Here is a 575,058-nt window from a genome sequence, read left to right as displayed (position 1 = left end):
GAACCTGTCACTAACTCAGAAGAAAAACTTCAGTCTCCCTCTCGGCTGCGTGGGAGCTGATGCCAGGCTGCCCGGGGCTCAGCAGCAAAGGCGATGCTGGGAACAGGGGAGGGGAAAGGGTGCTGACCCTTATGGAACACCTACTGTATACCAAGCACTGTCCTGGCCTGCTCCCTGCGTCCTTTCCCTGGCAAAGCTATGTGGAAGGATGATGAATCCCTTTTTACATATGAGGGAAGTGAGACTCAAGAGGGAAAGCCACTTTCTTGCCTGAGGTTGCTCATCTTCTGCCCCGGTTCACTCTGAGAGTATAAGTTGGTCTGAGTTCAGTAGGATCTTCAGCATCTAATCCAGACTGCCTGTCACCTCTTGGATCTATCAGGCAGAGGACTAACAGTGGCCCACAGAGCCCTCAGCTTACAGAGATGCCCGTCAAGCACTCTAGGCTTGGGAGGAGGGGCAGACATTCCAACTGCACACCATAGCGCTCTCCAAGAATCCTTTCCCAATAAATCCTTACTCTTCATATCTCCGACATGGGTGAGAAGTAAGAAAATCAAGTCGCTGGTTCTTGCCATGTACACTGAAAAATTAGCCTTTGGTTTGGCACCTTGATCGCTCTTGTTAGGGTCTGTCTTGAAGGAGAGAAGACCAGGATCAACCTGCAGGTAGAAGGGGGGCTGGGAATGGCGTTCAGGGAGGGACTCCAGCCTCATTTAGGAAATGGAACCTTGGACAGGAAAGCGAGTCACAGCCCAGTGAAGGACTGAACCAATCCAAGTATTCTGGGCACACTCCTTAATATGCATCTTAACAAGAGAGGTGCAGTATTTTAATGGTTAATATGGTTAATAACACAGACTCTGGGCTGAGACTGCCTGGATCTAAATCTCAGTTCTATCTGCAAGTTGAATGTCCTGTCGGCAAGTAATTTTTTTGCATTGGCCAGCTACTGCGGCAATAATGCTGTGTAACAAACCACCCCCAAAGGCAGTGGCTTGCAACAAATAGTCCTTACACTCACTGGATTCCAGGTGAATCAGTCTGAACAGTCTAGACTGGACATGGCTGGGCTTGACTTCAATACTGATCCTGTCTTTATTTTAAATTTTGATATTTTGTTCACTGTGGCTGTTTTAGTCCCTTTAGTCTGCTGTAACAAAACTACCACAAGTTAGGCAGGAACAACATGTCCATATTACAACATAAACTGGCTTTTAATCAATAGAAATTTATTACCCGCCGTTCCAGAGACTGGGAAGTCCAAGATCAAAGCCCTGGCAAATTCAGTGTCTGGTGAGGCCAGCCTCCCGGCTCACACGTGGGAGGGACAAAGGAGCTCCCTGGGGCACTAATCCCATTCGCAGGGGTTCCACCTTCACGACCTAATTACCCCTGAAAGGCTCCACCCACTAACACCATCACCCTGGGGGTTAGGTTTCAACATAGGAATTTTGGGGGACATATTCAGTCTGTAGCTCTGGATTTTTTGCATTGCTTTTTATTTTTAAAATATCACATGAAAATATTATTTAGCTTGACTCCTGAGTTCTCTGGCATCTCCTTGAATTTTGTACCAGAGGCAATTGTCACACTCACCTCACCCTAGTCTTGACCTCGGCTCCTAGGCTATAGTTTGGGTTCCAGTCTGTCACACATGTTTCTCTGGCACCCCCAGGCTGAAAAGCCCGCAGCTACCCAGGGTACGCCCTTCTCACGGTGAATCAGTGGAGCACCAAAGGTCAGGTGGGAACGTGAGATGTCTTCTGAGACCCTGGCTGGGAAGAGACGCACTCTCACTTCAGCCACATCTTATTGGCCAAAATAAGTCACACAGCCAGCCCATAATCCCTGGGGTCGGGAAATAGACTCTGTCCACTTCACAAGATCTGAGAGCAGGGTAAGCGGACAGAGTCTATTTCCTGACCCCATGGATTATGGGGCAGAGGGATCACACGGCAAAGGGCTCGTACGCACGTCCTAGTACAGGGAAGGTGTGAAGGACTGTGAACATGATCAGCTCCCATACCTCCGTGACTCAGCTTCCTCCTTTGTGAACTAGAGATGATACTGCCATCTCATTAGATTGCAATGAGCTCATGAATTGATACTTGTAAAATCCTTAAAACGGTGCCTGGCATGTAATAAGTGCCAGCCATGAGTACTCCTGTGCCAGTGAGACTCACTGTGGGCCCACCTGGGGTGGGCGCACGCCCGACGTGGCCCCTGCCCTGCCGCATCAGCTCTGGCTGTGTGCCTCTTACAATCCAACCTGGGACACATCACTTCTCTGCACCTCCATTTCTTCATCCCTGGGGCTCAGTGAGGATCACACGGGAAGGAGTACATGAAAGCAGGTGGTGGTTTGTAATACAGGGTTAAACATCAATCATTTGACACGGGTTTGCTGTAGATTTTAAGACATGGCTTCCAAATTCTTTGACGTACCTCCTTCCAAGAGGTGGGATCTATGTCCCTCCCCTTGATCTGGATGAGTTTCTGACTGCTCTGACCAATAGAGCTTGCTGGAGTGAGGCTGTGTGGCTTCTAAGGACAGCTCCGAGAGGCCATGAGGCTCTGTCTGATTTTCTTGGAACATTCTGTCATTTTCAGGGTGCACCCTCTTAGAACCATGGAGAGGTGGTGGGGGGATGCTCCAGGGATAGTCCTAAGTGAGCCCAGCCCAAAAACCAGAGACGTGAGTGCAGGAGCTGCCAGGTGGCTTCAGTCCCGTTTGCAAATCTGGACATGATGGAACAGAGAGAAGCCATTCCAACTGTGCTCTGTCCAATTTCCTGACTATAAGATCTGAGAGCAGGATAAAGTAGTTATTTTATGACACTAAATTTGGAGTGGTTTGCTAAGCAGCAATACATATTTCAAACATCCACCAAACCCCTCCTCACTATCCGGGTCTCAGGGTACAGAAATGAATCAGACATAATCCCTGCTCCACAAAGACCCAGCAGCCCATAAGTGGACAATTGTAATGTCATCTGCTGCATGCTGTGGAGCGATAGGGGCTGTGGAGCCTCAGAGGAGCCTAGGTGAGGCCCTGGACTGATTTCTCTAAGACAGATGATGCTGGGCATCAAATCTAGTGGGTTAACAAAAGCTAATCAGAACGAGGAGTAGGTTTCTAAATGGAGTGTGCAAGGGACTAGAGCTCAATGTAGCTGGAGCACACAGAGTGAAAGCCTACTAGTCCTCGAAGCACTCCAAATGCCCAGTGGCCACAGGGCCTTTGCACTTGCTGTTGTCTCTGCCTGGAATGTGCTTCTTCTATAGAACCCCATGGCTCACTTGGTCACTTCATATCTGTGCTCAAATGTCACCTGCTCAAAGAAGCTTCTCCCTAGACCTGGCCAACCCATCACACCCCTTCCTCTTTCCCTGCTTTATTTCGCCCGATAACACTTATTACCACTTGACTCTTTATAATGTGTTTGTCTATGGTATGTCTCTTCCACTGGAATGTGAACTACACAAGACTAAGGCACATGTCTTCCTGGCACAGCATCGTGTCTGGCACACAGTAGGTCTTCAGTAAATAAATCAGGAGCACACGGATGGATGAAGAGAGATGTATGATCGGCATACCTTTTGGAAGCTCACTCTGGCTGCAGGAACTGGGCTGGGGGAGCAAGAAAGGAACCAGGGGAGCAGATACGAGGGGGCTGCAGTTACAGATCTGGGAACTGCGGGCATGAAGGAGCCTCTTCTGAGACGTGGTGTGGGGATGGTGAGGAGAGGGCGGACTCCAGGGGGTGGATCTGAAGAGCCGGGATCCACCAGGTGGGGGGTGCTGCACTGAGTAGAGGGTCAGGATTGGCATTTGGACTGCGGGGTGGTCAGTGGTGCCAGTCCCCAGAATGGGGGCTCCAGGAGGCGAGAGTGCAGGTTGGAAGGCCACTCATGGTGGGGAACAGGAGGGGGAAGATGGGTTGAGTTGCAGAGTGTGGAGTGTGAGGCGCCCGTGGACCTTCAAGCACAGCTGACTAGCAAGAGCCTGGTGTGAAGGTCTGAAGCTTAGGAGAGAGGTCCGGCCTTGAGTGACGGATTTGTGGTGCTGGCAGCCGTGGGGAGAATGCCCTTTGGACAGAGTCTGAGTAAGAAGAGGGCCTGGAGGAATGCCAGGCTCAGGGAAAGACAGTGGAGGACCGAAAAGGAAGAAAGGAGAGGTGGGGGGAAAACCAGAGTGGGAGGCGTGGGAAGCCAAGGGAACAGGAAGGTTTGGGGAGGAATAGATGGGCTCCGGGGTCAAAGCTGCCAGGAAGGCGCAGAGGAGTGTGCGTGGGGCACAGGAAGGGGCCCAATAAAGGACAGACCGCACGGTGGGGTGGGCATGGTGTGCAAGTAGCAAGGGCACCTTTTCCTCTTTCTTTTTAATTTTTTGATGAGCGTGGCTGTGAAATGGAAGAGAAACGGGGTGCAAAGCTAGAGGGGGATGTGGGCAGCCAGAGGAGCGTTGTCAGCATTACTGTTTTTTTAAGATGGAGAGGCTTGAACTTGCTGACATGCCGTGAGAAAGATCCAGGAGAGAAGGGGGGTGGCTGGAGGGGCGCCTCTGGACGTGCGGGAAGGGCTGGGGCCTAGGGCCCAGGTGGAGGCATCAGCCTCGGTCAGCAGAAGATGACCCCCAAGGAGAGGGCAGGCAGTGGGCAGAGCCTGCGCCCAGCCAAGGGAGCCGGAAGCTTTGGTCCCGCCTTCCAGAGCAATCGGTCCCGGTGTGCGGCCTGCTGTGGACGCAGGCCGCTCCCCACGAGCGTGGTCTCAGCTCTCCGGTGTTTTTACAAGAAATTCAGCCTGAAGTAGAAGAAGCCTGCACTAATTTCAACCAAAATGAGAAAGGAGCAGAGATGCCCGCTGCAGTCTGGAAGGGTGGGGACTGGAACCCCCAGAGACAGCCGAGAGACTGAAGCCCTCGGAGCGTTTAATATTCACTCTGCAGATGTGGCGCTCTCTCCACGCTCCCGCCGGGCGCTGGGAGCTGGGGACAGAAGAACAAGATCCTCAGGGAATCTTGGGGGACAGACAGGAACCACAATTAGGGAAGTAATTGCCAAAATGAATGGGAAAGGTTTCTCAGAGGACGTAACAATTTTAGCTGCCTCTGAAGGATTTGTAGAATTTACCAGGAAGAACTTCCTGGAGGTGGGAAATCTTCTTCTTCTTCTTAATATAAGTGTAATTATACTTAATATAAAAGTTTTTGGTTTAGCGCCTGCCATATTGTGAGCTCTCAATACAGATGAACCATTAAAATATTATGCCTATACAAGTTCAACTCCCCCCAACTCCCCCCAGTTTTTCTGACACTCACAATTCCTGAGGGCCCTTAACATTCACAGCAAGTAAGAGATCTTTAGAAGCCCACACTGGAGGTACCGTCTCCAGCACAAACTACCCCTCTGAAAAGAAGAAAATGTAACTGAAATGAGAGGCTGCTCTTCTGGATGTTTAGTGACTGTCAAGGCAGGGCTACAGCTGTTTCTGAAGTGACCAAAGTGTGTCCCCCGCTCCTCAGCGTGCCCTCAGCGTCCTCTCTCACGTGACCTGTGCTGGCTCAGGGGGCTCCCTAGAGCCGGACAGGGAATCACCTCTCCCGGTTTCCTCTGAGAGCGGCATATGGTGGGCTCATTCGGAACCACACATCTAAGCCAGGGCAGAATCCAACTCTCTACTCTTTAATCTGCTCCCTGCTTCTATTTTTCAGACTAAAAGCCAGTAATGTTTCAGGTGTCTCTATCTTTCTTTTCATGATTAGCACTAGCAATTGGAATTCTTTTGGGGCCATTTTCCTGAAACAGTGTTTATCCCTGGGTGGTGGACTAGGCTCATTCACTAGCTAAGTACCATGCTGACATTTTACTGTAACAAAAATGTGAACTATTACAAGCTGTGGGCTTTTGGGTCACTTGAAATGAGCCTAAACTGCATGCACGCTAAATTCTTGAATGTCGAGGACACTTTGGGCTTTCCAGTCCCTGTCCCCCATACCAAATGCAGCCTTTTAAGTTGACTAATGTTCCACACATGAACACAGGACACGTGTGCCTACACACATGCACACATGTGCATATGTATTTGCTCATGTACACACAGCACACACATGCATATGGGCTCACATGCATGCTTGCACACACAGTTGTACTCACACATGAACACATACTCATGTGGCACAGAGGCACGCACACATCTATCACCACATATGCACACACAGACATACCATGCTCGCATGCACAAGCACACACAATGTATGTGCATGGATATGCCTTTACACACACATATGCACACACATGCATGCATGCAGGGCACATCCATGCACATGAACACACACAACACACTCACATACAGGCGGCACATCTTCACACATAATGCTCACACGTGCAAGCACAGGCACAGTGGGTGCAAGCAGGCGTGACACTCTGCTAAGAACAAATGAGGAGGAGGGAGAGGAGGAAGGCAGGCCCATCATTCTTTTTCCCTCTAGTTCCAATGACTTCTCTTCCTCGGCACCAACTCTTTTGATGTCTTTTGTTATTTTTTTAGATCACAAAGACATGGAACTGGAACTAAATCCCTGGGTTTTACGGATAGGAGATGCGAATTCTAGCCCTGAATCTGAAACAAAATGACATATCTGCATTCCCTTGCCACCTGCAGAGGCAATGTGGAGGGAAGCACACGGATGAAAACCCTGCTCCCCCCACCCTGCCCCGCTTCCAGCAGCTCTGCCCCCTTCTGCTCTGTGCATGAGGTCAGCTTGCTCCCCATCCCTGGTCCTGCCAGCTTCGACATTTGAACGTTTGGTAGCCCCATATTAAAAGGTGGGGAAACTGTGGAGCTTCCCTAGGGTCACGTAACTAGAGCCCAAGTGTTGTAGCTTCCATCCCGGGGGTCCATTACTACAGGGTCTCCCAAATCTGAACGTGCATACGAATCCCCCGGGGATCTTGTTAAAATGCAGACTCTGAGTCAGTAGGTCTGCAGTGGCTCTCGGATTCTTTCTAACAAGCTCCCAGGTGACACAGTCTTGCGGGCCCATGACAGCACCTTTGCTAGAAAGGCCTTATGCTCTCCTGCAATTTTTTAAAAGGTAGAGTGAGCCTGAGGTTTGACTCCCCGGCGCTGCCCCCCACGCTCCTGGCTGGGGCAGGGATGACGCCATCTTCTGCCAGAGCTCCCCCCTTTCTCTTTGGCTCTGGGTCCTCCTAGTATTACCCACCTCCCTTTTCTGAGCCTGCTCCTCGCCCCACCCGCACCTGTGGAGCTGCAGGGCGTTGGAGGGACGGAGGGGCTCTGTATCCTGCTGGCTCGGAGCTCCTTACTGCTGGGAGGGCTGGGGCAAGTTCCCCCTCCTCTCAGAGCCTCAGTGTCCCCATCTGTAGGAAGAGGGCTTGGACTTGTTCCTGGCAGAGCTTTTACCAAGTATGCTGGCCCAGGAGCCACTCTCAGAGATTTTATTTAACTGGATGGGGGTGAGGCCAGATGAGAGTGTTTTTAAAAAGCTGCCTAGGAGATCCTGATGAACACGAGGGCTGAGAACCACAGGTCTGGTCCTCATTAAGGGTCGGCCCAGCGCTGACTGTCAGCATGCAGTCGGCGGCTGTCAGTCAGCATGCTGATTGTCACATGCAGTCTGCACACTGTCCCCACACTGTCAGACGCAGGGCTTGGGAACGGATCCGCAAAGCCTCAGAAGGATTTCAGCCCAGCTATTAGACAAGGTTATACCCCCCACCATGGGAAAGTGCTCTTGAAATGATGCTCAGGATAACGACCCTGGCTTTGAGTTGAACTTTCTTTTCTTCTGACTGGGGCATGATGCATGTTTTAATTGAAGACTCCACCCCACACGTCAGTCACCCACAGACCTCCCCCACCAACGCCTCTTCCCACCGGAGGACTGGAAACAGCGTCTCTGTGTGTGCCCGGCAAGCAGGAGGAGGACGCATCCAGGGCTGCTGCACGCCATGAGTTAATCTGCCATCCTGACCCAACGGGGGCTCAATTAGCGAGCACCCCCTCGGCCACCTCACAGCAGAGCCCCAAATAAAGCCAAGAAAAGGTTTTCTTGAAGCCAGCTGGTGGTAGGGCTGCGAGTTTCCATAGTGACCTGTCTCTACTTAAGGCTGACAATGGGCTCTATCACCAGGGGGACACTTTTGGTGCGGGGGGGAAAAGCCCAACCCAGAATGGGTCAGCTGGGCAGTCTAGTCTCTGGTCCATGGTAATGGCTGATGGCTTGGGAACCCCCAAGAGGATGGGAAGCAATCATTAAGATGAAGATAGGGGCACTGCTCAACAGTCACTGGTCAGCATAGGGTCGTGGCCTGGCACTGGACACTGGGTGACTACCTGGGGTTCAAACCCCGGCTCTTCCCCTTGGTGGCTGGGTAACTGTGCAAGTTACTTGATCTGTACCTCAGTCCCCTCACCTGTGAAGTGGGTATAATAATACCAGCGCCTTGATGGGACTCTTCTGATCATGACGTGAGCTGATTAAGGGAAGTCCTTACAACAGCATCTGGCACATCTAGCCTCTGGGTTTCTCTCATTATTTATGTCCCCTCAGTCCTAGACAGTGAGACAGTCCCCAGTGTCCAGGTTAGAGGGGCTCTGCCAGGGCCCTCGTCTCCCTGTTGGCCAGGGCACTGGTTCTGAGGCTTGGCCTGGGAACTTTCAATTATCCTGACATTCAGTGCACCCCAGATCTGAGCCAGGGCGTCTAAGAGTGAGACTCAGGAATCAGCTTTTTTGAAGTCTACAGATGGTGCCAAGGCTCAGCCACAGTTAAGAACCAATAGAAATATGGAAGCATTTGCTCTTGGAAGTTTAACTCAGCCTGAGTTCTGAGTTCCCAGAAAGCTCTTGAAGTCAGAGTGGAATCCTGGGATGGGGGAGTGGATGGACACGAATATTCACACTGTCCAGCGCACTGTCTGCTCATTCATTCATTCCATGCAAGACCTTAAGCTCCTGTAGCATGCCTGAGCTATGCACACAGCCAGGAATGAGGCAGAGGCCAGCCTCTGTGGTGCTTACTGACTTGTGGGGAAGCAGATATGTAGCCATTCATCCCACAAGTACACGTGGAATTACAAGTGACAGGGAGGGCCACAAGGAGTGGCCTGAATGCTCAGGGGAGGCTTCCCATTCAAGTTGAGACCCAAAACATAGGGACAAATTAGCAAGTGGAAGGGGGACACATTCCAGGTGGGAAAATCTCAAAGGTGCCACAGCTAGAACACTGCACCTTCAAGAAACCGATGGGCAGGCATCGCGATTCGAGCTGGGAGAGGGAGGTGGCATGGGTGTGGGAGGCACCACGAGCTGGGCAGGACCAGGCTCCTTGGAGGTGGCAGGTGGCGCCTGCCAGTGGGGGCTGTGAGCCTTTATCCAGGCAGTGCCAGGTCACTAATAGGTTCTAAGCAAGGAATGGCCTGATTGGTTTTGCAATTTAAAAAGATCCTTCTGGCTGTTGGGGGAACAGACTGTCATCCTTACAATGGTGCTGTCAGTTAAGTCTATTAGGCAAATGATGGCTCCGAGGCCTAGGACACTGTCACCTGTCAGGGTCACGTGCTAGCAAGCAACAGAGGCCAGACTCCAGCCCAGGCCTTCATACCCACATCTGGGCTCTCTCCACTCCCCTCCCTTGGCTGTCCTCCCCTCTCCCCCTTTTGTCTTACACAGCCCTTTGTCCCCACCATCTCATGAACTCCAAACTCCCCGGGACACTGGCCTGTTAATCCACATTGGATGACATCCTTTCTCAAAGCCATTGTGATGGCAAATCTTCATTCTTTAGGGATCAATCTGATTTTGAGAAGCAGCCAAGAGCTAGTGGCATCAAACTTGGCAAGATAAGGTGGGCGATAGTATCAGTCATTTATTGCTTTGTAACAAATCGCCCCAAAACTTAGTGACTTAAGAACAATAGGCATTTACTGTCTCACACACTTACAGTGGGTCAGGAATCCAGGAGCTGTTTAGCTGGGTGGCTCTGGCTCAGGGTCTCTTATGGGCGTACAGTCAAGATGTCAGCCAGGGCTGCAGGCGTCCGGAGGCTGGACGGCAGCTGGGGGATGCGCTCTCAAGGTGGCCCCTCATACGGCTGACAGCTGACGCTGGCTGTCGGCTGGAGGCCCCAGTCCTTGCCATGTGGGCCTCTCACAGCTGCCTGGACGTCCTGACAGCATGGCGACTGGCTTCACCCATAGGGGGCAATCCAAAAGAGAGCAGAAGAAACCGAGACATATTTTATGACTCAGCCTCAGAAGTCACATACATCGTTTTTGCGATATCCTGCTGTTTGGGTCACTCAGTGTAGGAGGAGACATAACAGCGTGAATAACAGGAGGTAGGGATCACGGGAGGTCCTCTTGGGGGGCTGCTACCGCAGGGCCCCTCTTGAGGATGTGGTTTGGTTTCTAAAACTACAGAGACAGGGATTGGTTTCATTGGCATTGACAGAAACCATTTCACCTCCTTCTTGAGGACTTGGAGAGTTGCTCAGGAAATGCAAGCAGTCACCTTTGATTCAACTCAGATCTGCCGGCACTGATTGGTGGCCCACTGTGTGCCGACCCACGTTCGTCACCTCATCTCATGCCCACAAGCCTCCCTGTGGTAGGCATTCGGGTTTTCCTGTTTTACGAATCAGGAATCCAAGGCCCAGTGGAGAACCTTTGCAAAGGCCAGGCGCTCTCCTCGGGGACACAGTGGCCAGGATCGCCCAGGCTTGGAACCCGGGCTTGATGGCAGAGAGAGAGAGATCTCCAGGCACCAGACAGTGGGGGAGGAGGCAGGAGAGCCCACTGCTGGTTTCTTTTATAACCCCGGGATTAGGGGGCACCCCTTGGGGCACAGACCCAAGCACAGTGTGGCGGGCACATCAGCTCAGGTCCTGATGGAGGCAGACGGCACACAAACGGGCTGATGGGGTGCATTTAATAGTCTCTTATTTGGTGTAGATAGGGTTAAGGGAAATAGACTAGGGGTGGTGAAGTACCTACCAGGGGCTGGGGACAGCTGGGAGGACCGGAGGGACCAGGGAGGGAACAGTTCCAGGAATCCAGAGGCAGTTGTCTCCTTCACTGTCCTGGTAGGAGACGACTGGCTGACAGGAGCTATGGCTTTGTACCTGAGGGCCGAGCCCTGTCTACTTACCTACTGGAAAATTTCAAGAGCTGAGACCCCAATCCTGAGGGAAGTTCAGAAGAAAAACCCAAAACAACATCACCCCAGGGCCAAACCTGCACTCGGCATAAGTGGGTTGCAGACACAGCTGCGAATCTGCTAAGAGTTCACTGCTTGCCCTTCAGCATCTTTTCTTCAGGGGCTTTGAAACACCGAGGATCTAATAAAGAACATCGCAGAATGAGTCAGCAATGGGCGGATGAGCAGCAGCCTCTCACGTCTGCCACACTGATCCATCCCGGCGAGGGGTGCTCAAGAATGGGGTCTTCACCGAACAAACGTCCAGCAAGCATGTGAGAAGATGCTCAGCATCACCGGATCAGTAGGGAAATGTGAATCAAAACCACAACGAGACACCACCACTCATTGGAAAGTCACTACCAAAAAAAAGAGCATTGGTAAGGGTGTGGGGAAGTTGGAACCCTTGTGCACTTTGGCGAGAATGTAAAATGATGCAGCCGGTGTGCAAAACAATGTGGCAGTTTCTCAAAAAATTGAAGATAGAACTGCCATATGATCCAGTAACTCTCTGGAGATGTACTCAAAAGAATTAGGAGGGTCTTGAACAGGTGTTTGTACATCCATGTCCGTGGTGGCATTTTTCACAATAGTTAAGAAGTGGGAGCAACTCAAGTGTCCACCGATAGATAAGAAAATGTGGCACATACGGTGGAATATTATTCAACCTTCGCAAGGAAGGAAACTGACGCACGCCACAGCAGGGCTGCAGCTCGAGGGCATCATGGCAGCTGAAGTAAGCTAGTCACAAAAAACCCCAAATGCTGTATGATTTCACTCACGTGAGTTCCCTAGAGTAGCCAGATTCCTAGGGACAGAAAGCAGGAAGGTGGCTGTCAGGGCTGAGGGCAGGGGGTTGCCAGGGAGTCGTGTTTGATGGGGACAGAGTAGCAGATTGGGAAGGTGATGGATGTACAATATGAATGTACCGAATGCCACTGACTACGCACTTAAAAACAGAGTGACAAATTTTGTTATGTGTATTTTACCACTATAAAAATCTTGGGGAACAAATCTCCCAGGACCCCATTCCCAAGACAGCTCCTGGCATCAGGGCCTAATCCTTGGGGAAGGCAAGACTTGAAAATACCGCAGGGGCAGGAAACTCATATCTACTGAGTTATTTTGTATCAGGGACTTGCTGAGTTGCCAAGACAGTGGTGACCCCCGCAGCCAGCTCACCCCCAGAATGACAGACATCCCTCAGAGAGCTCATAATTGAATGGGATAGATAGACATCGACGGAATAATCACAGAGGGAAAGGGAATCCCACAACTCTAGGAAGGCTACTGGAGCCTGTAATGGGGGGAGTAAAGCGGGGGATGCTTGGGAAGACTCCCTGGGGAAGGGACAATTCAACTGAGGTCAGAGGAGATAACTAGGTAAAATTAAAATGAGGAGAAGAATACCCACCCCTCCAGGGACCTCATTTACTTTTTCAAGGGAGGCAGTGGGCAGGGAGATTGACAGGGAGATGAAAGGTCAGCCTGGGAGGTGGTTAAGAGGCGCATGCAGCTGGGCCCTGCACGTGGATCCGTGTCCCTGTCATCCTGGGTAATTTTCCTGAGAGGCTGGCACCTGGGTGGCATTCACAGCCCAGCCAGCAGCCCCGGGCAGAATTCCAACCCACAAGAGCGTGCAGAGCTTTGGCACTGCCCGGGGACATGCACTGCTCTGCTGTCAGTCACTCCTGGGAGCTGGCGTGGCCCTGCTCACTGGTTGCAGCCGCTCGAGGCCACAGCCTCACCGCCTGCTGCTCTGGGGGATAGACTTCCATGCCCTGGCCCTCTCCCAGGGCTCCACCTTCCAGAAGTGGGGTCAAAGCTGGGACCATCTAGGCCACTTACTGAAACCAGCCCCCAGCTCCTCTGAGCTGTCACCAGCCCCTCAGACTGTGGCCAGATAGGCCTTCTTAGGTCTTCTAACCTTGGCTCTTCCCACAGTCTGTGCCTGGATGGCACAGCAGATCGGACCTCTTTGCTGATGCAAACCATCCAAAGGCCTTCCCCCTCACTTGGCAAGAACCCCTAACTCCTTCCTGGGGCCTCTGCAGCTCCAGCCTCGTGCCCTGCCACACTCCCACTCAGGCCTTCTGCGGCGCCTCCAACCTCCTATATGTGCGCCCACCTCAGGGCCTTTGTACCTGCTTTGTCCATTGCCTCTTCTTCCAGACACATGTGGCTTCATCCCTTACTTCACCCAGGTCTTTGCTTAAATATCATCTATTCAAAGTGGCCTTCTCTGGCTACTCTGTCCAAAATAACCTGTCTCACACTCTTTACTCTGTTTCTCTGCTTTTTCCTTCATCGTACTTATTATACTTTGTACATATAAAATGTATTTTATTTATTATCTGAGTCTCCCTTAGAATGCAAATTCCATAGGGTGGGAAAATTGGTTTTGTTCACTGCTATATACCCAGTGTCCATAGCATGGGCTGGCATATCATAGGCCCTCAGGAAGTATCTGTTGAATGAATGAATGAATTAGGCACAAAGTAGCTTGTCAAAATACAGACTGAATGAAGGAGCATGCTTTGATTGCCAAAATTTGGCCCAGAGTTGTTGGGTGGCAAGTGTTTGTTGAATGACTATATGGATACACATTCACCTGGGTGCCCTTTGAAGAGTTCTCGTTCTGCCTATGTATCTTGGCTCTGCCATTCACCCATCAGCTTCATACATGTCTCTGTCTGGGGTCTCAGTGTCCCTCTTTGTAATATAGGGGACTGATGATCATTTTTTTTTTAATGTCTCATTTTTTTAGAAGCAGCTTTCAAGTGAAAATGTATGTGGTAACCCTACAGGTGAGGTGGAGGAGTTGTTACTGAAGGTGGCAGTCTCGGACCCCTGCACACCCATACCCCTAGCATCGCCTAATTCACTGTGGCCCAAGGGGGTTGGGGAGTGCTCCCGAGACCAGTTTAAAAATCCATTGGACTCAGGGGTCCCTAAGTCCCAGTAATAAATTATATTGTTGTTTAGCAAATATTCATCACCTGCCCTGCTCATTGGTGTGGAGCTTGGCCATATAACTTGATTAACCCCCCAAACTGTGGGCCTAAGTGACAGTGTGATCATTTCCAGCCGAGGCCTTAGGAGGCATCACAGGTTTCCCCTGTCCCTGTTGCATTCGTGCCCTCTGCCATGAGGACGTAACATCCCAGAGAAAAGCTGTTTCTTCAGCCTCAGTCCTGGAATGAGAGACACGAGGAGCAGACCCAACGCTGCCCGTAGCCTGGAACAGAACGGCAGCAGCTGGGCCCCTGCCACTGCCACGCAACACAAATGAGGAAGAAACAGTGTTGCTGTAAGAAACTGAGATTTGGGGTTGCTTGTTACACAGCATCACCTGATGAAAACTGACTACCACAGGTCCCTTCTTGTACTGATAGGACTGGTACTTAACTCTGGAGGGAGGAACCCAGATTTGGAATTTATTTTCAACCTTTTGGCTGTTTCCTTGCCTCTTGATCCTTCTCTAAGAACACTTCTCTTCACCCGAAGGCAGAGATTTCAGCCTGGTGGTTCCTGGCTACATGGAACTTGAAGAGATGCCCTTTATTTTGACCCCAATTCATTCATTCAACAAACATTCTATATGCCTATCCACCTACATGTGAATGAATACAGAGGATCATACAATTTAGTAGGTTTCTGAGCGGCCCCTCAGGAAAAACCTCCTCTTCTGTGAATATTAGTGGTGTCCTTACTTTGCCAGGGCTGCAGAGATGAAGAATCGGAAAACCTGCCTCCCTGAGGTTTAGGATATTACACTCAGGGTAGGAAAAGAGCCTGACATGAGCAAACCACCTTCAATAACATAAAAAACCCTCATCCCACATTCAAAGAGCACCCGTCATTTCTAGTTAGTAAGGCTGGGTGATTTCTGAAATTGATGGATATTTATGGCATACACAAGAAGAGATTTTTTGCAGCAATAGAACTTTTTATCTGGTTTACAGGCAGCTAAAAACATCCCCAACCCGTGCTTCTTAGCTGTCTTTACGGAGACTAATTTTCACAAATATCATTTTGAAAGAGGGCCGTGGTGCGCCAAAAAGGGAAGGGAGTACTTCAGGATTCAGGCTCGCTCAGTGGCTGGGTGCCCTGGGGGAAGTTGTTTCTACTCTCCAAGCGTCAGTTTCTTTATCTGCACTGTGGGCTTGTGTGAACAAAGGGAGCTGGACAAGATGATTTATTGCTTTAAGGGTTTTAGGTTGAACTCAAAATTTCAAGAGCATGTTCTTTTCCATGTGCTACATCAAGTGGCTTTCTGCCCTTGCTGGCAGAGGTCTTAGAGGAGTGATCGCAGAGAATGCCCCCTCCATCCGCCGGGCGAGGCAGCTCCCCAGACCCCAAGCCCAGGATTCCTCACCAGCTTCTGTATCACCTTCCCCACCCCTACATGTCCCTCCCTGACCCCGTCTGCTCTCTCCCACCTGCCTGGATCACTGTACTCTGGCCCCAGTGCCTCCATGCCAAGCAGGTTACAGCCTCAGGGCTTCGCATTTGCTGCGCCCTCTTCCTGGAATGCACTTGCCCCAGGTGGCCATGTGGCTTCCACCTGACTCTTTCAGTGGCCTGCTCGAATGTGCCCCCACTGCAAGAGGCCTTCTCTGACCCTCTACCCAACGAGCACCCAGTCACTCCACAGTTCCTCCCTCGGCTTTGTCTTGCTTCGCAGTACTCATCACCACCTGCTACTGGAGATTGACAGCCCTCCCAGATCACCAGCTTCCTAAGATGTGGTCTTGGTCCTGCTGAACCCCCAGCTCCTAGAACCTGGCACACAGAGAAAGAGTGAGCGAATGAACAGATATGCTGGGAAGGGAGACGGCTCCCCCCACCTCCACCTTCCCCAGTCCTTGGTCTTCCCATAGAGCCCTGACCCTGCAGGCTCTGAGATACCCACCCAACCCACAGGGTGGCAAGCTGGTGGGGTTCTCAGAACCCAGATAAACAAAGGGGAGACTGAAGCCAAGAGGGAGAAGGGGGCTCATTCACTCAGCAATGCGAGGTCACAGAGCAAGCTGAACTGAACAGTTTTCCTGATGCTGGGAACCTGAGGCTTCTTCACTGGCACGAGCCACCCCCGCCCACATTGGGCCTCCAGCCATTGCCTCAGCTAAACTCCTGTCCCTGCCACAAGATGCCAAATGACGCCACTTCCTGTCTCAGGGCAGGTGTCCCTGTGCCTCCAAAAGGGAAGAGGGTGGGAAGGAACTGCCAGCGCTGAGAGTCTGCCCAGGGCTGGCATCCTACATACATGGCATCCTACATGCTACATGGCATCCTGTCACCTTCACCACCGTCCAGCGGGGAGGGGCTGGTGTCCCCATTTTATGGATAAGCAAAGAGAGGCCCAGAGAAGTGAAGGAGCTCACCCAGGCCACCCTAAGCTAGAAGTGGCTGCAAGCACTGTGTTCGAGTCTATTAAAAGCCATCCGGGGCTAGTGCTGCAGCCCCCGGAGCTCTCTGCCCTAGAGGGAAAGCTGTCAGTCGGGGGGAGCTCGTCCCCTCCTCCCTCCCACGCCCCCCACCAGTGTCACACGGCACCTTGAGGGAGCAGAGCCTGCGGGGGCGCCCCCCTGGGAGGCCGTGCAGGGAGCCCTGGGAGCTGCACCGCGGGGGCGGGGGCGGGATGTGCACGTGCTCAGGTGCACGCGCGCGTGCTTGGGCGCCCCCTCTCTCCTGCTCTTGCTCTCTCTCTGCAGCGGCTCTGGGGTCATATCAGCCAGCTGGCTCAGCACCCCCGACTGGGGGCTCACGCAGAGAAGCTTCCAGCATCAGAAAAGCCAGGGAACCTTGGAGACCAGCCACGCCAGCCTCCGTCCGTCCCTCGGCCATAAAATCTAGAGTCCTGCGTCTCAGAAGTGGGGCGGCCGTGGGGTGAGGTCAGGGTCTTTTTGAGAACATACAATGAGCATATCCACGAAGTCCAAGGGCTCCAATGTCTAACCACCTGGGTTAGGATCTGGGCTCCCTCCCAGCCGGCTGACCCCAAACAAATTCCTTGACCTTTCTGAGCCTCCATTTCCTCATCTACTTTAAGACAATATTTATGGAGCCCTTGCTTAGTGACAGGCCTGGTTATAAACTCCATAACTATATTTACTCGTCTGAGCAATCCTACAAAGCAAATACTTTTGTCATGTGATTTAGATGCGAGGAAACCGAAGCACAGAGTGGTTAAGTAACTTGCCCAAGGTCACACAGCTGAGGAATAATGGAGCCAAGATTTGATCCCAGTAAGGCTCCAGAATTCCTGAACCTGATCACTGTTCAGTCTACTACCTAATGAGGATTAAATGAGATAATGTATATCAAGCACCTAGCAACTGTACTGGCTCGGAGTCAGCATTCAAGAAATGATTATTATTATCACTAGCAACAATATCATGGGCCTCTTAAGAATTGATGCAAGAGACAGACCTTCGTGGTAGAAGACTGCACATGCACACAAACATAGCAATTTCAGGGAGTTCCTTTTCCTGGGGTCCACACACTAGCTCACCTTGGTAACCTCTGCTCAAGCCCAATTCTGTTATTTACCCGCTAGGTGGGGAGAGGAGAGGGCGTGTTTAGGGTGTTCGCCTCACATCCTGAGCGTGCTCGCTTCCTCAGCTCCTCCGAGGTGAGCCATACTAGCCCACCGGGCAGATGAGAAGGCCGAGGGTGATGTCAAGCGGCGTCTCACAGCAAGCCGGCAGCAGACGTGGCCCTCCTCTTCCCGGGGCAGCTGCCCCGCGCTCCCTGGCTGCATGTGCCTGGCTCCGAAGCCCGGATGAGAAGGAAGCCTCAGGACCATGCCTGATGTGGTACAGGCTCTGTGAAGGATGTTTGTTGCGTGAGTGAGTGAAATGGATTCACAAGCCAAGCTGTGTCCGAGGCCAGGGACGTCAACTGCTCCCTGGCTCAGGGCCTCTCCTTGTCCTCCATGTCTCTTCATGAAGAGAAGGAGGCGGGGGAAGAAACGAAGGAAGAGCCAGAGGAATCCTGGCGTGTCAGGAGGCACTCCCACACTGCCCTGCTTTACAGGCAAGAAAACTGAGGCCCCAGGCCTGACTTGATACACACAGTCACACCCTGGGGTGGCAGCCAGGTCTCCCGATGACGCTGGGTCTCTTGATGCCCAGGTCAGAGCTCAGGCAGTGGTGGTCGGAAGGAAGCAGCTCTGAACCTGGAGTCAGAGCTTGTGGGTCCAACTCTGTCATTCATGAAGGCTGCAACTTGGGGCAAACCGCATGCCCATTTCTACATTTGCAACATGCTGAGAGTATCTGCCTCGTGAAGCTGCTGTTAGAATTAGGCGATTTGACAGGCATCTAGCTGAGGTTGTCCAGCATGTTCTCATTTGTCAAAGGATGATGGGTTGTTGTGAAGTTTAAATGAGAGTGGAGGTAGAATGCGTGGCATAAAACAAGGGTCCAGAAAGTGGTAACTATTATCACAGGAGTTACGGTCACCATGCTGAGCACACAGGATATGTTTGCCTCTATGAATGTTGCACACATGGGTAGATGGACCAATAAATAGGCTGCTGAGCTGGTTGGCAGAGCACTGGGAAGTGGAGTGGGGAGATGGACAGGTGGGAGGAAGGCGGGGAATGGACGGCTGGGTGGGGAAATTGGTAAGAGGATAAGTGGGTGGATGGATAGGTAGACCAATGACAGGCAAAGAGATAGGTTTAGGGGAAACGGTGGATTGAAGGGGATAAGAGGGGTGTAAGATGGATGATGGCTATATGGCTGGCGTATTTGGGTGAGTGGGGGGAAAGATGAATACATGGACCAATGGGCAGGAAGACAGAGGAAGGGGTGAGTGGGACACCCGACAGTGGACGGATGGCAACGTTGAGGACCTGGCAGTGGGGTACAGAACTGCTGTGGGCATCCACGGGATGGGGAAGAAAGAGAGGCCAGGAGCTTCTTGCCAACAGGGTGACCTGGAAGTGGGACGCTGAGCAGTTGCTTACTGTATTCCAAGTTTATGCACGGGACAGAAGCCCTGTGGAGCAAGGTGACCAGAAGGAGGGCAGGCACAGGGCCCGACCCTCCCACGCGCACACAGGCTTCAATGCCCAGTGCAGGTGGGAGGGCAGCCCCGGAGCCACAACTTGCCCGGACCTGGTGGCAGAACCGCTGCCTAGCAGAGACCTTTAGCTGGAGAGGCCTACCCGGAGTGTGCCCTGGGGACTGCTTGGCAAGTCCAAACCCGGAGTGTGCCCCTGGGGACTGCTTGGATCTGGGCCAGAAGGACAAAACCTTCCGTCTTCGCTGCAGGCTCTGCAGCAGGAGGGAGGGAGGAGCCTTAGGCTTTGGTTTATCAGCCACTGATGTGCGGTGAGGCCTTGGTCCCACCTCCCCCTCCAGCCTCCTTTCCTCACCTGGAATTGGAGCACCAGCGTCCCCTTTAGCACCAACACCTTCTGATGATCTGATTCCCAGGTTCCCAGGAGCAACGTAGGGAGCGGTGGGACCACAGAGAGGGGACCGGGCTGGAGGAGGGTGGCTAGGTAGTGGCCATTCCACAACTCACGTGAGGACCCAGGGGCAAGGGGCCTATTCAGGCTCTAAGGGTCTAGCTGGCAATGAGGGCCCCCACTTCACACAGGCAAAAGCCCACGCTGGTCAGTGGCACAAGGTCTGCAGCTCTGCCCTAGCCTGCCACCTCTGGTTTCTCCTGCCATGTCCCTGTCGCTCACCCCACTCAGGCTGCACTGGCCTCTCAGTGTTGCCTGAACATTCCCTGCCTGGCATGCCGTCTGCAGGGAGCCACGTGGTCACCCCCTTACACCCTCTATGACCTGCTTAGACAGCAGCCCTTGCCCCCCACCCCAACTCGCCTGATCCCCCAACACGAACTGCTTTCTAACACACTCTACTGTGTGTACTTACCTTCTTTATTGGCTGTGGGTGCCTGGCACACACAGTGCGCGGACAGGATTATTTGCGGTCATCCAGTAACTGTATGTGATCATGACACACAGAGTGTTTTCCGAGTGCCGAGCCCAAGGCTCACTGTCCCATCCCTCACGCCCCGGTGAGGTGGACCCGGCCACTGTCTCCCGGCTCACGGGGAGAGAGCCGCGGCGCCGAGGGGAAGTTTGCTCAGGACCCACAGCAGGGCTGGGGCCAGAACGTGCCAGAGTCAGGGCCATGGTCTTCCCACGAGTGCTCGGGGAGTCAGCGGAGTCCTGGCGCTGCCACCACGGGACCTTGACCGTGGGCAAGGCCCTGCCTCTCTCTGAGCCTTGGTTTCTTCATCTGTGAAACGGGACAGTAGCAGCCTCGCCTCTGCAGGCTGTCGTGAGGACTGAGGATGCCAGTGGGGTGCGTGCTTTGCTGAGAACTGTGCCTGTCTCAGGGTGCTATGGGGCCCCCTTTGCCCCCGTGTGCGGGAGCGGGGATAGCTGTGGTGCCACGACAAGCCCAGGCCCCAAATTTGGTTTCGGGGGTTCCAGGCCGCCGCTCACTGGCCCTGGATCAGGGCCCCAGTCCCTCTCGTCCAGGCCGCTCCTCCGCCTCCAGGGGTCTCCTCGGAGCCCCAGGAAGAGCGAGGCCGGCGGGGACTGGAAGGCCTCGCGCTTTCCCAGGCTGGAGGCCACTGAGGAGCTGCTCTTGGATTCTCCCACCGCAGCTGGGCCGCTCCGGCTTGCCGTTCCCAGACCCCGCTGGCCCCTGCCGCCCGGGGATCAACACGAGGAGCCGTGATCCCGAGGGGGGCAGGGCCCCGCAGAGAGGGGGACTCCCTGGGGGTTCCGCCGCGCAAGCCCTGTTGGCCTGGGGCTCGGGATGCGCCTCTTGGGCAGCTCCAGGCCTCCGTTTCCTCACCCAGAACGGGTCTGGACGACATGGGGCAGAAGAACAGAGCAAGCAGCCCTGGACTGGCCCTGGAGACGCTCCTTCCCCACCTCACCCTGCGAACCAGGCGCAGATCATTCCCTGACTCTGGCCTTAGGCTCCCCCATCTGTGCGACCGGCGGGTGGAGATGGGAGATCCCAGAAACCCTTTCCCCCGCTGCCTTCCTGCTCTGGCTGCCAGAGGAGAAAGGGTTAGGGAAGCGAAGAGCATTCAGTGCGCGCCAAAGGCACGCCGGAGGCGTTCGGCCCTTATCTCATTTGTCTATTAGTTTCCTATTGCCGCTGTAAAAAATTGCCACATACTCGGTAGCTTACAGCAATGGACATTTATTACCTTCCAGCTCTGGAGGCCAGAAATTCAGTCATTCTCACTGGGGGAAAGGTATCAGCAGGGCTGGTTCCTTCTGCAGGCTCAGGGGAGAACCCCCTTCTAGAAAGTACTGTCTTTACCCTCCCCCGGCCCCCCCTCCCTTTGATCCCCCCACCCACCCACCCCGTCCTGTCTTCTTCCACTCTGGCTCTACTGCCTCCGTCTTAGAAGGATCCTAGCAACCACCTCGGCCCGCCCAGATGATCTCGGATGATCTCCCCACAAGATCCTTAACTTAATCGCACTTGCAGCATCCGCTTGCAGCGTAAGGTGACCTGTCCAGGTGTTTGAAGGATTAAGTTGGGTGTACCTTCGGAGGGCCATTATTCAGCTCTCTACACCTGTCAACACAAAGCTGCCATGGAGCTCAGTTTCAAACGCCAGCGTCTGCCACCTTACAAGGTAGCTGTGTGACCTTGGGCAAGGACCCACTTTCTCTGGGACTGTTTCCTCATCTTCCAGATAGAGATAATGCCTGAGGATTATTAGAGATAGTGCTGGGAACGCTGAACACAGTGCCCACTGCTGTTACGGCGTGAATGTACATAGCAATCGCCAAGGCAATAATAATGATAATAATAATAATTAATAATAGCCCACGATAAGGACTTTGTACCCAACACTGAACTGAGAATTGCACTTATGTGGGTGAGCTGCATAGACATGGCTTTGGCCCTCATGAGACTTAGAATAGAGCCAAGAAGACAGACTTAGAACAAAGAATCACAAATAACTAGGTCATTCCCAGAGAGGCCCAGAGAGGCCAAGTTCACACAGCTGGAAAGCAGAGAAGTGGGAAGGATTCACACCCAGGTCCGCCTGATTCCCAAGTCCTTATTTTCCATGACACTCCCAGTCTCTTAAGGCTGGTTGAAGCCAACAGACTACAGATGGGAAGAGACTTGCCACTTGCCAAAGGCAGACCCAGACCCCTGGTCACCCTGCGCAAGAGCCTTCCCGGGAGGGACTCCGAGACGTAAAGCCGTAACGACGGGTGACAGCCTGTGCTCACCGAGGCTTGCTCTGGGCCAGAAATCAGGATGGACGTCTCACATGCCCGATGTCATTTGGCCCCCATGACGCCCCAGGAGGAGAGACCTGTCACCCTGTGTCATAGGGAAGGACCTGACGCCTCAGGTCATATGACACGCCCAGGGTCTCCCCAGCCAGTTAATTGCCAAGTGACCCAGGCCACTCACTAACAGGAGGTCCTGCTATGGAGCCTCCAAGGTCAAGTCCGCCTGACTCTGAAGCCCGTCCCACGCCCGTCCCCCTGCCTCTGCCCGCTGGCTGGTCTGCGGTGGGAGGAGGCGGGCTTCATCCCGGGCTGGAATGCCTCCTGGGGGCAGCCTTCAGGGAGCAGGCGGGCCGCTGGCGCCACCTTGCGGCTGTGAGGAGACACGCCGCTTCCCCAGGGGAGCCTCCAGGACCCATAGAGGCACCAGGACAGATACTAACACAGAACAGCCTCATCTTCCCTCCAGCTGGGTCCTTGAGGCAAACTGACAAGGCTGAGCTAAAAGTGGTCAAAATGACCATCCCTGCCTTGCAGTTGAGGAGAGATCCCATGATCCTTAGAGACAAGCATAGTCCTTGCCCCCAAGGAGCATCACACCTGTCTCCTGGGGCTCAACAGCCCCCAACCAGCATTCTCTGCATGCCCTGTGAGAGGTGCTGGGGACCCACACACCAACCAGGCCTGCTTCCTTCTCTGCAGGAGTCCCCAGCCCGGGTGGCAGACCCACAGGTGACAGACCTCGAGAACCAGAGAGTCAGTGAGGCCCCTGGGGGCAGGCAGGCCTAGCTGATGATACTAACAAAATGGCAGGTAACCTTTATGGAGTGCCTACTGTGTGCCCGGCTCTGGTGTAAGGCTCTCCATATATTAGCTAATTTGGTGAAATCTTCACCCTGTCTTACTCAGGTGTGTCACTTCAGGCAGATCAGTTAACATTCCGATCCTTGAGATTCTCATCTGTAAAATGAGAGCCATGAGACTTACCTTGTTACGTTATTGTGGGTTTAGATGAGATGGTGTGTGTGTGTGTGTGTGTGTGTGTGTGCGCGCGCGTGTGTGTGCGTGCGTGCCTGGAATACAGTCGGGACTCCATAAATGTTAGTCACAATCGAAATGATAAGCTCTGTAATGGAGGGACGCGGACCAGGTCCCATGGCCTCATTCCTGAGTGTTCTCTTAGGGCTTGGGGGAGTTTGGGCTAAGGGTGGAGGCTGGGAGGGGGCGGGAGGTTGCAGTTCAGGACATTCTTCTGGAGAGGGTGGGCGCCCTGCCCCTTCTCCCTCCTTGGCTCCCCTCCCCTTCTGAGGCTCCCGCCCTCCCCTCCATTCCCAGGCCTCACCATCTCCTGCGCAGACGTGTTTTCACTGGCCTCCCTTCCCCTACCCTTCCTCCCTGCAGCCAGAGGGAGCTTCTAGAACATAAACTGATCTGTCTCTGTCTCTCTCCTGCTCATCAACCCCCACCCCACGGGAAAGCCCATCCCAGTGTGACGTTCAAGCCCACCCCCCTTCCTTACAAAGGTCTGTTTCCCGTGCCTCCTTCCTGTGTCCGCAGAGACCTGGAGGAGTTTCAGCTGCCTGGGCCACGGAGCTATCTGCTGCTCCCTAGTGCCCCTGCGGCCCCCTCCCCGTCCCTGTGCTTGGCCTGGAGGTGCCCCTCTGCTCTCCGCACCCTCCCCCACCTTCCCAGACTCCAGGGCCTCCCCTGAGGAAGCCTCCCCACGTGCCCCTATCCCCGTCACTTCAGCGAGATCACCCCCCCCACCCCGCACACCCCAAAGCAACACATGCTTTGCTCCCAGGCCCAGGTCCCAGTGTACTCCGTGCTGGCTTACCAGCCCCTCTCCCTTATCCATGACTTCACTAAGGGACAGCAGCCTTCTGAACTGCTCAGAATAGTGCCTCAGTGGAGGTTATGCATATGGTTTCAAGTGGGGCCGGGTCTCTGGCATCCTCGCTTGCCGCTGTTGAATTCCAATCATGGCACTCGCGCCCCAGGCTCTTACTCGGTGCCAGGCGCTGTGCTAAGGGCCTCTCTCCTAGTAATTCTCGAATCCCCCTGCCCCACGGGAGGTAGGAACTGTTATTGTCCCCTTCTCTAGAGGAGGAAACTGAGGCCAAGGAGGGAAACAGAAGAGCATTAGTGCCGGGAGGTCGCCCCCTCTCACGGCGCCCCGATGCTGTTCCTCTGCCTGGAACACCCTTCCCCCCAGCCCCACCTTTCCAGGGTGGGCTGTTTTCACCCTCAGGCCTCAGTCCCAAAGCTGCCTCCTCCTCGAAGAGGCCTTCCCTCTGGACACCTCTTTATTTTCCTTGTAGAGTGTGTCTCAAGGAGTTTCTTTGGATTTGAAGATTTTTGCACTCAACACACACACGCACACACACACAGTCCTGCATGACTGTGAGAACAAGAACTGTGTTTCATCCCTGAGGCTTAGCACAGCCCGGCCAGCCCCCCAGACGGTTCCCAGAGATGCTCACTTCCTGGGACTCACACCTGCGGCACGCCTCCCACAATGACCTGTGTCCCTAGCAGGACAAGCGTAAGGATGGGGTGTGGCTTCCGCAGCTGGGTGATGGAGGACCAGGCGGTTGCCACCTTGCCCTCCCGGCTGGCTCTCACTCTGGTGGAAGCTGCTGCCACGTTGCGAGGACGCTCAAGCCGCCCTGTGGAGAAGCCCACGCGGTGAGGAGCTGAGGCCTCGCCGGGTGACGGGCCACCGTGGAAGAGGATTCTCCTGCCGCAGTGCAGCCTGGCGGATGTCCTGGCTACAGCCTCACACAGACGCTGAGCCAGAACCACCCAGCCCAGCCGCTCCCAGGTGTCTGATCCATAGACACTGTGTGAAATAATAAATGTTGATTATTTTAAGCCACCGTTTTGAGGTATTTTGTTATAAAACAATACATAACAAATTCAACACTTATTAACGATTTGTGTGTAAATAGGTGGCTGGGTGGTGAATGATGATAATGTCCCCCACTCACTGAGCCCTTGCTCTGTGCTGGGCACTGGGCTAAGAGCTTTGCATGTATTGATTTGTAGTAATTCATCACAATAACCTTGTGAGATAGCCACTGCCATGTGCCCATTTATGGACAAGAACCAGGTCTCATGAAGTTAAAGAACTGCCCAGCGTCGCACCAGCAGAGCTCGGACCTGCTCCCCGGCAGCTGGGGGTTCACTGCTGACCCATGCTGCCTGGGTGGCTCCTGTCCCATCTCAGTGCCCTTCCACCAGCTCCCTGGGAGCCGAGAAGGGGTGCCTGCCGCAGGCTGCGTGGTTCTGCAGAGGCCGACGCTGGAGCTGAGTGGACGTGGGCGGCCGAGCTCCTGGCCAGGAGCCGTCACCTCCTGTCCAGCTGCTGGGAGTCTGTCCTGCCCCCACCCACCATGCCAGCTGGGCAGGACAGGAGGTGGGGGGCAGCTTCTGTCGAGTCACTCCCAGTGGAACCCAGTCACTGTGGGGATGAGTGGGGTCAGAGGCCTCAGATTCTAGCTGGCTGCCATCTCCTCACTTCTTAGCAAGCCTGCAGAGGTTGCACACTCCAGGGAGCTGGCTGGGCCCTCGGACGACCTCAGAGGCCCTGTTCTCTGGGTCAGAAACAGTAGGTGAGGGCACAGCTAAAAACAGCAGTGGAACCCCGCCAGACCCTCTTGCCATCTAAGGAAAGGGCTAGGAAGGCCTGTGGGAGTCTGGGGCCCGGAGCGCTCATGTCCACGGTTCATGAGGGAGCGGGGCTGTGCACAACTGGGCCCCTTGTCAGAGGGGTGAGGTACAAGGGGCCTGGGCACAGACAGCCTGGCCCAGGGCGGGCTCTGCCTGTCATGCTCCCTGTGTGACCTCAGGCAAGTTCCTTAACTTCCCTGTGTCTCTGAGAAATTCATCTGAAAATACTGGGATGATGAGAGCACTCGCCCCCCCCAAGAAGAAAGGAGTCTAGAATGAGACAAATGTTCATGTGCCCCAGGACCTTTGACTTATCCCCTAGCAGTCTTTTCAATGACCTTACAAGGTGGGCATTGTGACTGCCACTTACAGAAGGAGAAACTGAGGTTAGGGTCACTCTTCAGGGCCACACAGAGCAAATAAGAGGTGGCAACAGTCAGGGTTCAAACCTGAACAGCATCCCAGCCTCTGTCCCTTGCCTCTATTTCTTTTCGAGCCTTCAGCTCCTGCTGCTGTGGGCGGCGCCTGTTAGACGCAGTGCTTGCCAAGCAAATGGATAGAATGGATAGAATGGGGCTGCTCTGGAAGTATGCAAGCCCACCCTGGGCACGGAGGGGGTCCTCGGGTACTGGACTCTGGTTGAACTCAGGGCCACTTAAGGTCCCGCCCTGCCCCTGGTTACTAGGGCTCATTGCTGTCCCCCCTGGAAGACAAAGAGGAGGCAGAGATTATTAGGCTTGTTTTGCAGTGTGGGAAACAGAGGCCCGAAGCCAGGAGTCACCTGAGGTCACCCATCTTGCCCAAAGTGAACCTGGGCTGGGGCCTCAGAGAAGGTGGATGCCCCGTGGAGCCCACCTTACGCCGCACTGGCCGTGGGGGAGACAGACAGGGGGGCCTCCTGCCTCTGAGCAGCTGCGAAGGCAGCTGGTAGAAACGAGGGAGCGGGGCCTTGGGAAAGGAGGGGTGAATCCCAGGGCCAACAGTGGGCGCTCGGGGCATTAAGGGCCTGGGAGCGGGTGCAGGCCGCCAGGGTCAGGGACCTGAGACTCTCTGGGCCCCGATCCCTTATCGGACAAGTGAGCAAACACGGAGCAGAGAGGAGGGTCTCTCGTCCCAGATCTGCATGTCAGGCAGGGCCCAGGGCTCCTGGGAAAGCAAGAGGAAGGCCAGACGGGGGCCGCCCTTGGCACAGCCTGGTGTTCTGGCAGGGCGGGGGTCATTGGGCACCCACATATCCCAGCCACCCAACAGGCATCTCCTGTTTCTTGAAACCGGCTTTTGGGAGACAGAACTCACACTGCATACACTTCACCCATGTAAAGTGCACAATGCAGGGTTTGCTAGTATGTTCACAGAGTTGAGCAACCATCACTGCAATCCATTTCAGACAAGCTCATCCCCCAAACCAAGCCCTGCACCACTTAGCAGTCACTCCCTATCCCCCCAACCCCCTGCACTAGGATCCTGTCTCAGTGGTTTGCCTCTTCTGGACATTTCCATATATAGATGGGTCCCCCGGTATGTGGTCTTTTGCAGGCACTTCTTTTTGAAGCCTTATAATCATCTTTTGCAGTAAGATGGTGTTATCTTGATTTTATAGGTGAGTTTGCTGTGGCTCAGAGTGGGCAAGAAACTTGCCCAAGGTCACCCAGCTTGGAAATGGTGGGCAGATCTGAACTATGTCTGTCTGGCTCCAAAGACCCCAGACTCTTAGGCCTGGAGCTCAGAGTTGCTTGACAGTTTCAGGGGCCTGGGGGGTCATGGGTTGTGGGTGGGAGGAAGGCTGAGAAGGTAAGGGCATCAGCAAGATCGCAGGGAGGAAAGGAACAGTGCAGGGCAGGTGGTAGGGTGGGCTGTGGGGGTGGGCAGGGCGAGGGGTGGCTGAATTTCCCCCAGGGCAGCTGCCTGCCCCCGGCTCTCTGTCCTTCCCTGGTGACTCGTCCAGTCTCACCTCCCAGATAACTTCCCCACTGCTGCCTCCTCTCCCTATAAAGCAACTCTCTTCCCTGCCGCTCCCAGACCCTGGCCCCATAGCATGACTCAGCGTGATCCCTGCAGCCGGCAGGGCCTCCGCCGCCTTCCCCTCCCCTGCACCTGTCCCTCTCTGGCTGAAGCTCCCAGGACATAATTGTCACCGACACCGGGGTGGCTGTGCCAGGACCACCTCGGCCAGCGTCCAACGGCAGGCAGCTCTGCCACGCACGTCCTCCCGGCCAGCCTCTGCCCTGATGCCCTTCTGCTGGGGACGCCACTCACCCCCTTACTGGCAAGCCCCCCCTTTGGGGTAAATATAAGAGCCTTGTGTCCTCTTATAAAGCTCTTTGTATTTTTAGAATGATTTTCATATCTTGACCCAAATTAATCAAATTTTAGATTTTCTCTTTCAGGCCGATCTCAACTTTGGGCCCCCAGCCCAATCCATCCCACCAGCCCCCTTGGGAATCACCAACTTCATGAATCCCTGACACATGGGTGAAGCTTCTCCTTTCATGGATGGAGAAACTGAGGCTCAGAGAAGGAAAGGAACTTCCCCAAGTTCACCTGGTTGAGAAGGGCAGGCTTGGGGTGTGCAGGCGTACCCCAGGCTCCAGCACCATGGTCCCCTGGAAATGGAATTTTGAGGGTGTGATTGTGGCCCAACCTGCCAGTGTGAGGAGAGGGGACTCTGTGACCCTTGGTGGCCCGAGCATCAAATAATAGCAGCGGCTGGTTCCTACACTCAAGTACCAAACCTTTATTCACTTTTTTATCCACTAACTTATTAGAGCCAGACAGCCTGGGTTGGGACACCAGCTCCACTAAACCGAGCTCTGTGACTTGGGGCAAGTCAGTGAACCTCTCTGAGCCTCAGTCTCCTCATCTATAAAATGGGCATGATAATGCTAGCCCTGCCTCACAGGGCTGTAGTGAAAGCTAAACGAGTTACTATGTGGACAGCACTTAGAAAGTGCCCGGCCCCTGTTGTGCTCTTACTATTATTAGTATCCACGGTGAGTGCATTATGCGGGCTGAGCCCACTCCCACCCTGCCTGGCCTCTAGGAGCTCACAGGGAAGTGTAGGGCCCCAGAAAGGGAATCGGCCCAGCCTCCAGGGCCCCTAGGGCTCCACAGTGCTGCGGAGGGTGCCTGGGAGTCAGAAGCCACTGCCTGGCTCCAGCTCTGCTGGATCTGCTCTGTGACCTTGGGCAGGTCACTTGCCCGCTCTGGGCTGCAGGTTCCTGCTCATCATGGAGGAGGGGCTGGACTGTCTCTCCAGAGACCTGGGCGGCCAGGCATCTGGGAGGCCAGCCACGTCTCCCCGGGCTATTTTTACCAGGACTGTGGAGAGTCACACCACTCATCCTGGAATCGGAACCTGGGCGTGTGCAAGGGAGCCCAAGGTCACGCGGCCCGACCTCTGCTGTGCCGCCTCTCAGGCCAGGCTGGTCCCACCTGTGAATCCTGAGGACTCCACCCCCCAGCCCCCCACGCATTGCACGCCAGTGAATACAACCTGCTTTCATCCCCAGCCCCTGCCTGTAAACACGTTCATTTTTATTTTAAGCTGTTTAGAAAGTCACATAAAAGTTCTGGGATTGGAGATGGGGAGAAAGGGAGGGATGGAGACTCTCTATGAGTGACAGAGATATAGAGAGACAGAGGTGGGAGGGAACAGAGCCACAGAGATGGAAAGAGACAGAGACACCACGAGAGCAATGGCAAGAGAGATACAGGGTCAAATACAAGGAGACAGAGAAAGGAAACTAGAGAAGGATTTACAGAGAGAGAAGAAAGACACAGGATGGGCACCATGAGAAGAGAGAGGGTCAGATGGAGGAGACAGAGGGCAGCAGCCGGCACAAAGCCCTCTGGCAGGGAGCAGCCAGGTGGGGCCTGACCAACGTTTATCTTCCCCGGGCCTCAGTTTTCCCATCTGTAGAACCAAGTCTGAGCTAAGTGGCCCCCAATGCCTCCCTGAACTGCGTCAGGCCCTGTGGTGGGAAGCATCTTGAGGACAGGTTGGGATGCTGGGTCCCACCAGCCTCAAAATTCTTTAGACTTTTTTGGATTATGCTTTAGTATTCAATCCCCCACTTCTGGCTCAATGATGAACCTCCTTTAGCGTATGGGAAGCTGGAGCTCAGAAAGGCATAGCTGTTTTTCTGAGGCCACACAGCCAGCTGGCCTGGGACAGGACCCAGGGCTGCTGAGTGTTGGGGGGCACACCTTGACCACGCACCTGCTGGCCCCTGTGTCTGCGGGCCCACGTCCGGGTCTCCCCCGGATGTCACACTGCCTCCGTTGCTTCATCCCCTCGCCGGCCCTCAGTTCTCAGTGGGCAAGGTCAGAGGCGACCCGGCCGTGAACACACACCATCTCTCTCGGCAAAGGCAGGCAGGAGGGATCCTCACCCAGGCTCCATTCCACCCTCCCCCTCAGTGAGAATCTGCAGCCTGGGACCCCTTCGCTCAGCCAAGAAGTAAACGGAGGGAAAGGGACCAGTTCCTGCTGCCGTGGGCCGGGCGCTGCTCCCATAGCTCCCCAGGCTGATTGGTGGCGAAGACCGAAGAGACGCCAGGCGCTGGTCTAGGTGCTTGACGTCCGCTACCCGTCTGAGCCTCCAGGGGCCTTTTGGGGTAAGTGAGGCACAGAGTGGTGGAAGAATTTGCTCTGAATCACAGCCTAGGGAGAGGCAGGCCTGGCTTGACCGCCTGAGCTGATGGTGACCAAGGGCCGTGTAACACTGCCTACTCCTGACTCTGTCCCGGGTGACGGCTGGTCTTCACCGAGTGTCCCCGCAACCCGGCACGGGGCTCCATCCTCATAGCTCAGTCCCTCCCTCAACTCCATCCCATCTTTCCTAAGAGTTTCATGCTGGCTGGCCGCTCATCCCCCATGAGACTCAGGGGAGATGACTCCAGCCCTGGCCCCAGAATTGAGTGACAGCCCGTCACTCTGCTCTCAGCCCGTCACTGTGGTCTTACCCGGGATTGTCTCAGCCACGGGCATGTGTTCAAATCCTGGAAAATGGGGGCTGAGATGGAATCTGTCAGAGTGGTGGGAGGAGTCTTCTAGGAAGTTCTTGCTTGATTTCAAGAAGGGACATGAGGCAGAGACTTGCCACTTCCTACCCTTGCATGTTAGGGGGGGATGTGATGTGTGAGGCCTTAGCAGCCAAGAGGTGACCCTGTGGGGGAGATGAATAGCCGAGAAACTGCCCGGAGCTGGTGAGCGACCCTGAGCCGGAGACCCCTCGCTGAGCCCTGCCGCCCGTGGGAGCCACGAGGGCGGTGACGACATACTGACTTGGAGTGATTTAATTACACAGCAACAGAAATCAGAACACAAGCGTTTCATAGATATCTGGTGAATTTAGTGTATCGAGTACATAATTGGGTGGATTTTGATTTTTTTCATTGAGAGAAGCTGCCATGCGAAGGAATCCAGGAGTGTCCTTCGAGGCAGTGACCTCGGGTCCCCTGGAGCGGCTCACCTGTGCTCCAGGGAGTCCCTCGGTGGCCTCTGGTAGACACTCGCACGCCCAGTGAGAGGTGAGACACCAGCGACCTGGCGCTGCCAATCCGGTGCCTCTGGAACCGCACCTCCGGCTTGGGATCTTCTCCAGCCCAGCTTGTAGACACTTCGCAGGGGATTTGTTCACTCAGCTCAGCCTGGCAGGTCTTGCCTGGAGATGTCACCGAATGTCATCAGCTCTGCCTTGGGGGGCCCACAGGATGGAGGCAGGGACTCCAGGGCACAGGTCGCCGGGCGTGGAAGCCCCAGCCTACCCAGACGTCGTATCACAACCATGTGGCACGTGCCAGGGGCAGCACCGGACGCCACCGCAGGAGGACAGATCGCGGCCCCCAGGCCCCTTCCCAACCACATTTGTAACTGGACTGGCCCACCGTGGACTGGGTTAGCCCCTGGATTCTGGATCAGTTCAGGAAGAAGGAAGAAAGCCACAGAGGAGAAGCTGGACTTCCTGCCAGTCTGACAGTGGGGCCTCACTGTTTGAAAAACGTGGAAGCTGGGGGGCTGTGTGCCCTCAGGCTGGTGAGGTGTGCCACACTGCTTCCCACGAGGCAGGGAGCGGGTAAGAGTTTGGACCCTCTTAACTCAGTTAAGAGTTAAGCAATCCCAACTCCACCATTTCCCAGGTGGGTGATCTTAGGCAAGTTGCTTAAATTCTCTCCATCTTAGTTCCCCTCTGTAAAATAGGGATGATTATATTAGCCCAGGTTCTCCAGAGAAACAGACCAATAGGATGTATATATGTAGAGAGAGATTCATTTTAAGAACTTGGCTCACACGCTCATGGGGTCTGGTTAGTCTAGGACATGCAGGGCAGGCCGGGAGCTTAGAGAACCCCATTTCAGTTCTAGCCCCACTGCCTGCTCTCTTGCACCCATCTCAGACTTAAAAATCTCTCCTCAACACCCAGGTATCCTAGCCTCACACATAGAAGACACCCCACCCCGCAGAGTTATCTAAATCCACCAGTCGTTTCTCCTTCATACTATGCTCCAAATGGGACCGGCTCTATCCCAGCTCTGCGCCACCACACACGGTCTTCCCTCCTGCCCTCTCCCCCCTGTAGGGATGATAAACTCTGGCTCATCCAAGACCCAGCATTCCCCGACCCTCGCAGGCAGTGCCGATCATGTCTCCGCTCTCTGCTTATCCCTGCACCCTGCAGACCCTCCTCTCTCTCTCTTCCCACTGGGTGGCAAATTGCCTGAAGCTGGAGATTTTGTCTTCTTCGTCCTGTTTCTCCTCGTCTTGCTGTGCCTGGCATAGATGCATTTGATAAATGTTGCTGAATGAGTCGGAACGGCCCCAGTCAGTGATCATTCAACCGCTCTTGTTCGTGTCTGGTGATGGGAATCTCCCTTCTCCCTATGCAGCCAATTCCATTTTCAGAAACTCTAACCCATTGTGATTATACAAAAAGTGTGTGTGTGGGACACCTATAGTCTCCCTCTCCTCGATCTGGCCCAACACATTTCATTATTTGCCCTCTTTCTCCCCTTCCTAAAGACGAAAGCCATTTTTTTAACTGCTAGGAAAGAAGCTAATCTGATGTGCGTGGTAGAGTCATGGGGGATGGAGAGCAAGAGAACTGCTGCTTTGACAGGGAGTCCCGAGAGGGGGGCCCTGGAGCAGCCCTGAGGCGCCTCGAGGCAGACGAGGAAGGAAGCAATGCTAATTAGTACTGATGTAGCCCATGTGCTGGGGGCTCTGCTAATATCCTTCAAGAAACTCAAGGACGGAATTTCTCTTTAATTACTTCTGGTTGTTGAACCATCTCATCTAAACATGTCACTGCCCTGAGACTGAGCCACACGAGTCCCTACGTTTATGAATGTCATGCATTATACACTCCGTTAGTGGTAGATTAATTCATGTGCATACAGGTTTAGCTATAGGTTTCTCCTGGACGTTGTGACCTTTGCTCATGTGGAGGCGGGATCTTGTCAATGAGCATCTAGCTTAGAAGCAGTCCATGCACTTCCTGAAGTTTACTTATTGTCTATCATTGACTTTCCTGATGATTTTCCCCTACACCTCCTGCCCCAGCCCCCCTATACTGTTTGAATACCAGAACAGAGAGCCCAAAAGCAGAGGGCCCTAGATCAGGGATTAATGACATCATCAGACAATGTTCCCCTCTTTATAACAAACATTTGGTAACACCCTCTTTCCTATCCAGAAATGACATCCAAAATTTAAAATATTCAATGTCATGTCCTAACTATAATATGTATAAATAAAAAAAGAAAGTATTTTCATAACGAAACAAAATGTTTTTCAATATGTAAGAGTCTGGGCATGATGGCAGTGGAGGACGTAAGAAGGGCTTAACCGCTTGCACTTACTCACGGACTTGCCACGCACAGGACACTCGCTGGAGGGGTGCTGGCTCAGCGGCCGCACAGCTGGGACAGGCTCGGCTACGCTGCTATAGCGAAGACCCCAAACATCTCCCAGACTCCACAGGTTTATTTCTCAGTCACACTTCATGTTCACTGTGGTCGGCTCTGCCGCTCCTAATGATCCAGCCCATCACAGAGACATAATCAGACATACACGTTCACAGTTCTGGTAACAGAGGAGGGGGCCACGTGGAGCGCATTCCTGGGCTCTTAAAACGTCCACCGTAAGTGACATACAACCACTCCCATTTCATTGGCCCTGACAAGCCATACGATCACCCCCTAACTTCAGAGGGTCTGGGGAAATGCATCCTACCCTGTGGCTGAGGAGGGGACACCAGGGCACTCCCGGCCTTCCATAGCCGGGCGGCCACTGAAATCCCACAGGGGCACTGCCGTGGGGGTCCCATTCTCTGAAATGGCAAACAAGACTTAGCAATGTTCCAGTAAAATCTCCTTTTTCTTTTGAATAATTTGACGTATTTTTAAAGTTAAAAGATAATGTATCTAAAACCATAAAACTCTTAGAAAAAAACAGGCAAAAATCTCTTGGACGTAAACATGAGCGACTTCTTCATAAACATATCTCCCCGGGCAAGAGAAACAAAAGCAAAAATGAACAAGTGGGACTATATCAAGCTGAAAAGCTTCTGTACAGCAAAGGACACCATCAATAGAACAAAAAGGTATCCTACAGTATGGGAGAATATATTCATAAATGACAGATCCGATAAAGGCTTGACCTCCAAAATATATAAAGAGCTCATGCACCTTAACAAATGAAAAGCAAATAATCCAATTAAAAAATGGGCAGAGGAGCTGAACAAACAGTTCTCCAAAGAAGGAAATTCAGATGGCCAACAGACACATGAAAAGATGCTCCACATCGCTAGTTATCAGAGAAATGCAAATTAAAACCATAATGAGATATCACCTCACACCAGTAAGGATGGCCACCATCCAAAAGACAAACAACAACAAATGTTGGCGAGGTTGTGGAGAAAGGGGAACCCTCCTACACTGCTGGTGGGAATGTAAATTAGTTCAACCATTGTGGAAAGCAGTATGGAGGTTCCTCAAAAAGCTCAAAATAGAAATACCATTTGACCCAGGAATTCCACTCCTAGGAATTTACCCTAAGAATGCAGCAGCCCAGTTTGAAAAAGACAGATGCACCCCTATGTTTATCGCAGCACTATTTACAATAGCCAAGAAATGGAAGCAACCTAAGTGTCCATCAGTAGATGAATGGATAAAGAAGATGTGGTACATATACACAATGGAATATTACTCAGCCATAAGAGGTAAACAAATCCTACCATTTGCAACAACATGGATGGAGCTAGAGGGTATTATGCTCAGTGAAATAAGCGAGGCAGAGAAAGACAAATACCAAATGATTTCAATCATATGTGGAGTATAAGAACAAAGAAAAACTGAAAGAACAAAACAGTAGCAGACTCACAGAACCCAAGAAAGGACTAACAGTTACCAAAGGGAAAGGGACTGGGGAGGATGGGTGGGAAGGGAGGGACAAGGGCGGGGAAAAAGAAAGGGGGCATTACGATTAGCATGTATAATAAGGGGGGGGCATGGGGAGGGCTGTGCAACACAGAGAAGACAAGTAGTGATTCTACAACATCTTACTATGCTGATGGACAGTGACTGTGAAGAGGTATGTGGGGGGGACTTGGTGAAGGGGGGACCCTAGTAAACATAATGTTCTTCATGTAATTGTAGAGTAATGATAACAACAACAAAAAAAGATAATGTATCTAGAAGCAAAATGTCTACATTCTAGAGTTAGCATCTTAAACACGGAATTAATCTTCACTATGTGGTTTTTCACTGCGCCGGCCAGAACACTCAGCATCCCTTCCTCCCCCAGCCCTTCTTCCCCCTGCTCCAAAATGTCAGTGCCCTCATCCCTGCGACTAAACACTCCCACAGATGTCCAAAACACCCCCAGGGGGACCACATGGGGCCCACTGAGAGCCTCCAAACTAGGCCAGGGGCTGTGGCAAACCTACAGAATGATGGCCCCATCTGGCTTATTTCTAATGAAATATCGTGCAGATTCCCAATTTACACATTAGTGAAAAGTGGCACTGCTCTGACTGGAGCAGGGATGCCCCTTCCTCTGGCCCTTCCTCCCCCACATCTGTCAGGAGACCTGTGAGTCCCCAGTGCTCAAAACCTGAGGATCCAAATGATTCAGTTTCAAAATTAACTAGACCCACGAAGTCACCTCCACTCCCTAAAACCTGTGCCGGTTGGGTGGGAGGGGGCCATTCTGGCCTCTGAGTGTTTCTGAACCTGATAAGTCTCATTATTCATGTGAAAACTTCTGACAAAGCAGTTCAAAGCTGCACTGCCGTCCCAGGGCAAGGCCACCAGCCAGAGTATGAGAAGCTCCGTGCATCAGACAAGTTGTTCATTTTCTTTGAGTGAACAAAATTCTTTGACGAGTGGAGGTATTTCCAGCAAAGACTCTATTCTTCTAAATGTGTCAACACAGGTTCAGTATTTTGTGTGTATTTCTGTGCAAAATGCCAGCAGGGAAAGGAGTTTTATATTTGTGGATAATCTGCAGTCGGACTTAAACAACAGCTGAAATTTCTGTGGCTATTTTTTAAAAAGCTACACCTTTTCCTTGTTCGGGCGCCCAAGCCCTCCCCACAATGCAATATAAAGTGTGAAATATAATCAAAATAAGTGATAAAATGGCAAACACGTGTGTGTTGCTTATGAAGCCTGCCCTATCATTTTTTCTGATGTCTTAACTGAAGGTTTGCCCAGTCAAAAGCTCAAAGGAGTCGTACAAACACAGCTCTTCACTACTTCCTGCTCATGCTCTTCCAGGTACCGCCTCAGCCCTGGTGCCTTTCATGTCCTCTCCAGCTTCTCAGCCCGGCTCCACCCAGGAAGCCACAGTCCCAGGCGGTCACTAGAGCGGCCTCTGGAGTCCCTGAAGGCCACCCCGGCTCTCCCAGGGGCATGACTCCCTCGGATTTCAGAGCAACAGGTTAGTGAACTGAAAGCTGAGATTAGATCTAACAGTCTCACACCCACACATGCACACACCCGGCGTCCTCACAGGGACACTGCACACCCCCCACCCCCCAGCTCAGCTCCAGGAGCCAGATATTCAGAACCAGGCTCCCCGGGTGCCTCCTGATTCACTTGATTTAGTGAACGTTCTGCAGTTTACAACATGCTTTCATGTCCACGAGAGAAGCGGCGTGGTAAGTTCAGCTGGTCCTCACTGAGCTGCAATCGGGTGGACATCAGGCCAGCAGCTAGGTGTGCGAGGGTGAGCAAAATAGAGCAGACCCCTGCCCTCTCTGTCCAATAAGGAGCAACAAAACAAATACAGAGAACAAACCGAATGTGTTAAAAAAAGCCAAGTTCATGATTATAGATCGTGCAAAAGATTTCCATTTCTGGATGTACGGCAAACCAGATACTGTGACATACACTCCACTCTTAATACCATGATCATTCTGGATAAAAACATTTTAAGAATCTTTAAAATGAGTAACTGTGCAAACAAGAAAATAAGAGAAGTCCTTACTCAGAATGCAAAGCAGCAAAGAGGTGGAAAATAGGAAAGAGTCGCAGAGGACCGTGTGAGTCAATCTGCAAAACATCTTACGGGAATTCCAGAAGGAGATAATCAACGTGGGAAAGGCAACATTTGAAGAGATTGTATATACGTATATGTTCACACATACATATATATATTTTAAAAACATAATATATACAAACTTTTACTATATTTTATATGCAAAATATCTCTTAAAACATAATATTTTACATGTATTTGTAATAATATATTGATATGTATAAATAAATCTTACTAGTTTTGTTTCTCTGGAGAGCCCTAATACACCACCACCCTGTGACTTCAGTCTCCGTGTCCCCAGACTCCTCGGGATGCAGCCTGACCCTCCTCCGTGCCCCCAGAGCCTCTGCCTTGCAAACTCTCCAGAGGCAGGGGCCAGGCCCGCCCACTTCACAGGGGCACCCCAGAGCCCAGCCCAGTGCTGGCATGTCGTAGGCCTCAGGTCTCAGTAAACATTTTAAAATAGTGGCCTGTGTTTTCCCCAGGGATTTCCTTTCTCCTTTTGCTCTTTCCTTTACAAACAGAAAGGTGTTTCTACGCCCCAGCCTCAGGAAGGGATGTGACCACGGAAAGCAAGAAAAACCTGTCCCTTGCCCGGCTTTGCAGAGTCAAAAATTTCAGCCCTGAGAGGATCTGAAAGAACGCACAGAAAAGGCAAAAGATCTGGAGGAAACCATGAGGCATTCCTGCTTCCCAAGCTGGAAAATCATTTTCTGAACCGTCAGAAGAAAGAGAATTGAAAAGGACACAGTAAGATTGCAGTGGGGGATGGTTCCCAGAGAAAGCGGTTCTGTCTGTGCTTGCGGCCACTGCTAGCCCAGAATACTCTTGGGAAGTTAGGAAAAGGCGCCCCTTCTGGGCCCACAGACCGGCCACTGGTGCACAGACTGGACCCAGCCCTTAGGAGCCCCCTTGGCCAAGTGCTCACAAGGCGTGCACAACCCACACGACCATGCAGGGCAGCCCTGCACAAGCCCTGCCAGGCCCTGGAGGAGGCTGTGAAAGCTCAGGCCCATGGGATCTGAACGCAGAGGAAATCGGTGCCTCCTGTCCCAGACGGAGCCCTCGAGGCGAAGGAGGTCCCTCAGAAGTGGCCCCAGGCAAAAGGAGCCTTCGGCAGAGTCCCCTCCAGGGCCTGATGAGGACAATAACTGAAGACCCGGTGGGTGCAGCATCCCTGAGGACACCGATGGGGACCGGTGACAGCCACAAGCGGATGGCCACCTCCCTGCCCACACGTGGCAAAACGTGGCACATGCTGGAATTAGCCAACACCTGAGGGAAATTTGGAAGCGGGGAGACACCTCAAGGAGACTGAGATTAAGTCTCTGCCACCTTGCCACAGCAAGGATTCCAAACGAAATTTTACTTGAATTATAGAAAAAGAGAAGTTGCCTTTTGTGCACATCAAAAATATAAACAGATTTTTTTTTTCCCTGCTGTGCTCGACAGATATTTTTTGAATGAGCCCTGGATGAATGACAATGACTGGTATCTCTGCAACCCTGATTCTATTCTGCCCTAAATTAATTTTCAGAGCATGTGTCTCCCTGACCGGCTTGTCAACTGCTCGAGGGCAGGGGCCGGCTTATTCAACTCTGAATCCTGCACACGTATTCTGTCGTTGCTGGGCACTCAAATGAATTACTACACAAATGCATGGAATTTTTCTCTAGGCTCAAGATCAAAAACTGCCCTCCCTTGGTCCACCCTCCCCCTCTGCACAACCTTCTCAGATAGCATAAGAATTCCCAAAGCCTGGAGCCCACGGAAGGAGGTGAACCCGTCAGCGCTATGGTGCGGCGGCAGAGCCTGATAAATGAGCCTGTTAGGATTTGAGACGTGTCCACATTCAGCAGATGAATCAGCAGCCTGTTCAGCTGCTGTGAACCCTGGCGTGGTCTGAGGCTTGGGGCAGTGAGGTCGGGCTCCTCACAGGGGGCTGGGCCCTAGGACAGACAATCTCGGGCAGGGGGCAGTAGGGTGCTTGTCCTGGGAACCCCTGGACATTACCAGGGTTGAGCACTTGGGGCTTCCCAGAGTTGGCGCCCTGACTCTTCCATTCGAGGCCCTCACAGTGTGGGCACCAGACAGGCCCAGACCATCAGACCCTTTGCTGAGGCCCCTGTCCACGGCCTCTGCTCCAGCCTGCTTCTGACCTGGTGCAGTCACATGCCAGTGTTTTATTCTGGTTCCTGGCAGTAGTATTATACATTCTGCCCATGTGCTCGGCATTTGTTGATATGGATTGTATGTCTGCTGGCCTGTGTTGTCGTTATTCTGCATGTGTCTGTCCCTTCTCTGTGCCAGAGGTCAGAGCACCCGCCGGCCTCCCTCAGCCCCGAGCTCCTGGCGCTGACCGCCCGGACTGCAAAGGCCTGTTGACCAGCCCACTGCCCCACCAGACAAGCTCTCCCTCTGCTCCCGGTGCCCAGCACTGTCCCAGCCGCGTCTTCTGTGGGGCCATCACTTGCCCTAGAGGGAGGAAATCACCAGGCAGAGACTGCGATGATATGCACAGGTCTTTTATTAAAACCAGGTGAGTCACTCCATTCTTGGAGAAGGCACACGTATGTTCCAGACACCTGACACCTCCCTTGGGGTGGGTGGGGTCACTGTCCCACTCTGCCCAGACCTCCTTCTCCCTGGAGAGGGACACTGTGCTGCCCTGATGGGGCGGGGGGTGGGGTGGCGGGTCAGGTGGGTCACTATGGCAGGTGCCTAGTTTATGGCTTGGCTTCGGGATTAAAGGTGAGGGTAAAGCTGCTGGGTTTGGCGGCTGGAAGGAATTAGGTTGGAATTTAGGTGAGGGGAGAATGAAGTGTGACCCAAACTCTGCAGGCCACAGGAAGGCAAGGGCCACACCTTGTTCTTCTGCTCCCAGGGTGACAGCCGTCCTCAGGGAGCCCAGTCGCCGGGCAGGTGAAACCACCCGGAACACCCCACTGCCCAACCCTCCGCCTCTCCCACCCACCTCTCATGAACAAAGCAGACACTCAGAAGCAAGCTCTAGCAGCTACACGAGGTCTAGGCCCCACTGCCCACCGGGCCCAGAGCACAGGCGGCGGGCGGCGGCGCCCAGGAGCTCAGCCCTGGAAGCCCAGCTCCTTGTACTTAGCAGCGATGTCGTTCCGGAACAGCTCCAGGGCCTTGCTCACGGCACCCTGGGTGTCAGCGCCAAAGTCCCCGGGATGCTTGCTCTGCAGAACCTGCAGGATGGCTTCTGAGATGAACTGCAGGGAGGGGGACGAGAGGGTGCTGGTCACGGGGGTGGGACAAGCCAGGAACCTGATGGGAATCAGGCCGCATCCCATCTTCTCGTTATTCCAGGACCATTTATTGAGTACTTACTACAGATCCGGCTTGCTTCTGAGTGGGCTCCATGGCTTAACTCCACAGGACAGGCACAGATGGGAAAACTAAGGCCCATCTTGGTTAAGCCATGTGCCCAAGGTCACAGAGCCCGTGGGCCAGCTCACCCACTACCCTCCTCAGCTTATGCTCAGGATGGGGACGCAATTGCGGCCGGGCAAGAGCCCAGGGTGGTGCCGCCTGGGGGCAGCGCAAAGGAAGGGAAATGCTCAGAGTCCATGGCTTTACCCAGGATTCTGTAATCAGAAAATCTAGAAAGAAATGATTTCCACTTGGAGGTATTTAATTTTTGCATGTAATGACTTAGCATGGCTATCACTTTAAATAGCCTATTTGGGGGCTGCAGTGGCTGGGGGGGCAGAGCATCATATTTTCTGTGCCAAGCACAGGGTTGGCATTCAGAAGCATTGGTGGGAGGGAAGGAGAGAGGGAGAAGAAAGGGGTGAAGCCTATGACCTGCCCCCAGGACCACCATTGGCTCACATCCCCTCACCACCGCTTGCTTTTACATTGCCCATTTCGTGGCCATGACAATGTGGCCTGTGGCATGTGGCTGCTTTAGGGACTGAAAAAGCGCATGGATGTAAGATGCCGCTGTGCTCTTCCAATGGTTGATTAAGATCTGATGCCAACTGCAGCCCTGGCGGGTGGACCAAGTGGTGTCATTTTACTGCGGCCCAGACAGGGCAGAAGTCAGTCTAGATCATGTGGCAAGTGGACGGCAGAGCTGGGATTTGTGCCCAGGGAACTGTGTGCAGGTGACTGGCAGAGCTGGGGCAGAGGCAGTGACTCCCCATTTTCTCAGGGGGCAAGTGACCAGCATGGGTGGGTGGGGGGCACATGCTGAGGCCTCAAGGAGAACCAGTATCAACAGCTGGTACAGACCATTCAGCTCAGAAACAGGGACAGCTCCACAAACACCTACCTCTGGGTACCAATTTTGACATATGTCACCATTAATGTCGTAAGTGCAACAAAACCAAGGGGTGCTGGGAAGCAAGCCCTGCCCTTGCGGGAGGGCCCTGGGAGACCGAGTTCCAGGCCCAGCTCTGCCCTGACCCCCATGTGTGGCTGCACCTGTAACATGGGGGCTTAGATGACGTCATCAGCTGCCCCCCACTCAGCCTTTCCTGGTTCTGTGGTGGAGCCCCTCATACCTAGAAAATGGTGGATTGGCCAGCTGGACAGCTGAGAAAAGAAGGCTGCCCTTGGTACCCAGCACCCTCCGTGGCCCCTCATTCCCTGGTGAGAAGGAGCAATTTCTTATGGAGAGCACGGAACGAGTTTCCACAGTGAGCAGAGAGCAGATGTGGGCCCTGAGTTCTCTGCAGGAATTATGCAGCAAATTAAACTTGTTTTAAGTAGACCTGGGTTCTAGCCTACTAGTTGCTCATGCTGTCTGGGCTGCATGGTTCTCTCTCTCTGAACCTTGTTCCCAGAGAGGGGATTCAAGTTGTCCTGTGAGCCACCACATGTCATTGGGGTTCAGAAAGGGGAGTGAGCCACAGTTTGCCCTTGAGGAGCCTGTAGGCCAGCCAGGAGACAGCTGGGGAAGGAGATAAATCACAACAGAGCCGGGCAGGCGCCACAGCAGCGATGAGGATCAAGTGGCCTTTGGGGCAGGGTGGGGGTGCTGGTGGGCAGGACAGCTGACTGCCTCATGCAGAGAAGGTGGCTTCTAAGCCGGACCTTGGAGGCTGGGCAGGGATTTGCTGCCAAGAGAAGACAGACAGGGACCATGGAATGTGCAGGATCTCAGAGTCAGGAGCAGCTCCTCGTGTCTATGATGGGCAGGGATGGGTGGGCAGGACTGCTGATGTGTGATTTGGGGGGCCAGGTAGGGGTGCATGGAGGTGAAGCTGAGGGGCTGGAGGCTGGTGGTGGAGGTGGCCACTGAAGGGAGATACTGTGCCACAAGGGGTTAAGAGCTTGGGTTCCAGAGTACCATAGATGAGACTGTACCTCCTGGCTTATCAGCTGTGCGGCCTCAGGTAGGCTATTTAACCTCTCTGAGCCCTGTTTCCAAACCCATAACATGGGGATGAGAAGGGTACCTGCTTCAGACAGAAATTGCTAACTGCCTGCCTGAGGTCCGCCTTCTCCTTCCTGCCAAAGACGGCAGCCCAGAAAGAGCCTGCATCCCCCCTGACTGCGAGGCTTCCACGCCAGCCCCGAACCCTCCACCTCCAAATTTGTTTTGTGTGTCAGGAAAAGATGCTGCTCAGTGGAATTCCTCATCGGGTAACCGAGATTCCGAGCAGCGAGCAGGCACAGGCTTACCCTGGCCCAGCTGGGGCGGCGGCCTTCGCCACGATCCTCCTCCTCAGAGCTGCCCCAGCCCCAGGGGATGCACCTCTCCACGAGGCCCTTGACCCCCCGGTCCCCGGAGCCCCATCTCAGCACACACCCTCCTCTCACTGGTTAGGGAGGCCAGACGGGAAGCCAGGCCCTCCCCAGCCCGCCCAACCTCGCAGCCCGTCACAGGACCTGCAAACCAGCTGCCTATGCCTAGGACGCCTGAGGCCTCTCTGCATCTGTAAAGGGGAGCGAGCCGGTAGAGCAGCCGGCCGGCCACCCCGAATGCAGCCCCGGCTGCAGGACTCCTGCCGCATGAGACCCGCCTGGCTCAGGCTCCTGGTGGCCCAGGGGTGGGGAGCTGGGGCTCTGGAGGGATACGGACCTGGTCTGAACCCTGGCTCTGCCATATGCTACTTCTGTGGCCTTTACTAAATCTCTCTGTGCCCCAGTTTCCTCATCTGTCAAGTGGGTGCGATAATGGTACCTGTCTGCAGAGAGAATGCAGTGGTGCCCCCAATATTCGCCCTCCCCTTCTTCCTTTGTGATGACATACCAATGTGGGACCCCAGGAGGAAGCGAAGTGGGTGACAGCCCACCTTACAGAGGAGGAGCTGGAGCACAAAGAGGGGTGACCTAGGTGCCCAGCACGTCAGTGGCTGGGCTGGGGGATCTCACCCCTTCCAGGCCTCTCCCTCCATCCCCCCAACCTGCCCCTGGCCCTGCCTCCCACCTCCAGGTACTTGACGGGGATCTTGTGCTTGGTGGCATGCGACTGGGCCAGGGGCTTCAGCTCCGCGTCATGATGCCCCTTCTTCTTGAGGATGCCCCCCAGGGCGGTGAGCACGGTGCAGCCGTGCTTCTTCAGGTCCTCGGAGGCCCTCATCTCGTCCTCTGTCTTCAGGTGCTTGAACTTGTCGAATTTCTCCAGGGTCTCAGGGTGCCCCTTAAAGAGCCTGTGAGCACAAGAGGGCTGGAGTCAGCGCAGGAACATGCGGTGGGATCTGGGGGTGGCGAGACCCAAGTTCGAGCACGGACTCTGCCGCTTCCCAGCTGTGTGACCTGGGCATCCTCCTCCAGGGAAGGGGAATAATTAGTTCCTCCCTGCAGACGTGCTGTGAGGAGTAAATGAGATTGTGTCTGGGGAGTGCCACCCAGAAAGCGTTATATAAACGGTCATGTCATTATTTGTGTCTTCCTCTCCTTCATCGTCACTGCGAGAAGCAGGAAGGAGGGACGTCTCTGCGTCACTCCCTGGCTTCTGGGCTGTGTGGACAGTAGGTGACTGAATGACCTCATGGGTGGAGCAGGGAGAGGTGGGAGCACTGGGCCGAAGGAGCCTGGACTTGTGGAGCACCCACTGTGTGCCAGGCCCCGGGCTCGGCTCTGAACTTGCGCTTCCTTCTAGGCTCACATTATTACCATTTTACAGACAAGGGAACAGGCTGAGGTGTGAAGTCCTAGCTCAATATTACAGGGCTGGTGTGCAGATGGGCAAGGCTGAAATCAGGTCTGAGTGACGCAAACAGCAGTCCACACAGGGACCACTTCTGCAGCTTCCTGCCTAGGGACCATCCTAGGCTGCTTAAATACTTCTAGCTACAGGAGACTCATCACTGCCTGTGAGAGCCATTCCACTCCAGAGCAGCTCCAGGCTCAGAAAGCTCATGCATTGTGTGTTTGGACTCCCTGTACCTCCCAGGCTCCTCACAATGCAGGCGGTAAGGGGTCCTGGTGGGAGCCACCTGCCAAAGACCAGGTCCCCACTCCTGCCAGGTTCTCAGTGAGCTGGCACAGAGGGACGCTGCCTGTGATCCTGAGCAGCCTTGGACCCAGATGTCTCTGCTGTGGAAAGGTGTGTGTTCATTAAAAGGAGTCATAGCTACCACCTGGGTGGGAGTGAGTTCCCCATCTATCTTGTGGGCAAACGTTAGATCAGAGGCAGGTGACCTTCCCAGGGTCCCATGGCCATTTGGTGGCAGACCCCAGACCCAAAGCCCAGTGGGCAGTTGCATAACTCACAGTCTCTCCCTGAAGTGTTTGTGGGAGTGACACTGTGTGCCCAGGCTTCCCCTCCTTCTGCCCAGTAGCTCCAATTACTTGAAAGTTTCCTCTTTTGTAGCTTCCTGGCTCTGCGACACCCTTCAGCCCAAGTGTGGACACACTTCAGTGTGGTGAGCCTCTCACACCACAGCCCCGGACTCACATGCACACAGCGCCAGACACACACACAAGCATGTGCTGCGTAGCCCGACGGGGGCTCCCTGCCCCCAGGAGCGGATCCCTCCTGCCTCCCCATTGTTCATGCTCTTTGACACCAACTCACCCTCCCTGCCAAGCCTCGTGCATCACTGACAGCTCGTCGCTGGCACCTCACACCCAGGGGTCCCTGAACTCCTGACTATTATTATCTGGTGACAATGATCCTTGAACTCCTGCCTGTCAGATGCAAGACCCAGCACCCGCAGATGAAGTCCAAGGTCAGGACGCTGGAGGAGACCGTCTTGGGCAGATCCAGGGCCACAGCCATGGATCTCAGACATTTTGGGAGTCCTCCAGCTGTCTGGGGGAAAAAACACGAGACTGAGATTTACAGAAACTGAGTTCTGGTCCCAGCTCTGTCTCACGGTGCTGTGAGACCCTGAGGAAGTGACTTGACTCCTCTGTGTTGGTTCGCACTCCTGAGAACCGAAAGGGTCGGGCTAGCTGACTCCTCAGCCTCCAGATTCTAAGGCTGGACCCACGCCTCACCCTCTGCCTCTCCACCGGTCAGACAGGGAGGAGCCCCGCCCGGCTCGAAGCGCTGCAGGAAAACGGGGCCACTCAGTGCCTGCAGGATCATTCTGCGCCCCATCCCGCGGCAGGGAGCCCCCGGGCCAGCCACACAAGGCCGCATTTGGATCGGCCTAACCGCAGCCACCGGAAAAGGAGCCCCTAATGCGTCCCAAGTATGTTCAGGAGCCCCCGGCTGCCTTGGGGTCTCATCTGTGATCCCATCGTCAACCGGCCGGCAAGTCAGAGAGAGGGGAGGCCGTTTCCCAGTGTCCTCAGAACTGATGCCCCATCGGACACCTGCACGGACAACTGAGGATTCTCTTCTCTCAGACTCACAAAAACCCTTCTCTGCTCTAGGAAAAAGGAACCAGAGTGAGGATGGGAATTCATCTTCAGTTTGCCAAGATTGTGGAGCAAGAAAGCATAGTGGTCAAAAGAGGCACGTTGGGTCTCAGCTGCCTGGATCTGAGTTCAGCTGTGTGACTTTGGGCAACTTACTTAACCTCTCTGTTAAACCTGGTGGTCATAATAATGTCCACCTCGTAAGGTCCTGGTGAGGCTTGAGTTAATATATGTGCAGCACAGCACAGGGCCTGGCAGTCAGTTGTACTGTATGAACATTTGCTGCTCTCTTCCTCCTCCTCATCTCAACCACCATTATCACCGTCACGGCCACCAGTTTGCCGCCGTCACGTCCTCCCGTCCTCACCATCTCCACCATCATAATCATTAGGACTGGGAATTTTCAGTTCTGTCTGTAGCTGCCATTGGCCGGCTGAGACTCTTGGGCCGCGTCTCCTCCCTGTAACGTGACAAGTATTGGCCACCAGCAGTGATTTTCAAACTTTTCCCGGTCTTGAAATCTTTTGTTCAAATGCAAAAATCAGTAAAGTAGAAAAGGTTTGAGCAAGAGGAGGAAAGGCAGCGACCTGAGGGCACACCGGCAGCCCCCTCCCTCCCGAACCCCCATTCCTGAAGCCGGAATCTCTCACTGACCTCCAGCATTTATGTTCTTGAACTTTAGATCATGTACTTGCAGCGAAGCCCTCAGTGTTTTATTAACAGACTCAGCTGGACAAAATTTGCTCTCTTTTATAATCAGAGGAATGGGAGAAATGATCTTTGCAAGGTCAGTAAGAAAGCCCAGGTTCAGCCTCTGGAACAGAACCAAGAGCAGCTTCTGTAGAGGCATCTGCAGCCCTGAGAGCTAGTGTCCCGTCCCCTCCACTCCCCTGCCAACATCCAGGGAGGTCATCCTCCCCAGACCCCAAACATTAAGAGGGCAGAGCCAGTTGGCGTGGTCCCCACAGCCCTACGGCCTGAGGTGTTGGGGCATCAGGCTTCCTGGGGCTGCCAGGGGCCCCCAGCTTCAGTGTCACGTCCCACCCCTGGCACCCGGCAGGTCTCTGTGATCTGCCCTGGGGAAGGAGGAAATGCTTGCCCAGATGACACAGCACCCCCGGGCCTCCTTCAGGTCAGCCTAGCCACCGCCTTGAGGCTGGCAGCCCCGCACCTTGGAAAGACCCCCTGCTCTCCCACCCCACCCACCCTGCCTCCCCTCCAAGGGTAAGGGGGGGCCGTGGACTCGGAGAATGCCCGACCATGACAGTGGGGAGGGACCTCAGAGACTCCGGCAGGCTATCCCTTCACTCAGCCAAAAGACAGTTAGGAGCCAGCAGGGAAAAACGTCTGTCCAAGGTCACCTTCGCAAAGCGGCAGCTGAGGAATTGATGTTGACTTGAGAGAGCCTTTTGTCCAATCAAACGGGACCTGTTGCCCCAACAGCTGACAGAGACAGGGGAACAGAGACATAGGGAACACCCCCAACTGCCAGTTAGTCAACCAAGATCTTGGCTGTCCTTCCTCAAGTGTGTCTAGTGGTGCGGACCACTAAGGACTTGAACTTCAGATGGTGGAGTTCACAGGACTGGTCCTTCTCCCCCAGCATGGGAGCTGGGAAGGGGTGAAACTCCAGGGAGAATGAAAAGGCATCTGAGCGAGAGAGGAAAACCTGCTCTGGCTCATAACACAGAAGAAATGCATCTGTAAATTCAAGTGCAAGGGACAGTCCGTTCACTCAGGGCAACCCCAGGGCCCGCTTCCTCCCAGGTGCACAAATGTTGACTTGTAACCCATTGGATATTTAACCTGCGCTGGCCCAGAGCATGAGATCAGGACCAGGAGTGGCAAGTCTATCACCATTTGGGGTGGAGGGCAATGGGGAAATAAAATTCTACTTACAAGTTACAAGCCACCCTCTGTTCACAAACCTTGGAATTTTGTTTTCTTTGGTTTATTTGGGAATCCCTTGCTATAGAAAGTGAGATGCACTTGGAAACCACCATACCCTTCTGAGCTCTCAACTCAAGACATACTCAGTGTCAAAAGTCACAAATGGGACTTAATGGGGCGTAGTGAGCCTCTGTCTTCTGTTTTCTAGTTATAATACTTAGAGGTCGATAGTTTGGGCTTCGTCTATGAATGACATTTACTAACATCTTCTAGAACTCATTCTATGCCAGGAACTGCGCCTGGCCCCTTAACATGTGTCACCTTACGTCATTCTCATTTCGCTTCTGTAATGTGGATCTTAGGATTTCCCTTCACTTTTTAAGATGGAAAATCGAGGCTCCAGAGGTTGTATACCTTCCTGAAGATCACACAGCTGCCCAGGGGCAGAGCCGGGTCGAGAGCTCCATGCTTCGTTGGGCAGACGTTAATGGACGTGTGGCCCTGGGCACATCCTTCCTCTCTCAGAGGCCAGTCCTTCCTCCTCCTGTCCTCTTACGCTAAGTGAGGCGGCTACACAAGATCTCTCAGGCCCTTGCTGACTGTCTACAGTTCTAGGAGTCCTCTTGGTGGGCTCTGGGCATCTAGTGCTTGATTGTTATGCTTCTCCCAGCTGCTGACTTAAGTATGAGATGGGTCCCTTTTCCTTTCCTGCCTCTAATCCCTGACATTTGAATGCAAAGGAGAACCAAGCGGGAGTTCTAACACATTCAGCTAACACAGCCAACTGGTCAACCCCTGGGAAGGCATTCGGCCTCTCAAGTAGATACACCTGCTCTTTGGGAAGGAGCTGAGAGAGACAACAGGAAATCTTCCTTTTACCTGATGAGGACCTCCTGCCCATGGCCTGCGACATCAGCCTCCACCTTCCCCCAGATGTTCAGCACCAACTGCCACTCCCCGTCGCTGAGCCCCATGGCGCAGTCTGAAGAAGAAAAGAGAGCAAGTGAGGGCTGACTGGGTGACCTGGCCCTGCAGCTGGGGTCTGAGGCCACCTGGCCCAAGTGGGATTTATACCCTCCCCGAGGCCTGACACAGATCACTTGAGCGCTCACTGCCTCCCCCTCCCCTCCCCCGCGGCCCCCCCACTTTCATGCCGGGGTCTAATCTTTCCCTGTTTCCAGCCCTCACATGGAAGCTATTTTGGGGCAGATGCCATTGTGGGGAGGCAGGACAATTCAGGCCACAGGAGGGTGGGGATGGCTCGTATGTGGAAGAGCAGGGAGGAGGCTGGGCCACTGTCTGAACTCGCAAAGGCCAGCCGAAAGGGCACCACCACGGCTGCCAGGAGCCCGAAACCCAACACCCCCTGCGGCCGGCCCCCCGAGAGGGGCTGTCATGCTTCCAAGCCTGGGCGGCAGGCACGCTGGCCGGCCCTGGGACGGTCCTGGCCCTGGTCTCTTCGCCCATATTCCACCCACTTTGCCAGGACGCCTCTCTCCCAGCCAGAAGGGGTGGGAAGGAGATGGTTTCCTGCTTGTATAGCTGGATGAGCCCAGACAAACCCATAACCTCTTGGAGGTGGTATTTTCCCCTCCACCCCGAGCATTCTTGGCTTCAAGGTCTTGCTCAAGTATTTCCCTCTGAAAAAGCTTTAACCCCCTCAAGGCCCGCTTACCTGCTTCCTCCTTCCATTTATTTGTATACACGTTTCTGTTGTATTTCTTACCTCATTGCATCAATTTCTTTGTTTCCCTGCTGTCTCCTCCATTAGCATGACTGCAGACAATACTCACACTTTTTTGAGTGCCGGGCCCCATTCCCAGCACCTTACACTGATGACTTTTAAGTCCCCCAACAGCCCTATGGGAAGATGCTGACATTATCCCCATTCAGTGGAGAAGAAATTGGGGAGACGTGCCTCAGCTGCGAGCTAGTTGAAGGTAGAGCTGGGATTTGAACCCAGAAATCAGGATCCTGAATCCTGCTCCTGAACATCTTTGATTTTTATGTGGGCAGGGCTCTGTTTTATTCATCAGTGTACCTCTTGGACCTCACACAGGGTCCCGTACCAACTGACTGAATGTTCGTTGAATAAAAAGACAGACAGCCTTCCAAGGAAGGCAAGTGAAGGGGCCTGGCCTTCTTTTACATTTCTCCATCATCCGTCCATCCACCCACTCACCCACCCGCCCACCCACCCATCCATCATCTCTCCATCCATCCAGTCATCCAACACGTAGTTACAGAATACCTACTATGTGTCAGAAACTGTGCTGCATGTTAAGGACAGCAGAGTCAAGTAAAACACATCCTTGTGTTCAAGAAACTCAGTCTTCTTGGGAAGATAAGGAAGAGGAATACAATAGCAGTGAAGCTTATTTAGTGCTACAAACAAGGTAAATACAGGTCCTTCCATCTACACAGGGTCTTATAGTTAATAACATGCCTCCTTGGGCAGGATCGCATCTAATCTTCACACTGTGAAGCAGTGAGCATCACCCTGTTTTACAGCTTGAATGATGAGATCCAGAAAGACGCCAGTGTGCCGGCTGTCCTGGGTCTGCAGGAGCCATACCAGTGAGCATGACCCCCCTCCACGAGTCTTCGTAAAAGTAACTGCCCTGCCCCGGCCCTGCTCGGGGGCAGGCATAGGCAGCCATGCTCCCTCCCCAGCCTACTGCCCGTCAGAGCTGAGCGGCCCATGTCAGAGCTCTGCCCCACAGCCCTTGTCCATCAGCTGCGTCAATCCGATCCCCTCTTCAAATGTGAACGGGGATGTTTGGCAAGAATTGACTCGAAGGTAGGACGTGGAGTCAAAGAGCGCCAGCTTCGTGGCCCGCACCGAGCAAGAATCCCAAACTGAGAGCTCCCCAAGGCAATGTTGGGTATAGAATTCCTAGGGCCTGGCCCAATTATCGTTGGAGAATTACCATGAGCTGCCACCTCCTATGTGAACCCTTCGTGTACCCTTTTTATTTAGTGAGTCAGCTGATTCCTGACATCTACCCAAAGGGTCACCAGTACTCAGGCTACATGTCAGAAGGCCTCTCCCCCCCACACAGTGTGCCCTGGAAGTCGGGCATGAGGCTCCGTGTTAACCCAGATGCCAAGCCAGCCGGCCTCCAGGAGCCCATGCGGCTTTCCCAGCAGATGACACACGAGCCAAGCAGGTAGCAGAAACTGCCATAGGGATTTGGGTGGGGGCTGTCATTCATTCATGTTGAATGTTTGTTCATTCAACAGCCCGGTACTGCTCTGTGGCAGATCCAGGATCGAAAGGAAAGGTGACTCTGAGAGGTCTCAGACCCTCAGCGGCTTCAGCCCTGACTTCTGGCCACTTGCTGGAGGGTGAGCCCAGCCGTGTGTCAGGGCAGGGCTGATGATTATCCCACCTGGCTGGAAGGAAACAAGAGTCGGTGAGGTTAGGCAGCCGCTGCCCAAAGTTAGAAGGAGAACAGCTGGAGCCCAAACCCAAATCCGCAGCTCTTCTCCATCTCCTGCCTCCAGAGCTGTCTGGGGACAGCCTGAGTATTTAAAATCTCATCATCTCATTCCCGATGCTAAAGTGTTTAATATGAAGCTGTCACTCCTCCGCAGGCACCCCCATTAAGTGGCATGCTCAGGGAAACCTGTGGCTTTGAAGTTGATAAACCTTTTAAGTTTTACCGTTTAAACTAATAGGCAGGAATCGACATCTGTTGTGCTTAAACACATCTCTACGACAGCGCAGGCGTTACCTAGCGGTTGCTATGGCTACCTGGAGACACCAGCTTTGTTTGGGGGGGGCTATAATTATCCCCGTGACAGCCCTCAAGTGGCCAGGGCAGGCAAGCTGGAGATGCATGGAATGGGAAAACCAGGCTGCCTTTGTGAGTGCAGCTCTCTGCAGCCTTACACTCTTGTGTTGCACACACATGCGTGCACACACACACACACACACACAGAAGTGGATAAGTTTGATCCCCAATGGGGCAAAACTGAAACCCAACAAGTCAGGCCTGCCCCTGACCTCTTTCTTTCCTTTCACAGAATCCTTTGAATGCAAAAATCTGAAACTTAGAGAATCCTCCTCATGTCCTCAAATTCTGGAACTTTGAGGTCTCAGAATTAACATGCTGGAATGCGAAGTTTCAACTTTCACCTCTCTGGAAACTTGGCTTCCAGATTCCAGAATCACCGGAAGGTGGAGATGGAGATGTTTAGAATTATAGGACCATAATATCTTGAAGCTAACACAGGTCTACAATGGCATCTTGTCCAAGTTCTCACTAAATGCATGAATTCACCCTACAGCTCGTCTAGCATCTGCTCGAATACTCCTAGGAGCAGGGAGCTCACTACCTCAAGCCATGAACAGTCTCCTTTCTATTGAACCAAAATACAAATTCTTGTCACCCTCACTCCCTCGCCCTGGTTGTGCTGACGTCTTGAGGGCAGAGGGCCCGCCGAACTCCTCACAAGGGAAGTGCCGGCCCACCTAAGACTGTTCTTGTCCACAGTAAATGTCGCCAGGACTTTAACTGAGCACCCTCCCCTGGCAAGGTAAGCCAGGGGCCTGTCTGGTGGGAAAGACTGGTTCTGTGATCTTCAGTGTCTGGTGCCTCTCCCCTCTGGTCACATACACACACAAAGAACTCCTAGCGAGGGGCTTCCAGCCCCCACCTGTCCAGGTCTGGGTCCCCAGGGGGCTGTGCACCAGGCTCCTCTCTTTCAAGGTTGGCAAGTCCGGTTTGCCCAGGGAGTTTGCTGGCCTTTGATCAGCTAGCACCCACCTCCCACCGAACCTGAGGGGTTACATTCTAAGACTCCACTGAGGGGACTGAAGATGTCAAGAAAGGGGATTTGAGCTCTCCGAAGCCGGGGGCGCCCTTCCGCCTGGATCAACTCCCTCCTTCTCCTCCTCCTAGGAGCCGCCCCCTCAGGGGCCAGCCTGGGCAGTGCCTCCCCCTGACAGCTTAGCTTGCGCCTTAGTGGCACTCTGCCCTTCTGGTGCAGCTCCAGGCTGACCCAGAGCAGCCTCGACTGGACCCCCAAGCTTGCCCAGACCCCACCCCTCGCAGCCCCTAGCAGCCATTGTACTGACCGCGCTCCCCTTCTCCCCAGCTGTCCTCCTGGAGCCTCCAGCCAACCAGGCAGGGCTGGGGGTGGGGAGAGGTGTCCTATAGCAGCCGACCAGAGGCCCAGGGAACTAAAAATACAATTTGCACGGCCAAGCTCCTCCTCTCCCTGGAGGCCTAGAGGGGCTTATTGGAGGAAGGCTGGCAGGCGCACAAGGGTCCCAATATCCAGTCTCCAGGTGTGGCCAGGAGACCCCAGCCTCCCCCCTCAGTGCCCTCTCCAGCCCGGAGGTGTGGAGTGGCTCCTCCAGCCCCGCCTTCCACCTGTCACCTCCATGGGGCCCAGCACCACCTTCCCTTCCTGGTCCTTCTCCCAGACATAGCCCGCCTCCAGGAATCTCCAGCCCCCCAACCCTACCCCCTTCGCAGCAGCTGTGCCCTCTCCCACCTCTGGGCTCCAACACGGGTGCAGGCTTCTCAGCTCTCTCTACTCTGCGTGCAGCTCCCCACTTCTACCCTGTGAACCTCAGAGGCAGAAACATGAAAGCAGGAATATGAAACCCAGATTCCCTGGGGGGACCTGTCGGCCACCCAAGGGCTAGCAAACTCCTAGGTCCCCTAGCAAGCCCACCTAGGCTGGACTTGCAGCCCTTGAAAGAGAGGGGCCTGGTGCACAGCCCCCTGGGAACTCAAACATGTGCGATGGGTGCTGGTGCTGGAAACCTCTTGCTAGAAAGTTCTGTGTATGTAGTGAGACCTGTCAGACGCTGCAGCTTCCTCACACTGCACTTACTGCACTCCAGAGGCACTGCCCCTTGCAGAAGCCCCTTTTGATAGACACTTTTATAAGCCCTACTTTATACACACAGAGACTGAGGCACAGAGAGGTTAAGTAACTTGCCCAAGGTCACACAGCTGGGAAATGCCAGGCGTGAAATTCAAGCCCAGACAGTCTGGTTTGAGAGTTTGAACTTCACAGCGAGGAACTGGATCCTTCCCATCTCCCTCTCACCTTTCTGACAGCACACTACTAAAGGGCCAGGTCGATAAGCTCTCTAAGTGTTTATGGAACCGAGTCCCTCCAGGGTCTTGGCCTCTTGGGGGTGAAGGCAGTTGGAAGGCTGGCCACCTGGAGGCCCTGCTGCCATCTGGTGGCGGCAGGGAGAAAGCCTCCCTCTCAGGGCTCTGCCCCTTCCACCAGGTAGGTTCCTTTGTTCGCCCATCCCCGCTCCCACCCAGCGGGATCATTTTCCATCTCCGGATTCATGGCATCAACCAGGGACAGTTTTCCAAATTATTGAAAGATGAATAAGCCAGGGTCCTTGCTCTCAAGGGACTCAAAGTTGAGTGGAAGACGCACCCCAGAGGGGTTCAGAACCACACAGGAGCCAAGGACCGTGGGAGGGTGGAAGGCAGGGGGTCTACATGGAGAAGACCTGCTGGCAGAGGGGACGACTGCGCTGCATCTGAAAGTATGGGGGAGTCTTCTGCAGAGCCTCCTAAGCAGAGGTGACAAACGTGTGCAAAAGCCCCAGGGCTTCACGGCCCACGTGTGAAAGGGGATGCCGGGAGCGGGGGTGGCCAGGGCAGTCAGGTTCCACACGCGTCTGTGCTCACTTGGTGCTGGGCTCTGTGCTGGGCCTGAGGGAGGCCGAGGTGGACACCACATGGTCCCTGAGTGTTAGGGGTGATGGGAAGGTGACATGCATAAACAGATGACGGCACCTTGTGAGAAGGGCGGCAACAGAGGCAGCCCCACATGGGCTGAAGGCTCTGGAGCCAGGAGCCTGGTAGGACACTTGGCCACACCATGCATTATTTTTGTGATCCAGGGAAAGTATCACGACTTTCCCGGGCTTTTGTTTTCTTTAATCTGGAAAATGGGAACTTTGAAAATTACCTATCTCAAATGTCATGAGGATTAAAAGAGGGGGTGCACGTTTTGGACTTAGTGTGGTATCTGGCACACAGTAAGCACTTAATTATCGCTCACTACGATATAAGGTACAAAGGATTCATAAAGGAAATGATTAACAGATTAAGGAAATGATGCCTGAGTACAAATCTGAAGGATCGGTAGGGATTTGCTGGGTGAAAAGTTAGGAAATGTATAAGGACCAAAACATTCAAGAACATGGTAGTTGGTATGTTGGAACTAGGTTTAATTGCAGATGACAGAGAATCTAAAATAGCATGGCTTCAATAGGAGAATACTCATTTCTCTTGTGTATACAAGTCCAGAAGTCGTGGTCCAGAGCCGGTGTGGCACACAACAGAGTCAGAGACTCGGCCTCAGCCCACTTTAGTGCTCTGCCATATCACACACAGTTCTGCCACCTCCTGGGCCAAAATGGCTGCTTGAACTCCAGCCATCATATCACCATTCCAACCAGCAAGAAGGCAAAAAGGGTAAAGTAGGTTTTGCCCTCTACCTTTAGGGACACTTTTCAGTAGTTGTAATCAATACTTCCTCTCACTACACATCACATGGCCACAGCTCTCTACAAGGGAGGCTGGGAAAATGCAATGTCTATTTTTATATGGCCATATTCCCAGACAAAATTTGGGAGGTCTATTACTTAGGAAGGAGGAGAGAATGTAAATTGGATGAAAACTAGATAGGAGTAGTCAGGAGCATGACACATGCAGGGAAGTACAAATATTTTGGTATTTTGGTGGTGGAAAAAGCAAGAGGGAGTGATGGCAGATGCAGCCGGAGAAATAAACAGAGGCCAACCTCAGAGGGCCTTGGGAGCCATAGGAGCTAAGGTTTCTCCCAGGAGAGAGCCCATGGTCTGATCTGCTGCCCCTAAAAACACCCCACTAGCTGCAGTTGGGATAATGGAATAGAGGGGACAAGTCTGGAAACAAGAGACTTTCTCCCCAACGCTTTATTCTGAACATTTTCATACATGCAGCAAAGTTGAAAGATTTTTCAAGTGAACACCAAATACCCACCACCTACGTTCTACCCCTGACATTTTACTAAACTGGTTTTATCACATTTCTATCCACCAATCTTTCTTATTTTTGTGGCATTTCAAAGTAAATTGGGACATCTGTTGGTCCACTTCCCCCTGAACGTGTCTGCATGCATGTCCTTAATGAGAGTTTGATATTTATTTGCATTTTTTCTTTTGATGTAAATTTTGTCCATGTCCTTTTGCTGAGTTTTGACATAGCCATGTGCCTGTGTAACCTGAACCCCTGTCAGGATACAGAACATGATTATCACCCCAGAAAGTTCCCACAGGCTCTGTCCAGGGCAGTTCCTGCCTCTGCTGCCTCCCAGAGGCGACTGCTGTCCTGATATTTTGATTTTTTTTCAACCACAGTTAAGATTTGGGGAAGGGCGACCTTTCAGAGCCTGCTGAGGGGCCCATCTGGGGTGAGGGTGAGTGGGGGCTCTGAGCAGAGGGGTAAAGAGGAGCAGAGTGGGCGCCTCCACAAGGGAGGCTGAGTGGTGGAGGCCAGCACTGGTTTCAGGCCGAGGGACTGGGCGGGTCGTGGCGCCATTTACTAAAGTGGGCTGGGGATGGGGACAGGGGGTGCCTCCCTTGGGACCACAGCCTCTGGAGTGTCTGTCGGACATCTGTCTGGCAGGCACCGGGACTATGCAGCCCCAGGCTTGCACTGCCTTCTGCGAGGTGTCACTGGGACGGGGTGGCTGTGCGTCTCCAGCTTCTGCGTCCCCAGTGCCCACGGGGCTCCCTCCACCAGGAAAGGCAGAGGGGAACTCCCCCGCCTGCAGAAAGCCTGTTGCCCTCCTGCTTTCCCCCAGGCCTTGAACGGGTGTGGACATGGCACAGGTTGGCAGGACACAGAGGGGAGCCCTCACTTCCAAGGGGCGGCTGGCGAGGCCCCCCCACCCTCTCTCCCTCCCTAGCATCCTTCAGCTATGTGCCCCTCCCTCTCCTACCATACCACCCACCCTTTCCTAACAGCGCTTCCCTTTCCTCTAAAAACAATCAGAACCCAGGTCATAGTCACTAAAAGCTTCCTCAAGGAGGAGGGTATCAGCGCTGCCACCCGGAGAGGGCAGTGGAAGCAAAGAGACAGGGGAAACATCCATTCACTGCAGACGGAAGCTGGCTTTTCTCTAGTCTGACTAAAGCAGAGCGCCACTCGCCACGCCAAGAGGAATTCCTTTCTTAAAAACCCGTCTGGTCCACGGGAGATATTCCTCCTCTTCCCATTAGCATGACTTCCATATATTCCTTGGGAATTAACACCCTGACCTTATTCAGCTAAGAGACGACTTGCCGCCGCTCCCAGCCCCCACCCCCCACCCCCGCCACCTATTCTGGGAGAACATCCTGGATTTATCTGGCAATTTGGAGAAGCGCCCATTTGCCCCATCAGACAGACAGGCAGAGCATGAGTGAGTTATCAGGGTGGAGGGAGTAGCAGAGATTCGTACCCCAGGAGAGGATGTCCAGGGAAGAAGAGAAGGACCCTGGGGAACACTCCAACATTCAAGAATTGGGAAGAGGAAGAGGAGATGGAGAAGGAAACTTTCAAGGGCAGTGAGGAGCCTGAGAGATAATAAGGAAGGGAGTGCCAGGGTCAGGTCGGCACAAGGAGGGTGGGCAGAGGGAAGTCACGCAGGAGGGGAGGATGCACAGTAAGGACTTCCATGTACTAGGCTTGGCTGGGGGCCGAAACGCAAACAGGGATACACTGGTGTATTAGCTCGGATACCAGCTGCTGTAACAAACACCCCCCAAAATTGCAGTGGCTTATTAGTTCTTAACAGTGACTTCACAGGTTTAGTTCTCATTTACTTCCAAATCCAGCACAAATGGGAAGAGGGCTCTGCTCCACGCAGAAATTCAGGGATTCAGGCTCCGTCTGCAAAGACTTCAAAGACTTCTGATCCCTCCGCATCCAGCAGGAAAACAACAGGAGAGAGAAATGAGCGTGAAAGGTTCTAGAGGCCACGCCTGAGAGTGATGCTCATTGTTTCCAGCCATATTCCATCAGCCAGATCAAAGCCACATGGCAGCGAAAGGCTGGGGATGAAATCTGTCTGAGCGCCCAGGAGGAAGGGAAACGGGCTTGGTGAACACGAAGCATTGTGTTTCCCACCCTCATGGCCTGAGATAATAAAATGTCTCACAATCTGGTGGAAAGATGAGAAAGAGGAGCTGGGAACAAAACATTCATACAAACACTGTCTTAATAACCCACAGAGCACATAGATGCTTGATATTAAAGCTTTTCAGCTCATCATCCTCTGGGTGAGTTTTATCACCACTGATAAGACACCCGGGAGAGGGAAAAGGGGCAGGTGACAGGGGCTGTGACCTCAGGGGTCTGTGATGACTAGTTAGGCATCCTCAGAAAGGAGGCATGTGAACAGACTTGAAAAAGAGAGTTAGGGAAGCAGGAATGTGTGTGGAATATTCAGGAAACCCTGAGAATACCGGCGCAGCCAGTCAGAAGTTCCATGAAGGGGATTGGTCATGGCTGAGGTTGGAATGTGGCTTGGAGCAGATCAGGAATGACCTTGAACTTTAAGAATTCTGGCAGCTCCGCAGCAGGCCCTGAAGAGTGGCTGTGGCCGCTGCGTGGGGGCAGGGCCGTGCCGGGTGAACCGGCAGGGTCATTTAAAATCAGTCACGATGGCCCGGCAGAGAGAGGCCAAAAGGCGAACTGTGGTGCCAGCTCATGGGGCAACCACGGTTTGCTTCTCTGGGGACCCTTTGGCCTCCGCATTTCGGACGGGGGACAGCGCAGAGTTGGAGACGGAGCTCTGGCCTGTCCCAGGAACCCTGCTTTGGGCTTCTGGGGCAGCACCTCCAGGTTTCTGACCTTGACAGTGAGGGTGGGGGCAGCTCGGCCCAGCTCCCGGTCAGCCTCATGCCCACCTTGGCCTGGAGCGGTCTCCCCCTTCACCTTGCCGGCCTTGTTCAGGGAGGCCTTCCTCACCGGTGAGGCCAGGCTGTAGACTCTTGCTGGGTATATGCCACCACAGTCACAATTGTGATTGCAAACTGGATAATGGCTGTAACATTTAAAGTCATGTACTATTCAGCAGGCCCTCCCCAGGGCCCACTCCCATCTGCCCTCTGCTCCCATATACCTGGGCACCATCTTGGAGGGGAGAAAGCGGTTAGGGGCAGGGACAGAACCTAAGATACCCAGCACTTACCGAGAAAGACTGGAACCGCACTGACTGGCCCCCACCGCACCACATACACAGCAGCAAGGGGTGCTTGTCAGCAAGAGGCAATGTAGTGCAGGGGTCAAGAGTGTGGATTCTGGAGCCAGACTACTGGTTTCAAATTCTGACTTCACTCCTTGCTGGCTGTGTGACTTGGCGCAAGTTACTTAACCTCTCTGTGCCTCGGCTTCCTCTCTGCCAAATGGCAATCATCCTAACAGTACCTGCCTCATAGGGTGTTGTGAAATTTAAACTGGGTAAAATTCCTAATGCTATGCCTGGCACAGAGTTGAGTGGACACTCAGTTACATACCGGTCTTTAGTCTCAGTAATGGCTAATAAAGAAACCACCTTTTAAAAAAATATCTGAGTTGAAACAGTTCACATTTTGACCCTGTCATATGATCGGTGGATAAGGTCCCTCTCCGTGGCAGACTGTGAGGCCCGTGAGAGCAGCTCGGGGTCTGTCTTGTACTTCCATTGGCTGGTACAAGGCCAAGTTCGCACAGGTGCTAACGGCTACACCAGCCTCGCTCGGCATCACCCCTCAGGCACACACTGCCGGCCTGCCAGGGAGCAGGCTCCTCCCCGAGTCCTTTATATGCAGAGGCTCATTTTTCCAAACGACCACCTTAAGCGGGAAGTGCTTGACAAAGATTTGCTGAATGAGGAAATGCCTGCCACCAGGACCAGGCAGCTGAAGGATAGGAAAACGCTTCGTCAACTGTAAAGTGTGCCACTTGTGAGGGTGTGAACACTGAGGACCTCCTGCCTGATGACCGGGGGTCCCATTCCACTTTTGGCTTCACTGGAGTGCCTTGAAGGGCACATACCCTGTGTTCTAGAACTTTCCCTCCACTTGTCCCTGCATCAAAATATAGCTGTCTTGGGTGACGTTTTCCTTCATGACTTGTCTTAAGGGTCACTGGTGGAGTTCTACCCCCCACCCCTACCTAAGGGCTTTTTATGAAGGCCAGCATAAGTCTGATACCTAACCCTAAAGAGAGACTCATTCAGTTCTACCGTGACATTTCTGTAGCATGTCTAGTGGATACCTCTGTCCGTACCCATCCCCAGCTGCACAAAGCCCACCCTTCTCACACGGCACTTCCTCCAGGAGGGCCTCACTGCAGAGCCCTGGCACCACTAGGACCCCTCCCCCCGGCCCCCACCCCTGCTGCCTAGTAGAATATTAACTGCCCCCCCTGTTACAGCTCCATGGGAAGGACGATTTTATCCATTGATGGTTGATTCATTCATTCACCCTTTAATGCACTCAACAATATTTGTTGAGTACCTCTTCCGTATCAGGTACTGTAGCTTTTTATGTTTTTAATGCTCCCTCAAAGAACCTAGCACAGTGGTGAGCACATTTATGGGAACAAACGATGAGTGAATTTCAGGTACTGAGGCCCAAACATGGAGGAGGTATCCGGGGGCTGGGGCTTTCTTTCTGCTGTGTTGCCCAGGTGGAAGGTGGTGGTGCCTTCTGGTTTATAAGGAAGGCAGGAAGGGAGAGTTGAGATGAGAGAGAGCGAGAGAGAGAGAGAGGACATAGTTATGTACGCACGTGCCTGGGGTTATGCATGTGTCTGTATAAGAGTCCCACATTCCAAGCGTGCAGAGAATCGCACTATTTCCTGAAGGACAAGGGAGTATCAGCTACAGGGAAGAAGAGCAGAGGCATGGCTGTGTGAGAACTTGGTTTGGGTTTAGGGAGCAGGCCGTGGCTGGATCACAGCGTGCAGGGTGGCGAGGCACAGGAGGTGAGGCTGGACAGGCAGGCAGGATCCAGCTGCAGCAAGAAGCTCTCACATCACCGCCAGGTCCTAGCCATCCTCTGAGGCCTGACTCAAAGGCCACCTCCCCCGGGAAGGCCTCTGTTGCTTTTGTCTCCTTAGTGCCCTCTGCTTTCTTCCTACAGAAGCTCACTGCACTTGGCTGACTCTGCCTTCGGACGACAGTGACTGCTTCAGAGGTGCACCCGAGATCCAAGCCAGACAAACCAGATACTTCTTGGGGCTTTTCTGCCAGACCTCTTGAAGGGACATTGCCAGTTGTACCCAGGGCCTCCCAGTAACATGTGTTCAATCATTTGTTCATTTGACAAATGATTATTGAATGCCTACTATGTTACTCAGGGTTCTCCAGAGAGAGAGAACCAATGAGAAAGCTATGTATTTCAAGAGATATATTCCAAGGAAATGGCTCACACAGTTTTGGGCTGTGACGTTCTACAACCAATAGCCGACAAGCTGGAGGCCCAGGAGAGCCAGCGGTGTATGGAGTTCCACTTAGAGACCAGACGCCTGCAAACCATGGAAACCAGCGGTGTAAGTCGCAGTCCAATGGCAGGAGAAGACTGATGTCCCAACAGCAGCCAGGCAAAGAGCAAATTCTCCTTCCACCTTTTTGTTCTATTCAAACCCTCGATGTATTGAATGAGACCCATTCATAACAGGGAGGACAATCTGCTTTACTCAGTCTATGAGTCCAAATGCTAATCTCTTCTGGAAACACCCTCAGAGGCACATCCAGAAATCATGTTTAGCCAAATATTTGGGTGCCCTGTGGCCCTGTAGGGTTGACATAAAATTAACCATCACACCTACTATGTTGCAGGACACAGTTCTAGGTAGTGGAAATAAAGCAGTTAAAGAAAAGACAAAAATCCTGCCTAGTGGAGATTTCATGGTAGTGGAGGCAGGGGTGTGGATAGAAAAACAATAAATAGAATAAATAAATTATAAAAATAGCATGCTAAATGATAATAAATAAATGCTATGGAGCAAAATGAAGCTATAAAGCAGAGGAGTCATAAAGGGTGTTGGTTTGGGGATATATGTTTACATTTGTTTTTAAAATGTAATTTCAAATGTAATTGAAACTAATTTGATAAAGATCTAAAGAGGTAAAGGAAAAACTATGGAAATATCTGGGGGAAAGCATTCCAACAGAGGGAACAGCAAGTGCAAATGCCCTGAGGTAGATGCTTTGCTTATTAAACATATATCAACAGCTGTCCTAGTCAAAACATTCTGATTTGTGCACAAAGTAGTCTGAGTTGGATTTCTCTCACTTGCAATAGAGCTTCTCCGATCACCTTGCCAGTAGCAAACCTTCCCTCTCTGAGTTGCTCTGCCTGTCATCTGTACCTCAGACCACATTTACAGCCAGTGATTCTGGCCTTCCACAGCTGCCTTTATTTGAACTTGTGCGTAACTCAGAAATCTTGCCAAACACATACTATTTGCCAAACAGTATATGTGCTAGTATCCTGGTGCCAGGATTGTCTCCCATTCACGGATGTGGTCAGGAAAGTTCAGGTTAAGTAATTTTTCCCAGGACCACATCCCAAGAAAGGGCAAAGCTGAGATTCAAACCAAGGCCTGTCCATCTCCGAGGCCTGCCTCCTGCTGCTGGTGGTTGAAGACACGGGGCACCAGCTCGGGAAGAAAGTGAACTTTGCCTTTCACGCTCATCTGCATTTCTCTTGAGTTTTGGCAGCTGCCAGGGAGGACGGCGCCTGAGCAGTAAAGCTCCGGCCAGAACTCATCTGTCCCTCTACGAATCTCAGCCTGTCTTGGAGCCTGCACCCCTTGTAAGGCCACGATTGCTGTGTCTGCTCTCCGGGGAGGAGAGCGAGGCTCTGACAGTTCTGTGGATGCTCTTGAGTCAGCCTCGGCTCCTGGTTCCCACGGGTTCCCAAAGCCCCCCCTGAGGCCTGCAAAGCCCTTTGCCCTGGGCCGGGCCTCACCACCAGCACTCTCTGCTCTGACCTGGGCAGAATGGCACTCGCCGAGAGGAGCCCTGGCAGCCAGAGGCCCCTCCGCAGAGCCACTGCAGCCCCTAAAAGATGCTGGCCTAGTAGAACTTCATCCCAGCTTCCCACCCCGACTGGGGGATTTGAGCTCCCTGGAGGCGACCCTGCCAGGGCTCACACCCCACCCACGCTGCCCCGTGTCCTGCGGTCCGTGGGAGCCACTCCTTCCCTGTGGTTTGCATGTCTGCCCTTCACTCCCCTGGCTAGGAGCCCCCACCAGCCTGGCAGCCTGGATTTCTATGTACAGAAGGTGCATCAAGTTGGAATTTGAAAAGCAGTGATTCGATGCAGGTTTTGGCTTCTCAACTGTACTGTGAGCTGCTCAGGGGAGGGGCTGCTGGAAAAAATTACCAGTCACTTGGTGTCTTAGAATGACAGAAATTTATTCTCTCACAGTCTGGAGGTCGCAGGCCCAGAATCAAGGTGTCAGCAGGGCTGGTTCCATTTGGAAGCACCAGGGCAGAATCTGTCCCTTCCCCTCTCTCTGCTTCCGGTGGCTGCTGGCATCCTTGGCTTTTGGCCACATGCCTCCAGGCTCTGCCTCGGTCTTCACACGCCCTTCCCCTCTGTGTGTCTCTAGGCCTTTTCCTTTTCTGTCCCTTCCAAGGACACCGTCATTGAATTTCAGGTGCCCTAAATCCAGTGTGATCACATCTCGAGATCCTTAATTTCAGCGGCAAAGACCCTCTTTCCAAATAAGGTCACATTCGCAGGTACTAGGGGTGAGGACTTGAACATATCTTTTTGGGGTCCCCAGTCAACCCGCTACAGATGGAGAAATGCAGGCCCAGAGAAGGGATCTGCTCAGAATCCCGCAGTGCACCAGGGCAGCTGAGAGACCGCCTGTCCTCCTGACACGGGGCAGAGCTCTGCTCCAACCCACACTGCCCTGGGTTCCCGAGACTCGTGGAAAGTCTTCAGTGAAAAACCATCTGGAGACTGTCTGGGCTTCGGGGAGCCTGCCCTTTCCTGGGCAGGATGGCCAGGAATGTGATGATGAGAGGGGGTGTCCTTTCTTGGCTGGCTCTGTGCCTGGGACCTCGGCTGGCGTGCAGGCCCCACTCAGGTGAAGAGGCCATGTCGCGCCAGCTCAGGGAGCCACTGCTCGCATCCCATCCTCCTGCGACCAGAGGCAGGCCTGGCGGGGCGGGGTGAGGGGGGAAGGATGTCTCCCTAACCTCAGAGCTGCTTTCTCTCCAGGAGACAACTCCCGTCCTCTTGGGAGAGAGCCAGAGGGTGCCACATCTCACGCTAAATCCTCGGCTCTAGAGGCTGCTGCCGTGATGGTCAGGATTCTGGCCTCAAGAGCCCAGGCAGCCGGGGCCCAGGCCCCAGCTCTGCGATTTGCTGCCCCTGTGGCCTGTGTATGTTATCTACTTCTCCAAGGCTCAAGCTGTCATTGGCCAAACAGGGGCAACAGGGGACCGACCTCCAGGAGTTACTGAAAGGATGGACCCCAGCAGAGGAAGCCATTATCGCAGAGCCCATGGTAGGATGAGGAGAGATGGCACTGTCATTGTGCCTCATCTGTGGGTGCCACTGCCCCTGGGCTCAGGCTACAAAGTCAAATGTCTGCTGTGATCAAATTGAGGCGACTTCTAGCCTCCAGCTCTTCCTTTTGCTGGAAGATTCCCTCTTCTTCTGGGCATCACAGCCCAGGATTTTGCCCTTCCGTGCAAACCACAGTTCAGGCCCATTCCCAGGAATGGCCACAGGCCAGGTTGAGCCGATCCTGGTTTTAAGAACTTCTAAGAGAAGAAGTTGGAAAGAGTCAGCGTTAGTCTGATGTCATATGCATTCAGCGCTGGTCAGGACTGGGAACAAAAGAGGTCTTTTCTTGCCTTAATAAAATAACCTAAGATCAGGTCCTAATACCTGGGGCTGAGACAGGATCCTTTGGCTGGGCTCTCCTAATATATGATCCCCTCCCCGTGGCAGTCTGAGCACAGGTCAGCAGGCCGGAGTGGAGTCCAGCTTTGGAGGTCTTGTCTCCTCGAGAGCAACATGCTCACAGTGCTGATCTTGGACAGGGAAGGAGTGAGGCGCCTGCCGCCTCTCTGCAAGTTTGCCCGACCTGTAACCAGCAGGCCCTGTGCTCTGCACAGCACAGGATAACATGTGGGAAGGGTGGTCCTGGGTCATGCCAACGCTTGCTTTCTTGCCCATAGAGTTTTAGAATCTAGACTGAGAGTCGAGAGCCTTAAACACCAAGTGGTGTGGGACCTCCAGCAGTCCAGGTTCTGCAGGGGCAGCTTTGGGCCTCAACCTGCCAGCACCTCCTCAAATCCACAGCAGACAATCCAGACCCACAGACAGGAAGAGCTGGCAGTGCCATCCCTGTGCGTAGGTCACAGGGCTCTGGAGGAGGTGGTCTTGACCGTACACCAGGCAGCAACCACATGAAGCCCCATACACCGCGTCTGTCTGCCCCAGTGCCACATGCAGCCCGTCCTTTCTCTCCGTCCCCTCTGGTTGCTCCCGGCTCCACACTTGCTCCATTACCAAGTCCCCCGAGCGCTGACTCAGTGCTCTGCCCTGCCTACTTTGCCGTGGAGAACGGGCTGCCTAGTCTCCGGCCTGCGCCATCCTCTCTGGGGTTCTGGTGCGTAACAGTCTCCCCATCTCATCAGGCTGGAACCACATGGACTGGGGTCTGTGGAATTTAGGTCTCTTTGGACCAACAAAGGCTCACCGCGCTAGGCACCCACTGCCAAGGAGCAAAGATGACGAAGATGCAGGCCTTGCCTGGCGTCACCTGCTGATGGGTATAAAAATGGGGGTGCTCGCCGCCACGGCAGGAGTCTCCTCTCCTCTGAAGCTGAGTCCCACGCAGAAGTGCGTGCTCCCCTTGGGCGAGGCAGGGGACAGACCAACATGTTTTCTGTGGATGGCCTTCTGGGGCGCCAGGAGACGTCTGAAAAGACAAACCCATGGGGTTGGAGAGAGAATAAGGCACAGGTCTAAAGCCACAGTCAAGGATAGGAAATAATTGAGGTTTTTCAATTCCTAGGATCTCAGAACCACAGCATGTTAGATCCTAAGGATCACAGAGTCATAGCCATCCAAGGGATTCCCTCGTTTTACTGATGTGGGTGTGGTCTGGTGGGTTCTGGGGAGCCCACCACATACCATACACATTTCTGAAGGATGGGGCTCCTCCTTGTGGAAGACACTCCCTGTGGTGAGGAGGTCACAGGGGACCCCCAGCAGCCAGCTAAAGCCGAACTGCCCACCCTTGCCGGGGAAGCAGTGTGCCCACAGCCACCATGGGAAGAGAACAGAAATGGGTGCCCTGGTCCCCAGCCACAGCAATGCTTCCTAGAGCCAACTCCACTCCTTGGATACAGAAATGAGGCCCTCTGGGTGGGATGACTCTACCCCCAGCAGGGTTGGAGAGCAAGTTCCGATGCCATGGGGACCAACTCTGCACATGACAAGGCCAGTGGGCATCTTTTCCTGAAGCCCAAGTCTGGAGCGGTTAGCAGACATCCTGAAATGGATCATTCTGTTGGAGCAGAATGGGGGGCTCAGCCAGGGTTCTGCAGACCCACAGGATGCCCAGATGCCCCCCTGCTCTTGGAGGATCAGGGGCTTGGGGAGCAAGCCACCTCACAAAACATTATCCAGGTGGTCCCTGGGCCACATGAGCAGCAGCCAGCTGTTTGGCACCTGACCCCCTCATGGAGGACAATCATTGGTTGACTTGTCCAACAGAGTCATTTATTTGGGTCTTGTTTCTTCCTCCTTCCAACCTCATGGTTCTAGTGAGGACTTCCAGAAACATACACTGCTTTTTGCTGTGGGAAAGACAATGTGACCCAGGCTGGGAATCCGAGAACCACACTCTGCTGGTCACAGGAACCAGTGGGTGTGGGACACAAGTCCACCAGAAGAGATCTTCCCATGGCATCTCGCTGATCTGGTGGGGAAAACACCGTTACTCTACAATCCAGGAGCCAGAAGGACCTGGAATGGAATAGGCTTGAGGCTTTGTTCTGTCTGTTATCGAAAAAGCCTGCCTAAACTGGGACTGAATGAGGTCGGAACCTTGAAAGACTGTGACCCTAATTTCAGGACCTGAAGTTCCAGGAGCTGCCTGGCACCCCAGCAGATTCCCTGTGGATTCCATGAGCTAGATCAGTGGTTTTCAAACATTCTATGACCCATTTCACACTGCAATCCAGAACGTACACACACCTGATCACACGCATATTTTATGAAACACTACTTATACCCTTATTATGTAGGATGACATCCTATTCCACGTCATTTTCTTTTATTCCTAGTTGAGACCCACTAAATCAGTATCATGACACACTCATAGGTTGTGACCCGAAGTATAAAAACAACCAAGCTGGGTTGATACCTTCCAATAAATATCTGTTTTTGCCAACACTAGTTCAAGTTAGGTTTGTCACTTGCAACCTAAGAAAATGCTGAATTCACCCCCTGCATGCCCTTTGCTCCCTGTTTCAGCCCTGCCCACCCCACACCTGGCCAGGCTGCCTTGAGGAACGCAATTTGCAACCTCACTGATGCATTCATCTGTAGACATGCGCAAGGGGCTCCTGGGATGTGCGTTAGTGGAAGGCAGGCCGGGGGCTGAGCAGACCCTGGGTCTGTCCCAACCCTAGCACCTAGCAGCGGTGTCAGACTCTGCGACCTCCGGTAAGGCGCCCAAACCCACGGGCCTCAAGTCTCTGTGACTTCACATTGGATGTGTGCCCCTGCTCCTTAGAAGGACTGTGTGGATGAAACGAGACCGTGTGTGAAACGCTCTATGATATGATTTGTAATAAATACAGATTTTATTTTCCACCCTTCCTAAAACCCTGGAATCTCCTAAGTGGTGTGAGCTATAATATCCCCCTAAAAAGACACCCCATACCCATTTAGCAGGTGTTCTCCAGTCCATTTCCTTCCTGTCCCTGGCTGCCACCAATCTTCTTTCTGTCCCTATGAATTTACTGATTCTAGATATTTCATATAAATGGAATTACACAATATGTGACCTTGGATGTCGGGCTTCTTTCACTTAGCAGGAAGTCCTCGAGATTCATGCACAGTGCAGCATGTATTGGTACTTTATTCCTTTTTATGGTAAATAACATTCCATTGTGTATATACGCCATGATTCCTTTACTTATTCATCCACTGATGGATGTTTAGCTTTTCGAGGAACTGCTGGACTGTTTTCAGGACTGTTGTTGGAAAAGGGGCTGGGCAGATTCATGGAAGGGAAGCAGCCTTCCCAGTACGCACCAGGGGCTGGGGCAGGGGGGTGCGTGCCCGCGGGAGGCGAAGCCAGCTGGGAGGCTACCACCAGTGATTCAGGAAGACACGAAGATCAGGGCCTCCCCTGTGGAAAGGACTCCAACCTGAAGGGGCTGAAGGCAAGGGGATAAGGAAATGGGTAAAGTTGGAGGGGGGCACAAATACCCGTTATGACCTTGAGCTAATTGTCGTAATGACCTTGGAACAGCACCTGACACAGGGCAACACTCGGTGAATTCCAGCTATAAATGATGACTATTATCATTACCAAATGTTTTTCTGAAACTGGTCATAATAATACTAGTTGCAGAAAAAGACTGCAAGCAGAAGATTGTACCTCTCTGCTTGCTGTGTCATAGAATAATGTTTTAGGATTTTCCTTCCTTCTCCTATTCATGCCGTTTGCTCTCTATTAATGGTGGCAAAAATTACCACTTAAGCCATAGATAGAACGAGGGAAGGCCAGAGGGCCTGGCTGCACAGCTCAGCGGCTCCCTTGGGTAGATCCCAGCCCTCAGACACGGCCACTGGGTATGACCTCAGGACAAGGACTGCCGGAGAGGAAGGGATACATTCAGGGTTAGATGGTGGTCGCATCTCATAAGGAAGACATTTCTTAATCCTATACCCAGCAGGAGGGTGTGTGTGTGTGTGTGTGTGTGTGTGAGAGAGAGAGAGAGAGAGAGAGAGAGAGAGCACAAAGGATGGGACGCAGTGTCGCTGTGGCCTGCCCATCATCCCCTTTGGCCTTTTCTGGAAACATTGCCTCCTTCCTTCTGGGAACTGCCTCTCCTCCACCCCATGGGATTTGGTGACTCTACTAACCCAGAAACCCCACCTTGGCGCCCACCACCTTGTTATGGACAAGAAGGGACAGGTGGCTGAGTCACCTGGTGGCAGCAGCCTCCTGAGTTGTCCCTGAGCTCCTGCCACCTGCCAAGCTGCCTGCTTCCAGCTCTTTCTCAGACCTGGTTGTGCAGCTATACCTTTGAGGATGGAACTGCCCCAAGGGCTTTCCAAAAAATTCTTAAATTTAAATTAGCCCAAATCAATCTCTATTGCTTGTGTTAAAAAAAACTTAATAAAACCACAGCTCCAGGCAGCCTGGAGGTGCTTGGGAGTCCGCCCCACAATTCTCCAGCAACAGTGATTGCAGCAGGCCTGGGGTGCGGGGTGGGGGGGAGGCGGGGAGCCGGGAGGGTCTGACTTCCTGCAATGAGCCTGATTGCACTGGTGTTCCCAGCCTGGGCATTCAGGCTACAAAAGCGAAAACGCTATTTGTTTACTAACAGTAAAAATTCTCCCAGCCTCGGACAAGCGTAGCAGGGATATTTTTGGACACAGTCCCCTTTATTTGTAAATTGCCCCCCACCTCCACCCCTTCCACCCTTTCGGTAAACCCTGGCGCTGAACACTCCCAGGAATCAGAACAAAGGCCAAGTCCTCAGGGTGGGGAGGGCGGACCTGACCTACGGGATGTCCCCCCAGAGAGGGGTGTGGGGAGCAGCTCTCCAGGAGTGGGAGGGAAACAGGCCGAGGGAGGGACAAGGGCAAACGGTCCCCGCCGTCAAACTCCGTAGGGGAAGCGGTGTAAAAACTCCCCTGGGTGAGGAAGGAGAGGGGCAGAGAGGGTGTGGGCTGGGGGAGGCGGCGGCCCGGCTTCTCTCCCGGATGCGTCCAGGTAGGCGGGGGGACAGTGACGCCACCACCCTCCCCACAACATCCCAGGCCCTGAGCAAGGTGTGGGGCCCGGGACCAGGGGAGGGCTGAGGGCGCCGGGCCTCCCCGAGGGGTAGATCCGGGCCCAGGCAGGGGCAGGTGGTGTGGCCGCCGTCAGAACACCTGCAGCCCTCAGAGCCCAGGTGGCGCCACCGAGCAGAGAGACACCGGGTGGACGTCAGCGGTGGTAGGGACGGACAAAGGGGACCTCTTTGCCGGCCCGTGAGACCCCAGAGGGACGACACAGCCCCGTACCCAGATGCCATCTGGGGGCTGCAAACTTTCAAGGGAGAGGAGAAGCCGAGGTAGCAAATTTGGGCCTGAACTTGCCTGAACATTCACCCCCAAATGACTGACTTCATCAAAAGTGTGTTTTAAATCATAACATTCTGAGGTGCCTTAAGGCAAGTTTCTGTTCAGTAGCGTTGAGGCCCCCGAGGAGGGTTAGGTGAGTTTTAGGAAAATCTGAGCGTAGGGCATGCAGCCTCTGTCTCACTGCACAAGCTGCGCTTCCAGCGGGAAGCAGACTGTTCGCTCATCCAGCATCTCCCGGGCTATCGTTTCACAAGAGCTGCTGTGGTAGACACCAGCCCTGGTCCAGGGGCCGGCCTGCTCCCTGAGGCTCCCAGGACTGAGCAGAGGCCACGACATCTGGGTCTGCCGCCAGGGAAAACGGCAGGGAGGCCCGGATGGTGTGGCTGCCCTCACCGGCCAACTACCTCAGGTACAGCCTCTGCTCGGTGCTATGCACAAGAGCTACTGTAATACCCATTTCACAGAAGGGGAATCGAGGCCACGGGCTGTCCAGGCACAGCTCACGGTGACGCAGCTGCAGGTGGTCTGCGGGTCCTCAGAGTCCTTGCCTGACACAACCTATCTTGGTCTGCCCATTACACAGGTAGGGCAGGAAGAAGGCCTTGGACTGATTTAGCTGTCCCGCCACAGTACACATCTACTAGAGAAGCCAAAGAAAAATAAAAGTGCGAGGAGGCAGGTTCCAATAAGCCAGGTCCCTCGAGAGGGATTCCCCGGTCACTGGCCTTTCTGTGCTGGCAGCCGTTACACCGCACCCCGTTTCGCAAGTCCTGCTCGGATGGGCCAGCGCCTCACGCCTTTGCCCTGGTCAGCGAGGCCCACTGGAGACTCTGCTGCCTTTGGCGTTTGCCCTCCTGCTGCACCAGAGGCCCCCGGGGGGGTGAGTACAGAAGGCCGGGAGCCCGCTTCCTCCTGGAGGCCTGGGGCCTCAGTGAGAGCCTCGTTGGGAGCAGGAGGGGCAGCAGGCAGAATAGGGGGTGCTGCCCAGGGCCAGCAAGCACCGTGTGCCCGCGGGGCTGGCTGCATGTGCTTGGCTCAGGATAAAGAGCTGTTGTCAGGGTCATCAGGGTTCAGATCCCCTCCCTGCCAGTTATTGTGAACCTGGGAAAGGTTAGATGAGCTCAACTTCTTTTGATAAATCAGGATGGGCATCTGAAGTTTACATAGAAACATGATTAAGAGAGTGATAAAGTCAACCAAGGTGTTCCTTCCCCTCTGTTGGCTTGGGACCCCAGGACCCTGCTCAGAGAGGGCCTGGTCCCCGGAATGTAGGAGATTCACTGGCCGCAGAGGCTTCCCTAGAAGTTCTCTAGAGGAGAGGTTTGGTATCGTTTTCACAGAAAAAAATGATCCTGAGTGAGTCATCTAGAAGCTGCAAAGCCAGCCCAGTTTCCTGGACTGAAGGTTTATTCTCTTTAGTTTGGGGAAGGGGATTGGTGATAAAGATTAAGGGAATATTGGGCAGAGGACCTGAACAGACATGTCTGTAAAGAAGAAATACAGATGGCCAACAGGCACATGAAAAGATGCTCCACATTGCTAATCATCAGGAAAACGCAAATCAAAACTAAAATGAGATATCACTTCATACCAGTCAGAATGGCCACCATCCAATAGACATGATATAACAAGTGTTGGCCAGGATGTGGAGAAAAGGGATCCACCCTACACTGTTGGTGGGAATGTCAATTGGTGCAGCCACTGTGGGAAGCAGGATGGAGCAGTACCAAAAAACTAAAAATAGAAACACCATATGACCCAGTAATTCCACTTCTAGGAATTTACCCAAAGAAAACAAAATCCCTGATTTGAAAATATATGTGTACCCCTATGTTTATTGCTGCATTATTTACAATAGCCCAGATATATAAGCAACCAGAGTGTCTATTAATAGATGAAGGCATAAAGATGTGGTTCATACACACAGTGGAATATTATTCAGCCACAAAAAAGAAATCCAGCCATTTGCAACAACATGGATGAACCTAGAGGGTATTATGCTAAGAGAAATAAGCCAGGCGGAGAGACAAATACCATATGACTTCACTTATTTATGGGATTTAAAAACAAAACAAAACAAAATGAACAAAACAGCTGTAGACCTATAGACACTGAGGAAGTGACTGGTGGTTACCATAGGGGAGGGGTTGGGGTGGGTCAGAGGGGAGGGTGAGGGGGATAAAGCACAAAAATTCTCAATTATAATATAAGTTGGTCATGGGGATGGTAGTACAGCATGGAGAATATAGGCAATGATTCTGTATCATCTTCCTATGTTGACAGATAGTAGTAACTGCACTAGAGGGGGTTCTAATAATGTGGGTAACTGTCAAACTACTGTGTTGTATACTTGAAACCAATATAAGATTGTGTATCAATGATACTTCAATAAAAAAAAAAGATTAAGGGAATATCTCATAGCTGTTTTCAGAGAATGCTGATTTTTCTACCTGGATGGTGTGTTTAAGAGAGTAGGTTTGTGGGGAAGGAGCTGATGGGGAACAGGGTGGAGCTGGAGGAGTCGTCGGGCATTCCAGTCGGGGAAGTCCGCCCCGCGTGCTAGGTGAGACCTCCACCCGGGAGAGCGCTCTTGTCTCTGATGGAGAAGGTGCCAGCAAAGGTGCCAGCAAAGAGCACTTTGATAAGGCCGAAGTTCACACTCAAGGAGGGAGTGCGGGCTGCTCCAGAGGCGGGCAGGGCAGTGGGGCTGGGTGGGGTGGTCCTAGAGCTGGAGTGTAAGCTGGGGGTGGACTGTTCATCAGGACAGGTAGGGTTTTCTCAGAATAGGTCGGGGGTTTCTGGGAAATAAGGTGACACCCTCTTTTGTCCTTAGATGGTCTGCCTCAGAACTGCCATGGTGCCAAGGGGTGTGACTTTAGCATGCCAAGGAGAGTATAAGGTATTAGGGGTCAAGTCCGGTTAGCTTTGCCTCCACAGTGGAACCAGCCAGTTTTGGCAGGTCAGGTATCTATACCCTCCCTCCCCACCCGAGAGACAGTTTACACAGAATGTTTAGAATATAAATAAACATCTAACTGAATGTAAACCGGCCAAAGTCTCCAGACACCCCCTGCTCATATCCGGCTATCTACCTCCTATGACAGAGGCTCCCGAGCAGGCGAGGCAGGACCGGCATAAATACAAGCTCTCAAATGACAATAAGGCCTCCCAGCATTTCTGCAGTCTTCCGACACGACGGTCCCCTCGCATCCACTGAGAGGGTGAGTAGAGAGCGGATGGGACTTGACAGGACCGACTTGCTTCCTGCTGTCCCCTCTGCCCTTCATCTGATAGGACTGATACGCCAAATGGGGGAGGTGATACAGGGGCTGATAAAGAAGGGGGCCAACTCACCCAAGCCTAGCTTTATATTCATGAGAGGAGAAAACATTTTTTTTTCTTGATGCATTAATTCTACCTCAAAGACTATCTGCAATAAATAGCCACGCATGTGGACCAACACTTATATAAGGATAAAAAATTATCTATAAAAACAAATAAAACATAACTGAAATTGAAAACAACTCAAAAGTGCACGGTAGGGGAGCTATGTGACATGGAGTGATACATCTGTTACAGGGAAGGGTCATTCCCACCCCTCCTCCTGCACACAGGACAAGGAATATGAGGCAAGATGAGCAGGCTAGTAGAGTTTTCTTTAGCAAGGAGGAAGTACACACTCCAGGAGAGAGAGCGGGCAGCCTGAGAAGGCAGGCCCCGCCCTGTTTATCTGAACACTTGGTTTTGTAGGAAAGTGTGAGGGGTGGGTTAACAGGTTCAGAACATATAAGGGCTCCGGCTCTGAGCATGCTCTTACTCATAATGCAGATAGAAAAACCCTCAGGGGGAAACTTCTAATGATCATGTGGGTGTGCCAAGGTCATTAGGACATGTCTTGGTGTCCTTTGTGCAGGCATCTGACCTGGGGACTTAATGTTAACTTAGTCTAAGGACCACGTGAATGGGCCAAGTTCCTTCCCCGTGCAGACGTCAGCCTTGGCGATTTCCCTGCTCTGTCTTACTTTTCATTTTAGGCAAAGAGTGAGTGTAACGCTACCTAGAAAGCTTACTGGCTTCCACCTCTGCCCTCCTTTCTGCTGCTCATATCTGACTGCCCCCTCTGCCACATCCATATAACAGAATGCGACACAGCCTTTAAGTATCCCATTTGAATCCAATAATATGAAGAACCATTGTAGTAAAATGTGAAATAACAGAAATTCAAACAAAACTGGATGAACCACTCATCTATTTTTTTTTTTGCTTGTAAAATAATGTTCACAGTGGTTATTTCCTTGTGAAGAGACTACAGATGAATTTGATCATTTCTAAATTTTCTGTAGTAAATCTGAATTTTTAAAAATAATTAGATAAAAAGGGTTATAAGAATTTTTATAAATTCAAAATCTGTATGGAGGAATGTTTTACTAAGTTTTTTTTAAAGTAGAAAGGGGACTCTTAAGAGAAATTAAAGAGGACACTAACAAATGGAAATTCATCCCATGTACTTGGGTAGGAAGAATTAATATTGTCAAAGTGGCCAGCCTGCCTAAAGCAATCTACAGATTCAGTGCAATCCCATCAAAATACCAACAGCATTCTTCAACGAACTGGAACAAATAGTTCAAAAATTCATATGAAACCACAAAAGACCCCGAATAGCCAAAGCAATCCTGAGAAGGAAGAATAAAGCAGGGGGGAATCTCGCATCCCAGCTTCAAGCTCTACTACGAAGCCACAGTAATCAAGACAATTTGGTACTGGCACAAGAGCAGAGCCACAGACCAGTGGAACAGAATAGAGAGTCCAGATATTAACCCAAACATATATGATAAAGGAGCCATGGATATACCATGGGGAAATGACAGCCTCTTCAACAGCTGGTGTTGGCAAAACTGGACAGCTACGTGTAAGAGAATGAAACTGGATCATTGTCTAACCCCATACACAAAAGTAAATTTGAAATGGATCAAAGACCTGAATGTAAGTCATGAAACCATAAAACTCTTAGAAAAAAACTTAGGCAAAAATCTCTTGGACATAAACACGAGCAACTTCTTCATGAGCATATCTCCCCGGGCAAGAGAAACAAAAGCAAAAATGAACAAGTGGGACTATATCAAGCTGAAAAGCTTCTGTACAGCAAAGGACACCATCAGTAGAACAAAAAGGTATCCTACACTATGGGAGAATATATTCATAAATGACAGATCTGATAAAGGGTTGACATCCAAAATATATAAAGAACTCACACTTCAACAAACAAAAAGCAAATAATCCAATTAAAAAATGGGCAGAGGATCTGAAAAGACACTTCTCCAAAGAAGAAATTCAGATGGCCAACAGGCCCATGAAAAGATAATTCACATCGCTATCCATCAGAGAAATGAAAATTAAAACTACAATGAGATATCACCTCACACCAGTTAGGATAGCCACCATCCAAAAGACAAAGAACAACAAATGTTGGCAAGGATGTGGAGAATGGGGAACCCCCCTACACTGCTGGTGGGAATGTAAATTAGTTCAACCATTGTGGAAAGCAGTATGGAGGTTCTTCAAAAAACTCAAAATAGAAATACCATTTGACTCAGGAATTCCACTCCTAGGAATTTACCCTAAGAATGCAGCAATCAAGTTTGAGAAAGACAGATACACCCCTATGTTTATTGCAGCACTATTTACAATAGCCAAGAAATGGAAGCAACCTAAGTGTCCATCAGTACATGAATGGATAAAGGAGATGTGGTACATATACACAATGGAATATTACTCAGCCATAAGAGGAAAACAAATCCTACCATTTGCAACTACATGGATGGAGCTAGAGGGTATTATGCTCAATGAAATAAGCCAGGTGGAGAAAGACAAGTATCAAATGATTTCACTCATCTGTGGAGTATAAGAACAAAGAAAAAACTGAAGGAACAAAACAGCAGCAGAATCACAGAACCCAAGAATGGACTAACAGTTACCAAAGGGAAAGGGACTGGGAAGGATGAGTGGGAAGGGAGGGATAAAGGGGAAAAAGGGACATTACAATTAGCAGACATAATGTAGCGGGGGGGGCACTAGGAGGACTGTACAACACAGAGAAGACAAGTAGTGATTCTATAGCATCTTATTACGCTGATGAGCAGTGACTGTAATGGGGTATGTGGGGGGGACTTGATGATGGGGGGAATCTAATAACCATAATGTTGCTCATGTAATTGTGCATTAATGATACCAAAAAAAAAAGAAAAACTGCAATATAACGTTTAAGTACAACAGAAAAAAAAAGTAGAAAGGGGAGAGAAGGGATGGAAAGATGGCCACGAGGGAGAAAGCACAGCTAGGAAACATCGTTTTTGCTCTCAGCTCTGGAACCAAGTACCAAATATTGGGGAAGAGACGAGAGGGGACACGCTCCTTTCCAAGGGCCACAGAACAAACTGCCACAGACTGGGTGGCCGAAAACAACAGAAATGCATTCTCTCATCGTTCTGGAGGCCAGAGTCTGAAATCAAAATGTCAGAGGCCCTGCCCCCAAAATCTAGGGAAGGATCAAACTGCCCTTGTCCCTTGTAGCTTCCAATGGCCCCAGGCAGTCCTTGGCTTGTGACAGCCTCACTCCATCCTGTTTCTGACATCACATCACCTTCCTTCCTGTGTCTCTGTGCCTCTGCTCCTCTTATAAGGATTCTAGTCTTTGGGTTTAGGGCCCACCCTAAACCTAGGGTGATTTTGTCTTGAGATCCTTAACTAATTACATTTACAAAGACCCTATTTCTAAATAAGGTCACATTCTGAAGTTTCAGGTGGACTTGAATAATACTGGGGACACACTACTCTTGAATAATATTGGGGACACACTACTCAACCCACTGCAGGGGACAAACAGCCTTTAAAAAATTTTAAGGTATCACAGGCAGGCACATGGCAAAAGTCATTGATACAAAAGCATCAAAGGGGGTGAGTGAAAAGCAAGCTTCTTTCTCATCCCTGGACTTCAATCCAATCAGTGTTGCTCTTTCTTGTCTATACAAACCTATGCATCTTTTTGGGACACAAATGGACACATACTACCCAGTGTCCTATGCCCTGCCTTCCTGTTTACCAATGTACATTGGAGATCCTTTCACATCTGTTCATATAGATTGGCCTGATTTGGTTTGGTGGCTGCATATTATTTCATGTTAGACAAACCATAATTTCTTTAACCAGTCCATGTTAAATGAAATCTGGGTGGTTTCTAGACTTTTTTTTTACTATAATGGCTGCAATGCTTCTTTTTTGTATCTGCATGCCATTGGCTGTGTGCGTGTATGTGTATGTGCTTTAATAGACTTTATTTTTTAGAACAGTCTTAGGTTCACAGCAAAATTGAGGGGAAGGTACAGAGATTTCCCATTTACCTGCTGCTCCTACATAGGCACAGCCTCCCCATTATCCACATCCACCACCAGAGTGGGACATTTATGATACTAGATGAACCTACATTGACACATCATAATCAATCAGAGACCATAGTTTATACTGGGGTCACTCTTGATGTTGTACATTCTATAGGTTTGGACAAAGGTATAATGACAAGTATCCATCATTATGGTACCACACAGAATAGTCTCACTGTCCTAAATATCCTCTGTATTCTGCCTCTTCATCCCTCCTCTTAGCTCCTGGCAACTACCGATCTTTTTACTGTCTCCAAAGTTTTGTCTTTTCCAGAACGTCGTATAGTTGGAATCATACAGAACGTAGCCTTTTCAGACTGCTTCCTTTCACTTAGTAATATGCATTTAAGGTTCCTCCTTGTCTTTTCAGGGCTTGATAGCTCATTTCCTTGTGGTGCAAAATAATATTTCATTGTCTGGATGGACCACAGTTTATCTATCTACTCACATACAGAAGGACATCTTGATTGCTTCCAAGTTTTGGCAATTATGAATAAAGTTGCTAAACAACCATGTGCAGGTTTTTGTGTGAAGAGTTTTCAACTCCGGATAAATGCCAAGGAGAGTGATCACTGGATCACATGGTCAGCATATGTCCTCATCAGCATTTGGGGCTGTCAGTTTTCTGGATTTGGGCCATTCTAGTAGGTGTGTGCTCTGGGTTTTTTTTAAGTTCTAATTTTGAGATAATTGTAGATTCACGTGAAGTTGTAAGAAATAACAGAGAGATCCTGTGCACCCTTTACCCAGTTTCCTCACTGGTAACATTTTGCAGAACTATAGGACAATACCACAACCAGGCAATTGACAGTGATGCAAACCACTGAACTTATTCAGATGTCACCAACTTTGTCACAGTCTGTGTGCATCTGTGTGTGTGTGTGTGCATTCAGTTCGATGCAATTTTTCCCATGTGTAGATTTGTGTGGTTACCACCACAATTAGGATACAGAACTAAGGATCTAAGAATTAGGATACAGAACTAAGTTCCACCCTAAGGATCCTTTGTGCTACCCTTGCATACACACAGCCACTCCCTGGCCTGCTATGACTGTGCCCTCTTTTAGTCTGAACTTTTCTGAACCACTGTGTTTTAGAGGTGTCTCTTGTAAGAAGTGTCTATAGTTGGGTTTTGCTTTCTGAACCAATCTAAGAGTCTCTTCTTTTTAGTAGAGGATTTTGTCCTGTTTATCATTATGAAAAATGCAGAAACTCCTATCCCTTAACATTTATTGGGGCTGGCATTTTGTTAGCTGTATCACAGATAAGGAAAGGGAAACTGTGAGCAGTGCATTAATTTCCTTAAAAATCACAGAACTGATAAGTGGCAGAGGAGGGCTTTGAATCTACTTCACCATATCATCTCTGTACTAATTAGAAGGTCAGTTTTTCTCCCCTAGAAGGTTAAAACAACATCTCTTCCCAGCCAGACGCCCCGTCATTCTGAATCCAGAAAAGAGCAGAGACACCTTTTGAATGTCACAACAACAAAAACATCTCAAATCCGCTAAGGTAAGCTTCCCTCCATCCCAGCCAATTTCATTGGAGGGTAAAACAGAATCCAATGATGTCTTTGTAAGAGGAAGATGGAAAGCAGAATGACCCAGTGCATTAATAAGTATGAGGTTACACAAATACATGGCGATCACACGCAGACCCCTCACTTGGATTCCAAATGTCATCCTTTGCTCTCCATGAACTTCACTGGCTGCCCCTTCTCTGTCTCTTGCTTCTTCCCTACTTCTTCCTGGGCTTCCAGGGCCCTATCTTGTACCACCCTTGGTCTCTATTACTACTCTCTCCCCAGCCAGCATTCACATGCAATTCCCTGGTTTTAACTACTTTCTATGCTGGTGGCTCTCAATTTTAATCCCCCAGGCAAAAATAAGACAGAATAAATCCACTGCCTACTTGACATCACTTGGATGTCTCACAAGTATCTCAAACTTAACCCACCCAAACTGACTTCTATTACCTGCCCAGAAAGCCTTCAACCCTTCCCACCTCAGTAAATGGAACCTTCAGGTGTACTCAAGCCCACACCTGACTCATCCTGAAGTCATCCTTGACTCTGTTCCTTCACATCCCACATCCACTGATAAATCTATGGATTCCTGCAAATAGAATCGCAACCACATAAGCAGCCCCCTTTGGATGAAGCAAAGCGCCCAGACTTCCCGTTAACGAAGAGAAGCCCGAGTCCCTCAGCCAGGACCAGGGCGTGGGAATCGGACTGGGTGGTGAGAGGGGGAAGGAAATGGGAGCTTGCACACCAAGGTAAACAAGGCAAACAGACGCAGGACCCTTGGTTCTCCTCAGGGCCACAGATAAACTCTTGACTCTTGTATCCTTGAGATGTTTTGCAGGAATTTAGTCCCCACGAGATGGGTTACCTACAGACCACAAGCACTAGATCCCAGTCTGGGTGGAGCCAGAGGACTGAGCGCTAAGATTCCTGAAACCATCCCGTCTCCTCACCACGGACCAATCAGAATGGGCACGAGCTGGCCACACACCCTGCCGCCCTTCCCTGTAACTTTGCCTTTAAAAACCCTTGCTCGTGAGCTGACGGTGAGTTCGGACCTTGAGCGTTAGCCACCTGCTCTCCTTGATGGCGCCTGCAATGAACACCCTGTTTCTTTCACTACATCCTGTCAGTGTTTGGCTTTGCTGTATGTCCAGTTAGCCAATCGAGGTTTGTTTGTTTCAGTAACAAAATCACTGTCATTGCTTTGCCAACCCGGTCCAAGCAGCTGTCACCTCTTGCTCCAACTACTGAAATATCTTCCCAACAGTTCTTCCCCCTCCCTCTCTGGCAAACCTTGAGTCTGTTTTCCAAACCGAGTGATCATTTTAACATATACATTAGAGTAGGACCACTGCTAACCCCTATGGTGCCTTAGGGCTTATTAGGGAAAGAGCCACCCCACAGGTGGACATGGCTCTGTGGATGCAAAGATCTACAAATGGATGGCAACTATGTGCAATCAATCAATGCAAGTGCCCCTTTCTCCAGACAGACACAGCGCCTCCCCCGATCCCCATCCTCAAGTCTCACCACTTGGTGAGTAGATTCTGGGATGGATTTCAGACCCTACCTGTTTGATCAGACAGGGCCTTTGGCAGTTCTCAAAATATTAATATGTCTTTGGGAATATACTTTGTACAAAGGGGCCTTATAATTGGTATCTTGTCCTATGAAGACGATCTTTTAATCATTATAACCAATGTGTTCACAATAGCTGATGACAAGGAAGCAACTTAAACATAACAACTGATAGAACAGATAAGGAAATTGTAGTGTATTTAGATAATGAAATACTAAGAGCAATCATATAAAAAAATACTGATACCCACAACATGATTGAATTTCAAAGACATTATGTTGAGTGAAAGACGCCTGACATATGACTTATACGAATTTACATAAATTTGAAGAAGAGGCAAGCAGACGGCGGTAGGAGTGAGGTGAGTATGGGCTGGGAGTGTGGTTCGAGGGAAGGTTCTGCTGTGCATCTCCGTTGGGGTGGTGATTACTCAGGTGCATAAATATGTCAAAACTGATTGAGCTCAGGACGTCATTTTGTGTACTTAACGTATATAAGCTCTCCCAGAATAGAATATGTAAAAACAATATTTTGCAGATATTTTGTACATTATAAGTGTTTCTTAATTATTTGTATTCCCCTTAATCAAAAATCCCTCCACACTTGAATTCCATAGGCTGGCTGGCAGCTGCCGTAACCTTGCTGCCGCGTGCCCGACCAGAAAGCCATTTGGCTTGTGGGGACATCACGAATCCTCCCGCAGACAGAATGAACACGGATTTGGTGCCTCGGAGGCTGCTGGACTGACGAGGCAGGGTAAGATCGCAAGGCCGATGTGCGTGGGGAAAGGGCTACTTCTGCGGGAGCGCTCTGGGCTTCCTCCCGATACGCAGCAAATGTGTTCCAACAGCACTAGCCATAAAGTGGGCCCTGTCTTCCCACGGGTCTCCATTATGCATGTGAAGATGTGTTCTCCTAGGAAAAGAAAATTCTGTGGGCAACTGGACTCTAGGGCCGAAATTGCCCCCCTCTGGGGTCTCACCTCTGTGAAACCCGTGAAGCAGGAACTCGGTGTTTTGTGCCGAAGAAGCCCTTTAGTGTTGCTGCATTAATGAACTTAAACCAAATTAGCCGTTAATCAGCAGATAGAGCATCACCAGCCTTCAGCACGATGAAACAATCAGTGTTTGCTGAGCGAACTGGGTGACCTCTGTGTTGTGCCTAGTAGAATTAGACTCTGAACTTCTACACGGGGTCAGAGGCATCGCTGCAGAGGCAGGGTGCGCGGCAGCACAGTTGTCCATGTTTGAGGGATTTGGAGCCCATGACAGCCTTCTGTTCTGTAAACTGATTTACAGCTGCTGATTAACTGGCAATTGGACCCAAATGCATTAATTCATCAACACTTAAAGGGTTTCCTTGGTAGGATGATATTTGGTTTTTAACCTTTTGCTCGGAAGAATTGTGTGTGTGTGTACGTGTAGAGAAAGTGAAAGATGTATTGAAGGTATGTGTGCCATATATACTTCCGCGAGGTCCTGACATCAACAGGCAGGTGAGAGGACCGGCTGGACTTCCCAATGGCGGTGAGCTCTGAGCCCCACCCGAAACTCCATCTCAGCCTTCCTCCGGGCGAGTCCCCTTTCCCCTCTGGGCTTCCTGCCCGCCACTGAGAAGTAAAGGAGGCAGCTCAGATCCTCTGCATCACCTCAGGCCTGCTGAGCTCACCCTGAAGGAAATGCCAGTGGTACTTGGTGGGACCAATGCGCCCACAGGGTAGCCTTTCTCTGCCCCTCACTGCCCTCCCGTGAAGGCCCAACCCAGCTGGGCTGACCGAGGTCCCTTAAACCTCTTACTGAGAGACGCTGGGGGAGGAGAGGCCTAGGTCCCTTTGTCCCTGTCTTGAAGGACCAACCCCACTGAGTGCCAGGGAGACCATTCAGAACATCAGTGATAATTCCTCTGAGCCCTTTCAGCGTGCAGCTCCTGAGGAAGCAGAGGCACCACGGTAGCCAAGCTCAGGGCCACCAAAGCAGGGGCCGCATCACACAATATGGCACCTCATCCCCGACGCCCCTCCACGCATTCAGGACTCCCAGCCTCCTGCACAACACCTGGTCTCCTCTTTCACCTACTTTTCCCAGACTCCTCCCTCTATTAGTCCCAGATTCCTTATTTATTGACTAGGCTCTTAGCATTTCCCTCTGACAGTCCCTTCGTCTCTCTGAACAAGGCTGCAAATGTCCTTGGGACGAATCTCCCTTCTCCGTCTCTCTGGCCAAGGCTGCGTCTCTCCCGCTTGTCTCCCCAGACGCCCCTCTTACATGTCTCTTCTCTTCATGGAACCGGCCGCTCCCAGCAACACGAGACTTTGCATGGTCAGGCGAGAGGCTGCAGGTGTTAGGGAGGTGCAGGGGGCAGGGAGGACTCAGAGTCCGCAGGGGCAAGAACCCCCACAAACCCTTGGGCCTGGTTAAGAACTGGTTTTCGCATCCAGGAGACTGAACCAAAATCGCTGTCATTCATCCACCTGGATGAGGGTGACCTGCGGGAGGATGTGGGGGAACAGATAGACATCTGTCAGCTGAGGAATATTTTTGGGAGAGCTTGCACCTTGAGAGGGGACTAGAAGAGGGCATTAGACAGCTCTGTGCCCTTGCAGACGACATCGACAGAATCCACAGAAGATTCACCAAGACCACTGTGGTCACTCCGTGGTGGTCACTCATCTCAGGAGCCACGAGCACCCTGGGCTCAGCACTCACTCCAGCAATGGCAGGAGGAAGCCTGGTCCTCTCCGCAGCTCGTAGAGGTTTGGGGACAGCAGCCGGGGTCACCAGCATCTTGACCGATGTGTTGGAATACTTTCACAATCAAAAAGCCTGCAGCCTAAGGCCAGGCCTGGCCTTAGGGGATGGAAGCCCCATCAGGGATGTCAAGAAGGCAATTGCCTCCGGGCCATTCAGAAAGCCAGAGCCCACTGGTGCCTGACAGCTGCTGCCAAGCACCTCCTGCCCACGGGCCAGGGATCAGGCCACAGGAGCAGAAGGACGTGAAGGGCACTGAACAGTGCAACGCTGGTGATGACGAGGGCTCGCCTGCGGAGGAGTGTGATGGCTGGCTTCTCCCTCAGCCTGGGCCTGACCTCCTCCTGAAGGACTGGCAGGAGCTGAAGGCAGGAGCAGGGACAGTTGGCAGAAGGGCTGAGGGCCCAGGCTTGGGAACTGGAAAGGAAGTTGACAGAGCTCACCAGTTCCCTGAGGGCCTGCAGCAGACAGGGAGGCCACCATCCCCCTGGAAGGGGCTCAAGGGCACTAGGTTTACAGGAAGGGTGTTAAGGGAGCCAGCGTGTGTGAAGTCTGCATAGTTATTCCTGGGGAGGCAGGGCATCCGGTGGCCCGGGAGGCCCCAACAGTATCAGGTCCCTCTTGGAGATCGTGGTGTCTGTCCTGGCAGACCTGCTCATGCCTTCGGTTTCTCCCTTGATGCTCTTTGAAGCCCATGTGCTGGGCAGCAGGTCTTCCCAGGTGTGCAGAGGAGACACTGAGCCCCAGGGAGCATTATGGACTGAAATGTGTCCCCTTCATGTTCAAATGAGGAAACTCTCAGCCCCAGTATGACTATTTGGAGATGTGGCCTCTCGGTGACAGGCTGAAGGAGGTCGGATGGGGCACAGTCCTGTGGGACTGGTGTCCCTGTAAGAGGAGGAGGGAACACAAGAGGGCTCGCTCTCTGTGCCTGTGCCTGTGCCTGTGCCGAGGAAAGGAGGGGAGGCTGAGCAAGGACCGGAGGCGGCCACCTGCAAGCCAGGGGAGCTCTCGGTGGGCCTGCACCTAGGTCTGGGTGGGACTTGCAGCCTCCAGAACTATGAGAAAATGCATGAGAACTAACTGAAATGTTATTTCAGCCACCCAGCCTGTCACTGTGCGTGGCAGCCCCAGCTAAGCCAGGGAGCTTATGTGACTTGCTCAGGTCTTGCAGCTAGGTGGTGGCAGAGTCAGGACAAAGCTGGGAAGCCTGACCTCCCGCCGGCCTGGATGGGCTGCCACCCGTGCTGCCGCACCCGAGCCCTCTGGAGCTTCCTAGGACGGTGCTTTGTTTCCTTACAGAAACTCCTGCAAGAGAAAAGGCCTATGAACTCATTTTCAGAGGGAGCCCTAGGGACTCTGCCTGTGCCCCCAGCCGGGTGTGCATGATAGGACAAAGGTAGGCGGTGCCCGGGGGCCTCCGAGTGTGATGAAAGCGGACAGGCTGGGGGCTGGCAGGGCTGGCAGCCGAGGTGCGTGGAGGCCTATCACCCTGGACCTCCGCCTGGGTCCTGAGGACGCACACTGTGAAGGTCCCTCCATTCCGCACCCACCTCGCCCTTGCCCCTCATCCCTCCCCTTCTGTGCTGACTCCTTCCCTCTGCTTCTTGGGTCTGTGTAGCTTCATGCCGGCTCCGTATCAACAGCCGCTAAAACAGGAGGGCCCCCGATGCAGAGACTATCTTGTGCTCTCTATTCTGTCTCCCCTCACCTTCCTCTCTCTGCTCTCTTCCTTCCCCTCCAGGGCAGTGATACCAGATAAGATCCCGGGTCTGCACACACAAAAGGATGCCGCTGGAACCTGTTTAACCAGATTCCCTCCGGAAGGAGGGAGGCCCAAGAACCCCTCTGTTCTCTGGGTGTGCAAGTTGCTGGAGCTGCTTATCAGGTCATCAGGACACTGGAAGCCTTAGGACCTCTCCTGGCTCCCTGGCTCCCCCATCTTAGACATGTTTTTTCTTTTCTATGTTTTAGCTGCTATTTTGAAAGTAGTGCGTGGACATTAAATACAACTTTTGAAAATTAAGGGAAGTGAAGAGTGGGGGAAGGAATAATGCACCAAAGAGGGTGACGACTGATGGCATTTTGGCATAGAATTTTCTTCCTGTGCCTCTTCTTGCTTTGGGTGTCAGAGTGCTGGCTTTCCGTAGTTGTCATCAGACTGTCTGCCGGGGCCCCTCCCGCGAGGCTGCCTTACGGAAGGGACTTTTTGTTGCGACCCACTGAGGTCGCTCTTGCATTTTCAACCCCTCATTTGCTTACAGATCGTTCCCATTTTATTGTTTTCACTTATAATGTTTTCTACCATGCCATGTTTTGCTTCATTTTTATAGACACTGTCTTTTATGTTGCAAAATAGTCTCCTGACTGTATGTACAATCTTTTTATTAGCTTATATTAGTCACCACTTTTTCTGTTCTGAGTGGGCCCAAACCAACTCTAACTGGCTTATGCAAAAACAGCAACGTTCTGGCTCATGTTCTTAAAAAGCTTAGGAGTGGAGTGGGCTTCAGGTGTGTCTGGATCCAGAGGATAAAAAGGGTATCATCAGTCACCTGTCTTTGCATTTCCCAGACAGGCTTCCATGAGGTTTGGGCAGCTTGGCCCCAGGATGCCCAGGTGTGCACACTGCCAGCTGGGTGCTCGCAAGTGGAAAGAGGTGGGGCAGAAGTCCAGGGACCCACTCTGATTGGTCATGGCTGGTCATGTGCCTTTGCCTGTGCTGGTTGCTGAGATGGGCTTTGGGGACTCGATGGTCTGAATGGAGACAGGATGTAGAAGAGGAAGAGCAGCACACGGTACACTAGTTGCCCCTCGCCTTTCAGGAACAGGTGGATTGTTTCAAATTTTTCATTATACCTAGAGGTAAAGTGAACATCCGTGTGCCAAAGGCTTGTTGCATCATCATTAGGATGCTTTTCTGAAAAGAAACTGAACCAGGATACTTACTATAAAGAATGACTTTGTGAAGGAAAAGCACCCCCATCCCCCACCCATTACAATAGTAAAATATATCACAGGCAATTTAGGAAAGATTTAAAAGTGGAGGGGAAAGAGGGCCACTATCAAATTTGGACTACAGCTGGCCAGGCTTTGTTTTATAAATCGTATGATCTCAGGATCTGAAATCACTAAGCCCACGCCCGGGCCACTGTGTTCCTTGCTTTCCTTGCTCTTGTTTCCTTGTTTTAATTTTTTCAGGAGCACAACTCATTAACAGCTTTCTCCACAAGTAATATTGATCCTCAGTGTATGAGCATCCTTGAAGTTCCAAATAAACATCGTCACTCATAATACCTGGCACCAAATAGATAGGCACTAAGCTTGGACTGTTGTCTGTTTTCTGGAATATCTGGAAAGAAAAAAAAATAGAACGAATCAGAGAATGGAGATCTTAGGCTCACCTCTGACACTTACTTGCCCGGCCCCACTTCGGAGTTTTGGTTTCCTCCGCCACGAAGTAAGTAGAACCAACCTGGGGGAAATCCAGGAGTCGACCCAGTGCAGGTTTGTGGGCCCCGAACACAGCGGTCTGGGCGTCTGGGGGAAAACACCTTTGGCAGGTATTGTCAAGAGTACCGATTGGAATCCTCACTCAGGCTGGTTGGAGGCAGTACCAAAGGGGGCGGGAGAGGCTCGTCCTTCCCTCTCCATCTGCTTCCCTCATCCTCAGACTCCCTTCCCCGGGGGCAGAGGCTCCAGAACAGACCCTTCTCTGCCGCCCCCCTCGGCCCCTCACTCCCCGGCTCACGGCCCCAGCAGCGACTCTGCTCCCCCTGCCTTCCACCCAAGCTGTTCCCCCAATCAGTCCGAATCCAAATTTGTCCCACCGGGGCCGCGGCAGACTGGTGATCAGCAGTCCTGCCCTGCCTCCCATACTGGAAGAAAATCTGGGATCTCCGCCGCCAAGCTGCACCCAGGATGGCTGGGGAGGGGAGGCCCGCTTGGCCTTGAGCACCTCATCACCCGGATGCAGCAGCAGCTGTGAGCAGTGGGCAGCCTCGAGCGCCTTCTCCGGGTGTCACTCCAGCTCCGGCAGGTCTGCCCTCCCCAACCTGTGAGCCTCAGGCGGCCCTTGAATTTGTAATGAAATGCCAGCTATTGTTAGCTATAAATCACACTTTCTTGGGTCTGAAATTTAACTTTCAACTGAAAAACCCCAGAAAGACCATTGTGTTTTAGTCAAGGCACAATGTTGCATTCAAGGAAACAGCCATCTGGGGGAAAGTATATTGGGAAGCAGTTTGAACACTTCCTTGGTCTCTCAAAATGAAAAAGGTGCGTACTGGGGGGTAGGGAGAAGAAGGGGGAGAGATGCTTAATTCATAGTTACAATTCACCTAGACAAAAATCACAGTGGAAAACTAGCTTCCCTGTCTGACAGGCAAGGTCATGTAGACCCAGTACTGCTCAGTATGGTGACCACTGGCCGTGTGGCTACTGAGCACTGGAAATGTGGCAAGTCCAGACTGAGATGCACTGCAAGTGTAAAATACACACTGGATTTCATAGACTTAGTAGGAAATAATATATAATTCATAATATTAATCATTTTAATTGATCACATGCTGAAATGATAACATTTTGGACATATTGTATTAAATAAAATATATTACTAAAGTCACTTTTACCTGTGCTAAGTAGAATAGGCCAGGCGGAGAAAGGCAAACCCCATGTGATTTCACTTACATGTGGATTCTGAAAACAAAACAAATAAGACAGAAATCACAGACACAGAGAAGAAACTGGTGGTGTCCATGGGGAAGGGGTTGGGGTGGTAGGTGACACAGGTGAATGGGATAGAGAGGCACAAAGTCCCCATCATAATCCAAATTGGTCACGGGGATCAAAGTACAGCACAGAGAATGTAGTCAATGTTTCTGTAACATCTTCTGTGCTGACAGTAACTACACTAGTTGGGGTGGGTATTTAATAATGTAGATAACTATCGTATCGCTATGTTCTATACTTCAAACCAATATAATATTGTATATCAATTGTACTTCAATTAAAAAATAAAATAAAACCACTTCCACCTGTTTTTACTTTTTAATGTGACTGTAGAAAATTTATCATGACATATGTGACTTGCATTGTGGCTCTGTCAGACGGCCAATAAGAGAAAAAGGTTGAAGATAGTTTGCATGATGAGTTGGGGTTTGTGGGGGCTAATAAGCAGCACCTCTCTTCTCCCACCCAAGTTCAGAATCAGTGAGGACGTAGACCAGGAAGAGTCAGGCAGGTGGAGATGAAAGGGTCAGCTTGATTCACGTTGTTTGAGGAAGTGGCTTTCAATTGGCTGATGCAGCCGGCTTGCTAATGCTTCACTCCTGAACTAGGTGGGCTTAGCGCCCCTGCTACGAGCAGTACTGGACAACCCCAGGCCAGCCCTGTGAAGCTTAGGAACACAGCACACTGAGTGCTCCCAAAAGGCCAGCAGGCACCAAATCAATGCCAACTTGCCCACCGTGAACCTTGCCCATCCCTCTTTGGAGTGTAAGCAAGAAGATGGAGAGAGGCCAGGAGCATTACCTGAATGGAATTCTTCCACACAGAAACAGGAGCAGAGAATGAGTGATCCTTCCTCTACGACCTAACCTTCTAATTAAACATTGGGCTTAAAACCATTAATTTCTCATGGTCAGCATGCGGCCATCAACCATCAAGCAGAACAGTCCTGCTCCCAGCCCCACCCACCAGCTCCCTCTGCACCAGTGACTTCTATGGTCTGAATCAGCCATGGCTCTGCTACAGGGCAGCATAAAGCTTGCCACCAAGAGGTTCTGAAATGGATCAGATCAGAACATTAATGAACCCAAGGTCTTGCAATAACCAGAATTCAAAGGTTACCCTCTTCTCCCATTCCCCACCGTAAATGATAACAAGCTATGATCAATATAGCTCTTCAGTGATGTACCAGTGAGATCAATATTTAGTATAAGGATAGTCCAATAGTAAAAGGCCAACAATAAGATCGCCCCGTATTGCATATAAACCCCCTTCAATTGCAGATTTCCCAGGGAGGAATATTAAATTTCAATCTCCTTACAAATTAAAGTTTAAAGGAATTAGTCTAAAATCAAATTTGCTGCCCTCATGAGTTAAAAGGTCAAAGAAATAAAAATCTTTCAAAGCACAAAAGAATCAAAGTCCAAAATCAAATTCTCTCTTAGAGCCAATTGCAGTTTTTAAAGAAAAAAAACAAAACCATCCTCCCCAATGTGTTATTTTGGCCATTTTCGGGTAAAGGGGTTCTTTTATTTAAGTTTTGAAACAGGAATAATTCCAAACATACAGACTTCAAGAATAGTACAAAGAGCTCCCATGTGTCTTCATCCAGTTTCACAACTATTAACATGTGTTCCTGTGCCTGTCATCAATTTCCTGAGTCTCAGCTCCAAGTCCACCCTGCGGGCACTGGACCCTCTTGACGGTTCTCCTTTGGCAGCGGGCCCAGGCTGGGCTTTGTAGAGCGCACCGTGCAGACGTCACCGCCTGGCTCTGGTATAAGCTCTTCCCCTGGTTTCTGCGGAGCCCACCATCAGGCAGCACACCAGCGGGGGATCACCCCGGCGAGTTCAACAGCACCCGCAGAGGCAGCTTCCGGGCATCCAGATCCGTGGGTGCCCCAGCCAGTGTCCCAGCAGAGGCTTTCCCTGAAGGTAGCTTCTGCCCAACTGGATTCCAAGTGAGTCGACAGCACTACCCACCTTGTGAGTTCTTGCTGGCACCCCAGTGGGCGGATTCCTGCTTCGAGTAAAATTCTCTGCATTCATTCCTTTTTAAAATTATTGCTTATACAATCTCCCACCCTTTTCTGGGTGAAGCCACTGTCTAGGTATCTGAATTTTAAAACCATGGGAAAGCTTCTGGGATGAAGATCCTTGCAGAGAGTCATGCCCTAGAATCCATAGACAAGTCTGAGAATTCAGGCCTGGTCTCTCCATGGTACCCGCTCTTGGTCCTGAAGGTGGAGCAAAATAATTCCTTCAGAAAGGAGGGACAGGATAGAACAACACAGCTTACCCATGTGTGGCACTAACAAATTTTTAAAAACTGGGTAACTGCCATTCTTTTTCTCTCCTTTAAACTTGTGGTAAAATGTATATAACATAAAATTCACCATTTAGACCATATGTGAACCGTTCATTGATTTAAAGTATATTCACATTGTTATGCAACTATCACCATTATCTCCAGAACTTTTCCATCATCCCAAACTGAAACTTTGTCCCTTTAATCAGTAACTCACCAGTCTCCTCTCCCTCTGTCCCTGGTAACCGCTGTTTACTTTCTGTCTGTGTTTTTTACTATTCTTGGCACCTTATTTAAGTATAATCATGATCATTTGTCCTTTTGCGACTGTTTAATTTCACTCAGCTTGTCTTCAAGGGCCCATCCACGTTGTAGCGTATATCAAATTTCCTTCCTTTTTAAAGCCGAATAACATTCCATTGTATGGATTCACCATGTTTTGTTTAATTAGTCATCCGTCTTTTGGATGCTCGTTTTTTTCCCACCTTTTGGTTATTGTGGGAAAATGACTTTAGGAACATTGGTGTAGAAATAATGGTCAGGGGCCTGGCTTTCAATTCTTTTGAACATATTCCTAGAAGTAGAATTGCCGCATTGAATGGTAATTCCTTCTTTATTTCTTTGAGAAACTGTCGTCCTGTTTTCCACAGCAGCTGTGTCATTTTACAATCCCACCAAGAGTGCACAAGGGTTGCAGTCTAATCACATCCTCACCAACACTTGTTTTCTGGTGGTGTTTTTGTTTTTAATAGTAGCCATCCTGATAGGTGCAGTGTTACCCCATGTGGTTTTGACTGGTGTTTCCCCAGTGAATAGTGATATTGAGCATCTTTTCAGGTGCTTATTGGCCATTTGTGTATCTCTGGAGAAATGGCCGCTCAAATTCATTGCCCAGTTTTTAACTGGGTTGTTTGGCTATTTTTGTTGTTGAGTTTTAGGAGTTCTCTCTATTCCAGATATTAATCCCTTATCACATACATACTTTGCAAATTTTTTCTCCTGTTCCACAGGTTACCTTTTCACCCTGTGATGGTGTCCTTTGATGCAAAAACTTTATAAGTTTTCACAGTCTAATTTGTCTATTTTTTTTCTTTTGTTGCCTATTCCTGTGTTTGGATACAATTTCATATCCAAGAAATTGTTGGCAAATCTTTTATCATGAAGATTTTGCCCTATGTTTCCTTCTAAGAGTTTTATAGTTTTAGCTCTTATGTGTAGGTCCTTGATCTATTCTGAGTTAATTTTTATATTGGTGTAGAGTCTAACTTCATTCTTTTGCCCATGGATATCCAGTTTTTCCAGCACTGTTTGTTGAAAAGACAATCCTCTCCCTCATTGAATGGTCTTGTAGTCTTGTTGAAAATCATTTGACTGTATATGAGTTTGTCTCTGGGATCTCTGTTTTATTCCATTGGTTGATATGTCTGCCTTATTCCATCCAGTACCACACTGTTTTGATTACTGTAGCTTTGTCATAAAATTTGAAATCAGGAAATTTGAGTCCTTCAACTTTGTTTTTTTTCAAGATTGTTTTGGTTATTCGTAGTCTCTTGATTAATTTTTACATACACCCGTCCCCCCACCAAGTCTCTCTTTACTCCCTCCATGTCAGTACCCCTATGGCTGCCACAACAAATTACCACAAACCAGCAGCGTAAAATAGCCCCCATTTATTATCTTAGTTCTGCAGGTGAGATGGCCAGGCAGCTTGACTGGGTTCTCTGCTTAGGGTCTCAGGTCCAAAGCAAGGTGTCGGCTGGATCTGCCCTGAGGGCTCTGTGGGGAGAACCCACTTCCAGGCTCATTTACCCTCATTCATCCATACTCATATTCCACAACCGAGGGACCAGGGGGTAGGTCCTGTGGGGCTCATATTTGTGTTTATATGATAGTTAGGCCTCCCCTCACCTAACCCCAATAACTTCACCTGCAACACTGAGCCATGCCACCCCAAATTGAGACCAAACAGTAGTCAAGCGTGGATCCTGCCACGAGAACCTTTCTTTGGACAAGGGAGGTGGAGCTATGGGCATGGACTGAGCTGCATCCGGCTTTCCTTTCATCATTCACAAGACTCAGTCAGAATGCCCTGACCCTTTTCAGTTCCTGGGCTATGAGGCGAATCCCAGCAGGCCTGGAATTCGACTGAACTGTTCTGCTAAAGTGCCAGGTACTGACCTTGGTCAAGGCATGAAACATACCAATGCATACTGTCCCTTTGGAACCCTGGGCTCTGAGTTTTGGGGTGGCTTGTCCCATCTTGGCAGCGTTGTTTAATGCTAACGGTGAGGCTGATAATTTGCTTTTGGTGAGACCCTGGGAGGATTCTGCTGTTGAGGCTGGTTATGTAACAGCAATCTGCCGACATAATCAGTGAAACATATGCATCCCCCACTGAGACTCTATCTTGGTCTCCTCTAAGATAATGGACTCTTCATGCCATAGGGGCTGCTGAGACCACCGTGCTTCAGGCAACCTCCATGAGAAACCAAGAGAGAGAGGTGAGCTACATCCCTACCCTGACATCCTTGATTTTACCAAGTACAAATTCAAACGTCAAATTTTCATCCCTCAGACTGGCAAAAATGAAAATGATGGAGAGCCTCAATTTTTGATGATGGTGTGGTCCAAAGGGCCTTTCTGTGCACTGCTGGTACAAGTGTGAATTTGGTAAGACCTATAAACACGTTAAATGTGAATCCTCTAAAAGTAGCATGGCATCCAGATTAGCTCGAGAACATAAACACTAACATACCCATGTCCTCTCCAGTTAGGTTAGACAGAAGTGAGCCATTTTAACATCAGAAGTGCACTAATAGAGATTGATTGCTAAAGGAGATTTATAGGACCCCAAAAAGAAAGTGCTTATAAACTTACTGCTTATCCTATGGCAGCAGCAGTAAGTGAAGATGTGATTCTATAACACAGGTACACACCTATGCATTGTCCCTCTTACTGCATTGCTGTACCCACTTGAGATTTCAGTGCAGCAGGCCTGGCTGTGGCCTATCTTGCTGCTTCAGTTCCTTGGTCCCTTTTCTTTCTAATTGCTTATATTTTTCTTGTTAATTTGTAGAAGCTCTTTATATATTATGCATATTAACCCATGGTCTGAATTTGGCACCAGTGGACTTTGAACTAACACTTCTCATGTGGTGAACAAATAAACAACCTGGGCCAATATTCAGAGGTCGTCATTGGCCTCTTTACATAAACAGGAGTGTAGACACAAGCCCAGGTCTGAATATTTTAATAAAAGGGTCTCCCCGTTCTCTCTCCCGACTCCTTCTGGATGTCCTGGTTGTTCTGCCATAGGACCAATGACACAGACTCATCTCTCATTGCTGTTAGATCTTAGGGTTCTGCAGAGCTTCCGTGGAGGCAGTCAGGCCTGTGAGTGATGTCAGGCCCCTGGCATGGCTGACCTGGGGTCTACCTGGTGAATGAGGGAACGCGATGACTCCAAGTCAGGGGAAGGTGTGTCTATCTTTGTGTCTCTAGTTTGCGTTTACCTAATTACTAATGAGACCCAGCCCCTTTTCATATATTGACTGGCCATTGAATATCCTGTCTTGTGGGGTGCCTATTCAAGTTTCTCATCCATTTTTCTATCAGACTGTGTGTCTTTTTCTGATTAAATTCTCAGAGTTCTGTATATTTTGCACTGATCAGGGGACCATGCAATAATGAAAACAGAAGTGGGGGCTGTCAATAATCTGGGGTCAGGTCAAGTGGGCCATGAAGCCACAGTTAAAAGCTTTGATAGGAACTTGAGAGCCACGGAGACCCAGAGGAGGATTCCTGGCCTCCGAGCTACTCCACGTTTGGTCCGGGCCTGGCAGCACTAGTGTTTCCTCAGAGTCTTGTGAGAAATGCAGAATTTCAGGCCCAGTCCAAGATCTACTGCAACTGAATCAGCCATATGACAAGCTTCCCCTGAGACTGGAAGGAGGAAGAGGCAGAGCTGTCCATGATCTTGGTTCTCTTCCAAGGTAAATACACGCTTTCCTCTGAGCTGTTCACTATAAAAGGTTTTTAATTTTCCTGATGAGAAGGTCAAATTATTCATGCACTTGCCCCAGCCTGGTGATAAGTGGCTATGCATTCACTGAGCTCTCTGTCAGCTGCCCAGCCAGCACAGCAGACAGTGACCACCCATGGCCTGGACCCTTGGAAACCTGGCTCAGCGTGACCTCATCTCACCTGCCTGAAATTCCAAAGTTAGAGACATGCTCCCTTACATCGTGGGGACCCAGTTAGAAGCAAAATCTGTAGGACCGACTCTATAGTTGGTCCATCTGCGCCCACCCTGCACAGGGAGACGAGCGAGTATTCCCTGACTGCACTGTACTTTCCTTGGCTCTAAAATGCATGTAACACAAGCTCACTTACCTTACAAGGTTATCTGGAGCAATACAGGAGAAATGGATGCAAGGTCCTTTATTAAATAATATGTCAGTCAAAAGATTCATTTGTACGGTGATTACCATGGGTAGTGGAATCAAATGAGATTTGTGTCCTGTTTCTCTGGCTTATCTGAATGTCTGTATTTCTTACAGTGAATATGTAAAGAAGTATGTGTCTATAGGTTATGACTACAATGCCAAAAAAGATACAAGCTTTATCTGTTTCTAGATAAATTCTATATAATAAGCCTAAGATACTATGCATCAAAGTATGTTTTCTTCCATGCTCCTAAGAACTGATACCATGCCAAAAAAATCCTAGAACATGAAAATGACCCAGTTGTCACACACACACACACACACACACACACACACACACACACACACACACACACACACGCTCGCAGGTCCTCTGAAGCTTTCTGTCCTTGCAGCTTGTAGTGGCTGCTCTGCTTTTCACGTGCTGAGGGGGATGATGGAAAACCTGAAGCCAGTGTGCTTGGCGCCCCAGGGACTCCTGGTAGGTTTATCTATTCATCCTCAAACCAGAAGCCCTTGCAAGAATTCCTGAGCATCATCACATTAGACATATACATACACACACGTGTCACGTATTTACATATATACACCATAGTGGAGACAGGAGAGAGGCTTGGCTTCAGAAGAAAGGGATTTTCGGTTTTCTCCCTCTTCTTCTCCTACCTCTTGGGCAACTTGCTCTGAGTCCTCAGCTCCCTGTGTGGTGTGGCCTTTCCCAGGTTCCATCCCCAGCTCTCCTCCGCATCTTAAGCTCACCACCTCCGTGGATTTCCAATGCTTACGGATTCCTAAGTCTGAGTCATAGGTCTCAGCGCCATGTGAAGCCACGTCACTGAATGACTGTGGGGTCTGTTTTCTTCTTTACGAGGTGAAGCCACATCTCTTCTGGCCCCAGGCCCACTGCCACCTGCAGAGAGAGAAGCGCCAAAGAGCCCTCAGAGGCACCATGACCGCAGCGGCACCCAGAACCCACCAGGTACCACCCCCCGTCCCCAGTAAATGCTTTTGGTCACAGTGCACCGTGCCGACCTCCAGCAGGAGACACTGGGGATTGGGAGGTGACGGGGCCCTGAATGTGGGTGACCCCAGCTCCTGGAGGAAGGTGAGGGACTAGCGTCCCCCTCCAGCCCTACTTCCCCAAGAGACCCCACTCACACTCCTGCAATTAGCAGGACCTCATTCTGGGGTCCTTAGCTCCAAGGACAATTTTATGAACCCCAAAGAAGAATATATATTCAGATCAGGATGCAACACCATGTCAGCCCTCTGGCCCTGCGACTCTCCACTGGCGGGCTTTCGTGGGTGGCTGGGAGGCCAGGAACCGCAGTGCCCCAACTAGGTGGTGGCCTGGCTGCACCCCCTTACACGGGAAAGGGAGGACGTTACCTCCTGTAGGGAGATGTTAGCACAAGAGACAGTGGCAGAGGGAAAGCAGACCAGAACCTCCTGTTCTGGCGGGGCCTGGATCTCAGAGCGCAGCTCTCTGGCGAAACGGATTTCATTGTGTGGTTTAAACCCAGATCTCAGGAGCACCCCGGCCTCCAGTGGATGAACTGAGTCCAGGAGGAGGGACTGGGGGCGGGGTGGGGGTGGGGGTGGGGGGAGGCTCCCTGAGTTTATGTGGTCCCTGAACAGAGGACAACCACGGCCTGTACCAGGTGTGGCCCCTCAGTGTCGGGAACCTTCGCGAGTCCGAGGAGCAAAATGTCCGCTTTGGGAGAAGTGAGGCAAAGCGAGGCGGGAAGGGTGGTTCCTTCTTCCCAGGTAGTGTGAGTGTGACATTCTGAGCTTTCTAGCGGAAGGCACCGTTTGAACTACAGAAATGTGATGGAGTGTGAAATATGGCGGTTGGTGGGAACAGCCAGCAAAGGGATCAAACACTGATTGGGCCTCTATTTTATACCTAATTCTGCGTATAAATCACAAAAAGCTCAGAGTATTTGGTAAGGCTGGAAGGAAATGCCATCTCATGGAGACCCAGGCTGCTGTGCTGAGTCCTGTCCCCTCTCCTTCCACCTGCTCCCCAAACGAGGGAGAGTTCTAGCCAGGGCTGGGTTGCCAGCCCACCAGAATTTTAAACATAAAAAAACTGAGTTTCATAAACTATGAGCCTTTATTCTAATGTGTCGCCAGTATTGGCCATTTTCCAGGTGCAGGGTAGATCAGAAAGCAAAGCCATTTCTACCTTGGGGAGCTGTTCTGGGCAGCCATTCTAGGCCACTCTCACCTGCCGGCCGCGTCAGCTGGGACCCGTGCTCCACACCTGTCTGTGTGCTATAGAGAGAGAAGAGAAATAAAAAGCTGAGGCCTAACATAATGGGACCCAAATCAAAGTGGAATAGTGATGACAATAAATGACAACAATTAATAGCATTGTAAACAGAGTATCAAATTGATAAAAATCAGATTTAAATAATTTTCTGCATATAAAAAATATCCCAAAATAAAAATGACAGAAAAGACCAAATGAACAGGATAGAAAAACTTGTCCCATGTGCATTTAACAAAAGATAATATTAATATTTAGCAACATTAATTTTCCAACTTCTGCCTCTCACTCTGAGTGTTCCCTGCACCAAGCGCCACACTATACACGTTGGAGATTTTGTAATGATAAAAGAATGAATGATAAAGATGCCTCCTTATTAAGTTTTTCTTTCATTGGTTTTTGTAATGAAAGTAGCACGGGATTCTTTTAACACATTTTAATACGACAGATGAGTGAACCATGTGGGGGGCAGGAGCCCTCCCTCCCCTGCGCTAAGCCTGCCCCCCACGTGGTGTATTTCCTTCAAGAATCTTTTCCTAGTCCTACACCACATATATAATACTTAAAAAAAAAATCGAGATCATACTCTTCAACTTTTTTCTTTCATTTAATATATCCTGGGTCTCTTTCCAGGTCAGTTGGTATAGATTCGCCTGGTCCAAAAGCCTTTATTTTATATTGGCGTATTTTCATGTAAACAGTCTCCCTACGTGAATTTTTCAAATGGTTTCCATTTCCTTTTACCACTTCAAGGAACTGGTGAACATCCTTAAGCACGTTTCCCTGCGTCCACGCCACTGTGATGTGTAGGAGGAGTTTCTGGGGGGAGGAGGCTGAGTTTCAGGCATTGGTACATCTTACGTTTCGAGTTACTCCAAAGGATGTATCACTGTATGCTTCCACCAGACACCTGAGGGTGCATGTTCCCCTCTCTTTCTCAGCCACAGAGGATGCTTTCATTTTTACTTTTGCCAAAGTGAGATTTGTGCTAACATTATTTTCCTGGTACTTTAAATTACTTTGATTGCTATTAGGTATAGAATCTTTTAATATTGTGTTTTCTAACTTGTTTTGTTACTCTGTAGAAATATTATTCATTTCTAATACTCCTCTGTACATCCCTGAGTTTGTACTAATTATAATAGTTATGGGATGAATAAGTCATGAATATATAATGCTGGTTTTCTTTCCTATTTTTTCAGATTTATTTGTCATATTTCAATTCCCTGCCTTATTGGGTTAGCTTGAATTCTTAATGATGTGGGATTTTTGAGACATTAAGATAAATGATGCATCCAAACTTGCTTTTTTAATTCCCAATACTGTAACTAAATAGTTAACTTTACCAGAGCACTGTTAAACCGTTTTAGACCATGATGACTAGGGACGAAATTCACTGGCTACTCTTCGATCCACTTGGCCTGGGAGGAGAGGGTGGAGAAAACTGGTTTGGAAAGGTAATCCTAGAAAAGTGGTATGTGGAGGGCAATCTCCTGAATGAACTCTGCGAGGGCAAGGATTTAGGCTGACAGCTCACTGCCGCAATCCCAGCATCTAGAACCGTGTCTGGCACAGCCTGGCATCCAGCATTTGAACGGAGGAAGGAAATCTGATGGGTGACATCCAGGTTTTGAGGCTATGACGTCGCCATCTTCACAATGTGAAATACACGCACGTGTTCCAACAAAGCCGGCTGGGGAATTGATGGTCTTGTCTCATTTATTACCATTTGCAATCAGAGATGGATAAAAAGGGGAGAAAAGGATTTACACATCCTCATAAAAACTTTTCTTAGGAAAGCTAATTAAAGAACTTTGGTAAGTACCTTAGTAAGTACCCAGACACCTGGCCTATTGGAGGATGGATCCCCAGAAGCAGAATTTGCTCCTTTTCCCCCAATCCAGGGATGCTCTTTCCCCAGCCTTTCCCCCTCTTGCCCAAGCCACGAGAATGTCTGGGCCTTGCCTTGAGATCCAAAGTCCTGGGCCTTGTGTTTCCACGGCTCTGCCTGGGCATTCAGCCTCCTTTTGAGCCCAGCTGGAGGGTCACACTCCTCATACAGGCTGTGCTTACTCTTGTCGAAGCATCCATAGGGCTCTGGAAATGAGTTGCCTGGCTACCCCAGGCTCTTAACTCCTAAAACCTTTCTAAGTCATGCAAACTAGAGTTGTCTGCCTTTTCAGGCCAGGAGCAACCCTTTCTGGGTATCCATGTCTTTGATCCCACATCCTGCATCCCTGCTCTGTTACCCTGCCCTGTCCACTCTGGTGATCTTCTTTCTTAACTATAGCTCCCCTTCACCCAGAGATAGCGCAAAACAAAGCCCTTTATGTTGGCTGCCAGCTGATGAACCTGACTCTACAGTGAATCAGGTCCTTCCAACGGGCCTACGCACACGTTTATCTCCCCTCCTCTGGCAAAGGCACAGAGGTGGTTTTTCCTTTCTCAGATGTGTATGAGCCTCAACCAGCAGATGAGGCCGACCAGTGGCTTCTGGGGAGGCTGAGTCTTAGGATCTTACCCTGATTCCATTGCTAACCAAATTGGAATCCAGGGAAAGCCACTTCGCCCTTCGGCCAGCTCTGCCCTCTGTGGAAAGAGGGGCTTGGCCTCCCTGAGGGTGAAGGTGTGAGAGGCATCACTCGTGCTCTGTGCTGGGCCAACGGGCACCATCCTGGGTTAGCTGCAGCATTTGTTCTCAAAGAGCCCAGACGGGGCCGCACAGTTCTCGTGAACGCGGTCTAGACACCCAACCGACACTGGCGGGGGACTATGCGCCCCTTTGCCATCTCCCCCCCATGGTCTTGGTGGGCCTGCACATTCTGAGAGCCCATTGCTGTAAGATTTCGGTTGGAGGGGGCTGCACTCCAAGGTGTGCATCATGTCCCACAGAAAATTCTAAGCCTTTATTAAAGAATGACTTGGTGATGGTGGGATGTCAGCCCACTGAGGCCGCCCTTGGCCTGCCCACGGAGAAGAGGGCTCTAATGCCATTGTCACAGTTCCTCTGAGGCCTTGGGATGCTTGGTCTTGGTATGGTTCTGCCATGAGCCCTGCCTTCTTGCCCATAGATTCTTCAAATACCCCTTCAGCCCATGCCCAGTCCATTGTGGATGCTCAACCAGGAGAAAGACAGCAACAAGCCCAAGGGTCATACAAGTCAGACTGTTAGGTGCTGCGGAAGTTGACGGCAGTGTCCTGCACCGTCCAATGTGGTCCACTTTGGAAACCCCAAATCCTGTAAGGCATAAATATTTAGAACAGTGATACTCAAAGATCCTGCAGAAGGCTGGTGTTCGGGGCTGGACCAAATTGATACCACAGGAAAACTGAATAATGGTGATCTTTTTTCCAAACTGTAGGGAAATTTTGAGTTAATGAAGAAAATTTTCTCAGCTGTACATTTTTTTTCTTTTTCATCACTTTCTCTAAAAACTGTGCTTTTCCCGCTGGCTTGTTGCCAGTGAGCAGAGTGGAACCTGCTGTTTCTGAGCTTGACCACCCTTTTGTTAGCAATCGACTTTGTTTCCAAAATACACAACACTGTCAAACGGAATAACAAACAATGAGCCTTCCCCTATGGAAAAGATGACATTTGGGGGTCCCTTTGGAGGTCCCCACACCTTTTTTTTTGCAAATATAGGTTATTTGATTAATTTTTTGGAATAATTCTAATACAGGCACATGATACAAAATTTAAAAGGGACCAAAGGTCAAACAGTAAAGAGTTGAGTCTCCCTTAAACGTTCCAAACAGCTCCCCCTCCCCCCTCCCCAGAAGCAACCCCGATTTTCACAGAGATCCCCTTTTAACATACATAAAATCAGGCATCTCCTCTTTAGGCTCTAAGTACTCCTGTTCCCCTGAACAGAATTGCACACAGTCACTTATGTATAAATCACATGTATGCACATGTACATATATATATGTTCATTATGAAAAGATTTGGTGATACCCGTCAGTAATGTTTCCAAGGCACCCTTCATTCATCACACCGGTACACATGCAGCTACAAGAGAATGCCATGGGGGACACAATGTGCCCAGGGAGTGTTTGAACTATGTTCCTGTTGTGAATACACAGCCATCTAGGGGTCCAGGCCACAACTGTACTTCAATTCCCAGGGCTCTGCTCCCCGGGTGTTTGAGAACTCAGATGATCTAAAGGTTTTAGCCTCACTGGTGAACCTGTCCCAGAGTTGGGAAAACAGCCCCATCACATGTGCCTCAGGGATGTGGCTGCTGTGCCCTACTATACCCTGCTCAACGAGCTGATAGGATGTGACCAAGAGCCCATGCCAGATGGAAATCCACCAGAGTTGGGAAAATTCTCTTACATTTTCCCGCCCAGAAGCATGAGCTGGAAAGAAAAGTGTATCAAGGAACACAGTTCTATTGCAGATCAAGTTGATGCAACCCACAGGACGCTCACCAAGCCGAGCCTGGCGTCCGGTCACGAGCAGCCTGGGGTTGGGCCTGGCACCTGTGACAGTAGGTGGGAGTCTGGTGCTCTCAGCAGCTGAGCAGGGCCTGGGGGTGGCAGCCGTTCTCACCAACATCTCGACAAGTGTCCCAGAAAACAGAGGCAGTTTGGCAGCAAGAGACAGAGCTAGCCAACTGGTGCCTATTCTGGTGACTTGGAGGACAAAGGTCTTGGAGTCCTGAGGTCCTCCAGCGTTGGGGTTCTGCTCGTGTGTTACTAGGTGTGCCAGGGTCCTCCACAGCATCATGCCTACCAGATGGCCAAAGTCAGTTCTGGCTTCATGGTTGAGGTCAAGACTTTCATAGCAACAGGCCATGTCTGCTTATGGAGGGCCAGAGGGGTGCAGAGAGCCATTGCGAGCCCAGCTCTGGCCTTGGCCAACTGTGCCTGTGTAATGGGTGCTGCTGGGGCTGGCATCTACTCCTGCAAAACCAGAGGCACCTGGAGAAGGGGGTGAGGGTGGAGAGGCCGAGGAACTGAGGGCACCTGCCAAGGAGTCGGAGTGGCAGGTCCCAGCTCACCCAGCTCTGTAGCTGATCATCCGGCGGTGGGCCACAGATAGGCACTGAGCGCCTCTGTGCTGGGCATGGTTCTGGGCCCAGTTGTCCCAGCTGTGAACAACTGGTTGTGGAAAGTGAGAGATGGGCCTGCTCAGCCCTGTAACAACCGGGCACTCCGGAGAACCGTGTACAATCCCAGTTATGCTACAGACGTGAGGTCACCGTTTCCTTTGCCTTTTGCCCTAGGTGATCAAACGGTCTCCACAGAGCCCTGGTTTATCAGAGACAAAAGACAATTCTTCAACTGAGAAAGTGTGGGGTAGGGAAGCCTCGTTGCCTCCGTGCCCCCAGCAGTGACCACAGAAGTGGGGCCTGCCATGGTTGGCGGTGACCCTCGGGGCCTCCAGAAATATCTGGGATCGAAGGGAAATTTATGAGACCAGATTGTGTATAGAGATGGGGTTGGAGACCAAGAAAACCTTACTCATGTTGCTTTAAATTGGGGTGGAGATGCATTTAGAACACATGTATTTCCCAAATAGCATATAACAATGCATTTACAGTTAAAATGAGAAAAAAACCTTTATTTTAAAAATAATTTTTAAATAAATTAAAAAAATTAAAAACCCTTTATATTAAAAAAACAATAAAACTGCTCCACCCCCCTTCTCACACTGCCCCCACCCATCTCTCCTTACAGTCCTGCCCCCGTGGAGTCCCGGTCACAGAGTCCACAGCTCAAGCTTAGATCCCATCTAGATTCTCAGAGCCCTGCTGGCAAAAGACAGTGATTTGAGAAAAGCTGTTACTGAGAAAAAATGAGCCCTTTATGGTGGCAGAATGTATAATTGTGAAAATTTGGACACTGTCAAAATGTTCCCACACTAGGAGGCCAGTTAAATACCAACTACTCACCCACTAGAGAACATTATGCAGCTATCAAAATGATGTTAATGAATCAATCATCAGATTAACATGGAAAATGTTTATTTTATCAAGTTTAGTGAAAAAAACAGGATGGAAATTGCATATATGCTTTTTCCTCTTTTACCTACCGGGGAGATAGATCCCTCAAACCTCGGCTTAGGAAGAAAAATCTGCAAGGGATACAGCAAGGTCACCCCACAGCTCTTTATTTCAAGGTACTTTTTGTTATTTTTGCCTGCGTTTTAGCTTTCTGTACTGTTCAAGTTTTCTCTTACGTGAATTACTTTTTAATGAAATGGGAAAAGCAGATAATAAATATTTACATCAAAACTAAAGCATTTGTTGAAAAGTGGACCAGTTCATAGTCTGCTGGTCTTAACTTAGCTTCTTAAATCACGTGAATGAATACGGTCTGGCCCTTACCACTGAGTGAAGCCACAGGGCGAGGGGGGTGAGTGTTCTCATGGCAGACCATTCCTGTGGTGTTAGCAGTGGCTGCAAGCCAAGGAAGCCTAGACCCAATTCGTGTGTGTGTGTGTGTGTGTGTGTGTGTGTGTGTGTGTGCGTGTGTGTATGGTTTCCCCACACCAACAAGCAGGTCTACACCAGCAGGGGGCCTGAGAATTCAACACCATTCTGACGCTCTCTACCTGGCAACAGCATCGGGCTCCGCGGGGAGGGCACAGTCCCACAAGACCGCCCTCCACGCAGATGCCAGTCGAAAGGCCAGGTTACCAGTGTTTCCAACTGGTTATACATCAGAGGTTCCCATGATCCCCTCTTTGGACTGGATTAATTTGCTAAAACAGCTCACTGAATTCAGGAAAACCCACTTACTCACTAGATTACCGATTTATTAAAAAGGATATTAAAGGATATGAATCAACAGTCAGAGGAGGGGCCACACAGGGCAGGTCCTTAAGGAGCCTCTGTCCTTGTGGAGCGCGGGGCCCAGCACGGAGACATGTGGAGACATTCTGGAAGCTCTCCCAACCTCCTCTTTTTGGGCTTTTATGGAGGCTTCATTACATAGGCATGCTTGAGTATCTCGTTGGCCATTCGTGATTGGGTCCCCTCCTTGGAAATCAGGGGGTGGGACTGAAAGGTCCGACCCTCCATTCGTGTTTGGCTCTCCTGACACCCAGTCCCCATCCTTCCATGTTTTCCAAAAGTCATCTTCATCACCACCACCTACTGGTGGTGGGGTGGGTCTTGTTATGAATAACATGACAACCATTTCAGCTTTAAGGCTTTGAGACATTTTTAGGAAATGAGGACAAGAGACCAAATATTAAAACAAAAGATATTCCCATTGCTCTTATCCCTTCTGAAATTCCAAGGGTTTGGGGAGCTGTGAGCCAGGAACTGTGGATGAAGACCAAATATCTATGAGAATTATATTTTGGTCATCTCCATGACAAAGTATATATATTTCTTATAAATCACATTATCATACCTAGGTAGCCTCCAACCTGTCCATCCATCCAGATACTTACTGAATACCACGTGAAAGACATTGTCCTAGGTATTGGGGATAAAGAGTGAATAAAACAAACCCTTACCTTCATGGGGTTATAGTCTCATGGTGGCAGTGGGAAAGACAGAGAAGAAACACAATAAATAAGTAAATTATACAATATAATATAAAGTATATGGGTGTTAAGGAGAAACATATCTGGGAGGGGTTAAGAAGATAATTTTTCATAGAATCATGAGGGAAAACTTGTCTGAGACCTTCTGTCTGGGCAAAGGCATGAAGGCTGTCAGGAAGCCGGCCAGGAAGGTGTCTGGGAGAGACGATGAGCTTGGCGTGTTCAGGGAGCTGGCCTGTCCAGGCTGGTTTGCCAGGAGAAGAGCAATGGCTCAGGGAGCAGGAAGGGAGGGTAGGAGATGAGGTCAGAGAGGCAACCGGTCAAAAGGTGCAGGTCATAAGCTACAGTAGGGTTTTGACTTTTACTCTGAGATGGAAAAATGGAAGGTTTCAACCAGAGGAGCGACATAAGCTGACACCTTACTAGCATCACTCTGGCTGTCGTGTTGAGGAGGGACTGTGGGACCAGGCCACACAGGGATGCCAGCTAGCAGTTAGCGGAACAGTCCTTGGGGAGAGGATGGCAGCTGGAAGCAGGTGGTAGGATTCTGAGTATGTTCTGAAGGTAGAGCCAGTTGGGTTTGCTCACGGACTGGATGTGTGATGTGAGCAAAGGGAGAGCCAGAATAATGCCAAGGTTTTAGCCTGAACAACTGGTCCGATCACATTGTCATGACCTGGAATGGAGAGGTCTGGGGTGAGGTGTAGTGCAAGATCAAGGAGCTCAGCTTGGACATGTTATATTTCAGATGACCAATGGATATGCAAGTGGAGATGGTGAGTACATGGTGGGATACATGAATCTAGATTCACGATGTTGGATCTCCAACAACAAATTGGTCAGAGATACAAATCTGTAAATAGACGATTTAAAAAATCATAAGTGTGGATAGAATTATCAAAGAATATGTGGGTACAAAGTAGTTAATGTACCAGGTCAGCGCCCTGGGGCACCCCAGCTTGAAGAGGATGGGGAGATGTGGAGGAGCCATCAAAGGAGACAGAAGGGGTGGCTGCCGAGGTCAGAGGGGAGCTGGAAGTGGGGGTCTGGGGGGGCCAAGTGAAGAAGGCCTCAAAGACAGTGAGGTCAAGGGCAATGAGATCTGAGTGCTGATCTGATTTAGCAACACGGAGGCCATTGGCAGCCTCGACCAGAGTAGTTTCGGTGGAGTGTAGAGGCTGGAAAGCCGGACTAGAGGGGGTTTAAGGAGGGAAGAACCTGGAGACTGAGCACACACAAGGCTTCTGAGGAGTTTGCTGGAGTCTGCCGGAAAAACGGGGCATAGCTGGGCGGACGGGGAGGTACAGGCAGAGCGCGAGGTCAAGAAAGGACAAAAACAATTAAGACAGAAGAATTAGTAACATGGTTCTGTGATGGTGGGGACGGTCCAACAGGGATGGGGTGGTGGTCGCAGTGCCCAGGGGCCGCCCCCATGCTTTCAGCTCCCGGAGCCCACGTTGGACTGTGGGCTGGACCGGAACCTGGTCTCTAGGCTTTGCATACCTGCTAGTACCTCTAGGCCAGCTCCACCCTATCTCCCCCACATTTGTTGCAATGTGGTTTTTGGAAATACACGGCAACGTGGCAATAAAATCCAATATATGACATTCTATTGCAAGTCCTCACTTTTCACACACATATTTTAAGAGAGTAGAGTCCTGGGAAATCTTCTGCACTATTCCCTATTAGTGATAAGGTTCATTCCAACCTTCCCAACCTGAGGAATTCTTGTCACATCCAGAAACTCCGTGATCGCTGTTTCCCTCTCCAAACACAGAAAGAGATGTTCACTGATGGTTTGCTATGCACAAGGAGAGTTCTGCAAAATGCTTCACCGACTTTATCAGATGGCCATGGCACATAGTTATTGACTATTAACACTTTCATACACTGTACTAAGTACCCTGCGCTTGCTGTCCTATTGCATCCTTGCAACCCATTCCTACAGTAGTGGGCACCTTTATCATTTCCATTTTATGGTGAGGAATCTAATGCACAGAGACTTCAAGAAAATTGCTCAAGGTCAACCAGTTATCAGGTGGCACAGAGATTGAACTCACAATCCAACTCTTGATGCCTTGTTCTTGACACCCACACTGCCTGGGTTAACTGTCCCAGTTAGGAAATGGGCGTTCAGAAAGGCTAAGTAACTCATATATCCATGGCTTCAGACAGATGATCTATTTTCTACCTGTGTAAGGTTGGACAAATCTAGTTTCACTGAGTCTCTGTTTTCTCATCTCTAAAATGGGTATAACAAGTTCTCAAGAGTATGGTGGAAATGAGCTCCTATGTGAAGGCACCTAACACCATCCCTGGTATGTGCCATATGCTCAGCCAATGCTACGCTTCAAGAAGCCACAATAGGGCACTCCGGAAGAATTTACCAAATGCCTCAATGCACAGTGCCCGGGAGCAGGACCCTGGAACTGACAGAGGACATAAAAGCCCATCTCCAATGTTGGAGAACTTGGTATTCCTCTGGAAAAAGCACTCTACACTTCTGCTTTTCCATTAAGCAAGGATGTTCAAACACCAACAAGGCAACTGGATGAGAGCCTCCTCAGGTCTGTAACTGCCTATCGCTGGCCACGTGGTCCTGCCCTTGGCCTCTCTGGGCAAATTGTTCCAGTTGGGAAAAGGGCAGGCTGGACTACTTGAACTTCAGGGCTTACATCCAACCCCACAGTTCCATGACTGTGACTCTAAGGACAGAGGTAGAGTAAGCACTGGGGTCAGGAGTGAAATAACCTCCATTCAGCGAAGAAAGGTTTATGGAACTCCAACTGCAAGACCTAGGGTCCCAGAGCACGAACAAAGCTGCTTATTCTTGCCTTGATTTGGTCCAAACTTGACCGAGAAACTCATACATGACCTCTTTGTGCTTCAGCTTCCTAAGGAAATGGGAAGCATCCAGAGATGAAAGGAACTGATCAGTTATAACTGGGATTTAGGGCATGTTGAGGACCTAACTTACTGTCCTGTCACTGGAGCCTGGGGTAGGGGTGTCATCCAGAGTCCCGGGCTCATCCCTGTGGATTGCATTCTTAATAATAATGACAATAGTCATAATAATGATAAAATATTTACTGAGCAACTACCATATGCTATCTATTTCTAAGCATTTGGCATATGTATGTTAACTTTTAAAAATCTTTATAGCAACACTATAAAGTGGAGGCTATTCATATCCCCATTTTAGAGATGAAAATACTGAGCCATGCTAAGCAACTTGCACAAGGAAGTGGGTAGAGCCAGATTTCAAATCTAGAACACTAGCTTTAGAGCCCATGCTTTTAAGTACTCAAGCAAACACTGCTTTCTCAAAGCAGGAGAGTGGACCACCTTGAAGGTGGGTGGACTTTCTCATGCACATCGCTCTCCTTTTCTGGGTCCCTGAGCTCCATGTCTCTACAGTGAGTAGATCTACATTCACTGTGTGGTGCAAACAGCCCAGGGCTCTGCCCAGAGGAATCTTTGTCCTGAAACTGAAGGCGGGCCTGGTAGCCCCCACGCTGAGGGACGCCTGGTAGCTCTAGGTCTGCGTCTGGTACTGCAGACAGAGGAGCACAAAGTCCAGTCCTGGCCTCAAGGAATTCAAGTGACACAACACAAAGCCCAGTATGGTAGGAATAAAATCAATGCCAGAGAGCACAGAGGTGAGAGAGATGGGGGTGGGGTGGGGGGCCTGGAGCATGTTGGGAATGTTCACAAAGAAATGGTCTGGAGGGGTTATTAGTGGCAGAAAGGGCATGGGTACAGGAGTTAGTGTGGAGAGAAAGCAGAGGTGGGGTGGGTTAGATGGCTGGCAGGGGTAGTGCGCACCTACCTCGAGTCAGATTCCTTCTAGTCCCTGCTCTTGGGGACCTCAGTTATGATCTAGGTCCCGGTGGTGAACAAGACAGATAAAGTCCCTGCTCTCAGGGAGCTTGCAGCCTAGTGGGGTGACCTCCAGGCCTCCTTCAGTTTGGGTTTCTCATTACCCATTCTAAGTCTGGAAGGATGGCTTGAGGCCAGAGCCATAAGCTGCCTTCAGTGCCTGGCTGAGTTTAGAATTTTGCTCATCAAAAATAGAAGCATTCCATGGAGGTGGAGCAGGAGATAATCTGAGAACAAATGGGTTCAGGAAGAGTGACCTGACTAAATTGTGCAGAAGCTCAGAAGCTGTCACAATTGTACTAGCCTGACAGCCTCCTTCTCTGCCTTAAAAAAAAAATTAATTTCTTAAAGCAGTTTTAGGGCAAAATTGAGTGGAAAGCACAGGGCTCCCACATGTTCCCTCTCCCAAGCCACACCGGTGTGGCACAGTGACAATCCATGAACCAACACTGAAACATCACTGTGAGCCTTTTTCTTTTTTAAAAAAATTTTTTATTGTTATCATTAATCTACAATTACATGAAGAATATTATGTTTACTAGGCACCCCCCTTCACCAAGTACCCCCCACACCCCATTATAGTCACTGTCCATCAGCGTAGTAAGATGCTGTAGAATCACTACTTGTCTTCTCTGTGTTGCACAGCCCTCCCCGTGCCTCCCCCCACATTATACATGCTAATCGTAAGGCCCCCTTTCTTCCCCCCCCCCCACCCCTCCCTTCCCACCCATCCTCCCCAGTCCCTTTCCCTTTGGTAACTGTTAGACCATTCTTGGGTTCTGTGAGTCTGCTGCTGTTTTGTTCCTTCAGTTTTCCTTTGTTCTTATACTCCACATATGAGTGAAATCATTTGAAACTTGTCTTTCTCTGCCTGGCTTATTTCACTGAGCATAATACCCTCTAGCTCCATCCATGTTGTTGCAAATGGTAGGATGTTTTTTTCTTATGGCTGCGTAATATTCCATTGTGTATATGTACCACATCTTCTTTATCCATTCATTTACTGCTGGACACTTAGGTTGCTTCCATTTCTTGGCTATTGTAAATAGTGCTGCAATAAGCATAGGGGTGCATCTGTCTTTTTCAAACTGGGCTGCTGCATTCTTCATTGTGAGCCTTTTTCGTGAGCTTTTCCTCTCTGTGTCTCTCAGGAGACCTCTGGAAGTCTCCAGCCTTTGAGATGATGGCACAATCCAAAATCATTTAGCCTGGCCATTTGCAACTGGAGTGCAGGCTAGTATCACCTTTGGCTTCTTCACAAAATCCAGATGCCCAGACCTCACCCAGGCCAGCTGTCAGAACCTGTGGGTTTGCAAATGGTAGTTCCGACTTGCACCTTTGCCTGACAGCCTCTGATGTACGCCCTGGAACTAGATGAGGTAGTTTCCAAAACTGCTGTGTCATTTTCCAGGCAAGCTTCTGGGTGGTGCCAGCTTTTAAGGCTTCTTACGGGGCTCAGGCCTTTTGTTTGCTGTGACGTAGAAGGAACTTGGCTCCCTGAGGAAGACCAAACACTTGGGTGGGAATGCATGAGTGGAGATAAGTTCCACTATCAGCAACATGGCACCAGTACTTCAAACTGGGACGGACTCCTCAGAATCTCTGGTCTCGTTTAACCTTCTGCAGATGGGGAAGTGGTGTGGCAGCAGGCAGAGCTTGACCAAGAGCATGCAGCCTGGTGCAGCCAAGAGAGAAACAGAGGCCTGGCTGGTTCCTGTGATTGAGTCCTCTCTTCAAACCATGAAATGTCACTGGTTGTCATCACAACACCCACCTGCAGCTTGGGGGCACAGAGAGTGAGGGTACAGTCCAAGCACCCCTCAGTGCAGGCACAGAAATGGGAGCCTGAGGCTGGGAGCCACCTTTCTGACCCTTGTCTTAAATTCATCCTGGGTTTTATGTAAAAATTTGGGGGATTATGTGTGATTGGATTGTAGAAACACACCTGGTCCCATGCCTGTCACACCTCTGGTTGTGTGTTCCAGTCTGTCTTTTTGTGGCACCTTCAGTATGGTATATATGATGGCAGCAGGTGGCCCAGTGAGACATTAGGAAGCCAGACATATTTAATCTGGTCCTTTGCCCTCTGGAAGCTCAGTCTGATGGGGGAAGAGACAGGTACAACGATCTTATAAGAGAAAATCCAGCCTCTCCAGGTCCTGTTTTCCATAGATGGCACTAACCAGTGTTTGTCTGATTAACAGACGCTGCAGACCTGGGCTGATCCTGGATGAAAAGAAAAGCTTTAGCCTGTCAAACAGGGAGACTTACGTGAGGAGGAGGGGTTCAGGCCAACAAAATCAGATGATAAAGAGCATCTGATTTTGTGTGCTAGAGACGAGTTGCCTGTGTGTGCTTCCAGTCTGGTCCAGAGGCCAGCACCTACTCAGCCCCTGGTAAGCAGGTGTCAGAGTGGCCAGTGCTTCACCCGAGGACTATGGGCAGCTGAGGAGCAAAGAGGGAAGGAGGTCGGGAGGTGATGTCTGAGCTGTGCCCTGAAGGTTGAGGACAACTTCATTTGGAGGCAGGTGGAGGAGCAGAGGCGGGGCATCAAGAGGCGTGGCTTGTCCGGGCGGGCAGCCCGGTGTCAGGGCAGAGCACACAGGAGCCAGGTGGGCAAAGCGGCCTGGGCCCAGAGCAGGGAGGCTTTGAATGCCATGTCAAGAAATTTGGATTTTAGGCTCTGGAAAATGCGAATTTCTCAAGGGTTTTGAGGTGAGGGATGACGTGATCATACACATTTTAGAAGGGGCACCCAGGTAGAAGTGCAGAGGACTGGCTGGCGGGAAGAGGGAGCTACTGGAAGCTGAGTCAGGGCACTGTTACCGTCTTTCTCGAGACCCAGGAGCAGCTATGCTTGCAGACTGCCCATGAGAGGATGTGGAAAGGTCAGAACCAGGACCCTCCCTGAGCTTAGAGGCTGGGCACCAGGACAACAGACGGCAGTGCGGAGCGGATGGGAGAGGGGTTAGAACCCTGGTGCTTGGATCAGGAAGGGCCACATGGCCACCCGCACACACTGAGGTGGGGGGGGGGCATGCCATCCCTTCAGCAAGACCTTTCACCCTCATTTTCTTTCCTTTCTCCTTATGGTTTTAGCATGGTTATTGCCAACTTTTGTTCCATTTACTGATGGAAGGAACACAAGAGGCTTTGGGTAGAAAGCCAATTTCAAGCACAATACATTTGGGAGCTGTGGGCCTGCAGCTGGGCACGTGTCAGGCTTTGGAGAGCATAACCCTCCAGTTATGGATCTGAGAGTCACTAGCAGACAGGCAGAAACTGATGTCTCAAGGGTTCAGATAGGGGAGGGACAGGTTTACACAGAGTCCTGGGGACACCAAGCTTTAAGGGAAAGGTGGACAAAGAGGCCCTGCAAAGTGGGAGCAGCTGCAAACAGGCTGCACCCGACCCCCTGCCCTCCCCATTCTAGGGGGCTTTCTATAAGAGGCACAGAGGTTAAAGGGCACAGGCCCAGGGCCCAGCCTGCCTGGTTTGGCTCCTGGTCCTGCCACTTCCTACTGATGTGACTCTGGGTGTTACTTCATCTCTGTGCTTCACCTTCCTCACCCTGAACCTGGAACAATATTGTTTGCTCTGGGATTTGGCTTCTCCATCTTCAGAACCTGAGTTAGCCTGTTCCTGTTTCACGAGTTCTAGAAGGAAACACAAGACTGGGTGAGAGACAAAGGTCACAGCAGAGCTACAGCATAAGCACCAGCATACAGGATGGCTTCCTGTGGGCCCAAGTCCCAGCCAGGCGGTGCTTCGGACCCGGAGGGCGGGCTGCGCTGCGGCTGAGGAACACTGGGGACCTGCCTTTCTTAGCAGGTAGGAAGCAAACTTGTTCCTTGTCCCAGAGGGACAGTTCATTCCTCCATGTCAGGCTGCAAACACAACTCCGGAACAGACTGGAGGTAAGAGGAAGGAGACCGGGGAGACACGCTGTCCGAGGCCTGCCACCGGATTGCAGGGGAGATTCACCAGATAGACGCGCAGGGCCCTCGGCGGTTCTGAGAAGTGTCCCCTGTAATCACTAGGAGTGGTAACATGGAGGCAGGTGGGGTGGGACCTGTAGTATTTTATAGAAAACACTGAAAAAAGTAATTGAACAAATATTTATTGAACCCATGTATGCCATGCCCCACAGACACAGCAGTGACGGGAACAAGGTCCTGGCCTCTGGGGTCTTGCATCCCAGCACAGGGAGCCGGAGCACAAATAAACCAGCAGGGCACGTGGTGCAGAGGGCCTCACAGACCGGGTGAGGGGTGCCTGGTACACACATCAGTGTACGTGCTTACGGGCGGCTGTCTACACAGACTTGGTGGCTGCTCAGCAACGGTGGAGACAGAGCAGTTTGGGAGGAAAGTCCGGATGCGCTAGCTTGCATCAGAGGGTGGAGGCTGAGCAACTCACTCCCCTGGCCTGTCACAGCCCAACACCCAAGTGGAAGGGTCTGAACAGTGCTGGGCTGTGCTGAATGCTACCAAGTCAGTGCACCCGAAGGTGTCCACCGGCTGTGGTCTTATGGGGCCTGCTTCAGGGTCCTGAGGGAGAAGCCAGACAGCAGCCGGGTGAAGAGCAAGCCATGGGTTTCAGCGGGCAGAGATTTACTCTGGTTTGCATGGAGGAGAGGACTTGGCATCTCGCCAAATTATTAATGCTAAAACATTTAAGCATGTTTAAATGCCACAGGGACTAGTAGAAAGGAAATGGGTAACCACACAGGCAGGGACAACAAAGCAAGGTCCCTGAGGTGGGAGGACGGGATACAGGGTCAGCTTGGGACATGCGGAAGGCCTCTTCCAGTAGAACTGGGAAGGCCGTGAACTCGAGTGATGGCCTTCATCTTGAGAAATAGGAAGATGAGTGGAGAGGGCAGTGGAGATTACGGAGCATTTCAGGAATTTGAGAATTACTGGCAGAGAAAGCAGCACAGGAGGGATGGCTGAGGAAGCACAGGTGAGGAAAAGGGCAGGTGGGACCCTCTGAGGGGCAGTCCCCACCGAGCAACAGGAGTGTGGCTGCAGACCCGTGGGGAGGGCAGCTCCTGGGGCTCAGGACGGCAGCAGCTGGGAGCCCAGGGGCAGATGAAAGGGGAAATGAAAGGCGGCTTCAGAGCAGCGGCATAGAAACAGCTTCAGCGAAGGCTGGAGGCAGCCAGAGAAGGGCTTGCCTGGCCTTGGCCTCGTTTCCCTTGGGGCTCAGCATGACTGAGAGGGCCTTACATCTAGCCAGTGTGATGGTCAGCCTTCTCTCCATCTTAAGAAGTCAACCAAGCGGCATCTTTTGAGCATCAGGAGGAGGCAACAGGAACAGAGGATAAGCACACACAGGCCAAAGAATGGTGTTTCTCTCTTTTATTTAAAAACAGTGCTTCATTACCATTTGCAAAGGCAGAGGCAGGGCTCCTCCTTCACTTAGAGTTTATAAAAGCCAGCAACATGATCAATAATTTATACACATGGGTAGTAATACAAAAAAATAAGGAATAAAAGCTAAAGATCTAACTACTCCGACCTTCACAATTCCAGCTACTTGATAATAAGAGTAACCCAATGAATACTGTATGGTCTGAAAGCTACTATACAATATGATTCTTAACGAGAAGGGGGTGGGGATAGACACTGTCACAAAGCCCTGGGGTGCTTCTCTGGAGTCGCAGGGAAACAGGACCCTGGGCAAGCAGCTCGGGTGTCCTAGGAAGTGATTCTGGGGAGGAGGGGAACAGAAGGCGAGATGGTCAATTATACAAGCATCCCAGGTGAGGCCCCGTGCCCCAAAGGTACCTGTTTTGCCATGGCAACGGGAGGGGCCAGAGAAACGGCATGTTGCACGTAGGGATGGTTCTGTCCCTGCCATGGGGCTTGGGGAGGAGAGGAGAGGTTCTGCAGCGTTTTTAGCCTTGCAAAGATGTGGGCTGAGAAGCTCAGAGACTCGGGCAGGGCAGCCCATCGGGGACAAGTCACCTCCACTGGTGCGCTCAGCACTCTGCAGCCCCAGCATACGCGGGTCAGCCCCAGGTGTGCTCCAGCTATTCACAAGCAGAATTATAACACAAGAGAAAAACAATTCATATCCCTTAGGGAAAAACGATCAATTCATCACTCGATATATAATACAGCTAAAATGAGCTGCCAAAACAAGCACACAAAAATACTGTGAACAGAAAAATACAAGAAAATGACTAAGCTGGGAGTCTTCATGGGGTATAGACATTGCTTAAAGCACTTATCAGTCCCCGGAAAAAGCAAACTGAAAAACATTCCTAAAAAATTCAAAAAGTCATGTACCCCCAGGAATCTGGTGTTGGTAACAGGGGAAGGAAGGGGGGTGGGGAGAGAAGAGAATCGATGTTCCCTTTTGCTTGCCAGTGTGAGCTGGGCCCTTGTGACACCGGTATGTGTATGACTCCCAGACAGAGAGGCCCACGTCCCTCGCTGGCAGTCTCCTTAAAGGCAAGGTTTGAGTTTTGGCTGATGAGCAGTTCTCTCAGTTACCAATCCCTGCCAACCAGCACTACCATGGCTGAATTGATCTACCGTTTTCCTGAGTAAACTGTAACTGGCTACAGTTCCGGTAACATGGATAAGAACTCAGCTACTACAGCCAACCGCAATACTTGAGAAATCCCTGCCACCCTCAGCTCCTCATTCCTAGTGCATCTGATTTACAAATTCGATCACCTGCTGTCATCTGGTCTGCAAGACTTATTTTAAAGACAGGTGCCAGGGACTCTAGTGCGCTCACTAAACCAGAGGGCACACGCTGGCTTAGGACACCCAAAGCCGACTTGGAAAGGGCCCTGCTTCGTGCTCCAGCTCTTGGATGGCTATTGCCTGGTTGATCAGTAAAGCAAGTATGAAGGAAGTACACAGGAAAAGGGAAAGGCAGGGAAGAGGCTACTGGACAGTAACATTTCCAAAAAAATAGTGTTTTATGTGACAGAGAATCAAGTTTCACTGGTGTATACTACAAATGGTCAAACATTTTCAAGAGCATGACAAAATAAAAACACACAAATTACGTTTGATGTTCATCTTGCCCACTATTTTTCCTATCTTAAAACAGTGCAAACAGGTAACTTATGCTTTTAAAACACCACTACCCCCTCCCCACCCCCCCCAAAGTCCTTTTCCTCCTAGTATCTGGGGAAAAGTCGGCAATTCTGCAAATGTTCCTGTGCTAGAGGGTTGCCAGTGCAGAGCAGAGGGCTAATCTTGGCAGAAGGGGGTTCGAGTGCCCCCTCTCCTGCTTCCAGGCCTGTGCCTTCCAGACTTCTGTCCCTTGCTCGGCCTCATTCTCCTACAAGAGGGAAGGGGGCTCTCAAGCCCTTCTTGCAGACTCTTAGGGTTGCTTCCGTCCCGAGCTGACATCTCCCTCATATAGAAGTCACATGACTAGTTACAGGGTGTGGTGATTTGCTGACTTACCTGCTGTATCTCTAGGAAAGTACATCCTAAACTAAGAGCAGTTCAGCCCTGAGAAATCACACTTTTGAGGAAAAGCTGCTATCACTGACTTCTACTGAACAGATCTTCACTCGCTCCCCTTAAACTAAGCTTTGAGCCCCAGTCCCCTTCTTTTTCAAGGAACAAGAAAAGTGGCTCAATTCTGACTGTGGTTGTTGGGAGGATGATGTTGATAGTAGGTTTTATAAAACCTGAGAGCCTTAAAAATGATGAATCACGATGGCTAATCTGATTTAATGAGAGTTGAACTATGTAACACAAGGAATTCTGGAAAAGACCTAAGGATAGCTCTCTGGGCTCAAAGAGGGATATTCTGACAAAGGTTTTCACTAGAGGTCCCTTTAAAGGAGGCCAGCTTCTTAAGAGTAAGATGCTTAGTACAGAAAGTCCCTGCCACAAGCTACAGTAAAGCTGTCAAAATCACTCATGTTCTGTGACTCAGCACTAGTATGTTTTGGAATTACCAGCCAGCACCCTCTAATGAACTCACAAGATGCCACATCTCTCCTGACTGTTTCTCAGTCCAGTGGAACTGGTCAGAGTCCACAAGCACTGATGCTGAGGAACCTGCCTTGGAGGAGGCTGACTGTATGGAGCCTCAGAGCTCAAAAGCGGATGGGGAGGTTCATACAGTCATGTCTAGGTGTTCGTGGGAACCTCGGTTCTCAGGTGGGCACTGGAGCCCAGAGGCCTGCCATCAAAAGCAGAACCCTATTTAGTCTTGCTTCAAAAAGGGAGCTGGAGGAAGCAGTATTAGAACCATCCCTGGAAACGCAGCAGAAGCCCACTGGAAAACACAGAGCTTGTCCATGGAGTCCTCAGCCAGAACCAGCTGAACTGAAACGCACAAAAGGTCCCTCACGCTCAAGCTTCTGCCTCTGTTTAAAGGGTTGTGGGAGCCGCCTTCTCCACCTTTTCCATCATCCTGATCTCTTTCTTGGAAAAAGGAATGGAAAATTATTAAGCTCATTCCCCTGTTTTCTTCCCCTGCTATGGATACAACCATTTAGAACTCTGTCTTTTCTCCACTGAGTTGTGGCTTGCCATTTTGTGTGAATGGCCCCTATTTGAACATGACACAAAATTTCTGTTTCGTTACTCAGTAAACACACTCTCAAAACAAAAGCAGAAGAAAGAAAAAATTCTCCCTGCCCCCATTCCCTAGAACTGTGAAAGCCTCACACCCCATTCCCTCTCCTCTAACTAAAATATTTATATACATAACAGCAAAATTGTCGTATCGGCAACAAACCAAACTTTGGCTTGGGGAGGGGAACTCTTAAAAAATGGCCAATGGACTGGGCGGTTTGGTGTCCCCTATTCTTGCATTCCTCCCCAGAATCAAAAAGAATTGCATCGAGGCCTCTAGCTTCCTTGATGTCTCCCCTAGTGTCAGGCACAGCCTCTCTTCCAGTTATTAGGAGAGAAGGTTCCAAAGAGGGAGAAGAAATGTATTATACACGACAGGCCAATCCCTCCCAGACATATCATTCTGCTTACAAAAGAATGCTTGATGCTGTCACATGTCAGTCATTTTAATTCAGGGACATGAATCAGTTATCAGTCAAGAACATGTGTGGAGGCAGGAGTAAAAAAAACACAAAAAAACAACAAACCAAAAACAAACCCATAACAAACCAGAAGCTCCATGTCTCTGAATCACTCCCTTTAGCAGCTAGCTATCCCTTGGGTGAAAGGTCACCCTAGTACCAATAGACCAGGGAGCCACGCAGACCGTGCTTTTGTATTTTCTAATGCCTTCATTATGGAAATGCTGCAGGACCCTTGTCTTTACCAATAACAGCTAATAATTAGAAGAGAAACACTTTCTCCCTCACCTGATAACATATATAAAATTGAAGCCAGGTGACTCACTGCTGTGGCCACCATGACTCTTGGCAGTATGTCAGATCCTTGCCATTTCAGACCCTCCTTTCAATACAGGAAGGGAGCAAGCTCAGGGGTTCTGTATTTTATGTTCTGTCATGCTGTGTGTACCAAGGGTTCTGGGTGCTGAGCTAGGTGTCTTTGGAGAAAAATGAGAAGCTGGGTGGAATGGCCATGAGGGCTCAAGACTGAAGACAAAGAAGTGAAGGCTCCGGAAGATGAAAATTCCTATGGCTTTGGAGCAAGGACAAAGTGCCCTGGCTGCCCTTCCATGCCCTATTCAGCAACCCTCCCAGGACAACTGACCTAGGACTTGGAGCTTCATCTTTTGCCAACAGAGTATTTATAACATGTTTTACTTTGTACTGACTTCTGTGCAGGAGAAAGATGAGGAATATCAGAGTGCCTTGCAGACCTCATCTGATGTCCCCTTCTCTCCCTCACTCACCATTTTCATTGGCTCTCAATTACTTGTATTTCTAATCTTCAAGCCAAGCCGATACCTGGGGGAAATCCAGCAATTGGCTATTTTCATCTTCTGTCCCTGGGTCCTAAATTCCCGAATCTTGAGGACATAGGTGCAGGGAGTTAATGGAAGGACATGAGCTAAGCTGTGGTTCAGTTAAAGGGCAAGAAGCCCAGCAGGAATGCTAGGATTACAGGAAAGAGAAGAATGATCTTTCTCATACTCTAGAGTTCATTCTGAGATCAGTTTCCTAATGAGGTGTTTATTATCCACAGTCTGAGAGCATGTTTGGAAATATTAATATTATAATTCCAAAAACTATGCCAGCTGTCTCAGGCTGTGCAGGTAACAGGTAAGATGATTGTAAAAACAATGGAGAAGACCGAAAGGAAGGGGAGAGGAAAGTGTCTTTTTAATTCTCCTGCTTTGCAAGCACAAATCCCTATCATCTATCAGCTTGTGCACTCCAGCCACAGCCAATCAGAATTGCCTGCCAAAGACCAGAAATCCAGAAGACTAGAATATCCCGTTGCAGAAAGACTTCTTCCACTTCTGCTTGTCCCCCAGCCATTCAGCACCAGATACACTTTGGTAATTCTGTCTGATTTCTGATCAGATGTATTTATCAGCTCCTAATGTCTCTCTGTCCTCATTAACTGTCTCTTCTGTGATAGAATAAGCTAAGCACGGACATAGAGACATGGAAATGCATTATTTTTTTTTCTTTTACCACAGTTAAAAAAAAAAAAGAAAAAAAAGAAAAAATGCACAATCTTTGGAACAAAAGAATTAAAGGCAGAAATTTAAAGGAAAAATACATATTCAAAGAACACAGTGAGGTATAAAAAAGTATTCTCTCTTTTTTTGTGGGTTTTTTGTTTGTTTGTTTGTTTTTCCTCTTCATCTTGCTATAGAGTTCCTCTACTAGTAAATATTGCAATAGCCAGGCCTCATGAACTGGGGGCTGTCCCATTTGCAGGGGTCTCACGTCACTTCAGTAGGGGGCAAATCGGCTGTAGCCACCTCGGTATAAACTCGCCTGTAGTAATCAGAGACAAAAATAATTAAAAGGTTGATGAGAGAAGCATCAAAAATGAAGAAAAATGTCCTGAGAAGGGATACGGAAAAACAGTTTCCTTAGAAGCTTCACAGCAATTGATTAGATGTTGCCTAGCACAGTGAAGTCAAGATGCCTCTAAGGTACTCAAACCACAGCCTTAAATATTTATTGCTGACCTGATATTCTCAAGGAGAGGGCATTTATAATGGTTCATTTATTTACATGAATTAGCACAGAAGGGAAATACAATACAGCTAAAACTAGGTCTGATTTTAAAAGCAAAGACATCCTTTGGCATCTTTTTTGATTTTAAACTTAGATGTACTTTTTTGAAAAGCTTAGGTGTGAAAACTGGAGAATCTTATGCCCCAAGTCTTAGCTAACACCTATCAGTAAAACTATGCCACAGGTATGCATCCAACATCTGAGCCAACATACAAAACGTCAACCTGTCCCTTGTCTCGCCAACAACACTGTTACTCAGGGCAGACTGTCACTGTTCATTCCTTTATGCTGCCCTTAACCAGGCCATGTGGCTAATGCGATAACACAGATAAAGGAGACATGAATGTCTGGATAGTCCTATTTGAATACTTTGGCAATGGAAGAAGGGTTGAATTTATTACAGATTTTTTGTAGTCTGCAGCTGAAAGTTAAGGAGTAAAATATTTTTTTTTAAAAAAAGCTACATAGTACTTACCACAGCGCCAACTCCATAGCTAGCGGCAGGGGCCAGGGCATGGTAGGGGTCAGCTGTGTACACCCTGCCATAACTGGAAAGAAGAAATACAATTAGGAAGATAAAGGGACAGTGGTGATCTAAAAAAAAAAAATCAAAGGGTTTCCTGTGCTAAAGACTTATAGTCACTTGGTCTTGGAATGTCATTAGGAATCTGGCAGAACGGAAAAAACCTTTCTATTTCTATTCCAAAATGCGTGAACTCCATAAAATTCTAAAATACTTCTATAAAGGAAAAGAAAAGAGCTAAAGACAAGAAGACCATCGGGGTCAAAGCCAAAAAGAGACAAGAAAAAGCAAGAGGGGCCATACTTTTGGCATGGTTGAGCCCGCGGGCAGCCTGCGTGCTGAGCTCCGGTTTGGAATAGCTGAGGGAGGAGAAGGGGCTGGCGCCCTGGCCGCACGGAGCCTGTGGAGGTACGTACCCGTCACTGTAGGCGGCGGCGGCAGCTGCAGCGGCCGTGGCTGCGGTTGCAGTAGCAGGCTGTGCATATCTGTAGGCTGCATATCCACCCTACAGGAGAGAAGAGAACTGGCTTTACAGACACCTCTCCCCCCAGGAGACAGATGGACACACACCCACACACACGCAGACATATACACACAACACAGGGACAGACACGAACATAGACACACACATGGGAAGAGAATGTTTCAAACTGCATCAGTCTACATGTTATTCCTCTAGCTCAAAATTAAGCAAGCTCCACTCCATGCAGGAATGTTTTCCAATCTGTGATAGTAACAACAATCAACTATATTGGTAGGGCCTGTTCTCAGGTTTAAGAAATGAAGATATGATTTTGGATCTGTCTCATGTCACAATCTTTGTTGGAATTTTCAACAGGAAAAATATTTACAGGAAGTTGGGAGAATTTTATCTGACTGATGGCAAATGCAAATTTTAGAATTAAAACATTACATTTTTATGTGTTAGCTTCAGATTCTCTGCTGTGTAGTCAGATCGATTAAGGGACCACAGCATGTAATAGGAAGGCCTTGCATAATGCTATGCTCCAGCAGGCCTAGCATGTTTGCCAAGAGGCTAAGATTATCAGGCAATATTTAGAAGGAAAAAGCAGTGTATGTCAGGGGTTGGCCAACTTCAGTCTATGAGCCAATGCAGCAGCGTGCCACCCAGTTTTGAAAATAGGCAACGTGACAGGGACCTTATTGCCTACAAAGTAGAAAATATTTACCACTGGACCCTTTATAGGGAAAGTTTGCCAACTATGGTCTATATTTCAGGTTTAGGAAAATCAGATTACAACTGGCTCTGGATCCTTCAGCTGGATTCAAACAGATTAAGGAAACCTGCCCTCTAGCCTCCAAGCATTTAACTGCATTTATTTCCCTTCCCTAAAAGATTCTGAGATTCTCACATCCTAGTCCTGTGGCAGGCTCTGGAGCTTTTCTTCCAATGTTTCCAATATCCTCTCAGTTCTAAAGGGTTTCAAACTCTCACATCCTTTCACCTCAGTTTAGATGAACCAAATACCCAAAAGGTTTTGCACTGTCAGAGTGAACGTACATCTTGATAAAGTGTTTCGAAGATGATTCCAACAAATGCCACACAAGACAGGCTATTTTACAAGGTGGCAAGCCCTTGTTTTCCTTCTTTTTCTTTACCCTTCTAGAATTCACCTATTTCATGTAAACCTAATTCAGGTATGACTTTTTATTACTGTCTTTTCCCTATCAAATATAATTCTGTTCAACTGGTCCATTTTGATGCCATTTCAGTTTGAACAACAGCACAGCATTTTGTTTCTGAAGCAGTCTATAGATGTGTCCATTTCTCATGGGCACCCTGAAGCTTTCTGCCTTGTTCTATTTCTTTGGATGTTAGTTTTTTGCTAAATCAAAAAGGTATTTCAAATTTACTTCTCTATCCTTTCTTAGGATTGAAAAAATGTATTTTCTAAAGGGACCCTTGATTTTAGCCATCTGATATGGCAGCTTCTAGCTTGCTGTTTATAATTTCTTACAGGCATCCTAAAAGTTTTTTGCTTCTTTCTGATAGTTTACATTTTCGTTAACTGAAGAAACTGCATTATGGAGGAAAATTTCCTCTTGCTCTTTAAATTTATGTTGCATGTACCTATCAGAAGTAGCTTCAAATGTATATTTAAAAAGTTCTTATTGGATTTCAGTAGTTATGTGTCATTTCTTATTTGTTCCTAAGTATTTTTTAAGAATGACTTAAAAAAATAAACATTTCTTTCTCTGTTACAAATTCTTCTACAGATATTCATGTAAGTAAGAAAATGCAATTAATATTACCAAACACTACAATGAAATGTAATTGCCAGGGATGTGGCAGGAAGCACCTTCAGGGGCTGTATGTGATCAACATGTTTCCTTTGAAACCTAGCCATGTCTATGGGAACAGGCGGGCCATACTGATCTGGACAAAGTAAACATCCAGGCTGCAACACACTCACTGCTTATCTGTATCTAAATCTGTATCCATAAGCAGAGCTCTTCCCTAGGTTCAGCTCTATCTATACATATACACATTCTGTATAAACTGAAGTCTCTCTTCATCTTATTTCTTTTTAACTTTTAAAGAAGAAATGAAGCCATAAAAGCATTTGTTAAACGAAGCGATGAGCTAATCACTGTAGTTGAAATTTTAAGCTTTAAATGAATCTCTGGGCTCAGTGTTCCATTTTAACTAGAGACGTTTCCATTAGCTTAGAATTAAAGTTTGCTAGCGAGAAATCTACAGCTAGGCTATCTTTAGTAAAACTTCTTTGTTAACAAGCATTATGTGGTTTGTCTCTTGGCATTCCTCCAAACACCAAAATAATCTTTAAAAAATTCAAAAAGTCAAGGTAATAAAGCAGTTAATGCCCAATTTATGTTTACCTGAGTAAAATTTAAAAACTGAAGTTCCCTGCCATAGTGAGAACACGTTCTCACTAAGAGATTCTGACTCTTGTCTCAGTAAAGTTAGAGATACTGGGGATTGTTGCAAACCACAGCTTTCCACTGTACTGCACTAATTCTGGAAAAAAGAGGTTCTGAACGAGGTTAACTGAACCATTCCCCTCACTTTCCTCAGGCTACAAGAAACCATCAGAACCTCAATGGCTTTGCGGTACTGTTACTGTTAATGGCAACCATTTAAAATGGAGCAGATAGTATGGAAGAAGGTCCCTTCCAAGCCAGAAGGAAATGGAGAGAATCTACCTGCAGTAGTTTCCTCCCAAGAAAAGTGAATTTGGAGTTTAGTGTTTGAATTTGGTGAGGTTCTTTGCTACTCAGATTCAGGAAAAGAGGAAAGGGATGCAAATGTTTTATTGACAACAAAACAAAAGGCTTGAGAAGAATATCAGCATTTAGAAAAACTTCCGTTAATTTTTTTAAAGCCAATAATATAGTTCAACATGACTACTCTAATTACCTTATAATGGTGCTACAGAGAGGCTCTTTAAAGGGGACACTATGTTTAGGATGGACAGGTAATACCTTCATAAACTAACCTGGTAATTCATCAATGACTACCCCAAAATTAGAAAAGCTGAATTGTGTATCATGGATTTACTTCTTGTATATATATTCTTACTCCAAATTATTTACACTGCCACTTTGAACAAAATATGTGTCTCAAAATATAAGGCAAAGAAAATTCAGATATATTTATTTCTACTCCAGATTTCAAAATGCTTAAAGATTCCAGACTGAGAAACTCTTTTCTCAGCTTTCATTTCTACTAGCAAATCTGAAGTCTTTTATAGAACATGAGAACAAGTGCAGTTTGAAACACCAAGGTTTTCAATATTGTTTCTTAAGTTTTTCAAAAAGAACAAGGGAGGGGAGAGGATAGGAGACACAGGGTTCAGGCGTGGGGAGGGGATATGGCGCCACATTTATTAATCACATTAAAACTAAGCATGCCAACATCTGGAGCTAAAACAACCAGCAAAATCACCACGTTCAGACTCGTATTGGCTAACTCTATCTATCCCAGCATTCTCTTGGGACAGCGGTTTGCCCTAGGCTCTACCACAAGCTCGGTGAAGTACACAGCCTCAATTACTAGAGCGTGCAGCCACAACGACCTGGTATTACGGAAACAGTCAGTCACCACTTGAGTTAACATTCCATACCCTAACGACTGGCCCCTCCCCAGCCCAAAGAAATAGTCAATCTTGCCCACCCTAGCCCTGGCCCACACCACGATGTTAATAATTATAACAAGCAGTAACCCATCTGTTATATCAGAGAAGGGAACAGAGACTCCACTGAGAGTTTAGAGTGAGATGTTAACATTTCTTCAGCTGACTGCACAAACAAACAAACAAAAAAAGAGGAGAAATAATTCATTTGGAGATATGAAGTCATGAAATAGCTGATGTGTATTGCTTTTAACCATGCACTGATGCAAAACTGAAGCAACCATTAATAATAAAAATTAAAAGGACATATGTATTTACACACAATCAGACCTGTTTGATCTGAAGCAGTTTGCAGATTCTATCTGTGTGTGATTTGAAATAAAACAAAAAATGGGGATTAGCATGGCCACAGCACACCCTAATGTAGGAGGGCACACAGACAGCTTTCTGGAACCCTGATAGCTGGATAATTTGGCATGGCTAAGTCTGATCCAAGTGCCCCTTTAAAATTAATTACTTCTTATTTCTTTGTAATTCATTCTGAATGACTCCTAGGGCTCCTGATTGGGGCAGCCCAACGCTACACTTCCCTACCAACCTTCCTGACTCTGCCAACGATTCAATCCTGGCCCACAGCACTCACTTGTGTGCTTGCCCTCTGTCAATACCCATACATTTTGATCCCCAGTGTTCTTCTAAAATATTTCCTGCATTTAAGCATTATATCTTTTCACATATTCATATGCTACCCCTGCCTTCAACAACCAGCTTTTTCAAAAGAAAACGTTATTACCCCTAAGATTGTTTCGTTGTTGTTGAGCCTCAGTTTTCCACGGCTCACTGTCATCTCCTAGGGATTTCCTACTCCACTGCGTCAAGTTTGATCATCTAATTAACTTTATAATGTTGCTGCACTGACCACATGATTTCTCTGCACAGTTCTGTAGCTGTGTATTAACTAGAATAAAACGGAAAGGTTCTACATACCATCCCTCCTATATCTGACTTTATCTGCGTATCTGTTAGTTTTAATCTCGCACTGGTAGACTTTTCCCCTTGTCTTGATTTTAACCTAGCCATTAATTTTAGTACATTTTTGCTTTAGGTTTACATTAAAACAGGACTTTGGTGAGCATGTGATGTCAAGACACCTTCTTTGAACTACCTAGAAGACAACGATACCACGTGACACTGAGAAGAGTGTGTATTTCAAGACCAGCAGACAAAATGAAAGCTTGTCCCCTCCATGTGGTGTACTGAATTATAGGGCAAGGGGAGTGTGGGGTGACGGCGTTGGAGGAATGGTAGGTGTGATGCTTAAAATCACTACCGCAGAACATAGATCTATTCCAAGTGGCTTGGGTTCAAAGCTGTGCCTCCGGGAATCACTTTATTTGTCCATACATGATTCTAATTCCCTCCTTCCTTCCCTCACCTTCTCTCCACTCAGGCTGAGAAACACTGTTCTGGACTGAACTTGTATGAAGGGCTTTTTAGCAGACAAAGTTCTTATGTGGTAATACGGCACCTTTTTCATTAAATGCAAATAACATGATGTAAATACCAATCTTATAATTAATATTGTTACTGCTCTTGAGAGACCTATCTACTTTGAGAAATAGGAAACGTTTTTAAAGAAAAGTATTTGAATCTTATCTTACTGTTATTTAAAATTAGCATTAAGGGAAGAAACTATTAAGATCACCTTGTCATTTTCTACTAACTACTTCTATGACATATGAGAGACAATCTTTAATGAACTCAACCTTCCAAACACTACTGTACCACACTCCCCTAATTACTTCCTTTCCAAAATCTTGCTGGGTAGTCACACAAATAAACTAATTGAACTGTGAAAAGCTATCTACTGTTTTCTTTTTCCTTGCGTCCAGCTATTGCAAACCTTCTAACAGTGCATGATTGCCCAAATGAACTCACTGAGCTTATTTTCAGGTGGAAGGAAAAGAGGGCAAGGGAAATACAGTCAGTTTTAGAGTCCTAATATGTGTAGATTTTTAAGGGAACTTGAAACTTGCATGGCAGCACCATCTGATTATTCCTATGATCTCACTACAGGGCCCAATTTGGGATTCAGGAGTCCTGTTTGGGCAGATTCTATTTCTTCCCTTTTCTCATTTCTTTCACAGTAAGAAAATGTCCCTAGGTGCTAAGATCTCCAAATATAAAAGACCAGTTTAAACACCATGGATAAATGTGACTGACAAACTAAAAGAGGCAGCAGTGATGGGACAGTGCATTTAACACGCCTGGTGTGGATATGTGGCAATGGGACAGGAGCACTTAATTTTGGAGGAAGTGCTATCATGTATGGACCTTGACTGTGTGCACTGCTGAGGTAGCAGGGCTTAGATCACACGCTCACAAGTCTTGATTGTCCAAAAAAGCCTCTGTTCCCATCTCTAACGTGGAGCTGGAATGGTTAGTATAATTCAATTTTTTCACTGCAATCCACAATCTGATTGGTTGGCAGGTCACACTGGCACTCCTACCTGAGGTATTTTAGCGCTAATGATTGGTTCCTGTAAGACTATTCTATAACAGAACACAGGAAGAGCAGTTCAAAAACACAGCTGTGGAAGGAAAACAATCATACAAAAAGCCCACTAAGGGGCCCACCAGCCTTTTCTTTCCTTTGGATGCAAGCATGCTTTTCACAGGATGAGAATTAGGAAGAGTTTGTGATCCCATTTAAAAAGTGAATTGGGGTGAACTATGCCTTTTCTACTGGTCAAAAAAAAAGAAGAGGTGGGGTGAACACACAGTCTACCTGCTACATTCCTAAGTCTTATCACAGTAGGTCTTTTTTTTTTTTTACAAATTATGGGCACAAATGCTGGGATCAATTCTTTAAAGAGGAATGTACCATAAAAGAGAGAGAAAGGAAGAAACTGGCTAGCAGGGATTATGGCCTAAGAACAGAACTGGGAAAAAAACAAAAACAAAACCCTCCACAATTAACGCTCTAAATTAATATAACTTAAATAAAACCAGTGAAGTAAACTCTTCTCCCTTGTGTTGCCTCTACAAGCTCTGGTTCAGGGCACTTTTATACTAGGTGAGCTCCTCCCCTCTTTCTATTCCTAACCTGTATTTCTGAGGAAACAAGGACTCAACGTAGTATATTGGTAGACTTCCACAGAGAGTAAAACGTACAGAGAGAAGCAGGACAAATTCAGGGTAAAACGGTAAGGTTTCTGTTTGTGTGTTTTTTAAGAAACTTCTTTTGCTTCACATATGGAACAGGGAATACAGTTTCAAAAGTTATCATTATATTAGGCCTTGCTCAATAGTTACCTTATAATGTATTCCTGTTTTTCATTAGAGGGTTTGGGTATTATTTCAGCACTAGTGACTAATTTTTTCTCCAAGTAATTCCTTTAAGATAGGAACTAAAAAATGATAATATTACAATTTATTCTTTTCATCAACAAGGTGCCTCTGTTCAAAAACATATTTCAGCAAGGCCACTGAATTACTTGTTTACTTTGATAAGGTGATCCAGTTAGTAGATAAAAAAAAAACTCAAAAGAGTATTTTCTCAAACAAGTACAAAATTCATCTCTCTCTTAATAAAATCACATGCTATGAACTAAGGAAATGAGAGAACTGTAAACAAACGGTTGGTTGGTTGACTTAACAAGGTGGAAGTAGGCAAATTTTAATGAAGCAGAAGTAGGCCATACTTAAAAAAAACCCAAATAAGGAAGATATTTGAGAAAAAAATAACTTGACTTAAGAAATAATTCAAGTGGAAAAGCTCTAATAGGCTAGATTTCAGGAAAACAACTTAAATAACATAAAGATGAGTTTCATGAGAATATGGATACTAATCTATATGGGAGAATGTATAAGCCAAGATCATATGCATATATGTATGTTTAGAATAGTGTAATTTGGTGTAAAAGTAAGATATATTTCCCCAACCCTCAAGTTTCACTGTGAGCACAGGAAAAGTACTTTCATTACTTCCTGAGAACCATCTGATGTGGATTTTAATTCAAGTACTCGAAGAGGTAATAAAGTATAGATTAGTTGGGTTTTATGCCTGCTGTACAAATAATTTATGTAATCTGGACAAGTTACAATCTCTCTAAGAAACATCTATGAAGTGAGAGGGTAGGATCAAATCATGGCTAAGGTTCCTTTAAGCATGTTACAGTAAAACATACTTTGAAGGTCTACTCTAAGTAGGACAGGAGTGTATACAGTCACTACAGTATCTCAGAGGATTATTTTATCCTAACTCTACTTCCTGAAGGTGCATTAATGTTTTAAGAGTGCCACAGAATTTCTGGCAGACTGTGCAAACGGCTCCCTGAAAAGGTGCCCTTAGTGATTTGGACAGGTAAGGATGAAGAAAGCATTTCCAGACAATTAGAACCTATGCCCAAGGAATAATTTCATGCTGACAAGTTTTTCTTACAAAATTGTTTCTTAATGATTTGGGTGGTGGGACCAAGCTTGCATCAGAAAAAGATCACCTCGAGAGGTCCTCATAAAGGACTTCAAAACTCAGTCTTTGACTCTTTGCCAGTTAGATCCTTTTGTCCTTATTTTAGATGATCTGTGACAAACCAATCCCAGAACTTTAGCTATAGCTAAACAGTTGAAATAATGGAAAATAATAATGGTAGCATGGCTGGTAGATTCAACACATCTTGTATGAGAGTCAGTGCTTGTAGGAAGAGTCTAGGTCATTATTATGCCACTCATTTCCATCTAGATGGCTCTTGAGAAGAGATCCACTGGTTGTGGGCCTTCTGATAAAAAAGGCCTTAAGCACTGAATATCTAGTTTCCTTACTACTACCCACTCTTCACTAGCCTCTGTTCCTCACTTCACCTGCCCAAGACAATGCTCTCAAAGTATGTAAAATGGGAAAACAGAGTTCAGAAAGCTTATTTCTATCTACCTAAATCCAAACTCTAGTGATCTCGAGGGATGTGAAATGAGAAGAAAAGCAGAAAAGGGAAAGAGTTGGTTTAAAGCTAAGCTAGTCCTGTTATTTACGTATGCACATGATAGGACAGTAATAAGACTTTAAACCTGCTGATCATCTCGCAAATGCTTTAGTAATACACAGAACATCTGTGGGTATAGGGAAGGGAAAAGAATATGTCCAGTAGACTGACTCTAGCAATGATCAGGAAACCCAAAGGCTTAGTCTTTGCACCCAGGGGCAAGCGCAGTGGCAGAGAAGCATGCTTGCATTCTTAAATATATAAATATATATATATATATATCCACAAGGAAAAATAAAATAAAAATTAAATAAATTATATTTTAAAAAAACCAAACCAAACCAAAGAAATAGAAAAAAAAGGCTGGCTTGTCAGGGAATGGGGTCGAGAAGGCCCCGGTGTGTGTACTTACATAGAGGTCAGCACCGTAAAATCCGTCCTGGTAAACCACACTGCAGAAAATCCACACAAAAACAAAAACAAAAAACAAAAGAACAGAAACACATTCCGGTTATTGAGGACGGCAGCATGCACATGCGCTCTACACAGGCAGGTGATGTATGAATACAAAACCTGGGCTTGGGGCCACAGCAAGTCAGTGAGAAAATGTGGAAGTGCACACGCACATTACACAGCTCCAGGACATGCAAGGAGGGAAAGGAGTGCAGAACTGGAATGAGCAACCCGGACGCTTGACAGCTAAAGTAAGATCTGAACAATGAAAGGCTTTCGCAGAGGGCCTAATACAGCTGTTGAAAATCTGCTGATTGGAAACATCAACTTTTCATACCTGGAGTACTTTTTTTTTTAAGCTTGCCCTAGGAGGAAGTTTTTCTTTAAAGAGCTTCAAAAGGGGTGTGTATGGGGAATGGAGGTGTAGGGCGTAAGGGGGTGTAAAGAGGGATTTAACATGAAAAAAACTGAACCCAAAGAATTCCATTAGAGCAGGACCATATGCAAAGTATGTCCCAAAATTCTGCTTAATATTTTGTTTTCAGTTTCACAGCAGTATGTAAACTTTTTTCCTAATATCCATACATCACCTGCTTTTTTACCCTGCACATTAGACATGCGATAAGATTTGGCTGATCACACAAGCATGCAAAGTATTATTATTCAGCATTTTAAGAACCAATGCAACACCTCAGAAAAACAAGTCAATCAATTCTGACCAAAGTAAACAGAGAAATGTAATTAAAAAAAAAAAAAAAACACAACCAAAAATACCCACAATGCATTGCTTTCACAAGCAGAGATAATGAGCTAAAGGTTAAGGTGATTGGTCCAAGGTCCAAGAATTGAAAGGTGCAGTGGGGATCCCAGATAGTAACAATATAATCCAGAGTGGAAAGGAGTAACTAGAAGATTTTAAGGGTTATTTTTTGACCATAAGAACATTCACGAAATTCTGAAAAATACAATTGATAACTTAAGTTTTGGGCATGACCAGGGATCATCCTATTATATTTAAAAGAATAAAACTAAGAAAGTAGCTGATAAGGCATAGAAGGGTTTATTTTCCTGTTTAGAAAATGAATTTGTATCAAACAAAATCTGTGACTCTTTTTTTAAAAATCCTGAGCAACACTAATCTATTATAATTAAAATATAGGTTTCAAACCTTTTGAGGTATTTTTGTGCATACAGACTTTCCCCAAAACATTACTTTGGGACCAAAAGACATAGAACAGCAGTAGAGATAAGACTTCCTTCTTATTTGCTTAATCAAGAGTTGGCTATCTTAAATTAGAAGATCTGTTTATTATTGTTTACTCAACTAAAGAAGCTCAAAATTTTCACCACTTCCTTCTCTGTTACAATAAAAAGCCTAGCAAGTGAGGTCATCACATCATTATTTTTAACTTGAATACGAAGTAACTTCTTTCTTATGGGTAGCTGGAGAGTTTCTGCAGTCCGCTTCCAGTGCCCGCTGGCTGGACTTACAGCACAGCACGGTCGGTCACACCATGCAATGCTCCAAATACGCCATGCCTTTGCTTTACACAGTAGGCAGACTAAACTCATCTGTGAGGGTCATTTAGCTAAGTTCTATCCATTTTCATAGTCTACAATGGCAGTTAAAGTCTGGTATTACAAAGTAATCTGTATCTCAACTGCATCTTAGTAAAAAACAGTTGTTCATAATGAGAAGCCTGATAAAAAATGGAAAGCACTGAGGCCAAGTGGTGATTAATTAACCAACTATTTCAGTAAGGGGATATAGGTAAAGACTAAAAACATTTCTTCTATAGAGAAGAGTGGTGGCATTAAGAACATGGATAAATTTTGCCCTAAGTTGTCACACACTGGGAATATTCAGCTAAATTCTAGAAGAATTCTAATATTCCCTTTGTTAAATGTCACAAGGAGACTGTAGCAAAATGATTAATGACGAAATTAGTTCACTAAGCTGAAAAGCAATTTCAGGCCATTCCCCTTAAAATACTGGACGTATTCCTTGCCATCTTCCATGTAAACAGGCGGTTTAGTTAATCAAAAAGAAAACATGGGAAATCAGTGTTCAAATGTAATGCACAGAAACTGATGTGATTAGACATAAAGATAAAATATCTTTGAACAAATATATACCTGACACAGACTTGGTAGAGAACAGGTTCTCAAGTTTGGCCAATATACTGAAATGACCTACATTAAATAGGAATGGACTCAACCACTTTATAAAGCAACTCAGGAATATTACAAAATAAAGAAGTCCCATGTTTCTAGTTTGCAGTATCTCTTTGCAAATATGACAGTAAATTCTCTTGGACTGAAATGGAAGATGCTTCAGGAACAATTTTCCTGGTGTGTAGAACTTCCAAAAAATTTGTTTTTATGTTTTACTTGAGTATTTCTTGATGAAACAATACTGCACTTTTATTCACTTCTTTAGAAAGAGATGTCAGAGGTTGAGGGTCAAAGGTCAATGTTATAGAAAAAAGGATAAAATTAAAAGTAAGTAATGGCAGAAGATGGAGATGATGGAATGTACGGGATCTGAACATTAATAAACTACAAATAAAAGTTTATTTCTAAAACAGTTCCCTTCCAGTGGCTTTTGAAGCCTGCCCATTTCAACTTGCATGCACACTTGTCTAATAAAAATGCTTTAATGCTGTGCAGTGGAGGACCCCTAATGGCAGGTCCATTTGATCTATGAATGAATGCTAAATTAGTATACCTCAAAACCAATTTTGCTGTCAGAATAAGGACAAAGGAGACTCTTTCCCTTTATATTTTTACTAAGTAGCAATGAATAGGTTCCTCTGCTGCTGTTTATTCCTCAGTAAGAATATGGAAAAAAAACTGTCACAGGCAGAGAAAAGATGAAAAACACAAATGTCGCATCATTGAAGGAAGAAAGTCTTTGGTACAACTAACTTATAAAAGTCCACTCTTTATAAAAATATACATTTTAGGCTGACACTGAGAAACAACTGGAGACAAAACCTGCCATCTTCACTCCTTCTCCCCTTTCAGTAACAAAGGATTTATTTGTTGCTATGGAATCATTCCACTGCATGAGACACCCTCCATACAAAAATCAAAGGGTGAAGGATGCTCATCTACATTAGTTGTTTTACCATCATTCAGAAGCCAAGTGCAGTTTAATTCTTCCTACTTCTCCCTTTCTCCCTTGTTTCAATTGGACTTGGTTCATCTTTGAATTAACCTCTTTTAATCCATTTCCTACAAAGAAAGCAAATCCATTGTGGGTAACTAGCTCTGCTGCTCACCACCCAGGCAAGGAACTCACAAGGGAGGGCACATGGGATAGCCTCAGCCCTGACACAGGGTGGTGGTAAGGGGGCGAGCACAGCAGATGTGATCTGGCACTACAATCGTGAGCCCTTTTGGTTCTCTGCAGTAGTGTTAATCCATATTCGTGCGATGCTGAGTGAACTCCATGCCAACACACTGCTAGTAAACACAAGACGGTTCTGGCTACAGTCTTAAGCCACTCCCATGAGGGCCTAAGGTGGCCAAAATGAAGATTTATAAAATGAATTGGTATTTTGTTACATTCTGATAATGGTATATTTTGGTTCTTGCCATCTAATCTGTTAATTTTCAAATATTTATAGAATGTTTACCATGTGGCACGGCAATGTCCCAGAAATTATGAGAAGGCCATAGTATCATTTTTTTTGTCCAGCTGCTTATTCTGGACTCTGAAGCTTACCCTGGGTAGGCGGGAATGGCTGTTGGAGGTACCGCTCGGACTGCACCGTACACCGTTCGCCCCCTGCCCCTCAGATGGGCTCCTCTGAAAGCGGCTGCCGTGGTGGCTGCAGTTGGGTAAGGGAAGCCAGGAACTAAAGGGAGACCCAAAATATGACAGAAATGTCAACTTACATTCAATAGCAGCTGTACAATCACAACTTGCTTTGAACGAGTTACAGTGAAGATTAAAAAATATGTACCATATCCTTTCTGAAAAAGACATGGAAGAGATCCAACATGCAAAAGCTAATGATTCCATGCCCCATTCATCACAAATCTTGAGTGAGCTTCCTCTGTTCCTACCAGTTTTGGCACTACAGTGCCAGTCAGTGACAAACAGCCCAAGAAGCGCTGAAAACTACTGCCGTAATAGGAGGGGAGACTTAATTTCTTCGGGCAGTTATATAAATTATATAAACTCTTTAACTGGCCAATTATTAATCTTGTTTCCAGGCATTATCATATGCATACAATTAAATCTTCATAAGACTACTATTGTGTGTTTTTACTTGGTGCCAACCTTCAAGGTACACAAGAGTTTTTAGACATTTTATTTCATTAGTCATTTTTATTGCTGTATCTACAATGTTTTAATCCAGAAATGTAAGGTGAAGGGGAAATTGCTCCTCCCCTGCAGACTTATGTCCTCTAAACAGGCAGAGATCTCTAAGGATCTATTTTAAGTGTGCTCTCCTCTGGAAAGCATGCAGACACATGGATTCCATGTACACTGAACTTTTTAATTATACCTCTTGCTGGAGCAAAATGGCTCAGGTCACAATGACTTTAGAAATATCAACGAAACTGAGAATAATCAATAGTACTAGACGTACTTTTACGTAATAGAGGAACCAAGCTGACTTGCAGGGGACATGCGTAATATATTCCCCAAGTACTTATTTCTTTTGTTTTAATATCAAAAGCAGACTAAATTGTTCACATGCTCTCAACCCTCTCTACCTTTTCCAAGTACTTATGCTTTGTGGCTATCTTGATATTTGGCAGAAAGATTCTGACACTAGTTAAGCATTGTGATAGTATTTAACTCTCTCAAATGGCTCCTTTTCAGTTATGTATTATAGTTGAGAAAAAAAGACTAGCAAAGTCAAAATTCATGCCAGGCCAACATAGGGTACTTACTGATTAAAGGAATGTAAGTGTTAATGCCGCCTCTTCCTGACAGGGGCACTGCTGCATCATTGCCTAGGGACACATCTGCTTGAAAGCTGGATGCTGATTGCATTTTTTTAAAAATGAAGAAAAAAAAAAAGATTACAAAGGAACAGTGAATGAAAAACAACAGGTATTGTTTCAGTTAAATGGCACAAATGGAAAAATTAACTTCAATACTACCTGCATATAGCTCGGGGCCATATACAGCTCCAACTACTGGGCTTAATTTCCAACCTGAAATGGAAGAGAGAGGACAGCGGGCACATAAGACTACTTGAGGAATACAGGGGAAAGAGTGATCAGTTCACGTGCAGGCTGGCTTTAGATGTCTCTGCATTCATTTTTTGCCTATTTCCAACTTCCCTTTAAAATGTCAGCTGGGGGTTTATATGAGAGGGTAATGACATTTCCAGACCTGATTATCTTCAAGCAGGATTAGCAGTAAAGGAATAATGAGGGGCTGGGGGAGGGTAAAGTGGGAAGGAGAGGAATATTGGGAGGGAGGGAATTAGATGAAAAGGGATGAAGGAAAAAGAAATATAAATAAATCCTGAGATTCGGTATAGTATCTCTCATATAACTGCTTAGCTGACCTATTCTTTGTTTAAAAAAAGGAAAAAAAAAACACGTAGGCTATGTACTTTTTTATATGGCATGTTAACATTGTTACTATTTCAGTTGTTTTATAAAGGTATCCTTTGACTGTACTCAAGTTTGACCTGGATCTTTGACTCCTTGTTCAATTATACCATCCTGATGGCTATCTGGGTAAACTGAAAACCTCTTTCACAGCGATTTACCACTGGGATTTCACTGGAGTTATCCAAGTCAGTAAGAGATACGCAGTAATAAAATTCAAGGTACAGCCCCAGCTTTAGTACAAGTATCTTTTGATATTTTTTACTGTAATAAACATATTTAAGCTATGTGACACTTAAGCTAAAGGCTATCAGACTGCTGTTGAATATTACCTTAAACATTTATAAATTTTAAGTATTTCCAAACAACATGAGGTTTGATGTCAATTTTACTTCTTCATTCTCTTTTTATACTTACAGGAATATGGCAAGTGCTAAAAAAAGAACATACTACTAACCACTGATAAAGAATAGAATTCCATATGAAAACTTGAATCAGTAAATATTTATTGTATTTTATACATAAATAATCAAACATGCCCTATTATTTTTCTGAAAGACCGGCTCTTTGGTTTACTTCTTTTATTTTAGTTTAAGAGCCTAACATTGGCCATTGCTACTCTAGAAATACATAAATAGGAAGAAGAAAAGGTCAATTACAAGACTTAAATGGCTATCAACAAAGACTATTTGAGAAAATCCATTCATTCTGAATCAATCCAACCCCTATTCATCAGTTTATGTGCTCAGAGTTCGTTATTCTACATAAAAATCTGGCAAAATCTAGACTCAAATCCTACTGGAGTTGAAAGAGAACAAATGATCTGCAATGTCAGACGAATCAAGGATACCAACCAACTTAAACTAAAATGTTCACTGAGAATTCACTGGAAGGCAACTTAGCATACTCCTCTCAGAACCTTTAGCACAGCAACTACAGGCTTCCAAAGTTTGCTCTATTAGGTTTGAATATTAATTTAAATAATATTCAAAAAGTGACCTTTTTCTTCCTACTCACAGCACTATCAAGCACTCCCTTAAATAGTAATACATGTTATATTAATGGTATATAATGGTAAACTGTCAATAATACTGTACATGTGTTCAGTTTTTAAAAAATAGTAATACATGTTATAATAATGGTATATAATGGCAAATTGTCAATATGTACATGTGTTCATCTATTTACTATGTATTTTCACAGATGTTTATGTTATTTAACCCTCACAGAACTCAGGGAAGACAGGCACCACACCTCTGGGACAATGAGTAAGGACTACACTTCTTTAGGCTTCATTTTCTAAATAATAAGCTAAGACGTTTGGGTTTTGATAACCTCTAAGGGGCCTTCAGGTGATAAAATTCTGTGACTGCCTGTTTATAGAGATGAAAACAGAATCTGATAGATTAAGATTAAGAAATTGGCCCACTGTCATGAAGAGTCAAATCTAGAGGTGGAATTTCTGTCTTCTGAATTCCAGTCACTGGCTCTTTACATCAGACCATTTTCCCTGGGTCTAAAGGAAATTTAACATACTTTACTTTTCCTTCCTATTTTGTTTATATTAGGTTACTATAAAAATTGCAGAAACTTCTGTTTTTGTGAGAACAGTGAAAAGAAAAAAGCAAGAGGTAAAGTGGAAGGTGGTCGTTTCACATGAGATACCACTGACAAATCGGGTAGAGAAAATGCAAAGTATGTTGACTTATCTGTCTGAAAAGCTGGGTTAAGTATTTACTGAAGACTTCTTGAAATATACTTAGGTACTTCTAACTTGATTTAAGACATAAACCAGCATATACTGTCATACTCTAGCAGTTCAAACTCTAGAGGTTAAAACACTGAAAAAGCAGCAGAAACTCCCCCTTTTATACTAGATTTATTTTAAGCAGAACCCTAAAATACACAACAGAGAATGAGACCTCAGGACCCAGCCCACTTAGTTTCCTTCCCTGCCAAGATGGCCCTGTAGAATAGTATGCATTACAGACTAAAATTAGAGTCCATCTCATTTAGAGAACATGAGTCTAGATTAGACAATGGATGCAAAAGCTCTGTTTTTTTGTTAGACAAAATATTCATAGAAAATTTCTTTCCTAATGAGAAACATTTATAAATTCACTATAAAATATGTGTGTGTGTACACACACACACACACACACACACACACACACACACCATGACTGTCAGCTCTGGAGCATACCTTTAAAGGAGAGCAAGGAGTCAAGAATTATTCTACTCATGCTCAGACAAGCAGGAATCAGAAATAAACATGAGAGTTGGTGGACATCTATTATGGACATGGTTAACATTACAAAGAATCACAGCAGCTAAAATTGACGCTGCCCTACTGAACTCAACTTGCATTAAAAGGTAACCTCAAATGACATGTTCACACTGTTTGTAAGATGAACTTCACAAAGAACATAACACCTTAATAACTAAAAAACAGCTTAATTCTAAGAAAAAGTTAATTTGTAAAAATAAAATACTCTCTGAGGTAAAGAAAATACTTCAATGTCAATTAAACAAACTGCCTTAAGACTGAAATCAAGAGAGATTCTTTGATATTTGAGAGGTTCATATATTTACCCAAGAAGAAATAACATCCCTAAAGATGATTTGTAATCTCTTACCATTTGCATATGGTGTGACCATCTTCTTATTGGTCATTACACGTGCTGTAGCATTATTCACCTAAAAATCCAAAGTACAAAGAAGGGGCAGGGAGGAAGTAGACCATGTTAGGAACATGGAGTTGCTCATTCAATAACAGAGAACTCAGTTTAATAAAATGTAAATTTCTGAGAACACTGATTTAAATAATTAATATAGCAATATAAAATATTAATATACAGTATTTTAATCAAAGTGTTCATTAAATGAGGCAAACAAGAGTAAAATGCAGTTTCATGGACTCCAAATGGAAAACTAGGGCAACTTTAGCACCCATTATTCAAAGAAAAAAAAAAAATTTAAGTTCTTTAGAGATCTCTTAAAGCAGAAGTCTCTGCATTAAGTCAAATATGGAGAAAAGTAAATTGGAAACAACTCTGTTTGCACATGAGCACTGAGGTTCATTAATAAAACATAGACTTGCCACATGGGTCAGGAAATAGATTTATAGAGTGAGGAGAAAATAAATCATGGATTTCACCTGTTCTAATGTTCAGCATTTTTGGTATGTTTGTGTAAGTTTTTACTGTTTGAGGTTAATGTGGTATACCCAGTTTATATTAAGTTTTCAGAAGACCTTTAAATTAGGTACTTAACAGAAGTGAAAAAATAAAGTTTGTTTCTTTTGTTTTATGGTACTCTCTACCCTCATTACAGAAATGCATCATTTAAAGCATTCTCAGTGCAAGCTAAGTAAATGTTACAAAGATGGTGCTGATGAAGAAAAGATGAATAGAACTTAGAAGCCAGAACACTGCAGCCCAGTGCCAGAACCAGCCTCAAAGATCTTGCAAGGAGGTAAAGCCTCACCATAGAACTTGATCATATACTGTGTTGTCAGGTTTGACCTGCTTGTAGACAAATAATAAAACATACAAAACATAAATGTCTTCTTTCATACCTCTAGGAATTCACATTATGTTACATCTGTATGGTGATAAAAGTTGTGTTATGAAAAGACGAATCTGAGGTAGAATTGGAACTAAAAAATATCTTAATGCAACTTTTAGGATTGGAATAGTGATAATCTTCTATGTGAGGGAAAGAGCTTGAAACTCCATTTACTCTGGTTTGACCCACCAAATGGCATAAACATTTCACATTTAAAAATAAAGAATGGGATATAACAATGATGAGACTGAAGGCATGCAGTTAAAAAACACACACACACAAATAGAGGAAAGAAAAAAACAATCAATTTTGGAAAGACGGGAGAAAGTGAAGAGTGGGGCTCTCACAGATAAGGATTAGAATGGGGGAGTTTACACCAGCGGCTAGAGCAGAATGCACCCAAGCACTGAAAGGAAAATGGCCAGAACCAATCAGAAACCACCAGTCAGCAAGAGACCAATAGCTGCATATAACAGAGAGAAGGGGTGGGAAACAAACAAACAGGGAAAAGGGCAGGAATGGAACTTGGGTGAAGAGGACCAAACGGCAGGGAAAATGAAGAAAAGGTCGGGAGGGGTGTCGCGGGCAGGAAAGAGCTGTCAAGGGCAAAAAACAGTCATAGCTACAAACGAAGTTTTGGGAAAGAGGAAAAGTAGGAAAGGAAGTAGGGGCAGGAAGTGCATTAATAAAACCAGCCAAACTGGAGTTCAGTAACTCTGAGTAAGATGTGCAAGGGGAAAAAAATCACCATGACGTCAGTAATCAAACAGCTCAGACTGCTACCAAACAGTCCAAAGTCCAGGCCGCATTACTCAACAGCATTGAAAATAAAAGGGGAGAAGGAAAAGGAAGAGGAACAAGTCAAGTCACATTTTGTAGTGTTACTGTGGGATGGCACATGGACTTTTTCTTTCTTATTTAATTGTTTTGTAATTACATTTTAAAAAGCTTCTTTGCTAGTGCTTTTGTTTCACTTACCACCAAAGGTACCATCCCCAGCATTGATTGTGTTTAGTTACCATGGAAAGAGTGAGTCAAGTGAAGGGCCCTTAATGCTAAACCATTGGAAAGGGAGGGGGAAAAAGCAAAATATGCAGACATCTTACTCAAAATGGTGGCTTTTATATTTCACACTTTTAAAAATTGGGAAAGGAAAAAAGAGCCAGTTAACCTTCACCACATTATTAAAAAGGGCTGGTGAACACCAGGTGGCCGACCTGATCACAACATCAGGACATTTGCCAGGCAGCCATTGAACCCTCTGTTTGAGGCCCTTATCCATTAACTGTTCAATTCTTGATATTTATAGACTATATTTCAGAACTACATGAGTTTTGGATTCTTTACTACTTCCCCACAAGCTCTATAATCTTCTACTCCTTGCTTATCACATGCACATGGAGGCGAACTGGCCTCTCAAGAGAGAAAGGGTAGTGGCTGGCCCTTTGATTCATTACAGGACACAGTGTTATAAAATGGATAGATTTCAGACATTTTAAAAGTTAATTTTATTTTGGCCTGATCACAGAAATTCAGAGTCTCACAAACTGAAGCAAAGGAAAAAAAATCAAGAGAGCAGAAAGATGAACATTTTGGAGGAAAAAGTAAATGAAAAACATACACACACACACACACACAGTAAATAAAAATTAAAACCCCCAAACAACCAAAAATTGGGGGAGGGAAGAATAGAAATGTTACTTTTATACATTTTAGTGCAAGAAGGAGAGGGACAAAGAGACACAAACTCACATACACATATGCACACACACACAAACAGGACAGGATTCCAAATGTGAAATATGTGAGGCAATATACAAAAAGACAAATAAAAATGTAAACCAGAAGTTGAATTATTGAAGACATGCACCTCGATTTTACGGCCCTCTACCACGGTGCCGTGTAATTTCTCCCTGGCCCTGTCTGCATCAGCACTATTCTCGAAAGTTACGAACCCGAATCCCTGCATGCAGCGGGAGAAGGGGGGAAAACATGCACATCGTTATATTGAAATACTGATCTCTTGGTAAATAGAGAAAAAATATCACAGTATGAAACTGATACCAGCAACAACTCAGCAATACTCTCCCAAAGTCACATTTTTGGTCCATGCATATTTTATAAAGGGAAATTAAATCCAATAAAAGAATAAAGAACTGTAGTAGTAGTAACAATAATAATAATGTAACTAAAATCAGTAATAATATTAAAATAAAACATAAAGCATGTGAGGCCAGACCAAAATTAAGGTACAGAGTTATTCGGGTCAAACTATTCAACCAAGAACCTGAACACTTAAAAAATATCCTTCTTTCTCTCAATTCATGCTGTTAATATACATGTCCCATCATGTAATGCTAAAAAATAATTAATTAAGTCTAATATCCCCCAGTAACTTCTACATGAAATCTTATATTTAGGTGCAATCACAGTATAATGAGTTTTTTTTAGGTCTAAAAATTTTAGCCCCGCTTTGCCTGTTGCTTATATCATCATTAATTCCTTTGGGAACAGGAAATTTAACACAGAGTCTTGATAAATAATTCTATAGGTACTGGGCGTGGGAGAGGAGAGCACTCATTTTCATCTAAGCATATGAAAATATCACTAAGCAGCAGTCCATCAATTACGATTTTTCTTCAATGCCAATTTTAAATGACCAAACAGGCATCTAAAGTATGAACAGTAAAAATACGTTTGGCTGAATTTCCAGAAATTGCTTATCAAAATTTACCTAAATTATAATATTGTTGAAGCCTACAATGGCTACAAAACACATCAGTAATTTTCCATATACAGAGAAAACAGGAACAGTCAAAAGGCAATGGGAATGAGATTAGTGACATAAATTGTATCCTACTTCAACAGGAAATGAACACCAAAGACAACTAGTATAGCTGCTACCCTGAGTTAGGATTAATTTATCTGTGCATTGCAGATGTTGCCAAAAAACCCCTCAGAAAACAAACAAATGTAAAAATCTATGGAGATTTAATCATTAAGTAGACAAAGCAGGAGACTAGTAAGTTAACCCACTTTACTTCTTCGTTCATTTTATATCTAAAAGACCCGTAATCATACCACCAAGTCCAACATCAGCAGGATTCACTACACACATGTGCCCCTTCCCAAAGTGTTCCGTCAGCTTCACTCTGGTGCTCTGTCCTGGTCTTTCCACTCTACAGCTATAAAACTGTCCCAAGCTATATCTGTAGAGTGGCAAATTCTTAGGATTTTTCTGGGGAAGTCCTTATTTTTCAATAGCTTCATTGTCCTTTTAGCATTTCTTTGAATATTCCATTGTAGGATAACCTGGAAGCCTTTGTTTTTACTTAAGTTCTGCTTTACTGCTTAATACCATGAATACTCCTGTGCATACACGAAATGTTCTTAGCTGAGGTGGCACACGGTGTGCAGTGCTCAGTATGGTTTTGTGAAAGTAGCTTCACCATTTTGAAGAATCTGATTACTTAGCATTCTAGATTATGATATGGTTGGTGGTGACTCATGAAGGGTTCCAATGGATTATCTCCACTTTTGATTTGGATATCACCACAAAACTCTAGAAAGTACAATGTTAAGCTGATAGAAATTTTTAAATGTATGTTGCTTGAGATGGAATATGGGTAATATGACTTAATACTTCCTTTAAAAATGTAAATTTGTTGAAAATATCAATGAGAACACATTTTCAGGAGCAAATTTTGATATCAACATGTTAGTCACTTTGACAACTCAAGGTATACAAGGGCAAGTTACCAATTAATTACACCATCTATCATGTACACTTCGGCATCTGGTGAAGACAAGAAGCCGGTTCTCCAATCCTAGAGAATCTTCCAATAAGAAAGTTCAACCTCTTACGAAAGGTCATAGATAGTGATGAGCTTTTATATCACATTTTAGAAGTAATATAAGCTGTATTCCATCTGATTCTTACAGCCTCATACACATCATGCCATGGATTCAGTTAATAAATTAAAAATTAGTAGTTGGATAACATTGTGGAGACTAATACCTGGGTTTTCAATTTTGGTATTACGTATCTAGACACTTATATACATACATCTTTGTCTTCTAAATACAACCATGGGTAGAAAGGACAAATCTGTTGGTTTCACTTTGAAGATAAAGAAACAGAGTCAAATTGCAGTTAAGCACCCAAGCATCAACAAGGCCTTCTTCATTGTATGTAGCTTCTTCTACAGCTAATGGTGAAAAAATTAGAAACTAAGTTTTGAAATCCAAGTTCAGTATTCTAGTTACCGAACTACATTAATCCTAAAATCAGCCTAATTTTCTTTTTCACATCTAATTGCTAACTGTTCTCTGACCCTTTCTGGAATGTGTTGACAGAACATGCATGAGGCAGTAGCACCTGAAAGAATGCAGGATGGTATCGTACACACTGACATTTTACAGTCAGCAAATGACAAGGTCTAACATTAAAATCTGCTTGTGTAAGATTTCCTCAATTATGACTGCACTGGAACAAGTAATCTTTCTGGGACAACATTTTACTTTCAATTGCTCAAAACTGCTTTATAAAGAATGGTGCCTCTACTCCAAAGAAGATGCTAATCAAGATAATAAAGATATAAAAATAATCTTTACAGGCATCTTTATCTCAGATAAGAGGCGGAAGAAGGTCAGTCTTGTTGATACTTTAGGACTTCCTAATATGAAACACAGAGGTAAGAGGATTTTTTTCCTTTGAAGATAAGAAGACCTGGTGACAGGCAGCATAATGGCTCCTCAAAGTTGTCATGTCCTAATCCCCAGAACCTATGAATATGTTTCTTTACATGGCAAAAGAGATTTTGTAGATGTGATTAAATTAACAATCTCAAAATAGAGGGATTATCCCGGATTACCCAGGTAAGTCCTGTATAGTCACAAGGGTGCTTGTAAGTAAAAGAGGGAAACAGGAGAATCAGAATAGGCATGAAGCAGGCTGAGAAAGACTGGACTGGTCATTGCTGGCTTTGAAGATGGAATTCCTACAGGCCAAGGAGCATGGGCTGCCTTCAGAAGCCAGAAAAGGCAAGGAAGTGGATTATCTCCTATGGTAAAATGAAGAGGAATGCAGCCGTCTGACACCTTGATTTCTCCTAGGTAAGATCCATTTTGGATTTATGACCTCCAGAATGGTAAAATAATACATTTGTGTGGTATTAAGTTACCAAATTTGCAGTTGTTCAGGAGCAACAGGAAATTGATACATACCTCTCAGAATTGAAGCCTGTAATTAGGAAGGTGAAAAGCCTAACTAGCATTTTTAGAGTAGTTTTTTTCAATACTTTTCTCTCATGTTGAAACTTAAACAGGTGATTTTTCCATCCACTCACCTTCATGCTTACTGATCCATCACATAATAATTTGGCTTCAAAAATATTACCTTCAAATAAGGCTTGAAAAAAACTTTAATGAACTGTTAACTTCAATAAAATTTAGCATTTTTGAAAATGTGCCAGGAAGTGAGCTAAGGATATTCATAGATGATCCAGGCTTACAAAGTTACTAATAGGAAAATACGCTTACATGAAATTTAGTGTCCCTTCATTCTTGGAAATCTAATTCACATTAAGTTTGGTCATTCAGAGTTCTTGCTTTTTAAAAAAAGTGTAATAAAATTATGTTTGAACTTAACACATTTTCCTGAGAAGAGCTTCAAAATGATTGTACCATGTATCAAAAAGGCAAACATATTAACTGGTCTGAATAGCTACAAAGTCAAACTAAGATTTAATCTCAAATTCTTAATAAGAGTAAATATTTCAGGTATGTAAGATGAAAAACAGATAAAAAGTAAACTTTTATTTTAATTTTAAAAAACAAGGTTGGCATTGTCTATACCAGCACTATCCAAAAGAAACACAAGCCACATATATACTTTAAAATTTTCTACTTGCCACATTAAAAAAGTAAAAATAGGTGAAATTAATTTCAGTAATGTAATTTACTTAACCCAATATATTCCAACATATTATCATTCCAACATGGCATCAACATAAAAGCATTATTTGTGAGATTTTTTTTTTTTTTAGCTAAGTTTGAAATTGGTGTATATTTTACACTTTAAGCACATCTCAACTTAGAGTCACATTTCAAGTGTTCAATATGGCCACTGCTCTGGACAACGAAGGCCTCATGCTTTGTACTCTACTCCTACCTGGGGTTCTCATTTTCCAAATCCTTCTATGTTGATTATTTTAATACAGTGGTGTTACATTAGTGATTTACCAGCTATTGTAGCTGTCTTTTGGAAATCGAGGGACGATGTATTTATCAGATATATAGCTGTGGTTAAGACGTATACTCAATGTAACAAAAATTTTATCTTCTACCTTGATATCCATTTACGATCAAGGACATACAGGAGCCAAATAACTGTTACCTTTTTAGTCTGGCCTCAGATTGCAATAAATAACAAGCAATAGGATAAGCATTGTAAAAATATTTTTAAATTTGTATAATCTTTGAATTTTTCCATCTCAGAAGAATGAGAAAGAAAATTTACCATGTAACTTTTAAGGGAGAAATCAAAAGCAGACGGTTCTCCTGGGTATGGCCAGAACACAGAAATTAAAAAATAAATAAAAGAAAAATAAAACTAAAACCCATAAAATGGTAACAAATGAAAATTAACTAAACCCTTTTGAAATACATGCACTGTTAATTCAGTTTTAAGTATAATGAAAATCACTTTACCTCAGCACTACCTATTAAATTTTCCTGAAAAGTAGGCCTTAGTGCAGTTTCAAAGACAGTCTTTTGACCATATTAAAAAAAAATAATTTCCTTTTACATGAAATCAAAGCCAGGGAAAAAATAGGCAAGAAACTATACAGCACATTACTTGTGTCTGAAGATTGAAAATAGAGGCTTTATCTTCCCTAACTTCAGCTTAAATTTATGCCTAACCCAAAGCCAGATTTCCATCATTCCAGAAATCCACCTGAGAGAATTAAGAACACATGTACTAAAAATTTGCTAGAAATTTCCCTAAGTGTTGTTATGCTCTATTCTGCAATCCTTTAGGGAACTTAATAATCAGCACTGTGAAGAGGTGAAGAGTCTCACACTCATCATTTATAATACATGTCTCTTCAAGGGAACAACTATACCAAAACTAAACTGTTGACAAAGCTTTATGGAAAATGTTAGGTAGACCCTGTGCATTTCTTTATTTAATAAGTTTGATAATTATCACAAACAAACTATTATGGGGTTGAGTGATAAAGAACTGGATGGTGGAAAGTCTGAATTTCAACAGTGGAATAAGCTTTCGAAAATCCCGTTCTTAGTCACTTCAAGTGACTTGTAGAGAGTCCTGGGAGTTGAACTCGATGACCATTATTTAGAATTCTATGGGAGAAAAAGGCTGGAAATAAATACATGAGATTATTAGTGAGTATTCCTTTTAACGAACTGTGTTTTTTTTTTTTTTTCGGTCTACTTTTCATTAAACATTATGCTTTCCTTTTATAATGTTTTTAATAGGGTGTCTTTTAAAAGTTGCTACTCAAAGGATCTATAAGGAGAGTGACAGTATCATTTATTGTTCAAACTGGGACACTTTGAAGGAGAAAGGGACATTTTAGTAATTATGCTAAGACAATATGTATAAACTGGGACTATCCTGGATAAACCATGACATACAGCCACTCCACCTATATATTATCTTCTTATTGTTTGTATTAATACTTTGTCATGACCAGTGATATCTGGAGAATCCATCAAGCTATACATATCTGTATAATCATTTTCTATATTCTACTTGAGTACATTAGTTAATTTTCTGGCAGCATTACCATTTTTCATCATGTATTCTAATTGAACATCTTCTTTTCAAATACAAGGAAATGGTGTTTAAAACTAAAACAGAAGTTTAGTTGGAAATGAGGAAGTGCTTTCTGAGAATTAAGACCAAGGGAGACTGGAATCTTCATCTTCATGGTTAAGAAAATAAAGACTGGAACCCAGAGGAATCACTGAATCTTCCCATTCTCTTTTGTATCACTTAACTCAGTATCTTGTTTCCACATTCACAGTCATGTCGGTCAGTTCACTGTCATCCTCCCTGAGCTGTCATCAGCAGAGATAAAACTCCCTTCTCCTGGGAACATATTCCTAGGACCCCACATACTTCTGGTAATTGAACATTTTCAAAAGGATAGTCTATCTTTGTATCAGTTAATCACAGAAAATTGGATAACAACTGAATCTGCTTTTACAAAGGAGTAGGGAATAAAAATATTTTTAAAAATCCCATGGAGTAATTTAATAACTGTGTATGCACACATATACTTGCAAATTATGTATATTCATTCCATATTCTAGGTAAACCAAATCCAGATTATGAAGGCCAAAGGGGAAAAAAAGAAAACTAGTCAACCCCAAAGAACAATGACATCCCGGAGCACAGAAAGTTTACTCTCCAAGGAAGCTGAGAGGCAGAACATGGCAGGCAGGGAGGGGGCGGGCATGGCAGCACAGTATTCACTCCTGTTTTCGTGTGGGCATATTCAGAAACCCTGGGCTGAAAGGCTAGACTCACTGTCTAACTTATCTTGAGTATGACTTAAGTATAACTTACCTCAGAATTATTTTGTGGCTAGTTTTTCCACTACTGTTTAAAAAAAAAATTCAATAAAGCTAACTTCTGTACAGAAAAGCCCTCTGTTAAAGACTGACTCTTAACTAAACAGTAGGCCACAAAAAGTCTCCATTTTTCTGATTCCTTTCAAGACATGTAATTTTACAGTCAGCCCCAAACATAAAAGAAATGAGAAACTAAATTTAATTTACAAAAAGTACTCATTAATTTATCTCAGGTGGATCCCAGAAGAACCTAGGTTTTGACTTCAAAATAAATATCTGTTAATGAGCCTCAGAATAGTTCCAGGGAACCCAATTCAGCAAAGAACATTAGGTACTAGTTAAGGGCTAAGGATGGCAGAAGGTTTTCTATCAGGCCTTGAAGGCAGAGCTCCAAGGCAATTCTGAATTCTGCACAAATCTGTCTGCTCTTTAGCAGCCCAAAGGGGGCAGTGAGGACACTGGATCATGCTGAGACAAGCAGCACATACTTTTAGATTCCCCCAAAGGCAAAGGAAGGCTTTTGTCATGTTAAAATAAAATTACAGGGGAGAAGCAATCTAGAGTAAATTTAAAAATTTTGGGTACTAGGCAAATCCTTGAAGTCAATGAAAGAAGCCTTAAGAAAGATCAATTTCCTTTGCTTCACCAAGAATTCAAATTATTTTCTTGGTAAGGACCAAGTCCTCAATGCCTGATGAAATTATACTGGGCTTCTGGTTATTAGAGTCTAGTTAAAAACCAAAACCACTTAAACTACAATTTTTAGATAAACAGCATGGTCAGTAATCTTCACATTTTTTTTTACATTCATATGCTTCTCTTCTCTAAAACATTGTCTTTTTCCACTAGTATCTAAAAAGGTCACCAAAAATAAAAGCAAACTACAACAACAAAGGAATAAAAATCCATTGTGAGGAAATTACAGGTATAGTTTTAGTGGTTACAGTTTGAATATATTTTAGTTTAAAAATACTTACCAAGTTAGGTGCTGAAGAAAGGTCTGTATAGGCATATTAATCTTTTTTGGTTTTAACTGAAAACTGGAAGCTTAGAGTATAATCTCTTTAATAATTAACAAATTATTATTATAGTCAGAATTAGACACTTTTAGTGTTAGATGCACTCTATAAAGGAAGGGAATAATAATCAGGAGCATTAGAACACTACACTCATTTGTATTAGTACAGATGGGGGCAGGAGGTATATATAACTGTAGATACAAGTTATTAATTCCTGAAGTATAGTGAATTTGGAGTAGGAAATTGAAGAGAGGTAAATATTAACTCATTTATTTGCTTTATTTAGTTTTCATTTCTTAGAGATTTAATCACAGCCAAGGGCTATTTTGAAAGTTCAGAGATGGCCAAATGAAAATTAATTTAAAAATTGGTCTAACCTAAAAATGCAAGTAGAACTGAACATAGCAGGTAAGTATTTATAAGCCTGGTTATAGTTGATTGTGTCTGTGGGGTGTACTTCATTGGTTGTGGAGGAAGAAAACTTGCAAATAAAAACTTCCTAAAATTCAGTTCCATCAAAAATTTTTTTGACAGTATGTGTAAGACTTTATCATTCCCCATTCCTAAAAACACACCTGCTTTTTTTAGTGCATAAAAATTCTAAGACATGTATACTGAGAATTTAAAATAGCAATTAGGGGACAATAAGTTCCAATTAAAAATTTAAGATCTTTCATAGAACACATTTAGAAGAGAATACATGTAGCAAATTGTACACTTATTACTTTCATTATTATGCAAAAAACCTAATTCACTGAGTTTGTAACTGAAGTGGCTCTGCATCTGAAGCCTGCCTATCTGGTATAACTTAAAGCAGAAGATCAGTTCATGGTGATGTCCTGAGTTGTTACTCCCTATGTTTAAGCCTTGTCAAAATATATTCAAAAGTGAGAACCAGTCAACTGAATAACTGAAATATTACATTTGTTCTACATATGTCATTCTAAAGTTCAATTTTTAGAATCTGAACTATTCTGACAGAAGACAGAGAAGAGTTCTCATAGGGTCTCACCTTTTTCAGGCTTCTCTCTCTTCCTTTAAAATAAGAAGCTTGGGCCAAATTTAAGTCTGATAAAGGACCGGCATCTCCTACATCCTGTCTTGCTTACCACTATACTCTGCCCCACCAGACTTCTCTTGCTTCCATCCCATCACTCGCCCAACTTAACTATTAGGATAAAGTTTGGCCATGTGGTAACTTATTTTTAGAGATAATCTAATCCAAGATGGACAGCTGGGATACTTTTTTTTTTTTTTTTTTAAAGAAAATCGTTTTTTGCAGGCTTGAAGAAAAGCTTGTTTTCTGGTGACTTACTATTTATAAGTAAAACAAAACTAAAAAGAAACCAGGCACACATACTGAAATGGAGCTTACCTTAGAGCCACGTTCATTAAAGATTATTTCTACATCTAGGATTTTGCCAAACTGCTGCAGAAACAAAAATAAAAACACTTATTTATCCATATAGTTTACTTCTGAAAAGGAATTTTTTTCTTCCTTTAAACTACTTATTTAGTATCCATGTTTCTACTTGTTGGTAGGTTCCAATCTCTTTTTTTCCTCATCACTGAGCCACTAATTTCTCTTTTTTCAATTCACTCCCATGCGTTATCACCTCTACGGTGGAAGCTCTTTTCCAGAAGATATTCGCAGTGTTACCCTATTAGATACTTCTTCATGTATCTAATATAAGAAATGGGGATTTTCCTAACTACATCTAATTTTTTAAATGTCTCAGTTTTAAGAAGTAAATCCTAAGTTTACCATTGAAGGCTGTTTTTCTTCCCCTCCTTTCTTTTAGTTTGTAAAAGTAAACCATGTTCACTGTAAAACAATTAGAATGATATTAACAAACAAAAAGAAAAAGGGGAAACAGAAAAATGAAGATTATCTGCAACACCATCATCTTAACTTCTGGCACAGAGCCTTCCCAGCGAAGGAAATATTTCTACATATTACTTTTATTTTACTTTTTATACTTAATATACTATGAACTTTCCAAATCAATAAATACATTTGTGCTATCATTTCTTTGGCTGTATGCTATTTTCCATAATACTTAAAACATTCATGTATGTAATCATCCATTTCGTGTTTCTGCAGTGAATATGATCAAGAATATTTTAAATAACTTTGCATTGTAATTAAGTATTTTGATATTTGGAAAATCAAACAAAGCTAAAAACACAAAGCCTAATTCTACTGTTAGGCAGCTAACTAGCTGAGTAGAGGGGCGTGCACAAAGCACAGTGGTCATCTGGAGGAGAGTTTACACAGGTGACAAAACTACCTGTTTTATACTCAGCATTTGGGTGGACTGAGTTGAAGGGATGTGCAGTTAAGTCACCTGATGACCTTTTGGCTCACACTTCCCTCTGAGTACTGGACTCATATACCAATTACCTATTTCATTTGGATTTCAAATCAGTGTTTGGGAAACGTGAAAAACCAAAAATAAGAAGAATAAAACAGAAATCATGTTTCCTCATTGGGTAGAATCATTACTATTTTTTATCAAAAAGCATGTATTAAGAGTCAAAGTTTTCTAGAGCAAGACTTCTCATTATTTAACAGAAAATTAGAAAACTCAAGAGGAAAATGTCTAATTTTATATAGGAGGGCATTTAATTTATTTATATGCCTATCTAAAACACTAAGATTTGTATGGCGTTTCAGAGTTTGTTTTCTACTACATTTTCTGACGCATGTCTGTCATCCTTCTACTGTAAGGATCACCTTTCTTTAAAGGTTAAGGAACATGAGGCTGAAGGACACTATTTGTCAAGTTTACAGAGCTAATAAGATGCAGCATGACATCCCTGCTCCTTACCAATGCTACTGTCCTAAGTAATAGGTACTAACCATGCAGAAGACAACAAAGCAACGAGTATCCTTTGCCAGGAAAATTTTATTTTTTTGTACTTAGTGCCTTATGTGAAGGGCATAATACATTTCAAGAAATCACTGATAACTGGCCCAGGCAGATCTGCAATGGATACTATATCCCTGACTCAGGAGAAAACATACTTCTAACTAATGAAAATGTACAGCATCCTCCAGAGATTAAGATTCCATATTATCTCTGATAATTCAATAGAGAACCTAGTAACTCATACTCCTGGGAAGTTTCTTCTTAAATGTGACCTAAATTCTTCATGCTGCCCTGTATGTTTTCTGCTGCTCTCTTTTCTGTAGCAATGGAGAGCAGCTGGCTACCACTTCCTGTGTAAAAGCTCTTCAAGAACTTCAGATTAGCATTCCAGCTTAACCTTGGCCTGTGCCCAGTGTAGAAAACACATCCAGGTAATTGGCTATCACCAAAAGAACTTTGTTCTAGGGTCTTGTCATCATGATGTGGCCACAACCAAGACAGAAAGAAGGGCATTTGCTTTTCTGACAAAGCACTAGGCAACTATACCAAAAAAAAAAAAAAAAAAATTATCTCTTAGTCCTAGGTTCAAGTCAAGAGTTTGGTTAAATTAAACCAGGTAACAACATGTAGGCCCAGAGAGAAATGAAGATTCTCAGCAGTCATTCACCTCCGTAACTTAAGTCCTTGCTATTGCACTTTGCTTTTATTGCAGTGATTTCAGGGGAAAGTAAACAGCTCAAAGACCACATCAGAAGTAGGAAACAAACCTCCCTACCTGACTTCAGATATTGGTCTTGACATTGCTGAGTTATGGGCAAGAAAGTAAAAACAAAGCACAGGTGCTACCTGCTTTCACAGATATTAGTTCATTTAATTCATAATACTCTAAAAGTTAGGAATTACTATTGTCCTGATTTTAGCACCAAAAGTCTCAGATCTCAAGAAACCCAGGCAAACCGGTCACATGGTCACCTTATGTGAGAACTTGCAAATCTAATGTCTAGAATAGACTAGGTGCTGGGAGAAATTTCTAGAGCCTGATGAAAATACTGATTTACCTCAGGATCTTTCTCAATTTATTTGAAGTTTTATCCTAAAGTACTAATACCTAATAATACATCTGGTGGACTGAATTGTATTTCAATTGTAAAACCCACAAATGACCTCAGAGACTTACCCCAAACATCTGCCGGAGGTCAGGGTCCCGGAAGCGGAAAGGAATATTAGAGACATGCAGTCGTTTAGGGGTAGATTTACTCTCTGAATTTTCACTGCTTTGTGGCTGTGACTGCTGGCCATCTGTCTGTGCTCCCCCTTCTGTCTGCTAAGCAAAGAAATAAACAACATCGAATGAGAAATAAATATAATTATTTCATGAGAAATATGCAAAATAATTAAAGTCCTCCTCCACTCCAAGCAAAAATTACAGTTGTCCTTAAAAAGAGAAAAAAACCCAAAATGTCTATGTTCAAAAATGCTATAGTTTACAAACAAAATTTAGGTAATTTGAATATTTGTAGTACATTAGGAAAATGGGTGATAACTTAAAATGCATTAAATGCACTAAAATAGCAAAATGTTTAAAAACTGAAGATGCTTCTTACTCTGAAACCAATCTGTCCTCTCCTCCCTAATTTATGCAATTTCAGCTGACTTTACCACAGGGAAACCCAACCTTTCTTAACCCAGAGCAAAGGTGCATTTAGAAAATCTGTGGGGAAAGGCTTTAGGGACCCTAACTAATCTACTGTACACATATAAATGCTACATTTGTATATATCCATAGTGAAAGAGTATAAATGAGTGCGGGTATGCACTTTTTAAAATTGAAACATACTTGATATACAATCTTATATTGGTTTCAAGTATACAACACAGTTGTTCAACAGGTACCCATATTATTAAATCCTCAACCTAACTGGTGCAAATTATTGTCAACATAGGAATGTTATAGAATCATTGGCTATATTCTCCATGCTGTACTACCATCCCCGTGACCAACATACATGATTTGAGAATTTTTGTGCCCTTTTATCCCCCTCCCCCTCCAACTACCCCTCTCCCTCCACCATAGCAACCACTAGTCACTTCTCAGTGACTATGAGTCCACTGCTATTTTGTTCATTTTGTGTTGTTTTGCTTTTAGATTCCACAAATGAGTGAAACCATATGGTATTTGTTTTCTCTGCCTGGCTTATTTCACTCAGCATGATACCCTCTAGGTCCATCCATGTTGTTGCAAATCGCAGATTTCTTTTCTTATGGCTGAGTAATATTCCATTGTGTATACATACCACATCGTCTGTATCCATTCATCTACTGAAGGACACTTAGGTTGCTTCCATATCTTGCTTGTTGTAAATAATGTGGCAATAAACATAGGGGTGCATGTATCTTTTCAAATCAGGTATTTTGTTTTCTTCGGGTAGATTCTAGAAATAGAGTTATTGGGTTGGATTGCATTTCTATTTTTAGTTTCTTGAGGCCCCTTCAATACTGCTTTCCACAGTGGCTGCACCAATTGACATTCCCACCAACAGTGCCGGAGGGGTCCCTTTTCTCTAGATCCTCAGCAACACTTGTTATTTCTTGTCTTTTGAATAGTGGCCATTCTAACTGGTGTGAGGTGGTATCTCACTGTGGTTTTGATTTGCATTTCCCTGATGATTAGCGATGTGGAGCATCTTTTCATGTGCCTGTTAGCCATCTGTATTTCTTCTTTGGAGACATGTCTGTTCAGGTCCTCTGCCCATTTTTTAATTAGGTTATTTGCTTTTTTGGTGTTGAATTACATGAGTTCTTTATATATTCTTGGGTATGCATTCTTAATCATGAATCTCTTTTGCAACATCCCAGATACATGTTCATATATTTATTTCAATAAATTCCCCCAAAAACTTATGTTCAGAGATATTCTGGACAAATATTTAACAGATGTGATATATTCTAGGCATTTAAAACCCATTTATTTTGAAGTATTAATCCAGCAATTTAAGAACCTTATGTTTTCAGTATTCTCTATGAAATGCATGCCAAGCCGATGGCTTGTTGATGAAACCAAGACACTTTTAAAATAGGAGAGGTACTTGCTGTTGTTACTGTTCAACTGAGTTAGACATAGTCCCTAACAGATTCTTCTGGGTGACACAGAATGGATCCTCTCCCTTTGACCCAAAGTCTACTAAAAGAAGCTGTGAATCAGAGATACTTTTGTCTAAGAGATGTTAGCAACCATCTTGAAATAAAGTCGAGACTTTAAAAAATAAAGGATAATCAGGAATAAACTGCAAATGAATACCAGCTTTTCAAATGTCAATCTAAGTGATGGCAGCTTTTTATCTCATTCCATTCAGGCCTTGCAGATGGCTTAAATGTGCATTGATTCATGTGATATAAAAATAGCAGAAAAGGGAAGAGCTATGAAGCAATGTTCTGAGAAAGCATTAGGTTTTCAATCATCAATCTGGGCACAATGCAGACTAAACAAAACAGATTCCATTCAAAGACGAAACTCACTAAGTTATTAAAACAGCATCATGGATACCAAAGCAAAAAGCATAAAGCATCAATTACAACTCATGCTCATTCAAGCACCTTCAGATTTTCCTCATATCTCACAGCTGGATCATATAAAACTTCAAAGTTTAAAACCACCAGATCTGATCTGCAGGATGTCAATGTATTACAGTGAGAAAAGTAAAAAGATTGATTCTAGCTCCAAGCCAATTTTATGTGTAACTTAAATATATACTCCATGTAATCTGTAATATTGTATGTGAGGTGTCAGGATAAATGAGAACTAATGAACGATTCCCTCAAAGCATGTTGCCTGAGTTATTTATTTGTTGTTCTTGACAGTTTTTTATAGCTCTGAAAGACAATTTAAGAAGGTCAGAAGCCAGAGTGGTTAATTTTCTGGCCTTGTAGTGGACACCTACATTTTTTAAAAGTATGAAATTTTTAATTCTAGGGAGACTGGGCAAGTGGGAAAAGTGAACTATCATTTCCAAAATTTTTAAGCCTTCTGATTTAATATAAATTTTTTAATTGAAGTTTTACATAAATAAAAATGGACACATCATAAGCATGTAGCTGAACGACTTTTCACAAAGAAAATACACCCATGGAGCCATCAAATTAGATCAAGCAGTGGAACTCCGGGAGCACCCTCTAGCCTACTCCAGTCGTTAGTTCTCCTGAGAAAGGGTTACCACTATCCTGACTTCTAACTCAATATATTAGTTTTGCTGTTTTTGAACTTGAAAATGTAATCATACAGTATGTACTCTTTTGTTTCTGTCTTCTTTTTTTAAAATTCATTTTATTATCATTAATCTACAATTACATGAAGAACATTATGGTTACTAGACTCCCCCCTTCACCAAGTCCCTCCCCACAAACCCCATTACAGTCACGGTCCATCAGCATAGTAAGATGCTGTAGACTCACTACTCGTCTTCTCTGTGTTGCACATCCCTCCCTATGCCCCCATATTACACATGCTAATCGTAAGGCCCCCTTTGTCCCCCCCCACCTTATCCCTCCCTTCTCACTCATCCTCCCCAGTCGCTTTCCCTTTGGTAACCGTTGGTCCATTCTTGGGTTCTGTGATTCTGCTGCTGTTGTTCCTTCAGTTTTTCTTTGTTCTTATACTCCACATATGAGTGAAATCATGTGGTACTTGTCTTTCTCCGCCTGGCTTATTTCATTGAGCATAATAACCTCTAGCTCCATCCATGTTGTTGCAAATGGTAGGATTTGTTTTCTTCTTATGGCTGAATAATATTCCATTGTGTACATGTACCACATCTTCTTTATCCAGTCATCTATTGATGGGCACTTAGGTTGCTTCCATTTCTTGGCTATTGTAAATAATACTGCGATAAACATAGGGGTGCATCTGTCTTTTTCAAACTGGGCTGCTGCATTCTTAGGGTAAATTCCTAGAAGTGGAATTCCTGGGTCAAATAGTATTTCTATTTTGAGAATTTTGAGGAACCTCCATACTGCTTTCCACAATGGTTGAACTAATTTGCATTCCCACCAGCAGTGTAGGAGGGTTCCCCTTTCTCCACACCCTCGCCAACATTGGTTGTTGTCTGTCTTTTGGATGGTGGCGATCCTTGTTTCTGTCTTCTACACTTTGTATTTGCATTAACACACACATTACTGTAATTCATCCATTCTTACATTTTTTAAACATACAGAATTTATCTGTGCTGCTTTCAGTTTTTGGCTATTAAGGACAATGTTCCTATGAGTATTTTTGTTACACGTCTTTCAGTGCAGGTGAACAGGCATTTCTGTTGGGTATTTACACATCTAGTGGTGGATATGCTGGGTTAAGGGCATACATTTAAGTTCAGCCTTAATAGGTACCGCCATTTTTCCGAAGTGTCTGTACTCACTCATACTGTGTATGAGAGTTCGAGTTGCTCGTAATATTGTCCTTTCATTTTAACTATTCTGGTGGGAGGTAGTGGCATCATATTGTGGCTTTAATTTCCTTCCCTTCTTTAAACTCAGATCCTTCCTTCTTTTCACTTACATTAGTTTGTTGAAAAAGAATTCCCTGTAAAAGAGCAACTATTTCTTGACAGACCCTTATCTAAGCCCTTCAATAATACTAGTGCTTACTGTTTGCCAAAGTATTTTATATCTATTAATGTAATCTATTAACGTAATTCTTGCAACAACCCAAACATTAGGTACTAGATTTTAACTGAGAACACATAGGTATTATTTTTCACCCCACTTTTCAGATAAGGAATCTGAGAAATAGAAAGATTGCCTAAGTAATGGAAAGGGATTTGAACAGTCAGTCTCACTCCAGAGTGTATGTTCTTATCACTATATTACAGCATAACTTTACATGCATTATTTTTTAAAATTCTTATTAATCTATGAGGAGGTACTATTATTACCTCCACAGACAGAAGCAGAAACTAAGGGAAAGAGAGGGTAAGTTAGTTGCCCAAGATCAGGTATTAAGTGGCAGAGGAGGAATTCAAAACTGGGCAGCCCAACTTCATATGCTGCGCCACCTCCTCTCTGGCACTTCACCCCTGCTCCCTTCGGTTCTTCCCATTAAAAGGGAGAACACCTGTGGATACCATTCCCTTCCTTTCTCAGGACCCTCACTAGATGGAGCAAGACTTCTGGGGTGGAGGTAGGTACTGGGGTGATGGAGGGAAAGCCATACAAGAAGTGACAAGTATTCTATACTTTGAAGGAAGGGGAGCAGGTCAGGCCACAAAGGGGAGAAAAGCAAGAGAAAAGAAAACAAGCAAAGGCACACTGACTTTTACAAAGGAAAACTCCAGAGATCTAGTAACCTGGTACTCAAGGGGGCTGAAGGGCAGATTTCTGTACCCAGTGGACATGAGAATAGGAAATAACATTCAAAGTGATCACATGAGATCATGCTGACATCCTCAACTTTAAGTTTACTTACCTCCATACAGACTACTAATTGTTGAAATAGACAAACGAGAGAAGTTAATGGAAGTTTTTAGACTGTTATCTTTATGAGAAGTGGACAGTTAAACTGCTCTGAGAAAAATCTCAGTAACAGCATTGGTTTGCTTTATTTCCTGTTGTTAGCTGCTGAGCAGCTTTACTGACTGTATAAAATAACCTCCCAACCTTCTGTTCTTCCCTTCTGTGGTCAGTTTCTGATCTAACTTACTCACTGGGCAGGAGATGATGAAACAGGGGAGACTAGAATCTGTTTATGGTAGCTTGTGGCGAGGACAGGCAGTGGCACTGTGCACTGCATCCTATGATGTAAGTCTACACAGCCGATCTGCATAACTTGGCTTCCCCAGTGACTGTCTACACTCAAGAGGAACCCAGGGCATTTTACACTGAAGGGCAAATCAGATTTTTTAGTCTCAAACCTCATTCTAGAGATGAGGACTAAAAAGGTTACGTTCTCTTTTTTTTTTTTGGTATAATTAATCTACAATTACATGAGGAACATTATGTTTACTAGACTCCCACCATCACCAAGTCCCTCCCACAATCCCCATTACAGTCACTGTCCATAGCGTAGAAAGATGCTATAGAATCACTACTTGTCTTCTCTGTGTTGCACAGCCTTCCCCGTGCCCCACCCACATTATACATGCTATTCGTAATGCCCCCTTTCTCCCTCCCTGCCCACTTCTCCCTCCTTCCCACACATCCTCCCCAGTCCCTTTCCCTTTGGTAACTGTTAGTCCATTCTTGGCTTCTGTGTTTCTGCTGTTGTTTGTTCCTTTACTTTTTTCTTTGTTCTTATACTCCACATATGAGTGAAATCATTTGGTATTTGTCTTTCTCTGCCTGGCTTATTTCACTGAGCATAATACCCTCTAGCTCCATCCATGTTGTTGCAAATGGTAGGATTTGTTTTCTTCTTATGACTGAATAATATTCCATTGTGTATATGTACCACATCTTCTTTATCCATTCATCTACTGATGGACACTTAGGTTGCTTCCATTTCTTGGCTATTGTAAATAGTGCTGCGATAAACACAGAGGAGCATATGTCTTTTTCAAACTGGGCTGCTGCATTCTTAGGGTAAATTCCTAGGAGTGGAATTCCTGGGTCAAATGGTAAGTCTATTTTGAGCATTTTGAGGAACCTCCATACTGCTTTCCACAATGGTTGAACTAGTTTACATTCTCACCAGTAGTGAAGGAGGGTTTCCGTTTCTCAACAACCTTGCCAACATTTGTTGTTGCTTGTCTTTTGGATGGTGGCGACCCTTACTGGTGTGAGGTGATATCTCATTGTGGTTTTAATTTGCATTTCTCTGATGACTAGCAATGTGGAGCATCTTTTCATGTGTCTGATGGACATCTGAATATTGTCTTTGGAGAAGTATCTGTTCAGCTCCTCTGCCTATTTTTTAATTGGATTTTTTGCTTTTTGTTTGTTGAGGTGCGTGAGCTCTTTATATATTTTGGATGTCAACTCTTGATCAGATCTGTCATTTATGAATATATTCTCCCATACTGTAGGGTACCTTTTTGTTTTATTGATGGTGTCCTTTGCTGTACAGAAGCTTTTCAGCTTGATATAGTCCCACCTGTTCATTTTTGCTTTTGTTTCCCTTGCCTGGGGAGATATGTTCATGAAGAAGTTGCTCATGTTTATGTCCAAGAGATTTTTGCCTAAGTTTTTTTCTAAGAGTTTTACGGTTTCATGACTTACATTCAGGTCTTTGATCCATTTCGAATTTACTTTTGTGTATGGGGTTAGACAGTGATCCAGTTTCATTCTCTTATATGTAGCTGTCCAGTTTTGCCAACACCAGCTGTTGAAGAGCCTGTCATTTCCCCATTGTATGCCCATGGCTCCTTTATCATATATTAATTGACCGTATATGTTTGGGTTAATATCTGGACGCTCTATTCTGTTCCACTGGTCTGCGGCTGTTCCTGTGCCAGGACCAAAATGTCTTGATTACTGTGGCTTTGTAGTACAGCTTGAAGTTGGGAAGCAAGATGCCCCCTGCTTTATTCTTCCTTCTCTGAACTGCTTTTGGCTATTTGGGATCTTTTGTGGTTCCATATGAATTTTAAAACTATTTGTTCCAGTTCATTGAAGAATGTTGTTGGTATTTTGATAGGCATTGCATTAAATCTGTAGATTGCTTTAGGCAGGATGGCCATTTTGACAATATTAATTCTTCCTAGCCAAGAGTATGGAATGCGTTTCCATTTGTTAGTGTCCTCTTTTATTTCTCTTAAGAGTGTCTGGTAGTTTTCAGGGTATAGGTCTTTCACTTCTTTGGTTAGGTTTATTTCTAGGGATTTTACTCTTTTTGATGTAATTGTAAATGGCATTGTTTTCCTGATTTCTCTTTCTGTTAATTCATTGTTAGTGTATAGGAAAGCAACAGATTTCTGTGTATTAATTTTGTATCCTGCAACTTTGCTCAATTCACATATTAGTTGTAGTAGTTTTGGAATGGAGTCTTTAGGGTTTTTTATGTACAATATCATGTCATCTGCAAATAGTGACAGTTTGACTTCCTCTTTACCAATCTGGATTCCTTGTATTTCTTTGTTTTGTCTAATTGCCATGGCTAGGACCTCCAGTACTATGTTGAATAACAGTGGGAGAGTGGGCATCCCTGTCTTGTTCCCGATCTTAGAGGAAAAGCTTTCAGCTTCTCGCTGTTAAGTATGATGTTAGCTGTGGGTTTGTCATATATATGGCCTTTATTATGTTGAGGTACTTGCCCTGTATACCCATTTTGTTGAGAGTTTTTATCATGAATGGATGTTGAATTTTGTCAAATGCCGTTTCAGCATCTATGGAAATGATCATGTGGTTTCTGTCCTGTTTGTTGATGTGGTGGATGATGTTGATGGATTTTCTAATGTTGTACCATCCTTGCATCCCTGAGATGAATCCCACTTGGTCATGGTGTATGATCCTCTTAATGTATTTTTGAATTTGGTTTGCTAATATTTTGTTGAGTATTTTTGCATCTATGTTCATCAGGGATATTGGTCTGAAATTTTCTTTTTTGGTGGGGTCTTTGCCTGGTTTTGGTATTAGAGTGATGCTGGCTTCATAGAATGAGTTTAGAAATACTCCCTCCTCTTCTATTTTCTGGAAAACTTTAAGGAGAATGGGTATTATGTCTTCTCTATATGTCTGATAAAATTCAGCGGTGAATCCATCTGGTCCAGGGGTTTTGTTCTTGGGTAGTTTTTTAATGACCAATTAAATTTCTTTGCTGGTAATTGGTCTGTTTAGATTTTCTGTTTCTTCCTTGGTCAGTCTTGGAAGGTTGTATTTTTCTAGGAAGTTGTCCATTTCTTCTAGGTTTTGCAGCTTGTTAGCATATAGATTTTCGTAGTATTCTCTAATAATTTTTTGTATTTAGGTTACATGTTTTAATGAACTCAAACTTTAAAAATTCTTATAATTGGGAAATAGATTAATTTTTCTGACTCCCCTCTGAAACAATATAATTATTTTAACTATTTTACAGTTTGAACAAATGTTATGGTCTGAAAAAGAACTCTGGGCAATTCAAGATGAAGTATTACTTTCCAAGTCTCTATCATAGTAAGACTTAGTACATCATCAGAGATACTAAGGAACCTCTGGATTAATTCAGGTATAAAGTTTTGATTTATAGATTATACATTTTCTTCAATATTTATTGTTCCTTTTGTGTTCTTGGTATATTCATTTCTTATTTTTATCTCTATAAGACTGAAGGGGAAGAAGAGGAAAATAGGAAATTCAATTTAGCAGAGTAAATTTCTTGAGAATCAGATTTCATGTCTGAAAACATCTAGGAAACCAACCTTTCATGATAGTTTGACCAGGTATAGAATTCTAGGTTGAAAATAATCCCCTTAGAATTTTGAAGGTAGCTCTCTACTGTTCCCCCTATTCTCTCTGGTTTGTAGACTACCTAAATATATATACAGTGTTCTAAAATTTCATAGTGATATGCCTTAATATGGGTTTATTTTGATCTACTTTGCTGGGAAATCTGGTCTCTTATGTTAAAAATTAATGTCCTTCAGTCCTGGGAAGTTATCTTATTTTGTTGATAATGATTCCTACCCTATACATTATGTCTTTTTCTCTTTCTGGTACTTGTATTATTAGGTATTGGATCTACTGGGCTAGTCCTCTAATTTTCTTATCTTTTTCTCATATTTTCCATCTCTCTGCCTTTTGGCTCTATTTTCTGGGATATAAGTCCTTAATTCTTTATCTGAAAACTTTGGGGCAGAATTTGTAGTATTTTAGAAAGGCAATAATGTTGTACAATCTATAATGTAACCATCAGTGAGACCACAAGCAGTGATATTAGTTTAGCAAAATACTTGTACATTCACATAAATGGGATAGAGACTATATACAGGTTGTGAGTTTTGCTGCAAACTTACGAAAAAAATCATTAGATTTTCAGAACATTTTGGATTTTAGAACTGCGGATGACAGATCCTAGACCTTTCTTCAATCTCATCTTCCAGTTTTTCCATTGTGTTGCCATGTTTTTAATTTCAAGGGCTTGTTCCCTGAATCTCCTACTTCCCACCCCTTTAAACTAGCATTTCTTCCTTGTTCAGTGGATGCAGTATCTTCTCTTGTCTCTCTGAGGATATCAATTATTGTATGGGTAGTTTTTTTGGGAAAAGGGGTTCCTTTTCTTCCCAATTTCTTTCTTTTGTTTGTTTTTGTTCTCTGTCTTTCATGTTGTAGGTTTTCCCTACTATCTAAGTAATCCTTGGCTGAGAATTGAGGAGGGGAGGGTAGCTAAAATACTAGAAGTTCTGAGTGGGTGGGGTGGAGCAGCTTTATGACTTTGTGGTTCATTCTGGGTTCAGTCAGCTAAGCAATGTGTTGGGGGAAAACCCTGACTTCTTTCCTCTTGAGTTGGTCAGGTTTTCCAGAGAAGAGTTTTCCAGTCTTCTAATTGAAGCTGTCAATTTTGGAGACTTCTGAAATTTTTGTAATGTAAATTAAATTATTTCGCAGATCTTCCCCACCAGTGGCTCAAAGATAAGCTCATTTGGGTCTGTTAAGTTAGTTACTAACTGGCCATCTGCTTTCTGGCTTCAAAAATTATAAATTCCCCTGTTCTTATTGGTTTCTAGTCCTAAGAATGCAGACACAAAAGCCATCTCCTATATTTTGGAGGAAGCAAAATTAGATGGGTGGGTATATTAAAAAATACTCTGGAACTGATGTTTAATAAAATCTTATAATACCGTATGTACAATTTTTAATGAAGGCAGCAACAGGGCAAACTGCCTATGTTTGGTTTGAGCTGACATGTATAAACTATTTTGGGAAATACTGCTTTCTTTAAAAATAACCTTTGTATCTCAAAAAGGAGAACCTGCATTACAGCCTTTCTCCAATGCATACATGAAAGGCAAAGGTAGAATATGCAGAGAACTTGGCAATAAGACATAGCTATCAGCGAACAGTAGGTCTATAAAAGCAAAGTCTTTCCTTCCTCTGTTCTTTAGAACCTGGATCTACTTCAGGTATAAACTGAAGATGATTAAAATATTTTGGGATAAGAAGACATGACTACTAACTGCAATGTGGGATCCTGGATTAGATTCAGAACAAAAAAAGAGCACTAATGGAAAAACTTGTGAACTATGAATAAAGCCTACATTTTACCTAATAGTATTGTATGAAAAACACTTCCTATTACTTGGTTTGGAAAAATCATACTGTACTTATGTAAGATGTTGACATTAGGGGAAGTTAAATAAAGAGTACACAGAAACTTCTGTACTATTTTTGCAACTTTACTATAAGTCTAGGATTATTTCAAAATAAAGTTAAAAAAAAAAGGAAAAAGTATTTTGCAATGTCAGATTCTAAACCATATAGAATATTAAAACACAAAGAATGTTCAGTTAGTTTAATGACTATATATAGGCACAACTATAGACAAGTACTTATACTTGTATTCAGTGTGTGGGTTGCACCACTTACAGAAGACAGACATGGACTGAAAAGTCTGTCCACTTAAAATTATTGGCATGGTGAAGAAAAAAAGAAGACATTTAATCTAATATTATTATTATCTATTCCCAAATTACAAACAGTTTAATTTATCCATCTCTTTACTTACACAAGGTCAGTCACATAAAGCTTCATCTCCTGCAGCATTTTGCCTGAAGATTTCATTATTTTAAGAACAAAAGTATAAACAATTCCTAGGTGGGTTCAATTTCTTTCAGATGTGGGTGGGTCTCAGTCAAGGTTTAAGTGAATCCTCCTCATAGGATGAATTAGATATTTTCAAAATGTTCAAAGTCAGTCACATATAGTGCAAGGGACATGGTTTTGAAAACTACAAAAAAAAATATTCAAGACTAAACTAATCAAAGGATAGTAGATATTTCTATTAATTGCACAAAGTTGAGCTGCCATGTGAACTGCCATATGATTCATAGAGCTTAGAAATTAGGCAATTATTGAAGTTTTCAATTAGTAAGATTCACACTGGTTCTGTTAAAGGAACCAGATTGGGCCTAAGATGGGAGTTACTCATGCTAAGCCCCATGTCAGCAAACGAAAGCCTCAGTAAGTTTCTACACTGAGCTCTCCTAGAAAAGGAAGGCCTAGGTCAGCCAGTCAGCACTTGCCCGCTCAGCACAAGTTACCTGACTCAGCTGCTAGACATCCCTTTGCTCCATATAAGGGAAGTAACTCTTGAGCCAGTTTAGCAAATGTCCACCACAACCTCCTTGGTCCTGCTCCCCTCTGCCTATAAAATCTCTTGCCTTGTACAGTTCTTTGAGCTCCCTTCTGTCTGCTAGATTGGATGCTACCAAGTTCACGAATCACTGAATAAAGTCAGTAAGATCTATGTAATTTACTTGGTTGAATTTTGTTAATTAATAGTTTAAAATCTGCACAGAAGTGAAATTTCATTAATTTTTCTATATCACACTATTTGAAATTTGAATGATTCAAGTATGCATAGATTGTGACGTATTTTATATCTGTCTTGCCTGAGGGTTTCAGTCCCGGGCAAGTTCACTATGGATTCAGTGGGACTGAGAAATGACAAGGGAACATTTTCGGGGTAAAAAGGTTTATACCGGCTTTATTCTCATGGTGGTAGGCTGAGTGTTAGAATCATGTCTGCATCCAACAGTCTGCAGGTCTGTAATCCACCTCCATCTCTGCCTCTGCCCAGAGCACTGGGTGGAGCTCTTTGTGTAGTGACTCAGTCAACAATAGCTCATGGCTAGCAGGTGTGGAAGCATTAGCCTAGCAGCAGGCCAATTATGTCATCAAGTAGTTTAGCACTGGGTGAGGATCCTGGCCATAGGAACTTCATTTTCCCCACAATGTTCAAGAAAATCTACTCGAAAGATCCCTGCCCAAAATAGCTTTTAGCGCACCTAAAGGATACATATGTGTGTATGCTTCAAAAATCCTAAAGCAATATTTTGCAATGGTATAGGATGTTACCTGGTGTTTTGTAGAAAATGGGTTTCGTGATCAATTACATTTAGGAAATACTGGATTAAACAAAGTTAACAGGTTTCTTGTGAATTTTGAAGAGGGCAAACTCACCTTTCTCCCCAGATGTGAATCACATATATTTATTCATTCAGTTATTTTTGTAGAACAGGCTATAAAAGTCACTGAAAAATAACTGCTTTTAACAGAAAGGCTCTTAGGGCACTAGTTTCCAAGGGTTTGAGGGAGGAAAATGGCAAAAGAGAAAAGATATATAGTTGATGGTTTGTTAATCTATATCATCACATAAGTCAAGAGTTGCCTATAATATTTTCTTTGAATTAAATAATTATATGCTAATAGTATTACAGCTAATATTTATTGAACATTTACTATGTGCCAGGCATTATATTGAATACTCGCTATTCATTTTCTCATTTAATCCTAAAAACAACCCTATGAGGTATGAACAATTATCACCATTTTTACAGGTGAGGAAAATAGAACACTAGAGTTATAATGCTCTCATGGTTACAGATTCAGCAGATTGCACATGGTTACAAATTATCTCATGATACAGGTGTTCATTCAGCAAAAGGGTCTGGGAGCTAAACACAACTCACTCTGATTTCTAGGGCTCAAGCTCCCTAACTACAGTATTATATAATAAAAACAGCCTTTAAAAAACCAGTTTTTCCTTAAAGTTTTAGAAAGTTGGTTGGGATACTTTCCATTATGTCATTCATTTTATAAAGCCTCAAAAAGAAAAAGGAACTACAATCCATACTGACTCATCAACTAGACTCTTTCACATTTAAAGCATTTTATATATGCTTATAATGGAGTATGTCATGGATTAAACCTGGTGGAATTAGATCATATTAATTTCTTCTTAAAGAGTAAATGTCTTAACATGACAGAATATTTTCCTAAAAAGTGAAATCTTGGCCCATATGCTTATTAACTAAAAATCAGGATATTTCATAGTGTTAAAATAACATACTACTAAGAACATTATAAGAATAATGTTATAAGAATTTTTAAAAATCTTGTAAGAACTAATAAGAACATACACTGAATGTGAAGTTATTTTATCTAATGCCATCACCAAACATAGTTTCCTGAGCAGAGAAAACTGAATTTACATCTATGCAGGGCATTTCCTTATTTAGGAAAATTACCTTTAGATTTAGTTATTTTAAAAAGAAATGCCTAAGCATTTCCTCCGTGTATTTGAATATTGTTATGACAAGCCAAATTCTGAGAATCTAGTCCTGTTTGAGCATTTAAATGTAAGCTAATATTTTTTTCAGCAAACTAATAGTTCCCAGTTTCTTCAGAAAAAGAGAGAATTACAAAGGCATCATTTGTATGTATAATATCATCATTACTGATTATCATTATCACATCATGAGACAAAAGCCATAGCAAGTCACTTATTTTTTTAAACCAAGAGTAAGAATTAAATAAAAATTATATATAACATATAATACTAAAACACACAGACGGGTACCTCATTTTTAAAAACTTTACACTTAACTGAATGGTTAATATTTAATTATACACTTAAGAATGAAAGAAATCTGTCAGTATGCTCTAGTTGCAGTTCCTAGGTTTGAAGTTGAACAGTAAGTGGAAGCTAAGGAGGTAAGACTACCCCTATGGATGCCTTTTATTTTTCATAATTTTTATGTGGAAGCAGACAAAAAAGCAAGTTTCCTGAGTCCCAGCTCTGTTACTAGCTTGTTCAGTCACTTAAAACTGCTGGCCTCTGCTGTACAAGGAAGGCATAAGATGGTTTCTAAACTCCATTTTAGCTTTAAACTCAGTGATTGTTATTAGTTACTTCAAAAGATAGTAAAAAGTATTTGTGGAAGATGCACAACTCTTGTAGGCAGGTTAAAAAACCAAGCATCCGCACTGATCATTACTGCTTCTTCACCCTCGCCCTCACAGGAGCAGTAAGTGCCAGCAGAGCACAGTATTACCCTTCCTAGCACGTGTTAGCTCTGTTTCTTCTGGCGTGGTGGTGGACTGAGTATAAGTGAATAAATGAAATGAAGCCATGTGAAAGATAAGACATAATAATCATGAAGTTAACAATATTAAAACTGTGCTGAAAGGGTGTCTTGAGTCTTACATGAACCGAAGGGCAATTTTTTCTATTCAGAAATATCCATGCCTGGCTGAGTGAGGTTTTCTGTAGCAACTTGCATTTGTAGACCAGGTTATACATAGTTTCCTCATGGACCCAGCTTTGGAAAGGTCAAGCTGCTAACAGGCATCAAAACTACAGAGCTGGAGGGTACAAGTAATTATTTCTGAGGGTGTATTGACAACAAGTGTAGAGAGTTAGCATTGGTTCAACACCCTCTGCCTTTGATTACTTTGGAGGGAAATGGAGGGCCTCTCTCGGAAAAGTGGATGGCTGGATAAATGAATTTCAGGTACGGAGGTAGAACATACTGAAGATAATGCCTGTGCTGCAGGCTAAACGTAATGTGGCCCAACAGGACACAACATGAGAGCAAGACCTGGGTGATTTTCCCCATTCCAGAAGTTCTTATTTGGGCAAATAGAACCACTGGTAGCGACTGTAACTTCCTGGCTTTTTCAGTGATAACAATTCACAGGGCATCCTTCAAGGAAGGGAGTCAGTGGGAAATTCCAAGGGAGGACAGATAGACTGATTTCAGTAAAGAAGTGCAAGAAAATCTGGCTTCAGCTCCAGAAAGGGTGCGCAACAAAGCAAAGAAAGAGGATGACGGACAATATGGGGTATAAGTTGTGTTTATTCAGAAGTGTGCTCAAAGGCCCACCAATGGGAAGGGTTGTAAAATCTACAGCTGACTAATACAGTAAGATGGCCACTCAGCATTCCTGCAAATCTCAGCTTCAGATCCTTCATCAACTCTGTTCGAACACTTCAAATGCTGTTCCTAACATCTATTAGTCAATCACAGATACCTAGTTCTGGCTTTATAAGCTTCTTTTTTAATTCAGCGAACACTTGTTAAACATCCTGTATATACCAATAGGATTAATAAGAAGAGGGCAAATTGTTCCTGCCCTCAAGGTAAGTATAATCCAATAGACGGGCAGATATGGATACAAATATATACCTCATATCCACAGATTATTCACCAAAGCTTGTCTACTTCAAATACTTTGGTTATTTATGCCTGCTGGCATTTGGAAAAAAATATCTAAACATTTAGGAACTGAGGTCCTTTCTCCTCTGCAGGCAGGCTCAGGTGGGAGACCCCTAACTGCTCTCTCTTTGCTAATCACAGTATGGGACCATTTGACTATCAAAACAAGCTCTCATCTTAAGAGTACTAGAAGCTTCTAGCCCAATGTTAAAATCAATTTCTAAAACATATTTTAGAAATAAAATGCCAAGTTTCACTGCTTATTTCCCATTTTTGTACTGGAAGCCCTTTCTGTTTTCTCCATCAAGATAGGCCTATTCAACATAAACAAAATCTCTTACTAAAATACAGCTTTAGCTCACAAGAAAAAATACAGATAAGGGACATCAACTGGGACAACTGACTGAAAAAGATGTTTGAAAGCAATTATCTTAAAGAACTACTTAAGAAATTTCCAAAGCATTTCTAATTTACACTCACTAAAGTCCTGTCATGTAGGCATTATTAGCTTCATTTGATAAATGAGGAAACTGACACTTGGGAGGTGTAAGATGATTTATTCAACATACAGTTACTGCAAAAAGGATGACAATCTTTGATTCTGATCTCCTTGTTTCACTCATCCAATCCTGCATGGTTATCTACCTTCATAATTTCTCTTTAGTTACTCCCTCCATTACATAACCACTGCAACTGCCTAGTCCAGAAGCTCATTATCAATACCAAGCCTAAGACTCTTTCCTAACCAGTCTCCCTGCTTCTCTACTCATCCTGTATATGCAACAGATTAATGTTCTGGAGGCACAATTCTGCTCACTTCCATTTCCTTGCTCATAAACCCCTCAATAAAGTCATTTCTCAGCCAGGCATTCAAATACTCTTCCCAATCTGTACTTTAAGTGATCTTCTTCCTACCTTATTTTCCACTAGTATCAACCAAACACCCAAAGTTTTGGGCAAATGGAAACCCATTTGGGTTTCTTTTATTGAAAGACATTTTGATCATTCCATCTAACTTTGCTTTGAGAAATAACTTTCCTAATTTTTCCCACCACCATCTCTGCATGTTCAAATTCTAGCCACTCTTAATACAAGGCCCACATCAAGGCCATCTCCTCCAAGAAGCCTTGGTCTCTCTCCTCCCACTTCCCATGGTATACCTGTATCTTCTTTCATTTTTTGCCCCAAGGTATACTTACTGAGTAACTATTAAGTGCCAAGCACTATGATAAATCAGAGAATGCAAAGATGAACAAAACAGGATGTTTACTTTAAAAGCTTACAGTTTAGTTAGGGAAACATCTCACTTTATAAGTTCCACAAGAAGAAGTTAGCTCAGAAGTCTACATGAGCCTAAATGAAGGACACATAAATTTGGCTTTGCCTGGGAAAGTCAAGTGAGAATTCCCAGCAGAGCTAACAGCTGGACTAAATGGGAAAACGTGCACAGACACCTGCTAAGAGGACCAGTGCACATACACACTCCCAGTTGTTCAGCTGGAGATGGGGAGGCAGAGTGGTAGAGCAGAGAGGACTTTACAGTTGAATTCCCCAACTGTAAAAAAACCTAACATGCCACAAAGGGCTATTTTAAAAAGTTGTGGAAGCAATTTTTAAACTGAAAGAGTATTACACAAATTTAAGGTATCATTTATTTATCAATAACAATGCTTCCCATCTATGTTTTGAATTTAATTGGCTGCAGGAATTACCAGACCCATTTTAAGAAACAAATAAACATATAGTAAAACTTCAACAGAATAATCTATGTTGGCAAATCTAGGTTTATGATGTACTGTTCTGCTGTTCAATCTCTCTCTATAAACACAGATCACCCAGAAACAGTCACACACACATAACTTCCAAAGGTAAATGGCTTAAGAGCAGTGAATTCACGCTCACACTTAAAATGGATATTTACAAATATAAGAAGTATCTTCAATCAGAACTTTCTAATATTCCCCATTTTATTGTTGGCAGCTTCCTATAATTATAGAAACTGCTGTTTGTAAAGGATTTTCCATTTTCTCTTCAGTGCCAATAAATTCATCATCTATACATGGATTTGTAATTTTATTTCAGTTTCTTTAGTAACTCAAATGGGTTTATAAAATACAAAATTATATACTGAATAGTTTATAATATGGATGAGAAACATATGTCTCAACTGTATATATTTATATTAAGGAATAGAGCCCACCCTTAACACTATCATTAGAAATATACAATCCAGGAGTCTAAACAGTAGGAAATGGTATTGGGGGAAAAAAGAGAAAGAAAAGGCCAGTGGTGAAGAGAGGTGCCACACGAGATGGGATTAAAGATGGCGGCATGAGAGGAGAGACAGAGGCTTCCTCCTAAAACTGGATACAATTAGAAAATTTAATTGGCACAACTAATGCTGAGAGAGCAACAGGAAAGACGACGGCGTCAGACTGCACACACCTGGAGTAAAGAGCAGACCTTAGCGAACGGGGTAACGTACCGGAGCTGTGGCTCCGCGGGACCCGAGCCCCTCCCCCACCCCAGCTCAGCGGGGGGAGGAAGACAAACGGAGCAGGGAGGGAGTGGAAGGCCTGGGACTGCTGAATACCTAGCTCGGGAGATCTGCGCTGGGAGGACAAACCTACATTCCATGGTGCTTGCATGAGACTCGCATGACTACCGGGATGGAAAGTTAATACAGGCAGAGTTCCTGGGGAGACTGGGATTCTGGCCGCTTGTGGAAAGCAGGGATCCATATCCGGCTGCTCTGGGACAAAAACTTATACCTGTGTGACCGGCCCACTGGCTCAGGCACAGCAGCCAGGAGGCCGGGAACAGCTCTTTCCTACCCCCAGGCACCAGTACCGCTCCCCTGCAACCCATTGCTTCAGGGGCTCAGCAGCTCCAGAGTAGAGCTTCTGGACACTAGAGGGTGCCATATACAAACATGAAACGCCAAAGGAACCTGGTCCAGAGTAAAATTATTAATACAACTCCTGAGAAAGATTTAAATGATATGGACCTCGTGACTCTTCCTGAAAGGGAGTTCAAATAAAAATCATTAACATTCTAATGGAGGTACGGAAAGACATCCAAGAACTCAGGGATGAATTCAGGTCAGAGATCCAATCATTGAAGAGCATGATGGAGGGTATTAAAAGCAGGTTGGATACGGTGGAGGAGACAATAAATGAAATAGAAACTAGAGAAGAGAAATACAAAGAAGCTGAGGCACAGAGAGAAAAAAGGATCTTTAAAAATGAAAGAATATTGAGAGAACTGTGTGACCAATCCAAGCGGAACAATATTCACACTATAGGGATACCAGAAGAAGAGAGAGAAAGGGATAGAAAGTGTCTTTGAGGAGGTAGTTGCCGAAAACTTTCCCAATCTGGGGAAGGAGATAGTCTCTCAGGCCATGGAGATCCACAGATCTCCCAACACAAGGGACCCAAGGAAGACAACACCAAGACACATAATAATTAAAATGGGAAAGATCAACGATAAGGACAGACTGTTAAAAGCAGCCAGAGGCAGAAATAAGATCACATACAAAGGAAAGCCCATCAGGCTAACATCAGACTTTTCAGCAGAAACTTTACAGGCCAGAAGGGAGTGGCATGATGTATTTAATGCCATTAAGCAGAAGGGCCTGGAACCAAGATTACTTTATCCGACAAGATTATCATTTAAATTTGAAGGAGGGATTAAACAATTTCCAGATAAGCAAAAGCTGAGAGAGTTTACCTCCCACAAACCATCTCTGCAGTCTATTTTGGAGGGACTGCTATAGATGGAAGTGTTCCTAGGGTTGGATAGCTGTCACCAGAGGTAGTAAAACCACGGTAGGGAGGGTGGAGCAGCTGATTGCGAGGCAAATGCAAAATTAAATTGACTATCCCCAAAGTCAATCAAGGGATAGACAAAAAGTACAGAATTTGATACCTAATATATAAAGAATGAAGGAGGGAGAAAAAGGAGGAGAAATAGAAAAGAACCTTTAGATTGTGTTTGTAACAGCATACTAAGTGAGTTAAGTTAGACTCTTAGATAGTAAGGAAAGTAACCTGGAACCTTTGGTAACCATGAATCTAAAGCCTGAAATGGCAATAAGTACATACCTATCGATAATCACCCTAAACGTAAATGAACTGAATGCACCAATCAAAAGACATAGAGTCACTGAATGGATAAAAAAACAAGACGCATCTATATGCTGCTTACAAGAGACTCACCTCAAACCCAAAGACATGCACAGACTAAAAGTCAAGGGATGGAAAAAGATATTTCATGCAAACAATAGGGAGAAAAAAGCAGGTGTTGCAGTACTAGTATCAGACAAAATAGACTTCAAAACGAAGAAAGTAATAAGAGATAAAGAAGGACATTACATAATGATAAAGGGCTCAGTCCAACAAGAGGATATAACCATTATAAATATATATGCACCCAACACAGGAGCACCAGCATATGTGAAACAAATACTAACAGAACTAAAGGAGGAAATAGAATGCAATGCATTCATTTTAGGAGACTTCAACACACCATTCACTCCAAAGGACAGATCCACCAGACAGAAAATAAGCAAGGACACAGAGGCACTGAACAACACACTAGAACAGATGGACCTAATAGACATCTATAGAACTCTACACCCAAAAGCAACAGGATACACATTCTTCTCAAGTGCACATGGAACATTCTCCAGAATAGACCACATACTAGGCCACAAAAAGAGCCTCAGTAAATTCAAAAAGATTGAAATTCTACCAACCAACTTTTCAGACCACAAAGGTATAAAACTAGAAATAAATTGTACAAAGAAAGCAAAAAGGCTCACAAACACATGGAGGCTTAACAACACGCTTCTAAATAGTCAACGGATCAACAACCAAATTAAAATGGAGATCCAGCAATATATGGAAATAAATGACAACAACAACACAAAGCCCCAACTTCTGTGGGACACAGTGAAAGCAGTCTTAAGAGGAAAGTATATAGCAATCTAGGCATATTTAAAGAAGGAAGAACAAACCCAAATGAACAGTCTAACGTCACAATTATCAAAATTGGAAAAAGAAGAACAAATGAGGCCTAAAGTCAGCAGAAGGAGGGACATAATAAAGATCAGAGAAGAAATAAACAAAATTGAGAAGAATGAAACAATAGAAAAAAATCAATGAAACCAAGAGCTGGTTCTTTGAGAAAATAAACAAAATAGATAAGCCTCTAGCCAGACTTATTAAGAGAAAAAGAGAATCAACACACATCAACAGAATCAGAAACAAGAAAGGAAACATCACGACAGACCCAACAGAAATACAAAGAATTATTAGAGACTACTATGAAAACCTATATGCTAAGAAGCTGGGAAACCTAGAAGAAATGGACAACTTCCTAGAAAAATACAACCTTCCAAGACTGACCAAAGAAGAAACACAAAATCTAAACAAACCAATTACCAGCAAAGAAATTGAAGTGGTAATAAAAAAACTACCCAAGAAAAAAAACCCCAGGCCAGATGGATTTACCTCAGAATTTTATCAGACATACAGAGAAGATATAATACCCATTCTCCTTAAAGTTTTCCAAAAAACAGAAGAGGAGGGAATACTCCCAAACTCATTCTATGAGGCCAACATCACTCTAATACCAAAACCAGGCAAAGACCCCACCAAAAAAGAAAATTACAGACCAGTATCACTGATGAATGTAGATGCAAAAATACTCAATAAAGTATTAGCAAACCAAATACAAAAGTATATCAAAAGGATCATACACCATGACCAAGTGGGATTCATCCCAGGGATGCAAGGATGGTACAACATTTGAAAATCCATCAACATCATCCACCACATAAACAAAAAGAAAGACAAAAACCACATGATCATCTCCATAGATGCTGAAAAAGCATTTGACAAAATTCAACATCCATTCATGATAAAAATTCTCAGCAAAATGGGTACAGAGGACAAGTACCTCAACATAATAAAGGCCATATATGATAAACCCACAGCTAACATCATACTTAACAGCAAGAAGCTGAAAGCTTTTCCTCTGAGATCGGGAACAAGACAGGGATGCCCACTCTCCCCACTGTTATTTAACAGAGAACTGGAGGTCCTAGCCACGGCAATTAGACAAAACAGAGAAATACAAGGAATCAAGATTGGTAAAGAAGTCGTCAAACTGTCACTATTTGCAGATGACATGATACTGTACATAAAAAACCCTAAAGACTCCATTCCAAAACTACTACAACTAATATGTGAATTGAGCAAAGTTGTAGGATACAAAATTAATACACAGAAACCTGTTGCTTTCCTATACACTAACAATGAATTAACAGAAAGAGAAATCAGGAAAACAATGCCATTCACAATTACATCAAAAAGAATAAAATACCTAGGAATAAACCTAACCAAAGAAGTGAAAGACCTATACCCTGAAAACTATAAGACACTCTTAAAAGAAATTAAAGAGGACACTAACAAATGGAAACTCATCCCATGCTCTTGGCTAGGAAGAATTAATATAGTCAAAATGGCCATCCTGCCAAAAGCAATATACAGATTTGATGCAATCCCTATGAAATTACCAACAACATTCTTCAATGAACTGGAACATATAGTTCAAAAATTCATATGGAAACACCAAAGACCCCGAATAGCCAAAGCAATCCTGAGAAAGAAGAATAAAGTGGTGGTGGGGGAGGGGGCGGGGGGGGGAATCTCACTCCCCAACTTCAAGCTCTACTACAAAGCCATAGTAATCAAGACAATTTGGTACTGGCACAAGAACAGAGCCACAGACCAGTGGAACAGATTAGAGACTCCAGACATTAACCCAAATATATATGGTCAATTAATATTCAATAAAGGAGCCATGGACATACAATGGGGAAATGACAGTCTCTTCAACAGATGGTGCTGGCAAAACTGGACAGCTACATGTAAGAGAATGAAACTGGGTCACTGTCTAACCCCATACACAAAAGTAAATTCAAAATGGATCAAAGACCTGAATGTAAGTCATGAAACCATAAAACTCTTAAGAAAAAACATAGGCAACAATCTCTTGGACATAAACATTAGTGACTTCTTCATGAACATATCTCCCTGGGCAAGGAAAACAAAAGCAAAAATGAACAGGTGGGACTATATCAAGCTGAAAAGCTTCTGTACAGCAAACGACACCATCAATAGAACAAAAAGGTATCCTACAGTATGGGAGAATATATTCATAAATGACAGATCCGATAAAGGCTTGACATCCAAAATATATAAAGAGCTCATGCACCTCAACAAACAAAAAGCAAATAGTCCAATTAAAAAATGGGCAGAGGAGCTGAACAGACAGTTCTCCAAATAAGAAATTCAGATGGCCAACAGACACATGAAAAGATGCTCCACATCGCTAGTTATCAGAGAAATGCAAATTAAAACCACAATGAGATATCACCTCACACCAGTAAGGATGGCTGCCATCCAAAAGACAAACAACAAATACTGGCGAGGTTGTGGAGAAAGGGGAACCCTCCTACACTGCTGGTGGGAATGTAAATTAGTTCAACCATTGTGGAAAGCAGTATGGAGGTTCCTCAAAATGCTCAAAATAGAAATACCATTTGACCCAGGAATTCCACTTCTAGGAATTTACCCTAAGAATGCAGCACTCCAGTTTGAAAAAGACAGATGCACCCCTATGTCTATTGCTGCACTATTTACATTAGCCAAGATATGGAAGCAACCTAAGTGTCCATCAGTAGATGAATGGATAAAGAAGATGTGGTACATATACACAATGGAATATTACTCAGCCATAAGAAAAAAACAGATCCTACCATTTGCAACAACATGGATGGAGCTAGAGGGTATTATGCTCAGTGAAATATGCCAGGCGGAGAAAAACAAGTCCCAAATGATTTCACTCATCTGTGGAGTATAAGAACAAAGGAAAACTGAAGGAACAAAACAGCAGCAGAATCGCAAAACCCAAGAATGGACTAACAGTTACCAAAGGGAAAGGGACTGGGGAGGATGGGTGGGAAGGGAGGGACAAGGGCGGGGAAAAAGAAAGGGGGCATTACGATTAGCATGTATAATGTCGGGGGGGCATGGGGAGGGCTGTGCAACACAGAGAAGACAAGTAGTGATTCTACAACATCTTACTATGCTGATGGACAGTGACTGTAATGGTGTTTGTCGGGGGGGACTTGGGGTAGGGGAGAGCCTAGTAAACATAATCTTCTTCATGTAATTGTAGATTAATGATAACAAAATTTAAAAAAAGAAGAAAAAAAATACTACAGTATAGTATAAACATAACTTTTATATGCACTACAAAACTAAAAATTCACTTGACTCGCTTTAGTGTGATACTCTCTTTATTGCTGTGGTCTGGAACCAAATTCACAATACCTCTAGGTATGCCTATACTGTAAGAAAAGCAAAGCACATGAATGGGACCCCAAAAGTTCTGGAATAAGAGAGAGGAAGAATACATACAAATTTGCTTATATTTGCATAAAATATTTCTAGAAGAGTGCCTCTAAAAAACCAGTAACATCACTGGGACAGAGCAATGTATTCATCTGATACCATCTTATATTTGTTGAGATTTTAAAGCCATGTGAATATACTACTTAATTCAAAGTAAAAGTTTAAAAAGCAAAAAGTTAAAAAAAAAAAGTGTCTACACCTTTATGAAAATCTCTCTATCTCCCGCAGTCTCCTTCATCATTTCCTTTTCATTTATTAGAACCTTTGCTGACCATGGATACTGTGTGCCAGTTGCTATGGTAGGTAGAAAATAAAAACAACCTGCAAGGAAAGTGAATCTCAATGTACAACTCAGAAAAGCAGAGAGACCATCTCATTTTGGTGAGTGCCCAGCATAGAAGGATATGACAGGTGCACAGAGGAAGTGCAGGCATCGTACACATCTGTCGCAGTGTTCACACTGCTGGTTCACAGTAACTGTTTACTTGGCTGCCTCCCAAACTAGACTGTCACTCTGAAGATATCTCAAAGGTTAACACAGTGCTGATTACAAATTTATAATATGTGTGGTGATGGATGTTAAGTAGACTTGTTTTTGTTTTATACTTTGCATTATGTACATACACTGAGTCACACTGAACATCTGAAACTAATAGGAGGTTATATATCAAATATAATGTTTTTTTTTTTTTAAAAAAAGAGAGGTGCCACAAATGACTAAACTACATGGAACAATTTAGGGAAGAAACTGCTGGCTATGATGGCATGAACAGGTCAGTGAATCTTTTCCTCAAGACAACATGAAAAATACACAAAATTGTCAAACAGGCATTTCAGGGTTCTGGACAAGCAGATGCCTATAAACTTATTGCTTATGACTATTTCAACCTGTTATCTACTCCCCCAATCCCTCAGCTCTGCTGAGAACTTAGTTTTGTCAAGACAGGATCTGGGTCACAGAACTAGCAGCTTTGCTACCAGAAATGGGTAGACTCAACTTGGGGTATTTGGTCAGGATTAGGGAGCAGTAGAAAAACCATAGCTTCATTGGCTAAAAGTAGAAAACCCATAGCTTCATCAGCTAAAAGTGGCAAACTTGATAGGAACCTAACAGGGGAAATACAGTTTTTCTAGTTTGAGGTTGTGGTCTAACTGGGGTGAGTGATGGCCATCAGAAATGGAAAGGAGAAATCTTGAAAATAAGAGAGTCACAGAAAAGCTCTCCTCACATGCACTGACTCATATCCCTACACGGATGAGGGGAGACATGAGAGGGCCTAACAGAAAGAAAAAGCCTTGAGGACTGGCTCAACTCTGAATGTACTTCCCAGCCCAGAAACAGATGAATAGAGGGAGGACAGAAGCTTTATAATAAGCTTGAGGTGCTTAAGCACAACCTCTGCCCAGACCATTGGCTGACCACTCAGCTATGGAGATGCAGGGATGACTTGTAGGCAGGTTAGAAAGTGAAAATGTGGGTGAGAGTCACTAAGCAGAAACGTGCCTACACACCATGGAGGGGGGTCACATTCCATAGGTTAGGTCTAGGCAAATTACTCAAAACATACATACAGACACACACCTACACCTCTCAAAAAAATAAATGACATTTCAGAGTTGTTAAAATACATTACTAAAATGTCCAACTTATTAAAAAATCACAAGACATGCAAAGAAACAAAAAGTATGGCCCTGACTGAAGAAAATAAGCAGTAACTAGAAACATACTTTCAGTGGGCCTGGATATTGGATTTAGCAGATAACTTCAAAGCAGCAATTACAAATGAATTCAAAGAATTGAAGGAAATATGATGACAAGTAAGGAATCTCAATAGAAAATAGATATTATAAATGAAAACTTTAGGGTTGAAAAGTATAGTAACTGAAATTAGAAACTAGATAGGCTTTATATTTGATTTGTTATGACAGGACAAAGAATGAGTAAACTGAAAGAGAGATCAATGGGAATTTGGAAATTACCCAATCTTAAGAACAAAGAAAAAAAGACCGAAGAAAAGTGAACAGAACTTTACATTCTGTTTAGAGTCAACTTAAAACTAAAACAAATAAAAAACCAGAACCTCTGGGTGAACATCAAGTGTCCCAACATACATGTAGTAAAAGTCTTAGGAGGAGAGGACAAAAGGAAAGAACGAATATTTGAAGAAATTATGTTAAAAAACTTCCCAAATTTGATGAAAAGCATTAATTTACAGATCCAAAAATCTCAACAGACTCCAAGTACGACAGAACCAAGAAGATCCATTCTAGACATATCAGAGCCAAACTGTCAAAGCCAACGATAAACAAATAATCTTGAAAGCAGCAAGAGAAAACTCATCACACAGAGGGGAACAGTAGGATTAACAGCTGACTTCTCATCAGAATCAACTGACTCTCACCAGAGGACCGAGGGCAGTGGGACGACAGTGCTATGGAGTGTTGGAGAAACTGTCAACCAAGAATTCTACAGCTAGCAAAACTATACTTCAAAAATGAAGACAAAAGAAAGACCTTCCTAAGTAAACAAAACCAGAAAATTTACTTCAAGCAGACCTAGTCTACAGAAAATACTAAACAATGTCCTATAGTCTGAAAGAAATGACATCAGAATATAACTCAAATCCACAAGAAGATATGATGATCATCAGAAATGGTAAACTTCTTTAAAAATGTGAGATTCTTTGAAGTAATAAGTAATGCAATAAAGTATTATTACAATTTATATATGACAATAGTAGCACAAAGGGTGGTAAAGAATAGTCAGCAGACCAAAGCTGCTACATTTACCAGAATAACATATACACATCCATCAGCAGGTTAATAATCCTTGGTCAAGAACTAATAAAATACAAAAATAACAACATATACATAACTTACTAAAAAAATCACAAAGGAATTTAAAAGATACAGGAAGAATTATTTAACAGAAATCAGTAAAGAAAAACCGAGAATAAAAGAAGTGAGACATACAATAACAATTAGGTCAATGGCAGACAAATTCACCCATTTAAATAATTATATTAAATGTAAATAGACTAAATGCTTTGATAAAAAGGCAGTAATTTTCAGACTGGATAAAGATGTAAGACCCAGTTGTACGGTTTTTACAAGAGGCACACGGTAGATTGTGAAGGAAAAAGGTGTCATGCAAATAGTAATCAAAAGAGAGTGGAAATAGTTGTTAATATCAGACAAAACAGACTCAAGACAAGGACTATTGATAGAGACAAAAAGAACACTTCACATTGACAAAAGGGCCAATTGGTTAGGAATATTCTGTAAAACAGCCCATCTTCTAAGCCATAAAACAAGTCTCAATAAATTTTAAAAGTCTGAAATCATAGTATGTTGTCTGACCACAATGGGATTAAATTATAAATCAACAAAAGAAACTTGGAAATCCTCAACCAATTGGAAATTAACACATGTCTATGTAACCCAGGATCAACGTAGAAATCGTAAGGAAAAATTTTTATCTTGAACTGAATGAATATGAAAACACAATACATCACATTTTATCAGAGTCAGCTAAAGGGAAACTTCAGAGGAAATGTATAGCATTGAACACATTATTAAAAAGAAAAAAATCTAAAATTAATCATCTAAGGTTGCATCACAAGAAGCTAGGAAAAAAAGACCAGATCAAACTGAAAGTTAGTAGAAGGAAGGAAATAATAAAGATCAAAATGGAAATCAATGAAATATAAAACAGAAAAACGAGAGATTTTAAAAAGCAATGAACTTAGCACCTGGTTTTCCGAAAAGATCTGCAAAATTAACAAACCTTAGCTAGGCTGACCAAGAAAAAAAGAAGGCATAATTAACAAAATCCAAAATGAATGAGAGAATACTACTATTCATGCTACAAGAATTAAAGGGATCATATGGGATTATTATAATGCATAACTTTATGCCAACAAAACAGACCATTTAGATGAATTAGAAAAATTCCTAGAAAGCCACAAATAACCAAAATTTAACAGAAATATAAAATAGAAATAAAAACAGAAAAAAGAAAGGACTGATAACAAGAAATAAACTTAGTAGTTAAAATACCTTGATAAATCCCCAGATTTATATTTTATTCCTTCTTTTCACAGTTGTTTTGGCAGTCTCTTGAGTTCATAATCATTTGAAAGTGATTTGGAAATGCAGCCAATACAGCCGCCTACATGTTCATGATTCTAGAACAAATGCTATGGAAAGCCTCATTTGTTATCCATTATGACTAGACTTTCCAAATAAATTGTCTGTTGTAGTCCATTACTTGTTTAGTATAAAATTATGTGCTTCTAAAAAAACTATCAACACTGAAAAGATAACATGTTTTCAAGGGAAGAATGGATCTCTTGGTGGTCCCATATCTAATAAAAGAAAACGGAAAGTATTTACAGGTTAAATCCATCCTTATAAAGCTCTCCTTATATTCTGATACAGAAAAGTCAAGAAGAAATCTAGAAACTAGAGCAGACCTTTCTAAGTAGAATACAGAACATCTTTATCTTTGGAAATAACTACACACAACCCCACAGACAGTATGACTTCCTGTATGATTATATATGCCACATTCCTATTGACTTTGTGACACTTCCTCTACCTTGACAAGTTAGTAATACGAGGTGAAATCAGAGCTAGGCTGGGACCAGAGATCAGTAAATCAAGTACACAGTCTGGATTTTATTCTAAGTATGTTAGGGAACCATCAAAGTTAAGAAGAAAAAGAGATGATTTGCAGTAAGAAAACCAAACCACTACCTTAGCTGCTCTGTGGAGAATCAACCAATTAGGCAGCAGTAGTACAGGAAATAAGTGATGAGGGTTGGACTAGAGTGGTGACAATGATGAATACCTTTCATGAATTAAACTATTTAAATCTCCTAATGGCCAGTTGAGGTAGGTACTACTGTCTTCATTTTACAGGTGAGCAAGCCAAGTGATTAAGTAAGTGGCGCACAGTCACACTGCTAAGTGGCACCACACTGGGACTCAAACCCAAGAAATCTGGCAGAAGAGCTGAGCTCTTAATCATGTATACTATCCAGCTGGATAGTACTAAGATAAAGAGAAGAGGTTTAAGTAAGAAAATGTTTAGAGTTATAGTCACCAAGAATTGCTCATGGATTGGCCGTAGAGATGAAGGAAATTAAGGAATAAAGAATGACATATAGGGTTTGCTTGAGCAGCTAGGAGAATTTAGAGGTATAATTATAGTGACAGAGGGCATGAGGGAAGGGGGGTATCCAGGCCACGAATACTGCAACATTTAAAAGCTGAAGAGTGAAGGAGGAACCAGCAAGAGAGACTAAGAAAGAACTTCCAGTGCTTGGTGGAAAATGCGGAGTATCATGAAACCAAGAGGCTGAGTGTTCCAAGGACGAGGGCGGTGGCAATGAGTAGAACACTGCAGAGAGACTGAGAGGAGAGAAGGGACCCTGAGGTATGGCAAAATGAAGGTTACAAGTACAGCATCCCCCAGGTTTACTCTTTTTTGTTGTTGCTGGAATATAGTTGATATACAAAATTATACTGCTTTCAGATGTACAAAGAGTGACTTGATAATTATATACATTACTAAATGCTCCCCACAGTAAGTGTAGTTACCCCAGGTTTACTCCTGCCATTGCGCCTGGCTATATTGCCAGTGCCATCTCCCAAATGCAAGCTCCTGGGCAGTGACTAAATTTTAATCCTAAATCTTTATCTTCTCATTAAAATGCTTGGAGTAAAATTAAAATTACATAAATGGTACACAGTGAAATGTAAATGTTAAATTAATTTCAAGGGCTTTCTGTACGATGATTAAGATGATTTCAACATGATAATATGCACTCTTCCACTTTGCACCTCACAATTCACATACCGTAAGAGATCCATTTTGTGTGCCAGGTGAGTTGCTACTCTGCTCTCCATGGGCTTGCGTACTTCCATAGAGTGTCAGGTTATGCTCACTGGTCTGGCCGGCATAGTCCTGAGTGTGCGGCACTCCATATTCTGCGGGAATTCCATTCTGTGGAGGTGGTGGAAACGGGATGGTAGTAAAAGGCTGAACCATTGTGTCAGGAGTTGTTGTTGGCTCCTGGTTACCCTAAAGCAGAGAAAGAGAGAGAGAGAATAAATAAAGACAAAAAGTGACTTCTTGTTATATAATTATTTAAAACTGAGTAAACAGAATTCTCTGAATATTCCCTCACTGCTCAGGTAAAATGGAACGCTTACTGTCTCAGGACTAGGGAAAACAGTGCTCTCTACATAGACACACTCATATGTATGTAGGCACACCAACACTCACCCGACTTTGGTCAATCTGTGGTTGTAAGACCGGTCAATGACCATACTGAAGCTGACTAGTTACCAAAGGGTAAAAAATTTTCCTTTAAACCAAGTTTTTAAAAATGCCAGGAAATTTCTCACACAAGGTAAGTTATAACAGTTGAAATTAGTTTGGGCCATTAGTATTTTCTTCAGGACACTTCCTATTCCTTCAGTGATTCTTAGGGAAAAACAAATCAATTTCATTAAATTATAATTTATAGCAATAGACAGCATGACATTATAAATTAAATTTCAAAATAAACATAGATCTCTAGATTTTTAAGAGCACAGAGTTCAGGACAAAGCATATTATTAGTAAATTAATCTTTGGATTTCAAGGTAGAGATTTATTTAAATCTTGGCTGCTAGGTGAATAGTTAAACAAAAAAACCACCTTTCCTTAAATTAGAAATAGACACAAAAAAAACCCAGACAAAAAAAAATGGAGAACTTTTCTTAAGCATTGCTAGCATTACAATGCTAACGACACAGCTGGACATCTCTGCACAGGATATCCATTACCAGATGCTTACCTGGGATCCAGTGTGATACTTGAAATACCAATAAAGAATATGCAGTAACTATAGTAAATTGTTAGAAGCCATTCTGGCTCCATACCCCTCTCTTCTGTCTTTAAGGTCAGATACAAAAGAGAACTTAAAATCCTGTTTAACAGGTTTTGCAAAGCCCTCCCTTCTCAACAACTGACCTCCTGACCTCCCATTTTAGTCCATAAAAGGCAAAGCCATTGTTTTACTTAAGATACACAAGTCTGCAAAGTCTTGGGCCATTCTCCTTCTGGAAGCCATTGGCAGCGACAGCCAAATGCTTCAAAATACTAGCTTTCCCTCCCCCATATTTTGGTTATCAAATGATTAGGGAGCAAAGAAAATCTGGTTTTATGTCATTTGCTTTCTTCCAATTCATGAGCAATCACTTTCTTTAAACAGAAGAGTAATTATTTCTCTTTCTCAGTTCCAATTATCCTTCTTTTTTCTCAGTTCAAGAGGAGATTCTCTACCCACTCACTGAGAGCTGCCAGAAACTGAATCTTCATCGGTATTTTCTAACCATCATCCCAGGCTTTCAATATTAACTTGATGGGCATTAAATCCATACTATCTCAAGCAAAATGAATCCTAAGATGCGGAAAGATCTCACACTATTTTTACAGGAAGGTTCAACCATCATTACTACAAGCAGTTATTCTACATAAAACAAAACACATAATCACAGATTGGAGAGTTCAATATTCTTAAGATGACCATGCACCCCAAACCCCAAAAACTCAATCAAAATCTCAGCAGGGATTTTTGCAGAAATTGACAAGTCATCAAAATTTATATGGCAATGTGAAAGACCTAGAAAAGCCAAAACAATTTTGAATAAGAACAAAAACTGCCTGACTTGAAGACTTTATTATAAAGCTACAGTAATGAAAACAGTGTGGTATTGGCATAAAGACAAATAGAGGAGTAAAATAAAAAAGAATCCAGAGATGGATATATGTATACACAGTCAACATTAAGATATGGAGTCAATTCAACAGAGGAAAGGAAAGCTCTTTTACAAAATAAAAAACTGATTACCAGATGAAAAGTAAACCTCAGTCAGCTCTTCTCCTGCATATGCAAAAGTTACCTTGGAAGATATAATAGACCTAAAAGACACCTCAGCCCTGCTGGGAATGAGAGTCTGGCACACAAGTACACAGTATTAACTCTCCCACAGGGATAGTCTTGACAAACCTGATCCATTCAACTGAATTGAGATAGATACATCAGTTAGCAGTGGGAGATGAGGGAAGAAAGGTAGAAACATTTTATAAAATCTACTTGTAGCCTTGGCACTATACATTTCAAAGAAATACAAGAGAGCCAGAGGCTGAATCGTTTCCCCCAAAAAGGGAAACAGAAACCTGTTAGGAGGTCAAGAAGAAAGTCTTGGTAGAATATTTTATTTACAGCACTGTTTTTTAAATTTTTGTTAGGAAAAAAAAAAAAACACTATGCTTACATAATTAGGGAATGAAACTGGGAGAAGAGATTTTGCATTTATCTCATACATTCTACAATGTCTGAAAACCTCCCCAAGTATATATTATTATTAAAATTTTTAAGTAATTTCATATTTCTATTAAATTCCAGGCTATATTCCAAAGTTATAAATTCAGAAGACAAGTACTATAGCCTCCAGACAACTATAAGGTAACAGTTCACATGATTATTTCTAGGCAAGAATTTACCACTGTTTATAAGAAAATGTTTTGTTTTTCAAATCACAGGTTAAGTAGCTTAAGTATATTTCATCTGAGAAAATGAATTTACTTTTTCTTACAGTCCAGAAAACTAGACATAAGTTCTCTTTTCCCTCATTTAGCAGTCTTTAAACTTTCTTTTCCACAAGATTAAAAGACAACAAGGAGTACTATGCAATAACATTTCTATCTGACCTAACAAGAACCTAATAAAGACTTAACTGAAACCCCTTCCTTCCTTAAAATATCAGTTATGACTTTACATGAAAGATGAGATGAAAAAGAAAACCATGGCTGCCTTTTAATTCTTATCAGTATATGTTATTAAAATGCAAGTTATCTGAAAGCAAGACTATTTTTATTCTTCTTGTGCCCCTCCTGTGCCCATGCAGTTCCGTGCCACAGTATTCCAATGTTTGCTGGCCTGGGTACCTCTCTTACATCTCTACTCCAACGTCACCTACCATTTCAACTACCTAAAATTTCAACAACTCTTTCTCCCTTCTCCTCATCGATCACAGGACTGTCCTTCATTTGTCTGGTCTCCTTGATGAGAAGGTAAGCTTCAGGAGGGCAGGGGGTTTTGCCTGTTTTGCTCACTGTTGCACCCACAGCTCTTAGAACCATGCCTGGCAGAGTCATGCAGCACGATTCTTACTTAAGGGTTTTACATCAGTAGAATAATAATGCAGCACATCTAAGACAAGGGGTGTGTGTCTCCATCCTCTTGAAAGCCAACTGTGAGGTAAGAAAGTGCAGGCTGCCTCTAATCCTCCTGGTATCCACATGGATTCACTACAGGAATTGGCAGAATTTTCAACAAAGCATTTCCTTGGTTAACTGCCTTCCCTTCAGCAACATAATTTACTATACTAAAAAGTCGGATTTTCCAAATATCAAGAAAAGCTACCTAGGGGCTCTCTTGTCCCCTCCTGGCATGAGCCAGGAGCTCTTTCCTCTCACTTTATTTCTAAATAAAAGCCTGTACCTTGCTATCAAAAAAAAAAGCTACCTACATTGTGAACTCAGTTTTAAGAAGACACAAATGACTAACAAAGCTGCTTTTCTAAGTTTTTCTTAAATGAACAGCCATCACCACCTGAAAAGTGATACATGAAACAGACAAATTTGGGATTAGCATTGGTATTTCAGTAATCATTCAACAAAATCAATTCAATATCCTGCCATCTCACTGTCATTGTATTATCTACACAAAAATTCAAGAAGAGAAATTAACTATTAAAGGACAAAAAACAGTGTTTATTTTACACAGAAGGCAAGCCACTCTGTGACCCAACAATTTTAGGGATTACCATCTTTCATTAAAGTTCAAGATGATACCTACATAGGAAAGAAATGTGTGGATTTTAAAGACTAGTAATTGTTAAAAATGTATCATTCTCCAATACAAATTTGCTTATTCCACTACTTAGGCACTACCTAAAATATTTCAAATCCATCCAAGACCCAACAAATTTCATATTTCACCATCCAAGACCCAACAAATTTCATATTTCACCATCCAAGACCCAACAAATTTCATATTTCACCATGGGCAATTCTGGAGTGTATGGTTAGAATATAATTTGAATCTCAGTTTTGTCACTTACTATAGCTGTAAAAACTGAAATATGTTACTCCCCACCTTCTCTCTGCTTCAGTTTCTTCCATCTGTAAAATAGCAATGTTAATGCCATTATGTTGCTGTGAAGAACTGGTAAGATAAAATGAAAAGTAGACCTAACCTTATACTCCCGGTGAAAGTTTTCTCAACCACTCTAAGCACCAGGTAGATCACAGGGCCAAACTCACAACTAAGCAAATATTAGAATCCTAGTAGATGCCACTATAATTCACGTTTTGTGAAATAAAAAAAAAAAAAAAAAGACCTTCATGACCATATGAATGGGGACAATATTTAAGAAAACAAATTACAGAGACACAACACTAATTACAGCAGTACTATTGTATGGCAAAAAAAACAAACAAAAAAACCCACTGAAGAAGTCTCTAGAATGGTCAACTAGCTGAAAAGGCAATGGGGAGAGAGATCCAAAATTCTATTTCAATTTTAAAACACGCACTAAATACCTACTACGGGGCCACAATGTCACAGACACTGAAGACATCATAACAAATTAGAAATTTGCCTCTCAGGAGTTTACCGTCACATTAGGGAAGCTACCATCAGCATATGCAAAACTTCAGTACAATTCAGAGCAGTATGTATGAGTACCAAACTGGTGACACAAAGTTTCATCACTGCTTACTAAATACATCCTAAACTCTTCTAGACCCTCCCTCACCTATATTAGCAGCTTACATTTATTTATTTATTTAGGTATCATTGATATACATTCTTATGAAGGTTTCACATGAAAAACTATGTGGTTACTACATTCACCCATATTATCCCTATACCCCATTGAAGTCACTGTCCATGAGTGTAGTAAGATGCCACAGAGTCACTAATCTTCTCTGTGCTGCACTGTCATCTCCATGACCCCCCCACACCATGTGTACTAATCATAATCCCCCTCAATCCCCTTCTCCCTCCCTCCCCACCCCTCCCCTTTGGTAACCGCTAGTCCCTTTTTGGGGTCTGTGAGTAGCAGCTTACATTTAATGAATGCTTATTATGTATCTGGCAACAGCCTAAGCACTTTATATCTATTGACTCATTTAATTCTCACAACCCTAAAAGATAGGTATTTCTATTATTCTCCTTTTCTAGATATGGAAACTGACATTTTTAAAAAGTTAAGTATCTTATCAAAAACCACTCAGCTAATAACTGAAATAAGTAGACTCAAATCCAAATCTAAGCAGATTCTGAAGCCGGTGTTCTCAGTCACTATCCCATGTGGCAACTCCAGGAGGGTCCTCAATCATTCCCCGCCCCCCGCCGTCATCTCATACACAACTCCGAACTATAATTCTGTGATGCAAGTGCTAGACTCTTTATTATCCAAGTATGGTTCCCAAATCACAGCCAGACTGCTCTAGTGGGGTGTCTTTCCCGATGCTGTATCCTCCATCAAGCCTCTATCAAGAATACCCACGTGTAATGAAAAATTTGGGCCATAAAGGGTCAACTTAAATAACTCCTTCTCCACGAAGCTATCCCTAAAGGAATTATGGTATAAAGGAGGATCAACACATTTTTTTCTGTAAAGGGCAAGATAGTAATATTTTAGACCCTACAGTCTGTCTGCTCTCTGATGCGACTACTCGACTCTGCTGTTGTAACATGAAAGCAGCAATAGACAATATGTAACTGATACGTAACAGCATGGCTGGGTCATAGTAACGCTTTATTCATGGACACCAACATAAATTTCACACTCTTCTTTTACCTGGTTCCTTGACAGCATATTCCCATTTTTTATTATGCCTAACAACCACTCTGGGAAGATGTTTGTTTGCTTTCTAAATCAAGCCTCTTTCCCCACAGATTATGACTCACTGTGTGGTAACGGGGCTCTAGCGCATGCCACATTAAGAAACATTGCCGTTAGAGGCTTTGACTGGGTAGCATGGGGGAGAACTACGGGGCCACAAGTGCCGCCAAGATGCCCTTAGAGCATCTACACTTACAGAAGAGGGGCAGAGCTTAGGGAGGTTATGATGAAGGTAATAGTGGCCATAAATGTAAGTTACTTGATAGTAGGATTTTACCTTCTTACATGAAACCCACAGATAAGAGGATTAACCCCAGTTTTGTTTTGTTTTTTTAAAAATTAACACCTACTGAAATGCAAACCTAACAACAGGCCCCTCTTTTAGACTAAAGTGGGGTTTAACTGAAGAATAGGACCCAAAGTTTGAGCGACCTACTACCACATGAAGGGAAACTGGGGCACAGAAGTAGACTGGGTGCCATTGTGAGGTCTTGCAGACAAAATAACAGGAGAAATACAAATTATTTTATCTTCATGTTAGAATAAGAATAATTTACAGAATCTGGTATATTTAAGTCTAAGGACAGCTGTAAGTCTAAGGTACCGGCTTGGACAGCAAAACTACAAACTTGCCTCCAAATCACCTGTCACAAAGACACGCATACACACCTCTTTCAAATTACTCAAAAGAGAAAAGCTGGCCCACCCACACTCCCCTAAGGCTGAGTTCTGCCATCTCACAGCAATGAATACTTACACAGAAAAACAAATATTTCAGGACAAAGTGATTCAAATAAGTAGACTATTTCATTAAAAATAACAAATCCTGTAATGGTCTTAATGTCTCCAACCTCTTAAAAGCTCTTTCTTCAGTATCTCGTGTAAGCAGCATTGAGAACCTCAAACATCCAGGAACCATGTCTTCCACCCATAACAAGACACACTGGCTCAGCTCCCTGCTTCCTTGGAAATGGAAGGCCCCTAACACACAATTAAAGGTTGGTTGTCTATTCTATACAGTGTAACTGGTGCTTAATGCAATGCACAGATGATTATTCTTTTTCTTTAACCAAACTTTTGAATACAATTTAAACTAATTTATTCTATTTTGTCTGCACAGACAAATCAAACTTGCATCTTCTATGTTAAACTGGAATATCCTTAAAAACAGCCATAACTCAAGTTCAGAATAAAACATTAGCAAGATTTTGTAGTGCCTCCTGTATAAAATATTTAATTATTATTTATAGATTTTGCATTACATGTTCTATTACAGTTCACTTTTACTTTAAAATGAGTAATTCATATGATATAATATAATGTAACAGACATTTTTCCCTATACACTTCTCAGAACAAAACTGCATTTGTGTGCAACTGCAATTAGCATGATGGCTTCTATTTCCTCTATTCATTTCCTAAGTAAAGCCCCCAAGTAGATCAGGACTGAATCTGTGCTTTGTCATCACAGCTTCCTCAACAAATGATAAGCACCTAGTAGTTGATCTTCAGTGATGCTTGCTAATAAACTCAGTTAACCAGACAGTTGAATATCTGCTTTTGAAGTAATAAGTCTGCAAAAAAAAACCCCATAGGAACCTTTCTCTCAATAGCTTTATGAACTCTGCAGAAAGCATACTGCAATATAAAGAGTCATTCATGAATATTTCCCACAGAAAATGAAGTATTATAGTTCTATTAAATACACATAGTAATCAAAAGGCTACACGTGAGAGTCCATGTTATCACAATATGTACTGTCCGGGAAACGAAAAGAAAAACAAGTGTCTCTGCTCTCATCCAGGCTATCCCAAGAATCTTTCTTTCAATAGTTCTTCTAACTTAGCCTCAACTTAATTTTTCAACCTAATCAGTTTTTATTTTCAAATAAAAATAAAATCTAAATAAGATACTATTAATTCTCTTCTTGAAATCTTAGACTCCTCAATGCCTACAGTCTCAAGTCCAAATACCTTTGTACGGAAGTCATACCCCTTGCATACTTCATCTACTCAGCTTCAATTCATGCCATCAAATATTTACTGACTACCTATCAAGTGTTACTTTGTCCTAGATGTTGGGGAGACAATAGTGATTAAAAGACAAAATTCCTGCCCTTTGGAGCTTATATTCCAGTAGGGAGAGACAAATAATAAACAAGCAAGCAAAGAAACAGGTGGTACGCTATGGAGAAAAATAAAGCAAGAAGGCAGGTACAGGACTACTGGGGCTGGAGGTACAGAGGATCACTATTGGACACTGGGTGGTCACGGAAGGTGACTTTCTTAAAAACACTCATTAAGTACTTGTTAAAGGGAAAAAAGAAGTATGTTCAACCTCATAGAGTGTACTTGAGCAGACACCTGAAGAAATTCAGGGAGAAGCCATGTGTCTATCTCTGGAAGAACACTCCAGACAAAGGGAACCCTAATGTAAAGGCTCAGAGGTAAAACATGCTCAGATGATTCCAGGACCTAGGAGGCCCACATGACTGAATTGGAATAAGCAAGCAACAGAATGGCAGGAGATGAAGTGAGAAAGGAAGAGAAAGAGATGCTGGGTAGAAATCTTGTAAAGCTTAAGGCTACCATAGAGATTTTTCGCTTTAATTCTCAAGAGTTTTAAGTAGAGAAGTGGCGTGGTCAGATTTAGGTTTAAATGGATCACTCAGGAAAGGCAGAAGCAGGTAGACCAGTTGAGCTTATTAATAACCCTCCTGAGAGATGACAGTGGCTCAGCCCAGGTGGTGCTCTTATGTGGATCAAATCTTTGTGTTGTTTCACCCTCCTCTTTCTGCTTTTAAAGGCTTTCCCCCTTCCTATCTATCTGGCTAACATGTACTCACTTTAATATTTAGTTTGGTTATCTCTGCTCTCAATGGTTTCTCTGATTCAACCAAATAGGAAAAAATCATTCCCTTCTCTTATCCCCTCTAATCCTACTACTTAATTCTATTACAACTATTTGTTTACACATCTATTGCCTCTATAGAACATGGACTCCTTGAGGGCAGGTAGTTGTCTAATTAATCTTTGTATTCTCAGTGACTTTCTTAAAAACACTCATTAAGTACTTGTTAAAGGGAAAAAAGAAGTATGTTCAACCTCATAGAGTGTACAAATAACTATAGACTTCTGTTATTTTTTAGAAGCTATAACCACCATTAGTACAGGAAGAGACCAAAACCCACCTAGCATGGGGAAACGAAGGAGACCTGGGGATGGGAAGACAAAGCGCTCCGTGAGAAGGATGCCGCACGCCCGGAAGGGACCTGGATAAGACCGTGAACTACAGCATGGGCAGAGGGAAGGATATCCAGGTACTGGGCTAGAAACAAAGCAAAGAGTCATCAGCAGTCTGGCAATGGGCCTGTGGGAGGAGGAGAAGACTTCTTGATTTCAGGCCTAAGGGATGCATGATGATGGGGAGTGAGGCAGGAATGGGTGGGAAAGGGGAAAAAACCAATTCTAGAAGTCCAATTTTCTTAAAGAAGATTACCCCGATATAAACTACTAGTAAGATTTTATCTTTTACTATTTGAGGTTCATTTTTTTACCCCATATGCATTCTACAAGATCTTTGACAGTTATTTCTAAGTATGTTTTGGTAATTTACTTTCCCATATCAATTTTTATTTTTATCAAATTAATACATGTGAGTGATAGCAAACTGAATGGGTACAGGACTTGTGATAAAAAGCATTTTATGATGAAACAATTCCCTTTGTTAGCCCTCTTAGAAGGGACCCTTTTAAAATATATTATTGAAAGGCAGAGGCTCCAAGGCTGAAGGCTGCCATTAGGGGTTACTGACCCCTCTAACGTTTCTGGGCTTAGATGACCCATCACTCTGCAGGTCTGTGCACTGGACGCAGGCCCTGCCCCCATCCCCCCAAAGCTGCTGAGAGGGTCAGATGAGTTAACTGTTCATATGGCAAACTTGACCAAAATAGGCAAGGAGCAGGAGACGACAGGAAACAAGTAAATAAAATACCTTTACACACTCTATTTGGATGGACTGGCCAGAAAAGCAATAGTTCTACAGAATCTCTTTGAGGAGGTTCTTCTGAAACCAAGTACAGATGGTCCCAGACTTTAAAATTTTCAACTTAGCAATGGCGTGAAGAAGGCAATGTGCACTCAGCAGAAACCATACTTCCAATTTTAAATTTGAATCCTTTCCCAGGCGAACAACATGTGGCACAGTCCTCTCTCGTGATGCTGGACGGGGTATCAGGCCACAGCTCCATTAGCCCCGCCATCATGAAGGTCAACAACCAATATGCTGACAACCATTCTGTACCCAGACAACCATTCTGTTTCCACTTTCAGCACAGTATCCAATAAATACATGAGATATTTGGCTCTTTATTATAGACTTTGGGTTAGATGATTTTGCCCAACTGCAGGCTAACGTAAGCATTCTGAGCACACTGAAGGTAGGCTAGACTGTGATGTTCAATAGGTTAGGTGTATAAAATACATTTTCAATTTGCAATATTTTCAACTTAGGATGGGTTTATTAGAACATAATCCCAATGTAAGAGAAGGAACATCTAAAACAGCAATGCCTGTCACAAAGCTTTGGGCAGCCTGCCCTCCTTGTTCACTCCCCTTTCCTTGCCCCTGCTTCCCTAAGATGTTACTCCCCAATTAAGTGTCAGCAGATAAGGTTTTTGTTGAGTTGTTGTTAAAGTGAGGTAAAATTGGTATATAACACTACATTAACTTCAGATGTATAACATAATAATTTGATATTTGTATACACTGCAAAGTGATCACCACAGCTACGTCCAGCTATTAAATGTCAACATACAATTGACCTCCTTCCCCCACCTCCAAGCCCCCTCTCCCTTCTGATAACCACCAATCTATTTTCCGTATCTATGAGTTTTACTGTTTTGTTTTTTTAAGATTCTACATGTAAGTGAAATTATATGGTATCTGTCTTTCTCAGACTGACTTATTTCACTTAGCATAATCTTTTGCATTCTCAAATTGTTCCCTTTTCATTACACCCAGTACTAGTTTTATGAATGTATAATTTTCTTGAATCTGACTATGCTATTTAGAATGCTTCTATATATTTCCCCGGTTCCTTGGATTATTTTTTCCCTAGGGCCAGGTTTTCCCTTTGTTTCTTCTGGTCTGTCATTCAGCAAGTTCCTCTCATATGACTAATGATCCTCATGAACTAGTGACCCAGTTATAAGGACTTGGTTAACTGGTGTGGGTTTCCTCTGCTAGTGCATAAGAAAATCTGCTTAGGACTCTCCCTGGTATTAAAATTCTAACTGGAACTCAGAGCGAGATAATAATGAGCATGTCAACTAGCAGGCTTCATTTTAGCGTAAGCTGCTTGGAAGGTGTGGAATCAGCACCTCTCCCAAATATTAGACTAAAGGGGTGTCTATATCTAATACGAAAGGAACTAAATTTCTCCAAACATTTTGATGAACTTCTCTGGAGTCAAACAATTTGGGGTTTTTGCTTTTTCTTTTTTAATGAAGGAGAAAAGGGAGAGCACAGTAAATGATGGCCACATCCATCAGGAAAGCACTGGAAAGGCTATAGCAATGCCAAGCAGTTATTCCCTTTGTAACATACACAGAATCACTCTTGTCTATCCCTTCTTCGTTCCTGCAATGAGCCCAGAGTCTCTCTGGCTTCCACACCACTAGCAATATCCTTGTACTAACTGTCAGGCTTTAGCTTCTCCTCCATTCACTCATCAAGTGGCTCCCATTTGCTTTAATTCTTCCAGAAATTTGGTTAACTCTCTTGTTTATTAGTAATATTACTCTTTACCCTTTTCTATTTGCTGCTACTGGTTTCTTTCTTTTTGCATTACTACACTGTTATTTCAGTGGAGTCTTACAAGAGACAGGAGGCAAGTGAAAGCATCTATCATCTTGACCCAAAAGTCATGATTTATTTTCTGTGTAAGATTTCAACCATAAGTAAGCTCTAAAATTCTAAGTTCCTTTTTAATTTGGGAAAGGATATAGGTTAACAAACTTCTTTGTCTCTTCAAAATTACCCTGTAACATACTAAGATTCAGTAAAAGCAAATTAGAGAAGCTTAAAGGAAAACTATAAACTAGTGATTGCAATATTTAATCCTTTATCATAATGAGACATGTAAACCTAGGGAAGGAATTAGGGTCCTGTGTTGCAAGAATTCATCAAAAAGCTATCATAAATAAGTTGTTATACTAAACAGGAAATCCTGTCTCAGAGTAAGGTGGGGTCAATCACTTAAGAAAGGCAGCACGTAGAAAACTGAGGATGGAGACCTAAAGTCAGCTCCTAAGAGCACCAAAAAGCAGCTGTTTGTACCTCAACGGTTCCTTGGTATGGAAAACATTCCCAGATTTCACTCGATATTTCCTATTTTTCCATGTCAAGTTAAATGCTCAAAAACCAAAAAGAAAATCTTCAAGCTACTTTTTTAAAAAACCAAAGGGCATTTATTTATCTATTTCTTATTTCTTACAATCTTCCTCACCTAGAATTCCACTATTATCCTTATCTCATTAACTAGACTATCTAGCTTCATTCAAGAATAATTTACCAGCAAAAAATGCTCAAGATACATGACTATAACATTTTGTTCATTTAAAGATTTTCCCTTTTAGGAACGAGGAGCATATACGAACTTGACATTTTAGCCTCTACAGACTAAACATCTTTTGTTAAAGAACTTGTTAAGGAACTTCCTAGGAAAATGTTCTGACAGAAAGAATACCAGACAGAGACAATGGAAAAAGGAGTTCCAGCTCCAGTTCTGCCATTACCTTGCCATAAGACCTTGGATAACTCACTTCCTCTCTGGAAATGTATCCTGATTTGTAAAACAAAGTTCACTCTACTCTGAGAATCTATGATTCTGCGATAAAAAGGCCTTACCCAAGGGACAGAACGTAGTAAAAACAAAAACAAAAACACTTGGTATATTACCATGTGAAACTTAGTATTTTCTTCTGCAATAGAAAGTCAACAAAGTGCCATTAAGTAGTTTAGCTGTTCCCCTGCCCAAAGTGGCTAAGAGATACTCTAAAGACCCAATACTTTTGATTTCTCTCTTATCCTGCACAAACATGGTCCCATATGAATTTCTTCATGCTCTTTTTCACATAAGCAGTCACATCAACACACACACAAGGGGAAAAAATCACATTCTTCTTACTAAAGACTTTATGTAAAACACAGGCTAAATGAAATTAACACAAACACATACATTCCCAGTTTCTCAAAAATGTCTCCTGGTTCCTCAGGAGTGAAAACTTTAAAGCATAAACTTGGATGAACTTTGGTTCACAGTTGCTATGCCAGCATGACAGTTAGGCAACCATTTTACCTGCAGCTGAGAAAAATCTTAACAGTGCCATTCACATTCCTTATTAATGAGTACAACATGTTTAGTTCCATAGCCCCCACCCCCACTGAAATTTCTAGATAACCCGAAAACCATTTAAATAGCAATAGTCTAAATATGGCCTACTGAGACTTCTTTAGGTTCCAGAAATTTTAGAACAATGATCATTATTTTCACAGTCCAAAGTGTCCCTATCTTCTACACTGTTTAAGTGAACTAATGTTACTTTGACTTTTCTCCCTCCTTATTCAAAATGCCAGAATTGTAATGACAAGCAAACCACAGGAGAAAGGATCTTTTTCCTTTTCCACAACAGACCACAAATCATGCTGAACTGTAAAAACATAGAAACCTATCTTCTTCCTAGGATCTTGTCCCTGTATTCTTGTTAAAGAAGCTTCGACAAGATTATTTTTTGTTATTTTATCTTTAATTAGATCAGTCCTAGACTCTGAAACTATTCTACCACTGCATCTCATTCAACAGTTTGATTCTAGATTCAGATGTCTTGCCATACACACACACACACACACACACAGAGTACATGCCACAGCCTTTCTTCTCTCATTTTTTACCTCTGCCATGCTTTCTAAACGAATTCTTTCCTCATCTGAACTTCTAATGGTATTTAACTGACTTCACATCCACATACTTGACCATATTCCATCTTGCATTTTAATAATTTATGTATCTTACGCATTCTTCTCTAATACTCCTTGAAATTACTGTGCAACTTATTTTTCATTCATAAATTAGCAATATATTAAGTGACAAACCACTTAATTATCATTTAGAAATAAGTGGCCTCACTTCTGCCTCCATCAAGATGGAGTAACAAGAACCAGATTTATCTTGCCACCTCAAACACCAAAAAAACTGAACAAAATACATGAAACATCACCACTCAAGACACTGTACAGTAGGCAAAGAAGGACAGTGCCCCCTGAGACAGGAAAAACCAAGGTGAGCTTTATCAATGCCCCAGCTTGCTTCCTAGAGAAAGTTTCTAGGCTATGGCACCAATACCGGGAAGCCAGGTGGAGCTTGGTGGTCTCTAGGAGTCGAGGAGATAGAGCTAAAAGTCTAGGAAAGCCAAGACAGCTAGAGTTTACAGGGAGAGTACTGTGGAAGAGGAAGCTGCATAGAGAGAACTTTGGAGATCTACAGTTGCTCCCCTGAAATACTCAGTTAAGTAATGATCCCTGCATGTATGCGAATAACTCCTTGAGGCTGGGGCAAGGACCACCTGAATGAGTTGGAGGAAATAATGCCAGGGGCTCACACAGTACCAGCAAAAAAGCCTGTTCCCAAGGAGACTGAAAAACCTGATCATTTGAAGCATCAGTTAGGGTACTAAGAAGAGTCCAGCCTCAATAGTGGGGAAAAATTAACCAGAGACTAAATATAACTACTGGTCCTATCTAACAGAACTTAAAAAAACAAGACCTGAAACGATCAAACTCTTTCTCAGAAACTCAGCTAAGTTGTATTCAAAGCTCAAGAATATTTACAGAAATAAGAAAATATCTAGTATCCAACAAGGTAAAAGTCAATGTCTGGCATCCAATCAAAACTTACCAGGTATGCAAAGAAGCAGGAAAACACAACCCACGATGATGAGAAAAATCAATTGCAAATGGTCCAAAAGTAATACAGATGTTAGAATTTGCAGATAAGGACATTAAAACATCTGTATTTTGTATTTCAAGAAAAATAGTATATAAAAGAAAAATTAAGACATAGGAGATATAAAAAAGGCCCACATCAAAATTCTAGATATGAATACTGTATTGTCTGAGATTTAAGAAACAAAACAAAACAAACACACTGGATTGGATTAATGGCAGATTAGACATTCCAGTAGAAAAGATTAGTCCATTTAGTAACACCACAATAGAAACTATGCAAAAAGAAATACACAGAGAAGAAAAAGGGGTAAAAAAGCAACAAACAATTGAAAGTGACATGGAATGGTTATGGTCTAATATATATTTTTTGGGTTGACAGGTTTTCAAAAATGGTATGCAAAGAGCCTAAATCTTGGTCTTCTTAAGGGGAAGGAAAAGGAGAGGGCAATGGCTATACTCAATATACCACATTTGGTATATCTACTATGGGTTGCTGATCCCTAAAATTTCAGTCAACTTTTCCATTTCTCTTTGTCCCTGTTACACTTGCTGGGGTCATGCTGTTCTTTCCTTTTTCAACCTCCCAGAAGGCTAGAGCTCGTATGTCACTTATCCACATGCTATCTTCTGGATATACACAGCCTTCCACTGGAACATCTACAAGAGATTAGTGTATTCCACCAATGGCTGTTTACTCCAAAATACTCCTTTCTTCAAGCCAAATGAAGCATCCATTTCCAAAATGACATTGTATTTTAATTATTTATTAACTGCTCTGAATAATAAACATGAAGACATGTGTGATTATCCAATTCAACTCTCCTGTTCTTTATTTCAAAAGAGGTCCCAGTCAGTGAATCAGCAAGTTGAAATTCATTAATTCAGTCAAGAAGTATTTACTAAACACTAAACTGAGCCAGATATCCTAACAAGCACTGGTGATATAGTCCTAATCCTGAAAGAAACTACAGTCTGATGGAAAAAACTGACAAATATACTCACAATTACAGTACTACATAATATGGGCTAAGACAGCAATTCACACACAATGCCTGTGAAGCACTAAAAAGAGATTACTCTATAAGATAGATTGTTTTCTGAAGAAAGCAAGAAATTAATCATGATGGAGAAAAAGGCATTCTGGCCCAAAGTAATAATACATGAAAAACGATATGAAAAGCAGTGAGGTGTAAAATATGGCATACTTGGGGAATTGCAAATGGCTCAGATTTGGGGACAAGGTAGAGGGAAAAAGGAAGTGAGAAATGAGATAACAAGTAAGGGGTTTCACTCTAATAGGGATCCAAGATGACCTGTCAAAACTGCTAGAAATGGTGTCCCTGTCATCAAGCTTTCAAAATCTCATCTCCTTTACTTAAGTTTCGGTTTGTCTCCTCAAAACTTCCTACAAGGAATCTCATAGTCAGTACTACATAAAAGAAAATATACATACATACATACATACATACATAAAAATATATATATGCAATTTGTGGATATATAAGTATTATTTTATAATTTCATAACTATTTTCAGTTCTATATTTTCTGCTTAATTATTTCTTCATATATGAAATATAAAATTTTGCTTGTAAAATTTTATCCTGTAATTCTGAATGAATATCTTCAGTTATATGATTTCAAGTTACACTTTTTAAAACTGTATTTTCCTTTTGTTAACAGCAGCCTAGCTATACCTATTTCCTGAACCACTAATTAAATAAGAAATGTTATTTTAGTATTCTGAAACAGATAGCCCTTTAAAAAATTCAATAGCCATGATGAGAAGAATACTATGCCAAATTAAGCCAATCTAAGAATATTTCTATGATATCTGATTTATAATAAGTACTAGTAAGTCCAAATATTTTTCATAAGGTTGAATGTATTTTGGGGTTGTTTAACTCCTATTTTCAATAGAAAAATAAAATCCCATTTTACTGTTGCTACTCATTTAAAAGATCTATAATTCTCAATTTCGGTTTTTCAACACTCTTCTGATACAATTTGAACATTTCAAGGGAAGTGATCAAATTTACTTTTGCTGCTTTTCAGTATATCATTTGTTGGTCCAACTGGCATCTTTGAAGTAGTAAATACTTTTGGCTTTGTGAGCCATGCTGCCCACAACTATTCAGCACTGCTCTTGTAACGTGTAAGAAGTCATAGGTGATAGAAAAATGAATGGGTATGTTTAAATACTTAAAATTTCAGTGTTAGTATTACCTTTGAGGGATCTGGATAAGACCTAGAGATTGGAAGAAAGAATCTTGCCAGTCAACAGCATGCTTGATAACAGAGAAGGAAAAAACCTCCTACTTAAAGAGTAGAGGGTAATAATATCCCCTCATTTTTGAAGTTATAAATTACTAACAATATATATGATCAATAAGTTATGAAACTGAGTAAAATCAAACATGTCAAAAAACAAAATTTATAACAAAGATGATATACTCATATAATTGATACTTCACTTAGTAATTAGATATAATGACAAATCATCCATCAGGACAATAAAGACTCTGGAAACCATATGTTTTCATATGCATGTGGAATAATTCAAGAAAGCAGGAAGGGTGAGTAAAGAGAATAGACTAATAATGGAAACCCTTACTGGTTACCTTCAAATATTTGGTTTTATGAAGAAAAGAGATTAAACCACTTTATGTGATTCTAGATAACAGAACTAGGAAGAGTGAAAAGACAATAATGAAAACAGATTTTAGCTCACCATGAAGACATGTTCCCACTTTTTAATGGCCAACAACGGAAATATTTATCTCAAATAGTTCTTAAATTTATCTTGAACAGGCTAGTAGTATAATGGAAGAGTATGTAAATTTGAAATTAATAGATCTCAGGTTTGAAACCTATCTCTGTATCCATCCATGCTTAACCTCTCAAATCTCAAAGTCTAATGTACAGGAAAAATCAAGAAAAACACCACCTACTTCAAAAGAAGACTGACAAATGATGTATGATATGAATTTGTTAATTGTTATGTATATAAATGCGATTTGTATGTAAAACTGGTGCAAAGCAGGTATGCAAAAACAGAAAGTTATTTCAGTAACAGTCATTATTAGTAGTGGTTAAAAACGGAAGCTGAAGCCAAACTCCTTGGGGTTAAGTCCTGGCATGGTTACTTGCAGTCAAGTTGCTTAACCTCTCTGCATCCCTTTTCCTAATTTCTACAACGTGGACATTAGTAGTACTTATAAGACTGCTGAAAGGAGTAAATAATTTATATATATTTTATATATTTATACAAATATAAATATATATACATATATACTCTTAAGTATATATGTATATATATATAAAATATATATATATATAAGGTCCTGAGGACAGTACCTAATGCATAACGTGTAGACCGTAATAGTAGCTCTTATTATGTAATATTATAATAATGAATTCATTTTATTCAATAGTGAACTCTCTGTTATGGCAAGTATTTCATGAAAGCTTTGAACAAGTCTTTGATGGAAATTCTAAAAGTGAATCAGACAGTCTCAACTAAATTAACATTCAACAAATATTTACTGATTATGTAGCACCTAAAAGGGCATTAGAGTACAGTGGTTAAGAGTATGGATTCCCAAGCAATCGGTGGCTATGAATCCCCACAACATCTCTTAGGAGCTATATAAACTTTAGCAAGTCCCCTAACCATCATATGCCTTGTTTTCCTCTTCTTTACTATGGGGATAACTATAGGGCTGTGAAGAGCTAATGTGCATAAAGTGCTCAGCACAGTACCTGATAGTAATACACCAAATACAAGGGTTACCTGATTAGCTATTATTATGATTACATGCCAGGCACATTTCTAGACACCAGGAATATAACAGACTGTTAACAAAGTCCATGAATTCACAGAGCTTATATTCTCTAGAGGGGTAGGATGGCAAAGATAATAAACAAATAAACATATAGCAATTAATTAGCACTGAAATCTGTGGTAAGTGAAGAAAAAGCAGGGAAAACGGAGAGGGAGTAATTGGGGAGTTCAGGTTGAGATAGAAGGTCAAGTGAGAGCTCTCCCTTGAGAAGCCATATAGCTATCTGGGGGAAAAGCATTTTGGGCTGAGAGAAAAATGGAAAGGCCTTGAGCAGGAGGATGCAAGGTGTTAAGGGACTAACAAGCCAGTGTCACTGGAGGGAAACATGGGAAGAGAAGGGCAGCAGGAGATAAGGTTGCAAAGAGCCAGGTTTCCGATAACGCGGAGGCTTAGAGAACCAGAGTAAGGACACTCCATTTTATTCTGAGGCTTAAGGGCTACAACTGGAAGGTTTAAAGCACAGGAGTGAAAAACCTTTTTTTTTTTTTTTTAATTTCTCACTCTGGCAATGACCTCTAATGAATTATCCGACCTCAAGATTTCCTGAATTTAATTGTTCTAATAGTAAAAGAAGAACACTTAAGTACCTGGGAAGTAGAAACAATGCATCATGATGGCATCATGATAGGGGCTGCAGCATCCTACTGCTGAGAAAGGTTGAGAATCAGAGCCCGATAATAAAATGGCAAAGCATTTGCTGTTTGTTAGGGGAGCATTCCATTTGTGTTTGTCAGATTTCACATAGGCAGTTTTGTGAAGAAATGTTTAAGAAAGATCTGACAGTGGTTTTGGAACGTGGCAGGGAAGGAGTGAGGAATTACTCCAGAGGGGAATACAGACCTGGTCCACCAAAAGGAGGCTGGTGGGCAAGAGGGGGCTGTACCATCACTGTGACTGGTTCCAAGTGACAATCTGAGGGTCACAGCCCAAGGTAAGGAATTACATGAAGGTAAGTTAAAATGTGAGTACACCACCAACCAAAAGTCAGAAGAGAGATGAAACTGTTTCCACATGGCCATCTGATATAAGTCAGAGTGCAGAAAACAAAGCCAGGCCCTTTCAGCTCTGCCCTGTCACTGAGGGACGAGAAGTGTGCTTTCCTTTCCCACATGAAGATCTCTTCTGTAGAAATGCAAACTTGCAGAGCAAATTGTCAAACACTAAGCTTACTTAGCCTCAAGTGAAAAACTAAGGAAGAAGAGAAAGGAAAAGAAAAAAATTAACAATAAAGAGAAGGGGCAAAAAAAGGTGTGAGTTTTGGTGAGGCGTAGGGTGACTGGGAAAAAAAACCATCTAATGAGTTAAAAATTGCCCAGATTTAATCACATTTATAGAATGCTGGTATCTCTTGAGGAAAACTAAGTAATTTTTAGAATAGCAATATTTTTCAAGAGCCATTCTTGGCTTTGGCAAGGAAATGGTTATAGCAGAAGATACCGAACAGTGTAGAAGCATTCTGAAAGTAACCAAATCCTGGAAAAAGTGAGGCTTTTTTTGGTTCATTGTAAAGGAACATAAATTAGTCTCCAACCCACAATGTCCACCTACCCCCCAACTTCCCAGAGTCCTGTGCAGCTCAGAGAAAGTAGAAAGTGTGCCAAGACAAACAGTGGCTGAAGCTCTGTGGATGAAGGGTGGGATGAGGCTCGGGTGGAACTGGCAGGCAACCGAATGGAATCACTTTAAAGCAATGCCACAAAATGGAGACAAAATAATCACTGAGGACTTATAAAATTCACAGAAAATGGGTATACCAAAATCAGAGAATAGACTCCCTACTCCAACTCATTTCAAATAACAAAAACAGAAAGGAGAAAATGAAACAAAGCAAACCATGCTCTCTTATCTATCTTTAATTAAAAGCATAAAATACCCTTCCCTCTTCTCTTCTCTCAACCCTGGAACAGAATAGTGAACTGGCAGCAGCTCAGGTGGACGACTTGAGCCTTCCAACTACAAAGAGGAGAGATAGCAGACAATGGAACTGGTGATTCATTACAAAAAAATACACTCTAGAGCCGGCCTACTGCCACATGGGCTGGCGGCACTATTTAAAGGAACAGCAACCCCCTTTCCAACCTCCCTATTCTTAACACCTTCCCTCCTCTTGGTCCTGATGGAAAACAGATTTTAAGAAAATGCCAGCAAAGCACTGAGCTGTCCAAGAAAGGGAGGGCTTTGTGTTCCACAGAAACTGGCAGCCTTATACTATAGCAGAGTACAAATATTTTCTTTCACATCCATAGTATGAAATCTTTTCCTCTCTGCCTAGAATATTTTCCCTTTCAACAACAAATAGTATAACTGAGTCTAAGTTTGGCTAAACATTTTTTATTAATTGGAGTTGAATCATTTGCAATTTTGATTTTCTAATTTTACACATATTACAAGAAAGATTTCTCTTTTCCTTCCTCTTATTCCATCTTGTTGTTTTCACAGACGTGAGGAGATACAATAATTTTAGTATCTCAGTATACTCCTACAACATATACATGAACAGATAAACCTAAAGTTATATATTTTTTAAAAAGGCACAGGAGTATGTCTACTCTATTAGAATTTTATAATCAAGTTGCCATTTGTTTTTTTCCTTAAAAAAAGCACTGATTACTGACTGTGACAGAGCAGTTTGCTAATTAAATCCAAAACAAGCCTTATAAGGCTACAGCATATATAATAATAAAGCACACACATTGTGCAACTACTGGACCTAATGTATTATGAAAATGCCATCCACTGAAAACCCTTCACCCTTCTTCCACAAAGTGAGTGATGGAAATTAAGGAATATAGAAATGTTGAGATCTGAGATGCAAAAATCCTAGACGAGAACATAGTTAAACTGTACCTAGAGATAAAATATACCGGTCAAGGCACTAAATACCATAAAATAAACCATTTAACTTTGATAACCGAACCCTAAACAATATAGACATTTTTATATTAAGAAAGCTTATATGGCAGATCATTATCAAATATTGGGATTACATAATTTTGGAAAACAAAAACAAAAAAACCCCATAGGACAAATGAAGATTTGGCACATCAGGTTACTTCTTTTGATTTTTATTTTCTAGACTACTAACTATGTATGTTACATTAACATTGAAAGTATACACAACAAAACAAATGTGCTTGAATACTGAAAATTCCTAAAATTTGACATTGTATACTTTCCAGTTGTACAAATTCAGGATGGGCAGAAATGAGTCACACTTCTTTCCTTTAACATTCAGCAAAATCTGAGAAAATCATAATGATTTATCTAATAGAATTCTTGACCATTTAGAAATACCTTTTTCTGGTTTCTATTTATCTCTTCTGCTTCAGTTTCCTTAAATACCAATTATTCAGATAACAATATTAAGTGCATATATGCGTGTGCCTTCAACCTGTGCTTACACATGCTTAGCTCTCCAAGAAACTAGAGGGGCATGTTCCAAGAAGCCACGGAAAACCTCTGATTATGAAAAGCCCTAGTTTAGGTAACTCTTTCATTGATTTAAAAATATGTATCATGAAAAGTCAAGTAGTTAACAAACCTTCAGTAAGATCTGAGAAAGAAGATAGCTGTCACCCTCCAATATAGCCAGTTAATGAAAACCTTAACAAGGGCTCCCAGGTTAAGTATCATCTCCCAAGCAACAAAGAGATACCAGAAATAGATTTTCTCTTTTATGTTAGTTTTTAAAAGCAAAGCAGTATTTCAAAAGAGTTAACTAGGTTGATTATGAAGGGTGAGAAGTGTAAGAGAAAATATTTCAAGGGTTTCTACACTTTCCAAAAGGAGGAGTTTCTTGATAATCTCCAAACTCAGATCTGGTGAAAAATTGTTTCGGAATGATACATTCTTTGAAACTTCCCTTTCCTCTAGGTCATGATGGGAAAATCTCCCTAACGCTTTCCCTCCTTCCAAGCAGCACTGCGGGGCATTATATAACATTTAACGGAACAGCGTTCCAGCTCCTAAAATGATGCCTCCATCCAGATAGCTAGCCGACTCTCTCGCCCTCCGGTGGTGACTTAGAGAGGAAGAGAGGAGAGAATAGCAAAAAAAAAAAAAAAAAAAAAAAAAGGCAACCTCCTTAAAAGGAAAGCACTGTCCAGTGATGAAATTTCCCTACAGAGCATAAAAGCCGAGAGTGAAACTGATCCGAAGTCAGAGATTAAAGGACATGAATGCTCTACAATGCAAATGATTTCTCATTGATAAACCATAGCCTCATCATTCCCGCTCAACCTCTATGTAAAGAAAAAAGGGTAAAGGAACATACAGAAGGGTGCCAACAAGAAAAATAGCACTGCCAGGGGAAACCATGGAAGAGCATTCACCTTTCCATTTGTCAGGAATGACTTGCTAAAAATGCAGATTAGATATTGCCTGGTACAACCAAAGACGGGCAAGAGAGAGACAGAGATCGATCTTCCATTTCCTACCCCCTCTCCTTCAAATGCCTTTTAATGCCCGTGTGATTGTCATTTATACGTTCAGATTTGTTCTCCTGTCAGGGAGGCTCTACCTGCCTCGGCTTCACCTGGGTAGTCCTACAGTTCTTACTGAAAACATTCTTGCCAGTAACAAAGACATGAAATATTTTCCAGCGTTCATTTTTAATGAGCCATTTAGAGAAAAAGCAGCAAAACTGCAATTCCATAGCCAATCCCGAGAAACCAAAGTAAATCAGGAATCGATTTCCTACAACGCAAATTCTTCTGCAATTCTTAAAAGAAAGTCAATCCCTTTCCTCTCTTTTTGGCAGTCTACAAGAATCTCTTCCTACCTCTGCAGTCTTTCTCTCCCTCCCTCTTCTCAGAACCAAGACAAAGAGGTAGACAAATCCCCACAGGGTCTTTCCTGAGCTATACAGCTGCACAGTACAGGAAACAGGAATCTGCTATGGAGATGGGGGGGAGGTGGGGGCGGGCAGAAAAAGGATACGGATACATAACACACACAGACTCACAACAGGCATAGACTAACACTCTTCAACTAATAACAATACATCTGGCCTTTCCTAAGAAGACAATAATAATCAAAACTCTGATTATACCCACCCCCATGTCTTTATTTAGATCCAGAAAGGAGGAAAGAAACACATTGAGGAAATACAAATCTTACCTGAGTTACCATTTTCTTTTTCTCCATAAACCAAACGGGATAATGAACCCTTCAAAGCTGTCGTGCCGGGCCACACCTCCGCAGCTCTCTTCCACCCCCCTCCCCCCCCAGCTTAGCTATTTAAGTGTGAGTAGTTGAGCTCCCTTTATCCCGTTTTCCTTCCTTTTTCTTTCTAGTGTTTCTTCCTTTCTTTTCTCTTCCTTTCTGGCAGTCTCTCCCCCTCCTTCTTCCTCCAGCTCCCTCCCATATCTCAGGCAGATGGCTGAAGGAAGCCCCACCCCTGAATGCCTAAGGTAATTAATCAGAGGAGAGCCCCACCTCTTCCTCCTCCCCCCAGCCCCTCCCAGCTGGCTGACATCTCCCAACTCCAGAAACTGGCCTGCTGGAGAATGGCAGTTTGGTGTGTGCTTTGCGCACGCGCGTGTGTGTGTGCGTGTGTGTGTGTGTGTGTGTGTGTGTGTGTGTGCGCGCGTGTACGTGTGTGTGTGCGTGCGCGCGCGCGTGCTGAGTGCGTGTGTAGGAGGGCAGGAGCGGGAGACAGAGGGAGGGGCGGACGCCATGTGCAGGCATATTTTAAGGAGTGAGTATCTGCCATGGTGGCATTAATTATATAGCACTGGAAGCATTCACAGCAGCTTACCATAGTTAATTCAGATTTAAAACATTCCATCCATGAATATCTGATAAATATGGAACAAAAATTATTTATTAAACTGATGTAAGTTTATAAATGTACAATTTATAGATGTAGTAGATTTAATGAAAGATGTGAAAAGCTGCTCAATGACCATTGACTGGAAGGTTTTCAAGGAATGGGAATATGCCGGAACCTGCTTGTCTTAAACCAGTTTAATGACTGCACAGAACTGAAAGAGAAGAGGAAGGTAATTTAACACCTTGTTTTTCTACTGTAAAAAACCTGGGGATTCTGAAAAAGGTGTCTACAAACATGACTGCTTAAAAACTTAAAATAAATACAAATTTGACTGCTTAAGGCTTCCAGGTTCATTAAAATTCTGGTTAACTAAGAATTCACCGTGTTCCCCAGTCTTCTGTAGTTCAGCACTATTTGTTATATAGAGCACTACATATATTGAAGACTTGGGAAAATGTTTACTGAACGTAAGAGCTTCTTCAATGTTCTCTTATTAAGAAGACGTCATGAAAAAAAGCATCCAAGATGTGATTCAGTCTACAAGTCCTGGTGTAATTCTTAACTCAGCCCCTTACAAGTGATCTTGGAGATATAAATTTCATGATCTCCCTACTTTATGTTATAAATACTCAAATAAAATAATCTGTGAGTGATGAGTTTATGATGTTTATTTTTTCTCATAAAAAAGAGGATTTACTAATTTTTAGTACCCTAACATACAAGACACTTTCATAAAGGTTTTATTATATATTTTAGTTATTCTATGTTATAATCTCTATTAGGTTACCCAAAGGGCAAAGAGACTTAATTCCAAAGTTTAGCTTCCTATTTTTAAAACAAACACATAAAAAAATCAAAACTAGAAATCACATTGAGAATACATAGTTTTTTGCTGTCTATGAAGACTGGCAACATGTATAAACAACCAGGCTTTAAAAAATGTCCTGTATAATAATGTTGGTTGGCACACTGCCAGTATAACATAACCATGCTCCCACCCAAACTGCTGACCATTTTAACAATTCTGAAAAGAACACAGGGACTACCAAATAGTCCTCAGAGCCTGGAGAAAGTGGCCCAAGCATAGCTATCACCAAGTACCTACACTATGTCTGGCACTGTTCTGGACATTTTACAGATATCTGTACACTCTGGTATAACCCATAATATATAAAGAATATGTAAAAAAGAATGGGATCTTTACACATTAGAAAAAATTATAAGAAAAGGAATAGATCAGTTCTAGGCTTACTCTTATTCAACATTTTTAGAAATGATCTGGAAGAGAGAACATGTTGCATTCTCTGAATCTGCAACTGAAAAGCCAATTAGAAGGAGGTAAAATGCAGTCAAATTTTATAAAAGACAAAATAAGTAAGCAGAAAAGAGGCAGTGAGTTTCAATGGAAGCAAGGGCAGGCAAACCAGAGTAATCTAAATCAGGTTTTATGGCATAATTATTTAGGCTTTCAGTTCCAATGTTAGAAATAAACCTGGGAACACTGCATCTCATTCTGATTCCACTAGTCCGTTACAGTGCTGAGGACAAAAACCTCCGGCACCAAGAGGATAGATAGACTCCTCCACTGCCCACCACACACATGCTACGCTTATGAGAGCTGCAGCTATCTTGAAGCTTGTGTCTAACTGCAGCCTCCACACATATTCAAACAAAACAAGGCCCCAATAAGTTTGTTTTTAATGAAAAGGCAAATGAGGTGCCCCCACATACAAAAAGTCTAGGACTAGGACTATCATAAAAGTTTTCTTAGGCCTGGTATTCATGCCTCTTTTCTATATGTAGAACCAACATTTTATGTCACAAATAATAAGCTTATAAAAGTCATTACCACAAGAAAGAGTTAGTATGATCTGAAAGTCAAAATGAATATGAAAGTGATTTTCATAAACTCACTGAGTAACAGGACCAGAGTAAGTATTGGACAAACTCAAGGATATCTTGAAGTTTGTCCTTGACTTTCAAGGCTGGCATTATAGAGGATAATTTGCTTCCTGGTGCCCAAGAAAGAGAAGAGCAATTGAACAGCGTGCATCTGACCCAGCAAAACAAGTGGAGTCCCCTGGTGGTTCCATGTGCCCAGCAGTATACCAAGGAGAGAATCATTCCAGGGCATTTTCTGGGATGGAAAGTCTGGAGTCCTTCCAAGACTCCTCCTCCTCACTCAACACACCAAACCAGAAACAAGTCCTTTTGACTTTTGTGAAATCTGCCCTTTCTTTCCACCCCTCTCATCACAAATACAGTACTAGTCCCTACATGTCCCCCCTGCCTTCAGTCTACTACTCTCCCTATTCTAGCTTCTTTCTAAAACCTTTCTAATTGCAAATCTCATCATGCCACTTCCCTGATTAAATTGCTCAACTTCCTCACAGCCCAAAAGGGGGAAAATCCTAACTTGTAAGTAGGCATCTAATTCCTAATCTGGCTTCAGCACACCTATCAGAGCCACCGCCTCCTCTCTGCCCCCCCACTCGGAATGACTTGCAGTTAGTTCCTCAAGGACACTGTTCTTCTGTTCTTTTCTGTCTTGTGTTCTTACTCCCTTGAAAATGGCCTTCTATCTGTCTAACTCATACTTTAAGAATCACTTCAGGGATCCTCAGCCCCAGAAAGACTTCCCTGATCTTTCCTGTTCCATATCTGGGTTAGGTACCCCTCATTCCTGTGCCTTAGTGCCTAACCCATGTTCATAATTGTTGGGGTTGTTTTCACATAACTATAACTAAATTATGAGCAATCTGAGGGCAGGTATTATTGTGTTTCATCCCATATCCCCAGTTCCTAATGTAGTGCCTAAATACATAGTAGATGAAGAAATGTTTGTTGAAATAACAATAATGGCTTAATTTCTATCTCTAGCCATTTATTTATCCATAGATGAGCACCTAAGAATGAAGAGTGAAGAGTATCTATGTGGTTATCAAAATACTAAAAAAAAGCATTCTTTTCTTCCAAAAGAGTACTTGGAAGTATCTTCAAATTTATAAGTTTACTTCCGTATCTTCCAAATTTGAAGAGTAGAAGAAGATGTACTAATAGAGTGGGAAAAATGCCTTATTTTATCAGAATAGTTCAAATTCTAAACAAAATCTCACGGATAAAAAAAAAAACTCTTGTTCTTCACAATTTTACACAGATGTGACTCAACTTCCCTACCTTCCACCCATGTACCAAAATGCTATAAAAGCAGATCCAAGAGTCCCTAACTAGAAAGAAGGCAGGTTTTGCTCATACTTTCCCAGGCTGCCTCTAACACCCAAGTGAAAAGCAACATTAAAGGGACAGCATTTCCTACAATAATAAGAACTTGGTATAAAAGCTCCTCCCAGCACGCCCCCCTCACAATAGCCCTAAGTGTAAATAACAATTTCCACCTAACAGATATTAAATACTTCACAGAAGCATCTCTAATACAATATGACAGATTTCCTTTGCCCCAACATTCCCTTTAATATAAATGAAGCCAAATTTTTGCTAATTCTATTATTTCCTAGCTTCTTTTCTCTAGTTTAGGCAGGGTTCAGTTATATAGAACCAACAATAGAAAAAAGGTAAGAGTAGAATTAGAAATCAACTGCTTTAGATCTTATATGCTTATAAAAACCAAATAACCCTCATATTTGTTTCTTGTCCCTCAAAATCAAAATTTTACAGCAAGACCACAAATAAGATACCTTTACGACATAGCAGAGGCCAGAGAAATTAGAAAATAATACTTTATAAATTATCTAGATTTGGGTAACATATTTTATATCTTTAAAATATCCCAAACTCTAGACAGAATCATATATATACAATTGGATTATGTAGACATTGTCCAAATTCTGTGAAATATTAAGGAAAAGTTCTGGACAAATATTAAAAAGGATGGGATGTAAACAATTTATCAATAACCAGATTATCAAGAAAATAATACCTGATTAATTTGTAAAAATTGAAGTATACTGTTTCTCCAATACTAAAATATATTCCTCTTACTAAATTACTGGAGATTGTTGCCTTCTTCATCATTAAATCCCTGTGCCTGGCATAGCATCTGGAACACAACAGGTACTCAAAAAACATTCTCAATGTGAAAAATTAAAGAATACACATATCCCTCTACATCAAGGTCATTTTCCCACAAAGATGTGGATGGCCTATGTGCCGATTCTCTCTTCAGCAATCTGTACACTCCTCACAAACATACTTTTTAGACAAGTAACTTTCTGTCTTTCCACCTTCCAGATACCTAATGTCCTTAAGCTATACTTGGCTGTCCTAACTCTTCAAATCAGGACCCTCTGCCACGCCCTCAGTAATATAAACCCCACTTCTTCTTCCTCTAACTGTCCAGTTCACCTCAAAATGATAATCAGTACCAACATGTTCAATAGGTGACAGCGTAACCAAACTGCCTCTGGGAAAAACCTGTGATAACAGATGAACCCCTAACTTGCAACAAGTCACATTTCCCGCCCCGAACCCGTTTTTTTATTGTAGTAAAATACATGACATAAAATTTGCCATCTTAGCCATTTTCAAGTATACAGTTCAGTGGTGCTATAGAAATGCATAATGTGCTATCAGCAACACAATCCATTTCCAGAAGTCTTTCCATTTTTTAAAACTGAAACTCTACACCCAGAGCCCTTGGCAAACACCATTCATTCTCCTTTGTCTTTACGATTTTGACTACTCCAGGTACATAATGTAAGTGGAATCATACACTATTTGTCCTTTTGTGACTGGTTTATTTCACTTAGCATAATATCCTGGTTCATCCATGTTGTAGCTTCCGTCAGACTTCCCTTCCTTTTTACTGCAGAATACTATTCCATTGTATGTATATATCATATTTTGGTTACCCATTCAGCCACTGATAGACACTTGCTGCTTCCATATTTTGGCTCTTGTGAATAATGCTGCTATTAACATGGGTGTACAAATATCTTGGAGACCCTGCTTTCAATTTTTTTGGGTATATACACCGAGGCAGAATGACTGGGTCACATGCTAATTCTTTTTTTTTTTTTTTGAGAACTGCCATACTGTTTCCACAGCTCTATTTTACATTCCCATCAAGAGTGTACAAGAGGTTCCAGTTTTTCCACATCCTTACCAACACTTGTTATTTTCATTTCTTTTTTTTGACAGTAGTCAGCCTGACAAGTTACATTTTAACCATCCAGTCAGAGGCAGTAAATGTATAACCCAAAAGAATAATTTCAGGAATAGTTTCTCAAATAGGTTTTTTTCTGGGTAGGAAGACTGTACTCATATGTCCTTTAAGTTATATCTAGCATCTCCCTATGTATTTACTCTGCCAGTATTTTAAGTTGACTCGGCCCAGATTTGGTTCTGCAAAAATTATAACAAATAAGATAACCAATTTCAATTGCACTCTTGAGACAGGCATGATTTCATTAACAGTATGGGCAATAAAAGGTCAAGTACCAAAAATACTTTACTGCCATATATTGAGGAGGACTTACTTTGTTTCATTATCTCAACACTAGCAATTCTAGAAGTATTTATTTTAAAAAGGTACAAAACCTTTAATTTTTAAAAAATACTATACAATCATGTTCTCAACAATTTCCAATTGGATACTGCATTGGTACAGAACTAAAAGAATACAACAGATAATAAAAAGAAAATTTTATAGCCAGAGTTTAGATAAGAGTTTGGGTCACAAATAATCATCTATTACCCATTTATAAATGCACTGAAAGAAAATTGTCACCTGAACAGAATTAATAAATAAGATTGTAAAATAGTTGTAGATCCTTCAACTTAAAATTGTTTTTTCGATCCCATTAATTTCCCTGATGTGGTGGAATGGAGAATGTACTCCATATTTTAACATCCTATTACCTGTATTTCTAGCCTACCTAATTGCAGATAGAATAAACTTACTAAATGGAGCAAAGTCAGAAAAGTATTATTTCAAATACTGAGCACTACATTTATCAACACTAAATCTTAATGATTAAAAAGGTTGGGGTGATAAGTTTATCATGTGAGTAAAATTTTACTGCAAAAGACTTTATCAAAAGCCATGCTTTCTAAACAGGAACTCTTCAATCCACCTTACAACTTTTATTTTGGGGGAGTGGCCAATTTTCTAACTAAAAAATTCATTTACATATTATAGTTTTTTTCATATATATATCTCCAATACCTCAATCTTTTTTGGAAACACTTTCACTTTTTTAAAGCTTTTTTTCCTCAGGCAATTTTACTTTCATTACAGTTGTCACAAGTCCCTTATTTTGCTGGTTGGGTCTCATAAATTTACTGTTTACAGATGCTTCTCTTCAAAAGCACATCAATATTTACTTGTAAGAGGCTTTGGTTCTAATCTAGTTTCATGACACTTCCAAGCCTTAAGCTGTTACACAGACCAATCTATTGTTTTATGCCAGAGAGAACTACTAGTTCATAGATTTTGAAAAGACCCACAAATATACCAGGACCCCATCATGTAAATATAATATACTCAATTTGAATAACTCAAAATAATAGAAATAGTTATACAGTTAATATAAAACACTGTTCAGACCAACATGTTAGAATATAGTTAAAGAAACAACTATATTCCTTCCCATGTGAGTTCAATACAGACAGCTTAAAACTTGAATGAGAGTTCTGAGTTTACTCTGGAGAGCTTACCCAACAGGTCCAATTAAAAATAGCTTGGTTTAAGGGGAGGGAGCTTTGGGAGGAGGAGGGGAAAGAAGCAAGGGGCACTGGGAGAAGCATGGTTTACCCTTTAGTCCCCAAATACCTAAAAAGATGTACTGGTTAGTTTGTTTAACACTGTGCATTTCTGCTCAACTTACAACCTGGCAGCTAATTATTAGAGAAATGGCCATTTGAAAAAAAATAATTAAGTGCCATGAAACACAAATAAACTAAAATGAACTGAGAAATCAAGTAGTATCTTTAACTGTACTAACCATTTTTTTTTTCCTATTTTAGGTTTTCAGCACAATCAATCAATATTTCAAAGAATCATTACATACGAAAGATCATCTGATCTAAGCCCTTCATTTTATATACACAGAAAGTGTGACAAGAAAAAAGAAAGCTATTTGAGTATGAACACAGAGGTGGTTAACATTACAGTTTCAATCAGAAGCCAGGATTCTTAACTTCAGCTTCACTCGCTATATGGCTACTAATTTAAAGGCCAACAGATATTCAGGAATATGCTTGATGACAGTCTAAAAGTTTTTGGTTCTAGATTTGAACAAGTTAATAACTAACATGGCACTAATCCCATTACCAAATAGTATAAAATGTTACACGTGGAGAGAGTGACCTCTACTGTTTATTACCTTTCTGAAAAATACAGCAGTAACACTTGGAAACTGCTATCTGGGCTTCTTTCTCATCTACTCAAAATGAAGCCTAAAGTTTACTATAATATGGTGGCTTAGGTACAAAACATTTATAATGCCAAGCCCATTTGTTTAAAACTCACAGGAACCTCTGAAGTTTCCGAACTTCTAGAGTTAAAGGCAACCACTCCTGCCTAGCCCTTACTATAAAACTGCAAACCTCTTGCCACAGCAAATAAACCAAAAACTTTGGGAAATCTATACCCTGAGTGGACCAGGTCAAAAGACAGAAAACTTATAAGCATTTCATACCACCATAAGACCTTCACATCAATCAAACAGTATCCAGAAAACAAGTTGTAACCACATACAAGTTATAACCTTTCGCTTACCTGGACAACAGGATATTGATAATCCATACAATATACACCATACATAGCAAAGGGGGAAAAAATCTTCAGATAAAGACAGTTCAAAAAGTATCTAAGCTTTTGCCTAGTTTGATCTGTCTGTCCTGTCCAAAGAACTAGGTAGCACGAAAAAATCCTTGGCTGACTTCCAGCCTATGGAGATAGGTATGCTGCCTCCGATGATGAGGTCAGAGCTGGGTTCAACCCAGGCTTCCAACAGTAAGATTCAACACTACACAGAAGAGATGTTCAGGGAAAGGCAAAAGGCTCCAGTTGAGTTACTAGATACAAAATGAAAACTACACTAGAGATTTGCTGCTCTTGGTTTTAAACTGACAACTCTACCAGAAACTCAAGAGGCTGAGAATGACAGCCAGGGAAGGGCACATAGGCTCCTTAAAGTGGCATACAAAAACGGTATGCCAAGGAAGCACAAGGTATCCAGAGTCCAAAATGGTATATACGTTCCAGGCTTTGAGTGCGTCAGAGGGAACACTCCCAATCCAGGACATGGAAAGGCAGATGCTACTGGTATTATTTTTCTATTCCTTCTTGGGCGGGACCGCAAGCACGCGCACGCGCGCATACATGCATACGCGCGCGCGCACACACGCACACACACCCTTCTCACTGTCTCCGGCAGAGACAGGTGTTAGGATTAACAATATAAAAACCCTTCTGTCGTGGAAAGGAATGGGAGAAAAAAGTCACACTGCTACATGCAGTAAAGGGATCCCTTTCATGACACTGTATGTCTGTGCATCATTTAACACCTCCCTCACTGTGCTTTAACAGAGGCTAGGACAGCTGGCAGGATCAGCCCTAGGAAAGAGGAAGGTGGCCCCAACTCTGAGGCAACATGAGTCCACTGGAGACCTTCAGATATGTGAGATACTCTCTCAGCTGTTCCAGTCAAACATGTAAGGATTAACTCCGGCTGCCTGCAAGAAGGTGGGGGTGGAAAGGTCTTTTCAGAAAAGCCAGTTGCTTTTCCTCTTTTAGGAAGCTGCCATACCCACCCTACCATTATATACAAACACACATGTGCACACATATTTCTATAACAGATAATAAAAGCAGTAACAAATACCGACAGGTGTTAAGTCAGTGTGACAGAGGTGGCAGGTTAAAGAGTGGGCTTTCAGGGCCTAAACAGTCCATCTAAAACTAGAGAAGTGCTAGGTAATTCTTAGAAAATAGGACATAGAATGAGCAGAAAGTGAAAATGCTTAGTAAGAGACACACCACTATATAACTATTGCTCCTAAGAAATCCCCTTTTTGGGGTAAGCGTTTAAAAGTTCAAAAAGATAAATAATTCTAAATTAGCTTCAGGAGTTATGACCTCCCTAATATTGAAGAGCCAGTAATAGCATAACATGTTTTAGTAAGATTAAACTATGAGGATTAAATGCAACTGTGAGGCATTCGTGAAAGTTTTTGTATTACTATGCCCCCCCAACAGGTGCAATATATCTCCTTTTATGGTTATTGTAATTTATTTTAGGATTGTTCAGAAGAAATTATTTTTTTAAGAGTGAAAATGGCATTAGTACATCTCAGATAGTTCTCCTAGTTAGGTATTTACCTTAAATCAGTTATCAGAGGTTAATAGGACCACTATAACACACTAGATTATCTTCAGATTACTGGAGCTGAGTTTATGTGTATAGGACATGAGGGACAACAATCAACCAGTTCAGTATAACAGGAAAACATTTACTGAGCATCTAGTACATACAGGGTATTGTATACTAAGCACTAGAGAAATGAACACAGTCCTTTGTCAAAGACATTAGAGTTTATGGGAGAAATAGATAAGTACACAGGTAAAACCAAAAGGCAAAAGGATGCTATGCTGCAGCACAAAATTAAACACTGTAAGCAACTTCTCATACAAGGAGTAACATTTTTTAAAAGCTGCTCTTAAGGAACACTTCCAGTGTCCCTTTCTCATCACTAAAACTAGGTGACACTGCTTTGTCAATGCTTAACAAAGATTTCCTGAGCCATAGAACATTTTTAAATCTGAGTTGCCACACCTAAGGGCCTGTAATATACATTCTAACTGTCCCTTATATAGCTATTAAATTGGTAATTAATAACAAAAGAAATGTTTCTGTAATAAAATCTTATACTAAATTTCCTTGTCTAATCAAATCAATAATTCTGCAACCCATCTTCCTTCCTGTACACTATGCCAGTCCACCTTCTCTCTACTTCATTTTATGTACAGCAGGACATCAGGACTGGCCACATACACACCTGCAAACTAACATCTTAAATCACTATTACATTCTTGATAAGACTGATGTCAAGGTTCCCCCTGACATAAAGACTAGGAAATGATGATTACTTCTCATAAATCAGAGGGGGTTGTGATAATGAACTATGGCTGACAAACTTAAACTTCATGAGCTAACTCAGTTCACTATCTGGTGAATTAATTAAAGAAGATGAAATTTTCAGATGGCATTGTATTTATTAAGATGACAGACTGTAATTCAAATTCTAGAACAGATGATATAATCTAAGCCTGAAAATGGTACCCAAGTATGTTACTGAGGGCCTGGTCAACTTCTAGAGCTTTAAATTCTTCTTGAGGACAGATCTATATGTCCAAGGTAAAAACATGTGACTGAAACATTACTAAGTGAAAAAAAATATATTGTTCAATAATGTGTAGAGTATCATTACATATTTGTAAGTGCACATATGTACTGATATATGTCAGTCAATAAAGTAATATGTAAGCTTTATATGTCTTACTTGTGATACATTATGTGTATATGCACACATAACTTATTGGCTGACACACATAACAATATATGCCACATATGGAGTATTTATATATTATATATGGTATAGATTATATTTATGCACACACATATACATGTTATAGACATAAGAAAAAACCAACACCTCTAGGGAGTGGAATGGTGAGAAGATAATTATTTTATTTATTATTTTAGAGATCAACTTCTGATTTGTTTGAATACATTTAAATTAGCATTTGTTGCTCCTATAATTTATCTTTTTATAAGTTTAAGGGAATCAAAACATTTTCCTTTGAGTACAAGTACTTTAACAAATTAATAATACTCTCTCAGTCTCTCTATTATCACATTTGCTTTACTTAACATAATACCATAACTATAAACTCTCATTTAAGACTGCAGGACACAGACAGTAATCTTAATCATGTCTTACCTAGATTCTGCCCAAACTGTGCCCAGGTCTAGTTTAAATAATCAGCCCTTCAGAAAAATGGCAAAACAGTTCAGTATCTGAATTACAACTCCCAGTACTTCTTGCCTTTTTACCTACCTCTTCCGGCACAAATTTTTTAATTGGTATAATTTAAGACCAATAATTCAGTCAAACTAAAACTAAAATTCTAAAAAATGCTTACAGAAAAGAAATGGGAGCCTTTCACCAGGGAGACAAAGGATCCTACAGAAGAGCCCAGTGCAGACGTCAAAGTTAGGAGCCCCTCTCTTCCCGTGACACACAGTCTTCCTGAAGACTAATGCAGCTTTACCGATTCACAGAAAGAGGTTTTACACATGGGTCAGAAGCTCAACATCCTTGTTTCAATATTTTTTCCCATTTTGAAAGGGATTTAAAAAATCGAAAAGAAAATTAAAAACATTTTCAACTCAAATTACTACAGATTCCCTCCCTCCTAACAGATGGGATATTTCCTTTAATTTTTTTAAATTGAGGTACTTTGAATAAAATGCACAAATCTTAGCATACAGCTTGATGAATTTTGACCTCTGTAATACATTCATTCAACTATCACCCAGGTCAAGATATCAAATATTCTAATTTTTCCCCTTTACCTATTTCAGCCAATCCCCAACCCACCATGGTAACCAGCAGTCTATTATCAGTATTTATGGGTCTATTTCATTTATTTGTTTTGTTTTTTAGATTTCACATATAAGTAAAATCATACAGTATTTGTCTTTCTCTATCTGACTTAACTACACTTAGCATGATACCCTCTAGGTCCAACCACATTGTCACAAATGGCAATATTTCCTTTTTTATGGCTGAGTAATATTCCACTGTATATTTATATCCATTTATCTATCAATGGACCCTTGGGTTGCTTCCATATTTTGGCTATTGTAAAAAACACTGCATATCAGGTAGAAACAGACCTACTGACATGTAAGAGATACCTAGAAATTAACTTGAGATTTATGAAATTCAAGTTTTGCTAAGGATAAAGCAGACAAATGATGTTATCAGTCTCATGCCAGAGGACATAGCTGGTAACACTGCAGTGTAACCTGTACCATCCACAACCCTAGACATCTCAAGACTTACCAAGTAGTGGATAACCAGAAAATAGAGATTCTTCTCCTTTCTACTCTCTTATTCTTGTTTTCTTCTCTTTCCATCCCTTCTGCCTATGCCACAATCCTACCAAAAGTGTTCAAAGATACCAGTTAGGCCTCAGGGTAGAATGCTTTAGCAACGATTGCAAAGACCTCTGTTCGAAGGTATAAAATTGGTTTTATTAGCAATAATGATTAGAAGACTCCCAAGATTGCTGTGTACTGGGATAATACAGAAGTTAAAAAAGAGACAGGGCCTGAGACAGATGAAGACAGAGGGGATGGGGGAAAGAAAGATGCAAATGCAGCAAAATAAGTAGGTAGAAAAATATGCAAGACTTGACCAGTCCACTTGACTGTGGGTGACACATGGCAAGAAAAGAAGATTAGAATTATTGTGGAGGGCCTAGAAGGCTATGTGCATCACACCTTTGTCTTTAAAGATTGTCTGAGAGGGAAAAAGCATCACAAAAATAACATTTTGTGAAAATGGCTCTGGTGGCCCACAGGAAGAATGGAAAGGGGAACAACCTGAGGCAGGGAGGCCAATTAGAGGCTATGATTACAACAATCCACAGAGATTAATGCAAAAACCATATGGTAGGAATAACGAAGATATAAGATGTAGGAGACATTTATGTAGGAGATACAAGATATGACAGAAAGGGTAATTAAATATAACACTAAGGTTCTAGGTTGACTGGCCAAACAGGATAATACTGATAGAATAGGAAAATTAGAAGCATTTATGGGCTTGAAGCTATGGCAGAACATCCAAAAGGAAATGTCTAACAAGTACTCAAGAGATGTAGGTGGCAGCCCCAGAAGAGAGATCAGGGTTAGAAATGAAGATCCAACAGGAGTATGAGAGGAACAAGGCTGAGATTGACCTCCCACACTTACTTAGTCCACAATATTTACTGAACATCAGCCATGTACTCCAGAAAAGAAAAGAGAAGAGAGAAAAGTAAAGAGAAGAGAAAAGAAAAGAAAAGGGGAGAGAAGAGAGAACGGGGAAAGGAGGGAAGGAAGGGAAAAGGACAGTAGATATAAGGCAAAGAGCTGAAAACAGAACTTTTAAGAATACTTCTAGAATGCAGAAATAGCAACAAAGGATAAAAAAAATTAGGCTGGATCATGTACTATTCACAAAAGTCAGGACACAGAGGACATCTGTTACTTTTCTTCTATCCTGCGACCCTTAACACTAGGGTAAGTATTTCATGAATCGATACCAGAGCTGAGTATTTAACAATGTCAAGTAGAAATACAGAAAGGTTAAAGGGAATGAGAATTTAGAAAAGATGACTGAATTTAGCAAAAAGGAGATCAAGAGAGGATTTCAGAGAGAGCTCTTTTAGTATTATCAGTAGAAGGATGGCAGAATTGATAAATTCATGATCAGAATGAAAAATAGACATAATGTCTGTACATAAATTTTAACAAAACTTTCTATTCTGAGGTAATTTGTTGTCTTCCAAGTGGCAGTAAAGTACAAAAATAATTACTGATACACTCAACCACCCACTATTACCCTCTATCAAAGTGGATTTTTATCTTGTCTTCTTTTTACCTCTGTGCCTTCCATCATATTGTTTTCTTACTTATTTCAAAAGGTCCAAATCTTAAAATGGACCCCTTCAAGGCCTACCTTAAATGCTCTCTGCTCCACTAAGCTCTTCCTGACTACTTCAGGCTAAAAAATAATTTCTCTTTTGTGTGAACTTGATGGTGTTCTATCTGTAGCTGAATTACAGCACTTACCATTTTCTACATGTTTTCAGGAACGCTTTTTCTCTCTGTTAGATGATTTTTCTAAGGGTAGGGACCTCTGTTGATCTTTCTATTTCTCTGAGAAAATTAAGCCAATACCTTCTGCATAGCATATGCCAATCAGTATATGAAAAGGAAGGGTCTAAAATTATTTGAAACTACATACTAGAGGTAGGTGAATCACCTACCATGAGCATATCATCTCTTATCTGTTCACTCAGTCAACATCCATTCAATCAAGATATCCCCAACTTGTATTAAGCCCCAGGAATAGAAAAAGTTCTCAAGGAGCTGACAATAGGGAAGAGAAAGTAGAAAATAATAAACACCAAAATACCACTTGATGAATGCCATCCCTCCTACAACGTGGCTTGGGAGAAAAGTAAAACAATTGCTGCTACAGCCACTTCTGCCTCCATCAGATGTCCTAGAGTAAAGGAAACCAGGACTACTTCACCAGAAATTAATGTTTGAAATGAACTTGAGAAACTAGTACAAGTTTTCCAAATGGATTGGGGTGGGTGGTGGACAGCATAGAGGCCGTGGAACACCATTCCAAATGCATGAAACAGCATGGCATAAGCAAAGCCATACTTAGGGTGCTTACAGGAAGGCAGGCAGGTAAATATATGCAAAAAAGTCAAAAGCCTATTAAAAAATATTTGTATAAGAGTTCTATTGGTTCTAAGGTACTAAGAGAATTATCAAGTTTTCTATACCAATTGAAATGCTTTGAATGTTGCTTACCAGAGAATAGCAAATCACAGTTAAGTACAGAAATACTCCTTTGTATGACACACGATATGAAAAGAAGTATGGGTAATGACAGGCTAAGCCATGCTATGGCTGAAATGCATTATTCTGTTTGGAGTGAGTCAAGGCATGTAAACTGTGTGGCCAGGATTAGCATTTTTGTTACAAGTAGCTTTCATTCTAAATCAGCAAAATATACCCATAAATAATAGACAATAGACATTCACTTTAAATCCAGAAACACAGTACATAAAGGGTTAGGGTAAAGACATAACTTTTAAAGTAGAAAATAAGTGTAAATATCCTAATTCTGTCAGGAAAATATGTCTATCAGTACATCCACAATACATTATCTTACATAATAGTCTTTTACCCTACACAGAAATTTTTCTCACTCATAATACCCCTGTGATAGATTACAAAAATGGTCACAAATTTCACAGGCCTTCCATCAAGAGATGGAGTTTTTACACCGCCCCTTGAATTGGTCTTGGCCTTGTGACTTGCATTGGCAACTGGGACATTAGCAAATGTGATGCAAATAGAGGTTTGATGCAAGTAGGTGCTTGTTCACTGAGGCTTGTTCTCTCTTGCTACTCTCTGGAACCCTGCAAGTACTGTGTGAAGAACCATGGAAGCTGGGTGAGAAACCAAGTGGAAAAGAGGTGAGCTGTTGGAATTGAGTCCCCAGACCAATGAGCTCGTCAACTGCCGGACGAGACAGTGAGGTCATCCTAGACCACCCAAACGCAGCCAACCCAGACTAGAAGAACCACCCAAATTCCTGTCCCAGAGAACTGTGAGCAGATAAATGACTGGCATTGTTCTAAGCCATTAACTTTTGGGGAGGTATGTTATGCAGCAAAACCTGTCAATCTCATTACCTAACATTAAGAGTGATACCCTCAGTACTGATACTAATACCACACTGTCTTACAGCTTAAAATCACGCTGTGTTAGTCCTGCAACTTTTTCTCTTTCAAAGTTGTATTGTAGGTTCTTGGCATTTTCATATTAATTTTAGAAACAGTTTGCTAATTTCTACAAAAATCTTGCTTGGATTTTGATTGGGATTACACTGAATATAAAGCTTAGTTTGGGAAGAATTAACATCCTAAAGATATCAGGTCTTCCAGCCCATGAACATAGTATATCTCTCCACTTCATTCCACTATTCAAAAATAACTTTTTAAAGATTATGACTTCCTATTCTCTAGGCATGAACTGAAATCAAACGCTATACCTGAGGCTTGTGATACCTCACTATCACTCTTCTGAAGTCCACAAGATTCCATAATATTCACATTCCTTTAAGACAGTGTGGTATTGGTGTCAAGACAGAAAAACAAATTGATGAAACAGAATAGAAAGTGTAAAAATAGATTCACAGGTGCAAAGGCAATTCAGTGAAGAAAGAATAGTCTTTTCAACAAATGGTACCAGAACAACTGGAGATGCATGTGTAATAAATACAAATCTAGATCCATACCTTATATATAACATTTAACTCAAAATGGAACACAGACCTAAAAATGTAAAACCAGAAACTATAAAACTTCTTGGAGAAAACTTCTGTGACCCAGACTTAGGCAAAGATCTCTAAGACATGATACCAAAAGCACAATTCATAAAAGAACAAATTAATAAAATGCACTTCACTAAAAACTTCTACTTTATAAGATACACTGTGAGGAGAATAAAAAGGCAAGCCATACTAAGAGAAAGTATTTACAAAGCATGTACCTGATAAAGGACTTGTATCCAAAATATAAGAGTTCTCCAAGCTCAACCATAAGAAAATAAGCAAACCAATTTTTAAAAAAGGGCAAAACATTTTTGGACAGTTGACCAAAGAAGAGACAGGGATGGTAAGTAAGCACTTGGAAAGATGCTCAATGTCACTATTCATTCAGAAATTAAAACCACAACGATACCACTATATACCTATTAGAATGACTAAAATTAAAAAGACTGACAATACCAAGTATTGGCAAGGCTATCAAAGAACAAAAAATCTCAAATAGTGTTGGTAGGAAAGTAAAATGGTTCAACCAATGTGGAAACAGTTCAGCAATTTCTTAAAAAGTTAAATATATACCAACCATATGATCCATCCATTCCACTTCTAAGTATTTACCTAAGAGAAATGAAAATCTATATCCATATAAAGACTTGTACATGAATAGTCATAGCTTCATTTGTCCAAGACTAAAACTGAAAAATAACCCAAATGTCCATCAACAGATAAATGATGAACAAATTATGATAAGTCCATGATAGACTATTACTTAGCAATAAAAATGAATGAACCATCAGTTAAGTATGCAATAGCGTGGATGAATCTCAAAATAATTATGCTGGGTGAAGGACACAAGGCCAAAAAAAAAGAATATTTATTGTATGATCCTTTTTTATAAAATACTAAAAAATGCAAACTAATCTATAGTGACAGAAAGCAAATAAGTGGTTGCTTGGAGATGTGCAGGAAAGGGGAGAGTTGGAAGGTTCCAAAGGGCATGAGGAAGCTTTTGAAGATAATTCATATATTCATTATTTTGGTTACGGTGAAGACTGCATGGGTGTATATATAAATTAAAACTTAAGTTGTAAACTTTACATATATACAATTCATTGTATATCAATTATACTTCAATAGAGCTGTTAAAAAATAAAATAAGTGAATTCCTGCCCCACTTACCATAATGAGTTTGTGGAGGGCTAATTATTTTCTCTGGGGAGGGGATGAACTGGGAAAGGGAGGTAAGGGAAAGTCACCAGCATGCCCTAAAACATTACAGAGAAAGTCTTACAAAAAGAAAGCTTATAGGTATGGTGGCAAATTAGGTATGAGATTTAAGCAGAAGTAAAAAGGCAGGTTTTTCTGAAAATTACTTCTGATTAGTTTAAGTTAGATCTCTACTACATACATCCATACTTAGCACTTGCACATACCCTTTTCAGCTTGTCATCCATGTAATTTCTACCTCTCCCACTTCAGGAGGATAGGGGTTAAATAGTCTAGCTTATTGCTTGAAGTCCCTAACACCAGCAGGATGCCTACTGGTGTACACAAGCAACAGCATGTGGTCAAGAATTCAGGGTATACAGAAGCCAGACTGGATTCAAATCATAGCTCCACCACTTACTAGATGTGTAACTTTGGAAAAGTTATTTTAACATATCTCTGCCTCAGGCCCTTTAACTGGAAAAAGAGAGTAATAATAATAATTATACCTACCTCATAGGGTTGATGTGATGATTAAATCAGTCCACATATGAACAGACCATATGTATGAATATACAGTAAATACTGAATTATAGCTGCTGTTATCCACCATGGCCACCACCATCATCACCATCATCATCACCTCCAATAATGTAAGAAGGGCACTGAAAGGTGATTCAAAATTATCTGACTTATGGAGCCAGATCTATATCTGAGGAGTAAGTGGCCTCAATAGGTGCAGAAAATATGTAAAGAGCTATGTAATTGCAAGAAGAAGGAAAGGTAAGTGGAAAAAAAAGAAGAGGAAATTCCTACACATACCATGTAGGGCAATACACTCTTGCTGAATGAATCATTCAATCAAGTGAGGAGACCATGGCTGACTAGGAAGGGAATATCAATATGTAAAGGAGCAGAGAAAGCATGAGTGATTTTTATCCTAAAGCAAATTTGAAGTGCAAAGCACGTAACATGTTCTCTTTTCAACTAATAGTATTGAAAAACAATGAGAAACCATTCCCTTGTGTTCAAAATAAAAAGCTAACCAAAAGGCAAGGCCATGGGGTCTTGAGCATGTAACTGCCTCTTACTGAATTGTGTTCACCACGCCTGTGTCTTACAGATGAACTGTCAGGCATCACCTGACTCTCCTCCCTATGGGGGAAGGGACGGCACTCTGAGAGGGCAATGCAGCAGTGTGAGAATCCTTGGGTTGGCACCAGCCCCTTGCTCGATTCAGACCTGTAATCTCTTCTGACTTTGATTTAATGCAGCAATTACTGGTAATGTGGTTTGAAGGAGATAAATGCCCAGTGTAGCCGGCTGTTGCTTACTCTGCTCATGATGCAAGAACATTTTTTAATTAAAATCTCTTTATGATAAAGGAACTGCTTCACTGAACGTTCCTGTGCAGCCCTGATATGGAGCTTCCCACAAAGAGGATTAGAAATCAAAGTTGCCCCTCCTCACTTCTGGCAAAGCACACACATACCCAATCACCCCATCATCTAAAGTGAGTTCTTTAACCCTAAATTTTTCCATTTATATAATTAGACCCTGGTAACACTTTCCACTTCCCACACTCACAATGTGAGCATTACCATATTGCCAATAATGTGTTTGCAAAGAAGTTCCCTTCACTTAAAGTTCTCTTAAATAAATAACAAAGTTCCCTTGGGTAATTTATTTCCTTTTAAATAAATATGCAAAGTACTCATTCATAAACATACATACATAAAAAGATCCTGTACCCACTTCATTTGGAAAAAAATAAAGGTTAGCTGAATATAAAATATCAATAGTTGTAAAGGCCAGTTTTACTTTAATTCACAATACAATGGTTTGCCATGCCTTTTATATTTAGGAATCCTTGAGTAATTGTTTTAAGTGAAATAATCATGGAAAGAGTCTACCAGAGATTTTCCCCCACAACATAACCATCATGTTCCAACACAAAGGAACCTACATTAAGAGCCCTAATGGCTAAAACAACCATAGCAACGACCCAACAACTAGGGGAGAACAGTTACTGCAAGGGGCCTTGAGAGACAGAATCTGGCACATAGGAATACTGGTTTCTGAATCAATCAACAAAACTTTAGTCAATAAAACATCCCACCCTTAAGAGTAGAAATAAAAAATAAATAATAATTTATGGTTAGCGAGGATCTATTGTTTTGCATTGACAATTATCCTTTTAAAAAAAGAAAGAAACAGCACAGGATTCAAAGCAATATTCTGCAAAGTGGAAGCAAAGAGATCCAAAACCAAACATGTATTTTCTCTCCCTAAGGCACACAACATAATTCCAATGAAGGTCAAAAGTTAAGAACTGATTTTCTATTCCACTATAGGAGGGTGGGGTCTCAATTATGAATACGACTAATAACTTTTTGACTAAGAACCTCTAAACTCAAAGAGCACCCTCCTTTTAGAACAGTAACATATGCTTTCTCAGGAAATCCAAGACACGATGAGATTCCCTCTGTAAGAACACAGGACTGATGTCACCCTTGCAATACCAATGCTACCCCGGAGACATGTCTGTGGTTCTGCAGCTCTGTGAGAAAACTGATCTTCCTTTTGAAAAAGACATCTATAGAAAAACAGCTATATAATACATACAATATATATAGCCCAGCCCTTGGGAAAATGGTCTGGCATAATTAACAAGATTAAAGAGGGATTTAGGATAAATAAGATGAAAGTCTGATCCTTACAGGATTAAACCCCAAATCCTAATATGAATCCAATGATTTTAAGATCAACACCATATAACAGGATTACCCAATAGCCGCTTTTGTTTTCATACTGGAAGCAATCATAATTGGCAAATCCAGGCCTAGAGCACCATCTCAGCAGTTAAACAGTGGGGAGTTGAGAGCTAAAAATAGGAGACCTTACTCCACCTCAGCTCACTGACTGCCCTATTTCCACATGTGCAAAAATCCCTTATGTGTAAGTCCAAAGTCCAAAAAGCTTGGAAATTTACATTTCTTTCTTCTCCCTCCACTGTGTGTGTGTGTGTGTGTGTGTGTGAGAGAGAGAGAGAGAGAGAGAGAGAGAGAGAGAGAGAGAGAGAGAGAGAGAGAGATGGGGAGAAGGGACTCATTTGGTGACAAAATGTGACCTAAATACAATCATTGGTGTGAATACAAGGTGTTGCCCATATTCAACTCAAGGTGTTACCCTAATATACAGTAGATGTACTATATTTCCTTCCTAAATACAAGATTCCACATTATGACAGCTAATGTGCCCAAGGGTTTCAGAAAAAAGGCTGTGGAACTGTAATAACTTTCCAAGTGTGTAGTTCTTTAGCTTTTAAAAAGGTAACCATGACATGAATAATGGCAATTCAGGAAAACAAATTTAAATTGCTAATACAGTAAGCAACATGTGAAATAACAGCTATGAAACTGCAGCCAGTGTGTCTAAGATGGACATGCACTGGGGACAAATTAAAAGAGACTCAAACCCAGCAGGAAACACATATGCTACAGAATGATTGATAATAATCAGAAAAGTGGTATATTTTATGCAAAATTTCTCAAAGTCTGGTTTTAGGGTAACACCATTTATTTCCTTTGGAATATTTCTATTTCTATATTAACTTACACACTTTTCTTTTTGACAGAAATACTCAACTACTGACTTCTGCTTCCTAGAAGAAAGAGTGCATATGCTTTTCTCTATTTCTCCCACTAAGTACAACTTAAAACCCTAGAGAGCTTACATGTTAAACAAATATAAGACTCTTCAAGTGGAAAGAAGAAAGCAAACTGAGTCAGAACCTCAGGACACCAGTGCTGAGTTCTCTGGGTTTGCTTTTTGCCTCGTGTAGCCTAGATTTGGTGCTGAAGAACCTGGAAATGCCAAAGCATACAGACAAAAAAGACCCCAACAAAAGCTTGCTCTCTGCAATTGAAAGACAAGGAAAGGGATAGCCTAGCAAGATATGAAACTTGTAGGCTGCTTTAATCCAACCAAATCTTACCTCACTCCCACACAAGTCATCAAAAGCTAAATGGAGAACCTAGACTTCTACACTCACCAGGCTATAACCAAGCATTTCAACACCCCTGCCCAAGAAATGTTAGAGAAGGAGGGAGCCCATATGTTCATCCCTACAAAACATAAAATCTTTAAAAGAAAATCTTCAAGACCAAGGCTAGGCAGAGTTCTCTCAGACTTGAGACCAAAAACATGATTCATAAAAGTAAAAGTTGATAAACTGCACTTTATCAGAATTATAAACTTTTATTCTATGAAAGACATTGATAAGAAAAGGAATTAGCCAAGCTACAGAATGGGAGAAAATATTTGCAATCACATATCTAAGAACTAGCATTCAGAATACAGAAAGAACTCTCAAAATTCAACAGTATAGAAACAAGCAATCCAAGCAGAGGATGGGGTATTAATAATAGACATTTCACTATAGGATACAATAAAGAAGGAGAACACAGAATGACACACACACAAAGACACAGAAATATCATTAGCCATTAGGGAAATACAAATTAAAATTACAACGAGATACCCCTACATATCAGAATGGGTTTTTTAAAAGTAACAATATCAAATACTGGTGAGGATGCAGAAAAACTAAGTAACACATACACTGCTGGTGGGAATATGAAGTGGTATAGCCACTATGGAAAACAGTTTAGCAGCTTCCTAGAAAAATAAACATGCGATTACTATAGGATCCAGCAATTGCAAACCTGGGAATTAATCCGAGAGAAATGTTCACACAAAATTCTATACACAAATGTTTACATCAGCTTTATGCTTAATAGGCAAAAACCAGAAACAACCCAGAAGTCTTTCAATGTGGAGTGTTTAAACAAACTATGATACACCCACACCACAGAATATTACTAAGCAATAAAAAGGAATGGATTGATATATGTAACAACAAGGATGAACCTCCAGAGAATTATGCTGAGTTTGAGCATGCAATTCCCAAAGTTTACATGAACGCAGTCCTAAAAAGTTATATATACTGCATGATTCCATTCATAAAACATTCCTGAAACAACAAAATTACAGAAATGGAGAACAGATTAGTGATTGCCATGAGTTAAGGATTAGCGGGGGCAGGTGGGAAGTGCCTGTTGCTATAAATGGGCAACATGAGGGGTCCTTGTGGTGACAGAAATGTTCTCCGTCTTGACAGTATAACTGTCAGTTTCCTGCTTGGGATACAGTACTATAGGTATCCAAGATGTTACCATTAGAGGACACTGGGTAAAGGGGCACACATGATCTCTCTGTACTCTTCCTTACAACTGCATGCGAATCTACAATTCTCCAAAAATAAAAAATTTAATGAAAAGCAAAGTCTATCTGTTGCTATGAAAGATATTACTGGGACAACTGGCAAATGGGAATGTGGGCTGCAGATGAGGTAATAATGTATCTATTAAATGTTCTGGTTTTGATAACTGTACTGTGGTTATGTAAGAGACTGCCCATTAGAAAACAAATATGGCAATATTTTGGACTAAAGGGACATGATCTATATGTATATACACACACATATACATATGTATGTGGTTTTTAGAAATTTATCCTCAAAAGTTCAGAAAAAAAAAATTATAGGGAGAATAGTAAAGCAAATGTGGCAAAATGATAAAGAAAAACTTTTAGGGATAATGAATATATTCATTGCCTTGACTGTGTCACACGTATTTACCAACACCAAAACCCCATCAAATGCCACCTTAAATATGTGTAGTGAATCTACAATTATCTCAAAATAAAAAGCTTAATTTAAAAGAAATTACTTAGCCCTGAAGTCCAGAATAATCTGAATATATCTGCCAGCAGCTTTATATTTTGATGTTACCCAAAACATCACAAAATGATTGTGCCTTAAGTTTATAATTATTATATCATATGTTTCTTCCCATGGAGTTACCAAAACATTTTATGGGCTTTACAATGTATGCTTTGTGTTTACTAGACATACAGTTGCTCACATCATAAGACAAAATCAGTATGCAGACACCTTCTCATAACAGCCTTCTATCTATTACACATTCCTTAAATATATTAAGTAAAGGTTGTTCCTTTGGTAAAAGCTATCAGAACTTAAGAGATGTTACCTCTATTAGTATATTTGATTAGCTTTTTTTTTATTAGCATTCTTTGAATATTATTTTATGAAAAAAAGGTGACAAATTCCATCTGACCATCAGTTTCAGAATTAAAAGAAAATTCATTATCCCCAAAGTTCCCCTCAATCACCTTAGCCAAAACAAACTATGAATATCCAACAAAAGACAAGCTTTTAGATGTGATTATTTTACCAATACAATATCCAACATTGCAATCATACCAGTTTTCAAAAACTAGTTTTTGTATTACCTACATGAATTATTAAAACTGGAAGGAAGGAGGGAGTGAGGGAGTGAGGGAGGGAAGACAGGCAGGCTTGTTTATGACAAGTTCTTTGGTTCAAATCATTTAAGGATCATTACTAATATGTAGAATCTTTATAAAGTTTGGGTTAATATACTACAGTACTTATTACTTTCCACTTAAGAAAACAACAATGGGAAAAGATCTACCATAGATACTTAGGAATTATTTTTTAAAACAAAGATAACATGCACAAGATTCCTGAAAAAGTGATCTTCAAAATCATGTTTCTTACGAAACTGTATCCAAAAGAATGACATTACTCACCACCTGAATCAAAAGAATCTATGAAAATCAGTACCTAACTTCTACAATATTCTTCCCTGAGCACAGGAAGGAATAACCATTTTATTTGCTATCTCCTTCCTTTCAGTACAACCAGGCTGTCTCACTCACACTGCCAAGCTTCAGGCTAACAAGTTTAGGAATTAATTCCTACCTTCACCAAAAACATATAAAAGTAGTTCTGTGATGAAGCAACGGGCTGATTCAGTTTCCAGATCAAGCCTGCTGCATATTTCCAGCATCTATAACAGTGCTTGGTCCATAGTAGGCTTGTTCAATGTATTTGCTGAATAAAAGAAAACTAGAAAGAGGAATAAATGCCATCCAAAACCTACTTACTAAAGAGGCCTTGAATCCCTAATGCTCAGGCACCTTACCCAAGAATCATATCCCTAAAATACTGCCTGGGCCATGTTCCTCAGCATCAAAATTCACATCCTTAGACTAGTATCCTTGGATTCTAGACTCTAGCCCATGATCTTCACTATTACCCGACCGTTCAGTTCTTATTCAGCCCCTATGAGTAGACCCACTCTGGCTCTAGTTTTCTTACACATACAGGCCCTCGCGCCAAATATATCCCTGGATTCACCTGCAATCCTCACCTTAACTACAAGCTGCCATATATGGAAACATCCAGTTTCACATCAGCCTCTGTGATCCTGATCCCCATCTAGTAGTTTCTACACCACCTGTGGTTTTATGGTAGAAGTTATGTGACTCGGAGCAATTCAATATCCCACAATTTAGTTTGCTAGCATTATCTTTTTATGATGTATCCTTTTATGTAAGAGGATAAATGACTTGTTCAGAGTAACAGTGAATGACAAAGCTTGGCTTGCAGGTGATTTTCCAGGATCTTCTGTCCAGCTCATAAATAACAAATCTCATACCTCAGCTATATAAATTACCCTCAATTAAAAAAGGAAAGTACTAAACAGAGAGATATGAAATAAATTTCTTTAAAATCCAGATTCTATTAAGGTCTGGCACAAAAGTACAGGTCTAATGCACACATACACTTTTACCTTGAATTTAATCCATTCTTCATCCACATGTCAAGCGATATTAATGACCTTTTAGCCTCCAAATAATTCCTGTGATATCAAGTTCACTATATTTTGGCTAAGTCTAGGCAGTTATATAGAAGAGTTCATGCATTCTTAATATGGTTGGGCTTCACGGGGCCCATGATCGTCTGAAAATTGTGTGCAAAATACTGTAAATATGTACATCATTCTGGGGATCTGGTCAAGAGCTTTCATTAGATTCTCAATAAGGTTCAAGAACCAAAATGAAGATTAAGAACCAATGACAGCCTCTTCAACAGCTGGTGTTGGCAAAACAGGACATCTACATGTAAGAGAATGAAACTGGATTACTGTCTAACCCCATACACAAAAGTAAATTCAAAATGGATCAACGACCTGAATGTTAGTCATGAAGCCATAAAACTCTTGGGAAAAAAAATAGGCAAAAATCTCTTGGACATAAACATGAGCAACTTCTTCATGAACGTATCTCCCCAGGCAAGGGAACCAAAAGCAAAAATGAACAAGTGGGACTATATCAAGCTGAAATGCTTCTGTACAGCAAAGGACACCATCAGTAGAACAAAAAGGCATCCTACAGTATGGGAGAATATATTCATAAATGACATATCTGATAAGGGGTTGACATCCAAAATATATAAAGAGCTCACACACCTCAACAAACGAAAAGCAAAAAATCCAATTAAAAAATGGGCAGAGGAGCTGAACAGACAGTTCTCCAAAGAAGAAATTCAGCTGGACAACAGGCACATGAAAAGATGCTCCACATCGCTAGTCATCAGAGAAATGCAAATTAAAACCACAATGAGGTATCACCTCACACCAGTAAGGATGGCCACCATCCAAAAGACAAACAACAACAAATGTTGGCGAGGTTGCGGAGAAAGGGGAACCCTCCTACACTGCTGGTGGGAATGTAAATTAGTTCAACCATTGTGGAAAGCAATATGGAGGTTCCTCAAAAAGCTCAAAATAGAAATACCATTTGACCCAGGAATTTCCACATCTAGGAATTTAGCCTAAGAATGCAGGAGCCTAGTTTGAAAAAGACATATGTACTCCTATGTTTATCACAGCACTATTTACAATAGCCATGAAATGGAAGCAATCTAAGTGTCCACCAGTAGATGAATGGATACAGAAGATATGCTACACATACACAATGGAATATTATTCAGCCATAAGAAGAAAACAAATCCTACCATTTGCGACAACATGGATGGAGCTAGAGGGTATTATGCTCAGTGAAATAAGCCAGGCGGAGAAAGACAAGTACCAAATGATTTCACTCATCTGTGGAGCATAAGAACAAAGAAAAAACTGAAGGAACAAAACAGCAGCAGAATCACAGAACCCAAGAATGGACTAACAGTTACCAAAGGGAAAGGGACTGGGGAGGATGGGTGGGAAGGGAGGGAGAAGGGGGGGAAAGGGGCATTACTATTAGCAGACATAATGTAGCGGCGGGGGGACATGGGGAAGGCAGTACAACGCAGAGAAGACAAGTAGTGATTCTATAGCATCTTACTACATTGATGGACAGTGACTGTAATGGGGTAAGTGAGGGAGACCTGGTGATGGGGAGAGTCTAGTAAACATAATGTTCCTCGTGTAATTATAGATTAATGATAGCAAAAAAAAAAAAAACTGCAACCCCCTCCCAAAATTGTGAACTGTCATATGTGAGAACTGAAAAAGTAACACAGAACTATATTGAAAATATCTGGATCACATTATGAACACCAACTATATTGCAGAGTATATGCAGTAAGTGAAGGAGACTTGACTGGATTTATACAGAAGATATGCTTTTCTGGATAAATGTGATAAAAAGTAGGTCTCAATTTCCTCTCAAAATACTATGTTATACAGCAGCAGAAGCACAGAACCCAAGAACGGACTAACAGTTACCAAAGGGAAAGGGACTGGGGAGGACGGGTGGGAAGGGAGGGATAAGGGCGGGAAAAAGAAAGGGGGCATTACGATTAGCATGTATAGTGTGGGGGGGCACAGGGAGGGCTGCGCAACACAGAGAAGACAAGTAGTGATTTTACAGCATCTTACTATGTTGATGGACAGTGACTGTGAACGGGTATGTGGGGGGGACTTGGTGAAGGGGGAGGCCTAGTAAACATGTCCTTCATGTAATTGTAGATTAATGATACCAAAATAAAATAAAAAAAAAATACTATGTTATATTTTTAGGCATGGACTTCCAGTTATTTGAACTTTCTCTGTGTGCTTGGAGGCAGTAAGGAGTTTGATGAACTGTAGTATTCTTTTAACCTTTCATTCAAAGATATGTAAAGAAATATGATTTAATCTACTCATCAATGCAATGAAAGACATGGCTACAGAGAATATGAAATTTAAAGAAAACAATTCACCGGGGCTATCAATGTCTTCTGGACTGCCTTTACTATTATTTTTAAAAATCTTTTGCACATTAGAGTCAGCACCACTTCCCACTGCCCCTTGAGTTTCTTGCTTCCATTTAGTTACACAGGTTGAAACTGTTCGTTTTAAAGGTTTACTCTTCTTGCTTTTACTTCTTCATGCCAGTTGGCTTCCACTCAACAGTATCCTGGTGGAGTTGGTATGTTGCTACCTCCCTTGAAAGCTATTCCAAAAGGTCACTATTTTCATTTGTGTTAATTACCTGGGGAGAGATGGATGAGGGTAAACTGAACTTTGGCAGTACATAAACATGCTTCCAAGACCCACACTCTGAAACATAACTGGGTTTCCCTAAGCAATGTTTGTTGGATAGTTGGGGGAGAGAGGAACAAAGGAAATGTGAAGGGAAGAGAAGGGAAGAAAAAAAGTAAGAGGCTGTGAAGGCCTGGTGTAGAAGGAAAGGAGTTCTGAACAGTAGTTAAGAGCAGCTTCAGACTGGACATAACATAGTATGTATGCAACAACAAAATAGAGGGAGATGGTAAAGTCCTGGGAGTAAGGGACTGTTAAACTGAAATAAAGACTGGTCACAGTGGAAACTGGGAGAAGTCTGATCCCCTCAGAAAGAAGTCACGATCTGAACAACCAAATTTAAGGATATATTAAACTAACCCAATCTGAGCTGTTCTGATTCAAGGGGTTCAGTGTGAGAGGACAAGACAAAGACTCACTTGTCCCAGTCACACAGGAAGGAATACCATCAAACGCAAAGCAAGAAAAAGGGAATCAGATTCAATGAATTCAAAAAAGATATTAGCATAAAATGATTGAGAGAGTCCTCTATTAACTGAATTGGGGCTCAGTGTGGAGCTCAGGTCTCGAGAAAAACTGGAGTGTCACCACGCACCAGAACACAAAGACCAGGCGAGAAGACTAGCCAGTCTAATAAGGGTAATGTTTAACCCCTGGCACATGGGTAATGAGGCATCAGATTATTTAAAGACTGTGCTGACTAGCAGGAAAGTGGCTCCTTAAAAGAAGGCCAAACTAAACTCTAATTCAGAGCACAAAATTGAACTTGCAAGCCTTCTGTATCCTTGGCTGGGCAGGCCAAGAGCAGGCAGAGACTGACAATTAAAAGATGGTATGCTAGAGTTCAAATCAGTTCAACATCTACTACTGAGTACTGGATATGTGTTTAGCACTGTGCCAAGTGCTGGAACAGAGAGAATTCACCCTGACTTTAAAAGGTTTAAAGGAGAAACCAGATTGCCCTGTCCATGACCACTTACTGAGGGGCTACTGCTGGGATTCAGTGTGTTAATAATGACCGTACAATGTTTGCTGTAAAGCGTGGCAAATAGTAGGCATTCAAAAATTGTTAGCTGTTAATTAGATCCTTATTATTACCACCATTACACAGTGGCTATGACCATGTTTTAGGGATAAGAGATTTTTTTTATTCCAGAAGAAACAGCTTTAAAAGGTACAAAATTTGTTTCTAAATGGCTTGTTTCTTAAGACTGTGAGTGCAGACTAAGGATTTATATTACAACGAGGGCCAGGCCTCTCCCCACTCATGATCTAGTTCCTACAATAGTCTTAGTGACGCTGTTCCTGGCAAACTTTCTTAATCAGCCATGGAAACATTAGCGCCAACACAGTCTCGCACCCATGTTACCCGTATTCTTTTACATCCTGTGAAGCTGACTTCATAGTGTGTTGCTAATATTCACAAAGGGAGAAAAGCCGCTGAGACCGCAGGCCAAGTACTTTCAAGTGTCACAGATCAAAGGGGGAAATTAGAACAGACAGCACAAGGTCTTTCCTTCCTTCCCTCAAAGTGAAAAATACAAGCGTTATCATCACCAATTTATACTTCACTGATTTCTCATAAGGAATTAGATGCTTTAGCAAAAGCCTACCTGAAAAACAATATCCCTACCCTACTCAGGCTAAATTTTAAGAAGTAATGCTGTGAGGAAACTTGCCAGCAAAGGACAGTGAAACAAACCAAGTATGTTCTACACTGACTAAAAAGCAACTTAATTTAGAATAAATTTAGCTTAAAGGTTTGAAGTATGTTTAACAGAAAGAAATATAAAATATTCTATTGACCTGCTAAACTTTTAAAGAACTAATAAATACAATAAACTTCTATGTTCTTAAAAAATATGTCCACTTCAGAGAAGGGGTGGAGAGAGAGGGCAGAATATGAGACATAAAAAATAACAAGAAACAAAAGGAGAGGGGAAAAAAAGGGTAAAAACACAAACAACCCTAAATGTAAACGGGAAAAAGGAAAACAAGAGAAGGAAATGAAAATGGAACTAATATTAATCGAGTTAGAATGAATTACAGCTACTCACAGTTCAACATATTTGTTTTACTGGCCTAGTGAGGTTGGGTAATTTTGAGTTTACACAGCTAGACAGCGGCAAGTCTAAAAGTGGTTCGTTCACGGTAAATACTCAAATTTTTGATGAGTTAAAAAGACAACTGTTACGGTCTACCTGTTTGTGGCCTGCTCTCCTCCAATTCACATGGTGAGGCCCTAATCCCCAGTGTGGCTGTATTAGGAGAGACGGCCTCTACAGAAGTAGTTCAGGTTAAGTGAGGTCACAGGAGTGGGGGGTGGGGGTCCCCTGACCTGATAGGATTAAGATTAGAGTCCTTATAAGGAGAGATGTTATTGGAGAGCTTGCCCCCACATGCACCTGTGCATTCTTGCTCTTGCTTTCTCCCCTGTAACTCATGCACCAAGAAGGCCACGTGAGCACACAGGGTGATGGGGCAACCTACAAGCCAAAAGAAAAGGCCTCAGAAATGAAACCTACCTTGCAGGCACCTTGATCTTGGGTTTCTCAGTCTCCAGAACTGTGAGAGAGAAATTTCTGTTGTTTAAGCCAGCAGATCGGTGGTACTTTGTTATAGCAACCCAAGCACACTCCTATAAGAAGCACTACAGTTCTTGGGCAAAGAATGAAAACGAGAAAGTGCAACTTATTTGTTAAGCCTAATATATACACACACCTTACCCTCTTTTCTTTTCTGTTAGAGAATAAGAATGGGGCCACTGGCAAGATTTAGTTTAAGCAAAAATCCAGGTAACATTTCTAAAGGCAAAGCTTTCCTACAAGATACCTACATATACTAGAAATTCAATACTTTCAACCCAATTATAGGTGGTCAAAACTTGATTCTGTACTTAGGAAAGTAACATATCCTTTTTCTAGTCCTCAAACTATGCACCACCAACAGCAAAGAACAAAGGCTCAAAAGTGTGTATGTTTGCATGCATGTGCACACGTGTTTTGGGAGTCCAAACGATAGAGAAGCGACTGCCATTTTCACAATCTGGCTATGTCCCAAACACCCTTTTTCAACTAGCCTATTCTAGCTCCTTCTTATCCCCTTAGGAGTTATGCTTTGACACTTAAAATTTTACATTTTATTGGCAAAACAAAGAATTTTTCACTATCAAATTTTAAGAAATCTAATATATTGTTTGAAATGGTAAAAATATAAGCTTTATTGCCCAACTCTAACAAAAATTTTTAAAACTGTAGTAAAAAATTAGTTTACTTCTTAAGTGAAAAGAGGTAAATCTTAAGTGTTCAAGGAAAAATAAAAATTACTAGAAAAAAATACACATTACCAATATATAAAAGAAGCCCAGCACTTTTAATTATGCCTTCTAGTACTGTCCTTTCCTGAAATGGCCTTTGGCAATTAGCATGGATGCTGGACTCGGTAACTTATGAACAAAAGGGCTAAGTATGTAATAGGAAAAAAAAAGGCCAGAATTAATAAATATGGAGGGGGAACACTTTTAACTAGCATTTCAATTGTCTTATATTTGTTCATGAAATGTGTCCAGAAAAAAAATTATAGCAAGAAAAAGGAGCAAAAAGAATACTGTTCTCCTTATAACATTTATTAGCTAATACCACAGCACACCTTACAGAAGAAAGACCCTTAGAGTCTCAAAATAAAACCTCTTTAAACAGATGCCTAAATGGGTCCATCTCATCCCCTCTAAAAAGACTACCATAGCCAATACACAGTCCATCTAAAACTTACAAAATGGGTCATATTCAAAAAGTCATTTTTATTCCAGCTGTTTGGAATTCTGATCAAAATTCCCCATTAAAAAAAACATACATGCAAATGGTGGCTGGTTTTCAGACCAGACCACAAGAGCCTAGGAGTGTAATGGGGGAGTAGAGGGGGAGACTGTTTGCATCCACCAAACCAGTGGCACACCTGAGCTACCATAGTCTGGAATAAACAAAACACAAGATAGTGAGAATACCTGCACATTACAAATAACACCAATGTAATTAAATAAGAAATGATTCCCTCCCCCATCATCTTGCATATTGGTTAGTAGGGGACAAATTTAATTCACTAAGTGGAGACTTCATGGAGACTGAAAGGAGGAAGCAGGAGCGCTTTCAAGTACTGTCAAGGGTTTTAATGACTGGTGTAATTTGTGTGTGTGTGTGTGTGTGTGTGTGTGTGTGTGTGTGAACTTTCTAAATCATAATTTCAATTTTATTTCAACACATACAACATACATTTTTTTACGAACATAATTCTAGTCAATCAACCATAAGAAAGGTAACTTTTTAATTTTGTAAATGGAACAGAGATGGAGAGGAGAAAAAGGAAACAAAACAAGAAGGCAAAAGTAAGTGCTTAATAAATATCTGCTGAAAGGAGAGATTGGGAGAAAGGAAGGGGAAAGGGAGGGAAGGATGTGAATATCTAAAGAGGAAGTGGAAATAACTAAAGCTTAAGCCATAAAAGAGAAAGACTGAGATAAAAGGTGCAAAGAAGGACCTACAAGGACCCAACACATCCATGGTATTTTTAAAGGGGGAAGAACGTAGGTGGTAAGGAGGAGACCCTGAATCAGACAGTTTTCAGTACTGCCTACTCAGGACTACAGCTGACTCAGAACAGCTCCATGGGCCTAGAAAGGTAACAATAGTAATAACTAACACATATTGAACTTTTACTATGTATGTACCAGGAACTGTTCCGAAAGCTTTTACGTGTTTGGAAACAACCCTCTGAGATAGGTACTATTTTTGTTCTAATTTTACAGATGAGAAGCACAGTAATATGCCCAATGTCATTAAGACAGAATGCAGTAGAGCCAGGTTTGAAACCTAGTCAATTTGGTTCCAAGGCCTGCACCATGAAGATTTCTGCCTCTATAGCAGAAAGCATCACACACATACAGGGACAAGTGGTCCCCAGTAAATGAGAGAGAAAGACTGATGGCAAATACAAAGGGAGTTCTACACTATGAATTCCTACAGGTACTAAGTATTCCCTTGTTAATGAAAAAGGAACAAGTCGAAAACCTCTGGAATTTAGCACCCAGTTGACAAATATTTATTGAATATCACTCACTATTCCAGTCACTGGGGATACAGCAGTAAACAAACCAGACAAAAATCTATAGGAGAGACAAGTATTTTCATAACATACTGGAAGATGGTAAGGGTTATAGAGAATTTCAAATAGAATGACTTGAAAAAGAACTAACTGAAAAGTTAACATTTGAGCAAAAATGTGAATAGTACTACATGAGGCTACCTGGAGAAGAGAATTAGAAGCAGAAAACAAGTACAAAGTTCAAGAAGAGCAAGAAGGCCATGTGGCTGGAGGAGAGTGAGAAATGAGAAGAGGAGGAGGAGATGGAAGTTAGAAGTAACTGGGGAGCCAGTTCAACCACAGCCTTGTAGGGCCTCTGGCTTTCCCTCTGAGTGAAATAATCCACAGATTTTTGGGCATGACCAGATTTATATTTTAAAAGTGTCATGCCAGATGCTGTGTTCAGAATAAATTATTTGGAGTCAATGACGGAAGCACAGAGACCAAGTAGGAGACTATTAAAATAATCTGGCCAAGAAAGGATGGTCTGCTGACCCAGGATAAGAGTAGAGCTGGTGAAAAGGGATCAGATTTAGGTTATTTTTTAAAAGCAGAGCCTAAAGGATTTGCTGATTAGTAAATCTGGAGTGAGGGAGAAAGAAGAGTCAGGGTAACTCCAGGTCATCTCTTAGAATGTGACAAAATTTACTTGATAACAGTTCATAAATGGCCAAATGCTGAAGATAGTATGTATGTAAAGGTAGCTGGGAGGAAACAGAAACAGACGATACGGAAATTTAAAAAAATTCTTTGGATTAATCATTCTAAATAGCGTTTATAAATCTAAAAGATACTTTGTGATTATGGTGCAAAGACATCGTCACCTGTGATTATGGTGCAAAGACATCGTCACCTCTTCAACAAAATTATGTATTATCAAAGGTTTTTTAAAAATCTTTAAGTATTACATGTAGTCTATTTAAGTCCAAGAAGAAAAAGAAGTAATAATAAGCTAAATTTTCCTAGAGATACATTTGGAATTTGGAATCAGAATTTATAAGATGGGTATGTTCCAGGTTGATGCTTGACAGTTCATAAGCAGTTAAATTACATTGAAAGGAAGTTGCCTTTTGAGGTATGTATGCTTTCAAAAGCAAGAAAATAGGGACTAAAACTTTGGACAGTATGTGTCAGTGAAACGTCGTACATTTGGAAGATGCAGATCTGCACAGGTAGAGATCTACACAAGGAGCAGGAGCAGAACAAGGGTCAGGGAAGTACGAGCATTGACAAAGAACTTAAAATTCACGGCATAATGTAACTTGTGACAATTTTAGAACAAGTGTGTAATTGGCTTCAGTACTACTCAGCAAAAAACTTGCCTTGGTTTGCACTACTAGGAAGAATAGGGTTGAATTTCAATGTATTTTCACAGATGGAAAAGAAGAGAAATCAAGAACACATCATTTGGACTTCAAAGAGATTCGATGATTCTTTCTGTCCCAAGAAAAACTGTTAATGCTCTTCTCAGCTCCATGTATTCTCAACTATTAATAGAGAAAAAAAAAAAGGTTAAAAAAAACATCTGAAGTGATTCTGTACTATTAACAAGGCTAAAGAAGGGAAGACTCATTCATAAGAAAGTTAGAAACTATACTTGCAAAAGAATGGAGGATAGCCTGTCTTTTTCCTCAATATGACTGATATTAAGACAGTGAATGCTTTCATTTTGCAGGAAAAGCTTCAATCATAACACTGCAAATTAATAAGACAATTCTTCACAAAGCTAGGAAGTGAACTTGCACGAATAATCATAAGCATGAGCCCCTGAGAACAGGAACAAAGATGGGGGATACAAAAACATGAAGCATTGCAAAAAAAAGATTTAAAGAAAACATTAAAATTCAAATGTGACTTGTAATCATTGTAGGAGTGATGAGTAATTAGTTACATGAATGTATTTTTTCTTATGTCTAATAAAGTTATTTTTCACTATCACTTCTTCATAAGAGTAAATAATATAAAAGATAAGAGGATGCATTAGACTGAGATGATAAATAGTTTTAGCTATTTGTCCTGGTTAACTGAGAGCTAAATCCATGAGACCACATGAAAACACTAAATGAAAGAGATCAAGAAAAGAGGTCCAAAGACTCGGCCCAGAGTATTATAATTGTAAAACTGAGAAGTAATCACCAGTGAGGCACAAGAAAACCAGGAGATTGTGATGTCCTAGAAGTCAAATATCCAAGAAAGGGGATGATTAGCAACATTATGTTCTAAAGACAGGTCAAGTAAATAAGGACTGAGCCCTGACCACTGCACTTAGCAGCATGGTTACTGGTAGTCTTAACAAGAGCCATTTCACTGGCAGGGTAGCAATAAAAATCTAACTGAAAAGGTTTAGGGGGGAATGTAAGGAGAACTGGTATGAGCAAATATAGACAACTCTATTGAGTTTCGCCCTAAAGGAAAAGAAATTGAGCATTGGCTGGACAAAAAGTGAGGTCAAAAGTATTTTTAATGGATGAAAAAATAGCTTTATTGTATGCTAATGGACTAATCTAGTAAAGAGAGAAAACATGATTTCAGAGAGGAGAGAATTGCTGGGTCCAGGTCCTAAATGGTTCTAGCAAAGATGGGACCTAGTGTAGAAGTTGGGGTGGGGTGGATGGGGTTTGGGATGAACTGCTCTGTGTACAGGAACAGGAGAGAGGAAAAGTTCTTGGATACTGATGGCAGAAGGTGAGTAAACATGGTGGCAGGGAATCTAACTGCTTCAGTTTTCTCACAAACACTGGTAACTATAAGACCTAAAAACAAAAGCCAAAAGTAGATGCAGTAGGCCAGACATTCTGGGGAGCCAGGCCTAAATGCAATGGTATCAGAGTACCTTTCTCATTAGCCCTCTTATGGTTTCTGTTTCTCTGAAATCTGTTAGGATCACCAACCAAATGGCCTAACAACTTCTTCAGAAGGGAGGGGCAAATAGCAGGCGCAAAGGAGTCACTAGTCCATCATGATTCTGAAATCACAATGGCAATCTAGTTGGGCAACTGTTGGGAGCTCCCTGATTAGGTTTTAAGATGGGGTAACAATTTTCCATGGTTCTTGCCTGAATCACCCGCCTTTTTCCATTAAATGCAGCATGTGTCAGCAGCTAAGTAGTTTTCTCACCCTGCTTCCTGCCAGAAAAATTTGGGGGGTTCAACAGCCTCTCTTTATTTTGAACTCTTTCTCCTTTCCAGTCTTAGGTGCAGTGGGTCTCCTGGGAATCTCACTGAGATTCACTGCATTAGACAAAAGCTAGATCCACAAGTACCTTCAAGGTAAGACCTTCTCTACCTTAGGCTCTTACTAACATGGCTAATTAAATGTTCTTTTGTATGACTTTTAAAATAATATCTTTGGTTTTTCTCAGGTCTTAACAGAAGGTTTACAGCCACACCCCTCACCTTCATCTTTAGACCACCACTCCCCTGGCAAGTGCCCTTGAACTGCTCTTTGCCAGGAACTCATATCTTAATTTTACCATCATCGGCCACATAGAAAGGCTAAGAATTTTCAAAACCTACCATCATCGGCCACAAAGAAAGGCTAAAATTTTCAAGTTCTGGCTCCTTTTTGTTTAACAGTCCTTCCCTCAATTTATTTCCTCTCCCACTGTAGTATGCTCCACAAGAAGCAGCCCTGGGGCAAGGGCAACTTCAATATTCTTACTTGGAAATTTACTTTAGCAGATCTCCCACTTCATTAGGCACAATTTCTGCTTTCCACATAAACTACAAATACTGTTACTAAACTTTCTGCCACCATATACCAAGAATCCGCTTTCCTCAGTTTCCTTTCCTTTAAGTTCTCATGGCAATCTCCTCAAAGTTCCAAATCTTACAAACAGGTTCAAAGTAATCTTTCTCTAACACTCTCCTCAAAGTCCACTGCCCAGTTCTAAAGTCATTCCCACACTTTAGATCTACTACACAAAGAAGTACCCCACACTTTTGGCACCAAAATCTGTAGTTATCTATTTCAGTGTAACAAATTGCCTTCAAACACAGCAGCTCAAAACAGCACTCTCTCTCAGTTTCTGTGGGTCAGGAATCATGTGAGGCTCAGCTGGGCACCTCTGGCTCAGGGTCTCACAAGGCTGCACAAGGTGTGGGCTAGGGTTGGAGTCTTCTCAAGGCTGGACTGGCAAGGATCCACAGCCAAGCTCACTCACCTGGCTGGTAGCCGGCTCAGGCCATCACTGACTGGCCCTAGACATCAGCTCCTTGCCATGTGGGCCTCTGCACAAAGCCACTCACAATATGGCAGTTTGTTTCCTTGGTGGAGGGGCTCTGAGAGAGGGCAAGCACCCAAGATGAAAGGCACAGTCTCTCTGTAGTAACCAAATCTTGGAAGGCACATCCCATCACTTTTGCCAGGTTCTATCAGTTGAAGGGAGCCACTAGGTCCATCCTACACTGAAAAGCAAGAGATGAATGGCAGGAGGCAGGAATCACTTGGGACCACCTTAGGAGGCTATCACACATCAGTTGAGAGCTAGCATATTGGTTAAGTGTACTGACTCTGAAGCAAGACTACTGGTGACTCTTGTTTCTACATTGTAAGATGAAAGAAGGAACATAAAATAATAGTTGTGAAAGGACCTGACCTCATACATAAGTCATATAAGTTCCCTTCGCCCTTCCAATCACAATTATCTTTAAAAATCTTCAAAATGTCTCTGGTATCGAATGTAATCTGCAAACATCCAATACCAATGTAACATGGTATTAAGCAACCAGCAAAACTATGGTTTTGACTTCCAGTGAGTTCAGGGAACTTATTTTCAATAAACTTAACTTAATAAAATTAAACAAGAAGAGGATAAAAATAAACATCCAGAATTAATAAAATACAAGAGGGAACATTCACCCAATAGCAATTTTTATCCCCCAAATACATGATACCCGCCTCAAACCCAACATCTGCTTTTATTAAGATTTTTCAATCCAATCTTGACAAAAAAATATCATACTGCTTTTTATCTAATTTGCAACTACAAGTATAACCAACAGAATAAAGCAATCAAGAACATTTTTATTTAGATGTCAATCTAAGGAACAGCATTCAACAATGAGTCTGGGAAGTAGTAACATCCTCATTGTACAGTTTAGACACAAGAGCCTACAGATCATGTGACTTATAATCACACAGCAGGATAATGACTGAACCAGGAACAGAACTGTAACCAGCATATGATATAATACACAGTGAAGCTATACTCAGTTATTTCTGATTTTCAGGGATATAATAATCTGGTTAAAAGAGCCAGTGAGTAAAGAGTTCATCTCATCACTCAGGAAAAATAACTTAATATTTATCTCAAATAATTAAAGGTAGGTGTTGCTTTATTTAACTTCTGAATTAGTGGTCTAGATTCAAATAAGCAAGTAAAACACCATATGAGTTTATACACAAATAAGATAGGACAGAACTTACAGATTTGAGTTAAGAGGATTCAGAACCCACTATTTTAGTTGGATACTTTGCTACCTAGACAGTGCGTTACACTAAGAATATCTAATTACCCTTTCAACCAATATTTGGGGAGTGCCTAGTCTATGCTGGCTTTATATTACAAGTACTATATATTATTACCTCATGGAGTAACAGTGAAGGATGCTGAAAAAAGCATTGTGAAGAGGAGCAGCAAGCTCACATTCAGAGGAGGACAGGAATTCTAAACAAGAATCAGTGCTTGAAACCAGATCCCAAGTTTTTAAAAGCAGCACATATTTGCAGAACCTAGAAGGGAAAAGGGAGCTAGTAATGGGAGACTGTAAACTCTTTTTTTTTTATTAAGGTATGATTGATATACACTCTTATGAAGGTTTCACATGAAAAAAACAATGTGGTTACTAGATTTACCCATATTATCAAGTCCCCACCCATACCCCAATGCAGTCACTGTCCATCAGTGCAGCAAGATGCCACAGATCCACTATGTGCCTTCTCTGTGATACACTGTTCTCCCCGTGATCCCCCACACCATGTGTACTAAACATAATACCCCTCAGTCCCCTTCTCCCTCCCTCCCCACCCTCCCTCCCACACCCCTCCCCTTAGGTAACCACTAGTCCCTTCTTGGAGTCTCTGAGTCTGCTGCTATTTTGTTCCTTCAGTTTTGCTTCATTGTTATACTCCATAAATGAGGGAAATCATTTGGTACTTGTCTTTCTCTGCCTGGCTTATTTCACTGAGCATAATGTCCTCCAGCTCCATCCATGTTGTTGCAAATGGTAGGATTTGTTTCTTTCTTATGGCTGAATAGTATTCCATTGTGTATATGTACCACATCTTTATCCATTCATCTACTGATGGACACTTAGGTTGCTTCCATATCTTGGCTATTATAAAAAGTGCTGCAATAAGCATAGGGGTGCATATGTATTTTTGAATCTGAGAAGTTGTATTCTTCGGGTAAATCAAGGAGTGGGATTCCCGGGTCAAATGGTATTTCTATTTTTAGAACCTCCGTTTGCGGAACCTCCATATTGCTTTTCACAATAGTTGAACTAGTTTACATTCCCACCAGCAGTGTAGGAGGGTTCCCCTTTCTCTGCATCCTCACCAGCATGTGTTGTTCTTAGTCTTTTCGATGCTGGCCATCCTTACTGGTGTGAGGTGATATCTCATTGTGGTTTTAATTTGCATTTCCCTGATGATTAGTGATGTGGGGTATCTTTTCATGTGAGGAGATTGTAACTCTTAATATGTACTTTATTCATTGGAAAAAAAGAAGCTAAGGACCTGAGGAAAGGTATCCTGGGAGTTACAAGCCCATGTTCCCTCTCCTCACTCCCTGCCAGTACGTACTTTGACTATATTGAACTTTGACCTCTCCAAATTTACAATTAAATCTAAAAAAACGAGTATTTGCTTAACTGATTCCAAATTTACTCCCTAACTTAGAAATTTTACAACAACAAAATTCCTATCTATTTAGGAATTTTGAAACATGACAAAAGATACTTGTTTAAGGTTTCAAATGCCTTATTAAAACATTATTAAACCAGTATTAAAACATGCATACTAAAACAAGCAGCTTCCCTACACAACTAGAAGCTTCCTTTAACATTCAATCATGCCTAAAGCTTTCAATTCAACTTAAAGATATATTTTCTCATTTCCAAACTCTGATCCCAAGGCCTTTGGACCTCATACCTGAACAACCCTGTAGCTGTTACCCAACAACTATCCAATCAGTAGTAACTGATCTCTCTGCTTCTAGTCCCTCCCCAAACCACTCTATCCACAGAACCCAATTACAAAGCACTGTTTCAACAAGATTAAATATTGCTGTATTGAAAAATTTTTAAGAATTTATTTTCTACAGAATAGTGATCCAGTATTTAAGATTCTCCAAATTATCCATTTCTTTCATTCCCTTCTCTTCCAATAAAACTCTCTTCACTATTCCCCAAATTTTCCTTCTTGCCTTCTTTTTACTCTACAAATGTCCAATCAGTGCCTGCTATGTGTCAGGCACCTTTCCAAGCATAGAGGATATTTTGTGTCTTCATGAAGCTGACATTCTAGTTGGAAGAGAAACACAATCAACAAATATACAGCAAGTCAAATGGTGGTAGGCAATATGGAGAAAAATGAAGATGGAGGGATGGGCATGTTGGACAAAGGAGTATGGAATTACTATTTGTACAGTGTGTTCATGATAACATGACAACTGAGCAGGGATTTCGTGTAAACAAGAGAGTCGTGCTGATATCTGGAGAAAGAGCAGGGGGGTGGGCAAGGGTGCTAAGGACTTGAGGCAAGTATGTGTTTGGTATGTTCAAAGAATGGTCAGGAGTGTAGAAGAACAAGAGGTCAGACTTAGCCAAGGGAGCAAGTCACACAGGGTCTTACAAAGCATGTGACTTTTAAGCTGAGTGAGATATGAAGCCACTGGGGAGTTCTGAGCAGAGAAGCAATATGACATGACATTTAAAAGGATCACTCCGGTTGTTGTGTTTAGGACAGACTTTGGGGAAGAACAGAAGCAGGGAGACTAGTTAGAAAAGTATTAAAATAATATAGAAGAAAGATAATGGTGGCTTGGGTCAGGATGAAAGCAATGAGATTCATGAGTAGTCATCAAATTTCATGTTCATTCTTGACACAATACCTCTGCTATGCCAGTTCTCCATCTGGTTTGCCTCTATTTAGTTCTGCTAGAATCTTGCTTAAATCATACCTCCTTCCAAGAAACCCTCCACAACCAACCCATCTTCAGTGACTGCTTATTTTATTTTTCTCAAACACCTGTTGACAACTACCCATACCACCTAATTGACATGTAGTCTTTTCTACAATGTATGGTTATTTATTTAACTTCTGTGTCCCTTTAAGCCCAGTATCTTTTTTTTTTTGTGAGGGCATCTCTCATATTTATTAATCAAATGGTTAACAACAATAAAATTCTGTACAGGGGGGTCAATGCTCAATGCACAATCATTAATCCACCCCAAGCCTAATTTTCATCAGTCTCCAATCTTCTGAAGCATAACGAACAAGTTCTTACATGGAGAACAAATTCTTACATAGTGAGTAAGTTACATGGTGAACATTACAAGTAAGCCCAGTATCTTAACAAAGAAAATACTTCACAACTTTTGGTGTCCTCATTTTGCCGCATAAAAGATATTTAATGAATACTTCCTGATAATCAAACTAATCAATCTTGGGTGATAAAAATTACTATCCCTTGAAAGAAACTATCATATATTCACTTCCTCCTTAAACTGCCAAAGGCAAAGAGATGCCCGACACAGCTGTCCCAAGAAGCCTCTGCCCATGACCCAGGTTGCACCCATCCTCTTGAGCTATAGTTCGCAACAGCTGCTTACTTAGCCACAACTAGCTTTTCTGGACGATGCTTTTCAAAGTATGGACTCAGGACCAGCACCGTTAGCAGCACCTGGGGATTCGTTAGAAATGTAAATTCCCAGGTCTGTGCAGATCTAATGAATCTAAAACTCTGGAGGTGAAGCTCAACAATCTGTGCATTCTGGTACACTATATAAAGTTTGGGAACTATCGCTCTGGCTTAAAGGTTTAACTAATTACCCTGTTGTTGTTTTTTAAGAGATTTCTGGAACACTTCCATCCTGGCTCAGATCCTCATTCACTTCAATTGCCATCAGAAGTCTTGGCCTTCCAGATGGCTCACCCCACACAGCTCTGTACATCCATTCTTCCAATCCCATCTCCTGCTTGTCCTTGCCTTCCCAAGCCCTAGAAGACTTGAGCTATACACTATCCTATATACTCGCTCTTTTCTCTGTGATGTTCCTTTTCACCTTTTTGCTCTAAAAGAAACCTGACTGCCCTTGGGAATGCTGCTTTCTTTAATAAGAGCTTTTCTCCTACCACTGCATCACTCAGCAGGAGCAAGCCTCCTGGTTCCCCATCACCATACTGGGCTGGACCTTACAGGTATTGTTCTTGTTTTCCAATATCACTTCCACCAATTCTCCTTCCTCCACCCAAACTGTGTATCCTTTTAAAGAGATACCAGCATGGGAATGTAAATTACTTCAACCACCGTGGAAAGCAATATGGAGGTTCCTCAAAAAACTAAAAATAGAAATACCATTTGACCCAGGAATTCCACTCTTAGGAATTTACCCAAAGAAAACAAGATCCCAGATTCAAAAAGACATATGCACCCCTATGTTTACCACAGCATTATTTACAATAGCCAAGATATGGAAGCAACCTAAGTGTCCATCAGTACATGAATGGATAAAGAAGATGTGGTGCATATACACAATGGAATATTACTCAGCCATAAGAAGAAAACAAATCCTACCATTTGCAACAGCATGGATGGAGCTAGAGGGTATTGTGCTCAGTGATATAAGCCAGGCGGAGAAAGACAAGTACTAAATAATTTCCCTCATTTGTGGAGTATAACAACAAAGCAAAATTGAAGGAACAAAACAGCAGCAGACTCAGAGACTCCAAGAAGGGACTAGCGATTACCAAAGGGGAGGGTGGGGAGGGAGGGTGGGGAGGGAGGGAGGAGGGGATTGAGAGGTATTATGATCGGCACACATGGTGTGTAGGGGGTCACGGGGAAGACAGTGTAGCACTGAGAAGACAAGTAATGACTCTGTGGCATCTTACTATGCTGATGGACAGTGACTTCAATGGGGTATGGGGGGGACTTGATAATGTGGGTGAATGTAGTAACTACAATGTTTTCATTGAAACCTTTATAAGAGTGTATATCAATGATGCCTTAATAATGAATAGATAGATTAGATAGAAATAAAACACACATATATACATACATACATATGTACATAAAGATACCCAGCAGCTGACCTCCTCAAGTCTTAGCACCAGTGCTCCCTGTCTTCACCTTATTTATTAGTTTTTTCCATTCTTGACTTCAACATCCACACAGATGATTCAACCAACACTCTGACCTCCTAGCTGTGGTTATTTTAATGTCTTTTGCACCAACTATATTTTTTCACCATGTCACATGAGCCATCCACCTAGCAGTCATATCCCAGCAATGTCATCACCAATCACAGCAGCATCCCCCAAAACCTCAAGCATCTCACGCATGCTGCACTCCGCCAACAACTTCTTGCTCTGGCTGTCTTCCGCTCTAGCATTTCTCCCACCTCCCTGAGAGCTGTGTCTACAGGTTGATCCTACCACTTTTTCATTCCTCCTCCTCCACATGTTTTCACTTGCCTCCTAAACCAGTTTAGATTCTAGGGTCCAATATTATATACATAGTAGCCTTTTCGAAAAAAGTCTTTATTCCCTTGCCCCTTTTTCTCTTAATCTAACTCATCTGATAAAATTTCAACTCTTGGTTAAAATGCAACTGTCTACTTATGCCTCGCATCTAAGCAACAGATGATCACCACACAAAAATCACACAACTGACTTGACATCACTCACATCAAGTTTATGACCACAGATCTTAAGCCTACTGCATCTCTCTAGGAAGTTCACTTCCCATTTTTTGTAGGTTCACTATTTCACACCTTGTACTCTCTTTTCAAATCTGCAATAGTTCTTCTCTACTCTCTATATTCCTCTTTTATCTATATTCATCTTACATATTATAAAGAAAGCAGGCACAATCAGAGGACTCCCTCTTCTGCCTCAACCGAAAGCCACCAGCCTACCTGGCTCTAAATCCACACCTCTGCTCTCCTTATAAAAAAGAAAAAAATGCCTCTAGCCCTATCTAAGGCCAATCCCTCTCCTGTGTGCTAGATATAACATATTTTGCTCCTGTAATTGGTCTCTTTCTTTTCAGCATCCCCAATTTCTTCCCCTTTACTGGACTTTTCCTTTTATTGACATAAAGTATGCCTTATTATCACCTCTTTTAAAAACCCTACCTTGAAGCCACACAAATACCCAATTACTGCCCCAATTGTCTGTTCCACTCTATCACTGAACAATATTCATCATCTCTGTATCCTCACTACCAATTAACAACTCAACCCATTCTAACTGGCTTTTTATCTCCATCATTCCAACTGAAAAATCACTTACCTAGCTGACTATTGACCAACATCCTACCAAGACCAATGATAACTATTTGGTTTTAAATTATCCAAACCCAGCATTTTCTTTTCCAGAGTCTCTTGCGTTTTTTTTTTTCTCTCCTTACCCAATTCTCAGTATCCTTCAAACGTCTACTGAAATGTCTCAGGGCTTCAACCGCAGCCCTATTCTCTAGTTCCATTTTCTCCCAAGGCTTTAAATATGCACTGATGAATCTCAACCTTATACCCACAACTCATCTGTCTTCTGAGCTCCAGACTCATATCAAATTGCCACTGAACTTCTCCCCTTGGATGTCTGATAGATATTTCAAACTTAACAAGTCTAAACTACATTGCTTTTTCTGTGTACGTCCTGTTCTGTTGTAGGAAAATGGCCCCTGCATCTTAATTTCTCAACTGAAAAGCTAAATAACCCAATCTCTCTTTCATTTCACCAACACACACAAGCCACCTTTATCCTATCTAACTACCCTCCAGAGACTAAGCTATCACCTCTTGCTTCGACCACAGCAACAGCTTCTTGAGCTACATTATCACTTCTCCTAAAGAAAGTCACTCTCCTAATTAAAATCTCCCAATACCTCCCCATTTTTACCAGAAAATTCAAATCCCTACCAAGGGAAATAATCTGGCCCTGACCTACCTCTCCAGTCTTTATCTCCTACATCTTTTTGTTCTCTACACCTCAACCACACTACCCCTCTTTGTTCTCTGAATACCCCAAATTCATTCCTATCTGAGGACTTTGCATTTGCTACTCCTTTTGCTTGTAATGTTTTCCTCCCATATTTTGGCAAGATGATGTTTCTTAATCATTCAGGCCTTTTCTCCCTAGCTAAAGCACTCGGGGCCATATTATCTTGTCTACTCTGTAGCACTTATGAATTTCTGAAATTATCTTGTTTGCTTACATGTTTACAGTTTTCTTTTCCTGGCTCAAAAGTAAAAACTCTTTATGGAAAGGAACAGTGTCTTGTTCATGCTCTTTCCTCACTCCTTAGAAAGTGATGAGCAAACAGTAGTCATCAATAAATGTGTTAACACTTGAGTCTCATGTTATTAATGTAATCATTTGCTTATAACCCCTTACAACTTTCTGAACTTTTAAAAGATGCATCAAACCAATTTCACCCCAGGTATAAATTCTGCAATAATAGAAGCCTCTTGTTACATTTCTGATCATACTTGATCCTGCTTAAAATCCATCAGTGGCTTGTTATTGGAATAAATAATCATCTTAAATTGTTCAGATAATCTGGCCTCTAAGATTTGAAATTTTCACCCACCACTATTCCACTCATCTCACACATACAAGCCATGTAGAATTATATGGTTCCCAAACATATACTGTTTACTAGTGTATTATTTGTATGAAAAGCAATGACCCTTTCTACTTCTTACCCACTCTATTTCCTCCTCTGTAAAGACTCTTTTGAACTCCCAGAGGCTGCTAGCTCTCTGTGCTCTACCTGTTCTACCTCCTGTTAAATAGGAGAGTTCTCCCTACTCCTAAAGCCAATTCCACCATCGCAAAGCCTAAGAGCACTTATCCCTTCTCTTCTTTCACATACTCCACTCTCCTCCTCAAATGGATTCGTTCGATTAGCTTGTAAACATGACTAAGTCTCTCTTACTTATAAAATAAAACTCTTTCCCTAACGCACATACTCTTCTAGCTATCTTTGAATTCCTTCAGAGTCAAACCTTTCCAAAAATTGTCTCTACTCACAATTTCTATCACCATTTCCTTGTCTCATCCATGAACTCAAGTGATTCCACTCTCAGGCTTCTGCCTCATTAGTCCATCGGAAAACCCTTGCAAAGGTCATTAGTAACTCCATGTTGTTAAACCCATGGGCATATTTCAGTTTCCTCTTCTAGGCACTCTTTTATATTAATTTCATAGTGTCCTGGTTTTCCCCCTGAAGAACAAGCTCTCTGGAATCTTCTTCCCTGCCTCCTTTAAGGATTCACCTCCTCCACCAGGCATTAACTTCTCTTCTAGTTCTACATTTTCTCTCCAGGCCATTCTCATCTTAAGCCACCATCATACCTGCCCACAACTTCAATTACTATTTCATGCAGACTTCTCAAAAATTTTTAGCTTAAGCCTCTGTCTTTCTTTGTATTCCCAGACTTAGGTAGTCAACTATCTAAGCAGTATTTCACTTTGACCATCTCAAAATTACCCCAAAAATACCAAATCCAAACCAAATTTATGATCCCCTTCATCTTTTCTGTTGCAAAAATAACTGGTCCTCTTCCAAATCATAACAATGTCTTGTCAATTTTACCATCTAAGTATCTCTCACCAATTCTCTCTAGTGCATGCTATCTTTACCATCCTCTCTCACTTAGACCATTACAGAACAATCAGCTACATTCTCTCTGCATTCTTACTCCCCTCTTTATTGATATATTTTTAAAAAAACAATTCTAATTATAAATTCCACTTTAGCCTACTCCCAAATCCCAATTAAAATCTTTTAATGACTTTTCACTACCAAGTATCAATTCACAGGATCTGGCCTTCAATTTTTATCTGAACTAAACTGTTTCTATATTTTGTGGTTAACTCAATTTAGTATTAAGTCTAGTTCTCTAACTGTGCAGACCAGTTAGAATAGTAAAATAAGTGATAAAAAGTGAGCATTAAAAGATTAGCCTGTATAAAGAGAAATACCAACAGACCTAAAGGGAGACATTGACAACAACACAATAATTAATAGTATGGGACTTTTAACACCCCACTTGCATCAATGGATAGATCATTCAGATAGAAAACAAAAAAGGAAATAGAGGCATTGAATGACACATTAGACCAGATAGACTTCAGAGATATATATAGAACATTCTACCCAAAAGCAACAGAACATACATTTTTCTCAAATGTACAAGGAATGTTCTCCAAAACAAATCACATACGAGGACACAAAACAAGTCTCAACAAATTTAAAATTGAAAATGTATCAAGAATCTTCTCAGACCACAATGGTTTAAAACTAGAAATAAATTACGAGAAAAAACTGGAAAAAACACAAACACGTGAAGGCTAAACAACATGCTTCAAACTAATAAATGGATCAAGAAACAGATCAAAAATGAAATCAAAGAATACATGGAAACAAATGAAAACAGAAATACAGTTCAAAATACATCATATGCAGCAAAAGCAGTTCTAAGAGGAATGTACTTAACAATACAGGCCTACCTCAAGAAACAAGAACAATCTCAAATAAATCTAACCCTACAATTAAAGGAACAAAGCCCAAAATTAGAAGGAGGGACATAATAAAGATCAAAGCAGACATATATAAAATATAGAGACTTAGAAAACAATAGAAAAAAAAATCAATGACACCAAGAGCCAGTTGTTCAAGAAGGTAAAGACAAACCCTTAGACAGACTTATCAAGAAAAAAGAGGACACAAACAAAATCAGAAATGAAAGAGGAGAAGTTACAGCCAACACCACAGAAATACAAAGAATTATAAGAAGAATTCTACAAAAAATTATATGCCATTAATTGGGCAACCTAGAAGAAATTGATAATTTCCCAGAAACATACAATCTTCCAAGATTGACCCAGGAAGAAACAGAAAATCTGAACAGATCAATTACTAATAATGAAATTGTAACTGAACTGATAGTCAAAAAATTCCCAAAAACCAAAAGTCCACGTCCAGATGGCTTCACAGCTGAATTCTACCAAACATTCAAGGATGAACTAATACCTATCCTTCCTAAAGTTTTCCAGAAAATTGAAGAGGAGAGAATACATCCAAACTCATTCTACGAAGCCAGTATTACTCTAATACCAAAACCAGACAAACACACTACAAAAAAACTACCGACCAGTATCCCTGATGAACACAGATGCAAAAATCCTCAAAATAATAGCAAACTGAACTCAAAAATACATCAAAAGGATCATTCATTACAACCAAATGGGATTTATTCCAGGGATGCAAATACGGTACAGTAGCTGCAAATCAATCAGTGTAATATACCACATTAACAAAAGGAAGGGAAAAAACATGTAATCATCTCAATAGATGCTGAAAAAGCATTTGACAAAATTCAACATTCATTCACGATAAAAAACTCTTAACAAAGTGGGAATAGTGGGAATAGAGGGAACATACCTCAACATAGTTAAGGCCATACATGACAGACCCACAGCCAACATCCATACTCTGGCAAAAAGCTGAAAATTTTTCCTCTAAGATTAGGAACAAGACAAGGTCTCCCATCTCCTGGTTCCTCCATTTGACCCATCCATCCCCTTCCTCTCCCATCTCCAGGCCCCTCCCATCTCTCACCACTCTTATTGAACACAATACTGGAAGTCCTAGCCATAGCAAACAAAAAAGACAACGGAATAAAAGGCATCTGAATTGGTAAGAAAGAAGTTAAACTGTCACTATTTGCTGATGACATGGTACTACATAGAGAAAACCCTAAAGACTCCACCAAAAAACTATTAGAATAATTATTAGTTATTAGAACTAATAACTGGATTCAGCAAAGTTGTGGGATACAAAATCAATACACAGAAATCTACTGCATTCCGATATACTAACAACAAACTAGCAGAAAGAGAAATCAGGAAAACAATTCTATTTACAATTGCATCAAAAAGAATAAAATACCTAGGAATAAACCTAATCAAGGAGGTGAAAGACCTGTACTCTGAAAATTTTAAGACCCTCATGAGAGAAATTAAAGAAGACACAAATAAACGGAAATCTATCCCATGCTCATGGATTGGAAGAATTAATATTGTCAAAATGGCCACCCTGCCCAAAGCAATTTACAGATTCAATGCAATCCCTATCAAAATACCAATGGCATTTTTTAAATGAACTAGAGCAAATAATCTTAAATTTATATGGAACCACAAAAGATCCTGACTAGCTAAAGCCTTCTTGAGAAAGAAGAAATCCAAGGGTATCATGATCCCTGACTTCAAGCTATACTACAAAACTACAGTGATAAAAACAGTATGGTACTGGCACAAGAACAGACCCATAGATCAATGGATCAGAATAGAGAACCCAAAAATAAACCCATGCATATATGGTCAATTAATATATGACAAAGAAGCCCTGATTATACAATGGCGAAAAGACAGTCTCTTCAATAAATAGTGTTGGGAAAACTGGACAGCTACATATAACAGAATGAAACTAGATCACTGTCTTACACCACATACAAAAGTAAACGCTACATGGATTAAGGACCTAAATGTAAGATATGAAACCATAAAACTCTTGGACAAAAACACTGGCAGGAATCTCATGAATATCAATATGAGAAATTTCTTCATGGATACATCTCCATGGGCAAGGGAAACAAACACAAAAATAAACAAGTGGGGCAACATCAAACTAAAAAGCTTCTGCACAGCAAAAGAAACCCTCAACAGAACAAAAAGGCAACCTACTGTATGGGAAAATATATTTGCAAATGATACATTCAATAATGGGCTAATAGGCAAAATATATAAAGAACTCTTAAGTCTCAACACCCAAAAAACAAATAATCCAATTAAAAAATGGGCAGAGGACCTGAATAGACATTTTTTCCAAAAGAAGACTTACAGATGGCCAAAAGACACATGAAAAGATGCTCAATATCACTAATCATCAGTGATCACAACCATAATGAGGTATAACCTCACACTAGTCAGAATGGCTACAATCCAAAAGACAAGAAAACAAGTGTTGGCAAGGATATGGCGAAAAGGGAATCCTTCTACACTGCTGATGGGAGTGTAAATTGGCCCAGCCACTGTGGAAAACAATATGGAGGATCCTCAATAAACCAAAAATAGATATACCATAGGACCCAGAAATTTCACTTCTGGGAATTTACCCAAAGAAAACAAAATCACTAATTTGAAAAGATATATGCACACCTATGTTCAATGCAGCATTATTTACAATAGCAAAGACAGGGGAGCTACCTAAATGCCCACTGATAGATGAATGGATAAAGATGTGGTACATATACATAATACAATGTTAACCACAAAAAAGGAGGAAATCTTGCCATTTGCAATATGGATGAACCTAGAGGCTAAGTGAATTAAGTCAGGCACAGAAAGACAAATACCATATGATTTCACTTATATGTGGAACCTAAAGAACAAAACAAACAAAACAGAAACAGATCCATAAATATGGACAAGACTACTAGTTACCATAGGGAGGAAAACAAGGTGGATGGGTAAATTAGGTGAAGAGAATAAAGAGGTACAAACTGCATATTGTAAAATAAGTTAGTCATAGGAATGGAAGTACAACATAAAGAAAATAACCAATAATACTGTAGTATCTTGGTACAGTAATAAGGAACTACATTTATGTGGCAAGCATTTATGTATATAATTATCAGGTAGTGTATATAATTATCACTATGCTATACATTTGAAACCAATACTGTATATCAACTTTATTCAAAAAAAAAAAAGATTAGCCTGACTGTAGCCTGAATAATAAGCTGTTATTATAATTAGCATTACCTTGTAACTGCTAGGCAGGCACAAAGTTGCTTCCAAAAAAGTTTAACATACATTATCTCAATAATTTATTAGGTATTAGCAGTTCCACTTTAAGGATTAAAAAACTATGCTAGAAAAGTCATACACCAAATAAATAGCACCACTGAGACCAAAAACTAAGTCTCTTGACTCACAGTCCATGATCTCCATGTTTTAAGGGAAAGCCATCAGTTACTGGTACTTCATTCTAAATGGCTGAGAAACATTTTTCTGAGATTACTCCATTAAACATGCCCAAGAACAACCATATCCTTTTCACAATGTGGAAAATCAAGATACATCCAGTGAAGTAATTTGTCTCAAGTAATTAATGGACATAGAAACAATTCAAGTTACCTTATTTTCCTTTACCTAGCTTAGGCTGTATAAAGCTGCATGGTAACAGTGATTAACTGGACACTCTTAAATAAAAAGAGCTAGATGTGGTGTAAACTCGGACGAAGAGAGCCCTCTGCTAATTCTAAATTGCGTGACTTTATCAAGTTACTAAAGTTTCTGCTTTCTCACCTGTAAAATGAAGATAATAGCTAGCTCCCAGCTGTGCTGAGGACTAAATGAGGTATATGCTTAACGTATATGCTATCATTCAATAAACAGTTTAAAGCAAACAGAACAAAAACATCAGCTTCTTCTGAAAGAGAATAGTGTGAAAAGAAATAAGAGCCATAGAGTCAAAAACAGGATGGGACTCAGTTTCCAGCTCTGCCATGGACAAATTACCATGTCCTTTCTCTTGATTTCTTTCCTCACTTACACAAGAGATAACCATACTTAGGCCTTAGCACTGCTATGAGGATGAAGCAAGATAACATATAAAAGTCCTTTCTTTTCTTTTCTTTTTTTAAATTAAGATATTATTGATACACAACATTATGACAGTTTCACATGAGCAACATTGTGGTTTCAACATTCACCCATATTATCAAGTCTCCCCCCACTATTTTGCAGTCACTGTCTATCAGCATAGTAAGACGCTATAGAGTCATTACTTGGGGGGGGTGAGGGGTGCTGTACTGCCTTCCCCATGACCTACCTATATTGTGTGTGGTAATTATAATGCTCCTTAATCCCCTTCTTCCTCCCCCCAACCTATCCTCTCTAACCCCCTTCCTTTTGTAACTGCTAGTTCCTTCTTGGAGTCTGTGAGTCTGCAGTTGTTTTGTTCCTTCAGTTTTGCTTTGCTGTTATACTCCACAAATGAGTGAAATCATGTAAAAGCCCTTTCTTAATTGAATAGCATCATAAAAATCATCATTATCTGTGTATACACACTCTCTACTACTGTGTTATAAATTCTTTAAGGTACCAAAAGAAAAATAAGAAAAAGAAAAAAGAAAGAAAGAAAGAAAGAAAGAAAGAAAGAAATTCTTTAAGGGCATAAGAAATCTTTAATTATCTTTGTATGTATAACAGCTGGTAGCACAGTCCTCTACCCATTAGAGGCATTCACTAAATGTAGGTGAATTGATTTAGGAAGACAGGATTGAACTATGAAAAACAAAATAAAACAAAAAACAACAGTTCAAGATGAAATCCAGAGCACATCCATATAGAATATGAGTAAGAGAGGAGCCTGGTACCAGTCTAGCTAAAATCAGCTCAGACAAGGAGAGAACACATCCTGACTACTGGGAATTTAAATAAGTGGTCCATAATTTTGTTTACTGGATATAAATTGTGTAATCATCAAACAAGTAAGTTCCCTCAATACAGGAATCATGTTTCTTCTTCCCTTTCTCCCTTCTCCCTCTCTACCTTCTCCACCCACTCCCTGTTTTGAACAATAAAAAGGAAAGGGAAAATAAATGACATAATGGATGCTTAACAGTAGCAAACCCCTATCGAAAAAAAAAGTTTAGAAAAAACAATGGGCATGTTCTCTACCAGGAGGCATCTTTAATGACGGTTCTCTGGTCACAAGTACCAAGATACTGGTGAAGGAAAGACGTTTCACGTGCAACTAGCTTGTGTTTACCAACGTTCTCCTTACGTGGATTCAAAAACATCCTTAACATGCTAGAGAAAATGCTCTGGAGCAATGAGTAGTCTGTCTATGCAAACGGTCAAAGCAAACAGTTGATTTGTACTAGTTATTTATTGAGCAACTATACTACATGCCGTTCACTACATTTAAGCACGTTTCTTGGATTATCTCAAATCCTAATAATAATCCCAAGTGACAGGTATTATCTGTTTGAGGTTCAAGAAGGAATTTGTTCACAGACACACAACTGGAAATAACAGAGGTGGAACTGAGACATAGTAAAGTCCCTACAACCTACATACTATGATGTCCACTGATGCTAGCAAATTCACTAAAAAAGGAGATGGCTCAACAGGAAAGTGGGGACAAGACAAAAAGCACAAGAAGGAATTCTACCTCAGAGTGCTAGACACACAGGAGCAAATTAATGAAATACATTTAACTATACAAACCAAAATGCCTGAATCAGCTCTAACTTTTACTCTTCAGCTCTATAGGTTCTAAGAATGGCCACACCATGGTGGGGGTGGGGTCACAGGGAAGACAAGTAGTGACTCTGTGGCATCTTACTACACTGATGGACAGGGACTTCAATAGGGTATGGCGGGGGGAGGACTTGATAATATGGGTGAACAATGTTGCTCGTGTGAAACCTTCATAAGAGTTTATATCAGTGATACCTTAATAAAAAAAAATAAAGAATGTCCACACCACTCAGTATTGACAACTAAACATAGTTCAGTAATTTTTCTAGAATACTCAGAAGCAGTACCTTTAACTCACTACTGGTACCCAATGAAGCAAGCAATGGAGATGACATATGTTTCACAGCTTTCTAATGTTTACCAAGACCCAAACACTCGTGCACAACTGGCTGTTTTTCTGGCCTATGTACTGCTACACAAAATTCACTTCACAGAATTTCAGAATTAGAAAAGGTTCTATTATCTTATGGATGTAAACACTGAGGCTCTGAACAGCTAAATGATGCCTAATGCCACATGGCTGGGCATTGGCTTAGATAAAACTCTGACCTCTTTCCTATTCCTCATCCATTAAGTTTTCTTCACAGCACCTCCTCAGTGCCTCCCACTTAATGCCTTCTCTCTATCTAGGTGTTGTTACACAGCTATGGCTCCTTCTGGATGTTTTTTTTGGAATTCAACAAATGTGTGGGGCACTGGGCTAGATGATGCAGATAATAATAAGACAGAGCTGCCACACTTTTTGCCCTTAACAGTGCTACCCAACCTTTCAGATGTCATGCACACATAGAAAATGGTAATATGTTTATGGCACCAAGTGGCAAACTAGAGTGCACATACTCCAAGTGACCCAGGGAAACCTAGTTCCCACCTGGCTGCTCCAAGGGTTGAGGGGAACTTGACATATGTGTATCTTACAGTTCAACATGAGGTACTTTGGCTGGGAAGCTCTGTTCTAGGGCTATTAAGTAAAGGGGATTGAGACAAATTTACAAATAACTGGAATATAAGCACAAAGGAAATAACCGAGGAGACTGCCACTGTGTGCTTTCATCAAACATAAATGAGTAGAAATGAGATTAATTCAACTTGCTCCCTTTCGTAACTTCTTCCAAACAAATCAAAAGACAGAATAACCCACCCTTTGGTGGAGAGGCAGCTGATCAGTCCCACTGGGATGGCTGCAAAGACCCCAAACCCAGACGCTTAATTCACAGGGAGATGAAAACTGCTTAAAGCACATCCATGTGCCAGAAAAGTTCTCTGACTTCTTACATATACTACAAAAATAAATTAACAGAGGGGAGGAAATTACACTTCAAGGTCATATTCAAATATAAAGGCAGAAGCAGGAAAATGAGCCCCTCCCGACATACATACTGACACACACACACATACACACACACACACCCTCTGTGACCAAGCTCCATCTCCATAAACCTAGTTAAAATTTGGCCTTCTGATATTTATAAATTTAGTCTGCTTGAGCCAAGTAGGTTTCTGCAATTCCAAACATCTAGGCTGAAGGGCAAAGGGCAAAGTGAAACTTTCAAAAGCTGGCTGGTAGCCAAGGGCATCACATCCAGGAGGCTCCCTTAGCAACACACAACAGCTGTCTGCTCAGGAGAGGACACCGCCATCTTTGCAAGGCACTAGAGATGTTCTTATTTTCACAACTAAAAGCAGGGTTTTTTTCCTGTATTATTTTTTCCCTGTCATTCTCCTAGAAGTTATTACATTTCATAATTTAAAAACCTCTCCCAGTACGTTTCCCTCCATTCCAAGTTACAATGCCACAGTTAACAATATATTAAAATAATGTAAGGTTAAGTTCTTGGCAAATATAAAATGCTTTATAATGTCTGCTTATTAATTATTATTCTAGCTGCTATGAATTGGTTTCTAACTATGGGCAAGTCACTCTTGGTGACTTAATTACTTCCCTCATAAAATTTTAATAACAACAGTGACCTACTTCACAAGACTATTGTGAAGGACAAAAAAATTATTAGATAAAAACTTATAAAAGCGATTCCTAAGAATTACGCCACCTACTGGCTTTCAATATCTACAGAGATAATTTGATGATCAAAGTTGGTGCCCCTAAAACAAAACACAGGTGGATCCTAACCCACCAGGAAGGCTGCAGCTCCCGAAGCCACCGGCTCACTGCACCTCCCTTCGCCTTCTCCAGACCTACGAAGCCCCGGGGGATGGCACTGTACTGGGAGCTCACCCTCGTGCCGAAGTCTAGCAAAATAAACAGTATAAAAACAACAACAATCAATGTCACAGTCACTGCTAGGTTTTAAAAACCTAACACCTGTGAAGAGCAGGGGCAGTGGCGGTCTGCGCGCTGAGAGGAAGGCTGTTTGTGCAAGAGCAGAATCTCGCAGCTTTCCACTCCTTATATGTGCAAGTGCAAGCCCTCACCCCCAGCACTCTGTACTCACCCAGAGGTACATCATGTCAGCCCGGGCTGCTCAAACTCAGTGGTCAGTTGATCCTGGACTCAAAAAGGCACTCCAATGAACTGTAGGAAAGGAGGTGCCAGAATGGGGGGCTCGGGCTCGGGGTGGGGAGAACCCCCCAAAATCACTTGAGTTTAAAAATCTAAAACCGACCGGTCTCCTCCCCCTCCTCCCTCCTCTCCAGCTGACTGTTCTGTTGTTCTCTCTCCTCCCTCTCAGCCTCCCTCTCTCTCCCTCTCTCTCTCTGGGAGTTCCCAGCCCCGTGTGTCTGAACTGGAGTGTACAGCACACTCTCTATTTGCCTTCAGGGAATCTCTCTCTGTCCTTCTACTTCTAGAAACACAATCATCACTCACAGAGATTATTGCAAAAGGCAGGGATGGGTGGGGTTAGTAATAAACCACCAGCACCAGTTTCTTAGTACTAAACATATACTAGTTTAAGATGGGTTCTTTAAACATGAATGAAGCAATCAAAACACTCTGCCCTCCAAGATCAAGGGGAGTGAGCCAAGCTTCCCTTCTTCCCCAATTCTCCTGGAGCCCCTTGCTTAAAGAAGCCAACCATGAACACAGAACCTGTGAAATGCTGGCCTTATGCCACTATTCTTCATAAAGTTTCACGACTAATAATTCTGAATCTTAGAAGATTTTAAAACAAGTAAAATTATGTATAAACTCAAACAGGATTTCATCCTTTTTATTATTACTGGCCTGGTTCAGATCAACATATCCTCCCTTCGAAAGGGAGAAGGATAAGGGTTTTACAGTCAAGTGGATTGTGAACCTCTACATTTTGCAGACTGTTTACTAGGCATGGGGACAGGGCAGGGTACAAAGCCTGGGTTTGAAATCTGGGTCTACAATTACTATCATCACGGCCTGGGGAAAGTTACTTAACCTGTCTAGGCCTCTGCTTTCTCCACCAAAAACTGGGTATAATACTCCCTTTGGAGTTGTCCTTAGAATGAATGATACAACTATGTAAACTATCCACCATATTTCTGGTGACCACATTTTCTAATTCAGTTCAGTTCAGATATTTATTAAGTGCCTCCTAGAAGCCAGGTATTGTTTACCCATTATGTTCAATGGTGAGCAAGTACAGACAGAACAAATAATCTGTCCTAATAGATTTTATTCAGAAAATAGCTGACTCCTCCTCCATGCACCAATGCCCATTATCTTTCTATACTTGCCTGCACATTTCTCAAGATTCAATTCCAAAAGCCAGCCCCATCTGTATGTGATCTCTCCCTCCTTGGGAAGCCTGGTATTTGTAGCAATGGCACTCACCACTTCTGCCAGTTACTACAGGTATGTATAACTTATCTCTCTATTCACGTCTTTCAGGGTAGAGTTCTATTTTAGGCCCTGGTGTCCTGTATAGTACCTAGCACATAGTAGGTACACAATATATTCTCAAAGGGTTCTGTGTTTTGAGGACTGTTTCACTCCCTTAGCTCATTAAAGGAAAAACAAAACAAAAACAAGAGGCCTACCACCTTCCAGCTGCCTCAGGGTTCTGTTCCCCTTGGACGTGTTGAAACAGCTTTCTCCTGCTTATAAAACCTCCAAGTAAGGTCTGTAAATCTCACACTCAAGGCAGGCCCTGAGCAAGTACATTCACTGTCCCTGACGCCTCTTCCCTGCATCGCGCTCCAGTCTCAGGTAACTGCTCCATGGAGCTTCTTTTCCTCTTAGGGTAGGGGTATCATCACTTGTCCTTGTCTTCCCCACTAACTAGGTTCTTTCCACAAGAGAGCTTATCATACCTTTTCTCTCCTCCCACCTTAAACTCCCAGCTCACTGACGGCTGGAGAGGTGGGGCAAGTGTTCCTCTTGGCCTCACCCGTTCTTTTCTTTTCCTTTATGCAGAACCTCTCTACTTCCTGTGAAGGCAGGCTTACCTCATTTCCAGTAAAAAAGGGGAGTAAGAACTTCCAAGTCTAAAACTAAGGCAGCCTGTTTTCTTAAATGGGAAAACAAATCTTGACTTTCTATAAACTGTTACTTAGAGTCTTTTATATGTCCATAATCCATTTTTATGTGTAATTTTCCATGCCCCAAATCTTAAGTCACCAGATTTCCCTACACTCCATTTAAAATAACTATTGAAATCACACTTTTAAGAGATTATGTCCTTTCAAACTTTGAAAACACAAAATTGTTAATATCCATTCCTTCTTAACCAAGTATCAAAAAATAAATAACAAGAAAATTTCACATATTGTCATTTTATAGTGTCACCTTTTAATCAAGTTTGGGATGGGATAAAGATAAAGATAGCCCCACCCTCCTGGAGCACAGGAGGAGAAAAACACATAGAGAAAATTAGTCCTTGACATGAAATAAGCTTTAATGTGTCAAAAAACCATGAAAACTACCTCCAAACCTCTCATGAGTAGAACCATTATGAACTTCTTTGGAACCACAGGGAGAGTTCATAAATCCCTACTTTAAATGCATCTTTTCCTTTTCTGATCATCATTTTAAGAATTGGGTGGATAGTCTGGTCACAAATCAAAGCCTCTGTGTGTTTTCTTCACAGACATCAAAAACCTCCAAAAACCCACAGGCTAGTTAAATGCATCTTTTTAAAATTCATGCTTCTGCATGTCCACATTTCCTTACCTTAAAAAAAGAGAAGGGAAGAAAAGGAAACAAAGAGGTAGGAGAAAAAAATTTTTCTCAAATCATCAGAGTCAAGTAAGGAAACCTATGCTTTATAGCTATGCAGGATTCAGATTAAGGGACCCAAAGGTATAATAATTCCACATTATGAAGACACTTTGCAGAGGACCACAGTCTTATACACAGGAATAAGATGCACACATACTTCACTCTACCAAAATACTTTATCAGATTGCATGAATATACTCTGAAGCTTATCAGCCTCTCTATTAATTCAGAGGAGAGAATAAGTGAATTTGAGCATCAGAGAAAGAACTGTTGTAGGGAGGGCCCACAGAGGAAGTCTGGCATGCTTCCCTCTGAGAAAAGAAGTCAGATTATCTAGGACAGCAATGTGGGTGCTGCAGTAATTCTAACCTTAAAATGCACCTGAATTCCTGCTTCTCAAAGTACTGAATTTTCTAATATGAAGAGTCTGGTGGGCCTGACCCCCCTGAAAGGGCTTGGAGCCACATTTTAGATTCTCCGCCTCAAAATCTAACTATTTACAAGACTGCATGGTTTATGCATGTTCCTCTTTGGGTGCAAAAGGCTGGTAGGGGAAGTGTACATCTGGAGAGCCAACACAATTCCAAAAAATATACCTGAGAAATCAGGCACCTAAGATTTTTCAAAAGAAATCTCAGGCAACCTTCTGTACATAATTCACATTCCTTTCACTTTCAGAACTGGTAGAGACAATACAGACTTACCACAACACTGAGCTACAGAAATGGACCATATGAAGGTCAAAGAATCTGACTTAAAAAAAAAAAGTTTAAAGAATGGGGCTCTTTTAACCTCATTTCCTCTCAGTTTAAAATAGCAAGGATTCCCAAAGGGCAGTTCTCTAAAAGAATTCTGCTACTCAAACTGTGACCTATGGACCACCATCAACTAACTTCTGAGATAAGAGGACTCTCAGGCCCCATCCTAGACTTACAGAATTAAAATCTACACTGTTAACAAAAGCCCCAGGTGAATTGCTTGCACATTAAAGTTGCGAATCTGGTCTACATAGAGCACTGTCCTCAAGCAGCATCAGAGAGTCATGGAAGAAAAGGGTAGATATGATTGCCACTTTCCAGATGGGGAATCTAAACCCCTCTGGAAGGCGAGCTAGCGAACTAGTGAGCGCTCCACCTCTGCCCACTAGTTTCAATACAGCAACACCACTAGCTACTATTTACTCAGAACACATATGTGTCAGAACTTTGCAGGCATTACCTTACCTCATTGTGTCTTCACAATATCTCTGTAGGGTAAGCCTTACTTTACCTTTTTCACACAGGCAAGAAATTGGGGCTCAAAGGAGCCAAAATTTGAATACAAGCTTGTAAGACTCCAAGATCATTTCAACTACATCATACTTACTCATGGATACAATTGAGACAGTCAAAATCCACGGAAATTTAACCCTGCATCCTACCCTGCCCATCAGTGACTTTTCAAAGGCTGTGGCTCTGGTCAGGTACTGCTCCTGTGACCAATGTTGTTAAGGGAATGGTTTTGCAAATCTCTTGTGAACTGTGGTAACCTTCTGTGGTATCTAAAGTAAACTCCAAATGCACATATGGAGATAAAAGCACATCTCAAAAGCTCACCTCTCAGAAAAGCTATAAGCAAATACCCTCAGTCTGTAGGGAATCCAGAGTGACCATCCCTAAAAGAACAAATACATTATTTTAAAAACTCTTGTTTTTCCTTATTATTTTTTAGTCATACTCTCAAATAATCCCCTGTACTTCTAACTGACTTGCTCTGGTGTTCCCTCACTGTAATTTTTTACCTCATGAAGTCTCCATCCCAACCACTTTTTCAATATCTACATACTCTAGTCCTGCTTTCCATTCCCTCCTATGTCCAATGTGGATTCCATGGTCCATAATTTTAATCCCTCCCTTGCAAATACCCTCAATTATTTGACCTCTCCATCACTGCCATCTGGCAAGAATCCAATCCCGGTTAAGTACAATCATCTGCCTGCTCTGTGCCTATGTCCAAACAGCTGAATGCTGCTGTAGAAAAATCACAAACCAAGCTGACTTCACTATTTAGTCATGATCAACTGGACACTTGACAACGCCAAGCTATCCTACCAAAGCTGCCCTTGAAAAGTCTCCTACTCTCCAAAATGACTTACCTTCTTCTCAAACGTGCTCCATTCTCTCTCCACCACCCAACTTTCATCTGTTCCTCTATCCAAGTATTTCGTTTTAAAGGAGAAGCATTCAGGCAGTGTCTTCTATCCACCAAACATACAATCCTATGTAAAAATGCAGGCATCTCCTCCTCCTCATATTCTACTACAGTGAAGGAGCATCCCTGGCCTCAAGGCCCATTTCACTACTTGTGCTCGCCCCCCAACACCACCCCTGCAGCACCCAGGGAGGGACCGTGCTGCTCTGGTCAGCATCCACTGGTTCCCCACTTCCTCACTCTCTCCCTTCTCTACTCATCACTGTCATGCCAGCAGATAAACACATGTCCACCTTCAGAAAACCTCCCCTCTGCTCTCACACACTGACGAGGAAAGTGTGCACTGGTATCACCATTTGGGGAGTCAGTTTGGCAACAGCCATTAAATTCTGAAATGTGCATGGCCTGTGCTCAGCAATTCCACCTTTCTATCTTAGAAAATCTCCACAGGTGTAGAAGTCATTGTAGCAATCTGTAAGAGCAAAAAACCTTTAACAACATAAATGTCTAATAACAGGTAAATGACTAAATGAACCATGGTTTTAAAAAAGTTCTTCTTTGACCCCTTATCTCCCTCTAGGTACCTATCATTTCCCTGCTCACCACTTCACAGTAAAATCTCTCAAAAAAGTTGTCTATACCTGACTCCACTTCTTCATGTCTCACTTCTTCAGTCTGCTCAAGGTTTCCAAGTCTTTCACTCCATTAAACCACTGGTCAGAGTCAACCACTTCCATGTTACTTAATCCAATGGACATTTTGCTGTCCTCAACTTATCTGACCTCTTAGCAGGATTCAACAAAGTTGGCAACCTTCTTAAAATTTTCTCTTCTTCAAGCTTTTGAGATAGTAGCAATCCTGCTTTTCTTTCCTCCACCACTATTTTACTTGCTTCTTAGTATCTTTTTCTAATTTCTCTTTCAACAGACCTCTAAAATGGAAGTGTTTCTTTGGGGGCTCAATTCTGGGTCATCCTCTTCCCTTTGAGTTGTCTCATCCATTCCCACTGCTTCAAATGCCATCAGCGTGCTAATACTTACCAAGTTATATCCCTAGCCTAAAGCCCTTCTCCTGCTCCACTGACTCTTAGCTGCCTCACAGCAAGTCCAACATGATGTGCCCAAAACTGGGCTCTTCACTCTCTATCTCAACTCTTTGACAACTGGCATACCCTTACTTTGGTGTCCCTACCTCATTAAGTGGTGCTACTTGGCAATTATGAACCCACCAGCAAGTCCTGGGTGTCTGCGTTCTCTTGATCCCCACTGCCATCACCTTGACCCAAGCTCCCATCAGCTCTTTCCGGGACATCACAATGGTTCTTCCACTTCCACTGCTGCTCCTCTTCAAAATATTCAACACATGGCAAGCCAGAGACTTTAAAAAACTAAAATCCAATCCTATCACTCCTCTGATTCTGTATCTTCACATTACACTTAATTTTTTTTTCTATCTGAAAACCTTAAAATAGCTTTTAAGGTCCTCTATGATCTGCTAAGTACCTGCCTCTCCAACCTCATTTTGTATCGTCTCCCTTTCAATCGCTGTGCTCTAAACACACTGACCTTAAGTCAGTTCCCGATTGGACTGAGTCCATTCCTCTCCCCAGCATTCCCTTTATTCGCTCTTCTTGAAATCCTCATCCTGCCTCAGTTCTTTGCAGGGCTGGCTTCTTCTTATCTTTCAGGCCTCAGCTTAAATAACACTTCCCCAAATAAAACTCTCCAGACCACTCCAACTAGTTGGAGATCCTTCCCCACAAGCCCATACTCTCTATTACTAGGCTATTTATTTTCTTCCTAGCAGTTATCAAAATTATAATCAATTTATTCATTCACTTGTTTTCTTATCTGTTACAGTTTTCTCCATTAGAAAGTAATGTTTGTGTATGTGACATACAGCTGAGATCTTCTACTATGGAACATTTCATCCCTTGACTTGTTAGGAAAGGTCAAAGTTATTTGTAGGAGTTTCTGGCGCTCAGGCAACTGTCTATCCAAGTCCTATAAATAAAGTTAGAGCACTACTAATTTTGCCCTAGTTACCAAAGGACTCAAAGTTTTATCATAGTTATAAACCATAAATACATGCCAGCACCATGCTAGTTTTAAAGGACCATAATGTTAATATGAAAAGGCAGTTCCAATCTAATCATTTATTATAAGTTAATTTGAATATCAACATCCAAATTGCCTCTTTATAATACTATACACTTATTCTGCTCAGCACAATAAAACATCATCCCAATCCAAGCTCCACTATAATCAAGCTTGCTGTACAGAAGTCAATTATCCAGACTAGAACCATTTGCCCAACAGAGTAACGACTAGTCACATATGGCTATTTGAACTTAATTGAATTAATATTAAATTTTCAATTCCTCAGGCACACTAGCCACATTTCAAGTGCTTAAGAGCCATATGAGGCTATTGGCTATTTTAACTGAGCAGGGCAGATATAAAACACTGCCGTTGTTACAGGAGTTCTACTGGACAGAGCTGTTCTAGAACATGGGAATAACCAAGAAGCAAAAGGCTAAGTACCCAGAATATCAAAATGTTCATGCACTTTCATCAGCAGTTAAGCTCCACCAGGCCTTCTCTCTGAATCTATTTTTATTTTAGAAATAAATTTCTGTCCTGGTTATCTGGCTACTTGCCACTGCAAATTAAAAAAGCAAATTAGGAAAGCAGTAGGGAATAAGCACCAGAGGAAAGAGGACTATTATGTTAGAGGCAGCCACATCAGGAGCAAGAGAGGCCACGAGAAAAATATCTAAAAAGCAGACAAGATGTCAAAATAGGGCCATATAGTATTGCAAAACCAGCAAAAGCTCCTGAAATACATCCTTCCACAGTCCTAATATTGACAACTGTGTTAAAACCATTAAGAAGAGTGTTTACTACTACACTGTTAAGAAATAAACTTTGTAGTTACACATTTTAGAAGGATTTACTTCCCAAAAAACTAAATCTTAAAACATCTTTGTGCTCGAAGAAGAAAAAATCATCTCAGCTAGGTGGAATACTTGGCCACCAAAATAACTCATTTCTAAAATATTTTGCACAGTCACATTCAAGAATTAATTCAACCAACACAAATATTGCTTACAGAGCAGGAACAGATGGGCACTTAAGACAAGATCCTTCTGTTTAATGAATTATGGTTCACCCATACAACGGAATACTATATGGCCTTGGGGGCAGGGGACGAAGAAGCTCTTAAAATGCTATTATGAAATACTCTACTGTACACATACAGGAAAAAAGAAACGTTCAGAACAATGTACCACTGAATTTAATGAAAAGAAAATGAGGAATTATACACCAGAAGGTAAAAATTCATTGTCTCTAGGGGGAAAACACCGTACGGTTCCAGACAGGAATCAGGGAGCAACTTTTCACTACATGACCATTTTGTGCCTTCTGAATACTGAGTCATGTAAATGTATTATTTATTCAAAAACAACAATTATCTTAATTTTTTTAAAGTAAGCTCTCTATCCCCAAAAAATGTTATAATAGCTTATCCAAGCTTCAGAAAACTGAATGACTAGACACTTAAATATTGAACACATTTTGTTCTTAATAAGCTCATTCTTACTATTCAAAATTTCAATAAACTGATTGATTTTGAAAACACAAAATTGAAGTTAAAACAGAAACTACAATGATCCTCATCATTATCCTGTATTAACTTGTTAAAAAAAATTTGCACAAAGATGTATACATTTCAAGAAAAAAATCAACTTATTGGATAATACAACGAGATTGGTTGAAAAGCTCCCAGGAAAGGTGTGGAATGATCTTCTGCATCATGTGGAAGGCAAGGTCAGGTCACGCAGATAGTCCCTGAGGAATGCTACTGGTTTCCCAATATCCTTTATTTCCTTATTCCTTAGTAATAAAACCCCAATTTTCATTCTCGGATGTTATCATATACACACCTAAAAAAGGACTCTACCTCTCAACCTCCCTCGCAGTTAGGTGTGACCATAAACTAAGTTCTGGTCGATGGAATGGTAGTAGAAATGTTATGTGGGACTTCTTGGAAGTCTTATTACTAAGTAGAGAGGGGGCTATTTTTCCTCCTCCAAACCGCTTTTTGGAAATGTGGGAATGATGGCTGGAGCTGTAGCAACCATCTGGGCCACATCCTAGACAGAGCAGCAAGGAGCAGTAAGGACCCTGGATCCCTGATAACCATGGCACACTACATCAGCCCTGAAAGGATTGTCTACTTTCAGATTTTTTTTTCATGAGAGACAAAAAAAACCCTCTCCTGTTTAAGCCACTTTGAGGGGAGAGGGCTATTATATGCAGCTGAACTTAGCATTAAGTGATGCTTTCTACACAGTAAATTACTTTACTGTAACTTACAAATCAAAATTCAATTTCATATGAAACAACAAAAAGCTCTACATACATTAACAGTGTGCAGGCCTTATGACTAAGACAGAGACTATGAAAGAATCTTGAAATTTTGAGGCTGTTAGTCCAGGTCAAAAAGTCAACTAGTCTATCCACCCAATCTGTTGTCCCCAGACCATTCCACACCAAAATGACAATGTTAACAAGTCCTGAATTTTAGTAATGAAAAAGTCAAATATATACTATATACTCACATTTCATCACTTGTAAAATGGGGGTAATAATGCCTACATCACAAGGATGTTGTCGGACCCAAAGAGAGTAGGTTAACTATTTTGTAAAAAAGCATTATATACTATCAATACCACTGTAATTACCACTATAGCAGCTGACTGACTGGTAAATGTGAGCCACAAAACAACAGAAGAAGGCAATTAAACAGAAACTTAGGTTTGGGCCCCAAAAGAATTCCATGAACTTGTCAAACCTCTTTCACCAACTTTCATCTCTCTTTACCTCTCAGAATATACACTGGAAACCACAGTTTTCTCCGTTAAGGCACTGGAGATAGGAAGGGGGTTGAGTTCTTGTAAGGGGAGAAAAAGAACAATAGTAAAAAGTATAAAGCAATTAGTGAATATGCTGCATTTGAAATACATGACCCTGTTCTAGCATTTCACAAGTTGTCAATAGGTAGTCCAACAATTTTCAATTTGCTGCTCTCTACAATGTATTCATTCAGAAGAAAAATTCTGAACACATGTATATGGTTTCTATTGCATATGCAACAACCTATCATTTAAAGTGGGATGTCTTCTTTGAGAAATAAGAATAATGGGTCCTCTGATGTAGGAAGATGATTTTTTACCTGTGCACTAAGAGACAGGCAGTATATTTAAAATAAAAATGGCTTAATCTCCTTCCCTTTTGCACTTAAAAATGATTTAACTTCTCCAAAAACATGTTTTGAAGTCTGAAAAAAAGCAAAAGTTCACTTCTTGAAGTCATTAATTCATCTTTGAAACCATTTCTGGTGAATACTTTAAGCCATACACACACTGTACATGAGTCATACTGCACTGTACTGCTCAACTAATTATATTTTGAAAACTATTCCATAGCCAAATAACTTTGAGAAACATGCTTTAAGCAGTTTTACTATTTGCTGAATTTCAGCTTTTCATAATCCTCTATTAGGATACTAAAATTAATAGATGCTTTTTACTAATTTCAAAATGCTCATAGCTAGAAAACAAGCCATCCAGGGGTGTCAGATGAGCTGACAGGCAGATAGAAGCCAAGAATTTGCTGCACAATTTAAAGAACTACAATTAGGATAATAGGAGTGTGAGAAACAAACTTAGACAGCTTGCAGGTTTTTGTTTCCCAGACGGGTTAGCAAAGGTATTGCCAATTTATATACCCTTCTGCTCTGAACAGCCATATCCAAGCAGCTTTAATAAACCAGCAAGACTTCTGGAGAATCAGAACTACTCTCCCTTTCCTAGATGGTACACATCTCTTATAATGCCTGTTTATGAGTCGGAATTTTCAACTGGAGGGTGAGGGTCCAAAAAATTGACACACTTTTCTTCTGAGAGAGTAATCTATTTAATCCATGCTAGACTGACCCAGACCATACTATCCCAGAACTAACAGATGGCTTCAATATCAAAGTTCTCCAAAAAGTTAGTACATCAAACTCTATTATAAACTTATTTTCAGGCTATGACTACACTTTTAATAACATAAATGAGTTCAGTGGGACTTACTTTAATCATTTCTGAAACACAGCCTATTTTTAGTAAATACAATAGTCCCCCACATGGGAAGCTACAACCATGCCAAAAATTCTCTATGAGGAGATAAAATCCTATTTATAGACCTATCAGTTGCTCCTTGCTTAGGTTGTAACATAGTTTCCATTTAAGCCTGATATGACCTCCTCTGACTTCTCTGGTCTCTGAAGTTCTTGTCACCCTGAAGTTACTCACATTTATCTTTACCTCCACAAGGCTACTTAAGTTAAGCTACTAGGGAGTTGGGGGGAAGGGAGAAGGAGAGAGAGGCTTCTCCCACTGGAGAGTTTTAGGTAAGTTCAGGAACCTAAAACAGGAAAAAAAGGAGTTCTTCACTTGGTGAGCTTTTTGGAAGGAATCTTGTAAATATTCAGCAATCATTAAGAATACTGCTACACAAGTGGGCCATGCATATGGCAAACGGGCCTACTGAGTCTTTATCTGTATATAACTTAGCATCAAGTTTTCCATCTTTTAGAAATCCAGCAAGACTAAATGTCATAGGGTTTCTAATACAGAGAATAGAGTATTTAAAAGCTAACCAGGGAACCAGAAGATAAATACAAGAGATTAAATTTTTCCTGAAAATCGTGATCTCAGGAATTAAGCTGTGGTTGCTATTACTTTACGTTAGCTGCTGGTGTCCTTAACATTTCCCATTTAAAATGCTAACTGATGGACTCCCTGCCAGAGTCTGGCTACTATGAGTCTGTAACAATTCTAGAAGGGCAGGTGCTTACCCTAATTCAGCAAACTATTTTCATTGTTTATTTTCACTGGCAGTGGCATGAGCCATATCACATCTCACCCCAGCCCTGTCCCACCCCCATACCCTGGATGAAAGTGTAAATGAACCCTGTCTTTACTGCTCTGGAGAACCCTAACCCCTTCTATCTCTAAACCCCTGTAAAATCTGTGGTCCCTGCTGTTCACTTACCTTTTATTCTTTTTTTTTTTAACAATCTTAAACACATGTTGCCTTTTGTTAATTATGTGTCTGTAGGTCTTGTATCCTGAATGAGATTACAATTCCACTCAATTATGAGCCCCTGAAGGGCAGTGAGCAGGTCTTACTCATCTTAGTATCATCAGTGTCATGCTAAGTGATTGGCATATACTAGGCACACAGGACACACTGCCAAAATATTTGTTAAACTGATCTAGATGGTAGGGACAGTGTATTAAGTATATTCTCTTTCATGAATCTCTCATTACACACAACTCAGAAAGCCCAACATAACTGTAGCTGAATTGAATCACAAGCAATTCCTGAAAGGAGGGAGGAAAAGCATACAACCATTAATATCAATACTACTTTCACTGGATTCTCATCCTCATTCTCAGGTGCAAAGAGATGGTGAACACAGAAGTACCAAAAGATGGGACAAATTATAACACTTCCTCACCCAAAGAAAATTCTACCTGCTTCTCTCCATCTTCCTATACATTACTCATCCTCTAAGGCCTACATCTTCCTGCCCACCCTAATCCACAGTGAAATCCCCAACTCTCCACTATCTGATGATGAGTAGCTAGTTACTAGCATTTTCATCTGTAACAAGAATGGATGGATTTAAATTAATTTAAAAAGGATTAAACTAAATACTGGTAAAAGTTACCTGATTGGAAATTAAAAATTGGGAAAGTCCAGAAAACACTTCTCTGAAATTTTTTCCACTGTGAAAAAAGATCATATAAAAATGTTATTTCCCTTTTTAAAAGAAGACATAGATTTTCTGGAGTCATCAGAGCTGAGGCATGAGCATGGATGATTACATGAACTCTCAAGAATATTTTCCAGAGGCAGCAAGCAGCATGGTACTGAAGAAAGAATTTGGGTTTGGAAGTAGAATGAAATTGCCAAATCACCACTCACCAGCTGTAATCTTGAGCAAGTGCTTTAACTTCTCCCAACATGTGTTTCTTCATCTATAAATACAGGGCTATTATGAAAATTAGAAATAATGTACACAGAACATGTAGATTAGTGCCTGGTTTAATAAATTGTAACTGTTAATATATTTGTTTATCATTATGTTTCTTAGCCTGCACAGAAGACAGAAAATGACTCCTTGGGAAACCTGACTACTACTGTAGTTCATTTTAAATTGGTAGCAATGGAATATTAATAAGAACTCAACCTAAAAGTTATTTTCTTGTGAATTTAGAAGCAAAATATGTAGGAAGAGAAACAAAGTGTTCCACTGGGCAAGATAACCCTTTTAAACCAGATGGTTAGGATACTTTATAAGGAGTGCAGTGAGAAACAAAGCTCTTAAAAGGGGGGAGCTTCTAACAGGGCATTGCAGTTAGCAGTAAGCCCAATACTGTGGTATCTATGCCACAGAAAAGCTTTGAGTACAGGATTTTTTTTCTCATCTCCTCCAAATTCCACCCCACCCTTAGACTAGAAATACTTACCTGACAATCACAAACACAAGGCAGAGAGAAAGGAAGTACCTGTAACTGCATGAGGAAAGGGGAGTGCTGAGGAAGTGGGAGATGTGGTTTTAAAGGAGAACTTTTCTATGGAAGAAAAAGAAACTTGAGGCTGCACCATCTTCTTGGTGCTTTCAGGAGATAGCAAGAGTGTCTAATTTATTCACCTGCTCTACTAACAGGGCAGTGAAAGGGGAGATAGTGGTGTTTAGTCTTTCTACAGGACAGTTTAAAGGCTACTAAGGAGTTAAAGCTTTCAGTGTATTCAAGTGAAAATGCTGGGAGGATTTCTAGGGCTTTTTTAGCCAGCCCTGTGGAATGGAAGAAAGTCTGAGCATCACAGCCAGATGGGCCTTCCTAGCTCTTTGACCTTGGGCAAGTTGGACAGCCTCCCTAGCCTTCACTCTTCACATCTATAAAACTGGGCGAACAGCATTTGCCCTCCAGCGGGCAAACTGTAAAAAACAAAATGCTGCAGAGTAGTACCTAATAACAGATTAAATGTTTTTCTCCAAACTTCAGGCTAGCCTTACTTAAAACGCCGGTGGCTGGCAAACAGAGCTATATCATAAACGTCGGTGTTCTCCCTTTCCCTTCCCTCTAACTTAGCAGAAAGGAAATCAAGTCCAAATTGAGAAAGTAACTTTCCCAAGGTTGCACTATTGGTTACCGGCAGGATTAGGGCTTAAAATCAGCTTCTTCAAGCTCAATGCGTTGCATCTTACCTCACTGAGAATATTCCCTTGGGGACACACCAAGCTTAGCAACATTATATGGGCTCAGATAGTCAATGCCAACAAGAGAGCAAGCTTAACTGCAATGTCAGCAGCTCCCTGTAATTCAGACACCCAAGAGTTAAACACACAGCCTCAGCTAAGGCTCCAGAGAGCTGCAGTTGGACACACTCCTTATGGGAGGAGGCCAGAGAGGCACTGAAATCCATTCCTTAGCGTGATTGGTTGATTCCCAAAGGGGTGGGGAAGAGGAAAAGGGAGAAGAATGTCACCCGATCCCCACGGGTAAACAACAGCAGGAGCATCTGCTCAGGTTTTCGACTCAATCTGTAAAATATTTCTGAACACTTGACCACCAAACTCTGAAGACTGTAACCTCTGACCTTCATGGACAAGAGAACACTTGTTCTTTTAATGACCAGATTCTTAGTAATACAATCTGGACGAGCAAATGTAACAAGACAGTTTAATATTTCTCCAGCACAAAATCAGTACTGAACGCTCAAGCTCTAGCTGCTGGCAATCAGCACCGCCCCCACCCCACCAGCCCCCAAGCCTAGAGAGCAACCAGCCAGCTCGCCTCCGCTCCCAGCATTTTTCTCAAACACTGCCATTTCAAAAAAAAGGATGAGACTACACAACCACATTCCCTCCTCGAATTTCTCCCCCTCCTCTTGAACAGGAGCTCCTCCTTTCTAAAAAAGGTATCTTATTGCAAGATGCGACCTCTCCATAATCATGTTAGCACACATGTGCCCAGAAGAGAGAAGAAAGGGTTTGGGCAGGGAGAAACCCAATACCTTGCCAAACCCATTGGGAAGTCTGCCCATTATTAATCCAGGACGGGGCCACTTAACTGAATTGGTTGAGGCAATGCCCTTCAATCCTGGCTCCATTCTTTCCCCCAGGGGAGGATGTAGAAAGGGCTTGTCTCCTGAAAATCTTATTATCCCCACCAACTCTCTTTTCCTCAGAAGTTTCTCTCTCATTTCAAGGACGTACACAAAATATTTCACCTCTGAGCAGAGAATTAGAGAGGCAGCTCCTCAAACCCAATACACTGTGGGGACTCCACAGGGACCCAACACTGAAAAGCCATGGAAAACTGCTTTCCCTTTGTTCTTCCACACAACCACAACTAAATTCTGAAGTTCCAATAATTGAAATCCATAATCGAGGGAATAACTAAAGTAAAACTGAAAAGAAAGCCTCCTACTGAAAGACTTAAACAGGAGGCCCTTTAAGAAACCAAGTCAGACCAGGCCCAATTGGAGCCCACCTTGGTGTGGCTCTGGGAACCAGGACTAGGCCCAGCCTAAACAACCTGGAACAGATGGGCAGACCCACCTCTCAGGGACTTTTGAAGACCAGGAATGACCTGAAACCAGTGTGGACTCAAGGAGCTAAGATTCCTCAACATGGGGCCAAAGCAAATCTGCTTCAGGAAGTGGCAGAGGCTGTTTGTGTCTCCCCTTTGTTTCTGCTCTATAACCCCAAAGCCGAATTTAAACTATGCTACCAATGCCCTTTGCTAACACAGATGTTCCATTTATAAGTCCCAGGAACATAAGTGACTCAGATCTTTTTCACAGGAACTTTCAGCAAATTACTTAAGGAGGTTCCACACAGTTATTAAAAACACAGGCTTCAGTGTCAGACAGGCCTAGGTTTAAATACCTGCTCCACCACTTTCTAACTCTCTGACTTAAACCCTCCAAAGCTCAGTTTCTTCATCTGTCAAATACGGCTTCTACCCTCTCCCTCACAGGGAAGGCGGTTAAGAATAATGAGGAATCGCAGGGGTGAGTGTGTGTGTACTTAGTGAGTACCTGATGCATAGTAAGCTCTCAGTAAATAGTAGCTGTCACTACACATTATTGTGAGGACTGTGAAAAAACCTCTACAAAAGAAATACCACTGCCAGCTGACACCTGTAGTGGCCTTCAGTACCTTACCTGTACCGTCACAGAGTGGAGATAGCATGAGAATGTCAAAGTGAGAGGGCCAACTACCTGCTGAGCAACATGCAAGATGACGGGGGAAGAGAGTGACGGACACAGCCTCTCCCTGCAGAGCAGCTCGTGCGGTGAGGGAGGAGACAGAAAGTGAGGAGGAGGAAGGGCACTTACCCAAGGGGGCCTCAGCATGGAACAACTGCTAGGCTGTGGTCCCCAGTGTGGTCCCCAGTGACAGGACTGCCTGCTGGGACGCCCTTCGGGCAGTGAGGGGCGTGGGCTGGAGGCATGCTGGAGGGTGAGGCCCATTCTGGAGGGGAGAGTGGGAACGTGGACAGAAGGAGGACTGTGGTCTTTTCTCTTCACCTTTTATCAGGAAAACATACCAAGCATGGAGTTGGCAACCGTGACTGAACATTTTCAGGCAAGCACTGAAGATTACTGCTTGTTGGGCTAGCGCAGCAGCATGAGTATTTTTAGCAAACAGACATGGGGCTCTGAAGGAATTATAATCATATAATCAAAAACACAGACACTCACTAGCAACTGCACTGGGCAAAACCAGAGAGGCTGGGTTCTATTCGTGAGCGGCACCCACTCTCAAACTAATGCTGCTGCTCTCTTTCTCTCTAACGAATTTTCATCATTACTATCCTAATCTGTCAAACTCACACACTCACCTCAAAACCTGCTCTGCTGAGGGGGTGGAACAGGGCTAGGCCACTCGTTGATCACGAAAGCACACATCCATCAGGAAACAGCAACATACTAGGGAAAAAGTACTGAACTGAGAATGAAAGGTACCAATCACAGACACAGCTCTGCCACTAGCAAGCATACCACAAATGTTAAGACTATATATAGCCTTGGGTAGATCATCTAGCCTCTGTGGGACTCAGTTTCCCCATCTGCAGAACAAGGGCAACTCAACAAAATCCAGCTCTGACACTAAAATGGCTCGAGGGCTAAGATGTTGTTCTCTACCCCACATTCTCGTTCAGCGTTGGGGCAGATATGCCATAGAAGAGCCCAGGCGTTAGGACAAGTGATTACAATTTACTCTCCAAACTAGACTGAAAGTTCAGGCACAGTAGAAAGCCAGCCACATTTCTGGAATACAAAAAGATTTTGGTACTTACAGTCTTGGCCCAGACCATTCATTTTATGAAGGCCAGGACTCTCTGTTCCTTGGATATTAAACCAGGAAAGAAAGCAACAGAAAGCAATGGGACAACGGTAAAGTTACCTGGCACGGGAAAGGGCACATTGTTTGCCTGCTAAAGGAGCCCTCCAAACACTATGCTGAAGATGTACAGGGGCCTTAGAGGAGGTATTCATTCCAAAAATACAGGAATGACAGTTACTATTTTTGTCCCATGGATCACAACCTGCAAGATGGGTGTAATCTCCACCGAACAAATAGTATAGTTAGAAGTAATCTTGCAACTGCCAGCACTCAACAAACTGTCAGCTCTTAAGAGAGGACTCTCTGGGGACGCAGAGCTGCAGTAACCAAGGGAAATGTATTCAGATTAGATCAGCAAAGGCCTCTCCGGTTCCACATGAGGTATTGTAGGGGGCAGTGGCACCGGCCAACACACAAGATTTATACAGTGAGCTCCCTGAATGCTGCACGTGTTCAGGTCAGAAGAGCTGCTGCCCTGCTACACACGACTCACAGAGCAGCAGATGCCAAGTGTCCTGTTCACCACTGCCATTACAGTTCCTCAAGAGAGCCTGCTACCTTTGTTTTCACAGTGGTTGCCCATCACTTTCAAGAAGAATTCTTACTTATTGTCCTGTTTCCATAACCTTTCCAACACACAAACATGCAAAATATGTGATATGTGCATACAATGGAGTATTATTTAGCAACAAAAAAGAATAAAGGACTAATGCTTCTGTAACATGGGGTGGGGGAGGTGGCATGAATACATGCTAAGAGAAACAGACCAGACACAAAGGATCACCTATTACATTGAGTCCATTTATATGAAATGCCCATACTAGGAAAAATATGTAAAAACAAAAAGTAGACAAGTGGTTGCCTAAGGTTTGTGAGGCAAGGGGATAGAGGAATTGGGAAATGAATAAGGGGTACACAGTTTCTTTTGGGGATGCTGAAAATGTTCTAAAATTGCTGGTGGTGATAGCTGAACACCTGTGCATACACTAAAAGTCACTGAATTGTATACTTTATATGGGTCAACAGTATAGTATCAATTTACACCTCAAAAAAGCTGTTATGAAGTGCTTCAAAGGAATTACAAACTCCTTTGGGAAGGGAAATTTAATGAGGGAGATTTGACTCTTCTAGCCAACCCTTGTTTTCAAAGGCCTGCCCTCAGTCCTTCCTATCAACTACTCATTTTGCTGTTCCTGCCACTGCCCTGCTGCAGTCTCCAGTGCAGACTCCCACCTTTCCCAAATTAACTGGGTCACATCACAGCTTTGCTTGGGTTTTAAAAGTCTACTTCTGCTCTATCTTGACTTCAGTGTCCTTCCTTCCACATCCAGTTTTCCTCTCTCCCTGGAGAAATACTGAAATCACTCCCCAACCCCTAGCAGTGGCTAATGACCTGCAACACGATGAAAAGAAGAGAAATGACCCTATAAAAGCATATGTTTGAGAGTTTGAAAAAAATCTGGGTTCTAATCAAAGCACTTAACAAATTATTTTAAGTCTCACTCTCAGTTTCCACTTCAGTAAAATGGGGAAAACACTACTTCATTTAAATGCATTATATACAAATTAAATGGGAAAATCTATGCAAATGATTAATACGACACCTGGTGCACAAAAGATACTCAATAAATAATAGCTATTATTTATAAAAGCCTTATGCCTAGTTTCTCCAGGCTGTCATCCAGATCAGCCTTTACATCAAAAAGGCAGCAATAAAAGCAGACCACTGGCACCAAGATGTTTACAATTGTTTTTCTCACTATTTGTTCTAAACCATCTTACTCACAGATCCCCAGTCTATTCCTAATATCTTTGGATTTTTTACTTCAATTTGTTTTCCAATTTCAGGACTCACTTGAACCTCAAACATCAGGCCTAGTGTTGCCTCTACAGCTCTGTGTTCCCTCTTCAACCATAATCTGTATTTATCACCTTAATTACAAACTTTAAGCTGCTCCAAGTAAGTAAGTAGCACAGCACTCAGTATCCTATTCCTCCTAAAAAGCCTATCATGGAATCAAAACAACTTAAGGTAGACTTTAGGAAGAATTGTGATGGAATCTTGTAATGGAATGCTAGGGAGCCATGAAAAATAATGCTGTAGAAATCACTAATGGCACGAAAAGATGTTTACAGTAAAGTAGGGAGAAGACGAAGCACACTACAAAAGTTTGCACAATGTGATGACATTTTGTAAGCAATTTTAAAATGTGTACAGATGCAAATAAAGCTGTGTAGAAACAAGATTAGAGCGATAAACAAGAAGAAGTTAAGAAAAAGTAATGAGGCAATTTTTATCTCATTCTTTTGATTTGCTGTATTTTCTTAATTTTCTTTGATTAATGTATATTACTTCTAAGAAAAAGATTTTAAGAACATAAAAAAAACCAACTTAAGTTATGCCATGCCTCTCAGATTTCTTGGCAGACACTACAGCCTGGCTCGGAGTCAGGAAGGCCAGGACCCCAGTCCCAGCTCCAGCACCTGCTCCACGTGTGATGTGGCCGTCACTGAGGCTTGCTAGGCTTGGTGCTCTCCTCTGGAAAATGAAGATGAACGTCCAAGCAGAGCACTTGGTACGTCATGATCTTCAGTGAGCCTCTGTGTCCCTACTCTCTGGTAGTGGTTCTCAGCTTGTATGGGCATTAGATCAGCAGGGGAGTCTGCTGAAACAGAGCTGGGCTCCCCCATCTACAGAGTTCCTGATTCAGCAGGTTGGGGGTAGGGCAAGACTGTACATCTGCATAAGCTCCCAGGAGATGCTGTGGGTCTGGAAACCACACTTTGAGGACCACTACTCTAGGTAATAAGAACAGTCTTCTTAAAATATGTCACACAGGTATTAGGCACTCTTTCAGAACAGTGATATTTCAGGAATATCTGCTCACTGGATAATGAATTAAATTCAAGCCTAATACTGCACATTCACCCAAAAGCCAGACTTTACAACATGAGATAATTCACTCTAAGACTTTGAGAGAACTTAAAGCAGAAGCAGGTAACAATTATTAGGACTGCATTTAGAGTATCTGACTTCATCATGGGACAAAATGTCTGAGAATATGGACCCGGATCAAACAAAATGTAAGAGACAGACACACTGTGACTCTACCGCGTGCTGCCCTGTGCCCGTCTAAGAAGAGCAGGGTCCACTGTGTATCAAGAGCACTTGCTTTTTGCTCTGGGTGCCCTCTGTTGACAAAAACAGACATAGCTACTTGCTCCATTGCTCCCTCCCTTTTCTCCTCCCACCCCAGGAGAGCCAAGAGTCCTTCCAGTGTGACTCAGATTTTAGAAGATTTCCAGTTATGAAATTTTCTACATAATCAGTATAGACCTTTTTTTCTTCCAGTTTTCCTAGCCACTTCTCTTTGCATCTGCACCTTCTCTCCCAATAGATTAACTTGCAGAATGGCAGAACAAGAAGTGGACAGCATTTGTAATGGTAAGTGACATTTAAATCACAACTGTTTCACTTCAGAAATGGCTAGTATTAGCACAGTAGGACTAAACTGCTTTTGTAAATAGTCTCCAATACAATATGAAACTGTTGTTATTTTAAAAAACCTAACTGGTTAAGTTCTTAGAGCTTCCATAGATGAAGATCTTTTACTAGCACCATTCCAGACAACAGAATGTGACAGTCTTAGAGCTGGTGAAAATCTCTAATACTATCATCTCCCACTTTCTCATTTACATGAGAAAACTGAAGAACCCAAAGAGGTGAAGTGACATATACAAAGTCACAAAATTAGTGACAAAGCAAAGTTTCCTGACTCCCTCATGACTCATGGTCTTTCCACTCCACTATATAGTCTTTATTTAGAATTTTTTTAGTCATTACTAAGACTAGGATAACTGCATTCTAACCACTTCATAAAGGATAAAGAAACTAGTAAACATGTAACAATTCCTAAGAGGAAAAGAAAACAAAAATCCTATCTTTTTCTACTGTGAAAATTAAGCCTTTCCTAATACCAATACTATCTTAATAGCAATCATTTTTAAATTAAAATATTCTTCACAGGGTCAAAAACTATACTATCAATAAGCAATGTATAAATCAAGAGTCAGTAAACTATGGTCCACAGGCCAAATCCACACTGCTGCCTGTTTCTGTACAATCCATATTCAGATCATGAGCTAAGATGGTTTTGCAAATTTTTAATGGTTGAAAAAAAATCAAAAGCATATTTCATGATATCTGAAAATTATGTAAAATTCAAATTTCAGAGCCCACAAATCAGGTTTTATGAGAACACAGCCACACCCATTCGTTTACACATTATCTATAGCCACTTACATGAAAAGCAGCACAGTTGGGTAGCTGCAACAGAGAATGTATGGCCCAAAAAAACCCAAAATATTTGCTCTCTGACCCTTTACAGAAAATATTTACACATCCCTGCTCTAAACTGTTGATAAACGTGATGTATGTACCTTTGCAGTGCTGGGTCATAAGTCCTATGGAGGCCCAAGCCCCAGTAATGAGCTCCCCATACCATTTAGCAGGAGTCCTGGACAGGGTGGGTGGCTAACCTCTACTGCCTGACAACCTGTTCTCTCTTCCAGAGAAGCCAAGGGCACTGAGCTAGGCTCTGGCATGTTTTCTAGTTAATATTTATCAGCAATTCTACAAAAACACATTCATTTTACAAATGAGGCACCAAGTCTCAGAGAGGTTAAATATGAGGCCCAAACTAGAGTTTGAATCCAGATCTGCTTGACTCCATGGTTCTTTGATCACTGCACAGTGGTTTTCAAACTGGTCCAGTCAGCTGCAGGCCTCACAGGCAAAAGGAAGCCAAGAGGGTGGGGCTCCAAGCCTTCTGTACCTTTTTTACTTGGACCACCCCACTTACATTTTGTAAATATTGTGTCCATGTAATTGTTTGAAAAGAGAATTTGCTGCTAAAAAATTTAGTCTGAAGATTACTGTACCTCTTCAAAGCAAAAGCTACATTTTGTGCCACAGCCTTTGGCAAATCTCTCATAAAACTGGTAATCTTAATTTCCTCATCTATCAATGGAGATTAAAACCCTGCTCTCCTGCAAGTAGACCTCATCAGAGTCCCACCAAGAGCAAATGAAAAAGGATATGAAAGCAATATGTAAACTATAGAGGACTACAGAAATATAATACAAAAGTATTATCCCCTGAGTTAATAGCTGGGGAGGGAAGCAAGTAGGGAAATAACAAAGTTTTTCCCTAAAGAAAAATCAAACTTGCAAGTAAAATATAAAAAAAAATAAACATTCAAGTAAACAAGAAAAAGACATATGCTCAATGGAAATAACATAAACTTAAGTCTAACACATTTAGATATAAATCCCAGCTTCACTAATTAACAAGTACATAGCTTTGGACAATGATTTAAATCTCTTTGAGCCATAGTTTCCTCACCTGCAAATGGGATGAAATAAAATAAAGCTAAATGCTTTCTTCATGACCCTGTAATGTGATCAGTGTTCAATACATGTTAGCTTTCTTTTCCTGGGAACCCCCCAATTGTCCTTCTAAAATTAAGACACACCTGCTGGCCTTAATGTATAGGTTACCTATACCAATAACAAAATAATAGAATTGCATAGCTAGAAGAATCTTTAGCTTCGATGATGCTATGATCCACATCATACCACAGAGCTTGTGAAAGCATAGGCTGAACGTGCTCTAAAAAAAAATGAAAGCTCCTAATAATAGAAGATACACAGGCAGCCTCCTGTTGAAAGGTTCTATTAATTCAATAAGGATATTTATTGAGTGTTTTAAGAGCCTTCTATGGCTCGATAAAATGGCAGATTTACATTTAATATCCACTTGACCAAACCCATTAAATCTGTAAGAGGCACTCTCTTGTTGAAGATCAGATATCTAACTTCTTAGGTATTAATTTTTTACATTGCTCTGGTAAGGCGAAGGCAATAAAAACCTAGCAAAAGTCTGAACAGTTCTTTTTCTTTGTCCATAGGGGAAAAAAACTGCACAGAATAGTCTCTGAATTTAAGAAGTTGGAATTTGGGTTTACTTTTTCATTTATCCCTTTATCAAATTCTTCCTGGGCACTAACTTTGTGCATAGTATTCAAGAATATCTAGAAGTACAGTAAGTTCCTTGTTCTCTCAGTATGGGTCATCAAACCTATTCACCATAACTTACCAGGTAGCGATAAAGCCATTACAAAGTGGAAAGAGTGTGCCTTGGGAGTTTAGTGGACATTAAGAGTCTGTTCTCAAATAAGTGTACCAGGTAAGACTTTATGGGGAGGTAGCATTTGAAGTGGGATTTCAAGGATGGTAAAGAATGGACTGTATTTTTAAACATGGAAAATACTATAGGTAAATAAATTAGAACTAAAACTCATATCTGATTTCAAAGTTACACCACCCCACCACGTAGTGCAGCTAGAAAGCAGAGTTAACTTACACGACACAGAAGAAAAAAAGACTGGGGCCAAATCATGGAAGGTCTAGAATATCCATTAGTTTTCAGAGATAAAAGCTAAGCAGAGTAATGATACCCCATTGAGAACAGAGCTGCGCCTTTGTTTAAATGCATGATTATGTAGAACTTGCTGAAATTATTTTCTGGTAGCACCAAATTTTCTAACAAAAGAACTTACGTCATCTGTTGTATTCCCCTACCTCTCCAAATCAACCCTAAGTCAGCTCAGTATAAGGTATATGGCTAGTGCTACTAACAAGATACAAAAATTTAATCTATAATTGAAATACAGAACTATACTGTCCACAAACTATGAGGCCTTTATTTAACTAGTTGGTTTCATTCTAAATTATCTGCCAGTGACTGTGTGCTGAAGAACAAAGCGCCAGGGAGATATATCAAGCTTCTTAAAAGTAACTCACTAAATAATGGCCAGGATTGGCTGTGAGAAGCCCATCTGCTGGGTGGGTGATACTAACCACCAGAGCAAGAATATGCTTACTAACCACCTGGCTGCCCCAAGCAATTCTGGAAAGATGAGTCTCCTAATTTTGAAACTTGCTAGTAAAGGAAATTCTACAATTTTCCTTTGTAAATAGTTACAGTGATTAATCATCTTTAGTTGTATCTTTCTTTTTGATGGCCACATTAAACCACTCATTATAACACAATTGCCTATATACAAAGTATCAGGTCAATCTACTAGAAAGCCATGCAGTGAATTATGATCCATCCATTTACAAAATACTTAATATGTAAATGAGTCAAGAGTTGCCCAAAAACTGTTCTGACAGCCTAAAATCACAGCAACCCCAAACTGAGCAAAAAGAGGCAAAGCTGGGGGAAGAAGTCCAACTGTGGCTTTATAAAAGAAGCCGTGATGAAGAAACCAGGTTCAGAAGAGTGAAGAAAGGCTGCCATCCTATGCAACTAACTTAAGCCACTTAATACACACAGATCCACAGCAGCCCTGCTGGATTCAGAGGTAAGAAGTTATGTGGTAAAAGTGCCCACTCTTTCCACAAGGAAGCCCTGAAACTCCTAAGAACCACAAAATCAAACCCACTGGAGCCAAAAGATCCCTTAAAGTAAAAGGAAGAAACTTTGGCCCAGAAACAAGAAGAGATTTTCTAGATTACGTGGAAAGCTAAAGGCAGAGGTTAGGACAACATCACAAAACCAAGCAGTTGAGTCATTCTTGGCCTAGGAAATTTTTAAAACCTTAATCCTTACAACCACCTTACAGAAGTAGGTACAGCTATCCTTACTTTCACACATGCAAAAACTGAGCTTTAGAAAAGTTAAATAATTTGCTCACAGTTCACAATATTTCCCAAACTCACTTGATCTGAGAACCTTATGGAAATACTCATGGAGACAATGTATTAAATTAGTAAAATGATTGTTTAGAGGCAATTAGGAAAGATGTCATAAAGTAGGTTAAGTTATGGCCAGGGATTTTAAGGGTGCTTGGGATTCTGCTAGGAAAAGGAGAAGTATTTCAAGCAAAAGGCACTAGGAAGAAAGAAATATTCAAGATAGATATTTGAAGGACTGTGAGGAGCCATACAGAGCAGGAGAAATATGTGGATAGGGTAATAATAAGCAAGATGGTTGTAGAGAGTCTTGAGTATCTGGCTCAGTTAGGCCAGATTTTCTTCAAGTCATAAAGGTCTCAAAAATGACTTCCTTTTTCCAGTGATGCTCCAATGACCCATAATGAGTTAGGTAAATAAGCTTACACAGATTTCATTTCCCTCACACAGACATATTTTGCTTGGAAAAGGCAAAGCTATGTTTCAGAGCTAGAAATTTCAAATCTACGGATATAATTCATTTCACATGGTAAGTAACTAACAATCAAAAAGATAATGAGAAAACAAATTTAAATCAGAGACTATGAGAACTAATCATTGCCTTATAAGCTTCCCTAAGAACTCTTTTCCATAAAATGAATGAGATAAACAATATACTGACCCATAAATTATCTCTAATCTTACAACAACTTTTCATAGTAGATACTATTCCTATTTTATAGATGAAGTAATTAAGGCTCTGAGAAGGGAAAAACTTGCCTAAAGTCATATAGCCTTCAATAGCAGAGCTGATATTTAAACACAAAGCCATGGTGTGGTTATATGTGTGTGCATGTGTGTGTTTCTACAGAGGAATTTCCACAAACACAGAACTACAGTGTCTTGGATTACAAAAAAAAAAATTCAATGAACCCGGCTGATCCTCTGCTATACCATATCCCATGGGACATGAAGAAAGCTGCATGATTCCTCTTCACCACATGAACAGCTTTCTTAACCAAACATGCCTGCCACTAAGGATCTGGAGATGGCTATGTCAGCCAAACACAAAGCTACTATAAACCTGCCAACCTTCCTTAGAGCAATCACCAGGCCTGAACAGAGACAGTCAAATGCTTGTTTTCACTCTTTTTTCATATGACAGTTACACAGAATTTGTCCAAACTTAGCAAATGAGGATGAAAGCAAAGTTTTGTTTTGTCTTACTGGGAAGTAGGGGAAAACTTGTCTTGCAAAATCTCATAACTCAAAAAGTATTTGCAAATTTTAAATTCTGACACAGAACTTGCATCCAGTATATATAAAGAACTCTTACAATTCAGTAAGAGGGAAAACAAACCAAACAAAAAGTAGGAAAAAGAGTTGAACAAACATCTCAAAAAAGAATGGCTAATAAGCATCTGAAAAGCACTCCCCATCATTCACCACTAGGGAAACGCAAATTAAAACCACAATGAGATACCAATACACACTCACTATAATCAAAAAGATGGATAAAAACCAAGCCACTCTGGAAAACAGTTTAGTAAAAAAAAACCAGTTTGGTAAAAAGTTAAGCATGAGCTTACTATAAAACCCAGCAATTCCACTCCTAGAAATCTACCCAAGAGAAATTAAAACATGTCCACACAGGGACTTGTAAATGAATGTGCATAACAGCATTACTTGAAATAGCCAAACTAGAAACAATCCAACTATCAACTAGCAAATGGATTAACAAAATATGGTAAATCCATACAATGAAATTACTATTCAGCAATAAAAAGTAATGATATAGTGATACATACTACAGCATCGATGAACCTAAAAAACATTCTAAATGAAAGAAGTCACACACAAAAGACTACATACATACATATGATCCCATTTATATGAAATGTCCAGAAAAGGGAAATTTGTGGAGTAAGAAGGCAGATCAGTAGTTGCCTGGGGCTATGGTAAAAGTGGTAATTAACTATAAAAGGATTCAATAGAGTTTGGCAGGATGATGGAAATGTTCTAAACTAGACTATGGTAATAGTGGCACTACTCTATAATTTTAATAAAAACACTACTGAGCACATAGGTTAAGATGGCAGCATGAGAGATGAGACAGAGACCTCCTCCCAAAATCACATCTACAATGAAAATATAATTAATACAACTAACCCTGAAAGAGCAACAGGAAAGAAGGCTACGCCACACTGCATACACGTGGAGAAAAGAACAGACCTCATGGAACAGGGTAACGTACCAAAGCCATGATCCGGTGGGACCCAAGCCCTTACCACACCCCAGCTCACCAAGAGGAAGAGAAACAGAGCAGGGAGGGAATGGAGGCCTGGGACTACTGAACACCTAGCCCTGTGGATCTGCTCTGGTGCTTTGGTGATTAGTGGAGTTGGAAAGCTAAGACAGGCAGAATACCTGGAGAGACTGAGATTCCAGCCACTTGTGGAAAACAGGGATCCATATCCAGCTACTCTGGGACAAAAGAAAGTCGGGCAGTCTGAGAAACATCCTAACAACAAGAGGGCTGCTAAAGGGGGCAAGGATTGCACAGAGCTTACTGCTCAGGAGAAAGGAAAGGTAGACAAACTTGTCCAGAAGCACTCTGCCCAGCAGGTTGGGAACTTTCAGGAGCTTCAGGCACTCCATCCACGTGGCTGGCAATGCAGCTCCAAGGCCCCCACCATGATATGCAGCCTGCTGCATCTTCCTCCCACCCAGACCGCACCTGGCTTGCAAAAATGGCAGCCCCTGCCCTGGCGTCAGATCAGTCAGAGGGAAGCCCCGCCGACAGCAGCTACAAAATCAAAGCATAGAGGCTTATACCTATGTGTTCGGCCCACTGGTTCTGGCAGTGAAGACAGGTATAGCAGCCGGGAAGCAGGTAACAGCTCTTTCCTCCCCCAGGCACCAGCACTGCTCCCCTGCAACCCCGACATTGGTCCAGGGGCTGAACAGCACCAGAGACTAGAGCTTCTGGGCACTAAAGGTTGCCAGATACAAATATGAAATGTCAAAGAAACCTGGTTCAACCCAAAATACCACAAACACCAGAAAAAGGGTCAAGTGCAGTTGAGTTCATCAATCTTCCTGAAAGAGATTTCAAAATAAAAATCATAAACATGCTCATGGAGGTACAGAAAAATATTCAAGAACTCAGGAATGAATTCAGGAACAGAAATCCAATCATTACGGAATACAATGGAAGGCTTTAAAAGCAGGTTAGATACATTGGAAGAGATGATAAATGAAATAGAAATTAAAGAGGAATACAAAGAAGCTGAGGCACAGAGAGAAAAAAGGATCTCTACGAATGAAAGAATATTGACAGAACTGTGTGATCAATCCGAATGGAACAATATTCGCATTATAGGGGTACCAGAAGAAGAAAACAGAAAAACAGAGAGAAAGTGTCCTTGAGGAGGTAATTGCTGAAAGCTTTCCCAAACTAGAGAAGGAGATAGTCTCTCAGGCCATCGAGGTGCACAGATCTCCCAACACAAGGGACCCAAGGAAGAAAACAGCAAGACATATAATAATTAAAATAGCAAGGTTCAAGGATAAAGAAAGACTATTAAAAGCAGCCAGAGAGAGAAATAAGATCACATACAAAGGAAAACCCAGCAGGCTATCATCAGACTTCTCAACAGAAACCTTACAGGCCAGAAGGGAGTGGCATGATATATTTAATGCAATGAAGCAGAAGGGCCTCGAACGAAGGATACTCTACCCAGCAAAATTATAATTTAAATTTGAAGAAGGGATTAAACAATTTCAGCTAAGCAAAAGCTAAGAGAATTTACCTCCCAAAAACCATCTCTACAGTGTATTTGAAAGGGACTGCTATAGATGGAAGTGTTCCTAAGGCTAAATAGCTGTCACCAGAGGTAATAAAATCACAGTAAAGAAAGTAGAACAATTAACTACTAAGCAAATACAAAATTAAATCAACTACCCCCAAAGTCAGTCAAGGGATAGACAAAGAGTACAGAATATGATACCTAATAAATAAAGAATGGAGGATGAAGAAAAAGGAGGAGAAAAAAAAGAAGAAAAACCTTTAGATTGTGTTTGTAATAGCATACTAAGTGAGTTAAGTTAGACTCTTAGATAGTAAGGAAGTTACCCTTGAACCTTTGGTAACCAAGAATCTAAAGCCTGCAATGGCAATAATTACATACCTATTGATAATCACCGTAAATGTAAATGGTCTGAATCACCAATCAAAAGACATAGAGTCACTGAATGGATAAAAAAACAAGACCAGTCTATATGCTGCCTATAAGAGACTCACTTCAAACCCAAAGTCATACACAGACTAAAAGTGAAGGCACAGAAAAAGATATTTCATGCAACTATAGGGAGAAAAAAGCAGGAGTTGCGGTACTTGTATCAGACAAAATAGACTTCAAAACAAAGAAAGTCACAAGAGACAAAGAAGGACATCACATAATGATAAAGGAATCAATCCAACAACAGGATATAACCATTATAAATATCTCTGCACCCAACATAGGATCATCTACATATGTGAAACAAATACTATCAGAATTACAACGGGAAATAGAATGCAATGCATTCATTCTAGGAGACTTCAACATTCCACTCACTCCAAAGGACAGATCAACCAGACAGAAAATAAGTAAGGAGACAGAGGCATTGAAGAACACATTAGAACAGATGGACCTAACAGACATCTACAGAACACTACACCCAAAAGCAGCAGAATACACATTATATTCTTCTCAAGTGCACATGGAACATTTTCAACAATAGACCATACACTAGGCCACAAAAAGAAGCTCAGTAAATTAAAAAAGACTGAAATTGTGACAACCAGTTTCTCAGATCACAAAGGTACGAAACTAGAAATAAATTATGCAAAGAAAACGAAAAATCACACAAACACATGGAGGCTTAACAACACGCTCCTAAATAATCAATGGATCAATAATGAAATAAAAACAGAGATCATGCAATATATGCAGACAAATGAAATCAGTAATTCAACACTGCAAAATATTTGGACGCTGCGAAGGCCATGCTAAGAGGGAAGTATATTACAGTACAGGCCTACCTAAAAAAAGAACAATCCCATATGAACAGTTTAAACTCACAATTAACAAAACTAGAAAAAGAGGAACAAATGAGGCCCAAAGTCAGTAGGAGGGACATAATAAGGATTAGAGCAGAAATAAATAAAATCAAGGAGAATAAAACAACAGAAAGACTCAATGAAAGCAAGAGCTTGTTCCTTCGAGAAAATAAACAAAATAGATAAACCCCAGGCCAGACTTATCAAGAAAAAAAGAGTCTACACACATAAATAGAATCAGAAATGAGAAAGGAAAAATCACTACGGACACCACAGAAATACAAAGAATTATGAGAGAATACTACGAAAAATTATATGATAACAAACTGGATAACTTAGAAGAAATGGATAACTTTCTAGAAAAATACAACCTTCCAAAAGACTGACCCAGAAAGAAACGGAAAATCTGAACAGACCAATTACCAGCAAGGAAATTGAAGTGGTAATCAAAAAACTACCTAAGAACAAAACCTGTGGACCACATGGTTTCACTGCTGGATTTTATCAAACATTTAGTGAAGACCTAATACCCATCCTCCTTAAAGGTTTCCAAAAAGTAGAAGAGGAAGGAATACTTCCAAACTGATTCTATGAGGCCAGGATCACTTTAACACCAAAACCAGGCAAAGACACCACAAAAAAAGAAAATTACAGACCAATATTCCTGATGAACATAGATGCAAAAATATTCAACAAAATACTAGCAAACCGAATTCAAAAATACATCTGAAAGATCATCCATCATGATCAAGAAGGATTTATTTCAGGGATGCAAGGATGGTACAATATTAGAAAATCCATCAATATCATCCACCACATCAACAAAAAGAAGGACAAAACCCACATGATCATCTCCACAGATGACGAAAAAGCATTAGACAAAATTCAACATCCATTCATGATAAAAACTCTCAACAAAATGGGTATAGAGGGCAAGTACCTCAACATAATAAAGACAATATATGACAAACCCACAGCCAACATCATACATAACAGCAAGAAGCTGAAAGCCTTTCCTTTAAGATTATGAACAAGACAAGGATGCCCACTCTCCCCACTTTTATTCAACATAGTTCGGGAGGTCCTTGCCACAGCAATCAAACACAAAGAAATAAAAGGCATCAAGATTGGTACAGAAGAAGTTAAACTGTCACTTTTTCAGATGACATGATATTGTATATAAAAAACCCTAAAGAACCCACTCCAAAACTACTAGATCTAATACCTGAATTCAACAAAGTTGTAGGATACAATATTAATGCACAGAAATCTGTTGCATTCCTATACACTAATGATGAACTAACAGAAAGAGAAATCAGGAAAATAATTCCATTTACAATTGCATCAAAAAGAATAAAATACCTGGGAATAAACCTAACCAAGGAAGTGAAAGACCTATACTCTGAAAACTACAAGACACTCATGAAAGAAATTAAAGAAGATACCATTAAATGGAAAAATATCCTGTGCTCATGGATAGAAAGAATTAACATTGTCAAAATGGCCATCCTGCCTAAAGCAATCTAGAGAATCAATGCAATCCCTATCAAAATACAACAGCACTCTTCAACAAACTAGACCAAATAATTCTAAAATTCATATGGAACCACAAAAGACCCCGAACAGCCAAAGCAATCCTGAGAAGGAAGAATAAAGCTGGGGCGGATTATGCTCCCTGACTTCAAACTCTACCATGAAGCCACAATAATCAAGACAATTTGGTACTGGCACAAGAACAGACCCATAGACCAGTGGAACAGAATACAGAGTCCAGATATTAACCCAAGCATATATGGTCAATTAATATATGATAAAGGAGCCACGGATACAAAGTGCAGAAATGACAGCCTCTTCAACAGCAAAACAGGACAGCTACATGTAAGAGAATGAAACTGGATTACTGCTTAACTCCATACACAAAAGTAAACTCGAAATGGATCAAAGATCTGAATGTAAGTCATGAAACCATAAAACTCTCAGAAGAAAACATAGGCAAAACTCTCTTGGACATAAACATGAGCAACTTCTTCATGAACATATCTCCTCAGGCAAGGGAAACAAAAGCAAAAATGAACAAATGGGACTATATCAAACTAAAAAAGCTTCTATACAGCAAAGGACACCATCAGTAGAACAAAAAGGCACCCTACAGTATGGGAGGATATATTCATAAAGGACATATCCGATAAGGGGTTGACATTCAAAATATTTAAAGAGCTCACACACCTCAACAAACAAAAAGCAAATAAGCCAATTAAAAAATGGGCAGAGAAGCTGAACAGCCACTTCTCCAAAGAAATTCAGGTGGCCAACAGGCACATGGAAAGATGCTCCACATCGCATCATCACAGAAATGAAAATTAAAACCACAATGAGATATCACCTCACATCAGTTAGGATGGCCACCATCCAAAAGACAAACAACAACAAATGTTGGCAAGGATGTGAGGAAAGGGGAACCCTCCTACACTGCTGGTGGGAATGTAAAATAATTCAACCATCATGGAAAGCAGTATGGAGGCTCCTCAAGAAACTCAAAAAAGAAATACCATTTGACCCAGGAATTCCACTCCTAGGAATTTACCTAAGAATGCAGGAGCCCAGTTTGAAAGAGACATGTGTACTCCTATGTTTACTGAAGCACTATAAATGGAAACAACCTAAGTGTCCATCAGTGGATGAATGGATAAAGAAGATGTGGTACATATACACAATGGAATATTTCAGCCATAAGAGGAAAACAAATCCTACCATTTGCAACAACATGGATGGAGCTGGAGGATATTATGCTCAGTGAAATAAGCCAGGCGGAGAAAGACAAGTACCAAATGATACTCATTTGTGGAGTATAACAACAAAGCAAAACTGAAGGAACAAAACAGCAGCAGACTCACAGACTCCAAGAAGGGACTAGCAGTTACCAAAGGGGAGGGATGGGGGAGGGCATGTGGGGAGGGACAGAGAAGAAGATAGGCACACATGGTGTGGGGTGGACCATGGGGAAGACAGTGTAGAACAAAGAAGGCAAACAGTGACTCTGTGACATCTTACTACATTGATGGACAGTGACTGCAATGGGGTATGCAGGGGGGACTCCATAATATGGGTGAATGTAGTAACCACATTGTTTTTCATGTGAAACCTTCATAAGAGTGTATATCAATAATACCTTAATAAAAAATTAATTAATTAATTAAAATACTAAATAACTACACTTACAGTGAATGAACATTATGGTATAGTTTTATTAGAAGGAAAGAGAGAGTGTCTAGAAAACTGGTCATTTCTCATCACTGAAAGTAGGAAGCCAAAGGACAGTGTCTAAAATTGATAAATCAAGAAATAGCAGAATAAGCATGTTATTTAGGCACAAGGCAACAAGTAGCAGAAGAAATAAAATGGTCTTTCCCAAAAGGAAAAAGCTTATGAACTACTTGCAGAATGAAATGATCTAAAACGCAATAGTAAGCTTGGAGCTGATGACATGGTTTGAGAAAAGTGCAGCAATACTAGATGCTGTGGCGTTTCCCAGTCCTCATCCACTAGAGGGTGTAAGGCACCACCATAGAGGACCTAAACCATTGATGGGGGACCTTATGTCAGGTATCAGGGAGAAGCAATCATCTGAATAAATCTTTCATGAAGACTGAAAGTGGGGTTCTAGACAACCTAGTAGGAAGAAAACAAAACAATTTCATACCTTCTATAATTTAAAAGCAAAGCAGAAGTATTTTTAGTGAAAAAAGAATCAGTTAAGAAAATTATTATAGATCGTGAGATACAGAAGGGGTGTAAAACATTTTCCTTCTGAACTAGTTATTTTAATCCACTCTCCAGGTGGAAGGGGGAGTGGGATAAAATTTCTAATTCAACACATAAATACTAGCTGGAATTGTCATGAAACACAGCAAATGACAAAGCTGTTGCCTAGACAGGCTAAGATTGCTTTTTTATTAGGGGTGAGGGGGAACCCACCTAAAATTCATTCTTAGCAACCACAATGTTTTTTTCAAAAATATAATAGACCATGTCACTTCCCTGCTTAAAACATTTCCATTAAATTGAAGATAATTTTCATCTATTCATTCAACAAATATTATTGATCTCCTACATGTCAGGCTCTGTTCTAGGTGAAGTCACAACTTGCACAGATATTTTACTGGGAGAACAGATAATAAAGCACATGCACTGGGTATCAGATAATGATTATTAGAGATTTGAAGAAAATACTGAACAATCAGGTTAGGTATGTGTGTATCTTTAGATTGGTGTGGTCAGGAAAGGTTTCTCTGAGGAAACAATGGAGGATATTCAAGTTCAAGGTACTGTGAGGGATAAAGTATACCTGTGATCTGATTGAGAAGGAGGTGAGGTTCTGAATGAAGGCTTCTGCAGATCTTAAGGTAGAGGAGGGATCAAGCTAGATGAGTTCAAAAATGGAAAGACTGCCCAGTAAAGCAGAAAAGAACTTTAAGAGCTGCAGAAGATGGATCAGAGGTAGGCAGTAAGCTCATTTAAGAAAACTTCTTTACCCATACAATGGGATATTATTCCACCAAAAAAAAAAAAAATGAAGTACTGACACATAGCTACATAGAAGAACCTTGAAAACATCATGCCACGTGAAAAAAGCTAACCACAAAAGACCAGATACTGTATGATTCCATTTATATGAAATATCCAGAATACGAAAATCCAGAGAGACAGAAAGATTAGCGGTTTTTTATGGCTGGGGTGGGGGATGAGAAATAAGGAAGTGACTGCTAAAGGGTATACAGTTTCTTTAAGGTTGCACTTTTAAAGGCAATTACTTGAATTCTATTTTTCAAAACTACACATTGCAATCCAACAGTGGTCCAGGAAATGCATTTTGCTCAATCAATTGCTGGTTGCAATTAACAATTTTTTTAATGGAATGGAATAAGATGGAAAATATCACAGTGCTTAGGAACATAGTAAGGATAAGCGTTATTTGGTAAGGTTGATTCCAAGTTATACTCACACATAATATGTGTGTATGCTGGGTCCTGATGTAAAAGTATTGCTTACTAGGAGTTCTGTCTTTTTTTAAGCTTGAAAGCACTGAGCTAGACTTTGGGCCATAAGCTATTTTAACAAACAAGATAGGAAGAAAACTTGCCAGAAATAAGTTATTCATGAGACCTCCAGGTCACATGGACTTTTTGTGCTGCAACATTCTCCAAAGATTCCACAATATCTTGTCACACTAACAACATTCCCATTCAAAGAAAAAAACTAACAAAAAAACACAAAAGAGAAATACAAGACATAGATGCTGAAAGTAGAGGGTTCAAGTCTAATTCTGCCCCTTACTATCTATGTGAGAAATTCATTTAAAAAGCTCTGCTTTCATTTTCTGAAAATAGGGGTAAAAAAGCCCACCCTACCTAGCAGAGCTACTGTGAAGATCAAAATTGAATACACATGAAGCACACATTGTAAACTGTAAAGTACTTTACAAACATTAGTTTTTATAATGTACTAATATTCTCAGTTCCACGGCTGACTCAGCACCTCAACCCAAACAAGAGTCTGTGCTATCTCTAATCTCAAATGTGAATGGCAATGTTTCACCCCTACACACACACAGGTCAAGTGTTAGGCAACAGGCAATGCCATAATCCCAAATCCTGATTATATCAGTTAAGAAGACATTCATATGTCTTTAATTATAGCTAGGATGACCACACATCCCATTCATCGTGGTTTGCCTGGGACTATTTCAACATTAGCATCCCCTTTCACCATCAAAAATGCCTTAACCTGAATGATAAATTATGTCATCATCCTTGTTATAGTAGACATAAAGTTGTGGCACTAAGAAGTGGCAAGGGGCTGGCCTTAGGACTCCCACTGCACTTTCCGAGAACCCCCTGAAGGCCATCCCAAATAAAAAAAGAATATTTGTAGAAACAGGTAAGTTTGGTGATTCAAGATGGTGGCATGAGAGGTGAGACAGAGAGCTCCTCCCAAAACAACATATATCATGAAAATAAAGTTAATACAGCTAATCCTAAGAGCAACAGGAAAGAAGGCTGCACAGGACTGCATACACCTGGAGAACAGAGCAGACCTCATAAAACAGAGTAACATACCAAAGCCTTGATCCAGCGGAACCAAAGCCCTTCCCCAACCCCAGCTGACTGGCAGGAGGAAGAGAAATGGAGCGGGAAGGGGGTGGAAGCCTAGGACTGCTGAACACCCAGCCCTGGAGATCTGCTTTGGGAGCAGGAACCTACATTGCAAGGTGCTCTAGAGATTAGTGGGGCTGGAAAGCTAAGACAGGCGGAATACTTGGAAAGCCTGAGATTCCAGCCATTTGTGGAGGACAGGGATCCACATCCAGCTGCTCTGGGACAAAGGAAAGGCTGGCAGTCTGAGAGGCTTCCTAGTAGTGAGAGAGCTGCAGAAGGGGCGGGGTTTACATGGAGCTTGCTGCGCAGGAGAAGGAATAGGTGGACAAGGTTGTCTGGGTGCACTCTGCCCAGCACAATGGGAATCTTCAGGAGCTTCAGGCACTCCATCCCCCTGGCTAGCTACTCAGCTCCAAGACCCCCCACAGTGATACACACCCTGTTGCACTTTCCTCCTGGTCTTCCGGCAAGGGCTCGAAAACCGGCAGTCCCTGCCCTGGCGTCAGGCCAGCCAGAGGGAGAGAACACCTAAGGCAGCTATAGACGCAAAGCGCAGAGGCTTACACCTGTGTGTTTGGCCCACTGGTTCCGACAGTGGTGAGAGATACTGCAGTGCAGAATCAGGAAACAGCTCTTTCCTCCCCCCAGGCAACAGCACTGCTCCCCTGCGACCCTCAACACCCCCGACATCAATCCAGGGGCTGAGTAGCTCCACAGACTAGAGCTTCTGGGCACTAGAAGGCGTAACATACAAATATGAAATGTCAAAGGAACCTGGATCAAACAAAAATCTTGCAAACACGAGAAAAAGGGTCAGATGAAACTGAACTCACCAATCTGCTTGAAAGAGAATTCAAAATAAAAATCATTAACATGCTCATGGAGGCAGAGAAAAATATTCAAGAACTTAGGGACGAATTTAGGACAGAGATTCAATCATTAAGAAATTCCGTATCTGAAATGAAACATATAATGGAGGAATTTAAAAGCATATTAGAAGTAGTAGAAGAGATGGCAAATGAAACAGAAATTAGAGAAGAGGAATACAAAGAAGCTGAGTCACAGAGAGAAAAAGGATCTCTAGGAATGAAAGAATATTGACCAATCCAAAAGGAACAATATTCACATTATAGGAGTACCAGAAGAAGAAGACAGAAAAAAAAGGGATAGAAAGTATCTTTGAGGAGGTAACTGCTGAAAACTACCCCAATCTGGGAAGGAGATATTCTCTCAGACCATGGAGGTGCACAGATCTCCAAAACAAGGGACCCGAGGAAGACAACACCAAGACATATAATAATTGGCAAAGATCAAGGATAAGGACAGACTTTTAAAACCAGCTAGAGAGAGAAATAAGATCATCTACAAAGGAAAACCCGTTAGGCTATCATCAGACTTCTCAACAGAAACCTTACAGGCCAGAAGACAATGGCATGATATATTTAATGCAATGAAGCAGAAGGGCCTTGAACCAAGAATACTCTACCAGCAAGACTATCATTTAAATTTGAAGGAGGGATTAAACAGTTTTCATATAAGCAAAAGCTGAGAGAATTTACCTCCCACAAACCACATCTACGGCGCACGTTGGAGAGACTGCTATAGATGGAAGTATTCCGAAGGCTAAATAGCTGTCACCAGTAGAAATAAAACCGCAGCAAAGTAAAACAATTTAATTACTAAGCAGGTATAAAATCAAATCAACTACCCCCAAAGTCAGTCAAGGGATAGACAAAGAGTACAGAATATAATACCTAATATATAAAGAATGGAGGACGAAGAAAAAGGAGAAAAAAGAAGAACCTTTAGGTTGTGTTTGTAATAACATACTAAGTGAGTTAGACTGTCATATAGTAAGGGAATTACCCTTGAACCTTTGGTAACCACAAATCTAAAACCTGAAATGGCAGTAAGTACATACCTATCGATAATCACCCTAAATGTAAATGGACTGAATGCACCAATCAAAAGACATAGAGTCACTGAATGGATAAAAAAACAAGACCCGTCTATATGCTACCTACAAAAGACTCACTTCAAATCCAAAGACATACACAGACTAAAAGTGAAGGCATGGAAAAAGATATTTCATGCAACTAACAGGGAGAAAAAAGCAGGAGTTGCAGTACTAGTATCAGACAAAGTAGACTGCAAAACAAAGAAAGTAACAAGAGACAAAGAAGGACATTAGATAATGATAAAGTGATCAGTCCAACAAGAGGATATAACTATTATAAATATCTATGCACCCAACTTAGGATCACCTACATATGTGAAACAAATACTAACAGAATTAAAGAGGGAAACAGAATGCAATGCATTCTTTTAGGAGACTTTACACACCATTATTCCAAGACAGATCAACCAGACAAAAAATAAGTAGGGAGACAGAGTCACTGGACAATGTATTAGAACACATGGACCTAACAGACATCTATAGAACACTCTATCCAAAAGCAACAGGATTCACATTCTTCTCAAGTGCACATGGAACATTTTCAACAATAGATCATATACTAGTCCACAAAAAAAGCCTCAGTAAATTAAAAAAGATTAGAAATTGTACCAACCAGCTTCTCAGACCACAAAGGTATGAAACTAGAAATAAATTACACAAAGAAAACGAAAAAGCAAACAAACACATGGAAGCATAATAACATGCTCCTAAATAATCAATGGATCAATGACCAAATAAAAAGAGAACAAGCAATATATGGAGACAGATGACAACAACAATTCAACACTGCAAAAATCTGTGGGATGAAGCAAAGGCCATGCTAAGAGGGAAGTATATTGCAATACAGGCCTACCTCAGGAAAGAAGAACAATCCCAAATGAACAGTCTAAACTCACAATTAACGAAACTAGAAAAAGAGGAACAAATGAGGCCCAAAGTCAGTAGGAGGGACATAATAAGGATTAGAGCAGAAATAAATAAAATCAAGAAGAATAAAAAACAGAAAGAATCAATGAAAGCAGGAGCTTGTTCTTCGAGACAATAAACAAAATAGATAAACCCCAGGCCAGACTTATCAAGAAAAAAAGAGTCTACACACATAAATAGAATCAGAAATGAGAAAGGAAAAATCACTACGGACACCACAGAAATACAAAGAATTATGAGAGAATACTACGAAAAATTATATGATAACAAACTGGATAACTTAGAAGAAATGAGTAACTTTCTAGAAAAATACAACCTTCCAAAAGGCTGACCCAGAAAGAAACGGAAAATCTGAACAGACCAATCACCAGCAAGGAAATTGAAGTGGTAATCAAAAAACTATCTAAGAACAAAACCTGTGGACCACATGGTTTCACTGCTGGATTTTATCAAACATTTAGTGAAGACCTAATACCCATCCTCCTTAAAGGTTTCCAAAAAGTAGAAGAGGAAGGAATACTTCCAAACTGATTCTATGAGGCCAGGATCACTCTAATACCAAAACCAGGCAAAGACACCACAAAAAAAGAAAATTACAGACCAATATTCCTGATGAACATAGATGCAAAAATACTCAACAAAATATTAGCAAACTGAATTCAAAAATACATCTGAAAGACCATCCATCATGATCAGGTAGGATTTATTCCAGGGATGCAAGGATGGTACAACATTAGAAAATCCATCAACATCATCCAGCACATCAACAAAAAGAAGGACAAAAACCACATGGTCATCTCCATAGATGCTGAAAAAGCATTCGGCAAAACTCAACATCCACTCAAGATAAAAACTCTCAACAAAATGGATATAGTGGGCAAGTACTTCAACATAATAAAGACAATATATGATGAACCCACTGCAACATTATAGTTAACAGCAGGAAGCTGATAGCTTTTCCTTTAAGATTGGGAACAAGACAAGGATGCCCACTCTCCCCACTTTTATTCAACATAGTTCTGGAGGTCCTAGCCATGGCAATCAGACAAAACAAAGAAATAAAAGGCATCAAGATTGGCAAGGAAGAAGTTAAACTGTCCCTGTTTGCAGATGACATGATATTGTATATAAAAAACCCTAAAGAATCCATTCCAAAACTACTAGATCTAATACCTGAATTCAACAAAGATGCAGGATAAAAAATTAATACACAGAAACCTGTTGCATTCCTATACACTAATGAACTACCAGAAAGAGAATAAGAAAACAATTCCATTCACAATTGCATCAAAAAGAATAAAATACCTGGGAATAAACTTAACCAAGGAAGTGAAAGACCTATACTCTGAAAACTATAAGACACTAATGAGAGAAATTAAAGAAAATATCAATAAATGGAAACACATCCCGTGCTCATGGATAGGAAGAATTAATATTGTCAAAATGGCCATCCTGCCTAAAGCAATCTACAGATTCAATGCAATCCCTATCAAAATACTAACAGCATTCTTCAACGAACTAGATGAAATAGTTCTAAATTCATATGGAACCACAAAAGACCCGAATAGCCAAAGCAATCCTGAGAAGGAAGAATAAAGCTGGGGGGTTATGCTCTCTGACTTCAAGGTCAACTATGAAGCCACAGTAATCAAGACAAGTTGGTACTGGCACAAGAACAGACCAACAGACCAATGGAACAGACTAGAGAGCCCAGATATAAACCCAAGTATATACGGTCAATTAATATACGATAAAGGAGCCATGGATATACAATGGGGAAAAGACAGCCTCTTCAACAACTGGTGCTGGCAAAACAGGACAGCTACATGTAAGAGAATGAAACTGGATTATTGTTTAACCCCATACACAACAGTAAACTCAAAATGCATCAAAGACCTGAATGTAAATCATGAAGCCATAAAACTCTTAGAAGAAAACATACGCAAAACTCTCTTCAACATAAACATGAGCAACTTTTTCCTGAACGCATCTCCTCGGGCAAGGGAATCAAAATAAAAAATGAACAAATGGGACTACATCATGCTAAAAAGCTTCTGTACAGCAAAGGACACCATCAGTAGAACAACAAAAAGGCATCCTACAGTATGGGAGAATATATTTGTAAATGACATCCAACAAGGGGTTAACGTATCTCACACGCCTCAACACCCAAAAAGCAAATAATCCTGTTAAGTGGGCAGAGGATATGAACAGACACTTCTTCAAAGAATAAATTCAGATGGCCAACAGGCACATGAAAAGATGCTCCACATCACTAACCATCAAGGAAATGCAAATTAAAACCACAATGAGATATCACCTCACACCAGTTAGGATGGCCAACATAGAAAAGACTAGGAACAGCAAATGCTGGTGAGAATGCGGAGAAAGGGGAACCCTCCTACACTGCTGGTGGGAATGTAAAATAGTTCAACCATCATGGAAAGCAGTATGGAGGTTCCTCAAAAAATTAAAAATAGAAATACTATTTGACCCAGGAATCCCACTCCTTGGGATTTACCCAAAGAATACAACTTCTCAGATTCAAAAAGACATATGCACCCCTATGTTTATCACAGCACTTTTTACAATAGCCAAGATATGGAAGCAACCTAAGTGTCCATCAGTAGATGAATGGATAAAGAAAATGTGGTACATATACAAAATGGAATATTATTCAGCCATAAGAAAGAAACAAATCCTACCATTTGCAACAACATGGATGGACCTGGAGGACATTACGCTCAGTGAAATAAGCCAGGCGGAGAAAGACAAGTGCCAAATGATTTTCCTCACTTGTGGAGTATAACAGCAAAGCAAAACTGAAGGAACAAAACAGCAGCAGACTCATAGACTCCAAGAATGAACTAGCAGTTACCAAAGGGGAGGGGTGTGGGAGGGCAGATGCGGAGGGAAGGAGAAGGGGATTGAGGGGTATTATGTTTAGTACACATGGTGTGGGGAATCACGGGGAAAACAGTGTAGCACACAGTAGGCAAATAGTGAATCTGTGGCATCTTACTACACTGATGGACAGTGACTGCATTTGGATATGGGTGGGGACTTGTAATATGGGTAAATGTAGAAACCACATTGTTTTTTCATGTGAAACCTTCATAACAGTGCATATCAATAATACCTTAATAAAAAAATTTTTTAAAAAAAGAAGAAATTCAGATGACCAACAGACATATGAAAAGATGCTCCACATCACTAATCATCAGAGAAATGCAAATTAAAACCACAACGAGATATCACCTCACACCAGTTAGGATGGTCAACATAGAAAAGACTAGGAACAACAAATGCTGCCAAGGATGCCGAGACAGGGGAACCCCCATACACTGCTGGTGGGAATGTAAAATAGTTCAACCACTGTGGAAAGCAGTATGGAGGTTCCTCAAAAAACTCAAAATAGAAATACCACTTGACCCAGGAATTCCACTCTTAGGAATGTACCCTAAGAATGCAGGAGTCCAGTTTGAAAAAGAAATATGTACCCCTATGTTTATCACAGCACTATTTACAATAGCCAAGAAATGGAAGCAACCTAAGTGTCCATCAGTAAATGAATGGATAAAGAAAATGTGGTACATATACACAATGGAATATTATTCAGCCATAAGAAGAAAACAAATCCTACCACTTGCAACAGCATGTATGGGACTAGAGGGTATTATGCTCAGTGAAATAAGCCAGGTGGAGAAAGACAAGTACCAAATGATTTCACTCATCTGTGGAGTATAAGAACAAAGCAAAAACTGAAGGAACAAAACAGCAGCAGAATCACAGAACCCAAGAATGGACTAATAGTTGTCAAAGGGAAAGGGACTGGGGAGGATGGGTGGGAAGGAAGGGATAAGGGGAATAAGGGGCATTACGATTAGCACAGATAATGTGTGTGTGTGGGAGTTACAGGGAAGGCAATATAGCACAGAGAAGACAAGTAGTGACTCTATAGCATCTTACTATGCTGATGGACAGTGACTGCAATGGGGTAGGTGGTGGAGACTTCATAATGGGGGGCATCCAGTAACTACAATGTTGCTCATGTGATTGTATATTAATGATACCAAAAAAAAAAAAAACAGGTAAGTTTGCTATGCAGAGGTAACCCCCTTTTAATCAGATTGTTGCTCCTACGCCCCTCATATATAAAAAGTCTGAATCTAATGTACACAAATACTCTCATTTAAAAAATATTATAAACGTACAAAATATTCTAGCCTTACTCAACACTTGGGAATTTGCATAAGCATATGTACATACACACAAATCACAAAGAAAGAGTCAGCCTGAATCCAAATCACTACACATGGTATCATCAACCTAAAATCCTGTATGGCTTTAGATAAAACATTCAGCCTTTCTGAGCTGGTTTTTACTTCTGCAAATCTGGAACAATGTTTGTCTCCTCTATTTCCACAGAGAGACCACATTAGCAAGCACAGTGAAGTGCTTGGAGTGCTTTATAAAAGCAATGAATTGCCAGCTCACAAAGCTTCTTAACTAATTGGAAAAGAAGGCTGAGATGACATGCATAAAAAAAGCAAAACTTCTATGAGGTGGTGGGTGTTTCTTTCCCCTCTTTTCCTTCACAGGTTTTTAATTCAAATGTCCTGCCCAGAGCTTATGTAACAGGTTGGAGAGGGTCACTAAAACAGTGAAATGCTTGTCCGCTTCATGCTAAGGAACTTAGTTTTAACAGTCCTTAACCAGGCATCACAGATTCCTAGATCTATGGTTGAGCTTCAAGGGGTCTATGAAGCCCGTAAATGACAAAGTAATGTGAAGGAGCAGGCACACATGCACGGGACCTCATTTTCCTTGGGTGAGTCAATAATCCACCATTATAGAGGAAAATGCCATCAACAAATAGAAGACAAATTTCAGTTCTTATTCAACTACTAAGATGTATTTGTTACCTTGGGTAAGTCAGTCAATTTATCCCTGTGTGCCTTGGTTTCCTTATCTTTCTAAAGGGAGTATTTGCCCCATCTACTTCAAAAGGTGGTTGTGAGGATGAGATGAGAAAATAACTGCTGAAAGTGCTATGTAAAAATCAAAAGATTTCAGTCTTATCTCTTTTAAAATCACCACAAGATGCTGATAAAATTCCTGTCTGGGAATGGCTCCTATCTATTTAGAAAAGAACAGCAAAAGGGGAAAGAAAACAAAGACACACAATTAAAATTCACCTTCACCCTGCTCCCCAGCTCCTGGATTTGCTGAACCAAACCACTCTGGGGAGATGTAAAAACCACAAGTTCAGGGTCTCCCCAGCTCGGGCTGCTCAGTGACCAGTGTTTCACACTGATAAACGCCTCCCAAATCTCAGAGCACAAAGTGAGAGTTCACAAGGTTAGGCGCATTAATTAGCAGTACTCATTTGGATTCTGTATTCATCAAATACAACAAGCAGCTATTCAATATTTGCCTATTTGCACTACTCTAAGATCTCTAATTCAAAGATCCAGTCAGAAAACAAAATAAAGCCAAGAAAATAAACTAAAATAAACCTGTCACCACCAGAATGTGCCTCAAAGTAAATTAGCAGCTTTAAACCATGGCAAAAGGGTCTGCAGAGGCCTACAGCAGAGACAGTATGAGTAGTGAACATGCAAGTTACAGGAGTGGGTCCTTGCTGCAAAACAAAGGAAAAATTAAGTAGTTCCAAGCAAAGAGACTACTTTCTATGCTTTAACAAATTCCTCTTAATTCCTTTTGCTTAGTTCCTTATTGATCTGTAATCCCCCCAGGAAGAACTCAGGATTACACAGTAGCCCTTCAGATTATTTTGAACTCAGTAAGTCTATTCCCATACTTTAATTAGTTTTACCTTCCTATATCTAAAATAAGCCTATATCCAAAATAAGCAATATTTTACAAATAATTCAATATTTGCCTTAGTATAAAGACTAACAAGTAAGACTTAGAGTGTAGAACTAGAGACTGACCATGATCCTTTACAGCTTAAGGGTACTAGGCGAAGTACAGGATCAAAGAGAAAATGTCACTCTTTGTAAAGCAGCCCACAGGATTGCAGTTCTCAGCTTCAGCTGCACGACAGAATTGCCTATAAGGATTTCTAAATATCTGTATAGCTAAACCCAACTTAGACCTACTCAATCAGAATCTCTGGGGGTAAGATCTCTAGGCAAGAGTATTTTTTCTTATATGTGGCCAGAATATAGAACTACTGTCAAAAGGCATAATTTCACAGCTTACAGAAGCTCTAGCTAGGGCAGACCCAAACCAGAAAGAAAGTAAAAATGAAAAAAAAAAACAGACCCAAGCCAAGCCAGAAAGAAAAAGAAGGAAAACTTTATACTCTCTTTAGATTTGATGTAAATACTGGATCTTTCACCAAAAGCTTCCAAAGAGACAATCTTCAACTGCAGCAGTGATGATCCCACTGGGAGACAAGCAACACTTTTCTCTCCCTCTTTTTCTCCATACCCTACCTGGGGCTAGTCTGATACTAACACAGCACCAAAAGTGCAAGAACTGGGCAAATACTCTCAAATCTGGAAGGCCCCCAAATAGGAGACTACTCATCATGGGGCCATCCCAATTTTTACAGTCAGCGTCAGGGGCTTTGAAGAGATTCAGTAAATTCCCAGAAAGGAGAACTATGGCAACCCTTTGGCTTAGCATTCTGATGACAAATATCCCTCGGACAAGCCTAATAATCATGGCTTTTTTTTTTTTAACTCTATAAGAAATGGTAGATAAGCATTCAAATCAAAACTACTTCTAGAAGCTACCCTTGCAAATCACCTGAAGGATATCAATATCCCCCAACAGCAAGGAGGTGAATTTCAGAGGATAGTTGTCTTGCGCCACACCATTTCTCCAAGGCAGCCCTACCCATTCTTTAAAACTGCTTCAACCTCATCTGCTCAAGGCTTAAAACAGCACAAGGATAGGGAAGGCATTTCATACATTCCCCTAAACCACACAAAGGATGTCTCATAGGAAGCAGTTCTACTCTAACCCACAATAAGGCCTGGGCTTTTTCCAATCATCCTCCCTATCTAACAAAGAAAGGCAGCAGAAACTTCCCTCTCTTAAGCAAGCCTTCCCTGATTAAAACCGTAAGGCGGAATTCCCCCAGGGAGAAGAATGGAATTTTCTTGTTGCAGATTATTACAAGGACTCAAAAAATCTGTGGAGGCAGGGGCTAAGCAGCAGAGAATAAAGAGACAAGTCCAGCATTTAGAATCGTGAGGCATCAAGAAAAATCAGGTCAAAAATTTGTTATATAGCCTGGAAAAGAGAAAACAAAACCAATTATGACTGTGCTGGAGTGATTTTTTTCCTCTATAATATCCAGTATTTCAATAACATGATTACAGGAGTTTTAGGATGAAAGTATGTATTTTATTTGTATTTCTAAATGTAAATTCATTTCTGAAACTAACCATATCACTCTCCTAAATAAATAATTTCAGGAAATGTTCTCTATGATAGCATTCTTAGAACAAACATACACACACACACACACACACACACACACACACACACACAAAATCATCTGAGTTATAAATACAGACACCAACCTGGCTGTCCCGTGCAGGGAATCCATGATAACCTGAGGTTAGAGGCTCGTTCTAAAAGAAAGAAAAGAAAATTAAACTGTAAGACAAAAAAAATTAAGAGAATCATCAAAGGCATCCAAATTGATCAAATATAAATTTCTGCACAAGTTCCTAAGATGTTCCATTGCTATATTCCCCTTCACCTAACTACATGTATCCCAGGTCAGCCTCTACAAATGGCAAAACCCAAAAACCAAGAAAAACCAGTATTTGCTTGGGAACACTATTCATAAGCACCATTTTCCTCCTTTTACAGCTAAATGTCTCCTTCCCAGTCTATCTCAAACAGGGAACTACTGGGATTTAGGGCAGATCAATCCCTAAGTTCACACTATGGAACTTCAGCATCCCCGGCCGCTAAGACCAAAAGCCAGCAGCACCCCTGAACATTAGGGACAACCAACAACACACTTCCACAAGTTCCCTGGGTTGGAAAGGGCACAGTACCGTCTCTAAAGAGAACCACCTCTTGATTTGGAAGTTTTAACCCCTCCCCTCTATCAATCTGCTTTCCTTTAGTTCTTTTAAACCTAGATAAAATTCTACCTTCCTCTACCTATGGACTCTATCATCCTATGGACTCAAGTGACTCCTAACATGTACATATGTTAAAATTTATTTAGGTTATTTGTACAATTTAGTTCTCATATTATTTATGACTCAATAAACCTTATTTTTGTAAAAGTACATCATACTGAGTGCCTTATTAAGGTGTATCATCTTCGTATTAAGCCAAGATCCTTGACAGCAATAATTACAGCTAATAAAAGCTATGCAAACCCTAATTTAGTATAAGATCATACAATATGAACATTTATTTATGGCTTACTTGACCCATTCAATCATTCAGTCAACACAGACTGAATACTTAATACTTCAAAGCACTGTTAAAAAACAGATAGAGTTAGAAAGATGACTAAAACAAGTCCCTTGCCTTCAAGGGAACTTTTATGGTAGGAAATACATGTGCACACAAAGGTGTAAATGAGAATATATGATACTTTTGTAATTTTTTCAAAGTGCTCTGCACAGCTGCCTCAAAGTCATTCATTCTCTTCTTCCATCCATTTGTCCTTCCCTGACTACTAGCAAAATAAGTTAAGAATTTTCATTAAGAGGACTTTCATATATGACAAGAGGATAAACTTTCCACCTAATGGTGTAGCTTCTTTGATTATACCCTTATCTTTGACAATCAAGAGTCCACTCTCCTTTCAAGAATATGAAAGCCAGGAATTAACTTCACTTATTACAGAGCCCCCATGTCTTGTTCGTCATGGTTTCCTTGTAATCTAGCACAGTGTCTAACACATAGTACACAACCAACAGAATGTGTAAATAAATAAATGGAGCTCAATAGTAAGAAATTACATTGGCATCCAGTCTTTTGTCTCTGCCTTTTATGTAAACTTTGAAATCAGGACTATAACAAAAAGAACAAGATTCTTGAAATCCCCAAATGCCTTGCTTGTTCTGAATTCTATAAATTTACTTCAGTACCATTGCCTACAGATTGTAATGATAATGATGGGTGGGGGGGAGAAGGAGAGAAAGCAGCAAAGGAAAGGAGATAATAGAGCATAGATATTAAATAGAAAAGTCATACTTTCAACCCAGGTTTGCCAGACTCCAAAGCCCCTGTTCTTTCCATTTTATCAAGTTCTCTTCTCTAATAATCATCCCAGATTATTTCTTCATGGTGAGTATTTCAAGATTGTTTGAGAAAGGAATTGCATGATTAAGAAAGTAATTGAGAACACCCAAAAGCATGATGAACAAAGATCCATCACTCCCAGAGAATATCCCATGTACATATTCTTGAGTTTAACAATGAAGAAAACTTTTTGTAAGGAAGAAAACCACTTTGCTATACAAGTCAGTATTGTCAAGAGCTTTAACAGCAAAGACAGATGTAATAGGCTGCACAGAGAAAATGGATTACTCTTACACTTGCCTTAGTACACCTGCAGTACTGTTCCTTCTTCCTAATCTCTCAGATAAGGCTCCTGAGAACTCGCCCACCAGCCCTCAGAAACTCCCTGCCTCTCAGAAAGTGGCCTATGCTCAATGACAAAGGCTTGCTTTCCTTTTTAATTCTACTACATACACACACACACATATCTGTCTCTTCAAAATGCATTAACTTTGCATGTTTTAATTTTACAGGAATGGATCCTATTGTATGTGTTCTTTAGCAATATCCTTTTCTTCCTTGATACTGTAAGATTTATTCCCCTTCTGCATGCCACTACATTTCACTCATCTTCACGACTGTTCAGTACTCTATCTTATGAATGTGCCAGAACTTATTTATCTGTCTTATTGTCCTGTTTAATAGGTGTTCGAGCTGTTCGTAGTTAAGCTATCCATGTGCACTTATTCTCTTAGACTTGAGATATTTTTCACTCAAGAGACTGGCAAAAATGAAAATGAAAGTATCACAAACTGGCAAGAAGAGAAAATACATACTGGCACGTCTAATAGGAGGAATACAAATATATTGGAACCACTGTTTTGGAAAGCAATTTGACAATAATTATTAAAATACTTAATGCACACACCTTCTTGTTTCTCATCTCTGATCTCTGTTATCTACTCCAGAGTCACTTGCACAGGTGCTCAACTAAGCACGGGCAATGTTCCAGTGCTGTGCTGTCTCTACTAGCGGAAAACTAGAAAGAACCTCAGTCTCCATTAATCACAGGGATGTGGTGGTATCAACTATATTATTTCAATATCTTCTGTGCAAGTTTTTAAAAAGATAAAATCTCTATGACCTATCTAAAAGCCCTATTAAAGGACAGTGGACATTAAATGGCATACAGTAAATAATTCTTTAAAATCACAATACAAAAAGATGTATTTCTACACGCACATAAAAATTGTAAGTAAATGCATAGAGAAAATCTACAAGGATACACAACAAACTTCTAATAACAGTAGTTACCTCTAGGGAGAAGAATAAGAATTGTGGAAGGTCAAAAAGAACCAAAAAAGTCACTCACTATAACTGGTGTTTCATAATGTTGTATAACTTACAAAAACAAGTTGGTATTATCTTATTTAGTCTTCACAATGCAGAAAATAGGTTTTACAATCTTCGTTTTACAGATGACAAAACTGAATTTCAGAAAGATTAAGTAACTTGCTCAAGACCAAGTAGTTAATGATACTGGCTGGCCTGCCTTCAGACTTAAGTCTTCACTCTACACCCAGTACTTCCACTACACATGACTGGTAGGAAACATTCATCTGGACCTGGTAGGGATGACTGTAATTGTCTAAAGACATGCAGATTTGAGTTTTTAATCAGTGTAAAAAAAGTAACTGATATTTTGAGCAGAAATGGAGTTACAAAGCAATCTAATGGAACAGATGAGATAGAAATCAGATGCGTTAAACTCCAAAGAGGAAAGGGTTTAGCAGCTATGCGTCTATATAAGCAAGAGTCATTGGCCTAGTAAGAGAAACTAACTCTGACTAGGCATAGAGGCTGCTCAAAAATTAAAAAAAACATACAAGAAACAAAATATCAACCACAAGAATCCTTACTGATTACAGAAGTCAACAATTAAACCTATTTAGAAGCTTCTGGTTAATTACACCTCTATTTAGAAGCTTCTGGTTAGTGGACATGAGAAAGAACAGCAGAAGGCTTCATATGTAACTCAGAGCGATTGTGATGGATCGTGCAAGTAGAGTGGACACCAAGAAAAGTGAAAGAAAATAATGACTGACTTTTGTGTTTTTCACTGGCTGCTTTTAAGTTCCCATGTGCACCTGTTTTGAAAAATCCATTTAAGCAGAAGAATCCTTCATTTATTCAGTACAAGTGGATTCAAGAGTTGATTTATGACAAGCCCAGTATCAATATCACTGCCTTTGAGGAGCTTACAGTCACAATAATTACAAAATGATGTGACTGATAACATAAGTAACATCTATAGAAAGAACTATAGTACTCCAGAAGATTTTCTGAATAAGTGTGTGGGAGTGGGGGCTGGGTATTAACCTCTAACCTCTTATTGGAGCACAGGACCTCCAGTTCAGTGATGGAAGGATGCATGCTAAAAAGACCCAATGGTTTCTACACTCACTCTTCTAAATGCATTTGGAACACCATCATATCATTTCTGATTGATTAGCCAATGTACTTGCCCATTCCAAATTAAAATTACCCAGAATACTCCACCTGAGAGGAAAAACAGAAGTCCTGTTCCCTTAAACACTTTTTAAATACAATTAAAATAGGGACACTTAGATGACGTAACACCACTGAAGATCAAAAAAGCCCTGCTTTCAGAACAGAAATACAGTAGTGATGTAATAATATACCAGCCATAAATCCTATGCAATGAATCAATAACATGCTAACCAAGGAGCCTAAAAGAAGATACCAATGTCAATCTCTCCTGGATTCACCTGCTTAATAGGTCATCTGTTTGACATCTAGAGATTGACTATGAGAGTATTTCTTAGTGGCTCCTATCACTGATAAGGATTGTCTAGGAGCAGGATGCAGAAAAGTGAAAATGCACAATGAAGTTACACAAAGCAATTAAAAAATTTTTTTCATCCACCCGGTCATTTTTTTGTGTGTCTAACAAAATCACACCAATTTCACCAAATGTAAGGGAAGAAAAGTACTGAGAATGGAACAAATAAAGTCTGTTCCATTCTAACAAAATTGCCACCATGCAATTTTAGGAGAGGAGAGTAAAAGGCAACAAAAGAAACTAAGAAATGAATACTAAAAGAAAAGATTGATTTAGACCATTACTGGCTGGAAAAAAAGGAAACCAAGTTCCCCACTTGGAACTATCTTGTTTTGTGGCCAGAGCACAAGCAACAAGCACCTTTGGCTCAGGAAGAGAGACTGCCAAGCAACCACAGTCCATCACTGTTTCCATAGGGTTCAAGGTACCCAAAGATAAGACGAAGACTTACATGGGATATGAGCCTGGTCCCAACATAAGGTCCAACCAGTTAACTAAGTTCTCACACTCCAATACAATAAAACACAATTCATTCTATCTCCCCATCAAGACAACTAATAGCACTTTGTTATACTCACCACTCCCACCCGAAATACCCCACTTTTTTTAAAGATAAAAATGGCCTCATATAAGTAGTATGTTTCATGTTAAAAGCTGATACACATAAAGAGGATCAAAGCCTAATTTGACTACACAGAAAACGAATTAAGATACGATATGAAGAACAACTTCCAACATCAACATCCTCTGGAAGAGTCATTCCAGAAGATGAACATCAAAAAACTTTAACAAAGATCCTGGCGCTGCTGCAGTTGTAGCTGCAGTCATACCACCGGTTCCTGGACTTGCCATTGGAATGAAGAAGGAGATATCTAAGCTGGCCTGTGCATACAGTAAAACAACAAATTTGACTGGATCTATACTGTCGGAACTCAACCAAGAATTAGGAGAAGTCCAAGTTGCAGTGCTCCAAAATCGTGTGACTATAGACTATCTACTGTTAAAAGAACACATGGGATGTGAACAGTTCCCAGGAATGTGTTGTTTTAATTTGTCTGATTTTTCTCAAACTATTCAAATTCAGTTAGACAATATCCATCATAACATTGATAAGTTTTCACAAATGCCTAGGGCACCTAACTGGTTTTCTTGGTTTCACTGGATATGGCTGGTAATTGTAGGTCTGCTTTGGTTATGTAACTGTATTCCTATTATGTTAATGTATGTGCGCAATTTAATTAGTAGTTGAAAACCTATACATGCTTATGTTACTCTACAAGAAGATATGTCAAAGAAATAATCAATCTTCCCATGTTTTCTTCCATCTGCTACTTCTATAGCTTTTCTTCTTCCTTCCAAATTACAACCCTTTAGTAGAATTAGTGCCTCATATAGAAAATAAACGAGTATCATAATTCTTCCAAGTGGTAAAGATACCTAAAGACAAATGCTGGGCATAGAAGCCAAAGGGCATAAATCTGCAAAGAAGTAAAAAGCTAACCTTTTCAAACAATATTGCTTCTCTCTCACTTACCAAATTTACATTTCCCTGTATGGCCCCGGAAGATAACTGGTTAGCCAGAGACGGGTAAGATTCCTCAAGGGAGGAACAACCTAAGACAGGCACAGTCGCAGGGGGCCATCAGGTGAGAAATTGGGGATCAACAGAGGTGAGGCTTAGAACCTCACCCCCCTGTTTTGAGAGAAATCTTCTGCATCGGTGGACGTTTTGTTGCCCTTGTCTAGCTTGGATTAATACTTAGTCTATAGGCACAGACCTGATCATCTACATTTCCCCTCTTACAGCACTAAATTATGTTTTCTACCTTTATCTTGCATCTACCTACTACTTCAGCATTTTATTTTAAAAAATAATAACAACAATAAGGGAGAAAAGTGGGATTCACATATAAATCATGTATAAAAATCAAACGAATAATCATATCTGACTTGATTGTTTATAGTTCATGATGCGTGATCAAAACCGAAAGTTTCTGTGATGACTGCCCTTGCACTGTTCAACCTGTAAGAACTTATTCACTATGTAAGACCTTGTTCACCATGTAAGAACTTGTTTGTTATGCTTCAGAAGATTGGAGACTGTTGAGATATAGGCTTGGGATTGATTAATGACTGTGCATTGAATCCCCTACACAGAATTTTATTGTTGTTAACAACCATTTGATCAATAAATATGAGAGATGCCCTCTCAAAAAAAAAAAAAAAAAAGCTGATACACAGATCTACCAGGTCCTCACAGCCCACCTTTAGAACACAAAAATTTTCCCCTTTCAATAACAGCACTGGTTTCTAAAAGACAACCGATCAAACCCCTTTTCGAGATGAGCAAACAGAGAGAAGTGCACTGTCCATAGTCATTCAACTTAGCAGACATAGAAGAGGACCTAGAAAGACACCAATAAATGGAAACACATCCTGTGCTCATGAATAGGAATTATTAATATTGTCAAAATGGCCGTCCTGCCTAAAGCAATCTACAGATTCAATGCAATCCCTATCAAAATACCAACAGCACTCTTCAACAAAGTAGGCCAAACAGTTCTAAAATTCATATGGAACCACAAAAGACCCGAATAGCCAAAGCAATCCTGAGAAGGAAGAATAAAGCTGGGGGAGATCTCACTTCCCAACTTCAAGCTCTACTATAAACCACAGTAATTAAGACAATTTGGTATTGGTACAAGAACAGACCCATAGACCAATGGAATAGACTTAGAGAGCCCAGATATAAACCCAAGCATATATGGTCAATTAATATATGATAAAGGAGCCATGGACATACAATGGGGAAAAGACAGCCTCTTCAACAACTGGTGTTGGCAACACAGGACAGCGCCATGTAAGAGAATGAAACTGGATTATTATCTGACTCCGTACACAAAAATAAACTCAAGATGGATCAAAGACCTGAATGTAAATCATAAAATCATAAAACTCTCAGAAGAAAACATAGGAAAAAAATCTCTTGAATATAAACATGAGCAACTTTTTCCTCAACACATCTCCTTGGGCAAGGGAAACAAAAACAAAAATGAACAAATGGGACTACATCAAGCTAAAAAGCTTCTGTACAGCAAAGGACACCATCAGTAGAACAACAAAGAAGCATCCTACACTATGGGAGAATATATTTGTAAATGACATAACCGATAAGGGGTTAACATCTAAAATATATAAAGAACTGACATGCCTCAACGCCCAAAAAGGAAATAACCTGATTAAAAAATGGGTAGAGGATCTGAACAGACACTTCTCCGAAGAAGAAATTCAGATGACCAACAGGCACAAGACACTCCACATCACTGGTTATCAGGGAAATGCAAATTAAAACCACAATGAGATATCACCTCACACCAGTTAGGATGGTCAACATCAAAAAGACAAGGAACAACACACACCAGTAAGGATTCAAAGAAAGGGGAACCCTCCTACAATGTTGGTGGGAATGTAACTTAGTTCAACCATTGTGGAAAGCACTATCTATGGAGGTTCCTCAAAAAACTAAAATTAGAAATGCCATTTGACCCAGGAATTCCACTCCTAGGAATTTACCCAACGAAAACAAGATCCCAGCATGAGCAACTTCTTCCTGATGCATCTCCTCGAGCAAGGGAAACAAAGGCAAAAATGAACACATGGGACTACATCAAACTAAAAAGTTTCTGTACAGTAAAGGACACCATCAACAGAACAAAAAGGCATCCTAGAGTATCGGAGAATATATTTGTAAATGACATATCCAACAAGGGGTTAACATCCAAAATATATAAAGAACTCACACGACTCAACACCCAAAAAGAAAATAACTCGATTAACAAATGGGCAGAGGATATGAAAAGACAGTTCTCCAAAGAAGAAATTCAGATGGCCAACAGACACATGAAAAGATGCTCCACATCCCTAATCATCAGGGAAATGCAAATTAAAATCACAATGAGATATCACCTCACACCAGTAAGGAAGGCCAGCATCAAAAAGACTAAGAACAACAAATGCTGGCGAGGATGCAGAGAAAGGGGAACCCTCCTACACCACTGGTGGGAATGTAAGCTAGTTCAATCATTGTGGAAAGCAATATGGAGGTTCCTCAAAAAACTAAAAACAGAAATACTATTTGTCCCAAGAATCCCACTCCTTGGGATTTACCCAAAGAATACAACTTCTCAGATTCAAAAAGACATATGCACCCCTATGCTTATTGCAGCACTATTTACAATAGCCAAGATATGGAAGCAACCTAAGTGTCCATTAATAGATGAATGGATAAAGATGTCATACATATACACAATGGAATACTATTCAGCCATAAGAAAGAAACAAATCCTACCATTTGCAACAACATGGATGAAGCTGGAGGACACTATACTCTGTGAAATAAGCCAGGTGGAGAAAGACAAGTGCCAAATGATTTCCTTCACGTGTGGGAACATAACAACGAAGTAAAACTGAAGGAACAAAATAGCAGCAGACTCAAAGACTCCAAGAAGGGACTAGTGGTTACCAAAGGGGAGGGGTGTGGGAGTGTGGGTGGGGAGGGAGGGAGAAGGGGATTGAGGAATATTATGTTTAGTACACATGGTGTGGGGGATCATGGGGAAAACAGTGTAGCACAGAGAAGGCAAACAGTGAATATGTGGCATCTTACTACAGTGATGGACAGTGACTTCATTGGGGTATGGGTGGGGACTTGATAATATGGGTAAATGTAGTAACGACATTGTTTTTTCATGTGAAACCTTCATAAGAGTGTATATCAATAATACCTTAATAAAAATTAAAAGAAAACAAGATCCCAGATTCAAAAAAACATAAACACACCTTTGTTTATTGCTGTACTATTTACAGTAGCCAAGAAATGGAAGCAACCTAAGTGTCCATCAGTGGATGAATGGATAAAGAAGATGTACATATACACAATGGAATATTATTCAGCCATAAGAAGAAAACAAATCCTACCATTTGCAACATGAATGAAGCTAGAGGGTATTACGCTCAGTGAAATAAGCCAGGTGGAGAAAGACAAGTGCCAAATGATTTCACTCATTTGTGGAGTATAACAACAAAGCAAAACTGAAGGAACAAAACAGTAGCAGACTCAGAGACTCCAAGAAGGGACTAGCAGTTACCAAAGGGAAGGGGATGGGAAGGGAGGGAGAAGGGAATTAAGGTGCACATTATGATTGGCATACATAATATGGGGGGTCATGGGAAAAGGCAGTATAGCACAGAGAAGACAAGAAGTGACTCTACAGCATCTTACTACACTGATGGACAGTGACTGCAATGGGGGAGGGGGGATTTGATAATATGGGTGAATGCACCACAGTGTTGCTCATGTGATTGTATATCAGTGATACCTTAATGTAAAAAAAAAAAGATGTAGAACTTAGAACTTTCAACTCCCAAATCACATAAGCTTTTCATGCCTCAGAGTCTGCTACCTGCAGATATAAATAACTCCTTTCATGATGCAACAGAGAAAGCATGGACTTTGGGGGTCAAAGAGGTGTAGATCTGAGTACTGGCTGTGTCGCTTTCTAACTATGTGCCTCTGGTCAAATTACTTAATCTTTCTGAGCCTCAATTTTCTCAACTGTTCAACAGATAAATTTACTTCATAAAGTTCTGATGATTCAATGAGACAATTCAGGTGAAGTTTATCTTGACATAGTATATTTAACAAACAGGAGATGCTCTGGAAGAATCCCTTCCCCATCTCCATGTCTATCAGTTACAAATGACTTGACAGAGAACTGAATCAGCCTATAAGACTCATTCCCACAGAGTAACACATTTCCAAAAAACCGGCCTTCAATTTTTCTTGACTTACTCTAAAGTCAGTTCTTTAGAAATATATACCAAATTGCCATTCAGCATCACTGAAGGTGCTCGAAACTAGATAAAAACTAATGATGGTGCTCAACAAACAAAAAGCAAATAAGCCAATTAAAAATGGGCAGAGGATCTGAACAGACACTTCTCCAAAGAAGAAATTCAGATGGCCAACAGGCACACGAAAAGATGCTCCACATCACTAATCATCGGAGAAATGCAAATTAAAACAACAGTAAGATATCACCTCACACCAGTTAGAATGACCACCATCCAAAAGACAAACAACAACAAATGTTGGCAAGGATGTGGAGAAAGGGGAACCCTCCTACACTGCTGGTGGGAATGTAAAATAGTTCAACCATTGTGGAAAGCAGTATGGAGTTTCTTCAAAAAAACTCAAAATAGAAATACCATTTGACCCAGGAATCCCACTCCTTGGAATTCACCCAAAGAATACAAGTTCTCAGATTCAAAAAGACATGCACCCCTACGTTTATCGCAGCACTATTTACAATAGCCAAGAAATGGAAGCAACCTAAGTGTCCATCAGCAGATGAATTGATAAAGAAGATGTGGTACCTATACACAATGGAATATTATTCAACCATAAGAAGAAAACAAATCCTACCATTTGCAACAACACGGATGGAGCTAGAGGGTATTATGCTCAGTGAAATAAGCCAGGCGGAGAAAGATTTCACTCATCTGTGGAGTATAAGAACAAAAGAAAAAACAAGGAACAAACAGTGCAGACTCACAGAACCCAAGAAAGGACTAACAGTTAACAAAGGGAAAGGGACTGGGGAGGATGGGTGGGAAGGGAAGGACAATGGAGGAAATGGGCATTATGATTAGCAGACAGAATGTGGGGGGTAGGTGGCACGGGGAGGGCTGTATGACACAGAGAAGACAAGTAGTGATTCTACAGCATCTTACTATGCTGATGGACAGTGACTGTAATGGGGTATGTGGGGGGGACTTGGTGATGGGGAGTCTAGTAACCATAATGTCGCTCATGTAATGGAAAGAGGGAAAGAGGGAGGGAGGAAGAAAAGGAAGGAAGGAAGGGAGGGAGGGAGGGAGGGAGGGAGGGTGGGTAAATCAATTTCAGCATTCAAGGAGAAAATGAATGAGATAACCTCTAAAGTGACCAAACTTTGCCTTCTGTGATATATATGTATATATTATATATATGCGCTCCATATGGCTAAGCAGTCCATTCTGCTAGGATTACTTCCTAACTGACTAACACTCCCAGTTCCTTAAATTTCCTTTACAAATCCATTCTGTTCTTATTTTTTGAATTAAAATCCAATCATGGTAACAAAATCCTAGTTTGAAGTACATAAATAAAATTCTCCTTCAACCTACCTCCCCTTCCGGTACTAAAGTTTGAGATCATACTATAACTATTCAGCAGTTTTTTAAAAATTATGGTATAAATTACATAAAATTTACCATTCCAACTATTTTTAAGTGTACAGTTCTGTGGCGTTAAGTACATTCACATTGTGTGTGACCATCACCATCATCCGTGTCCAGTACTCGCTCCAACCCATTAAACTCCCCACCCATTAAACTCCCCATTCTCCCCTCCCTCAGCTCCTGGCAACCGTCATTCTACTTTCTATCTCTATGAGCTTGTCTACTTTAGGTATCTAATCTAAGTGGAATCATGCACCATTTGTCCTATTATGACTGACTTTATTTCACTTAGCATAATGTTTTCAAGGTTCACCCACATTGTAGCATGAGAGAGAATTCCCATCTTTATAAGGGTGAATAATATTCCACTGAATGGATATGCCACATTGTGTCAATTCATTCATCTGTTCATGGACATTTGGGTTACTTCCATCTTTTAGCTATTGTGAATAGTGCTGTTATGAATGTGGGTGCACAAATACTTGTTGGGAGTCCCTGCTTTCAATTCTTTTGAGTATATACCCAGAAGCAGAATTGCTGGATTACTGGTAATCCTGTGTTTAATATTTTGAGGAGTTGCCATACCATCCTCACAATAGTTACAAGATTTTACACTCCCACCAGCAATGCACAAAGGTTCCAATTTCTCCACATTCTTATCAACAATTGTTATTTCTGTTTTTTGTTTTTTTACAAAGGCATTCTAATGGATGTGAAATGTTCTCTCATGTGGTCTTGGTTGGCATTTCCCTAGTGATTAGTGATGTTGAACATCATTTCATGTGCTTATTGGCCATTTGTATATCTTCTCTGGAAAAATAGCTATTCAAGTCCTTGGCCCATTCTTTAACCAGGCTGTTTTTTTGTGTGTGTCTGGTGTTTTTGCCATAAGCATCTTTGCCACAAGCATTTTTGTCACATAACTATTTGCCACAAGCTAATTTTCCCATAAAAAATAAAATAATGAAAAATGGGACATTCATTAAAAGACATAATTAAACATGAAAAAGACTTGTGAAATACAAACATTTGAATACATTCAACATATATAGTGTAGATTCACAGCAATATCATACAAATAATTGATTTTATTTTTTTGGATTATATATAAGCACTTGTCTTCAAAGTCTTTTATTCATAATATTATACTTTTATTTTGCTTGTTGATTTGCCTCCTTGTTCAGAGTAATACTTTCTCTTTTTTCACTAAAATTCCTTCCTTCCGTCAATTTCCAAATCCTAGGATGCATATTTATAACTGAGATTTGTATTGTGTTGTGAAAGCCTTCTACACTGTTGTTTGTTCTTGGCATACTATCACATTTCTGTTGGTAGACGTTCCAAAGTTCTATGGGAAAAAGGTTCAAAACTCAGCACCACTGTACAAACCATATGAGGGCTAAGATTTATACAATAAAAAATGGAAGTACTACGTCAATGGAGAAATGAAACCAAACTTGTCAACCAGCTGATGAAAGGAACTATCAAACCAAACTGTCAACCAGTTATTTTTTTATCTTTTGCAGCAAAATTGCCTTACAGCCAATAAAGTTATATGGCAAAAATGTTTGTGGCAAAAATGCTAGAACCTATTTTTTTGTTGTTGAGTTGTAGGAGTTCTTTATATATATTGTATATTAATCCCTTATCAGATATACGGTTTATTAATATTTTCTCCCATCCACGACTACCTTTTTATTTTGTTGATAAGTGCCATTTGATGCACAAAAGTTTTTAATTCTCATGAAGTTTTCTTTTTCTTTTTTTTCTTTCGTCATTGGTACTTTTGGTGTAGTATCCAAGAATCTATCATGAAATCCAAGGTTACAAAGATTTACCTCTATGTTTCCTTCTACGAGTTTTACAGTTTTAACTCATATGTTTAAGTTTTAGATTCATTGTGTGTTATTTTTATGTATGTGCAAGATAAGGGTTCAACTTCATTTATTTTGTAGTTGTCTTACTTATATAAGTTCTTTAGCCCTATATTTGCCCTATCAACCCTGGTTTCTGAGCACCTGAAATTAAATATCCATTCTATGCATATGCTGGTCATTAATTAATTGTGACTGTCAGCTCCAAATTCACCCTTTTGCCTGGTTTGTGAAAATGGATCTGGGCCCTTTAAATATTTTTCCTTTCAGAGAAAATACAATGTCAGGTTGTTAGTAGAGGGCACAGGAGAGACATTTTAGGAGGAAAAGGTTTTGCTTCCTGGTCCCAGTGTGCTTTCTCAGCAGTCTTTTACAGGAGGGGTTTTCCTCCGTTGCAGCTCCAGCAGTGCACAGCAGCCAGCAGCACCCACCCAGAGGCTGGTATCTTCCCCCGATAACCTCCTTTGGGCTGTTATACAGCAGACTGCCTCAAGGGAGACAGCTCCCTGCAAACAGCTTTCCCCAGTGCAGGCATCCCCACTAACCAAAAGTCTGTTACACCACTTTGCTTTTAAGACCTACATTAATATCTGTCTTCACTAACCAAAGAAATCCAAAGAGGATTTCCGCTTTTATGACAAAAGACAAAAAGAGAACAGTATTCATCAGCATTTGTTTTGCAAGCCACTACAGAGACAGCGTATACCGCAAGCAGCAAGAGGGACACCACTAAGTTCCTTCCCTTGGAACCATACTTGGCATCTCAGCATCACACCACCATAGCTTTGAACTGTTTCTGTAAGCATCTGTGCTTTATCTCAGTTCATTCTGTGCGTTAGCTAGATATGCCCTGAAGTATCAGAAAAGTCTAAAAGAGGTTATTTTTTGGGTCTGGGAATACTCAAAACATTTTCCATATAAATTACTGATAATTGCTTCTTCACTTTAAGCCATTTTGGCTTATGAAAGGTTTTATAGGAACATTCTACTTTTAGATAGCTTGGAAAACCTGTACCTTAGAAGGCAGATTTCTGATAACTTTAAAAAGGCAGATTTCCATCAAGTTCTGCATATCTAGCACCATTAGAACTTACTTCTCTACCACTCAGGGAACCACAGCCCTCTCCTATAATGCCTAGCTCTCAGCTTCTGGTACAGCTCTTCTTTTGGGTGCTTTATCTCAGACCTAAACACAGTTACTATATATTAATCAGATTAATAATGGTGGAAATGATTTCATCATATATCAATCATTACTACATTTTATTACATCTGCTATTTAGTTCTCTTTTCTTCTACCAAGCCAACCCTTCATTACTTCAATCTTCCGTTGTAAGAAGTAATTCTTTATTAAATTCCTTGTCCAAATTCCTTGTAGTATCTCTCCCTTGATTGGACCCAGACTGATACAGATGAACTGAAACAAAATGTCCAAGCCACTTACTATATACAGGACAGACATTAAGCTAATGTTTTCTATACATTATCACTTTGTATTTTCACTACAACTCTGTGATCTATCTCTACAGTAGGAAAACTGAGGCTCAGGAAACTATGTGATTTGCCTACAGTAATACAATCCATGTCCATCTGCCACTAAAGTCCTGACTAGTTCTCTACTATGGCATTTATTTTTCTTAGCGGAATCTAGCAATACTTTTCAAGGAACTAAACATCTTTGTGCAGTTAAAGATTTAACATAGCAGGCCTAGTTGCTATTCTTAAAAAGGGGAGCTTACAAGGTTGGCCTTGGCTGAAGTCTGGATACTTAGATTTTGGGAGGTTTCTATTCCTAGAACTGGTAAGGGTGGCTCAGTGTGCTTAAACTGAGCAAACAATAAGGTTTATGCTAAGCACCTGCTTTCCTTCTGGGAGTTTGGAATTTTGACAATGGGTACCTCTGTGAACAACCCTCTCCACTCACCCCCAAAAAAGAAAACTCTCAGCACTAAATCCCTAATGCACTTCCTGGGTAGACAATTGTCAACAACTTGCTGCCAAAGGCAGTAAGCATATCCTGTGTGATTCTACCAGGAGAAGGAGAAAACTCTTGGAAGCTAGAGCCTGATTTTCCCATACACTGTTTCCCCTTGCTGATTTTGCCTTATATCCTTTCACTGTTATAAATCACAATCTAGTATGACCACATGCTGAGTTCTGCATATCCTAGAGAATCACTGGACTTATGGTAACACAACCTATGGCATGCCAAGCATTTTATTAAATACAGAGGACACAAAGATGAATAGGCACTTTGCCCTCAAGGAATTTTACAGTCTATTTAAATTTCCTTTCTTTCACTTCTCTGATCTTCATTTCTTAGTCTATTCACCACTTAAAACAGATTAGAAACATTTCCCTGAGCTAAATTTCATTCTTAGTGCTGAAGTGATACTAAATATTTAATCAGTCCATCAGGCAAAATCTAAGATACAAAGTGCTAATAAACTCAAAGGCCATGCATATTTTCTCTTTACTTTCCCCATTTTATTGCATTGCTCATTAAAAATAGACAAACCCTTGTACATTGCTGGTGGGAATATAAAATGGTGCAGCTGCTACAGAAAAGTTTGGCGGTTCCTAAGAAAGTAAAAATAGAGCTACCATATGGCCTGGCAATTCCACTCCAAGGTATATTCCCAAAAGAATTGAAAACAGGTACTGAAACAAATACTTAGACATACATGTTCATTATAGCACTGCACAATAGCTAAAAGGTGGAAACAACCCAAATGTCCATCAACAAATGAACAGAAGAACTGTGATATATACATATAAAAGAGTATTATTCAGCTGTAAAAAGGAACAAAGTACTGGGATATGCTACAACACAGATGAACCTTGAAAACATTTATTCTAAGTGAAAAAAGCCAGAGACAAAAGGTCACATGTTGTATGATTCCATTTATATGAAATGTCCAGAATAGGTAAATTCATAGAGACAGAAAGCAGATTTGTGGTTGTCAGGGGCTAGAAGGAAGGGGAAACGGAGGGTTACTACTTAAATGTTACAGGGTTCTTTGGTGGGTAATAAAAATGTTTGTAACTAGATGGGGTGGTGGCGACACAACACTGTGAATGTAGGAAATACCACCAAATTGTTACCTTTAAAATGGCTGATTTTGTGTTATATGAATTTCATCTCAATAAAAATAAAAATTTGAAAAGCAATGCAGTATACAATATGACATAAAAGAAGAAAACCAACCTTCCTGATGTTATTTGAATGGGTAATGTGGCTTGAAATAAAATCATCAGTGACTACAACAGACAGGTTCAAAAAGTACTGTATGTCAATACGGCTGCCCCTTGCACAACACAAGGGTTACAGGTGCAAACCTCCACGCAGTTAAAAACCTAACTTACAGCTTTTGACTGCTCACAATTTTTGACTCCCCAAAAACTCAACTACTAATAACCTACTGTTGACCAGAAGCCTTCCTGAAAACATAAACAACACATATTTTGTATGTTATATGTATTATACACTGTATTCTTATAATAAAGTAAGCTAGAGAAAATGCTTTTCCAAATCTGAAAAAAATTTTCCAGTATGTTTATTGAAAAAAATCCATGTGTAAATGGACCCACACAGATTCAAACCTGAGTCATTCGAGGGTCAACTATCTATATCCGAGAAAATTATCTGAAGACTCAAAGTGGCTCTAAGCAATGAGACAGACACTGATGCCTTATCTATATAGAGTATGCATAATTTTTTTTCCAAAAACCGTAGAACATAAAATGTTTCTAAATTATCGCATAATTTTGAATATTACATTGAATATACATGCACAAATATATAAAATCAATATTTTAAAGACATTTGCCTATTTCACCAATATCTCTAAAAGTTTATGATACTTAAGTTGGCCCATCCTTTTACAGAAAAACATAGTCTTACATTCAGGGTTTCGTCATATTCAGACATACACCACACATATACATACCATTTTTTTAAAGTCTAAAAGTAGAGTGTCCTATAATGTTTAGTGATTATATGTCTTGGTACTGTGTTTGGGTTTACAAGTGATAAACATTTTTTTCTTTCGCCTACCTGTATTTTCTAATTTTTTAGCAATGAACATGTATTATTCTTACCTATCAAGAAATGGAGGTCTCAAGACAAATGCTGGGCATAGAAGCTACAGGGCATAAATATGCAAAGAAATAAAAAGCTAACCATTTCAAACAATAAGGCTTCTCTCTCACTTACCAACTTTACATTTCCCTGTATGGCCCCGGAAGATGACTGGTTAGCCAGAGACGGGTAAGATTCCTCAAGGGAGGAACAACCTAAGACAGGCACAGTCGCAGGGGGGTCATCAGGTGAGAAATTGGGAATCAACAGAGGTGAGGCTTAGAACCTCACCCCCCCATTCTGAGAGAAATCTTCTGCATACGTGGATGTTTTATTGCCCTTGTCTAGCTTGGATTAACACATAGTCTACAGGCACACACCTGATCATCTACATTTGCTCTCTTACAACACTAAGCTATGTTTTCTACCTTTATCTTGTATCTACCTACCACTTCAGCATTTTATTAAAAATAATAATAATAAAGAGAGAAATGTGGTATCCACATATAAATCAAGTATAAAAACCAAATGAGTATTCATATTTGAACTGACTGTTTATAGTTCATAATGCATGAGCAAAACCGAAGGTTTCTGTGATGGCTGCCCTTGTACTGTTCACCATGTAAGAACTTATTCACTATGTAAGAATTTGTTCTCCATGTAAGAACTTGTTTGTTATGCCTCAGAAGATTGGAGACTGACGAAAATTAGGCTTGGGGTGGATTAATGATTGTGCATTGAGCACTGACTCCCCTATACAGAATTTTATTGTTGTTAACAACCATTTGATCAATAAATGAGAGATGCCCTCACAAAAAAAAAAAAAAAAAAAAGTATACACTTCCAATGGTAAAATAATAAGTAACCGGGATGTAATGAATATAGTCAAGATATTGTAACAGCTTGGTATGGTGATAGCTGGTACCTAGAATTGTCATGTATATAAATGTTGAATCACTATGTTGTACACCTGAAACTAATGTAATGTAATACCGTGTGTCAACTACCCTTCAATAAAAAAATAATTATCCACAAAGAAAAAAAAAAAAATGGAGGTGATAAGAGTACCTCTTCAAGGATGCTGTGAAGATTAAATGAGATAATACACTTAATGCCCTTAACACAGTATTCAGGATATCATAAATACACAATAAATGTTAGGTACAATGGGTATTATTATTTATGTTTTTGTTCACATTCCTCAGGATATATGTCTTTCATTATCTATGGCAAAAGCATTCACCTTACTCCAGGCCTGGGTCACCTGAGTCAAGCCTAAATTAAGGTAATAATAGTTTCTTAGCTGACCCAGCAGTCTCCAGACCCTCTTCCCAATTTCCCCTTACCAGGGCCAGGGTTAATTTCATAAAACACCACTCATATTACCTCCATGCTAATGGCTCTTCCTTACTTACATGATCAAGTTCCAAACATCTTTAATCTGGCCTCTGCTGGTTATTCCCTTTTTCTCCCCATTTACTTACTCCTTCAACAAACATTTACTGAGGGACTTTCATGCATCTACTACTATGGTAGAAACAGACAAATAAGTTACTAATTTTTCACTTAAGGAACTCACAGTCTAGTGAGAGAGACATGTAAACAAACACAACATGAACGACACAATAAAATGAGAACCTAAGGCCCAGAGGGAGTAAGTGTATGTGGTTGATACAGAGTGAAAAGGGCATGAAGAAAGCCCGGAGAAGGGAACTCACAAGAGGCAAGATATGATAGGGTTTGCAGGATGACTTAAAATAGATCATTTCCAGATATAAACTTTACTCAATTTACTTCGCCCTTAGGGTGTTCTCCCACATTGACTCACCTTAAGTAAAATCTAGGAAAATCCTACCTTCCTTCACAGTGCAATCCCTATAACTCCAGCTCAGTATTTTTTTCAAACCGAGGCTAGACCCATTCACGACTTATTTAAGGGTCTCAACCATTATCTGAAAAAAAAAAGTAGAGCAGTAGTTCTCGAACTTTTTGGTCTTAGATTCCCTTCACACTTAAAAATTATTGAAAATCCCAATGCACTTTTGATTATGTGGGTTATAAGTACTGATATTTGCCTATTAGAAACTGAGTAATTTTTAAATATTTATTAATTCATTTAAAAATACCAATAACAAAACCAAGATGTTAACATTAAAAATTTTTAACTATATTCTTTATAAAACAACCCAAAATTTAGTAAAAACAGTTTCAATGTCTTACATTTTTTGCAAATATCTTCCACACCCAACTTAATAGAAGATGGCTAGATTCTCCTATCTGTTTTTGCCTTAAATCTGTTGTGATGTCATTTTGATTGATATATATGGATAAAATCTGGTATGTATTTGGCAAAGGAAGGAGTATCTCAATAGTCTTTCCACTATCTATGGACATTCTTCCTTAATACTATAGCCACACTTGAAAAGTTGTTTCTTCAAAGTTAGTTGCAATATGGCATACAACACCCTATCAGTGGATTTTTCATACTCTGTTATATTAAAATTAATTGGTCTGTCTTGCATTTTGAATGGATTTTTACCTACCATGATTATATAACATTGTGCAACATTCATTTATAAAATACTGATTCACAAAGCTATAAAGATCTTCTAACTATTGACATATTTCATTATATAATACTAAAAAAATCACTTTTACTAATAGCATGATCAATCTCATCAGAAAGGCCTTTAAATACTGGGGCTTATGAGCCCACTGGTCAGACAAGTTTTCCAAAATTCTGATTTTGCTTGAAAGCTCAAATTTTATCATTGCAACAAATACTGTCATTATTTCCCTTGAAATGACAAGCTCACTTCATTCATTCATAATAAAATGTCTGCCAAATACCCAAGTCTGAATAACCATAGTCTGTCGTGTTGTTTTTTCAAGTAAAAACGGTATTCTATGAAACAAGCGGCTAGTTCAGCTGGCAACTCAAACAATCACAGAAGTGTTTTTCCTTGAGATAACCATCACAACTCAGTATATGACAACTGTCTTATATGTATTACCCATTACATCACAAAGACTATTTAAAAGATGCATAATTAGCGTAGTGATTTAATAGTAATAATTTGTACTATTTCATCAAGGACATTCTTAAGTGAAAGTGGAATTTTTTTCCTTTCTTTAACTTCAAGTGTGTGGTGGCGAAGGATATAATGACTACAAGCACAATTTGGTGCCACTGCCTTGATTCGTGCTAGGGTGTTAGTAGTTCTATACATCAATACTTATAAAACATCACTGAAAATGTCGACACAGAAAAAGCAAATAACATCTTAGTGTTATAATGAAATTAGTTTTGACCTTAAAGACCCTATAAAAGCATCCTGGGCTCCTTGAGGGGTCCATGGACCACACTTAAGAATCACTGTACTAGACTACAATAGAATTTTTAAAAGAAAAACTCAAGTACCTCTTAGAAAGGTTAAGAATTTTATTTCATGAAACTTGTTGTAGTCCCATATATATACAGACATATATTTAACTATATATTAGGTTGTCACATAAGATGGATCTCTTATCATGGGTCACAGTCAAAAAAGCTTGCAAAACACTCCTCTAGCCCATACCAACTATTCCCTTCTAAAACTATGATAGAATTTACTGAGCACTTGAGTTTATTCTGCCACAGACTGACTTCTAAATGTATTATGTATATGCCTACACCTATTGCCAAATACATCATAAGCTCTCCAACTACACTGTATACATCTTCATATATTCCCCCAATGATACTTAGATATATCACAGGTTCTCAAAAACATTTTTCTACTTGAATTTCCTCATTAGCTTTAAGGGGCCTGTGAAGCAATTTGTCTGGGGCATAATAAGTCCACAAATACTTTCTAGTTTTGACATGTCACAAATAATTCTACACGTAGTGAGTTACAAAAGGGAAAGTATAGTTACTGGTATCACATTGACCTGAGGTATTTCCCTGACACTTATTAGCTCCATAATCATACAGTGTTACTTCATCTCTGAGCCTCAAATCTTCATCTTCTAAATTAGAACACCACCTACCTCCCAGGGTGGTTAAAAGAATTAAATGATATAATGCTTGCAAAGTGAAATGTACAGTAACTGTTCCTTAATAGGATACCACTGCTAAAGAACAATAAGTGATAGTAAGAAAATGATACCTTATTATGTAACAATTCACCACCTACAAAACATAGGCAGATCATTCAACATTCACTCATGATAAAAACTCTCAACAAAATGGGTATAGAGGGTATGTATCTCAACATAATAAAGGCCATATACTACAAACCGACAGTTAACATAACACTCAGTAGCAAAAAGCTGAAAGCTTTTCCTCTAAGATCAGGAACAAGACAAGGATGTCCACTCTCACCACTCTTATTCAACATAGTACTGACGGTCCTAGTGATGGTAAGCAGACAAGACACAGAGATAAAAGGCATTCAAATTGGTAAGGAGAAGTGAAACTCTATTTGCAGATGACATGATATTACACATAGAAAACCTTAAGAGAGTCTACCAAAAAACTATTAGAACTAACAACTGAATTCAGCAAAGTTACAGGATACAAAATACACAGAAATCTGTTGCGTTCCTATAAATTAACAAAGAACCAGCAGAAAGAGAAATCAGGAAAACAATTCCATTTACAATTGCATCAAAAAGAATAAAATACCTAGGAATAAACCTAACTAAGGACATGAAAGACCTACACTCTGAAAACTGTAAGATACTCATAAAAGAAATTAAAAGACACAATTAAATGGAAACTCATCCCATGCTCATGGATAGGAAGAATTAATATTATCAAAATGGCCATCCTGCCAATGCAATCCCTATCAAAACACCAACAGCATTTTTCAATGAACTAGAACAAACAGTTCTAAAATTCATATGGAACCACAAAAGACCCCAAACAGCCAAAGCAATCCTGAGAAAAAAAGAATAAAACAGGGGGTATTACGTTATCTGATGTCAAACTATACTATGAAGGTACAATAATCAAAACAGTATGGTACTGGCTGAAGAACAGACCCACAGACCAACAGAATAGCAAGCCCAGATATAAACCCACACACATACGGTCAATTAATATACAATAAAGGAGCCACAAATATACAGTGAGGAAAAGACAGCCTCTTCAATAACTGGTGTTAGGAAAACTGGATAGCTACATGCAAGAGAATGGAGCTGCCTTACTGTCTAACTCCATACACAAAAGTAAACTTGAAATGGATCAAAGACTGGAATGTAAGACATGAAACCATAAAACTCTTAAAGATAATATAGGCAAAAATCTCCTGCACATAAGCATAAGCAATTTTTTCCTGGACACATCTCCTCAGGCAAAGGAAATAAAATAAAAAATGAACAACTAGTACTACATCAAACTTTAAACCTTCTGTACAGCAAAGGACACCATCAGAACAATAAAAAATGCAACCTACAACATGGGAGGATATATTCGTAAACAATTATCTGATAAGGGATTAACATCCAAAATATATAAAGAACTCATATGCTTTAACACCCAAAAAACCAAACAGCCCAACAGAAAAGGCAGAGGACCTGAACAGATATTTCTTCAAAGAAAACATACAGATGGCTAACAGGTGCATGAAAAGATCCTCCACATCACTAATCATCAGGGAAATGCAAATCAAAACCATGAGACAGCACCTTACACCAGTCAGAATGGCCACCATCCAAAACACAAGAAATATCAAGTGTTGGCAAGGATGTGGAGGAAAAAGAACCCTCCTACACTGTTGGTGGGAATGTAAATTGGTAAAACCGCTGTGGAAAGCTGTATGGAGGTTCCTCAAAAAACTAAATTAGAAATACTATTCAACCCAGTAATTCCACCTCTAGGAATTACCCGAAGGAAACAAAATCCCTGATTTGAAAAGATATATATACACCCCAATGTTTATCACTGCATTATTTACAATAGCCAAGATATGGAAGCAGCCTAAGTGTCCGTCAACAGATGAATGGAAAAAGAAGATGTGGTACATATACACAATGAAATATTATTCAGCCACTGAAAAAAAAAAGAAATCCTGTCATTTGCAACAACATGGATGGACATAGAGGGTATTATGCTCAGTGAAATAAGCCAGGTGGAAAAAGACAAATAGCTAATGATTTCCCTTACTCATGGAATATAAAAACAAAGCAAAACAGAATGAATATAATAGCAGCAGACTTACAGACACTGAGAAGTGACTAGTGGTTTCTATAGGGGAGGTGTTAGGGTGTGTGGGTAGGGAGGATGAGGGAGATAAAGGAGCAAAAAAATTCTCAGTCATAATATAAGTCGGTCACAGGATTGGTGCAACATGGAGAATACAGCCAATGATTCTGAAACATCTTTCTGTGTTGACAGATAGTAAATGCATCAGAGAGGGTAAGGATTTAACAAAGTGGGTAATTGTTGAACCACTGTGCTATATGTTTGAAACCAGTATAAGATTATATATCAATGATACTTCAATAAAAAATGCAAAAGTAAAAAAAAAAAAAAAAGAACACAGGCAGGTCTGACAGTATCATCGATTTTTGAGAGGACCACAGATACCATCTAACTGTAATTGAACTCCTTTGCCTGCACCCTCCTCTGCTTGCACCACACTCATACACAGAGACATACACTCAGACAGACATACACACTCATACAGATAAGAAAACCAAGATAGTTCAAGGTTTTAAATGTCTTCCTCCTGGTTACAGAGCCAGTGAGGGGCAGAACTTGGTGTCAAATACATTCTCCTATTCATAACAATCCTGCTAAATACTTAACATTATTCCTTTTTGATTGATAAGGGAAACTCTTACTGAGGTTCACACTTACTGAGGTGAAGTGACATGTCCAAGGTCCCTTAGGCAGTAAATAAAAAGAATGGAACCCCAGCCTTCTAATTACAAGTCTGGGGTTCTTCCAACTATAATGCTGAAAGCTATCTAAGAATATGAATTTATTTTGTGCAGTCATTGATAATTATTTGCATTTGGATCTGGATGGAATAACAGACATGGTCATGTGAGTACTTTATTATGGCTAAACATGCCAACTGATAACCACCAACAAATTAGTTTGAGTTGTATTTCATTCAAACAGGTGTTTTACTGAAGACTTCACAAGCTTTGGCATTTAAAAAAAAGATACCTCTTAATTAGTCTCAGAGTATTAAGGAAATATATCCCAAAAGGATAATTTTGCAATGTTCAAAAAAACCCTCTGAGATAAGCTAACATGTTGAATATCATAGTCTTAATTTAAATTAACACTCTCACCAAAAAGGTCAATATAGACAAAACAAATTTTACTTTAACTGGTGTGTATTAGCTATTTCAATTTAGCTTTTGTAACAGTCTCATCACTTGCAGTGCTATTCAGCATGATGTCAAAACCAGCTCTGTTGCTTATTAGCAGGGTGACTTAGAGCAAGTTACTCAACCCTTCTGATGTGTAAAATACATGATTACGCCTATGCTTTACAGGGATGTTAAGATTAGGCATAATATATACAAAGTGTCCAGGAGTATACCTACACTACAGAGGAAAGCTATTATTATGACAATTTTTATTACATGCTTTGAGTTCACAATCCTGCCTTATCTCTTAGTTACCTAGGATTTGTGCAACTGAGTGAAAAATGAACCTTTCTATTTCCTACTCCTGCTCTTGCTTTCAAAGCCCTACTGGCTACAGTTGTCAATCCTCTGACCTAAACTCTCTGCCATCTACTTCTGGTGTCCCCAGAGCAAGTCCTTGAAACTCTTCTTAATGTATTAATTTCCTGGTCAGAAAAAAGATAATACTCATTACTTACCAATTCAATGATCTCCCAATAATTGCCATGTTAACAATTGCCTTAAATTAATCTAAAAGACTTCAAATGAAACCATCTGAATTTATAGTTCCTTTTTTAAATGCCAATTTTTTTTAAAACACAAACTTAGTTGTTTTTAACATAAGGTCAACTATTAAGAATTAAGAGAAGAGCTGCCTCTATCAGATCATACCATGACTGCTCCACCAGCCCACTATTCAACTCCTACAGTTCCTCTTCTTCCTGCCCTCTTGAATAATAGGCCCCATTAAGTAAAAGGCACCTTGTAGAAAAAGGCAGCAAAGAAAACCATACACATGCTTTTCCATTGCTCAAGACAGCTAGGAGAGGGCAAGAGGCAAGGAACCTACACAGACAGGATAGGATGGCATTGGGTCTCCACTGGTGGCCCTTTCTGAGGGGACAGACCTACTGCACAAATCATTGTTGAAAGGTTGAAGGGGAAGGGAGGTTGAAGGCCCTAACATATGCAGGCACTGCAATGGGCTAGATACTTCATATACATTATTTCATGGTCTAGTATTACTTCCATTACCAGTGAGAAGACAGAGACTCAAAGGTTAAATGACTAGACCAAGGCCAAACAGCAAGTGGGAGAGCCACAGCCACAATTATTGCTTTCTCCTATAAGATACACAGTGACTGAATCCAGAAAAGCATTTAGCCCCAGGCCCAGCAATAGAGAAGGTTAAGCGCATGCTCATCTATACACTGGTTTTTTAGTCTGACGGTTTCTCCTTCCAATAGTGGGAATGATTGAGAAATAATTCATTTTTAACCTGTAGTTATCAGTCAATTACTCCCATGGGTAGAAGAAAAGTGCTGTTTCTTAAATATTAATGTGATACAGGTCACACTGTAGGTTATCTTGTTAAAAATGCAGATTCTGATTCATTGAGTTTGGGGTGGCACCAGAGATTCTGTGTTTCTAACAAGCTTCCAGAAGATGATGAAGTGTTTGGGCCATATTCAAAATAGATTACATTCAGTGACTCCGAACCTGGCTGCTCATCAGAATAATCTGGGAATCATTTAAAAACTATAGATTCCTGCCTCCCCCTCCCTCTCCTGGACATTCAGTGATATCTGGGACCTTCTACCTCATTATTCTGTAATTCAAAGAAATGAGTAATTATTAATGACAATAACCAAAGTAAGCACTGATTGACAACACAGCAAATATCTAAGTGCTTTACATATTGGCTGACTTATGCCTCACCACCACACTATAAAGTTGGTACCTACATCATTATTATTCCCATTTTATACATGAGGAAACCAATGTATTAATACATGAGGAAACCAAGGGATCGTTACATGACCAAGGTCAGTCAGTGAGCAGGTAACAGGAGTTACAGGGGTTCAAGACTTAAGCCAATATTATTCCAAAGAGTCTATGCTCTCAGACACACACATAACGCTGCTTCCCACATTACCCAATCGTAATGTCACTGACTTTAACAGACACGCTTGAATAAATAAATCCAAATGGGTCATCTCAGAAGATGTCGCCTTGGAAAGGCTATGCTCTTATTCCTCAGATGCTGCCATCATTTAAAACATTGCCACTGGTCAACTAATTGAAGAGCTCATGATATGAAAATGAAAATGCCTTCAGAACCTAAACCTATGGCTTTAAATACCTTAACTGAGATAAAATTCATTTTTTGAAGCCAAAAATTAGAAAAAGCCAATTCAAAGAAACCTAGTATCTGATCAAGCTAAGTATGTTTTTATAATAAAAAATTTAGTGTTAGGTATTCAAAATGTTTTCCTCATCACTCATCTCTGAAGCTGATTCACAAATGAGAGTTCTTTTCTGTTTTGCGCAATGTCTTATCACCAATGCCACAGTGGCATTTTGAAGGGCAGCACTCATTTAGATGCACAGATTCTATTTAAGAAAAAAATTCACCTCAGTCATTCCAGAAGAAACACATTTGCCCTTCACTATCCATACAAACACACATGCCTATGTTCAGAATGACTGTCTTGAAGCATGCAGTTTTCCTTTCTACTGCAAAAGCAACTGCTTTGATTTTCTTCCAGATTTTTTTAATAAAAAATGTGTTTTATTTATACACATCCATCCCACAGAAAAGTAAATATGATAATCAGGCATTAATGAAGCATTTAACTGCATGCAGTAATCATAAAAGGCATCATACAAAGGCTACTATATATATCCAAAATCTGTGCACAAATACCCTCACATACAGGGATAAAGGCACAACAAATACTACAGGGAATTAACTATAAAAAGATATTCTATTTCTACATCTAGATAGCTCCTTTGTTAAAGAAAAATGTCCTTTTTTAACAAAGAAAATATTCTGCAAATTCAGAATGATTTACAGATTTTTAAAAAGCAGGCATTAATGCAAATCAGCACAATTCCACACAACCAACCTCTCTGCTTGAACTGGACTCCCCACACCTTATTGAAGCCACAATTCCCCTGCACAAACTCCCACTCCACCACCCCCCATGCACACCCAACTCCCCACCAACCTCACAGGGGTTCCTGGGCTGGTCCATGGAATCTGATGACATCACTCTCTCTTCCTTCCTGGAATTCTAAACCCTGCTGCTCTCCCCTTGCACACAGCTACCATCTCCATGGCAACCTCACCTCCTTCTGCTTCCCTATTGGCTTCATAGAGCAGGATACACAAAAAGGTTTTCCGTTTTCCCCACCACCACCCGCCCCAAAAAAATGATGCTTTCAACAGGAACCTGAGCTAAATTTAGCTACTTGGGATTCAGATCCTATGACTAAGAAAGCACAGAGAAATGTCCTCCCTACGTTCCACCCTCCTCTCAACCCCACCTCAAAGTGACTGCTCCACCTCCTACTCTCTGGCCCCCAACCCAGGAGCAAATGGCAGCATGTGCTGGGCATTAAAACAGCTGGACTGTCCCACATATACAATTGGCACACAGAAAATTCTCACACCCACCTCTCCTCCCAAGAAGAGAGGGAAAAAAAGAGAACAAAAATCAAAGTATGTGCCCGACAAAATCAGTTGGGACATTTTTCATGTACCAAGCATCAGTCTTCTGCTGTTCCTCCCATCCCAAGCCAAGAGCTGGGAACACCATGCCTAAAGGCAAAAGCCTCTAACCTCCTAGGAGACCGGATTCTCTTGCTGTTTGTTTGATATTTATTTCTCACACCAGCAGAAGCATGCTAAAGCCTAGAACCACAGATCCTGGGTCTAATTTTCCATTCCAGGAACCAACCTGCTATGTAAATTGGAGCAAGTTCTCACATCCTTCATCTAAAAGCAACTCCCACACAGGGATGTTATAGGAATTACTGACAAAATTAATGTAAAGTAGTTTAAGTCCCTGGGCCAAATAGACCAAATAGAGAGTAAGCCGAAATTGTTAGTGATGAAATTCCTGTGGATAATAACAAATTAATAATCCCCAGGGAAGGAAAATGAATTGCCAAAAAACTAGCCTTTCATAAACATAGGTATACCACAAAATATGCATAATTTATTGAACCATACACAGTCCTCAAAAGGTGTCTACTTTTAGTAAAATCCAGCTATATGCACCTTATATACCAGCCAATTTTTGACTAGCACTCAATCTTTGCCTAGCAATTGCTCTACTTTTTCTTTGCTTAGTCCTCTAACTTTAATTTTGAAATTGCTACTCATTCACTCTAATGATGACTGACTAGGGTGATTTAATTTTTCCATCTTAGCTGCCCACTTCCCACTCTAGGGAAGTAATTTTTTCTCAGAGCCATATTTGCTAGCTGAACACTGAATCAACCCAATGGCCATGTCTTATATGACTCTAAAGGACAAAGTATCAATTGTAACCAAGTAGGAAAGACTCCAAGCAGGTCACAGCCTTGTAGTATGAAAGGGAGTGGATTAAAATAAGGCACACCCAGAAAAATTGTATTTTCAGTTTGCAGGGCAGAGACTCAGCTCCAGGGCACCAACTCCACAGCAAAAAAAAAAACAGATACAATAGGAAAATGATTCAGTATAATAGAAGTAGTTTATTACCCTACAGAATTTAAACAATTTGGAACATTTAGCAAAGTCAAAGGATCCACTAGTTAACACAGGCATCCAAAATAAGCTTCACAACTGCTGTGGAAAACAGCAAAGGATGCAGTATTTGCTAATACAACTGAAATGCACATTCTGAGGGAAAGTGAAGGTGAAAGAACTCAGTTTGATTGGCCCATCTCTGCAATATCTGCTTTCTCATCTCTCCCATTGTGGGTCCCTAACAAGTCACTCCTTGTATGAAACCTTTCCTGTGTACACCACTGGTCAGTTGGCTCCACAGGCCAACTATGATGAGCACTCTTCTAAGAGACATTCTTAGCACTCTTACAAACAAACAGAAGGTCAGTCAACTTATTCTACAATGGGAAGGCTGAAGCACAGTTTGCAAGATTGCCCATCAAATCAATTACTGAGCTTGAGTTATGTTAGTTATGATTATGAAATCTATCAACAATGGCCTGGATTAAGTGGACTGATGCAAATAAAGCTCTATTTATCCACTCCTTTCACTGAAGCAAACATTAAGTGCACTTACTTGCACTTACTATGTGCTAGGGGTTTTATGTGGGTAGTCATTGATTCTCAAAAATAAAACCAAAAAAAATGCAAATTGCATATATTCTTACCTTACTTTACAAACAGAGACTAACAAGAGTTCCAGAGATGTCAATGTGACCAAGTTTACATAACTCAGAATTTCATTTTTTAAAAAGCCAAGATTCTAACCCAGATATTTTTGGCTCCAAAGCCTGTGCTTTTTCTATTTGACCTCCCATTTAAAAACAGTCAATGTTAGAAAGAAACATTTAGAAATCATTTTGTATCTGTTTTCTTATGTCATCAATAAAATATAGATTGGTTGGCATCAAGGTCAAAGTCATACTTTTTACATATTACTAACAGTATTAAACCCTAAGCAGTCACTCAATACTTATTAACTTATTATTCTAAACCTATTATTCTAAACTTCTGGACAAATGGCAATGATTCTACTCATATCTTTTTAATTTAAATTGGCTAGAGAAATTACATATTGAAGTGAAATGCTTCAGATAACATACTCTGGAATTTAACTTATAATATTTGAGATGGCCAAAATGATCAGTTATAATGCCTATACTGGCCCGGTCATAATGTCCTAATGCCTGCAGCCTCATCTGCTGGTTTTAATCTAGAAACCCTCATGCAGTCAGGATCTACACATCAGATTTGTGATTTCCAAATTCTGCCTACAGAACCAGAGCATTACAAAGTATTTCTCCAGGGATCCCACTAAAATTAAATCAGATGATTAGAGGACCATGCCAAAGAGGCCAAGGTCATGTGCCTGATACTCATGTGAAACTGTTTACATCACTCTCTCCTGCTGCCACAATGTGCACCCTGTTGTAAATAAATATACACCCCTGGTTTTACTGAGAAATTAACACCAATTATCACTTCTTCTGGGAGACATTTAAAACATGTATCTACTGCTGTCAAATAATTTAACTGGCTTTCATTCTTTAGAAAGTAGCTATTGTCTTACAGAAAATATGCCCAATCGTTCATTCTTTCAATATTTACTGAACACCTAACACAGATGATTGATTGTCTCAAAAGGCAAGCACTGGAGGACAAACACAATTCCATCTCTAATACAGCAGAGGTGTATATAAGTACAGTTAGAGTACACACGAAGGATTGAATAGCTGACTGCAAGGTGTCATGGAGAATGAGCTCCAGGAGTTCACTTAGGTAAATGAGGCAGGTAAGAGCTTTCCAAGGAAAGAGAATGAAGATTTATAGAAGTAAAGTCCAAAGACAACATAGCAAACTTAAGAGAACTTTTAAGTACTTTACTAAGGCCAGGCTGAGAATTGTGAGATACAACCAGTTGAGAGAGCAAGACAACATTTTTCAGATTTTTTATCTCATCTAGGTTAGGTTTTACTAAAATGTCTTACTTTGGGTGAGATTTCCATAGAGCAAGGAATTTAAAATTTTTAATACAAGATGGAGAGCTCTCTTTAATGTTTCCCTGATAAGACTAAAGGTTAATAAAAAGCTTCTGCACAGCAAAAGAAACCATCAACAAAATAAAGAGGCAAATTTACAGAATGGGAGAAAATATTTGCAAATCATGTATCTAATAAGGGGTTAATATCCAAAATATAAAAGGAACTCATACAACTAAATAGCAAAACAACAATCCAATTATAAAATGGGCAGAGGATCTAAAGACATTCTTCCAAAAAAGATATACAGAGAGACACAGATATATGAAAAGGTTCTCAACATCACTAATCATCAGGGAAATGCAAATCAAAGGTACAATGAGGTATCACCTATATCTGTTTGAGTGGCTATTATCAAAAAGATAAGAAATAACAAGTGTCAGTAAGGATGCAGAGAAATGGGAAGCCTCATACACTGTTGGTGGGAATCTAAATATTCACAGCCAATAAGGAAGACAGTATGGAGGTTTTTCAAAAAGTTAAGACAAAACTACCATATGATCCAGCAACTTCACTTCTGGGTATTTATCCAAAGGAAATGAAAAGACTATTATCAAAAAGATTTCTGCACCCCCATGTTCTCTGCAGTATTATTTACAATACCCAAGACACAGAAACAACCTAAGTATCCACTGATGGATGAATGGATAGAGAAAATGTGGTATACATACTCACACACATGATGGAATACTATTCAGCCATAAAAAGAAATAAATGCTGCCATTTGCAACAACAGTTGGAACTTGAGGGCATTAGGCCAAGCAAAGTCAGTTAGACAGAGAAAAGACAAATACCCTATGATCCCACTTACATGTGGAATCTAAAAAAGAAGAACTCATAGATACTAGTTCAAGTAAAGATTATCATGAAGATATTCTCATGTCTTCTTCTAGAAACTTTAAGTAGCATACAAAAATATATATTTTTTAAATTCCCAGGCTTTTCATATATGTGTACATAAAATGCACAAGTGAAGTTCTTCCATCAAATAGATCAACCAACTCTAACAATCTGTGAATTAAGCAAGATCACACTAACTTAAATTTATTGAGCACCTTTTATGTGCCCAGGACTTTGTTAGGTGCTACAAGAGATAAAAGTGGTATGTAAGACCCCTGACCTAAGTGAATATTAATCTTAGCTGATAACATGACACTTAAATACTAGTTGTGAGGATTTTGACATCAGAGCTCAAAACTAATAAATAACCATCCACTATCCTTAGCTCTCCAAGCACATTTCTATTTCAATAAGAAACAGCAGGACAATGGCATTTTATCACTGCTACTGCTGCTTCAATATACACATCTAAAAATCACATCACTTAGCAATTTTAATACAAGCACACTCAAGATCTTAATAAGGTAACAGCTACAAATTCAGTATTTGATAGTTCAACAACCTAAAATAGCTAAATCTTGAAATTATGCAATTTTTCCCAGAATAAAAAAAAAAATCTCATTCTAACTAGAGAAGAGTGGGACAGAGAAAGGAAAAAATATATATGTATACACATATACACCCACCTTTGTTCTAGTGACCATACCTTTTGTTCCTAAATGTTTTCCAATTTTCTTGCCCATACTTATCCTTTTCTTCCTGGTCTTGGGGAAAAAGCCTACCATCAAAAAAATTTATAACAGCCAAGCTTAAGAAAGGCTTTCATGAGTTAGGGATCAAAAAGGATACATAATCCCTTTATGAAAGATAAATTTAGGAAGGGTAAATTCTGGGATGAGGAGTTGAAGGGGTTAATGGACAGACTACTCTTAAACCAATTTAGATGAGTAGAAAGTTTTAAACCAACTAGAGTCATTGAGTTTTCTTTATTCTCCTATTTTGTGACAAGCCTTAAAATAGAATTGTGCTACTCTCCTAAACATGTAGAACAGAAGGGAAAAGAACAAGTCTGCTAATTTTAGAGGTCAAGGTGGACCAGATGCTTCATAGCCTTGGCTGCTAGGCATAAGCACATTTTCTGAAATAATGCAATAATTCATTAGCAGAGCTTAAGGGATGACCTCAAGGCTAAAGTAGTTTATTAACTTGCTTACAAGAAGAAGAGGAAAGAAGCCTATAAGATTGAAACTCTTTTATCCAGAAAATTTTCAAAGTCAGTACTCAGACCCAAAATAATAGGCTAATGCTTGACCAAGTAAGAAGTTCAACAGGAACCATAATTTCCAGTTTTTATGATATGTACACCTAATGTGGTCCCAGAGTCCAGGCACCACATATAAAGTGTGAAAAACATAGTCCCTGTCTGTGTTAAGTTTAGTCAAATTGGAGAGAAAGACATTATATCAAGCAAAGAGCAAATATTTAGTTACAAATCACAATAAATGTTAACAAAAATAAGGGTAAATGCACTTTATGTTAAAGAGGGCATCCTTAGGAAGATGACATTGAAGCCAAAGGGAAAACAATGAAAGGAGTCTTTCTTTCTAAGGATTCCAACCAAAGATGTCTGGATGATTTACCCCTATCAACCCCAATTCATTTCTTCCAAGGTCTACTAGGTCTCCACCCCCAGTGTACCCACCCCTACATTCTGAATGTTGTCCTGGTTCAAGCAGTTAGCACACCTGCTGGACAGGGAAATGCAACTGTGTGCCTCACACAGCACAGTAACACAGGCAGCAGAGAGCGGCTAAGGTGAAGTAGAGGTCTCAAAAACGCCTCATATGATCACCCTCCACACTGCCTTAGAAGATGAGGAAAAGCATCCATCTGCCTCTAAGTCAGAACTTCTGCTTTCCTGCCATTTCAAAAGTAGCTTTTGTACAACCGCATGTGAATCTACAATTAACCCTATAAATATTTCAATTAAAAAAAGCAGCTTTTGGAGTTTCAAAGCCTCTCTATAAACAGTAACTAAATGGTTCACCTTTCCTCTAATATCAGCTTTTTATATATCAGAGGCATAAAGTTAGCAAGCCTAAAATAGGAAGAAGATGACAATAAAAGTTTAGATGACCTTCAAAAAAAAACATTTTAATCACTACATTCCCCTTTGAAAAGAATTTCTGAGAAGAGCTTAGGACTTACACATATAACTCAAGAGTGTGAGAGAACATATGCCAGCTCTGAATCCAGAAATATAATGGGTTGAACCTGTCTCTCTGACATGTACTAGCTGTGCGACATTGGGCAAGTACAGTTTTCTCATCTGCAAATGAAGGTAAGGCCACTTCGTGTTAAATGAGATAATATGAGTCTGACTCGGCAAATAATAGCCACTCAACAAGCAAACACACCTTAGCTGCCTTCTCTTCTTCGTATATAAAGGGGGATTTCAAAAAATAAAGGTGAGAAAGAAGATCCCACAGGTAAATTGAGAATGTAAGTACAAGCAGGTGATGGTTAAAAATATTAGGTAATTAATTCTCCATTCAGCATCAATGCTATACTGATATGCTAAGACTCACTCACAACACTGATCATGTGACCCATCTTAAGAAATTGCAATTTCAAAAACTGTGACCCGTTACTCCCACTAATATCAAAATATCCCAGAAGCTCAAGTATTTCCATTTCCAAACTATATCTCCTGGACAACTTCACTACCTAAAAAGGGCACAGAATTTTTTCATCAGACAATATATTCTTCATTTGACTCAAGAAAAAATGTGATCATCGTACTTAACAAGAGGACAAAAGGAAATGTTAACAGTATGGTCAGTTAGGAAAACCAATGTTGCTGAGAACTTTATGTCTACACAGTATTTTTACATGTTCTATCCTAATAAATTCACATGTATTCAACAACATGAATACAGTAGTCAATTGGATCAGAATGGAATTGCAAATACCCAAATGAAATCCTGGGACTGCAGTTTCTGCCATCATCAGCCGGATACAGAAAACTAAGATTCAAACACGAAGCACACACCCTCAGTCTAACAGGCACCTGAACCAAAATAGAAAACCAAGTTTATGCATGAAATACATCTCTGGCAGAATATGGAAGGCCCATAAGAACAATTCATAGCCCCTGAAGCTTAGCATCTGCACAAAGTACTCTTTGAACCTGTGCTGAGTGCCTGAGATACACTGCAGCAGTGGAGAAGCTGGCCAGACTCAAGTCCACATCAGAGTGCAGAGGGTATGCTGCCTTTGCAACGACACTACTTGGGATCTGAGCGCAAAACACCTTACTATCGCCATCAGGTTTAAAGTTACTGTCAAACTTGCCCTTTTGTACACAGCCAGAAAGGGCCAGTGATACTTTATAATGTAAATAAACCATTCCCATGCAATATTCTGCAGCTTTTGGAAAGGGCGCCTGGATTGTAAAAATTAAAATTAAAAGTGGCTTGTTTTTCCAAGTCTGTTTCACATTCTCATGTTCCCAATACCCACTTCCAGCGAGCATCTTCCAGGTCCAGGAAAAATAGCCTTTCAGCATCTGCCTTTAATTTTAATTTGGCCATTCCACCTTCCTCCCTCTTCCCCCTCCTCACTCCTTCCCCTCCTCCTCCTCCTTCCTCCCAGCTCCCATCCCACAAGGAATTGGGGGAGGGGGGGGAGTGTGTGTGTGTGTGTTTTAATGTAACCAAATGGAGAAGAGATTAGAGACGAAATGAGACTAGATAGAACAGGGAGAAAGGGCAGTTCACAGAATGTAGCACAAAGAGAAGTGAGAGGGCTGCTCCTACACTCTTGCAGTAGAGCTGTTTCTCATTAGGTGAGCCCAACTGCAGAGCAGCACAGGAAACGAGCAGGGGGCCTCTAGGTCTACCCCCTCCCAAACACACTGAAAACCTTTGTGCTGTAGCAGGCCCATCTGGAATCAGTTAGGACCAGGCTCCTAGCAGGCCTTCCTTTAAGGGAAAAAAATAAAAAAAAACTCTAATGAAACTACTAAACTGAGCTTTCCCGCCTCAACTTTCTCATCCCTTCCCCCATATCACCCTTCAGAACACATTTCTCCATCTCCCCTTCTGGGGTCACCACAAACAAAAGAGTCATTTAAGAACATAAAGCATTCAGAGTGCTAGCATCCTCCCCAAGCCCAGGAACCCCCAGAAAATTACAGCATTTGTGCAATTAAATCCCTTTTTACACAATTCTGGGATTTTTTTAATGTTATTTTTAGAAATTCAAAGTGGCCTACTTTTTCATTTAGGCATTTAAATGCAGCATATCCTTTATGAAACTTTTTTCATTTTGTTCTGTCTTCTAAATCACGCAAAAAATAGGAAAAGGGGAACTTGGGGATAGTTCTAGTATTCAAAAGGGATAACACTTTTCCACTCACATTCCTAAGTTAAACTGCCAGTATTTGTTTCAGCAGGAAATTGATATTTACTGATGCTTTCTGTAAAAAAAATATGACTTATCCAGTAGTGCAGTAAATGCCTAAAACTAAGATACAGGAGACCTGGAGAACAGTCTTGACGGCCATTAATTAGCCATGTGGCCAGAAATAAACTATTTAATTTTTCTCAGTCTGTACTTTTTCACTGGAAAACATGGGGTTAAAGCAGATTCTCTAAGATTATTTACAGAACATTATGCCTTCAAATTCCACACACCTAGCAAAAATAAGAGTCCAAGTAGCCTCCAGCTTCACCTAGGAATCATCACCTTAAGGCAATTTCCTTATTGTGCCCAAACACTATACAGAAGAGGAGTTAGATGTAAGCCACGTTCCCCTTCTTCATATGGCTTAGCGATATGATAACCAAGGCAGGGGGTAAACTTTAAAAACAAGCACCAGGCTTGTCATCTGGACCCAGCACCTTGATCAGAGAAGTACAGCATGAAGACCTAAAGAATTAAATTCACAAATAGGCTGCTGAAATATAACTCTGTCCTTTGTGCTTAGTTTAGAAGCTTCTTATTTATTTAACTGATCTCCACAAATATTTACTGAATCTACCAAGAAGATCAGATTCTCTGGGGGACACAAAAAAGAATCAGAAAATACCCTATCATCAGTAGATTTATAAGCTACAGGAGATACAGAGACATTCAAATGTAACTTTAGTTCAAGACTTGATAACAATGAGGTAATTATCAAGTATTGAGAGATATCTCTGAAGGCTGCCTCGTTCTCTTACCTATTTCCTTTAACATAAACTGGAAAGTCATTTCACCATCAAATTTAAAGGCTGGCATTATAAACTGCCTAAACTTATCACCAGGTTCAATAGATGTTAAATAAGTAGTTTATATCTGTGGAGAGAGGGGCACACCTACATAAACCATTCCCCAACCCACAACTGTCACCAGCGCAAGAGTGCTGAACACCATCTCCACAGTCATCCTATGGCCATCAGAGCAATTCTTGTCTCTAGGCTGACTTCTAGGGATTAAGAACCAGTTAAGCAAGTAAAATGTTTGCAATTAAAACTATCACTTGTCCCCAGCCTTGCCCTCAGCCACAACCAGAATGTCAAGAATTTCTGCAGACTCCATGTAAGGCAGTTGGCAAGAAGGGCATACCACCCAACATCTGCCTTATCTCAGATGATGGTTTCCCTTACATCTAAAATTGGTCAAACAAGTTTAGTTCTTAGAGGGCCTGTTTTGCCATTTCACATCTAGAACTAGAGAGAAAAGCAATCCTATAAAACTGAGACCTCTTTCCTTAATCTCATATCCTAGGTAACTGGAAGGTGAGTGGGCTGTTTTCCTGGGCCACTGAATAGGGTATCCCATTCTGGGTAAAAGCTCCCTAAGAACACAGTCCCTACAGTGAGTTAAAGCACCCTCTCTCTAAATTGGCAAGATTGAAAATGCATCCAGAGGCCTCAGAATCTATATGAGCTCCAGAAACAGCAGGGTCACATTTCCTCCTGGAACATGGAAAGTTGAACTGTAGGGGGTGCATCCCAGGGACCTGGCCCTCCGGCTAAACATTAATACATTTCAAATTAGGTACAGAGAATTTAGCAGCTTGGCTGACTCCCAAACCATCTCTAAACAAAACTGGACTGGTCAGGATTTTTCATGGCAAACAGCAGTAGAGGAGGCCAATCAAAACTCTTGGCCCTGCCAAAAAAATGCAGTTGTTTCCCTTAAAGGGGAAAACACATTAAGGTGTGTATTCATGTGTATGTAATTGTGAGGAGAGAAAAGGTTTTAGATTTTCTGAATCTCTGCCTTCAGGTAACTTTATTTCTATAAATTCCTTTTCCTATATTTGTTCTCCTCTCTAACAATACCAGCATTGCCATGGAGTGTAATAAAAAGCAGGTTAGGACTTGAACCAATCACTACCTATGACCAAAGAAGGGCCAATATCCTCCTCACCTTAGGAGAGAACTGGGATTTACCCTTGCTGCTACCACTTGAGGGCAAAGTTTGGAGACTTCTCCCAAAGATTCTTCCCCTAGATCCTCACTTTCCCTACTGCCTCTTTCCCTTTCTCTGACCCAGTCTCCCCAGCCATTCAGAACTCAAGAGTCAGCTGAAATGCTAGAGTAAACTGCATACTTGCATTTGAGATGCAAGTATCTCAAAAGCAGAAAGACAGCATGGTACAGTTCAGGACATCTCAAATTAACTCTAGCAACCTTTTTCTTGTTAAATTTCCTATCCATAATGGAATAGTACTTTTGTAAAATGCAATAAATTGAACTACTAGATAAAATGAATTTTTTAAAAAAAGACATACAAAATACAAGCTCAAGTTTTTTATTAGATTCAACACTCATAAACTTTTGCTATAAAAGTTTCTAAGTGCTTCAATTTCTGTACCTATCTTGTAGTGAATTGATAATAAACAGTGGACTAATATCATTCTACATATGGTACTATGATTAGCACTGGTATATTGAAAAGAAAACAAACTTTGACACCACACCACACAGTCCCAGGGATGAATCCCAGCTCAATCACTTGCTAGTTATAAGAATTTGGACATATCATTAATTTTTTGAATCACAATTTCTGCATTTATAAGACAGGGATGTTTTATAAATCACCAAATACTTGGCAGGGTTATGAAAGGAATAGGAAAATGTAATGGCAAGGAGCCTAGCACAGTGCCTGAATTAGATAGGAAATACAATACAATAACTATTATTATAAGATTTTTCCACATATTTCCTTTTACCATTCTCTTTTAATCCAAAAGCAATTCTGATCCAAAACCTTGGGAGTTATTATTTTCATAGCTAATTATAACTAGCAAAAACCAGATCGATGCTCTTATTGTCTTTAGTATCTTTTACCTTTTGTTGTCAGGAAAAATTACTGTTGTTCTAAAAATGCATTACCATTTGATTTCTTGTGTTTTCTGTTTAACCCAAAATATATTCCAATTTGGTTTACAGTCAAGCTCTGATGAATTCAACCACCAATTCTGCTTTCACTCCAGTTTTGTTGTTTTACTAAAATTGTCTAGATATAAGAATATTTATAAATATTTATAAATTATGTAAAGGATATAACAAAACTATATGTCACCCTAGCTCAGCATTCTGTTTTTCCTCTCTTTCTCACATGCTTCTGAGGCCCTTCTTCACACTGTTCTTAAAGATCATCATTCAAGTCCCCACTTGGCCGCTCCATGACCATGTAATCTTCAGTCAATCACATCCCCTCGCTAAGTCTTTCTCCCACCTACCAAAAGAAACTCCGTTTGATGTCCTAGGTTCAACATTTTCAACACACACCCTATTAAATCCCCCTGGCTCCTCTCATGGTCCTTACCCTTCCATCTTAAACAGTTCAAAGCCTCAATATAAGACATGAAACCATAAAATTCTTAGAAGAAAACATAGGCAAAATTTTATTCAATATAAACATGAGCAATTTTTCCTGAATACATCTCCTCAGGCAAGGGAAACAAAATAAAAAATGAACAAGTGGAACTACATCAAACTTTTAAGCTTCTGTACAGCAAAGGACACCATCAGCAGAACAAAAAAGGCAAACTACTACAGTATAGAAGAAAATATTCATAAATGATTTATCCAGTAAGGGTTAACATCCACGATATGTAAGGAACTCATATGCCTCAACACCAAAAAAACACAAATAACCCAATTAAAAAATGGGCTGAGAACCTGAACAGACATTTCTCCAAAGAAGACATACAGATGGCCAACAGGAACATGAAAAGATGCTCCACATCACTAATCATCAGGGAAATGCAAATCAAAACCACAATGAGATATTACCTCACACCAGTTAGAATAGCCATTATACAAAAGACAAGAAGTAACAAGTGCTGGCAAGGATGTGAAGAAAAGGGAACCCTCCTACACTGTTGGTGGGAATGTCAAGTGGTACACCCACTGTGGAAAGCAGTATGGAGGCTCCTCAAGAAACTAAAAATAGAAATACCATCCAACTCAGTAACTCTACTTCTAGGAATTTACTGGAAGAAAACAAAATCCCTGATTCGAAAGATATATGCATCCCTTTATTCTCTGCCACATTATTTACAACAGCCAAGATAAGGAAACAACCTAAGAATCCTTCAATAGATGAATGAATACAGAAGATGTGATACATATACACAATGGAATATTACTCAGCCATAAAAAAGAAAGAAATCCTGCCATTTGCAACAAAATGGATGGACCTAGAGGGTATTACGCTAAGTGAAATAAGCCAGATGGAGAAAGACAAATACTATATGATTTCACTTATTTGTGGAATATAAAAACAAAACAAAACAAAAAGAGCAAAAGAGCAACAGATTCATAGACACTGAGAAGTGACTGATGGTTACCATGGAGGAGGGGTTGGGGTGGGTGGGTGGGGAGGTTGAGAGGGATAAAAGGAAACAAAAATTTTAAATCATAACATAAGTTGGTCATGGGGATGGTAGTATAGCATGGAGAATAGAGCCAACGATTTTGTAACATTTTCCTATGTTGACTGATAGTAACTACACTACTGGGTGAGGATTTAATAATATGGGTAACTGTTGAACCACTGTGTTGTATACTTGAAACAAATATAAGATTGTCTATCAACTATACTTCAATTTTAAAAAAAGCCACAAAGAGATACCACTACATACCAGTTGGGATGACTCAGTTTTTTTTCTAAAAACCGACAATGCCAGATGGTAGAAAGGATGTGAAGCAACTGGAACTCTCGTACGTTCATTGCAAATGGGAATACAAAAATGGTAAGCCACTTTGGAAAATGGTTTGTCAATATCTTATAAAGTTAAACACAAAGTTAAGATATGACCCAGCAATCCCACCCCTAAGTATTAACCCAAGAGAAATGAAGACATATGTCCACACAAAAAACCTATACACAAATATTTATTGTTGCCTTATTCAAAACTGTCAAAAGATGGAAAAAGTCCAAGTGTCTATCAACTGGTAAATGGAAAAATAAATTGTGGTACATGCATAAGTAAATAACTACCAACAATAAAAAAGAACAAATTACTAATACATAAAAGAGCATGGACGAATCTCAAAAGAATACAAAGTGAAGGAAGCCAGTCTCAAAAACTACATAAATGACATTTTTGAAAAGGCAAAACCACAGGAACTGAACAGATCAGTGATTGCCAGTAGCTGGAGATGGGAAGAAAGAACAACTAGAAAAGGAACCAAGGGAACTTTTTGTGGTATGGAAGTATTCTATATCTTGATTATAGTAGTCATAACATGACTGAATTACATTTGTCAAAATTCACAGAAATGTATACCTTAACAGGATGAACTTTACTGCATGCAAATTATACTTCAATCAACAAACAAAAAATATATAATCTCCCTTAAAAAATAATAGCCCTCCATTATGATTAGCACCCATACTGTAGGTGGATCACAGAGAAGGCAGTATGCACAGAGAAGACAAGTAGTGACTCTATAGCATCTAACTACACTGATGGACAGTGACTATAATTGGGTGTGGGGGAGACTTGATAATATTGGTGAAGGTTGTAACCACAATGTTAATGTGAAACCTTCATCAGATTGTGTATCAATGATATCTTAATAAAAAAACAATAATAATAGCCTTCTTCCTCTGCGGTCATAGAGGAACTAGGGCAACGGCTAAGTTGAAGTGGGGAGTTGAGAAATTATAAAGAAGTACAGGTGAACAAGCCCAGAAACCAAAGACACAGAGTGGCTGGGGGATCTGAGGTACCATGAGGAAGGCTGGGGAACTGTGGGAGGCAGGGGGACCAGAGGGCCCTGTGACTGAGGATTCCAAGCCATGAGGAATGGAGTACCAAGGAGGAGGAGACAGCCACTGTATTAGAGAAATTGATTATGCTGATAAGTAAATACACTGAGGATAAGAGGAGCCAAGTTTCTCCCTACTTGACAATGTATTTACAAAAATGGCAAGAGGTTTGGATTTAAGATAGAGTTATCAGTATGAACTCTAGTTTTATAATACAGAATACATTATACACACACACACACACACATTTTCTAGAGCCTGGAGGTAATGACACCCCTGTGGTAAGGTGCATTTTCATTTCTAATTACTATCCTCCATTTAAAAGAACCAGGGCTAACAAAGTAAAACAGAAGGAACAAAACAGCAGCAGACTCACAGACAGACTCCAAGAAGGGACTAGTGGTTACCAAAGGGAAGGGGTGAGGAGGATGGCTGCGGAGTGAGGGAGAAGGGGATTAAGGAGCATTATAATTAGCACACATAATGTAGATAGGTCATGGGGAAGGCATTATAGCTCGGAGAAAACAAATAATGACTCTATGGCATCTTACTACGCTGATGGACAGTGACTGCATTGGGGTGGGAGAGGACTTGATAATATGTGTGAATGTTGTAACCACAAAGTTCCTCATGTGAAACCTTCATAAGATTGTGTATCAATGATACCTTTATATATACCCTTATATATATAATATATATAAAGGAAGAAAGGAAAAGAAAAAAGAACAAGGGTTCCTTGGAAATGGATGATTCCAGAGCTAGAACAGAAAAAGAAGATAAGCTTAGAAAATCTTCTCGTGCCAGAAAATCAAGAAATGTCCCACAAATTGTGAGGACAGACCAACAGAACAAAGAAGATAGCACAAAGCTGGTCCCACTGGCCAAACTGGGGAAAGCTTGAAGATCAGAATAATTACAGAAATGGATTACAACCAACTGAATAAAACAAGAATCCATGAGTCCATACTGACAGAAATAAATGGGGAGGGAAAACTGTTCATTACAGTAGAATGGCAACTAATAAAAATAGCCAGATGACAGAAATAGAGAATCACCATTTCACAATACTCAAGAGGTGGGTTCAGGAAGGTGTGTCCATGGATGCTAAGGCCATGAGGGAGTGGTCTAGTAAGTGCACAGGATAGTGGTACAGTATCTTTCCACAACATAATAATCAATTACAAAAGGCAAAGTGGTGAATTTAATGTGGAGAAATTTGGCAAACACCAGGTTAACATAACTGGGAGTGGGAAAGGTAGATAACATTTGCCTCCAGATCCAATGCACTTAGAAGAGTACAGACATCCCTGCAACAGTCGTGACAAACATGATATGACTGTCATCATGAAGAACAGACAAATCCAAACCTAAACACTTCAAAAAGATCAAGTTCAATAAAGGGCAAAGACTGAGGAACTGTTCCAGACTCAAAGAGTCTGAAGAGACATGCAATTAATGTAATACATATTCCTAGAGAGGATCCTGGACCAAATCAGAAAGAGAAACAGGGACAGCTGGCAAAAAGTGAACAGGGTCTATGGGCGGATGGAGATGTTGTGCCAATACTGATCTCCATTTGGAGAGCTGTGTACTGGTTACACAGCTAAGTCCCATTTGGTGGAACACACGCTGGTTGTTTAGGGGTGAAGAGAAGTCGTTTCTGCAGCTTGCTCTCAAAAAAGTTCAGAAAAGTAATGAAAGAATATGCATATCTACACACGTATATGCATGCACACACACACACACACACACACACACAGTGGACAATGAAGCAAATGCAATAAGATTAACAACTGGGGAATCTGAGTGAAGGGAATATAGGAATTTTTTAGAGCTTTTCTTTTGTTTGGGGTTTTTGTTTTGTTTAAGTTGTTCTGGCAACTTTTCTCTGTAAAATTATTACAAAATAAATTATTGGGGGAAAAATAATAGCCATCTGCTAACAGGTATTGTGCAGGGCACAGTATCTTTTATCTTCACAACAAAAGTTGATCCTAAGCTCAGAAAGATTAAAACCTAGTCCAAAGTCATCCAGCTAACAAGTGCTGGACCCATCCTAACCAAGGTCTGTCAAACTCTGAAACCTTCCATCTTCTACTGCACGTCATTCAACGAACAAGTAACAGCTGGTCACTGAGGGACATCACAACATCTGTGCTGATCACTTAGGATGTAAAAATACTCAGACCATACCCTGCCCTCAAGGAAGAGACAGACAGACTTATAAAGTAGTAAAGGGTTATAGGTGTCATATTCGGCTTTTGCAGGGAATGTTGGCCCTCACCTTACCACAGATTTGGTATGACCCCTTCAAGGGTAGAAATTAACTTTTGAGATATACAAGACAAAAGACCAACAGCCACAAGGGAACTTGCTTAGGTCATTTAAGTGACAGGTTAGGTTCCATACCCACACACAACTCCTCCAAGGTTTGAACAGCCCTAAAGGAAAAAAAAAGGGGATGGAGATACATGAATACAGTTGATCCTTGAAAAACATGGGGGTTAGGAATATCAATTCCCTCCACAGTTGAAATCTAATTATAACTTTGGACTCCCCAAAACTTAACTACTCATAGCCTACTGTCGACCAGAAGCCTTATAATAACAGTCCAGTAACACGTAATATGTATATGTATTGTATACTATATTCCTACAAGAAGCAAACTAGAAAAAAGAATTTTTTCAAATTGTTGCAAATCTCCAAAAAAAATTTTCCAATATGGTTATTGAAAAAAATCTACATATAATTGGACCCACACAGTTCGAGCCCATGTTGTTCAAGAGTCAACTGTGTATTTGAGGAATCTAACACTGTCATCCTCAGAGGTTTTCTTTGTTTTGTTTAAAGAGGTATTCTCTAAAAAGTAGTAGTTGTGGTAGGATTAAAACAGTGTGCCCCAATCACTAAATTGGATTACTGCCAAAAGTCATACCCTTGTTTTCTCCTCAGAGCAAAAATACAACTCTTATGTGTATGAAAGACAGCAGTAAGTCTGAATCTCTACCAAGCACCTAAGATCAGGTTTACTAGTCTCCCTGCTTCTAAGACTTTGAAAGCCAAATTTACCCCCAGAGGAAGTGGGTTTTACCATCAATTATGTGCAAATTAAGTGGTTTCTTCTGGTTATAAATCAAACAGGGACAGAAGGCTTGCTATGCCATTTGGTGTTATCCTGAGTTTTGCAAGTAACTTGGTTCAGACTGTACATCATTTAAGTGAAGGGAAGGAGGAAGGCACAGGCCATATACTGATAACACAACAGTACACATGACAGTCACTGCCCTCAGAAAACTTCCAGCTTAGCAAGAAAGACAGAGAAATAGAGCGCTACAGAACAGCTACAAAGGACATCTTCCATGTCAGAGTAGGAATGGGAGAAGATTTCCTTTAACAGGGAACACCACTTAGCTGAGATCGAACAAGAAAGCATTAACCTAAATTTACCACATTTGTGTGTTTATGTGTGCTTTAACAGGTGGAGAATTTTCTGAGAAGGCAGGTAAAAAACAACACAAGAAAAAAATGTACAAAGGTAAAGAGGAAAGAAAAAGTGATTCCATTATCATCTTAATACTCTACAAATACCAACAAAGAAGACTGAAAGTCTTTCAGCAGTGGAATAATAAACATTTCATCACTACAACAATTCTATGGTAGTTATAATTAGCTACAGTTTACTAATGAAAAAAGTTTCAGACAAGTTAAGTCAATAGGACAAGGGCACACAATAAATAAAAGGTAGATCACCTGTAAAACCACCCTCTTTCTGTTTCCAATCCCCTTGGAGTTTTGCCGAGAACATGACTAGTTCCTTAGCTTCACAGACAAATCACCTTTTCTCTGGATATTTAACCCTTGGTAATTAACACTTTCAAAATCCAGTCACCAATGTTAATCTTAGCTCCATTTACATATCAATCTCTCACTAAAATCTAGTATACTCATTTTTATGTTTTCATCAATGTGGATTTCAGTACCAAAAAAAAAAACAGGGCATTTTTCCCTTATGCTGCAGAGGTCCCAAAAGCTTAAGGCAGCAGCAAGAAGACAGCCCACACAGAATTCATTGTATACCCTGTAATGCACAACACATCAGCATCAGTTTTATCTGGCAGCAGGAAGAGATATAAATCAGGACCCCACAATTATCCCTGCAGAGAGGCAGACCAAAGGGAATGCAGGCATAACAGCTACAATAATGGTATCACAAATAGCCATCCGTACTTATAGCCAGTTATGCCAAGAGCTTTTAAACACCCACATCCCTAATGCCTCCCTCTGCCCCCATGCAGGTGGGCCAATTCCTTTCCATTCTTTTCCAACCCACGTAATTCCAGAGGAATAGATAATATGCTACCAGGAGTGGGGAGCAAAGAAAGCTACTATACTTCTAAACACAAAAGACCAAAAAGGAAGAGTCCTAACTCTCCACTCTGTATTCTATCTATTAAACCAGTATTTCCCTAGTTCTTCTGCGGTCTGAAATACACAGAAATGAAGCTCCTATCACACACCCCAGATTTCATTCCCTGCCATCCACCCTGCCCCAGCTAGTTCAGGTACCCTCTCCCCGTCTCAACATTTACTCACCTCTCTCACAGCACTTACCATGTTATATGGCTGCTTGGTGTCACTCTCCCCATTATACTGAGAGCTCCTAAGGATAGGGACTGTCTCTCTACCTCCCACAACACCCAGCACAGTGCTGCACATAAAGGTGCTGAATTAAGGTTCACCATGGTGAATACAAGAACTGCAAAATGAAGCTGCAAGTAAGTAGTGGAAAAGCAAATGACTGGACAATAACTGGAGGTCTGAGGATCTAGCATATCTGAAAAGAAGTCACAGTACGGTCCCTACTCTGGACCAATATGTTGGGCACAACATTTATATAAGAAAAATCATCCTTTAATAGTTGCTAACAGAATGAAAACAAAAGGCAAGGCTAAGAGTATCACTGAAAAAAAAAACAACTAACCATAAGTACTAGTGTTATGTCCTCAAAAACAAGACAGCAACAAGAGACGAGTCTATAAAACAACCATAGCCGCACCTTTTAGCTCCAGTTCCTAACACAAATTAGCTTTTCAAGGCTCCTTTTATTTGAAGTTTTTTGCCTACTATGTTCACCTTGCTTTCCCTCTCTCCACTCTCCTTCACCTTACCAAAGAAAACAGTGAATGTATTGCAAATACACAAAAATCCTAAGAAAGACACATCTCCCCAGCTCTCCTAAGTTTTATCTTGAGAGTTGCTGACAAGAGAAGTAATTTGTTCCCCATTATAGCAGACTTCATCTGGGTGGCAAATGTAGTCAACACTGCCTCAACAGGGTGCTAGAAGCAATGGAAGATGTCAAAGATATACTTTGCTGGCTCACTCTCCAGTCTGCCCGCAGCTCTACAACTGTGAGGTTTTCACCAGGCTCTTCTTTTGCCCCTCTAATCTATCAACTACTTCCTCTCCTAGGGACATGTGCTTTCAAATCTTCCCTACCAACTATACTTGTCAAAATCAGACATAACCTGGTTAAAAGGTAAAACAAACCTGATTGGGATTGTTTCAATTTAAACCCTTGGCCATACTTTTTCTTGCATTTTTTTTTTTTTTTACCGAAGAAAACTACAGCAATTTCTTGAGAGATGCTGGGTTTTTTTACTACATTTTACTTGGATCATTGTAATAAAATGTCAGAGCTGAAAGCAACCTCAGAAATAATCTCATCATATCCCCACATTTCACAGAGAAATAAAGGCATGGAGAAGTTAATAACTCCCTGACTACAGTTACGCAGAGGAACACCCTGGAATGTCAGACCCTACATGGCAAAAGTTGTATCTGATCATCTCCAGAGTTCTGAACAATGTTCAGCACTTGATCAATGGTTGGTGGACTGAACTAAATGAATATAACTAATTAGTGGGAAATCTAGAACTATGACCCATGATGTTTCACTTCAGGTACAGTGTTTCTTCACACATGTGACCAGAAAGCTAGGGTCTATGGACAATAGTTCATGTATACTTCAGACCCCATGGAATTAATTCAGGTTCCCTCCCTCAACAGCCAGCACACTCCCTTTTTCTCTGACATCTTCTATAAGATTTCCAAACTGTTCCAACTACTCTAAAGATCATACAACACTTCTAATTTGATTACCTAAAATATCCTTTCTCTTCCACCCATATAATCTCTTAATAATTCTCTCCCAATTACTTTCTTATCTTATTAGTGACTGTCTTCTTTGGGATTCCTCCTTATGCACCTCAACTTACCACAACCTACAACAACCTATCTCCCTTCCCTTGTTTGTACTTCCCTAAGCCAATTCTCAACCTTGAATGCACACTGAAATCACCAGGGGAAGTCTTAAAAATTACTGATTCCTGGGACCTACCCCCAGAGTTCCTGATTTAACTGGTCTGGGTTGGGCACAGCCAAGGAATTAAATTTTTTAAAACCACCTAGGTGATTCTAATGCACAGCTAGCTAATGTTGAGAACTTCTGCCCTACACCCTCAGAAATTCACTGCCTGGTCCACTATATACTCTGTAACTACTGCCAGTTGTTCTGGGATTGCAAAATACTAAACAACATTGCCCCAGGACACATGTGTTGCTAGCCTTGAAGGTACGTTAGAACCATACCCTTGATTTATATCTGTCATAAAATACTTTGGTAAATATGGTAAAGCTCTATAAATCATTAATGATAATGAATGGCTAACATCCTGCTAAAAGACTACAGAGGAAGGAAAAACCTGTACTCAAGTTTTCTGACTCAGAAGCACAGTTGGTTTCCAACTTCTTACCAAGGTTCCAGAGTCCTTCAAATCCAGATGATCTTTCTGTATCAAAAATAGCTTTGTGTGGCCAACCCCGAGGACGCACAACAACCATCATGTATTTTTATGCCTCCATGCCTCTGCTCATAATCAGTATCTCTATCTGGAACATCCTTCCCCTGTATGCATGGAAAACTCCTTCCTATTCATCCTTCAAAGCCCAGTTCTATTGCCTCCTTTAGTCATTCAATCATCAAAAACAGAATCCACTAAGTCTCAGGAATTAGTCTAAGCACTGGAGATACAACACTGAACAAGACATAGTCACTGGTATCAACAATGTTTACATTCTACTTGGGAAGCCAGATAGTAAACAAGGAGACAAAATAATTCCAGAGAGTGGTTTAAGTGTTTTAAAGAGAATGAAACAACATAACATGACAGAGTAACACTGGGTGGTAACACTCTCCAAAGGCAGACTCATTTGGTCCCTCAAGGCTAAATCAGGACCTTTACCACATTCCTTTGTACATTCACAGCATTTACTCTTAGTACCTACACAAGGAATATTTTGAATGGATAAAAAACATACACACAAGAAAAAAGGTAAAAGTAAAACAAATTGTAGAAATAATCTTCACAATCAACTAAGAGTCAAGAAACATGAATCCTCACCTAAATTTTCCCCATTACTTAACAAGATATGGGGAAATCCCTTCCTCTCTTCAGTAAAATAAGTAAACTAGATTAGACTTGGATTTTACTGCTCAGCAGAGGTAACATAAAAAAATGAAGTGTGGAGGTAGAGACTGTGTAGTACTAGAGGGAACAGGCCACTCCTGAAGGGAAAGCCACTATTCCTTTCCTACAAAGCATACCATGCAGGAATGAGGGCTCAGTGCTGCTGAGAAGCCAGAAATCTGGATTTCATGTGACTTCTCCCAGTGTTTACCTGTTAAATCCAAATGTCTTTAAAATACTATGTTGGCCAAACAAAATCCGATGTGTATGGGCCAGATGACAGGCCCACAGTTTGAACTTCTGACTAGCTCATCCCCAAGTCCTTACTAGTTCTAATAATCGTGGCGCGCAAGTGAAATATCTTCTTGAAGAAAAACACTGAAGAAAAGACAACAGGATCAGAGAGCACAAAAGGAAAGAACTGTCTCCTTCCCCAGTGTTCCAAGCAGATCACAGAAGAGTCTTTTCAAAATTCATCAGGCAGTAAACTCTTATTCCATGGGAAGAAATTTTTGTATCCTAGACAATAAGAAGACCAATTCCAACCTCTCCTTTAGATTATAAACCAGCAAGTTTGCTGTTTGTAGTGATCTAGAGCCAAACTGTTGTGCTTCTGCCCACGTGTGCTTAATAAGTATTCCCATCCCAGGCAATCAGAAATGCTTAAATGTAGAGGCACAAGTCATATGCACGTGCAGAGACAAGCACACAGGTGCACACACACACCCCCCACAAAGCAAGGAAATCAATTATGCTTAAGACTGGCAAGACGCCCCAAAGACACAGCAGGAATTTGATATGAACAGCAGGATGAGGAAGGAGAATGAATAATTCAGACTCCATGATTCACTTAAGAAAGTTCTGTCAGGCACAAGCTGAGACTGATGGTTTGTGCGCTGAGCTCCCTCATCTGAAAGGCAACACGAGCTCACTGTCTGACTGGAAAGCCAACTGTGCCTGCTCTGAAGGTGGGAGAGGAAGAAATGACAAACTGCACCTACAATAAGTCATTCTTTTGAGAGCCAGTTAATCATAAAAGCCCAAACTTGAAAGCAGACAATGTTTTAAACTGTCATTAGCAAAGGAAAAAGAACATGCATATTTTATTTATGCCCACTCTCTTTAAGGCCTCCTTCCATTAGACCAGAAACCCAAGTAATCATGATAATGGGGAAGGTGGAAGAGAAAGTATCAGTCAGAATAGCTAAAGTGTACATTTTCCCAACCCCTACTACCCTACTTCCAACGTTGAAGAAAGTCACCAACATTAACTATCTTTAAACTAGCAATGATGAATAATTCATGAACTATTCATCAATTGCTTAACCTAAGTTCCATATTATTTTTAGACACAGACAATTCTGAAAACAGATCCAGATCTAGCCCAAATATTAATCAGTCATCATAAACTCTCAGTTTGTTAGGAACCAGAGTTTGCACACAGACTTTAAGAAAAAAAAAAAGGCTGCTACACAAATGACCTATGTTGGAAAAAGAAAGGTAAACAGCCCAATCTGCTTTCATGTGCCATTGTGATAGGTCTGGTGTTTTTTCATTTTTTGCTTGTTTTTTAATGACAAGAGTAAAATATTTATAATCACTCAGCTTTTAATCTCTCAAATCTATGATACTGATGCAATTAATTCTTTCAGTCTAGCAACTGTGAAATGTTACTTGTAAACAACACACCATGAATAACTTCTGAAGGCCGTGGTACTAAAATCATATTGGTACAAAGACCAAAGGAAGAGAATAAATTTGGGGTGTTCCTCAAATCCTTCTAAGACTGTGAAGATACAGAGACTCCAGGCAATAAACAGATCTCAAGTATTATGCAAGTTGAGCAACAGAAAACAAATTTTAACAAGCAATTACTTCGAAAAATAAGTACACTCAAGAATATTTCTAAAAACTGTCTTAAAAATTAACCTAATTCCTCAAAGTTACCAAAAGCAACAAACAACTCTAAAATTCAAATGGCTGAGACTTCTCAGAAGAAACTTTACAGGCTAGAAGGGAGTGGCATGAAATATTTAACATACTGAAACAGAAGGCCCTCCAACCAAGAATCCTCTACCTGGTAAGATTATCATTTAAATCTGAAGTAGGGATTAAACAATTTCCAGATAAACAAAAGTTGAAGGAATTCACCACCACTAAAAGCCAGCCTTATAGGATAAGCTAAAGGGACTGCTTACGATGGAAATGTTCCTAAGGCTAAAAAGCTTTCACTTGTGAAAATAAGCCCACAGTAAAGGTAGTAGACCAATTAATTCCCAAGCGAGTATGAAATTAAAAAAAAAAAAGCAAAAGCAAAAGCAACTATACACAAAATCAGTCAAGGAATACACAAAATGTGCAGATTATGACATTTAATACAGAAAGTGTGGAGGAGGAAGAAGAAGAAAAAAAGTACCCTTAGATAGTGTTTGAAACAGAGTAATCAGCAACTTAATATAGACTGTTTTATAGTAAAGAAGCTATCCTTGAACCTTTGGTAACCACAAAACTAAAGCCTACAATAGGTATACAAAAAAACTTAAAAAGAGAAATCTGATCACAACACTGAAGAAAACCAAATAAACAGAGTATAAGAGAAGAAGAAAGGAACAGAGAGGAGCTATAAAACAGCCACATACAATTAATAAAATGGCAATAAGTACATATCTGTCAATTATTACATTAAAAATAAATGGACTGAATGCCCCAATCAAAAGACATAAGAGTGGCAGAATGGATAAAGAAACAAGACCCATCTATATGCTACTTACAAGAGACTGATTTAAGATCCAAAGACATACACAGACTAAAAGTGAAGGGATGGAAAAAGACATTTCATGCAAATGAGGAGAAAAAAAGCAGCAGTAGCAGTACTTACATCAGACAAAATAGATTTCAAAACAAAGAAAGTAACAAGATACAAAGAAGGAGATTACATAATGGCAAATGGGTCAGTCTAACAAGAGAATATAACCATTATAAATATCTATGCACTCAACAAAGGAGCAATTAAATATGTAAAACAAATACTAACAGAATTAAAGGGGGAAACAGATTGCAGCACATTTACTTTAGGAGACTTTAACACTCCATTCACATCAATAGACAGATAAACCAGACAAATTAAATGAGGAAACAGAGGCACATTACATTAGATGAACTTAACAGGTATCTACATAACATTCCATCCAAAAGCAGCAGGATACACATTTTTCTCAAGTGTACGTGGAACATTCTGCAGAACAGATCACATACTAGCCACAAAAAGAGCCTCAATAAATTCAAACAGATTGAAATTGTATCAAGCAGCTTCTAAGACCGCAATGGTATGAAACTAGAAATAAATTACAAAAAGAAAATAAAAAAAGCCTACAAACACATGGAGGCTAAACAACATGCTTCTAAATAATCAATGGATCAATGACCAAATTAAAACATAAGTCAAGCAATACATGAGACAAATGAAAACAAAAATTCAACAGACCCAAATCTGTGGAACACTGAAGGCAGTTCTAAGAGGGAAGTACATAGCAATACAGGCCTATTTCAAGAAACAAGAACAATTCCAAATAAACAGTCTAAACTCACAATTAAAGAAACTAGAAAAAGAAGAACAAATGAATCCCAAAGTTAGTAGGAGAGACATAATAAGGATCAGAGTAGAAATAAATAGGAGAGACGAATAAAACAGTAGAAAAAAAATCAATGAAACCAGGAGCTCATTCTTTGAGAAAATAAACAAAAATAGATAAACTCCTAGCCAGACTTACTGAGAAGAAAAGAGTACACGCATAAACAAAATAAGAAACGAAGAAGGAATAATTATAATAGACACCACAGAAATATAAAGAATTATTAGAGAATTCTATGAAAAAGTAAATGTCAATAAATTGGACAACCAAGAAGAAATGGACAAATTTCTAGTAAAACACAATCTTCCAAGACTGACCCAGGAAGAAACAGAAAATGTGAACAGACCAGTGTAAAATTGAAACAAAACTGAACTGGGAATCAGAAAACTCCCAACAAACAAAAACCTAGGTACACATGGCTTACAGCCGAATTCTACCAAATATTTAGAGAAGAGCTAGTACCCACCCTTCTTAAAATATTCCAAAATGTAGAAGAGGATACTTCCAAACTCATTTTATAAGGCCAGCATCACTCAAATACCAAGATCAGACAAAGACACTACAAAAAAATAAAATTTTAGATCAATATCCCTGATGAACATAGATACAAAGACCCTCAAAAAAATATTAGCAAACAGAATTCAAAAACACGTCAAGAAGATTATCCATCATGACCAAGTGGGATTTATTTCAGCAATGCGAGAATGGTACCATATCGTAAATGAATCAATATGATATATCACATTAAAAAGATAAAAGATAATCATCTCAATAGATGCTGAAAAAGCATTTGGCAAAACTCAACATCCATTCATGGTAAAACTCTCAACGAAATGCGTATAGAGGGTGAGTACCTCAACAAAATAAAAGCCATATACAACAAACATACAGCCAACATCATACTTAATAGCAAAAAGCTGAAAGCTTTTCCTCTAAAATCAGGAACAAGACAAGGATGTTCAATCTCACCACTTTTATACAACATAGTACTGGAGGTACTAGCCAAAGCAATCAGACAAGATAAAGAGATAAAAGGCATCCAAATTGATAAGGAAGAAGTGAAACTGCCACTATTTGAAGATGACATGATACTAGAAATAGAAAACCCTAAAGACTCCACACACAAAAAAAAATTAGAACTATTAACTGAATTCAGCAATGTTGCAGGATACAAAATTAATACACAGAAATCTGTTGCATTCTTATACACTAACAATGAACTCAGAGAAAGAGGAATCAGGAAAACAATTTCATTTACAACTGCATCAAAAGGAATAAAATACCTAGGAATAAACCTAACCAAGGAGGTGAAAGACCTATACTTTGAAAACCATAAGACATTCAAAGAGAAATTAAAGAAGACACCAATAAATGGAAATCTATCCCATGCTCATGGATAGGAAGAATAAATATTGTCAAAATGGCCATCCTTCCCAAAGCAATTCAGAGATTCAATGCAATCCCTATCAAAATACCAACAGCATTTTTAAGTGAATTAGAACAAATAGTTGTAAAATTCATATGGAACCTTGAAAGACCCCAAACAGCCAAAGCAATTCTGAGAAAGAAGAAGAAAGCTGGGGGGATTATGCTCCCTCACTTCAAGCTATACTACAAAGCTCCAGGAATCAAAACAGTTTGGTACTGGCACAAGAACAGAACCACAGATCAGTGGAACAGAATAGAGAGCCCAGATATGAACCCACACATATAAGGTCAATTAATATACGATAAAGGAGCCATGAATATACAATGGGGAAAAGACAGACTCTTCAACAACTGGTGTTGGGAAAACTGGACAGCTACACACAAAAAGAATGAAGCTGGAATACTGTCTAACTCCACACAAAAGTAAGCTTGAAACAGATCAAAGACCCAAATACAAGTCATGAAACTATAAATGAATAAATCTTTCAGAAGAAAACATAGGCAAAAATCTCTTGAATGTAAATATGAGCAATTTTTTCCTGGACACATTTCCTTGGGAAAGGGAAACAAAATCAAAAATGAAAAAATGGAGCTCTATCAAACTAAAAAGCTTCTGTACAGGAAAAGGACACTATCAGCAAAACAAAAAGGTATCCTATGGTATGGGAGAATATATTCGTAAACAACTCATCTGATAAGGGGTTAACATCCAAAATACATAAAGAACTCATACACCTCAACACGAAAAAACCAAATATCCCAATTAAAAAATGGGCAGAGGACCTGAACATACATTTCTCCAAAGAAGACATACAGATGGCCAACAGGAACATAAAAAGATGCTCCACATCACTAATCATCAGGGAAATGCAAAATCAAAACCACAATGAGATTATATCTCATTGAGAGTGTATTGAGAATAGCCATTATACAAAAGACAGGAAGTAACAAGTTCTGGCGAGGATATGGAGAAGAGGGAACCCTCCTACACTGTTGGTGGGAATGTCAAGTGGCGCAGCCACTGTGGAAAGCAGTATAGAGGCTCCTTAAGAAACTAAAAATAAAAATACCATCCAACCCATCCATTTCTAGGAATTTACCAGAAGAAAACAAAATCCCTGATTTGAAAAGACACATGCACCCCTATGTTTATCACTGCACTACTTGCAATAACCAAGATATGGAAGCAACCTAAGTATTCAACAATAGATGAATGATAAAGATGTGACACATATACATAATGGAATCTTATTCAGCCACAAAAAGAAATCCTGCCATTTGCAACAACATGGATGGATCTAGAGGGTATTATGCTCAGTGAAATAAGCCAGGCAGAGAAAGACAAATACCATATGATTTCAATTATCTGTGGAATATGAAAACAAAGCCAAACAGAAGAAACAAAACAGCAGTAGACTCATAGACACTGAAAAGTGACTCGTGGTTTACTGAGAAGGGAGGAGGGGTTGCGGCAGGTTTGGGTAGAGGGTGTGGGAGATAAAAGGACACGATAATTCACAATCAGAATATGAGTTGGTCATGGGGACGGTAGTACAGCATGGAGAATATAATAAATGATTCTGTAACATCTTTCTACATTGATAGATAACAACTGCAGTAGAGGGGATATGGATTTAATAATATGGGTAATTGTTGAACCAGGATGTTGTACATTTGAAACTAATGTAAGGTTGTATATCAATGATACTTCAATAAAAAAATGTAAACAGAAATTCAAATGGCTGAACAGAAAATGTTTCAGCCCTAAAAGCAAAAAAGAAACAGCATTTTTAAAAAGTAATTAAATAACAACCTGCTCCTTCAGATGATAATAACCAAATTTTTATTTGTATCAGGTCAGCCAGAGGGAATTAATCTGTCTGTTTATTTGGTTTTCTTTAGTGTTGTGTAATACAACAGCGGTGACTCAAATGAAAGACCCTGTTAGAGGAGATAGCAACTACCAGGCAGAGACTTGTGCTCACATTCTGTATTACACAACATGATCCAAGAGTTCATAAGGCAAGTTTCCAAGGGTCAGACAGAAAAGGGCATTTAATTTCCAAACGCTCAATGACTGGTGCTTCTAGAAATTAGATAATACAAAGTCTTACCTGCTATTTCTTTTGTCAAAGAGAAATAAGGCTGCTGCTGATCAATTTGAACAAGATGCAAATAGGTGACAATCTTCCCAAAATAAAAATAAAAGGTACTCTTTAATTGGTAAGGTGAAGCAACAGGATTTTTTTAAGCTCCCCAGATGATCTAATGGGCAGCCAGGATTGAGAAACACTGGTCTATCTACTTAAGCTTTAAAACAAACTAACTAGCACTACTTAACTAGTGAAATCAAGGGTCATACATTAAAAGAAGGTTTTGGCCTTTGAATATGATTGTGAAATGATTATTGCTAGCAAAAGAACCAAATACCACTCAGTGACCATTCACCATGAAAATCTGGGACATGAATTCTATACAAATAATTTTTTTGTATAGAATTTTCTTTGTATAGGTTCTTTTATTATTATTAAGGTATCATTGATATACAATCTTATGAAGGCTTCACAAGAGCAACATTGTGGTTACTACATTCATCCCTACTATCAAGTCCCCCCAACACACCCCATTACAGTTACCGCCCACCAGCGTAGTAAGATGCTATATAGTCACTACTTGTCTTCTCTGTACTATACTACCTTCCCCATGACCCCTTACATTATGTGTGCTAATCATAATACACAGATTCTCCCTCCCTTCCTGCCCACCCTCCCCACTCCCTTTCCCTTTGGTAACTGCTAGTCCCTTCTTGGGGTCTGTAAGTCTGCTGCTGTTTTGTTCCTTCAGTTTTTGCTTTGTTGTTAATACTCCACAGATGAGTGAAATCATTTGGTAGTACCATATCTTTCTTCACCTGGCTTATTTCACTGAGCATAATACCCTCTAACTCCATTCATGTTGTTGCAAATGGTATTTTTATTTTCAAGGATTTGTTTTCTTCTTATGGCCAAATAATATTCCATTGTGTATACGTACATCTTCTTTATCCATTCATCTACTGATGGACACTTAGGTTGCTTCCATGTACAGGTTCTTACAGTTTTAAAATCCTACAACTTCTCCAACCATTAACCACCCAGTAAATATTGGGCCTGTCCTAGATAATGGAATTTATATTATATACATATCAAGCACTGTGCTAGCTAATGTTATTTATAAAGAAAAAAGATCAAAGCATAATCCTTACCTTCAAGAAACTTAACAGTTCAGTAGGTATCAAGATAAATAGGTACTTATAATACAGTGAGCTAAATGCTAGGAAGGGAACTGTACAAAGGTGCATGACAACAGTCAGAAAACTTGCTTACGTCATCTCAGACATTCAGCAAAAGGTTCCCAAAGGGAATTGACTTCTAAACCAAGATCTCTAAGATGAAGGTCAGTGTAGTAAAAGGTGGAAAGAGAAATACTGTAGAGGTAACTTCAAGTAGAGGTGCATGGTCTAGGTATGAGTGGGTCAAGGATTTGGGAGAGGAGGCAGGAGCTGTTTGGAGGTAATCACTGAAGTCATTACAGGGACTAAAGGGCAATGATATGATCAGAGCTATTTCAGAAGATCACTCTAAGAAATACCTGGACTGGAAGGGACAAAACTAAAGGCAGAAAGACCACTGGGCAAATGGTGGCAATGGTCACTGAGTTACACAAGGGCAGAGTTTTGCAGAAAGAGCAGGTAAGGAGAGGTCAGTTTTAGACATGCTGGGTTCACAGTAACTACAGGGCATCCAAGAGTGGATGCACACTAAGGAGCTGGATACAGACAGCTGAAGTGCAGGAAAGAGATCTAGGCTAGAGAGCAATTTGGAAGTTGTCAGCATACAGATAATAAATAAAGCCTTAGCAATTGATAAGCTTGCCCAAGGAGAGCACATGTAATAAAGAAAAAGGCCTACAGCAGATGCCTGAAGAACAGCAACTTTAAGTGAGGGCTAAGGAAGGGACTAAGAAAAGGCACTAGCAAAGAGAGGGAAATGTTTTTAAAGGATGATGACAGAGAAGCCATGGGAGGAGAGGCAGTTCAAGAACACAGAAGACAGAAAAGCATATTCACTGAACTTAGCCGCAAGGGGATTATTGGTGACACTGGGAACAGCGTTTCAATATTGTAGTTGAGGAAGAAACCAGACTGCAGTGGGCGCAAAGGGTATAGACAATCGTTCCAAGAAGTTGGTTTGTAGGAGGGAGAAGTGTAAAAGGAGCTGGAGGGTGAAGGAGATTAAAGGACTAAACATGCCTGACTGTATTTCTTTTTAGTGAGATAAGCATGTACAAAGTTGTTAAGAAATGATACAGATGCACAGATTTAAAAATCTAGGAAAGAGATCCAAGGTGAATTCACCAGAGAAAGGAAGAAAGATACACCTTTCACTATAACGGATGAAGGTTGTTAGTCTGCTGGCAGGAAGTGAAGAGTTCCGCTCTAACAGCTCCTATTCCATCTATAAATTAAGAGGCACAATTTCTTGCTGTAAGTGAAGGGAAAGTAAATGTAGAACAATGAGGAACATCTGGAACAGCCATGTGGCAAGTCCCCAAGGGAAGTCACTTAAAAACAGAAAGACCAGGCAGGAGTCAAGAGTCCAGGTAAGGTTGGAAACCATTAAAGTAGACAGTTGTATTGATCTAGGCTTGGGATTTTGCTAGGTAGGTAACACGAAATGAAAATAGAGAGAGGATACCAGCCAAAGAGCTGTTTAAGCAAAGGACCATGAAATTTCAACAAGGTTGGAAAGGAGGCAAAGACAAGGGAGTTAACAGAAAGGGAGAGAGCACAGGAAGGGCCCAGGCCACAGATTTCTCAGTGACTCTGGAGAAAAAATGAAGTGGGAGTAAATGGACTAGAAGAGTCAGAATGAGAAAATGAGATGCCTGTCTTTAAATTTTAGTAAGCCAAACAGTTCCAGATTGACAAAACCCAGGGTATGTCTTTAGAATGGGTGTGAAAGTGGGACTCAAATCAGAAAAGCTAATTTAATTAAAGTCCTGAGACACTAGGGACTAGCTAAGGTGGGCTTCAGTGCCAAAGTTCGTGGGTTTTTTTGTATGAGGGAAAGAAGCAAGGCAATCAGTAAATGACAGCAGTGAGTTAGGGACAGGGTATATTAGCCTGATTACAAAAGTTTTAAAAGAGCAGGGAATTTAGCCCAAAGATAGAAGATTAAATAGGAGTATGGGAAAGGGGAGAGAGGACAGGATACTGACCTCCCTACTGCAGCAGAACCAAAAACACCTACTAGCAGGCAGATTTGATTTACTCTTGAAAGAAACCAAATTGAGTTAAGTGAAAGGCATAGAAATAACACACAGTGAAAAGGCTGAGGATAAAGTCTGTTTACTACACAACAGAGAAAATGGGATAGTCTATGAGGAAAGGAGCCACTGGAAGGTCAGGTCCAAAGAGAAAACACACCAAGTCAGACCTGAGATCACACAAATACACAGCAGGCCAGCAGCTGCTTATATTCTGGATGCTGAACAAGGAGCACAGAGTTGAAAGGAATGACCTATTTGGCTGCTCCAAGGTTCCTTTAAAAAATAAAAATAAAAAAAAAGAGTCCCAGCAATTCTTAATAGAAAATTGGAGGGGTGCAGGACTCGGGCCTTGACAGGCATCAGCCCTAACCAGGTTTAAGTGAGCTTCTGAAGAGTCAAAGTTTCAGACCAAAATAGTGCTATTGGACTCCCACCTAACCTACTATATATTAGAAATACTGCATGGACATAAACATGAGTGACTTCTTCGTGAACATATCTCCCCGGGCAAGGGAAACAAAAGCAAAAATGAACAAGTGGGACTATATCAAGCTAAAAAGCAAAGGATACCATCAATAGAACAAAAAGGTACCCTACGGTATGGGAGAATATATTCATAAATGACAGATCTGATAAAGGGCTGACATCCAAAATACATAAAGAGCTCACACACCTCAACAAACAAAAAGCAAATAATCCAATTAAAAAATGGGCAGACAAGCTGAATAGACAGTTCTCTAAAGAAGAAATTCAGATGGCCAACAGACACATGAAAAGATGCTCCACATCGCTTGTCATCAGAGAAATGCAAATTAAAAAAACCACAATGAGATATCACCTCACACCAGTAAGGATCGCCATCATCGAAAAGACAATCAACAACAAATGTTGGTGAGGTTGTAGAGAAAGGGTACCTCCTACACTGCTGGTGGGAATGTAAATTAGTTCAACCATTGTGGAAAGCAGTATGGAGGTTCCTCAAAATGCTCAAAATAGAAATACTATTTGACCCAGGAATTCCACTTCTAGGAATTTACCCTAAGAATGCAGCACTCCAGCTTGAAAAAGACAGATGCACCCCTATGTTTATCGCTGCACTATTTACAATAGCCAAGATATGGAAGCAACCTAATGTCCATCAGTAGATGAAAGGATAAAGAAGAAGTGGTACATATACACAATGTAATATTACTCAGTCATAAGAAAAAAACAGATCCTACCATTTGCAACAACATGGATGGAGCTAGAGGGTATTATGCTCAGTGAAATAAGCCAGGCGGAGAAAGACAAGTACCAAATGATTTCACTCATATGTGGAGTATATGAACAAAGGAAAACTGAAGGAACAAAACAGCAGCAGAATCACAGAACCCAAGGATGGACTAATAGTTACCAAAGGGAAAGGGACTGGTGAGGACGGGTGGAAAGGGAGGGACAAGGGCGGGGAAAAAGAAAGGGGGCATTACGATTAGCATGTATAGTGGGGGGGGGCACAGGGAGGGCTGTACAACACAGAGAAGGCAAGTAGTGATTTTACAGCATCTTAACTACGCTGATGAACAGTGACTGTGAACGGGTATGTGGGGGGGACTTGGTGAAGCGGGGAGCCTAGTAAACATAATGTTCTTCATGTAATTGTAGATTAATGATACCAAAATAAAGAAAGAAAAGAAAAGAAAAGAAATACTGGCAGCCTCGGATGCTGGGGGGAGAGGCACCCTCAGGCTCTACAAGGAAGAAACCATGCCCAAGAATACCTATTTTGCCACAGAAAACAGGAAAACTCTCGGTGGAGTCAGTTGTTATAATCTTAGATCCATTCAGGCTGACAAGAACAGGCAACAGATTCAGGTTCCTGGCACCTCCAATAACAGTGATTGATCAACTAATGAATAATGTCAAATAAATAACCAGAGGTTCAAGATTCAAGAATTCTGATGGCTCTAATAAAAAATATTAATACACTAAATGTGTTTTTTACAAATCCAACATATGCAAACTGTTCCTGTCCTAAGTGCTTTCCTTGCAATATCTCATTAGTTTTCACAACTCTATGAGGTTAACTGTTATTAACATTTTACAGATGAAGGAACTGAGCCTCAGAGAAATTAAAGAAACTTGCCCAAGGTTATAAATGTATTAAGCAGCAGAGCCAGTAGGACTCTAAACCCCAAACTCTTAACCACTGAGCTCTATGCCTGTCACTCACCATACCAGTGGGTGTTGCCAATATATCTAAGTATATATCCTGTTGAATATACAACTCAAAATATAGTTGTCAGGGAGAACACGAAGAAATAAAAGGCATGGTCCTCAAGAAAAATTATGTCTGGTTAGAGAGACAAAAGATCACCACAAAGAAAAGAGAAAGGAAGGTAACAATTCACAACTATACTTAAGTACTAGATTACAATAAAGATAGTAAAGATTTAGAAGACAGCTAAACTCAATAGATGTTTAATTCTCTGTCCAAGGCAACAAACTTTCTAACAACCAGTTCATTAACCTTCGAGACTTCTCAAAGAGAAGAGAAAGAGATAATGTTCAATTATTTAGGCAATACCTGCATAAACCAAGACACCAGAAAAAAATTAAGTGGTTTGAAATGAATATCTGCTCTCCTGAATCTTGAACTCTATCCTAATCCAACCATTTTCCCCTAGAAGGCCTAGTTTCCTTGTACTGAGGTTCCATTCCGACCCAGAGCAGAGAAAAACTGGTCTTCACTGATTATGTCTCCTGAGCCATTTATCCTAGAGGTCTTGCCTCTTGCCTCGATCTAAACTTCAGAAGTTGGAGGCTAAGCCAAGACCAAAACAGTTACAAGGAAGGGCAGCATGGATTAGCTGCCCTTCAGCCACTCAGCAACGTGCTTTCTGCACACTTACTCATACAGTGTCTTAGCTCCCACACTACATTTCAAGCTACCTGGGCACACCCCCTATGCCTCTGCCTAGTAGTCCCCTACATCCTGCACTCAGCCTCACATCCACCTGCATGAACTCACCTCCATCTCCCTACTTTTAGCACAGAACACAGAATGACACCCTGCTTTATTTCAAACATCTCAGAAGTAGTAGAATGACCTACACAATGGTTCTTAATGCTCTCCATCTTCATTAAGAGAACTATGATATGCAAGTACATAACAACACATTTACCATATTATGTCCAAACAGCCTTATTCTACTACTGAAAATCTAAGGCACAGATGCAGCACACATAAACACAGGCATATACCAGCGTTTAAAGCTTAAGCAAAGCTATAACTGATCTTTGCCACCCTACCACCTGAAAGCACCATTTTGATTATAGGTCAGAGTTTGAAACCGCAAAATGAATAGAATCGTTGTAAGCAATACTGCTGAAGCATCAGTTAAGTGGACTTCAGCCAGTGGACTCCAAACATCATCAGATGCAGTTGATGAAATACAGGTATGCTAACAGGGGATAATAGCAGAAAAATAGGTAGTTGGAGTAGTATCAAAATATGCCCACAAATTCTTTGATACTACTCCCTTCAAGAGATGGAGCCTAATTCTACTCCCCTCGAGAGGAAGTAGACTTAAACACTTGCTTCTAATAGATAAAGCAGAAAATAGGGTATATTTAAGGGACTAGATCATAAAAGGCAGTGCAATTTCCTCTTCACTTGCTCTCTCACTTACTTGATCTTTCATTTGATCATCCACTCTAAGGAAGTTAACTATCATGTTAGGAAGACACTCAAGAAGCTTAAGGAGAAGTTGAAAGTCAGAAAGCACAAGCTTCCTGCCAACAGCCAGTGAGGAACTGACAGCATGCTAATAGCCATGCAATGAGCCACACTGGAGGCAGATCCTCCAGCCCCAGTCCAGCCTTCAGATAACTGCAGCCGCAGCCCAGACTTCAGATTGATGTCAGGGTTCTTGTTCACAAAGCCGAAGAATGAGCTTCACCAACAGTCAAGGTAGGGGAGCAAGGTACAGGCTTTTATTTAGAGATAAAGTGAAAGGACAGAGCTCCCGGCTCACGCCAGGAGGGGACAAGAGAGTCCGTGGTGGTGCGTTGTCTAGGGGGTTTTATAGGCAGTTGAGGATTTTTCGAGAATGTGAAAGAGTTTAGAGGTGTGGACTTATTAAGTGGTCCCTGAATATTAAAAATTCACATAAGGAATTTCCTGCCTTGATTTCTCTCCAGGACACCGGCATCTTGGTCTAGGAGCACAGCCAAAGGCTGCCTGCCCAGCCCCCAAGGTGGGCTGAGGTATTGTCTATTTGCTAAAGATTCTTGCCTCTTGAACTTCCTGGGTGTTAAAATGCAATCTTATCTTTAAGATGGAATTCTTCCTGCCTTTTACCATGTCGTCTACAGCTGGGTCTGCATGCTAAGTTAGTTGCTCAGTTTGCAAAATCACCTCGTCAGATCTGAAGGAGGACAGACTGCACATAGGCCTGGACCTTTTAGTATGCTAAAGTGAATCTTACACATGGTTACAAATGATTAGCATAATAAAACATGTGCTACTCTTCTTTATCTGGGGAACATTAACTGATTTCACTGAAGAATGATTCTAGAGCTCAATGTTTAACATAGAGTTTTAGCAGGGGGGTTTCCTTGCATGTAGTTACATTGCTCTGACTGCAAATATCTCACCCTGCCCACCTCCAGAGGCCCTCACCCTACTTTGACTACATCCACTGTCCCTGTCTCAAGATGACTGCAGCCCCAGCCAACAGCTTGATGGAAACCTCACCAGAGATCCTGAGCCAGAACCACACAGCTAAGCTGCTCTCAAATTTCTGACCCACAGTAATTATGAGGTAATAAATAAATGTTGTTTTATGTCAGTGAGTATAGGGGTAATTTATTACCCAGCAATAGATGACTAATGTGGAGGGCATGTTGTAGTACATTGGGTGGTAAATCCCAAACTATCACTGGGTCCCTCCAAGGCTCTGGAAACAGATACTACACCAGAGAGGAGTAAAGTAGTACTTCAGTAACTTCCTCCTCTGCTTAGAGCAGAGCTATGTAACAGAAATATGAGACCCACAAATATGGGCCATTTATGTCACTGAAAACATTCTAATGGCCACATTTAAGAGGGTAAAAAGAAACAGGCAAGATGAATTTTAATAATCTACTTTACTGGACCCAACATACACAAAATACTAGCGTTTAGCATTTCACTATGTTGATATAAAAACAGTCAGCATTTTTTAAATCTCAATGAAAAACTTTGTCCTAAGTCTTTAAAATCCAGTCTGTAGATCATAAAAGGCAGTGCAATTTCCTCTTCACTTGCTCTCTCACTTCCAGAGCATCTCAATCCAGTCTAGCCATATTTCAAGTCCTCAGTATTTACATATGGATGATAACAGCTACTGTATCAGAGCAGGGCTAGAGGATTTCTTCTGAAGCTTGTTACCCTGTTAGAAACATGAGTGTAAGCCCAAAGAGGTAAAAGGGAAGACTTTTTTAAATACTTAAAGGATCCATTTTATTTTCTTTACTGAGATACCTCATTTGTATAGGTTCTCAAGCTGGGAATGAGTGGCCTTCACAAAGGCAAGAGGGCGGGGAATACTCAGGAGGAGGAAGGATTGCTTTGAGAAGCTGAAAACGAATTCTAACCACAAAACATCAACACCAAGAACCAGTGTGAGTATAGAGAACATCATCCACATTTTTAATTGCTTTCCCTCAGGATTCACTCATCTACCCATTTCAAAACACAAGCCTACATCCATTTGAACAGGAAGAAGTAGTTTGCTCTGAAAAGTAAAGTCAGGAAGGCGCGGGGAGGGGGAAGAAAAAATAAAAGAACATTTGGCTTTCTCCAAAATCCCTTTCTCCCACTAATACGTTTGCCTCCCCTCCCCCAGCAGCTACCTTCGAGGATCAGTGCTTGAAAGCCCGACAAATCAAACCCAGAGCCCTCAGCAGACAGTAACCTCAACAAGAAAGCTCGCTCCAGGGCAACCAGAGTCACTCCGGACCTCCTCCCGCTACCGCTTTTTGAGAAGCTAGATTCAGACCGTCATGGAGAAAAGCCCAGTTGTGAGTCACTGCCGCCATCCGATGGGGCCCGGGCAAAATCCGGAGGACAGCTGCAAACAGCTGTTGTGAGATCAACTGCAACTGAGAGGGAAGGAGGAAAAAGAGGATGAATTCATAGTTTACAACACATGACCCCATCCTGGCCTCAGAAAAGCTTGTTTTTATTTTCTCTCCCAAACAAAAAGTTTCTTCTCCCTTCTTCCTTAAGATTGTTCTCCTAAGGAAGGAAGCAACAACAGATTCACCACAAAAGAGCCCGCGCCCATTAGCGAATGTGGAATACCACCCACCGGGTGTCTCCCACAACACAAGGTAAACAAGAACCCATCAGGTAAGGAAAGAACTATTAAAAAGTAGCTGTGAGGTGGGAGAAAGTGTTTTTGGAGAAAGCCAAATGTTCTTTTGACTTGAATAAAAACTCTTTAAAAAAATCACCAGGAAATATGAGACTGCTGCAGTCTAGAAGAGAAACAGCCCGAGGAACGAAGAAGATCCCTCTGTTCTTCTAAGATAATGAGCTATAACGCTGTTGATTAAGGAAAAAGGAAGAAATAGAAGAGGATTCTCTGCACAACTAGAAGGCAACCAGCCTGCCTTCTAGTCCACTTTCCTAGTAGGAAAGGATGTAGGTATTCATTCACACATCAGCCTGAGCTGAAGAAAAGGAGGCTGACCCCTGGTCCAGATGGGGAACTAAAATGAGCAGTGTAACAGGTACCTTTCCCCAACAAGAACTTCCCAGAGTTTGATAGGTAAGGGAAGAACAGGGACTTATTGGCATCTGACACAAACTAATGTTCAGGGGCTCTGGTAACCTGAGACACAGGGAACTTAACGACCTTTCCCTTCCACCTGGTCTCTGTGAACCTGGCCAGCTGAGCCCAGAGCCACAAACCGTTTTCATCAACACGCCCCAGAGTGGTCAGTCTTGGATTCCTCAGTCGTTTTAGACATTCACATGGTAGCAGCAGTCCATATCCTGTAAATTCACCAGCCAAACCATCTGGGAGGACAGAACTGCTGCCTTCAGAAGGTCTAGAGAGACATTTGAAAGCCAATGAAAAGGCCGTCAGCCCTCCCAGTTGCCCACCCACCATCAGTTACGCCGTTTCTGAGGTAAGATACAACATTCAAAATACCTCTGTACATTCCCTTCTCCTGAGTACTGTTTTTTTTTTTAATCCTGAGTACTATCTTTAACTACACAACTTTAGTTATTTCTTCCACAAAAATGTTCCTAAGTGTTTACTTTATTACATCAATTATAGGACCTCTCACAACTAATTTCCAAAGTCAACCTTTGGAGATCCTGTAAATAATGGAAGGAACTGAGACAGGGAGGGAGTGGAGAGGAAAGTCTGAGTCAACTTCCAGGGCCAGAGAAAAGTTTCCCTTGGCCTTCCAGGTTTAAGAATAAAATAATTAACAATGACAAATTCATTTTAATTTCCTCAAAATGAACATAAAATCATAAAAATTGTTTCAATTGCCTTAGTGTACACTTTGGATACCCTCATTTTTCCACCTTTATCTTTCACCTTTCTGAGCCTACAGCAAATGTGTAAAAACAAGTGTACAATTTTGTACTAAATACTAAACACAGCCTTTCTCACCAACAAACCAGCAAGGTATATGACCCTTTGCCATATTTTACATCATCAGCTTAAATTGTTACTTAGTTTGGGCTAAGTTCATTCAACATCTATCCAACTAAATCAAAAGCCTTACAGAAGCTCCCCTGGATCTCACTCTGCCTTACACTGCAAGCAACACATCTTGAGTAGGTTTTATTTCACATAAAATGAGTGCAAGGATGAGATGGGGAAACTGGATCTAAAATGCACAAACTGAGGAGGAACAAAGGTGATTCTTTCCACAAGAAGCCATCCTCCAGCAGTAGAGAAGAAAGCTTTGGCTCAGATCATCCAAGAAGATGACACCTTCTCTGCATCTCCCCATGACAGCCAACCTATAAGGAACACAGCTAAGCAGCCAACACCACACACACTTTGGCCCCCTTCTCTTGAGTACATATTTCTGATAATCACAATAACTTCCTTTCCAATAGCCCAGTGACAGCCCCTGCCATGATAACCAGCCATGGTTTTAATAAGTCATGTTTTCAAGGGCAACTTAAAGAAGCCAAGAGATAGATGTCCCAAGCCAGTTCTGGGGATCTGTGAGGTTGAAAAGGTAAAGGGGAGTTTATGAGAGGAAATGACCATCAGCTAAAAGGTCAGAGTATATTCAACTCAGTATGTGTATGGAAGTAACCACACAATTTTTTTTTAAGGCTTTTTCTCCAACCAAGGCAACAAGAAAAAAAATCATTATTAGATTCTAAGGGCAAAGTATGAATTCATTTTCAAAAATAAGCAATGGAAATAACTGAACATTATCCTTTAGAGGGACTCATAAGATTCTGGTTAACTACACATTGCTGAATGGGAGTTATTACCTGTAGCTCGGGGAGAAGGGGGTTCCCCGCCTGGAGCAAGTTTTCTATGAATTCGCTGAGACCTATGGAAGGCAAGGGCAAAAAGTTGGAGGTAAAAGGGGTTACCACGTTTATTTTCACTGTGGTACACACAGCAGCTGGTTCGAATGTGCTCCCCAGGTTCTGCTCCCCAGCACAAGCTTAATCCTCTAGGCAGTAGGTTTCAGCCCGTGACTGACCAGCAGTTCTGTCACAGTTAAACGTTCCATAAATGCGCAAACAGGCTCTTTATATACACAATGGGCGCTATTAAGGCCAGGCGGGAACCCTGGTCAGAAAGTTCCACTTTCCCCACATTTCCCATGCTTAGCTGACAGGGAAACAGAGGAGAAGTAAGATGTTCAAGGTTCACAAAAGACAGGTGTCCAAAGACAGAAGCTAGATACCTTAAAGCGGAGACCTTCTTCTGCCTTAGACATGAAATACAAAAGCTTATAGGGATGCATTTAACTCTACACATTTAGTATCTTAAAGCAGCAAATACAAAAGTTATAGTTCTTGTAACAATGTTAATACACATTCACTATAATCAAACACAAAATATAGATTCAGAAGGGATTACTAGACAATAAAGAAATATAATAACAATTCCAACACATACTTGTGTCCATTGAGTTCAAAGCACTTGGCTTTAAATATTATATATATACAGCCTAAGGAAGGTTTTGAGGCTTTAACTTTTGCATTTTATGATTTATGTTAATTTATAACCTTTATATTACACTTAACTTTATTCTAAGAAAAAAAAATAAGAAAAGAAAAAAGGGAGAAATAGAAGGAAGAAAAGAAAAAGGGAGGGAGGAAAGGAAGGAGAACAAATGAACAAAGGTGCCCAAAATGCTTCTCCTGTGATATGAAAACACACCCCACTCAGATTCTCAGTATCTGCCTTCAGAGAGAGAGAGAGAGAGAGAGAGAGAGAGAGAGAGAGAGAGAGAGTGAGAGTGTGTGTGTGTGTGTTTCCCTTTGTTTTCCCTCTCTCCTCTCTGGGGACTTTCGGGTTTTGCTCACAGTCCTGGTTTCTCCAGCATCCTGGGTGCTTCCGACAGTCTTCCATGTCCTCCTGCCTTGCCTGCGTCTTTACAGCTTTCCCTTTACCTGCTTCCAACTCCACATAACACACACAAAAGGAAGGAAGTCTCACTCAAAAGGAAACGAAATTTTACAACTGAACATACTTTACAATGTTACAAATCATGTGATCTAACCCTTCCAAATTAGGAAACTGAGGCTTGAGACATAATTTGCCCAAAGTCACAAAATAAATAATAGAATCGAAACTAAAATCCAGGTTTCCCCACTAAAGTACTAAAAGAAAACACAGAAAGTTATTCTTCAATCTCAGAGTGGAGGAAGTCTTTCTCAGAAAGAAAACAGATCCAAAAGTTAAAAAATAAATACCTTATGTATTTGATTAAAATGTTTTTTGTCTGGCCCCAAAATGCACACAAACACATAACTTACATAATACAAACAAAGTGAAAAGACAACAAACTGAATGGAAATTTTGCAACATGAATGATGAGTTAACCTTAATTCATAAAAGTTCTTACTTATCAATAAGAAAAAAATTCTTTCAAACCTGAGTTCATGACAAAGAAATACAAATTATTTTTAGAGACATTTAAAAAAAAGATATTATAATACAGAAATCCAAAAGATCAAGATAACATTTTTCACTTAACAGACTAGTGAAAATCAAAGTATGTTAACATACAGTTTGCAAAGGTGATGGGAAAAAGTCACTACTTCGCTGTTCACTGGAGTATAGAATTTTGGAGGCTGCTTGGCAATACCTACTAAAACTTTAAATGCACATACCCTTAGAAACCCAACAGTTGCACCTCTCAGAATCTGTCCTCATGTGCTTACTTATGTGCACAGAAACAGATACACAAGTAGCGCCGCCCACAGTAACAAACAACTGGAAACCATCTAAATGTCTAGAAATAGGAAATGTTTACATAAATCATGATTTTAATAAAACCTTTCTATGGCATACATCTGGTCACACTTCAAAAAAATGAGGTTTATCTGCATAAAGTGAAACAAAATGTTCCCCAACATGTTCTGTGCAATGGAAAATAATGAAGAGCCTTTAAGTATAAAAAGGGGTATACGCCTCTAAGCACCTACAAGTACATGCACAGAATTTCTCCAGAACACAGCAGAAACCACAGCAAGGTTTCTATCACAATAACACTCCAAAAGGAACTTTAAGACTCTTCAAGTTCTATTAAGCTCCTACATCTAAGCTCTTCCCAATTGCTAACCTGCAATAACCTTCCTCTCCTACCACCTACTACCTCTCCTGGAACCCTATACAATGAAGATCTCTGTTGCTTCTCAACCCCTTCTTTACCTATCTACCAGCTCATCAACTGGGCCCCCAGTTCCCAGTACACATTATATACCTCTACAGCTCTTAATTTTTCCTCACTCTTTCAGTACTTCTATGACATCCTAATATTAACTCATTTCTCCCATAAACATACTTCACAGACTTCCAAAGCCTAAAGGCCATTACTAGGAGTCAGCATTCTTTTGGCTCCCCACTGCTGCTTTTTATCAATTCATGACAGAATAAATGGATTTGCAGAGTTCTCAGAGTAGAGTGGAAAGGAAGAGAAGCAATCATATTCTGTTGCCTTTACTCAATAATGGTTCTTTTAAAGTTAACACAGGGTTTCTCAACCTCAGCATTATTCACATTTTGGGCCAGATCATTCTTAATTGTAAAGAGCTGTCCTATGTTTTAGGGTGTTAAAGCAGCACCCCTGGCCTCTACTCTGGACCACACGCTAGTAGCACATCCAAACTCATGAAAATCAAAAATGTCTCCAGACATTGTCAAATGTCTCCTGGGCAAAAAACCTCCCCCAACAGAGAACCATTGAATTATACACCATTCTCTCTACTTCCTCAACCACCACGACCTTCTCTCAACTGGCCCAGTAATTTCAATGCTTAGTCCACAATTATTTCAACACTCAAATTAACAACCCTTCCAAAATTCTTCAACTATTTATTTCCAGGGGGCATTACCTCCACCACACACATACATTTGATGACTGTTTCTTAGGAACTGTCACTACCCAAACTCTTCTAACATCAAGATCTCCAACTCCTATCACAAGCTCCTGTCCTTTGTCTTCTCCCATCCCCTTACTCCACCTGAGCCTGTCCCGTTCACCAAAACTCAGCCCATAAATGTGCCCTGGGTTACCCTCGTGGGCTTTGACTACAGCTTGATAAAGTTAAGAAACCACCAGGAACACCTCTATCCAAGCTGGCATTTAACTGAGACTTAGCAATCCTTTTATTCTAGTCTTGGATGAATCCTTATTACTGGAATAGCAACACCTACTTCTAAAGTTTCTCTAAACTCAAAATGTCAACACTGCCCTTGTTTGCAGGCTACCATTCTTCTCTAACTGAAGCAAGATAGAGATCTTTTGACAAGAACTCAGTCACTTTCCCTTCTCATTTTCTCATACACATTAGGTGCTCAATAAATATGCATTAAATTTAGGAAGCAAAAACATGATGGCTTTATATTGGTTCTGTCTAACAGTATTTTTCTGAGAAAAAAAAATGCTCTGAATTTCATTCTACTTCAAGCTATTACTTACAATGCTAAGTACTTTAAGGCAAGTCAAAGTGCCCCTCCAGTTTCTCAAGGATACCACGACCAACCAACAGCCCACTGTGCTGCTGCAAAAGGATCCTAGGTCATCATTAAAGCAAACAGGTTGTAGAATGAAGCATACAATGTAAAGTCCAATGCCTAGTGACCATATGGCAAATAAAAAGTGCTGTCCATAACTGCAAGTGATTCTTAACTCCACAATTCAGTTAAGATGGAGAGAAGTACCTTTAAAGGCATGGACAGCAATTCCATGTTATAAAGACCCACCATTTGGCTCTCTGTGGAAAATGAATATTTGGAAAACAAATATTGCCTGAGTTTAAAAACTGCTGTGCAACAGGAGTTAAGGGCTTTAAATAATGAATTAGCTTAGGCAAGAGTACAATATTGTTAGAACTAAATGTCCCATTGTCACCTAATCATAATGCCTTCCACAGATACAAGTTTGCTGTCAGAAGAAACAGGTAGCAGGTATGTTCCACTTCAAGAATCTCTAAGTCCCTCATGAATCTCAGGCATAACACTTTCTACCAGTTTTTGTCTCATGAGGTAATTACGGACTAAGGAGCTTGGCAAAATAGAGCCAACAGTTTCTCAAGACATGTTCTAAATGTTTTTCCTAACCTTCAGCTTATGGTAGCTTAGACAAGTATCTTAAAAGCATTTCTAGTCAGCCATTTTTGGTAACTTCTAAGCAAATTATTTTTAGCTGAAAAAGTTTTTCTCAGTCCCTCTCTCATAACTCAGAAGCATCTGACCAGGTTTGGTTCAAGCTTTCCAGAATAATTTGTCTTTGAGTAGATTCAAAGCATAGGACATTTCAGCTTCAAAGGAGAAACTTTCTCCTTAAGAGGCATGAACAACCAAAGTGTGCTAATATACAAGATATGTGGAGAAATATCACTTGCCTATCTGCCACCTAACCTGGTATACTGTGGAGATTAAGCACTTAAAACATTCATAAGATTTTTGAAAGCCTCTGATGGTCAAAACGTTACAGCATTCCGTGCTATGAAGAGCAGAATGTGTGCCTGCATGGTACAAAGTGCTTCACATAAATTTAAATATAATGAAATGGAACATAAGGTTCAACTTGTTTCCATGCAGCATTCAAACTGTGATTCTAAACACAGGGAAAGCTTCTTCTAGGATGGAGACAGTGAAAAAAACTAAGTAATTCTGCTAGAAAGCAGTACAACCACACATATATACAACATAATCAAATACAGGCTTTCTTTGTTCTTACTCTCTTTTTTTTCTTTCTTTTTCTTTTTTAAGACAAGATGGTGTCACTACTCCACCTACCACTAAGACGTTATGCTCCTTGAGTGGTAGGATAATGCTTCCTGAGCAAGTGGATGGCAGGCAGTCTGCAGGTAACTACCAAAGACACCTGGGGGAAACCCCCTGCCCTCATGCCCTCCATTCCAGCCCCACTAATCCACCTGTAGTTCCTCTCACTTTGGCCTCAAGCCTACTGCCTTTTCTGCCAGGAATGCCTGCCCCTCCCTCTCCTTTGCCTTCCTAACCCCTGCTCACTCCTCAGTACACAGCAATAGCTCCTGCAGAATGTTCTCCGGGTGCCCATCCCACCCCAGCTGGATAAGAATCTCTCTACTATGCTCCCAGAGAAACACTGCTCACTCCTCTCAGGGTACAGAAGCTCCTCCATTTACCATGAGGTTAGGTCTGGAATGAAAAGCTGCTCCTAAGTCCGTGAGTTCATAAAATTCCAAAGTGAAAAAATCCAAGCAACCCATGGGTGCACATCTAATGAGGGAACAACATTTAAGACAAGCCCAGATGCTACTGGTAGTGGTTCTGACTTCTTTTGTTTCTTCTCAACTCACTTGATGATATGCACTTGACCCTTTATAAACTGTGCTATTGAATGATTCATCCCTAAACATATTCAGCGTTTACCACTTTCTAACATTACTTCCATTTTTAATCATCTCTGCATTTTTCCACCCCTTATCAGCATTTCTGTTATGACAGGTTTTATCATTAGTAAGTCATTTAATAACAAATATAAGACATAGTTAATAATAAATATATGCACTGGAAACACCCTATACACCAATAAACAATGTGACAGGCATAATTAAAATGAGGAGCCACCACTAGCACTATTTTTGTCTTCATCTGTAGTAAGCAGAACTGGCATACCTTTGCTCTAACATTAACTTTTCTCATTTTTCTATGAAAATTAGCAATTCAAGGATCATAAGTAAAATAGCGGCTGTATTTATTTCTGCATAATTTTAATAAATTATTATTTTTTTTGAGAGGGCATCTCTCATATTTATTGATCAAATGGTTGTTAACAGTTAACAACAATAAAATTCTGTACAGGGGACTCGATGCACAATCATTAATCCACCCCAAGCCTAATTCTCATCAGCCTCCGATCTTCTGAAGCACAACGAACAAGTTCTTACATGGTGAACAAATTCTTACATAGTGAATAAGTTCTTACATGGTGAACAGTACAGGGGCAGTCATCACAGAAACTTTCGGTTTTGATCACACATTATGAACTATAAACCATCAGGTCAAATATGAATATTCGTTTGATTTTTATACTTGATTTATATGTGAATCCCACATTTCTCCCTTATTATTATTATTTTTTTTTTTTTAATAAAATGCTGAAGTGGTAGGCAGATGCAAGATAAAGGTAGAAAACATAGTTTAGTGCTGTAAGAGGGCAAATGTAGATGATCAGGTGTGTGCCTATAGACTAAGTATTAATCCAAGCTAGACAAGGGCAACAAAACATCCACGGATGCAGATTTCTCTCAAAACAGGAGGGGTGAGGTTCTAAGCCTCACCTCTGTTGATCCCCAATTTCTCACCTGATGGCTCCCCTGTGACTGTGCCTGTCTTAGGTTATTCCTCCCTTGAGGAATCTTACCCGTCTCTGGCTAACCAGTCATCTTCCGGGGCCATACAGGGAAATGTAAAGTTGGTAACTGAGAGAGAAGAAATATTCTTTGAAAAGGTTAGCTTTTTACTTCTTTGCAGATTTATGCCCTGTGGCTTCTATGCCCAGCATTTGTCTTGTGGTATCTTTACCACTTGGAAGAATTATGATACTCGGTAATTTCGATATGAGGCACGAATTCTACTAATGGGTTTAATAAATTATTTTTAAAACAATACATGCATGTAGTACAAAATTCAAAAGGCACAAAAGATATACAATGAAAAATAAGTCTTCACCTATACCTCTGATTTCTCTGTCACTCAATATGCCTCCCCAGAGGCAACCACTGTTACAAGAATCTTGAGCTTCCTGGAAAAGACAGTCTAATGTGTATATGGATATATACTTTTTCTCATTATGCAAACTATATAGTTCTCTGTACCTTAATTTTTTACACTGGATGTATTTTAAAGTCTTCTATATTCACTCATACAGAGCTAGTTTTTGTTAATGGCTTCATAATATTCCATTTTATGAATGTACCATACTGTAGTTCACAAATTTCCTGACAAGACCATTTTGGTTTTTTCAACCTTTCACTATTTCAAATAATGATGTAATGCATATTCTTACACAAAGATGCAATAAGTATCTGTAGGATAAATTCCTAAAGATGGAAATGCTGGGTCAAAGAATATTTGCATTTTACATTTCAACAGATACTATTAAATAGCTCTTCATGGAGGTTATGTAACTTTTCACCCATCCCCAACAATGTGATGCTCTACCTACATCCTTATCAACACATTGGGTTATCAAATTTTTATTCTAATATATAGTTCCAGAAACTCCTTCCAATAAACCTCACAGGTTTCATAAGAACATGCCTTTAACTCTGTACCCCCAGGGTCTAGCATGTCTTAAGCATTCAAATGTTGCTAAATGGATGAGTGATCAAGCAAAAGGGTGAGAGCTTTTGTGTAATATGAGAGGTTTACTTTTTTTAATATACCAGTTACTTTTTTTTAAATTAAGGTATTACTGATATACAGTCTTATGAAGGTTTCACATGGGCAACATTGTGGTTTCAACATTCACTGAGCAGTTTACTTTTAATATGAAGAACACTGCTTAAGTGATTGAAATATTAGCAGTTTTTCCCTTTTAGAGAAGGAGGGAGAGAAGGAATAAGAAAGGATTGATGGATGGATTGATTCTGATATAAAGTATTTTCTCCCAGAGTCTATAAAAAGCAGAAAAGCTTCAGCACAGCAAAGGAAACCATCAACAAAATGAAAGGCAACCTACTGTATGGGAAAATATATTTGCAAATGATATATCTGATAAAGGGCTAATATCCAAAATAATAAAGAACTCATACAACTCAACAACAAAAAAAACAAATAATCTGATTAAAAAATAGGCAGAGGATCTAAATAGACATCTTTCCAAAGACACAGAGATAGCCAACAGACACATGAAAAGATGCCACATCACTGATCATCAGGGAAATGCAAATCGAAACCACAATTAGGTATCACCTCACACCTGTCAGAAAGGCTAGTATAAACAAGAAATAACAAGTGTTGGTGGGGATGTGGAGAAAAGGGAACCCTTGTACACTGGTAGGATTACAAATTGGTGCAGCCACTATTTGAAAGCAGTATGGAGAGTTCTCAAAAAAACTAAAAATAGAAATACCATATGACCCAGCAATTCCACTTCTGGGAATCTATCCAAAGAAAACAAAATCATTAATTTGAAGATATATGCACCCCTATGTTTATTGCAGCTTTATTTACAATAGCCAAGACATGGAAGCAACCAAAGTGTCCATCAATAGATGAATGAGTAAAGAGGTGATAGGTAGGTATACAATGGTATTACTCCATCTGAAGAAAGAAATCTTGCCATTTGTGACAATACAGATGGACCTAAGGGGTATTATGCTCAGTGAAATAAAGAAATAGGACTACCATATGGTTTCACTTATATGTAGAATTTGAAAAACAGAACAAACAGTACAAACACCAAATCATAAAATAATATAGTCATAGGGATGGAAGTACAGCATGAGGAATATTGCTCATAATACTGTAATATCTTTGGATGGTGACAGATGGTAACTATATATATAGATAAGATAGATAATCAATATATATATATTGATCATATATAATCAATGAATCACTAAGTTGTTCATCTGAAACCAGTATTATATATAAACTATATTTAAATAAAAAATGATTTAAAAATAAGAAAGAACATGTTTGCAACATCAACAACTAAAAAAACATTAGCTGTTTGGATACCCTATCTTGTCATCTGCCTGTTAAGGTGTAACAATCTCTTAATGGTGTGTTTTGAGTAAAAAAGTTTTTTATTTATACAAAAAAAAGGCAGAAAAGATTCCTAAGTGTTTGAAATAGTTAAGTATTGTTCTACCTTAAAATAAGGTATAAAACCTATCTTCAAATGTCAGGAAAGCTAAAGGGTCTCCAATGCAACTCCGAAAGAGTCCCTCTCTGAAACTGCCATGGGATACTGAAGCAAGCCTTCTCACATCAATCTTTTTAGGACACTTTCAAAAAAACTGACTCTCATCACATCACACAGTCAGTTAACATTTCATTCATCTACTTCTGCACACACAGTATCTAGCAGAATTAATGCTAAACTCTTCCAGTGAATACAGTACCTACTGAACTTTATACCACCATTGGTCAGCATGCATTTGCCATGGTCTCTGGTGCCCCTGCTTGGTGCTATGACAGGTAACACCTCTATAGCACTTACCATGGACCAGGCACTCTTCCGAGCACATTATATATGCTACATTAACTCACTTAATACAACAACCACAAACTATTATTATCCCCATTTTACAGATAATAAAACTAAAGCACAGAGGAGGTAAGTAACTTGTTAAAGGACACACAGTTAAGTGGGTACAAAGACAGAATTTGAATCTAGGCATTCTGATACCAGAATGGCTACTCAACATAGCATTTTAATAGAGTGTGATAACTGCTCTGGTAAGAGTTGTGTTACCAATGCACTAGGCTGTAACATATACTCTGTGTATACCTACCAGAGCAATTATTGTATTAAAATTACCTGTGTGCACATCCACTTCCCCACTGCAAATTCAAGTCTTAGTCATCCCTGTGCCTGGCATTATCATAATCAATAAATTCTTCAACTGAGTTTTAGGTTAAGAGGTGAATTAATAAAATACTATTTCTACCCCTTGGGTTTGCATTTATTTTCAATGTTGGTGCTTCTTCTGCTCCTGTGTGCCACCATTTCCTAAGACCCAACTCCTCTAAGACAAGGTCTACTTCTCAAATTGTGTTGCTTCCCTAGAGATGCTAGCTAGACCTCTCAAACTGCCTTGGGTACATTATTGCAATCCTAAAACACCAGAGACCCACACCACCACTCCTGATGGTTAGAGTACTGACAGGACAGCTCCTACCCCACAGCAGCCACCAGCCTGGATCATGGCTCTTATCAGAAACATGGAGTAACTTGAGACACCAACCAACCCATCTCTAGACTGCTCAGACAGGCGCTCTCTGCTATCAGGTTGCACAAATGCCTGGAAACCTTATACCAGGTATGAAGGAAGCAAAAGGAGCAACAAGAGCATCTGGTGCCCTGCCTGCTTCCTTTCACTGCTTGGGGAGACAGGGACCAGGCAGTCTAATTCATTCATTGAAAGCCTTGGGATCATAAAGATTGTATGGTGAAATTAGCATCACTATACAGTGGGGGTCAGCATTCAACTAGAGTGCAAGGCACATCCCTAACTGGCTTCATTCTCCAAAAGCTGGAATGCTACCTCCTCCATAATATTCTTGTAGAGACAAAGGTCCACTGCAGAAGACAACTCTGAAAACCACAATTTCATTTCGTATCTATAAATGCAGAAGTCTATAATGGTTAACTGATCTATAAGTCAAGCCTAAGTAAGGAATCCTTAATTCTATGTCTAAATTAGAACTCACTGTCTAGTAAACAAAAGAAAAATATTCCCTGTGTGTTGAACCATATCTATATACTTCCCCAAAAGCTGCACAGTGATCATATCCCACAGATGAAGAGCATTCTCTCAATTCTGGCCTTCCACAAACAAAGGGGTTAAGTGAAACTAACAGCAATTATGGCTGCTGAGTGTAAACACCTATTAGGAAATTCCTTTCTTACTATTAAAAGCCAAACTGGGTTCACTGAACAGCCTCCTGACAGCAAGGACATTAAATCACGATAAATGTGGGCACTCTGGACATGTCTGGTATAGATGTCACGCTGAACAAAATCACACTGCAGTTAGATTCTATGTGCAATGACTGAAGACAGATCCTGAGTATCACCTCACCACTAACTCAGTAACAAATAGGATATCTGATCCAAAATGGGGCCTACTAGTGCAAAAAGACAAGACCAGGAACAGCTGACTGGGGCAGGGAGAGCTGCAGATGTCTGTCTTTTACTCAAACATCTTTAAACGGTATCATCAGTCAAGGTGTCTGTGTGGGGTATTCATGTGAAAGAACAGAGATGCAGATTAGGTCTCTGATCCTGTGACTCCATGATTCCATAAAAAGATAGACTCATACTTTATGAGATCCTGTACTGTTCAGAATCATCCTTACCAGAGACATTTAGATAACTGTTTTTTCAGTAGACCAGAACAGAATAATCTTAATTCCACCAACCTAACAAATAGAGAAAAAAATCTACAAACTGATATTAAGTGATCTCCAAATACAAAGAAAAGAAAAATACAGAATAGCACACGTACTAACATTACCACTTGAGTTTTTTAAAGAGGGTGGAGAAAATATTATGTAGGTATTATCTCTGGAAGGATACCCAGATAACTAACCATACTGGTTATCTCCAAGGAGAGAAACTGGGTAGCTGAGAGAAGGCAGAGACATTTTACTTGCATATTTTGTATCATTAATCATGTAAACATTTTATATGCTTAAAAATAAATGTAAAAGAAAGGGAAAAAACAAACTCCACACAAAAAACTCTCAGAGACCTCATACTAGAATAGTAAAAAAAAAAAAAAAACTAAAAAATGAAAAAGTTTGACCTTATTTCTTGCTCTCACATATTCTCTCCGTGCCTGAAATAACTTGTCCATAAAAATGAGCACATCATTTCTTTACCTGACTGAAGCAGAGAGCTGGTCCAGAAAGCTTCTTGATGACTTCAGCTCTCATGATTCTATATTACCCTCCTTTATCAACACATTGATTTATCAACTGTTGATCATTATTTGACCAACAATAAAATTAGTGATGGTTTAACTTTGAGGCAAAAAACAACAGTAACAAACTACTATACACAAACAGCAACCAATTATCCCATTTAACTTCCCCCAAATACAAACTACAGGAAAGAGAAGCACCTAAGTCTAATATAATATAAAAGTACATGGTAAGTTTTAGCAAAATCCCAATTCAGAACACTGGCTAGACCCAAATTATTGAAGAAAGAAACTGGGGTTTGGGGTTGACTTCAAGCTCTGCATAAAGCAACTGTGAGGTAACAGGTGAATGTTTTCACTATTAAATACATGGCCTTAGAAGATAAGGAAGTACATATTCTCTCCATTCCTAATCAATCATACCCTTTGGTCTGAAGGACTCAAGACTCTAAGGAAAAAGAGCTGGATAAAGAGCCACAAGATCTGGGTGGAAACATCAGTTTTGCCACTTCCTAGTCTTGAAGGCTTAGAGAGGTATATTTTCACCATCTGAAAAATGGGAAGACTCACCTATCTTCTGGGGTTGCTGTAGGGAATAAGTAAGGACCTATGTCAAAGTATTTCATAAGCTATAAAACATAATATAGAATTAATTATTGTATATTATGTGCATTTCAGTCACCACATCTGAAATCCAGAGATGGTGATTAACAGAAAAAAAATCACTAAAAGTTATTAAGGAGATTTTTAAAAATAGATTGTATAAAAGTTTAGTTTCCACAAACGATTTACTGAGTTCTTCTGACAACATATCCCTGGCACTTACGAAGTGGCCAAAGATACAAAGATTAAGAGACTGTTCCTGCCTTTTAAAGAAGACAAAAGCATGAGGTGCAAGAAAACAGGGTTTGGTAGTTATTTAAAATTTTTTTAAAAGGCTATTTTATATTGAACTACCTATTATGTGTCAGGCCCTGAACTAAGACTGCTTACATTATCTCTTCTAATTCTTACACTGATCCTGTAGTATATTTTAAAAGGGAGGAAGCTGAGGCTTAGAAACGTTAAATAATTTAGCCAAGATCACACACTTATGATGTGGAAAAGCTAGGGCTCCAACTCAGGTATGTCTGCAAGCCCATTATATTTTTTATAATCTTGGAGTGAGAAAAACTTTTCTAAGCATGACACAAAAAAACAGAAACCATACCTGTAGTATTAAAAAAAAGTGACCTCTGATATAGTAAATGGAAAAAGCAAGATGCAAAAGAATACAGAGTATGCTAGTGTTTGTGTAAAAAGAAAGGGAGGAGTAATACAAGAAACAAACGGGGGTGAGTTGTTCAGTGAAGGGGTGCAAGGCAGATGGGGAACAGGAATGGGATCTTCAGTAAACATACTTTTTTATAAATTTAGAGTGACAACATCTGATTATGAAAAGTAAAATGTGATAGTTCAAATTTGAACTCTCAAAGTTATCTGGCTTTTTTTTGGCAGAATGATACTTATTATTTCTCAAAGAGCAATCAGTGTAAAATAGCTTGGGATACTCTGAATTGAACCATTTCCTTGCTTAAAACAGGGTGCTTGAACAGTCAGATTTTTTAGGTTTCTTCAAACTCTGGGATACTTTTAAACAAACACACTATTTACTATTTGCCTAAAACTCACACTGCAGGTAACAATTCATAGTGAAGTTAAGACCCAGTAGGAGTCAATTGTCCCTACACCAAGCTCAAGAAAATCAAATATAAAGGTTTCTTGAAACAGGCTTCTCAGGATCAAAAGCAAAGCCTACAGATCTTACTACACTGATGGACAGTGACTGCATTGATGTCTGGGTGGGGACTTGATAATATGGGTAAATGTACTAACCACATTGTTTTTTCATGTGAAACCTTCATAAGAGTGTGTATCAATAATACCTTAATTAAAAAAAAAAAAAAAAGCAAAGCCTACAGATTACTTAGTGTCCCAACTACTAGAGAGAGAAATGCAAAGTAAACATAAAGGAAAACTGCACATATGCACAGATACACAGGCATGTTAATCACAGCACTTTTATACAGCTGACAAAAATGACTAATGGTCCATACTAAGAACCTTTCTGAAAGACTTCTTCTGTATGTACCCAACATGCCAAAGTTAACCCACTAATCTCCAACAATGTAAAACAGCCAGCTCAAAGCCAAAACATTTCAGGCAAGAAGACCTATCTAGTATCACAACAAGCAGCTAAAGACCCATAACACAAAGTAGAGGACAAAAGATGTGCCTATAATCCATAATACACAGCAGCTGGGGATGGGGAGGAGGCAGTCAACAGACATATTAACTTCTAAGCTCTGACACAGACCTTTTAAATATGACTAGTATCACTTCAAAGTCTGGGATATCAAAATTAGCCAAATCATCTTATGGTCAGATTATGGCTTCATGTATGAATACAACATACAGAACATGCAGTAAAACTTTTGAGTATAGCAAACATGTATATGACATGCAGGAAATGGACCACATAGTCACAGTTGTACAGCATTACTTTCCATTCTTTAAATGCATCTGCCTCTACCTCTTGCAGAAATGTACAGCATAAAACGAGCCATACTTCCAAAACAAGCACTACCAACTCCCTGCCAGCTTTGCCAAAGCCTCCAGTGTGAGAGGCAGCCACTGCAGAAACTTCCTGAGGTTCCAACAAAGTCCTCAAACCCACTGCGCCAACCATTGGCAGGGACAGTGTTCCTGGAAGCTTGTATGGGGTGCAAACCAATGTTAGGCTTCATGGGTGCTGGAAGCCACCACAAAACATGTTTCAGTTTTGCTTTGCTTCCAATTCTTCCTTTGAAATCACACAATCCTACTACCCCATCCCCAAGAAACCCAGAAATAGCAGGTGAAAGCTGTCAGAGTCACATATTCAGACTGATGAGGGGACAAGCCAGTCTGATTAGGGAATAAGTGACCTCATTTGCAGATTCTTTCACAAAGGATGGGGGGAAAGGGGGCAGTGAGTAAGAAAGGCAGGGTGGGAGCTAAACAATTCCTGCCTTCTACCTAAAAGTATTACCCACCCTCCTCAGGATTTTTATGGAGCACTGAACTGCAGAAAGAAAAAAAATGTAAGGCCATAAATGTGACTGTATAAAAATCCCCAGGAGAGGATGCCCAATGATAAGCTCCATGCAACAAGGGCTAACTATGCAAGCTGCTTTTCTACTTGCCTAACAATCTAGGACAAAAAGAGCAGGCTCAGGGAAGTCCACCAACTTCCAGGAAAATGGAACCAAAGCCCTCTTGACTCAGGACAAACCACATACCCCTGAAATAAACCCCTAAATGAAATCCATATAGGTCTGCTTTAGCAATCATCCTGGCTGACAGCACCTAACGCACCCTCCTCCAGCTGCCAATTTGCAGGGAAAAAGTTCATCAAAATAAAGCAATTAGAAGAACTTCCCATAAGCCTCTGTTCCAAAAGTGTTCCAACTCAAGCAGGAGCCCACATTCAAACCCCCCAGTGACCATGTCTGCACTTCCCCTGGTTCTACTAGTGTTGCTTCCACTCCCACCCCACCCTGGAGCTAAGAGTCCTGCAGCTAACCCCACCCATTCCTCACAATAAATGTTTTGCTTGTGGTATTTGCAATTAGGATCTGACAAAATCAGTGCAGCCAAAATGAAAAATAAACAGTATGCCTCCTCAAAAACCACATGCCTGGAATAAAATATCCAATATTCAGTGCAAACTCTCTTTTCCTCAGCAAAAGAGAAACCAAGGAACACGTCTCTATATGGAAAAGAAACCCATATACCAGAATATTATCTAGGACAAAGGTCCCTAAAAAACCCACGTATTATGGTTGAACACACCCATGTGGAAGTCTGAACTTCAAAGGCTCAGTTTCCACCCTTGGGAAAAATCGGTTTTTAAGCAGTTACTCAACCATTATTATTTGGCAATTCAAAATTGTCATCTACTTTGTAAGTGGTATTCATCATGTGTTCTGTGCCTTAAATCCGCAGCTGAAATTTCTAGATGCCACGTATGTGCAAAACATGTCAGAAGGAAGTGATATTACTGGTTGCTCTCACTCTCTCTCTGATTTCCTTCTTAGAAACTGCTTTACTCATTCAGAATTCAAAAAGCCAGAGGCACTACAAAGTACACCCATTCGCCTTTAAAGAGACCCCCACTAAACTAGCAAGGTAAGTGTGGAGGTTGGCGAACAGACAAGGATCACAGAGAAGCACAAATCAGAAGCTGAAAAGGAAGGAGGCAGGGAGAACAAGGGCCAGGGAGCGATGATTCCTGTGAAATACTTCTATGAATGTACCTCCAAAGCTGAGATTTAAAAGAACTCTATCAAGCTTCCTCAATTTCAAGCATATCCAATGAGTGATCTGAAAAACTATGTGTATTTTGTGAGGTGTCTCAGTTTGGTATTTTTCCTGCATCCATAAAAACAAGCCACCAAAAGCTTATGAAATTCATTGGTTGAGAAGGGAAAGATTAAGGTCCACAGTTGATCAAATGGGTTTAGTACCAAATGGTGGTAATATATCCAAACTGCAACACTCCAGAATCTCTCAGCAGCACTGTAACAGGTAGATCAACAGACTGCTCCAGTGAACTGGAACAGGTTAGCTCTAATTGCCCCTTACTTGTGTGGTTCCTTAACCACACCATCACAAAGCACTTTTTAGACATACACACATGCACTCAATTAATATTTGAGCACAGGAAACTAAACAACAGGTTGCCATGCCCACCCAACACATTCAGCAGTTAAATTCCACCCCAGCTTCTGTTTTCAAAGACCCCTCTCTCACCTTTCACCCTGGTATCAATGGAAAGATCAGGTACCATTCACAAACCCCACAACACACAGTCTTCACACTAGCTGGCAAGCAGACACCCCAGGGAAAATCTGGAGAAACAAGTAAAGCCTTGGCAGGCCACAACTGAGAAGCAGGGAAGACAAAGTACAATTCAACAAGAACAATAGTTTCTCAACTACTCTGGCCCAGGCACAGTGCTAAATCCTACAGATCCCAAAGGATCACTTGATCTCAGTTCTGGGTAAGGGTGGAGGGACAAACATTTAAACAAATGTTAATCTAAAAAGTCCTAAAACAGAGCTATGGACATGATGTTTTGGAAACTGGCAGGAATGTGGGAGGGATAGGAGCAGATACAAAAGGCATCCAGGAGCAATCAATATACCAACTGATTCTTGAAGACAGGGCCTAGCAAGTGAGATATGTGATGCAGGAATTTCAGGCAGAAGGAACAGAAACAAAAGCACAGAGATATTACTGAGCCTGAGTAGCACAGCATGCTTAGGAAACTACAAGCCCCTGAACATGTACTTGGAGGTGAAGTATAGATAGAGATGAGGCTAGAAAAGCAGGCAGAAGAAGTCCGGCCAGAAGGACCCGGTGGGCCAAATGAGAGAACGGACTTTATCCAGAAGCCAATATAAGCTATCAAATGATTTTAAACTCTTTGAGATGGATGACTCTGTTAGCAGTCTTGAGGGTGGGTTTGAAGAGACTGGAAAGAGACCACCAAAGACAAAGGCATCCCAGTTCAACTTCCACAAACCAAAATGAGAACAAAAAGTGCCATCTATCTGATGCAACATACTTAACCAACAAACCTTGTAACATTTGAAACACAAATGACATTTTCACCACTCCTGCATCCCATGTACCACCAACACAGTTCATCAGTCACCCACACTCCCAGCAGAGATCCCACAGTTTCTGAGAAATGTCCACATGCCTGAAGCAGGTACTGCCACTTCAGTACACCTTTTAGTCCTTAGCAAAGAAGTAACTATCTCCTCTTCCTCTATCTAGAGAAAACACCATGGTCAGGTCCATTTCCCAACTCCACCAGGATGATGTGCAAATTGGGTTTCACAGTTTAACACACTGCTTCTCTCCAGCAGTGCCCAACTCTGACACTTATAGGAAGCCAGTTAACCACATGCTGATCAAGCAGTAAGCAGGAACTCATTGAGTGCTGTATAGGTGTGGGTAAAATTGTAATATTCCCAGAATATCTCGCCTGGCTTTAGTACATCTGCATATCAATAGGTGTTCAAAAGGTGGAGAAAAGTATGGCATTAGGGCATTTGCGACATTCCTCAGGAGTGGAGAGAAGTTCATGTCCATATCAATGGGTAATTACCTGGGCAACCAAGGGCGTGTCTGAACATGAGAGGTTAAGGGGAGGGTGGCTGGCTTGCTCCCCAGTTTTTGCTGCTGCTGGAGCAGGAGAGACATGGGCTGGACTGCAGTTTGTAAGCAATAAATGAGTTTTAAACTTTATTTCTCCGTTTGATTTCCATTTTTAGACGTATTTTGCCCCAGGGATTCCTCTCCCCACACTAACATCTGGTGCAGTCGGCAGGATTCCTCTGAACCTGAAATCTGTCATAATGGGTGTGACCTTTGGGAGGGCCGCCCCTAGAAATGATGGGGAGAAGTGGTGCTCATGCTGAGGGACGTGTGTTGACACTCGTGTGGTCATGGAGGCGCCACCACCGCTGCTGGCCGCACCAACCCCAGTCCATGGCCCGAGCGTAAGGCTACTGCTTCTGCCACTGCTGCTGCTCCTGCTGCCTGCCAGAGTCTGGACACAACTATGGAAAGGAGCGGATGTCCAGGTCACCTTGATAGAAAAGCAACTGGCTGCTGTGTTACCATGCCTTGCTGGCTACGGAGCCCATCGCCAGAACAGCTCCGACCAAGGTAGTAACCTCCTATCCCATTGCAGGGTGGGTGAGAGACTGGACCCAAAGACCACAGAGTGGTGTGGCACAGACACCTACCATATATCATGTGACTGGCCATTTGCCTTTGGCATCCCCAGGGAATGATGAAAGAGACGCACTGGCCCAGGTGCACTGGCTAGAAGGAAACCTGCCTCTGATGTAGCCCAATGGCTACATCAGCATTTGTTGCACACGGGGCAAAAGACAATGTGGGCTGTAGCCAGTCGGTGGGGCTTGCCATTGACCTTTGGAGAAGTCGGCTGAGCCCAGAAGGAGTTCCCTGCACGTTGTACACATCAGCAAACCACCAAGAGGGGCCTAGAGCATCTTTGCAGCCTATGGCTAGCTAGCGGTGATTAAGAGCAATAAAAGCACCGACTTTATTGGACATGCATTGCAAGGATGGGTGCAGCAACTAAGAATAAAATGGACATGGCCTTGGACATTTCAACACATGAATTGGTGATGGCTGGCTCTTCTGGCACCTTGGGGAAAAGGCCTGGAAGCTGGTCTCCTGTGTATTCCTAGAATAACAGCAAAGTGGCCCCCCAAAATCACCGTTATTTGCTTCTACAGTCCTTGTGTCCTGGATGCGCCCCCCTGGCTGCAGCTGCCACCTGATGGCTGGAATGGATGAGCTTTGGACTTAATCTGCATGGGACTTTGAACCTAGCTGAATCCTCTGGCTTGAGAATTATCATGATTGTGTTGCTGTTGTCAAGAAAAAAATGCTTAAAGAGAGGCCTGACTTTATCTACTATTTGGTAAAAGTTTTGTGAGCAATCTAGCATGGTTGTTAGGAATGAGTAAACAAGTGTAGACATATATTCTGTGCTTAGTGAGAGATTGTACATTTACTTAATCTGCATAAGCTGAATCTTCTGGCTTAAGAAGATTTTATTGCTGTTGCTATTGTATGTTATTAGATTGGTTGGAAGAGGGGGAACGAGTAAATTGTAAGGCAAGATTTCTGGAGGGGTGGCCTGTGGATAAAATTGTAATATTTCCAGAATATCTCACCTGGCTTTAGTACATCTGCATTATCAATAGACAGTCAAAAGTGGAAAGAAGTATGGCGTTAGGGCATTTGCATCATTCCTCAGGGGTGGAGAGAAGTTCTCCATATCAGTGGGTAATTACCTGGGCAACAAGGGCGTATCTGAACCTGAGAGGTAAGGGAAGGGTGGCTGGCTTGCTCGCCAGTTTTTGCTGCTTCTGGAGCAGGAGAGAGACATGGGCTGGGCAGCAGTTTGTAAGCAATAAATGGGTTTTAAACTTTATTTCTCCCTTTGACTGATTTCGGTTTTAAGAGGTATTTTGCCCCGGGGTTTCCTCTCCCTGGACTAACAATAGGTTATAAGGGAGGCAAGAAATAAACATTTACTGCTGGATTCCATGATAGGCATTTTAAATAATCTCAGTTACTTATAATAGCAGCTCATCAGAGTATATTTTAATTCTCCCAGTTCACAGATTTGTAAACAGAAGCTCAGACGTTAAATACCTTGCCAAAGGTCACTCAGTTGGTAAATGGAGGAGCTTACCAAATATGAGAAACTAGAAATAGTATTTATTTCACTATACCACAATTCAAGTATATATGGATAACAAATATAATTATATGTTAAGGTTGGTAATAATAACAATATCTCCCCTTTAAGGAGAGAGGCCCATAACCCACAGTCTCGGATTAAGGGATAACTCAGAGAGGTCACAGTTGAGTGATCACAACTGGAATCTCCAAATACTACTTCAAAAGGTCACTCCTGAGCACCAGTGACAAAAAAACATTCAGACTCAAATAATCAAAGCACCTTAGCTATCTTCCAAAGAAATATAGCAAATCCTCCATACATTTTCCCATCAGAGTCCCCAAGACAATGTTTGAAAAACCCTCCTGGTGATTTGTTCACTCATGTTATCATGAGTTTTTACCCACCCAAATTACAGAAATATGTCCAGAGTCCCGTGGCAGTTCTGATCCGATTTGCCCCAATCCTGGCCCAAGCAGCTTTGCACTACCTTCTAACTAGATCAGCATCAGCCAATGAGTTTATTCAAGCTGATCTGCAATGGATTAGGTAATGAAACTTTACCCACGTAAGCCGCCTGCTTGTACTGGGGCTGTAGGAGAGAAGAATGAGAAACTCAATACTCCTAGGGGCCACTGACAACACCCAAGTACTCACTGCCCCTCCTCGCTCCATCTGTCTGCTCACTCCAATTACTGCCATTTCCTTTCCATCATCTCTGATGTTCTTCGCTTCTGTCTTTGAAGGAAATGCACATTTGCACCAGACAGACATTTAACTATGCTTTACAAATGTGTATCAACAAAAATACAAACAAATCTGCTCACTAAAATGACCATCATTATTGTTTCTACAAATTATTAAAGCCTGACATCAAGCTGGCATCATGAGAGATGTTAAACTAGAGATTCACTAGCAACTTTTTTGTTTACACTGAGTAGTATACTGAATCTTTCTCCACACCCTGTAATCTTGAAGCCTGTCTGCTCCAGTGTTTTATATCAAAATAAAAGTTAAATCTCCAGTTAGCTTCTGTTGTGTTCACATGTCAGTGTGATAGAGAAAAAAAATGACAAGGTGGCTAGAAAATGAGAGAGGGAGTTGGGAGACAAATTCAATTCAGGCTAATCTCTTGAGTCACCCTGAAGAATAATTCTATTTAAATTCAGATCTGACTTTCTCTTCTCAAAGACATTCCAAGTTTTATATTCACAGGTTTCCCTGTGAGGCTTGAAAAAAATCAGTAATTTTTACATGAATGTGCCTCAGTTTCTCCATCTACAATATTTGCCCCTCTGGTAGCATTATAGGCTGAATGGCTGTGTTCCCCCAAAAGTAATATGTTGAAGCCCTAGCCTACAACGTGATGGTGTTTGGAGGTAGGGCCCTTGGGAGGTGATTAGGTTTAGATTATTAGGTCGTGAGGATGGGGCCCCTAGAATAAGATTAGCACCCTTATTAGAACAGGAAGAGAGATGGCTCTTTCTCTCCACCAGCATACACCAACAGCAAAGGCAGCTGTTACAAGCCAGATGCCAGTTCTCACCAAAGAGCAAATCTGCTAGCACCTTGATCTTGGGACTTCTGACCCCCAGAACTGTGAGAAACAAATTTCTGTTGTTGAAGCGCCCAGTCTATGGTATTTTGTTATTGTGCCCAAGCCAACTAAGACATGTAGAAAATAAAAATTCAATAATTTTAGTGTTCATGAAATTACCTGAAAGGAAGCACATCATTTTTATATCACTACTCAAATGGTATCATAATGTTCAGTTTCAGCATCAAACATCCAAATGAGAGTCCAAAGAAACATCCATCTCAGGGCAATGAAACCCAGAAATAAGCAAATGGGAAGATAACCTACTTCAAGAAATACAGCATCCACATAGCAATTGCAGGCTCCCTGGAACCCCTTCCCTGAGACCAGAAAGAAAATGTTCCTACTACTTGAATCAACCATTTATACGAACAACTGCTGAGCCCACTTAGCTAAGTGGGACTTACTACTGGGTGGTCAGAAGCAGTTAGTTGGCCATATAACAATCACATACTACCATTTCATTCCCATGAAGAATTTAACTGAAAGGTATAAGTAATAATTAAGGTGCATCTTGCCTTATATAGCAGCTAAGTTCCTAAAAAGTTACACAAAATTTGAGTTTTTATTCATCAAATTGTTTATATTCACTGGCAGAGCTAACCAAAAGAATAATTCCTCAGTAGGTTTATAAAGCCCAAGTTTCACACATAATCAGACTTGCTTAAAGTGAAATGAACTTCTAATATCTGTGCTGTAACTCATTTAACTGTCCACCAGGTCAGAGTACAGTATTTCCAAGTACTCTCTTTAACAACCAACTGCATTTCTCAAACCACAGTTCAGTTTTCAGGTTGACTCTCTCTTCCCTCTGACTCTGCGGCCAAGGGTCCTCTATCTCTATGTAGCAGCAAGCTGTGCTAAACTCCCCTTCCATCCACATAAAGCTTCCTCACACTGCCCTTGAAAGGAGGGACCTTCCTCCCTCCCCTAGGGTTCCATCTTAGCCTAAGGATTATAACATAAGCACCAAAGACTCTTGTGTCCCCTGCGCTCCATTGGGAAGTAATGATTTTACTCCAAAAGCTCAATGGCTGTGACTCAACAGAGCTCAGCTTTGGAATTCATAGCTTAGAGTTGTAGCTCCATTTAAAAAGTGGCCTTGGGAAATGAACCCCAGTAAAATGACTTTCTTCTGTAAAAAGGGGTTAATCCTTTCACACTCAAAAGACTGGGCAATTTCATGAAAGTACTCTCACCCTTGAATTTCATGATTTTTTTTTATTCCTTAAGTATTTGTAAAAGGTAAATTTCAACTTCAAACTTAACAGGCACTAGTCCTTACTATGTATTATTTATAAAGGATAAATACAAAGAAAATATAGTTCCAGTCTTCTAAGTGCTTACACTATCACTAGAGAAACGAGTAAAGCAATTTAGGGGCAATACAAGATGATGCATAATTAAGCATCGATATAACAGAAGTCAAGAGGAAGGTCTGCCTGGTGTGAACAAAGCTGTCAGGAAAGGCTTCCAGAAGGAGCTATAACCTCAGAAAAACTCCAATTGTGTTAAGGTATGAGAAAAAAATGCTTTAAGACAAAAGCATATACCACAACAGTTGGCTACTCTAGATTTGTAAGTGTGCAATTTACACAGGGCCTATAGGCATTTCTACACCACTGATATTATCTCCTAAGACAGCCTCGCCCTGCTCATTCTGTTCCAGCTACACTGGTTTCTTGTTCTCAAACACACCAAGTACACTTCTTTCTCAAAGCCTCTACGCCCTCAGTTCCTTTACCTGAACCCTTTCCTCAAATACATGACTGGCCCACTCTCTCACTCCTTTAGCAGATAGGCCTTCCATGACCGTCTTCATCACTACCCCTTTCCCAGATCAGCTTTTCTTCCTAGCATTCACCACCACCTAATAATAGTTGTTGATTTCTTACTGTCTGTTTCTGTCAATTAGAACATTAGTTCCGTGAAACAGGGTCTTTGTTTCATTCACTACCACAGTTCCTAGGTTTTAAAACAGTGCCCAGCATACAGCTGCTGCTCGATAAACATCAGTTAAATGAACATTAACTATTGTATCATTATTATCAGAATGATATAGGAAAAGTCCTAGAGGTGTAAGTCACCCAGGCTTAAATTTTATCTTTTCAGGAACATTATATCTCCTTTACTCCCAAATACACTTTAAGTTTCAATCTCTCCATAAAGCCTTCTTTGATCATTTCAGCAGGAATGACTCTCCCTCCTTCTTCTGGATCCAGTGGCACAAATCCTCTGCATACTTTGAGGCTAAATTATGCAATGCTTTATGACATGCATCCACTCTGTGGTATCTCTACTCCTTTTCCTCTGGAACATACAAAAAAAGTTTATACACATACATCTACATATATATATATATATATATATATCTATACACACACTTTTTTTGTTTTTTCACCCAGTTTGTCTCCCTAGATTGTAAGCACCAAGTACCTCAAGGTCAGAGAATTTGACATATTTTTCAGAAGGTAACTTAGAAATTACCCTGTACGAACACTTTATTTTACAACTAAGGAAACAGAGACAAGGGGCTAAATCAATGAAAACTCAAATACCTGTATAGTGTGTTGAAACTACAACAGTAAGAATGCACAGAGTGAAAAATAAAAATCTGCAAATACAGACAGTGAAAAAACACTGTGGAATAGTTCTAAGTAGTCCATTTGTACTCAACAGACCTAATCCACTCCTTCCTCTGCATACTCCAAAGTCCCTATACACTGCTCCATTTCCAAATACTACTATCCTTAGCCAATTTGAAAACAACCAGCAAATAATTGGCACCAGGAAGAAAGGGAAGGGGTGTCTTACTTATAACCATGATTGACAAAAGCAATAAATAAATACAGACAGACATAGATATGTGCACACACCAAGCAGAACCTGCTCACCAGCATCCACACCCAGTCTTCTCTCCCTATCATACAATGTTAACCCACCTCATCTGAAGGCTATATATTTTTTCCATGGCCCTGAGCTTTTACTTCTCACAATCTCTCTGCTTGAAACAGAGCTCTAATGGAGAACAAAAGCAAGCAAACTAAACACATGAATTCAAAAAATAAACACTAAAAGGATTACTCTACCCAAAACAACACAAGTTAACAGAGTGGCCTCTGCAAAGGAGACCAAGCACAGCAAACATGCCAGGCTTAAATACAGCTCCATCTCTAACACAGGAAGTCAGGCAGAGCCTTGAAAAGCAGGGAGCAGAGCACAGGAAGTCTTCTGGCACTGCAGGGATTTCCAAGAGTGGTGTAATGGAGAGCACAGGAATAGGAAATACAAGACTAAACTAGACTTCTAGTTCTACTACCAGCTAACTGGGTGGTCTTAGGCAAGTCACTGGTCTTCTCTAGACTTTTGATTCCCCGTATTTAAAACGATGTGGTTAAAACATTTTGGGACTTGAATTCCCTCCAAAAAAAAAAAAAAAAAACAATGATGAAAACAATTTCCTTCCCCTAAAAAAAGTGCAGGGAAACTATTTTGCCAAATAATCTTCCAAGTCTCTCCAGGTTAAGAACCCCTAGAAAAGATAACGTCTCTGGTCCCTTACATCTCTAACATTCTATGATTCTAAAAGAATTAGGCAGATATTCTAAATGATTGCTGGTAGGTGAGCCCCCACCATTTCATAGCAAGTATTTTCTGAGCAGACCAAATCCTAAAACCTACCAGTTTCATGCTCTTCCTCAAACTGATTATCATCACTACTTTTCCCATTCCCCACCCAAATCAACCAGCTTATCCTTGAGTTCCCAAGTCAGAAACCAATCTTCTAAAACTTTTGTTTTATACCCCAGGGCGTTGAAGAACTAGCCGGTGCCCTAGCCATCTAAGTACAACTGACAAAGCACAGAAGCGGCATGTCCTGTGTCTCTCTTCAGACTCACTGGCATGCTTCACCAAGTTAATGAGACTGAGCACCACGGTGTCCCAACAACGCTACCCAAACTCCTGGTACTTCTCACACTCCTTGTGTAACTGATTGAACCCACAATCTAAGCCACATCCCCTTTGAGCTGTCGAGGAGTTTTCTCGCTTTCCACTCCTTTATATGCCGCTCCCCTTCCCCATGCCAGTGTGTGTCGAGGTCTGACAAAAAGGTCTGAGCAAACCTTCCTGGGAGGTTTCCCACCACCCAGTCCCCCCACTGCACCCCCGTCTTTGACTCCGTCCCGCAGCTCTCTGGGCAACAGACCCAGGATCTCCCGGCTTCCACTCCATCCCTAGGAACTAAGGAAGGGTTTGAAGAAATGAAATCCTGCTCAACTATGTTCGATTTCCCCCCAAAACGTACTCACGCGTCATGCCCCCTCGTCCCCTCAAGAAACAGGACCCTCTGGGGTACACCGGTCCTCCCGCACCCGTCGCCTCTCAGCCCGGGCTCGCCCCACCTTCCAAACAGGCCTCAACCGGCCCCCTCCCGCCCCCAAGCCAGGACCCCGGGAAGCCCCCCCCCACCCGCCCTGGAGCCCCGGGCCGCCCTCCCGGCCCCCGCGCCGCGCCCCCGCGGTAACGCGTCGTCCACCCCGCGCGGTCACCTGCATCCCGCCGCCGCCGCCGTCCGCCGCCTCCTCGGTGCGCGGCCGCTTGCTCAGGCCCGGTTCGGCTCCGTCTCCTCCCCCTCCGGGCACCGGCAGCTCCAGCTCCGACTCCCGCTTCATCCCCCGGGCAGCAGCGCCGGGGCCGAGCTGAGGCGACTGCTGCGGCTGGGCGCCTTCCGCCATCCGCCCGCGCCCCCCTCGCCTCCGGGAGCCGGGCGTCCCGCGACAGGCCACCTCCCCCTGGGCCTCGGCCCGACTGTCGCGACAGGCGGGCGCGCGCCTGCCCCCGCCCCGCGTGCGTGCGTGCGCGCGCGCGCGTGCGCGGGCCCGGCGCTCCTCCGCGGCTGGCGGTCGCTGCTCGTCGCTAGCCGGGTCCTCGGCTCTGCGCCGCCGACGGGTCGCGACAGGCACTCGCTCGCACCCCCACGCGCACACGCGGCCCCCGGCCCGGCCCGGCGCCCCGCGCGCCCCGCCTCTCGCACTCACGGAGCTCGCCCGCCGGCCCGCGCTCGCTCCTTCGCACCGTCCCTCACCACACGCGGGGCCGAGGGAGGAAGGGGGCGGTCCGGGCTCCCGAGGCGTGGGGAGGGGTGTTTATTTTGGGGGGAGGAGTTGCTGGAGGCAGGAACGAGCTGACTGGCCGGGATCCCGCGACCCGCCACTGTGGCAGCACCGGGAAGGCGGGGAGAGAGAAAGGAGGAGGGAGGGACCGGGATCTGGGACTCCTGCCCGCGCGGGAGCCTGTGGCGGAGGGGGCGGAGGGGGCGGAGCTGGGGGGCGGGGCCAGCTCCCCTCGGCAATCTCCGCCGCCTCCGCTCCGAGCGCCCGAGGGAGGACGCGAGAGATCGGGGAAGTTCGGGAATCTCCGGCACCAGCGAGGTGCTGTCCTGGAAGGGCGGCAAGGCTGGAGTTCCAGCCGGCTCGAAGGGGGCGGGGTCTGTTCTTTTAAGGGCGGTGCCACAGCTGAGGGCCGGCGAGCTTGAGAGGCCCGAGGGCCCAGTAGCGACTCCCTGTTGCGGGACTATGCAGTTAGGACCGGAGCCTGCTGTCTGGTCGTGTTGGTTATAGGCAAGGGAAGAGGCACTTGGTGGGTGGGGGCTCTTTGTTCCCTCTCCCGCAGAGTAATGGGGGTCTCGAGTTAGAAGTTCCAAAAATAAAGCCCTGACTACATGGATCTCCCCAGTTCTGAAAATCTTTACTCAAGTCATGAGTATCACATTCCTGATCATCTTAATCATACCTGACGTTCGTAAGAGCTTTACAGTTTGCGCAGTGAGTTCACAGACCCGTTTTGAAGCTGACGGTATAGGCAGAGCAGATACCATGATCTCTGTTTCATTGTTACTGAAGCTGAAGCTTGGATAAGTCCAGAGGCTAAACAGTAGGAGATCCACATCTCATACTTTTTTCTCTACACCTTGCTGTCTATTGTAACACTTTATACAATTATACAACTTATACAGTTATACAATTTATACAACTTCATACAATTAGACACATTTGTGCAACAAAATCTCTCCTACCTGACTACCAAGAGGGCATCTACTTTCCCTCGGTTCCGTAGCATGCCCTGTATATTAGAGGGATGGATACAGTGATGTTGGATAAACAGCCTGGTGGTTTCTGCTAACTAGCTTAAAAAAGCTACTTCATCTCTTTGGGCTCCTGTTCTGTCATTTGTAATGTGAGGAGATGGTTTAGATCAGTGGTTCACATCCAGGAGCAATTTTTCACCTTCCCCTTCTCACCAGGATATTTGTCATCATCTGGAGACATTTGTGGTTGCTCCACCTGGGGGGCAGCAGGTGGAGGTGGGTTGCTAGTATCCAGGGGAGAGGCCAGGAATGTTCAAAAACCTGCTATGAACAAGACAGTCCCCGTAGCAGTCCAGCCCAGGACGGCAATAGTGCTGAGGTTGAGAAACCTAGGTTAGGTGATTTCTACCGTCATTTCCAAATGGGTCTGTGCTCTGTCCTTTGAACTTTGGTTTAATCCGGGTAGTGCTGAAACAGTATAGTGGTGAAAGATCCCTGCTTTGCAGTTAGGCCCACCCTGGTTTGAATCCAAGCTTACCACCTACTGACCGTGTGATGTCAGACCATTGATGCCTGAAGAATTTCAATATAATATCGGTCTAAAGCCTACAGACTGGTTGGAACAGAGGCCTGGAGGACTTGTCTTGAAGCTGTTCTCTCATAGTGAGCACATTATCTTTACCTAGGCTGTATTACTGATCAATAAAAACTACCAAGTTTTCACTCTTTCACTTATAAGTCATGGTACTCTGTCAAAGCTATTTAGCCTCCCTCTGCCTCATTTCTTCCTCTGAAAAGTAGGATAATAAGAGTACCTTCCTGGAAGGATTATTATGAATGTTCAATGAGTTACCCAAATTAAAAACTTCAAACAGATTGGTCTATAGAAAGCACTCAATAAATGTTACCTGTTATTTTATTTACATCTTAAATGAGAATGAAAAAAACTTCACACCACTGTCAAGATCAGAAAATATTGTCAGAAAAATAGATTATCATTAGTATTGGGTTTTTTAATTTTTGGAAGGTGGCTTCTGTGGGGCTGCTAGATGTTAAGATGGGCAGACCAAGCTCCCAAGTCACCCTTTGTTGCAACTACCATGCTGGGTAAATCACATATTTTCACTAAGCCTTCCATTCCTTGCTTATAAGATGACAATAATAGCACAGTGCTGTTCTAAGGATTAAATGAGACAAACACTTAGCACAGTGTCTGACATATACTAACTGTTTTGCAAGTGGTAAATATTTATCATCTAATTTGTTAGTGATAATAAGCTACTGGCTATAGGGGTCCATGGGACTGGTAAGAGAAGCCCAGGTATCTCTTAATACTGCTATTTGGGCCATTAAATTGGAAGTTCAAATGCTGGCAAGCTTATTCTTGAGCTGAATTAGGCAGCCCTAACCTAGGTCAGGGGTCCCAGGTGACAGTACCCACAGCAGGTGGGGTTTGACCCTGTCCAACCCAGCACTGTGGCTTTGAAGAAAATGCAGAATGTCTCCTGGTGGCCTATGGAACAACAATGTTTTTTTTTTTTCTAACCTTGGTGCATCAGTGTTTGGTCTTCTGAAAATTTTACTTTCTGAAATAGTATCTTAAGAATTCTCCTCCCCTCTCTACCTGCCTGCCAAAGTATCGGAATCTCAATGATATCAGGTCCTCACTGGGCTGCTCTATGACCCAGCAAGAAATGAGATTTGGGATCAGAGCTGCTTGTGACTCAAAGTATTGTTATTCAAGTAGTGCACATGTCCCTAAGAAATAGAATGATGTGGTATAGGCATGTTTGAATGACCAGGCAGAACAAAGAGAAATCAGACCTGCCCTGTAAACAAGCATTAAGCATTTAGGGAGAGAGAGAATAGAAGTCTATAAATAGTAGAAAAGGCCAAATGTACCCATGGCAGCACAAAGAACCAGATCATTTCTTTCATACACATCTACAGCTCCCTGTTTGGGAACAGGTGGTTGTAAAACACTACAGAGAAAGAGGACAATTAAAGAATGTTTTCCTAGGAAGAATTTTTAGCTGCAGAAACTACTGGAGTCCTGGTATTTATTCATTTATCCCTTTGACAAACTATGGGCAAGAGTCTGGAATATCAAAATGAGTAAAATTAATTCCTGGAGCTCACAGCCTAGGAAAGAAGGGATGAATAAATAAAAGGACAATTGTAATGTATTAAAATAAGGAGGTCATCGCTCATAGCAGTAAGGAACATGGACTCTGGTGTCACACAGATAGGAGTTTGAGTCTGAGTCGGCCATATATCTGACCTTGGACAGTAGCCTTAGCATCTCTAAGGCCCAGTTTCTTCATTTGTGTGACAAGCACTAGTAGTTTCCAACCCAATACCCATTCTCCTCTTATTCTTTACTAACAGAACTGCAATTTTGTTCAGGGTATAAATCTTCCCAACTTTAAGAAGAAGGGAAAAAAACGGAATTCTCAGATTCCCTGGCAGCTAAGAGGGGCCACATTAACAGTTCTGGCCAGAAAGATGTAGGAAAGAGGTAACACCTTTTCCCATCTGATAAGACAGACTGTAAGAAAAAAAGGCTCTTTGCTCTTCATCCTTTGCCCTTTGCTGTTTACCCTTCTTCCTGCCTGGAACACAGACTGCAAAAACAGCAGATGTCATGTCTCCACAATAACGAAAGCTACATGCTAAGAATGGGATGTGGAACCCCACACCAGCCCTTACACGTCTACCTTAAGGTATCATTATTTGAGCAAAATAAGTTCCTATTTGGTTAAGCACTGTCGACAGGTTTCTACATGCAGCCAAACTCAACTCCTAACTGATATAATCTGTAAATTGAGCGTAATAATAGTATCTCCCCCTGGGGTTCTTTTGGGCATTAAATAATGCATGTAAAACACTTAGCATGACACCTGGCTCATAGACACACTCAATAAAGAGTAACGTAGACCTTTTTACTACTATTATTACTCCTATTATCCTTATTAATATGATTATTATATGCACCCAAAGCTGTAGGAGCAAATAGGAAGCTGTAGCTTCCTCAGGAATGTTATGTTTGATCTGGGTTTTTTAATGAGGAGGTATTCCCTAGGATATGGTTTCTGATAAAAAGTGAGCAAATTTATGTGTGCCACAAGGGTTTAAGTGTGCAGGACTGTTCACCAGGAAAAAACTCCAGTAAGAAGGCGATAGCACTGAGCTTGAAAGTAGAGGGCCGAGAGTGGAGTCAGGACCAGCTGTGGTCCTCAGACTGGGACTGAAAGATCTAAGTGGGGGGTCCAAGCATCTAGCCGCAGGGCTATTGTGGGCCCCCAGGAGCTATATGGTAGGCCTCCTCATCTGTGTTTTCACTCTCCACAGTTTCAGTTACAAAAGTCTAGAAGCAGATGACCCTCCTTCTGGCTTATGGTCAGAAGCTCAGTAGGACCCTAATGCTATGTCACAAGGCCTACGTCATTCGCCTCCTTTCATCTCATCACATAGGCATTTTATCATCTCACATCATCACAAGAAGAAGTTGAGCACAAGATAATAAGAGAGACCACATTCACATTCTTTTATTGCAGTCTATTTTTATAATTGCTCTATCTTATTGTTAGCTATTATTGCTAACCTCTTACTATGCCTAATTTATAAATTAAACTTTATCTGTGTGTATAGGAAAAAACATAGTAAATATAGGATTCAATACTACCCATAGTTTCAGCATCCACTGGGGATCTTGGAACGTATCTCCCATGGGTAAGACTGGATGGCTGTAGTAGATCTTATGAAAGATCTATTCAAATACCAGTTATTATTAACCCAGCTCTCTGGTTCCTGACAGCCATATGACAAGCTGGTGGCATAAGTTCTTTGAGAAGATGAGTGCTAGCTACCCTTAGTCCCTTACTTGATTTCTTTGTCCCTAGGACAGGGCACAGAGCTTGACACAAAATGTGTGGCTATTCCAACAATCCCGAAAATATAACACTATAAAAAAATATACTAAAATATGTTAAAGTATGTAAAAATCATAACCCTCGATCTCACAGATAAAGACCCGGAGCAGAGCAGCCGATCTTAGAAATGCTGTCTTAACCGTGCACTCTTCTAAATAAAGACAGAGCACTCAGGGCCTGACTCCTTTCCCAAGACTTATCATCTCTCTAATCAGAGAGAAGAGCAGATATAAATAGAAGAGAGCATTTTCTACTACAAAGCTTTCTTTTCCCAAAAAAGAAAGGCGGAGACTCCCCTTGATAATTCATTGGCCCAAGGAAATGGAAGAGACTCCTGCCATGTGGCCGGCTGATCTGGACGCAGATACAAAGCCTAATGAGAAACCGAGTTCAGCAAAAGAGGAACATGTGATGTTTAACCCTCATTAGGACTATAAAACCAGCCCTTCCCAGCAAACCCCACTATTGACTTTGACCTCACTTCCCTACCTCCCTCTGCTCATGGCATTATTGAACCTGGGTTTTTCCTATAGGCCAGAACCTTGCCAACCCTTTTGCCCTTCACATAATGTGTTTGTCTGGTTTCTATTTCTGTAGTTTGATGAAGGATGATAGCAGGGTATTGAGTTGTTGTTTTTCATTTAGTGCAGCCACCGCCCTGCCCCTGCCCCCAACCCCCTACCCGCTCTCTCAAGTCAGGTTTTCATTGTCTGTTTGGGGCCTTGTCCTAAGTTTTCATGGCTTTCTTATAGAGTGGGGGAAAGGCATTTTGCTTTATTTTACTTTCCATGCCCTGGTATAACTAACCCTGTGTACCCATCTTTTCCACAAAGAATTATGGTGTTTTGAGATGGAAATGACCTCAGAAGAGAAAGGCAAGGGAAGTTCAGATATTCACTAGCCCCCCAACACAGGCCAGGCCATGAACTACATGCTTTTTTTTTGCATCTAATCCCCACAACGCATCTGTGAAGCTGCTAGTATTACATCTCATTTTACAGATGAGAAAACTGAGATCCACAGAGGAGAGATGCCGGGCTCAAGGTCACACAGAATGGTCACCGACAAAGAGCCTCCTGCCCCCTACTCCAAATCTATACCCCTTCCATGCTTCACTCTGTCTTTATGGATTTTGTAGGGTGTCCAATTTGGGTGGATACAAATCTCCTAAGGAAGAGGGAACAAAAAAAATTTAACTTTTTCTTTTCTAAAAGAGAACTCAACTATTTTGATCCTGTACTCCTCTTGGGACATATGCTCCTGGCCCTGTGCTACAGGAAGGCCTTGGGTCTGCACTGTCCCTGTCTGCACCTGTTCAGGTGTCTTCCTTCAGGCCCCTGTCTGGCTGTCGATATTGATCCCCGCTGGCCTCCACTGAGCTGTCCTGTCTGTTCCCCAGGCACTGATCCAGCCAGAGCGCAGCTTCCCTCCGTGCAGGGGCCTCCCCAGGAAAGGCGCTGCCTTAGGGCTTCATACCTCCCTCCCTGGCTGTTCCCACACTGCTACAGACCCTTGCGGATCACTGAGAGGCCGTCTATGGCCCAGTGCTGTGTAGACACACTGATGAGGCATCTCCAATCCTCAGACCCTTGCTGGAGGGGGGCACTGCAAATGCGCCCCCTCCCAGGTCTCTGACGGAAGGCCAGGCACAGACCATCTCTCCTTCCAGATGCCTCCCTGACCCCAAGTTCTGTTTCTGGCTCTCTCCTCCCAAAGGTCTGTGGGAGGAGGAAGGAGGCAGGGCCCCTCCAGATCCTGCTCTGCCGTTCTCCTCTGCAGCTTGCCCCTCTCTCTCCCCTCAGCCCTTGCCAGGTTTGCCTCTCCTGACCGGCAGGCGCAGGGGGCGGCGTGCAAGAGTGGTCCCAGCTGATTCTGATTCTGAAAAAAAAATATCTAGATTTTGTAGGACATAGATTTCATGGCCAGAGTCATACAGGCTTTAGACTTAAAGTTAAAAAGAGTTAAAAAGATGAGGCTTTCACAAAATAGCAGCAGACTCACAGAGGGACTAGTGGTTACCAGATGGGAGGGGTTGGGGAGGGGGGGTGGGATGGAAGAAGGGGATTAAGGGGCACTATAATTTGCAATCACAATATCGGTAGGTCACGGGGAAGGCAGTACAGCACGGAGAACACAAGTAATGACTCTATAGCATCTTCCTACGCTGATGGGCAGTGACTGCAATTGGGGATGAGGACTTGATAATATGGGTGAATGTTGAAACCACAATACTGTTCATGTGAAACCTTTATAAGATTTTATATCAATGATACTTTAATTTTAAAAAATCCAAAGATAAAAAAAAAAAAGACCAGGCTGTTGAAACACAGAGACTTTTCTCTCAAGTCCTATCTTTGAAAGATCTATTTTGAAATTCAAAAGCTGACTCTTCTTTCTCTTTGCATTTTCCACTGTAATGGCTTTATTTCTGAAAGGAAAGGAGAATGGGAATGGTGGAAGATACCTGGGAGAGGGGGTAGAGAGAGAGAACATAAGTCCATATTTCTGTGGCAGAGATAATCTCTATCCCATTTCCTCCTCCTTTGAGCACACAGAGAGACTTCCCAGCATCCTCTACAGTTAGGACAGGGACGTGGCAATGTTCTAGCCAATGGAACATGGGTGAAAGTGATAGAGGCCACTTACAGGCTTGGCCCCTGTAACATCTCTGCCAAACCCCAGGCCCCTTTCCCTCCACAGCATCGTGGAGACCATAAGCTAAGGACAGTAGCATCACAGGAGGAAAGGAGCCTGAGTCATCAACTGGAGGAAAGCCACTTGTACAAGAAGCTGCCCTGCTGGCAATAGACTGTGATGTGAGCAACAAATGAAACTTAAATGTGTTTAGCCACTGAGGCTTAGGGGTGTGCATGTGTGTGTGTGTGTGTGCATGTGTGTGTGTGTGTGTTTTTGTAGCAGCTTATATTACTTACTCTGATGGATAACATACCTCAATATTGTTCTACCTCATAAGCAATGTATAAGACATCAGAGATTGGGAATCAGAAGCTTGACCATTTTGATTAAAATCTATGAAATTCAAGGTGCACAAAATGACACCAGTTCTAAGACAACGCTAAGTATTACCTTTGGACAATATTAAAAGCTTGATGTTGAAAAAGAGTGATGGAAAAAAAACAAAACAAAACGTACTGACATCCCAAATCCCTTCTATCAACCAGCTGGCAAATATGGAGATGCTTAATAAGCAGGGATTGATTGAATGAATGAAAAATCCATTAATATTTCAACTCTAGCTAAACCCAGGACATTTACTACTTAGGTTTTAAGGGGAAGAGCAAAGGAGGGAGAGAGAAAGAAAAAGAGGGAAGAAAGATACAAAACGAAGCTGAACATGGAAAGTGCCACAGTGAGAAGCAGGCCAAAGTCAATACTTTGGCACAAGCCGTTCTATCCCTAAGACCTGGAATCATGCAGAAAGACTTCTGGGGTTTGAAGGCGCTCTGCTCTCTCTCTTCTCTATCAAGTCAGAAACCAACTTAGAGACAAACATAAGATTGAGACCTAAAGAAGAAATCAAAATGCTTGATGAATTCCTGATAAACACCAGGTTTGAGCGTGCAGCCAAATGGTGGTGCTGTGAACCTCTACTTCTGCACTGGACAGACTCAACTGCCAAGCCACTGGCATTACTGGAGAACCACAAACTGCCCCAACAGGGGGGGGGCCCCTTGCCGCACGGCAGAGGATACCTAGCCATCCACCTCTCAGAGTCAAGCAGATTTGAAGAAAGTAAGGGAGAGCTGAACCAAGTTATGTCCAATTCTTCTTCCCAAATCACCAGATGGATCGTTCCTTCCATCTGTCAGCTAAAGTACGAGGCAGGAGTAACCTCCAATTATCAGTGGCTTACAGCCACAAAGCTTTCTTGTTCACATATCCACCATGGGTGGGCTGTATGTCCTCTTCACTCTGAGACCCTGGCTGATTGCCTGGCCCATATCTTAGTCATTACTGGTCTGTGGCTGAGGGAAAAGGGGGTGGGTGGTGGACCACATGGTGGAAGGGTCACCCCTGTATTCTTCTCTGATCAAAGCAAGTTACAGGCCCCAAGCCTGCCCTCAGTGGGGTGTGGATGTTTAGCCCTCCTGAATGGAGAAGCATTGAATATTATTTAATAATAATACAATCTGCCATACTCCTTCTCCCCCCGGGGGGAAATGAAGATGAGGTATTCACTTCTCCCAATCTGCATCCAAAGGCCACAGGAGAAGCAGCAGATTCTGTTGCGGCCACACACACATCCCCTTGGCCTACCGAGCAAGTCACTTGTGAGTTCTGGCGACAGTTCCCACACATCCCACAAGTATCACCTGCTTCCGAACTGGAACACCTGCCAGAAGGGCTTTCTCTGGCTGGAGGAGAATGCTTGGGCCATGGAACCAAGGGTTCCAGAAGCAACTCCCAGAAGATCTCCAGGGACATCCCCAGGGGTGCTCAAAAACCAAGGAGGGACAGGAGTTGGTGTATAAAGTTCCCATCTTCCTCAGCTCAGGGTAGGGCAGTTTTGAGGCATTTCTAGAAATCTCTCAAAGGTCCCCCTATGAGAGTGAGCCCCAGTTGCCCCCAGGGGTGACTTGCTCATTGACGTCCCTCTCCTTTCTTCCCTCCCTGTCTCCTGTCCCCACTGCCTCACGTGCTTCCTGGGATCGGCTAAACCACCACATCCAAATCCCTGGGTCAGGGTCTGTTTTGAAGAAACCCAATTAAAACAGGAATGGAAGTTTCTCCTGTTAAAAACCTATTTCCTCATCTCTTATCACTCTCCAGCAATTCTGCTTACTCAGGGCACAAAACATGCAGTGTGGCGCAAAATTCATCTTCAAAAGTAACTAACACCTTCCTTCCGGCTGGAACTGCCACCTACCAGTAAATCACCAAAACGACCAACCCACAGAGAAAGGGGAGAGACCGCTGTTCTCCGGGCTTGTCAGAAAACACAGACCAGTTTCTTTGGCCACACACGTGCAGCTCTACGAGAAAGGTGGTGTTGTAGGCACCGAGAGAATGGGCAGTTCGAAGAGGAATGCCCGGCTGTCATGGCCATGGAGAAGTGGGGAGAGCCCGCTGTGTTGCCCGGCATGCTCTTGGCATGGGAGTAAACTAGCAGGTGAAGGACAAGGTTCTTGTGAGAAGAAGCCATGTATGTATGGAACGTATTAAGCACTCTAAGAGCTGAGATAACTTCTTGAAAAGTGCAAAGAAAAATGATCAGAAAAAGAAGGAAATCAAAGAGAAAGGTATCTGGGTTCAACTGAAGTGCCAGCCTGCTCCACGCGGAGAAGCACACGTGGTGAGAGCCAGCGTAAGAGCCTGATCCACTGGAACGCATTCCCCGTGAATTCGTGGCGTGATAGCTGCGCTCAACAACAAAGACCTCTGGAGGGTAAAAAACAAATTAAAATAACCAACATTTATGTACTAAGCACTTTCCTACACTGAATCTCACTATCAAATTCTCAAAATAACCATGTGAGGTGGGCATCATTATCATCCCCATTTTGTGGATGAGGCAACTGAGGCTCAGAGAGGCGACTCCTCCAGGCACGGAGGCCTCTGGCCATCCAGTGCCAGCGCCCCCCCAGCCCTCACAGGAAGGCTTCTGGCTTCTTGTCAAACCGCCTCGACTCTGCAGCCATCTGGGCTGGTGTCAACTGGTCTCTGCCTTAGACATCTTGGTGCCTCTTTCTCTCCAGCCTGTAATTTAGGATTTCTCAACTGTCCCTTTGTATATCCATCATCACGGCTCATACGTGGTTCATTCGCCTTCAACAAATGTTGAGCGTTTGCTAAGTGGTAGGGTTGTTGTAGGCATGGGGAATCTGACAGGTGAAGTCCCTGCTCTCAGGGGGTTTATTTTCTAGTGAGGAGAGAGGGAAAATAAGCAACACAAATATTAAACAGTGGTAAGTGCCACTGAGAGAATCAGAAGAGGGCAATGGCATTGAGAGGGAGTGCGTGGCTATTTCGCACTGGGAGACCAGAAAAAGCTTCTTCTCTGAGAGCGTCACTTTTAGGATAAGTGCTGAATAACAGGAAGGTGCCAGCCACGCAAAGATATGGGAGAAGAACATTGCACACAGAATGGGGGTGGGACAGCATATGAGAAGACCCTAAAGAGAAGACTGGCTTGAGGAGATAAAACTAGGAGGGTGGTAATGACACTGGCTTGCAGGTTAGGTGTGCATTTACCAGAGTTCTGTGCTTTGAAGAGTCAGTGCAGAGGGTAGGCACACCGCTTCATCTTCCTCACGACCTCTCTCCATCCCCACCCCCCATTCCAGCTTATTCTCTCAACACCGTCTGGCATCTGGAACCTGCTCCCATTCCCAACCTTGGCAAAACAAACTGCTCCTTCAAGACTCCACCGCAGCACAGTAGGACATCCTCCCAGCAGCTCTGGATTCTGCCTGGGCTCTCTGCCTCCCTCCTAGAGGAAGGGCTCCAAGGAAGCTGGAATCTCTCTCCCTCCCTCCCTCCCTCTCTCTGCTTTCTGAATGTGCAGGACACCCAGTAGATGTGCTAAGCATGCTCCCTTAGCACTTCACCACAGTTCCAGGGAAGTATTTAACACATTGCTACTTACACATCTATCTTCCCCTCCAGCTGCACATCAAGGGGGCAAATCCAAATGCACACAGGGGCCTGGCAGGGCGAGCACCTGACTGTACCAAATCAAGACAGGTGGGGGCAATGGCAAACTCATGTTCATGTAATGTCGGAAATTGGGATTTTTATGTGAAATCTCCAGATATTTTTAAATGTTGGCAAATAATTATTTAGAAAAGTTAGATGAGTGCTCAAGTGTCTTTTAAGTGCATTTAAAATAAAACGCATCATAAGTATGTTTTATTCACAATGGTATTTATTCTCAGTATCACACAAGTGATATAAAATAGCTGCTCGGTATTTGTTGAATGAATGAATAAATGAAAAAAAATTAACTTAATGGGAACTAATCAGAGCAACTAGTCTCATTGGAGTCCATTGAAGACTTAAATTGCCATCATTTGATTTAGCCAAATGGATTCCAGATGAACGCAGGGTGGGCCTAATTTTCTTTGTTACATCATGTAATAGGATTCCAGTTTGTTTTCTTCATTGCTCCACTTGCCCAAATGACTCCAGTGGCCCTTAGGTTTTCTGGGCAGGAGATCAAATATCTCCAAAACAGCCTCATTTCCACAGGTGGCTCAGCTGGGTTCACACACTAATGAGACAGATAACCCATGACTAAGTGCTTAGAATCCAGAAATGCAGCCTTGATATTAGTGGAATGTGGAATGTTAACAATGAAGGCTCTCCTAGCCATTCCCTGCCACCTAGGCTTTAGTTGCATAGCCCCAGTTTGCAGAGGAAGAAACTGATTTCGAAAGTCACCCACCCACGGTCACATGATTCTTGAGCCCGAGTCATCTCTCTCTTCTTCCTGCTTTGTTTGGCTCTGCTCAGAAGGAAACTGTCTGTATTCATCTCTCACCATGTGTAAGTCTTTGTGCGAAACCCCCACATATGTCACAAAGGCCCCCAGCATGGCTAACATTGTGGGCTGGCTGTAGACGGTTCTTGGACTAACACTGGGACTGCAGCCCTGGAATGCTTTCTTGAGAAACAGACGATTAGGATGAACACAGATTCTACTACTGGAAGCCCAAACGGGCTTCTGGGAGATAGGATTCAAGGAAGGGGACTGTGTCACTTTCCTACTTTTGTATCACCAATAGCACCTCGCAGAGGGCTTTCTGCGTTGCAGGCACAAGTACATATTTGTTGAGTAGTGTCTACTGTGTGCTGAGCATTGCTCTAAACAGCAATTCTCCATATAGACTCCTGGGTAGTCCTGGAGGCTCCTGAAGCCCTTTCCAAGGATCCTCAAGGTCAAAAGTATTTCCATAATGATACCAATTGCTGTTTACCTTTTTCACTCCCGTTCTCTCATGAGGGTACAGTGTAGTTTTCCAGAGGCTACAGAATGTCTGAGAGCTTATGGAAAGCATGCTTGTGATTCTTGTGTTTTGAAAATTTCTCCATTTTAATTTCAAATATGGTAACTATCAATAGATTTAACCCATGTAACAAGAATTTTTTTGAAGTCTTCAATAATATTTAAGGGCCTAAAGGGGGTGTTGGAATCAAAAATTTTGAGATCCTCTATTCTAGATGCTTGGAAGGAGAAAGGAAGAGCAGGGTAAGGGGAACTGACAGGGTCAGAGAATGGCGGGCAGCTGATGGAAGCAGGGAAGGGGTGATGGGGTGGGCAGGGGCAGCTTGTGGTATTAAATAGGGTGATACAATCTGGCCTAATTTAGAAACAAATCAAATACCTACAAATCACATATCTGATATCTCGGAGTTGCCATTATCCCCTTATCCTAAATTTACATTTTTTATTGTGAATTGCATCATAAATATATAAGATTCTATAATTCTGTGTGTACCATTTAAAGAAATAGATTAAGGAGTGAGATTATTTCTGGTAGCTTAAAAATTCCACTGAGAGCCGCTGCAACATAGTATCACTCTCCTCACAAAGGTAAGTCCTATTCTGAATTTTGAGTTCAGTATTCCCTCCCACTTCTTTGCAGTTTTACCATTTGCACATGGATATGTATGTATCCATAAATAATAATTGTTAAGTTTTGGAAGTCTAAGAAACAAGCTTAAACCATTGTAAGGAAGGGGCAGTATTGATACTCATAGATGAAGTCTCCCAGAAAAAAAATGAACCAGACAGAGTGTGAGACAACAGTGTGGCTCTAGCTGTTTACAAAAGCTGCTTCGAGCCAGGATCCTGGTGATAATGCCCCACATACGTCTGTCTGTATGCTGAGTCTCAGGACTCCCTCTGGACTGGCTGCCCTCTGGGTCTGAGGTGTAACTATCACTCTCTCATGTAATAGATCTCTGGTTTACCAAAGCCATGCCTTCCTGCTTAGTGGCTTACACTCTTTGTTTTGGTGGAGCTTATCCTCCAGTAGCTCTCTGAGGAAGGCTGAGTATTTGGAGATCTTGCATATTTGAAAATGTTTTTGTCAAACCTCCCAGTTCAGACATTCACTGATAATAGAATTCTAGATTGAAGATTTTCACTCAGACTGTTGAAGGCATTGGGTCATTGTTGGCCCTTAGTGTTTACGAGCAATGAGAAGTCTGAAGCTGTTCTAATTCTGTTTTTTTCTCTCTGTAAGATTGTAGAATCTTCCTTTTTTCCTCCATGTTCTGAAACTTCAATCATGTGCCTTGATTTTCATCCATTATGGGGCACTTGGTCCTTTCAGTTTGGAAACTTGCATTCTGCAGAAGTTCTTGAGTTTTCATGAATGATTTCCTCCCTTCCCTTTTCTCTATTCTTTTCTAGAACCCCTATTATTCTATGTTGAATCTCCTGGTCTGGACTGCCATTTATTTTTCTTCTTTCCTGTCTTCAGTCTTTTTGTCTTTTTGTTCTCATTTCTAAGACGTTTCTTCAACTCGATCTTCCAACTCTTCCACTGATTATTTTTATTTCAGGGATGCAATAATCTTTTCTTGTCTCTCTGAAGGCATAATGCTTTTATAAAAACTCCCTGCACCTCTTTATTCCAGGTTGTTGGTCTCTCTTCCACGTTCAAGTTTTTCTTGGATGTGAGGTATCCCTTAGCTATATTGTCAATGAAATGATAAAAAGTTTATTAGAAATTTTGAGCCCATGAGGGACTGTCCACTTGGGGCTTCACAGTAGGGTGATCTGGGGGGCTGTTTTTTGGAAAACCCAGAATGTCTGTGTTTTTAAGTTTTCCTTTGAGCTAGACATCTTTCATCCCCCTTCCTGGAGGGTAAGGATTTGGTTGAGAGAATTCTAGGAACCAAGCTGAGGGGGGAGGGTTGGAGTACGAGGGTGTGGTGTTTCCATTCAGCATTAAAATGCACACAGTTCCTTCATCCCCATTTTATGTGCAATGCCCATGTCCTTACTGCCTGGAGCCCTCCATTCCAAAGACTCTGTTTACCCTCTCATGAAAATACTCTTCCAGACTTCTTCCAGTTTCAGGGAGGGTGGAGGGGGAGAGGGGATCTAAGATCTACTTGCTTCCTAGGTAGCTCTCCCAGTTCTTCATATGTTAGCACTCCCCCTCTCCCGACCCCTGCCTTCACTCACAGGGGGCCCTGGCACTGCCAGTTTCTTTGTCTTGGGCCCAATCTGTGTACAGCAGGTTTGTGCTCAGCCATTCCCACAACTGCATCTGTGTTTTCACAGGCCTGCCAACTTTGTTACCACGTCCTTCTCCCCTTGTGGTTGTGGTTTCCCATCCTGTTTTCTCAACATTGTGGGTTTGTTTTTCTTAAGTCCCACTTCCAGAAGTTCTAGTGGGGTTTCAGGAAGGAGCAAAATTAGATGCATATATCCACTCTGTCATTGCAACCTGAGCACACCCCTAAAATTCTGCAATCCAATCTGCTCCTTAAAATTTGGTATGGGAAGTTTCCATAGGGTCGTGGAAAATTCGTAAATTCAACTTATTTGGCAGACTTTGCTGCGTGTGACCACACTGTGCTGGGATTTGGGAATACAAATGTATTTAGGACATGGTAGTCATCCTGATGGATACCAATTAAGCAGAAGAGATGGACATACTCAAGGGAACATAATGCAAATCCACAGTCCCTCAGCCCAAATCCGCGGGGGTCAAACGGGTTTGGATTTCAGAACGTATCAGATTTTAGAAAGATACATGGGGGCATATACCATTACCCTCCCAGTATCACAGTGGGGCTTGCTGTAACACCCGGGAGTCAAACACATTTCTATTTCTCCAGTGAAATGTCTGGATATTCACATTAAATAGCATTAAGTTTTCTAAAATAATATAAATAGCCTCACATCCGTCCAGGGCAGGTTTTAAAACCAAATGATTTAACAAACCAAAGTCCAGTTCTCAGTTCGGGGATTTCCTAGTTGTTGATACGGACCTGAGAACCTCCACAGTGGACTAGGTTCTATAAATGAAGTTTGCACAAGGTGCTGTAGGTAAGGACTGGAGAAAGAGAACACTCCACGAAGGAGTGATATTTGAGCCAGACCTTGAAGAAAGGAGCTCACCAGAAAGGAAAGGGAGTTCTAGGCAGAGTGAACAGCTCAAGCAAAGGCCCTGAGGTGGGAAGAGTGAAAGAATGTCACTTTTTTTCCTGCTTCTGGAGAAAATAAGCAACTAGAAAATGAGAAAATGAGCTACTGGGTTTGGGTTCTAAAGTCAGTCTCTTTCCCCACAGACTGAGTCCACTCTTTCCAGCTGAAGCAAGGGCTTCAGTAGGGACAGAACAGCAAGAGAGGTGGGGCTGAGGGGGTGGCAGGGCAGATAAGGGAGAGCTGTTTGGGCCTCAACCTGTAGGACAGCATTTCTCAAACCATGGTCCTTAAATCCTTTGAAGAACTCTAAGAGGTCAAGAGCATTATCATGGGAATGCTAACCCCTTATTCACTTTTTAAAAACCTTGTTCATCCATGCAATGATGCAAAAGCACTGTGGAGTAAAACGATGGCACCTTAGCAGGAATCAAGGCACCAAACCATCTACATACCTACCTTACCCTTCTGTTGGGCCCTTATCACTACCCGCATGTTGCGGATTTATTTTTGCCTGCCTGCTTGTGTGTTTTATGCTTCACTTCAGTAGCATGTGTGCTTTGATAGCAGAGGAGCTTGAAGTCTGTATCCTCAATACCTTGAATGAGGCCCAGCCCAGAGTAGACACTCAATATTTATTTGTTGAACAAATGAATGAATGCTTTGACATCCATATAACTTTTTGTTTGAAAAAGAAGTTTGGAAACCACTGATCTACAGATGAGATTATCTGTGTCTGATACAATCCTGGATGGTACCTGACACAATAGTCCACATTTGCTGAGCTCTCACTGTATACTGTCCTAAATGTTTTTCAGCTATTCTCTCATTAATCTTTCCAGCAACCTGGGAAGTAGAGATTATTATCCCCATTTTTCAGATGAGGAAACTGAGGCAAAGAAAGACTAAGCTGCCTAAGATCACATGTCTAGTTGTGTCAGAGCAAGAGTTTGTACAGAGTAGCTTGGCACTACTGTCCACATTCTGCCATGATAAATATAACCACTCTGCAGTGATAGATAGATCTGGGAAGACCTAAACATCTCATATGAAGGGGTTGGGCCATGATCTCTAAGGTTTTTCCAGTTCTGTGCATCTATGACGTTGAGATTCTACCTATCTACAATATTCATTAATTAACTGACTACTTAATTTATATACAAATATATATTTTAAATTGAATATTTATATATAAACAAATTATTCATTCATTCAACAAATATTTATTGTCCGTCCACTGCCTGCCAGGTTCTGTCCTAGGCATTTCAAGCACCTCTTCTTTAATCCTAAGAGATAGGTATTGTGATGCCCATTTTATAGATGAGGAAAATTAGGCCTATAGAACTTAAGAACTCAACCAGGGTCATGTGGTATTAGCAGAAACAAGACATGAGCCCTGGTCTCAAGGCTGCTTGCTTCCAAAACGTAAGCTCCTTCTGGGACCCTGTCCTTCCTCTCTTCAAGCACGGAGGGGGTCTTTGGGGCCCGATTTGCATGAAGTCCTAATGAGCTTACTGAGAGGCCTGTACCATCAGGGGATAAGAGCTGCCTCTTGATCTCCTAGCCCGGGCTCGGGAATCACAGGGCACCAGTGTGGTCCCGAAACCCTCGCTGGGGGGTAAGTAAACGGGAAATAATTTTAAACGAAGCCCCAGAAGGTGTCACTTTTATCCCTTTCCCTTCAGCCTGCTCTGGCCAGTGTGAGTCCCGCAACATAAACTGTATCTCATCAGCAGAGGCCGGGCCAGGTGACCCCCAGGCAACGTGGCAGTGAGGTCCTTTAACAGCGGACCTGCACCCTCCAAGGGCTGCTCTCCCATCAGCCATCTCAGAGTAGTCTGCAGAGGTTCAATGACGCGCCCTCAGCAGCATCAGGGGCAAGGAAGACAGGCGCGATCAAATCGAAAGATGTACCTTCTCAGGCACTAAAGCCAGGGAGGCAGAGGGCCCTCAAGCCCGGCTCGCAGAACTTGAAACGAGCCCCCCATGGAAACGAGGCAAGGCCACGTGACTTGTGTCCCCGAGGCTCGCATGGCAAATGAAATCACAGCTACTGTCATACCTTGAATCACAAACTCTCGAGGTCCTCACCCATTTCATTACAGGAAGTGCAGGGTTTTCCAAGACCGCGCAGGGGTGCTGACACGGGGTGCTCCGAGTGCCGCCGGCCAGCGGAGCTCAGCCGGGGCTCAGCCGCGCCCCCTGGAGGCGGGTGAGTGCGGCGCCTTCCTGCCTGTGTTGGTAGAGACAGGGTGTAACTCCAGCTCTGTTTAGGGCCGTGGTGTATGTAGCCCAGCAAGCACCTCCAAAGGTACCTTTTGAAGTGAGGGAGAAGGAAACTAATTTCCTTGGTGTTACTTTCTGCTCCGCAGCAAAGCTGCCCGCGTCCCAGACGATTATTTCCCCCCACTTCCTCTGGGGGGCGCCCGCCGCTCTGCTAGGGACGGTTTCGGGGTGGGCTGCCCATGTGCCTGACTGTGTCTCCAGGCCACCGGGCTTGCGTTGTGATGCACTCAGGTACAACCCTGCTTTAGGGCTGGAGAGCTGAGAGCAGCACCTCAGGGGCACAGGAAGACCCCAGAGTTCTTACATCACATGGGGTGGGGGCGGGATGAGAGAATACGTGGCCGAAGCTCGGTGCCAGCAGCTGCTGAGTACTTTCTACATGTTCTTGCCCAGCTGATCCTCACAACAGGGATATGAGGTAGATACTGTTATGATCCCCGTCGCACAGTCAGGCATGGGGAGGTTAGTAACTCACCCAGTGTCCCACAGCTTCTGAGACAGAGCAGGATTCAAATCCAGGCTTTCAGGCCCTGCAGGCCCTGCTCCTGGGCACCACACTGTGCTGGGTTGTGTGAAGGGGAAGTGGCCTGAGACACCCCAGGAGGCTGGGAGGGGACGAGCCCAGGGACTGGGATCGATGACGGAATGGCTAGTTTTATAAGTCAGTTCAGGCAGACTAACCACCCCTGGTTACTCAGTCAGACACTAGGTGTTGCTGTAAAGGTATTTTGTAGATGTGATTAGTCTATAATCAGTTTACTTTAAGGGAGATTATCCTAGATAAGGTGGGTGATTTTGATTCAATCAGTTGAAAGGCTTTAAGAGAACTGATCCTTCCCACCTGTGGACAGCAGCGTTGGCTCAGGCCTTGGAGTTCCACCTTTCCTGACAACCTGCCCTACAGAGTTCAGACTTGTCTAGTCAGCTTAATAACTGATTGCTTGCAGTTAATCTCAATATATACCAGTGGTTCTGTTTCTCCAGTTGAACCCTGACTGACAGAACGACCGAAGAGCAGGCAGATATATGCAAGGAGTGGGGGGTGACGACACCCATCCTTAGGACTTGATTCAATGTGAAACCTCTCCAATGGCTCCTGCCATCCTGGGAGGGTTGGAAACCCCCAAACTGACTGAGATAAGTTTCCATTGTCAAAGGGAATGGAGAATTAATAAAGAAATTTAGTTCAAATACTGAAAAATGAAGAGACATTTTTGCACTCTCAAGTTAATGGGCTAAGTAGATTCAAACCTACTACACAATTTTAACACCCTACACCTACTTCAGGGTGCAAGAGAAGAACAGAGACAACACTACCAAACCTTAGTAGCTACCATATAGTAAGAGATTATCAGGTGTCTCTTATTGTGCTTTACTTATATTATCTAACTTAATCCTCACAACCACCTTGTGAAGGAGGAATGTGTGCTACCCCATAAACTGAAGAAGAATTGAGACCCAGAAAGATGAATGACTGTCCAGAGATCCGTGGCTGGTGAGTCAGGATGGAAGACCTGGCCTGTTGGCCTCCAAAGCTGTGCTTTCATGACTATACTATACTAGCCTCTGGCGAAATGACTGGAAGGCCCCCTTCAGACCCACCATTTCTCTTTCAAAGCTCCCAGAGGCTCATATGTGCTCCTTAGCTACCACAACAGACATCTTCTCCCTCCTGGCATTTGGCTCGTGCCCTTTGGTCACTCCTACAACTAACTGGAGGCTCCCAGACTCTGTCAGTGTCTCTGTTCCAGGCTGAACATGTTGCTCATTTCGCCGCCTCAGGACCGGTCACTGCTGCTGCCCACTGGATTCCAACAGTCCTGGCCAGCAGCCACCCCGTCCCTATTCTTCCCAGCTGGCCACACTATTCACAACAGCCAAAAGGTGGAGACAACCCAAATGTCCATCAAACTGCTTCACAGATGAACAAAAATGTGGCATATGCATACAATGAAATATTATTCAGCCCATAAAGGAATTAATTTCTGATACATGCTACAACATGGATCAACCTCAAAAGCAAGATGCTAAGTGAAAGAAGCCAGCTGCAAAAGGTCACAGGTTGTATGATTCCATTTATATGAAATATTAAGGAAAGGTAAAACTATACAGAAAGCAGATTAGTGGCTCCTAAGGGGTGAGGGGACGTAGAGTGACTCCTTAATGGGTATGGGGTTTCCTTTTTGGGGGGAGACAAAAATGTTTCAGAACTAGATAGAGATGATGGTTACACAACATTGTGAATGTACTAAACGCCACTGAATTGCACATTTTATAATGGTTTTATGTTATGTAAAATTTGCCTCAATGAAAGTGAATACTTACACACATAAATAAGTACTAGGTCTCCCATGTGCATCCAGGCATATTGCTTTTCCATCTGACTTGGTTTTTTTGTCAGCCATCCTTTCCCTAGGAATTTGGTTCAAGAACCTGAAGCTGGTGTTGCAGGCAATTTGATAGCATTGCCCTGGTCCCCTGCCCCTCTGGTCCCCACTGGGGCTCCCCTGGCAAATGGGGAACACTGCCCCGCCAAGCCATCTCTCCTGTCTGGTATCTGCCGGGGGGGATTAGTGTTTCCATTAATCAGGGCTTTTCATTTCAAGTAACAGAAACATGCTGTAGCTGATTAAGCAGAAAAGGAGCTTATTAGAAGGATATTACCTCACGGAAATAGTCGAGGGGCTGGCGGACCCGGCACAAGGTTAAGCTTCCAGGATGGATGCCTTGAGATGGCCACAGAGACAGCTGACTGAGCAAACCCCACCGCCGTTGCTCTAGGAGCCTCTTGCAGCGCCCTAAACTGGGCGCCAGGCGGCCACCTCACCGCACAGAGCCTCTGGCCATAGGCTCTCACTGCCTGGCCAGGTCTGATTGGTGGGATGGGGCCACAAGCCGCTGCCTTAGCTGCAAGGAAGGCTGGAAAGCCGATTCCTGTGTCCAGCTGTGGGGAGGTGGGCCCATACAGCTGGAAATTTCTCGGATACAAGGTGTCAAAAATGTGGTGGGCATCCAGAAAACATGACAAACAACAGATATAGCATTTATTATTCCTCAACTGTCTGAAGGACCATATGACAGCCTCACCTTTCCCATGGGACAGCTTGGGACATCTGCAGAGACCCAGCCTGGCCAGCTCTCATTTTTGACAGTCCAGAACCTTTAACTCTGCCCTTCCCCCCCTCCCCCCGACATGTAGGCCTCATGAGCTGTCAGTCTTGCAGTCCATCCACCCTACCCACCCCTACTCAGTAGGTGAGTAACTCAGACTGAATTGACCACTGTATTCCATTTCCCCACAACAGTGATTTGTCCAAGGGGAGCCCCTGACCAAAACAGTGACATTTAGAATTTTCCCTGGGATTGATATAATGATGTGGGTGTGTGGCGGGGAAGGCGGTGGGGGAGAAGGGGGAGAAGCTCTCTTTTACCCTGGAGTTGTTAAGCTGAAAGCAAATTTATTTATTGCAGCTGGTGACCATCTTCCTTGGCCACATGGCAGAAACTATATACAGTAGGAGAAAACCAGGTCAGGCTAGAGTGAAGCAGAGAGATGGTACGACAGCCAAGAAAATATGGTTTCATCTCCTGGATCCAGATAAGCCTAAAGCCTTCTCATTCCTGCTTTTTAATTACATCAGCCCCTGTGTAAGTTCCTTTACACAGCTTCAGCTATTTGGAGTTGGATATCTCTTATAACTGAAACTTTGTAATAAACCACTCATTCTCTAGTGGGAATTTTACTATGAGGCACTTTTCTATCAGTTATCTCATTTGATAGTAAATTTTAAAGTAAGTAGGGAACTTTAATAATAAAAAATAATGAGTATTATTATCCCAGTTTTACACAGAAGAAAATTTGAGCTCAGAGGGGTTAAGGGACTTGGTCAAGGCCACACAGCTAATTGTGATCTGGCTTGAATTTGAACTCAGTTTGCCTACCTTTAAAGTTGAGCACGTACTCTAGAATTCTATAGTCAAATTTTATTTTCAGAACTAATTCCATTCCTCATGATTTTCCCCAATCCTTGGTATACTTAGGTCTTTCAAACCTACCAGCTCTCAGCTTCCAATAACAATGCCCATTCCCTACACTTATGGGAAGCCCTGACCCATAAGGGAGGGGGAACTTTCCTGGCTAGAATACTTTTTCTGGGAAACTCAAGAGTTTCTGGATGGTAGAAGGAATGGTGACAAATATATATTTCACGGGACCCTACAAAATGAGCACAGCATCTTCCAAGCCAAAATGCTCACCAAGCCAGGTCAGCACCTAGAGATTAACAAGAAGTTAATAAGTTTGTAATGGCAAATATATGGGCTTTGTGGCCAGAAATATCTGGGTTCAAATTCTGGATACCTGTCTTGCCAACTGTGTGATCTTGAGCAAGTTACTTGACCTCTCTGAGGCTTGGTTTTCTCTGTTAAATGGGAACAAAAATACCTACACTGAAAGATTATTGCAGGAATTAAATGAAATAATGTATGTAATGTATTCTACACATTATAGGAGCTCAATAAGTGATATGTCATCGCCATCACCATCATCATCACCATGGCAATAACAAAACTCGCTGTCAAAGGTGGTTTTCCCGGAGGGTGTACTTATAAACATTACCACAAGGTGGCAGCTGTTATCAGACTGGGTATTGACCTCACCTTGGTACAAGATAAAGATGAGTGTACAGTAGTCTCTAAGGGTTATCTTGGAAAGGGAGAGCATACGTCAAAATATTCCCACAATCCTTATACTGGAGTTAAGCTATTACTTTATTCTCTGCTCCAACTTCGATGAGCCTATGTTCGGGTCCTCTCGCGCTCCCACCTCCTACAGAGGACGTACCTTCCCCATATCCTCCTGCCAGCCCCATTCCGTGCAGGTCAAAAAACAGGCCATCTGCTTTTGCCTTCTACCTTTGTTCCCTCTTGTTCCATTCTACTTGTCAGGTCTTACCACGTTCTGGAAGCTTAAGCTGTTCCTTCTGCTCCCATGCTACTCATGTCAGGTCTGACATCATTCTAGAAGCCTCTCCTGACCTCTCCACCCAGACCCCAGGTCACATAGGCTCCATCATCCAGGCTGTCCCCAATCACAGCCCTTGATTCCACCCTGTGTAGACTCTGCTCTCCTGTGGGCACCGGGCCTGGCACCAGTAGGATGGCCGGGCTGCTCGTCACTGTAAATATTTACTGTGCTCCCTCTCTGTGCCAGGCATTAGGTGCAAGGGACCTTCTGGCCATCTTTCTTTGAATAGACAAAGCAAAATCCTGAAAAAGGGAGCTTCTACCAAGGAGATCATCAGCCCTTGAACTTCTGCCTCCTTTCAGCTCTTGACACGGTTGCCGGGTAAAATACAGGGTGCCCAGTTACATTTGAACTTCAGAAGAATGACAAATAGTTTTTAGCATGAACAGATCTGATGTAATATTTTAGACATAGTAAATACTAAAGCAAATGATAGGTCCTTAATATTGCATAGGATATATTAATACTAAAAAGTTGTTTGTTGTTAATCTGAAATTCAGGCCTAAATGGGCATCCTAGGTTTTTTGTTGTTTTTTGGTTTGGTTTGGTTTTTCACAAATCTGGTGAAAGACCTTGTTTACACAGTGCATGTGTGACATGGCAGTGCGACTTCATCTCCATGTAAGGCTCTCGAAGCACAAGTCGACTACTTAAGGACAAAAGGTATTTTAAAGTTTAATAGGCTGTTATTTTTTAACCAGGAAACCCTCTGTACCTGCTAATTATATGTTTTATGAACTTCTAGATGGACCCCTCCTTAGAATTTAGACTCTCACCCCAGAAACATTTGGTGTGATTTCTGGAAAAAGCTTTGGTCTTAGAGCAGATTCCTGGTGGGGAGTGAGGCAGGCTGGGACTTGGGGGAGGGCTCGCTCTTTTGTTGTCTTAGACAAGTTTAGATTCTGGTCCACTTGGTGGTCTTTAGTGGTGTAGGCTGGCACATGATGCTCTTCTCTGGTCCAGGTGGACTGCCCACAGCCCTGACGTCACGGACGAGCTGAGCCAATCAGAGGCTCCTCAGAGGGCACACACAAACCGCGCTGCCAGATGGGCTGTCAGCTGATACCGGACACTCTCCAGGGCACTGCCGTGGAGAGAGTGCTGGACCTGGAGTCCAAGGCTCAGATCTGAGTTCTGGCTCTGCCCCCCGCCAGCTGGGTGACACTCTAAAATCATTCACTAATCTATTTATTATCCAGCTGTTAGAGTCCATCATAGGCACCACAGTATGAACAGTGCTATTGAGTCTCCTCTTAGCTTTAAGTCCCAGAAGTTAACCAATGGGGAGCAACTCACTTCGCCTCTTTGAGCCCTCATTTCCTCATCTGTCAAATGGGGATAATAATATGTACCTAAAACCGTTCATGTAAAACTCTTGGGGCCAAATGTGCTTTCTAATTCAGAATGTTTCAATTTTTAAGAAGGTAATGTAGTGTGTATATCGTGTATTCCATTACAGAAATTAAATCAGATGACCAACAAAATTAATGACTCTTCACACAGGATGGAATAAATTCCTCCCCTCCCTGTATGTGCTTGCTGCCCCACCCTTTCAGAAGTGGGGTTTATTTCCCCTCCCCTTGAATCTGGGCTGGCCTGTGACTGTTTTGACCCATAGAATATGGCAGAAGTGACAGCTTCAGAATGCCTTAAAAGGATTTGCAGCTCTGCCTTGCTCTCTTGAAGCATGAGTTGCCACGTGAAATTCTGAGTACTGTGCTGGGGAGACCTTGTTGGGAGGAAGAGGAATTCAGCTGAGCCCAGCCACCTGCTGAGTTACCACTGAGTGACTCTGTTAATGCCACGTGAAGCAGAAGAATCACACTGCAGAGCCCTGCCCAAATTCCTGTCAGGGTGGTTTGGGTAGGACGCTGTCCCTCCCACCGCCCCCATGAGTGTTACAAAATGGTGGTTGCCTTAAGTCAGTAAGTTTTGGGGTAGTTTGTTGCATAGCAATAGAAAACTGGAATTCCCTGACAGCTCCATCTGCCTCCTATACCTGGAGCCTGGTCTTGTCTAGAGAGAGGAAGACAGGCAGGAGGAAGAGGGGCAATAGTATAAAGAGCCAAGGAGGATTATGAACATTAGAAAGGAATATGCCCTTTAACCCAGAAATTTCATAGTATAGAAAAATCCATGCTACTGAAATACTTACATACATACTTAATAGGGTGTACACGCAAGATGGTTCCCACAGCGGTGTTTGTGATCCTGAACAACTGTAGGCAGGCAACCCACATGTCCATCAACAGAAGGATTAAGTAAAATAGGGTACATCTAAACAACAGACAGTATGGAGGTGTTTAAAAAGAACGAGTAGATCTGTGTGCACTGATAAGGAAGGACCAGCAGAGTCATCAGATACATATCAATATGTCCTCAATACACTGTGGAAAGAAACAAAGTAGATTACAGTATGGTATATTATTGTGAAATAAAGATATTTCTGTATATACATATATGGATGTGTTTATTCTCTAGTTCCAGCCCTTCATATCTATCTATCTATCTATCTATCTATCTATCTATCTATCTATCTATCTATCTATCTATCTATCTATCTATCTATCTATCATCATCATCTATCTACCTACCTAGTCTATCTCCCTATCTACTTACCTACATGGAAGGATACTAAAGTGTTATTATAGTGGATATTTCTTGCTTCTGCTTGTCCAGATACATTCATTCCAGCCTCTTTTGGAAACACTACCCAGATCTCCTTTTGGGAACGATTTCTCCTCATTCTGTCAGGGTGGTTTGGGTAGGACGCTGTCCCTCCCACCGCCCCCAGAGCTGGAGCATGGGACTCAGGCCTGGCCAATGGGAGCTCCAACTTCACAGTGATTGGTTCTGGACACCTAAGCTCGTCCAGTCACAAGTCAGGCCTCAAGTAGGCCCACAGAGAGGGGCCCACCGGCCTTGGGGAGCTCTGGTCCCGGGGACGAGGTACCACAGTGCTTGAGGAGAAACGACTCGAGCTGCCTCTTTCAAGTGCAGTGCTCTGGTGAGGCTGTAGGTTCGCTTCTGACCTTGGAGCTCTGGGATCTTGAGCTCATCACACCTTTCCAGGGGATCCATCCCTGCGTGCATCCACCGGGTCTGGCAGCTTTGCGTGAGGCCAAAATGCCCCAGTAGATACAGAAAATGACAATATTTTAACAGTAAAATTAAAGTTATTTTAATACCTGATACCTCTGCGGAGGGAGCGTTAGGAGGCTTTTAAGTCATATCTCTATATTATCTTTAATTTTTTGTTAACGAATACTACTTTTATAACTCAAAGGTACACTGTTAAGGCATTGGACTGGGGATGTCCTTTTCCGCATAAACCAATCCTTTAATTTCCCATCGTCCTGCCTTCCTTTACATTGGTCTCTCCGGTTTTAAGTTACGTAAATCAAGTCAAGGGGGGCTGAACATTTTTTATAACAGCTTTATTGAGATGAAATTTCCGAACCACAAAACTTGTCCTTTAAAAGTGCACAGTTCAGTGGTGTTTCGTGCAGTCACAGAGTTGCAACCATTACCCTGTCTGACTCCAGAACGTTTTCATCAGCCCACAGAGGAAGCCAGCATCACTCTCCAACCACCGTCTTCTATCTTTATGGGTTTGCCTATGCCAGACATTTCACATAAATGGAATTGTTCGCTATATAATTATCTGTGACTGGCTTCTTTCACTTAGCATGCTTTTAAGGTTCATGCCCATTGTAGCATGTATCAACACTTCATTCCTTCTTTTTTTCCCCTGTGTAATTCTTCTAACTTTTTTTACCATGGTAAAATATGCATAAGACTTACCATTTTAATCATTTTTAAGTGTACAGTTCAGTGGCACCAAGCACATTTCTATTATTGTGCAACCATCACTGCTGTGCACTTACACAATTTTTTCATCATCCCTGAAACTCTATCCCCATTACACAATACCCCCCACCAACCCTGGGAACCACAGTTCTGTTTCCTGATTTATGTTATTTGACTATTCCATGTGCCTCATATAAGTGGAATCATACAATAGATGTTGTATATGTTACATACAGGTACAGAATAAAATAATTATTATATATATGCCTTTTTGTGTCTGGCTTATTTCACTTAATGTGATGTTTTCAAGGTTCATCCATGGTGTAGCTATATTAGGATTTCATTCCTTATTAAGGCTAAATAAGATCCGATTGTATGTATATACCACAGTTTATTCATTCACCCATCAGCTGATGGACATTCAGGTTGTCCCCCTTTTTTAGCTGTTATGAATAATGGTGCCATGTACATTTGTGTACAAATTTTTGTGTGGACATATGTTTCCATTTCTATTGGAGTGGAACTTGCAAGTCATATAACTGTATGTTTAACTAAGCAATTGTGAAACTGCTTTCTAACACAGCTATATCATTTTACATTCCCACCAAAAGTGTAAGAGGATTCTAATTTCTCCACATCCTCACCAGTGTTTGTTATTGTTTTTCCTTTTTCCTAATGGGTGTGAAGCATTATCTCACTGTGGTTTTGATTTTCACTTCCCTAATGATTAATGATGCTTAGCATCTTTTCATGTGCTTGATGTACATTTTCTATTGTATCTTTTTGTGTGTGTGTGTGTGTGGACTCCTAAGTGGGTTTTTATTAATTAAAGTATCATTGATATACAATCTTATGAAGGTTTCACATGAGCAACACTGAGGTTACAACATTCACCCATGTTATCAAGTACCCCACACACCCCACTGCAGTCACTGTCCATCAGCGTTCTGCTATATCATTGTAATTCCCTTGTTTTTTTTCTGCTATACTTTCAAAGTTATTTTTTAGGAGTTGCTCTGAGGATTACAATTAACATCTTTACAACAATCTAGTTCAGATTAGAATGGATTTAATTTTAAAAGTATACAGAAGCTGTGCTCCAGTATAGTTTTGCTCTGTCTCTCCTCCTTTGTGCTATGATTGTCGTACAAATTACATTTTTATGCATTATAAGTCTACCAATACAGTTGGATAACTATTGCTTTATGCAATTATCTTTTAAGTCAGATAGGAAAAGAAAAGTGTTGCAAACAAAAACATGTATACTATCGTTTCTACCTACCTATTTGGTTACCTTTCCTGCTACTCTTCATCTCTCCTCCCTACTCAGATCTGCTATTGAGCCCATCTAGTGAATTTTTCATTTCAGTTATTGTACTTTTCAACTCCACAATTTCTATTCAGTTCTTTTAAAAATACAGATTCTATTTCTTTAGTTGACATTCTCTGTTTGGTGAGGCGTCATTCTCATAGTTTCCCTTAATTTTTGGACATAGTTTTCTTTAGTTCTTTGAGCATATTTATAACAGCTGACTTAAAACTGACAGTAACTCCAACATCTGGGCTTCCCCAGGGACCATTTCTGTTGATTGCCCTTTTTCCTGTGTATGGGCTAGACTTTCCTGTTGGTTGGTTTGCAAGTCTCATAATTTTGTTGCTGAAAACTGGGCTTTAATATAATGTAAGCGGCATATCTGAAAATCAGAGTCCCTCCCCCTCTAGGGTTTGACGTTGTTACTGTTTGTTGTCATCATTGTATTTGTTGGAGTTGCTGCTGTTCATTTGCTGAATGACTTTTTCTGGACCAATTCTGTAAAGTCTGTTCTTTGTTATGTGTGCCCATGAAATTTCCGGTAGGTGGCTAACCCATCCTAGCAGCTAGAGGTGATTTCCTAAGTACTTTAAACCAGTAAGTTTCCCATCCTATGCTGAAGGGCTCTTTGCTGTATCCTTGGGTGCACCTTCAATGCTCCACAGTGTGGTTTACAGCTCTGCCTTAGCATCCAATTCCTGGTTGGTTAGCCAGAGATAAGGGCCTTCTCAGGTCTTTTCCAGGAATGTACACAGTTCTGCACATGCCGATGGCCTTCTGGAGTCCCAGGATGATGTCAGAGCTTTTTCTTTTTTTGTGTCAGGACTTTTTAAAGCCCCCTATGAATACCTCATTCCCTAAATTTCCCTTTGAAGTTTTTGGATCAGCCTCTTGTTTACCCCAACTGATATCACCACCTCTGGCAGCTGTGATGTTAAACAGTTGCCACTGATTGTTTCAATGATCTCCCAGGGGAGAGGGCTTTTCTCACTAGTGAGCTATGAGTTAGGTCAAATAAAGACAAACTCTGTGCATAATTCTTTCCCTAGAAGCTGCCAGGCAGGTCAAGTGACAATTCTTTGCATTGCTCCAAACCCATTCTGCCTCCTCCAGTGGCTGTTGGGTTGCTGTTTTTCATGACTATTATGATTACAAGCTGCTGGTTTTCAAGGTTATCATGGAGCTGGGGAAGGTAGATAGGAATTGAACAAGTTAAAACAGCACAAAGCTCATTGTTCTAACTTAGACTTAGCTGTTTTTTCTTGAATGAATAGTCAAGGTTGTTACAAGACTTTGGTTAATTTCCAGAGTTCTAGAAAGTCGAACTTTTGACAAATTTTTCCAGTATTCTCACTGTGCTTATAAAGAAGCAAATATTCAGAGTTCCTTACTCTGCCATTCTGGAGGTGCTTCTCAGGCCATACATTTTAAATACACTACATTATTTAGCTGTCATTGAGCTAATTTCTTAAGAGTAATATTCTCTGACTTTCAAGGAAATAGGTAATATTAGTATCTACTCCATAAGTGGCTTGGAGGCAGGACCTCTGTCATATTATCTCTGTATTAATAGGCATAGAAAAGTGGCTGGTACAGAGTAAATAATGATTAAAAGCTTAAATGAATAAGTATAATTCTTATATTTGAATTGTGATTTGCAATTTACAAAGTGTTTTCTTATGATATTATTTCACACAGTGTAATTAATTCAGCAAAATTTCCCATTCATTAACTACATGCCAGTCGGTGTGACAAGTGTCAAGAACAGAAAGGTAAATAGGACAAAACCTTGCTATGGAAGGTACTTTCAGGCTAGCTGGGGACACACATTGCATGTGCATATAGCAAAACAATAATATGGAATATAAGTTCCATGACAGTGGACCCTCTATCTTGTACTAGAGTGCATTTACAGAGCATTGAAGGTGCCTGATACCCAGGAGATGTTTCTGGCATATTCGCCATGGCCACAATTTGTTTTATACTCTTATTGAGAGGTGGGCATCTATGTTCCTTCCCCTTGAATTGGATGACTACCTTGACCAACAGACAACAGCAGAAGTGGCACTGCTGGCTCTGGGTCATCTTAAGAGACATCTGTTTCCATTTTTGGTTTCTTGGAACACGCACTCTTGAAACTTAGATTCAATGCCAGAAGGAAATCCAAGCAGCCCTGATGGAAGGCCCACATGTAGAGGAACTGTCTCCTCATATGGGCAAATTTGGGCTTCTTAAGAGGAGTGGGATGGCAGCCATTGTCTCAGCCATTGTTGGAAAATATACCCCCCCTTAATGCAGATCATCAACAGGTCATGTTAAAAGGAAACATTAGTCTGACATCCAAATCCTTACCAGGGGCTCTTGATAAAATGTCAAGGGTGTGTTGGTGGGGGGGTAATTTCATAACACTCAGCAACAGCTTTTAGAATTAACTTTCTTGGGGGTTTGATTAAGATGGTAGACAGCACATGGTTTTACTACTACTTTCATTCTCAATCTCTAGCAATGACAGAAAAGAAATATTTAAAAACAGTAGACTCATAATAAAGCTCGAAAACTGAGTGGCATTAGTGGACCACTAATGTTGATGAATCTCAGGACAGAAAGCATATAGAATCGGTTTGTTGGGGGGAGGCACAGCCTAAAACATATGCAGAAGGGGCAGGCTGTGAATATTGCTAGTTTTTCTTGGTTTTCTAAGTTGGAGGCAATGGATCTGAGGAGCAGGATAAGGTCTTGGGGTCATGATCAGAGTGGTTGTTGGAGAACTGGCTCTAAAACAGGAGGCAGGTTGACCCTGTCGCTTTCCCAGCAGCACTTGGCCCCAGACCAGAGCAACGTGTCTAGTGCCTGGGGGGTGGGAGGGACAAGAGACAGGCAGTGCCTCAGGCAGCTGATAGAACCTAGGAATAACCTCAGGCTTCCTAGTCCCAAAAGATAGCTTCTAGAACATGTTCTCCCACTTTTTCTCTTCCTCATCATTGGCTGCAGTGATGCAACAAATTTCCCTGAAATCATTAAAAACAAAATCCTTAAGGAGAAGCACCAAGTTCTACAGAAGATGGATCGGCATTCCAGGAAATGGAAATTTAATAGACGTTATTCAATGTCCTCAGAAGAATATGGGTTGAATAACGCACCCACGAAAGACGACATAGTAGACGTGCCACCACCATACCCACTTTTGTTCACAGTGCACTGAGTCAACTACCAATGCCTGCATTTCTTTGAGCCTCCAGCCTCGTCTTTGTCAACTGTGTGGCATGCTTGAAGGACTGAGGAATTGACACCCTCTGTACTAGAAGCAGCCTTCAAGCAATGACCAAAGGGAATTGGTATAACTACCCCAGCTCCCTCACCCCTTGGGTGGAATAATTCTGAGACATGTTCTACACTGGCTTCCAGGGTACCCGGCATGATTAACTATGGTAACTGGCTCAGTAAGGCTCCGTTCATTGGCTGCCTTCCCTTGCCCATCTCACTTCCCCACTCCCTGATAGGTGGTTCCTGGAATCACCTCCCAAAGAAGCCATTTGAACTCAAATTATATTTAAGCGTTTGCTTTTGGAGAACCCAAACCAAGTCTGAGAAACAGGCAATTATTAAAAAGAAAGTGGACTAGATAACATAATGAGCATAGATGTATAAAGAATTAGGAGAATATGGAAAATAGAAAAAATCAAATCAAATAAAAATAAAAGTTAAGATCTAGAGATTCTAATACCTGTCTTAACAGAAATTAAGGAAGAATAAAAGAAAATCTCCCCAGGCTGAAAACCCCCCACAAACCTTCAGATTAAATGGGCTATGAATGAAGAACAACTCATCCTGATGAACTATGCAAGCACCTTGAGGAAGAGGAAGTCCGAATAGATTTTAAAGATAAGAAAGCAGGTTACCTACAAAGAAAGTCATTATTTGGACAGGGCCAGAAATTGCATAGCAACAGTGAATGGTAAAAGACCAGGGAACAATTCCTTGAAACTTCTGTGGCCGAGTATTTGGAACATACACTTTCATGCCTAGCTAAAAATCGTTTATAAAATAGGAAAACGAAGACATTTATAAACATGCCAGGGCCCGGACCCAGAGTTAGTTTCAGTCAAAATGGAAAATGAATCCAACAACAAGTTTTACAGCACAAAAAGCAGGGAGCAGGGTCCTAACCATTCTCCAGGACTTTGCTCGACTCGCATCCCCCTAAGCTGGTGCCGTAGCTATTACGGGGTCCCACCGAGGTCTTGCCCTTCTCCAAATTCTCCTTTTTTATTTCCCCTCATGCCAATTTGACATTTAATCTTTCGCTACCTTGAGAGATTGCATACGGTGCTGCAGCGAACCATTTCCCTCTTGCCCTGAGCTTCCCTACACGTTTACTTTGCCTTCCTGCCTAGATTTATGAACTTTCAATAACAAGGACCGTATCTTGTACATAATCAAGAAATTCACTGACCTTTAACAGAGTCAATCTCTCTCCTTCATTTCACATAGCGTAGCTTCTCGCCGCTCCCGGTCTCTCTCCTCACCTAAATCGCTCTAAATACCTTCTCAAAACTCCACCTGCCAGCCTTTCTCCTCTCCTCTCCCCTGCTCTCCTTTTCCAGCTCACTTTTTCCTTCCCCTGTCCTTTAGTCCTCTTCCTGTGCGTACTCATTCTCCTGACCAATATGATCAAAGCCAAGAGCCAAAGAGGTGGAGGGCTGATTAAGAGTCCACCACGTGTCACACAATGTTCCAAGTCCTTTGTGTGGGTTAATGGATTCCTTTCTCACAGCTGTCCTATGGGATAACTACTATTTGTCCCATTTTTCAAATGGGGAAACCAAGGCACTGTTTCTTGGGAAACAGGGAAAGTAACTTGCTGGAGGACTCACAGCAGTTGATAGTTGGAGCTGGGTTTCTAACTCAGGTGGTCTTGCTCTTGCTTTTAACAGCAATAAATTTCATTTCGGAGGCTTTACTGTCTTTCGCTCCTTCTCAACCAGTAAAGACCCAAAGATTTAAAAACGTGTAGGATATATTCAGAGGATGGGGAGAACAACAGAGCAAGATTAGAGAATTAGGTTTGGAGTTGATGAGAGGCAAGTGAAAATTAGTTGGAGTGGGGTGGGGTACATAACAGTGGTAATATGTGACAAGTATGCAGTTGTAGGCTTTACACAGCACGTCTGTATGCTCATTTCACATTTCACTTGATTCTGATAGCAACAACATTTGGAAAGAGGTTGCAAGAGAACCGTCATTCTTGACATTTTACAGATGAAGTCTGATGCTCAGAGAAGTTAAGTGACTTGCTCACGGTCACACAGCCAAGAAGTGGCAGAGTAGGCACTCGTACACCAGAGCTACCTGACACCAGTTATGAATAACACGAGTATAAGGGGCTGAGGTACAAAATGCCACGCAGTGCTTCAGCACTATATGTTAACTGAAACACGCTGTGTCTATTACTATACTAACTGTTTGTCTTCTGGACAAAGGTAAGTAGTATTTTTGTTTAGGGTTCTACAGGGAAGGATTTCCTCTTCCACCCATTCAAGTCAATCACGACTGCCCGGCAGCTGCCCACCCCTCTCCAAACAATCCAGGTTTGGAACAGAAACCAGGTAGGAGGGGAGGCGAAGAGGGAAGGGAGCAGGAAACCAGGAGGCAGTCTTGGGAGAACTTTTATTTTCCATGACGCAGGAGTGACTTCCACTCCATTTCATCAGATATTTTAAACATGATCTACATCTGTTTCCAGATACCTGGTGGGTTCAGATAGGTGGGGCGGGGGGGAGGCAGGAGACGGCGTGGTGGAGACCCAGCAAGGGCCCCGCCTTGACAGCCCTAAACACGCTGCAGGCCTGCGTTCACACAGATGTTGCTGGAAAATTAAACCGTGGCCTGTAGCCCCCTGGAGCCAGAAAGCCAGCCCCCGAGGGCACCTTGACCTGCTGTGCCCCTCCGACGGTGGGGCAAGGACCCTGTAAAGCATGGCTCAGGGGGCGCCAAGCAGCTTCTCTGCTCCACCCACGTCCCTTCTGACCACGCCTGGTCCCTTCAGCTGGCGTTTGCTGGGTTCAGTCCTTGCCTGGCCCTGGGGAGGCGAAGGTGAATAATGCCTGTTCCTTGCTCTTGAGGAGGGAGCCAAGCATGCACCTAACTTGGCCACACGCATCAGGCAGGGGTTCCCAGGGGCCTGCGGGGACACAGGGAGCCAGGACTGTGCTATGGGACAAGGACTCCTGCTGTTGACCGGCGCTGGAATCGGGGCTCCGCAGCTTCCTAGCTGTGTGACTCCGGGGAAATGACTGGACTTGTTTAGGTCTCCATTCCCCCTGTTGTGAAATGGAACGTGATGACGCTCACCTGGCAGCTGAGAGTTGAAGCGGTACCGGAGGAACAGGACAGCCGTTTTGCTGCTCAGAGCAGAAAGCTCGAGCTTGGGAGAAGAGGGGGGCCTGGGAGGCTGGGAAGGCGGCAGGATGGAGACCCCGGAACAGGAGGGAGGGGAGGGGCAGCCAAGAGGCGCGCCCCTGCCCCTAGCGGCCGAGAGCCAGAGAAAAGCTTCGCGGGGAGGGAGGGAGGCGAGGCCCAGAGGGAAGGGGGCTGGGGTCCAGGCGCAGGTGTGCTGTAGAGCCCGGGGACCGGCTCTGCGTCCAGACCGCCGTCCCATCTCTAACCAGGCAGGTAGCTTCCCGCCAAGTTGGGAAGTTGCTTTGGCCTGAAATTTTTCTGCTTGGGGGTGTGGTTGGGGAGCCAGGTTCTGCGTTAAGAATCTCCGGTTACCAACACTCCTGAGACAGCCGCCGAGGAGACAGACATGGCACAGTCTCCAGTGAGAAGGGGAAGGGACAGAGGAGGGACGGAGATGGCTGTGCCAGACATCCCTGCCCAGCTCTGCAGCCATCCCTGGGGCTTTCTTCTGGGGCCACCGCCTCTCCTGGAACTGGGCAGGCTAGGGAGGACAGTGTGAGGGGACACAGGAGGGGCTCCCATGTGAATGCTCAGCCCAGAGGTGCCCTGAACCCTAGAATGCCAGGGCTGGCAGAGCACCAGCTGGGCCCCTACTCTACAGGTGAGGAAGAGAGAGGACTACCCAAAGCCATACACTCTGCCACCCTCTAGAGTCCCTACCGAGAGCCAATCTCATCACTGTGTTCTGCCACAGGACACCAAGAGCCAGCCACCTGCCATCATCCCGCAACAAGCTGGCTGGAGGTCCCAAGGGCTTCCTGTGGTCGGACACCTCACCTTTGGGGAGTTTGCTAGATCCAAGACAATGCTGAGCCACAGGACAGCAAATATTATGGTCCCATTTTTTTTCCTGATGAAGGAATCAAGGCTTGGAGAGGCTGAGTGACCTCACAAGGTCACAGCTGTAGTTTCCAAGGACCCAGATGGTTTTTGCCTCAGGACTGTGTCCAGGAAGTCTCTAAGGAATGTCACGTGCTCCAACTGTAATGTAAATTCTAGCCGAAATAAGCAGGCAAAGAGAGGCAACAAAGGGCCAGGTAATTTATTTAAATACCCCGGGGTGAGGTTCTGTAGCCTTATTGTCAGAGGCCAGAGAAGTCACACCCAGTTGGGGAGGTGGGGGGCTTATAAGGGGTTAGGAGGGGGAGGAGTGGGCAAGCTATCCTAGGGGGTGTGGAGAGGTATGATTGGCTAAAGGTGACATAATAGACAACTAGAAGCTTCTTTCCTTCCAGGAGGGAGGAGGCTGACATCCGGGTCTTAGTTGGCACATCAGGATGGAATTCAGGGTGAGCTGTCCCCTTTCCATATATGGCACGGACCTTGGGGTCTGGTCTGTTCTCCCCCTATGGCATCTCTCTGTTCTGTTTGCATGTCCTTGTTTTTCCTTTCTCCAGCCTAACACCAGCCTTAGAGACTTTTCTGCCTTTTGAAAGCAGCTCAGATCCCAGCAGGCCCCTGAGAATGTCATTTCTGTGCTACAAGTATAGGCATCTGTCTTCCTTGGATTTCAGCTACTTCTGTTAGGTTCCAGCAATACCTAAGTGCATGGATTCAGGTTAAAATGGCACATTTACATAACCTCTCATGGTGCCGGGAATGAGCTCGGGCACACAGCTGCAGATCTGGGCTTGATCCCTGCCTGCCTCCTGGTACTGAGTGCCCTTGGTTAAGTCAATTACAAAATACTTCTTTTTGACCAAGTAATAATAGTCCTTGTTACAAAATTCAAAAGTGTATAAAATGAAAACCAAATCTCTCTCCTAGACTTGCTCCCTACCTCCAGTTTCCTTCCTCAGAGGCAACTACTTATCAATTTCTTGTGTCTTCCACAGAAGTTCAATGAAAATGCAGGTATTTTGTGCTCAGTTGTAAGATGAAGGTGTTTACCTTCAAAATCATTTTATCAGCAAAAATGGATTTGCTCAGGAATAGCAGAGTTGCAATTGAGGAAAGCAAGCTAAGGCAAAACTGGAGGACAAAGGGGCAGAATGGCAGTTTTCTAAACGGAGGTGGAGATTTGTAAGGCTGCTGTGAACAAAAAGTCCAGGGGAGTAAACTGGCAGTTCCAAGTATAGAGGCTTTTCATTGGCTGAGTTGTAATAGTCTCTCTCATTGGCTGGGTAAAAGTTGCTGGGGGAGGAGGAAAATCTTCCTTCCTCCTGCTGGGTTGTAAAGCAGTCTTGCCTGGCAAGGTCCCTCTCTTCCAGTTGGGTCTTTAAAGGACTGCAAGTAGTGGGGCATGAGAGCTCCCCCTGCTGGCCTCCTGACTCATGTCAGTGAGGTTTCCCTTTATTAATTTCCACAAACGATAAAGCTACTTTAAGGGCCCCAGTAAACATCTAGGTTTCATGTGTAATGGGAAGAAAAACACACTGTAACCCCTTGGATATGGAGTCTGTGGTCCATCCTCACCTCTGCTTCCTGAGCCAGCTGGGAGGGAATGTGGGCTGGCGTCTCCAAAGACGCCCAACAACAATCGGTCCCCTCCCTGTATATGCCGGCTGGTCTTCCCGTCAAAGGCAGAGTCTGTTTCCGGGTCTGCTCAGGTGCACTAAGCTGCGTATTTTATCCCCTCTCCAGTCCCAGCTCCCAGCTTGGGTGATTGGTTCAAGGATCGACAAATAACCCTTACCCTACTGTCGACCCTGTTACAGGGGAGAGCTGAAGATGGCTAGAAGGATTCCCATTGGGCAGGCACACTCACTGCCAGCAGTGCCCCTCCCAAAAGGTTGGGCGTGCCAACCCCTTCCCATCCTTCATCCCCGGCTTACTCTGCCCCATGCCTAGACCACATTACACAGTGGTGCCTGTGTTATACGATACAGACAGGATTATCTCAGACAGCAGTAGCTGGGTCTCCACAATCGTAGAAAAAGGGATCCAGTGGCATGACAAAAGCAAAATGGTCAGTACCAGGTGCCAAAACTCGCTTAGGAGCAACACAACTAAACACAACGTGTGGTACTGGACTAGAGAAAAAATTGCTCTAGATGACATTGGCACAAAGGGCAAAACTCAGGTATGGACTAAGCAGTAGATAATGATAGAGGGTTGTCAGATAAAATACAGGACGCCCAGTTAAATAAATCCACATTTAACTGGGCGTCCTGTATTTTAGTTTACTAAATCAAGCAACCCTGTAATATTATTACAGAATATAAAGTCCTGAATTTGATAATACTACTGGAGTTATCTAAGAGAATGTCTCTGCCTAGGAGACAGACGTGGAACCATTTAGGGTCAATTGTGAAAATACCTGTGATTTACTCTCAAATGGTTCAGCAAAAATATTAATGGTAATACTAAAAGTAATAGTAAAGCGTGACAAAACGTTAACCAATGATGATTGTAGGGCAAAGGTATACAAGGGTTTGTGGGATCATTCCTCCAAATTTTTTGCAAGATTGGCAGTTTTTCCAAATGAAAATTTGGGGGAAAAGTAAGAGCTGGCTAAGGAATGCAGGAAAGCTAAGTGCAGGCAGCAAAGGGCAGGAGCTGAATAAAAGCTTGAGTGGTTGGACTGCTCAGAACAGGTGTGACATGCCAGGAAGGGTGAGGGGTGTGTACCAGCTAGAATGCAAGCCAGCCCCGTGCTGAAACTTTCTTCCGTAAATCCATCTCTAGGTCCATAACAGCAACCTGGGGAGAGGGGGTGGGGTGGGGGGCAGCTGAGAGAGAAGAGGCCCAGGTTTTAATAAGTATCTCCCACTTTCCACGAGTGCTATGACCTGGGGGAACAAACTTCACCTCTGGGCTTCACTGTAAGTGGGATTTGAATGTAAAGCGATCCGAGCAAGTTATTGTGAGGCAAACAGTTGGTACTCAACCCATGAATGAAATATATCATTTGCATGAAGCCACACAAGCTAATAATCAAGCCCGTGACAATTTTCCCACTTCTTCTCATGGCCTTGTTTCCCATGACTCCATCCATTTCAGCTACATGGAGCCACTCCCGAGTGCTACAGCCATCCACTCCTCGGGTCTGGTTAAATGTATAAAGGCCCATCCGTAGGATGGAGTACCATATAGCCATTAAAAAGAAGGGGGTACATCTGAACCAGCTGATTATAAAAGATGCCCAGGCATTTCAGCAACTGGACGAGACGAGGTGCAGCAGAACCTGAGTAGGGTGCTCTAACGCCGTATCTCAAAGCATATTGCTCAACGCACACAGCTGCTTGCATACATTTGTGCCGGCTTGTGCACGCGTTATCGCCCGAAAGGACCCCTGGGCACTGTTAACACCAGTTCCTTTTGGGGAAAGGCCCGGGAAGCAGGTGGGCTCCTGCTCTCCTTCTTAGTCTTTCTATGTGATTGGCATTCCCCACCAGCACGGGTGCAGTGCACTTTGGTGCCAACCCTGGGTACAGGGCTCTTCATGGATGAGTTCCACATCACACCACCACTGTGCCTTAGGCTCCATTGTTATCCCCATTTTACAGGTGAGGGAAGCAAGGCACAGAGAGATTAAGTAGCTTGCTTAAAGACACACAGCAAGTAAGGAGGAGAGCTGGGATTCAAATTCAGTGGAGTTCCAGAGTCCCCACTTTTACCTACCAGGTGACACTATCTCTTAATGTACCATTTTTTATCTTTTTAAAAAAATTAAAAGGGCAAAATGAGGGTGCTTCTTAAAAATATAGAAACAACAAATGGCCTGTGATGAATTGTTCCATTATCTGTAATTCTTACTGCCTGCTGGCTGCTTCCATCCCTCCCTGACCACAGCCCGATGAGAGGCACGGGCGCAGGAAGAGGATGCCTTTGGGAGTTGGGTGGCCCGCATGCTCATCCCCAGTCTGCACGAATGGCAGCACGGCCTTGGTCAGGCCCCTTGCCCTCCCTGGCCTCAGCCGCCATCTGCAGAGCCAGGATGCTGGAGCCCATGACCTCCACGGGCCCTCCCGTTCAAGGATTCTCTGCCTCTCTCTGGTCTATTTTTGCCTGACACCTCTCCCAGGAGCCTGTGGGCCTGAGCTAGTTTCCCTGACTGGCCCGGATCCAGGCAGCTCAGGTGGAGAATGCCAAGCTAATGAGGCCAAGGTCACGGGCCAGTTAGTTAGCGGCTCTTGAAGGAAACCTCAGCTCAGTAACTGGACGACAGCTCCCCCACCGGTCGCCGGGCTCGGGCGCAGGCAGGCTCCGGGAATGATGAGAGCAAAGCTGGCTCCTGTGGGCATCATTTCAAGTAGGATCCACTCAGAGCCCAGGTCCCAGTGATCATTTGTGACTGCCGGGCAGCATGTCCCTGAGTCACATCGACAAGCCAGGGGCATGTGGGGTGGGGTAGGGAGAGGGTCAGATGGCTTGTCAAGTGCCAGCAGACCCATACCTGGTCAAGCCGAACAGCTGAGAACCAACTCTATTTCTTTAAAACTAAAGCACAGGGCCACGTTGCCCAGGCCTCCTCACCACATGTCTTCCCTCCTGTTCTCCCTAACCACTGATGAGGTAGAGAAGGCTTCCTCTTTTACAGTGTGACCTGCCATGAGGACAGTGGGTTATCTGTTTTGTTTACTGCTGCATCCCTGGCACCTAGATCGGTGCCTGGCCTGGGCTCGGGAGCTCAATAAATACTGTTTGAATGAATCAATTCACCTTTGCCCCAGAGAGGCTTTGGACTGTGTGAGAAGGGGTCCAGCAGCACCAGTGGCCTCTACTTGGTTGTTTTCAAATATTCCTGCCTCAAAGAGTCTGGGAAAGCATGATACTTAGAGAAAAATTATGGCTCTGGGAAGAAAGAATAATTCCTTTTACAGTATGCCATCACTCCTGATTTAAATATTTTGCAAATTTGAATTTTCCTGTGCTAGGTTTTTCAATTCAGTTTCTTCGTGCATGTTTATTATTAAAGATTATACTATATTATTAGTTTTAATTGAGTTCTTGCCATCAGCCCAGCTTTGGGCTAAGCACATAACAAGTACTGATTCATTTAGTTTTCATAGCAACTATACAAGATGGGCACTATCATTATTCCCATTTTACAGATGAGAAGTCAGACAGAAGTTATTTGCTTAAATTCACATGGATAGTTAAGTTCTGGAGCTAGGAGTCAAACTCCAGAGCCCACAGTCCTAACTGCAAATAATGCTGCTCTTCAGGACTTAACTTTGCATGCAAATACCTGTCTACGAGGTGCTGGTGGTTAAGAAGCAAATGAGAACTTCCACAGTTGAAAGGTTCAACAGACTACAGTAACCCACACCGCGGAATAATCAACCAACAAAAGGGACACACTGTTGATACATGGAGCAACCTGACTCTCCAGAGGATTATGCTCAGTGCAAAAAAAGTATGAAAAAAAATTCATACTGTATGATTTCATTTATGGAATGCTCTTGAAAGGATGAAATTCTAGAAGTGAAGACTAGATTAATAATGCCAAGGACTAAGGAGAAGGTGGAGGAAGGAGGGAAGTAGATGTGGCTATAAAAGGGCAAAATGAAGATATGCCTGTGGAGATGGAAATATTCAGTGTCAATACCCTGGTGGTGATAACTGAAGAGGAGGAAAAAAAGCAGCAGCATTTCGTACAACAAAATGCTGTACAGTTAGCAGCCTATACCCCACAGTAGAAACCTGGCTTGTTGTGTGCTAAATCTGTGTGTGTGTGTTCACATATATAGCATTTAAGTGTTTAATCTGTTTGCCGACATTTAACATTTTTCGCAAGATGTTGCCAGTGAGGGACACTGGGTAGACGATACATGAATAACTCTTATTTTCTACAATTGCAAAATAAAAGGTGTAATTAAAAAAAGAATGAAGCATGCTCTTGCCCTCAAGGAGCATGTGTCTAAGGAGTGAGACCCCACCCCACGCACCCAGATCACTTCTGTACATCAGAGCAGGGTGATGGGGCCCAGCCTGGAGGGACAGGGAGGGCTTCCACTGCAGGGACAGTGGGGCTGGGTCCACAAGGGTCAGCAGGTTAGAAGGGGGAGGGAGGGCAACAATTCAGGACAGCATGAACAAGGGGGTGCTTGGGTCCTCTTTCCTCAAAGCCACCCCTGGAGGGGAGCCGTCTCAGACCATTCCATTGCAAAAATGCAGGATGCCAGTGATTTCCCAAGTTGCACATAAAAATTGTAAGTGATAGACAAAATTATCCTCTTACAATTTTTCTTCCACCTCTGGTGCCTGTCGCTGTTTATCTGGTAGAAATTCCGGTCAGAGGAGAAAACGAAGATGCCCTGTCAAGCATCGTACCAGAGAGCGAGCATCTCTGTTCGGCCTGCCAAGATTATCTTTCAGGTTCAAGTTAGTAAAGAGGCAGATGTTAATGTTTTTCCTCTTAAGAGATCATTTGTTCTTAAAATGCATGGTTTTTTTCTTGATAGGCCTAGTCCTGCTTTAGGTAATAGCAGGTTAATAGTGGAAAGAGTGAAGGTTATTGGGTCAGAGGACCCAGCATTTGAATCTCAATTCCACCACCTAGTTAGTAGGTATGACCTTGACCTTCAGTCAAGAACCTCAGTCCCTTGATCCAGATGATGAGACTAATTATATTCAACAGGCCAATAATGCCTCACAGGGCTGTGGTGGGGTTAACGAGAAAATATTTGCTAAAGGACTTAGTATAATGCCTGACTTGTAGTAAGCGCTCAGTAAGTGATATGCATTACTGCTAATAATTATAGTTTATATAAGAAATTAGTTTATATAAAAATACAGTTTATAAAAAAATATGCATCTTTCACAGTGCTCTACAATGAGAACCATGATTTCCAAGGGCTCTGCTTGTATCAGGCAGGATGGCCTAGGTTACGTTGCAGGAACAAACATCCCCCCACATCCCAGTGGTTCGCAACAACGAAGTTTACTTCTTGCTCACGATACTCGTCATCACGGGTCAGTTCTGCTCCTGTAGTCTGCCCTCCTGGACCCAGGATAATGGAGCAGCGGGTCTGTGGAATGTGGTCACGGCGGGGGGGAAAAGAGTCTTAAATCAGCATTACATTCTAGGGCTTCGGAACAACGTGCTATTTCCAACAGCTGACCCGTCGCCACCCCACCATAAGACCAGGGAGAACAATCCTGCCTTGTGCCTGGAAGCAGCGGAAAAACAGGGAAATGCAGCGAACAGCCCCAGGGACTGCCAAGTGCTGCCCAGCCCAGAGGGATGGCTAGCCTGAGAGGGAGGCAGGAGGCCGAAGGGGGTGAGGACAGAGGGGGCCCCGCACGGGGTGTGATCCTTAATGTGCAGGGCTGCGCTGGGGAGCACCCCTGCCTTCCTCACCTGGGCCCGCCCCAGGCGGACCCTGATCACGCTGTTCTGCAGGCAGACAGCCAGTCCTGCGAGCACGGGGGAGTTCTGCACTCTCATGGTTGGTGAGGCCGAATGGAACCTGTTTCCCCAGCCCTCTGGTTTATGGGCAAAACAGTCCCAAAGCAGTATTTTTTTTACTCCATCGCTCCTGCTTGGTGAGATTTCAGGGCCTCCTCCATTCTTGTAATAGTTTGGGGAGCCCCCAGGCAGTGTCTCGCGCGCTCTCACCCTGCCCCCTCCGCTCCTGCCTGGTGCCAGCCCCTCCCTGCTCGGCCGGCCCTGTCCCCTCCTGCTGGTATCAAAAGCAGCCGCTCTGCCGGCTTTGTCCTCCAGGGTCCCCGAGACTGCCGATGCCCGGCTCCAAAAGCAGGGAAGTCTGCGCCGACAGTGCCATCTCCTGTCCCTTCGGAGGGAGGCTGCTGGCGGCGCCCACGCTCACAGAGCCCCGGATCTCGCGCTGCAGCTCGTGCCAGAGGCTTCCCCCTGAGTCCTGGCACAGGGAAGCTTGGGCGGCCAACCCCGCAGTCCCACCCGTTTCCTTTCCAGCCCGAGCTGGCCTTCCTTCAGGTTCCGGACTCAGGGTCTTCTCTGGTCCGCCCTCCCAGCCGCAGGCCTTCCGTCTGCACCGCTCTTACCACCACTTTCTTCCCCATCCTCTTCCACCCTTGGCCAACCTTCGAATGTGAGCTCAAATGCCACCTTTTCAGGGAAACCTTCCCTGACTCCTCAAACTAAGTCAACTCCCTCAATGAGACTTCTCCCCTTAATGCTCGATCAGCAGGTAACAAGGGAGGCCCCAGAAAAAGAGACACTCACTGATCAAAAGCATTCCCAGGCAGCAAACAAATTCTTCACGTTCCTCAGGAGAACTGACACTTCGCCATTGACAAGGGGCTCACACATTCTTTGTGATCCCCACGGGGAGAGAAACAGACATGTCAGACACAGCTGCTTGGTGAGAAAGCCTCTGTGGGTTTCTAGTTTGCCCCAGTAAGCTGAGCAGGTAGATGTGCACGCCGACCTGGGGTGGCCAGAAAAGCAGCCTTCCTCGGTCCCCGTTTGCCATGCGTGACTCACACTTCCGGTACCAAGGGGAGCTGAGCTTCCTTGTCAGTGTGGTTCTGATCCGCCCTGGAAGCCAGCGAAGGCAAACCCAATGCTCTGGGCAGAGCAGTTTCCCAAGAGGTGGACAGCAGCCCAGCATTGTTCCTAATACATTAAAAAAAATTAAGGAAACTCAGTGACAGTAACACCCATTCAGGCATAAAGGAGGATCCTTTTCTCATGGGGAATGTCAGTGCCTGGAGAAAAGCACATGCCCCCAGCACTGCCTCCTGGGGTCCCCCAGCCATGGCCCAAGTGGTCCAGGAGCCTGTGCAGCACCTAGAGACTCTCAACCCCTTCAGGGGCAAGGGGACACAGGCAGAGCAGTCAGAGGAGGCTTGGGTCTAGGCGCTGCTAACTTGGACCAGTTACCTAAACTTCCTGTGCCTCAGTCTCTCCATTTATCAAATGAGGACAATAATCCTGTTTTCAAAGGGCTGTTTTGAGGATGAGGTGACAGGAAGCCGTGCTCCTCCTGCCCCTGTCCCCACACCCCCGGGATCACTGACCAGGAGACCCAGCTGTCATCACTTCTGCAGCTTTGAGTCACCATTCTGAGGACCCGGTCTCCAGTTACAACCACCCTCTCCCTCTAGTATCTAAGATACACCCAAAAGGGAACCTGAGATCACACAGAAGAAAAAGTCAGCCGAAGAAAAGGCACCACCCTCGGCCTCAGTGCCACCTCTCCGCTCGCCAACCCAGAGGGTGGCCCAAGCCCAGACCTTCTGGGGTCTCCGGGGTCACACAGGCCGTGGCACTAACTGGCTATGTGGCCTGAGTGACTTCTGCATGCTGGGTCATCCCTGCTGCTCCTTCTGCACCCCCAAACCCAGCACATCCTCGGCCTGAGCATGCAGCCTGGAGTATAAGAGGTGCTCGGTGAACACAGGACCTGACTTTTGTTGTTCTGGGTTTGGTTTTACTCAGTCACCTCTAATAGAATGATGCAGGTATAATGCAGGTTTCCCCAGCACACTAAAGTTCTGGAACGAATCTGGGGCAGGTTTTCCCACAATCACACAGCAAGGCTTGGCGACTTGCAGGACACATGGGGCCACCCGTTTCTTCTCCCTGCACCCACACACCTGAATGGCGCCCACTGCCCCCTTCTGTGCTGGTTATGGCTGCTTTAGTGGCCCCAAGAACCTCTGAGCCTTCGTCAATGTCAAACTTCTGGGAAGCTGTGAGTGCAGATGGGGAAGCTGGGAAGTCAGTTCCTTCTGTATTAAAATGGTGGGTTAATCAGGAAGGCTATACACCGGATCTGATTTTAATTTTGATGAAAATAGCCTCTATTAAAAGCAAAAGGTCCCTGAGACTTCCATCTTGAGGGAAGGATCAGGAACTCCCAGGCTTAAGGCTGCAAAGCATTAACCTAAGGACGGGGCAGATGTTGGTGGGGGTTGAATGGAGGAGGAACGTTTATCAGGATCATTAGGGTTTGGGTTCTGCTCCACTGACACAGCCCCACAGGCTTCGAGGGGGGCTTTCTCAGCCTAGCTTTCCAGGAAGCTCTGCTGGTCATGGTGCAGGATCTTGCAGAGCATCAGGCTCCAGGAACACACACATGGTGTTCAATCAGAAACAACAGTACTGGTCATTGTGTTGATGCCATGACCCACCGGCACGCGTCTGGGTGTTTGTTCTTGCCATTCCTTCTACCGGAACATTTGGTTCCACCACCTGTAAAGACCTAGGTCGTCCCCCAAAGCCCAAACCTCCTCCAAGAAGCCCTCCAGAGTCTTCCCTGGCAAAGGTGATGTCACCAGCTCAGTGCCTCCTTGGTGCCTGTACCTGTGGGTGCTCAGACCTAGCTGCATGCCCTCTTTCCTCATCTATCCCCTACTAGACTAGGGTGACTAGACTGCGTTTCCCAAGTGCATCTAGGTCACCAGTGTCCTTTGCACAGCCACGGCTCAAGCAGGCAGAGGTGAACTGCTTATTGAGTAAAAGCAGAAATTTAAAAAGCACAAGTTGGTGAACAATAATGCTTAGATGGACACAGATGGCTGTGGGAGCCTGTTTACGGAAAGCATGGATTTTCTGCAGCAGCTTGTACCTGCTTGACTACACCTCTTTTCTCCTGAAACAGAGGAAGCTGAGAAAATGGAAAGTATTACAGTGACTCAAAAGGTCTGGAAGAAGGAAAACAAACTCTGTTTCCTGCCTGATGGCGATGGAGAGCAGCCATCAACTGTCAAGGGCTCATGCTGAAGTCTTTATGAGCAGCTTCAGGCTCCATTCTTACATCTAGTCTAGGAGGGAGGTGCACAATTCATGAATGATGAAATCAAAGATCAGAGAGATAACAAGTTGCCCGAGATCTCAGAGATCCCACCCCACTCTAAGAACAGGAAGAACAATCCTCCCTTGTGCCTGGAAGTGGGGGAATCCAGAAAAATGTAGCCAACAGCCCTGTGACTACCACAATGCTTTGAGAAGCATTGCATCCCCTCTCCTTGTGGCAGTGAGATGAGACTCTGACAGCTGTTTGCCTCAGTTGTCCTCATTGATTCATTCAGGCATAGAAACAGTCTCACCCGGCTCCTTAAGCTGGTCCTGCTCTTTCTCAAGCTTGGGTACTGTTAACACTGTTTTCTGGGTCAGAGTGTCTTGCTTCCTTAACCTTTATTGGTACTTCAGGGTGTAAGCCTCAGTCTCCCCATATATGCCTCTGGAGTCCACCTCGCAGGGACCACCTCATGGAGAAATAGGAAACCAAGAAGCTCTGGATCTTTCTGAAGTTTCCACTGCAGACACCAATCCAGCCCCCTCACTTCCCAGAGTGGGGTGATTCCATCGGGGGGGCCCTTCCTCCACCAGCCTAACATCTAACTTGGGCCCAGACACCATCCCTGATTCCCAAGCCTGGGCCTCTTGAGTGTGTCCCAACTTTTCTGACCCTTTTCCCATCCCAGTGTCTTCCTACGTAAGCTCCTCAAGGTACAGGCCAGGCTCACTTCTCCAGCTATACCTCCGTCACCATGAAACTCACAGATGAACTTGTGAAAAACTGTAATCAGATCCCCTTACTCACATCTGCTTGGAGCTTAGCTGGGCCGCTGTGGTTCTTGTTAAACCCTTATCTCTCCCCTTTAGAACGTGGCTTTTGGTCATTTCCTCCATCCCTGCTCCCTTAGTGGAGGGAGATGTCCTCTTCATCCTTTTTGAATCCTGTCCCTTCCAAGATCTGGCTGCAATTCGACACACTGTCTTTCCTGATCCCAGCTCAAGAGCTGCCAGAAGGGAATGCTAATGCGTCCGTCCAGTCTGGCTTGCTTACCTCAACCTTTCTCCCCAGGAATCCCTGTTTCTCCAGCTCAATCCACAGGTCACCCTCTGCTGCCCCAGGATCACACATTCTCAACATTCCTATTCTGACAGCAAGTCCAAACTCTGTCTTTTAAACCAATTGCAATCCTTCCTGATCCTCTGAGCAACCAGATTCCTAGATATGGGCTTCTAAATTTCTTCTTAGTTGCTGGATTTTTAATAATTCCACCGAGATTTTTCTCTACCTGAAGGATGGAGGGGGTTAGGGCCCCCATCCCCTGGTGTGTTCACGGATACAACCCACCTGCTCCCGAGGCCCCCGGTCTTGCTACTGAGGCCGACACGAGGAAACATCTAGTACCAAGGGCACCATGTGGTAGGGGTGGGGTGGTTCCAGCGTCCCTCAGTCTTCAGAGTTGGCCGCAGCACCTTCCTCAATGGAGGATGCCATACAAAGAAGACAAAGAGCAGGATTTGGGGTGGCTATCCTCCACTGCCTTGCAACGCCCAGCACTAGTCACTGAGGGCCGAACCCTTACACCTGAGCGTTTTCAGCTCCTGTGGAACTGTGCGGGTCACAGTCTGGGGCCGTAAACAGGATGGGTAAAGGGTGGTGAGAAAAATAATAAGCCATGGAGCCGACAATTGTTCCATTCACCAAAGATTTAGGAGGCCTGAATAACAAGACTACTTGTTTGGAAGACAGCCTTAAACAGAATGGACCAGCCTGCTTTCCCTGTGGCCGGATACCGGCCTGGGCCCTGGGCCTGGCTGCTGCAGGCTCCTCTCCGGTCCTGGAATCTCCACGTTGGCACTGGATGCCCCAGTCCTCGCCCGTGGGTGTGCATCTCTCGGCCTAAGGTGGGCTCCAGTTGTGGGGGTTTCTGGGTATGTCTTGTTCCTTGAATTCTTCCAGCCCTTCCTCCTCCCTTCCTCAAGTTCCTGTTGTGCTCACCAGACCCACAAGAACAATAGGCACAGGGAGAGAAAAACGGGCTAGGTCACTAATGTGGAGGAAACATCTGCTTTCTTCCCTCCCAGCCCCGGCGTGGACATTCTCTGGTAATTAATCCTGCCGTGAAAACTAGGCCTGGAAGCTAGGTGAGGCTTTTCTTTCGTACCCCTCGGATCTAATGGCCGGACCCGTAGAGTCACATGACAGCCATTTATCCAACCGACCACGTGACGAGGATGGCCAGCGCAGGCGCCTCCCCGGCCACTGGCCGCTGCTGGTGGGAAACTGCGACAGGGCAGGGAGAGCGCAGCAGGAGGCGACCTGGGAGGAGGGGGCACCCGGTGGGGTCTGGGAAGAAAGAAGGACTCCTGGTGAGCAAGGGGGGGCCTTGGTCTGCGTGTCATTGCACTTGGGAGAGCGGAAGGGAGGAAGTCCTGCTCAGTCCTCCTGCTCACCAGAGAAACGCAGCCCTCCACCACTTCCGGGGCGCGCCCGGCCCAGGGTGGCTGGCCTCCCTGAAGGGGCCACTCGGGAGGGAGGTGTGCAGAGGGCGATGCTCCTGCCCCTCCACTGGCCCCTGGGCTGAGGAGGAAGCTCCTGCAAAGGTCCAAGGAGGTGCTGCCCGCTCAGGCTGATGACCCTGGTGCTGAAGCCCCTAGCCGTGAAGGACGGCTCTAAGGCCCCCTAGAACCAGTCGGAATCCCACCCCAGGAAAGGAGAAAACCCAGAAAACCCTCAGAGGTAGGCTGTGGCACTGAGGTCTGGGGAAGCGCACTTCCTCCTGCCGAGATCCCTCAGGGTGCACGCACGTGTCTGTGTGTACATGTATGTGTGTGTGTGTGCATACATGCATCTCGTTAATTCCAATAAATACCTCTATTCTTGACTTAGCCAGAAGGTAGATTCTTTTGGTTTTTATTTTGCTCTTACATTTATTTGCTTTTTGTGTTTATTTTCATGTTGCCGTTCTTTTACCTGCTACTACAGTATCTTCACTGACACACAAATTGGTACCCAAGACTGGGTGGCAGTCCACACACCTTCAGGAGGGTTGGCATATTATTTGGCTTTGGTTTTCTGGCTGAGGCGGGGACCGGGCCATGGTGAAATGCCAGTGGCGACTGCTGTCATCTTCCATAGGAGGGACAAGAAATGCTGGCACCTGGAGTTGGACAGCTGCTTCTGATGCTGCTGACAAGCGCCTGGTGAAATCTTGAAAGTTCTCCTAAAGGCATGAAGTAAATTCTAGCTTTTTATGTTTTCCTCTGAAATACTCTCCTATAAAAACCAAATTCAGAAACGGATTCTATAGGTCTCTGGTTCACATGATGAATTCAACCCTCACTAGATGTTTGCAGTGCAAATTTGGGCACCGATGTGGAAGGAGTTGCATGCAAATGTCCTGGGGCTTCTGTAACACATGACTCAGGGACTTGAAATAATCCAAATTTATTCTTACAGTTCTGGTGGTCAGATCCAAAACTCAAGGTGTCAGAGGGCGGCGTTCCTTCTGGGGGCCCTGGGGGGGAATACTTCCTTGCCTTTTCCAGCTTCAAGAGGCCGCCCGCTCCCCTTGGCTCCTTCCTCCAGCTTCACAGCCAGTAGCGTAGCATGCTCTAATCTCTCTCTCTCTCTGCGTCTGCTGTCACACTCCTCTTCCTCCTTCTGACCCTCCCTGCCTCCCCCTTATAAGGACCCTTGTGATCTCATTGGGTTCACCCAGATAATCTCCTCATCTCAAGATCCTTACTGAAGCACTTCTGCAAAGTCCCTTTTATTATTTAATATATTCACATATCCGTTCTGCTCTGTCCCACCTACAGCCGCGCTTCCCGCCCCGCCGCAGCGGTCACGGAGTCAGGCCCTCCTGTGGACAGACTCTCATAGATCCCGAGGAGCTCCTGCAACTTCCTCTCCAGCTTCCGGGCCTGCTGCCTCAGCTCCTCAGCCACTTGTGTTTTTGCCCCCTCGTGCAAGTGCTTCGACTCTTTCACAAGGCTGACCACGTTACACACAGTGGAGATGGCAGAAGTGGTTATACCTGCGATCTGGGCTCCCCTGGACACTGTCAGAGCAGCACCTCCTAAAGCTGTTTTCACCGGCCCACTGCTTTGGAGCGGGATTCTCGCAGTGGTCATGACACTCTTGGCTGGGGCTGTGAAGGAGGCTTTGGTCAGCTTGATGGCATGGTCCATCCGCATGGTACGCTGCAGGCCTTCGACGTAAATCTTTATTATGGAAATAAGGTCCTGACATATGGCCTCCTCTAAGTCAACGTGAGTCGGTACCAGACATCTGGCTTTAGCTTTTGCTGATGACTTGCTTACACAGTCCACGATGCTAGTGGACACTCCAGTGACAGTTGTGGCTATTCCCAGCCCTATCCCAGTTGCCCAGAGTACCACACTGACCCCTGCTGTCACGGGGGCCAGAGCCAAGGCAACGATAGACAGGATGCCAGACACAGTGCCGGTGGACGCAGTCACCACGTTGGCGATGGTGCAGTCCCTGTGGACCTTGTCAACCTTGTCTGCAAGTGCATAGAGCTCACGTATGTACACATCCTGATACAGTTTTAATCGATGAAATGCTTCCAGAAACTCCTGCCTCTTCAGACATGTTTCCAGGGGCATGTCCGTATCCTGCATGGCCATGTCTGTTTTCAGTTTATCCGGAGCTTCATGTAGTATACCTGCCTCATAGCTGTAATAGTGAAGGTCAAGTGATTAAGAAAGGCAGTTTGCTTTTTGGAAAGCAGGCTTGATAAGATCTACCATGCATAAATCAAGGAGCTTTTATTATAAACCAAGTGGAAAAGAATTTTGCAAATGCCAAGAATTTTTCTTCCAACATTAAACACAATTTGTGCGTCCCATGGGCTCCATAGTACTTATTCGATCAGGGACCAAAGAAGTAACATGCTCTTAGGGGGCAGGTATTTGATAAAGATGCCCTCTCACTCAAGGGGCCATCTATCCCATCACTATCAAACTTTCGTGCAGAAAATCCATAGACAAGCAAAGGAAAGTGGAGGTGGAGCAGAAAAACCACACTAAAATTTCAGAGAATTTTAGTGTGAAATGAAGACCTTCCCCACAGGGAGGTCTGCCCTTTGCCCTTGGCTACTGGGAAGTGATCTCTAGACCCCTAGAGTGTTCTGACTGTTAGGAATATCTCCATTTGCCTGGGCCTTTGGCCAGTGGACAGTCTGACAAAGTGATGTATGATGGGGGCTTTGGGTCACGTGGTATCAGGTCCAACCTACAGAGGAAATGGAAACTAAAAGCATTAGGTTGACCTCCAGAAGGGGCTGGAGGCCCCAGTTCAGCCAGGTGGGCAGCCTGTGATTGAACCAAAAAAAACTATACACTGAGGCTTGCCGTGGAAAAGACTTTTTCCTTGACCAAACTGTAGTTAGGTTCTTATGACCTCTTTTCTCGACAACGACTTGACCTTGACCTTCTGTGTCCTGTCCTTGTTGGCCTGTATTGCCCAGCTGTAGCAAGAATCCAGCTAAGTCAGTTTAGCAAGAATGCCCCCACTCCTGATAACTGATCAAGTTCTTCATCCCCCACCTTTGATGTGTAAATCCTTGGCTGCCTGGTGAGTGGATTTAGCAAGAATCCCCCCACCCTTGACGTCTTCTCTTAGTGATTTTTCACCCACTGATCCCCCCACTCTGCTCGTTGGCCATAATCCCCAGTGTCTTTGTTGTACTGGGAGTTGAGCTGGATCTCTCTCCCCTGTTGCGAGTCTTGACACCTAGTGCAATAATCTGGAATAAAGTCCAGCAAGGGTCAGAATAAAGTTTTTCTTAAACAGGGTGAGCTTCCCTGCTTAGCAATGCTCCATGCACATTGTCACATGGGGGACACAGGACAGTAACATGTCCTGGGGACAATGGAAGCTGCTTGTTCGAAACCCTCCCTGCCCTTGTGCCACTCCTTTGGCTGATGGTAACCTGTATCCTTCTCTGACAGTAGGGTGACAGTGATAAACTGTCACTGTAAGTGTGACAGTTTTCGGTGAGTTCTGTGAGTCCTTCCAGTGAATTATTAAACCTGAGGGTGGCTTACCTCTGTAGTTTGTGTTGAAAGTAGGGGTGATCTTAGGGATTATACTTTTAGATTTTGCAGTTTGGCTAACCCTGGGTGCTTAGAATTAACAAACAAACAAACAAACAAAAACTCAAGAGTTAGAAGGGACCTCAGCAATCATTCTGCCTGGTGTCTGCTCTCTTCCATGTTGAGGCCCTTTGACCTTCCCAGCTGGGAGTCACTGGATCCAGCCACGGGCCCGACTGAGAAGCAGGAGACCTGCTACGCACCCTGGTCCCCTGGGACCCTCCAGCCCACCTCACTGCCTCCCCCCACCCCTCAGGTGTCCCCACCCGGACTCCCATGGCAGCTGGTGTGCACGCCAAGGCTCTGTGCAGCTTAATGGAACCTCTTAAAGACACAGGGACTTTAAGGGCCATCACCAAGAATCACTAAGCCCGAAAGGCTGAGCTCAGACGAGCTTGTAGAGGAAGCGCATCTCTTTGTGAGGACCTGTGAGTCTCCTCAGAATCCCTCGAATTACACAAAGTTGTTGGAAGTTGTCACCAAGCCACACTGCCTTCCCACTGGTCGGGGCTGCTCTGTGGAGGATAGAGGAGGGTCCCCGGTGGCAGCTGAGGACGCCAGCAACCAGAGAGGGTGCAGAGGAGACAACCGCGCGTGGCCCTCCACATGCAGTCATGAGGCGATCAGGGAAGGGCGGGCAGAAATTCCCCTCCCCGTGCCCAGGGCCACCGCCACATCATGGCCCCCTCAGGTCTGGTGCCCCTGCACCCCACTCCAGTCCCAGCCCTGCTGTCCGAGCCTCCTACTTGTCCTCAACCTGGCCTCTGGCGCTGACGTGGGTCCAAGCCTCCCTGGGCCCTGGGGTAGGGTGATTGCCTTTGGCTCCTCACCTTTGACCCTGTGGTTCATATTAAGCCTTTCACTACAGTCCCATCTGACTGGGTTGCTATTCCCATTGACCAGATGACAAATCTGAGCCTCCAAGACATAAGCCCAGAGCCCTGGGGCTGGGCAGAGAGTCAGGTCCAAGCAGCTCAGTCCACTAGCCTGCAGCCTCTGCCTTACGAGCCCCCAGGACCCTGTGGTGCCTGCACAGTCGGAGACAGGGAGGAAAAGCGTTCTAGCCCAAGTTCCCAGGGACACAAATTGATTGTGCCAGGATTTCTCTGACACGTCCCAAAGGAAGCCTGCTTGGCTGTCATCCCCAGGAAGAAGGCACCTGGCCCCAGTCTCTTCCCAGCAATCATTTTCAAAGTTCACATTAATGGAGCACCTGCTTCCTGTCAGTCACTATGCTCGGCACTTTACATGCATTATTTTATTTTCCTCACCATAGAGGTGAGCCGATAAAGCAGCTAAGGCAGAGAGTAGTTAAGTAACCGGCCCAAGGTCACATAACCTGCTCCCTGCAGGGTTCACCTCTTCTCAGCCCAAGGCCATTCACTGCCAGGGCATGATGGGGGAGAAATGCTCCTCATGGACTGTTGAGAAGGGACACCCTCTACCCCAACCACAGGCCACTGCCTGGAGGAGGTGTGCCTGCCAGGAGGAAACTAGCCCAGAGGGGAGATCTGGGTGACAACCTGGGGCTGCCCCTGGACGTTACCTGGACAAACTGTCCTCAGCCACAAATCTCTCCCAAGTTTTGTGGTTGGTCAGCAGGAGGTTCAGTTCCTGCCTGCTCACTGTGCTCCGGAAGTACTCAGTGACCTCCTCAAGAAACCTCTTGCTCTCTGGACGGAAAACATAAGAATAAGGTTAGCGGAAGTTGTGATAGAGGGTAAATGGCATTGAGCAGAACATGGTTAAATGTTAATCTCCTGAGCAGCTATGCTTGTGATGGAGTCCCCTGGGGTTGTGGACTGAACTGGGTCCCCACAAATTCATATGTTGAGGCCTGACCCCCAGTGTGCCTATACTTGAAGGCCTTTAGGAGGTAACTAAGGTTAAATGAGGTCATAACTGTGGGGCCTTAATCCAATAAGACTGGTGTCCTTCTAAGAACAGGGAGAAACACCAGACCTGGCCCCCTCTCTTCCTCTTTCTCCCTGCAAGGGGAAAGGGCAAGTGAGGACAGAGCGGAAGGTGGCCATCTGCAAACCAGGAAGAGAGGGCTCCCCGGAAACCCACCTGCCAGCTTGGATTTCCAGCCTTCAGAACGTACTATCTAATTCCTGGCATCTAGATATGTTTAGGAATTCAGACTTTTCATCCTTTAGAAAGATAACACAGGGCACGTAGGGCACATTACCCCTTTTAGCAGGGTGTGGGCAGTGCTCTGTAAACAAATGCGTTCATGTTACAACAGTGAAACAAATGCATATGCCCATGAAATGACAATGAATGGGATGGCTGTAAATAGCCTCAGGTCAGCTCAAGGCAAGATTACAGCCCAAATGAGTTACCAAAAAATGTGTGGTTTTCAGGAACTTGTAGATCATGGAAGTGCAGACAAGAGAATGGGGACTCATATATATTTATGTGTGTACTGGGGCATGAGGTAAAATGTGTTTCCTTCTCTATACACACACTGAGGCATTATTTGTATTCACAGAAAAAGACAGTGGGACTCAGACAGGATAAGGGAACCTCTGAAGCCAGCAAACAGAAAGCTTAGAAGCTGAACCCAAGGCCAAGTGTCAGACATGCCTTTGACATGACTTTGGGGCCTTCTTGTGCTTTAAAAAGCCCTGTGATTTCTGCACTCTGTCCTATAGTATATCCACGGTTTTTTCTTTTTAAAATTTAAAAGTTATATTTTAGTCATTGAGTAAACATACCATGTGGAGAGGTTCCCTTCTCCTGCTCCCGGACACTCGAAGATGGGCAGTAGGAATTCTTCAAGTGGGTAGGGGCTGGATCCTCAGCTCTGATCCTTGTGATCAATCTGTATCACTTCTGTCCCCTCCACGCTGGTCCCAGGGGACACAGCTCCCCGTTGCCACCTCTGAACCCAAGCTGGCCTATTTACTAAGTGAGAGGTCAACTGGTTTCCGAGATAGAGTTTATCCTCAGGAACCCAGCAGCCCTCCCACCGTCAAGGATCCCAGGGCCTGCTGGGGGGCTCCCGGCCTTGGATCGATCATCCGCTCCTTCATCCTTCTATGTGACTAAGTAAAGCAGGATTTGCTCCCCTAGGAGGCTTTGATTTGGCTGCCAACACAGTGCAGGCTGGGAAACACGACTTCAGCAGGTGGGTGCAACATTATTTAGGTTTTTCTTTCTGTGCTTCACTAAGGGAGAAGGGAAACCAGGGCTTAGATGGAGGCAACCCACAGCACTCAGTCTGTGTATTCATTGATTGGGAGGAGGAAATAACTGAGAGCTGAGCCTCTGTGGGGATATTTGAGATCAAGAGAATCAGTCCCTGCCCGAGGCTGCCATACCTGTTGAGCAGGTTATGGTCAGGAGCATAGGGCAGGCGCCCAGTGCAGTTGTTTCCGCCTGGAACTGACAGGTCCCCGGTAGAAGGAATGCAGCAACATGTAGGTGGGATGTCCTGCATGGCAGGCACTGGCCCAGGCCACGTACACATATTATATTTGATCCTCATAACAACACAGGGAAACATTATTCTCATTTTACAGGTGAGGTGGCAGAGCCCAGACTGGGGTCCAATTTAGTGGCTGGGACAAGGCAAGAGGGCAGGAGAAGCCTGCAGAGTGGCTGATCTGCCACCTCTTCCCATCCCGCCCCTTCTCAAGCCTCCTCTGCCTTCCACTCTGCTGTCCCCCGACTCCCCGTGACCTGTCCTAGCCTCACTTCTAAGTCATTTGGTGGGCAGTATATGGGGAGAGAGGGAGCCACCTTGGCCATGGAACCTGAGAAGACGAGGACAGAAGTGTCCCCCCAAACCCCAGGTAGGGTGTCTCCCTTTGGCCCCTCTTAGGAACCATCCAGAGAAGAAGCCAAATACCTGAGGTCATGGTGCCAGCAGCCAGTGTGGGTCTCTGTCAGAAGGAGATGTTGCTTCACCCTTGGGGGAGAGAAAACAAATCATGGGGCTGAATGTGAGGCCAGCTGTAGCAACATGGAGCACCAAGGGGCCGGGTCTCCCCAAGGCCAGAAATCAGTAAGTGGTAGATTGGGTCCCAACCCAATCTGCTGGACTCAAGGCCCACACACTGCCACTCCTCACCGTGCTGCCAAATGAACAGGAGACCAGAGATTTCAACAGATGTGTGCAGACAGCCTGGCTGGAGAGGTGATAACTGAATAAAGAGGGGTAGATGGTGCTGCCTTCAGAGAAACAGAGAGGGCATGCAGAGCCTCAGAGAGGAAGGCGAGACGGAGGGGGGCCCAGGGGCAGCAGGGACAAGGTCACCAAGCCCACATCTCATCCCATAGTCACAGCAGCCTGAGTCTACACATGAGGGTAGCAAATCAGCATTGAAAGACTCCAGAAACAATATCTCTGTACTCTGGCATTTAGGAGTCCCCATTCAGTTGCTCTACAGGGAAGCCTGCCAGTCGATCTGCCTCCCTCTTAAATAGGAATGGGCAATCTATAATCAGATTTATGAGAAATGTAACAATGTGGAAAAGGGTGACAAAAATAAACATATCAAAAGTGACGCCAGAAGAAACAGATAATTTCGAATATGGAAAACCTATGCCCTCAGGGAGATTGGAAAGATATTTTATTTATACAATGAGAACAAGATGCCCTGAAAAGAGAAAGGCATAGTATAGCAACAACAACAAAAAAGAGATCTTGGGAATTAAAAGGTGATCAGCAAAATGAATGCTCAAGATAGGTTGGAAAAGTAGGCCAAGTAAAGCTCCCAGAAACTAAAACAAAAAGATGACACAAGAAATGGAACCAAGTGGAGAATTGAAAAGTCACCATCCACTATCATTTCATAGTAAGTTATTTGGGAATGAACTGCAGAAAAAAAAGTGTGTGTGTGTATGTGTATGGGGTGTGGCAGAAGATAGCCAATCTAGAAAAAGATGTGGGATCCAGGAAAGAGGAAAGTCAACCCAGTGAGAAGCAAAGTCGAGGATTACAGAGGGCATGCAGCAGGCCTAGAGACCAACCAGAACAGAATGGCGTAAGAAATGAAGGCTTCCATGGGGAAAGGGGACTTGCAATAATACCTCATAGATGCATGGTTTGAAAGCTATTCAGGAAATGTTGAAGACAATAATACAAGGAGTAAAAACTAAGGGGACTAAATACATTAGGAAAAACTAAAGCCGTGCAAGAACTCATGTGCAACTAACTATATTGTACAGGTTAGCTCTACAGTAAACAAAACCTAAAACATCACAAATATGTAAGCACTCTTGCTTGATTTTTACTTTTAGAACAAAACAGAGCCTATAAATATGAGAACAAAAGGTACTTGTTGCCAATCAATATATAAAGCACAATGGCATAAGTTGGGAGGTAAATCAATGATGGGAAAGGAGGACTGAATCCTCATTTTACAAAGTGGGGAGTAAATAAAATTGTAAGGAAATGGCTTACAACTACAACGATTTCCAATAGAGGATATAAAATTAGCGATATAACGATATTAAGAGAAAGTGGAAAGGTGTGTAAGAAAAAGTATACAAATAAGTGAAATCATTATCTATCTTGGTAGGAAACAAATAAATAACAATTTAAAAATCAAGAAAAGGAAAATTCAATACCTAATATTTATTAGCATTATGGTAGATGACTACCTGCTTTGCCCTAGACTCCATTTTAAGTTCTTTGTATGTGTTAACTCATTTTTCATTGTCATCATAACTCTGTAAGAAATAAAGCTAAAGCTCAGAGCAGCTAAGTAATTTTTTTTATTAAGGTGTTACTGATATACACTCTTATGAAGGTTTCACATGAAAAAACAATGTGGTTACTACATTTACCCGTATTATCAAGTCCCCCACCAGACGTCAATGCAGTCACTGCCCATCAGTGCAGCAAGATGCCACAGATCCACTATGTGCCTTCTCTGTGCTACACTGTTCTCCCCGTGATCCCCCACACCATGTGTACTAAACATAATACCCCTCAGTCCCCTTCTCCCTCCCTCCCCACCTGCCCTCCCACCCCCGTCCCCTTTGGTAACCACTACTTCCTTCTTGGAGTCTCAGAGCAGCTAAGTAATTTAACCAAAGCACTCAGCTACAGCCTGAGCCAGAATTCATATTTGGCTGCCTGTCTCCAGAGCAGACCCTTTCACACTATTCCATCTCCCAACATACGAATGTTACTTAAAGATATTAACTACCTACAGAAAAAGCAACAAATTACAAGGGATTGCTTTTAACTGGGAAAGGGGTGACCAGAGTCCTCCATACTAACTGATTTGTTTTAACCATATGCACTTACTACTTTGACCTTTTTTTTCTTAGTTTTAAGAAAGCAGAAATCACTCCATAGCAGTTGGTAACTGATAGCCAGCCACAACAATGCTATTTGATGGGATCGCCTGAAAGATGATGGAAGCAGTTGGCTCAAGCGCCAATAGGGAATAATATGACAACTGTCGGTGTCGGAGACCCTTAGTGGTTGATGAAACTAGGTTGTCAGAGAAAAGTAGGAAAGAAAACATACGTTAAACTAGAAATAATCAGAGTGAGCTCTACACTTAAACAGATTCCTAGCAACTGGCCCACTCGCATATGTACTGAAGGGCTTTTCTCCACTCAAAGGATGCAAGGCTTCTTGAGGAGATCTGAAGTCCACAGGCCTGCTCCAGGAGGCAAGGACGCCTCCACAGAGGTTCAGAGCAGTGCTCAAAGGCCCCCCGCTGGTAAATGCTAACAAATCACATACAATAATAATAATAGTTGATAATGATTCTCATGATCATGTTTAATTGGGTCAGGCTGAGTCAGTGAAAGGCCTTGAGTTCCTAATAATATTCAAATGAGAAGAGTTGAGACAAAGCATACACAAAAAGGCAGCTGTAATGGTTTAAGAAGGCAGTTGTGATGCAAAAGAACTGTTTGTTAATTGATTTTAATAAGAAGGGGAATCTTAATACAAACAGGCATTTTCCCTTCTACTTATTTATGTCACTGTAGGAGATTGAGAAAGAAAAACGGAAGAGCCATATTTCCGAGCTATCCTCCCATCAGACGTAAATAACCTCCGAGAACACCAATCTCAGGCAGGGCTACTCTGAGACTGGGGTAAACTGAGACACGACAATGCTACACCCCAACTTGGTCTAAGCACAGACACAGTGTCTCTGTGCCACCCACAAAACCCCAAACACTCCCTCCCTTGCATAAAGAAGGGTTCCTGCTTTACTAATAACAGCGCTATCTCTGGTCTGGTCTCCCTCACCATAGGTGAGGTGTATCGGGACACCCAGCGATAGTTACGCTGCCTTCACAGCACTCTATCTAGAGTGGCTCCATGTCCTTCGAGCCTCCCCCAAATCACCTAACCAAAGCCCAAATCCTAGAATCAGTTCTTTGTGATACCCTGATACTGAGAAGCTCATGGTTATCAGTCACTGAGAGGTATGACCTGGTCACCACAGGCGTGTCCTGTGGCCTAGGGCGGAGGGCACGAGAGTGCGGAGGGCACAGTGGTGTGCACGCAGATATGCCTGCTTTGATTATAGGCCACGGGAAGAATAAACACGGGCAGTTGTCAGGAACCCAGGAAGACCCAGCACGGTGGGGGTGGATCCAGGCGAGCTCTGCTCTTTCCAAGCCACTGTTGCTCTGGCCAGTTGCCTGGCACAAACCCATTTCCTGCTGCTGCTGTATTCAGGCCAGATCTCAACAACACGGTGGTTCCTGAGGCCTCTGCCGCCTTCCTACCCACCAGCCCTCATGCAACTCCACCCTCTGCTGAAGTCACCCACCTCCCCCTCAACCCTGCTGCCTCTCACGTTAGGGCCTAGACATCAGCACATGTGGGCTCTGCCTGTATGACCCAATCCTGGCCAACGAGACACAAGGGGACATCAGCAAGGGGGCCTGGGGGGCTTCCTGCCGTAAGGGAGAGGTGGGAGGGGAGAGCTGGCTGGCCCCGTTCCTTCCTCTGCTTCAAATGCCGCCTGAGCCCGGAGTCAGGGCTGCCAGCTGAAGTTGTGAAGCACCGGGCCAGCACCAACGCAGAGAGCTGGATCCCGGCTGGCCCCAGACGTGTGTGAGTGCACCTGCACGCTCCATCTCGTTCTGCCCTTCTTCGCGCCCCTCTTGGCCTGTGCTGGCCCTTGCCTTGGGCCTTGGCTGGGTGTTGATGCCTGCCTGACATTGCCTCCTCCCACCTGACCGGTTCCCAGTGTGTCTTCCCTGGCCAGCCTACTGACTGGGCAATTCCCCAGAAGGCGGTGGGTGGAGGGACAGAGGGCCCAAGAGGAAGCCCTGCGCAAGGGCAGGGCCCAGTCGGGCGCCCCACCCATCCCGGTCAGCTCTGGCTGGGCACACCCTGCTGTGCAGGGATTCTCACCAAAGCAGGCCCCTCTACTTGGCTGCAGGGCATCCCTTTGGGCAAGAAAGAGGGCTAAGACAGGATCCAGTTCAAACCCGTTGGCTACCCCCAGGCCCTCCTGATCCTTCCAGCTCCTGTCTTCCCCTCACTCCCACCTCCACCTGGCCCCCGACCAGGCACCTTCCAGGCCTGGCGGCTTCCTGGACTCCAGCCTTTGTTCAGGCTGCACCCTCATCCTCGACTGTCTTTCCCTGCCTTCCTCACCTCATGACAGTTTGCCTGTCCTTAAAGGCCCAGCTCAGAAGCTCCCCTGCCCTCCTGGCCTCCCCCGTGACAATCCAGACCCTCTGAATGTGCCTGGCTGTTGTGCTATTTGTGCTGTTTCTCCGCCCTGTCTCCGCCAATGGCTCTGAGTGCTGGGCATGGGCCTGACTATTCTCTGCTGCACCTCCAGTGGCAGTGCCCCAGGGTCCCTTCCACGCTCCCCGGCCAGGCGTTACGATCTGGGGTACGCAGCCATCACTGGGGACCGAGAACAGCCAGCATCTTGATAACACAGTGAACCCCAGTTTCACTCACAGCTGAGGAATTCCCCCGTTTTTCTCATTTATCTTGATGAAAAGCTCTGATAGCAAACAAATCAGACTATGACTCAGCTTTCACACATATCACCCCACTGATCTAATGAGCAGTTCTATCAGATTGCTGAGTTTCCATTTATTTCCTCATGCCTCTTGACTCTAGACATAATATTTTTATATGGGGGGAAAAGAGGAAGAGAGAATTGCAGAAAAACATGGGTGCCAGCTAAAATCTGGGTAATGCTGAGCCTTGAGACGGCTCCTCCATTCCAGTTCCTCTCCTCCCCAGGGAGGCCGCCCTGGCTGGACGCCCGCCCAGCTCCCTGCAGCCTCTCCCCCAGCGCCCAGTCACTCCCTGCTGCCAGGAACTTGGGGAGAAGGTGATGGGGGCCATTTCCTTCCAAGGGACAAAACTAAACTTATGTTGCTTTCCAACTGCAGTTGTGTTTCTTTTTGACTCACTAAATCCCGCTTTAAGAAGAAGAAAATGAAGAAAATAAAAAAGTTTCTACAAAATAAATGAATCCCAAAGGGATCTAAATGTAAACCAGAAAGAAAAAACGACAAATGTATTAGGAGAAATGTTTAAAACTGCCTTGAGTAGGGGGAACTTTTCTAATCAAGACACAAATCCCAGAAGCCATAAAGGGAAAGCTTAGTCTATTTGAGCTCTTAAAAATTAAAAATATAAAGGGACAGCATAAACAAAGTCAGACGACAAAGAGAGACCAGGATACACTCTTTGCAATATTACAGTAGACCCGAGGTGAATATCCACCATACGAGGAGATCCTACAAATCAACATTTGAAGACTGAAAACAATTTTTTTACAAAAATGGATATCAGATCTGAACAAACAATCCCTAAGTACGTGGCTTGCCCAGGGCCACACGACTCTTGGTGGGCAGAGTAGAGGCCAACACCAGGCCTTCAGATGCTGGAATTCAAGGAAGGAAAATACAATTTCAGTAATCCAAACATTTCTGGGTTTGTCTCTGCCTGCATAAACGCATACATCTAAGCTTACATCCCCACAGTGGCACTCACGTGGCCACGGTTTGGTTCTTGCATTAAGATTGCAAAGCTGGGATTGTGCTGCAGCAGCCTGCCCTGCTCACTGCCATCTGGGCCATCTTTCCAACTGGCCATCAGTCCACTGGATGGCCTGTTATTTCTCCCAAGGCCCCACAGTCCTGAACACAGGGCCTGCCAGCATCCTGCTCTGTCTTCCAGCATGAGACCCTCAGCAAGCCACGCAGTCAGGTTTCCCACAGGGTGTGGCCCTGAGCAGGCCTCAGCCCCAAGGTGCATGAGACAAGAAGAAACCTCAGTCCCCATCAGCCTTACCAGCAGCCCCTCCAGGGCAGCCTCAGGAGCCAGGTCCCAAGGACAGGCTCTGCCTCACTGGCCCCACTCCATCACCTCTGCTTCCTCCAAATTTCCCAAAGGGAGGAGCACCCCACCACCACCCCCTTCCTTCTGGTGCCACCTGCTCTCTCTGGCAGTCTGAAGCCCTAGCTGAGCGGGAGTTGGGGGCGAGCTTTGTGAACCCATCTGAGCAGTTTCCCCCTCTCCCACCACTGCTTAGGGGAGGACGAAGCTGGCAGACAAACCTGGGGTCAAAGCCAGGCTCTGGCGCTGCTTCCTGCGTGACCCTGGGCCCATGACCTGACCTGTCTGGGATTCCTACTGCCCCAGTTTACCAAGGAATCTTACCCTGCTTGAGTTTGAATGAAATCCAGTTGTTCAGAGCTGTGCAGATTCAGCTGCTAGCTGTGTGTCTGCACAATACCCAGACACATCCTCTGGGCCCATATATACGGGGGATGGAAAAGGAAAGTGAAAGAGAAAATTAAAGTCTCCACTTCTGAGAGCTTGTAATCAAACACACCGGAACATTCTCAACTACTCCCATTCTTTTGCTGACCCCCTTAGAGGAGCACCCCCAGACCAGCCATTCCAGGCCATCCTGCCTCAGGCTTCAGGCTTGGGGAAGGAAGACTTGTCATTGACAGATTGTGGGGCCCTTTGCAAATTACTGCCCTTACCCCATGGTTTGTTTCTAGCCCCTTCTTGTCCCCCCACCACACCGCCCAGCATGCCTGCCCTATCCACTTTCCTGACACCAGCATTTAGCACAGGCCCCAGACATACCAAATGCTCACTGCATACCTGTCATGGTGCTGCTGTTAAATGCCATGTCCGTGCAGCTTCCGCACATTTGCTTATGCAGGCCCTTCTTTCAGGAGCACCTGGTTCTACCACCTGGGAAAATCATGCTTATACTTCAAAGCCCAACTCTGCCATCACCTCCTCTGAGAAGCCCTCCAGCATCCTCCCTGGCAGGGTCCACCGTGCCCTGCTCTGCTCCCATGGCACCTGGGGGAGGGGCCTAAGCTCACTGCTTGGCCTCTATGTCCGTGTCTCCCCTAACCCCTTTTGATCCAGTCTCCCTCTAGACTTGTCCCTCATGGCAGGGACAGCTCCAGTGCCCTTGGGCCACCCTAATCCTTGGTGGTCAATGCCTTTTACATGGATGAGAAGTCTGTGGGGGGGGGGGCTGAGGGAACACTGCTGTCTTCTACCCTGGCTATTTCCACTTGACGACAGGTCTTTTCTCCAAACAGAGGACTTTCTGAGGAAGGCCAGTGTGATGGCAACTCCAAACTATCTGGGAACAGAAAGTGAGTCCTGCTTCCTGCTTGGCTCCTGAGCAGAGCAGCCCCCATGGATGGATGGTGGAGTGTGGGCCAGCCCCTGTGCTGGCACCTTCCGTGCATTCCCAATCCTCACATCAGCTCTAGCAGCGATAGAGGGGGTGGTCCCATGACCTGTAAGTTGTGCAGCTGGATGGCTGTTGGAATTTTCTCTTTTGCCCAGGCAAAAGGCTGGGAGTGGGTCTGGACCCCTGCACCCACGTACACACAGAGGCCAGCCTGACTCTCCCACGGAGGCCTGTTTATCCAGGCAAAGTCCATGGAGCATAGTGGCCCCAGGTTTTGAGGGAAGGAAAGAAGAGTGATGGACATTATTATTAGACAGGAAAATAGATATGAGCGGGGTGGAGATTTAAGGTCAGTAAAGCCCACTACAAGGGATTCAAGATGTTAACCAGTGAAAACTAGAGAGCCAGAAAAAACTCACCAGAGTTAATGAGTTAATCAGTTAAAGCTCAACAGGCCAGGAGCAACTTGGCCTGGGAATGTCTGAATATTCCCCAGATAAAGGAAAGTATCTCACCATAGCTCATGTCTTTATTGTGTTAATCATGCAGGCCCAGTTTATTTTTTTTAACTTTATCTATATGCTGTTTCTCCTCCTTCAGCCCTGATCAAGTAATTTGCAACCTAGGCAACTAGTTTAGCAAGCAGGTCCAGCCATCAACAACATAGTGAAAGGAGGGAAGGATTCCAACTTAAAGATAAGATTGCATTTTAACACCCAGGAAGTGGAGAAGTAAGATTCTTAACTTACTCTTTAGCAAACAGACAATAACTCAGCCCACTTGGAGGAAGGGCAGGCAGTCTTGATTGATATGCTCCCAGATCAGAAAGCTGCTATCCTAGGAGGGAATCAGAACAGTAAATTTCTTGTGTTAAGTTAATTTAAAATATCCAGGGACCACTTAACAAGTCCACACCCCTAGCCCTTTGTTACGTTCCTGAAAAATCTTTAAAAGGGGGAATCCTCAATCTTTCAATGTGCTCTTGTCTCTGAGGTTGCCCACACTTTCTAAGTGCACAACCTTTTTTTTTTTTTTTTAGGAGAGCAAGGTACAGGCTTTTATTTAGAGGTAAAGTGAGAGGACAGAGCTCCTGGCTCATACCAGGAGGGGACAAGAGAGTCCCTGCACAACCTTTTAACCTTAAACTTTCTCTCTTCAACCTTTCAGCCCCGTGGGGAAGTAGCCATGAAACCGCACAGGGAGGTGTGGACAGACGCCACCAGCCCCACCGGGGGAGGCAGGAAGAGTCAGCAGCCAGAGGCACGCAGAAGCCTCTCCCACCCGTGGGGAGGACTGTGGCTCAGCCAGGCTGGACATTGTGTGTTGTGTTTCAGAGCAGGGACTCCACCTCGCTGTTCTCCCTCTCTGTAGGCACAGGGAGGGTGGGTATGGCTCTGCAAAATATGAGAGATGGGGACTTCTGAGGTCATCAGAGGGGCAGCAGAGATAGCCATCTTGGGACTGCAGAACACAGGAGGATGGCATCCATGCCGGCAGCCGCTAGTGACTCTGGGAAGTGGCAAGAAGCCACTTGGTAGAAAATCCTGCCTTTCATTCCTCAGGTGGTGAAACTGGGCCCTGAGTGAGCGATTGTGAACTTCAGCACAGTTTACAACTAAGTATAAAGATGACAAAATCAAACCCATAATCTTAATATATATATATATTTTTTGGGGGGGTATATATAACTTTATTTATTTATTTATTTGTTTGTTTTTTATTTTGTTACCATTAATCTACAATTACATGAAGAACATTATGTTTACTAGGCTCTCCCCTACCCCAAGTCCCCCCCTCACAAACCCCATTACAGTCACTGTCCATCAGCATAGTAAGACGTTGTAGAATCACTACTTGTCTTCTCTGTGTTACACAGCCCTCCCCTTTCCCCCACCCCCCACATTATACATGCTAATCATAATACCCCCTTTCTTTTTTCCCGCCCTTATCCCTCCCTTCCCACCCATCCTCCCCAGTCCCTTTCTCTTTGGTAACTGTTAGTCCATTCTTGGGTTCTGTGATTCTGCTGCTGTTTTGTTCCTTCAGTTTTTCTTTTGTTCTTATACTTCACAGATGAGTGAAATCATTTGGTACTTGTCTTTCTCCACCTGGCTTATTTCACTGAGCATAATACCCTCTAGCTCCATCCATGTTGTTGCAAATTGTAGGATTTGTTTTCTTCTTATGGCTGAGTAATATTCCATTGTGTATATGTACCACATCTTCTTTATCCATTCATCTACTGATGGACACTTAGGTTGCTTCCATTTCTTGGCTATTGTAAATAGTGCTGCGATAAACATAGGGGTGCATCTCTCTTTTTCAAACTGGAGTGCTGCATCCTTAGGGTAAATTCCTAGGAGTGGAATTCCTGGGTCAAATGGTAAGTCTATTTTGAGCATTTTGAGGAATCTCCATATTGCTTTCCACAATGGTTGAACTAATTTACATTCCCACCAGCAGTGTAGGAGGGTTCCCCTTTCTCCACAACCTCGCCAACATTTGTTGTTGTTTGTCTTTTGGGTGGTAGCAATCCTTACTGGTGTGAGGTGATATCTCATTGTGGTTTTAATCTTAATATTTTTATGTCAAAGCCAAGACATAAATGTGTTTACTTTTAATGTATATACAATGTTCAAGAGAATTGGACACATTCTCTGAGTGAACAAAGTAGCTTTTGCATTCCAATTTAAAACAGGTAGTTGATCTACTTCTAGGAATTTACCAGAAGAAAACAAAATCCCTGATTCAAAAAGATATATGCACCCCTATGCTTACTGTCACATTATTTACAACAGCCAAGACGTGGAAGCAACCAAAATGTCTATCAATAGATGAATGGATAAAGGAGAAGTGGTACATATATATATGATGGAATATTATTCAGCCATAAAAAATAAATCCTGCCATTTGTGACAATATGGATGGATCCAGAGGGTATTATGCTCAGTGCATTAAGTCAGGTGGAGAAAGACAAATACCATATAATTTCACTTATTTGTAGGATCTCAAAACAAAACAAAACAAAATGAACAAAACAGCAGTAGACTCGTAGACACTGAGCCGTGACTGGCAGTTACCATGGGGGAGGGGCTGGGATGGGAGGGAGAGTGAGGGGGATAAAGGACACAAAATTCCCAATCATCATGTAAGTTAGTCACGGGGACAGTAGTGCAGCATGGAGAATATAGGCAATGATTCTGTGACATCTTCCTAGGTTGACAGTAACTGCGCTAGTTATTTAATAATGTGGGTAACTGCTGAACCACTGTGTTGTATACTTGAAACCAATATAAGATTGTATATCAACAGTACTTCAACAAAAACTACTTAAATAAATAAAACAGGAAGTTGAGTAACTGATTAGATGATTTTAAGTTGGAAGGCACTGCTCCCTACTGCAATGTGGCAAATAAGCTTCAGCCCCAAGAGAGGACGTCACTTGCAGTTCAGCTGTTCCCAAAACAGGAAGGGTGCGGCACGGCCAAGTTCATCGAGACCTCTGAAACAAAGGCGCCTCGGCCAGGGAAAGGCAGCCTGGCTGTGTTTATTCAAGATAGTCCTCGGGAAGTGGATTGCCTCGCCAATCAAAGCCTAAGGCAGGCACTTGCATTACCAAGAATGAAAAAAAAAACACAGAAAACCACCTCTCAGGGCTTGCACTATGTGGGTGGTGATGGTTACACAACATTGTGAATGTATTTAATACCATTGGCTAAAATGGTCAATTTTGTTATGTATATTTTACCGCACTAAAAAAAAATGTTAAGAAAAAGCCAGTTGCAAAAGGACAAACAGGGTATGAGTTGACACCGACAGTCAGATTGACACTTACAGAAGTCAGATTCAGGAAGACAGGGAGTCAAGCTCTGGTTGCTAGGGGCGAGGGGGCGGAGGAATGGGGAGTTAGGGTTTACAGGGGACAGAGTTTCTTTCGGTTTTAGATGAAAAAAGTTCTGTGGATGGATGGTAATGACTGCACGGAAATGTGAATGAACTTAATGCTCCTGAATTGTACCCTTAAAAATGGTTAAGATGGCAAATTGTATGCTATGCATATTTTATCCCAATTAAGAAAATCCTTAAAAAGCTCAACTTGGTGGAAAAAAAAGAGCAGTACCTGAGTGAGCCCTTTCCACTTGCACACACATAATCGTCTGTTACAAATGCTTTGTGAGGAAGACGTTTATGACCTGTTTCACAAAAGAGAAAACTAAGGTTCAGTGGGGTGAGGCAATTTGTCCAAAAATGGGGGTGCTGGGCTGGATCGCTGCGGGGCTGGGCTTCCCGGACCACGCCCAGTCCCGTGACGCTGGACGCGCGCAGCCCTGCCAGGGGCGCTCACGCACGCTCGCCTGGTCGCCGTCTGCGGAACCAGCGGGAAGAAGGTAAGAATGATCTTGAGGAAGGGCGCTTTTCACAGAGGAGTTTCATCTGCTTTTAGGAAAAAGGAGGATTCCTCCCTGCCCCAGCAAGAGCGCGCTGACCCCCGCTGCAACCAGCGACAAACCTCCACAGCCCTGAATTCTTGTTCTTCTCCAACGACCTGTTGTTTAGAAGAACACTCCCCAATGTTCTCCTAAAACCTAATGAAAGCTGACCTTCCTGTGGTTCACAGTGGTTTTTGCTTGTCCCGAATTGCAATTCCTCTGCTGTTCCCAAATAAATTAATTTTGCTGGTAAAGTAAGTCTGTTTTATTTTTAAGGCTGACACCCTGGAGGAAGAGAAAACCTTAAAAACCTCAAATATTCTAAAAATGCAGTTTTCCTCCCTAAATTCTTCCTGTTGGCTCAAGCTGACTCACAAAACCTCAAATACCACTAGAATGTGTTGCCCGGATCTCACCTGGCATTGAGGGGAACCTGGCAGCCTGAGTCCCAAGTGGCTGTGGGGAGCTGGGTCTGGCTGGCCCATGCTGACCATCTGCATCTGGTGCTGGGGGTCAACATGCTCCTGACACAGCTCCCTGCCTCCAGGGACAGAAAAGCTACCCAGAAATTCTTAAGTCAGAGTGCTGTGGGCCCAAACTGCTGTGTCCAGGTCCCCTCTCTTCCATGGGCTGGGGAGACCACTGGGCCTCACGCACCCCTGCTTGAATTCACCTCCCCCAGTTGTTTGCTTGTGACTCGGTTTCCACAGAAACTTACCTCTCGTCACCTCCTGTTGCTCCTTTCCCAGGGGCTGGAAGTGCACCTGCTTGAAGGCTCGCCGGGTGGGAGGGTGGAGGCCTGGGGTGTCCCGACTAGCAATGTGCAGCTCTCTTAAGCAACCATGCTGGCCAAATGGGCCCGGGGTGCCAGCGTGCAGACAGGCTGGGAGTCCACATCTGTACTGAGTGGGCACCATATTCTGAGGAAAGCCTTTTCCTCCCTCCTCTCCTGCCCTCACTGCCCTTGTACTCAGGGTGCCTAGCAAGGGGCCTGGCTTATGCTCAGCCTTTGTTAAAATGAATGAACGGACAAAGTCTGGTAGTCCTGTGAAGAGCTTCCCGCTCGGATACCCATAGGCCAATTCACTGAGTCCCTCATTCCTGCTATTGGATGCTTGGGACTAAGCTCTGTCGGGCAGGCTTTGCACTGGCTGATGACTATGGCCTCCCAGGAGTCAGCGCCTGGCCTGAGTCTCTGCCCCAGTGCCGGCTCGGTGCCCAGCCCACGGCAGGTGCTGCTAACTGAAATGAACAAGGGACCTATGAGACACTCCCAGATCCTTGACTCTGGCCCAGACTTCCTTTCTACCTCACTTTTCTGCATGACAGCCCCGCCCTTCCAGCGCTGCTGGAAGCTTCCTGCGGAAGACTACACAGTAGGTACCTGCTGCCCACGCAAAACCCAGGCCCTCCAGGCCCCCTCCTCCGTCAGACAGATGTCAGCAGACACATGGCTCATAGCACATGGTACTCTTTATTGTGACGCTCAGTGGAAAACATCTGTAAACCAGCTTACTGTAGTGGTGACAGCGGCAACACATGCTAAGGCACTTTTATTATATAAAAAAGGGCTGGCAGGGAGTTCCATTCACTCCTTTGTGACAGCAACTGGGACCTGAACTCAGAGCTTTTTAGGCATATGAAACTTTTATGTATCTTCATGATTCGTTGAGTTTGTTTCCTTTTTAAAAAAAAAACACCTTCTTTGCCATAAGTCTAGATGCAGCATATACAAAACAGTTAGGAATATAGGTAAATTCAGCAACCAGTGTAGACCAGTGTAGGACAAGCTACTCTCTTCTAAACATGGTTCCGAAGGAGGCAGTGATAGACTTGGAATCTTATCATTTATTACAAGAAGGGGTAAAAAAGAAACCATTTTACTTTTCCTCTCAAAAACATCTGTCCAGATGGCAGATTTTTAAACCATTCTGAGTCAACGGTGCAGATATACTACCCTTGGGCCTCAGTCCTAGAGTAGGTACAAGATCGCGTGGGAGGGCCACTGGCCCTTTCTACTGTTCTGCTGTCAAACTTGGGACAAGTCCCTTAACCATTAAATATATTTGGTCCCCAAGAGTGTTGGGAGAAGCCACTGCTGGCCTTCCCAGCTCGGCCCCACAGCCTTGCTGTGCAGGGGCAGGCTGCTCTCGGCAAGGGAGGAAAGAGGGTCATCATTGCACTTGAGACTTTAGAATCAGGAAGGGGACAGTGGCGCTGCCCAGGGGGCGAGGGGAGAACTACCTGCCCTCCCTGCTCCCTGCGTTCTGTGCCCTGCACAGAGATGGAGCCCCTGGGCCTGCTCTTGCAGGGCTACCCATAGCCCCCGGGAGTTGGGGGCTGGCAGGCAGAGGATGTGAGGTCACCGCGTGTGATTGCCAACAGCAAAGGGAGGAGTGGGGAAGAGCTGGTGGCAGAGGTGGGGGAAGGTGACAACTTTTTTGGGGTGTCGGGATATCAAAACTCAGTCTGAAGAAAAATAGATTCATAGAAAATTCTTGCCCACCCCCATGGCCTGCCCTCCTTGCCTCACCATCTGGTGGTTTTTGGCAACAGGGCTGAAGATCCTGCTGGTCACTCTGTTCCCAGGCGGGGGCCCAGGACCCTGACTCTTTGGTATCAGATTCTGGGGGGTGGGGAGGGGAGCAGTAGGGGCTGCAGCAGAGGAAGCCAAACGCCCTCAATGAGGCCTGGGGGAGGGGGTGGGGGGGCAGCACAGGCCTGAGGTCCCTGGGCCTGGTGGGATGGGGTGGGGGTCACGGTCACAGCAGTCCCAAGAAGGTGAGAGGGGTACTGCAGGGGCTACGAGGGAGAGGCAGAGTTGTCCGTCGGTCCCTCCGCCTGTCCTGGGCAGCAGGAGGAGAGGTTACTCGGCAGGTCTGGCTTCAGCCCCATCGGCTTTGCCGTCCACCTCCTCGTCCGAGCAGTCACCGGTACCTTTCCGGGCCATCCGGCGGGGCACGACAAATGGCAGGTCCCCACGCCTGGGGGCAGAGGCAGAGGTCAGCAGGGCCGGCCAGGGTGGCCACAGGAGAGCGCACATGATTTAAAGTGATCTTCAGTGGGAAACCAGGCACCTGGCCTCCCTGTGGAGAAGCGAGGGGCATGCAGCCTGCGGAGCACGGCCTCCAGGTAGGGCAGGAGGGCTCTGAGGACGCAGGTTTGCCCCAACACCTAGCAAAACACTGCCAGGGACCTGGACCTGACTGCAAAGGGGAGAAGCCAAGAGTAGATGGGGTCTTGCCGAGTGAATCCTGGGGTCTTTTTAGGCGTACAAAATGCCACCCCAGCTCCAACTTAGTACCAAACAGGTGGAACTGAGATACAGGATGACGGCTTCCGGTCAGGCATCTCCTGATCATGCGTAAGAAAAGTCATACCGATACTGATGAGAATGTCTGCTCTTGTTGCTTTTATGCTTACAAAGAAAAAAGGGATCCAGGTGAAAAGGAGAGAGTGAGAATCTTGGACCCTCGGCCACAGCCCTTAATTCTTCAGTAACACTGCCCTAGAAATGCCTGGAAGCCCATCTCCTTTGTACAGGCGTGGCAAGGTGACCCCAGGATTCACTTGGCAAGTGTTTACCAGGCACTGTTATAATATATGCCAGGGCCCAGCAGGCTGCCTCAGGCAACTGGTAATCCAAACACCCCGGAGGGAGGCAATCTCATCAGGCTGAGAGCAGCCACGCGACCAGTCATTTATTCCAAAGGCAGGTGACAGCCCGGGAGGCCAGCCTGACGGGCACCTTGCCCACAGACATCTAGCTGAGGAACGTGACCCAGTGCGCAGGAGCCTTCATTTCTGAGCTGTGATTCGCAGCACTCACTGTTTATAGAGGGGAAACAAGCTCGCGCAGGGCCGAGTGGAGGTGGCGGCAAGGCTGGAGGGGGGCGAGCAGGAATGGGAGGCTCACCTGAGCTTGTTCTTGAGGGAGCTGACCTCACGGTTCATGGCATCGGCGGTCTCGGTGGCATCCTCCAGCTCACGCTGAAGCTTCCGGCGGGAGGCGTTGGCCCGCTGGGCCTCCTCCTCGGCCTCCTCCAGCTGTCTCTTGAGCTGCTTCAGGCGGGTGGATGCCTTGTCAGCCTACAAAGACATGGCCATTGGCCCTTAGGGGCTCGATGCATGTGGCCCACCTGGTCCCTCTGCTCTGCCTGCAAACACACCTGGTCCTTGTACTGCTCGGCGTTCCTCCGCTCGTCATCCACCTGCAGCAGCACATCCTTCAGCTTCTTCTCGGCCCGACGCACCTGCTTGCAGGCTGCCTGGCGCTCCCTGCGAGGCACAGACATGGCGGCTCAGGAGGACACCCTCCAGGGGGTCTGCCCAACAAACCACAAGCTGGACAACCAATCTGGGTCTCACAGATGTTTCCCCCACAGGGAGGCCTTGATGCTAAGGAGACCATCTTCATTCCCTGAACACCCACTACGTGCTTGGCCACTTCTGGAAGGCTCTGTGATTAGCCCCTTTCACAGATGAGTAAATAGGCTCTGGGAAGCAACACACTCAAACAGCACATACGTAGTGAGGAAAAGGGACAGTTGAGATTTGGGGACTGGTGTGACCCCTGTTACCTCCAAAGAAGGCTCAGTGTTACTGAGCCTGCAGACTGGCTGCCTACGTGGGCAGGAACCCCCACTCTCTGATTCAGCCCTTAGAGACAGTCGTTAGAACCTCCAACTTCAGAGGTGGGCTGTGGGCTCCTATTTAACCTCCACAAGGCCCCAGTGAAAGGAATGACAGCCCCTCAGGACGGGGAAAACAGGCTCGGGGTCAGAAAGCTGGCTCCTGACAGGCCTCTGGGACAGGAACTGCCTCCAGACTGTCCCAGGAGACGGGAGAGGGGCACATACTTGGTCTCGTTGTCTAGCTGCTCCTCCAGCTGGGCGATCTTGGCCTCCAGGGCGGTGATGGAGGCCTTGAACTTGGACTTGACAGTGCCTTCCATTTCCTGCAGCTTGACCTTGAGCTCCTTGTTCTGGCGCTCCAGCTGTTGCCGCGCGTTCTCGTTCTTCTGGGCATGGCTGCGCTCGAGGTTCAGGTCGGTGTTGATTTGGTCGATCTATGGGAAGAGGCACTGGTGACCCGGAGGAAGGCTGGGGGCCTTGGCTGGGGACTGAGTGGGGCAGCCGGATCTGCCTCGCCCCTGCTAACACCAGGCCCTGGGGTACTGAGCTCTAGGTCATCCCAACAGTCAGGATCCCGGAACTTCTCAACACCGAGAGAGAAGTTTCTCAGCTCTCAACAGGGAGACCTTCCTGGGTGCCAGGACCTTCTCCCCTCAGCAGTCGGGGACCGTCTTCAGCTGGCTGCTTCGCGGGACAATGGGCACAGGAAACCTGGCAGCCCCGCCGCGCACCTGCAGGTTCGCCTTCTTCAGCCGGTCGTTCACCAGCTCCGTGTTGCCCTGCTCCTCCTCCAGCTCCTCCTCCAGCTGCGCGATGCGGGCCTCCAGGCGCCGCTTCTCCTCCAGCGCCAGGGCTCTGTGTGCAGGGGGCGCCAGTGAGCAGGGGCCCGTTCCAGGAACAGGGCACCCCCGCCTCCCGCCATGCTCTGCTGAGCATGGGCGCCGTGGCTCACCCTTTGCCGCTGCTGTTGGCAATCTCGTCGGCCAGCTCATCCCGCTCCTGCTGGGCCTGGCGCTTGGCACGCTCAGCAGCTGCCAGTTCCTGCCACGGAAACCCAGAATGTGACCCACTGGGGCAGCTGGCAGCCCTGAGCCCACCTCTTCTGTCCCTGGCACTCTGCAGTGCCATCCTCCCTGAGCCCCTGGCCCTCTCCTCCCAAATCCCCTCCCAGGCCTGCTTCCCCATGAAGCCCCTTCCTCATGAGCCCTCCTGGCTCACAGGGCTGATTCCTTCCTCTGAGATCACAGCACAGGCATCACACGTTTGCAAAGCCCCTGCATCCAAGGGCTAGGAACCAAGCCAGGTGCTGGGGATGCAGAGATAGAGAAGAAACCATCCGGGCCCAACATGATGCAGTCCCTCTGGGTTCTGGGGAGACTGGAGTCCGGGATGCGACAGGGATGTGAGCTGGGGTCAGAGGCTGAGGGCTCTGAAAGCCAGGTGCAGGGGAAGGGCTTCACCCTGAGGGAGAGGCAGCCTTGACAGAGACCCATGTGCCCTCAGAGGCAGGCATCGCCACAGGCCCAGGAAGGAGAGCACAGCCAGCTGGGTAAGAGCGGACGAGATTGTGCCCAGGTGTCTGGCCTACTGGCCAGTGACCTCACATAGTGGAAGACCACCTAGTGCCCGGGGAATGCTTTCACCATGTTCCTCATGTGTGACAGACAAGGGGGCCGAGGGGGACATGCGGTGTGGAAGCATCTGGGAAGGATCCCTCTTTGCCAGTAGGAGGTGGTCATTACCACAAAGCCTCATTTCACACAAGGGAGCAGGCCCCAAATGGTGACAGTTTAATTTTAATAATACTGGGGAGCACTGCTACTTAATGAAACCCTGCAGAGAATTATTTTATAAAGCAAGAGCCACCCCAACTCATTCCTGGAGCTTGGCTCAGTTTTGCCCCCGCCCCCGCCCTGCCCAGGTGGCTCAGGCTGGCCTGGTGGTGGCCCTGGGCTGCCACCTGCTGGCCAGAGGGCAGCCACCCTGAGTGCCACCTCCGCCCGCCTGGGGCCCCAGCCCGAACCTCCTGCAGCTGAATCATCTCGGCTTCCATGCTCTTCAGCTTCTTCTCGTTCTCCTTGGCCTGAGCCAGGATCTCCTCGCGGGAGGCGCGCGTGTCCTCCAGCTCGCGCATGTAGTCCTTCATCTGGGCCTGGGGGCGGGTGGAGAGGCTTGGCACTGCCACCCCAGCCACTGCGCATCCCGCCTGCACCACCCTCTTTACCCCATACCATTCCTGTACTTTCTGACCGTAAGGACCTAAGTACACTTTTGGCTGTGTTAGTCATGTGAACATATAAGCTCAAGTTGCATTCTGTTGTTTACTTTCTACAACTTCCTGTTGACTTGAATCCAGCACCCTGGCCCCTTTCCCAACACACACCCACTACTCTAGGTCAGCACCCATCCGCCAGGTTAGCCCCGACCACATGGCAGAAACACATTTCCTTTGTTCTCCTGTGATTTGTTTTAACTCTAAAGACCTTGGTCAAATAGCTTTTTTAAAAAAAGTTTGCAGGTAAACCCCAAATTGGGGTTCCCTGGGCCAGATGGTATAGCTCTTGACTGCCAGGGCCAGAAGGGACCAGATTCCACTGCCACCAGCAGTGACAGCATCTATGCCCTACCACCTCACCAGCAACAGTCCTCCACGTTTGTTACTGTTGCTGGTTTGCTGGGCACCATGTGCGTGTTATTCTTTAATTATTGCTGAGGTAAAGATTTTCCCAAGTATGTGCTCTGGGTTCCTTCTCTGAACCACTGGCTTGGAACCTTCCGTCACCAACCATTAAGGCTGGATTGGGTCAGTACCTGGGCCATTTCTGGTTTATTCTGGAAATCTGCCACTAAGTGACGATCTTTCCCATCTCCACGGCATCTCTAGGTTTACATTTGTCTGTTTAATGTACTCAAAGCCAATGAGCATATTATTGCCAGTTTGCTTCTGTTTGTTTCCACTCAACCCCGGGTAGCCGAGTCTCCATCTGTGAGGCGGGGCTAATGCACCCACGACCTTCCTCAGAGAGGGGCAGGTGGTGGGTCCCATTCACCAGCCACCCTGCTCGTGCCCCTGCCCCCCTGGAGTCCAAGCCCAGCATCGCCGTGTGCAGCCAGATCCAGCTGCTCGGGCCTGACCCACCTGCAGCTTCCGCAGCTGTTTGATGGCTTCGTCTCGGTTCTTGTTGGCTGAGTCGATGTGGGCCTCCAGGTCCTTCAGGTCCATCTCCAGCTTCTTCCGAGCGGCGACCGCTATCGAGCGCTGCTTCCGCTCATCCTCGAGCTCTGCTTCCATCTCCCGCACCTGGGGGGATGCCCGCAGCTTGGGAGGCCGGACCCACACACAGGCCCTGCTCCAGCTCTGAGCCCAGGGGGCCTTGGCCCAGCTCTGGGTCCACGGGACTTCCAGGGGCCAGGGAGGGTTACTGCCTGTGCAAACCCTAAAGGACGCTGACCCCCGGGACAGAGGCCTGGAATGCAAGGACCCGGAGGAGTGGTCCCATTTCTAACACACCCAGGTAGAGGAGAAAGGAAGCCTGCCGGAAGCCGGGTGGCCCCGCACCCCTGCGCGGCAGTGGAGCCGAACCCGTCCGTGGGGAAGGAAGGGCGGCCGCACCTGTCTGACCAGCTGCTTCTTCTTCTCCTCGTTCTGCTCGTCGCGGCCCTGCAGGTCCCGCTCGAACTGGGCCTTCATGGCCTGCAGGTTCACCTCCAGCCGCAGCTTGGCGTCCTCGGTGGCCTGCAGCTCATCCTCCAGCTCCTCCAGCTGGGTCTTCATCTCCTCCACCTGCTGCTCCAGGGCCCGCTTGGACTTCTCTAGCTCGTGGACCTGCCCCCCCGATGGAACCAGGTCAGGAACAGACGGACGGGAGGTCTCCGCAGTCTCTGGCTGCAGTGTCCACCTGCCCAGGTCCCTGCAGAGGCCCACTGGCTCGATACTCACGCTCTTGCCGACGTCGTCCTTGGAACTCATGAGGTCCTCCATCTCTGTGCGGAACTGCTTGTTGAGCCGCTCCAGCTCCGCCTTCTGTTCCATGGCTTCCTCCAGGGCCCGGGCCAGCGACAGCGCCTTGGTCTCCTTCTCCCGGGCCTCTGCCTCGGCCCGGTCGCGCTCCTCTGCGTACTTGGCAGAGATGGTCTTCTCCTCAGCCAGGAGCTGGGAAAGAGGTGGGCACCGTGAGGCTCGAGCAGCAGGCTCCTGGGAAGAGCTCAGAGCCTGCTGACCTCATGAGGGCAAAGCACCCGTACCGGAGCTCCTTGGAGAATGAGGCGCCACGATTGAGGGGAGATGGACCAAGAGCAGCAGGCACAAGGCCGCTGCTCAGGCACCTGGTTTTGGGCCCAAGGGCAACACACCTCCTCCGGTGTGTCCTCGTAACAGGACGGGGGCAGAGACGGCCTCTGCCACCATCCTTTAAAGTCTGCCTAGTTTTTATCACCTGGTAATCATAATTCTTTACGTCACATGGTGCCCCTTCCCTGAGACCCCACAGGAAATATTTCACCCTCAGAACCAGAAAAGGTTTGGGTCTTCTGAATGACCAGTTGGCATTTTTCTGAAATGAATGTGAACCTGGCTGCTTAGAAGCTCAAATCCTACCCGTGGCCCTCCTCCAAGGATGTCAAGTTAGATTACCAGATCCTCTTCTCCCACCTTCTGTTCCCTTTGCCCCACTATCTCTTTATTCCACAGACTTATTTCTTCAAGTGCCAGAAGATGAATGCTTCAGACCTTGCAGCCTGACGGCAGACCCTGTGTAACTCCACGACAGCACGGCAGGAGCCGGAGGGGACAGGAGCAGGAGCAGGCCGAGCCTCACTCACCTTTGGCCACACAGCCAGGGGCCTGCACTCAGCCGGTTTTGCTGTCCCCTGATTTATTCTAGTTTTTCGCTCCCACCCCATTGTCTGTGTCTCTGTAAGTGGCCTTAGATCTTTTACAATGAGGATGAGGTATGAACATATAAATAAAAATCCTAAATAATAGTAAAACTGGTTCATTATAGAAAATTTGAAAAATAAAAGAAGCCGGAAAGGTGTTAAGTTGCTCCTAAACCTGTCACACAAAGATGCTTTCCTCCTAGGCCCCTCAACCAACTGGAAGGGAGAGGGTCCCCCCACAGCTGGGGGTGTGAGCACCCCAGGCCTTGCTTCTTCAGTGGTCTCTGCCTGCGGCTGTGGGGTCTGCAGGACCGGCGGTGAGCAGGCTGAGCTGACGGCACACACCTGGTCGAACTTCTTCTGCTTCTTCTCCAGGTTGGAGACGCTCTGCCGCTGGTGGTCCAGGTCCACAAGCAGGTCGTCCAGCTCCTGCTGCAGCCGCGTCTTAGTCTTCTCCAGCTTATCATAGGCGGCCACCTTCTCCTCGTAGCGCTGGCCCAGCCCCTCCAGGTCCTTCTGGAGCTTCCTCTTGGCCTCCTCCGCCGTCTCCAGGCACCCCACGCCATCCTCCATCCTCTTCTTCATGTCGGTCACCTGAACAGGAGTGAGAAGACACCCCGGATGGCACTTGCTCAGTAACATACCACGCCTGGGGGAGTGGGGAGCTGGCCTGCTACCCCATGAACAGAGGGCCAGGGAGTCAACTCAGTTATGGAGACTCCCCTCTCCTACTGGGCAAGAAAAACGGAGTTTCTGCAGAGGATACTGCCCCAGTGTGTGGAGCCCAGGGGAAGGGGACACTGCAGGTCAGCTTTAGGAGGCCCGTCAATCATGACAGACACCAAGCCTCTGGCTTCACAAAGACATGGGCGCAGAGAGGAGAGCCTCCTCCATCCACCTCATCCCAGGGAGCAGGGCTGGTGTCCTCCAGGGAAGTCTGCCTGCCAGAGGCAGCCACCCTGCAGGCCCTCTGCACATGGGGACGAAGCTGCCTCAGGTGCAGTGCTGGTTGCTCCTGCCCAGCCGTGGAACGGACTGGGTGCTCCCGAGTTGGTGCAGGCCCTGAGCGGGCCCACTGAGGTCCTGACACAGGATCCACAACAGGGCTCCTGATCTATTTTTGGCTTTGGGCCCTTTGATAGTCTAGATGTGGCCTCCTCCTCTAACGTTATTACAGCCTCCTCCGTAATAACGTTATAATGTGTTAAGTAAACCAATATAGGCAAGTGCAGTTGTCAGACATAGTAGCCCAACTGATTCTTAGCACATCAACTAGCAGGCTCTCAAAGGAGTGAGGGTCGCAGTGCCATTCCCAAAGCCTGCCAGGGCCCGGCATGGTGACCAGTGAAGCCCTCAGGCACCCGTGGCTACTACCATGGCTTCTTGCCAGTGTTCACCATGGAAGGAAAGACTAAATGTCAGCTGGAGCTGGTGGAAACACAGACATTTCCTCCATCCAAGTTCATGGGTCCCCGAACTCTACCTGGGGCCCCGGCTCAGAGCTCTGGGCTGGAGAGGGCAGGAGCCCAGCTCAGGGCAGGCCTGGTGGACCCTATGGGCAGGGTTGTCCCTCCATGTCCAGACGGGTGCCCGACCCAGGCCTGCAGGATCCGAACAGTTTCCCTGAGCCACCCGGGGGAGCGTGGTGTCCTGAGGGGGAGCCAGCGCCGAACCTGGGCATGGAGGGTGGCAATCTGCTTCTCGAGGTTCCGCTTGGCCTCCTCCTCCTCCTCCAGCTGCTCCTTGAAGGAGTTCTTCTCATCCTCCATCTGCTTCAGCTTGGTGCTCAGGCTCAGCTTCTGCCGGTTCTCCTCCTGCAGCAGCTCCTACTCCGAGGACAGGAGGGGAGCAGAGGCTCAGGAGAGGCAGCATCAGGGCCTCGCAGTCCCCAGGGGCTCAGGAGGGGCAGCATGAGGGCCTTGCGGTCCCCACACCCTCACCAGGAGGGAGGAGCCAGTCCCTCTGATTCAGAGACCAGACCCAGAGACCCCGTGGATGCAGGGGAGGATGGGTAATCACGGGGGCTCTGTAACAGAAGACCCAGGGGCCTGGCAGCTAGTGCTGTAAGGGCACAGGGTCCTCCCGGGGCAGGCCCGGCTGCATGGACCCACCACTGCCCTTACCTGTGTGTCCTGCAGCTGGGACTCCAGAGTGGAGAAGTCCTTGGTGAGCTTGCTGGACTTGCTGTCAGACTGGGTGAGAAGACCTGTCACGTTGTCCAGCTCAACCTGCACAGGACACGGGAGACAGAGGCTGTGAGCATGATGGTGACCACCCCAGCCCATTCGGCTCTCCCAAGCAAAGCAGGACCTGAGTCAGAGGCTGAACCCCGGAGGCCCCGCTGAGAGGTCAGTTTCAGGCAAGAGAAAGAGTGGAAGCCCCAGGGGTCTGGGCAGAGACTGGGGCGCTGCTGAAGGGACCACTGCCCGGCCCAGGGCACAGCCAGCCTCACCTGCAGCTTGGTGACCTTGTCGGCCAGCTCCGTGCGCACTCGCTCTCCCTCGTTGAACTTCACCTGCAGCTCCTGCAGCTGGGCCTCCACTTTCTTGCGCTTGTGCTCTGAGTCCCCCTTGCCCTGCAGCAGGACCTTCACCTCGTTGGCCAGCTCTCCTCGCTCGTTCTCCAGGGTCTGCTTGGCCTTCTCGAGGTTGGCTTTCACCTGGCAGAGAAGAAAGAAGCACAGCCTTGAGGAGGGGCATCTGTGCTAGGAAATGACGCTGGTCTAACCCCACTGGAGGAGCTGCCAGTGCTGAACTGGAATCTGCTGCCTCTGCAGCAAAACTGATGTTGGGAACGCTTGGGGGGCAGGCCAGCAAGAGCCCTGGATGTGGAGGGCTTGGACCTGACCCACACTCATCACTCAACTGGTGTGTGCTGTTCGCCAGGTGTCCTCAGCTCTGAGGGCCTCAGTCTCCCCACCTCCAAATCAGTCTCCCCTGGGTAAAGGGAATGGTCAGGTGCAAGGCATTGTCACTGGTGATATGATAACTTTAGTGATGTTATAACTGTTCATGTTAGACTTCTACTAAAGCCTCTTTGAAATCTGATGTTCAAAGTAATAATGTAGTGTTTTGCCCCAAAATACAACAGGGGAGTCTACAGAATTCAAGACAATCCCATGCTAGCCTGTACCGAGCTGGCCACAGGATCACAGGCAAGCTCAGGGGAATCTGCATGCTTTGTGGATGCAACAGCAGCCTGCGTGCAAAAAGCTAACAGATAAGGAGGGGCTACAACCTGCAGTGTTGCAGGGAAGCTCAAGGGAGGCAGAGGTGGACAAGGCATGCTTCTAAAGAGGTGTGACAGGCTATGATGCAGAAGAGCCTTTGACTTTTCAGGCTGCCACCAAGACTGGCTGTGCACTGGAAGCCACAGGAGGCGAGACTTGTCTTGTTAAGACACTGCCGGGCCACAGCTGCCCGACAGAGAATCCGGCTGAGATTAACAACCCCAGGGTTTTCCCATGACGACTCCAGGTGGACCCAGGCTTCAGAGAAGGGGCCCAAAGGCCCTCTGAAACTCAGGGTCGCTCCAATTCCTTGAAGCGCTCTGATACAGCAGGTTGTTGAACAGAATCATGACGACAGTAATATTTGGACGACTGTGGAGCCCTTACTAAGTACTTTGTGTGCTACCAGCCCCACCTCTCCCATGGCACAATGTGACAGATCTATCATGGATGGAAAACCGAGGCACAGAGGAACTTATTCGCCCAAGTCACACAGCTGCTAAGAGCTGGAGCCTGGACTTCCATGCAGGCAGTCAGGTGCTGGAGCTGTGTTTCTGCAGGACTGGCCCAGGGTGGCAGCCGGTCCCCCTCCCCTGAAAGCAGCCTGGCCCGCACCCGCAGCCACAGAGCCCGTCCCGGGCAAGCCCACGCACCCGCTTCGTCTGCTCTAGCTGCTCGGCCAGCTCCTCCACAGCCTGCGAGTGCTTCTGCCTCATCTCCTGGATCTGGGCCTCATGGGTCTTGGCCTCATCCTCGAGGGTCTTCTTCAGGATGTTCACTTCCTGTTCACGCTTGGACCTGAAGAGAAACGCCCTTACAATGGTGGCCCGCAGGGGCCCTGGCCGTCCCGGTCGGCTCTGCTCTCCACTGGCCTCCCTCCTCAGCTGTCCGCCCTATACAGCTCAAACTCACAGACACACTCTGTAGAGGGTTCGTACCCTTTCAGCTTTCAAGCCCACCCTTGCCAGGTTCTTCAATAGGTCTCCTGTTCTACACCAGGAAGAAGCTGCTGAGGAAGCATCAGCTTCCATGCTCTCTGGTACACAATAACAAGGCCACCGTGTGTGCAGAGGGTCCGCCCGTTCCAGGCCACAGCCTCCGTTTCCCTGCCCCCCGCCCCCCATCCTCAGTGCCTTGGCCAGTTTGGCCCCATGTCACACCTGAGCTCCTGCTGGGCAGCTGTGGAATCCAGAGTGTCTTCCAACTCTGTTTTCAGGGCCTCCAGTTCTTCCCCCAGGTCCCGTTTCTGCTTCTCTGCTTTATTCCTAGAAGCACGCTCAGACTCTAGGTCTTCCTGGAGTTCAGAAATCTGAGACTCCAGCTCTCGTATCTTCTTTAGGGCCACATTCTTCTGGGAAGCTTCTTCCTCCACTCTGCCAAAGAAACCAACAACGTGAGGAGGGGGCCACTGCCACCTTCAGGGAGCAGAGTTTGCAAGAGGCTTTACAGAGGTGCAGCCAAAGCCACTCTGGCAGTCCTAGTCGTGGTCCTTAGCAGCTCCTCTCAGCAAAAACAACATCCGAGGCATCCAGAAGACTTAAGGACAATATCACTTTGAGAATTGGAAAAACTCAGAGAAATCATTTCATTTTCCAAATTAAGAATTCTTTTAACATAAAAAGTTTCAAATATTAAATAGCAAAAAAAAAGGAAAATGCTGTAGTCCATGACTACAGCAACTAAAAATACAACTAAAAATATTTTCAAGTGCTATGGACATTAAAATGATAATGTGATAATGATGTGTCAATGCAGGTTCACTAATTTTAACCAATGTGCCACTTCGGTAGGGGAAGTTGATAGTGGGGTAGGCTGTGCATGTGAAGGGACGGGGATTTCTCTGTACCTTCTGGTCAATTTTGGTGTGAATCTAAAACTGCTCTAAAAAATAGTCTACTTTAAAAAAAAGCACACCTATAGCCAATACATCAAAAAAGGAAAGGATTGTTGTAGTTGGGCGGTAATGTTGTGGATGACTTTTTGAGATTACAAAGAAATGACAAAGAAGCCTTAAGACTGTGCTTTCAGAGGACAGGAAATGTTTTGCCATAAAATGACTCCCAGAATCACAGCAGAGAGAATTCTCGCAGCTCGCTGATGCACCGAGAACCACGGCAGGAAGCCGGCAGGACGCGCTGGCCCTCACCTGGCCAGGGCAGCCTGAAGCTCCTCCTCTTTCTTGGCCAGCTGCATCTTGAGCTCGGCGATCTGGGCCTGGAGCTCGGCGATCTGGTCGTTGAGGTCGGTGGAGTCTCCCTCCAGCTTCCGGCGGGTCTTCTCCAGCTCCTGACGCTGCTTTTCCTCTCTTCGGAGGCGCTCTGGGAAGGAAGGACGGGCAAAAGCCGACAGAGCCTTTATGTCAGAAGAGCCAAGCTTTTCTATGTTTTTAATTCTTACATAAAATGCTGAATGACTTGTTACAAAACATATGTGGTCATGATACACAGACACTTGTGCCCAAACCCTGATAAAGGCTGTACCATGTCTGTTTCCCCAAAAAAAAAACCATTATGTATAGTTTTGTGTGAATCTGAACTGACATAAGGGAACTGTCTTGTATAAATTCTAGAGTCTGTATAGCAAGGTCAGGTCCAGTGTCTGGCTTTACAATTTCCACTATGGCGTCACTTAGGTAAACTCCTGGACCTTTCTGTACCTCATCTGAATAATAAGGATAATAGGACAACATAGTTCATTAGCTGTTGTGAGGCTCACATGGGGTGATATCTGAAAGCACTTAGAACAGAGCCTGGCCCATAGTGAGTGTTCAACAAGGGTTAGCAACATCTATTCCTGGACCTGCCTTTGTCACGCAGGATTATGACCTTGAGATTGAGCAAATTGAGGGTCACTGCAACTGATCCATTTGCACCTCTGTCCAGCACTCATTACATGAATATGCCACGCTTATCTATCCATTCTACAACTGATAGGCATTTGGGCCGTGTTTGTTGTGTGCTTTCACGAATAAGGCTGCTGTGAGCGTTCTGGCACTCCCAGCGCACAGGACAAGAGAGAACATTGGGTGGTAGGCACACAAAGCTTCAACTTCACTAAAGCTTCAACCTCACTAGGCAACACCAAATGGTTCTCCAAAGCCATCTACCAATTTATACTCCCACCAGCACATGTGTGTACTCTGACCGCTCTCCATCTTTGTGAACACTTGTTAGTGTGAAACTAATAAGACTATGTTTGCCAGTCCAGCAAGTGTGCCCCTCCTAGACCTCCTGGGTGGCCGAGTCTTTCAGACTGCTCTCAGGGGAGGGAGGCAGTCTGCAGGAAGGTCTCTCGAGTGTCTAGACCTCTCCTCACCACATACAAATGTAAAGGGGCCAGGCGGAGCTGTGAAATCTGGTAGGGAAAACCCTCCCAGTGGTCAGCCTGGATGGTTTTGGCCCTGTGTCCACTGGGCATCAACAACTGCCCTGGGCACACCTGGCTCCCCCTGCACATCTGCAGAGGGAGCGGTGGTTTCTGGCATAAGCTCAAGAATCTGGACAGTGTCCAGGCTCTCCTCTCCCCATCGTCCACTCCTCTCCAGGGGCAGGGGCAGGGGCAAAGGGTCCTCCGACAGCCACAGACCTGCGTTTCTGCCCTGTTCTCCTTAACTCCACAGATCCCAGGGCATGGGGGGCAAAGGCATGACGTCACCCTGCCCCCCATCAAGCGTCATCGCTCACAGACCCATGCAGCATTTTCAGCACACACGGCAAGTCATGTGTTCCTTAGCCCAGTCCTTACAAACACCCTTTCACCAGAGGGGAGAGAGACTAAAGCTCCTGGAGATTAAGTACTAGGTGCAGGACGACACAGAGAGCTGGGGGCCAAGCCCACAGCCTCTTAAGAAGTCCCTCTTGTGAAATACAGGGTGCACGACAACAGAGCCATGCCAGAGTTTTCTTCCCAACACTCTTCCCTTGCCAAACATCCCTGCCCGGTCATACAGTACCAGTGCCTGGAGGCCCAGATGCCCGCAGGGGCCAGACGCTATTCCCTGGGTGCAGGGCAGTGTCAGGGTGCTACAAAACCGGGAGCCTTGCCTGTGCCTAGCCAGCGCTCCTGCCCCTGGCCACGAGGCCCGGGCTAGCCCCAAGGGCTAGTCCCCAGACAGCCCCGCCCACCACCCTTACCCTCCAGGTCAGAGATCATCGCCTCATGTTTGTTCTTGAGCTTGGCGAGGCTCTTTGACTTCTCTTCCTCTTCCGTGAGGTTGGTGGTGAACTCAGCTACTCTGTCTTCCAGCAGCTTCTTCTCCTGGGGAGCAAGGGTGGTCAGAGCTTAAGGTTAGCTGAGCACTGGACACTTCACTCTCTTCAAAGCATGACTCGTCCTGAAATTTAGGACTGAATGGAGAAGCAGGGCTTTAAATACTTGATTCTTTAGGATCTCCTGGATCACAGGGCAGTTTTGACAGGCGGCTAACACCCCCAGGAGGAGCTGCACAGGCTTCCTGAGGATCTGTAAGTGGGGGAGCCCAAGCCCTTTCCAGGCTTGATACCCCTTTGGGCTCGGGTAAGAAATGTTTCCAGGTGGCAGCTAGTGGTGGCAAGGAAGTTCGGGCACGCCGCCACCCCCTTCTCTGGGCCAGGGCCTCCTCCTGGGAGGGCTGTGCTCCCCGCCACAGCCCCGCTGCCTGCTGTCCTCACTCTGTGTTCTGCGGGAATCCTAATCCCCAGTCAGAATCCCGCACCACTGAAATCCTAACCTCAGCAAGGACCCCCCACAGCAGAGACCACACCGCCACGGCAACACACAGGTGCCGTCACTCGGTGCGTGCATCTTCTCCCCCCACTACAAAGTCCTCAGGCAGGAGTCCTGCGGCTTCAACACCCCACCCCACCCTCTGGGAACCAAGGCTGGTGTTCCAACCGTGTCCTTCCTTCTCCTCTAACATGATTCCCAGCTTTTATCTGCCCACTGGCAGACACTGATAGGGACCCAACTCGGCTCTCAGAAGAAAGAGCCCCCACCTTGGAGACGGCACCCGTGCCTCAATATTGAGCCGCCAGGGCGCCCAGACCCCACTGGTGCCTGAAGTGCAAAACCACAGATGGTTCAGCTCTACCAAGTTTCGGATCTCAGAAGGCTGTGGAGCGCTTTCCCGAGGAGAAATGGCAAACCTTTCCCTTGGGCCCCACTCGTTTGTCAGAACTTCCCTGTAGATGTGACTGGAGACTGGAGACCAGAGGCCAGGGGACACCCAGCAAGAACCTGCAACTCAGCAGGAGCCTCAGGGCTGCAGGCAGGGGAGGCGTAAGGCGAGGCCGGGCGCCTGGAGCCCGCCCCACGCCAGCCCGCTGGCTCTCCGGGCCCCCCGTCAGCACGCCGAGGACCTCACCTTGGCCAGCTTGCAGTTCTGGTCCTCCATGATGATTTGGTCTTCCTCCAGCTTCTTCAGCTTGGCCTCGGTGGTCACCTTCTCCAGCTGCAGCTTCTGGCGGGCACTCTCCTCCTCCTCCAGCTGCTCCTCCAGCTCCTACCATGAAGCCGAAGAGTGAGGAGCAGCAGGCCCCACGAGCCCAGGGCAGGGCTGAGCAAGGCCCAGCCCCCACTTGTGGGGTCACATTTTTAATACTGGGGCACAGGGCTTGTTCTGAGGTGCTTCCTTTAGCAAGCTTCCAGCCAGCGACACAGGCAGGCAACAGAGCTAACTGCCCTCCAATCCTCTAACCGGCTGCAGTGAGGACTCAGGAGGGAAAGTAAATTGGCTCAGATGCTCAAGGGGGCAGTGGCTCGCGGAGACGTAGGCGCCCCAGAGAGCCCCTCTCAAAGGCTGCCCCAGGGGACAGCAGGGTGGAGGCAGCGTAGCGTGCATGCTGATTCCTGGGTCTCTCCAGTCCGGCGTCCCTGCTGCTCACTGCATCCTGCCCCCCACCACTTCCGATGTCCAGCCCTGACCTTCCCCCCAAAGGGAGCCAGGTGGGTTACCTGGATGTTCTGCTGCATTTTCTTCTTCTCCACCTGCAGGTGTTGGCAGCGCTCCTCCTCCTCCTCCACCCTGGCCTCCAGGTCATGGCAAATCTCCTCCAGCTCCTGCTTCTTGGCCGTCAGGCGGGCTCGGAGCTCCTCTGCCTCAGCACACAGTTCTGTTTCCGCCTGGAGCTGCTCCTGCAGCTGCAACTTCTCCGCCATGAGCTGGAAAGGGCACGTGCAAGCTCCTTACAACCTCAAGACACTCCGAGACAGGCGCCCCCTGGCTCAGGCTCCCAGACGGAGAAGACGTGCTGACAAGGGCAGCTCCACCTCGAGAGCCCTGGCTCCCAGGCACTTTGTAAAGAGCATGCCCTTTATCTGTCACCACTACCCCATGAGCTGAACACCAAGATCCCTAGGAAACAGGCTCAGAGAGGTTCAGTGTTGGAGCTGGGCCTTGCACCCAACACTCATGAGCTTTCCATCCCATCAGGTGGCCTCCCGGATCACATAACCCCAATGGGGTCTATAGAGAGATTAACCACCTTTTCTTTCTACAGTAAAACAGCTCCTTAAAGTCTAAACTGTCTCATCTACCGATGGCCAGCAGGTGGCAGCACCGGAGGCAGTTGCACTGACTACCGGGCGGAGCCCCTGGAGACACCTACCTGCGACTGCAGCGTCTCCATCTCCGTGAGCCTGTTCTCAGCAGCCAGCTGCTTCTCTCGGACCTTCACCAGCTCCTCTTCCTTGGCCATCATCTCCTCCTCCTGCCGGCTCACCTGCAGCAGTGGCTTGACCTAGGAAGGGAGACGGAGGGAGACATGCTCAGCTAAAGACACCTGCCCTGGCCGACAGCCATGAGGCTTTCCCCTCCCATGTGGAAATGCAAGCTCACGAGAGAGAGGCACAACCAGGCACGTTGTGGGGAGGAGGTGCAGACAGGCACCACCTTTCTGGAAATCAGTTTGGTGCTGTGTGCTACAGGCTTCTGACTGCTAGTGATATTTCAGGGAAACTAACCCTATGTATGCATGAAGATGTTCACGACAGCATTGTTTATAGTGGTGAAAAATTAGGAATGAGACGAAGATCCATTGTTGGAAAAGTAGCCAGAAAAGTCACAGAACATTGCCACAGAACAGTACGCTGACCTTTAAAAAATGATGTTTATGAAGGAATTTTAAATGGAAAATACAGAGCGCAAGACTGTTTATACAAGTCAGAGCTTAGCTATGTCAGAATGTATATGGTTTACATAGTAGCGATTTAAAGGGAGTAATAAAAAAGATAGCAAGAGTAAATATTAAGACATCTACTCAACACTCACGTTGGCTAGGGGTTGAAGCGATTACGGGTGAATTTTTATCTTCTTCTTTAGTTTTTGCTAATCTTATTATCTGCATAATTTCCTATAAACAAAAGCAGCCTGAACTTTAATCATTGTGGGTTTTATAAAAGGCTAGGAAAGGCCTGTCCAGCTGTGTGCAAAGATCTGACTGACTGTTCTGTGGCTTCTCGGGAGGGCAGCAACCCATGCCACATGGGGCCACAGTGGGCGGAGCCTGGGCATCTGGGGAGCTGCTCTTTGAGCCACTCTAACCCAGTCCAACAGCAGGCCATGGTCATCCACACTGGACACATGTCACAGCTCACACACCTCTAAACCTCGCAGGGCAGGACCATTCCAGGCTCAGGCTGTCAGGTACAGTGGGCAGCGTCGGGCCCCCCTACTGGGCAAGAGCTTCCAGAACCCACCTTGGTGAAGAGCCTCCACCACTGCCAGTTCCGCAGCTTGAGGTAGGCGGCGCAGTTCCTCTGCAGGACCTTCATGGCCGTCAGCTGCTGCTGCCTCTTGGCGAAGGCCCTGTGGGGCGAGGGACACACCAGTTCCTCGGGGCGGGAGAACGGCAGACCTCTAACCCGACAGTTCTGACCCTGCTCTGGGGCAGCCTGTCCCTCCTGCCTGGGACACCTCAAGACAGGAGTATAGGGAAGGAGCCTGGCCCTAGGGTTGAGTCCTGGGGGTGATCTCGCAGAAGGTGACAACAGCCTAGGCCACCAGACTACCTCCTTCACTAAAAGGCAAGTGAATTCATGGGAAGAAAGCCCCTCGTGAACTTTACAGATCTGGGTCCAGCGTGAACCTGGGCATTAAACCGATCTACTGACTTCACCTGCCACCCTTGTGCCACCCACTGCTGGGTGGAGGGAAACCACCAGCAGCTGAGGCCTTGTGAAGGCAAGCTGCATGGGGATGGCTGGACAGCTTCTGGACAAATGAAGGCTCCATTTGTCCAAATACCATGAACTCACACTTGTGTCCCAGTGCTCAGCACCCAGGCTGGGACTCACAGCCCTGAGCACAGACACGCGGACTCAGGGGACTGATGCGGCAGCCACCACACCCACTGCCCTGCGGCAGGTGAGCCCGACTCCAAGGGGCTGCTCTCGACTCAGGCACAGCCCCCTTCCTTGAGAACACAGGGGGCTCTGGGTGTCACCCCCACACAAGGGACACATGAGGAACACTGTAAGCAGGAGATTTGGGGGCAGGCAAATCTAAGCACCCATTTACTTTAAGTCTCAGGCATAAATCCAGGAAGCAGGGGACAAGGAGGGCCACGTGGGCAGACACCCAATTGGCATGAGGGCACCCCAGGTCAGAGCTTGCGAGGGGCCCTTCTGCAACAGGAGAGCTGGGTGTGGGGCAGACTAGGCAGAGGTGGTATCTCCAAGAACTCACTTTCTGGCCAGGTAGCCCCTGCAGCAGGCCTGGAACCCAATGATGACGTCTGTGATCTTCAGGTCCCGCTCTTCCTCCAGGTGCGCCAGGACACCGGCGCGGAAGAAGACCTTGCTCTGGCCGATGCGGTACAGATTGCTGTCGAGCTCCAAGGCTTTGATCTAGACGGGAGGAGGGCAGGCCATTTATTACGTGCCACCACAGAGCCCTCAGAGCAGCACCAAGAGCCAGAGGTCAGTTCCAGAGATGCTGTCAGCCAACTGAGGCTTCTCTGCTGGGCAGCCCTTCCCCCAGCGCCAGGGACAGTGGGTCTCAAGGGGATGCCAGGAGGAGCCGCTGGGTTCCAGCAAAGCAGGGTGACAAGTCAGACTTGTGGCGGAACAATGGGAACTTAAGGTCTTCTCTTCCTTCAATCTCCCGTCTCTGCACATTCTACAAATGCCCGGTCAGGCCACCCTCCAGCCAGAAACAGCTGAGCGTCATCATCGTTAAGACCAGCACAACATGCTACAGTTCAGGCCAGGCCCAGGATCAAATATCAATTAGGTGACCTCGGCCAGAACCTCCATAAGCCTACATTTATTCCCAGTAAAATGGGAATAAAGCTTTCTTTCGTTTAAAAAACAAAGTTAACAAACAAAGCAAGTAAAAGTGCCTCCTTCAGAGTAGAGCTGTCATGAAATAAGAGATTGCACAGATGGTGCTCAGCACAGGGTCAGGCACATGATGAGGGCTGAATAAATCTTAGCTGTTACTATTATTAAGCAGTTTCAGTACAGTAACAAGGCTCTCCTGTTAAGCCCACTGGCAAGGGTGTCTGTCTGTCTGTCTGCCTGCCTGCCTGCCTGCCTGGGAGAGAAAGGACTTAGAACAAGTTTTGAAAAGGCAGAGCCTTGAACAGGATATTGGGATCTGGGTACCCTCTGTGCCCACAAGTGACCCTTGGCCCTGGTGGTCCTGGAAGAGGCCCCTGGAGGAGCAGAGAAGACCAGGGGAGGTAGAGCCAACGTGGGCTCCTCTCCACCCCCTCCTGCCTTGGCCTGAAGGAAACCCTGCACCCCCCAAACTGGATAGCAACTGAGTCTCCTGGGAAAAGGTGGCCCACCCTCCCTTTGTGCCACTGAAAAGCATCGGAGAGAAAGGAGCTGTCCTCTCCCTCCCTTGTATATCCTCAATCTATCCATCACTTAATGCAGTGCTTTGCACATAGTAGGTATTGAAACTCTTTTCCCCTTTTTTCCTTCCTTCCCTCAGACCCCTTCCCCGCAGCCCATCCTCTCTTTTCCCTGGAAGGAATGCAAAGTAAAGAAAACCAAAGGCAGCAGCTGCTAACCCTGAACCCATCAGGAACAGGATGCCTGTTGTAGAGTAGAAAAAATGACTCCTAGCCCCAGGGTGGCCTGGGAGTCACCACAGGGCATCCCTTCATTCCAGAAGAGGTCAGAGTACACACTGCATGTCAAGCTCTGCTCTAGGGGCTGGGAGGACCAGGAAGAAAGGTCCAGGCCTCCAACGGCTTTGTGCCAGTCACAGTCCTCCGTGCCTACTGCCCTGGCAGCAAGCTGCCCTGCCAACTGCAGTGGGCGTGAAGATGGAGGGCACATGAGCAAGAAAGCACAGGAACATGTCCCCAAGGGAAAGGGCCGTCTCACATCAGAGCCCTGCCATTGTGCAGCCCTAGTCCCCTCCAGGCCACCCTGGTCCCACGCACCACCCTGACTATCTGGGGGCTGAGAGGGCTGCTGCTCAGGGCCCCCAGCAGAATGAGCACTGGAGCGCCACATGGACAACAGAGCACAGGTGTCAACTGACCAAAAGGGCACTTGTCCGGTCACACAGGTTCTGGCCACGTGGACATGCACCAGCCAGAGGTCCACCCAATCAGAGGGAGGCGGACACGGCAGCTCAACTCACCATGAGCACACACGCCTGCTTGCCGTCCATGAAACCCTTAGGAATGGAATTTGGTGTCAGGATCTCATATCTGAGGAAGAAAAGAGAAGCCTGGTCTATTTATGCCTTGCTTCAACTCCACATGGCCTGGAATGTATGTGATGACTGGAGGTCATCCCTCCAGCAGTGCTGCAGACTAACGATTCTTTTCATAAGTCTCCCACAGAAAGGAAATAATTGGCAAATCCTATCCTACTCTTTTCTTAGGCTGACTGGCACAGAAAGACTTCGTGTTTTGCAGAAAGTCACACTGGGCCTTTTTAATCACTCAAGGGCAAGCCTTAGGTTGGACTTACTGACTGCTAACTGCCCTGTAACCATGTCTGTGATCCTGGAAGGCCATGCTCATCTTGTCCCCGAGATGCTGCGGGGAACTGTTAATAAGCAGAGTGGCCCGAGAGATAGGGCTGCATCATAATAGCAAGTGACACTGAACACTGCACTGTCATCAGGCAAACAGGACACTGCCGTTAGTGTCCCTCTCTGCATACACAGCAAGAAGCTGCAGCATTCCGCAATTTCCATTTCCATAAAGTTCCCTTAACATGCAGGCCTCTGGCTGATCCCTTTGTAATTTATTTCCATAGCTCCTCTAACTGCAGCAAATAGCACCAGGCCCTTGCTGCCACTAGGGGTGAAAGCCAATAAGCTAACCTTCCTTTCAGTAATACAACAGGGAACCCCTTTTCATGTAAGAAGGAACATGTGAGGAGCTGGCCAGACCTCAGCTCTACATGAACGAGGAAATGGCTCCCCCACCAAAGGTCCCCAGGGGGGAGCAGCCTGTGCCTGTGCCAGGAGAGGCAGGCTCCTGGCCCTGGCTCACCTCTGCCGGAACTCCTGGAAGACCACCCGGTTGGGGAAGCCCTGGCGACAGATCCGGATGCCCTCGAGAACCCCATTGCAGCGCAGCTGGTCCAGCACTAGATGGGGATCCAGTTTGCCAGCCTAGGGAAGAAAATACACGTGTGTGGTCTTGCTTCCCTGCCTGGGAATTGATGGAGAAAGGTCAGGTGGTGGTCCCTTCTAGACTCAACAGGGCAAAGTTCCCCAGTTTTAACAGCTAAGTTACATGAGCCAGGTCTGGGAGAAGCTACAATGGAACAGTGTAACCAAGCAGAAACACAGGCTACAAATGTTGCCTATCTCCTGAGAGTGCTTTGTGCCAGCCTGCAGAGGGACTTAATCCTGGCACTGTGCACTGTGGGGGACCATTTCTGCTCTGGAGGGAGACAGGGCCGAGCAGCGTACCTTCTTCTCGTGGTTGGGGATGATGCAGCGCACAAAGTTGGGGTTGGTGTTCCTCAGTGTGGCCATCAGCTTGGCCAGCTGCTCCTTGTAGAGCTGCCCCACAGTGCGGAACATGCCCTTCCGAGTCTTGAAAGCCCCGGGGAGCGCTGTCTCTGACATGCCAGCCACCTGGTCCAGGCCAATGATGCGGTCCACTGCAGAGCCCATGGAAAAGCACATGAACACCCGGTGGTCCCAGTGGGCGGGTGGGGGTTCAGGAAAGAGACAGACAGACATCCACAAAAAACGAGGAGAGACTGTGGAACTGTTTCTACTTGGAGACTACACAGAGGGCTAAGATTATCTCCAAATGTTAAGCAAACTTGACCTTGTAAGCAGCAGGCAGGAAAGGGTTTGGAAGACAGCAAAACCATTCAGGGAAGCAGTCCACCTTCACACTGCCTACCTTCAGCCCACTTTGGAGGCTCCTATTCCCCAAGAGACACAATAAAGCTAACAATATATTTTGGAATACACTGTTATTCCAATGGCTGGCTCTTCCACCAAGCCTGGCTCTGATGAGGTCTTAAAACTTGAATGACAAAAACCCTGTAGTCCTAGCATCCCAGTTGAAAAAAAAAATCAGTTCCCTGAATTCACAGGGCACAGGGCACAGGGCTAGGAGTTCTAAAACTACTCTGCCCTTGTCTGCAGGACTCTGAATGGTCCCCTCTCGCTGGAATCGCCCCCATGCAGAGCTCTCTCCCTCAGGGACCTAGAGCATCTCGTGGTGGTGTAAGAGGCAGAGTCCCAAAGTCCTACTGACATGAATATCCCAAAGTCTGAGGATCCCTTCATGCTCTGTCTCCTAGCTCCTGGGTCTTCATCATCTAAAACAACCCTCCACGGAACAGCCCTCGTCACCACAGCTCAGGCCCAGAGCAATGAGTGAACTGCTCCCTCCAAGGCAAAAACAAAATAACACACAAATCCATCCAAAGGGGCCAGTGACATGAATCAGTTTTAGGCAAGAGTCAATATTACATATGAAGCCTTCCACTGCTGGATGTAAAAGTTAAGAATTCTGTGACAAAATCTGTTTCCTATTCCTTTGAGACCAGATCTCTATTTACCTGAAGACAACAAAAAGGACAGGTGCTTAAGACAGAAGCCAGGAGTAAGGATGGACCCGTGAAGCAGTTGAGTAAAATGGGAGGCATTTTTGACCACATGCAGGGTGCATTTCCCGGCTACCAAAATTTTCCTGGGAGTGGGTGGCTTGTGAAGGCCACTCAGGTTGCCCAGAGGAAGGTCGAATATGTCCCAAAACAAGTGATCTTTTCACGGGAGTGTGTCCTGCCTCCTGGAGGCCTGGCCCAGAAGGAGCAGGCCCTTGTTGAGGGAGTGCTGAATAAATGCACAAATGCCATCGAGCTTCTAGGCGCAGTCACGGCAGCGTGCATGACCCCATACCTCATGCTGGGCACCTGCAGCCATCCAAGCAGTAAGACACCTTTGCAGGGTGGAGCTCTGAAGAGGACATGAATTCTTGAACTTTTCCCCCCAAGATCTTTCTATATCAAGATCGACAAGGCCAGGGGCAGACCAGGGAGGGCGCAGTCAGGCAGGGAGAAACAACGTGGAAGAACAACTCAGCAGAAGCGTTTCTCACACAGCCCTGGATGCACCACACACAAAGACCCCATGCTGGGGGGCCAGTCACCTGGTTCTAGGTGGAGAATGGGAAAGCGCTGATAGAAATAGGCTCTCTGAGTGCTCTGCAGCTCTGCAACAGAGAGGTTAAAGCAAAACCCAGGCAGAAGGAAAGGAGAAACTGGCAGAAACAACGAAAAAGAACAACCCAAAGCCACCAGCCTACTGAGGAGAGGCAGAAACGTAAGGCGTGGGGACAGGAATGTGTGCACAACTGCTTTGGGCTGCCTTGTACTTCCTACAGGCGGGGAGTGCGACGGCCAGAAGCCGGCAGAAGCTGGAGTGGCATCTGCCCCCAGAGGAAGCTGCTATGCAGCACGCTCAAGGGCAGTCTCTTCCTTCTGGGTTGAGGAAACCACTTTCCTGGGGGCTACAGGGGGCAGAAACCTCCCGGCCTGTGTCAGGTGGAGACACACCTGGTTCTGTGGCTGGGCCCACTGCAAAAGTGGGAAGAGGCCCAGCCACAGTCATGGGCAGGGGGAGGGAGGGAGCAGAGGGCAAAGGGCGTACCATCCTTCCACAGCTCTGAGACGAACTTGTCAGAGGACTGGTGCAGCAGTGTGGCAATGTTGTCGTTCAGCGGGTCCATGTTCTTCATCAGCCACTCGTCAGCTTTGTAATCCACCTGCAAGAGCCAGAGACTGCCGATCACACACGAGCTTTCACGTCTCTCCAAGAACAAGCTGGCCCCATGTGTGGAAAAGTTAAAAGTCATGAACACCCCTTGACACAGTGCTTCCATCCCTAGGAAGGACTTGATGGGTGGTAAGGGCAATGAGGGGTCGACACAGTTCTCTGTGGGGCTACGCAGAGGGCAAAAAAATTAAAAAACACAAATACCCAGCAACAGGGGACTCACTAAGAAAATTATGTGGCAGCTACATAATAGAATATTTTACTTTTAATTTTTTAAAGGTAACATGAACATAAAAAAATCCCAGAAGATATACACCAATATGTTTTACTTCTTTTTAGTAACAGGACAAGTAATTTCTGCTTTTTATCTTCTCAGGACATCCAGGTTTTCTCTGAGCATTATTATTCCCACCTTTTTTGAAATATGTTCTTAATAACACATGTAATACTGTATTTTCACTGCAGAGATCCCAGAACAACCCAAACAGAGTAACAGGCCATGCTGGCCACACCATGGTACAGAGGCAACCACTGTTCCCAGGCCATAGTCCCCAATTTCTGCAGTTGCCCATGTGTCCCCTGTTGTCGCTAATGAGGTGTGTGTTGTGGCTTCTCTTTCCCTAGGAGCCCAGTTACCTCCTGGGAGATAGCAAAGCCCCAGAGATAGCTGTCTCGGCCATCTGTCCGCCTGGGTGCAGCCACCGTGCTGTCCCTTTAACAGCAGTGTGCAGCCCAGGCACGGATGCACACAGCCAGTCTCAGCATGCAGGCCCCTGATGGGCTTTCTCATGTGCCCAGTTTTCGCATTATCACCAATACTGGAATGAAACCCTTCCTGCGACTGTCTCTGAACGTACAACTCTACAAAGGTGGATGTGCACGTGCAGGCTCAGGCAGCATTACCTTAGGTAACTATGGAAACAGTTTTGGGGGATTTTTTTAATGGATACTTTAAAAGTCAAGAGTTGCTTCTGTAGCCTTAGGACCCACACAACCTAAGCAGGAGAGGCTAGGCAGCAGGAGCCGCAGGCGAGGACATGGGAAAGCTCATGGCTCTCCTCACCCATCGCCCCTGACAGAAGACTGGGCCCGGCCCAGCCCAGCCCGTCAAATGTTTAAGCTACAATGAACTGTTAAGAACTTCATGCAAGGAAGAGAACTCGCTACAAAAAAACAGGTTTAGTCTAAGCACAGACCTCTACGGACCCAGGACAGCCCTGGTTCAGCTGGGTGCAGGCTAACCAGTTGGAGGTGAGAGCAATTTTGCCATTTTCTGGCCGTGCAGTAACAAAGCTATCACCTCTGGTAGTGGCTCTCAACCAGGACGACCGCTCCCCTCTGCCAGGCCCTGGCCATACCCGTTTGGCAATGCGTGGAGACATGTTCGGTTGTCACAACCAGGGAAGGGGCTACTAAAATCTGGTGGGTAGAAGCCGGGAAAGCTGCTAAACATTGTTCTTGCACATGACAGTCCCGGGCAACGAGGATGGTCAGCCCACGACGGTACCATGCAGAGGGGACAGGCCCTGCCCTGGAGTGCTGGGCTTTGCAAGCTCACTTAGTACACGCCACCCTGCATGGTGCTGGTCATCCCCCTTTTGCAGAAGAGGCGATCAAGGCTCAGAGAAGTTAACTACCCAAACAAAGACACACAGCTCACAAGTGGCAGAGCTCTAGTTCCAACTCCAGAGCCTGTGCCTTTAGCACAGATCAGTTCCATACCTGGAAAAGGCACCCAGTACTAATACACCTTACACTGGCTGAGTGCCTCACAGGACTGCTGCAAGCTTTGAACAAAATCTCACGTGACAGTGCTCTGCGGGTTAGGAGGACTGTGTGGACGCTTATCACTGCTACTGGGCAAGTCATCAGATGTCACTGGACAAAAACTGTATCCTCCACCCCCACCCCAGGGCTACCCAGGTTCCCGGTCCTAGAGAGAATCACTTCCACCTCTCCCCAGGGGGCCCAGTGTGTGTGCTCTCACCTTGCCAGCGTAGTGAATGATGCAGAAATCAGCTTTGTCCTTCAGCTGCTTGGGCTTCTGGAACTTGGGGTGGGTGCCCTGCTCCTGCATCACCTTCTCCACGAAGCTCTTGTCGGTGGCTTTGGGGAACCAGCACTCCTCGTCCAGCAGGGCCAGGATGCCAGGGGGGCCCGCCTGGAGGAAGCCCAGCACTGCTCAGAAGCCCAGCTCCACCCTGCCTGCCTGTGGTCAGAATCCCCAGAGTCTCACCAGGAGGGGGCAGAGCTCTCCCCCCACTAAGGAGAAAAGGAATGGCACCATGAGCACCCAACTCAAGAGTCTGGTTTAAAAAGAAACTTCTGGGGTCTAGGCCATGGTTGACCCACTTTAACTGGATGATCCCTCGGGGGGCTCTCCAGGGTCAGTGCACTGGAAACGACCTGGCAGGCTGATGGATGGAGTGGATCCCCAACCCATATGCCCAGAGGCTGCCCTCAACAGCCGCCCCTGGAGTCCAGGAGACCCTGCCCCACACGCTCTGTGCTGCACAACTAAGTGGTAAGACGTGACACTTAGGACAAGCTCCCTGAGGGACAGAAAGCACACTAGAGCTCCAAGAGCCTTCGCATATGCAGGTTGTAAGACAAGAAAGCATTACAGAGACTGGCCGACAAGACTCAAAGTCAGACAGGTTCTTGTTCATTGGAAAACTCAACTATTTAAAAAAAAAACTCATCACAAAAGTCAATTGTTTCATGGTAGAGCTACGGGTGGTTTCAATGCTCCCATGCTTGCATAATACTTTCAAAATGTGCAAACTTCCTCCTAGGCTTCCTGACTAATTGACATTTCAGTGTAACTCTGGTGTACATATGCTTCAGCAGCTCAGGATTCCATGATGATGTGAGTTCTCTGCATTTAAATCCAGGAGATAATGGGGAAATAAAAATGGCTCAGGTTCCACCAAAGAGCACCCTTCCACCAAGAGGTGACCCCAAATGCAATGGCGAGAGCTTTCAACAGAACCTGCTGGGACAGGGGAAGAAGGGCTTTCTAGCTACCACACCCAGGCCATAGCCACTGCTGTGGGACAAGAACTGTGGTGCCCCATTAGTCCTGAGGGAGGCGGGCACACTTCAGTACACGCACCAGAACCATATTCAACCCCCAGGGTCTGCACGATTGTGGGCCACATAAAGGCACACCTGGTTAAGACAAAGAAAGGCTTGTTGAGCCTACCATCCAGATAGAGGCTGGGTGATCTTCTAGGCCTGAAGACAGGATACTTGGGCACCAGCCACATCCCCACCAGGTTGGCAGCTGGGTGAGGCTCCCAGGCACCATATCTAAGCCCCGGGCTTATCTCCCCAGGTGACCCCAACAGGAGGATGAAACAGACAGCCCCACAACCAACATGAAGTGGGAGGTGAAGAGTGGGTCCCTGGAGCACAAGGGGCAGGCCAGGTCTGAGGGCCCAGCAGGTCTGGCTCTTACTGGCTTCTCGATGAGGTCAATGCAAGGCTGCAGGTCGAGGCCGAAGTCAATGAAGTTCCACTCAATGCCCTCGCGCTGGTACTCCTCCTGCTCCAGGATGAACATGGTGTGGTTGAAGAGCTGCTGCAGCTTCTCGTTGGTGTAGTTGATGCAGAGCTGCTCGAAGGAGTTCAGCTGCGTGGAGGGAGAATCAGAGGCGTCAGAGATGAGGCCCGCGAGCCCTGGAAGGCGAGCACAGGTATTTGGAAGGGGCTCCCTAGGCTGGGCAGTGCCTCCCCCTGGATGGCGAGGGCCTTCCTTCACCACGCCAGCAGCAGAGGCGCCTCACTTTTTGGGGCCCATGCACCTCTAGCAGCTGGAGAAAGTCCCTCTCAGAATGTTTTAAATGCAGAAAACAGACTACAAAAGAAAGAAGTTACATTGAAATATAATTACCAAAAGGTTTTGAGAGCGTGATACATTGTGCTTCTTTATTAACAAGCACAAGCTGTGTGGGCTTAAAAACTTCCCCAAGTAAAGGATACTACAGCATCTCTGCAGGAACTGCCACAGTATGAAAACATCTGACTTCTCCTGGTGCCAGACCATAAGCACTGCAAATGCAACCGTGCTTCGTGTGCTTTGCTCAACTCACAATTGAAAAAACTGCGTCACTTCAATGAAAAATAAAAAGGTCATTTCCCTCCCACCCACATTCATGGTTCCTCTCAAATCTGCCATGAACCCAGGTTAAGAACCCCTGATCTACTGTAACTATAGGTTTTTCCTATCAGACCTCTAAGTCTTTGTGGGCAGGACAATGTCTTGTCCCAACACTCAATAAATATTTGCTGGAAGAATAAATCAACAGAAACCACCTGCTCAGGAAACCTCTCCTGAACACCATCTAAAAGGGCCCATTCTCTCTGGCACTTCTGGTTGGGAATGAGCAAGTTTACTTAAGCTTAAATTAATACACCCAATCAGTATCTCCTGTCTCCACGCAAGGAAGGAGATGGCCAGCTCATATTGCTGTGGGACCACGGGGAAAAGGAGTCCTAGCCCAAGGAGGATGAGGCCAAGAGGACGTCAAGAGAAGCTCACATCAAAGATCTCGAAGCCAGCGATGTCCAGGATCCCGATGAACGAGGCGCCCTGCCTCTTGGTCTTGTCCAGAGCCTTGTTGATGCGCAGCACAAGCCAGCGGAACATTCGCTCGTAGGTGGCCTTGGCCAAGGCCTCAATGGCAAAGTCAGCCTGCGGGAGGACACCCAGGGGGACGGAGTGTCAGATATGAGAAGCCTTTCAACCTTGTACCCTTTGCTCCAAAAATTTCTCCTGGGGGGACCTCCCCTGGAGAAACAGCCCTAAGACAGAAAAAGAGCTTTGCACCCATGTGTTCACTGCAATGTTGTTTATAATTATGAAAAGTTGAAACCATGTAAACATCCAACAGTACGGGCACAGTAAACTTAGAAAGACATTTACAAAGACCTTTTAAAACAAGTGGGGACATACTGAAATACCTACAGAAGAAATGTTAAGACATCTGAGATTTGCATCAAATAATGCAGTTAGGGGCAGGATAGACAGGATTAATGATGAGCCAACACTGGCCATGAGTTGGTAACTCTTGAAGCTGCCTGTGTGACGGGCATATGGGGCTCATTGCAGGATTCTCTCTGCTTTATTTTGCAAATGTTCAAAAAGTTCCATAATTTAAAAGCCAGAGTGACAACTAAATTTAAAGAAGAGAAGAGGAGAAAAAGGAAAAGCCTTGCAGGGTATAAAGGGCCCAAAAGCTGTCACTGGGTAGGACTGTGCTAATTTATTTCCTTCTCTATATTTTCTGAATGCTAAATGTTCATCTAGTATTTTCATAGCGAAAAAAATAAATAAGTTTCTTTAATCACTAGGGACATGAACAGTTGGTAATAATTACATACACTGTCTTCTGAAAACAATGTTCTTGGGCTTTGGCGGGAGGGCTCTGCACAGAATCACCCTCAGGCTGTCAGCCACCAGTGTGGAGTACAGCAGACAGCAAGCCCCGCTGGACAAAACACCGGCCAACTTTAACAGTATTTTTGAGAGATGGGAGCAGCACCTTAAAAACGCCTATCCCCAGTGTCATGAAAGAAACAAGAAACCACCCACAGAGGATCCTGGCTGGGAGGGACCTCGGCTCCCAGGCACATCCGTGCAGCTCAGCTGAGGAAGAGTCCTGCTGTCTCTTGACCACACGTGGCAAGACAGCAGGTGGTGCCGAGACAGCCGCTTGGCATAGTGTCAAGGATGCGGTGCCGCGGCCACCCTGGCACCAGAACGAATCCTGCTATAGAAGCATCAAGTTCTTGCTTTGCTTAAACCAGAACAGGACATGCCTACAGCCTTGCCCAGCATCAATCTAAATATCAACTCAATGCAAAAAGGCACAATGCGGCTCACAGAGGCCTTCCCTAAGGATGGCTCTCTCCAAGTTGCTGTGAGGACTGAATGAGGGAACCCCGGTGACAGTGCCTATCACAGTGCATGGCCCAGAGCAGGCCTCCAACTGGCCCCTGCAGGGACCCTCACTGAGGAAGCAGTCCCTTAACCCCACCGGGCCAGAGCACATACCTGTTCCTTAGTCTGCGCCTTCTGGACGTAATCCCGTCCCACCTTGATGCGCGGGGTGAGGATTCCTCTAGTGAAGTCGGTCACATTGATACCCAAGAGGTGGGACACTTTCTGGGCAGCTAGTATTTTTCAAAGAGTAAGGAGGGGAGGGGTAAAAAATTTTAATTAAACCCAAGAGAATGAGTCCGCTCTCTGGGAGCAGAGGAAAAGTTGTGGTAGCTGAGCAATCATTACCCGGGCGACTGACTTCTGGCCCTCCTTCCGCAGGCACAGGACACCCAGCTCTCCCCCTAGACCTGGTGGCAAGTGCAGGCGGGGGGCGTGGCAGCCTTCACCTTCACTACGCACCACTACGCACGAGTGGCTGGGAGGCACACGTCCTAATGGGGGCCTGGCACCGGTTCCTCTGCATACCCTTGGCCACATCCTCCAAGTACACAAGTGGGCCCTACCCACAAGCAGGACTAAGAGGAGGCAGCCCTGCCCAGTGCAGGGGCAGAGCAGCGCACATCCCACAGGAATACCTCGTATAGTAAAACACGCGTGTAGAAGATATTTTCAAAAGTCCCTGAGAAGAGTATGTTAAGGTCAATAACTTAAATGGGGTCATTTGCAGAGACCAAGGGAATAACAGTGGTCAAGACAGATGTGTCAACAATGCTTCACAGTCATAATGTGTTCCTAGGCAAGGTGGACACTGAGCCAGGGCAACAATAGAAATCACAGAAGCAACCAAGACAACTTGGGTATCGAACCCAAGGAGGGAAATCCTGGTCTATCTGATCCTGGATTTTTCTAACTCATTCTATTGCTGACAGGAGGGTCATATTCAGGTGTATTTTACAAAAAATATAGCGCAGCAGCCAGCCATAAACACACTTAAAATGAGAAAGAGAGGAGTGTCTGCCATTTCTGTAAGACTTTCTCCTTAGCCAATCCAAGAAGAGGCACCTGCCCCATATTTCAGGTGAGAGGGCCATGGGCATTACCTGTGTTGTCAGGCATGGACGCCTGGTCAGTGTTACGCTCCTTCTTGAAGACAATGTTGCCAAGCTGAAGAACCCCCGAGATGACCCGCAGCAAGCCTTTGGGATGCAATCAAAGGCAACTCAGAACCAGGAAGGGTTGGATAAGCCCCTGGGAGGGGGCAGTCTCTCCCCCAGCAACCCTTAGGGAGGACAAGCCACACAGCTGCACTGGGGCACCAGGCCTTGGCCCACACCACGTAGCGGGCCCAGCCGCCTAGAGGGCTCACCGCCTCCCTGCCAGTGAGAGACCCTGTCTCCAGGCCTCTGGCAGACCTCAGCAGGGCAGCCCTCTGCTTGGTATGAGCTCTATCAACACTCCCAACACTTGCAGACTCAGATGAAGGCTGCACCACTGGCCCGGGGACCCACTGCCTGTTTTCCCAAGTAGAAATTTATTGGACTCAGACATGCCATTTACATAGTGTCTGTGGCTGAGCAAACGTGCCTTCAACTCTAATACTCGAGAATACCCATCCTGCAGTCTTTCTAAAATAAAGTCTCACGGCTCTCTCCACCCTCCCTCTAGGGAAATGAGGAGACACAGGTACGTTCCACACTGTGATTCACTCTGGGCTTCACCAACGTGAAGATCCCAGCCCCAGCGCTTTCCACACTCCAAGAAAAGGCAGGAACATTCCACTTTCAGCAAATGGCAAGGATTATAGTGGTGGCCCTGACCCTGGGCAGTTCATTCCCCTCTGTATAAAGGCCCGTGGTACCACTAGGAACAAATAACCCTGAAATTCAAATCTGAGGTACCATTTCCAACATACTCAAGGCCTTCCTCTGGTTTCCACAGGACTCCTGAAGAGTCAGAGCCAACAGGAAGCTGTCCCCAGGCCTAGCAGCTGCCCCAATACCCCCAAGGCACGGGGACCAGCCCCCACCTCCCCCACAGGAGGGCTGGCCCCATACCCATCTGTTCCTCGTCTGGGATGCCCATAATCCTCATGGCCTCCATGGTCTCCTGGAACATGTCCTTATCCTGCTGCCCGGGGATGGTGACGTGGCCATTGGACAGGAAGCGGTATTTGTTGTATGGCTCCAACAGGAGATCAGCTGTAAGCGTGGAGGGCAAGGGTGGATAGGGTGTTGAAATGAGAGGCTCTGGTCAACACTGTGACCTCAACGGTTTGGGAGACTGAGAGGTGCCCCTAGGCCCTGTGATACCCAGGAAACTGTGGAGTAATCAGAAGGCTGCCTTTCCTCAGCATGTGACACTGAGACGCAAATGGCCCATAAGAGCATCAGGGCCCCATGTTTTGCAGGTACACACACAACCTGTCCTGGCTTTTCTCTAGCATGGCTGGAAACAGAAGGCCAAGTCCTCAGGATGGCCAGATAACAGAAGCTGTGCTGGCTTCTCCCCACCCCAGGGCTGGAGTTCTTATTTTCCACTGGCGTGTATGGCCTGACTGCGGTGGGAGCCCCAAGGCTGGGGACCCACTACTCACTCTTCAGGTGCTCTCCAGCCCCAGACAGGAGATAGTAGAAGATGTGGAAGGTCCGCTCTTCTTTGGCTTGGCGGATAGCACGAGATTTCTCCAAAAGATCTTTGCAAAGGTTAAGGAATTATATAAACTGGAGGGATGGCAACTCCCACCCCTTCCCCTACCCCTGTCAAAAGCCCCTGAACTTCAGGCAGAAAATGACAAAACAAAAGCAAACTATCCTGCATTATCCTCAAGCAGCAGATCTTACACATGGGAGCCTATTTAAAAAGCCCCTCCTCACGAGAGAATGGAGGTCAGGATATTCTTACTGGAAAAGCCTATAATGCCAGCGTAGAATAGAAATAAAGTACCCCCCACCCAAACTCCAGTCCTCTGGGAACCACAGTGGCTGGTCTCATCCTAAGCTGCACTTTACCCTGAGCGCTGGATTGTCAATGACCTTATCCTGGTACTCTCCCCAATTCTACAGATGAGGTGTCAACACAGGCCCATAAAGGGGAAACTGTTGGAATCAGGAAGCAGCTTCTTTCCCATCAAGGTCACTTTCCTCCCCTCCAGACCCAGGACTCATTACAATTAACCACAAAGATACAAGTCTCGATATTGGCACCCACGATGTAGCCATTGACATCAAAGTTGATGCGAATGAATTTGCCCTAAAGAAAGAAAGACGAAGTTCAGAGGCCCCGTTCTCCAGGCCCTGCCTCCAGCTGGTACAGCCCGGAGGGAGAAAACCGAGAGACTGTGCCAGGTCTGTGGGCAGGGGCCCCACACTGCATGGGTGCTCCAGACCCAGAAGAGCCACACCGCTTAAACCCTGGGCCAGGACAAGGTCCGGGGTGGCCAAGTTCCACTGCAGAGGGGAAGAAGTGTGCCCCATGGCTTGACCTGGGTTCCACCAGGCTACAGGGTGTAACAGGACAATCAGGGAGGCCGGCCGGCCACTCCCCACTCCCTTGCTGGCTCCTCAGCACCCAGGCTGAAGGCACTACTTCTGCAGGGCCACGCCGACCAGGGTGCTCCCCAGCCCACTCCACGCAACAGGCCAGGGAACCCAGAAGCTACATCTGAACCTGCCTCACTTTCCAGGTGAAAACACCCAGACAGAAGATGACGACGTGCGCCGAAGCTGCGGCCACTACGGCCACTACTCACAAATCGCGAGGAGTTGTCGTTCTTCACGGTCTTGGCATTCCCGAAGGCCTCCAGGATGGGGTTGGCCTGCAGCAGTTGCCGTTCCAGCTCACCCTGGAAAGGAACCCAGAGGTGCAGTGAAAGCCAAGCAGCGGCGTGGGCGGCTCAACCTGCTCCACCAGGCGGAGGCGACGGTGGCGGAGCTGTGTCCACGTGGCCAACACGAAAGGAACAGAGGCTTCGGATGGGCTCCCGCTATGCCAGCCTCAGCCTGGTCCCTGTGTCACTCAAGAGCAAACTTCCCACCAAGCCTTTGGACCACCTTGACTGGTTTGAACTTCCTTCCCTGGACTGACAAACCAGAGGCCCTAGAAAGGGAAAGCAGGGGCTCACCCAGCTCTTGGGACCCAGTACGAGGCCCAGATCAACGCTGGTGGGTGCACTGGGAAGCAGCACACGGCCCAAGGGACACGGGGGCACCATTCCTTCCCCTGGACTCTCTATCCCGGGTACACGAGTCTCCCTCTGCCTCCTTGCCTCTGATCTCCACCCACCCAACACCCCACATTTTTTTCCCTTTACACAGAACAAGGACAGAGGGAACAGATCACAAAGGACACCAGCCCATCTCATCCAAGACCTAGAAACGCTGCATTTCCCTTGCTGGACCTGTCCTGCTGCCCCCCAAAACCTGCTCCTAGCAGGTCAGGTTCTGAGCATGGGATCAACAAGGCCCACTATGGGTTCTGAACTGTTTAATGATGACACCAAAAAACACCACTTGTGTCCCCATGACATTGTGTAGTTGACAAAATGCACCTTACGCCTTCTTATCCCTGGACCCTCATGATTATCAGGGTCGGCAAAACACAGTAGCCCCATTTCACAGAAGAGAAGACTGAGGCTAAGGGAGGGAGAATGGTTGGCCTGAGTTCATACACCTATCAACCAGCAAAGCAGGTATGAGCAGCCAAGTCTTTCACCTAACACCTGTCAGTCAGGGCCAAGTTGGCTACCCAGCCACACCCCCAGCCCAGCCCCACATGGGGGCTCTACCCTGTCAGGTTAGATCTGCATCCATCACCTGCCCAGCAGGCCAGGCAGTGATGACACTGGCTGAAGAAAATACGGCTCCCATTCACTTTGACACCTGGGTACGTTCTATGGGGAAAGAACATCATACAAGGGCCAGGCGAGGTTTTGTATGTATTAGCAAGGCTGGAGTCAAGCCAGGATTTTACGGGAATAGAGGCGGCCTGTGAGTGATGGAAAGGAAAACTGGTAATAGCAGGAGCTCCCAGGAGAGTCAGTCAGGAACTACAGCCTTCCAACTATGAGAACTTGTCTGCAGGGCACCAACATGTTCTAGGGCCTCGCTGAGCACCAGAGACCGGAAGGGGCATGCACAGACCCTCGTCTCCCAACAGCCATCCTCGGCCAGGGCCGAGGGTAGCAGAACCAGGTCAGGAGGTAGGGGTCAAACCCACACATCAGGATCTCCATCTGTGCTTGGCACCAGTGGCCACAGAACACTGGGTCCCCACCCATGAGACTTGGGTGGGCCTGAGAAGTCAGCCAAGGCAGCTCACAGAGCCACATTTGGACGAGTGCTGCTTCCCCACCCACTAAAATGTTCCTCTCAAAGCAAGGCCCAGCTGCCAGGCTGACCGAGCCACTCCTGTTCCCGCAGGCAGACGGGAGCATGGCCCTCACCAGAGCCTGCCACCTGCCCCGGCTTGACGGAAAGCTGCGACCTCTGATTTGGGACCACACGCTGTTGCCATAGAACACAGGACCCCTGGGCCAACCCGGGAGCAGGCACTTCAGATTCCGAGCCGAGCTCCCTGCTGCCAACAGTGACAGTTACCCTATGGGTTTTCTTTATTGATGCCTAACTGGGCACAGAAGAGACCGTTATTTTTGAGTAAAATTTGCATCCTATGAAATTATGAGGTTCCATGAGCAGTGTATGCTTGTAAGGTTTGGAATTCCCATTGGTTTCTCCAGGGCTTCACTGGCTGATGTTTCTGTGGTGGGCTCCACCAGTACATTAAAAACAGAGGGAGAAAGAGGAGGAGGCAAGGTCACAGGACGATGGAGGTCTACCTGGGAAGTCCCTCCCCCAAGCTCTGCTTGCCAACCTGCAGCCCTGCCCAGAGCCTGTCCCTCCCACAGCAAGGTGAGGTTTGGGATGACACAGCAGGTGGTCCTGGGATGAAAAACTGTGTCCCTGCAAGGGAGAGAGGGCTCTCTCCCAGAGTATGCCATGACGGGCCTCAGAACAGAGTGGTAAACCAAGTTCAAGAGGGTCTCATGCCCTAGCAATGAGTAGAAAGTCACTATACAGCCTTAGGCAAGGAAATCAACCAAACTGGTAAATGGCTTTACAACTGAGGACCTAAGCAGTAATCGGAAGCCAGAAGCAATCTATTCAATCACTCTCACTGGACCTGAAGTCCGGGACAGGGTGCCCATCATACACCATGGCCTGAGAAAAGAGGATGTGACACGTTCCCTCCCATTTATTGTCCCCCGCCCCACGCCATCTTCTCCAGGTGCCCAGGGCCTGCCTTCCCTTCCCCTCTGCAGCTGAAGCCCCAGACATAAGGCACACAGGTCTACATTCCAGTTTGGTAACTGTGGTCCTGTCTCCTGTCCTTTAAGGGCAGGGACTCCAGGATCTCCCTCCAGAGATCCAGGCACATACTAGGCATTCAGTAATAGCTGGGAAATGGATTTTACTGCAAATTCAGATATGGAAAACCACAGCTGGAGAACTAGTAACCTCATAACTGTTTTTAAAATAGGCCTTCTAAAAAGAATGGAAAATGGAGAACTGAGAGAGGGGGTACAAAAAAAACCTTTACTAGTTTCTAAATATAACTCCTGATGCCCCATGGAAAAAGATTCAGAATGTCTTGAAAATTCTGGCATGTGAAAAGTTACTTTTGGTTTGATTCCAGCAGACTCATTAGGACATTCTGTAGGACACACCCCAGATCTGCATGCAAAGAGACACACACCACTACTTACTTATATATGCTGCACACAGCTCCCCAGTAAGGAGGCCGCCAGACGGCGCAGTTCCCCCTGACGCCTTGAGGGGACACCACGGGCACTTACAACTCACAGGGAAGTTAAAGAGTGTGTGCTTAAGAGAAAGATAGAGAGCACCACACGGGCATGCTTCAGACGGTCACCCCCAACTCTGGGAAACTCCAATGTGAGGTCCCTCCAGGCAACACTTCTGGCCGGCACAGTGGTGGCAGGTGGGGGAGCCAGCCCTATCCACCTGGTCTGGACACGGGGAGTGCAGTGCTCCGGGAGAGCAGACAGCTGTTCCACTGTGCCTCGGTTAGGGTTCTGCCCGGAGCATTAGCTACGTGTGCACGGGGGATTCTGGGCACGACCGGAGTTCCTGAGAACTGCTAGGTGATAAAGGCCTGCACCCACTCTGCAGGAGCTGTCACTTCAGAGTGCACAAGAGGCCACTGTGTGTCACACCCAGCCCCTCTTCCCAAGGCAGTCAGTGAGCCGAGCCTACAAGAATAGTTCTAGCCGCAGAAAGTGACAATGGTGTGGAGTGAAAAGCTGCTCAGGAAAAATACGTAATTCAAGGGCACACGATGGGCAGAACACGCATTCCTGGTGCAGAACGTGCAGTAAACGTGCAGCTCACCTAGCGAGGACACTGCTGAGTTCGACCATAATCCATCAAGAGGGAGAGGGGAGAAAAAGGACGTGAGATGACTTGCCAACAGCCCTTCCCTCTTCACTGCATGGCTGTCCACCCAGAGAGGCACTTCAACAGCATGGAAGGCAGCAGGGATTCAAATGTAGGCCTGCCCAAGAGCCTCAGGTCTTTCAGGTCTCCATCAACTTGAGAACCAAGTTTTGGAATCTCTCCTCTGACCTCAAAGGCGGAGGCCACACAGTGATTAGCTGCCAATGCCAGGCTACACAAACCCCAGGTGGTCTCCAGTTTCCATAACAACTCAGAAAGTTAGGAGGCCACGGGAGAAATGGCCTGGCCACACGGGACCCGCTCCCAAGATGGCCAAGTTGCAGCCTTGACACAGGGGGCCTGGCCTCAGCTTTGGTCACCCACTCTCAGTTTAAGCCGAACTGTGAATCATTAAGTGCTTTTCTTCGGGAAGATCAGGCACTTCTGTGGGGGAAGGGCCTGGACTCACCTGGTCCTTCTTGCTCTTGTGTGAGGAGGCCACGTGAGCCAGATACTGAATGACTTTTTTGGTGTTCTCCGTCTTGCCAGCTCCAGACTCACCCCTGCCAAAGGAGCCAAGGAAGTTCTCAGGGAGACGTGGCCAAATCCTTGAAGTCTGTCTGTCCCTTTCTCCCTGCATGCTCTACTGTCTATCATTCTATTGGGTACCAATGAGGGACCCAACACCTAGTGACAGAAAAGGGGCCGAGCAAATAAATGCTACACTCTGGAATCCTCACTCAGGCCATTTCCCATGGCCCTCCAGAGGCCTGACAAAAGTAAACTTACATCCACTGCCTGCCCTGGTCACTTGGCAGCCTTTGCATCCACATGTCTTAGGAATCTGCTCTAAGCAGCTGTTGACTCAGGGGTCGAAGGCACTTACACGTTTCTTCAAAACTTCACTCGAAGGAATGTTCTTACACCACTGACTCCCTCAGCAAAGGGGTTTATTTATCTCCTTCTAAGTTCAGAGGATGAGGGTGAGAAGCCCCCATATCTCCTTCAATCCGGGTAAAGAAAGTCACTGTTCAGAGCAGAAGGGACACATTCTAAAAGGGCCGACCAGCTCCCAGCTGTGCCTTCCGCAAGACTGGCTCTTCCTCTCTGCCATAAGCCCCACTCACTGCCCACCACCTCCTTTGAGGAAGGTGATTCATCTCTGGCCAGAGATACAGCTCATTAGTGCTGTGGGACCACTGACAGTAACCACTACCTTAGGGCCTGCCCCCTGGGGAAGGCGTGGGGAACCCACTAACCTAGGTGGTGGTAGGAGTCCTCAAGAACAGCTCGGGATGACACAAGACCCCACCACCAGACAGAAACACTTACGTGCACAAAATGGACTGGTCCTCTCGATCTGAAAAAAAGGAGACGTTGGGTTAACTTCTACCAGATATGAAAGCCTCCCACTCTGGCTTTCTGAAGAGCTGCCATTTCTCAGGAGCAGAAAGCCTCAAGGCTGCCCAGGCAGGGGCCCCTCGCTCTGACTGATGCACGCTGACCCTATCACTCACTCAGAGGAGGGACATACCTGCCACAGGGCGGCTGCTCCCTTCCAGGAGCCCACACTGCCGCTCCTTGCTGCCCGCCCAGCCCTGTGAGACCAGAAATAGTTCTGCCTCTCCCGTCTTCTTCCACAGGCTGACTTAGGAAGACTGCCCAGCAGTCCTCCTCACTGCGTGCTAAGGTGGGTCTGCCCTGTGTATCTGCAACTGGGGGTGAAGGCTGTTAGAAATAAGGCCTGCAGCGGGTGTTTTAAACACTGTCTCCATTTAAGTAAGGAGCATTGGTCAAGAGGATTGGTGAGAGGTGGGTAGACTAGCTTGGAAAGAACAGGAGCCCATCAGGATCACAGCTTCTAACCAGCTTCTGTTGATGACTTGGGGCTCTAGGCCTGGGTGTCAGCAACTTTTGCCAACTATCTCCAGCTCTGTGACCCGCTCAGCAAGTAAGCACATCAACAACTCACTCCTGTCGGGTGCAGGAGGACCAGTAATACCCACATTCCGAAAGCTAAGTTGGAAGGGAATGCATTAAGACATTCGGGATGACCTGGAGCCGTGCTGGGCGTCCAATTTTATGCCGTAGCTGAAAATAAAAACTCATTCTCCCCCCCTTTTTGTCTCATCTCATGTAATCCCCAACCATCCAAAGTCAAATCAGCCTGAATCCAGGAGCAGGCTACTTACTCATATTCAAACCACAGTGACGTATTTAATGCCCGAGTGTCCATTTCTTTTTTCATAACATAAATATGCTATTAACTTCCCAGCAGGATTAGTTTGAAAAACAGGAATTAAACAACACATGAAATAGACCCAGTGTGGTCCCCTGTAAAGAGAACGGACTACACAAACCGCTGCTGCCTTTTTATTTCCCCAGCATGAAGTCGCCACGATAGGGCGGCAGTGGCAGTGCCAGCAGAGAACCAGTAGAGCAGTACTAGGAGCTCTTGCAGTTTGGGCACTGGATGGAAACCGACGCTGGTGATCTGGAGGGACACACTCACTGGCCTCCATGGCCCAGCCAGGGCCTGAAGGACCGGCCCTGGGAGAGTGACTCATGCCTCCTGTGCTCATGGCCTGAGGAGGCAGATTTAGCTGTTCGACAGACACCACAGCTAGGCCTGCCTCTCCGCAAGGTGAGCCTCCTGTGCCTGATCTCAGCAGCACATGGGGCTGGGCATTTACCACCACCCCGTCTCCTGTCTATGGGTCCCTCAGGAGGGAAAGAGGGAATCTGGACAGAAGGAAGTAGAAAAGGCCTCCTTTGCAGCCCTTCCCCCCCACTCCCTGAGGAATATCCACAGTGTGGGGGTGGGAGGGGACTTGTCACCCACATGACACAAACACACCCCATGCCTTGCTCAGCACCGTGGGGCCACTCGGAGCACGCCCCAGACCGGCAACCTTGCTCCCCTTGTCTCCACTCCCCACAGAACAGAGTCCTTCAAGGCTGTGCAGCATGGGGGCTGAGGTAGATGCAGCAGGGCCACGTAAGACAGAGGGAAGGAGGCAGCGAGAGCTCAAGGCCGGGGAAGATGTGGCAATTTCCACTGCTGCACCCTAACAGTGTGGCAACCGATAAGGGTCGCAGCAAAGACAGTTACGATCCTGCGCCCTAGCCTCCCCCACTGCATCTCCGCAGGGCCGCCCCAGCTGCAGGCATGTTTAGTCATGCTCCACCAGTGGGCAAGAATGTACCTGTGTGTGCTGGCAAGTTGTGAGGCAGCAGCAGCCGATGCTACCATAAAAGGAAACATTCCCATCCCTTCCAGAAGGAACCGTTTTCCCAGGGCTGTCCAGGCCGGGTCCCTGGGATGGCTGGAATTCCTCTAATTGTGTGAGGACGAGTCAGATGCCGAGCTGCTGAACAACAGGAAGCCAAACACACGCGCACGCGCACACACACACACACACACAGGCACGTGTGTACACACACACACAGAGACGCAATCACATCTGGACACAGGCATGTGTGGGCACATGTACACAGACGTGTGTAGGCATGCAGAAGTTCGGGTACACAGAGATGCACACATTTTAAGATCCAATTCCAGACCCCAACTCATTCTGTGACCTCCATCTGTCTATCATCTCTAGCTCTTCCTCTCCTCTGGCCTTTCACCTCCAATTCCCAAAGCCAAGTCACCACTGTTAACAGCCTGAAAGGAAACGCTCCCAATATTTTCATTTTACATTTTAAAGAAGCCTGAATTCACTTTGACAGAACATTCGTTTGGGCAAGTGCTTTTGCAGAGGAAACTAATGGAAGGCCTTTCTCATTTCCTCAACTCTCATCCTCACCACTAAGTGCCCCAAATCCACCTGCCTGCAGTGAATGACATGTGGCCCCTTAAGTCTGGAAAGGTCTTTCCATTCTTTCAGTGGGCTGGGTCTGTTATCTCGTGGCCACACAATGACCTCGGGTGGTGGACAAGGCCAGCAGCATCTGTTTGACATGCATCTCTTCTCACAGCAGTTCTGGGTTTGCTCCTGAGCTCAAAAGACTCTTTTCTGGGCAGTGGGATGGTCAGAATTCTCAGCATCAGCTCTCTGACAGCCTCAGTTTACTCTGCCAGATACCTGTGCCCCCTGGCAGAAACTTTCTTTAACACTCCCTCCACAAGCCCTTACCAACATGGCCCTGTCCCGGGGTGCAAACACCCAGGGGTCCAGGCCACTCCGTTTGCTTTGACTCGTCTTCATTTGGGCCTATAGGAACCGGGGGCTTATTTGAAAATGCCCTTCCTTCCTCCACACCAGAGCAGACAAACAGGAACCTACGGCCCAAAACCAGAGGAGGACACCCACCAGAGACAACCCTGTTCTGGGGAACAGGCTCCCCACCAGGAGGAAGGCAATCGCCTGACTTAGAGCCGAGTCCTTCTGGCCCAGCTCCCAACTTGATGTGGGGGTTGGGAGACAGAGATAGGATCATGAATCTCTCTACAGTGGTTTTCAACTCTTACAAGAAGCAGCAGCCTTTCTTCAGAAAAAAAAATCTTCCTGAGTCCCCAATATAAAGAACAGGAGATAAAAACCAGAGATGCTGGGGTGGAGACAGGGTCCCTCAGAGCAACACTTTGACAACCACTGCATGTGTGCGGAGGCAGGGTGGAGAGCACCACTGGCTGCAGGCTCTAGAGCCCAGGGTTCCCACCTTCACCCGGCATGCCGGCTTGCCCCCTCAGGGCCTTGAGACTGAATGCGGTGGGTGCCTGAAGCCCGCAGCACAACACTGTCCTTACTGACCCAAGCCCTCCTGAGCTCTCCACTGCATCCCTTCCTCCAACAAGAAGAAAGGTTTTAAGTTACATATTCAACAATGAGGCTGTTCCCTCTCCTGATTTTACTTAAATCCCCCAATGTCCCAAGGCCATTCAGAGCTGATGCAGAGGTCCAACGTGGACAGCCTGCCAGGCAGCTCAGGAGGCCCGGCTCCGGTGGGAGGAGGGAAACCTGACCGCAGGTATGTCACCCCAGGTACAGACTTAGGCTAGGGGCCTTATCGCTCACTTCCTCTGTCAGAGGAGCTGCTGATTCTTGTCCATAAAAGGCCAGGAGGCTCACATAGCAGTGACATCAGCCCTTACAGGAAGTACAGAAGGAAGAGGGCTGTTCACCAACAGCCGCTGCCTGGACAGACTCATCAGAGCACTCGCTGGGATAACGCTGCCCCGAGGTTCCAGGGTAGCTGCTCTCTCGGGTACACCTGGAAAAGTGCCCTCAGGTGGGACCTGTCTTCAGGTCAACCAGGCTTCTTGAGAACTGACAGAAATGGATATGGGCCAAGAAAGAATGAACACAAAGGGCAGTTTCAGGTCAGGAATGTGCCTCCATGGAGTGAGGCTGCCAGATGAGTCCCAAGAAACTATGACTTGATCAAAGTCACACAGGCTGGGCCCAGAACCCAGGCCTTTGGTTGCCCGTTCTTCCCCATGGACTCTCTTACAGGTGGGCCTGCCACAGCGCTACAGAGAAAGGGCTTCCACATCCCCATGAAGTGCCACACAGGGCCTTACAAACTCATCTGCTACTTTCTCCAAAGCCAGCCCAATTTCTGAGCTGGGGTTACAAGTATGTGGGAAGCAAACAGAGAGATGAGAAAAAGCAGGTGCAAAATAATGCTTCATGCCAAGCCTCACAGGGCTTGTGTCAAGGAGTCTCTGGCAGCCTGCCTGCCTCACAGTCAGCCAGCGAGGAGGAAGGCCCTGCCAGGAGCTCCCAAGCACACAATGTGGTCACCAGCAAGGTTCTCTCCAAGGCACAAAGGTAGGTAGGCCCAGACCAAGGAGACCTGTGAGCAGCAATTCAAGCCAGAAGCCAGCCGCACTTAGCCCAGGGCCTTCACCCATGTGCTTCCTCAGGTAGGACTGTGATCTGAGCCCTGTGGAAGAGGCCTAAGTCCCTAGTTCCAAGAGGCAGAGAGCGGGCAACCCTCCCCCATCACGTACCCTGCACAATTAGAAAGAAGCTGCAGGGGCTGCTCTCAACTCTCCTGATGTTAGAGGGCAGGGAGGGCCTCACACAAGCCCTCTCTTGGCCAGAATGCACCCAGCAGTTCACACAGGTGAGCTCCCAGAACACAGGCAAATCTGCCAGAAACCTCTGCTGGTAGTTTACCCACCTCTTCTGTGGGCGGGTCTGGTAGCCAGAACATTCTCTGTGGTGCATTGCTGCTGAGACAGCTCTAACAGGTTTGTCCGGATGGAGGGAAATTCAAGAGCTGCACATGAGTGCTGAGTGCCCACAGCAAGTGCCATCCAGACACCTGACCTGACACTGCAAGGTCAGCCTGCCTTGCCCTCAGGGAAAACGGAAGACAGGCAGAAGGGGCCCTGGCTGAGTCCTGTAGAGAGTGGACTAAGCCACCCTCAGCTCTGCAGCAGGCTGGGTTGTCAGGGAGCGAGAAAGGGGAGCAGAGGGGAGGACAATGGGACACAAACAGGGAATGAGAAGAACACTACAGGCAAAACTCTGGACAAACTGGCTCCAGGTGGGAACAAAACAGCCCTGCAAAGAGAACAGGCTTTCGGAGATGCCCCTGGGATGAGTGAGTTCAGTCAAGCTTGTTGGGGAATACGAGGAACATCAGCACCAGGAGATCAACAACAATGACGTGTGAAGACGCTTCCAGAAGAAGCCAGTGGCTCAGGGCACCTTGGGAAGCAGCAATCAAAGCAAGAAAAGGCATGTTGGCAGCTCTTAGGCCAGAATTTGCTCCTGGAGCACGGCTCTGACCTTGGCCTTCAGCTTAGGCCTCTGCCCTATTGCATCTGTGGAGCAGCTCATGCTGGAGAGACAAGATCTTCATCAGGAGACACAAAGCCCCGTTGAAAAGACATCCTGAGTCCAGTCAGCACTGTGCCGAAAGACCACCACAGTCCTCAGTCTATTACAAAGGTCAACACTGGGCTAAGAGCCTTGGTGAAGGCTAAAGGAATTCTACAGAAGCCACTTACGAATCCTGATTTCTATTTATGCCTGCTGACTTTTGGCTTTCCTACCTCTCTTTAGTTTTGGAGAATCAGTTTTGTTTACCTCTGAGCTTAATTCCAGAAATTGGGCAGGGGGAGAAAGGCAACCTTTTTCCTGAATGCACCAATGTTAAGTCCTGACATACCGGAACACAGCTCTATTGGTATCTCAGAGCCAGAATTTAAGAGAACAGGAAAAATGGGCTGGGGAGCAGCATTCACCTGGCAGCAGGAGAGCCGAGGTTAAAAGCACAATATGGTTTAACCATTAGAGACTTTGCAGATGAGCTCTGTCTGTCTGTCTGTTTGTTTGGGGCTGGGGGGTGGGCAGGGAGAGGAACAGAGAAATCAAGCCAAGGCTTCGAGCACCCCCCAAAGTTTAACTTCAGGTTCCAAGGGGGCACTCATTCCCCCACTTCATCTCGTCCACAGCAAAGCACTGTGGGCCTATTGAGTTGGATTAAACACAAGACAAAAAAGCCTAACGCTGAATCCTTGAAAAGGATCCTCGAACCATAGATTCCTCTTCTAGAAAGAACATTTTATAGAAATGACACTGACAGGCATGACCACATTATAATTAAGCAGCCTCATTCCAGGGACCAGGCTTTCCTTCTGGGGGCCTGACGCAGAAGGAAATGCAGTCTCCAGGGACCAGCTCCGGGAGATCGCCTGCTTTTCCAGGGCCCAGTGTTCAGCCAGTGGCCCAGGCTGCCCACCAGCACATCGACAGGGTCAGTTCAGTGCCACTGAAGAACTGCCTACCGAGTGTGCACAACGTTCTCCTCAAGTTCCACCAAGGCCACACTGACCCAACGGCCTCCTGCCACCTGGTCTGTGTCCTTAGACACGATGAGACAAGCCGGAGACCGCATCTGCCAGACACACCTATGTGTCACGCGGTTGCTGCAGGGAAGGCAGCTTTGACAAGCCACTTCCTGTGCACATTGCTGCTGCACACCTGGACTCTGAGGATGCTCTTTGAGGGGATCAAGAAGCCCTCTGGGAAGAAGCATTTGGTTATAACCTTCATTCAGTGAGTGGGAGCGTGGATGGGAATGTGCGTCTGCAGGAGACACAGAAAGCAGGGACTTTGCAGTGCCTACTGCTACCTTCTAAGGGGCACTTACCACTGGTCTCGCACCGTGCACACAGCACCTTGTCTAATTCTTACAGTAACCCTGCTATACATTTTATTAGGCCCCTGGGAGACAAGAAGAAAAAGGCCCAAAGTGGGCTCCAGTCAGTCAGAAAGTGACAGAGCCAGACCCCACGTTCTCTCCACATGACAACTCTTGTTCACAAGGTAAGGTTCTCCCTTTATAAAGCTAAGGCCGAGGCCCAGCAAACTCTTTTTTGGTGACTACCATGAAATGCTGTCTGCTCTCAAAGCCCCACTAACCGCTCAGCTCTCAAGCTAGGTGGGGTGCCCCCTATGTGCTGGACTCTCAGTCTCCACCTTGTTTATTTACCTGCCTCTCGGGAACCCTTCCAGGCAGGGCCATGTCTAGCACACAGTAGGCACTCAGCTAGCATGAGGGGACCCCATGCAGGCACAGAGTGCACTCCTCGAGGTGAGCTGACACTGCCTCCACTGCACATGGGCCAGCTCCGGGCCTCCCTGCAGACAGCAGGGCCTTTGTGTGCCGATGGCTGGCAGGACTCTGGCAGGGCCTGAGCCTCCTCGCTGGCACATTCCTGCGTAAGTGGAGTCATCACATCTGTGGCTTCCCCAACCATCTGTCCTGGTGAGTCTGTTCAAAGTCAGGCTTTACTGTACCCCCGAAGCATTTCTCCAGTGCCTCACCAGTAAGGCACTTCGCCTCAGAAAGACCTTGGAAAGCATACAGCTCCATGGGAGCAACACCCAGCAGGGCAGGGAGAGTGTTCAGAGAGGGGAGGGAAGGCCTCCTCCCCCCAACGGCCAACTGGACAGGAGACTTCCTCCAAACACGGCCAGAGCAAATGAGGGGTGACAGCACTCTGGGATGGGCATGGGGCAGCAGACAGGAGGCCCTGGTCTCTGGGGCAGATTCTGGAGGCCTTCGGACAAGTCAGTTAACATTTCTGGGCCTGTCCCTTTACCTGGGAATTCAAAGGCTCATATTCAGACGTGAAGGCAGTGTTAAAATTCTGCCTTCCAATGTTTACCCAAAAAGGCTAGTCAACCACAGAAAGAACACGGACACTCACCAGGCACTTTGAGCAACTGTTTGGTGACCAACCACTTTCGGAGCAGCTTTTGCTGAGAGGCAGAGGTGGGACTGGCACAGAGCAAAGGGTTAAATAGCTCTCAGATTAAGTTTGGGACTGGAATGAAAGCAGACTCTGCTGCCACTCCCCCAGAAATGCTAGTTGCTCATTAAAATACCATAAAGTCGCTGAAAGTGAACCAAACCTGGCATTCTAACTAATTAACATAGGAGATGTTTTTTCCTGCTATTATGGGAAGATAACTGGACTCAAATCAAATTCTTCAACTGGCCGGTTCTCCTGTAAGAACTGACGCCCCCGTACCCACGGAGGGAGACCCCGGTAGGCAGGCACCAAAAGAAGCCAGGAATGCCATTTCCCAACCCAGTCATGCCTTACACAGACCATGGGCTGCTTCTGCTGAATTCCATAGGCAGCCACTTGTACCTGCCCTGGACAAGCCCCTGCTCTCTCATCCTCAGTTCAAAGCCTTCACAGAATCCTGAAAAACAGTTCAATCTCCACGGCAGGAAGACCCATTAGTAGCCACAACAACAAATTAGCCAAATGGGAAAGTCGGGGTTGGGAGGGTGAACCAACCATGTCACCTCAACTTTAATTAAACCCAAGGCTGAGGATTAAGACAAACAAAACGGTGCCGGGCACGCCTGAACTGCACCATAACCACTTACTGACACATACCTGCCAGCCTTTCCACAGGATCAGACCTCCACGGTGCCTTTCCAACCACCACAGGCCTCTGAGGCCACACCTTTCTCTAACCCCCACACACCTGACACCTGTTGTAATGCAGGCACCAGGTGTAGGCAGCACCTTGTCTTTTTATATAGCTACAGCTGCAGATTTCTGTGTATAAACCTAACTTGTCTCTCCACCTGGACTGCCGGGGCCAGAATAATGTACGGAACCTCTTGGTATCCTGGTACTTTCTATCGCCTGTCTCTATGAACTAACCCAGGGTACCATATGCTGCCATGCCCCACCCCGTGCCCATGGCAGACAGCACTAATCTATCCCAGCATTCCTTGCCATTGAGTGTCAGATCAGTGCCAACAAAGGGATATGCAAGCCACTACTGATCAGTGGGAGTTGACACGCAGAGTTAAACCAATCTGCAACGTTTAGTCCAATGGTTCTCAAGCAGCAGTAGTTTTGCCCCCAGGGAACACTTGTTAGCAATGTCTGGGGACATTTTTGATTGTCACTATGGTGGGGGAGGGTGTTGCCTGCATCTAATGGGTAGAGGCCAGGATGCTGCTAAACATCTCACACAAGACAAGCCCCAACCCCTAGGAGAGAATTTTCCAGCTCCAAATATCAGCAGTACCAAGTTTGAGAAATCCTGGCTTAGTCTGACAAATAGGTAGCATGACCATATAATTTATCATCCAAACTGGGATGCTTCTGAAAGCGAAAGAGGGCACTATTAATACAAACTGCAGGGCAACAGGCATAAATGAGGACCTACGGGCAAACCAGAGCATCTAAGAGATGAAAGACGGAGGGAGGTACCTAGCAAGGCTCAAAGAGCTCATCTCATAAAAAGTCTACCCTATTTGGCAGAATAAATGCTAGTATGTCATAAGCCATAGCCAGCTCATGGAGGAAACTTTTTTCTAGGTCTTGTTTTTTTTTTTAAAGAAAGAAAAGCAGAAAAGGAACTGTCTGGCTACACCTTTCAAGAGGAATGGGAGTGAACAAACCTCCCTTCCCCAAAGCCGGTGCTAAGGAGTGCTAAGACGTATTCCTCCAGAAGAAAGGAGCTCATTGGAACAGCCTGCCAACCCCCAGGCCCCACCATCAATACCTGACTGGGGGCATGAATGGAAGGCTCCTCTCTGCAAGAGTAAAGCATCTTGTCATAACAGAGGCAACTTCTGCTCATTAACTTCCTTCCTGCCTCAGGAACAAGAAACCTGCTGCTAATTGCTTTAAAGTCAACTGTGTGTGACAAGAGGAAACTTGGAAAAGTCCTAAGTTGGTCAACCTGGGGGTTAAAGAGCTACAGCAAGCCCAACATCAGGCAGATGAGTGAAACTGTCAGACTGAGGGTGGGGGATTACATGGATGGCTGAGGAGATTACGTCACAGATTGTTAAAAAGAAGTACCAAGACTTCCCCAAGTACCAAAGCTCCCTATGCCGCAAATGTATTTCATATCCCCAAAAAATGAAAACACCCACCCACATGCCCTCATCATTGGGGGAAGCACCCTATTTGCTGTCAAGGCCGTTCCGCAAAGGCCAAGACTTCCTGGTCAACATGAAGGAACACTCCAGCCCTCTGCGTATTCCTTTTCTTTTTCTCAGTTATCTCCAACCTATAGAGCTGACTTTTGCCCCTCAAATTTTCTTACTGTTGCTAACAAATAAAAATTGGACCAGTCTTTGGGAAGGAGTTCCAGAGGTTGTTGGAAGAAAGGCTGGAAGTCCAGTTCCAAGGACTCTAGCTGCAGACGCCATGTTTTGCATCATTACATTATTCTTGTCACCATGGTTTGCCCAGCAGTGGAGAAAGCCCACCTACTAGAAAACCATTCAAATCCAGGATCCAAGTGGGGAACATGCCCTAATTCAGTAGTGCGGAGCTCAGAAGACTCCAGGGTGCACTTCTGTACTAGGCCAATTAGAGAGCCAGGAGAAAACTGACTCATAACCTCTGGAGACACAGACTCAGGAATCTCACAGAATGTTCTTTCACCAGACTGCTTCCGTTAGCACTGTGAAACAGACATCTTACTTTAAAACTAAAGGGTTGGCTTCCTCAAGGGATTTTGATAGACGTGAACAACAGCCAAAGGCTAGGCCAAACTTGTACATCCTACATAATTCATCAAGCTCGTCAATAATACACCTTCTTCTCAACATCAGGCATAGGTACTGAACAGACCCATGTGCTGCCATTTTAACACTAAAACAGGGAAAAAGCTGTTAATACTACCACCACCACCTAGATTGATTATAAGTTTTAAAGCAAAAGAGATTCACATGTAATAGACTTGAAAAACCACTATAAATAGAAGATATGAGAATTCAGCCCTGCCTGAAGGTCAGGCTTGATTTCAAATTACATGAAATGCCATCATATGCCAGGTACCTGGAGAACCTCTGAGAATATAAAGGCAATATGGGTCCTGTCCATGTCTAGGAGAGAAAAACAAATGTGTAAACACCAAAGCAAAAAAGTATCACTAACTCTAGCCCAGATACCTCCCTGGAGAGCAGGAATGTTTCAGTTGCAAATTTAACAAAAGGACAGAGACTTGCCAGAAACTGCAGGCCTGCAGGAGTTGGGTACGGCAGTTCGAAGTAGAAAGGCCTGTTGGAGAAATGGAAGGAGCTCCAGGCATCCAGGAAGTCTGAGGTAGGCAGGAGGCCAATTACGAAGGGTACTGCATGTGCTACAGGGTTTGAGGGTTACCTTTGCAGCAACAGGGAGCCTTTTCAAGATTTTTCAGGATTTCAAATCAGGGGCTTTGGTCAGATTTGCTTTCTAGAAAGGTGACCCTCTGATGGAAGCGGAGAGGGAGGGCTCTATTAAAAGTGAAGGTTAAGAGGTCATAGCAATACTGCAGGCAAAAAATTGTGGAGGCCTAAACCAAGGTCAGGGCCATGGGGATGGTAGGGGGCCTGGGGGAGAAATATGAGAAGAGATAGTATCTATAGGAAGTGCTGATTGACTGGGACAAAGGGGTGAGGGAGAGAGAGGAGTGCCAATAAGCCAGGTCCCAGGCTTGGGTGACTGGTGGATGGAGAAATGACAGCCGGAGCAAGCGGCTGGCAGCCATCAGGAGACAGTGCCGCTTCTCATCCAGAAAGGGATGGTAAAGTCATGTGAGTGGATGCGGCCACTACCCAGAGGAGTACTTGGAGTGAGTGAGACCTTAAGGACACCGGAGACCACACAGATGAGGACAGCAGAGACTGGGGAGCAGGGAGAGGGCCACAGGAAGGAAGGGCTTTCAAAAGGGAGTGGTCAAGATTGTCCAATGCTGGGGTGCTGGGGAGAGGTTAAGTAAGAGAAGAGTTCATGAGTACAGTGGATTTAGCAACAGAGAAGGGAGGTGACCTTGGTCAGTCTGCAGAAGGGGGTCCAGACATGCACAGATACTTCCTCTAAAAAGTTCTGCAGGGACAAGCCAGGGTGGGGTACAGAATCCAGGAGAGATTCTGTCTGTTTTTTAAATGTGGGAAGAACTCAAGCATATTTCCAGACTGTGGGGAAGGCGCAAAAGAGGTAGAAAAATGAGGAAAGGTTGTACATGGTAGAAGGGGCCTAGAAGTGAAAGGACTAGTGCAAGCGGTCTTGAAAAGAATGAGAAATTGGAAAAACAATTAGGAAATGTATTTTTTAAAGCTTCTAGAACATTCTAGCAACATACAAAAATGTCCTTTGTTAGCCATGGGCTAGGCTTTCACACAATGATGTCCACAATGCATCGCCCCTTCACCAGTGCCACCGACCTTGATCCAGCCACTAGATCACTGTGACACTGAATGTGAATGAGGACCTGCAAAGGCACGCTTGGGGCTGCAGGTGAAGATCAACCACTGGGAGGGTGGTGGCACTCACCTTGCATCATACTCCTGTAGGCAGTGTCTGTGATGGCGTAGATGTGGGGGGGCATCTCATGCCTCTTCTTGCCCTTGTACATTTCCACGATCTCTTCGGAGTAAATGGGCAAGTTCTTATAAGGATTGATGACCACACAAAACAGGCCTGAATAGGTCTACAGAAAAGAGTAGCAAACAGCAATGGGTGAGGAAGTCAGATTCTCAATGGCACGCAAACTTTACAGTTGGGTCTCTGCTGCCTCCAAGGATCCCGAGTTAGCCTGCTGGGGGAGTACTCCCTGGAGCCCCCGTGCTCTCTGGGACCTGCTCCAGCAGACCTGCTGCAGATGTGGGGGCATCAGCACCACCTCTGTGTTCTCAGGGAGGGTCCTCCCTTGACTGCACGACCGCTGCCAGCTCTGCATGTCAACAAACACGTGCATCAGGCAAGATCATGGCAAGCTTCATGGACAGTGGAAGTCTAGTTACAGATCCAAGGACAGTAAGAGATGTGTTTGTCATCGTGAGATGCACAAAGAGAAAAGGATTTGGCTGCAGCAAGCAAACTGTAGAAACATAAGTTATTCTACCCTGAAGCACTGTTAGAGATATTCAAGCCTAAACTTTGCCAGCACTGGGAAAAACTCATTGCATTCCTCAACCATCCAAATCTTTTGTGGCTTGTATATCACTGACAGACACCTCTCCCTCTGGAATCTTACAAAGACATTCATATGAAAATTCCTCAAAAACTTAAAGACTATGTTCATGTCCCTTGTGAGCCTTCTCCAAGACTCAGGTCTTCTCTGAAAGGGAACTGAATTAGTCAACACCCTTAATGTGAGGCCCCTGAAAATACACCTGCTACTCTAAGTCTGACTTGACCAGGTTAAAATCAGACCCCAGAGTCAGATGTCCTGAGTTCAAATCCCACAACGGCAAATTCTTAACCTCTCTCTCCCTCCATTTCTCAGTCTGTAAAATGGAGACAGCCAGACATCTATGCCTCATGGAGTGGTGCTCAGGATTGGCACGGCACCCAGCATAGCCATGGAGAGCAGTTCCGTGAGTCAGGAGAGCAGTTTCCAGTGGCAAAGGTTAGCTCTGTCTTTCCTCAATCTTAGGTGAATCCATATTAACTTGTGACTGCTAATTCTTTTTGTAATAATTTTCCCACTATTTTTTCTTTCAAGATCCCTCTGCCCCACCATAAGAAAAAAAAAGACAGACTCCTAATATCTGGGTGAGACTCCCAAGAGCACCCTGGTGACAACTGCTCAACTGAAGTCACAGCTCTCTTTAAGCATCAGAGCCCAGGCCCCAGCTGGTGCTTTATAAAGATCTCACAGAATCCCCGCAGAAGAGGAAGCAAAGCTCCACACAGCCACGTCCCACAGTCAGGAAGGGGCTGAGCTGGGATTTGAACCAGGTCCTGGAGGCTCTCCCTCCCATGCCCTTAATCGCACAGCAGAGTGGGAATAATGAGTGACCGGCCTCCCTAGAGGAGCATCCCACTCCCAGACAACAGGACTTGGCTCCCCTCCCTCTACAGACAAGCAGTGTTTCCTTAAAGTCCTTTTGTTTTTCTGCAGATCACTAATTGTGAATTTCACTGGTTAATACCCCTAGCGCCATTTTCAAACACCCTCTCCTAGGAAAGTGTGCCACAGATCCACAGAAGGGCGAGAAGAGGCCCACGCCATGGCCCATGCACACTGGCAGCACCGGCTCTGTTGAGCGACAGCTGAAGTCACGAGGCAGTTAATGGCAGAGCTGGAGTCGACCTCCTGGGTGGTGGAGGCACGTTCTCTGAGCTCCTCACATCTCTTGGTTTTCCTCATCACAAGTGGCCTCCACCCTCACTGTCCGCAACTGCGCGCCTTGACCCAACAGCAGCCAAATGTAAGGGGCTTTGTGTTCTTTGTCAGCCCAGCCTCTCCCACCCCAGCCCCCTCCAGCCCTGCCGAAATGGAGGATGGGTCTTGTGGCTGAGCCCAAAGACAGGAACCAGGTATGAGGACAAACGCTCTTCCCAGCACTGGCAGGGCTACGGCACTTGGACTTCCCAAGCAGAAGTTAGACGGAAAGCAAAACTCCAGCGGGACCCACCGACACTACACCGGCCTGCATGTAAGAGCAGCTGAGTTCGGTAAAGAACGAATGTGTTTGGCTGCCTCTTCTGTTTGGAAGGGAAGAGGCAGGGCCCTCAGCTTCCTTTCTTCCTGGGATAATCAGTCATTTGTTTTCCCTCTGACTACTTTTTTCACAAGGGTCCAGGAAAGCAAAGGAGCAAAACGCCGGCACGCAGTGTTAGCAACCTGCGGCTCAGGGCTTACGGGAGATGGGGCTGAGGCAGATTTCTGGTTTTCTCTCCTTGTGACTGACAGGTGGGGATAAGATAGAAGGCCAGGGAGCAGCAAAGTCATCCCAGGAGCTCAGAAACAACTGAGCTTTGTTCCTGGGGTTTGCAAAAACCCATACTCTAGGAATCCAGCCTGACGAAAGCGAAGGACGCATAGCCACACTTCTACGGAGTGCCACAGGGCCAGATGTTCAGAAACAGCTGGCAGGACAGCAGATGGGGACTGGGGTTAGTAGGACAAGTCTTTCTGACAGCTGGGTGGGCAGATGGTTCTACAGGGCCGCAAAATTCTCTGGGCTAATCCCATCAAATCAGCAGATTTGATCAAACTAAGCCCTGAGGAATGAACGCTGCAGCTCAGGTGGGAGGAAGGAGACTCCCCGAACGCCACTCTCACTGGGCATGCGTGGAGGCACAGACACTGAGCAAGTGGCTTTGCTCCCACAAGGCCACACCAGGGAGCTGCTCCATTCATGGGCCACAGAGGCTCTTTGTGCCTGACCGCCCCCTATCCCAGGGCCTCACCCCCCGAAGAAACAGACAGAGCAGCTGCGGCACAGAATTAGCCGCGCCGCCCACAACGCTGGGCAAACATGCTGCACAAAGGCTCCCAGAGTTGTAATTTGGGATGTCTTGTGCAGAGAGGTGGCCTGTGAATGAGGCGGCGCCCCCTGCCCAGGCTGCCTCACCGAGTGGCTTTGATCTCCTCAGAGCTCTGCACCTGCTGGGGTCTCCATTAGGGCAACTGCAGAAACAGTCAAGCACCCTTTTGTAAGGAGGCCCAGGAGGAGGCTGGTCTGACGCAGGAGGACCTGGGCATGGGAGGTGAAGGCAAAGGAGCAGAAACGAGAGTGAATGCCTAATGCCGCCAACTAAAAGTCCTAGAGAAAAGATCCACTCGTACCCACCACGCTCGCCTACAGAGTTAAACCCACGCTTTCAGAAGAAAGCAAGTAACACTGAATGTGCTTTAATAACTAACATTCTGCTCTGTAGGAGGAAGACCGAAGCAGCCAGCTGATACAGGCAAATGCAGGCTGCCCAACCTGTCTCATACTCAGCAAATCTAGCAGGACTGAAGGGGAACTGAGACACCAGTAAAAGGCTGGAGCAGAGGGACTGAGTTACCTTCACTAATAACAAATGGCAGCAGCTCAGAGTCCAGGCCTTGCTGTGAGATGGGCCCTGGCTGGTGCTTTACATATAAAGATCTCACAGAATCCTCGCAGAAGAGGAAGCGAGGCTCCACACAGCCACATCCCACAGTCAGGAAGGGGCAAAGCTGGGATTTGAACCAGGTCCTGGAGGCTCTCCCTCCCATGCCCTTAATCGCCCTACTTCCCTGAATGGAAGCCACCGCAGCTTAGGGGCACAGCACAGTGGGCATGAGCGACCGGCCTCCCTAGAGGAGCATCCCACTCCCAGACAGTGGGACTTGGCTCCCCTCCCTCCACAGACAAGCAATGCTTCCTAAAGGACTTTTGTTGGGACTGAGAGTTGGGAAACCCGAGCGCCAGTCTCAGCTTTGCCAATACCTAACTGTGTGACCCTGCACAAGTCCCTTGACCTCTCTGGGCCTCCATTCTTCCCACCTGCTATATTAGAAAGTTAGGCTAAGCTGGTGTATAAAAAGGACTTTTTCAGATAGACCATTCTGTGTATCTCCTTACTGGTAGGCCCCAACTAGTCGGGCTCATGCCCAAAGAGTGGACACCAACATCAGGAGACAACAAGCCCGTTACCGTGGAATGATTTAGCAATCAGAGAGGTAATGCAGTCCTGGCACACTGTCTGGCCTGCTCAGGACTCTGGACAGTCCAAAATGGTCCACAGCTCAACAGAGGGGCTTTGGCCCATTGCAGGGCACTTAGAAGTACCAGTCCAGCATGGTAGGGAAAGTGCTCTGTGAGGTCACCCTGGAATTATACAGAAATAAAACGGCTGACTCTTTGAGAGTGGCTCACCATCCCTGGAACAGGATGAGCCTGGTATCTCCTTTTACTATCTATGTAATCATGAGCAAACCCCTCAGTCTGAGACTTGGTCTTCCCACCTATAAAATGAGAGAGTTGTAATAATCTTGAGATGTTTTCTTCCTCCAGTTCAAAAAAAATTTGAGACTCTTAGACCTCAGCTCTAAGACCAAGGAGGCCAGGTGACTGTAACAGCCTATTTAAACAAAGAGCTACTTTAGGAATAGTAAGAACCAGATATTTCTTCCCTACTGGTGACAAAACCAAAGGAATTTATCTCTGAGCTGAAGAAATTGGGATAGACATTAGAAAGAACTTTGTGACCCCATGGCCATAAGAGCTAGGAAACTGGTAAATGATCACTTCTTGATGTTTTCTAAAATGGTAATGAGCTGTCTTTCTGCAAACGTAGCTCTACTAGACAGAGGATAGAAAAAGTGCAGCTCCTTATCTTTTGCACACTTCTGGGCCTTTCTACACTCTGGACTCTAAGCCCGGCATGGAACCAGCACTGAAGTGTGGGGTGGACTAACGATTCAAGTTTTACTCTTGAGGGTTGGCACAACTCTGCTGGAAGCATGCTCCCTGGGGAAGTAAGCCACATTGACAGGCCTCCAAAATGAACAAGATGGCAAATTCCAAAAAAAGAGATTGGGCAAAGCAGGGAAGAGAGAGGGGACCAGGTAGTGTAGGAGGAACGAGGTAGGAAATCAGGACCCAGTGTTCTCCTACTTTAGACAGAACTGACCACATAGCCTGAACCTCCCTATGTCCACCAAGATTAAGGACCAAGGCTGTCAGGTGGGCAAGCCTCACACGTCACGATCTCCCTACATTTGGTCTAAAACCAGCTTCCTGTTGTGTTTTTGGCTATGCAGAGAAAAGACAAAAGTGTTGTTACAAGAACCTTCCGTAGGACATGAAGATGCCAGAGTTTGAGGATGGCATCCAACATTCCTTAAAGCCCCCTTCTCTTCCAGAGAGCCAGAGCCCAGGCATCTGAGGGGAACGGAACAGACCTGGAGCCGCCTGCCTCAGGGCATGGGCCCTGGGAGCCACTTACGTAGATGAGCCCCGAGTAGTAGCGCTCCTTGAGGTTGTGCAGCACCGACGCTTCATTGAGGCATGTGAGCTCCGCCATGTCCTCCACCTTGGAGAACTTGGGCGGGTTCATCTTCTGGATGTCATCCTTGTTCACCTTCACCTTCTTCCCATTCTCTACCAGCTCCACAATGGCCTCCTCGCCAACCTCTTCCTTGAGGCTGGCGGGTTCAAAGCCACTCTTGTCAGAAGGCACCCATACCAGCTTCTTGGCAGCCCAGTCGGCCTGGGCCAGTGGGTTATTGATGAAGTTTTTATCAACATAGAGATACTTATCGGCAGCTTGCTGTGCCATGGTGACTTACAGCCAGGACCTGTGGGAGAAAAAAAGGAAGACAAAATGTTAGGGCCAACTACATTAGCCACACAAGGATTGCTGGATTGCTAATACCTCTTCTCTTTGCAAACTGTACATACCATTATAGAACAGTAAAACTCTATATAATCAGGCTGCACAATTTGCCAGAATTTGCCTGCTCTCCACTTTCAGGAAAAAGATGTACATGACTGAAAAAACAAGTTGTTATCAGGATTTTGTAAGAAATTAATAGTCAGGTATATATATATCCTAGGATCATTACACAATCAAACAAACCTATAAACAACTATTGTCCAAATGCTGAGCATAGAAAGACTTTCGAATTTAGGTGCAATTACAGTTACTGGGCTATACCTGCTAAGGTAGGAAAATGGCCACACTGCTTAAGAGGGCTTCCAACAAGAGGTTTCCAATTAGCCCAAAAAAGGCAACTGACAACAACAGCATATAAGTGCTCAGTTTAAAAAGTGTTTCCTGATTTCACAGAGTCAACCAAGAGAAGAACATAAAACACCTATGTCACCAACAGATTTTAATTCCATCTTGATAAAACAGCCCAAAGAAGTAAGACAAGAAGAGAAGTCAGGCTCCGGGAAATATCACGGAGAATAATAAGAGAGTTCCTCTGCTGAGGTACTAATGTGAAAGGCAACCCTCACAATTTAGGGCCAGGAGAACTTCAGCACATATTTATTTGCTTTTTTTCAAGACTCACTTGCCAAGATGAAATAGTAATCCCTTACTTCTGTATGGTTCTGTAGTTTATGAAATGCTTTCACACGCATTTTGGTATCTCACAAGCTCCTCATCGTAACAACTCTCTAAAGGTGGGTAAGGTACATGCTTTAGATGAGGAAAGAGAAGCTCCCTGGAGATAAGGGCTTGTCCAGAGTCACCCAGGAAGGACTCTGGACTCCTGGTCCAATGCGCAGTATCTATTCCTGCTCAAAGGCTCAGGCTGGGATCAGCTGAGAGGTAGCACCTTTGAGAGAACCAAAGCAGGACTTAGAAACCCTGGTCTGAGACAGAGCCAGCCAGTGGTCACCAGAGAAAGAGCCCACAAGCTCACTGCCTAGCTCACAGCACAGGAAAGCGTTTACCTTGTGAGATCAAGGCCCTCTCCCCAGGCCTAGGAAGTCAGGAGGACCCCAGACCCAAATCAGTCACATGGACTTTCATCCATCCAGTCACAGGGACTTGGATGCCAAGAACATTGGAGGTTTGGAAGGAAGAGAACAAAAGAAAAATCTGAGCCACCCAGGCCTTCTTATTTATCTGGGCTCATTAAATGGTTTCCAGATCAAGGATAAGGGGCTCTCCTGGACTCACTCCAGGAGAGGCTGTTTTCCAGGAAATCTGCTAGCTTCCCCCACATCCCCTACAGGAGGGAAGGCAAGTCCGTGGGGCAGAGCCTGGCAGCCTCCCCAGCAACCTCAGCTGGGGGCTTTGTTTACATTCCCAGCACAAGCAAATCCTGGCAGCCCCCCTTGGGGGACCAGAGCACCATGCACCTGCAAGGACCACCCCCTGAGAGAAGGCAGGACACAGAGTCAGGCTGCAGCAAACACGGCAGGATCTGGATGACTGCAAACCACTGGACCCACCCTCATCTTATGTGAGATCTGGCATCTAAGTGGGCAGCAGTGCCCGGGGCTCCACCAGCTTACTTCCAGTCGCCCTCACTCAAAGCAATCAAATCAAAGGCTTCTCTCTGCCAGAGGTAATACCAGATATTCTCTGCCTTTCTGCCATTCATCAGACCACTGGCAGCTAGGCCTCCCCAAAGTCTCTGTATCCAGGTTCCTGAAGCCAGTCTCCCCAAAACCTCCACTACCATGTCACTGCCCTGCTTGAGAACTTGCAATGATCACGGAGCACAGGGCCTCATGGGCTGCTGGCTCTCAACCAGTCTGCATCCTACAAACCCATAAAGGATAAGACAATCTCCCACCAATATGCAAAAAGGGATTCATTTGAATCCTGTCCCCCAAAATCCTATTATCATCTGCTGGTTAAGAGTTCCACTGACCCAGCCCAGTGAAGACATCTGAGGATATCACATGCCCTTTACCAGATCCTCCAAGAGGAGGGAAATGGGGTCAGTCATTAAGTACCTTCCTACCAACACCAAGCTTGGTTTACTCATCCCACTTAGCCATCAACCACCTTAGAAAAGAGCTTTTATTATCCTCAATTTGTTAAGTGAGGAAACAGGCTCAGAGGGGGCAAGTCAGTTGCGCAGAGTCACCCAGCGAGTCAGGGTGCAGGACTCTAACCCAGACCTACCTGGCCCCTGGGCCTGGGCTGTTCCTAGCACACTAGTGCCTGAGGCCATGCAGAAGAGGTCAGACCAGCACTAGAGCTGGGTCAAAACTGTGGATAAGTTGATGGGATATGCAGGGAATGCATTCCAAGAGTTCAACAAATATTTACTGAGTGTTATCAGGCAGGCAGGAAGGCTCAGAGAGCCTTCCCAGAGCGGACCACGGGGCCCATCAAAAAGCAGAGCATGTGAAAATTCAACATTCTCACTCCCTTGGCCTGCTGTCAACAGTGATGGCAGGGTGACTTCCAGGCCTCATCAAACTCCTGCATCCCAGCGACAGCAACCCTGGTGGGACCAACACAAAAAACCTGCCCAGAGCCTGGAAGGGACAGCGCATGGGCTCCCTTCAGGCTATAGGCCCTGAGTGCTCGGCCTACCCTGCAAATCCGGGTAAACCGCTGGCCCTTTCATCAGAGGGTCTGTGCTCAAGGGCCGTAAACACTGAAGCAGCTGGCAAGGGGAAACTGCCTGGCGCATCACCTTTGGAGCCTAATTCTGCCCTTTTAGGCCTCGGGGAAAGGGGCAATGAGAGGATAGCACTCTCCACCCCTGATGGCTAACAAAGATCTGGAGGCCAGGCCGCACTTCCTGTAACAGAGGGGGCCACACTGTGTCCCCTCAGAGCTGGACCAACACACGGGGCTGCACCCCTCTGCTCTTCAGTCTGCCAAAGCTCCCAGGACAGTGGGCCTGCAGAGTCCCCACTAACCTCAGCACCTCTCGCTCGGCAAAACTTCACACTAAACATGGCCGGACCCTGCTTGGCCAGGCCAAGGACAGAGCTATTGGGTTTCAACCACTCTGCTGGAATGACACAGGCTAACAACAGTGCCAAGATCAATACATGGCCTGGACCAGAGGAGGGCCACGGAGGTCATGATAAACAATGCGGTTGCTATTAAAGCCTCTCACCTAGCCCAGACAGAAACTTCCACCTCAACAACTCAGGGGCCACAGGGCTGCAGCCGAGCTCCTGTTTCCACAGTGTCACGGAGAGGCTCCGGGGCCCTGGTGGCTCTTGATTCGTGTGTGTCTAGTGGGGAGGCGAGCAGTGCAGTCAGTTAATGCTCTAAGGATAATGCTCTAGGGTAACCTCTAAGGATGCAGGTGGAGTAAGCAGCCATTGTCAAGAGCCATTAGAAATAAAATAAGGGGCATTCTAGAAAGGATACTAAGGCAGCAGTTAACTAAATGCAGCAGCCAGCATGCAGACACCTCTCCCCACCCTGTCCTGGGAGCACGCTAAATGCCTCTGAAACTTTTTCAAAACTGCACAGAATATAAGTTTTCAAAGTGAAAGAAAATTATCCCCATAAATGCCTGACACCCTCTCCCCCAAAATTAGTGTTCTCTTAAAAAAAAATAATCCTTTCTAGTCCTGGTTCAAAGAAGCACTTGATTTTATCATTATCATAGAGCATCAAGTTTCACATTTTGTAGTTTTCCTACTTGTTATGACCATTTCCCCACACAGTTATTTGCTTATTGATCATCATATCCAAACGCTTCCATTTACAGTAGTGATGCAGAGACTCCGGGAGGGAAATAACTTAACCAGTCACACAGATGGGGGACTGAGGACTCAAACTCGGGACTCCTGACTCCAAGGTCTCTGCTTTTAATGGCTGCATAATATTCTACAGTTCATTCTTTTTTCTTGAAAAAGAAAAAAAAACCTCTTCTTATATGTATATATAGTGGACCACCTTGATATAAATTCCCGGAAATGGAGTTACTGGAGCAAAGGAACATTCAGACATTTTTATGGCCCTGAGGCGTATTATCAAAATGTTTCCAAAGGGCTGATGAGTGTGGGTGGCCGCCTGAGCTGGGTATTCGCATTAAGAAAACCGCCTGCAGGAAAGAGCTCGGTGGCTCATATTAGGGCACCTCGGGAAGTCTGGAAATCTGAGGGGCTCAGCAGGCCAGCAAAGAGTTAAGGAGCAAGAAGGCCGCTCTGGCCCACTACAGATCAGATCAGGCTGAGGCTGGCCCTTTCTGTGTTGCTTCCTGTGGGTGCCAGTCCAAATTCAAAAGCCCCAAGCAGTTGCCTTTTTAGGCCATAATTGAGAGGACACAACCCAAGGCTAAATTAGGACTCTCAGGAAATGATGAAACTGAAAGTAAATGGGTTGACCAAAAATTCTCTGCTTTCAACCCAAAATGTAATTCCTCGATTATTTGCCTTCCTTCCCCCTTTCCCCCCACATATCCATTTGGACCTCTTACTCCTTTCTGTTTTCCCAAGGAATCCTCTCTCTCTCCCTCCCTCTGGTTGGTTCTCTTTTTACTTACTTTGTGTGTTTGTTTGGAAAAGAAACTGCTAGCCCCCTAAAGACAGAATTTATTCTCTTAGGACAAAGCACTGTGAGCTTTTCCATTCCTAGACAACTAGGATTTACGTAAAGCCTTCCGCAGGCCAAGTTCTAGGCTTGGAGCTCTCAAGCCACTACCATGTATTGAGAGCCTGCTAAGAGGCACTCTATCTTCTCAGTCTCCACAACCACCTCATCAGGGGTGTTATCATCATATCCCCTTTACACGCAGGTCACAAAACCCAGGTTCAAACTGACCGATCTTGCTTCAATGCCTGCTCAGTTTCCACTTACGCCGCCTTCCCTGTGAACTCTCTGGTGCAGTGGGGAGAAAGCAGCCTGAGAATTCCCCTAAGCAAAGCAGTAAAACAGACATTAACTATGCCAACTTGAAGCTACAAACCTCATCTTGTGCTGGTTTGTACAAGGGACTCTTTACCCTTCCACCTTAAATCACTGGAGCCAAAAGGAAAAAGGTGAGGGGGGTGACCTTGGGGAGTCATTTAAGTTCTGAGCCAAGGTTCCAGTTCAGAGACCCAGGTGGCCTCAATCAGATACAAGGAAACCCCGCTGCAGCTTAATCACTGATGTACGCAAGCATCTGATTGTTTCTGACCCCCACCTCTTACCCGAGAGCACAGGTGAACATGTCCCTGCCCTTTCACCTGGTTGCAGCCATTGCTTTTAAGTTAAACCGTCAAGGGACATGAAACTGTCAAGGTGCCTGAGTTCCACTGTTTAGGAAGGTTCCATGAAAGCAGTTGCTGAAATAATATAGAAGTTTTCATACCCATTAAATTTATTTATTCATTCGACTAATATACATTAATGGCCTACACGCACAAATATAATGACAAAGGTATAAAGGACCCAAGGATTTTATAATGTAGTGGGACAGGCAGACACACATGCCACTAGCTGAGGTGCCAATCTGAGCGATGCAGTATAGAGTGGACAAAAAGCAGGCTCCTTGGCTTTCCTGAGTCCTGTTCACTGCTCCCAGTACCAAACACAATGGACACCTGTAAGCAGATCTGCTGCATGGATGGAGAAAAAGCACTTGCTGTGTGACCTTGGGAGCGGGCCACCTCTCTGGCTTAATTGTAAATGCAGATGACATTTCATGCCGCCTTCTCTATCTCACAAGACTAATTTAACACATACTCATTAAATGTATGCACCAGTGAGACAGTACACCTGTCATTGTGGCACATTCGCGGCAGAGAGGCAGCCCACATAAGCCCCAGCTCTAATGCAAGACTCAAGAGAGGAGGACAGCAATAAAGCAACTTGCTGTAGGTACAGAGAGGAAAGGGGGTGATTCAATGGAAAACGCAGATGGCTACGGAGGGCTCCATGGAGGAGATGTTATTTAAGGTGGGTAAAATATTGATAGAGGAGTGGAAGGGATGGCTGACTAGTATTCCAGGCCAAGGGAGAAGAGGCTGCAGCTTTTCATGAACTATAAAGTGATGTGATCAGTTATGAATATTGGAGGCCACTTAATTCTTTGTTGTCGGGGCCTGTTCTGTGTATTGTAGGATATTTAGGAGCATCTCTGGCCTCTGCCCACTAGACAACACTAACTGTCCCCATTGTGCAGCCAAACATGTCTCCAGACATTGCCTCTGCTGGAGACTGGGGGGCAAAATCGCCCCCAGTTGAGAACCACTGATTTAAGGGGTTAGTCTGTGCACACACTGCACAGAAGCCAGACTTCTCCCAACTCTGAAGTGCACATGAAAATCTCCTGAAAACATAAGTCCTCAAACCAAAATGACTCCAAGGACCCAAACAATGACCATTGTGGATGGCACTGTCACCAAGGAGTGACTGTCCCCTGTAACGCACTGTATTTTTTTTATTAAGGTATCATTGATATACACTCTTATGAAGGTTTCATATGAGCAACACTGTGGTTACTACATTCATCCGTATTATCAAGTCTCTCCCACACCCCATTGCAGTCACTGTCCATCGGCATAGTAAGATGCCACAGAGGCACTACTTGTCTTCTCTGTGCAACACGTAATGTGCTGTATTTTAAAGAATCTGACGTGACCCCACTACTGAACTGTACTATAAAGTTTCTAAATACCCAATTGAAAAAAAAAATCAGGCAGAGGAGGCTGATGTGCCTCCCTAGAGGCATGGAGTAAGTCTCCTTCAGAACATCTAGCACAGCAGCTCAGCTGGTGATTCATAAGCCAAGTTCACCAGCATCAAGAGGTCTAAGTAATTAATGGAGGACGGCAGCAGCCACACTGTGGGGGGGAGAGGGCACTGCTCTCTCTCATGGCTATGCCAGCTAACCCCATTATCCTGGGAATTCCATCAAATGCTGCTACTTATTGAATGGTTTCAGCAAATCAGGACTAGTCCCAGGGGTGATACTTGCACTCTCTTCTGTGTCCCCATCTCTGGGAAAGACATTGTTCATCTGGTCACTCAAGACACTCACTGTACACTCCTCCCTAGAAGACTGGCACGCCCTCCACCGAGCCCCTGTCTAGGCCCACGGCCCCGCTTGGCAGACTGCACAGCTGTCCCCCTCACCAGCCTTCTCCTGAGTCTCCTACCTCCTTCAGTCCATCCCCCTGGCTGCCTTCAGGGTGACTCAGCAGCTCCATCTCTTTTCATGTTACTTCCTATTTTATGGATATTCCCCACCAATTCACAACAGTTCAGTGGCTCCACCATCTTCTCCAGAATAAAATCTTTGCACTCTGAGTAGGGCCTTTATGCACCCACCAATTCATCTCCTCTGATGCTCCCAGCACTTCCTTTACTCTTGCCCTTCCTCATAGTCAAGTCCTAGTCACATCCCACTCTGCTCAAGCCTCCAGGCCTTGGAAGAAGCTGGAGTTCTGCACCAGGAACCCTCTCTCAAATCTCAGCTCAAATGCTCCTTTCTCTGTAAATCCCTCCCTGATTGCTGCCCAAAGACTTCCTGTGGTGCCTCCCGTCTGTGCTCTGCACTGTCTCCACTTTGGAATCAAGCAGCCAAAATGTCATTGTTTGCAGCTTTACCTGAAGACTGGGGCAGGTCTGATTCATCTAGCTTTCAAATGTCTAGCACAATGCCTGACCCACGTGCTCAGTTACAGTTTCCTAAATGGAGGCATGAGGAACAAGGCAGAGATGAGGAAGGAGTCATGGGGAAGGTTTCTAAGAGGCTAGAAATCCCCTTGAGCTACAGAGAGGGCCAGCGAATCACAGAGCTGAAAAGAACAAGGAGACCCATACACTGAAATCATACACAAGGATCACAGCCACCTCCTTTGTTGCAAAACCCAAACCAGGTATGGACTAAATTTTAATATCCCCAGAACAAGAAGGGAAAGAAAGCATATCGGGGATTTCAATCTGCAAAAAGCAATAGGAGTGAAGATAATTTACTGGTCCCCAAAAAGCTTTGTGTAAGGTTAAATAAACTGAGTTTTCTGGAAACTTCTAATGCCCCTTATGCAACCAAGGTGGAGGTACCCACCACTGGCCACCAGACACACCACAAAGGGCCTCAGCTGGTGTGGCGTGGACCCTGCCCTTGTTGGGATCCATGCAAGAGCACAGGGTGTGCATCTGCCAAGCAAGTGCTACAGACACCAATCTTTGGTACCGATTCAGAACAGAGGCAAAGCTTACAGAAGCCAAAGCCACACGGGGACCTGATCCTGCAAATACCAAGATAAATGTTTATAAGCACCATGATGGAATGAAATGGATTGAGTGTGGATTTGGTGTCAGACAGACCTAGGACTGAATCTCCCACTCACAATTCCTGTGATCTTGAAGCGTTAACACCTCAACTTCCTAGCTTTAGAATGAGAAAAAAATCACCCACAATAGGAGGACTCAAGTCCCCAGCAAAGAATCTGACACCTAGGAGGAACTCCCCTTCCAACTCCTGTATCTTGTCCTCCTGACCGAATTAATCCTAAACAACCTTCCTAGAATGACACTTGGGGCCTATGAAGTTTCCAGAAGTTTGGTGACTCTTCAGGTCACACCAGTCCACAGAGAACAAGATGGCATAGTACAGTGTCTCCAAGCCACAGTGAGTCTGCATGAGAGGGGGGTTTCATGGCCTTCCTTCATTGCACACACAAGGTTCCCAGAAGTACGCACTAAGGAAACCCACTGCACTTTGTCTAATCAGGCTTAGTACCCAGGAATATCCTGCAGGAAAGAGATTTCTCAGCACTGGCCTGGGAAATGCTGGTCTGGTGGGATGTGCACAAAGCCTGCAACATAAGAGCTGGATTTGTGTCTGGCTTGACACCGGCCAGCTGTGCACATCACCTGCTCGGCAGAGGCTGCTATTAGGCTCAAACAAGATAATGGCCCACAGGAGCCTCCCTGCATGAACACCAGGGCTACCAGAACAGTCCTCTACAGCGCTGGGTCAGCCACTCACCACCCAGGGCCAGCCAAACAGCAGCCCGGCACCCTAAGGTGCTCCTTCTCCCCAGGTTATGAAGGGGGTGGATCCTACCCTTGTCCCAGATCCCAGAAGGTAGAAGCTGCCGAGGCCCAGGGGATGGGCCCCTTCCCTCCCCACCTCAGGAATGTTGTTTGCTTACAGAAGAAGCTGGGGCTTGTTTCCATTAGCACTATTCCAACCCAGGCTGGTGTTGATGCTTAGCAGATAAGAAAACCAGACCAGAGACAGGCCAGAGAGGAATTTAGCACCAGAGCCCCAGAACCCACCCCCTTTGCCCTTCCCTCCTCAGAGGCCCACAGTGTGCTTCCTTAGGCTCCTGAGAGCCCCGGGGAACACTGAGAAAAGCTCTCATTGGCCTGACAGCAGAAGGCAAGGCCTGTGGTCATTCTGACTTTGCTCTACACCCAACAAACCCAGACCATCAAAACAGGGGTTGGAAGGCCTCGCTGGAGGGGAGGCTGGAAGGCGCAGCAGCTTACCCAGGACCTTGTCAGCTAACTCAGGAATGTGGACTTTATTCTAGGGACATGGGGAGGCCACCACAGGGAGGATGACAGCATTGGATTTGTTTTTTAAAGAGACCACCCTCCATGCCCTCACTTCGTGGGGTGATGAGAAGCCAGCAATTGGAAAGTACCTTGGGCTAGCCGGGAAGGGGTTTCCAATCTCAGAGAGAGTTCCATGACAAGCTAGGGAGAAAGTGATTAAATACCACAAGAGGGGGACTAATGGAGGCAAAGACTGCACCTCTGATCTACTACTCAGAACAGCCTGGCTCTGGAAGGCTCCTAATGCCCACTGCAGTCATTTCTTTCTAAGTAAGAGGTGACCCAGCACCCTAGAACCCCACAGTCAGTGTTTCCAGAGGGTCTTGGGCACAGATCTCAGGCATGTGTCACACAGACCACAGTGCCCAACTGAGTCTCCTGCTAAGATACCATCCCTGTCCTCAGGGCCACAAGACACATTCTTAATGAATAAAACCAATCAACTCATCAGCACAAAAGGAGTTAGAGCTTAAAGACAGCATGGCCATTCAGGACATCCCAACCCACCCGGAGGGAAAGACCCCCACGGCCTTTGAACCCAACCAACTCCTTCAACCAATGCCTCCCAACTATCTACCCAGCCCCAGCCCTCTCATTCCCTGCCACACACCCCTCATTCTAGCCATGGCTCCCCAGAGGATCGCACCATCACCGAATCCCCACTTGGCCAGGCAGCCTTTCTAACCCCCAGCTGTGCTTCATCTTTCTCACTCCTCTCCCCAGGCCAGCCACAGCACAATCTGCCTTAGGCCAGAGCCCTACTCCTCTGCATGTCTCCCCTTCACCCTGAGAACTCCTTGAAGGCAGGGACTGCCCACACACACACACTCAGGTGCTGACTGAGCCCAGGGTTCAAAGAGAGGGTCCTCAATCAATGCTTGTGGAAATGACTGTTAGGGTGCTTGGGGCACAGCTCACATTGTGTCTTCTGGGAAGCCAGCTGTCCAAGAGAGTAACATCCCCCAAGGTAACCTCCCTCCCCCCTCATCTGGTGTAGAGGGAGGGGGAGGGAGGGAAGCAGGGCAGGAAGGCAGGCACATCAGCAACAGGTTAAGCAGCTTACACTCCATGCTGAGGCCAGGTAGGAAGGCCATCCTCTGGCCTGCCAGCAAGTCATCTACACTAGACCCTTGACTTTGCTTTTTAATTGGTTCAATATTTGCATAGTGAGATCACAGATGGGCCTCACCTACTCGGTAAGGAGCTTTCACTCAGCCAGGAAGAAACTGCAAAGAGAGGCACATCATTTCAGATATGGGGGTGGTGTTCCTTGGCAAACAGCAAACTGCAGGCTTGCCCCCAGGTCTGCCAAGGTTGACAGAATTATTTGGCTGCCTTCCCATTAGGAATCATGCACTGAACACCCGACCCTGCCCTCCTGCAGATCGCAGCTCCAGAGCTTGCTAGAGGCTTCCCACATGTGCAGGAGGGGCAACTTGGACCCTTCAGATTCCTGCAGTGAACTTATTCCTTCCCTCTGGTTCTGCTGATAGGACAGTTTTTTCTTTCCTCAAGCATGTGAGCACATTTGTTGAAACCCAACGCAGAAAAACAACCATACTGGAAAGATGTAATTATACAGCCACTGTCTCAGTGCCAAAGTGCAACATGCAGGTTTCCTGAGCCCACATCATGATGGCTAAGAAATGCAACCCAAGACCAGAAACTAAAGACAATCTCAGAAGACAGCTCAGCCCAGAATCCACCAGGCTGTCAGCAGCTTGTTATTCTGAGTGACATTTAAATAATACAAAAACCCAAATAAAACCCTTTATAGTGGAACCGCTACCACCAACAGCCATCCCGACCTATGCCTACTGGGCCGAGAGCTCTAACACTGCATGGGTCCCAATTACCACCAGGTCCCCACCTTAGATGCTGCATAACTAACACCTGGTGACCTGAAATCATGGGGAAGGTCCCCGTCTCCCAAAAGGCCAAACTCCAGAGACTGAGTCCAATAGACTCTGCAACCTGTTCTTAAAATGCCTAATGTTAAGTAAGCCCAATAATCCTGCATCTTACTTTCCAAACATAAGTGTGACCTCATGTGGTTCATTTCCCCGTTTGGTAGGCAAGACAGCCAAGGCCCAGAATGGGCGGAGGCTTCTCTGGGGCCATCCAGGATCTTATCGCTGCCCTCTTCTTCTCACCCACCCTTCCAGCTAAACCTGAAGTTCACTATAATCCTCATTTTGTTTCTAAGGCACCAGGACTGGCCAGGGTCGACAACAATCTTCCTGAACTGATCAAGTGGTCATTTAAGTCAACTCTGATAATGCGCTTTGCCACTGTAAGAAGAGAGACCTTCCAAATAGTGGTGACTTATTCAAGACCTTTGCAGAAGGCATTTTAGACAGAACCGGACTTGGTGGCAGCTAGACTGGAGTGCAATTCCAGACCCATCACTTAACTAACAGAACAAATTCTGGCAGGTTGACTTGGTCCCCGGGCCTCAGTTTCCCCTTTTATAAAATGGAGGTGCTACCAGCTACGGCCCAGGACAGCTGTGAGCACAAAAAGCATGCTAGCAAGTGCAGCCCCCAGCAGATCGAGCTGACTGCCCTGGCTCTGCGAGTGGTCAGGGCTCTGCTCAGCTCACAGGACTACTGTGAAGACCAGAATGACCTAACAGAGGGGCACTGCTTGGGGGCGCCCTGGGCCTGCCAGCTTCCCCACCCCACAGCCTTTGCCTCTTCTCTCAAGAAGTCTGTGTGCAATTGACCTCACAATGAGTCAGTCAACAAGCACTGCCTTCACACAGCCCACTTCGAGGGTTTGAAGTCACATCCTGCCTAGCCTAACAGCTCAACATGATTTATGCCACCCCAGGAATGCAGCTCATTTCCCAGAATTTTGTAAAGAACTTTAAAGAGTTTGATCTTGCAAGGGGCTCTGTTTACAGGCTCAGCTGGCTGGAGTAACGGAGGAGAGCCAGCTCAGCTCAGACCTGTAGGTGGGAACTTTTTAAATCTCAAACCACAGTGAAATATACATATTTATTTAAGTTATACATATATATATATTGAATTGCACAACTTATCACAAATCCAAACATGTCAAACAAAAACTTCACAAAATTATATATACATATACATACATACATACATATATATATATATATATATATACACACATATACTATATACTCCCCTAATAATATCCACTTAAATCTACTTATTTCGTTTCTAAAAATACTGGTTGCCACCCACTAAAGTAATTTCACAACCCACCAATGAGTCTCAGTTGACAGTCTGAAAAACACTGATCTGACTCAATCATCACTAGGGAATAGGCTCAGACTGGTCCAGCAACTTGCCCAAGTTCACACAGCAAGTTAGGCCAAGCAGAAGCTCAAGTCCAAAGCCAAAGCAAAGCTCTGTGAGGGATCAAACCTCAGACAGGTAAGATGGATCTGTAAGGGCCCCATCGCCTGAAGCGTGCTGGAATATGTTCTTCTCCCACTGCTCCAGTCACTTGATCCCAACAAACTCCATAAAGTCGTAGCAGGTATCCTATGGCCTTGCCCCATTTCTGTTCCCCACCCTCTGCCTTATAAGAGACTGAGAGGCTCACAGAGGTGAAGCTTAGGAATATGGGGCTTAGGAAATAATACTTTGAGGACCTGGAGTCCAGGTGGCTCAGTCACAGTTTGGACAATCTCAAGGACAGAAAGAAGAGCCCAGTTTCCTCAGTTACCAGAATAACAGATCAAATACACTACAATCAAAACATTACTAAAGCTCCTGAGCTAACAGAGGGGCAGTGCTTGGTGGCACCCTGGGCCTGCCCAACCCAGCCCCATGCCCAGAAGTGATATATTAAAGGCTGAATATAAAAAAGACCAAAGGGGAGAGGAAGGCCACAGCCCCACAGAGATCTCAGAGATGAGACTGAAGAAGGTGCTCCCACATTTTTATCCCAGGGACAGCTTAACCTAACTCCGTAATGAACAGACCCTCATGCCTGGTAACAGCCTGCTGATGGCGTATCTGTTTACACATGCACATACACACACTCTATAAACAGGAAACCCTAAGTTCCCATCTCTTTAGATCAGTGGTTCTTAACACTGTCAGTCATCAAGGACCCCTTTGCAAACTGGTCTAAGTCTGTGAGCCCTTTGCATACCACCTTAGGGGGCTCACGGAGACCCTCAAGTGCGGTCCATGGCCTTTTAAAAGCCCCCTGGTTACAAGCTCAAAGGCAAAGGGTCAATGGTGACCTCCTCTACCAAGCCAACATGAACAAAGACTTGAAAGGATTCTCTTCCTTCATTACCCTCCAGAGGGCTAGCAGGATCTCACAAAGGAGGTCAGAGGGAGCAATGCAGCAGTCAAGACAACCCAACCCTGAGAGTTTGTGTGGGAAGCGGAGCATGTGGGATGGCAGGGTCAGGAGGCCACTTCCCCCAGGCTGCTCTGGATCAATCTGGACCGGACAAGAAGTCCAAACCTGAAAGGCAAACTGTCTCCCCTCCCTACATTTCCATCCCTTGGGCCTGTTCTCAACTGAGCTGTCCTCCTTGGACACAGGCTGCAGGGAGGGCAGAGCCAAGCTCTCTAGAGAGGCCAGTGTGGACAAGCACATCCCAGAGCTTTTGGCCTTCCTGGGAAAAATGACCCAAATACAAGCCACACAGTGAAGATAAAACCCACTTCTCCTACACTTTATAGAAAAACAGGGTCAACAGTTCCTAGAGCCAGTTGTGGTAGTGCCCTTGTCTGAAAGGTCGGCCAGCCCAGCTGACCCTGAGCAGGAAGCCTCACTGCAGGGATGACCTTGCCACATTCTTCACCAGAACCCAGGCTGCTGTTTATCTTACCAGCCACCAAGAATTGTTCCTTTGCCCAAGTCACAGTCTGGCTGCTAAAGGGGCCAAGGCTGAAGCAGCCCCTGCCCTGGAGAGCTGCTGGATTTGGGCCACACTATCCTGCCCTGGCACAAGCCCCTCCCCTCCCAAGACAAGTGCACACACCCGGACTTGTACACAGAATGAAGTGCGCACACCCCAACTGGTACACCCGAACGTGTATACACCCCTCCAACCCTGGGGGATGTGGCTGACGTCAGGGCAGGATGTACTCCAGAGTCAGGATGACCTGGAAGTGGGAGCCGGAGTCTCCACTCACAGGGGGAGGGAATCTGGGGAGGTGATTTAAACATTCTGAACCTCCCTTCATCTGTAAACAGGTATCACAAAGCCCCCATCCCAGGACTGTGCTAAGAGCCCTGGGTGCTTTTCACAGGAGAGCTGACTAGCCCACAGGGCACCCTTGTGAGGTTGGGGCTATTAGAACCCTGTTTTGCAGATGAGGAAACTGAAGCCCAGAATGGCTCCAGGGCACACCGCTGTACCTCAGAGGTATGCCCTGTGGCTCCAGGACCTTTGCACCTCCCCACTGGGCTCACAGGCTCTAGGCATGCAGTGAGGCTGTGCAAACACAGAGCATCCGGCAAGGCTCACAGGAGTTACACAGCAGTGAGTGATCTGTCCAGAAGGGGAAGGAGCCCAAGGGCACCCCCAATCTTCCCTGTCACCAGAAACCAAAGCAGAAATGGTTGGTGAGACTGTTTCTCCTGTAAACTCCTTTTAACCTGTTTTCTCTAAAATAGGAGTGTTGGGAGGGGAGGGGTGCTTATCTACCCCACCTCTCCCAGCTGACCCCTTCACATCCCACTGAAGAGTCGGGAATTTAATGGGCCTGTAGTTGTGACTCCCAACCACGACCAATTTGGAATGTCCCAGGTCCAGGAGCACAAAGAGGGCCTGGTAAAGCCCCCGGAAGAGCTTTGAATCCTGCCCCAGCCCCTGATCTTTGCTCAGGTCCATGACAGTTTTACATTCTTCAGATTCTTGTCTGAAAGCCAGGAGGGGGAAGGGAGAGGAACTCCACTATTTCTACCTAAGGACAATTAAAGCCTATGACTTGTTTTAAAAAAGAGGGCCATCCTTTTCCTCCAGCCACTCTAATACTATGGTCTGCCCGAGGTGTGTGATACTGCAAAGGTCTGCACACACAGAGCTGTACTTACTACCAGAAAGTGCCCTCGGCCCTGTGTCCCCAGAGTGTCCAGACCTCAAGGACACCAACACTCTAGGGCACATAGCTTGTAAGTGGCAGGGAGGGACACTGCCAGACCTTCAGTGTCAGCCTTGGAGGCCGCTGTCGATTCCATCCTCTCTGACATGAGGCTTGAAGCAGTAGCCAAACAGTTTGCAGAACTCACTCCAGGTAGGTTAGGAGGATGGAGTAGACAGCGGAGGTGAGAAGTCACAGCACGGATGGGGCCCTGTGAATTCCACAGAGCAATTGATCCCATAATAAGGCATCTTCCATGAGCACTCGGCAAGCCACAGCCACCTCCTTTCAGCCTGGCAAAGGCAGGAAACAGTTGGTGGGCAGCAGAGCCAGCTCCGGGAGAAGGCAGGCGGGAAACAGTGAGCTGGTGGGCTAGGAGGCGGGTAGGAGGGGGTGGCACTGGAGAGCTGAAAGAGAAAAGCTGAAGTATCCTGCAGGAACCAGGCTGACCAGGTTTCACACACCTGGCCGCCCACCCTGCCCACTGCCCACTGACGTGTCTCAGATGGAACAGGGAGGACTGTATCTTACACCTGGTGCCACATGCCAGCAAGGCACTGGGCCTCGATCACCACGGCTTTGAGGTTGTGTACAAAAGCTTGAAAGTCTACGTATCCCCACCTTCACAAACATTATGTTTGTGGGATGAGAAGGCAGGAGAGGCAATGAAAGCAGATAGGGCAAATAATTGGCCTGAAAATTAGAGGAGCAGGGAGAGGATCTGAGATCTCTCACCTGCTACCTGGGGTTAGGCACTTAGGTTCTTTAAGCCTCAGTTTTCCCAATTATAAAATGGGAACATTAATACCACCACCTTCATGGGACTGGGAGACCCTAATTGCAATAACCTGAGCATGACTTCAAACTTTGTAGTGATAGAAAAAAGATTAAAATAGGTTATTTTAAAAATGGATAAAAACAGATATATTTATAATAGAAAGACTGGCACTGTGCTGGACAAACCATGTATAAATGAAACATAAACAATAAACGTAAACTTTATTGAGCATCAAAGCCCCTACCCAAAGAAATAAAGCCTCTATCCAAGGTCACACAGAGAAAGCGATGGTGATGTTGGACCAGGGCCTGTTTGACCCACACTCAGGTATGAATGTATTTACTTGTTTCTCAATCATACAGTAAGTGCCTATCATGGGTTAGGCATGGTGCAAAGGTCCCAGCAGCAACACGTCTAATAGGGAAAGCGAGACCAGCAAGCAGGCCAGCACAGGAAGTGCTGAGACATCCCCGGTACAGGTAGTGTTGACAAAGCAAGGGAAGCTGCACCTGGCAGCCATCCACCACTTTGGGAGCTACAGGCATTTTAAGTTTATAGTTCTGCACCAGATTCTACAGTGTTACTTTTTGCTCACATAAGAACCATTTTTATGGCTCATCAGAGGTGAGAAACCATCTCCAAAAATGCTCGGTCCTCAAGAACTAGGTGGGGTGCGACCACCCCAGTGAGGAAGGCAGAGCACCCTAGGTGCTGGGAACAGCTCAGGCAGCCCCATCCTGGCTCTGCTCGTGGGCACAGCCACCATAACGCGCCTCGATTAGAGTGGAACTCAGGAACAGAGAGGATGAAAGTGGGAAAGAAGGAAAAGGACATGGCATGGGCAGAAGGAGAGGGTATGGGACTGGCATTTATTGGGGATCCACAATGAACTGTGTTTGCAGAGGCTTAGTGCCTTGCATACTTTAGCTGCCCCAAGGACACCTGGAGACAGGTTCTATCAGCCATATTTTACAGAAGAGGAAACTAGGGCTCAATGCAGTTAAATAACAACTGGCAAAGTGCTGGAGAGCTTGTCCCTCACACCTGGAGGAAAAGATAGAATGTCCCTGGATTCGAGGAGCCTCTGCTGACCCACACCCACTCCCATCTCCCCTGTTATGGATTCTGTCACCTACCCCAACTCACATGTAGAAGCTTTAACCCCCAGTACCTCAGAATATGACTGTATTTGGAGCCAGGGCCTTCACAGAGTAATTAAGTTAAGATGAGACCATTAGGGTGAGTCCTAACCCTATCTGACTGGTGTCCTTATAAGTGGAGGGAATCTGGACACACAGGGAGACACCAGGCATGTGCACAGAGGGAAGAGAGTAGCCTTCTACAAGCTAAGAGACCTCAGAGAAAACCCACCCTGCTGGCACCTTGATCTTGGACTTCTAGCCTCTAGAACTGTGAGAAATCAATTTCTGTTGATTAAGCCACTGAGCGTGCGGTACTTGGTACACACCCTCACCTGACCATTGTTCTCCCCAGCACCAGACCACCATCCGCCCTGCCAAGGGCAGCTTGTCTGGTTCTCCCATGAGAATGTAAACTGCAGACTTCCGTTGTTTTATTCAGTCATTTATCCCCAGCACCTAAACAGTCTCCAGCACACAGCCAGCATTTGCTGCATATTTAATGAACAAATAAACTGAGTGAAAATGGGATTTTAACTCAGCTGCTGCCTCTAGAGCCACCCACCCCCTTTCCCACACCCCGCTGCCTCCTTCTGCTTTATCGGATCCTTTATTCCATGTACCCACATCTTCTGCCTCCAATATAAGAGCTGGTAAATAATTAAAAATAGTATAAATTGAAAGATACCTCTAAACTATAATCACCACCAAATAGTATTGTAAACAAGGTGACAGATGAATAAAAAAGATAACAAAGGACCCCCTTAGCCATCAGGGAACACTATAATCTACCAAATGCTGAAATCCCACTGAAACTTTTTTTACCACTAATTTTAAGTCGATACGTAAAAATATAAGGTTAGGTTAAGGTTTAGGGTTTGTTTTGGTTTTCTGAATGTGTGTTTTATGGAGGACATTGAGGACTGTGACAGAAATTCTCCTAGTCAGACCCAAACAGTCTGGTACTGATCCAAACCAGTAGGAGGTGATTTGCAGGCTGGAGAGGGGCTCAAGGAGGTCACCAAAACCTGAAACGCAAACAGGGCCACAGAAGTGTCCTAGTGACCACATCTGGAGCCCACCCTGGCCCTCTCATTCCCTTCGTAGGTGGGGTGGGGGATGACAAGCCTTTGGCTCCTTTCAAACAAGAAAGGACTTCTCTCCTGCTCTCTAGGAAGACAGTAGAATTCAGGTCAGGCTCCCTTGAGCCAGGAGCTGGGGTTGGTGGGGACAGGGACAGTGGGAAACTGAAACACGAAAGGAACACTGGTATGCCATTTATTTATCTGGAATGAATGAAAATACTATATTCCAATTTCTAGACCCAGACCACCCATCTTCTCCCACCTCGCCCAGCCCAGTCCAAATGACTCCCTTACTACTGTAAACATCTTTCAGCTCAAAAGCAGTGGCAAGGATTCTGAAACTTCCTCTTTACAACAAAACTAAGCTGTTGCAACTTGTTGCTATAATTCACCACCCTCTCCAGGAGGCCCTGCCACAATGGAGCCCAAGTGGCCATAGCTTTTCTGAGACCACCCCATCCCCTGCCTCCCCCTGCCACCCCCATCCTCGCCTGCCGCCTACCAGTGGTCACTGGGAGGCCTCTCAGTAGGGCTGGGGGTGGGGGATCATTGTCTGACTATTGACAAGGTCCCTTGGAGCCTCTGCCCCCTCACTTCCCTGGCCTTACTGCATGAACCATCCTGGAGGAGGGAAGGGTTTGGAGATCTTCCACCAGTGAGCCTAGAAAGATCTCCCAGGGCCATGTTCCTCAGTTTTCTTGCCACTAAAGACTAAGTGGTTTTACCTATTTTCTATCAACTCAAACAGGGCATCTGAGCTGCCACCTTCTCCTGGGCTCACCTCTACCAAAACCCACAACACCAAAGTAGAGTGATTTTTCCCTGGGTCTGGACCATGAACCCCTTGAGGGCAGGGCCTGTGACATCTCATTCACCCACATCCTAACCACCTAGCAGTTTCTGAACTAGAACCAATGTTCAGGATATATTTGCTGAATGAATGAATTTCTAAAGAGTCAAGAAAACCCAAGGAAATTTCTAGCAATATAAATAATGGTTCTCCCCCTCAAGTGGACCATAACATTGCCTTTAAATAATAATTGTGGAGACTGTTGCAATACTGGGAACTTTATATTACAGTATTAAGCCAGAACACACAAGTGTATCTGTTTTGCTTACAATTGTATACAATACGGTTACATGCACAGGAAACCCAGAATGCAAACAGTGAATGGAGTAAGGGGCAGATTCCCTTCTTCCCGGTTTTGTAATTATATTGTTTGGGCTATAAACAATGACCCTGCCCCCCTTCCCTTTCTTTTACTTTAGAAAAGGAACTGATTCCAGTAACATGTCTCTCTCAACATTCCATGAAAAATCTCATCCAAAGTCCTTCAGCTGGGATCAGCATGCCGACCACATAACCAGAGAGCATAGGCAGAATTCGCAGCAGCCACCCAGAGGCTCAGGACCTGGGAGTAGAATCTCACACTCTCACATTTCCCAAGAAATGCACAAGGAAGCAGACTTTAATGGACCATTGGGCTCTGTAAAGGCCTGGGGCACTAGCTCCCTAAGAGGACAGGATATCTCTTACCAGCCCTGCTGACTCACAGGGCCTTGGCCACCTGAATCACCCCCGAGAAAGCTCCGCCGGGAGTCTGAGCAACCTAACAAGGTCCCAGCCCTGCTGCTCCACATCCCTACCTCGCAGTCAATTCAGATCCACCTCCCAGAGCCCTCCAGGCCCCCTTCCCAGGCCCCTAGCCCTCTGTATCTGGTGGGATACCATCAGCTCTTAGACAAGGACCCCCCTCCCTTTACCTCCACATTCCCAGCACCCGACCCGGTGCCAGTGCACAGAGTAAACTCAGAGGTCGGGTAACTGAATGATGGACAGATGCACAAGTGAAGGAAGGAACACATGCAAGCCTGTAAGTAGGCTGTGGTCAAGAAGAGCCCACTAGTCAAGATGGCAGCCCCCGGCTGCCTGGCTCCCCAGTGAAGACCAGCCAAGGCCTAGCCAACAGCAGGCAGGCATAGCAGTTAGGATTTACATTGTCCAGCCACAGTCTTTTTGCCTGCCTCCTTAGGAAAAACTGCACACATTTGAAAAATGGCTGGCTGAGGTGAAAGGTGAAGTGAGTAGCCAAGGCAACACTATGGAACTAGCAACCCCACGCTGAGCAGCCAACTGCACTACAGGATGGGAGCCCCATGCTGCTCGGCCCAGCCCTCTGCTCCTTTCATTGATTCTCACCACTAGTGAGGGAAGAGGACTGAAGGACCCATCCCACCCCTCACTGGAGTAAGGAAACACAAGCCCAGGAGTAAAGGGCATCTATAAGGTCCCACAGGGGTCTAGAGTCAGAGCCCCTGCACTTGAATCCTTGCTCAGCCTCCTTGTCTACACAATGGGGATAATTTCCCATCTCATGAGATAAGGAAAGAATTAAATGAGACAATGCCTGGGGAATGCTCAAAAAAAATTTATCACTACTACTACCATTACTAGAGCTGGGACTTCAACCCAGATATCGTGATTCCCAGGCCTGATTCCAGCAGAGCCTCTTCCTTCCTTGCCCACCTTCCCCATCTTCCCTCCTCCTCCAGGCAATTCTAGCCTCCAGGAAGCTGATTCAAGATGCTCAGAAATCCCCCGTCCCTCAGGGTACACAAGCCTGCCTGAAGTCACATCTCTCTCCCAGTGTCCACAAGCCCTACCGGAGGGCAAGGCTCCTGAGGACAGGGATGGGCTCTCTGCCCTGCACCCCTACTGAAGCCCCACCAAGCCCAGCACAGCGCTGGCCACACTGCAGGAGCCCGAGGAGTCTTTGATGACTGACTTGGTGAAGAAATTTGGGGTCAGTATCTTCATACCCAATAGTTGGTTCTTAAATACTCGAAGACAGACAAAAACTTTAAAATGGCTCCCTACCACCACATTCTTAACCCAGGGAGTTCCAGACAAGAACCCAGCATCTGACTGGTGTATAATGGAGAAATCACCACAGGGCAATCTGTAGCTTTGGCTGCCTGGGCCTCCACGTCCCAGGCTTCCATGCAAAGGCCCCAGAGAGACCTAGCCTCCACCTGGGCATCAAGGAGTAGGAGGCCACGTGCCAGGCTCCAGGTGAGAGCCCTGCCTCTGACCTCCACGTCCTCTCACTGCGCAGGGGGTTCTAAAATCTCCGATTCCAGACCAGTTAGATCAACTCACCCAAACGCCTCGTCTTTATGTTTATCAGACAGGAAGCTGCCTCCTCCAGCCCAGTGACTTAATACAAAACACAGGAAGCACACGAACAGCTTTTGAACACAGACGACTCTAAATAAAGGTGCCTCTACAGGCTTTGTACCAGCCTTTTTTCCAATGCTTACACCAGCTCAGATCAGCGTTAACAAACTGAACTGTACTGTGTGGTCAGAAAGGATGCAAAGGTTGCGGGTCTAGAAAACCTCAGCATCCAAGCCCAGGAAATCTTCTAGCAGCTTCCTCAGTCATCTCAGTAACACCTTGTCATCAAGGGACAGGTTTGTTCAATATGTTTTAAATAATCAAAACCTGAACATGTATTTCCTACCACCCTAGGACAGATGATGTCGGTGATAAGAAAAAGGAGGGAGGGGAGGAGGAAAAGAACTGGACCACTTTACATATATTTATATGTAAATTTTAAAAAGTCTAAAAAAGCAGGCATCTCTGTTGCAGAGAGGACATCTGAGACTCCAATCAAGCAGACGACTTGCTAGAAATCAGCACTAGCTAAAGGAGAGGAAAGCCGGTGCGGCCCTCTGAACGGCCCATCCTGCTGCCTGGCACCACCCCAAGTGAAATACTGATTTTTGAGCTGTGGGAATTTTCAGCCTGAGTGGCTCCGTCCAACTGGAAGAAGTTCAGAGAAATCCATAACTCTTCCCACTCCATTTCTTAACCCTAGTACCCCTACTCCCAAAAGAGAAAAATTTTAAGGTGTGGAAGAACAGTCTCTTGAGGAACAACTCAAGGAGGTTAAGTATGTGCTGCTGGGCTAAGCAGCGTATAAAATGGCCAAGAAAGCAATGATAATTTAAAAACACTTTTAAATGAGGCCACATGATTTTGGGAGAAAGGTACGGGGTGGAGTGGGGATAGGGGACAGTGAGAACAGGGGTCAAAGCTTCCTTCTATCAGACCCCAGGATGAGTTTGGGCGACCACATCTCTACTGGGGGTGGAGGCGGGGAGGGAGATCGAATCATCCCTAAGGCCCCTTTCAGCTTAGGCAGTCTGTAATTCCAAGTAAATCGGTAAGAAGGATTTTCCTGTTGTCGACTTTCTTTTAAGCAGGGCTTCATTTAAAATTAGAGTTAAAAAGGAAAAGAAAACCTATGACAAAGGGGCCCCAAATGTGAATGTCCATGGAGGTGAGAGGGGACCCGCCCCTTTTCCCTCCGGCCAGCACTACTGCTAAGGACCCGTGAAGACCAAGGTCTCTCAGAGGCACCAGGAAGTCACTGGAGGGTGGGGAAAGATCAGCTACACCTTCGACTTCCCCACAGGCCTCAGCCCAACCTGCCCCAGCAGGAAACCACACCCTTCAGTGGCAACTTCCGGAAGGCCCAGCAAGCCTCCCTCCAGCCACAGCAGGAGGATTCCTGGTGGAGCGGCCAACTGGGCCTGAGAGGAAGACAGCCACTGAAGGCACCGCAGTGGGAACTGGAGACAGGCTGGGGAGGAACTCCCAGGAAGGCCTCGCCTTCAGCCAAAGCCCAGCCAAGAGCCTCTTCTGGGCCCCCCTGCTCAGGCCCGCCCGTGCTGTGTCCCATGCTGGGTGCTGAATCACCTGGGGCTTGAGAAACAGCTTGAAAAACTAGTCAGCAGAATGGGGGCCTGAGAGACTCCAATGGCAGCCTAAGTTACTTTTTAAAGAGGCACGCATCAGACGCATCAGACGCAAGGGGACAGCTCCCCTCCTGCTTCACAAAAATTTGGTGCCACTGAAGCACGAGGGACAGGTGGGGATGGGGGGTGGCAGATACAGGCCAGCATCCAGCCTTCAAACCATCCCCCCATGTGGTGGCAGGCCCATTTTAGAGGCTCATTTTGTATACCCATGTGTGACTCACACCATTCCTCCAGGAGGCCCAGAGGCTCCCTGGCAAGGACACAGACCTGCCCTGAGACCCTGCTGGTGTCTTCCACTGGCTTCACCACAGAAAAGAGCCAACTCAGCAGTGAGCAGGGCTGGCAGCTTCTCCCGTACCCACCATCATCCGAGGCTAAAATGGTCTCCTAGCCCTCCAATTCAAAATACCCTTCTGATCACATTTTTGCAAGAATTTGGGCCTTTCCACTATTAATACATAAACCACAGGCCAGATCTCTGAGGGACAACTGTGATGGAGTGGGAAGGGACACGCTAGTGGCTGCAATGACCCCAAGTTTAAAAGAGAACCCACAAGAATAAAAGTCTAAAAGTCTGGTTTAGCCTAGTGGTCAGGGAGGACTTCCCAGGAAAGGACAGCATATGATTTGGAGCCACCCAGGAAAAGGGTATCCTGAAATACTTTCCAGACACATAAGTGTGGGCTTCCTTTTCTTATCAGCAAAGAAAAAGCAATCATCTACATCTCCCAGCATATAAGGGAATGGATCAGAGTAGACCACTGTTGAAGGGTTACTCTGGTGATAATATGGCATCTTGGAAGAGAAAACTGGGCCCAAACTATTTCAACCACAAGAGCAACTCAGTCCATTATGAAGACCCTTCCTCCTCCCCTGCTCACAGGAGGCACTCAACATGCAATCTGAAATGTAGAGCAATGCATTTCAAAGTTGAGACCTACAAGATTGGCCAGCTGTTCACTGATTTTTATAGATAATAAAATTAAGAAATATTTGAACTTTTGACTATGTAAGGGCAATACATATAAAAAGTCATTTGGTGAAAAGTAATGCTCACCCACTCTCCTGCTTCCTGGGCCCTCTCTCTCTAGATGTAACCATTATTACCAGGGTCTTGGTAACTTGCCATGCACAGAGCCAGGGTAACATACCATGTTTAACCAAAAAGGGAGCACCGTATACACTACTTTCCAACCAATTTTTTGCATTTACAACATATCTTGGAGAGCATGCCACATCAGTACATACAGATCGGCCCCATCTCCCTAAGGGCTGCCAGGATTCCCACTGTACAGCTAGCTGTGCCATGATTTATTTGACTCTTTCAATGGATAGTTTCCTCTTTTTCTATGACAGTGCTGCAATGACTACATCAGCCATTTTTTTCCACATTTGAGTTGACCTGAGGAGTGATTTCCTAGAAATCAATCGTGAGGACTACGCTTTGACAGATATTGCCAAACTACCCTCTAAAACAGAGTTGTTACAACTTACACTCCCATCAATAGGGCATGAGAATGCCAAGAAACTGGGGCATTTTGGAGAAATTTAAATTACTGAATTCTTTGCTTTCCCAGGCACTCTCATGCACTATTGGTGGCCACATAAACTGGTGTGATGTCTTTGTAGGGTGACACAGCAGTTTCTAGCAAAATCAAATGTTCTCCCCCAACCAGAGTCAGAGCTGTAAGCCAAGTCTCCAGACACTCAAGTCCACTGCTGTTTACAGGTCACCACTTGGCTATCTCCTAGATTACGGGAAACCACAGTTCAGAACTAAAACCACAGACAGTTTGTGCACCTCCTGCCCGGGCCAGGGCCCTGAAAGGAGGTTACTCAGCACAAGCTCATCACCAAGTGCATCCAAAAGCATCAGCAGATGAAGATGAGCCCCCAAACCACTGAGGCTTCATAATTCACAAGCTCACAGCCACATACACACCTTTTTAGAAGCAGAAAGAGTGCTGAGCAGGGGCCAGGAAAACCATCTCCCACTCCTCCCCGTCCTCTCACCTGACAACCCAGGGAGTTAAGACTGATAGTTTATATATTTTCTTAAAAACTTACATAGCCACTATATATGAGGCCCTTTACATACCTTTTTACCTTTCATTCTCACATCTAATCCTGCAGGGTAGATACTATGATTCCCATAATACAAGGGGACACTGAGGCTCAGGGAGGTTATGTGACTTGCCTAAGGTCATGAAGTTAGGTAAGTGGCAGGGTCAGAATGTGAATTCTGCCTAGCTCCAAAGCTCACCACTCTTCCCTACAGTCTGTAGATGCTGTAGGTCACACAACCACCACTTTCCAGGGGGCAGCCAGGGTTCCAAGCCGTTGTCACCAGAGGATTGAGCCCAGGGGCTCAGCGCACCAAGGGTTAAGGCTGAGAGGCAGTCACTCTCTGGGGCTGCACAAAGGGAAAATGCACTTCCTGTCCCTGCAGGCAGAGATGTTGTGTTATGCTCAGCAAATTAGGACGTTTGTTTAATTAAGACGACACACAGATTTTGTTATTCTAAATATTTTTGGAACACGATGCTTGGGAGGAAGCTGTCAAGGCTTGGATTTCTTTTTTTCTTTGCTTTGGGTTTCTCTTTCTCTCCCCCGCCCCAAGAGAAGGGTAAGGCCAGGCTCAGAGGGAAACAACAGCCAAACCCTCCTCTCCTTTTGAAATAAAGATGTCAAGCTGGTAAGGGCTGTCTTAAGTACTTTATTGAAGGATTAGCTAGAAGAGGAAGTGAAGAAAGCACAGCTAGCCTGGTTTCTAGCAATACCACCAGGCGACACAACAATGCTGCATTTTTTTGAGCATGCTTTTCTCCTTTTAAAAAGCCAACAGATCTTTGTTTTGTGTTTTTTTCTGGAGCAACAACAGGCAAAAGGCAAGCTGTGATTAACACGCATGCTTCATTCTGCAAGAGGGAGTTGTCCCATCTCCAATCCCTTAGGTTAAAAAGTTTAAAAATAAACAGAAAACCAGAGCCCTGACCCTCTCTTTCCTCTACCCTCATGTGCCCTTCAGACAAGCAGCCCCACAGAATACACCTCTTCGGCTGACCTTCCCCAAACTGAGCCTGCCAGTCCGGGTGCCTAGCTCTGCCCAGCATCTGGATAGGTCCAAAGCCACTGCCAGGACTTGCTGAATGTGAACAGTAGAGAGCTCTTTAGTGTTACCCCGCAGCCATCTGGGGGGCACAGCGGCTCTCAAATTACACCAAGCAATCTCTTGACACTTTTAATTACCCCTCAATTATCCACTAAATGAGTCTTCACTTTCCAACACCAAATGATTGCCTCAGTTCTCCAAACCTGCAATGTGCTCCTTCCTCAAGGCAGCTTCTCTCCTCGCCTCAGACACAAGCGGCCCCTCTCAGAATTTCTGAAGTCCTTTGTCTAGAGCATGGTGGGGACACACATCATAGGCTGCCTTTGCATTTCAGCCATTTGGCCACTACTTCCCCTCGAGGACTATAAACATCTCAAGGGCAGGGGCCCTCTCTGGAATCTCCCCAGGATGGGCTGGCTCCTTTCTCCCAACCCCCATGACTCACAGTACTTTTCTGGGGTCTCTGTCATCTTCACCTCACATTAGAGTCATCTACAGATTTGTCTCAGCACTCCCCTAAGTGCCCGAGGGCAGGGGCCAGGTCTTACTCAACCTCACCCCCACCACCACCTGGCTGAGTCCTGGCACAGAGAAACCAGTTAAATATTTGCTCAATTACACATCTGTGTACCTTCCCCTACCCCTAGCAGCCGTGTATATAAATTGACTAATATTAATTGAGTGATTGTCTAAAACAGCCCTTAAAGCCGTCTCCCTCCTCACCAAAAAGGGAATAAACCACCAGGTGAGATTATCAAACTGGGCTCAATCGGTGGACTTAGAAATGGCCACAGTGTTGCAGGAAGGAGCTAAGGTTCTCTTCCTCTTCAAGTTACTCAACAGTTACTTTGAAATCTTGTTAAACCCAGAAAAGGGAGCAGTGAACCAAGAAGCGGCTGGGCTTCTCCATTACCCAGTGGGGAGAGGCGCCTGGGACTGCCCAGAACCTTTCTCCGTACACCCTCCGAATGCCGCCGCAAACAGCCCTGGCACTCACCCTGTTCCCCACCTCAAGACAGCGGCAGGTTGTCCTGGAGAGTATTCCGTTTCCGTTTGAAACAACTGGGCTCTCTGGAGGGATTAGAACCGGGGTGCAGGCCCGCCGTAGGCGTGGCCCCAGGACAAGACCGGGTGAGGACCCCTGCACAAGGAAGTAGGGGGAGGGGAGTGTAGAAAACCCCGGATCTGTCCCAAACAGGGGCAATGCAATAGCCCAGGTCTGGTCCTAAAGGAGCAGGATCTAGCTCCCCGCTTCTCGCCCGTGCCCAGGGTGGGGCGGCCCCAGGTGCGCTGGAATCAGGTGCGCGCCTGTACCGCGCAGATGGCTGCGGGCAAAAACCAGGCCTTCCACTCCCGGGTAGCAGAAGCGAAGAGTCACTTCAAGGGGCGTGGGGGAGGGGGTCTTTCCCGCCTCCTGGTCGGACCAGCCGGGTCCCCCTTCCCCACTCACCCACCCACACCTCTTCTCGTCCCCCTCTTCCGCCCGACAGTCCGCAGAGTGAATGAGGAAGTCGGGTGCATTGGGCGGAAACTGAGCCGAGTGCAATGTCTGCGGCAGGATTGTCCGATTCTGACTCAGTAGGACGTCCTGACAGCTGCCAAACGGTCCCCGCCTGCCCGTTACCTCAGTTTCGAAAATGCCTGGAAACTTCCAAAGGAGCCGCTGCCCGGGTCTCCCACCTTCCCCTTACCCGTTCGGGTCCAAAGGACAGCGGCTGTCCCGAAGGGGTTAAAAAGTTTGCCCAAGTTAGGCACTTGGCGAGGCGAGGGCGGGGCGCGTGCGCCGGCAGCAGAGGGAGGTTCGAGGCTCCCGGGTGCCCCGCAGTGAAAACGCCGGGCCGGACGGTGGAGGGAACAGAGGGTTTCCGGGGAGCACCCGGCCGCGAGCCTTCCCCTGCTCCCCCAGGCCTCGCTTCCAGCGGCGCCTTCCTGAGCGGCCGCGCATGGGTCCCGGCGCCCTCCGGGAAGGATGCGGTGCCCCGGTGCGGCCCCGCGGCATTTGCGCCCTCCCGCTCCGGTCACCGGTCGCGCCGAGGCCGAGAACCACACGTCGGCCCTCTCGCCGCAGATGCCGCGCGTCCCGTCGCCGCTACCTCCGCCCTTTTGCCCCGGGCAGGACCGGCCGGTGGGGCTCGCTCACCTGAACCTGGATCTGCCAGGGGGAACAGGCGCTGCTTCTTCTGAGAGGGCTTTGTCGAGCGCTCGGGCGACGGCGGGGAGGGGCGAGCGGGCGAGGCGGGAGCTGCAGCAGGTCAGCCTCGCTGATCCTTCCGTGCCCTGCCCAGGAACCGCGGTGATCTGCGTGCCTCACCGCACCCAGCTCAGCTCCTCGCCGCCTTCCCGACCCGCCCTCCGGCGCCGGCTCCGAGGCGGAGCCTTGAATTTTTACCCCGCCCCCTAGCCGTCTCACCCACTCCAGCCCGCTTCCGGCCTTGATAGACAGAAGCCTTGGCCTGTGGAAAATTGGTGGGTGGAGCCTCTGAGTAGAAGGGTGGGGATTCATCCTCCCCATCCGCCCTCACCTCCACCCACTCCACCTTCCGAGCTTCCTAGGCGGGAGCCCCGCCCTCTAGGGCGGGCCCAACGAACAGCCAGGTTCCAGGAGGAGGATTGACTCAGAGAGAGTCCAATCAGAAGGAGGAGGTTCGCCGAGGGCTCTGGCCAGGGTTTGGTGCATTGCCGAGGCTGGGGCGAGGCCAGGCGGGAGCAGACTGGGAAGGGCTTGGGTTCTGACACTCCGCCTCTCGAGCTGTTTTCCCTGTCCCATGTTATCCTACCAGAAGAACAGCTATTAAGTACCATATATGGGAAAAATGCTATTTTACATAATTATGATGGCCTGTGGGGGTGGCATGCACTCAGTCCCGGATCTGTTGTGGGCGCCTTGGGTTCAGTTCCTGACCTTATGATTAGAATAGGCGCACTGCCCTTTTTCAGCCTCCAGATCTTTGTTCAAAAAGGGTTCCCTCCGCCTGAAGTGCCTTTCCAAGCCTCTTACCTTCACGTGATTAATTCGCACACCTCTCAGGTATTTGTTTCAAAAGTTTTCTTGATTTTGTTTTTGTTTTTTAGGTAGGTAAAAGGCACATTTTTTTGGTTACCGCCCATTGCAAGAAAATAAAAACTTTTTTTTTATTTTAAAAAGATTTACGCTTATTTTTAAATCCAATGGAATTTATTTTGGTTAATAAAATTTTTGTAATAGTTGTCCACACACCATTTTCTGCACTGATCTCAAGGTACCACCTTCATCACCTGTCCAACTCTTAACTATGCTTGGATCTTTTTCTGAGTTGTATCCATTGATCTGTGTGTTCTTGTGCCAGTTCCGCAATACTTTAATGATGTTAGCTTTATAGTACATTTTATATCTAAGAGGGCAAACTTCTCATTACTCTTTTCTTTTGGAATGTTCTTGCTACCACAACTAAACTATTTTTCCACATGAACTTCAGATAAAATTTACGATCTGAAAAAACAAAACTGGAAAAAAGATTTTGCAACTCTGTCAAAGAATTGTCAACAATATATAAAGAGCTCCTCTCAGTCAATAAGAAAAACTCCAAATACTTCCAAATACAAGTGGCCAGAAAAACTACAGACAATTTTTTAAAAAGAACCATAAATGGCCAATGATTATTTTAAAAGTTAGTCAGCAGAAATGCAAGCAAAACAACACAGGATGCCGTTTTTCACCTATCAAATTAAAAAAAAAGAAAAAAATTCCCACTGGTGGCCAGGTTTAGATACAGGTGGGAAAGCAAATTGATCAATTCTCTCTGAGAATTCACCATATAAAAAAAATTGGAAAAGTGAACAGATACGGGTTAAAAAGTTCTTTGCAACATTGTTTATATTCACTATTAGAAATAAAAGTACAATATGTTATAGGAGATTGAATAAATTTTGATATATCCATATGTTGAAAATACCCAGAAAGTCATTAAAACTGTATTTAGATTTGTATTTACTGATTTAAAATATCCTAAGTGAGGAAGAGTGAATTATAGAATGTTATTACAGCAAGATTTCAGTTATTTTTGTGCAATGTTTGTGTCTGATTTTGTGTGTGTGTGTGTGTGTGTGTGTGTGTGTGTGTGTGTCTCAGAGAAGAGAATGAGGTTTAAAAGGCATTATATGAAAGTGTAAATAGGGGTTATGTCTTGGTACAAGGACTGTGACTGATTTTCTCTTTTGCTTATCTACATTTCTAACCATATATTACTTGCGTGATTTTATCAAAAGTGGAAGAAAATTACTCTTTTCTATGTCACCTCTTCTAAAATGTCTTCCCTGCCCCGTCAGGATGTGCTCCCATATTATCTTGCATTTATCTCCCTCAGAGCACTTACACACTAGATTTTAATTCTCCACTTACTGCCTGATTCCTCTGCCAAGGCTAGAAGCTGCCTGAAGCCAGACAGGGGCAGAGCTAACACAACCCCAGTCATAAAATGGTCCTAGTAGGTGCTTGAGCAGTCCTGAAAACATCTATTGCTTTATTTGTAAAATGGATATCATTACTGGGCCTGGTCCAGCCCAAGGACTGCTGGGAGGAACACAGGAAACATGGACCGAAAAGTGTTTTCTAAAGTGCTAAGCAGTGTGTACTTACAACAGAGCATTATTGATAATGATCATTTCCATTTTCCTCACACCCCGAGTCTCATAGCATCACTGTCTCCGGGAAACTAAAGGTACTAAGGAGATGGAAGGCCTCTGTCAGCCAACCCCTGATTCTCTCCTTCCTGTCCCCTAGCCTAGGTGCTTCCCTAAGGAAGCCCTCCCACTTGCTATCCAGCCTAACCCTCCTCTATCTCCCCAGAACCTGTGACCTTGATATTTCACCTATTTTGTCTGAGTATTAAAATAGTATTATAGTTGGTATTGAAAATACTAAAAAGTAAAATTAAAATCACCCATAACCTTACCACCACAATGTAGCAACTATTAACAAACCTTGTTATTTCTTCAGATCTTTACACACACACACACACACACACACACACACACACACACATTTAAAATAAAATTCAGAGATCCACATACATACTGTCACCTGATTTATTACAAAGGTGCCACTGAAAATACATGGGGAAATGGTCTTCTTAATAAATGGCACTAGGTCAATTGCATATCTATATGTGAAAACATGAATCTTAGCCCTACCTTCATACCATTGATGGAAATAGTTTAGGATGGATCTGAAACCTAAATGTGAAAAGTAAACAATAAAACTTCAAGAAGAAAGCACAGGAGAATATTTTCACGACTTTGAAGTAGGCAAAATTTCTTAAACACGATACAAAAAGTATAAACCATAAGAAAAGATTGTTAAATTGAACTTCATTAAAATTAAGAACTTCTGTTCATCCAAGGACATTTAAGAGAGTGAAAAATCAAACCACAGAATGGGAGGGAAAAACTATTATATATATAGGACAAGTATCCAGAATTTATCAAGAACATCTATGTTAAGAAAAAGACAACCCAATTTTTTTCTTAATGGGCAAGAATTTTTTCTTAATAGGCCCTATGTAAGAGAAGATATCCAATTACCCAGTAAGCAAATAAAAAGGTGCTAAACATCATTAGTTATGACAGAATGCAAGTTAGAAGCACAATGAGATATCTCTATCCCCAAATAGAATGACTAAAAATAAGATACCAGATGTTAGCAAGAATGGGGAGGTACTGGAACTCTCATAAATTGCTTGTGGGAATGTAAGTTTCTATAGCCACTCTGGGAAAGTGTTTGGCTATATCTACTCAAGTTGAATATACATACATACCTATGATCTAGTAAGTCCACTTTTAAGTATATTCCCTACAGAAATGAGGGCTTAGGCCCCAAAAAAGTATGTACAAAAATGTTCATAGTTGCTTAAAATAGCCAGAACTAGGAGAAAACTGCCAATGGTAAAATGGGTAAACTGAGTATATTTGCACAATGGACTATGAGACAGGAAGAAAAAAGAACAATTAAGTGTTATATGTAAAAAGCACAAACTCATACCCATGAACCAATGAATAGAAAAATAAAATGAGGCAGTTTCAAACAATAGAATATTATTCAGCAATAAAAAAGAATGAAGTACTGATACTTGTTACAACATGGACAAGCCATGACATTATGCTAAGCAAAGGAAGCCTGACACAGAAAACCATATGTGGTGATGATTCCATTTATATGAAATGTCCAGAATAGGCGAATCTATAGAGACAGAAAATAGATTAGTAGTTGCCAGCGGCTGGCGGGAGGAAAGACTGGGAAGTTACTGGTAATGGGCATGAAGGGTTTTCTGAGGCAATGAAAATGTTCTGAAATTAGATTGCAGGGAAGGCTGCACAACTCTGTGAATGTACTAAAAAACTACGGAATTGTATACTTTAAAAGGATGCTATATAACATAACTCAATGAAGCCTGTTTTTTTTTTTAATGAATGAATCTCACAGACATACTACTGAATGAAAGAGTTTAGATACAAAAAAGTAGATATGGTATGATTCCATTTATGTGAAATTCTAAAACAGGCAAAGTCAAACTCTAGTGACAAAAGCCTGGAAGGAGTTTCCCTTTGAAGAAAGTTAGTGAATGGGAGGTGGCCTAAGGCAGACTTCGGGAGCGCTGGAATGTTGTATATCTTGATCTGGTTGGTGATTACACTGAGTTTACACAGTAAAATTCACTGATTTGTTCACTTAAAATTTGTGTGCTGTACTGACTCTAAATTATACTCAATACAAAACGAAAATAAGATACATTGGATCAAAATGTAAACAATTAGTGAAGATGGATAAAGGGTACGTGGGAGTCCTTTGTACTGTTGCAATTTTCTGTAAGTTTGTAGTAACATAAAATTAAAAGTTACAAATAACATAAAGAAAAATACAATTTAAATACTATTTATTTCGTTTTGGATTGCTGCTAAGTATCTTCTCTTCAACATCTTGGCAGCTACACTGCCTATAAACATATTTTGGATCTTCCTGTCTTAAACCACAAAATGGACTGTTATCCAAAATAGACAAAGAACCCTTAAAACTCAATAAGAAAAAAACAACAGGGTTAAAAAATGGACCAATGACTTTAACAGACACCTCACCAAAGAAGATATACAGATGGCAAATGAGCATATGAAAAGATGTTACACATCATATGTCATAAGAGAAATGCAAATTAAAACAACAGTGAAACACCACACCTACTAGAATGGCCAAAATCCAGAACACTGACAACACCAAATGCTGGAGAAGACATGGAGCCACAGGAACTCTCATTCATGGCTGGTGGAAATGCAAAGGCACTTTGGAAGACAGTTGGGCAGTTTCTTACATACTCTTACCATATGACCCAGCAATTGCATTTCATTGGTGTTTACCCAAAGGGGTTGAAAACTCGTGTCTACAGAAAAGTCTGCAAACAGATGTTTATAGGGGCCTTATTCATAATTGCCAAAACTTGGCAGCAACCAAGATGTCCTTCAGTAGTGAATGGTTAACTAAATTGCGGTACAGCCAGACAATGGTATATTACTCAGTGCTAAAAAGAAGTGAGCTATCAAGCCATGAAAAGTCAGGGAGGAATTTTAAGTGCATATTACTATGTGAAAGAAGCCAATCTGAAAAGGCTGAATACTGTATGATTCCCACTATATGATATTCTGGAAAGGGCATAACTATGGACACAGTAAAAGGATCAGCGATTGCCAGGGGTTGTGAGGGGAGGGGAGGGATGAATAGGCAGAGCACAGAGGGTTTTTAGGGAGGTGAGAACACTGTATGCTACTCCAGTGGTAGATACATTCCACATTCTCCCCTCCCTCTTGTCACCAGATTTCTCCAGAGAGGAAACGGCCCTCAACTACCTCACCTTACTCTCATTTGCTTTTGGCCCCTACTTCTCTAAAACCGTCCCTCAGAGCAAGCTGAATGCCTCCCGTAGGTCTTGCCTTCCTAGACAGCATCTGAAACTGCTCCACATCCCCTCCCCTGAACACAGACTTTCGAGAAGAGGAGCCGGTCGCCTTCCTTGCTCTCCCTTTGATGATTTCTCCCCAGCCTCATGGCCAGGGTGGACCTGCAGCTGGACTGAACAGGTTGGGTCTGCGTCTGTTTATTAAAGGTAGTGTTTCTTCCTGTTGGTTGGTACCTGCATTATAGCTGCTGTTAAATATTTTAATAGCACCTCTACCAAAGGCTTACATTTATTGAGTATCATCCTGTTGGCAGGTACTGTGCTAAGTGTTTTATTTAGGCATTATCACATGTAATCCCCACAATGACACTGTGAGGTTCAATATGGATAATATTCCCATTTCACAGATGAGGAAGCTGAGGCCCATAGAAGTTAAGTGACTTGCCAAACTCACACATCTACTAAGTGGCAGAGCCAGACTATAGCCCGTGTCCATGCAACGTCGGAGCCTCTGGGCTAACCACTGCACCATGGTACCCACCATGCTCAGCTCTCCTCTCTACTTCCTTCTCGGTCTAAACCCTCTTTCTGGGGCTTCCAACCCACTCCCCCACTTTCAAATATTACATCTATGAGAGTGGCCTCCAAATTCATATCTCCAGCTCCAGCCTCATCCTGATGTTCAGTCTTTTTTTTTTTCATTTGTTTTTATTGTGGTAAAATACATTCATAACATAAAATTTACCCTCTTAGCTGTTTGTAAGCATGCAGCTCAGTGGCACCAGGATACTCACACTGCTGTGCAGCCATCCCCACCACCGACCCCCAAAACTCTTTTTCATCTTGCGAAACTGAAATGCTATGTCCATTAAATACTAACTCCCCACCGCCTCCCGCCTCACCCCAGCTCCTGGAAAACCACCCTCATGCTCTCTGTCTCTGTGATTTCGACTCCTCTCAGTCTCTCACTTATGTAACTGAAATCATACAGTATTTGTCTTTCTGTGGCTGGCTTATTTCATTTAGGATAATGTCCTCAAATTTTGTCAATGCTGTAGCATGTGTCAGAATTTCCTCCTTTTTAATGCTCTGTAATATTCTGTTGTAAGTATAGAACACATTTTGTTTATCCTTTCACCCATTCATGGACAATTGGGTCGCTTCCACATTTGAGCTACTGTGAAAAAGACTGCTATGAACATGGACGTACAAATATCCCTTCTGTTTTCAATTCTTTTGGATACATACTCAGAAGCAGAATGGCTGGATCATGTGGTAACTATGCTTTTAATTTTTTTAAGACTCACCATACTATTTTCCACAGCAGCTATTTTACCTTCCCACCTACAGAACACACAAGCATTCCAATTTCTCCACATCTTCACCAGCACTTGTTATTTTCTGCTTTTTTTCCATAATAGAAAATTTATTCTTGACAAAAGAGATACATACAACAGGAAAATAGGTGACATTTTTCTGTTGTTTTTAGGAGTGGCGATCCTGATGAGTGTCAGGTGGTATGTCGTTGTGGTTTTGATGTGCATCTCCCTAATGATGACTGATGTGGAGCATCTTTTCATGTGCTCATTGCCACTTGCACGTCTTCTTTAGAGAAATGTCTGTTCAAGTTCTCTGCCCATTTTTGAATCAGGTTGTTTGTTTCGTTGTTGTTGAATTTCAGGCATTCCCTATATGTTCTGGATATTAATCCCTTATATATACGATTTGCAAGTATTTTCTCCCATTCTCTGGGGTGCCCTTTTTACTCTATTGATAGTGGATTCTGATGCACAAAAGTTTTTCATTTTCATGTAGTCCACTTTGCCTATTTTTTCTTTTGTTGCATGTGCTTTTCTCTCTTTTTTTTTTTAATCAACATAACTTTTTTAAAACACTAAAACAGTACATCTTAGACTAGGCATAGTATATATCTTTGGAAGAATATACAACAAGTGAGTAACATTGATTGTTCTTAGAATTGAGTGATTCAGAAATAGGAGTTGGAGAATTTTCACTGGAAAAACCTTTCATAGGGGGCATTACGATTAGCATGTATAATGAGAGTGGGGCACGGGGAGGGCTGTGCAACACAGAGAAGACAAGTAGTGTTTCTACAGCATCTTACTACGCTGTTGGACAGTGACTATAATGGGGTGTGGGGGGGACTTGGTGAAGGGGGAAGTCTAGTAAACATAATATTGCTCATGTAATTGTAGATTAATGATAACAAAATAAAATAAAATAAAATAAAACCTTTCATATCTCTTAGATTTAGACTCATATGAATGTTTTGTTTATTTAAATAAATCAAATTTAAATGTGAAAACATGTACAAATTATAATATAGATATAAAATAATACATACTCATGTTTTAAAGTCACAAAATATTTTAAGAAAATACAGAAAAGCATCGGAACACCTATAGTTCTCTTACCCAAGATTCTCGGGCTTTTTCCCTAACCTTCAGTGTCTCATGATGACTTGGTTCTTGCCAAACCTGTCTGTACACCTGACTTCCAGCCCTGCTCAGCTTCCAGCCTCTCCACGCCAACCAGACTCAAACCCAGAGGCCTCCCTGTCATCCCTCTTCCCTGGCTAATAAGAACATTAGAATTATTATTAGTTCATTACTCTTCACAATCCAATTGTTATCAGTACTTCTCCTCATTTTACAGAGAAGAAAAGTGAAGCACAGAATATTAAGTAATTTGATCAAAGTTGTTGAGCTAATAGGTAGTGAGATGGGATTTGAACCCAGATATGCTGGCTGCACAAAGTCCCAAACCTCTCATTTTCCGGCACTGTCTTGGTAGAGTTGGCCCTGGCCCTCGAAAACCCTAGAATACATTCTGCCTTTCTCTAGCCCAAGAACCTTTCCAGTGCTTTCTGTGTGAAACCCTAACCCCTAGGCTGGTATCCTGAGCCCCATGCAATTGTTCCCAACTTTTTGGTACGCCCTGTCCTCTGCAGAGACCCATAACACCAACCACAGCCATTCACTGTGCTTTGGACCTGCTTTTTCTATGTATTGGCCACTGTCCACCACTGCTTTCATGCTTCCTCTGATGATTCTGGGCCCCTAAACTCCTATCCATCCCTCAAGACCCTTGTCCACCTCTAGAAAATGACTTCTTCCTCTGCCTGACCTATGGCATGTGTGCATCATTCTGAAGGTGCTTTTCCCCTTCTGTAGTGTGTCTGTCTCGTGCAGCCTGGTGAGAATCCAGACTCAGCCACTTAGTGAACCTGTCTGTGCCTCACTGTCCTCGTGTAAAATGGAGATGTTTGCAAAATCGGGTTCTTGTGAGGATAATATGACTTAATATATGTCAAGCACTGACAATAGTCAGCACAGAGTGAGTGCCCAAAAGTGTTTGCTGTTATTACGGTAATTACACATCTTCCTATCTTATGTCCTCTAGGTAAAGTTCATTTTGCATCATCCAAATATTTCCTGAGGGGCTTATAATTTGCCAGACCCCATGCCAGGTGCTGGGATTCAGTGACTGACAATCCGCAGTCTCTGTCTGATGATGTTCACAAAGGCAGAAAACCTGGGCACAATGCCCAGCAGGGAGAAGATACAGACTGTGCGGTACTCTGAGCAGCTCCGTGTCAGGGTAGGAAGTGTCAAGGAGGCAGGAGTACAGAGGAGCAAGGACGCACTGGGGGAAGTGGGATTCTGGACCTGTAGCATGGCAGCATCAGCCTCATCTGTGACTTGTTAGAAACGCAGGGTCTCAGGACCCAGCCCAGACCCACAGAATCCACACCTGCATGTTGACAAGCCGCCAGGCAACTCATGTCATCTTAGAGTGTGACAGTGGGCTTAGTCAGGAGGTATCCTTGGGTCCTGCTGAGAAGTTTCTGCTCCATTGAACATGTGAATCCCTGGGGAGATTTTAGTTAAATCTCAGGAGGTGAGTCCTGAGCATCCATATTTTATAAATCTGCTATTCGTACAGCAAATGATTACTGACCACCAACGACATGTTCTCCACTACGAGGACCACGCCTTCTGCATCTCTGGAATGGCACTCGGGGCCCCTCTCACCAGCATGCACTCAACAAACACTATTCCATGAATTCAGTGCAATGGCACCTGTGCCCAATTTACATCTTCGGTCTAGGTCGCCACACCATCACTCAAAAATCCAACTTCCTCCTTCCTCTTGGGTCTTTGAGTGAGCTAACTCCTCAGGGAGCCTCTCAGATTCCCCCGCAGGGCATGGATGTCCTCTGTGCCCCTGCGGCACCCTCCTGTAAACACAGAAACTGGGTGTGTGTTCAGGGAGGGTGTTCAGCCCTTATCACCTCTGGATTTACAGGTCACAGGGCTGCTTCCCTCCAGCCTCTGCACAGACAGGCCTTTTCTAGGTTCTGAATGTGGGTGGGGGAGGGCATAGCAAGAAAGACCATACTCAGGAGGCTCTGAGCTCGCCGTTCACCCGAAAGCAAAGGGGCCTCTCTCCTCTGCCTCATTTTGCTCCTGTCACAGCACCTTCAGGCCATCAGCTTACCTGCCTCCAGACCAGGAGGCCAGGAGCTTCCTAAGGACAGATCAGAGTTTTGTTTTCACTTGTATCCCCAGGACCTGGCAGGATTAAACGTTTGTAGACTGAATGAACAAATAAACAAGCCAATAAAAATTTTTTAAAGAGTATATGTGAAAGCACAATGCGACCGCTTGGTAATACAATTATTCATTTGTGTTACTCCGTAGTATCTTACCACTGATGGGTGCTGGAGAACAAACATCCATGCTTCCTTTTTTTAAAAAAACAGTTTATTGAAATATAATTCATATACCATACATTTCACCCAAAGTATACCATTCAGTAGTTTTTAGTATGTTCACAGACTTGTGCAACCATCATCACTACTTCATTCCAGAAATTTCATCACTCTGAAG

General features: G+C 44.1%; 6 protein-coding genes across 32 annotated transcripts; 2 read left to right on the top strand and 4 right to left on the bottom strand.

Moving 5' to 3' along the window:
* Positions 1-40,196: 40,196 nt before the first annotated feature.
* MB (myoglobin) lies at positions 40,197-49,420 on the bottom strand. The gene is made up of 3 exons (XM_036891401.2): positions 49,241-49,420; positions 44,088-44,310; positions 40,197-40,920 (listed from the first exon to the last, which is right to left on the bottom strand). The coding sequence occupies exons 1-3, from the start codon at positions 49,333-49,335 to the stop codon at positions 40,774-40,776; spliced, it is 465 nt and encodes a 154-aa protein (XP_036747296.1). The 5' UTR covers positions 49,336-49,420; the 3' UTR covers positions 40,197-40,773.
* A 34,352-nt stretch (positions 49,421-83,772) lies between these two features.
* On the top strand, positions 83,773-85,073 carry APOL6 (apolipoprotein L6; the record flags this gene model as incomplete). Its single annotated transcript, XM_057508344.1, is given in 4 exon segments — positions 83,773-84,150; positions 84,153-84,342; positions 84,345-84,387; positions 84,389-85,073. Coding segments are annotated over 4 exon segments (759 nt in total), but the record flags the coding sequence as incomplete, so codon positions are not given.
* A 16,571-nt stretch (positions 85,074-101,644) lies between these two features.
* Positions 101,645-102,769, top strand: APOL5 (apolipoprotein L5). Its single transcript, XM_036891432.2, is given in 5 exon segments — positions 101,645-102,203; positions 102,205-102,440; positions 102,443-102,652; positions 102,655-102,699; positions 102,702-102,769. Coding segments are annotated over 5 exon segments (789 nt in total). The 5' UTR covers positions 101,645-101,973.
* An 11,713-nt stretch (positions 102,770-114,482) lies between these two features.
* Positions 114,483-407,114, bottom strand: RBFOX2 (RNA binding fox-1 homolog 2). Of its 24 annotated transcripts, none has more exons than XM_057486402.1 (15): positions 406,442-407,110; positions 310,962-311,012; positions 280,508-280,699; positions 183,433-183,657; positions 153,144-153,287; positions 150,469-150,522; positions 141,341-141,433; positions 138,540-138,600; positions 135,445-135,498; positions 135,232-135,324; positions 134,051-134,183; positions 127,396-127,438; positions 121,187-121,275; positions 120,723-120,795; positions 114,483-120,001 (listed from the first exon to the last, which is right to left on the bottom strand). In XM_057486402.1, the coding sequence occupies exons 1-15, from the start codon at positions 406,625-406,627 to the stop codon at positions 119,957-119,959; spliced, it is 1,536 nt and encodes a 511-aa protein (XP_057342385.1). In that variant the 5' UTR covers positions 406,628-407,110; the 3' UTR covers positions 114,483-119,956. The 24 variants fall into 24 exon arrangements, with proteins under 24 accessions (XP_057342385.1, XP_057342383.1, XP_057342384.1 ...); XM_057486400.1 differs by having other exon boundaries at positions 134,051-134,195; positions 153,144-153,290; positions 406,442-407,109; XM_057486401.1 differs by having other exon boundaries at positions 153,144-153,290; positions 406,442-407,108.
* A 49,861-nt stretch (positions 407,115-456,975) lies between these two features.
* LOC118915456 (apolipoprotein L3-like) lies at positions 456,976-470,416 on the bottom strand. Of its 3 annotated transcripts, XM_036891352.2 has the most exons (5): positions 470,294-470,416; positions 463,523-463,582; positions 462,387-462,576; positions 461,213-461,339; positions 456,976-458,245 (listed from the first exon to the last, which is right to left on the bottom strand). In XM_036891352.2, the coding sequence occupies exon 5, from the start codon at positions 458,194-458,196 to the stop codon at positions 457,360-457,362; it is 837 nt and encodes a 278-aa protein (XP_036747247.2). In that variant the 5' UTR covers positions 458,197-458,245; positions 461,213-461,339; positions 462,387-462,576; positions 463,523-463,582; positions 470,294-470,416; the 3' UTR covers positions 456,976-457,359. The 3 variants fall into 3 exon arrangements, with proteins under 3 accessions (XP_036747247.2, XP_036747245.2, XP_036747246.2); XM_036891350.2 differs by lacking the exon at positions 462,387-462,576 and having other exon boundaries at positions 470,294-470,415; XM_036891351.2 differs by lacking the exon at positions 462,387-462,576 and having other exon boundaries at positions 470,281-470,344.
* Positions 470,417-477,187: 6,771 nt separating this feature from the next.
* Positions 477,188-564,585, bottom strand: MYH9 (myosin heavy chain 9). Of its 2 annotated transcripts, XM_036891454.2 has the most exons (42): positions 564,367-564,585; positions 563,224-563,367; positions 535,213-535,564; positions 529,834-529,990; positions 517,398-517,425; positions 516,535-516,628; positions 512,363-512,455; positions 511,800-511,863; positions 511,208-511,306; positions 510,669-510,812; positions 509,715-509,810; positions 508,726-508,844; positions 507,211-507,363; positions 506,128-506,301; positions 504,655-504,828; positions 502,542-502,656; positions 500,340-500,533; positions 499,915-500,036; positions 499,050-499,119; positions 497,136-497,296; positions 496,148-496,256; positions 495,058-495,189; positions 494,405-494,611; positions 493,815-493,952; positions 492,607-492,730; positions 490,620-490,791; positions 489,634-489,846; positions 489,127-489,271; positions 487,697-487,903; positions 487,368-487,472; positions 486,918-487,070; positions 485,590-485,838; positions 484,307-484,519; positions 483,980-484,192; positions 483,506-483,667; positions 482,390-482,518; positions 481,319-481,407; positions 481,098-481,221; positions 480,592-480,800; positions 479,902-480,010; positions 479,649-479,821; positions 477,188-478,716 (listed from the first exon to the last, which is right to left on the bottom strand). In XM_036891454.2, exons 3-42 carry the CDS (start codon positions 535,543-535,545, stop codon positions 478,599-478,601), a joined length of 5,883 nt encoding a protein of 1,960 aa, XP_036747349.1. In that variant the 5' UTR covers positions 535,546-535,564; positions 563,224-563,367; positions 564,367-564,585; the 3' UTR covers positions 477,188-478,598. The 2 variants fall into 2 exon arrangements, with proteins under 2 accessions (XP_036747349.1, XP_036747348.1); XM_036891453.2 differs by lacking the exon at positions 563,224-563,367 and having other exon boundaries at positions 564,367-564,584.
* Between the last annotated feature and the right edge of the window lie 10,473 nt (positions 564,586-575,058).

The sequence above is a fragment of the Manis pentadactyla genome, chromosome 10 (genome assembly GCF_030020395.1).
Source record: "Manis pentadactyla isolate mManPen7 chromosome 10, mManPen7.hap1, whole genome shotgun sequence".
NCBI classification, from domain to species: Eukaryota; Metazoa; Chordata; class Mammalia; order Pholidota; family Manidae; genus Manis; species Manis pentadactyla.
Note: the sequence above shows the minus strand (reverse complement) of the source record. Positions and strands in the feature narration are given on the sequence as shown.

Excerpts from the sequence above, each read along its gene's own strand:
- LOC118915456 (XM_036891350.2), bottom strand. Across the intron at positions 458,246-461,212 it reads GCTGAGGACAGTTTGTCCAG|CTATGAGGCAGGTATACTAC; the intron begins GTAACGTCCAGG and ends TCACTATTACAG.
- MYH9 (XM_036891454.2), bottom strand. The coding sequence starts at position 535,545 with ATGGCACAGCAAGCTGCCGATAAGTATCTCTATGTTGATAAAAACTTC. Across the intron at positions 516,629-517,397 it reads GACCAGTCCATTTTGTGCAC|GGGTGAGTCTGGAGCTGGCA; the intron begins GTAAGTGTTTCT and ends CTCCTTTGGCAG. Across the intron at positions 484,193-484,306 it reads AGGACGACGTCGGCAAGAGC|GTCCACGAGCTAGAGAAGTC; the intron begins GTGAGTATCGAG and ends TCGGGGGGGCAG.
- MB (XM_036891401.2), bottom strand. The coding sequence starts at position 49,335 with ATGGGGCTCAGCGACGGGGAGTGGCAGTTGGTGCTGAACATCTGGGGG. Across the intron at positions 44,311-49,240 it reads GGGCAGGAGGTCCTCATCAG|GCTCTTTAAGGGGCACCCTG; the intron begins GTAAAAGGAAGA and ends TTGTGCTCACAG. Across the intron at positions 40,921-44,087 it reads TCCCCGTCAAGTACCTGGAG|TTCATCTCAGAAGCCATCCT; the intron begins GTGGGAGGCAGG and ends CCCTCCCTGCAG.
- RBFOX2 (XM_057486400.1), bottom strand. The coding sequence starts at position 406,627 with ATGGCGGAAGGCGCCCAGCCGCAGCAGTCGCCTCAGCTCGGCCCCGGC. Across the intron at positions 311,013-406,441 it reads GCGGCGGCGGCGGGATGCAG|AACGAGCCTCTAACCTCAGG; the intron begins GTGACCGCGCGG and ends TCTTTCTTTTAG. Across the intron at positions 183,658-280,507 it reads CCATGCTGAGGCCCCCTTGG|GGTAACCAGGAGCCAACAAC; the intron begins GTAAGTGCCCTT and ends TCTCTGCTTTAG.